General features: G+C 35.2%; 2 protein-coding genes across 3 annotated transcripts; one reads left to right on the top strand and one right to left on the bottom strand.

The window, feature by feature from the left end:
- Nucleotides 1-25,583: 25,583 nt before the first annotated feature.
- Nucleotides 25,584-108,287, top strand: LOC149064475 (uncharacterized). Its single transcript, XM_089255328.1, has 5 exons — nt 25,584-29,146; nt 29,318-29,454; nt 29,923-30,678; nt 106,809-107,087; nt 108,064-108,287. Exons 1-5 carry the CDS (start codon nt 25,584-25,586, stop codon nt 108,285-108,287), a joined length of 4,959 nt encoding a protein of 1,652 aa, XP_089111454.1.
- On the bottom strand, nt 104,037-387,593 carry LOC149064476 (protein turtle-like). Of its 2 annotated transcripts, none has more exons than XM_089255170.1 (13): nt 387,011-387,593; nt 208,412-208,625; nt 203,620-203,741; nt 201,258-201,365; nt 198,250-198,453; nt 196,190-196,486; nt 179,982-180,272; nt 156,659-156,946; nt 116,647-116,835; nt 116,377-116,404; nt 114,093-114,181; nt 113,510-113,811; nt 104,037-104,393 (listed from the first exon to the last, which is right to left on the bottom strand). In XM_089255170.1, exons 1-12 carry the CDS (start codon nt 387,186-387,188, stop codon nt 113,708-113,710), a joined length of 2,112 nt encoding a protein of 703 aa, XP_089111296.1. In that variant the 5' UTR covers nt 387,189-387,593; the 3' UTR covers nt 104,037-104,393; nt 113,510-113,707. The 2 variants fall into 2 exon arrangements, with proteins under 2 accessions (XP_089111296.1, XP_089111297.1); XM_089255171.1 differs by having other exon boundaries at nt 387,523-387,578.
- Nucleotides 387,594-576,716: the final 189,123 nt, after the last annotated feature.

Consider the following 576,716-nt stretch of genomic DNA (forward strand, 5'->3'; position numbering starts at 1 on the left):
AGAGGCTTTAAATCTAGGGAAAAAACTGTCGGAGCTGTAGTAATGTAATGAGTTAATTCTCTAGGAAATATCACCTAAGAATCTTTTTTTTAAAAATTCTATTAACATCTAGAATTTTGTAATTTAACTAAGAATTACCAAGGGATGTACAAAAAAAATGCAATTTTGCTTATTCATGTACCGGTTCTTTGGTTCAAATTAGTCCACCATATGAGCTTATAAAATACACTTATTCGTAATTAAATTATATATTTATGTAATGTAAGGCTTTAAACGTAATTAAAAATCTTATTCCAGGAATTATAATTCAATTTTATTTTAATTTAATTTGAAAGTATTGCATTAGATTTTATGTTATTAAATTAATGAAATCGAATTCAGATATTCATAATATCGAATTCATATATTTTCGAATGTAATGCGAATTATAATCCTTAAATACTGTGACTTAAGTAGCTGATTACTTTTTGGCCAAAATATAAAGAGCTGTTTATCAGTATTGTAGTGATTGTTTCAATGCTTTAATTATTCTTAATGCAAATTGATGATTTCGATCTATCTCACGTATAGCTATTGGATATACTACAGAAAAGGGTGGGTAAAGATGGCGCATGCGTCATCCTGCTATATCCAATGGCTGTAGGTGAGATGACCTTCTTCAGTGACATCACGAGCTTCGCGAGGAGGTCTTCTCCTATAGATGGTGTTGACAGGACCCGACTGACATGAAATATAGGCTATTTCAGAAACGCTTTGAGAACTAGCCATATGCGTGGACTTGTTAAAAACTCACAACAACGATAATTTCTTGACTTCAACAACGGTTTTTGGAATGTTTACCGAATCGTAATAAAGTCTTTTTTTAACATTGCCAAGGCCGAGATTACGTAAAAAAGTTTTATAAAACTAGAAAAGTGCAACCAATTAGCGTATCGGTTACAATCGAGCGGATGCATCGAATAGACTTATTAATTGCTTTTTTCAAGTTTTGTAAAAGATCTTTTATCAAACTTTTATGGTGTAATCCTGGCCTAAAACATGTAGGCTATATTCCTTTAAAAATACGAATTCCGAAGCCATAACAGGAAAATTGCTCAACGACATAGTTGGGTACTTTTATTTAAAATGAAACTTCTGGTGCATTTTTATCATGATCTACGTCATATGATATCTGGTTTTTAGTTTTCTCCCTGTCCAACTTAATCGAGCCATATAATTTCTAAATTTTGAAATTTAGCAGAAATTTCTTAGAAATCAAAATTAGTCATGACGATGAAACAGATGGCATTGATATTTTTATCAGCGATTAACAGCTCTCTAAAATAATGAAGAGGATAAATTGAAAATCGTGTGATAAATGCAATTTTTTTCAGTGAAAATCGGTGTTAAATGCATTATAACAAATCAATATTTAACATCGCGTGCGAATAACTTCTATTTTTAAAAAAATAAAAATCAAGGCTTTGGAATGAAATACATTAGAATTTGACTTTAGTGCCTGAGATAACAAAAGGACATATCATGAGAATAATTTATGAAACGTTGAAAAGCAATATGGAAATTCAAAACCGTGTCTTTTCTCCTTCCTAATGTTAATCCTAAGAGATTTATAGGCGAATGTGTACAGCACGAACGTTCACATTCCTAACATTCATCACCTCTTCTAGTTTGAGTCCCACACAAACACTATCAATTCATATAATTTTTTATATAATATCTCGAGCCTGCGTTTGTTTTCTGCCACGTTGACTTGAAATCATCGATTTCCGCCACCCTCATAAATAAATAAATAACTTAGAAGGCAAAATAAATAAATAAATAACATAACGCCAAAAAAAATCTATTCAATGCATGTAAATGCTCACGGTATCATAGGATATTAAAAAAAGCGTAAAAAAAGAAGTTTCTAGAAAAGAAATCATGCAAAGAAGTTGCTCACAGATAGTCCTTATCTCCAATTTCTATGCTCTTTTCCTCTCTCTCAAGTCCAACATTTATATTTTTTTTCTGCCGTTTTCAGTGCAAAAACCTCTTCGTGTTTATCCGAGAGAAAAACTTTGAACATGTCAAGATATCTTAAGAAAAATACGCTCCAAAATATAAGTTATGCGCATAATTTATCACTCGAGACGTTAAAATATGGCGTTTCTCCTATTATTATTCTTTTCTCACGAACTTTCAACGCGGAGAAGAATGAAAAAAATTGCAAATATGTCTTTGGTTATTTGTTATCAGGACAGCAATGATATTACTGGTTAGTAGTAGTAAAAAAAAAGAGGACGTACTAAACGATATATCTCCTTAGGGACGAGTTACTTTTCAAAAATGGGCATGGAGATGGATATAAAAGAATTTCCGAACTAGTGAATAGCCTAAAAAAAACAACAACAAATACTTTATATACACGAATTTAGTGATGATAAATCACTATCCTCCGTTTAGCTATAATAGAAATTTTGCACTCAAAACTAATACGTGAAGAGCATTTCCAAAATGCGCTTATAACCTTCTAGGAGAGGTACAATGCATTACATCAAGACGTTTCCAAAAACTCACGGTCTCAGATACCGTAACGTAAAGTCGGGTCCACGCTCGCAGAAATAATAAGCACAAAAACCAATTTTGAGGAGTGACTAAGCGGAGGGGTTTTTAACGGTCGATTTTGCGTAACCACTCACCAATCCGATTTTAAGCTGCGAAATTCTGCTGCCGGGGACCCGGCCTTGCAGGGTATACGTAGGATCGACCTTTGGAAACGGGAGGAGCCCAAAAATTTTTCTTCCCGAGAAAATTTGAGTTTACCAACCTTCAAAAAGCCTTCAAGTCAACAAAAATTGGTTAATAAAGCATATATAAAGGGTTTTTTTCCGGTATTTTAAGTTTTTTCACCGAAATATTAATTTTTCCCTAATTGCTGGTCAGCTTTGGGGCACTGGCTCACTGGGAACCTTCCTCCCTCGCGTAGGCCTCTGCGATTTACGATGAACACAATTCGTCGAAAAAATAATGAAATCGGTATTCCTGCGGGAAAACACGTGACATCGCCACTTATCGATAAAAAAAATGACAAAGGAAGGAAATGATTATCAAGGATAATCATATCCGATAAACAAGGATTACTACAAACTACAGTGGATTCAAATGCAATTAACGAAATAACATTTAGTTTCACAAATATGGGATATGAATATATATGACTATAATCAATTGTGATTATTTTGTCATAATTATCAGGTTGCAATTTAAAATCAGCGAAAATAATCACAATGCTCAATTTTTTTTTCGAGCTAGCTAATAATGTTTTTCATAGTTGATTACACGCATTGAAAGCCGGAAAAACATTTTAAAAATCTATATTGAATTGTAGTGCTTATACAAGGCTTTATTGAAGACGCGTAAAGCCTCAAAAACCACACATACAATACAATGTAATACAATACAATACAAATACTAGGCCACAACAGGCAAACAGGCAAAATGTATTGAAGTAATATTACTTTCCAAACATGTAACTACGTTCTTTCGTTCTTTGTTATTCAAACTCTAGCAAGGAAAAAAAAATTCGGGTTGCATATTTCAAGAGAAGGAAAAAAAAATGCAAACAAAAACGACAACAAATTTAGCGAAATCACAGCCACGCATGCTCTGCAACAAATAAAGAGTTGTTGGTATTAATTGGGGCATCTACCAGCAAATTCAAAATATAAAATGGAAAGATCATGTTTTTTTTCATCTTATGTGCGAAAGCAGTTCTAAATTTTTATCTTCATACTGCCTGCAGTAATGAATGTCTAAAAAACCTTTTGTAGATTTTTTCGCAGTTACGCATTTAAGGGTTAATCTTTGATTCTATTAAGCAATAAAAATCCACGTGTTGAAAATACGGGAAAATGCGGAGATTTTTGTGAAAATATTAGGACGTCTGAAAATCTATGAGAATGACCCATTAAGTGAGAATCATATCTTTCATCTTGTACCAGTTTCTGATCCACGAACTTGGCTATATCACTAGACTGACTATATTTCCCCGATAAAAATATGGAAAAAAATACAAAAAATTAGGTCAGCATGATAAGCATGCCGCTGTAGTGGTAGAGTGGTCATAGTGACGGACTCGCATCCGAGGACCCGAAAGCCTTCAACCCGGGTTCGAACAACACCGTCGCCGCAGTGGTGGTCGGCTGAAGTTTGCTTCCTGTGGTTCTCTCCCAACGTCGAGGCGCAAATTTTATCCGATCTCCCCATTAAAATGTCTCGCCACAGAGAGCAACAAGTCTACAACGGTACAATTATTCAATCACATTACACTATCTTAGTTAGAAAAATTGATGGCACTCTACATATTTAGCAAGCATTTACACAGAAAAAAACTTCACCTCAGGTTCACAACACGTTCACGCACGTTAAATTCTGCATCAATTCATTAGAAATTTCCCAGAGGAATATGGACGAGGTGCACGAGTGGTTTAGTAGCATGTTACGCATGTGAGATGAATATTCATATTTTACAGTTGTATTTACATCATAAAAGTTGAGGAAATAATTTTAAGCCTCGATTTAGAAAAGAATAAAAATTCAAGGAGGCTTCGATGAAAATACGGGAAAAACTGGACATTTTTACAACGAAGTCGAAATGGATAAAATTTGAGGATAGTACGAGAATATTCCGAGAAATTCTGATCATATAGTTACCTCTTTATAGCATTTAGATAGCCCCCCCTAGACCGATAAGGTCGACCTTGGCTTATCTTCAAGTTTGTGCACACATTTCTAAAACACCTGTTATGTATGCATTGCATACACATTTCGATAATAATATACACTACCATTTTTAGTCATTCGAAGATCCTTCTCGATAGAGAAGGAGTAAACAGATATCCTAAAAATACTCTTACTGATTGGCTGGAATTAGATGAGCTCGAATTACGGTCTTTGTTTGAATATCGGAAAATGTTGTTAAAATCGACCGCATCTGGACAGTTCCGGTTTCTTCAACATTGAAAATCGTTCTTCCCGATAGTGTTTACCGAGCACCAATAGATGGAGACGTATAAATGAGGCATCAGGTGGTCATTGGAGACTGTATAAAACACGCAGCAGTTGAAAGCCGTGAATCATACCCTTACTATGGTTACCAAACACCTGAGACAATATTTGTTCATTAAACCATCACTGTTATACGAACTCGGGTAACTCAAATTGAGACCTTATTTATGATAGATATATTTTATATTATTAGTGTTCCTCAATCTTTTTCCCCTTATGGATCGAAGAAATTAAGTGAACAATATCGTGGAGCGGCATAAACGAGGGAAATAATTTGCGGACAGACGAATAATAGGAAGAAAGTTTTCTAACCTTCTGATTTATGTATCATACAGGGTGGTCACAAAAAAACTGTCGACGTGCGAGCTTTTCAAAATTAACGAAATTATATGCAATATTAGAGATATAGGTGTTTTAGAGTATACGGTAGAGGATGTCGGGGAAAAAAGATCGAGCTCTTGCGGATACGTTCACAAAAAAAAAAAAAAAAAAAAAAAAAAAAAATCGTTGCTAGACGCTCGGTCAGGGAATTTCTTCATATCTGTGGAAGTTCCTGACGGAGCTTCTAGCGCACCAACTTGATCCCATGATTGAGCTCGTGGAATAAAGAGCTTCGATTGCAACCATCACCAGAATTACAGCTCCTGTACGAGAACCCTGACATACGCTTCAACTGAAATAATCATGAGACTAATCATTGAATCATAGGGGTGTTCAACTGAGTTGTTGGTGAATATCTCCGACGAAATCTCAAGCATCTGATGGTTTAAGTGGACACCACGTCCTACTAGCACTGGAGCCAGAGACGAATCTCATTACTTTTGTTTTTTTTAAATCACAAATTCACTATAGAGGTGTTCCCACTAAAGATCTAAGGAGAATGGGTCCGGGGGGGGGGGGAAGCACAGCACACCTAAGATGATAGGGAAAGGAAAAATTTTATTCTTATATGTGTGAAATGTGCCCTCTAAATTTCCAGTTGGGAAAATATTGTCTTTTTAACCAATCCGTAACGGCGTCGACTCGCAGAATCGGAAACTAGTGTGCACTAGGGTTCGTACCCTAGGACAGAACCGATGTCGAACTCTCGAAATGTCTAATCGTGCGTGAGGCTGAACACGGAAAAAAAACCACATTTCCGTGACATTCTCCAGAAAAACTTCAATTTCGAAATTTCAAAATATTCGAAAAAAAAATATATGCATTGAATATTCAAAATGACACGGACATTGAATTTATTTTTTGTCATCAAATGCGAGAGGAGAAACAAAATGCTTTTACGGACAGCTGCCGAGTCGTTTTCAGAGTAAATAACACTGTAATGGGTTTTCGTCTGGCGACACAAAGACCGGATAGTCATACGCAAAATGAACAAATTAGCATAATTCCAGAGATAACGCGCAGCAGTTTTACAGCTGAAGATACTGGAATTACATATTTGTATCCAGAGATGTTTCATTGGAATTTCTCAAGAATCAAATTATGCGTGGTTTCTCCCCCAAGAGAATGAAATTGAATTTTTTTTAAAATTGGGAATCGAAATTTTTTAATCGGTTAATATAATTTTCAATCAGCATTTTTTAAATACGGCATCTATAACAAGTGCCGTATTGGTAAGTGTAATTATATCAAATGATATGATAGAAGTTTATCTCATTCATTTTTTAAACACCTATTTACGAAGTATTTAAAACAAACGCATCAATAGATAAAAAATAAGGGCCATCTACTTGGAAGCAATTAAGCATGCTTTCTTTCTTTCAACCGATCACAACTCCCGTCTATCGCCGTGGACAATTTGCTACCGATGATGTTGTGCCGGAAGCGTGTGGGTGCGTATCGAGAGTTGTGACTGAAATTTTAGTATTGCCATCTATATTTAAAATTGTGAATGAAGCGTAATGATTGAATATTTATACCGTTGTAGGTCTGGTGGCGAGACTTCTTTTCTAAGGGGAGATTGGCTCGTATTCGGTCCTCGAAGTTGGAAACTAAGAGAGCCAACTTCAGCCGAGCAACACTGTGGCACCAGTGTGGGGGGGGGGGGGTGTAGTAATGGTCGGTTGAAGTTGGTTTTTTTAATATGCTAGTAATTTTATATGCTAAATTATCTTCGTCCAAGTCCCGGAATTTCTTTACTTGAATCATGTCGATTTAAAAAAAACTAATTAAGTATTTTAGATTTGTCACCAATATCGAAAGGATCTTGAATCACCTTAACCCGTTTATGCCCGTATCTTGATGCGCTTTGAATTCCATCTTGATATTGTGGTATTTTGTTGTAACTGCATTAATTAAGAACAGCCCAAAAGAGTATAATGTCATACATCAGTATAATGTTCCAAGATATTTTTAAAATATATCAAGAGGAAGTATGACACCGAAGACGTATTTGAGGAAAAAATTGAAGTGAAACGAAATTGAATTGCGTTAGGTAAGACCATTAAATTTAATCCGAGTAATCAATTACAAAAGAATCACTTGCAATGAAAATAACAATATAATATCAATAATATATATAAGGAGAAAAACAGAAGTACCCCGAGATGATAAAATACACCAATTTGAAGAGTTATTTCTAAACCAGAAATTGTTTCTTGAGAATTTTTTTGATGCTAATCTCTGAATAGTGTTGGCATCTACACGTACTAGAATATAAAACATTTAGTTGCAAGGCTAAAATATTATACAAAGCCAAATTCTCACTGAACTCAAATGAGTACAGTGGATACAAATGGATTAATGCTGCTTACCTTACAAAATAGAAAAAAATATCTTGAGAAAGTTTCGTTATGAATGCTTCTTGTCTCATTACTTTTTATGTATCATCACTGCATAATAATTTTTTTTAATATGATTTTCTGCTGAAAAAAATGGCAATATGTTCCACACGTTCAATCAAACAGAACTTTTTTTATTTAGCATTTAGCTATCTCACCGTATTGTAGAAAATGCTAAAAGTTTGTGAAGTTTCCGAACAAACAACTAATATTTTTGGATCTCGAATTTGTTATTTTGACGCGATTGGTGCATCGATAAATTGTTCCGTTTTTTTCTGAATATGGTAAATATGAAATACACCAAATGAGCCTAAAAAACACATTGAAATCACTCAAGGTCAATTTCTTTGCAATTTTCACACACAACTACTAGTTATTTTTCGGTACTAGTATTATATTTTTTACGATAACTATAATTTTTTTTGAATATTCTACTCCCAGTCAGACGAAATATGGCCAAACTACGTCTATACCACAATCTAGTATTCCAATAATGGTGATTTTTGTTCAGATTCTCACCAGATACTCTATCTTCCTTTTGCAACGCCAGTAATAGCAGAAATGACCTATTGTACATTTTCCTCGAGTGCAACTTTTTTGCTCCAAAGAGGCACACAAATGTGTGTCGAAATTCATACCAACATTCTGCTCAAGGAACACAACTTTACTAAATGTTTCAAATATACTCAAAGTCTTCCTATACCGAGAAAAAGACGTGCTCTTTTGTCCAGCGTAAAAGAAATCAGACTGTAATCCTTATGAACCTGTTTTCCTCAAGAGAACCTCTCGGAAAATTTATATGTTTCTCCCTCTATTACTTCACTGAAGACATATCCAAGATAATGTCTCATTGACTATATCCTAAAATTCGAAAGTCCTGCGCTTGCCTAAAATTCCTTACCTGTATTTATTTATCTATGTGTTTTGTCCATCGTTCTAGTATTTTTTCTTCGTTTCCTCTTCGACTTATATTACGTGTATTAATTTTTTCCCCCGTATGTGAAACATTTATTCACTTTCAGAACAGCTATATCTTGTTTTTTCTGTTTTTTTTACCTTGTACCTTTGTACCGTCAACCCTGATTGGCATATATATGGAAGAGAAAGAGACCAATAAAATTTTCAATTTCCATTATACTCTTGACTAATAAACGTGAAAAGCCCAGTTCTCCAACGTTGTGTCTTGTATCAAACACCGCTGATTTGGCTGCGATCGAGATTACATCCAAATCACGAGATTTAACCCTTACACAGCGGCAATCCCGAGATATCTTGTCAAACTTGATCTTCTTTATTTCAATTACCCCGAAATATCTCTGGTTCTTAAAACATTTTTATTTCGGCATCAACGAGCCCAAATAGGTGTTCAAGTTTCTTTACAGTCAAACATGTCCCCACCCCTTCTCCAATCGATCAACTGCCTGTGGGTGGAGGCAGCATCATAACTTCTAACCTTTGTTCAAAGTTGGATAACAGAAAGAGAGAGACTGTTTTTTACACTTTCATTCAGCACAGTTAAAGAAATATACGCTCAGTATAAATAACACAAAAAGGTTTTTTTTCTCGAATGGAAAAAAAAAAACTTCTTGAAACTGGGAAACTAATGAATTGTTGATCGATTTGTAGAATATTATATTTGTTTCAGTGATTCCCAATGTAGCAGTTATAATGCGGACCAGGAAAATTTAAAAACTGCTTAAAGTGTTAAACATGTTTTTTTAAAGAGTTGTCATAGACGTAAATATATAAATGAGGGGCTTAATTTAATAAGGGAACATTTCCATTTTTTACCCAAATTCAGTTTTTAACGGTTTATAAATCTTTGAGATAAGCTCTGTCAGATTACGTAACCGAATTATTCAAACGAGGATATTTTTTGATAGAATGTAAAGTTAGTCGTTATATCAAAAGGGAATATATCTACCATCATACACTTCGGTATTTTTCACCTCTCGATAACGGACTTCTCGGTAACTGACACCCATGGGAACGGACATTTTTTCTTCTAACGAGGAGTGTCCGTTAATGGATAGCAAGATGCATTGAATCCCGTCGACGTAATTCAAAGTTGTGTCCGTCAGTGGAGGTGTCCGCTAACTGGAGTGTCCGTTATGGGAGTTTCCACTGTAAAATGATCGTGTTTCCTGTGTTAATGACGCGATGGCAGTAAGGGTACATTCCTGGGCAAGTTAAAACCTTCTAGAAATTTACAATTTTTCAGACGAGATCTGCTCACATTTTAATTGAAAAAGGTAACATTTCCACTGATTTTCTTTCAGAACGGAACATTTCCGAAATTCAAAAGTAGGTAACACTCTTGAATGTTGTGATCAAGACACATAGTATTTGAATAATCTTCTACCATTCCTGCATGCTACCTGTTGAGATATTTTCTACTTTTGTAAAGGAAACGTAGAAAACTTGTTTACTTGTACTGCAAATTAAACAAAAATACTCCTGCAAATAAGCTCCTGAAATATAATCATTGATATACTTTATAATCAGTGACTATAACTTCATTATTGGCTCTAAGCTCTAGGTCTCAGAGTAATTTGTTTGTCCAGGCTCATACGTACGTATGTGTTAAAATTAATGAATATTTTACTGAGTAACTATTTTGGATTCCATAAGAGAATTGAGGAATAGAAATTTGTCTAAACTAATTATGAAATACTCCAGGGTCTTCTCAAATGTGAGTGAATATGTGAATGAAGAAGTAATATAATGTAGATTTGTAGTATATATTATAAATCTCTGCAGATTTATGCTACACGTCCTATGGTTAATGGATACAAAAACTAAACCGCATTTTTCCTTCAAAAAGAAAATTTCAATCAAGCTGACTGGAGAATTAAAAGTTTTATTTCTTACCTAGTATTTGAAATCATGGTTTAATCTATAACGTGCATCACACACACTGATCAAAGTATCGTATTTTGATTCAAAAGCTTTTAATACGATTCACGTTCGCAAATGCATTTGATTTAATCAGAAAAGAAACCAAGAAGATCAAAGGAAATTACTGACTTTAATTAAGGCGGTATTAAATAAAATAATCATTGAAATTAACTGAATGCGGAGCTGTTTATTGCAAGGTTGATTTCAATATAAGTAACCTCGTGTATAAGCGGAATGAAGTATTAATATAATAATTAAATGATTTTGTGTTGCTTGCATGAGGTGGCTCCTTTTCTGAATACAAAAAGATAACTCAAAATCAATATACGGATATATTGAGTTGAGCTACACGATGATTTCAAGTTTTATCTTTCAAATTCTATCTCTTTATCTTAAACATCGGCTTTGATTTATACTTATATGATTCGCATATCGATTTTAAACTGTAGTTTAGGCCAGAGATTTTGAATTTTAGCTTCGACTATTGAATTTGAATAGTAGCTTGAACTATGGATTTAGCTTTTTAAATTCATTTTAGATTTTAGCTGAGACAATGGATTTTAAATTACAGCTTTGACTATTTATTTGAAATGGCAGCTTTGAAAATTGAGTTGTAGCTTTGGCTATGGATTTTAAATGTGAGATTTTTTATTATACTGATTTTAAATTGTGGCTCAGACTAATGGATTTCACATTATATATAATTGACTATTGATTTTAAATTGCAGCATTGATTATTGATTTTAAATCATATAGCTTGAATATGTACACTGATTTTAAACTGTAGCTTTGACTTCCACATTGATTTTAAATTTTAACTTTGACTATTGATTTTAAATTTCAACTTTGACTTTTGATTTTAAATTTCAACTTTGACAATTGATTTTAATTCGTAGCTTTTACTATTCATTTTAAATTATAGTTTTTGCCATTCATTTTTTTAAATTGGAGCTCTCACTATTCATTTCAAATTGTAGCCGATATTATTCATTTTAAATTGAAGCTGTGACTTCCATATTGATTATAAATTTTAGCTTTTATCATGAATTAAAAAAAACTGCCTTGAACTATGGATTGCTGATTTGTATGGACTATGGATTTTAAATTATAGCTTTGACTATTGATTTTAAATTATAGCTTTGACTATTGATTTTAAATTATAGCTTTGACTATTGATTTTAAATTATAGCTTTGACTATTGATTTTAAATTATAGCTTTGACTATTGATTTTAAATTATAGCTTTGACTATTGATTTTAAATTATAGCTTTGACTATTGATTTTAAATTATAGCTTTGACTATTGATTTTAAATTATAGCTTTGACTATTGATTTTAAATTGTTCCTTCAACTATTGGTTTTGAATGGTTATAGCTTAGACTATTGGTTTGGAATTTATTGATTTTAAATTTTAGTTTTGACTATTGGTTTTAAAGTTTAGCTTTGACATGCATATTGATTTTGAGTTTATAGCTTTGATCCATAGTTAAGAGAATGTTAAATTTATTAAAAAAAAATTATCTTTGAATCCCACATTAAAGAAACTAGATTTGAAGCTATTTGGCTTCTACGGAATCTTCCTTAAACAACCACATTCCTTTTATCTAACGAAATAATTGATTACACATGTCACGGAGAAAACATATTGTTTTATATATACCAACCAAATTTCATACATTGTAATCAGTATTAAACGTCAGAATTGCCATTTTTTTTCTCACGAATCTCATTCATAAATCTGAATCCGAATATATATGACGGCAATCCATAAGGAACGAAAAGCCCTCGTAATGTCTTGTCCCACTCTCCAAGATTAACAGCGATTCGGAAACGCACGGAAAAGTGAACAAAATGGAAACAAATTTTGATTAAGTGGAACAGATAGTGGTTGCTATTTTGGAACGTTGCGTCTATTAATTTTCAGCGAGAAAAGAGATGAGGGAGGTTCGCTTTGTGCTTGCTAAGAGTATGTGTATGTGTCTGCTACTCTCATTCATCCTTGAATAATTACAGCCTTATACGGACTCCCAGCAGACAAGATAACACACGAACAGGGAGGTATGCATGTGTATAACTTCAAGCAAAGGAAAGGAAGTACCAAGATTGATTCATACTGACAGTCTGGATCTGAATAAATGTAATATCACATAACACTTTGAATGCCGCCTGCGTAGCAACCTTTGCAACCCAGTAACATTATTCAGTGCAAGAGAGAGAGAGGTAGAGACAGATTTTTCAGTGGAAAAGGAGTATTTGTACCTCGTTTACTTTCTGCCTCGCGACCAGGCAGCGAGTAGAAAGATTGTTGTTGTTGCTCAAGGAGGAAGAGAATTGAATTCTATGTCGTGTAAACGAATTGTTTTTAGCGAGGTACATGGTCCAACGTGTACTTCCTAGTACACTTAAACATGTGATATCCATAATGGTCGCAGATGATGTATGGAGTCACAGAAAGGAACAAGCGGAAATATTTGAATACTCTTCTCTGTAGCTGCAGATGTTCGTAAACAATCCGAGAACTTGCCGTCATTTTCGTTTGATGATGGTGATCTTTCATTTTCTCGCAAATTCTTAATTTTTTTTCATTCTGTAAAAAATGAATACGAAGCAAATGAAATGTTTCCGCGTCGGTCTCAAAAGTTTATTTACATAATGGTGAATATGTGTCATACTTTGGAGTCTTAAGTGTTTTTTCTATTAAAAATAAATAAATATCAATGAACAATGATCAACAATAAACAATGAATTTAACATTAAATAACGACAATAACAACACGAAAATAACAATCATCATGCATTTTCAATCCACTATTTTGGATGTAGGTCTCTTCAAATTTTTTCGATTTCTTCTGATGCTTTTGCGATCCTGTTGACTCCGGTAATCTTTCGAATCTCATGGCTACATATTGTTTAGGGCAGTGTTTCTCAACCACCGGGCCCCGTGATCAGTCATACCAGGCAGTGAGTGATTAACTATTTCATTTTTCCTCATTGATTTTCTATTCGTCGTGCGCATGACCGGGCCTTCCTATAACAAGAAAGGAATAAACCGGGACGCGGGCTTCCAAATGTTGAGAATCACTAGTTTAGGGAGCTACTTCTTGGACATTTAACAACTCGGCGGTGCTAATTTAAACTATTTATCGTCCTTATTAATATTGATCATGATACAGGGTGTTTCAAATTGAACCAGATTTGAAATGTGTATATTACGAAAAATATTGAACACACACACATAGACACTGAAGATTAATCATATATATATATTTTTTACATGACTAATCAAAGTTTTTCTACAAACCAAATTAAAGGTGCTCAATATGTCCACCTTGGGATGCACGGCATGTCTATACGGTAGTGATATTCGTCCCAAACTTTTGCGAACATGTTTGCATCCACTGCTGCTGTTATGCGTATCTTCAGTTCGGCCAATGTAGCAGGAAGAAGAGGCACATAAACGTAATCTTTTATAAACCCTCACGGAAGAAAACGCACACTGTGAGGACCGGTGATCATGGAAGCCAGTGATGTTTAACTGAATCGTCAGACTGGAGCTTCGACGTTCGAGAATTTTGTAACAATTGGATTCCTAAACGATTGACCGGCCGTACGGGACCTGACGATTCATTTAAACATCACTGGCCTCCAAGATCACCAGACCCCACGGTGGGCGCTGTGTTCTTGTGGGGGTTTATAAAAGACTACGTTTATGTTCCTCCCTTCCAGCTACATTAGCCGAACTGAAGATACGCATAATAGCAGCAATGGATGTAAACTGCTCGCAAAAGTTTGGGACGAATTTGACTACCGTATAGACATATGCCGTGCATCCTAAGGTGGACATATTGAGCACGTTTAATTTGGTTTGTAAAAAACTTTATGATAAGATTAACTTTATATTGCATGGCTAAAGTGTCTATGTGTGTGTGTGTGTTCAATAGTTTCATAATATATGCATTTCAAATCGGGTGATTCTTTTTGAAACACCCTGTAGACTAAACCACTACAACTATACAATATGGCATCATTATATTAAATGAATTCTTCATCCTTAACATAGAACACAAATAAATGATATTAATGCAAAATGTGCATATAAGTAAAAACTAACTCGAAATTCAGCTGCTGAGCTGATTGTCATCAACCCTTAGACAACTCCCATCATTGACAGATGATGAGCGTAGTAATCTGTTCAATCATCCTGTGGTGATTACAAATCCTTTTTTAGTACGCATCATATATATATTCCCCTTTTTTATTATTATTTTTCTATTCTGACAGGTTTGCTTGTATGGGGGGGGGGGTGTATGGGATTGAGTAATGTTAAATTGTCTGACTTCAGACAATTGTAAATCAATCACTAGTGTGAAGGTGATGGTGGGTTCCAACCAGGGCTGGACAAATCTTAATGCCCGGTGCATGTAAAATTTTTGACCAGGCATGTATTTTTTTCGATGCTCGATGCCGGCATATGGAAAAACAACAAAAAATTGAGCATTTTAGTTTTTTATTTCCTTCATCGACGATGGTGCGAGCGTTTCTACACAAAGTGTTTCACAGAAATGTTTTCTTTAGCAGCCACGACGCAAATTTGTAGTCGACGTGTATTGATATAATTTCACAACCCGTTAAAAACCTAGGTTCTCATATAATGCAGCTAGGCTGTTCTTAAAAACCGAAAATTCTGATGGTATTTCTGGAAAAAGAGAAAAGACTTCGTTGTTTGCATAAAAACGTCAAATTATATTTTTCCGAAAAATATTTATAACTATATTATATGACTATTATACAATACCGTAATTTCACACAACTAAAGTCCAAAATGACACAATTTTCTACATTAATCATCATAACTTCTGTATTCAAGCTATTTAAAAAATATATTTTTTGCTGATATTGCCCGTAGAAAGGATTAATGTTAAACACTTTTTTTTATTCCTTTTGCAGCTCAAATATGGAATTTTTTAAAATTAAATTTTGGACCATAGTTGTGTTACGATTGTGTCCATATCAAATATTTTGCATTATAAATTGCTTACGAACCACAGTTGAGAGAATGTACTACAACTATACTATACATCCATCTTTATCCTCTTTGCTAGAAGAAGATGAAGAAGGGTTTTTTCTAAATTCGACCTCTAAGGGGGTCAAAAGGGGATCATAGAGAAATCACACCGAGCCAAAACGGCTGAAGCTATCATCATGAAATTTGGTCAGAAGTTTTGATTCATGGCGTAAATACTAACTGTGAAGGGATTTTTCGAAATTCAACCACTAAGGGGGGGGATCACGGGGGGGGGGGGTTGTATGGAGAAATCAGCCGAGCTGAAACCGTTGAAACCAAAATTCAACCCCGTAAGAGAGGGGTTTCAAAGGTTACATGGAGCAATCATCATTGAGCCATTAATATGAAATTTAGTCAATAATATATTTTACAAAGTAGATACCCACTATGACAGGATTTCTGAAAATTCATCCCCCAAAGGGGGTCATGAGGGGTTCAAATGTTACATGAGGGAATCATCGACGAGTAATTCTTAGATTATCAAATCCACGCAGGCGATGCTGCGGGTAACAGCTTGTGGTCTTTAAAAATGGTTGGACCATAGTTGAGAGCGAAGCACAATTTTCTATTATTTTTTCTATAAATATTTCTATACGCAAGCAACAGTAAAAATGTTTAACAGTTAAACGACCGACCACTCTCAAGATTTCTAGTGTTTCAATGCTGAGACGTAAAAGACCGGCAACGAGATTTCTAGATTTTTAATTTCCTATATGAATTTGTTTTTCATTTCTAAACGAGAAAAATCGCCGGTCTTAGAGTAAGCATACGGGAAATAATATGCGGTCATTTAAGTGTTAAACATATGTAAGTACTAAATTGCCTGTAATACAGAACATCAACAGCGCAGAACAGCTTGTTGTAGTAACTTGTAGCTGATAAACTTTGCAGCTGACACGATAACGTGAAAAACATAACCCCCAACTAACAGCTCATTCGCGGGAAAGTATCGGAGAGAGGGCGTCTCCTAACCACATCTCCATATTACACTATCTATACTCTTTGCTTTAGTAATTAAACAGTCCATTAGATGTTGTTAGCATTTTGATTATCGATGTTTTAGTGAGCACGGGCGTTTGGACCATAGTTGTGTGAAATTACGGTATATGTCAAAGAAAGATAAACATTTTTCGATTGATTCTAAACATATAGAAAATATTTATGCCTCATTTATCTTATATACACACAAAAACAACAACATCCATTACAAAAATATTGAACTCTCTGCTGCCATCTATAAAATAAAAACTAAACTATCTGTTATAATTTTTTATGTAAAGTTAGTTCTTCGTTTCAAACCGGTATGCAGCATGAAAACGAACAAAATATGTTAGGAAACTTTTTGTTCATTTTTATACTGCATTCAGGTATAAATTTCACGCATCAAAATAACTGTTGAAATGGTATTATGTTTGCCTGTAGTTTACTACTTGTGAACATAGAAAAAACATAGTAAACGATATTTTGGTGGCATGAAATCTATATAAATATGCAGAATAAAAATGGAAAAAAAACCCCGCATAGTCTTCTACCACATGGTCATTTCTATTTTGCACATTGTTTTAAACAAACAATCCTCCTATTATTTTGAGAATGATAACAGGTAGTTTTGATTTTATCTAACAGGTGACAGCAAGGGTCTTAGATTACAGCGGTATCTGGTATTCATAATAGCAGAGTATAAAAATTTGAATGACAGTAAGTCAGAATATATAGGAAATTTTCCCCCAAATTTTTTTTTTCATTGGTTTGAAGATTGTTTCTTCCATTTATGCTCCCAAGTTCGTGAAAAATTTTTTCATTTAATTTCAGCTGTCTGCAATAAGAAAAAGGTCGAAAAACACTGAACTAACCCGTGCAAGGCCCAGACTTTTAGGGCCAACTGGTAATTTTATCCATTGCCTTACACAATTTAACTGTATAGATTTTTAATTGGTGACAACATTCATAATGATGTTCCCGATGTAATTTATTCTTAATGTGCTGATTATTTTTTTAGCAGATGGCCTATCTCTTACGGGATTTTAAAAATGTTCATGTTCTGTTTAAAATTGCACCACATAAGGATATGTTTGAAATTTTCCGCAAAAGTTGATTAACATCAACAGAAAACAATATTTATACATATAATTATTCAATTTCCACGCAGTTTCACAGCTTTTGTGTGTTGCCCTTCTAAGTATGGAAAAATATATTTTGACGAACAAAATAAAATATTATGAATATTTTTTTTTTTAAAGAACACACATTCCAAAAGCGAGATATGAAATAAGAAATCAAAAATATGGAAGAGATATCCATTTCTACATCTTTTTATTTAAAAATAAAATATACATTAAATTTCAGCACTTTTTACCAGACTCGGAATATTTCATAGTTCACAGAGGAAATAAGATATTTTCTCGAGTAAGTGAAACTATTGATAAACACGTTATCGTTGAAATTTATAGCAATGGTAGAGATCGCATGGAATGGAATGTTTTGCATATTCTCAAGGAGAAAGTTATTTCCCTAACTCTTTCCTCCGTGTGTTGCGAAAGAAGTTCATAAAGTTCGCGGAGAAACGATATACCGAATGTCAAATATTTCGCGTTTTGCTGGAATTTATATATGCCATTGCTTCGATTTTGAATATGGTCAGCGTCTATATATATATAATATGTATATTTTATTTATTTATATATTTATTGGCATTCCATTCCAGTTTCTTCTGCACCTCATGTCCTGTCAGTGGCAACGAAATTGTAACTGAAGGAAATTTTTACCTTCTAAGGTTTTAAAATTTATATTAACTACAGTAGCGTTTCTCAGGTTATGGTGTGCGGACCGCATGCGGTCCTCGAAGATGGGACAGGTGGTCCGTAGGAAAAGTCGATAAATTGATTTTGATTGATGAAAAAAAATTTAGTTGTATATGAAACTAATATCAGAGTATTATTATTATGGGTTCAAAGAAAAAACTAAGCCTTCATAATTAGGGGTGACTAGATTTAAATGATATAAAATACGGAAGTTACGATTCTAAATATGGAATATCACTGATTGTCAAAAAAAGAAATGAAATTTCCAATAAAACTGAGAGAAATTATTGGAAATTGCAGTGAACTGAAATATATTTCACGAAAAAAAAATTTCAGTGGTGATCCTATTTCGTTAAGAAAAATACGGGAAATCGGTTCTTGAATACGGAAAAATACGGGACATCACAAAAAACAATTGCCTCAAGTCAGAAAAATCAATAGTTATTGTTAAAACTGCTAAAACTGCACCGATGGATGGAAAAAATAAATTTAAAATCTCAGTGAATTTCAATGTAGGTCTTAATGAAAAGGCATATTTTCTTCAGCCACCACCTAAGACATTTTGCCCTTTGTGCCCATTGTATTTGTATCTGCATAAAAATGTCGAACATGAACAAATATGTGAGATGAATAGTTATATCCATAATTACATCATAATATAATTTATGAATTATGAAAGTTATCTTCATCCACTATTTTAGTAAAAATTGCAAATTCAAACAAGCTTTGTTGAAAGAACACAGCAAGTGAATAAAAATATTGGTAGACCAAAAATACTATAATGTTCAGTAAATACCGGTTATATGATTACTCATCTCAGGCCGTGAGTTTGTGGTTCTATTGAATTATTTAACACATTTTACACTGGTTCTTGGCTTCAGAAAGGTTGAGAAACGCTGACGTACAGAATATCAATAGTTTTCCCGTTGGAATTTGGTTTCTATTTTTCCATTAAAATAATTTCATTTTTCCATTAAAAAATTTCATAAAATTAATAATGATGATGCATTTTAACTGACGAGTCCCACTTTAAAGTCAAAAAAGTATCGCGATGGCTTCACATCTGAATCGAGACTATGATAATGACTGTGGTGTAAAAAAATTGTCCATGATAGTTAACACAAATAGGAAATTTTAGTGTTATCAAGGATAAAATCATTATTTTTTATGAGGTAGCAGGTCACATGCATTAAGAGCATTCCATTACCGATCAGACAAAAAACTAGAAAACTTTCGTATGAATGACTCGTGGTCTCTTCGAATTCAGTATAGCATGAAGGGATAAAAATACAGTATTTGGGTTTTCAGTGACCTGCTGAGTTTTTTTGGATGGGAGAAACATGGTTTTTACGATTGTGGAATCCTCGACAAAAAAACACCGGAACCTATCCTTTAAATTTGTATAAAGTTGAATTGATGGTGTTAGGAAATTATTTCTCTATCAATAATTGATATATAATGGGTATTTATTTCATCAATATCCAAAAATTTCTCTTACATTCAATCTTATTTTGTCTAATCTAATCTTAAATTGGGATAAAATTAGCCGCCAAAATGGTTGGAAATTGATTTTTCGCGTATTTATGTAAGCAATGCAACCCTCCTTGTTTTTCTTTCCATCTCTGTCTAATGAACAACTAGCGTACCACAAGTTTCACACAGATATACAGGAGTAGTGTTGCTGAGGGCATCGTCCCAAGGGATTGGAAACTTGCTAATGTTCTTCCGATATTTAAGAAGGGTAGTAGAGAAGCTGTGTCCAATTATCGTCCAGTGAGTTTGACGAGCTCCCTCTCGAAAATTTTGGAAATTATCATCAAAAGGCAGTTTGTGAAGTGGATAGACGAGAATAATGTATGGCGGATAATCAGCATGGATTCAGGAAGGGGAAGTCATGGGTAACTAACCTCCTTTGCTTCTATGATCATGTGACTAAGGCTTTGGGTAAGAGCAAAAATGTAGATGTTGTTTACCTTGATTTCCAGAAGGCATTCGATCGGGTCCAACATGGTAAACTCTTGAAGCGTTTACACGAGATTGGAATTGGGGGCAACTTGCTGAATTGGATAGAATCGTGGTTGAGAGATAGGTCGCAACGAGTTATGGTGAACGGGAATTCTCTGGTTGGACAGACGTCACAAGTGGAGTTCCTCAAGGAAGTGTCCTTGGCCCCATACTTTTTCATTTTTTATCGATAAACTCGATAAAAAGTGTTAGGTTTTCTGAACATTGTTCAGTGGTGGTCAAAAAAGCGAATAGAATGCTTGGTCTCATTTTCAAAAAAGTCTCTTCGCGTTCTCCTAAAGTCATTCTTCCGCTTTTTCGAGGCTTAGTTCGTCCTGGACTGGAGTATGCTGTGAGGTTTTGGAGACCATACCTACAGAGGGACATAGAATTGGTTGAAGGGGTGCAGAGAAGAGCTACGCGTGTCCTTATTGGCACACGGGGCTTGAGTTATGAAGAGAGACTTCATTTTTTGAATATGTTCGCATTGGATGAACGCAGGTGTCGAGGAAATATGATCGAAGTGTTCAAAATTATCAATGGGATGGATAGGATGGACCATGAACACCGCCAATCGACTGCTTTTACAAGGGGACACCAGTATCGATTGGTGAGGGACAATGCAAGGTTATGGTGTCACAGGGAATTTTTCTCTAATAGGGTTGTTAATAAATGAAATAGCTTACCCCCGGAGGTAGTAAATTGTAACACAATTGACACGTTCAAAAAGAAATACGATAAACATGTTGGGGTAAATCGAGAAGCTATCCATACTTAGAATCAGACAACCATAAGTATTCTTTATGGGCATTGTATAATATTTTATCATGTGTATATATTTGTTTATAATTTGTGTTAATTACATTTTTAATTGGGTTGCTGTATTTTTGAAATATATGACATCCATATTTTTATGGGCATCTTTTTCTCAGCCACCTTGTTGGGCATTTTACCTGTTGTGGCGTTGTATTTGTATTTGTATTTCAGGCTGGGATTACACTTGAGAAAGGCAACCACTAACCGCATCGGTTACATTCGAGTGTATGTAACCGATAGACTTGTCGGTTGTTTTTTTAAGTTTCGTAAAAGCTCTTTTATCAAACTTTTATAGTGTAATCTCGGCCTCATGCAATTGAATAAGTTTAATATGTTCTGAAAGTTTTGCGAAAATGGCTAAAATTACACATTTTGTTAAAAAATCCATTTTTAAGACAAAATAATTCATGAAGTAGGGATACCATTAAACTGATTGCGCAAAAGCTTCTAGCAAATATTTTTTGTTATAGAAAAATTGTTTCTGAGAGAAAAAAGAGCTTTTTTTTAGCCTTCTCCCATAAAATGGTAAACTTATTTTGGAACAATCGTGAAATTTAATTTTTTTTTTAAGGTAAATGTTCTAGTACAATATTTTATTCTGTGCCACTTTTCCAAATCTTGTATTACTGTCATTCGAATGTACAGAAACTAGCATGCTTATAGATATTAAATTTTATATTCAACTAATACATCAAATGCTTAAAAAACTAAACGATTCATACTACGGATTTTTAGAGTTTTAGAAAATTCCAAAATTTTCAACATAGAAGCTAAAAAAAAAGAAATAAAGAATGCTGAGCAACTGAGAAATATTGAGTATTTTTATATCTCTGTAGCATTTATGTACCGAACTTGAATGAACTCCGATTTGGTCATGCAATTCTCATCAGTTAAGTCGTTACAGAATACGACAAACATATAAACCTCTTATAAAATCACTATAACTGTTCCATTCAACCCGTTTCATATTATTATAATCTTGAAACATTTTAAATTTGAACTACAAAACACGAGCATTTTTGTTCGAATTTAAACCGCACTTCTAAGAGTTTTGTAGCTTTTATGTCCGAAATTTCTTTGTGTTTTTCTCTCAGAATGAATTAAATGGAACCCATTAAACAACAAAGGCCCGACGGGAGGATTATATGGCCTTTCACATGAATGTTCCTATGTGTTGTATTTAAATCATGGCATTAATTTCAGAAAAGAGCGATAAAAACGTGAGCGTACGTATTATTAGAGGCTATTTTACTAGTACATAGACATGAAGCAATTTTCCCGACGTTATTTCAGAGGAAACAAAGCAACGAAAAAGTATATTCAGCAGTTTTCCTTTGAATTGTTAAAATGTTATTAAAACCTGAGTAAAATTTCGAACGAAGCACATTCTAAAGAAATCATTGCAGTATTTTAAGGCTTTCGTTCCGTTTCTATATCATACTTTGTTATTACGAGGTGAAAATGAAAAAAATATTACAACCGTTTGGCTGAGAAAAAAAAAATTAAATGACATCACCATAATTTTAACTTTTCCTTGGGCACTGATACTTTCTCTTACCAGTCTATCATTATCATTTACTTTTGTGTTAGTGTGAGTAATAAGTGGATAAATAAATAATACCTCTCAATTGAGAATCCTACGGTGATTGAATTTCTTTAAGCGAAAGAAAGAAATTCGAGCATACCCAATCCAATCTATTCTGCAGAATGTATAATAATTATCGAACAGAGCACCGCGATGTTGTTCGCGCACTTCTGGAGGGGTTTTGTGTAGTTATTAAAATAAAAATGTTAACTTTTTATACAGACACCCTGTGGTCAAGAACCCAGTTACAAAGTTGTTGCCTTGTTTCTCTTGATGCCAGCAAAAAGAATTCCACGTTTCTAAGTGCATTCATTGAGATATTCGAATTAGAAAAACGGAGGAAAGTTGGGAGGAAAAAAAGACAAATGCTGGTAAAGCGGTTCATCCGTATTAAATGTAGTTTTTTCCCCACCAACTTTTCTCCGTTTATCGAATTCATTTCAGTGAATATTGCAACATGAATGACGTATCTCAGTACTACACGTTATTTGGATACTTTTCTAATTGGAAGTATGCCTATAGGATCAACGGTTTACCAGTAAAATACCATATGTCCATTCACATGTGCATCCTGTATATTCTTATTCGCATATAGTTTTCTGAAGTATTGCCCATTTTTATGCGTTTATATTATTCATTTTTAATATTTTTCTCATTCATTCACAGTATTACCCGTTTTTATGCGTTTATTTTATTCAATTTTATTCGTTTTACGATTTGTTTTTAAACTTTTTTAAATTCTTTTTTATTCATTTTTTCATTCATGGTTCAATTAATTTTTTAATTCAGTCTTACAATTCATTTTTATTCGTTTCTTAATTAGCTTTTATTCGTTTTTAATTGGTTTTATTCGTTTCCTTATCCATTTTTATTGTGTTCTTTTACAATTTCATTTGACGTACTGTGTATATTTATTGGTTTATTCCAGTGGTCGGCAAACTCATTAGTCAGCAGAGCCAAATATCAACAGTACAACGATTGAAACTTGTTTTGAGAGCCAAATTTTTCAAACTTAAACTATATAGGTAGGTACATTGTATACTTAATTAAGGTACTCCTCAGCTGGCCTTTGCTAAAAACGTCCTCGATCTGATTGAGACACGTTCGCTGAGGTCGACCCCTTCCGACTCTCCCATCCACAATCGTCTTGTATAAATGTTTCGTCTATCTCCTTTCGTTCATCCTCTCTATATATCCAAGCCATCTCAGCATACCTTTTTCCAATTCTCGACACTACATCCTCTTTCACACTCCACAACGCTCCCTAAAATTAACTTAATAAACTTTAAGTAAAGTTTATTAAGTTATTATTTTACTTGTTGTCTTACGAATAACTGGCTCCCTTCTCTGGGAAATGTGCGGAAGACGGGTTCACTGTAAGCTCGTCCGACGAGATGTTAGCCTTTGACCTTTGAAGACCGGACACACCCCGCTTCCCATCTCGGAGAGATATCGAAGCGTTCCCGAAGAGTGGGTGTATCCGGAAAGTTTTATTAAAAACAACGTAACATGACCACCTCAGACGAAGGCAGCAAAAACTAAAATAAATTACATAAAAATTTATCATCAACCTGAAGTCATATAACAGATAAATCAACGCCAATTGACAATCAAAATCATAAACGGGATTATAAGATGGTAGTGTATAGCCGTTCCATCCCATAAGAATCTAGTAACCCTCAATTGATTGGCGATAATCTTGGAATACGTGAATTAGTCGCAGATCGCCGTCGTCTAAGCCGCAAGTCGTTACCGGAATCGTCAGCCGGTGAACTAAAATCAGCACAATTCATTATGAACGAGTAAATCAAACTTAATTCGCCCTTGCCATCAATGACTTGATTTATCTCCTTGCAGGTGAACTTGCTTCGGTTTTCTATTTATTGGTTACTTCTGTTGACGCCGACGTGGTCGAAGATCTTATTTCCTCTTAAGATCAATCCCTGGGGCTCTTGCCGGTTTGAACTCATCATCGTTCCCACCACTCAGACACGCACTGCCGGTCTTCTTAGTATGTATGCGGTGTAAGTTGTTATCGAGGAACAATATAATCCACAGCACCCGAGCAAGGCTCATAGGGCTCTTCAACTCTCCTTTTGAAACACAGTCGACCGTGTTGCTGCGTAATAATAATAATAGTAAAAAAGAAGAAGAAGAAAAGTAAGGAGAGAGCAGAGGTCAAAAGGTGATGAGAGCTCCCCTCCCGTCCCCAGGGAGAGAGAGAGAGAGAAAAAAAAAAGCGTTTTTTATGAGTGTGACAGTGTGTGTGTGAGTGAGGATGAGTTGAGACCTCGAGCTGGTCAATTGTACAACGATTCCCTCGATCGGGATTTCGTGCGAGTTCATTTGTTATATTTGTGAATTAAAATTATCGTAAAATTATTAAAAAGTGTTTACAGTCCACTTCTTTCGAGTGAGTTATCGTCCATCTGGTCCGTCTCATACGGAGAAAAGAACTGTGAAAAATGTCGTTCAAATCGGAGAAGACGTCTGTGGAGCGAGTTTGTATTCGTTGAGTTCTTGTGTGACCACGAAAGACCTGTGAGTAGTGCTAAAATAATTCGGAATACGTAACTTTCATCGTCAAAATGTTCGCTGGAGCCAAAAAACAGGACTTGATCCAAGTTGCTCAGGACCTTGGAGAAATAGTCATCGAGAATGCGAAGGTGAGTGAGTTAAAAGAACTTATTTTGCAAAATCAAGCATGTGTAAAAGATCCCAACTTTGTAAAAGACTATCTAGCCACAATAATAGCAGATAGAAAGTCAGAGGAACTAAGAGAGGTTGAATTAGAACGCATGAAATTAGAGCGCGTCAAAACAGAATTAGAGTTAGTTAGAGTACGTGTAGAATTAAATTGTGACGGCATCGAACATAACAAAACAGAAGTAAAGGAAGACACAATTGAATCTCTCATTAAAAGTGTGAGAACTCTAACTGTTAGAGTACCCAATCAGCCGGAAGGTTGGGGGTATTTCTTCGCATCACTTGAAAGAGCATTTAACACAAAAAAAGTGCCAGAGAAATTTAAGTCAGAAATTTTATTGAATTTGTTGGGTGAAAAGGCAACCAACGTTTTGTCTCACATAAGCGATAATGAACTGTCAAATTATGATAAGGTAAAAGAAATTATTTTACGAGAGTACGAGCCTACACCGCAGGTTTGTCTAGAGAATTTTCGAAGGGCTCATCGTAATAATGAAACACATGTGCAATTTGCGTCGAGGTTAAAAACGAGTTTCGATTACTATCTGAAGCTCAGAGGAGTGTCAGATTTTGACACATTAAAAGACCTCATTGTTGCAGATAAGTTGTTTGAGACATTAGATAGAGAAACTGCTTCTCATATTAGTGTGAGGCAAGGAGAAAAATGGTTTCGACCGCTTGAATTAGCTAAAGAGAGCGACATATATTTTGCTTCACGAGGTAGATCTCTCACTGAGAGCAATAGTGGGTTTCAAAAACAGCGAGGAAATTTCCACTTAAAAAATAATAAAAATGTGTCAAAGGTGTTTCTCTCGGATTCAAAAGACTCATTATGCGTACAATGCGGAATTGAAACTCACGCATTGTACAAGTGTTCTGATTACAGAAGCAAATCAGTAGACGAGAGAATTAAAATTGTAAAAAGTAATAATTTGTGCTTCAATTGTCTGTCATCTTTCCATGGGGTGAAAAAATGCAGGTCAAGGTTCTCTTGCCCCAAGTGCAATAAAAGACACCACGTGACCCTGCATTTCCCCCGCGAAGAAGAAGCTGTCGCTGCTGCTCCTGCAGGAAGAACGGAGATGACACATTCTCCCCCGAGCAATATAACGACGCTGAAACAGCACAATGCCAACCCCATAACAGCCACCAGCTGCATGGGAAACAAACAAAAAAAGACAGTTTTACTTAGTACAGCGAGATGCCTTGTAAAAGATAAGGATGGTCAATACCACAATGGTAGAGCGCTGCTAGATGGGGGCTCTATGTCGAACTTTGTAACCAGAAAGTTTGCAGAGAAACTTGAGTTGAAGAAAGAAAAAATAAATCTTGTTGTATCTTGCTTAAACGGGGCGTCAATGCCAATCAAGGGGTGCGTGAGAGCCTCTCTCGCTAATAGAAGAAAGGACTATGAGAGGGAATTGGACTTCTTGATAGTGGAGAAAATAACAAATAGCACTCCCTCCCAAAAGCTAGAAGTGTCTATTGAGGGGGTGAGGGACGTAAATTTAGCTGATCCAGAATTTAACAAACCAGGACAGATAGATATATTGTTGGGAGCTGAAATATTTTATGAACTATTATTGGCAGGACAAATTTCTCCTAGTGGCACCGATTTAATTCTACAAAATACAATATTCGGGTACGTTGTAAGTGGCGCATTATCCACTAAAGAGAAACAAACAATGCATTGTGGACTAGTTCAACAAGAGAACTTGAATAAAACAATGCAAAAATTTTGGGAAATTGAAAGTGTTGGAGAAAAGCCAGTAATATCAAAAGACAACGAAATTTGTGAAACCCATTACGAGGAGACTCATATGAGAGACAATAAGGGACAGTATATAGTCACCATGCCTCTCAAGGAAGATCCCGGGTGCCTTGGGGAGTCCAAGAGTATGGCGTTAAAACAACTAAACTCACTGTGGAATCGATTAGAGAGAGACAAAAATTATCAGGCATTATACAAAGATTTTCTCAAAGAATATCTAGAACTTGGGCATATGAGTGAGGTGAATGAGACCACAGAGCCAAAGATCACATATTACATGCCCCATCACGGTGTATACCGTCCTGATAAAACGACTACAAAACTACGAACTGTTTTTAATGCTTCCTCGATTACCACAAAGGGCAATTCTTTGAATTCTCTTCAGTATAACGGAGGAGTGATCCAAGAGGATCTTTTTTCAATAATGATCCGATTTAGGAAGCACGAGTTTGCTTTCATTGCGGACATCGAAAAGATGTACCGAATGATAAAAATTCATCCGAGTCAAAAAAGCCTTCAAAGAATTTTGTGGAAGGAAGGCAAGAACGAGCCCATAAAAATTTATGAGTTATCAACTGTAACTTACGGGACAGTGAGCGCACCGTTTCTCGCCATGAGAACCTTGAAAAAACTCGCACAGGATGAAGGAAACAACTTTCCTCTAGCGGCTTCTGTCCTAACCAGTGATTTTTATATGGATGACGTCCTATCCGGGGCACCAACCTTGCTGGAAGCGAAAGAGCTTCAACAGCAACTGATAGGCATCCTCAATACTGCAGGCATGAAGCTGCATAAGTGGCGCGGAAATAATCCAGCGCTCATTCCAAAATTATTTTCAGATTGTGATTATACCTTTTCCGACCCAAGTGAAATAAAGGCTCTGGGAATTTCCTGGAAGCCAAGTGAAGATTGCTTTTCTTTCAGTGTGAAAGCTGACAGCAATACAGTAGTCACCAAACGGAATGTTCTATCTACCATCGCAAGACTTTTTGATCCACTGGGATTGATAGGACCTGTGGTATCAAAAGCAAAAATTTTCATGCAGAAACTGTGGCTTCTGAAAATTGACTGGAATGATCCACTTCCAGCACAGGAGGCACAAGAGTGGCACGAGTTCATCGAATCTCTTCTGTCTATAAATAACCTAAAAATAGATAGATGTATTTTGATATCTGAGCCAACTACGATCGAGATTCATGGGTTTGCAGATGCCTCTGAATCTGCATACGGGGCTGTTATCTATTGCAAGTCTACTTCATCTACCGGACGCGTGAGAGTAAAAATGGTTTCGAGCAAATCAAGAGTAGCTCCAATTAAACGTACAACTATTCCGCGGTTGGAACTGTGCGCGGCAGTGTTACTAGCTAAGTTGATGAAGAGTATAAAAGCTTCACTGAAGCTCGACGTTTCAGCAGTGTATTTGTGGAGTGATTCTATGATTGTGCTGTCTTGGATCCAGAAAGAACCACATCTTCTGAAAACGTTCTTGGCAAATCGTGTAGCTACAATACAGGAACTAACAACTGTGCAGCAATGGAGACATGTTTCATCCGAAGAAAATCCCGCAGATCTCATTTCCAGAGGTCTAGCTCCAGAGAGACTGGAACAAAGTGTTTTATGGTGGAACGGTCCAAAGTTTCTTACGGACAGTGAATACCCAAACAGAACGATCCAGTCAGCGGTCATACAAGATGACTTTCAACGTGAATTCAAAATTTGCAGTATGAGTGACAATATTTGTGATATACAAACTTTTAGTGTTTCAGTTCGGTCATTTATCAGTGATTTTTTGAATCTTAGTAATGTGTATATTAAGATTGTTCGTATTTTGAGTTTCATTTTTAGGTTTCTTAATAATTGTAAAAACAAGAAAAAATATAGTCCTTTAGATGCTGAAGAAATCAATAATGCTGAGCTGCATCTCGTGAAATTGATTCAAGGTGAGGAGTTCAAACCAGAACTCAAAGGTCTGAAAGAAAAAGGTAAGGTCCCTTTCGACAGTCCGATAAAAAGTTTGAATCCTTTTGTGGACGAAAAAGGAATATTGAGAGTTGGTGGCCGATTAAGTAATAGTACACTGGGCTATAATCAGAAGTTTCCTATTCTATTGCCCACAAAACACCGATTAACCAAGTTGATTGTTGTACATTATCATAATGCGTATCTGCATTTAGGGCCACAAGCATTATTGAATCAACTCAGACAAAAGTTTTGGGTTATAAATGGTAAAAGTGTATGTAGAAAAAGTGTTCATGATTGTATTGTGTGCTTTAAAGCTAAACCTATAACGGCTCAACAAATCATGGGTGTTTTACCTAAGGATCGTGTAACGAGAGATTTTGCATTCAACATTTCTGGTGTTGATTTTTGTGGACCCTTTTCTATAAGGTACAAAAATCAAAGAAAGGGTACCTTGAATAAAATATATGTGTGTATTTTTGTATGTTTAGTGACGAAAGCGATCCATCTGGATATTGTTACTGATCTTACCACTGCTGCATTTATTGCAACTCTTAAAAGGTTCACTTCTCGAAGAGGAAAGTGTGTTAAGTTGTATTCAGATAATGCAAAAAATTTTGTGGGAGCAAATGTTGAGCTCAAAAAGTTATACAACCTTGTAGCTCAACCAGATAAGGACCTTGCTGGCTATTTATCCTCGGATGGCATAGATTGGAAATTCATTCCTCCCCGAACACCAAACTTCGGTGGTCTCTGGGAAGCAGGAGTGAAATCTTGCAAATACCACTTAAAACGAACCATCGGCCAGGCAAGGCTCACTTACGAAGAATTTCTTACTGTTTTGACTCAAATAGAAGGAGTCCTAAATTCTAGACCAATATCTGCCATGTCAGAAGACCCAAATGACTTGGAGGCCCTAACACCTGGTCATTTTCTTATTGGAAGACCGATCACTTCACTTCCAGAACCAGAGTTGACTTCGGTGCCAGCAAATCGGCTTAACCGATGGCAACAAACAACGAAATTCGTACAAGTCATTTGGAAAAGGTGGCATCGAGAATATTTGAGTACATTACAGCAACGGAATAAGTGGTTCTTCGAAAAGGAAAACGTAAAAATAGGTGACATGGTCATTGTTAAAGAGGATAATTTACCTCCTTGTAAATGGTCTATAGGTCGAATTACGGAAACATATCCTGGCAAACAGGATAACAAGATTAGAGTGGTTGCTGTGAAAACGGCTTCAGGCACATATAAGCGACCAATTTCAAAATTGTGTATTTTACCTATGGAAAATTAATGTAAATATCGTATATTATGCTTTATTATGTATCGAAAGGTGTTGATTTATAATGTAATTGAGTGTGTCAATTTTCTTTATTCTGTGTATTTAGTTAAAATTTGTATTTGTTCAGATTTTGAAACGATCAGTTTTATATATTATTACATTATAATTGCAATTGGTTGAATGTTCAAAGAACATTGCAACGCCCGGCGGTATGTTGCTGCGTAATAATAATAATAGTAAAAAAGAAGAAGAAGAAAAGTAAGGAGAGAGCAGAGGTCAAAAGGTGATGAGAGCTCCCCTCCCGTCCCCAGGGAGAGAGAGAGAGAGAGAAAAAAAAGCGTTTTTTATGAGTGTGACAGTGTGTGTGTGAGTGAGGATGAGTTGAGACCTCGAGCTGGTCAATTGTACAACGATTCCCTCGATCGGGATTTCGTGCGAGTTCATTTGTTATATTTGTGAATTAAAATTATCGTAAAATTATTAAAAAGTGTTTACAGTCCACTTCTTTCGAGTGAGTTATCGTCCATCACCGTTCTCGGGGATAGCACCAAAATGAAATTTTTTTGTATATGGGCAAGATGTCAGGTAATGCCATAAAGATCCACGCAATGTTAGCCGGAGGACGTCGTCGATGAAAGCCCAAGGCGGGGCAGAGGCCCCAGGAGCATCGTCTTCGGATGGTCGCCCCCGGTGGATTGCTTCAGCAGCGATGACCGATGTTGGATGCGGATGGAGAGTGGAGAGCGGTGGCCACGGGAGAGTCGTCATGAGATGTGGTAAGGTGGAGGTCCAGGAGCGTCGTCTTCAGATGTGTGGCCCCTGGTGGATCGCTTCTAGCAGTGTTGACCGATGTTGGATGGAGAGAGGAGGCCTCCGAATAGCCGTCATAAGAGGTGGTGGCCCAGGAGCATCGTCTTCCATGATCTGGCAGGGTAGAAGTTGACGTTCCTTAGTATGGAAAACATTGTATGCCCCCCCCCCCCCACCACCCATGTTCTGAAAGGAGACGTCTTTTGCGTCTATCTACCCCGAGTACCTTAGGAAAAAAAGCCTCGTTTTCGACAACTTTTGACTCAAAATCCAGTTTTGATTGGTCTCGCGGAAGTGTCACGTGACAGCAACGTCAGGTTTTAATTTTTTTTTTCGGCAAAAACCTGTGAAAAAGATGACTCAATTGGGAGGGGAGGGAGCGAGAACAAGAGGGCCAAAATGCGTTTCTAAACATGATTTTGCAAAAATCTGGAATTTTTGTGCGCCCTCACGTGGTGGTTTGTGAAAGAGCCACACTCAAGGGGCTAAAGAGCCACATGTGGCTCGCGAGCCGCGGTTTGCCGACCTCTGGTTTATTCAATTAATTTTTAATATTTCTTTTTTTACATTCATCTGAAACATTGCCCATTTTTATTCATTTACTTCATTCATTATTTTATTTTAAATTGTTTTATTTATTTTATTTTAAATTGTTTTATTTATTTTATTTTAAATTGTTCTTCACTTCACTTTTAACTGTAACTGGACTATTTCCGTAGTTAGTATGATAAGTGATCAGTCTAATGACGCGACACCCCCCCCCCCTTCCCATCAGGGGAAGATTGCTTTAGCACATTTCGCAATAGGTAAGCGCTATAAATCTCAGAACGTGAAATAGCCCAAATAATCCTTGCTGAAATTGAATTAATTAAATTAATAAAAATTTCCAGACATGACTTATTTGTTTATTTGCACATCTCAACAGGCAGAGTCCAATTACAGAGATAGAAGCTTCATGTAATTATATATTCGATATGAATCTATTTATATAATAAAAATTTAATTTTCTCGCAAGTCACGCGAAATCAATTTTCTGATAATGGAAAATCCCTAAAAGTGATTGAGAATAGATTCGGATAAATATTGCACGTTTCTCTCTCGCTTAATTAAATTTAAGAATTTTGAGATTTTTTTTTCTCTGATGAGTATTGTGGATGATGGTGGAGCAGCAGCACTTATTAAGGGAGGTAAGCACTCAAAAGAATTAACAGGTTTTTTTTGTTCCCCACATTCTCGTGGCTCATTTTGAAATGTATATATTCATTATCATTTTGTATGCGTGCATTCAGAACCAAGTGTCACAGCCACTTGGTTTCTTTTGGAAGGTGAATTGCTCAACTGTAGTGCGTTGATTAAGTATTTAAGAAACTTAACATTCAGTAGGGTGACAATCAATCAAGGACAATCCCGGATTATTATGATTTTCTCGCTGTCCCGACTTTTTTGCGAAAATTTCCCGGTTTTTCACGTATTTTCAACGAAGCCAACCTGACTTTTTCTCTTCATTTTATTCTTTAAACCAACGAATAAAATTATCTTACCAACTCAGAAATTACATTACGATAATAACGATTACAAATAAGAATATTCATCTCACATACTCGTGTAGTTTTTTTAATTCACTGCAATTTGCAGTAGCGCTTCATTTCCTCCGATTGGTGACTTTTCTGTGATTTGTAGCGTAAATTGACAACTTTTCGCACTTTTGGCATCATCTTGTCGATAATTGGTGATGTCCTGTATTTCGAGGCCTAATGTCCCGTATTTTTCTCGAACATATTTGTTCGGTCAGTCTACATTCAAGTGAGCGAGATAAAAATTTAGAATCCCGTGATTGGTGACGCAAGGAGCAATAGGTGATGATCATGCGGTGTTCTTGGCGAACTTCAAGACGAAAGTAGAGTGTGTGGCGAATGTTTTTTGCTTTTTTGTCAGCGTTCTTTTTCCCATTCTCGCGTGGTACTAAGCACTTTCGTTGAGAAATTAGCAAATGAAAAGGTTAAATTTAAAACAAGACAAAAGTAAAAGACATCGTGAACTTCTCTGAGAACTCCGCCGAAAGTGATGTATTGCTTTCCTTCGTCACTCTTTGCGATCAATGTCATGGGACGCCAAATTTCTCCCCTACTTGTATCAATGTAAAATTTGTTACTATGTAGCCGGTTCTAGAGCATCAGTGACGTTTCTATACTACTTCAACTTTATTATTTAGTCATTTCTCCAGTCACTGTACATCTCCATCATACCAGAATACAAATTTTCACTAATGGGTACCGGAAGCGTTTTAGACCTGATAGTGCTTGACTAGATCAGCATGAGAAATTTTCATGTTGGAGAGTTTACTCTCTTAGTACTCTACGTTTCGACGCTTCTGTGTCCTTACATTCTCAGCTTTTTGTGTCAAAAGTAGGAGATGATTCTAACAATGGAATTCGACCGTTCATTTCAACAATTACTGGTCATTAAATATGATAAATTAAATAATGATTTCTCTTGCTAATTAGGATACAATTCTTAATTAGTATACAATTTGCGTATGACTTGCTTTTATGATTTCTAAAAGCCATGGTATATCAAGGCTGTTTAATAAAATATTTATATGAGAGTAATAACATGAAACTAAACATTATAAGGGGAGTAACAAAACATGGGAGATTAGAGGAATAAAGTAACATAAGAGTTTGATTTATATTAAACATGAAGGATTTTCGTTTTCATGTACAAACATGTCAGAGAAACCCTTTAAATAAATTGATGATACTCAAGTGAGAAGCTGCACACGCAACTGGGAAATATAATTATGTGCGGTATAAATATTTCCTCGATGATTTTCATTATTTATGGATATCCACGCAGTTCTACAACGGGGAGAAGTAAAAATAACTTAAAGGGATGGTCATTCGCTTTGCAGTGTAATGACCCAACAGAGACATGACGGTGTACTGGAAAAAATGCTGACGCGTGCAAGAGGTTAAACCTCCCAGAGGAAGATTGACCGTATCTACAAGGAAAGAGCGAAAAACACAAATTTTGATTAAGTAAAACGAATAGCCATTTCGCTTACTATTTTAGAACCCCGAGCGTTTATTCCATTTCAATGGCGTAACATAGAAACCGGCGAAAGAAAAACGATTTGCTTTTCGAGCATTTCGTTTCGAGAAGGACCCGGGGCCCCATTCATTTTCCCCGGTAATTGTAACCTTTGCCGACTGACTGACTGCCGGCTGGTGGGAAAAATGGGTAGAAAAGGATTTACGGAGTAGGGGGCTCTCAACTATGAAGATTGATAACGCACTGGCGGTCCAAATAAATGAAATAGCATATAACGGTTTGGATTCTGTCAGGCGTCTACAAAAGGGAGCCCTTGTAACCCAGGTGCATTATTCAGAGAAGTGTACAGACGGAGCTTTTCGGGCACCGTTTCCTAACCTTTGCTTCCAGAAAGATATGCGAGTAGGAAAAAGGACATAACGGGAAACGGATAAGAACAGTAATTCACTTCTCCAACGCGCCCCCCCCCCCCTACACATCAGTAAACTTCTGATGAGGAACAGAAGCGGAAAAGTGCCATATGTTCGTTACTTATTTCTGGTCTTCGGAATACATATATATATATTATATATCTGGAACTACTCTGTTCCCCAGAAGTAAAAGAGCAAGGATAATGGTCTCACGATGAATTTATTAGGTAAACCCATTCGTACTTTCTTCCGTGGTCAAGATGAAATTTTCTTATTGTATAAATGTTGATTCTCAATACAAAGTGTCCCAAAGCTGACGGGTCAAAGCGACTTAAAATTAGGGTAGGTGTCGAGACACAGCTGCAATATTCTGAAGTGATTACTTACTGAATTTTTTTGAATCCATACACAAGTCTTACTCTCAAATAGTTTTTGATGTTACAAGAACGAGTCATTAGTCATATATCACGTTCTTTTGCGTGTCGTCGTTTAAAGTAAACAAGAAGTTCGGTTTAGATTTTATGACCAAACGAGGCGATGTGTTCGTGCCCGTCGGAAATACTCGTCGCTTCATTCGGTCCTCAGCGTCGAACTGTACCGGTTGGTACTTATAGCCGGGATTATACTATAAAAGTTTGATGAAAGATCCTTTACAAAACTTGAAGGAAAACAACCAGTAAGCCTATTGGTTACATGTGCTCGAATATAAGCAATACACTTATTGGTTGCATTTTTTTTTTTATAAAAGAACGTTTCTAAAACTTTTATTGTGCAATACCATCCATATGTTTTTTATTTATCATCAGAAACGGCGTGAGTAGTTATTTTCTTCGCTTTCTTTGATCAACGAACCTCCTTTAATTTTCTTGGTATTAGAATTTCTTTTATAAAATTCGTTACATGGTACCAAACATTGTCCTCTTCGTTTGGCTGGTTCCAATATTTTAATTATAAGTCTAAGCTCCCAGGCGTGGTACGTACTTTCTAGACATCCTAAAAGCTAAGAACTAAACACAAATACAAATACAACGCCACAACAGGCAAACCGCCCAACGAGGTGGCTGACCTAAGAACATCATGGATCCCCGAAGCATTTTTTGAAGGCCCTACCTACTACTGCTACACCACACATGCACCCCGACCACACCCCCGCGGAACCCCCAACGAATCGAAACCCATGCGGGAATGTGCGTGTACGTGTAGTGAAACCTGACGTGAAGTTTTTTTGTTTCTCTGTAATGCTTGTTATGTGGAGTGCTGCCATCAGTTTCTCTAACTATGAGTGAAGTGTTATGATTGAATGATTTATCGTTGTAGGACTGTTGCTCTCTGTGGCGAGACTTTTTAACGGGGAGATCGGCTCGCATTTTCGCCTTGAAGTTGGGAACCACAGAAAACCAACTTCAGCCGACCACCACTGTGGGGTTCGAACCCGGATCCTCGCATCGCGAGTCCGTCACTATAACCACTCGACCACCACAGCGGCCAAACAAGCAAAAAGAAATTGTTTTAAAACTACCAAAATTTTGGACAACTATGTTCCAATGTTACCCCGTCAAATGCAAATGCTTTACATTTATTACGTAAGAAACTATCTAATAAACGTAAAAAAAAAAAAAAAAAAATTCGAACAGTAAAATAATCTTTTTAAGTCATGAATTGAATAATTAGTTATATATATATTTTTTTTTTCAATTAACTTTGATTTTGACTAATCAAAGTTTTAAGAGGTTTGATAGGGGTTTGAATCATTATAGGGGATATGATAACCACTGAATAGAATGAGAAGGCGCAAACAATCAGGATAATCATTCAGAATATATTTAAGCATCTCAGAGCATTCTACATATTATCGTGAACAATTCTAGATCAAGAACGTGACGATAGCACGAAAACTCAACTCGCCAAATGTTGCAAATATTGAAATAATGATTTTCGTAGATTTGCCCTGCCTGTCTTCAAGTTACCCCAGTTCACGGTAATGAAAAAAGATTGAGAGTGAGATTGCGCGACGAAAAAAAGGAAAGAACTGAGATATTTTTGAGCAATATTTTTGGTTTTTTTCGGAGTTTTATTTATTAAGTACTAAATTTTTTATTTTTACCGAGATTATATTCTTTGTATATATCTAACTATTCACTTCTACAAATACTTTTTACATTCTTTCAAGAAACCAACATAAATTGTTTTTCCATATCTTTCTGTAGCGTAACTATAAAATTTGAATTTCACCCATAGGAATTCTAGTAAAGTTTTTCATTAATTAGAAATTCTGGGATCGACACAGGAGATAAATGCAATAAGTTTTAAAGTTCTGGTGAATTTACATTCGGAGTTTTCCATTTACTAAAAAAAGATAAATTCAAGAAAACTAGAGAAATTTTCCCAATTTTTGCTTATTTTAAAATTAGTTCCAGGAAATTAGATCTTTATTTCTTTTTTTAAGATTCGGTTAATTTTTGAATAAATGTTCCTCAGGACTGAAAAATACTCTGTGAGTATTTAAATTCGTTTTTCTCATCTTGTGTGTGTGGTTATTCTGGTCCGATGTTTTCTAGATTTCAATAGTTTCAAAAGTTCCTTAGACTAGTAATATCGAAAGAAAGAGAGAGTTCTTTTTGTGTGTGTGTTCCTTCACTAAACTTCGAAGAATCAGAATCATTTCTCTGAAATTAGTTTCATGCGGGGATTGACGAAAGGTTTTCAGGAATTTAATTGAATATTTGATTGGGTTTTTTTTTTCAGTGTAAAACTATATTACGGAAAAGAAACACGTGCTGAGTAATTATGTTCGTGTTGTGTCTCAAGCTTGGACTAAAACCTGAAGAAATAATCATTTTTTTAAAAATTGAATCTTTTTTATTCAATTTTTTACTTCAAAACTTACAAATGGTTACATTAAAATAAGACCAACTTAAACTACTAAAAAAGTTTGTAATTCGCGCATGTATTCGTTTTCAGACTTTGATGTATTTAATTGAAGGCAAAAAAAATTACTTGGGGTGATTCGAGTGAAATTAAAAATAAATTTTCATAGAACCTTCTCCCTGTGGGTGTAAGCCAATGAAGTGAAGTAAGTCAACAGTAAGTGAATTTACTGTTGGCAAAAATATATGTTTTCAGCATTGAAATCACGCGAAGTATTATGAAGTACAATATTCCGGCAAATTATCCAGCATGCTGGGAAACATCGATGGAGACCGTGTTGAGAATATCCGTATTTTTCGGCATGCAGGGAAATTCTAGTCACAGATTCCAGATAATTCCAAATAATAATCTAGACTCTAAAAATTGAATGAATTAGCTGATTCGGCTTACATCGTTCATTGAATTGAACAATGTCGGTTCTCCACATTTTGAAACCTTTACTGTTTTACCAACTGCATTCAGATAATTCTAGCATTATGTTTGCTTTTCTACCAAAATTCTTGATTTATCTTATTAAAAAAACTACGCAGTAAACATATTCATTCGTATAGATTAGATGAGTTGAATGGAAATATAAATAGACTGACATATATTTTGTATCCCTTGGTCATGTGTGTGCAATATTGAGATGCTTATTTTCAAAAGGGAGCATTTTTACATCATCGACTAAATTTACAGCAGAGGTAAAAAAAACTTATTCCCCCCCCCCATCTTTAAAAAAGTGGAAATAGCCCAGCAGGTATCATATAGGACTAGTACAGGGATATTTACATTCTGTGTTTAAAAATGAATATTGAATGAAACAATGAATTTCGAAAAGTGAATTCCTAAAAAAAAAATTCACTTTGAAAATAAGTTCCTCAATTTGCAACAAGCAGAGCGAAAAGTTAAAGAATCGTAGGCCTACCGCAAAGCATAATATCGTTACATAAAAGTGACAGCACGTTTCTTCAATCTTTGAACAGGAAAACGAGCAAAATACAGTTTGCGTATTTGGTTTACTGTAATTAATCGTTTTAGATCCGATCATTTCATTTTTCAGAATTTTCAAAATGTTTTTGCATTTTTGATACTCACAAAAGGCATTGAAAATATAAATGTCGAGAAATGTTTATTTTAAAATTTTTTTCTTCAATTATTTTTAATTAATGCATTTTTTTGTGAAGAAATAGTTCACTTCGTTAAATTTTTTTTCAGCCAAGATGATGCAGGATATATTCATCTTCCAGAATTTTATTGCTAAATTTTATGTCATAAATCGACTTTTCTCAGAGACGTATTCTCCTGTAAGCCAACTTAAAAACCTCTTGAAAATTCAATTTCAAGTGCTGTCTGATATTTATTACTTTTCTTTAATATTCGTCATATTTCTAACTCAAAACTTACACAGTTCTTTAGACCAGGATTTCATTCTTTGAGGTCAAAGGAAAAAATTCTACAGTGAGAAAAACAACGCACACGTTTGTGGCACCAAGGTCTGAAGGGAAGTAACAAGAATCAGAGTAACAAGTAAATACTTAATTTCTTATTATCATTATGAAATTCCTGTGGCGAATAGTGTAAACCCATTATTCTATTCTGATTTACTCCTATATTCAGTACTTAATATACTTAATAAAAACTGATGCCTTTTTTATGTATTCTGTGATCTTTATTGAACTTCAAGCATGCCGAGAATATACTAGACAACATTCAAAAAGATGATTTTTATAGCATGCCGACTATCGCTAAAAATAGGTTCATTTGATCATTTATGTGGCACCACTGTAATTTTCTGCACACGAGCGCTAGACTCGAGCTAATTAGACCGGGACCTACAGTTTATTGCCGGTTTTGAACAGCAGCGTTCGACATTTTGCACTCACGGAGGGGTTGACGTGCTAACCACTCTTAATGTGGGACTCCCTGTGGTAGCAATATATTTTTTTCTGTGGTCATGTTGTCCTCTTTGGGGCAGAGTAGGAACCACGGTCTGGTTTGGTGGTGTGGTCACGTTATCGTCGTTTCTGTTGCACCTCACAGTAACGCCGAAAACATGATTGGGCAATAAGTAAATGTATTAATATGATCTTAAGAAATGTATGTTTAGATTCTTCAAAATTCACATTCAGCCTAATTCTTTAGAAAATCTTGAAACAATGGGAAAGGTTTATAAGACCCACCTGGTTTGTTAATTTATTTTGCCGATGAAGACACTCGCTGTAGAATTAGAGATGCGAAGCGTGGAATTTATACGTCGTGGAAACTAATTGTATTCACGAGTCGGCGACAATAATAATCTCTTGCTTAACGACAAGAATTTTGTCGAGGAAAAGAATCCAATCTCCTCGTCTTTTAGTGGCGGGGGCCCGTGGAATAACAACTGTATCTCATAACCATTTCACCCTCTCGTTCAACTCTTCGTCTGAAGAACATTTTCAACTCGTCGTTAAGAAATGCGCTTAAAGCTGCTTATTTTTGATCCGAAGTGTCTTTACTGTGAACTCATTAACGTGATGTGTGGAAATTTTCCTCCAATCTACGACCAAATAACCTTCATAAACCCGACGATAGTACCGTAAACATCTCGAATCTTCTCCATAAACAAAACTATCGCTTCATTAATGTGTTGAGCGGAAAACTTTCCTCTCAAATTCCGAACTACCCACTAAATATCTAGAAGTGTCGTTTATTTATTCTAATATCTCAGGAAAAGGATTATCTCGTCATAATTATCAGGGTGTTTTTTCTAATATAAAATAACTGTTTGACTTCTTTTTTTTTTTTTTTAAATCACAATCATTACTCGAATAGTCCAGATTAGATTCAAAAGAAATTAAGGAATTTCAATAACAGGATTGAAGTATTTTATTGAAATTTCATTCTGATAATAATAATATGATTAATTTCAGGCCATTCAATTGAATAATGACGTTTTTGAATGACCATGTAAATGATTCCACCTGAAAGATGAATTGAAATGAATTTAATTTAATTTTTACAAATAATTCTAAGGTCACGTGGTTAGCACTCTACGACAATAGTGATGCCCCTTTCAATTAGAGAGCCAGTAAATTTTAACCATACCCAATTTCTGAATATGTTAAAAATTTTGTTGTTAGATACTGCCGTGCTCTTAAATATGATTGAACTTCAATAATAACACGCATGCTTCTGACATATCAACCCCGAGGTGCAAATGTGAGCCGGTCTCCCCTTTGAAAAAAAAATCTTGACCACATCGAGAGGGAGACCCTGCAGTACTTCAATTGAGCTCTTATAAGAATTTAATTTAATTTTTTAAAAAAATAACGTGATTTCTTTACGTTTTCCCAAGGAATCATCATGATCCGTCCATGGAATTTGTCGGTGTTGTTGACATCCATGCCCGAATCGGGATTCGAACCCACACCTGCTGCACAACGAGAGGATAGTTCCCTAACCATTCGACTGCCACGTGGCAACTCACCTGTCAGGCGGTAATATTCTAATGTTGGGCACAGTAGTCCAGGTCGATAAGATACTCGCCTCAAGTACCTAAGGTACCTATGTTTAGAGGTGTCGCGAGTTCCATACCCGGTCCATCCTTGTCAGAAAATTTCCTGATACAGGATTATAACAGAAATGGCGACATATGACCACAGAAAAAGATTGCTACCACAGGGAGTGCCACATCGATTGTAAGCTTTTGCGGCGGAAACGAGGCCTTTCAAGTGGTCGGAAGGGGGAGCACTGCAATGTAACTACATGTAATACTTTTAAAGGAACGTAGATTATCTGCAGCGTCATTTTTCGGCTGAATCTGTTATTAATGTTGAAATTAGGTTCGGGTTAAAATTTACTGGCTCCACAGTCAAAACGTTCTCACCGCTAAAGTACATGTATTTTCATTTTCTAAAATATGTAGTCATGTTCTAGACGCTTTGTGTGTGTGTAATCACCATAAAAAACCATCAATAAACATTGGAACATGACATTTTTGAGTGATTGGTGTGGGATATTAATTTGCATATTCGAATTGCATTTTTATAATGCGGTTAAGATTAATTAAGATTTGATGAGATCGTATTCGACGTAACTTGGTACAAGAAATTAAACAGACCACACATAATGCGAAGGATGGTGTTCTTCGAAAATGTTTCGCGTTCGAATCTTTTTTATTCCTTTTTTCTCCCATTGTTGTGGCAGTCATCACGCTAAACGGATGAGATTCTAGAGAAGTTTTATACGTCGATGGATGGCAGTTCTACGCACAAGTTGTTGTTCCGCGAATTCGAGTTTTACGATCGCTTCTCTTACTATGACCCGCCATTAAACGAAGTGATTTAGGCCATCAGCAGTCTTCTGGGAAAGTAGTTAAATTCTAGCTATCCCGGAGGTGATTTTGAAACTCGGTCTGGAGATAATGGTGATTGGAAGCGAAGGGAAATTGTCAAAACGAAGAAAAAAATACGCTATGCGTATTGTCATTGTGAATTCCTTGCATTGTATGCAGTCACCAATCTTACTAAATTACGTTCACACCAATCGAAATTCATGTAAACTAAAACAGTGCTCTTCATCCGGTGGTCAGCGAGTTTCTTGCCAGTCTGCGAAAGACTTCGCTAAATTCTTAAAGCCACTACATGATTGGGAAGGTACATTGTTACGGGGAAAGAACGATGGATCTTTGAAATTTTTGTTTATGTGAAAGCAAAAAAATGTTCAGCTGTGTCTGTGACAAAAAAACAATCAGAAGAATTGAATAGAAGTTAAGACGAAGCTTTTTATATTGTAGAAACAATGCTGAAGCCACGTACGTAACACTTTTTTAACAAAGAAGCAAAGGAAGAATGTCCAAATACTGAAAATTTCAATTTTTTATTTAAGATTTGCTCGGTGTCAGCTATTAAGTTTCATTTCTTAGCTGAGATAATTGATTTGTTGTAACTGTCCTCCATCGTTTACCCTCTTTCCAGTCTGCGAAATTTTTCATCGATTTCATCAATCCGCAAGTAAAATGAAATATTAAAAAAAACAAAATAAATATACAGGTAGTTTTTGATAACAGAAACACCTCCTGCCACCTACAAAAAATAATGAAAATTTCACAATGCAGTCGGTTGTCTGCTGAATAAATATCCTATTGGCCGTTAGTTTAAAGTATATCAATATTCTGGACCCAAAAAGTATTTACTGAAATCCTGTGTACCCCTTGCAGTTAATTTTCATGCTCCACAACGGTTTCAAACCAACTGTAAGTTTTACTTTGAGAAATAATAACAGATAGTTTTATTTTTATTTGATAGGTGGCATTACAGTGATAGGCTTTTTCTGTCGTCCATAAAGAACGTATAACACTAGAACCACTGCTATCATCTACAAGAAATAAAACATAATCTACAAAATAACCTACAGTCGATGTGTTTCCAACCGCGGCACCCCAAAGTTTAACAAAGAATTTCGAAAATCCTTTGTTAGGACCAACATTACGTGGCGTCCCTACCATATATTATTCATTTCCATGCACTACACCGGTTTTAAATTAGCAGTCTATTCACTTTGGAGAATGATAGATGATATTTTGTTTCCATTTGATAGGTGGCAGCAGGTGTCCAAGCTTAACGCGGTGCTCGCATGTATCACAATATTTTTGTCACAGTTCACTCTAGTTTTAGCATCACGGACAAGCAATGTTTAAATCAACGGTAAAATAATATTTTTAACGGTATTTCTACTACAGAAAGTTTTTTTACCATGCTAAAAGGTAGAAGACCCCCTTAATGGATTGGTAATTCATCAGAGATTGATTGATTTGACGCCAAATAACTCTAGAATATTAAACATTGAGTACTATTAAATTGATGATAGTATGCGATTGTCTTTTTTTGGACTGTATTGTGCAGTTGAACAAATTTAAAATTTCGAACGAAAATTCGAAGTTTTAGATAAAACTTGTAGGGTGAATCGGAAAACAAAACATCTTCCGGTCGATTGTCGTTCGTAGAAAATCAGAGTTGTTCTCGCTATCACTTCATTTTTCACTGTCATTCCTCTTTTTTTTTCGCCCGACATCCTCTAAACCTTATCTTACGATTCATTTTCTCTCCCCCGAATCTAAGAATGCAGACTTCTTGAGAAGACAGAGAGAGAAAGAAAGAATTCGATATGTGACTCTTGTTTTTCTCGGAACGTACAATTCTATCATGTACCCGTGGTAAATTTCCTACAAAATTGAAGGGAAGGAGAGAGGACAAGAACAGTAGAGAAAGTTGTAGGGTATGGCACACACGCAGTGAGACAGGACTAAAAGTGAATGCGTGTTCGAGACAGGTCATCACTTTGAAGATATCTTTGCTCCCTTGCCGGCTGAAACCAAGTTACCGTCAATATACCGAACGTCAAGAACATCTGCTCTTGAAATTTTCGTCGCAAGGAACGAAGAAAACTTTGGAATACTATATTAAAGGCACAGAGAGACACACTTCCTCTATATTTTTCCTTATTTCGAAAAAAAAAGTTTTGATCGCGCTGCAGCAAGAATATTTCTTTCCTTTCTTCAACTTCGTGACACCTGTTATACTACATTGGATTTCTTGATGTAGAAGAAATGGCGGAAAAATTCAATATTTTACAGCTAAAAATGAAAAAAAGAGACTTTTTTTTTACTTCAAAACTTGGTTTTTAAACAGTTTTGGCCGAGATACCTGGAAAGGGAAAAACTTCGGCCATGGATTCAATTTTAAACACGCGGTGGTTTTCTCTTTAGTGTGAGATATCGGTCCCGTGTCTGTCAATAGACGAAATGTGACTGTCTTTTGCGATTTAGAATAGTAATATGAAATTCATATTCAACGGTCCGGAGGATATGAACCATTACGACATACATAGAATAAAAACTATGTATGTTTCCTATTGGTAGTCTTTGAACAAGAAACATTTCTTATTTACTTCACTTTTGTGAAACGGAATGAAGCGGAAGTGTCTTTCATAAGATCTAAGATATAACTAGTGTTAAATTTTATTAATATATCCGACTGCTTTTCTCAGCAATTTTCTACAAAATGTTACTGGAATGAATTTTAGTTATGTTTTTTGATAGAAAGTGTCTGAAAATGGTGAAAACAATTATGAATTTTGGGCTACTTATGTCATTATCTTTGAAAAATTCACTATTGCGACGAATTTTAAGCAAAATTCATGTTAATGTTTAAAACATGATTACCAAAAAATTCTATAACTGAAATATTTGTTAATTTTCACAGCACGTTAAGCTACTGATGATGTAGGTTATGTACTGAAATTTAAAGGATTGTGAGGTATGCTCATAAGTTACACGCCAATTTGTTGATGTACGTGTGGATTTTTTGAAAATTCATTTAACACATCGTGTGTGTATAAAACACTTTAATCAGACAAATAAATGCGAAAGACATTAGATTTCAATACTTAACCTTTCGAACATGACTCTTTATTTTTAATGCTACAATGAATAAATTTTTAAAATATTGTTTCACTCTCAAAAAATAGTATTCTTCGTGAAACACGTTTACAGTTTTATTCACGGATTACTATGGGTTTCAGGCCAGATTTCTCACGGGCCTCTTAACAAATTAAGAATTCAAGGAAACATATTTTCTGGATATTATGCCGAGGTGAGCTGGGACAAGAAATTAATCTGGTCTCCACCAGGAATTGATCCCGGGCGAACCGGGCAAGCATGCTACCATATACACCACTGGAGACACGACCCTGCCTTCTTTATTGCGCTCACTGTAGCATGAGGCACTGAAGTAGAGGCATTAGTAACCTCTGTTAACTTCAGCAAATAGCACCCAGGTGGGATGGTATAAACGGCTTTTTCTCAGTCCAATATATCAAAGAAACAGTTATTTTCTAGATATATGGAAAGAAAGGTCGTGTATCCAGTGGTGTAAATGGTAGCATGCTTGCCCGGTTTGCAAGTGGGCTCTGTTGATCCCGGCGGAGATTAGATGACTTTTCTTTCCGAGTTCTCTTCGTCATAATCGTCATAATTCCAGAAAATATTTCCTTGTTATATTCGGCTGAGAAAAAAGTCTGCTACTTCTGAAATTAAGAATTTTTCTGGGTCCTGTCGGCCCCACCCTAATGAGGGTTCTGTTTTAAGCCTTCAGTGGCCTTCAGCAATATCGTACCAGAATTTTATTAGGTTAATATAGCTCATGAACTTTGACAAATTCCTTATCTTAACATTCCTTGAAATCCCTCCCACAGTACGTTATTTATAATGCGGTTTTTTATCAGTAGAAAAGGACCCTGTTTGGCTTGGCATGCTAAAAAACGATATATATACCTTCAGAAAACTACTCGTAAATATTCAATAACGTGGAAAACCACAAGTGGCAAATGGCCATCCTACTAAACTAAGACGAATATTCAGTCAGACGGAAACATATCAAGCATATCGAACTGAACAGAGTCCGCTACTAATGATAAAGGCGCATTGTAATGTAAATTACGTGATGTGAATGAAATATTTTTAGGAATATTTCCCAGTTCTGGTTTTTCCCCCACCTATTATCACTTCAAATCAGTGACTCCCAAATGCAAGTGCATAAACTCATTACTAGGGCTCGGACTTTTATGCCCTAAATATAGGTTAAAAAACCTGATTTTACCAATCAGCAACGACGTTTCATCTTTAGCGGGATAAAAAAAAAGCCCTACTCATTACTTGTACCCAGGCATTTACTGTCGAGAGAATGTTTGTTTTCGTTTGCTTCATCATCCCTTTAATTAAGGGTAACCATTACTTCATTCTATTAACCATTAACCATTGATTCTTCAACCTTTCTACAGCTGCAGACCGGTGAAAGCATATGAAATATTTTAAAGACAGGGCCAAATATGGGCGAAATAATTTGCTGACCTGCAACAATTGAATAAACGAGAGCAAGCATTTGCTGATCGGCAAAAATAAATAAGAGAAAAAAATTTGGACCTTCAAAAAAATATATAAATGAGAGCAATAACTTGTGGACCGGCAATAAATAAATAAATAAGAGCTGCAATTGGCGGACCGGCCAAAAAAAAAGAAAAAAAGAGAGAAATAATTAAAAAAAAAATTGAGGACGAGCAAAAGTAAATAAATAGAAATAATTAGAGGACCAGCGCAAAAAGTGATCAAATGGGAGAAATAGTTTGAAGACCGTCAAAAAGTAAATAAATAGGAGAAATATAATTTGAAGACAAGCAAAAAATACAAAATAAGAGAAATAATTAGGGCAGCGACAAAAATATAGGAGCAAAACTATACAAATGAGAGCAATATTTTTCGGACCGGCAAAATATAAATGGGGGAAGTAACCTTAGAAACGTCACGATATGTAATAAACATAAAACTATGTACTGGTTATATGAATTGGATGAAATATTTCGCGGACCGGCACTGGTACGCGCATCAGCGGTTGAAGAGTTGAACTCACCTTAAAAAGTTTATTTCTTCAGTTCAAAAATCACAACTGTTTACACATACTGTATTTACCTCTATAATACCTCACTCGTAGATGTTCACTGATTCCGCCCATGCTTGCAATGAGAAAAATCCCGTTGCTTCCAAGGGGGGAAAAAAACCCCAATCTTAGAATATATAATTCTTCTGATATACCTTACCCCTTCCACTCGTTTCCAATCTCATTAGATTGGCATATTTTAAAGAACCAGTACAATTCTAAACTCTTCTTATTTCTTTTCCTATGCACACTTTTATTCGAAGAATAATAATTCGAACTTTGCATTCGATTCACTGTAGCTAAACGGATTATTAAGCCGTACGAACGAACAAAGTATAAAATAAGATAAATCGAGTAAATCCGGTATTGGATGAAAGATCATAATTTTCTTCCGTTCAAGGAATAAATATATTACCCGGATTGGCCGGAAACGTAATAGTAGGAACGTGGAGATCTACAAAGTATGTCTATAATTTGCATAAAATCATGCTGAACAATCCACAATCTTAATGAAGCCACCATCTCCATGGATTTTTTTCCCCTCACGTGGAACATATTGCCCATTCCATTCCCTTCACCAACATCTCATTTCAAGTAGAATGAACAAACCGGGCACATTTAGATGCGGTACCAATTCTGAAATATACGACTCTTTCTTCCTCCCCCACACTTCTTTAGCATGCGTTTAATTCCAAAAAAATTTGCATTTATATTAGAATGCGCTTCAAAGGTGCCATTTAAGTTGAAACATATTCAGTTGTTCTCCTCTCTCGTGTAATCTGTAAAGAGCCAGCAATACGTCGTTACGTGCGTGTGTACATCGAGCGTAATGCTATCAGCATACATCACGATTTTTCGAATTAACGAATCGGAAAGAAATAGTCATTTCTGAAATCGATTCTGTTAATGAATTCATCACGGAAAATACGAATTATTTTTCTGTGTGTATCATAATATTCAGAATTTATTTCAATTACATAAACGTCATTTATTGATATTATTTTTGATTACGAAATTTAGTTTTATGTGATCGTAGAAAGGTTTTATTTGAGGTATCCGACTACCTTTATTAGCACATAAGATGGTACTGTGGAGTGAAATTTATTTAATTTTTTCTCCGGTAAAAAGTGTCTCAAAACGGTGGAAACAATAATAAATTTTGGACTGTCTACGTCGTTTTATGATAGTCATTTTTATGTCAAATTTTAAGCAACATTCATGCATTATTTGAAACACGATTGTAAACATTTCTGCGGATGAAATTTTTTTTTAAAATTTTATTTCACAGTACATTCGGCTAGTGATGATGCAGGTTACGAACCAAAATTTAAAGGACTGTATGGTATGCTCATAAGTTATACCCAAATCTCTGTGCACTTGTGAGTTTTTTTGTGATTTCATTATATCTTAGATTTTAGTTCGAAAATTAAATTAAAATTTTTACTCCCAGGTTATTTGATGTGAAAGCGCAACACTTGAGTGGGAGTACTTTTATTATTCGAAAAAAATGTGTGTTTGTACGAGTTATGCATTTTTATGAAGGAAGTGTTATTTGCACACTGATAACATTGATGAATGACATTGCCTGTGTCATGGGAGCTATGACATTCGGGACATCTGATAAACTATCGTTCAATATTACATTCTGAAAACGGCATTTGGATCATCTCAAAATGACGTTAACAGTAGGCCAATCTAAAAATGTGAGCAAGTAATGCTATTCGTAGCTTCTGGAAATAACATCTAATAATTTCATTCCAAACATCTGAAAAAAAACAAAACAATCTGATCAAAGCACCAATGCCTGTAGAATTGGATTTAGCCCTTGAATTTGTTATTCCTATGGAATTTTGAGAAAAAAAAAATTCCAAGAAAAAACTTGATGTTGAAAACGTACCCTATATACTCGTGTTCGTGTATAAGCCGATCTTTTCACTTCAGAACCAGTAAAACCGCAATGAATTGAAAACCCGTGTATAAGCCGACCATCCTTCTCAAATATCAGTGAATTTTAGAGGGTAAAATGGCATTTGGAGCATCTCAAAATGACGTTAACAGTAGGCCAATCTAAAAAATCTCTATCTCTTAATAGTTTCACGAAATAAAAGTTACAATGAAAAATTATTAAAACTTTCTAATCCATTTCTTCTGATTCTCCAAGCTCTACATGGAAAACCATTGCAGTATTTTCATCTTCAACTATGCTGCCATCGCCGGCATCGCTTTCAAAGACCATGTAGTCTTCAGTTCCGTCCATCTCGCGTTACTGGCACCACATTTTTTAAAGGATTTGTTTAAAGGAAACGTTTTTGATGTGTTTTTGCTTTGGCATTAACATAATCGATTCTGTGGATTTGAACATAGCTACAAAAATCACTCTACCGCTACTGATTAATAACGCCATCTAAAGTAGTCCGATGACGTCGCGGATCTTCAAGCTTGGCGTGCGGAGGACATGTAGCTATGCTGTATAATTTGGTGAAGTGGGGGGGGGGTGTCGATATTAGAAACGTTATGTTTGTGTGTATATGCTTGACCCTAATGTATTAATGTTGCCAGAGCTGTGCTTGATTCGTGTTATTTCTGGTGCTGCCATCTACTCTACGTATTGTGAAGTTAAAATGATGAATGATTGAATTTTTTTTTCATTTATTGTAAGTGTCGCGCTGAAGGTTTGGCTGTTCAAATTCAGCCGAAATATCCACTGTCGGCCGCTTATCGTAGAACTAAATAAGATATTTTCCGCAAAATAAAAATATATCAAACCGTTGTTTCGATGATCGTTATTTATTTTTCACATTCCTCCTTCATTTGAGGATTTACATTTTCATTAAATTTTAATGATGGTAAATTAAGAATGAAAAACGAAATGAAACTAATTGGAAATTTTTCTATTGTGTTTTATAGATAATAACAGCTTTGCCGAATTGAAGTTAAAAACAAGTACAAAATCTAAGATTAAAGATCATTTTTATTCCAATGGTACATCATTCGTGAGACTGATTCGCCCCATACTGAGCAGCCGCCAGTCATCTCTGTCTTGGGCTTTGTTCTTTAGTTGGATATCGGTGGTACATCTCAGCGTCATTTAGTAACATTAAGATCCAGGTGACTTTGGGCCTGCCCCTCCCCCCCCCCCCCATTACATCTCGCAGCAATCCGCCGCGACGGAGAAGGTGTCTCAATCAATGTAGTCGTATAAATTTAATACTTTCCAGGATTTTGTGACTCTCTCCAACCTGTGTTAATACTTGTGAAAGATTAAAGATAAATAATGGGAAGATAAATAATGAGAAAATAAATGAAAAAAATGATTAGCTTACAGCTACGAGTAATACAAATACAAAGGACACAACAGGTGAATTGCCCAATGAGGTGGCTTAAAAAATTATGCACATAAAAATATGATGTCAAATATCACCATAATAGAGAACAAGTATGGATTGCTTCTTTCCCTGTTTTGAATCGCTTCTCTATTTATCCCACTATATCTCTCTCTCTCTCTCTCTCTCTCTCTCTATCATACTTCTTTTTAAACGTATACAATACTTACTGGTGTGCTCTCGTCGAAGAAGTTGATTGACCAATAAACCCCGTTGAAAATTTTAAACCCTTCGATTATATCCCCTCCAACACACTTGCACTCCTCCAATGTAAACATATTCAAGAAATCACGTTTTTTTTTTCACAGCATAAGCCCCGTGTGGAGCACGCGTGGCAATTCTTTGCTCTCTTCTCGACCAAGTTAATGTACCTGTGTAGGTATGGGCTCAAAAACCTTACAACATATTCATATCCAGGACGAACTTAGTCTCAGAAAAGCGGAAGAATGACTTTAGGGGAACGCGAAGAGACCTTTTTAAGAATGAAACCAAACATTCTATTCGCTTTCCTGACCACCGCTGAACAATACTCAGAAAACTGTCACTCGTCAATGAGAATTCCCAAATCAGTGACTCTAGGTGCATTCGGGATAGTGATACCATTCAACTCGTAAGTGAAACGTGTGTTGTTCGAACCAAAATATGCACTTGTCAACGCTATACGTCATGCTTCATTCATTTGCCCATGCTCCAATCTTGTTTAAGTTGGTCTGGAGCAAATCCCTATTGCTTTCATTTCCATTTACCCACATTAGCTTCACGTCATTTGCGAACTTTCTAATTCCATCGATACCTCGTCAAGTTTATCGATAAAAAGTGAAGAAAGTATGAAGCCAGTACACAAAATTGAGAATTGAATCTGATTCCATCTAGATCAATTCAAAAAATTTAAGCTCAACAAAACAATTTTATTTACAAAACGAACTAAAAAAAATTCGGAACGTCAAATCTTAATTTTTGGGAAATTTTCAAGCTTTAATCTTGTTTAAATCTCTAAAAATTTGCAGACTCGGAAAAAGAATTAGAGAAAATAAAGAAAATGTTTCCAAGTCATTTCTTAATGTCTTTATATTTTTTACCCCCGAAACTACTTTAAGTAGAAAACTACGAAAAAAGCGAATGTATTTATTTCTGTTCTTTAAAAGAAAACCAATTCGGCTGTTCGAGTTACAACTAAAGCAAGTTCTTGGAAGCCTCAAGTCGATGTACGTTTGCTTCAAGGTTCGAAACTTGAAACGTAATTAAATTTCTTTAAAACTGTCGTTGTTTGCTCGCGTTGCCATTTAGCGAAGAACGTTTTATATATTTATTTATTTGTTTATCTGTATTTCGTATTGGATTTAATTTACAAGTGTCCGCTTTTTTCTCCCCCTGTATTTGCTTATCTTTATCTGGAATAACTTCGCTATCAACTGCAGAGAAAAGCACGAGCGCCTCAAAAGAAAATTCACTATAAGCCCAATGTATGTATTATGATTTGTTTAAGGGGATAAATTATTAAATAACTTTTATATTTGATATTCCGAATTTGATATATTTTATCTTTTTTTTTCAGTTTTTTTTCCTCAGACTAAAACATGCAAAATCCAAGTTTCAAAACTTCGTGATTTCTATGAATAAAAATTCAAAATTTATACTGAATTCAAGAAATGCTAGTTAATCTTATTTTTCTAAGGTTAGAAATATTTTATTATTTAACACGATTTGAAGAAAAATCGTAGATTTCTGCTTTGGTTAAAGAATATATAAATTGTTTATCAATAATTGAATGACAACTATATATCCTACATAGCTAACAACACGCACCGCAGATTACTGATGAACTGTTGATCACAGACGCATACTTTCAATCAAGAATTAGTAGCAAATAACGTGTGAACTTCAAATAATTGACTCATATTGCAAAGGTTTACATAGTAATTAAACTATAAAAATAAAATAAAAAAAATATATGGCTCTAGGATCAACGGTTCACCAGTATAATTTGTGGTGCGTTCTTTGTTTCTTTCAAACCGAGCACAACTCCGGTCTATCGCCATGGGCAATTTACTACCGATTGAGTTGTGCCAGAATTGTGAGTGTGTATAACCAACGATATCTATAGCAGAAGGCGTCCGCGCGAAGCTCGTTGCGTCACTGAACTAGGCCGTTTCACCTGTAGCCATACTACAAAAAAAGGTAAAAATATCGCATGCGTCGGCCTACTATATTCAATGGATGCAGTTGAAATGACATACTTCAGTGACGTCGCGAGCTTCACGCGGAGGCCTTCAGCTAGAGAAGGTGTTGGAATACCTAACAGTCTCAGTGTGTATATGGTGTTATGCGTGAATAACTGCTGCCATCTATATTTAAAATTGTGAATGAAGTGTAATGATACAAATGTCAAGGCAGCAACAGACAAAATGCCCAACGAGGTGGCTATCCATGAAAAATATGGATGCCATATCCATATTTTTTGGATGTCATATGCATATCTAAACTTATCAAAAATACAGCAACTCAATAACAGAAATAAGAAACCAAAAATTATCATAAAACATAAATACATTGTCCATAAAAACTTATGGTTGGACATTTGTATCGTTGCTGGTCCGTTGGTGCTCTATGTGGCGAGACTTCATACTGGTGAGATCGGCTCACATTCGCACCTCGAAGTTGGAAACTGTAGAAAAACAACTTCAGCCGAGCACCACTGTGGTGACGTGAGCTAAGTACTAGTAGCTATGCATCCTGTATATTAATTATAACATTTTTGTTGTTCAAATTTATATTGAAGCGAGAATTATATTATAACGAGTCAGCTTGTGCAACTTCTGCCTGCCGCGGCTTTTGGACGGTTGATATGCATCACCGGTTATTATGCACAATTGATAATCGTCTCGATAAGTTTGACACATTTATCACTTTTTCCTGCGCTTATGCATAACACCCAAGTGCCTTTGATAAATTTGATAAGTATTAAATAGATTTATATTCAAGTTAAATTTTCCTGTAATTGACGAATTTAATAAGAATGATAGAAGTTACCAAATCGGTCTCGGTAGTATGCTTGATAAATACAATTGGACTCCGATTTAACGAACTCCCGTTTAGATAATTTCACTTCATGAAATTCGCGATTCACCATGAATCTGTTAAATGAGAACTTGTAAAAATTAGTTAAATCAAATAATTTGTTATAAAATACAAATACAAACACAAAAGCCACGACGGGCGAATATCCCAACGATGTGGCTGAAAAATGATGTCCATAAAAAGGTATGGATTCCAAGTATTACCAAAATACAGCAACCCAAGAGTTCGTTATATTGGGATACAATCATAGAATTTGTTAACTGAGAGATCAATATATCGGGGTGAAATTGTAAAATTTGTTAAATAGGAGTTCGCCGTATTGAGGTCCGAGATCATAATTTGTCGAATAGGAGGTAATTATAGGAGTTAAAATTATAGGAGGATGTTGGGAGAACTTCGGTATATCCGCGTTCATTATATCCGGCTCCGACTCTGGCTCACTGTCACATTCACCTAAATAATAAATGTAATCACGGCAATGAGACTGATTTATCCTATTTACAATACAAAATGGTGATTATGCATAATAAATGCCAGATGTGATGAATTATATACGATTTATCATATTCAGCAACGACACTCGGATATTATGCAAAATCGCAGGTAAAAGCGATTATTTTTTTAGTATTTATTAAATTCACTCGGGTATTATCCATAATTATCATAAAAATGATAAATTTAGTGAAATTTATCAAACTTACCAAAATGGTCGGCCGATTATGCATACCTGTAATTACCGACTTTATCACATTTATCGTAACATATATATATATATAAATATATACGAAATGAATATGAAAAGAAAGGCCGCTTAGCCAGTTTTCTGTAATTTTTTCATTTGGGATGGAGTTCAATGGTGAGCAATCCTGTTCTATGCAGATAGATACTGTACCGAAGTCTCGTTAAAATAATCACTAAATTTTTTTTTTTTCATTTCTCTTTACCAATTCAATTTATTAATTGTTGCGGGAGAAGTTTTATTACCTGTTTGTTATAATTCCTCAAACCAGCTTCAGCAAGGATCAATGAAAAACTTATTATCGTAATATTACTCTCCACAGTTATCCTAATTATTAAGAAGATGAAATTGCAATTAAATGTATTTTTTCATCGATACACGCCAATTTATTTAACACGTGTATCGACTTAAATACAGAAACCTGAGCATTAGTTTGACCTGTTCGTTGTTGATGCGATGCTTTTTCTAATTTTTTTTTCTATTCAGCACTTTTTCCGTATTTATTTATTTTTTTGCACAGTTCTTTGTATCATTTTTTTCCCTTCTGCTTAACGGATTTTTCTTTATATGAAACACTAATCCCTTTAGGACGTAAAAGATAGAAATGTGACGCCTTAAAGCTCTTTCTTTCTGGACGCTTTCATTCCTTCTAAATCCAGAAAAGATGAATCCGAGCTCTACCGTATTATTTTTTTTCTTCTTCTTCTCTCCAACAAGGTACCTTTACTTAAGCAAACAAAGATTAGAAAAGAATGTAGAGCTTTAAGTTACTGAAAAATACGTGGTTAAGATCAAAGAAAAACATTTTTGCCTCCCATTTCATTGGAAAATGAATAGAAAAATAAATTAATCTTTAAGATAAATGTAATTTCAATCAAGCGTTTCTTTTTTCTGACAGTTTATTCAATTTATAAATATAGATATGGTATTTATTCATTTCCCGTGAATGTTTAATGCTCTGAATTTAAGAAAGAAAGCAAGGTATTAAAAAAAATGTTAGAAGTCCAGCCGAAATATGGGTATTTAACTAATGAACAGATATTGCACGGACAATCTGATAAATCCAGTAACTATGCATTATCTTTGACCATTTTGATAAGTTTGTAAGTACTACGAATCTATCACGTTTTCCTGTGATTGTGTATAACCCTTAGCTAGTGTGAAAAATTGCTAATCAATCATGAACTTCACTGGACATTATGCATTAATTCAGTCTAAGATGACGCATTCGAACGTAAACGCTGGTTACGTTTGAACGTGTACAATAAATATGAAGAAAGTTTGAATTTTTAGCAAGACTGATGAAAAAAGATTATTTTTCTGTCTTCTACGCACTACTTTGATTTAAATTAAATTAAGTTATTTAATTTAATAATTAAGTTATTAAATTAAAGCGATATTTCCGTATGATTTCTCCATATTTATTATCTTAACAATATTATCTGAGAATTATGCACAATCACAATGCGGTAAAAGTGGTAAATTCAATGGGGATGATTGTTGGTTATGCACAATATCTGACGATTATGCATAGTTACGATTTATTGAATTTACGGTTACGTATTATATTTTGGATGTGTAGCCATTATCATGTTCATTTTTATTATTTATAACTAGTTAATTTGTAGTTTATATGCAAATTATATTTTTGTGTACGTTGAAATTTTGTATACGTTAGTTTTATTTTATATTTTATGTGCTTATGTTCATTTCATACGTAGTTTGAAGTCCAATGGCTCAATAAAAATGACAATATGCCTTTCGAATGGAGTGGCCGGTACTAAATTGCCATAAGGAAATTGAGGGCTGTGGAGCAACCGTTATCAATGAGAACAAAACTAAATAATTATTTATTTGTTTCACGTGAATTCATACTTGAGAAATTTTAAACAAAAATAAATTTGAAACTTGAATTAAAAAAAACTATTTTATCGCAAATCATTCTGTGGAGTCAAATTTATGTATGAGTGTATGCAGATCATTTTCACATATACATTCAAATTGGAATATAATTTAGCATATGTATGCATACAAATAAAAATTCATACAACGATAAAAAACATATTGATTATATCATTTTTGTCTTTCGAGATGAATTATCCAGAATGGCTCTAATGGATAGTATCAGTTGTGCATGACAAAATATGTTTTTTTTTCAAAGTATTTTGCGAAGTTTGTATGCACCTTTGTTTCAACAACCGTATTAATGTCTGCCGATCACCATGGGGTCCCCACCGCTCGGTCCCCTTATCTTAATATAATTGAACCTTTGTGGGGTATTTTGCAGGCCAAAATGTGCAGTAGGTTTCCACCTCCAAAGACAAGTTCTGAATTAGTGGCCTTTTTGCAGGATTGGCGGCTACGTATCCCCGTGACTCTGGTGCACAACTTGTATTTGTCCATCCCACGACGGATACAAGCTGTAATTAATGAAAAAGGATGGCCAACAGCCTATTAATAAAGATTTTGTCTCATTTCGCAGGTGTTCATATTATTTTGCTCAACCCCTGTATATATAATCAAGTATAATCTTTATTACCAGATTGAATCTTAAAGATTGAATGGCCCGTAATAGATTGGAATATTTTACGTAGAATATCCACCCATCCAAATTCTCGTAAGAGCGATCTTGCGTAAGAGAGCATTTACATTTTCTTTTCAACGAAAAAGAAGTAAATGAAATCGATGTGTGGAGTATTCTTTCTGAAATTTCACAAAATGCATCAATCTTCCACATGCAAGTATATACAGTATGGATATATTTAGGTTCAGACCAAGAAGAAGTCCTGTCAACTTTGATAAATGACTCTTGGACAATATAACTGGTATAAACTTCGTTATATCCACATACAATGTACCAGTCTATGTATTATACGAATATATTGAAAAAAAAAGACACTTATCTATAAAAAGGGCAAACATTTTACGTGTTTTTACGTTTTTACGACGACCATATTTCTGAAGTTTACTACACATTCCTCCCCATCTGTGAAATATTTTCTTTTTGTCAAAAAATCTTTGAAAAAAGTATCGATGGTGTATAATGGAATCAAACAATAAGTTGGTACTTTTCGTCGGCCTTCTGGTTTGGTACTTGCATCTATCAATGTCGATGCTATCGAAAAAGACATGATTGTGAAAACCAAATCCGATTCAGTTGACATATCTGAAAAAAAAAATGGCCGTGGATTTACAGAAACTTTATTTTAAAATAATATAAGAAAAAATTTAGATAGAATAAAAAAAAAGTAGACATTTCTTCAAAATGGAGTTATTTATAAATGAACGAATGATTTATTTATAAAAACTGAAAACATTAATAAATATTCAGAGAAATAAAGTCACTTTTAGTGGTCATAAATTTAACGTACTAACCTACCTAATCATTCTGAACTCGAGTTTCAGATTGGATAAAGAATGTTTGTCTAGACAAGATATTCTGAAAAGGTGTGCCGTAGCACTTGACTTTGCCACGATATCTATCAATAGTGAGGTACGTAAGGGATGAAGTTAAATCGACACATAGTAATCAGAGAGAAAGTTGTTACCAAGTTGGTTAAGTCACGTAGAAGTGGTTCTAAAGTACCTTGACATTAGGCAGGGGTGCTTCGAGATATTTGTAATTGCAATCTCATTCAAGAGTTTGCCACGACCAATTATTAAAATATTGGTAGTCCTTGGTCTAGGACAAATGCGCATCGTGTCCCCTCTACTGGATGTGGGTACCTGGATTTTATTCGTTGTAAAATTGATAAAAATGAAAAGTTTTCGTGGCCCCTCAAGGGGGGGGGGTGTCCGACAAGCTTCCGGGTCAGGACTCCATGGAAATGTTGACAGGTTCTAATTCGGGGCCCCTGGATGTATCTCATTGATTTTTGTTGTTTAACATTGTAAAATTTGCAACACATCGGTAGCCCAAGATATATCCAGTGTGGGGCCCCACTAAAATTCAGCGAATTGAATCTGGGGACCCCCGTGTGGAAGTTTTCTGGGGGTACTTGATGAATCTCATTTGTTTTTTGTTGCTTTATTATTATTTTTATTAAAATTCGCTACTTCAGTAAGCTGGTGCTTTCACACGTCACTTTCCATAGCACGCTGATGAAGTGGGACGAAATAAACAAGATATGTATTGAAGAGAAGTGGGGGGGGGGGATGTTTGGCCGCCAAACGCGAAAGGGGGGCTCTGCCCCCCGCCTCCTTTGTCATGGGACAAAAAAGTTCCCCAACCTTTTTTGTCCCATCGCCCCTCCTTCAGAAATGTTTTTCTCATAGCGCCCCCCAATGCAATCTAACCCATAGAATCCTATGCTATACCCGTAGCTTCTATCGCTCCCCAGGAACATTCCATCGCCCCCCAGGGGGGTGTTAACGCCCACGTTGGGAATCACTGGTCTAGATGTTCGAGCCGGCTCTTAACCAAAGGTTGTGACCAAGAGAGTAAGCCATTAGTGTAAATAAAACTACTTATGGACATGTGGAATTAAGATTGAAAGCTTGTAATCCTTTGATACAATACAAACTAATACAAATACAACGCCACAACAGGCAAATTGTCCAACGAGGTGGCTGACTTAAGAACATCATGGATCCCCGAGCCCTACCTACTACTGCTACACACCCCCCCCCCCCCCGCGGAACCACCGATTCCCAATGAATCGGTATATGCGGGAATGTGCGTGTACGTGTAGTGAAACCTGACGTGAAGTTTTTTTGTTTCTCTGTAGTGCTTGTTATGTGTAGTGCTGCCATCTGCCAAGAGTTTTTCAAACTATGAGTGAAGTGTTATGATTGAATGATTTATCGTTGTAGGACTGTTGCTCTCTGTGGCGAGACTTTTTAACGGGGAGATCGGCTCGCATTTGCGCCTTGAAGTTGGGAACCACAGAAAACCAACTTCAGCCGACCACCACTGTGGGGTTCGAACCCGGATCCTCGCATCGCGAGTCCGTCACTATAACCACTCGACCACCACAGCGGCTATAGCCATCTATAGACTTACTTACCTGCGGCTATAGACTTACCTACAACTATAAATTCATCATGAAATCGATCGATCAAATGATGTTTAGTGAATTAACGTACTGATGTGCTTCACTGAGTTCATGTACTGATGATTTTTAATTGGATCGTGAATTGATGATGAGTTCACGTCTCGATAGATATTCAATTAATTTAATGTGATAACTTTCAATGAATGTGTGTAATGATCTACAATGAGTTTTACATAATGGTATTATTTAACTCTACAGTGCATGAATGAGAAAATGGTCTGAGAGTTCATGGATTGGGTCTCACATTACTCATACTGGATTATATTTTACAAAAAAACATTTATACACGTCATTTCTTTCTTATTTTTCGATACATTTATTATTACATAATTTTAGCTACAATATAAACATAAAATGAATATAGCTAACCATTGCTGCACTATTTTATGCTAAATTTAAAGTTGATATAGTTCTGGATAACTCATAACATCATAATAAAGCAGAAACTCAATGATAAAAACAAAAAAATGATTTATTTAATGTATGTGAAATAGACCATATACACTGAAAAAATATATATACTAGGGGGCTCTGCCCCCCTGTCGCCGTTGGCGGCCAAACCCCCTCCACTTCTCTTAAATACATATCTTGTTTATTTCGTCCCACTTCATCAGCGTGCTATGGAAAGGGACGTGTGAAAGCACCAGCTTACTGAAGTAGCGAATTTTAATAAAAATAATAATAAAGCAACAAAAAACAAATGAGATTCATCAAGTACCCCCAGAAAACTTCCACACGGGGGTCCCCAGATTCAATTCGCTGAATTTTAGTGGGGCCCCACACTGGATATATCTTGGGCTACCGATGTGTTGCAAATTTTACAATGTTAAACAACAAAAATCAATGAGATACATCCAGGGGCCCCGAATTAGAACCTGTCAACATTTCCATGGAGCCCTGACCCGGAAGCTTGTCGGGCACCCCCACACCCCCTGTGAGGGGCCACGAAAACTTTTCATTTTTATCAATTTTACAACGAATAAAATCCAGGTACCCACATCCAGTAGAGGGGACACGATGCGCAGATTTTTAGTGGGGAATCCAGACTGGATTTATCTCGGTCTTCCGCTGTTGCCAATTCTACAATGTTAAATATCAAAAAAAGAATCAGATTCATCCAGGGCCCCCAAAATGAAACCTGTAAACATGGGGCCCCCCGACTTGGAAGCTTGTCGGTCATCCCCCGGTGCGAGTGCCATGAAAAATTTTCATTTGTATTCGTTTTACCAACGAATAAAATCCAGGGCCCCCAACCAATTACCCGGGATACCAATTCGCATACTTTTAGTAGGGCCCAGACTGGCTTTATCTCGGGCTTCCGCTGTTGCAAATTCTACAACAGAAAAGAATGAGATTCATCCAGGGCCCCCAAAATGAAACCTGTAAACATGGGGCCCCCGACTGGGAAGCTTGTCAGTCATCCCCCGCTGCGAGTGCCATGAAAAATTTTCATTTGTATTCGTTTTACCAACGAATAAAATCCAGGCCCACCCACGCAACTACCCGTGACCGAATTCGCAAATTTTATGGGGCCCCCAGACTGGATATAGCAAGTTTTTCAACGTTAAAGCAGCAAGAAAACAATGAGATTCATCAAGTGCCCCTGGAAATGAAACCTTGTAACTTTCCCTCATGAAGGTATACGTGCAATCCCCCCCCCCGGGTACCTCGACCCTGTATGTTGGGAGCACTGCTGTTATATGCATATTATACATATACATACCTCTCGACAAGACCCCCCCCCCCCCCCACAAGGGCAGGGCTGACAGGGGCCACAACGAATCTTATCACTTTTTGATTTTTCACTCTATAAATTAACCACAGAGGGGGGGGGGGGCCCTGAAAAGCTGGTTTGGGGGCTCCATCTAAATTCCAGCCTAAGGGCCCTGCTGTAGAATATGGGAGCCTCTCAGTACATGCACATAACATGGTCCTGATGGGTCCAATGGGTCCCAATATGTGCTAGAGTTGAATGAATACTTGACCCAAAATCAAAACCGACTTCCGTAACACAAAAACGTAACAGATTTCCGTCACTCAAAAACGTCACCCACTTTCGTAACATAAAATCGTCACTAATTTCGGTTGCTTAGAAACAGGCCCTTTTCGAGTTTGTGATTTTATATTATAGAGTAGATATAAACATCCGTATAACTCATTTTTACACTCATTTTTAAATTGTCATATTAATTAACATTGAAAAAGAAGTTTGTTGAGTGTGGTGGTTGGGTCTCATAGTTACAGATAAATTATTCAACAGTTCGGCACAGTAGATAAATGAATTTAAATAGGGAATTAATCAGTGAGAATCTATCAGGAACATTGTTACTGCCACCTCTTGCCAAATGAAAGAAATACATGTGTATGGGTTCTCACAGACCCAACCCATGCCCTCCAGGGTTCATGGGTTCCCGTACCGATGATTTCGAATTAATTCATTTCTTAATATATATTCACCGGGGATCCCCAAGGGGGCCCCAGCCCATTTGTTGGCTAATGGCCCATAATTAGGGCCAGTCACCATCGTTAAATTCTGAGTCTGGTCTGGTCTATTCAATGAATTTATGTGGCAATCTTCAATGATCCACTGGATGATCTTCAGTGTGAACTATCCAAGGATCTTCAATGAATTTATGTGATGTAATTTAATGAATTTTTTTATGTGATGTAACTTAATGAATTTTTTTATGTGATGTAACTTAATGAATTTTTTTATGTGATGTAACTTAATGAATTTTTTTATGTGATGTAACTTATTTAATTTTTTTATGTGCAATTCAATGAATTTATGTGATGCAATTTAATGAATTTATGTGATGCAATTTAATGAATTTATGTGATGCAATTTAATGAATTTATGTGATGCAATTTAATGAATTTATGTGATGCAATTTAATGAATTTTTTATGTGTGATTTTCGATAAGCTATGTGATGATCTTGAATTAATTTATAATGATGATCTTTAAATGAGTTATGGGATGATTTTTCAATGAGTTAGATGACGATCTTCCAATTAAGTTATGCGCTAATCTTCAATGAAGTTATGTGGATATCTCTAATAAATTGACTTGATGATCTTTAAATGAATTTTATGGAATTATCTTTGAATGAGCTATGTGTATAATGATCTTTCAATGAGCTATGTAATGATCTTTTTAATGAATTCATGTGGCGATCTTCAAAATGATATAAGTGATGAATTTTCAATGAATTTGTGTGAGGATTTTCAACTTGTTTATGTGCTGATGATTTTGAGTGCATTCATATATATACAATGAATTCGCATACAATTCCTATGCAATTCAACATTGGATTCGCGTACAATTCCTATGCAATTCGACATTGAATTCGCATACGGTCTTTAATGGATTCACGATCTTCAATACGTACGACATAATGTGAACTTTATTTCACATACATCTCAATAAAAATAGTCGTCTTGAGTCAATTATAAATGTCTTATTTATACGAGAACATACTGAAACATTTCACACGTTTCAAGTGAAAAAAATCAAATCAATGAGATAATAAAAAAATTAATTTTTAATATAAATCACCAAGCCACAAAATAACAGCGGGGAATCATCTATAATATATATTCATTAATATGCATTTCGAAACAAAGAGATAACAATTTATTGACAAATGTGAAATAGGAAATAACTTTGATCACTATACTGCTACGTACTTTCATATTCATATCCGAGAAAATTTTATTTCTCATGCGAGATTTTCAAAGAACACTTTCTTTATTTGAAGGAAACAATCTACATATGAATGAATATCTCGCACGATTTGAGAAACATATTTCGGGGAAAATAAACTTCGATATAGAAGATGAATTAAGTACTCTGCAAAGAAAAGCTCACATAAAAACAAACACTGCCCAGCGTATACATCATACATAAGTATAGCGTACATAGCAAATGAAAATTTAGTACTCGAGGAAATTCAAATAGCTACATCGAACAAACAAAACTTGTTTTCTCAGCAAATAAATAAAATAGATCAAGCATTCATACTAAAAACTGCATACATTTTTCGGAAAAACAATTCTTCGATGTATTCGGAAACAAATATTAACGTCACTGAATATAATATCTCAAGATTAAAATATCAAAGGAGTTTTCTCATATCATAAAAGCATTCATATTTACACTGTTTTTTATTCTGTTGGAAATCATTCTGGCAATAAAATATTCTTTTTTTTATTAATATAAATGTTCTTCTGAAATTGAAATGCGCCCATTACGGTGCGATACATCTTACTGACGCTATATTTATTTTTCGATACGTTTAAAATTTATTCGAGTGGTTTTTTTTAAAGATAATTCAGAGGTTTATATAGGAACACTGAATAAGTCAATAAACAGTCGACAAATCGAGAATTTGTTTATAAATGCATTATGTATGACATACATACGAAGCGATCATAAAATTTTTATAATTATGAATGTTACTGCATATATGTCCATAATTTATTAATTAGTAACACTTGCCGCTGGTGAACACTAGATGTGAGAGCGTGTACTCGTCATGCTTTCTGTAAGTTCTGTCGTGTTCTACATGCACAAGACTAAGCTGGAAGAGTTCTCGGCAACGGAGAAAGTCGTTATAGCATTCATCAAAACGCTGCCATCTACCTTCGAGATTTTAAGTAAGAAACCGATGAATAAGTATATGTGATATCGTTCGTATTTTGTTGTGATGACTCAAATCAACTTTAATTGGGGGCCATCGTGATTAACAAGAAATTGATTTAATTAAACAAATCAATGGTTATATATAAAATGAAACTAATTAAAATAAAAAGAAGTTTAAATTAAATTAAAATAAACTGAGAAAGAAAATATTAAAATTATTAACTCCAAAATTAATTTAAATAAAATAGAGTAATATTAGAGTAAAAGTTATTAAAATAAAAACTAGTCGAAATGACTAATTACATTCGAACTTGCTGATTCGAAGCTAAAAGAGCCACTAGAATAAAGTTCGAATTATTCAATTAATCAATCCTTGATCCATATAAAATGACTACAAATTTTTACTTAAGCATTAATATTCACACAGAATAACTATCAACGATTGAAATTTGATCATCAGTAACAAAACTGTTTCCCAAATTTCAGTTTATGACAACTGCATTTTTTACTTTCCGATACTTTCCATACCCTCAATAACGATAAAAAGATTCCGATTTTGACTAGTACGCATTAATGCATAGGTTGAACACCGTAATTCGTATCAAGTGGAAAACATCCACAATGCACTCCAGCTGAAGAATGTTAAAATGGGAATTAAATTATAAAAAAAACAAACACTTCAAATTTACAAATTAGCATTTTGCTATTTTCCTATACTGATAATTGATATGTGAAATAGCTCGTTCGTCGTTCAAGCACTCTTCTGTTGGATTCATTCAGCGTGGATAGTCTTTTTATGAAAATAGATCACGGAGTTTTACCGGTTTCCGATCAATAATGAAAATTTTTTTGTCGAACTGAGCGGTTAAAAAATAAATCGAAAGCGAAAAGCAAATTAAATTTTGACACGTACATTTCAGCATATACGAATGGTTGCCGTTTTCAAAGAAAGATACTCGTTTTTTATCAAAAGTTTATAAAATTTTTATCATAAAAACTGGGTTTATCTTCACGACTGGTTCCACATTTCTTTTCACGTTACTGAACAGACAGAATGCTAGCATGGCAGTTCGAACTAGATGTCCAGATCGAACAAACGTCATCTACAGAGTGCTGAAAATTAAGTCAGAATTACCAAATTATGCATTATTGTTTTTCAAAGATTTGTTGTACAACAACTTAGTCGAGAGAAACACAGTGTCCTTCTTATGGGATTTTTACAAACTAAATTTTTTCATATAAAAAAACCTTGTTTTTGCCCTCCAACTTAAAATTATCCAGAACATTAAAAAAAATCGAATTAAACAAGAAATCTTGACATTAAATTTTATAGAAAACACTCAAAGGGAGTTCTTAAAAGTTTGAATTATCCGAAATTCGAATTAACCAAGTTCCACGGTATTATATAACGTAATAATCAATTTTCTAACGTGATATCGACATGCAGTGCATACAGCATTTAAGAATAATAAATTTGTAGCACCTCTTAGGATATTCCATGCCACAGTAAGGTCCTGCATGATGAATATATATTAAAATTTTACGTTCCCTTTGTATAGAAAAGAACATAAAGCAATGTGAATGAACACATATCTATATTTTATTGTCCGAAATAGAAAAAAAACTAATTTTCTAGAGCTAATTCTCGATGCTACCTACAGTTGATGGCAAGTGCAAAAATTACCGGGGAAAAGCCTGTGGTAAAAACTAAAATTTTGTATTATTTTTAAAAATAATGAACTGGGGGGGGGGGGCTGTGATCGCATTATCAGTTGCCCTTTCAGGCCACGGCTCTACGAATCTAGGCCCCCAAATGGCCATGGAGCGATCAGTGGCATGCATCTGTGCACTGAATTGTCAGCTTAAATAAACATTAGCAGTGATGGAAGTCTCTAAACCGTCATCAATTTTCAGACTATCGACTGTCAGCAGCATCTTGAATTGGCCGGAAAGTTTTCTCGTATATTTCGGACAGATTTCGGCCACTTCCCGAACTGGCCAACCATTTCACGTAGTATTTTACAATGACAGTAAATACCATACCATATCCAGGTTTATTCAAGTATGATATGGCAGTGAGACCCATAAGGTCATGGCCAGCAGGCAAATACTAAAGTTTCATTTTTCTCAGAGACGACTTAATGCAGCATATACTCTACAAGAGAACCAAGCAAATAAAATACAGTTGAATCCCATTATAACGAACTCCAAGAGACGGGAGAAATCACTTCGTTATAACGAAGTTCCGTTATAAAGGAATTCCAGGTTTTTGTATCGTTCGTATGTAAACTTATCTGGTGGGAATTAGAAACGTGTTCGTTTTCTAGAGAATTTCGCTATAAAGGTATTCGTTAAAAGGAATTCAACTGTAATTAATCACGGTAAGTATTATAAAAATACTTGTAGTAAATACTATAAATACTTATGTGTGACAAATGTGTGGGTTGCTTTTTTGCTCGGTGTAAAATGTTTTCTCTTGACCTCAGGGAGTTATGCCCGGACCTAAAAGATTGAATGAGTTTTGAGTTAGAAATATGGTGAATATCAATTTTGGCGGATTTCGTCAGGAGGCAGCAATCAAAGTTTAATTTTCAGGGATTTTTCAAGATGGCTTCCAGGAGAAAGTGCCCCCCAGAAAAATCAGATTTATTACATAAAATTTGGCAATACAATTCTAGAAAAAATTTTATGTGGAGATAAATAAACCTTGTGTCATTTTGGCTGAAAGAGTTTGAATATGAAGTGACATTTCTTTTCAAAATAAATAAATAAATAAAATGGAAAATTTTAAAACAAAAATTAAGGAAACAAAAATTTTCCTGATATTATGCATTTTTTTGAGTATTTATAAATAATTGCAGTAAGTGTATATATTATAAATTATTGCAGTAAGCATTATAAACATAATAGCTGCATTATTATTATACCAAACAATTTTACAGAAATCGATAACTACCCCCCTCCCTAATTTAAGTTTCATTCTCATCTATTAGTACATGACAGTAATTCTAATATTATTATGGACTTGAGAGAGAGAGAGAGAGATAAGTAGAAATTTTGTTTTTCAATCTGCAATTTTATTCAAATTTCGGAAATAACTAAATTAAATTTGAAAAAAAAATTAATTGCTCAGAGAATTATACAATTTATTTTTTAATGGTTCGATTTATTTTTTTTTCTAAAAAAAACCATTTCTTGAAAAAATGCGAAAAAAATTTAAGAAAAACTTCCTCTCCATAAAATATTTTATTTTCTTGGAATCTTTCCACTGAAAAAAGGCACAGTAGCAGCAGCTTTGGATCGTCGAAGCGTGTGGCAAAGCACGTGCCTAGACTTTTGGTCGAGTAGCTCTAGAAAATAAATAGATAAAAAATAATACAAAAAAAACCTCCCCGAAAAAATGTAATTTAATTCCCTCTTCACGTTTGACCGAAACCTTCCAAAAAATGGGACATTGAAAAAGAATTACATGAAAATGAAAAGAAATGGGAAGGAATAGAAAAATTGAGACAAAAATAGCGAAAAATATAAAAAAATAAATAAAAAATTCATCTTTTTTTTCTTTTTCCTAAAGCATGAATTACTGAAGTCCATGAACCGAATCATATTCGAATCGTTATCCATGTGGTGAAATATTATATCTCGATCCGACAACTCGTTTGTAATTCTTACCGCAAAAGCGCAAAGCAATCATTTATCAAGAGAGATGGAAATGCTTCAAACTATTCGGTTTTCTTTTCTTTTTTTTTAACTTTGGAAACAGTGTCGAGGGCAGAAAAGAAGTGCAATTTGTTGTCTCTTCCCTCACATATAGTTTTTTTTCCCCATTCTAACATTTTGACACCACTGAATTAAAATGAAGGTCATACTAAAGTTCGGGAAAAAAAAGAAATTCGAAGGAAAAAAATTGCGGATTAAAAGATCCAAAAACTTGGATATACGTAGATATGCTTGGAGAATTTATTTTAGTTTGAAAAAATGGTATTTTTTTTGTTGTTGAAAAGTTTTCTTGTTTTATGGAGGATATTTCCTCATCATTTCGTATGAAATTTTTGTAAGGAAATATCTAGGGCTGAACTTCGAGGTTGAAGTTAATTTTCCGATATTGCTTATTATTGATTTTTTTTGTGGTTTTTCTTTTTCACCGAGGGGTTTTCAAGATTGTGAAAATTAGAAATGTACAACATTTTCAGTCCGCGGGCCATTGATGCTCAGTGGTGGTCGGCTGAAGTTCGTTTCCTGAGTTTTTCCGACTTCGAGGCGTGAATGCGAGCCGGTCTCCCATTTGAAAAGTCTCTCCACAGCTCCACAGCAGGCAGGCAGACCTTCAACATCATACTTACATAACATGAAATTCAATCATTTACCATCTCCAGTTCAAGATATGAAGCACAGATGACAGCACTAGCAACAACACGGAACAAGTACAACTACAACAACATAAATACGTTAGGGCCATGCATATGCACACACTTACACAACACGAAATTCCTCAGAGGAATGTGTACGAGATGCATGTACTTGGTTAAGTATTATTGGTGGTGTTAAGTCCGTGGGCCCAGATGTGCGGTATCTGTGTCGCTCACGAGCCAGAAACTTGTATAAAAAGAACAACCATTGTGACTTGTTTTCTATAAGACATTCCTGTAATTTTGGCTGTTTCAACTTTTTTTTTTATAAAACGTCCCGTTTTTCTCCTATTTTCAGCGGGGCGTAGTTGAATTTTTAAAAGCAAGAATTAAGATAATTTTCTCGACCTATAACAACCCTCAAGTCCTTTATATAATCATAATTATGACTCTACTTAGTAATTAGTTATAGTCATATAAATAAAAAATATTCATCCCACACAAATATGTAAAATATGCATTTTTCGGTGAATTACATTTTGACTTACAGTACCCATCATTTTCCGTGATTGGTGATTTTTCAGCAATTTTGGCGAAAGTTGGAAACTTTCTTCGCATATGACAATTTTTTTGTTTGGCTGCAATTGCAATTTAACTTGCGTTTGACAATTTTTTCTGGCTATAACTGACAACTTTAATTGCCTTTGAAGAATCTTTTGGCTGCAACTGCGAACTTTTCTTGCCTTTTGCAATGTTTTGCTGTAACTGGTAACGTTACTTGCCTTTGACAATTTTTTCAGCTGTAAAAGGCAACTTTACTTATTTTTGAACATTCTTTTTGGCTATAACTGGCAACGTTTCCCGCCTTTGACAATTTGGCTGTAACTGGCAAATTTACTTGACTTTGACAATTTTTTCGGCTGTAATTGGCGACGTTACTTGACTTTAATAAAGTTTTTGTGTATAACTAGTGACTTTACTTGCCTTCAACAATGGTTTTGGCTGTATATTGCATTTTTACTGACATTTGGCACTTTTTTAGCTGTAGTTAACAATTTTATTTGCCTTAGCAACTTTTTTCGGCGATATCCCATATTTTTATGAAAGAAATATGATCAACCTGGGTTGGTCATGTTGCATATATTGATACTTTTCAACCGGGCAACTTTCACGGGCCCGATGGAACCTCTTGGCGGCCTGCATTTGGCCCGCAGACAGATGGTTGTGCACCCATGGTGTAAACCAAATAATATGCAGATTCTGATAACGGTTATTTTTTCTTCTGAAAGAAACATAAAATTACTAGAGAGATTTTTAAAATAAAAAATCTGAAGCGATGATAGTTATCAACTACATATTGTCGTAATAGAAGAACACAGACTATCATGACCGGTGTCAACATAAGAAGATAATTGTATAGGTTTAGAACTAAATTCTGAACTTCCAGACTTTCAGTCCATATTTGCTGTAAATATATTCAGAGGAGTCACTACGATCCTTTTGGCTGTCTAGAACCACTGAAAAGAGGGTTTTCTTCTGGCGGTATGTTTCAATTTTTGGGGATATTTAAAAAAAATCCAGGACACAAACTCAGTTGACTCAAAGTATCGCTTTTGTTCTGTCGGAATCGAAAAAATTCATCGGTATGCGATATTGGGAAGATATACATTCATGAAAGATATTTCCTCATCAATTCCTTTAAAATTTTTAAAAGAAAATATCTTGGACTTCAAGGTTGAAGTTAATTTTCCGATATTGGTTAATATTGATTTTTTTTTCTTTTTTTTGTGGTTTCTCTTTTCTACAAGGAGGTTTTAACATGACGTAAATCAAATAAGATGCAGGGTCTGATAAGTTTTATCTAGTTTCTGATTAGTTTCGATTTTTTCTGAAATAAACGTGATAAATATTACTTGATATAGTTGGGCGATTGATTTTTGAAATGAAATCAGAATTAATGCCGGTATATAACGCAACTACGTAATTATATGATAGAAGGATGAAAACTCCATAGCCAGTGTCACGTTAAGAAGATTATTGTCGGCTGGGTAAATTTGGGAACGCACACACGTTTGCGGCAAATCCATCTTGATTGTCATTGATTCTACTCATTAAAATATGCACAGATATATAAAATATCCGACACAATTATAATGTGTCACTCAAAAAAATGTAAATATTAATATTTTGAAGGCCGCATAAAGCTTGTGACGTCATTGAAGAAGTCCATTTCACATATAGTCATTGGATATACTGGAAAAGAAAATAAAGATATCGCAATATAGCATGCGTCTGCCTGCCTGCTATATCCAATGGCTACCGGTGAAATGGTTTTCATCAGTGACGTCAAAGCTTCACGCGGAGGCCTTCTGCTTAGATAGTGGAAAAAAGAAAAGAGAAATAACTAGAGAGAGAAGAGAGATTCTAGGGGAAAAAAAGCAGGAGGAACGAACAAGAGCTCACTTCTGAGGAAAAAGGGGAAAAAAGTTTTTTATAGATATCGTCAAGAAGCACGAGAGGTGATAAGTAGCCAGTTGTCATTTCTAATAATTTTTTATGACTTATCATTGCATTCCACCGCTAATTTTGCGTTTTTGTGTGTTTCTGGTGAGATGCGTGTACTTTAATTTTGTCATAGTTTTTGAGCATGGCACCTTTCACTTTTGACCCTTTCCTTGTCTGTTGACGCGAAGTGGCAGCACAGTTGTTCGGCAGAAGTTATAGTTTTTGGCGATTTTACTATTTTAAGGTGGGAAAACGAGCCGGTCCACCATTTCAATAAAGTCTCGCCGCAGAGAGTAGCCAGACCTTGAACACGATATTTACAAAAATTCAGGTACCTGCTATTTTTCATTTTGAAATATGGAAGACTGATAGCAACACCCCAACAACACGAAACACACAATAACTCATTTCATATCTTTCGAAGAAACATTTGCAACAGATATTTTTTTTCATTTCACTTCTTATTCTTCAATAGGTCGAATAATTAGTTTTTTTACATAATTTAAAATTATTTTTCACGAGTGATGGGAATTATCTTGTACAACGAGCGATGGAAATCCTTCATTTTTTTTAATACGAAAAACAAATAATAATAAATTTAAAAAATTCAATAACTGAGATCATTACATTCATATGTAGTCCCCTAAAAATTGAAATTTCCAATATGAACATGCCAATACAGTGATAAGTCATCAAAACATAGTATCTTATCATTTTCAATATCTCGATAAATATTCCATTTAAAAATACGGAATTATATGCAGATGACTTTTCAGAGCAGGTTATACATTTCGTTAATTGGAAGTTTACTGGGAAATACGCCATAAGTATGAAATGTAGTGTTTTTATGTATACGACTCCTAAAAAAAAATTTGTCATCTGAGAAAAAATATGTTTTTGTGAAAACATTTTGTAATAGAAAGTATAATTCAGAAGTCAATGGTTGCATGGATATCCACTGATCAAACAATTTGGAACAGCATGTATAAAATTCTATAAATATTATTTAGGAAACGGAAAAATCATGAAGGAGCTTTAAAAATGTCAAGTGATAGGTTATGGTCTGTAATAGGAAACAGAAGATTTGTGAATGACCACTTTGACCCCACTAGTCTTAAAAATTTGAAATTGTACGTAATAAAAATGACCGTTATCCGAAAATCCGCATCATCAAGAATAAAAATGAGAATTGACCCACAGTAAGGCACATAAGAATAGGACATATACTCGGAGGGAAATGCGAATGGAGCAGAGATTTCTGTTTATTTCCCAAAATATATCATGACAACAGAAATAAGTGTGGGAGGGGTTCAACCTACACACGAAGAAGAAGAAGACAAGAAACAAATATAAGAAAGGATGTTTTCTTCTCTTTGTTCTTCCAAAAAAGAAACGGATGGAAATGGGAAAATGTCAGACTCTCTGAACAATAGCATCGCCAATGGATTACTGGTCCTGAGTGATCCCAGTATTTAAGATCTGCTCAACCATGAAAAATGGACCCCGGAGATAACAAAAGCCGCGTGAGAGCTTTGGACATTTCTAGGCTATGTCTATCCATCTTTTTTTATTTTTTTTATTTCCCCCTAAATTGAGAAAAGTTGGTTTGTTTTAGTGCATTGGTACGGGAAATATATGAGAATAATTAATCTATTTATCTTTGGTATAAGGCGAGGGCAAATATACGGAACGGTACTAGCACGAAATGTCGAGGATCGACATTCAACGAGAATGTTAACCTCACGGAGGAGTTTATAAATCGCCTCGAGGATATAATACCCATTATCTCATCGTTATTTTTAGGGGGCCCATACGAGACTGAAAAGAAAAATATCCATCCAACACCCATAAAATCTTTCGCACACTTTTTGTATATCGCTCAAACAAACTGAGTTTATTGCATCATAACCAATAAACACCAAAGCTATAAAAGACTATTTTTATTCATGGTAAATTTTAAGTACAGTCAAAATCGGTTATAACGACGTTCAAGGGAATCTTGAAACTGTGTCCTTGTAACCGAATAGTATTTAATACCGAGGTTGAAATTTTTATGACACTAGTATGAAATATATAATCGGATATCAGATGCTATTATTAGGGGGTATTTTTTCTCTCTCTAATACACTCGAAATCGATGGGAACGTGGGTGAGTCTGGTTCTCTTCAGGTTCACTTTAAAACTTGACTTTTTCTCTCTCTCTTCAGGTTTACTTTAATACAAATACAAATACAAAAACAACCCCACAACAGGCAAAATGCCCAACGAGGTGGCTGAGAAAAAGATGCCCATAAAAATATGGATGCCATATATTTCCAAAAAAAAAAAATAAAGCAACCCAATTAAAAATGCAATTAACAAAAATTATAAACAATATATACACGTGATAAATATACAATGCCCATATAGAATACTTATGGTTGTCTTATTCTAAGTATGGATAGCTTCTCGATTTACCCCAACATGTTTATCGTATTTCTTTTTAAACGTGTCAATTGTGTTACAATTAACTAGAATAACATAGAAATAAACACTGTTTGCACCACTCTTAGAAGATGGTTTTTGTATGCACGTCAGAATTGGCAAAACATATTTCAGAATTTCCCACTTCGAATACGTTTTGGAAATATGCGTGAGGCTTGCGTATTGCCAGAAATATGCAGAAGGTGTTCATACATCTATGTGGCCTAAATGTGGAGTTGTGCTTACTGCAGAAATACGAAGTAGGCTCACATGCGTTTAGAAATGCGCAGAAGCCTCCGTACCTTTAGAAATACGTGGGCTGGGGCGAGGCGGGGCTTCCGTGCAGCTATAAATGCACATGGGTTTTCCGTAGCTCTGGAAATATGTGCACAGGTTGATACAGAGGAGGAGACGAAAGGGCGAGCGTCCCACCCGTTCAGTGAAAAATCGCGGTAGGTTGTTTTTACCGCTAGAAATAGGCAGCAGTCACTAATACACTATACAAATAGGGAGTGCGTGCATCAAAAAATGCATGGTAGGCCCTCGTGTTCATAGATATGCACAAAAGGTTTTCGTACTCTCTAGAAATGTGCAGGGGATTTCTGTACCTCTAGAAATGGTGAAATGCTTCCCGTACCACTACAAATGTACAGGGAATTCAGTATTGAGAATGCGTAGGGGTTTCCGCACTTTTTTAGGAATGCGTAAGGGTTTTTTTTCACCCTTCCACATCTCTCTCTCTCTCTAGAAGTGATGAAAAGTTTCCGTATATATAAAAATTTACAGGAGGCTTCCGTACATCTAGAAATGTGCAAGAGACGTACAGTGTGCAAGAGGCCCTAAAAATGTGTGAGAGGTGTTCATTAGGGTGAAAAAAAAATGAATTTTTTATTTAAAAAAAAGGGCGGAACAGTTGCCTCCTTTAATAAGAAGAAAAACGAGGTAAAAAATGTTAAAATCGGCTAATATCTTCTGTTCGCACATCGTACTTGAAGTTTATAGAAATTGACCAAATTGAACATTTTTCTTAAATTTTTTAATATTACTTGAAACTCCACGATCGACACGCCATAGTTTGTTATGTTTAATTTGTGGTTCACTAACATAAAATGAATTAAAACATCGTAACATTTCAATGTTCACCGGTCGCGCAATGTGATGTGTTCAAAAAATGGGATTTGACCAAATTATTACGTTTGATTGCATAGTTCGCTCGACGGTTCCTAGGTGTCACTACCTCGTTCCGCAATTTCCTGCGTGACAGCAGTGGTCAGTCAGCTACTGGCTTTGGTTCTGTATTGTTTACGTTTACTATTTTTGTATTAGTTACTGTGTGCACTTAATAAATTTGTTGGTGTTCTTTATTCTTGGTAAGTCAGCTTTTTTAGGATTTAAAACACTCACAAACTCATTTAATGATAGATGTGTCGAATATAACTACCAGACAGACATTTGGATGCCCCATATTTGGTACCCGAGAGATCTTCAGAGCAAACCACCAACACATGAGTGTCTTCTCCGATGCTGTTCTGAAAGAGATTCAAGTTATCTATTGAGATAAATAACAAGAACGTAAGTTTTTCTAAAATAGCCACGACAGTAGCGGAAAAAATTAAACGTTTGTACAAAAAAGCATCTCTATCCCTACAGTGTCCGAATACAGAACAGTTCAACTAATTTATGCTTACCGAGATTCCTATTATAAGATCAGAAAGTCGTACAATCGTGATAAAGAGGAAAACTTCATTTTAGCAGAAGATCGATGAGTTTAAACTGAGAGCTGCTTCACTTTTTGATGTAGCTACTTGTAAATGTGCTATTGCTGTATAGACTACGTGCAAAAAAAATACAAAAAAACAAAACACACCAGATGCGTGTGAATGTGCAATTTCAATCAACTGCTCATGCGAAAAGCAGAAAAGATTTCTTCCCTTGAGTTGAGATTTATTTTTCTCCGAAGGAAATACGGTTTGGGAAAAATTTGGATCTTTGGATTTTAAAATGACAAACAAATTATATGAAAGTGTCAAGCGAAAGACTCGTGAGCTTCAGCGAGCACAGTGTGAACCCAAATTTTCTAACACATCGAAGCTGAAGAATATATAGAACCTGAAGAGCACTATCCTTCTGATGTTTCGAATGACGAGGATGGTGAATTTAAACCAATTACATCGCCAAAAAATCCCCATTGTCAGATGAGAGTTAAACTGAGCAAAGCAGCGTTAAGCTCTGATCGATTTGGAGTGTCCAATCGCGCAACTGCTGCCATAGCTTCAAGTGTACTGCAAGACATCGGAATGATAACCAACACAGATTTTTCCTATGTGGTTGACAAATGCAAAATCGGAAGAGAAAAGAGTCGTGTCAGAACTGATTTGAAGTTTACATCCACAACTAATGAAGAAATTTCTAGCCTTTACATTTTGACGGCAGAAAAGATACTTCATTTGTCGAAAAAGTAAACACCAAGCATTTTCTCTGGAACAGAAAATAACACGATTATTCTATGATTTAGGAGCCTGGATGAACTTACATTTGACATGTTTCTCCTTCCTCGAGTATTTCAACCTACATAACTCGAAGCATTATTTCTCATCTGTCTGAACTTGAAATATCGCTTGAAAAGATACAAGAAATCGGGTGTGACGGTACCGTTACTAACACCGGCTGGAAGAATGGCGTTAAGAATCAGCTAGAACTGCACGTAGGAAGACCACTACAGTGTGTCTACAACACTTCAACGAACTCCCTTTAAGTCATAATTTTCAGCATATAGATGATGCAACCACAGGGCAAAAATCCTTTTCTGGGCCCATTGGACAGAAGCTAATTGAGTGTGTAAAGCTACCTGCGGTGGAGTACGAATCTGTAGATTGTTTGATTCCAGAAGTAGACAGAAAGATGCTGAGCAAAGAGCAGCAGTATTTGTAAGATATATTCAAAGCAAGAAAGTCGGGACATTGTTCAGAGGATTTGTCAATCCGAGATCCTGGTCCTCTATCACGTTCTAGATGGCTAACTGCGGCAAACAGAGTGCTAAGGTTGTATATAAGTTTGTCCAATTCTTCTAAGAACTTGAAACAAATAGTTGCTTTCACCTTGAAATCAAACATGACTGTGTATTTCAACATAAAAAAGATTAGTAATTTTAATGACGGCCTTAAACATGTTTTCCAGCACCTTAAACATGTTTTCCAGCACCTTAAACATGTTTTCCAGCACCTTAAACATGTTTTCCAGCACCTTAAACATCGCGGTATTTATCTGACAAACTAGTTGATATTACATTGATTGACACATATTGATGAACGCAGTACAATGTCTTTGTACATCCTGAAAACATATTGTTGGCTATAATCGTTGATGACAGACAATACATTCGGGAGCTTGGATATAGGAGAATTTTGAAAGCAAGACAATCCGCCTCTAAAGGAAAACTATCAGATACTTCCAACCACCTAAGATAAATTTTGAAGCTACCGAATATACAGAAATTATTTACTGGAATAATTGTGAAAGCTGTACCCTGCCCCAATATTACGAGAAGTATGTGACGATGATATTATATCACTTATCAATTCCGACACTAACCTCATCAGAGACATCAAAAAGTATCCCCTTCACACTCAGGCAGTCGAGAGATTCGTCGTAAGGCGCGTATACACTAGCGAGCCAATCTTGCAACTCACGACCCTCTGCAGCGGTTCTAATCCGCTCGTGGGTACACAAACTACCTTTGTGCTCCTTTGTGTTCGTTGAAAAAACCGATCCCAGGTGGGTCCAGTGAAAACAGCTCAAGAATCGTTCGCAACACCGCCGTACAAATTACTGAACAACCAATTGCGAATGCTTTCATTGCATGATCCGCGCGCTAGTGTATACGCGCCTTTACTTGTTACCGAGGCCTCAACTAAAGTATGTGGACATGAAGCTAGAGATGGCTACATCAGATCTACGCTGTTATCCAGATCAGTTATGCCTGATTTTTCAGAAACGTCAGAATATAAATGTGTGCACTTAGAAAACAATTAGTAGAAGTGCGTAATAGTAAACTACCGAATCATAGTCAATTTTGGTAACTGGTTTTAAAGTTTAATGTAAATTACACACAAATCTCTACTTTGGATGGTTGATTGGATAGGGTGCGGGTGGAACTCGACGAGCTGCCAACTCCGTGCACTCATCACTCCTCGTAGTGAGTTTTGCGTTGTTTTGTTCTGATAAAACGGGCGAAGAGCTGCACAAAGATTTATTATTAGATTAATTTATTTTATGTTATTGAACCATAGATTAAGCATAACAAACTGTAGCGTGTCGATCGTGGATTTTTAAGTAATATTAAAAATTAAGAAAAATGTTCAATTTTGTCCATTTCCATGAAATTCAAGTACGATGCGCGAACGGAAGATATCAACTGATTTAAAAATTTTTTTCGTTGTTTTTCTTTTTAATAAAGGAGGCAACTTTCCCGCACTATATAGCGATTTAAAAATAAAAACTTCATTTTTTTCAACCCTCCCTAGTGTTCATATCTCTGGGAATTCATGACAGGTACGAGTATTCCAAGAGACGCGTAAGAAGCTCGCATTCCTTCCCGTATATTTGTGATATACGTGATGTGTTATGCGCTTTTACTTTTTGATAACTTTATCTCCTTCATCGTCATTGGTGATTAATATTTATATACCTTCGTAAGGCAAGTTGCTCACCCATTGGTGTACGTACACGGGTTGGAAGGTTCTGGCTGATTCCAACAGTCTTCTTCCTCATATTACGACGGCATACCAAGTACGACAGTTTATAGTGTAAAAGGAACTATTTTCGCATCGTCTCGTGGAACATGTGTCGAATGTCTCCGTGTAACATCACATTATCTGGTCACGACATTGGATTCAACAGCGGGATCTTCATCAATCAATTCTCGAACTAGATCTTGGAGAGAGCGAAAGAGAGTAGGTGTTATGCTAATTCATTGTGGTGAGCAATCAAAACTCTCTCTCTCTCTCTCCCAAATTTGTAATTCAAATGTTTCGTTTAATCGTCGGCTTCATTTGAATAATTTAAATCTAAGAGAAAAGTCTCTCATAATCTTTCGAGTTAATACTTATGTGCATTCAGGATTTCTTTCCCTCTCGGTAAAGAATTCACGTTTAATGATGGAATATTTCCCTTTGACAAATAATCTTCAAATTCGAAGAGGATAATATAGGATAGGACAACCAGTCGTTCCTATTTAAATATAGACAGTCCACGTTTTGGAGGTCCTGTCCACACCGTAATTTTATAAAATAATTGACATATCCGTCTTTTATTCATAGTGTTCCATAAATTCGTAAATAGTTTGATAATTCATGAAAATTGAAGGAATTGGTACAACGCGGTTTACGAAAGAGTTGTTCTCACGAAGGATTTTTTCGATACAGAAGAAATAATTTAAAATTCTGTCGATAGAGGGATCTGTACGAAACCACTGGAAATATGCAAATCAGAACCTTATGAAATGAAAAAATTTGTACGGTTAACAGCTCATTTCTGAATTTTCCTGTTACTGGCGCTTACATAAGGTTTTCCTTGCGATGTTGGCATTGACGGATAAAGCGCTGTTGGTGAAGTTGTTTTATGCCAGCCACGATCCGACGGATTAGGCTTTACATACGTTTGAGAGTCATAAGCGATTAAAGAATGATAAAGGACAAGAATTTTTGTTAATTGCTCTCTTGCTGCACCCTCTATTGACAAAAATTTGAACTACTTTTTCTGCACTATAAAAAATCCCCTTTCGTGAGAACAACTTTTAAGCAAACCGTATTCAAATATACCCATTCCTTCAATTTTTATAAATTTTTAAACCACTTAAAAATTTATGAGGCATTCTGTTTATACCGGAATATACTTCTTTCAATGATCTTGGGCTTACAATGAATATGGAATGAAAAACTATATACATATTGAGGTTACTTAGCACTGATCCATTCCAGTCATAGGATTTGCATGGATTTTTCGATACTGCGTAAAGTAGTCCCATCTTGAGTTATTTTATATGTACAAGCATTTTTTAAAAATCAGGAAAAAGTATTTGGTACAAAGTTTTTTATATACAACTAGCTATAATACCCGGCGCTGCCCGGGTTTTCTTCAATGACGCTGTTTTGGATTACGTGATATCTCCCTCTTTCTTTGAGGGACACGCAAACCGTGTCTAAGTTAGCCAATATGGCGACTTCATTAAATAAACAAATCTAGATTTAAAGAAACATAGAAACGAATATATATTTTTTCCTTTTTTAAGGGGGGTGCTAAGTATTTCGATCCCCCTCCCGAACTTCAAGTTGTCCACATCTGCCTGTTTCTGCTTCCAAAAATGCTTAATTCAAGCTGTGGAATTTCTTCGATGTACTTTACGAACCAATAATTAATTTTAAGACAACCTAAACTATATGAATTTATGAAGTTGAATATTAAAAGACAATACAGACACATTTTCGAGCTTGAGAAGATGCAAATAAAAAATTGATTGAAATCAATGTTATTGCATGGATATCCAACTCAAACGTAGGTCCAGCGAAATACGTCGTATTTAATCTCCTGGGCTTCGTATATCTCTAAGCGAACTGAATATTTCAAAAATCTAGAATTCAATACAATTTTTTAAATTATTGATGGGGCGGAAAACCCCCACAAAATTTCCGCAATTTCTACAGTAAAATCGGCAATTTTAACACTGATTTCTATGGGACTCATCCTTTGCCTGACCCTCAAACTGATGCTGATTATTATGACGTCATTCAAAATGCCTCATGTGGCAAATCATTATAAAGGCATAAACTATTATGCATATAATAACACGATTAAAGAAGTGACAAACCGTTGTAAAGGCATATACACGTCTGAAACGCATTGCTAGGGAACCACGGTAACCAAAGTAAACGTTCGGAAAGTGATTGTTGAGGCCCAAAAACCATTGTTGCTGGACAGTTTTTTGCCCATTTGGGGCATTTGCCCTGGGCTGACGAAATTTTAAAGTAGCCTATCGTTCAAGTCGGGTCGCATTTGGTATATATGCAAAATTTGGCGACGATCGATCTAAAATTGTAGATTTGTATAGAGAACATACACACACACAGACACACAGACACACAGAAAATCAATTTTATATATATAGATAGATAGATAGATAGATTATTATTGTCAAGAATAAAAATTTGTTTCTTACATCCTTAAGCAATGACTAGAATGCTAAAATAAACAAAATATCGATTTAAAGCTGATTTTTTATTTGGAAAAATAAAAAATTGCGCTCCAAAATTTAGGTTTATTTCATCTGTCAGCGAAATTTGTAACTAATTTGAAAAATCAGCATGATCCAAACTTTTCATATATTTCTCCCCATCAGAAGTCCAGGAAATAGCGTTTTTATTTGTTGCTGTTTTCTTATTGAATTTATTACTGTATTTTCGAAATTGTAAATTACCGTATTAAAAATTGGAAAATTTTGCTTGGAATTGTAATTTGTGCTGAACCGAAGCACGAGTAAAATGTCTGGAAAAGTTTTGCGGACAATTAAGTTTTGGCACTAGTGTTGTGGCAACATCCCGTAATTTTGTCTGTTTCAATTTTTTCTATACTGTAGTCCCGTTCTTCTCAACGAATCTTATTAATTTTTTTTTGTTTACTAAAGTAATGAATAAAGATAATTCTCATAATTTATAAATAGCATTGTGATATATAATCAAGACAATATATAAAACTATAAATATTCATCTCACATACGCATTTGACAGATTTAACGTTTTTTTTCTTTGAAATACATTTCAAGTCACTGCAATATCTAGTAGCCCTGTCGTTCCTTTCCTCTTATATTGGTAATTTCACAGAAATGTTATGAAATAACTGGGAGTTTTGCTTACTTATGGCAAGGTTTTTGGTGACAAATGGCGATGCCTCGTATTTTGACGTATTTAAGATCCCAGTATCCAGTATTTTTCAATAAAATATTGCCACTAAATCATAATTATTCAAACATTTTTGTTTATTTCGATTTGCAGAAGCAGGGATCTCGTTTCAATCATCCTTCCACAATTTTAACAATAATTTGTGAATTCAAATTAAATTGAATTTTTTGGCTACAATTAGCATATACATAGTATCGCATTTTTCTTCGATGAGATATGGTAATTTGGTGGGGGGGGGGGGTAATTTTTAGTTTAACTCACAAAAATATTATTGATATCGGTTGCAAGAATCGAATAATTTTCCATTCAATTAGAATTAATTTATCAAGTCTACCTGCGGACTACCTCTGGTTCATAGACGCAGGTTGAGAAACGCTGGTGTAGTAGTTTTCAGGACAGCCTGCATCTACTACTAAAGAAAAGATTGAAAACATCTATTGAGTATACCGGAAACGAAAAATTATGCAAGTATACAGAGCGTAATGTAGTAATCCTTATACGCATACCCTCAATGAATGTAAGATTGTGATTTTTTTATAGAGATTATTATATTTAAATGATTATACACAAGTTATGCAATCACATCTGTAATATGATCTTTTTTTCCCTCTATGCTCCAATTTCTCTTATCTCTGAAAAATACATTGAGATGAAAAATAAGAACACGGATGATATAAATTTCTGGGGAATCATTTTTTATCAAAAAATCGATGGATATCAAATTGAATTTTATGTTATTTTTCATTTCTGAAAGCAAGTATGTATTTCTTGACATAAGAAATTTTATTCTAAAACATTATATTTCCATAAGCTTCTTTCCACATCCTCGTGTTATATTAGTCACACAGAAAATCGTAAAGCAATCAACGAGAAGGATTTTCATATCAGGGGAGGTTTAAGACATGTTGGATTAACTCGAAGTTATGAAATTTTATGTTTGGGAAATCTTCATTTAATATATTTCAGTACTTCTCCGCAAGCAAAATATAATTTTTGAAGTTCTAATTTTGAAAACAAACAAAATTTACATATGATATAAGACGTAATGAAATAATATTAAGAAGAAGGAAAAAAGTTCTCAAACTTTATTTTTCCGTCTTTTCAATACATTTACACTTTTTGCCTACGAATTTCCGTATAAAAATTTGCCATATTTTTTAATTTAAATAAAAAATGTTTCGCTTTGTGTTAAAAAAACGAACACATTCATAATATAGCTCGAACAGTGTTAAAATCAGTAAAATTAGATACTAGTAAGAGGCAAAATGGGTATGATGAAGTTATATGATGAATTGTCGTTGGCTATATAGAGGTTTTAGTGATACAGCATCATATGCGAGTATTAATTTGAATTTTTTTGATAACTCGAGCTGGAAATTAATGTTTGATTTTTCAAAAACTCATTTTCGATGAACGAAACTCAAAAACTGATAATTTAAACGGATTTTTTTGTATGGACAGGAAAAAGGGGATTTTACTTGGGTCCTCCACTTTTTAGACACTGTGAGCTAAATTAAAAGTTTGAAATATGACCCAACGTAGACCTTCTTATACTGTTCCAAGTAGTCGCCTGACGTCAAATATGGCGTAAAATTCAGTTATTTTTCCTGAATGACGACAGTCAAAAAAAAAAAAAAACCACATCATTTCAAAGTCGTGACTACGAATAATGAAGGCCATAAAAACGACGTGATACGAAACAGCGTAAAGGAATTTCCGTTACAAAAATCACGAATTCCTTTCGATTTGGAAAATTCAATTTCGGATTAAAATATTGAAAATGATCCAAAATGTTTGTTGAACTAAATAATGAACTATGAGTTTGAAAATCGTTCATTTATTCGTAACTGATTTTCACAAGACAAATGAAAACACGTTTATTGCAATTTGGTTTGAATTGACATGTAGAACTTTTCAATGTGTGAGCATAAAATGCGTTCATATACAATATCAACACATTGTATAAATTTTTATTGAATCCATATCATGTTTTATACCGAAGATCAGAGGATCTGTGAAATCAGGCAATGATTAAAAACGATGCATTTTGAACTAATGGATTTTAACATCTATTTTTCTTTTTTTTGCAAATTATAAATGACGCAAATGTATTTTTGTGTTATACATTTTCAAGGATAAAAAATATAATAAAGAGAGAAAATAACTGCAATCTCATTACTCATTGATTATGGAGATTTTTAATACATCAATATTTGATATGTGATTAATTATTACTTGTGAGGTCATGTTGAAATAACATCCGAGGAGTACTGTTGAGATATCGCTTTTGGTAGAGGCATGGGGTGAGGATCATAGGGACAAGTCCCATCCAATCAAAATTCGAATTCGAGTTGCCCAACACAGTCCACACTTTTTATTATGGTACTTATAAAGTTTTTGCATATGGTCATTTTTGACGTTGCCAAAATTGACACATCGACCATTTTTACGAAGTCATTTTTGAGACATTCTATCACTCCCAAAAAACGTTTTTATTGACGTTAGACGACAACTTGGGATGGTATTCAGAATGGTAAGATGCTATTGAGGGTTGCTGTATTTTTGAAATATACGACATCCATATTTGTTATGGGCATCTTTTTCTCAGCCACCTCGTTGGGTATTTTGCCTGTTGGGTCGTTGCATTTGTATTTTTATAGAGATTCGGAAGTAGCGATGAAAAAATAGAGTTGTGACCTAACAGACCGTCATACATCAGCACATCGATCATTTGCCATTTTGTGAATTGGTCAGCCAAAGCCCAAATCATTTATGCTTGAACTTTGGCCAAAACTTTCGGCCAATTCGCAAAGTTGCAACACTTCATGCTTTGGCAGTAACATACTAATCAAGACACCAAACATTTTCCGGGCTTCAGGACCATATACAAGAATTTTCTAGATATCGAACATTTAGAGGTCTAAGAGTAAATAAGAGAATCGTAAAATAAAGCAAATCACACAGAAACAAAGAAAGCAAAAGTAATTTTGAAAGAAGTAAATGTGAAACATTCATTTAAAGAAAAAAACTCACTGAAGAAACTTTTTCTATTTGTTTCTTTTTTATAATGTATCTTCTTTCCCATTATTTTATTTATTTCAGTATTTCATTACTTTAATGTTGTCACACTGACGGCAACGTTACGTGCGCCCTCCAAAAAAGTTCTCTAAGATAAAGTTCATGTAATTTTCGCTGCTTCTTTTCAGTTCTTCCAAAAAAAATTCAAAATAGAGAAGAAATTTGTATTTTTTTTCAGACTCACCCCACCTTTCAAAGAAATTATTATACATTTTTTTCTTTTAAATCGCGTTAAAGCTAGTTTCTAAACTGAATTAAGTTTTGATTAACTGTTCGGCTCGGGTAATTTGTATGATATAAAGAAAGAAAAGGATAAAGAAATAGTTGGGTTACATACAGGCCTTATAAGAAGTAAAATATAATTTAAAGTTTTCGCAAGTTTTAAAGATCTAATTTTTGTATTGATGTTTCCAATTTTAGTTGCGGGTTTCGAGTATACTCAATTATTTATACGCATATACATTTTTTTATTCTATACTCCTCTAGCATATGTATTATACTCTGCGTATATATCCGTACATCTTTCAGATGATTATGGGATAAAAGAAAATTTCTTTGTGTTTCTTATAACTTGAAAAAATTCTTTGAAATTTGAGTATATTCAGTTTTTTCTTGTGGTTTTAAAGAATTTTCCCCTCGCTTCTCTATATCTGATGTTGTAGGATGAATTCTAATGAAGGCTATGACTATATTGAATACACCCGGTCTATTTCTTCATTTTATTCTATATTTTGATTAATACAAGTACGATGCATAATGAAACTACTGATTGAATTTTCAACTTTTATCAAACTTTAAAAATGAAGAGTGGACAAAATAATTCATTTTTTATTCACTTTAAGATTTTTGTATCGGCTTCATAATTTTATTGTGTGTACTCGGGTGGCTTATATATTCAAACTGCTTGTAACACAACTCAATTTTGTTAATTTTTTTCTTATCCATTTTGATTAACATTAGAATTTTTCTAACATCGGTATTGAACCGATTGCTTTCAGTTATACAAAGGTGAAAGAGGGGGGGGGGGGGGAATAGAGCATTCTAAATTCTAAAGTCTAAATTATTTTATTGCATGATGGCAACAATTCACTATAATTCAGTACAAAGATTCAGAGAATTGAATATAAAAATTTAAACGCTCAATATATACAGTGCAAAAAAACTCTACATTATTTTAAAACATGGCTACACCAACGCGAAAAATGGAGGAAATAAAATTCATATGTGGGACAAATCAAAGTGAATTTCATTTCTAATAGCGATAAGTCCGACGAAAAAATTAAAAATATTATTAAGATTAGTATTTTCCTCATAATTCAAAACATTATAAAGAAATTTATATTTCAAATATTATTGTACTATTATATAATTCAATATTATTTCAAATAAGACTCCTGAGATATTTGTGATGGTAAAAAACATGTGTTGGACAGTCAACGATTACGTGAGTCCATGTCTCGAGAGTTTTCAGAGCACACAGTATGAGCAGTTATCTTCAGGTCTTATTTTCATATATGCTTCCCTTTAATATAAATATTATTAGACTGAAGACGCAATTGTAAAATTAGCCTATTAAGATGTATTTGGCTATTTACGAGGAGATAATCTATACCTAAGTTAAAAAGTATAGTATATATATATAATATAATAGTATATAACTATATCTATACCTTATTTTAAAACTTTATAGCATGGGAAGTGCGTGGTACTGAAAATATAGGCCGTATCTGAATATATTCCTCAATCAATTAACACTACCGTGATCAAGATTTCGTATGCGACCATGTACAATATTTCGCCATGTTTTGATCGCAGCACTCACTTAAATAAGAAAACCCGGTATCATTCAAGATTTTTTGTTAAGACAAGTAAAAATGTCTAACATTCGATGGGAATCGAATAAATAATTTCAGTTTTTACTGAATCCAAAATGAATAGATGCATTTATTTTTGGAATGAATAATTCGTTATTTTTCGAATAGTTGATACATTTAATTGTGATTTATTACTTTTTCCGTCTTTTATAATTCCTTGTTTTTGTCTTCAATTTTTATTTTATTTTTTGTAATAAAAAAGGAGAAAAGAAGGGGTCTGAAATTTTAAGGTTATTAGAAATTAGTTTTTGAATGAGAGTTTCCGTAACTAAAAATTCCACAATTTTTCCTCTCTATTGCGTCTTATTTCCTTGCGAACTCGCAGTAAACATTGCCATCTTGATTTGATGTTATCAGCATCGTCATTGGACGACTTGCAGAAAATAATAATTGCATTATTTGTACATTGCAATTGCATTATTTCACTTAACTAACCTCATCCAAAAACAATACAATTTCTAATAATTTCTCTGTTTATATGGCGCTATCAAGTTTTAATACATGTTAAATGATAGATTAACTAATAGATGCCTTGTGTACTAGCTTCCTTTATTTTCCATTATTTCTTCTTCTCTCCCTCTTCTCTACTTCTAATTTTCCTGACTGCTCATCTTCTTTTTATCTTATTGTTTCTCTTTTTTTCGTCTGCTTTTCTCTTCATTCTTTGCCTTCTTTTAATACATTCTTTTCCCCCCCTCAGCTTCCCTTTTCTCGTCTATTGTTTCTTTCCTCATCTCCGCTCCATTTATTTTCTCTTCATTTATTATCTCCGCTCTATTTATTTAGTTTTCTCTCTTTATTATTTCTTATTATTTTCTTTCCCCTCATCTTTTCTTCTTCAATTATTTCTCTTCTCATATGTTCTTTTTCAATTATTTCGTTCCCCATCTTCTCTTCGTTATTTCTTCTTTCCTTTTCTTCCTTTCTTTTGTTATTTTTCTCCTCTATCATTTTCCTTTCCCCATTTTCTCTTTTATATTTTTTTCCAAGTTGTTTTCTGTCTATTATTTCTTCACTATCTTCTGTTCGTCTACTGTTCCCCTCCCCGCTTCTTTCATTGTTTCTCCCCGTTCTTCTTCCCCCAAGTTCTCTTCTATCATTTCCTTCCACATTCCTGCTTCTTTTATTTTTTTTCCTTCTACTTTTTCTTTCTCATTTTCTCTTCTTCTATTATATCTTCTTTCATATTTGCTTCTTCTGATGTTGCTTTTCTTCATTCCTCTTTTCCTCTATTATTTTCTTTACCCACCTCATCTCCTGTTATTTTTCCCACTACTATTTGCTTCCTTCTTGCTGGGATAATTTTTTCTTTAAAGTCTTTTCTTTTATGTCTTCCCCCAATAATTCATCTTTTATTTCTTTCACTTACTCTTTTTCTACGACAGTTATTCATTCCCTTCCTAATAACTGTTTTCTTGTCTATATCGCCTTTTTATTTTTTCTTCTGTAATTTTATTATGATCTATGTCTTTATCTCTTCTCTCTATGTAATTATCGTCTCCGTCTAAACACCATTTTATTTTTTCTTTCTAACTCTATTTTCTTGTGTTTTTTTTTTTTTACTTTGATAAAAAAAAAACTTCAATTTTTTTTAAAAATTCTATTATAAAAATGAAAATGATAAATAATTATTGCTTGAGGAGGACTTTTTTTTGATTTAACTAATCATTTTTGGATTCTTTAAAGAGTCATGCGCGTATATATGTATGTCTTCTTTACTCCGCTATTCTCAATTCATCTGATATCGTCAATAATGGAATTAATTTTATATCCTAAAATTGCAACCACTACTCGGCATATGCTTCAATAAATAAAGTGAAATGTTCTCTGCTAACAACGCAATGTATAATAATCAGTATTAATCAGTTTGGATCCAATCGAACGAGTACGTGAAATTTTAGTGTTTTAATAATTTTCATACATCTATTCATTCACTAAAAGTTTTACGATACGTTGAAGCATAATTCAGTTCCGTTTGAAAGTATTTGATGAGAAACTGAATCGAAACAAGCTATCGAAAATTACCGCTCCAGTGAAATTTATAGATGCGTCGAGAGAGAGAAAATTCATATAATTCTGAACATAAGTAATTTCCACCATAAGTAATCGAAGTGATTATGAACGTGCGATCAGATATTTCCAGCTCATGAATCAAGCGCGGTATGAACGAGTAAAGTTGAACGCTGGAATGGTTGCTACATATTATCAAATTATTCACGTTGATGGAAATTCGTAGGTAGGATCCCTCAATACGGAATATTTGACGCTTTAGCCAACGCCAACAAATTGTGTTTGCGATTACGAGAGAATTTCCGAGACTTGGCTCCGTTGATTCGAGTCGGAAACTTTTCTCGAGAAACTTTAACAACGAGCTCGTGACTGACGTCCATCCTTGTTGTGAGATAATTCGACTTTAATGACTTAGTCACATATGAATAAAGCAATCATATACCATTGCTCAAGTGCAAAAGAATAAACATCAGCGTGCATAAGAGTAGTTTAAAACTCAAAAATGATTCGGAGAAAAGGTCATATTTTATTTGTAAAGGACAGGTTTTATGGAAAACCTGTTTTCCTGAAAAAACAGGTTTTTTCCAAACAATACCAATTGTTTTATATTCATTCGTATGAACTAGGATAGGGGCACACGATCCTTTTAGTCTGCGTTCCAAATATGCAGTTTTTCTGCCACCCATGGGCCGGAAGCTTGTATACGTTACGGCAAATGCGATAAATCATTATACATAATAACTGGTTATTATGCATACTTATGAATCGTATAGGTGAGTTTGATAAATTTATCACTTTCACCCGATATTGTTCATAATACTCAAGCATCGTTGGTAAATTTGATAAATACCTGAAATTTATAACTTTTATCTCTGATTAAAGTTCCTCTAGTGTAATTAGTGAATTTAAAGCATAATTGCCGGTAAAAGTGATTAGTTTAGTGAAATTTATCAAATTTACCAACAATGCTTGGGTACTGTGCATAATCGCCGTTAAAAGTGATAAATTTAGGGAAATTCGTTAAACTTACCAAAATTATCAGTAATTATGCATGGTTATTATGCATAATATAACCGAATTTATCATATTTACCGTAACATATATAAAGATTGATCATATGACCCGTATTTTACGATATTCCCGTATTTTTGGCGTTCCATCCCAACTTGTTTATTGTGTCCCGTTTCTTCCCCTATTTTCCAAATGACTTGGTTAAATTTTTGAAATTGAGACCTAAGTTTATTTTCATGACTCATAAATTATGTTACGACAATTTTGTGACTGTGTCATAATTTATCATAGTCGAATATATTAATTTTACATACTTGTCAAACATACATTTTTTAGATGAATTGCACTTCGACCTGTATTACCCATCATTTTCCGCGATTGGCGAATTTTCGTCTTTTTTTAGCAATTGGCAGGAATTACACTTATTTTTAACTTTTTTGACAGTAATTGGCAACTGCACTTGCTTTGACAATTTTCTCGGCTGTAAATAGTAACATGCTGGCCTTTCGCAATTATTTCGGTTGTGACTTGCAACTTTATGTCTTTGACAATTTTTTTTACTGCAATTAGCAACTTTATTTGCCTTTGACAACTGTTTCTGCTGTAATTGACAACTTAATTTGCGTTTGACGTTTTTTTCGGCTGTAAATACAACTTTATTTGTCTTGACAAATTTTCTGGCGATATCTCGTACGTATTTTTATAAAAAAAATATGGTAAGCCTTGGTATTTATCATGTTGCGTGCATTAATCTTTCTTTTTCCGTAACATGTTTCGCGGACCAGATTGAACCCCTTTTAAGGCTACATTTGTCCAGCGGGTGGGGGTTGCTAGTTCAGGCCAACCCTGAACTAAAAAACTAGTTTTTGTATGCAGCTTCATCATTTCGCATTCATAAGTCCAATCTAAGAGTTTTCCAATAATATCAGTGGCAAATTATTTTATGTAGCATTTAACTTTAATTTTGAATGTAATTAATCAAATTGATCTCCGCTTTGGATTTACGACTACATATTTTTTTAAGACTCCTAAATTTGCTACTTAGAAAGAAGTGGAAAAAAGCTTCTCTTTTGCGATTTATTTCATCCAATCACAACACTTTTCAGAATACATTCCAATGCCATAAAATTAATTTGTACTGCTTTATTTTCCCAGTTATCTTACAGATGGTGGAAAGCCTTAGCACAAAATTTTAGAAATTTTTTGTTCTTTTTTAAATATTTCGTAAATCTTGATTAAAGAAACTGAAAAACAAGACTAAAAAACCATAAACAAATCCAGACTATTACCAATAGCGTGAAGTTTGTTATTAATTTTAGTTTTCCTTTCCTGTGTAAAAGACCAATATGAGCGTAGATTCTGGTAACTTTTTTTCTAACCGTAGGAGTCGTGAGATCCTCCTTAAATTCATGAGCTATCTGGATATAACTAAACGAAAGTGTTCTCGGAAAAAATACATTTTTTTTACATATGTTGCTATAACAAAGAATTAATAAAATTCTGAAAATTTTCTTAATAGTTTTTATGATTTGCCTAACTGAGTGAAAACAATTTTTGGGGTACACTGATAAATATTTAACAGATAAAATTCCTAATCAAATATTTCATGCATTTACACATGATTTCTTCAAATCTTAACTGAAGTCATTATGAACAAAATTTTCTTTCTTTCAACCGGAGCTTCCATCCCAGTATGGTCATTTCGAGTATTCTGGAGGCTCATCGTGCCGGATTGATGATGGTGAAAAGCCCAAACTGCCGGATGGTTAGGATGACAGGTATGCTTTACATGTCCAAGTAAGCTAATATCTACTGCGTGACCTTTTACCGGTTTCATCTACATCTGCCAGAAGTGGAGGGGTGGTTTCTCCTATTCAGTTTGAGCTAGATTTGAATCCGCTGAACTCATATTACAAAGATTCTGGACTAACGCACTCTCCCACTATGGGTAAGATCGAAAGCTATAGAATGACTGAGCAATCAATAACATGAACAAATACATAATATTATTTATACAAATGCAAACACAAAGGCAACAACAGACAAAATGTCCAGTGAGATGGCTGAAATAAGATGACAGTAAAGATATAGATGTCAAATATAACCAAAATATGTCAACCGAATATAAAAGCATATATCAGCAAAAAAAAAAAAAAAAAAAAAAAAGAAAGGAAAAATAATATACAGTATAATACACTCGCCCATAAAAGAGATTGTGGTTGTGTTATCTAAGCGGATAGCTTCTCGATTCATGTCTATGGTTCTATGTCTATCGTGTGACAATTGTGTTAGAATTACCTACCCCCGGAGGTAAGCTATTCCATTTATTAACAATCCTATTTAGAGAGAAAAATTCCCTGCGACACCATAATCCTGAATTGTTCCTTACCAATAGATACCGGTGTTCTCTTGTCTAAGCAGTTGATTGACTCATGGTTCATCCTACCCATTCAGTTGAAAATTTTAAACGTTTTGATTATATTCCACCGACACCTGCGTTCCTCCAATGTAAACATATTCGATAAATCAAGCCTTTCTTCATAGCTCAGGCATTTTGTACCAACAAGTAGCTCTTCTCTGCACCCCTTCAACAAAGTCTATGTATCTCTGAAGGTATGGTCTCCAAAACCTTATTGCATACTGCAGTCCAGAATGAACAGAGAACCGGAAATGCGGGAGAATGACTTCAGCAGAACGCGAAGACACCTGCTTAAGAATGATACCGAGCATCGTATTCGATATTTTGACCACCGCTGAACAATGTTCAGAAAACCAGAGTCGCTCGTCAGCGAGAATTCCCAAATCGGTGACCCCAGTTGCATCCGGAATAGTAATATCATTCAACTTCTACGTGGAACGTGGGTTGTTGGGACCAAAATGAGCGACCATGCATTTATCCTCACTAAAGTCATAGGGTCATCCTACATTAATTAGCCCATGCTACAATTATATTCAAGTTTGTCTGAAGCTTCTTCCTATCGCTTGGATTCCCGACTAGCCCTATTAGCTTCAGGTCATCTGCGAATTTGTTAACAATCCCGTCGATACCCTGATCGAGTTCATCGATAAAAAGTGAAAGAGGTATGGGGCCCAAGAACATAATGAATAGTTCCATTCTTCCATGGATGCCACATTATTCTAGTCATTTTAAGGACTGTACATCAGAGAGAGAGTTTCTGTTTTTTAGAGTTCACTGTGTAGTTCACATAACACACGATTCATAGAATGTTCGGAAAAATAATAATTCGAAGTACGGTAGAAAACCTTCTCTGAGCTAACGTGGACCACACCTAACTCAGATGATCAAAAACTTTTATAATACGGACCTTAGAGACTTGGGTTTAAATTTTATACATTAAATGTGAAATCGACTTGAATAAATAAATGATTTCCGTCGAAAAATGCTCCTTCGACAATCAAAATGATTACGTAGAAAGCTACATGAAGTGTAGTGTTCTTAAACTTTTGTTATCCGCCGCCCTCTTGCCCAATTTATGGTTCATTCGTGGCTGCCCAGAATAGTTAATTAGATATCTTTACGTACAAAAGAACCACTTCAAAGCATAACTAAGCGTATAAATGAATATCTGTAGCTCGCCGCGTCGTCGCTGACAAAGGTTTATGAACCCCCTTCCCATGAGAGCCACATCGCACATTTTGAGAAACACTGAAGTGTTGTAACGTATTTTAGAAATTGTTTCTGTCATATACGCAGCATTTAGAAAACTATTTAAATTCGACGAGCACCCTTGAATGATTCAGGGACAATCATGGGAACCGTCAAACCGAAAGATACCCAGGCCACATCGCCATATGTCAATATCGGCTCATTGTCCACACGGACTGGATACCTCTGGCAATTTATTCATAAAAAATCATACATTACAAAATATTCATTACAATCATAACAACTATAAAATCATAATCTAAGTATAAAATCAATTGCGAGATCACAAATCTACGTATACAATCGGAAATCAAACATATAATCCTATATATTCCATATTAAATCTTAATTCAAATATAAAGTCCTAAATCACATATTGAAATCAATAATAAATCAGATAAAATTCATAATCGATTTCATCCTCAATTTAAATCGTTCGATTTCCATGACATTATACTGGTCTTGTGCTATCAGTCAGTCTTCTTTGTAGTTGATCAGTTTCTTTTTTCTTTGTGAGCGGCGAGGTGGGGCAGTTTGTACTTGTGCTATAGGCTGATAACACTTTGTCTTCATTGTCTTCTATCCATCTAATTATTTTCTTGACTTTATTTATTCTACTTTTGTTTTTAAAAATCTCTCTGATCCAGAGTGTGGCATTTTCAGCAGCGGGCACAGCCATGTGCTTTAGATGTGCAGTTAATGTACATGTTGTCAAGTAATGGATGGGAGTGCCGATTTCACCACAAAGGCAATGATCTGTTCCTCGTTTTTTGAAGCGGTGAAAGTAATTTGGAAAAGGTCCGTGATTGGTTGTAAAAAATACAAGTTCTCTGCTCCAATTTTTTGCGTTGTATGAAACTTTTGGTACTATTTGGGACTATAATCATGGGAACCAGAAAAAAGTGATGGATCTATGAAAGCTTTATTAAAACGTAGATATGAAGTAAAATAGGACGTTTTCCTAGCTGGATTTACCTGCTCGCGAATTTACACTTGGAAAAAAATCACAGTAATAAATCTCATATAATCACGAGGTTCTCCTGTGTGGTTTAAGCTCCCAGTTCATGTCAGGTGCTCACAAATTACAGGTTTTAGATATCTGTTCGATCCCTTCTTCGAAGAATGAAAATCCTACTTCCGCCCCCTCACTAGCTCACTCAATAGGATCCCGTATTGTATCTGTGTCCCTACCGTCCCCCCTGGTGTCTCTAAAGGGCGATACCATCCACTCTTTGAAACACTGACGTTGACATTCTGAGAACTAGACAAAAGGTGTTCCGCAAGTCATTTTACTGTAACTAATTTTTGAAATTATTTTGCGATAAGTGCTTCAGATAACCGAAACTCGGTAAATCGAGGTACTGATGATCAGGGTTTTTGATAAACAATCGCAATTTTCTTATACAATGTCTTTCATGAATATCTCAGTCGTGCCCATGATGAATTTTGTAGTATTCTTTCCATGAGACCGATTTCCTGAGATAGCTGCAAGATAAACAATGTAAAGCATTTTCCCCATCGATACCTTAAACATTCGAGGCAATAAAGCTTCATCGAGTTTCGTCGAAAACGAGAAGTTCCAGAACCACTTTCGAGAAAAGAGTCGTTTTGGCGAACAAATTTCTCAAGCTTCCGGCATCGTAGAAACTCTAGCAGGCAGGAGCAAAAAGAAAGAAAATTCGGATATAAGAGAAAATGCTTTTCATTTTTCTTTCTTTTAACCAAGGGTTGAGGGTTTCAAAAAGAAAAGTATAAAGTATGTAAATAACATTAAATGAAACTCGAGTTTAAAATTCGATAAACAGTGGAAAGATATTCTCGTGGCAGATACATCCGCGGGAAACTTTCCGAAAGATCATAAGCCATCCAATATCTTTTCTATTTAACCCATGCTTGACTTTTTTGCTGCTCGTTTCTTGAATAAGATCTTTCGAGGAATTCCCAAACCCCTCTGGGGCAAACCCCTCTGGGGTAAATATTAGCATTATTCTTCTTTTTTTTCCAGAAAGAAGAATTCTTCGAACACACACACAAATACTCTTTTACAGTCTTTGGATATTCTGTTTAGATTTTTCAAACCACTCGAAAATCTTTTAAAGTGAAAAACTTTGGTATACGAAGCATAATCTCTTATGGCAGCGCCTCCGAGCAAAAACAAGAAACCAGAATAACCGACGAGTGTTCATTTTTATCCTCGTGTTATCTCTTAATTTTATTGATGACTGAAATCTTTATGAGTTCATTATTAAAGATTTTCAAGTTTCGCATCTTTAAGAAAACACGACTGACTATAGATCTACGTATTTATGTAGTCACGATTGACTGCTTTTCTCTAGAAGCTCTTTTTATTTTGTACGTAATTTGGTTATGAGAAATGATTGTACCTTGAGCATAGTAAACCTTGAAGCACTTGAAATAGTTTTGATACTATTTAATTCTACCAGAGATTTTAAGAGTGAAAGAGATTAGAAATAAGTGTTGTTAATTACAATTGTCAATACAATCAAGTGTTGTTTCATCTGACCTTGACAGAGATTTTGCAAGTAGGCACATTTTCGTAACAAAATTGTAAACTAGTTTTTGCCGTGTTTGTTTTCAACATTTTGAGCTTTGTGAACTATATCACTACACAACAAATTTTGACGAAAATTCTGCATCATTTTTTAGTCTTTTTTTAAGTTATTCGGTGTATCACACGCTGAACATATGCTCAATCATACCAAGCACAGTAAGTGAAGTTATTATTATTCAAAAACGGTGAAACATTGGCATCTTGAAACAAAAAAGACCGTGTACCTTAGAATAGTATAAAATTTGAAATTTTCTTAGATTACCTGAGAATACTTGACTTACATTAATTTCTAACTTCTCTTCATTTGCGTTTAAATATTATATGTTTTAAATTTTAGTTTTATACTTTTCTCTTACCAAAAACTTCAACACAAATATTCCATTTCTCTTCTTCTTACTTTTTTTTTAGTGAAATTTGTTGGAAAAAACATAAAGTTCATGGTGTGGGATGCGTCCCACCAAAACTTTTTTACCAAGTGAATTTCTCTAGGAGGAGGGATGAGAAAATATTGTGCATCCAGTGCCAGACTTGGCAAATGTTGACATCATGAATGTTGTATTTCTAACACAATCACCTGGAATCAGAAAAACTTACCGAACTAAAGATTTAAAAACATTTAATTTTCTTTTCTACAAGTATGACGTGAAATAATTAAGCATTTCATCAACATAAATGCTTTCCTACCTCCATTATTGTTACTTTTATGTATATGTTACGATAAATGTAATAAATCAGAGCATGTATCACTATGTATAGTAACAAATCGTCTTTTTAACTTTGATAAATTTATCACTTTTATCGGCGATTATGCATAACTACCAAGTGTCGTTGGTAAATTTGACAAACACTTGAAATTTATCGCGTTCACCTGTGATTATGGTACTCCAGTGCAATTGATGAATTTGATAAATATGAAAAAAAAAATAAAAATGAGTCTAGTATATGCGATGAATATGTAGTCGGATTTAGATATAATGATGTAGGAAGGAAGACGTCCTGCCTCTCGCGGTTGAATTCGAGCACACTCTGGTAATGTGTACGGAGCTATGAGTCGTTGGATAGATAGCGGACGCTCATAGAGGTACTAGACGTTGACATAGACGTAGGAGAGACCAGACACGGACCCCGTTTTATGTCGTTTTAGTTTGTGTGAAATGAATCTTGTATGCATCTCAGCTGTATTTATGTATTTATCCAAGAGTGTCCAATTGAATTTGCTATCATAGACGAGTGATTCTTTCCCCACAATGATAACATATTTTATGACCGTACCCCGATACAATGATAATAAAGTTTACGATCATACCCCGATATGATGATACAAAAAATGCATGAATGATTACTACTACTAAACCACGCATGTACCTCGTCCATATTCCTCTGCGGAACTTCTAACGAATTGGTACATGTTGAAATGTACGTACCCATGTTGTGAATCTTACGTGAAGCTTGTTTCTTTGTAATGCGTGTTATAGTGCTGCCATCGACCACATATTTTTCGAACTATCAGTGAAGTGTAATGTTTGATGATTTTACCGATGTAGGCCTATTGCTCTCTGCGGCGAGACTTTTTAATGAGGAGATCGGCTTGCATTCGTACCTATGCATGAATGACTGTTGTCGATGAATATAAATGAAATTTATCAAATTTACCACCGACACTTAGGCACTGTACATAATCGTCGGTAAAGGCGATAAATTTCGGGAAATGCCAAGCTGCCAAAAATGCTTGGTAAGTATGCATAATAACCGGTTATTATGCATAGTAATCGCATTTATCACATTTAAAGTAACAGATATATATCAGTAATCATACTTGTGTCATTTATTTCATTGATATTTGCATTTCAATATATGGTTCATATTTAAATATACTCATTATAGTATTTTCCCAGTAAAATTTGTCTTTGTGATTTTGTCCTGTTTCAAGGTACAACATTATATTATTCTAGATAAAAAAAAAACCTTAAAAAAAGGAAGGTAATTTAAATATCACTTGATGCGATAAAGTATAAAGATACTAAAATGAATTTAGTAAAATTTTTCAGTAAAAACTGACTTAAAAAACAACTTGTAGCATGATGTTCCAAGGTATGACAATATAGAGGAGATTACCATCTGTCTTCCCTATATTGTCTTTGTGAATTCAAACATTTTCGAGCTCTGCAACTCAAATTTGATATGTCGATGAAAAGAGGATGATGTCTTTTAAAAACTAATAATATTTGTGAATGATACTAACTTATTACTTGAAATAAGATCGGTGAAGAGCGGATGTATTGGAAACATTTTAAGAACACGAATGCTATATAAGCGTGTGCACCAAATATTTCACGATAGAAACCAACTATTGTGAAAACATTCTGTCAATTTATGATACATAAAATTTCAATTAAGACCTCCTTATTTATTTCTTCAAAACAAATAATATTGAATTTTTTTTCACATCAGTGCTGAAATAATTTATGAGAAACAAATATTTTCTCTCGAGTAATGTCCAAAAAACACTAATTATGTTCAGTTTTGACCTTTAAAATAATGGAATAGACTAATAACAACAACCAAACTTAATCACTTTTAGTCAAGCTTCAATAAATTTTCTAATACAATTCAGGATTTATAATTAGCAGTTCTGATTAAATTACAAATTACTTGGCCTTAACTATATAGATGAATGTATTCTCAATTATTTGATTCAAATGCTAAGAGTTTTTGAAATTTCGTTTAATTAAGAACCATTTTGCTCGAATCTTGCGTCTCTTCTTAGTAATAATTAAAGGAATTTCCTCAAAAATAATGAAATATGCATTAACTTTAGTAATCTTTGGTAGATTATTTCAAAGTGAACGCTCCCCCCCTTTTTTTTCCTACTCTTTCTTAGAAACACCATAATGAAAGCATCGAGTGCCTTACAATGACATTAATCCTTTCACCTGTTCAGGATATTAAGTCATCTAATCCCGCTAAGAAGATTATTGCCGATCCTCTTTGCAATCCGACATTGACAGGAATAATATAACTTCTTCAGCCGCTTATATGGAGCAAGACCTCCTATATAACGAATACGAATTCTAACAATCTCCCTTTCCTATGAAATTCGATATTATTCGAGGAATCAGAAATTAATATAAAAATACGCGCGATTTAAAAACGATTTAAATACACATCACCTTGCACACGAGAGCTAATTAGACCGGGACCTACAATTATACAGTTATCCGTTTTGTGCAGCTTTGCGATATGTTGCAGTAAATGTGGTTACTGCACCTTGTGGTGATTATGCATGACCGCCATTCGTCTCAGTAAGTTTGATAAATTCCATTTGATGTATCACTTTTACCGGCAATCATGCATAATGCCCAAGTGTCGTTGGTAAATTTGATGAATACTAAACAGTTATCGCTTTTACCTTGGATAATGCGTAATACCTAAGTGTCGCTGGTAAATTTGATTAATATTAAAAAATAATTTTCACTTTCATCGGCGATTATGAATAATAATCAATTATGTTTGGTAAATTTTAAGAACGCTCGAAACAGAATTATCATTTCTACTGGTGATAATGCACATTACCCAAGTGTACTCATTGGTCAATTTGCTAAATATTAAACAAAATATCACTTTTAGTGGCAATTACGCATAATATCCAACATGGTAAATCATACTAAATCCATCACATTTGTCAGTTGTGCATAATACAAACAAGCATATTTGATAAATTTTATAAATACTGGAAATTTATCTTTTTTACCGATGATTATGCATAATACCCTAGAATTTGATAGTGAATTTGCAAATTTTATAAATATAAAAAACAATTCTCAAATAAGGTAAAATATGTTGGATAAATATTGTCAGGTCTAGATATAACAAACTAAAATTTAACGAATTTCGTGATTTAACAATTTTTTTTGCATTGGAATCCTGATCCGTGCGATTATTTGCTTCGATTGCAACCTCGATGTAATGATTTTCCTCGATTTAATGAATAAAAATATCGGTTCTATCAGATTCGATAAATCGGGGTAGTATTTCGGAAACGGGTAACTTTTTATAAAAAACAAGATAGTAAAAGAGAAAAAATGAGTGAAGTAGGTGTTCTCCCTTATTCGTCGTGTCCAGAAAATTCACCGACAGCAATTCACCGAATGGAAAATCCATCGCTGGGAAAATTCACTGACAAAAAATTCACCGAGAACAGTTCGATCTGATTGAATGAATGAATGATCAAGTGAGCAAGTGAACCAGTGAGTGAATGAATGAGCTCTGACGTTGTCGTTCACTTACCGACTAGGTCGCTGACTCTGTCACACACTCAATCACCAGGGCATGCACTTACTGCGTCACACATTAGATCACTCAGTCTACCAATGGGTCGCTCACTATGGCAATCATTCACTATGTCGTCCACTCACTCACTAGGTCACTTGGTCTATTCTAGGTCACTCACCCTGTCACTCGCTCACTAACTACTGTAGCATTTACTGGCTCACTCACTCAGTCATTCCTCGCTCACTTACCCTTGTCGATGAATTTTCCTAGCGGTGAATTTTCCGTAAACCCTCATTCGTCACCCAGACTCTAGATCACAAGTACGCCATCTAAATAGAAAACCTTATTATGGCAATATAAGACTGTTTCACCATATTTGCCATTACTAAAAAAACACTTTAAAATTATCTTCTATTCACAAAACAATTTCTTTAATTACTTCAAAGGAGTGTCATGCATATGTTTTGGTGATTGGCATAATTAATGGTCTATAAACCTAAATATGTTTTAATGAAATCACATTTAATGAGATTTTTTTTCTTTCCCTTTTCGTCTTGTAGAATTTAAAAAAAAATAATCAGAGACTATAAAATAAAATTAAACTTCCAGCTGATTTGCCTTGAGGATGTACTCATTAATCAAATCATTATCTGAATTAATTAATTTTCGTGCTTTTATAAATAATTAGAAACAAATGATCTTTGATAAATGAACGTTTCTCGTTTTTTTCCCCCTGTGATATATGTGATTCATTGAAAAATTCTAAAAAGGATATTCGTGTAACTTGTCTGTATCAACAGAAATGATCCGAAAATTACTTACTTCATTATAACAATACGTTTCTGTCGATTGAACTCACATTTTGAGATTTGTTTGTTATTTTTTGCTTACTTATATTGAATCAGAATTTATTCAGAGATGAATGTTTGATTTGATTTCAACAGAAAATGTTTTCGATCAAATATTTCGACTGTATGGAGCACTTGAGTCTAAATTCGTATTGAATGAATGAAACTAAATTTTTTGGTAGTTTTTCCATGTACTGTTAATTTATTTTATCCATAGTTGAAATAATTTTGATAAATCGAATCCTTTCAAATGCTTCTAAAATTCCGAAAGTCTTGCAATGCAAAGAAAATTAATGCAGAAAAATTTATTTTTCTATCGACAATTTTTTATTTAGTCATGATCAGACTATAGAATACTGGCTTAGTTTCCTTACATAAATCGCATTGAGAAATGACAACTTTCACAGGTTTTTTTTTTGTATTTTTTAGGATTCAATTGGAATCCAGTTAAAACAAAATAAGAACAGAATCTTAAATACCGTATTCCTCGGCATCAACCGGCATGCCGGGAAACAGCAAGGAAGACCAGAACGCTAATTATACCCATATTTTCCGGCATGACGAGAAATTTGAGCAACAGATTCAGGAAAAATAAAATATCTAGATTCTAAGAATCGATTGAATTGGTTCATTTAAAGGACTCTAAAATTGATTGGTTGCTTGTGTTTGTCCGTTTTCTGCATTTTAGGATCTGTGTCTTTTACGAACTATATTTAGATATTTCTAGCTTTATGTCTGATTTTGTACGCAAATCCTGGTATATTGCAAATGCCGGATCTTCAGTATATTCGTTCACGTAGATTAGATGAGCTAAATAGTACTGGATGAAAAAATTAGTAGACTGATGTGTTTTTATATTCTTTTACCATGCGTTTAAGATTACCGTGAGCAGAGCGAAAAATTCCTCTGCAGAGCATGTTATATCGTAATACTAAAGTGATAGCATATTTCCTCAATCTTTGAACATGCAAAAAAAACGGGTGGAAAAAACAACGAAACAGTACCTGTATTTCGTATTGAACTTGGAGCCAGAAGACACCCAGACCACATTGACCTTACAAAGATGGGGTACCTCTAGAACATCTTTTATGCAAGGAATATTCAAATGTAACAAATAAATCATCAAAGTGGCGATATATCAAAACATTAACACTTGTATAACGATTCATTGAAATCACGCCAATTGGTATATTCGTGTTAGGCTGGTGATAATTAAGTTGGAAGGATAAATAACTACTTAATTTTCATTATCATTATCGATTTGCTGGAGAAAACACGTTTGCTACTGTGGAAATAATTACATATTTTAATCCGATTCTCATATTTATTTCGTTTTTTATTTTGGCTGATATGAGGCTTCTAAATATATCATGCGATTTTTCTTGAACCTCGCTTTGACCGTTATGTCGGGAATGGTCCAGACTCCAAAATTGCCCCCTATTAAGGTTACTATTCGAGTGTCCATGGGTACGAAGTGGTCATGGGCTCAATCTTTTGAAGTACTAACTGGCTCTCTTACATAAATTGCATGAAGGAAAGACCCTTTGACAGAGTTACTTTTTTTAAAATTTAATTGAGTCCACGGTTGAAACAAAATAAGAACGGGTTATACGTTTCGTGAAAAATTTCGCCTTCATTGTGAAAAGCAATATTTTCGTAGGAAATATTTTGGTAAAAAAATCATTTTGGATATTCCATCACACTTGCAATGAGAGAGACGTTTTATCATTGGTTTCTCTTCACATGTCGTCTTATTGCAATAAAAAATGATTTACAGGCATCTGGAGATTCTGATTTTTTGTCTCCATTTTTCACATTAAATTTTTCTTTTTTTATATATTTATATATTTTTTTTTATTTTCTTTATAAACAAGTTGATAAAAAAGTCTATCATGCTATATCTATAACTCAATTTATATCCTCGTATCGGCTAACATCGATTGTGGAAGAGTTTCGGTGACATCTGAGATTTTTGTTTTCATCTCGTCGATAATGGTCACATGTGAGACTTGTGACTTTTTTACATATTTTCTATGTTATCGCAATTTACCTATTAGGTAGAATTTTTCTATGATGAAGTGCAATCTGAGAGTGAGATTTTGAAGTTAATTAGCTTAAAAAACTACACCACGGGTGCACAACCCTTTCAGTCCACAGCCAGATATACCGTAGTTCTGCCGCTCGCGGTCCAAAATTTGTATATGATGAGTTACCATATAATCCGTATTTTATATGATGTTCCCGTAATTTGCGCCTTTCGTCCCAACTTATTTATAAATTGCCCCTTTTTTCATCTATTTTCAACAAGGCTTGTTTAACTTTTGAAATCGATTATAAAGATTATTTTATGTTTTGTGAATTATATAATTATGAATTTATCATAATAAATTATAGTGAAATGTGTATAATATATATAATAAATATGTGTCTCACATATTCGTTAAATACAGTATATGCGTTTTTTGGCGAATTGCATTGGGTGCCCATCATTTTCCATGACTGACAATTTTTCAGCAATTTTATAGGTATTTGGCAACTACACCTGCCTTTAACAAATTTTTCGGCTGTGAATTGCAACTTCGCTTGCCTTTGACAATCCACCCTTCGGAAGCTCTTCAATATCTCTCCGATATGTGAAGTGGGGTGCCGATCCTTCAATATTCGATGCCTTTGACAATTTTTTCTCGGCTGTGTAACCGACAACTCTTTTTTGGGATATCCCGTATTTTTATGAAAGAAATATGGCCTGACTAAGTATTTATCGTGTTATGTGCATTGATGCTTTTCTACCGGAACAACTTTCGTGGGCTGGACGGAAATCGTAGATGGGCTGCATTTAGCGCGAACCGGAGATTGTGCATCCCTGCTTTACGTTATAATAAGTATTATAGTCGAATCGCACTTTCTTTTGTCTCTTTTGGCATTTAGACTATCCCATGTAACCTAAGCCCCGCATGTGGTTTTGTGGCTCAGCTTTGGTATAAAAACATGGTCTATAGTTGAATAGCTGAAGTGAACCTGCCATAACTACATCTGGCGCGATCAACAAAAGTTATCCCGAAAGAAGCATTTCATCAAGATAATCATATAATATTCATAATTGCAATCAAAAAAAGTTTGCACAGAAACACAAGATACAAAATTTCTTACAAATTTTATTTCTCTGCTGAAAATATGTTAATACTGTATGTACAATCAAGAAGGCATAACCGGATTTCACACATCATGATTTCTGATGTCTTCCTCCCGTTCGATACAGGGCAGTGCGATACAGTGCTAAAGTTATGGGAGGAACTCTCGTGAGAGGTCGTTGCGCCATTTTGTATTTTTACAATTTTTTTGCCCCTTTATCACTTAGTGCTGCTTTCTTTTGTTTTTCAGAAGACAAGGGGAAGAAAAAAGCAGTTGGTGCAATGATACAAATCCTTAATCTGTAAAAATATTTCTTCTTATCTTGGTTTTCTCTTTTTTTGCTAAATCTTTGTGAGGAAGGTCTACCTATTGTTTTTTTTCTCTTTAAAACACTGAAACGAAAATTACATAAGAATTAAGAAACTAAAAAAATATACATAGAAATTAATATCTATGATTTATAATTATTTATAATATGCAATAATCATTCAAAGCATTTAATTTGTAACTATAATGGTTATTAAATACATACAGAGTAAGAGCAGGCTAAAATAATGATAGAAAGTATTTAATGATACGAACACGTGAAAGATTAAGATCAATTAGGAAGTGGTTGTTATGGAACTGCTTAATTGGACGATAGAAATATCAATCATTTGTTGATTATATATTACCTCAAGTTAATTAATATGCCAATGAATATAGGGTGTCGTAGAATTTTTACGACTCCCGTTACTCAATCCCACGTGTCGTAATTCCGAAATTAGGCTAAATAATGGATAAAGTATTCATATACAAGTACATACATGTCTGTCCAGCAATAAATCAATTTAATAGGCTCTCTTGTCTAGACTATGCCATTTGAACATTTTCTCAATGCACCATAAGACGTTCCAAGGTTTCTTGAGTTCTTAACCTTGAATTAAGTCCGTGGTGATTAACTACCCAGTCCCTGTTAGAATATTTTATGGAGTTAAAACCTGAACTTGAGGAATAGTGATGAACCAAAAATAACCGCAAAAGTTTACCCCGAAGATATCTGAAACAATAAAAGAGCACAGAAACCACCCTTGAAGACAGATATCGAAGATGAATCGTTTGTAATCAGGGGTCATTCAAGTAATACGTCAGCATCGGGGGGGGGGCATTTTCTTCATTTTAATTAAATGAAGTTATTTGAATCACATTAATTTGAAAGTTAATTAATTATAAATTAAATTTACACTAATTGCAAAGAAAAACATGCTAGATTAATATCCAATTTTTTGAAAATTCTCAATTATAATATTCAAGTTACTAGTTATATAAAAAATTATGCAATTAGGTCATGAATTGTAATGAGTGGTCAAAAATGGGTTAAAGAATTTGAAAATTATTTTGGCATTGAATGGATAAAAAAAGGTTGAAACTTCTGACAGTGCGCATAGAGAACAAGATCATTAAGACAAATATAATACAATAGTACGCATATATAGGGTGATTTATAAAAATGTTTTTCCTGTCCGTAAATCATTTATGAATTTTATGCCGGTGCGCAAATTGTTTCTCCTTTTTTATCTTTTACTGGTCCTGAATTTATTTCTCCCGTTTATTTTCTTGCCGTTCCGAAAATTATTTCTCCCATTTCCTGCGGTCCGTGAAATTGTTAAACCTTCTTCACCGGTCCGCAGTAGTAAAAAAGTTGACGAATATCATTGTAGATCAGCGTGTCTCAATCTTTCAGTATTAGCGACCCAATTTTCAATCATAATTTTCATCGCGCTCCCACCCCACAAGTGCAGTACGGGGGGGGGGGCAACCCCCCCACTCCCATGAAATTTTTGGAACTTTCATATGGAATATTACATTCAAATAATTTGCTGAAAATTACTTTTATCAACTTATTTTAAACGAAAATAAAACAATCTTTCCTCTGAGAAAGTCACGAAAATACTGAACAATATGGGATGTATGTCAACCCATTCACAACAATTAGCAAAATAATCCCTCCCAACAGGGAGCTCTGTATCCCCCCCCCCCCCGTTCCCTATCGCTATCGAATCTATCGTGAATGTGTACGTTATAATCTGCGTGTTAGCTGAACGAGGCAAAAAAAAACTGCAGTAAAGAACCTCTTTATTCGTGGGAGGTAACGACATTAGTTTTAGTTTCGGTTGGGGGGGGGGGGGGAGGACTGCGGAAAGAAAAAAAGAGTAAAGAAGAGAAGGGAGATGCTTGTGGAGACGAGATCACGGGAAAAGAAGAAAGAGTTTGTGTGTATGTTTGATAGGAAATAGTTTTTTTTTGTGCTGTCGTATTCAAGTTAATATTAAATTATTTAAAATTAAAAGAAAAAAAAGCAATGGATTTCAAGTGATTTTATTCTAGAGGAGTTGTATACGGTTTACAACGGTATTAAATACATATTACCGCAGTAGATTTGTACAGAAACATGGACACATTTTTAAGTGGGCGCAAGCGAGCAGTAGACGAAGCATCGACAAGTGCACAGAGTAGCGGGGTTCCAAAAATGAAATCAAGAAAATATTCTCAAGAATATTTAAATTTCGGTTTTACCAGCACTGAAGTAAATGAGGAAGAAAGACCTTTATGTGTCATTTGCTCAAAAATTTTGGCAGCAGACAGCATGAAACCTAATAAACTTAAACGGCATTTGGAAACGCTTCGTGGTGAGTACGTTAACAAACCCCGAGAATTCTTTGAATTGAAATTAAAATCGCATGAAAAGCAAAAATAATTTTTTATAAGAACTTTGTCTGTGAATGAAAAAGCTTTACTTGCCTCTTACAAAGTTTCATATAAAATAGCCAGATGTAAAGAGCCTCACGCCATAGGTGAAGAGCTTATTGTGCTAGCTGCAATCGAGATTGTAGAAACTATGTTTGGGGATAATTTTGCCAAACAATTACAGTGCATACCTCTATCAAATGATACTGTTGCCCGTCGAATTGGTGATATAGCTGAAGATGTACAGCATCAGCTTTTCGAGAAGTTACGTGACAAATTGTTTTCAATTCAGCTTGATGAGGCAATAGATAGCAGCAATAAAGACGCTCATCTCATTGCTTATGTTCGATTTTGTGATGGTACGTCAGCAGTAGAAGAACTACTTTTCTGCAAACAAATAGAACTGAAAGCAACAGCACTCTCATTATTTGCTATCTTAAATGATTTTATAAACGACGCAAACATAGAGTGAAAAAATTGCGTTGGAATATGCACCGATGGTGCTCGTTCAATGTCTGGAAAATTTCAAAGTATACAAGCACTTGTGAAACAAAAATCCCCACAGTGTGTCTGGACACATTGCATGATCCATAGAGAAGCTTTGGCTTCCAAAGAAATGAGCCCTGGTCTTAATAACGAGCTAACAACGGTTGTGACTGTAGTAAATTATATAAAAATGAGACCCCTAAAATCAAGAATTTTTTCTGCACTTTGTAAAGATATGGATGCAGTACATTCAGCGTTACTATTTTATTGCGAGTCGCGATGGTTATCACGTGGGAAATTTTTGCAACGTGTTTATGAATTAAGAGATGAAATCGCAATTTTTCTAGAAGAGGAAAACCGACCGGAAGCCGAGATGTTTCGAGATAGTTTATTTGTGATGAAATTAAGCTACTTGGTAGAAATATTTGATAAATTAAATAAATTGAATTTTCAACTCCAAGCAGCAAATACACATATGTTGGATACAAGTGATAAAGTTGATGCTTTTTGTAGAAAATTAGAATTGTGGAGCAGAAATTTAAAGCAAAATAACTTAGAAATGTTTGCAAATGTGTATGAATGTGTTAAAACTTACAAAGCTGAAGAACAACATGTGAAAGTGGTTTTTCTAACCATTGAAAATCATTTATCCATGCTGGCAAAGAATTTCAAAAAGTATTTTCTTGCTGACGACAACTTGGTAGCAAGTTACGAGTGGGTTAGGGATCCATTTCGAAATACTCCCCATGGTCTCTCAACTGCTGAAGAAGAAATCTTCATAGACTTCACGGCAAGTGGCGAAATAAAAAGACAATTTAGTAATAAATCACTCTTTGAATTTTTTGGCAGGGGTGGATGATGAGTTTTCTGCACTGAAAGAAAGAGCATTTCGTATACTATTACCATTTTCAACATCCTACCTTTGCGAAACCGGATTTTCTGCAGTGGCTGCTTTGAAGACAAAATATAGATCTCAACTAAATATAGAAAAAGAACTCAGAGTGTCCATTTCTAATATTGAACCTTCCTTCGAAAAACTTTGCTCTTCAAGACAAGCACAAGGGAGTCACTAAAAATAATTGAACTTGTTTTTAATTTATATTGGTATTCTAATTATTAAATACATTGTGCAGTACTGATAAAGTCCTATTTGAAGTGTATTATATCAGTGTAAATGCGAATTTTATTTTTTATTATCTTATAATGCATTTTGTTTTGATTTCCTTTCAGAGTAAAATAATCATTTTTTTTAAATAATACATATTTCTTTCGATATGCTAGCGCCCCCCCCCCAGGGGGGCGCACCCCACAGGTTGAAAATCTCTGTTGTAGACACTTCAAATTTGATTTTTACAATGCATTCTGAGAAAAATAAAATTGTTTCGGTATGCAGCTTCTCTTGAAGGTTTGCTCTCAATCTTTTTTTCTTTGAATCACCCTGTACAATGTAACTAAAAGGAGTGAAATATACGTATATTGGAAAAATCTCTACTAACAGTACATTCTTATATTCTGTATTCTAATTTCATCAGCATTTCTGATGTTGTAGCATCAGAAATGTTGATGAAATTATAATAGAATTTAGAATCTATTCATTGTTGATAATTTCTGAACCTATAGGGCAAGTTATATATCCGCAAAACTTAAAAAAAATTAATTTAACGATAATTTAATTTAATTTAATGGTAATTGAATTAAAATTTAATTGAATTGCAACTTGATTAAGATTTAATTGAATTGCAACTTGATTAAGATTTAATTGAATTGCAACTTGATTAAGATTTAATTGAATTGCAACTTGATTAAGATTTAATTTAATGATAATTTAATTAATATAACTAAATGAAAATTATTCAGTTGTACAGTATACAGCGATACTAACGATGGTTTAAAGAAGAAATTAGAGCCATGCAACTATAATTAAGTAGTACACCGAACAGGTGTGTTCAAGACAATTTACTAGTTCTTTAGTTCAGAAAGTTTGATTAACGCTGCCATATTGAATAACGCCGTATTAATACCGTATATACATAAGCATTATTATTCTTATTAATATACAAATAGTAAATATATTCTAAAACATCATTTTTTCGGAATAAAATTTGCCAAACAAGCTTACAGATAAGATTATTAACTTTCAAAAGCAATTGATATCACAAATTGAATTTATTAATTATTCAGAAAATTTTTCTGACTGTATATATGTAACTTCCAAAGTGCCACTTTACAAATTGGCCGAGAGTTTTGACCAAAGACGGACTTTCAGAAATGATTTGTGCTTTGACCGGCCAATTTTCGACGTGGCCGGAGATCTCTGAACAAAGTTCGATGTGCTGATGTAAGACGATCCGGGAAGCAAAAAATCCATTTTTTTTCCATCGCCAACGTGTGAAACGTGGCTATACATAATAGGTGTATTGGATTATGTCTATGTGACGAGAAAAGAAAAAGAGAAATTCGAGAGAAAATCTATGAAAGTCTTGTAATAATATACAGACAAATACAGTAGCTAGTTATTCTGTCAAAATTAAAAAAAAATTACTGCATCGTGATTGCGGTTTGATGAGTTGGCATAACTAGTGACATCATTATCACACAAAAAAATACGCCAACGCGGCGATGATCCCGGATAATCATGTCTTTTGTTATCGGATTTTGGCTAGGGATCTCCGACCATTCGCGATCTGGCTGCCAATCAAGACTTGACCAATTTACAACGAATACGCGAATCGGCCGATTTCGCGCGTAGACAATCACATATATAAGTGATAAAATACTTTTATGTGATTAATATATAAAATTTTGAGTTTTTACACTCGATGAAAAAAAAATCAAGACTGAGATTGACTTTTAAAAAAAGAATTCCTTGAAATATGTGTCTATTTTTTTTTTAAGAATAATGTATTTTTTCTCTATGACATGGTAAAGGGAACATAAATTCAGACATTTCTCGACAGAAATCTCTAATCCGGAGGAACTGGACGCTTCAAAATTGAAATTTCTATTTCGAATGATAAATGTATATTTTTAAATTCAAGATGAAAATCCTTTGAAAATCGAATAGTATCAAGAAATCCGAGAAATTTCAACGCAGATGTTTTCATCACCATGTAGCTTCGTACCATCACAGCTGAAGTGGAAAAATATAATAATAATAAAAGACAAGTTTCCAATTCCTTTTCTTTGACACCTGAACGGACGACAAATTGTCCCAAATGCGTTAACATATTATTCATAAGATTCGATACAGAATTCTACACGAGCAAAGGTGTGAGAGAGTTACGAATTCTTGAATGTATAGATATATATACACGTATTTCCATATAAAAATTGATGAGGGTTATTCCCAAGAAAAATGTCTCGAGGAATCAAAATTTCGCATCGGTTTCCTCAGAAATATGGAACATTTATTCAAATTTTCTCTCCTTATGCCTTGATATTCCGTTTTTGCGTGTACAGTGGTGAAATAAGAAAAAGAAAATAAGATGAAAAACGATTTGTCCTGCGGATATTTCTTCACAAGACTGAAAAAAGTGAAAAAAAAAATATTTTTTTTCAAAAAAATGGGTACACATTTCATATTTTCGCCCTTTGCGTTATAAGAGTGGAATATTTTATTAAATCCGTATCTAAGTTTGTACATCTCCAAACCTAAGTTATTTCTATATTGGGAAGTATCGGTGTTCGAGTATATAATTTTTTTTACAAATAAATTACATTATATGGGAATTAAAATATTGTAAAAAATATCAAAGAAAAGTCACAGTTTATTAGCGCTGATTTGAATATTTTTCAACACGTGTAATTTTGGGATTAAGACAATTTTAATGAAATAATTTGTTATTGGATGGAAAGGTTCACTATCCTGAACTAGAATCAAAATTTATATTTGAATAAATAACTGTTGAATATGATTGAAAACTAAATACATAAATTTCGAATGCTCGGTCTAATCATTCATCATTGAATGTAGGCGTCATAATATTGTGAATACCATCCATTAAATTGTATTTTTGTGCGTACAAATGGTGTAAATACTCAAATTCAAAGCTGCAGAAAACGAAAACCAAGAAAGTTATTTTCTAATGCAATGTCAATGCAATTTCTAATGCAATCATGGCAATGTCATTCAAAATCAGTGATCGATAAAAGTTTTTAAAAAATTAGCGAAATCACTACCACACATACGCTGCAAAGAGTTGTTGTCGTTGATTGGGACATCTACCAGCAAATTAAAAATGTAAAATAGAAAGAATATGACCTCAACTTATGTGCAAAGTTGATTCTGAATTTGTATCTTCAAACTGGCAACAATAATGGAATTTCAAAGGACCCTTTGCACGCATGTTAAGCTACGCATTTAAGGGTTAAAATTCGTGGCGTGTAGGATCACGGCAACAGATTTTGCTGGCATTATAAATGGAATGAAGCATAAACTTCCAAGGCAAATATGGCTTTTCCGAACATGTAGTTATCTTCTTGAGCCTTTTTTGACCCAAAGCGTTCATGGTCACCCAGTAAATACTTGACAAAAACACAAAGCTCATATTATACACTATTTTATCCCTAATCTGCTATAAACATTTCGACTTGTCTGTGAGAATAAAACCGGAAATATATGCCATACTAGACATTATCGTGTTTCAAAATGCCGGATCTTTCAAATACACCGGATAAAGCATCGACATATCAATAAAAAAAATATAAAAGTAGAAGAATTGAACACAAGAGAAAAATACACTCATAAATGCAGGAAGCTCGGAATATAATGCAAAAAATAGCATAGTACATTCCCAGAAAATGAATACATGAATTTTTTTTCTGTAGTTGCGATAAAATATAAAATTACCGAAAAATATGAGAAAATGTGGAGATGTACTTCACATAAATGCGATGGGGGAAAAAAAGGAAATTGAAAAGCATAAGACCCATTTGGAATTCATATATCACTCAGATGGGCTCTCTGTGCTATGGATTTCCTTTGTATTCAGCTGTACAAACAGCATTGTAAAGATGTCTCGGAAATATCCTGCATTATCCTGCCTGTATCTGTCCCTTTCTCTATTTTTTCCCGTTTTGGAATGGCCTATTATACTTTACCAGACCCACTTACGTATAGAAAGGGGGATAATAAAACCTGTTGAACCTGAAACAAGTTGCAAATCCTCAATTTTTTGAGATGTATCTCTATCCAACAGATAATATAATTAAACTAACTATAATACCCAGTACTGTCCGGGTTTTCTTCAATTACTGGGAGGATTGAAAAAATGAAAAACCATTAAATAAAAGCATATGAACTATTACACGATAGGGAACCACAGTAACCAAAGTAAACATCCCGAAAGTGAATGTTGAGGCCCAGGAGCCATTGCTGTCCGACAGTTTTTCGCCCATTTCGGGCATTTGCCCATCTCTGACAAACTTTTTAAGTAGCCTATCGCTCAAATCGGGTCTCATTTGGTTACATTCGAATTCATGCTGTTGAATTACGTTATAACGAACTCCAAGAGACCGGAGGAATCCCTTTGTTACAACGAATTTTCGTTATAAAGGAATTCGAGGTATTTGCATTTCTCCTACGTAAACTTATTTTCGCCATAACGGTATTCGTTAAAACGGGATTTGACTATGTATGCAAAATTTGGCGACGATAGATCCAAAATTGTTGATTTGTTTAGAGAACACACACACACACACACACATGCACAGACAGACAGAAAAATCAATTTTATAGATATGCATATAATGCACTACAGAAAAATTCAGAAATGAGCTGTTAATCGTAAAGCTGCATTTTATAGGACTTTTTCGAGTGCAGCGCCCATTAGTGACAAAAATGTGAAGTACATTTTTTCCTCTAAAAACAACAACAACAAAAAACTTGTTTGAGATTAAATTTTTCTCAAACCACATTCAAATATACCAATTCCTTTAATTTTTATGCGTTTTCAAATTATTTACGAATTGATGGGATACCCTCTATAATAAATATAGAAACGTGTAATTTATTTTGTTAGAAACAACAGTAAAAGATATATGACATGAATGTCGCTCTCCACTTGTTAATACAAGATATACAGAAGACTGGATGTTGTGAAGATATTTATTATTTGAGATGCTAATTTTTTAAGGAAGGAAAAAACTCATCTCTGCCTCTACCGGGAGTCGAACCCGGGTCCCTCGACTGAGTTTTTTCCTTCCTTAAAAAATTAACATCTCAAATAATAAATATCTTCACAACATCCAGTCTTCTGTATATCTTGTAGTAAAAGATATGCAATAATATACGTACTCGACTGTATCCTAAAGGATCGTGCGCCCAAGATCGAGAAAATTCCAGTCAGTTATGCTCCCGCTTCACGTGCGGAAATCAGTTTTCAGGAAAAATTTCGAAATCTTCCGTTTCTGCGAATTTTTCTTTAATTTTGCTGTTGTCAGCTATCGGCCACAAAAATTCTGCATCGCTCGTGGTTTCTGGATCATCTGATATTTAAACGCAAGTCTGACTCTCGACGGTGTAGTAGACTTCCGCCGGTTGCTTTGCCATCTTTGGTGAAGGTGGGCACATTTCCACTACCACAGATGTAGAATAAACTGATTGAAAGAATTAAGAAAACGAAATCATTTTTTAATAATTTTAATTTTTCCGATCGCATATTTTTCATAACCAAATAAAGGATTTCGTGGAAATCGACCAAAAAAATTAGAGCAGTGATAGTGTCAAGACAGATAATTTTTTTGCAACCCTACAGTTTTCGTGACAATATATATATAAGAATTTTTTTTTTAATTTTAATGAAATTAGTGAAAAAGTAAAATCATTTTTGAGTCATAAAAGAAATTAAAGAAAAATATATTCGGCTGTATGTTGATACCTTCAATATCATTCGGAAGAGGAATAATATCCGGGCTCTTCTCGTCTACAAGGCTGTCAGTTGGTTCTTTCTTGATCGGTGATGGATATCTACAAATAATTACGTATTATATATTAATTACATCGAGCAATATAACCATCTGAATTCTGTATGTTAGCATTGAGGGGTTGGTGCACGCAAATTTTCCAAAAAACACATTTTCCAATTTTTAAATTCTTAAATACTATGAAATTTGCTGCGTCTGTGTTCAAGTTTTTGTTCTACCTGTACCAACGTGCATCAACCCCCTTAAAACCACTTTTCCGGTTTGGTGAATATTCTTTCCTGTTGTCTTTACCAAATACACTGTATATGTATCATCTTGTAAGTGAGAGTCGGTGGTGGATGAAATTATCATGCAACTACACACGCAATAATTATCATCCTAATTTAACGTTCAGACATGAGAGATATTCGAAGATGTACTCTGTTTGAAGCTATCATTAAACATCACTTGTGGGCTAAGTATTCGTTTCGCCCTCATTAATCAGAAGATAGAGAGCTGACACTGCTTGGGGACCTTTAATGAGCAACTAGAGGTGAGTGTAAAAGTTTGAGAAAGCTTTACTCTTGAAGTCATAAGTTATTTTACAGAACAAAGAATTCGAATCGACTGCTGGTGTATTACCAAACACGATTTATGTCCAGTATTGCTGAGGTTACAAAAGTCATTATCTATTCATTCCCTTTTCTTGAATAACACTTTCTAAATTCTGAAATTGACTTTGCTATTGTACGAATGGGCAGCTATTTGTGCATATAAAAGCACACAAAGTCTGTAAGATCTTGATTAATGATACAATCACATACGAAAAAATTATGATCATTTGTGGAATTTGTCGATATAAAACGTTACCTAAAAGCGTCTCATGCTTGTAATTTTTCCGAAGAGCATACGAATACAAACTGCAACGTCATGAAAGACTGATGCACATGGAACGCGGCAGAATTTGAAAAAAAAAGAACCACGGGTACAACATCATGTTTTTAGTGTGTGACGTTTATTTCGAAGTATTGCGCTTAACAGCTTTTTTGACTGAGTGCTCAGCACTAATTTGCTAATGCCTTGCATCTCATTATACAGCATCAACGCGGCAGGTCAATCAACTGAAACACGTTCCCGTGAGGCAGAATTGAAACAAAGGAACGCTACAATGCATTTTTTCGTTTGAATTAATTATAGGCATTCAGACAGGGTCCTAACTTCTTGAGGAGAAAGCAGGTAACCATCCGAGCAGAAGAAGTCCGATTGAATTTCAACGATGACATACTAGACGCATAAATTGCACAAAGCTTTCATGACTGAGCAGCCCAGAATTTTTTCTTTGAGAGTGCATACTGTCATGTTGAGAACGTCGTGCAGAATGTTATGACCAGAAAGTGATACTGCGAGGATCTTCAACACCACCTATAGATATGAACACCAATCCTATAGCTGCAGTCCTATTCTACAACACCAAGTCCAGATCTGCCTTTGTGTGACATGCTTGGAACATGCTTGTGACGTTACAACCCCTCCATTCCGATGACCTCCCACCGATACGACAGAGACAAGAAACAGAAGCGGAGCAACAAAGGAAAACAAAAGTAGAGACCCAAAGGGAGGAGGAAAAGAGCTGGAAAGAGGAAGAATACACATTCGGGATTGAAGTGAAAGGTCATGGACTTCGATAAAAAAAAACAATAATAAGAATGATTCTGTAAAAATATCACCATACTGAATATGACATAATCAAAATGAATATATTTTATCTTATTTTACTTTAATCTGTTCGTGTTGTCTAATTCTTTGAACGAATTACTACGAGTCAAACGAACCTGTGGGGGCAGCTGCCCTCACAATGCTGGTCAGCTTTGTCATGATGTTACACAGTTTTGTTGAAATGCCATTGTGGGCGACTTATCTGAATTGTAGTGGGCTGAGCAAAAAATAAATTCGTATGCAGAATCTGCTTTGTTCTCAACGAGGTCGAGACCTGTCTGAGAGAGAATGGAATAATTGTTTTGTCCACACCATCAGTATCAATTCATCCTTCTTTAATAAATCACTCGAACAATTCCCATTAGATCAAACATAACAAATCAATTCAACTTGTACCTCCAGAACTTTTTTCGAGTAGCTTATTTAACCTGAAATATTCGTAGTTAATTTTATAATACATTTGAATACATTCTAAAACAATTCAGAATCTGGTCCTCTCATGGGAACAAAATATTATTTTTTGAACAAATAACGCCAACTTACTTCAGCATTTCTTCCTCAATGAATGTTTCTGAAAGAAAAAGAAAGATGATAAGGTTACAAATGTTATATGAACAACTAACTAAATAAAATGATATTATGAAATAAATTTAATCTTATTTCGAATGGCATGGTATCTTGAAACAGTCTTTTATCCAATTAATCATGAAATGTAACGATATTTACTTACTGAAATTATTGAAAATCTCTACAAAACTAACAAGCATAAATATAATGATGTCTTGTACAATTGGTGAAAGATGCTTTTCTTACTTCTCGGTGGTGGAGATCCTTGAAACCTCATAACCAGGACGATAATGACAGCCATGACCACTAGAGCGACAACAACACCGACAAGAACACCTACAGCTGGAGATATGAATCCTGTGTCGTTATTCTTGAATTCTTCTTTTTCGTCAGTTGACGATGCTACGTGTGTCGTTTCATCTGTCGTAACTTCACCTAAAAAATTTCAATTTTTTTTTGCATTGGTTGAGCAACAAATACACAAGGTTGTTATAGCTATTATTACGTCACCAATGTGAATGTAATGCACTGTAGTGTACACTTTGGGGGGAGGGGGGTCTACTTGTTTTTGTGTTTATTTCTAAGGGTTTCTTTTTTCGTACTTTAATACAAAAATACACTATAATCTCGGACATCAATCTCCCCCCTCTCCCCGGTGTTGAATATGGTAATATGTAATAGGTGTACATTATAGAGTTTGTTCTGAGAGATGTCTACGGCCTTCTTAACTGTGCATCACAAAATTATGCAATTTCAGATATGACTCGATGGAAATTAAGGTATGAGGAAAATTATGGGAAATAGCTACAAATTTTCATGGAGGAGATTGAACATTTCAGCATAGCTTTTGTTGTTGAATCACCGTGTTCGTAATAGTTTCAAATTCTTGTAAACGTCATTCTATTTAATTAAGAGACAAGAACGGAAATGGTTCCGCTGACTTCCACATCAGATATTTGCATATTTCCCTGACTCTTGTCACATAGTTCACATTTTCCCTGTGTTTCCTTAACCATTTTCCCTGAATTATCTTGACCACAATCCCTGGATTTTCTTGACCATATTCGATGAATTTTCTTGACCACGATCCTTGAATTTTCTTGACCATTTTTCTAAATTTCCCTGAACATTTTTCCTTTCTCTGAACATTTTTCATTTCTCTGAACATTTTTCATTTCCCTGAGAATTTTTAATTTCTCCGACATTCCTTAACCATTTTTCTTTTCCCAATTTTCCCTGTGCATTTTTCATATTCGTGACTTTCCATGAGCTCAGTCATAGGTCATATCCATACATACACAACCGTCAACTATTGAACACATCCGTAACAAATTCGTATTCATGACACACGTAAAATTTTAAATTTCCTTTAGAACCACAAATGTTTCGCGTGTATCGAATATATCCACAACAAAAGGCTTTCGGTCAAAAAATTGAAAAATTATCCAAACTCATCAAATAATCGAGCAACCCATAAATGGCAGAGCAAAAAAAATTAAAATTGGAATCAAAAAAAGAAGAAATCGTTATTTTGTTTTATTCAAGTGAGAACAAATCAAAATTCAAATCTTAAAAAAATTAAGATAACGAATAATACGTAAGAAAAATAACGGAAAAATAAAGAAAAATTAAAGAACTTGAAATAAAACCAATTTTCTTCCAATAATAACTTTAAAATAAAAAGAGACAATAAAAAAAAGTGAATAATAATAATAAAACAAAAATTAAGTGAACACTTTAATAATTGGAGCATCCATTGTCAACTTTATGACACGTGCAACTACATGAGTAAGTAAACTAATAAATACTACCATCGACAATATTCATCCCAGATAATTAATTAATTTTCAAGTGTTTTCACAATTGAAACTTGAAATGGTGGTGCTTTTTTTTGTCTAGAAATGATAAATAAATAATTATCATTCAGTTTCGAAAAAGGATAAAATTCCTAGTATTCGGATAAGGGGGGGGAAAAATTAATTAGAGATTTATTATTACCTCTTAGAAAAAGGACAAAATTAACTCGATGTTTGTCGCAAGGGGAAAAAGATTAAATTTAAACTCAGTCTGTTTCGCGAGTAAATTACATTCTAGTGTTTGTTTCTTTTTCTTATTTTAGTGTTTATACATACAAAAGAGTTTCATTGATTTTAAAAATTACTTCAATGGCTAGAGAGAAAATTAATGTCATTAAAATAATTAATGTGTTGTTTTTTCCTCCGGTTCCATTTTGTACGCGTCTGTGAAATTAGATCCTTCCGGCAATTAGCGTAGGTGCGTGACGTCATATGTATTTGCCCGATTTTCATTATTATTCTTGGTGTCGTAGTGTTTGAAACAAGCGCCGAGTGGGCGTGTGGTGTGGGCATCGTGATAGCAAAAGCCATAGTTCGATCCCTGCGGCAGCTTGAATCCATGCTCCTTGTAAATCATGTATGCGATAAGTTTGTACTCTGAAGCCAGTTCTCCATCCATAGTGCTGCGCCACTCATTTGAGCTACTAAAAAACCCGGATTTTCAGGTTGGACTGAGGTTATTCGTAGGGTCAAGGCAACGTCATCTATAGCAGAAGGCGTCGCGGGAAGCTCGTGACGTCACTGAAAAAGGTCATCTCACCTACAGCTATTGGATATAGCAGGCCGTATAGGGGAGTTAACCTTCTTCAGTGACGTCAGGAGCTTCGCGCGGAGGTCTTCTGGTATAGATGGTGTTGGTTAAGGGCTGACTCATAACTAGCCGGAGTCGGTACCAGTTGACGGCATGCGTGTCATCATTGCTTTGAACCGAACGTATGCATAGGAGGCTTGCATACCGCCATATATTCGTTTGAGGCGCTCGTGAATACTGGAATCGCTTCAGATATGCGAGTGCTCCTTGAAATTGAGTTGGGCGGGGGGGGGGGGTGAGGCTTACGTGGAAGGTCCTCATCCTAAGTATGAGTAGCAGGAGTGTGATCCTTGACAAGTGTAGGAGGCGCACGCAGAGCTATAAATTGATAAGCAGAAGGTTTTCGCACTTCCAGAAATGTATACGAAATTTTTGTGCCCAAAAGATAAGCGTAAATAACTTGTTAACTTGTTATGCGTAGGAGGTTTGTTTGTCTCCTAAAGTGGAGAAGTGCGTTTTTGAAGATATGCATGTGAGGTCTACATACAAACATGCATACTGCTACTAGTTAACCGTATGTGTGCACCTTGTAAATTCGCATCTGCGGAATTTCTAAGGAATTCGTATACGCCGGTATATTGTGAGTATACGCTTGGTCCGAAAGTATTTATGTTGTCTGAGTTACGCTTGTTTCATGTTATACTGGTGCGGCTGTTTTTCATATTTTGAAGTTTATATACGAAGTTTATAAGTAATGCCTTGCTTATACGTACTGACAATGCGTTAGAGTCGTTTAAACTTTTAGACTTGCACTTGCGTGGAGAGCTTGAGTGGATCTAAAAATGTGTAAGGGAGATTGCTTTTTTTCCATGGTATGCGTAGGAGGTTTGTGCACTGCTAGAAATGCACAGAAGGCGCTTATAAACCCCATAATTCTATCATAATTTCAATTTCTCTGAGCACTCAATCAACATGTTGTAACATAGAATTTTGAGTTGTAGCCTTTTTGGAATTTATTCGTCGTGTTGAAGGTGTTGCTTTGAAAATTAATGAGCACGTTACTGAATACATTCCCCATATATAGCCTTCATTAATCGCATCGTATCACATCGTTTTCCTACTGACTAGTAACATGTGCATCAATGTTTATAATTCATAGTATTGAATCTCGAACTCTATGTGATCATAAGTTCTATAGAGTGATCTTATTGCCGATGTACGCAGTATACCGAGTACGAGAGCTGTTATACAGAGGCAGTATACGCATTCAGAAGCTTCATTATAGCTCAATTAGTGATATGTAGATAATCCCAGTTGAGGCTTGCCTCCGTCCCAATTCCCGATTGCTATCCAGATTATGTTACATAGTACGGGATGCTGCACGTTTGATTGACCAGCTCGCTTAGAGGCAATAGAACACGAAATTGTGGAGTGATATATTTCGCGGGGGAGAATACAATGTCGTGCCGAAATCCGAAACATGTTATTCGGGACCTGATGGGCGAGTGGAAACTCACGGTAGCGTTACGTGAAGAAGTGGTCATTCCGTGGGCCCATGAACTTTGAGAGTAGATTGATACAATGTTTGATCCACCTGGGGTAGTACCGTGTGTGTGTGTTCTCACGTGATAAGTTAACATCCGAATATCATCTCTGGTTTTCGTGTACCGTTTCCGATATCCATGATTTTAAAAGGCGAATATATCGATGCATATGAGTGAACGGGGGGTTCCGAGCGATGTAATAACATACCCCGCACGGGTCATCAATCGAAGCTTAACTCGCAATGCGTGTTTGACATCTTACCGATAATTCGGCAAGCGCTGATTGATGACGTAACAGTTTTAAAACTGCTTCCAATGGACGGTAGGAATTTTGTCGATACTGGAAAGTGCCGAGTATTGATTACGGTTTTTGAAAAACGATGAAAACATAATCATCGCTTATAGTTTGATGAAAGCAGCAATAAACTCTCCTTCTAACATATAGTCAGTCGGAGGGGGGAAAGGATGCCTGAAATATCAGGGGTAATGGACCCCACGTTTTTCTTAGTACACAATTCCCAATCCTGGAGTGTTACTGAATTGAAGAAGAAGAAAAACGAAAAAAAACAAACCAAAAAATAGAAAAAACAGGAGATTGCACCAACGCGCAACTAATGGCCCCTCCTATCAGTGGAAAATAAGAAAAGAAACAACAAAAACTCTTAAAGATGGTGACAAGAACGATGGGAAGAAGTTTAAATTATCGTAATTTAAAAGAGAAATATAGTTATCGAACCAAGTTAAGCTCTTCCCAACCCCCGTTTCGTCTTCTCAGCCAGTCTCTAATGTATTTCTGTGTAAAAATCGGTCATTTACCTAACAAGTAAATGAGAGAGACAGAGCGTTATGGCTTCGTTTTAAGTGAAGCGTAAAATGGATCGGAATATAGAAATTCGATTTTTTTTCCTCTTCTACTTTGATGAAGCTAATGAATAAATTTGTTTGGACATGCTGTGTGATTCATTATGACACATCAGTAAAATGTACATTATATTGCCGAATCTATTGATGAAAACCGTATAAATATTACCAAAAACAGTGAAAACATCTGAGCAATTGCTTATTGGTATCGAATCGCAACGATATTAAGGACATTATCGAATCCTATAATAAATTATATAAAATTATTACAATTTTCATCTTCTAAATAAATTCTGGAATAAAAATAACGAATTCTGCTTGAATAAAGCAATGAATTATTGTTGAACAAAAATATGAAAGTGATATATATATAATTGATTTTCTGTACGTCTATGCGTGTGCATGTTCTCCATACTACAATTTTAGATCGATGTCCCCAAATTTCGCATATATACCAAATGGGACCCGACTTGAACGATAGGTTACTTTAAAATTTCGTCAGAGCAGGGCAAATGCCCCAAATGGGCAGAAAACTGTCTGGCAACAATGGTTTTGGGCCTTTCCGAACGTTCACTTTCGTTAACGTGGTTTCCTAGCAATGCGTTTCAGACGTGTATATGCCGTTACAATGGTTTGTCACTTCTTCAACGCTGCCAGAATGTACTGGCATATATATATAATAGTTTATGCCTTTATAATGGTTTGCCACATTTTCAATACTTCCAGTAATGAAGCTTTTTGAATAGGCGTCATAATCATCATCAGCATCGCTTTGAGGGTCAGGAAAAGGGTGATCCTCATAGAAATCAGTGTTAAAATTGCCGATTGTACTGTAGAAATGCGGAAATTCGGTGGGGTTTTCTGTCACATCAATCATTTTAAAAATTGTATTGAATTCTCGATTTTTGAAATATATACTGAGTTCGCTTAGAGATATACGAAGCCCAGGAGATTAAATATGAAGTAATTGGCCGAACCTACTTTTGAGTTGGATATACATGAAATAACATTGACTTTAACTTTTTATTTATATCTTCCCGAGCATGAAAATTAATGTGTCTGTATTGTCTTTTAATATTCAACTGCATAAATTCATATAGTTTAGGTTGTTTTGAAACTAATTATGGGCCCATAAAGTACATCAAAGAAATTCCACAACTTAATTAAGCATTTTTGGAAGCTGAAACTGGCAGATGGATAACTTGAAGTTCAAAGGGAGGAGGGGATTTCTTTAAATCTAGATTTCTTTCTTTCATGAGTGACGCTGGAAGTCGCCATATTGGTTAGCTTGGACACGGTTTGTATGTCCCTCAAAGAAAGATAAGATATCACGTGATCCAAAAAGCCTCAATGAAGGAAACCCGGGCAGCGCCGGGTATCATGGCAAGTTATCTAATAAAAGTATTAAATAATTCAATTCACGATACTCAATGAAACAGATAACTAACTACTACACGTGCTTACTACAGCAATAGCGCTAATTTACGTCGTCCGCAGTGCATGATCCTTCGCATGCGTTTCGCGATGTTGCTTACGTCAGATATGGTGAGCGAACCTACTAACGCATTCAGCGATCAACTGACATCCACCTTTCGTCTGGCTGCATGCGATTTCCACCCTCTCAACATGGCTTGCGACAACATGTTCTATTTAAATTTTTGTTCTTCTTGATGTCCACCAACAACTCTCTGAGTTTGTCTGTCCATTTACAGAACACCCTGTATATGTATATACTGAATGGTGGCAACATTTCACTAATAGCGCGCACATGACATCAAGGCCACCAGATGCCGACACCTGTATGTAAAGAAAGACGTTCTCTTCACTTGTTGACACAATACCGGGTGATTTTAAATTCATGGAACAAACTTTATGAGGTGATATAAGACTCCCAAGCAAGCAATTTTAGTCACTGAATGTGTGGTCTAATCACATTAGCAAAGGCGGTAGAGGGTGCTTTTAGAGAATGCACAACAGCAATTCCCAGAAAGCAAATATCATATTTATCTGAAGGATTTTCTGCAATAAGTGCAATCAACCATTCGAGGATGCAGGGAGTTTTAATGTGGTTGGCCTTCTCATGTTGCAATCTGGTTAACGCAAATTCTACCACAAGTCATTACACCGCTTGGTCATTGATTCGCGCGGCATAACCATTATGTATTGACCTTGTATTAATGAAAAACGAACTCGCGGCAAATTCATCGGAAAAATATGATATTTGTCTTTGATGAAGTGCTGTTGTGTGGTCTCCAAAAAAACCCTCTACCGCGTTTGCTATTGCGATTCAATCCCACATTCTATGAACAAAAATGCTTGTTCCGGTGTCTTATATCATCTCTGAAAGTTTGTCCCATGAATTCAGAATGAACCTGTATATGAGAAAAGCTGTCTGTATGTAGGCATACTGATGTTTAGGAAAGGAAAATTCATTTGTATCTCCACGGGAACTCGAATCCCGGTCTGTCGTACGTCTATATCTATGTCACCATCTGGTGCCCTTGATGTCATTTGAGAACTATTAGCGGAATGCTGCCACCGTTCATCACACGGAGCCATTCAACACACACACACACATATATATATATATATATACACGCTCCAACGAAGGAATATTCTATCTGCTTTCATAGCTTAGTGGTAGAGCACTCGTTTGGCAATCGAGAGACTAGGTTTCAAGTTCCTGTGAGGGCAGAGATCAATATCTCTTCATAAAGCCAGTTTCCCGTGTAATATTTTATTAACCAGTAGAGAGGACGTCTTTCGCTACATCTAAATGAATAGAAGTTCCAGATTATTTTCTTGAAAATTCTTTGCTGTGTTAAATACTGATTTTCATTGGTGTAAACCAAGAATTAAAGCACTAAAAACCCCCTAGGTCTATAACCCTTGCAGCGAATACACAATATACTCTTTACAATCCGGTGTTTTTTTTAATACTTTCTCGTGAGTGTAGGACAGGAAACACTGCATGTGTCTGCGTAGAAGTTCATACTATAGCCGTACCTGGCTATCTTCAAATATTCTCTACCATCATTCATTCGATAATAGTCAATGAGTGTGTCATCACTTGAACATGCTATTCAACAGTTTCTTTTATTTATTTATTTTTTGTTGGCAAATAATTCCGTGCCCCACATGCACTTTTGAAGAAAGGGTGTTTTGGAGGGCTGAGCATAACTCAGGCCTATCGTCATCTATGGGCAATTTACTACCTAGTAAGTTGTTTTAGAAGTGTGAGAGTGTGTACCTAACAGTCCGAGTGCGTATTTATTGTTGTGTCTGATTTTTCAGTGCTGCCATCTATATTTCACAAGTTAAGTGAGTGAAGTGTAACGATGAAATTACATTTGTACCGTTTGTAGGAGGAGGTTGTAACTGCAAAATGAGACTTGATTGGTTCTTTTATCTTTCACGGCTAAAATGACAGCTGGAAAATGACAGGAAAATAAACTAGAAATACTTGTTTATTATCGAAAAGAATCTGAGAATGTAGACTGCAAATGCCTCAATGCACAACAATTTCAACAAATTAGACTGTCGATGTCAACAAACATAGATCACCGTATCTCGAAAATATTCTCGTGAAATCCCCATTGGTTTTAAAAACATGCGAGCAACTCTTTAATAAAGAAAAGACCGTATATTAATACCATCTCACAAAACATAGATGAACGAAATTCGTTAATTTTGAGTTAACAGGAATATCACCAGTATTTTCGCATACCGAAGCTTTCAGTCATCTACATATATGGACCCTAAACAATTCGGGAACACTCTTTAGAGCTTATTATTAAGCTTGCATAAGAAACTTGAGCTGATTGTCAAATTTATCCATCATAAGTTTATATCAGTCCGTACTTGCTGGTACGTCAACGATTGTGGCACCACTCGAACAAGTCATTCATTGCTGCCGCTTTATTTATTTTGTTTACAAGTCATTTGGTGCTCCTCTTTCATTTTGCGAAGTACTTTGTTTCCGGGAAACACAGCTTGGGGAGGAAGCTCGCTTGATTCTTGCACCATCCGGATTGTCTAAAATTACATTCAGAAAATGATCCAAGAATACTTGTTCAGTATGGAAAAGAGAAGGTTGTGTTCTGAGAATGATGCAAAAGGCACTGCAATTTCGACAAACTAGATTGAAATCCTTGATTTTTCTCGTGAAAGCTCCGTTGATATAGAAAGAAAAGTACGAGCACGGCATCACAGACAAAGCTTCCCTTTAACGAAGAAATTACTGTTACGCTATCACACTGGATAGATACACAAAACTTATTAAGCCAGGAGTATCGTTACAATTTTCACATCTCAAAACTTTCAGTCACCTATCGTATACGAAACCTAATTGGAGAAAATAAAAGAACGCTCGTCAGAGCTTTCCAGTAAGCTTACATAAGAAAGTTAAGCTCAAAGTTGTCTTTCATAAGTTTCTGATCAAAGGATATCCTATACGTGAGTTTGGCAACGATAAAGTAGCAGGAAAAACTCAAACAGGTTACACCGAATAAAACGTTGTAAAATGCATAAATCAAAAAGTAAACACAAAAATGAAAGGATCCTCGGAAATCAATATCCTTCGTTCAAAAACATGCTTTATCTTTTTAGACGAGAGAAAGATAAAGATGTTTTGGAATCAAAAAAGGCTTTTTTCCACGCCTCTTTCATCTTATACGTTTTCACGCTGATGCGGGGTTTTCTACGAACCAAATTATCTGTTCCAAGCCGAGTTTCGGAGCGAAAATGATTAATAATGCATGCAGAAGGGCCTTTCGCGCTGCTGCTAATTTAGGCGGCAAAACTTCCGGGCGTGAAATCCGAGAGCTGCCCGAGAAATATTTGTTTTCTGTTAGCCGAAGACAAACACTATTATTATTCTGTGTTGATGTTTCACCGAAGAGTGCGCGAGTATTCTGGAAAATATTATTACCGCAACGCCTGTGGAATCCGGCGGATATTCGGGAAGATCATTCCATATCGCGTAGCTGCATTCGAATCCGACGATCAACAATGATTCCAGATATACAGATTTGCTGCAACATGTCTATTCAGACTAGTTTAATATATTCATCAAAACGCGCTGAATAGAGAAAAGCCTTCAATTTTAATTTAATATTTCCTCATCATAAGTAATCAGAGCTCATCCACGTTCGTTCCAAGGAATATTCATGGAAACTTCGTGAAATATTCAAACGGAAAATTTCGCATCATTCCAAATCATACGAAGATTGTTTGCGAATATCAAATCTAAAGACTCGGATAACGAAGTTGTAGGATATCGGAGAAAATTAGAATAACCTTTTTATATCAACTTAACGCGGTGCTCGACAACCGATATGTAGTGCTCGGTTTCTTCGTCTGATTTGGTATTCGCGAGTTGTTATGAACATGAACCATTGGCATCGAACTCTAATTTGATGCGTTAGCGTATATAGGCATTTCAGGCCGCATTCCAACGAAAAATAAGAGGCTAGAGAGGTGTTTGGCGGTAGTCTTCTGTTGGCTCCTGTGAGGTCGTGTGGGCATCGTGAGGATCTAGGTTCAAACTCCGTTGGCAGCACAGTGGTGGTCGGCTGGAATTATACACCCATCTTTCGGGAACGCATCGATATCTCTCCAAGATGGGAAGCGGGATGTGTCCGGTCTTCAAAGGTCTGGAATTGGTTTTCTGCGGTTTTCTCAATTTTTCTTTCAAAGTTTTCTCAGCAGACAGCAGCACACCTTCAACATGATACTTACATAACATAAAAATTCAAGCATTTAACATTTTTACTTTAAGAAAGGGGACACAGCAACAGCAAGAACACGAAACAAGTCCAACTCCAACGACATAAATACGTTACGGCATACATGACGCGTTCCGGCATGCAACGATTCGTCCGAATCTCACAAAGAAATAACTACGAAGTGCGTGTCAGGTCAAGTAGTCTTCTATTAACTTCCATCGTTTCACTCGCACTTGTGACGCAATCTTCAGAGAAGATGCCGCTATAGCTGCGCGTGAAATGTTAAAGTTTAACAGAAGACCACATCCCAAACGGCCCGATAAGCTCTCATTTTGAAGTTAATTTGAGTCGGACAAATGTTAGATTCACCAAATTGCTTCTGTTTTTCTGATGTTAAACGAGAACAGTGCTGGTGACTTTAAAAATGTTGAAGACCCCTGTTATAAGGTCATTGGTGATTTAATCAATCAATCCCCATCAATGATAAGGGAGAAATGCAACATTTATAATAGGGAGTTCTTTTGTTCCCAAGTTCCCTTGTGCCAACAGGATAAAGACCACGGATTTCCCATTCCATGAAAATGAATGTCACAAATCCCCTGCTATAACCAGACTCTTCACACAATAATATTCAGTATAAAAGAATGCAAAAACAATAATCTAAGAAACATAAATTTATCTGTGGCTGATGAACGCTAAATATTTTTATAGCACGAAAACTTATAAAGAAAGTGTACATTTGCTGTTTATCAATTTGTCTAGCAATGGGGTGTGATGGTAAAAATATCTGTGAAGAGCAATTCAAGATATATTTTCGAGATCGATATGATGATTGTTTTGCGAATCAAAACGATCACCGATTAACACTAATTCATCTACATAATTATTTCTAGAATTCTAAGTGAGAATTGAATTTCAGATTTCTATCATCACACCAATCTTGTTAAATTTTCAATGTCATTAAACTAAAGAATAAAAACAATTAAAACAATTATTGTTATTATTATTTTTTTATCGTGGCTTTTTTTACACGTATCAATTACATGAACATGGGAAACGTGTCGGTTATAAAATGAAAATACATTCCATAACCTAATTTTTTGGCGACCTGTTTCTTTTAGACACGTAACTTACATTTTTTTCCATGTGTCAGGTTTATCTAGGTATTTTACATTCGATGCAATTTCTTTTCTCTCTGTATTCGGAATTCAATTGTGATTCGAACCTGCCCTGTCACGGGAGATCTCATTTGAGTGCATTTACGGAATTCAGGGTGATTGTTAGAACGAAGTTTGAACGGACGTGACCAGAATCGTTGCGATTTAAGCAATTTGATTTTTTCTCGCTGCGCGATATATATATATATATATATATATATATATATATATATTTTTTTTTTTTTTTCTTCTATATCTTGCATCTTTTGCAAATCGAATATGAGAGGCTCGTCCGAGAAGTCTCTACTATTTTTGTTTTCCTCTTTTCTATTCCGAATATACAATTCTGAACCAGTTCTCATTTTTCCTCACGTGAGAATCTTCGTGTGTGATATCCATATGTTTTTGTCATGGAAAATGAAATATTGCAAGGCAATACCTGGTCATGTTATTAGTGATAAAATATTTCTCGAAAAATGTAAATTGCTAGTTAAACAGGTGTCAGAGATTATTTCGGAATTTTTTCTACTATTTTCATCGGTTCGCGGGGATAAAAAAGATTGCAGAATTCTGAGGAATAAGAATTTCATGGATATGAAATTGGTTTGCATAACCGAATTGTCTTGGAAACAGGGGGTGACTTAAGCGAAGGTGCAGGGCTTGTGTTTCACCCGGATGGCAGGTGGTAACGAGCAGCAGGTTAGATTTAGTAAGACACCAGGACTTTGCAACCAGGACTTATACCGTTGCCGATAAAGTGAGACACGAAAAAATTTAAAATATTGTTAATATTAAAATGGCATCATGCTTTTGAGCCATACTTTGAAGACGGAGAAGTTGAGAAAACTTGGGGAACAGACACAGAGCCTAGAACCGTGATACCAAACACAGGATGTACAAAACATAGTGTCACAAAGGACAAGTGTGAATTTCGGGGTCCTTCCCGTCCCCCTCCCCCCGTCCCCCGTCACCCCAGTAGTTCTTCCAGAATGATCAAATCAACGCAAAGGAATGAATTCAGCCACTCAATTGTACAGTCCGTGGAGCACCAGAAACGCCTTTCAAAGAAACTTCTCGATAACAATCGCCAACTACAAGGGTAGGACCGACAGGGTTTCAGCCTGAGAGTCCAGGGACAATTTTGATCAATATATTTGTTCCTCCGCACGATTCACTATTACCAAGTTTTTTACTGGCCCGTGATAAATCTAGTCTTCGGGAACGCCGAAGATCCAAGCCTGCGGGGGGGGGGGGCTTTGCTGCATGATGTGTGAGACACAGAAAAATCACCTTTTATGCTTCTAGGGATTAAATTTTCGAGAGTAATTCATTTATAGCCAGGTAGTGGCTTCAGAAAAATCAATTAGTCCTGCAAGCCTCCCGCCAGGGCCGTCTTCAGGGTGTAACACACGAGGCTTTCCACCCGGGCGACAGCTAAACTCAAGCCGCCCTCGCTCGGGTAAGTGGTAGCAGAGGCACAAGATGCTGAAATGACACAACGCAGTCATTAGTGGGAAAACATTGATTGTGCACTTACCTAATTATTAGAAATGGAGAACCTGTTACTTCTAAATGCTGATGCACGGACGCAAATAAATTCGTTGAGTGACTCGTCCATTGTCCCCAGACATTCCATACTCTTGATAAATTGTCTGTGAGTTCCGTATTCGTATACCGATGCATCGTCTCCGTACTGGGACCTAACGGGCAAGTGAAGAAAACCAGAGACTTCCGCTCTAGTGAACTGACGAACAGCGCTGACTATCGGCAAGAGGTGAAGTTTGCAGGTATGGGTAATACAAAAACGCCATTTCATTTCTTTTTACAGGTTTTCTTAACCATATCAAGTTCTCTACGGACCCTTTGTACCAATATGATGCACGCCACGAAACTCGTACCAGACAACATTCAGCACAAAATAATACAAATACAAATACAACGCCACAACAGGCAAAATGCCCAACGAGGTGGCTGATAAAAAGATGCCCATAAAAATATGGATGTCATATGTTTCAAAAATACAGCAACCCCATTAAAAATGCAATTAACGTGTATGTATATCTTAAAGTATCTCAATAAAGACTACAATCTAGGATTTGGCATTCAATTGACAGAACTGTGATGAAGGGGGTATGAGCTGGTATAATCTTATTCACGGCACCCCTATATACGATTGAATTTTCGAAAAAATCTCTCCGAAGACCAGTTCCATCTTAACGCATGGGATTCAAATACAGAAGGGGGCCACGTGAAAATGAAATCTGGTTAAAATTTTCCAGAGTAATGCGTTTTTAGCCAGATAGCAGCCTCAGAAAAATCAGTTTCCTCGGGCGGCCTATTATGCTCTTAAGGTGGCCCTGCCGAGAACCCCTGGTTGAGAGCCATTGCTTTAGATAATATCGACCTTCCCTTGAACGTTTATTCCAAAATTGTTAAGACACCCTGCATGTAGCTATAGACTGATATTAATTTGTCAGGAAAATATGTCTTTCATTATCATAAGCTTGAACTTATGGTTAGGAACATTTTCAGGTTAAAGACAATGAATAAGGGAAAATTGCGCTTAAGCGCTTTTCAAGAGTTAAAATGTAAAACTTCCGTAAACTAAATTAAGGATGAGTAAAGAATATGTTATAGAATATGTTTAGCCATTATTTGGAAATACGGCTCTTCTAATACTTGTAACGAGATAGATAATACAGGGTGTACATAAATGAATATACTGTGTATCCATTGAATATACTGTGTAACTTTGCAGGGCTAATGAAAGAAAACTAAACAAAGTACAAACTCTTGTTGTTCATCGGAAATCTCAAAAATAACAGTTGAAAGTTCATGAAGATTGGGATAGATGGTGTCACGAAGCCGTCAGACTGAACGCTGTGAGTTTAACGTATGTGATTCATTTCTCGCCACTGTTAGAAGAAGAATCAGGTGATTTCATTGTACAGCAGGATGGTGCACCACCCCATTGGCGCTTAGCTGTTCGTGGGTCTTTAAATGACAAATTGCCACACCGGTGGATTGGTCACTGAGCACCCCAGGACCTTGCTTTTCAGCAATGGCCTCCTCGCCGCCCTGCCATCACTCCGCGCGATTTTTTCTCTGGGGCTACATCAAACCTCAGGTGTTTGTTCCACCACTACCAAATGACGTTGACAAACTTAAGACACGCATATCCGCTGCCTTTCAAACTGTCACACCAGACATGCTGAAAAGAGTGGGATGAGTTATCGTACCCCGTCGATATCCTAAAAGGGCTCACATTGAACACTTATAACTGTGTCAAATTAAACTTGCAACTGTTATTTTTGGTTTCCAATGAACAACAAGTTTGTACTTTGTTTAGTTTTCTTTCAAAAGCCCTGCAAAGTTGAGATATTCATTTATGCACACCCTGTATATTGAATATAACCTTGATATCATACGTGCTCAACCCACTGCCCACGGGCCAATTGTGGCCGTCCGAATCATATGATGTGGCCTCTCAATCCTAATTTTGTAAAAATTTACTAAGTGGTACAGTTAGATTACTTACAGTTCGAGATCACTTAAATACAAATAATACAAATTAAATAACCTGTGACACAGTTCCAGACCGCTTAATTGGCCCTCAGTGCAGTTTTACGTTACGTACAGTTCCAGATTACTTAATTTGAACGCGACACAGTTCTAGATCATTTACGTGGTCCGTGACACAGATCCAGACCACTTAATTAACCCCATCACAGTTTTAGACCACTCGAGGACTCCGCGACGCATTCACATGTCACATAAGTAACTTACAGCGCTGTTACAGATCCCTTTATTAAGTGGCGACGCGTTTTCAAAGCAACGAAGTGGATCGCACTCTCGTAAAAGTTGATCACCCTTTGCCCTATAGTCTTATTATTATGCACGTTCTTTAGAAAGAAATTTCAAGTCGAGCTCAAATTGAACAGCTCTTTTTAGATCCGAATTTTTATATGATAAATCACGTGCAGACATTATACAAAATCAAATTTTATATAGCAGGGATAAAGAACATGTTTTCCGTCTTGTGTGTCACGTAAAACTTTAAACAATCCTTATCATACCGTTTTCCTACCCCCCGAGTTGTTATTTTTCTTATTTCCAGGAGCATTTTGTTGTCAGCATGTCCTTACAATATGACTTCGAGGTGCATCAAGAAATCTCTCTCAAGTTTTGCATAGCTTATCGGTGTGTATCGCTCACTATTTTTCTAAAATATCCTCTAGCTAGAAATTTTTTTTTTGTGTGCAGCTGATAACATGAAAAACGGTGAGAATATTTCACTTTTATTCACTGTGAGTAAGTAGATTTACTGGGTGATAATAATAATAATATGAAGAAAATTGAAAATAAGGTAAAAAATCCATTTCATATAGAAAAGTAATGTGTTTTCATTACGATGGATTATTGGTGGATAAAGTAATATTAGTGAAGGGGATTTACCTCAGCCGCGAATCACCGGCTGAAGCTTTACGAACGTTTCGGAACTAGGGAGGATGTAAGAAAGGTGCAGGACCAGAATTAAGTAATTTTCTATCGTGCTTCCTCTTCTATCAACAAAAGTTTTAACTTTGAGTTTTGAAATGAGTTTTAACTTCTTTGAGTTACGAATCTACGTAAGAATAAATGTTGCATAAACCTCATTCAAATTTTAAGAATTCCTTCAATTTTTATGAATTTGCAAACTGTTTACGGATTTATGAGGCTCCAAGTGTAAAAACGTATTGATCTGAAATTTCGCTAATTATTGATTGAATTTATCATTCGATTAATTTCTAATTGAAAAGAAAAAAAATAGGTTGAGTCTGTCATCGGCAATTTTCAACTCGAATACATGTGTTTAAACCTTTTCATACTGCAATACAATTTGTTTCGTCTGCCAAATGAAACTGAAGAAGACTTCATATAAATAGTATATTACGCAGGATTTGTCTCAATTGAAATTCATCTCCATCTTGTATATACATCCCGAGATATAGTGCAAAACAATTTTGTTATGGGAGGGTAGTGTGCTTCTGGAACACAAACCAGGAGAAGTATCAACACCAACTGCTATGTTTGTTTCAACGAAATCTATTTTCTGATATTTTCATTATATGTATGTTTCCTATTTTTTGAAGTGTTGCCTAAAACAATTCCATTACAGAAGTCTATCGCGCACCTGTGCGATGACCAAGAGACGTACGAGCATTATTAATATATCGGTGAATTTGTGTTAATGATATCTATCAAAAGACACCAAAAACGTTCACATATTATGTGTAATTCTGGAGATATATCGGCGTTTAAAGTAGTTTCGTTACGCCAACTTTTTGGCGATAAACCCGGTTTGGTCTGAAAAATGATTTAAAAGACGCACAACACACATAAACTCACGTCATAAAAACATTCTTGCCATGTTTACCTGTTGCGATCTTTCAACAGTTGATAAGTAAATTATAATTGACATATATTAGACATATTATTATGGATCGATGTGAAGGAATGAGGTTCCACTTCATTAACGGCTTCGCTTTTGGCAAGAAATTCGGATGATCTCTATTTGACAAATCAGCAATAAATATAGTAACCTTGTCCTAACCTACCCACACGTTAGACAAAGGGAAGACAAAAAAAAAAAAAAACCACCCACAAATAAAAGAGTAAGACAGAATAAAAGATAAGGTGATAAGAATGTAGGTACGAAGTTAGATTTTTTTTCACCTAACTCTATCTGTTCTTTTATAAGAAAGATGCATCACGTGTGAGGAAAAAATCACTATCAGGGTACACAAAAAACCAAAAAGTAAAAAAAAAGATGTAATGTTGACAAAGCTTTTGGATGATCAGGAGAGAGAAAGGGGGGGGGGGAACAGAGCGAACTTGTTTGAATTCATCCCAATGGCATTTGGACGCAATATTACGTCCTTTGATCGTAAAGTGGTTAATTCACTTTCACTTTATTCGCAGAATTGGAATATTTCAGCGTTTGCGAGTTTGTAGGAACTATCCAACCTTTGGCTATACAAAAATGTTACTACACTTTTCCGCCTTAAATGCGTTGATAAAAAATTTATGAGTTCCCATATCTGGCAACCGCATAGAAAAAACAGGATTTTCGTACATTAATATTTATTCTTCACATATCTGATGGGGAGAAAAAAGGCATAACAAACTAAGAAAATCATTTTCTCGCACTAAGCTAATATTTTCCCGAGATGCAGACCTGTTTTTATACATGTTTTTAAAGAGTCAACAACCATTTTCTCTTGTTAAAAAATGTTTATTCATCCTCTTTCACGCTATTTGCTCCTTTTTTATTCGGTCTTGGTAATCCTTTTAACACTTAATTTACGGCAAAGGAAAAGATTCTATATGTATCGTGTATTTTCTTTGAATTCGTTGCCCGCGGCAGAACAAAACAGACGAGAAAATTTATATGGAAGAAAATATATTAAAAAATAAAAGATTTCAGTCAAAGAAAAATACAAAAGGCAAAAATAAATAAAAAACAATTTTTTTTTTCACGAGAACAAGAAGACGAAGATTATTTTCGGACACCCTTTTCTTGAGATAAGAAGAATATATTAAGTGTCAGTTGAAGCGCCTCAGCGCTATCTCGGTGTGAAGATTAAATGCGTGAAGCCTGATTTTTTTTTGGCTCTTTTCCGCACATTCTCGCGCTTTTCCAAAAGATGAATACCCATGAAAGTGTCCTTTTTTTACCTGGAATATTTGCGTCGTAGGTATATACTTCAGGAGAGAAGAGCCAGAGTGTTTCGTCGAGTTCCATGAAGTAATTAAATATCCTACGCAATGGCAATTAATTACTGTCAATTTAATTCTACCGGGCAGGGAGAAAAAGTTATAAATTATAGCTTTCCATCACACGTCCGTCCTTTTTATGGCTATTATTCGTATTTTTTGGAGGGAAATTAGGAAAATTTAGTCTTGAATCTTTTGGTAGTAGCTCGAGATGCATTGCGTCAGAAATTGACGGACCCATTTGAAAAATGAAGATGAAAAAAATGGGAAGCGATGGAAATGCATGGGTTGTTGAATTGTGCTTAGAAAACATTAAATTTTCAGTTAGATAGACTTGAAAATCCATTACAAATTTTTAGCGAAATATGGTGGAGCAGGATGAGAAAAAACTGCAATGCGATATTTTCGATATATCCACCATGTACAGAAAAATAGTGTGCGGCCTAAGCACAACAACATGGCACACGTGCAAACACCTCAACCAGGATTTCCAAAATACTGTTTTATTGTTTTCCAGATTGCAGTGCCATTTCTTAATGAATTTTTTAAAACTAATTTTGATATCCTGTCTGAATTTAATTCAGGCCATCATGTCTGAGACGTTGTGTAGCGAATTTCGTTCAGAGACAACGCCATGCGGTTGCTGTAAATTTTGTTTGCAAATGCAGTTTGCGTCGCACTTCGAAACTCGGGATTTCTGATAACAATAACCAATTGTGTTAAGTATATCCGAATAAAACCAGAAACAAATATAATAACCCAGAAAAAATGAGCTAAAGGAAATATAAATGAGTAAAAAATAAAAATGAGCTTAGCGGCACATAATGCGGATCACTTACGTGACCAACAGCGGATTCCCAGATCACTTGAGTGGCCCACGAGATATTTAAAGACCACTCAAGTTACCCGCGGCACATTTTCAGATCACTCAAGCGGCCCACTGCAAAGTTCCAGATTACTTCAGTGACCTGTGTCGCGGTATCAGATCACTTAACACAGCGGTTCTCAACCTTTTTTTGACTCACCGTTTTGGTTAAAAATTTCGATGGCGGAGCCCCACACACAGGCTTAATTTTTATTTATTCATCAAAGTTACTGATTCATTTTTATTATTTAAAAATATTTATAACTGTTTTTTTCTTCAAATTTATTAGATTTTTTTATTTTCTCTTGCCCTACATAGTTCTTGAAGGTCAATACGATAAATTGCGAAAAAAAATTGTCTAGTTCTAATCTAGTTTAACAATGCTCAAAAAAAAAAAAAAAAAATAAATAAATAAACGGACGAAGAAAACAATCGATAACATAAAGTGAAATCTTTGAACTCTGCCAAAATTTTCCCCATATTATAATGCAGGTCCGTTCCGTACTTGGTGAAAATGATAACAATACTTGTGTGCGAATAAAAACATTATCCGTGATTCCAATAAGCAACGTCTACTGTATTTTGTTTTATTTTTTAGACTGCAGCGTCATCTGTTGCAAAACTTTTAAATTCTGTTTGATTGAGAACTATTTTTCCCCAAGCCCAATATAGCAAAGAGCAAACGGTACATTTCTCTCTCTCTCTCTATCGCTTCCCTTTTTTGATAATGAAAAGCAAGCTCCGTTGAAAAATTCGAATAAAATTTAATACATTTTTATTTTGAGTTATGGGTATATGGCTCGCCTTGTGTACTACTGCTACTAAATCAGACATGCACCTCCTTCATATTCCTCTACGGAAATCGTAACGAATTGGTACATGTTGGAATGTGTGCGTGTAGTGAACCTGCCGTGAATGTTTGTTACGTGTAGTGCTGCCATCTGCCACCGATTTTTCTAACTATGCATGAAATGTAATAATTCAATAGTATGCCGTTGTAGGCCTGTTCCTCTCTGCAGCGAGACTTCTTAACACTGGGAGAGCGGCTCACATCTGTGCCTCGAAGTTGGGAATCCCAGAAAACCAACATCAGCCGACCACCACTATGGCGACGGTGGGGTTCGAAACCTGCCCCTCGCGATGCAAGTCCGTCACTATGACCACTGGAATACAACAATGGCTGCCATGTGTACTTAGATGTTCTAAACAACTACCTTAGTTTTTTGCCAATGTTCATAGATAGGTTGTTTTGAAGAGTGTCTCTCAAAAAAAAAACAATTTTTCGCTGGAGCCGTATCTTTGTATCCGCCATCACTATCGTATCATTTGTGTATAGAAATAAGTTAATTTCAGTCTCTTCGTCAATTTTTGTACCATATACACCACTGACATAAAATTTCATTTCATACCGTACACCACCCAGTCATTATCGACCATTGTCAATGTTAGCTATTGCCCCGGATGAGGTGCTGGACGGTGTCGGGTGCTTTATTATGCATGTATAAATTACATATGTGCACACACTACTATGCGCAATAAACCACATAAAAAACAATAATGATAATAATAAAAATAACAATAATAACACAAATAGGGAGATTAAAAAAAAATTACAATAGCAATAAAATTTGCAAAACCTCCCAAATATCGCCGTCACGCGAACAGAGGCCTCATTCGGCGGGGTTATATGCTTTTCGACCATGTCTCGACGTTGCCTACGAAAGGGACTTGGGGGTTCCTAGTTGAGCCCCTCAGCACCCGGTTGAGCTTTTGCGGACTTATTTCGGAGTTGCCTAGCAAATGGACTTTGTGTTGCGGGCTCCCAGTTGAGCTTTTACCGCCTTATTTCGGAGTTGCCGGCCAAAGGGACTTCGTGCATAGAATGCTGACTCAATGCAAAGATTGAGAAGAGCCTTGTGCTAGCTGTTTATTCGTGCAGAACACCAGAACTTGGGAAAATATGCATGGATTAGGGGGTTCTCAAACTTTTTCAAACAAATGGAGATATCATTATCATTGATACCTTCATTTCAGATGATTACAACCGGGTACGATACCCACCAAGAAATCCTAAAGCTGCTATTAGAATGACGCCACCTCCGTCTAGATCCAGAAAAACCCTGTTTGTCCCACACCAGATTAAGTGTTCCTTAATCTTCCACCAGGAAAGAAGTTGCTCTGGATCCATCTTGCCATGGATCCCCATTTCATAGCAGCAGGAACCACAACCATCTATTGCCTAGAATGTTCTCGAACAAGGGGACATTCTATTCAATACTAGTAAATGTGATACGAAAGCAGCGCCGCATATCTTAGCGCAAAATAACTAAAATAGCGTTTCATATTCGTATCGAGAGCTGTCTCCACAAGAACAGTTTTTGTATATAGTAAAATCGTAACAATATTACTACTGCAGTCTCCCAAACTTACAGCGGTCCTTTTGCGTGTCTGTTCAATTAAAAATTATCTTTTCGAGTAATTATAATTGTTTCTTTTTTTGTAATTCTACAATTGGGTCGTGGAACCCCAGCAAAAAAGCCATGATAATTAGGAACTGCTGATGCAGATGATTTGACGTTTATACGATAATGACTGCCTCACAATTGAAACAAAATTTAAAGTTAAAATTTATACTGTTCTTCAGCTCAACCATGTAATTGTAATATGTTAAAATGTGAAACTGAGTAATAAGTAGAAATGTTCGTAGAAAATCTTACTTCTGTTTACTTCATCTGAAACATGGTTTTCCCATTCACACAGGATTTCGTTTCGTGACATTCACGCTAATGTAGATTCATCCAAAAGAAAAAAAATCTAAATTCGAATTTAATGCTTAATAGTATGTTAAAACTCTTCAAAAGTCTTCTTTTTGTACTTGAAGGAAAGAAAACAAAATGAAAGAAACAGAAAATTAAACATTTTAAATTCCTTAGAAGAAAAAGTAAATTCAAGTTGTTTCCACGTCAACCAGTATTAACAACAAAATGTAGAATTTAAATTATTTTTTTGTGTGAATGAGATTTTAAATAAGCTTTATGAAAAGAGAAAAAAAAATGGAAAATTACAGATGTATGTTTTTCACAGAAACACGTTTTTCTATAGGCGAGATTAACTTGAAAAAAAGCAAAAGAAAAACTCAGTTTTTCTCACTTCAGCACGAGAAAATAAACAGGGGCTTTTTTCTGTGTGAGTTTAATTTTGTACGAAGGAATGTCAACAGCCTTTGAAAATTATTTCCATATAAAGAATAACTTTTCTTACGCTTTTAATCTACGCTTATTACCATTTTTTTTTCATGGAATTTTTTGAAAAGAAGCATAATCTTAAACTTGAGAGAAAGAGAGCTTTTTGTTTGAGATGAAAACTTGTTTCTTTTTTTTTTTGATTTTTTAAATTTTCTTCACAAACAAAAATGTGTTTCTTTATATAGTTAATTTATTCTGATTACATTACAATTTTTTTTCCATTAAAAAAAATTAAAATTCGTGTAAGTAAGACATATCAAGAGTAGTTGATACCATGTCTTTTCGTTTTACTTTTTATCTACGTTAGTCTGATAATACCGTATAAATTCGGGTATATATATGATGAATAAATATAATATTTATCTGAGATATACCTGTTTTTATAATCTTTCGAAAAAGTTCCATAGATGATCTGCATTTTTCTGCTTTACCTTTTTTTAATTATAGCTATTTAAAGTTTGTTCGAGTTGTAATCAAAATTAATCACTCTATTTCTACTCTTATTTGCATACTTCACTTTTATTAATTCCATTTAATTAATTAGTTTCGTTGAATGCAATTTCGATCTCGGTTTTAATTAAAATTTCCTTAACTGCTAATTTCAGTTTTTATTCTTCAGTTCATATGTTTCTTAATGTTGATAGATAAAATAATTTTTGAAGTTGATCCATTGTGTTTGACTTTGATTACATTAATTGGTGACAATTGAGATGATTGCAATAATAATGTGAGTCATTAAAACAACGAAGGATATCAGTTTAAAGTGTGTATAATGGATTATTGAAATTATTAATAATTGATTGAAATTCATATACAATACACACACACAATGATTCATACATTTTCACTGTTAATAATCGATGCCAAATAATTTCCATTTTTAGGAATAACTAATTTTGAGTAATTTTTAATGAAAACAAATTTTAAAATTCAGTAATTTTTAACTTTACCAATTAACTTGTAATAAGTTAAGCTTTTTTTATAATTAGTAATCAAATTTAATGATTAAAGATTTTTAATAATAGTAGATGGGTGTCGAATAATTCAAATTTTTTTATGTATATAATAGTAATTTATTTTCAAGTAATTCTTATTTTATAATACTAATTAATTTTGAAACAATCTTTGAACTAGTTTTTATTGCTTCAGTCGTTTTTTTCTGCAGAAGGTATTGAAATTGTGTGTTAAGATACTGTTACTGTTCATGTTTCATACGAAACGTACTTTTTTTTTTGGTTCTGTTTTTTTAATTAAATTTTAATTGTACCACACATCAAATTATATAACTTATAATTTTTATATAGATATCTGGGATTAACTTTCAGATTATTTTATTCGAAAACCGAAAAAAAACAACAATATCAACGAAAAAGAATGATTGGGATGTTTTTAGTATTCCCTTGACGAAACAAGTTGGAAAGAATTGCCAAGAAAAATACATTATATATGCATTGGTAAATTGCTCATTGAAGATAGAGATAAATAATAATAAAATAAAATTGTTCATTTTATTATTGTGTGCGTGGAGCCAATAACGTTAAGAACATTCGATAACTTCATTTCTTCTAGGTATCCTGAATATTAATAAACATGGAGAAATATTGGACACAGAATGATCCGATTGGAGTCCTTGGGGTAAATCGAGAAACTATCCGTACTTAGGGGATAAGACAACCATAAATATTTTTTATGGGCATTGTATAATATTTTATCATGTATATATAGTTTTAATTTTTACAATTGCATTTTTAATTGGGTTGCTGTATTTTGGAATATATTACATCCATATTTGTTATGATGGGCATCTTTTCTCATCTACCTCGTTGGACATTTTGCCTGTTGTGCATTGGTATTTGCTAGTGGTTTTTGTAATTAGTGATTTGTCTGCCCTGCTAATGGTTGTTGATATTAAAAATTAGATAGAATAAAAAATATATGTAATCTTTTGGTATAATTAACAACAGTTATTGTAGTTATTACTCCCAATCGAGTCGGAACTTGAATCGACTTTATGAGATAAATACGGGTTATATAGTCCACTGTTTCTCAACCGCTGGGCCCTGAGCCCTGATCTCGTTCATACCGGGCCGCGAGTGATTATCGTTTCATTTTCCCTTACTCATTTTCCGTTGGTCATATATTTGACTGGGTCTTCGACTCACAAAAACGAATTAAACCGGGCCACGGGCTCGAAAAAGTTGAGAACCACTGGTATAGTCATGCGAAGTTTTATTGATTTATTCATCTTGAGTCGGCTCAGGAAATATTACTACTTACTTAACCGTACATGCCCCTCGTACACCAGGGATCTTTAACCATTCAGATATTGCGTGCCAAATTAAACTATCCACGAAGCCCGCGGGCCACCAAGTCATACCATGGTATTCTCGGTTATTAAACAGGATTCCCCAAATTATTCACCACTTTTATATATATATATTAGGGGGGCTCTGCTCCCCTGCCACCTTTGGCGGCCAACCACCCCCTCCCCCCACTTCTCTTCACAACATATCTTGTCTATTTCGTCCCACTTCATCAGCGTGCTATGGAAAGAGACGTGTGAAAGCACCAGCTTACTGAAGAAGCGAATTTTAATAAAAATAATGATAAAGCAACAAAAAAACAAATGAGATTCATCAAGCACCCCCAGAAACTGGGGTCCCAGATTCAATTCGCTGAATTTTAGTGGGGCCCACACTGGATATATCTCGGGCTACCGATGTGTTGCAAATTTTACAATGTTAAACAACAAAAATCAATGAAATACATCCAGGGGCCCCGAATTAGAACCTATCAACATTCCCATGGAGCACTGACCTGGAAGCTTGTCGGACACACCCCCGTAAGGGACCACGAATAAAATCCAGGGCCCCACATCCAGTAGCAGGAACACAATACGCAGATTTTTAGTGGGGAATCCAGACTGGATTTATCTCGGTCTTCCGCTGTTGCAAATTGTATAATGTTAAAAAACAAAAAGAATTAGATTCATCCAGCGCCCCAAAATGAAACCTGTAAACATGGGGCCCCCGACTTGGAAGCTTGTCGGTCATCCCCCACTGCGAGTGCCATGAAAAATTTTCATTTGTATTCGTTTCACCAATGAATAAAAGCTAGGGCCCCCAATCAGTTGCCCGTTGTATTCGCATACTTTTAGTGGGGCCCCAGACTAGCTTGATCTCGGGAACAGAAAAGATCAACAGAACTGATCAACAGAAAAGAATGAGATTCATCCAGGGCCCCCAAAATGAAACCTGTAAACATGGGGCCCCCGACTTGGAAACTTGTCGGTCATCCCCCGGTGCGAATGCCATGAAAAAGTTTCATTTGTATTCGTTTTACCAACGAATAAAATCCAGTCCCACCCACGCAACTACCCGTGACCGAATTCGCAAATATTTTGGAGTTCCCAGATTGGATATATCTTGTGCTTCCGCTATCGCAAATTTTTCAACGTTAAAGCAGCAAGAAAACAATGAGATCCATCAAGGGCCCCTGGAATTGAAAACTTTTAACTTTCCCATGAAGGTATACGTACAATCCCCCCCCGGGTACCCCGACCCTGTGTGTTGGGAGCACTGTTGTTATATGTATATTATACATATACATACCTCTCGGCATGACCCCCCCCCCCCCCCCCACAAGGGCAGGGCTGACAGGACCAGAAAGATTCTTATCACTTTTTGATTTTTCAAATGACACAATAAATTAACCACAGAGGGGCCCTGAAAAGCTGGTTTGGGGGCTCGCCATCTAAATTCCAGCCTAAGGGCCCTGCTGTAGGATATGGGAGCCTCTCGGTACATGCACATAACATGGTCCCGATAGGTCAAATGGGTCCCAATATGTGCGAGAGTTAAATGAATACTTGACCCAAAATCGTAACCGACTTCCGTAACACAAAAACGTAACAGATTTCCGTCATTCAAAAACTTCACCCACTTCCGTCACTCGGTTGCTTAGCAACAGACCCTTTTCGAGTTTGTGATTTTACATTATAGAGTAGATATATATATATTTACTCTGAATTTATTTATTTCATTAAAATATAATTTTTATTTATTTGCAAATAACTTCCCCTCTGATTAATCAATTCTTTTAAATAAATTATTTCTTTTATTGAATCTGAAATTTGTCCCGATAATTCTGAAATTATTTTTTCATTAATTTCAAATTTTCATTAATTATGAAAAATAATTTTTTTCCAAAAGTCTTAATTTTCTTTCATAAATTGTTACTTTTAACAGTTTTGAAATTACTTTTGATGATTTTGAAATTACTCTTGACGATTCTGAAAATATTCTCAATAATTCTGAAAATATTCTCAATAATTCTGAAACTATTTCTATTGGAAATAATTAAAGACGAAAAAATTAGTTTTTATCCTATTTCAGTAATTCTGAAGCAATTTTTTCATAAATTATAGTTTCATTGACTATGAAATTATGTTTTTAATAATTCTAAAATTATTCCTTTATTAAAGGGTTTTCTAGCATTTTTATAAATTCTGTAATTATGTACGTATACCTTTTGGATGCCGAATTCGGTCTCTCGAAATACGTAGCCTGTATGAAATCATAAACCTCAAAAACTGTTTTGTCTCAGTTCCCCAAAATTCGTCATGACAGGAATCAAATGCATTTCTATTGAATCTAAAATGAAATTATCCCACGGTTCTGAATACAGCAGTACAGATTGCAGTGGCCAGATTCTAGTTAGAAAAACTGATGGCGGCGCTATAGACTATCAATAGAAACAAAATGGACATCAGGTCCACTTCACGTACCCGCACATTCCAACATATACCAATTCGTAAATGTGGACAGGGGCATGTGTAGTAGTAGTGACTAGATGCCTTTAACGATTTATTTTTACATATTTTTTATTTTATCGTTTTCCTATGCATAGTTATTTTCAAAAAATGTTTGGCTGGTCAGAGAAAAATGCTCAGAGGACCATATTAAGCCTGTGGGGCCATGAGCTGAAGACCCACTATCTCACACTTTCCTTTGCGAATTTTAACTGCATTTAATACGGTTTGTTTCAAAAGTTGTTCAAACGGGATATTCGGCTAACAATGCAATTGGAAATGATTCTCATCAGAGTATTGCCGTCATTTGATACAACTTCAGTAATTACTTTCGTATAAGTCAGAAAAGTTTGGAATTTCAAGTAACGTGACTTTAAAGGGTAAAAGGAAAAAAAAAAAACGCCTGTTATGTTCATCGAACACAATTCGAGACTTTATCACCACGAAAGGCACACAAGGTAATGATTTCTATATGAAAAAGAATGGAGGCACCCGGTGGACGTTTATTGAAAAGTTGTTAGAAAATGTAAATTCTTTTTTTTATTTTTGTTAAAAAAGAAAAGAAAAAACCAACTATCGTAGAGAAATTGCATAATGCTACTTTACCTATTAAATCACCTCCGGAAAGGAAATTCCTTTTTCCTAGGAACCCGAAAACGAATTATAGAGTAGAGGCCAACTTAAAGAGATAAGATTCTTCTCTTCTTCCTGCTCCTCCTTCAACTTACTTTAATTATTTAGCAGCAATAAGGCATAGCACATCTCCGTCAGGCCAAGAATCCAATAAATTTCCATTTTCTTTTAAGGTCTGCCGGTTTCTGTTGTAAAAGAGGAAGCTAAAGGGAAAGGGAGGATGTTGAAGCTCATTTTCTTAACATCCTGTTTTCCAAGACTTTCCAAGGGAACAAATTCAAAATAAGATGGCAGTGAAAAGGAAGTAGGTGGAAGCTGTTTCAATTAGCATCCCAGAGAATTGCAAGTAATTAGGCTTTCTCAGGCAAACCTTAAAACATGGTCCGGGAAATACAAGAGACCCGACTCCTATTTTGGATGACTCTGGAGATAGAGGATGAGGGGCAGGAATTAAGGTTTGTGTGAGTACCCACCGAGAAGAACGGATTTCGGGTAGATTCATTGTGACGCTTATCTTAATGTTGAAATCCAGGATATTAAATGACGTCTAGTGGAAATTTGTCGGAGAAAACTGCCAAACATGGACTCTATAAATAACCGAGAGGGTCACCTTTATTTTTGAAACCGGATCTCGAGCCCGTTATGTTTGCCTCAAAACACGATTATCGTCAATTTAGTCGCATATAATCCTCTAGATATAATAATTAAGCATTAGAAATATTTCATTATCACATAATTTCACGAGTTTTAAACATTAATTGTTCTAACGAGGAGTTTAATAAACACAGTAGCGCTAAAAAAGTCTTTTAGACAACAATAAATTTGTCTAAAAATTTGGTATTAAATTTTTCAAATTTAATCTGTCCCATGAAACACAAACACTAAACCTCATTACACATTATGACCAAAAAAACTGCTTATCTACTCTTTCGAAAATCAGAAAAAAATTTAATCACTTTTATGGTGGGTCAAAAGTCTTTTAACACAAACGAACAAGAATGCAAACGACTAAAACGACTAACTCACATCCGGTCATGTCATGGGTATCGTAATAAAACGCAAGTCAACTTGTCATCGGAAAATCTTTGGATTGTAAAACTACTTGCGTGTCTTTGGCATAGGCTCGATGTGATTGTTCCATGGTTAGTGGATATTTTTTCTGATTTTTTTTTCATACAATTCAAAAGATAACTCATCGAATTCAGATAATTCCTGTCTCTGGCTTGTCTATTGAACTCGATCCATAAATGTTTGGTGCTCCGACTTCACCTAACATAAAACTCTCATTCTGTTGCCTTTCAAGTAATGTCTGACAACTTTCGAGCAATATCTGCGGTTATTATCTTGCTTGAATATCAATAATAGCGTTTTTGTTTTTATGTTTCATGTCATTAAGGATGACACGTGGTTATGAAATACAATTTTGTAACGGAACCTGTCCCTCCCAGGTCACCTTTAGCTAAAAAAGCATCCACACTTTCACCTTCGTTTTTAACACCAAGAACCTATAACACCTCAATAATTTCCTTATGACTACCTATGAGGAACCTGTAATGTTGATATGTGTATTATACAGGATGTTCTTTTAATGATCCGACAAACTCAGAGGGTTGTTAGTAGGCATCAAGATGAACAAAAATTGCGATAGAACATGGTATCGCAAACCACGTTGAGAGGGTGAAAATCGCGAAAAACGCATGCAGGTTCTGAGTCGAAATGAGACGAAAGGTCGATGTCAGTTGATCGCTGAATGCGTTCGTGGGTTCGCTCACCATAACTGACGTAAGCAGCGTCACGAAATGCATGCGCTGGGGAAGGATTACGCGCTGCGGACGACGTAAATTAGCAATCCTGTATGGAGTAACGTACCTTGTTTTTTTTGCAACACGCCCTCCCGAAATTACTGCAAAGTGTACCGGCCGCAGTGCACCGAGGCATGTGGTTCATGCATGATGGTGCCCCTACACATTTTTCCCGCGAGGTTCATAATCATCTCCTGGATGTTACATACCCAAGAAGGTGGATTAGAAGCACGGGACTCGTTGCTTGGCCTCCACGTTCGCCGGATCTCAATCCGTGTGACTTTTTCCTTACCTTAAATTACTCGTTTATGCGACGCCTGTGCACACACACAGGAGGATTTCATAGGATTTGATTGTGGTCACTGCGGCGGACATCAAAAGCATACTTGGTATCTTCGAGCGCATCCAGGAATCGTTTATACGTCGTCGAAGACTGTGCAATAGCATTAGCTGTCGATACTCCTACAACTATGGTAATAATTAATCAAATAAATCTTTTTGTGTAGTTATTATTGTATTTTTTGTTGTTCCAGCGTGACGTCGAAACCTGCATGCGTTTTTCGTGATTTGCACCCTCTCAACGTGGTTTGCGACACCATGTTCCATTGCAATTTTTGTTCCTCTTGATGTCTACTAACAACCTTCTGCGTTTGTCGGTCCATTAACATAACACTCTGTATATCACTTATTTGTATTTTTGATTGCTTCTCTTGTCAATAGGAAGATAATTCCCCCTCTTCCTTGACCTTAAGTAATTAAGTAATAAATATTTTTTCGCTTCAAAGACAAGCAAACAAGCCCACAATGTTCAGCCAATGTTTTACAAGTGGTACACTCGCATTCAGTCCGTGTTTCGAATTGGATTCATCAGGTTTTTCGCCTAGTCGACATTTCGAGGATATCTGTATTCTTAGTCGAGGATGCTTGTATTTTTTGATTGTTCTATCTGTTATCTTCTATCTTCTGTGGTCGTATTGAAAGAAAACTACTTTTTACAAGTTCCCGGAATTATTAAGAATGGTCCCATAAATATATCAACTCTTTGTCTTGAAATACCAAAATCACTTGCAACTTTAGCTGGATTCATTTCCTACTTAAAGGGTTAATTATGCTTTCCCGAAAAAAATTCACCGAATTTTCTTCCTTAAGGTTTTAGATTGTCCATTATGCATTCTGCATAATCCTACCATAAGCTCATATTAAATTTTTTTAGAAGAATCAATTCCCTTCGTTCAATTTTTTTTTCAACCAAGATGATGCAAGGTATATTCTTCACATACAGTTTTTCCAGAATTATATTGCTAAATTATTTGTAATAAATCCCACTTTTCCAGGAGGCACTTTCTCCTGGAAGCCATCTTAAAAACAACTTGAAGTTCAACTTTCAGGGGTGGAAAAGTGCTGCTCTCTGACGAAAGGCCCCCAAAGTTCATCTATTTCTAATCAAAACTTACACAATCCTTTAAGTCAGAACATAATTCCCTGAGATCAAAAGAAAAAATTCTACAGTGAGAAAAAACAACCCTAACATTTGAGGACCAGGGTCTGCAATCTTAAGAAAAGTATAACTATATCCCCTCATATCCTGTAGAAGGGTCCACCCTAGCCAGATTTGTCACGGGGTCTTCCGATGAATAATTTGTACTGTGTGGTTATAAATAAACTGACACTACTGATACTTATGTAGCGCCCATTCTGATGGAGGTATTTTGATGAAATTTGGTATATAGGATATAGTGACCGAGGAAGGGGGGGGGGGAGATATTAAATTAAAAAAAAAAGTATTTCAATTTTTGGTCACGAGGTTTTTTTATAGCAATATATTTTCAGTCTCACCCTAAGTGTTTTCTTCCGCTTTTACATGTATAGTCAAACCTCGTTAATGAGTCACTATTGGGAGAGCAAAAATATGGCTTAGTAAGCGGAGTGACTCGTTAAAAGGAGTAAGCCATAGCTGTGCCAATTCCTGTCTGAGGACAATTGGGACTTCCGAAAAGTGACCCGTTAATCGGGTGACGCACTAACGAGGTTTGACTGTGTATAGTAGAAATATATATTATATGTGAGGAAAAAATCACTAATAGGGGTGTAGAAAAAACGGGGGGTGGGACACAATTTCTATTCATAAAGTTACAATAAAGCTTTTCTATGGTGAGGAGAGAGGAAAGAAAACACAGAGAACTGAATTGAATTTATTCTACTGGTGTTTGCACGAAATATTTCTTCCGTGATTGTGAAGGGGTTGAAACAAATAGCCCCTTTTCCTGCTATCTAAATATACAGTTCATTGTTTTCTTCAGCGTTGTAAATATATCTGTCATCGCAAAAAATGCTTATTTGGCGGAAAGTTAGTGATCATCATAAACAGGGGAGACTTTATTGGGCAAAATATATCATATGCCATGAACTTCCAAGTGGCATAATGCCATTTGGAGCGATGAAAAAAAAATTTAATTTGGACGATTCAGAGATAGCTGGGAATATTATTGGCGTGAGATATCAGAAAAGAATAACTAAGCTACCTTAAGCGTGAATAAGGAGGCGAAGGTGTAACCGTCTGGGGTGCGTTTAATGCTAGTGGAAATGTGCAATGAGGTGTTGTATACAAAAGGCTCAGACATATCAGGAACTGCTGAATCGGAATCTAATGCCTTTTTTTTTTTAAATTTCAAAATGGCTGCACAGCTTAATTTCCAATGCAAATGTCGAATGCAAATTCGACTTGGGTGTGTTTCCGTGTGACTGGAATTCCAGCGATGGATTGGCCCGAATGTTCCCCAGACCTCAATCTGATGGAAAACATGTGGGCTGCAGTCGCACGTAGATATACAATACAAGTATACAATACAAATACAACGCCACAACAGGCAAATTGCCCAACGAGGTGGCTGACTTAAGAACATCATGTATCCCCGAGCCCCTACCTACTACACCACACATGCACCCCCCCCGCGGAACCCCCCAACGAATCGGTAAATGCGGGAATGTGCGTGTACGTGTAGTGCAACCTGACGTATAGTTTGTTTCTGTGTAATGCTTGTTATGTGTAGTGCTGTCATCTGCCCCCAGTTTTACTAACTATGAGTGAAGTGTTATGGTTGAATGATTTACCGTTGTAGGACTGTTGCTCTCTGTGGCGAGACTTTTTAACGGGGAGATCGGCTCGCATTTGCGCCTTGAAGTTGGGAACCACAGAAAACCAACTTCAGCCGACCACCACTGTGGGGTTCGAACCCGGATCCTCGCATCACGAGTCCGGCACTATAACCACTCGACCACCACAGCGGGCACCACATACGAACATGCAAGTGTTTCTGAACTTGAACGAGCGATCTTCAAAGCGTGGCAAGATATTCTTTTGCAGCATTGCCAAAAACTTGTTGAATCGATGGCTATATAGACGAGTGTTTGACATAATAAAGAACAAAATTGGACATTGAAAATACAATTGAGCATGAGTTTGTTTGAGTGGCTTTATCATTTTAGGACAGGTTTTTTGATTCCACTATTATTGAATCTATTTTTTTTTGTCATAACAAATGCAGTTATATGATGAATTAAAAGTTATCTTTTTAATCCTGTACCGTCAGGGGTTACTGTGGTTAAAAATAATTTTTACTCCAAAAAAATAATGTTATTTATAGAATATTGTATGCGGCTTTATCATTTTGGGACACACCTTAGATTCTTGTAGAAATTCGCTTTCTAAATTTTAAGTAGTGAAAAGTGGGCGGGGATGACGGAATTAATATTTACATTTCCCTGTTTCTTCTTTTAAGTTTTTATTAGAAATTCCGGCAGATTTTCAACCTTCAAGGATTATGAGCTCTTCGAAATTTAAAAGATTGCAATTTATCTATTATTTTATTTATTTTTAGCAGAGACGGATGTTTAAGAATACGAGGATGTTTTAGACGCAATTTTAAAATATTCATTATTTTTCAATAAATTGATTACTTGAATTTGTTTTTTAATTCATTTATTGAAATTAATTAATCGATAACGAATATAAATAACATATTTATTTACCCAAAATAACTCCAGTAACTTTATGTAAAATACTGTACACCGTACAAATATTCTTTTCAGATAAGCTTCATTTGATCGAACTGACTTTTATCATGCAAAATAAGTGGTTTTAAAAGAGACTTTCTTACAGAAAAATTATGTTACACCATTTTCCTCTAACTTGTCAGCTAGAGAAGACAAAAAAATATATTTAGGAGTATGGTATAATACGTAATGGGGGGGGGGGGATGAGAGTTAAGGAGCTTCTGCTCGTGAAATACTTAACGTAGAATACCATGGAGCCTTGGAACTTAATAACATTTAATTTCGGGTAATTGACGTTGATTAATGAACTGGCTCTTCGACTGGCATTTCCTGGTCATAATTTTTTTTTCTTATTAAGTTCTGGAAGAAGATGATTCAGGAAATATTTCTAAGAAAAAAATAGGTAGAGGGATTTTCTATTCATTCTTATATAATTAAGAGAAAAATTCATACGCCATGAGTAAATGAGTAAATGCCAAGACGGACGGGTATAAATTCATTGCTTAAGACTCACTGCTATTAAAAAAAAATTTGGCTGGAACACATCGCGCCAACTAATGAAATTAATATCCCAAAGAGACTCCCATTTTAAGAAGGTAGTAAGAATTTATACATTAAATAACGTTATGTTATGACAGTTTGGGATGAAATAAGAAATATATATAAATATTAATATTTATAATTTATATTACGTTTTTAAAAGGGTGACTTGATATTTTCGAATTATAATAATTAGCATAATAATTTAATGAATAAATAATAAAATATTTTATAATGTGGTTATATCTTAAACCATGCATTTAACTATTTTCTTTTGTATACATGATTATACTCCGCATGTTCTTTTTTAAGTAGCTTTCATTAGTGTTTTTCCGCGAATTTATGCTGTATTTTTCATATTTTGAATTGTGTAGACTTTTGCTTTTTTGACTTTCAAAGCTTATCATGCAAAACGCCAGGGGAGCTGATGATAAAATGCGTCCTTTTTGGCTAACTATCATCAGAAACGTTTTACCCTTGAAACAATGTTGAGGGAGGGGTCCCCTCTTTGCATTGTTCCTTTACTTCAATTTTTAACGTTTATTTTTTCGTTTTCATCATTCACTTATTGTATATTTTATGGAACTTGCATATTTTGCAGCCATAGGCGCTATACTTGAACTTTGAATTTCAAATTTCATTCCGTTTTTTTAATCATTCTTTTCATTTCTATTTTCTTTGCAAATCTTTGGCCATATATTTCACATATCTTGAATCTTCAAATATATTTTGAATGATTCAAAAATACCAGCCATTATATGAAAAGCGTTATGTAAATCAGCTTTCGACTAATCTCCTACAGAAAATTAAAAAAAATTAATAATATTATTAAATGACTACAAATTAAATAAAATAACGCAAGTTGAATTAATTTACAAAATCTCTAATGCTGCGGCATGAACTGATTTTTTTTTGAATGAAGCAGAAATATTATGCATTTCAAATAGAATTAAAAATATAGAAATAAGTATATTTTTAAAAATTCAATTAGGTTTATAAAGTCTATGAAATTCTAGAAACTTCAGTGTTAATCTTCTACTTCACAGTATTGTTGTATGACAGTTAGGCCTATCTTTCAAACCGAGCGCCACTCTGGTCTATCGGCCTGAAGCAATTTACTACAGAATGAGTTGTTCCTGGAGTGCGCATGTGTACCTAAAGGCGCGTATACATTAGCGCACAGATGACGAAATGAAAGCGTTCGCAATTGGTTGTTCAGTAATTTGTACGGTGTTGTGACGATTCTTGAGCTGTTTTCACACTGAACCCACCTGGAATCGGTTTTTCCAACGAGTACAAGGGAAGTTAGTGTACCCACGAGCGGATTAGAACCACTGCAAGTAGGTCGCACGCTACAAGATCGGCGCGCTAGCGTATACGCGCCTTAGTGGTCTGAGTATGTATCTATAGTTGTTCGAGAATTTTAGTGTTGTAATTTAATTTCTTCGAATTATGAGTGACGTGTATGTTTGCACCGTTGTGAGCCTGTTTCTCTCTGTGGCGAGAATTATAAACGGGGAGATGGACTTACATTCGCGCCTCGGAGTTCAGAACCACAGAAAACCAACTTCAGCCGACCACCACTGTAGTATTTGTGGGGTTCGAAGCCAGGTACTCGCGTATGTGAACCAGCCAATCTGATCACTCGACCACCACAGTGACATCATAGTTAGGCCGGTGCGTGTGAGATAAAATAGATTATTTGCCTGAATGGCCGGTTCCACACGGGGGCTACATAGCAAATTCCCCCCTCCCCCCCCAAAAAAAAATTAGTAACGACGATAATCTTAACTAAAAATAAGCGCATAAAAATATTTTTTATATATTTCCATATAAGTTATTCAAATACAAAGCAAACCATCATATTAAAAGCGTGATATAAAATCAGCTTTCGACGAATGAAATTACTAAAATAATGAAAAATATTATTAAATGATTAAAAAATTGAATAACTTAACTCAAGTTAAAATTAATTTACAAAAACCCTAAATTAAAAGTTGCAGCTTCATTCGAATTTTTTTAATTATATTCCCAATTGACATTCTTTGTAAGAAATTAGAATTTTGATGGTGAATCAAAAAATTAAAATGGAGATTCTAGGAATATTAAATACAGGAAATCACCAAATCAACATATACGTTATGAAGGATTAAAAAAAATTCTTTTCAGCTTAAAATTCTCTGAAAATGAAGAAAAAAACCATGAAAGAAAATTCCTGAAAACGACAAAAGCTGTTCATTAAAAAAATAATTTTTTTAAATAAAAAGAACTCTGGACGTGCATATATAATAAAAAAAGAAAGCGAAGCGATTCTTTTGAAGAAGAGTGTGGGAGAAAAAAAAAAGGATGATGAGTATTTTGGGAAATTCGAGTTAATTATATAAACTAGTCTTCTATATACACCGCGATGAGCAGCTTCCATATTTAATTACAAGCTCTTCTTTATAACGTGAATTCCCAAAAGAACCAACTTCCAATTTCCATGCATGAAAAGAAGAGAAAAATAACGTAAAAATAAATGGTAATAGAAGATCCCGAATGACTTGGAAATTAGCTGTGCTCGCTCACAAACACTTAACATCGATTTTTTTCACTCCTTCTTAAAAAAATAGCCTTTTCATTAACTGCATAGCTAAAAGTGCTTTTAGCCTGTTAATTTATAGGTGATAATGTTCGCAAAAAAGACCATCAGTTTCCACACACACGCATCTCGAAAACAGTTTTTTTTTTCTGGTGAGGATGTAATGATCTATATTGGAATTCCACTTTTTTTTCCTTTTGAGTGCATGACTTATCGACATCTCGTACCCTTCTACAATCTTCGGTAATTATTCAATTATCAATCTAATATGATATTGACTTCATATCTTATTCGATTACTAAATAAATAAGACATGATGTCTCAGAAGAGAAGTTAATGAAATAAAAATCTGAGCAGATTTGATGTTCTCGAGTGCGAAATAAACAAATATTGGTATTATTAAAAACCATATTTTTCTCTCATATTTAGCAGTAGCGTACATGATTATGGAAAATCAATTTCTCTTAATTGCATTTTTTTAATCTACTTTTGCCATCCAATTAACTGTTGGAGTGAGAAAAAAATTATATTTACGAATGAAATCATGGAGGAACTATAATTCAAAGTCAGTTTCGGGCAAACTCAAAAATATGGAAATATGTACAAAATTAAATAAATTGAATAACTTTTTCCGGGCAGATTTTATAAATTATGCTCGACGATAAAAGTCTAAAGTTTATGTAAATCTTGTTTAGATCACCAATATCGTACATGTTATAAGTGCTCGTAGCCAAATTTAATCTAGAAATACAAGTGATGCGAATATATTCACACAATTCGAAATTCTTGCTCTCGCTCTTTAATATAATTACACTCTAGCTAAACAATCCCGATTTATATATTTCATATTTTCCAATAGGTCTTTAAATCTTGGTTTTGTGAAAAGTTGAGTGCGTATTTGAATTAATTTCGGGATTAACATAATTGAGTTAGTTCAGTCAATATTTAGTGTAGTTGTTGATTAGATAACATACTGGAAACCCCTCCCCCTCCCCTGCTAACTGAATACCGTTAATGCGATAGCCTGCTTAATCCGAACAAGTGAGAAAAAAAGGAGCGCAAAAAAAATAGGAGAAAAAAGGAAACATCCAATGCGCGAGAACATCTTAACAACAATACAGGCACCTGGGCCAAGGAATGCAATTCTCTGTACGAGGCTGCAAAAATCTAATTGAGATGAAAGTAATAACAAGCACCCCCCCCCCCCCCCGTATTTTTGTAGGGAAAAAAATACAGGCAGCAGGCTCTACAGACATTTAGTTGCTGTTAAACGGACTTAGCTTATAAACGTGTGGGCGAATGGAGTCTCAAATTATTAAAGATCTCAATTAAAATACATGTACAGGATTTTAGATATACAGTCTGCATTAGTAACAGGGCGCATGGCATTTTATTGGTGAACCGTTGATCCTAGAGGCATACATCCAATTAGAAAAAGTTTCCAAATAGCCTGTATTACTCAGATATGTCATTCGTGTTGGAAAGAATTGTATAGTTATTAATAGGATTTGGATTTTTATGCCCCTATAGATGAAACGTCGTTGCTGATCGGTAAATTCAGGTTTTTTAACTTATCAGCAACGACGTTTCATCTTTAGGGCATAAAAATGCGGGCCCTAGTTATTAATATATAAAAATTAATTTTTTATACAGTCTTCCCAAAACCCAGTTAAAAAGCTGTTGCACTGTCTCTCCTGATGCCAACTAAAAAAATTAACGTTTCTAAATGCAATATTCACAGAGATATTCGAATTCGAAAAACGGAGGGAAGTTGTGTAGAAAATTAAAACAGCATTAAATGCGGATAATCCGTTTTATTCGAATTTAATGCTGGTCTTTGTCAACTTTCTTCCGTTTTCGAATTCAAATATATCAGTGAATATTGCACTTAGAAACGTTAAATTGTTTTTTGTTAGCATCAGGAGAGACAGGGCAATAAATTTGTTACTGGGTTATTGAACACAAGGTGTCCGTATAAAAAGTTAACATTTTTATTTTAATAGCTCCTACCCCTTGCAACATTTGCCCTCCCTTTTATCTGAATGCTACACATTAATTAAATGCTTTTTCTAATTGAAAATATGCCTCTAGGATGAACGGTTTACCAGTAAAATACCATATGCCCTATTACCAATTCACTCCGTATAAATCGGGCTGAAGTTTTTTCCTAAAGGGATTCGATCTAATGTAACTCTTGCCTAACATATCGGATATCTATTTTTCATCAAAACGATTTACGTTTGAAAAATGAAAACCTGTAATATCAAAATCATTCGCTAATCCTGAAATCCCCGGCCCCACTCCATTCAAATCAGCAGGTCTTTATTATAGATTTGAGTGTTTTTAATCATGGCATATCAACTACAAAAATGACTCCCGATGAGTTGCGTTTTGATCCTTTAAACGGCACAGCAGAAATCACTTCACCCGCTGTATGGACATCACTACTCTACAACCGGACTTGTCCCATTGCCGATATACTTCTTCCAGCCCACTTAACCCACTGAAAAATATGTAAAATGCCATATTCCCTCACTATTTTTTATGAAGTAGGCTATCATCTAAGAATCAAAAGGTGCAAACTAGGGGGATGAGAGGGGAATAGAAGAAAGTGTTCTACTGAGAAATCTGCATACTTGGACTTGTCATTGCTGAAATGAAAGACTTTAAAGAGGACGAGCCATCTCGTCAATGACGTCGAGAGCGTTAAGAAAACACTCATGTGTGAAAGTGATTTTGTTTTCAAGTAAAAATATCGGAAAGATTCCAGAACATTAACCACTTCTTCATACATAATTATAATTTCTTTCGCATATGATACGTTTTTATAAAAGCAACGTATCATTGACTACGGCTCTCGATCACACATTGACATTTAAAATTTAAGGATACTCGAATATGAGCCAGGCTCACATGAGCTTAGAAAAAAGGGTTTGGCAATTATAATTAAATCGCTGAGAAGGTAATTAAAGTCTGATTAAAATCTGTTTATCAATGAAAATCTGAGCTGAAAAAAACAAACAAAAAACAATCCCCATCTTCAGCATTGTTATAAAGATTATCAACTTTTTTTTTTACCTTCGGGTACAATATTTGTGATACATGGTTCCCGTTGTACTCCGGCCGAATTTTTTCCCCAGCACAGTACTACACCATAATCTGCCAATCTTCTCGGTACATATCTGAGTACTCGGAATGCTTCAGGATGTCTTCTTTTCAGATCCACCGTACCTTTCATCGTGCTGTTCAAGGACCAGTGATAAGCCGATGGTCTCGGATCCGATTCCACGTCACAGGTTATATTGACTTCTTCGTTTTGCTGTACATTGAACGTATTTGGTTCGCGATACTTGCATACTGGTGAATCTAGACAAAAATAGTTAACAAAGGATTATATCACTTCATTCAATTTCACTTTGTATGCGTGGGAACGACATGTATATAAATAACTGATAATTTCATGAAATATAGAGATCAGATAAAATATAGGTACTCAGGATGTTTCGCAAAAAGAAAAAAGTCCGAAAGGAATAGAAGTTTTCTAGTTGATTCTCATTTAAAATTATATGAAAAGTGCCAGTGGAGAAGTGAAACTCAGTTGTGATCATTTCACGTGTGAAAAAAAAGTAAAAAAAAAGAATAAATAAATGAAAAAAGTAATAAAATGAAAATCAAAAAATAAATGAATGAAAATACAGAAAATAAATGGAAAATGTAATAAAACGAATAAGGGAATGATAATTAAGAACAAAATGCATGGAAATAAATAAACAAATGAATAAATAAACAAATGAATAAATAAACAAATGAATAAATAAACAAATGAATAAATAAACAAATGAATAAATAAACAAATGAATAAATAAACAAATGAATAAATAAACAAATGAATAAATAAACAAATGAATAAATAAACAAATGAATAAATAAACAAATGAATAAATAAACAAATGAATAAATAAACAAATGAAAAATAAAACAAAGTAAATAAAATTAATAAAAAATGAATAAAACTAATGGAAGAATTAAAATTAAAAAACATTTTGAAATAATATTTAAATTTCTATAGCCTCCAAGCAAAAAAAAAAAAAAAAGAAAAAAAGAAAAGAGGTTTGCGAAATTTGCAATCTCTTACTATTACATAGAAAGAAGTTTACTTAGCAATATTTGAGGAAAAAGAGATAGATGTTACTGAAATTCTTGATTTTTGTCACTTATTACGCGTTAAAAGTCTCAAAAGGATTACGGTCTTAAAAAAAATTATAGAAATAAAGAATTGCAATCACTGATATTAACCGATAAATAATCAATCTCTATGAATGTTTTTCTCAAATCTTAGGGGTTTCATTACAGTAAAGAGAGAAGTCAATTTTACCAATTGACAAATTTTTGGTTGGGGTCCATATGATAATTCTATTGTTATACGTATATCTCGCCAAGTATTGATTTTACTAGGGTGAACAAAGTTAATTTGCTTTCGTTTTTTGCTGATATTTTTAAAAAAATTTATTTTAATTTGAGTATACCTAGAATGCTTCATAAAACAACCTACACCCAAAAAAAAAAATTTCCCACGAAACAGTATACGTGATAAATAACGACTCTACCATATTTACAAGGAACTGTATTACTCACAATCTTCTCGAATATTCTTTTATGTAAGTAATCAATTATTTTCGATACGTAAGAATATTTTATCCAGTTTCAAAAGAATACTTCCAGATGCTACGTCTGTCTATGGTAAGTAATGAATTAATTGAACGTGATATTAATGAACAGGAACGACAGCCGTCTAAAATTAATTAACTTGCAAGTGCTAGGAAAAACCTCGACCGTATAATAAATTGCGATGTACATAATGAGTGCCGAAAGCAGTAATATTAATGAGTATAATTAAAGTATAAGACAACGAAGATGACCAATGACTCGTTACCCGATTCATGCTAAATTACATTTTCATTTTAGAGAATAAAAATGTTTAATTTTTCTCTTCCATGCATATAATAAATTCGCATTTCATAATTAATTTCGGTTGAATTACGGACATGAAGTGGTGAACACAATTTTCAGACTGGAACATAACATTTATCATAAAACTCGTCATAATAATTGATAGCTACAGATTTTTTTATTAATGCCTGAAGTCTTTTATGGCTAAACGTGTAAGCAGGGAGGCAAAATAAAAGACGATATACTGATATTTCCCCTCCGGAATTTTCGCATTTGCCCGCCGCGTGAGTGGCGAAGTGAGTAACCAAGAAAGTTACTGTATGAGTGACCATGTGAGTGGGTGATTGACTAAGTAAGTGACTGCATGAATGACCAACAGAGTAGGCGAGTGACTGTATGAGGGAATGATCGAAAGCCTGACCAAGTAAGTAGATGAGTGAATGATCGTAAGCCTGACCAAGTAAGTAGATGAGTGAATGATCGTAAGCCTGACCAAGTAAGTAGATGAGTGAATGATCGTAAGCCTGACCAAGTAAGTAGATGAGTGAATGATCGTAAGCCTGACCAAGTAAGTAGATGAGTGACCGTCTGAGTCAACAAGTGAATGGGTGAATGATCTTGCTTGATCAGTCAAACGGTCACTCACTTGATCACTCATACGTTCACTCGATCAATCATAGTGACTCACTTGATCATTCATATGGTCACTCACTCAACCACACAGTCATTCCCACTCATTTATTTATACGGTTACTCATACGTCTTTCACTCACTCATACAGTCACTTGCACACTCACTTGGTCAGCAATAATTGAATCTCACGAGTGACTTCGTGGACTGAATCAAACGATGTGGTACAGCGATTGGAACAACCCCACTGCACATTGAATCAGTAACCAATTTAAGGCTGCAAATGAAACCAGACTCATCACAAAAGTGGTCAATAAAAATCCCTGTATGTGTTTGGGACAATGTGTTTGCATCACCTAGTGAGGCAGACCCTAATGTCTCTGGGTTCCTATCACTATCACTCACTTGGTCACTCATACAATCAGTCATGTCATATGGTCATTCACTCACACATAGTCACTCAAAAGCCACTCAGTTGGTCGCTCATATAGTCTGGGCAGGCGAAGTGCCCGGGGCAAAATGTCGGAGGTGAAATTTCCGGATCCCATAAAAGACTATATTCTCATTTGAAACGAGCCTAGTTTTTCTTTCAAACCGAGCACAACTCAGATCTATCACCATTTATGGGCGATTCACTACCTAGTCAGTTGTGCCGGAAGTGTAACTATGTGTGTACCTAATAGTCTGAGTGCGTATGTAGTGTTGTGTTAGATTTTTTAGTGATGCCATCTGTATTTCAGAAGTGAAGTGAGTGATATGTTATGATTGAATTACATTTGTACTGTTTGTAGGTCTGTTGCTCTCTGTGGCGAGACATTTTAAAGGGGAGATCGACTCGCATTCGCGCCTTGAAGTTGGGAACCACAGAAAACCAACTTCGGCCGACCACCACTATGGCGACGATGGGGTTCGAACCCGGGACCGTCACTATGACCAATCGACCAACACAGCAGCTAGACGAGCCTAGCTAGAATTTTTGTAACTTAGAAAGCAATGGGCATAGAAATAAAAATGGATAAAAAAGCCACTTCTATCCGTCCTCGGAAAATATGAAGAAGCAACTATAAAGACATATAAAATAGGATAAAAATCGGAACATAAAAATGTCAGAGTGAACGCTATTCTTCTTACACCTTAATGTAAATTGACTGAATATAATCCAATACAAAAGATATAAGTGGAGAAACATTCAGAACAAATATATGAGATGAGGGATATTATCACTGTTTCTGAAACTTATAACGGATGCATAGAATAAATTTACTATACGTCGGAAAATATTTTGAGTACGAGAGGCGTCTCACATTCTAACAAAAGGGTATCTTACATACAGAATATGCAACACAAGTCCAAGACAATTTTACTATATAATTGAAAATATTGCATTATGTGTGCACAAGAGATGTTTTACACTCGAAAAGGTGTATCTCATATTTTCACTAGACAAGTATAAAATACAACTCCATCTGACACTGTACATTGTTTCTTCCGCTTTAAATTTCCCCCAAGCCATAGAATATTCGAAAATTCTATAACCCCGGAGTATGCGACCAGGGGCTTAGGACAGCTATGAATGTTTCCTAACAAGCAATCTTATAATTAAATAGAGAAAGTAACTTGTATAGAATATATATATATTGTTACTTTTTCTTTCTCAACCAACACGGCTTCAGACGGTCCCTTTCTACCACTTCCCAACAGTCCCTTTTCATCCATGACCTTTCCGAAGCCATTGATAACAAGTTACAAACCGATATCATCTTCTTGGATTTTTCTAAAGCCTATGATAAAGTTTCGCACAACAGACTCCTCCTTAAACTTTCAAATCTCAGTCTTAATGGTTAGATGCTTTCTCAAATGGTTGGATGCTTTAATAAAAAATCGTTAACAATTCGTTGATTTTAAAGATCAAGATTCAGCGTTTGCCACTGTAAATTCAGGTGCTCCTGAAAAATTGGGTTTCAAATTTCAACGTTAAAAAAAAGAAAAAGAAATGCAGATAAATCATTTCGACCCTACGACTGCATGATTTTACTTTTTGACAAGTTATAGTAGATTTAAATTTATTTTTTTAATTGACAAGTTTTATTGCCATCTACGGGTTGCTTTTGAACGGAAATGAAAAATGACAACGCAATGAATGTCTCAAACATAAAGTTGCCAATTGGCAACGGGAAAAGAAACATATTTAAAGTAGATGCTGCCAGTGAGTAACAAAAGTTGTAAAACACTTGTAAAAACTCAATCCCATTAAAATCACCGGGGAAATAACATTTAAAGCACGTCCAAAGATATCAAAATTTAGGTACATTTTTCACAACTAAAGCAAATTATTATTTTTTTTTCAATTATTTTTCTCAATGAAAATAACAATAATTTAAGTGAACACATTAAGCTAAATTGTTCGAAAAACTCAGAATGACAATAATGTTACAAACAATTATCTTCAATTCATCAGCATAAAAATGAGATTTATTGAGGTATCGGAAATTGCTAAAAATCATCAAAACCCATTGTAGAAAATAAATTAACTCTATACTTACACGCGCTTGTGTGTGTATTTATATATATATATTAAACATTTTACCTATTCTATACTGATAAATTATGCATGGAGATGCGCTAGAGGATAAAAAAAAATCCCGGATTGCTATGAATAATTTATGTGCTAAAAAACAGATTTCTATCTGGAATTTTATGGGGAAAAAATTCTGTATATCTCAAGATATTTTCTTGAGTTTTCTGGTTTTCTTTTTATTATAGAAAAGCTAGGAAAAAATTCATCTTTTTTTTCTAAAGGAAAAGGGATAAGCCTTAACTTACTGAAAAACATGGTCTACGTCTTTGAAATTCCTTTTTAAACCGAGTTTTCTAAGGTCCGATTTTGTAAAAAATATCCCACTGTGATACGACGTTTTCTACTTTTATTTTCGGTATATGGTATAGGATTAATGCATAATTTACTTGCGCTTTGATATTTGCTTTTATCATGAAAGTAGAAAATAATATATTCAAATTTTTTTCTGTTTTGAGAAATGATATTGTTTTTTTTGAGTACTTCTTTACCGCACGCCAACTCCAGTCATATATCGCCATACGGCAATTTCCAATTAGTGGTGGAAATGAAAACGCCATCTGTCGATGGTAGCCCCAGGCTCGATAGGTAAAGAACTTTTTCTCGGGCCCCGTTTGGTGTATATGCAAAATTTAAAGACGATCGATCTAAAATTGTAGATTTGTATAGAGAATGTGGTGGTCGAGTGATTCTAGTGACGGACTCGCGATGCGAGGATCCGGGTTCGAACCCCACAGTGGTGGTCGGCTGAAGTTGGTTTTCTGTAGTTTCCAACTTCAAGGCGCAAATGCGAGCCGATCTCCCCGTTGAAAAGTCTCGCCACAGAGAGCAACTACTACTATTGTATTTGAAATCACGGAATATTTTCTGTTGGCTTCAGGAGATATAGGGCAACGCCTTTCTGTAGTCAAGGGGACAGGGGGGGGGGGGGGTCGATTTAAAATTTAGATTTTTTATTTTGTGACACACTGTATTTTCACTCCAAAAACTGGTACAGCTTAATTTTTTAACGCCTTTTGAGCATTTTTTAAAGGGGGAATCACATACCTCTTCGGCAAACAGTTGATGAGATAAAGGCTGCATTACCATTTACAAGACACCCTGTATAAACTGTGTGTGTACCATAATGTTACGATCATAAGCTTTGGTGACACCTCTAGAAGCCGCGATGCATACTTAATGAAACACTGTCTCAGTCGATGTTGATACATATTTTTAAATATCAGTGTTATTCTCATATAAACTTCAAGTCCGGTCATAATCGGAACAGTCAGAATTTGCAACAGGGGATCTTCAACGCGTGGCCCGCGAGCCACATGTGGCTTTCGAAGCTTTCTGCAGTGGAAAAAGTCTCAAGAAATATTTTTTTAATCTCAGATTTAAAAAAATTCTCAAATATTATAGCATACCCCCAATTTTACTCATAGCCCTTGGCTTCGTTTTGCTCATACGGAAAGACTAAATACAAAGAAAGACAAGATACTAAAATATATATCTAGATACCGCAGTATGACTTGTTGGCCCTCAGACTACATGGATTTTGTTTTGGCCCGCAATGTCTAAAATTTGAGGATCTTTGATACTCCCATAGGCCCAAACCACGACATCCAAAAATACCGACTGCACCTGTGTCTTGAAAATCTAAAGAAGTACGTATATGTTCTAATTTTGAAATTCCGAAATAATGTCTGCTGAAATTCGACTACAAATAAATCAGTAACAAAATTCACACTCACTCAATTATTCGTAGCTATTTATGTGTACACTTCTCGGTATATATGCCAACTTCTTATTTATTTTGAAAATTATAAATCACCATTATGATTATATCTGTTACTTCCGGAGCTTGAAATTGACCAGTCCACGAATTGGCCAATTTTGTTGCAAATTGATGTTGTTCGAAGTTCGGGCTTTGGCTATCCATCGAAGTGGCCAGAGATCCCTTCGTAAAGTGCGATAACAAAAGACATGATCCGAGGTCACGCCAAGTTGGCGTATTTTTTCGTGATAATTATGTACACGTTAGCCGTGGAAACCCATCAAACCGCAGACACGATACGGTAATATTTAATTTTCTCTTGAAAATTTGACGGAAAGAAAACTATATTTGGACAGAAAAAAAATTCTTTTTTCCCCTCGTCACAGGGAGCTAATCCAATACAGCTACGTGAAGCCATGTAACACACGTAGGCGATGGAAAAAAAATGGATTTGGCACATGGCACACCGTTTTACATTAGCACACTGAAATTTGGCTACTTCGCGCATTGGCTGGCTAAAGCGAGAATCATTTCTGGAAATCGGACTTCAGCCAAAATGGCCACATTTCGGGCATTGGCAGTAACATATTCACAAAATACACCCCAACAATACACCAGTATTAATATCTTCTGTGAGGTATAATGTTAATAATCATAATTAAAATAACCCTGATAATCATATAGTAAAGACAAGTTTTTAAGGATGAAGTACGAGAGTAACGTCGATTAAAACACACCAGGAATAACCAAACCAAAAATATTAAATGCAAGGAAAATTGTTTTAATGTGTATCGGAAACCAATAACGAGCAATACGTTAAAAATGATTTAAAAAAACCATAAGGTGATGACAAGCCAAAAAGCAAACATTGACAAATGTATAATTTAGTTTTAGGAAGGAATAAAAAAAAAAATCACTGATATATGATCGTGTTTGTTAAATAAAATTATGGGAAAAAAATTTTACGTTCTTTTCTCAAAAAAAAATTAAAAAAAAAAATTTATTAATGATGAAAAATTTATCTGAAAATTTATGTGAGAGCAAAAAAAACCCATGAAAAAAGGGAGATAAATGCTCTTGTTAGCGTTACTAATTAGAGAGAAATTATACCATGGAAAATTACATTTACTTGTTTTTTATCTTATGTTGGTGCGTTTTTTTGGAGATGAATAAAAATATTACAAAATTGATAAACTCATTTTTCCCACGTGAAAAAAACGATTTTTGCTTTTCCAGAAAAAATAATTTCCACAGAAAAAGTTTGCACTTGTCAGTTATATGCGCAAAATATCCGAAAGAAAAATTTCAATTTACTTAACAAGTTTTTTTTGAGGTCTCATTAAAGAAAATAAGTATTAAGATAGTCGATGTTACATCTTTAATTCGAAAGAATGAAGTATGAAAAAAAAAAGAAACTTTTTTGTCTGAAATTTTTTTTTGGCTGGAAAATTATATTCTCAAATATCTTGAAAATATTTCCAGCGAATTTCTTTCAAAATGATTTCTCAAAGAAAAAAAATTAGAAATATTTTGAAAATTTTAAAAAATAGTTTAATATCATAAATTTATGACAACACTTGTCCTGCGAGCCAAATTTTGCACTCGGTTCATGACAAATTACAAAGCCACTCGAGTGGCCGCGAAAGATCATCAAACCATTTAAGGGGTTCGTGGTGGATTTTCAGATAATTTAAGCTGCAAACGGGTCACATCTATATCACTCAAGTGTCTCTAAGCACATTTTCAAATCACTTGAGCGACCTCAATCGTGTTTTGAAATCATTTGAGCTTTCTGCGGTACACCTCCAGTTCATTGAAGGGGTTCGTGGTACATTTGAAGATTATTTTAGTAACTGGTGGCACTTTTCCAGATCACTCGAGTATCTCGCGGCGCTCTTTCAGATCGCTTGAGTGGATTGCAACACACTTAGAATTAGATCGATTGAACGGCCCGAGGCATTTTTGTAGATCAATTTAGAGGATCTTGGAATAGATCATTTAACCCCTTCGCTTACAAGCAGTTGGCTAAAAATTCGGATGATCTCTATTTGATGAATCAGCATTAAATATGGTAACCTTGTCCTGAGCTAACCCCAAGTTTGAAAAAAAAAGGAGGAGAAGTGGAAAAGTAGAATAAAAATAAAAGGAAAATGATATATATGAGATAAGCAGATAAAAGCGTAGATTTTATAGATTTTTATTTTCACCCTCAACCCCAACCTGTTCTCTTTCGCTGTTTTATGCATATAGTAGAAGGATATGTACCTCATATCCATCACGTATATATGTGGGGAAAAACTAAAAATAGGAGTATTACAATAGACGGAGGAGGAAGAAACGTCAAATTTGTTTCATAAGGTTACAACAAAGCTTCGCGATGATGAGGAGAGAGGAAAAAAAAAAGAAAGAGAATTCGTTTGAATTTATTCCACTAACGTTTGCACGCAATATTACACTCTTGAACGTAAAGTGGTTGAGTGACTCGGAGCGCATTTCAAGATCACTCAAGAGGCCCGCGGCGTGTTTACATCATAACTTAAGTGGTTTGCGGAACATCTCCAGATAACTCAAGTGGCTGCGACATGTTTACGAACCAATGAGGCGACTGGCACTATCCAAAAGTTCGACCACCCTTGGCTTAGATGGATTCACTTTGCCAGTGGACAAAATTACTACACTACTGATATTGTACGGTTAAGTAGTAGTAGACCTACATCGTGATACTGTAGTTAAATAGCCTGAAAATTCCAAGTATTTACCATCTTCACTTCAAAACATGGAAGACAGATGGCTGCACTAGCAACAACGCGAACCAGCTTAAATTGACAGAATTAGTGCGTTAAGGTACACACATATACACTCAGAACGCACACATTGCTGCATGTACCGATTCGTTAGAAATTCGGCATTGGGAATGTGTACGAGGTGCATGTACGGTTAAGAAGAAGAAGATTCACCCTAATGAGATGGGCGCCTTACATTTTACCAAAACATTAAGTGATAAAAAGGAGTATAGGGATAGAAATGTATAAATTATTATGTCTTGTAATGTCAGCTTTCTTCACATTTACCAATATCACCGATCGAATCCAGCATTCTATGTCAATGGTTTCCAATTGCTGGTTCCTGGTTCAGGGGTCCACAGCCTTTTTACTACTGGATTTTGACGAAATTTCAGCCAATAAATATAATCATTTCACATATTTGCTAAACATATATGTTTTGTCTTTTGGTGAATTACATATTCATTAATTGTGAGTCGCAGTAGAACTGTATTTCCCGCCATTGGCGATCTTTTAGCAATTTAAATGATAATTACCAACTTTACTTCGCTTTGACAATTTCGTTGGCCAGAACAAGTGACTCCACTTTCCCTTGTTATTTTTGTTTTCTATAATTTCCTTGTTTTTCAAAATTAGCAACGTTACTTCGCTTTGACAGTTGCTTTAGCAACTTTACTGCAATTTCGCCTGATTTCCTGTATTTCCCATGAAGGAAGTATGCTCAGATTTATACTTTTTATCCGATGAGTTTTCGCGAGACGGATGAAACCCCATGATTCACATTTCATCCGAGAGCCGGACGTTGTAGCTGCTCTATATTGTGCGGTTTTACCCAAGCTAATACATCAATCACATTCTTTTAATTTACAGCTTGTAACCCCGAAAAAGAAAAAAAAAAGGATCTCCGAAGGTCATACGTTCCATAAAAATAAAACTTCAATTACGCCACTGACTGTCCCGTTTTTTCTTATCCTCTTTCTGAACATATTCCTCTTTCCACTCCCCCCTTATTCATTCGTATCCGTTACAACTGCTGTTTCTGAGCAATTTTCTTCTTCGGGGATAACCGGGATGGCAACATGACTTAAAGAAGAGTGAGCAGGATCAGTTCGCGCGGGGAAGGAAAAAAGTAAGAGTTGGCGAGAGGGGCACAGACGTATAACGCGGAGAAACTTTGTAACCTACTTTGCAGTAGATGGCTGTACGTGACGAAAGAACTGCTAAACTTTTCAGTTTCGCATTACTTGAATCAGAGAATTCTTCTCCTTTTCTCTCCTACTTTTTTATATTTTTTTTACTCCGGTTCATCATCATCATCTTCTTATGGTAGCTTTTGTGTTGCTATTCGTCCATTCTGCGTCCTCTTTCTCTATCCAAGGAGTCAAGTGATGAATCGATGACGTCCTTTTCAGCGGAATCGCATCCATCAAATCGATTCTTTGGGAACCGATGCGAGACGCTACTCATCGATTCTCACTTTATCGTCCCTGTAGTTAGCTATTTATTTCCGGGAACTTCTCAACGAATAAAGATGTCGAGGATCGGAATGTGAGGGGTGTGTGTGCGTGTTGCGATGGGTGCCTGATTTTTCCGGAAATTAGCCTACTTTTCGAATTCTGGTGGTGAAAAAAAAAAGGATAGAGAAGAGAGTGAAAAAAAAAATCTTGGAAGCAGGATTTATCCATTTACAGAAGAGGTTGAATTGAGAATCACATTTCTCATATGGGATTTCACATCGAATTTTTTTTTCTGCTACTGAAACCGGGATTCATGCTGTAAGACAGTTTCCCAATCTTTTTGTTCCATCGCCCCCTCCTTCAGAAATTTTTTTCCCTCATCGTCCCCAACTCAAGCGTACCCATAGAATCCTATGTTATATCAGTAGCTTTCTATCGCCACCCTAGACAATGCCATCTCCCAACGGGGGCGATATTGCCCACTTTGGGAAACACTGCTCTAAGATTATGAGAAAGCATTTCTCTTGTCACCAAGGTCAGAAAAAAGGGCTTCATTTAAAGGATATAATTATCTGAAAGGGGCTTATGATGCTTGTAATATAAGGCAAATGATTATGGTCTGCTGCAAGTCAGACTTAAACGCATCGCATGACATAATGGTCAAATGTAATCGTCGGAGCTCAACGACCATTTCTAAGAAATAGCTAGAAACATTGAAATGAAATTAAGAAAAACAATAAAAATTGATGAAGCCCACATTCCACCAAAAGCAACGTTGTGCGCATCTGATACATCAACTGGCCGTCTAAAAAGTCATACGTAAGTACGAAATTTACAAAAATTCTTAACAACACTTTGATGAATAAAAACAATTTCTGATTTCAGAAAAAAAATAATTTCCGGAAATAACCAATTTTTTGAATCCTGGTGGTGTAAAAAAGGGTATAAGCAAAGGAGATAAAAAATCGTGGAGAAGCAGATTTATATCCATTTCCAAAATAGGTAGAATCGAGAGTCACATTTCTGATATGTAATTTCACATAGATGTTTTTTCTCTAATACCAGGATTCATTTTCTAAAATATGAGAAAACAGTTCTCGTTCCATCAAGGTCAGAAAAGAAGGCTGTTTTATCTAAAGCAAAATCATCATTATATGCTGCTTTAAATGTAAGATTTACGATTATGGTCTATTGCAGGGAGTTTAAATGAACAGCCCAAAGAGAGAAACCAAATGTGGCCCCACGATTAAATAAATAATAATAATTCGACAAAGGCTGCATTTCAATGATTCGTGTTCGCACATGATTCGGCCGGTCAGAATTTTCTCCCTTCAGTCAATTATGAATCAACAACCAGGCACTATGGACGTGTGACTTTTAATTATGGGAGTAGAGAAGTTTTTATGGAGGGGATTTGGTTTGGATTGACTTGGTTTGACTCAGATGGTGGGAAGGCATGGAGATTACTAATCAGATTCACCTAGATCCTGATCGATTCAGATTCGTTTCGTGTGAAGGGGACCCTTAGTTTATTTCAGGAGAGAACATTTGGCATCCAACAAAGCATACGTAATGACACAATTTACAGAAATGCTTCAAAACCCTTTTAATGAAAAATAATAACAATTTAAGATTTTTTGAAATAAATAAATTCTGAAATGGTGAAATAACTTCAGAATGAGCGAATGGAATAGTTTAAGAATTGATGAAAGAAATAATTTCAAAATCAGTGACTGAAAAAATTTCAGAATCATCGAAGAAAATAAGTTTGAGATACATTAAAGAAATAATATATCAGAATATAAAGTAATTTCAAGATTCCTGATAGAAATAAGTAATCAAATTTTTTTTCAGAATTTGTCAAATAAATCATTACAGAATAAATAAGAATTTCCAATTATGTATTTGGTTTTGTACGCGGTCATTACTTGGGGACGTGTTTAACAATCCGTACAGACGCCATTGCATATTAAATCAAGTCCTCATGAATCTGGATTGCAAACAATAACAGAATGTAACCCATTAGAGCCGCTGAAAGGAGTTTGCAGTCTCATGGGGTTGTATAGTGCGTGTAATGTATGTTAGGGTCTATGCATGCGTTTGTGTTTGTACATATCTTTGCATTTATTTACTTAAAAAAAGGCATAAATACCGCAGTATTGACTTGGTATGGGGACGTGATGGTTTCATGAAAAGTTTGACTTTGGTCTGCAATGTCTGAAAGAATGAAGAATTTTTATCTATTGCGTGTGTTTTCTTTGATTCGAACAGGACCCGACGGATGGCGTTTATGTTTTGAGCAAAAGCTATATGCTTCGATATGAGATCTCCTTTGTTTTGCGTGGAGGATGGTTAGCTTGACGGTAATTCACTATAAGTGAGCAGAAGTACTGACCACGTCAATCTAACACATTATCTTTATCTTCTATCATGATTTTTTTTCTGAGTATTTCAAATTATTACATGGACTTTCGTAAATGGTCCAAGCAAAATTTGCAAGAATGGCGCAACCCTGCGTTTTAAAAGTTTTGCCGGCTTTCAAATGAATTGGGAATGAGAAATTCGTAAAGAATTATTATTTTTATGAGCGCGTTTAAATATTCTACCCACAGAGAGAGGAACGTCACACTACCAGAGAAAAATATAAAACAACCCCAAAAGAGTGTATTTTGACGGTATTTTACAGTGAAAATATTGAGGTTAGGAATCGAGTACCACCTTTTGCTAATTAATTTGCACATTATATTATACAAATACGGATACAAGGCCACTACAGGCGAAATGCCCAACGAGGTGGCTGAGAAAAAGACGGCCATAACAAATATGGATGTCGTATATTTCTAAAATACAGCACCGAATTAAAAATGTAATTATTAAAACTAAGAACTATATGTACACAATAAAACATAATACAATGCCCATAAAAAATTCATGACTTTATTGTATATAAATGACAACCAAAAAAATCTACAGCAATTTGATTTTCCAGAATAAAATTGATTAGTTCCTGAAATATTTTCCGCTTTTTAAAACATGAGCACAAAAATATTATCCTTTAGTAAAATTTGAGAAATTTTTTCCCTCATAATCATTTTATTGTAGTTTTTGTCTTCGAAATTTTCATAATAAATGAAATGAAAGCAATATAAAAAAATATGAGACAAAAAAATATTTCGTTCATTCCGTTTTAATTGTCTTTTCTTTATTGTTATTCAAATCAGGAGACAAAAAGAGAGGTTTAAAAAAATTCAAAACTTAATTCATTTTTTTTGAGTGCTCGTGAAACAATAGGGAGAAAAATCCCCTTTTTACAGTGAACTAAATACTACATTAGTAATACAAATACTTAATCACGATTAACATGCTTAATATTTTTACCGTGTGGTACAAAAATGTGCCCTCTGGTATAATAAAGTATTAAAAAAGAAACTGGTTTATGAAATTGATGATGACATAATATTTTTATGTGAGTGATATTCACACAAAATAAGCACTCAAAGTGAGCAATATCGCCCCCGGTGGGAGATGGCATTGTCTAGGGCGGCGATAGAAGCTACTGATATAACATAGGATTCTATGGGTACGCTTGAGTTGGGGACGATGAGAGAAAAATTTCTAAAGGAGGGGGCGATGGAACAAAAAGATTGGGAAACTGTCTTACAGCATGAATCCCGGTTTCCGTTGCAGAAAAAAATTCGATGTGAAATCCCATATGAGAAATGTGATTCTCAATACTACTTCTTCTGTAAATGGATAAATCCTCCTTCCAACAACAGAGTTTTTGGCAGGATTTTACAGTGAAAGTTACAAAATAGGTAATAGATAATAACCTGGTCCGAATTAATTCGAACATTAGGGTTTACAATAATTTTCATGGGAAAAGTGCATACATAGTATCCACAGCAATTAGATTTTATAGAATAAAAGTAATTAGTTCTTAAAATATTATTTGCTCTTTAAAACAAGAGCACAAATATATTACCATATTTAGTAAAATTAAGGAAATTTTCTTCAACAATAATTTTATTGTAGGTTTTTCTTCAAAATTTGCATGATAAATGGAATGAAAGAAATGTTAAAAAATATGAGACGTGTAAAATATTTCATTTCGTCCGTTTTAATTGTCTTTTCTTCATTGTTATTCAAATCAGGAGACAAAAAAAAAAAGAAGATTAAAAAATCAAAACGTGTTTCATTTTGTTTGATTGCTCATGAAATCATAGAGAGAAAAAAAATCCCCTTTATACGGCGGACGGAATGCTATGTTAGTAATACAAATACTTAATCACGATTAACATCCTTAATTAACATCACAAAAGAGATATGGGCTGAATAACGTCATTCTTGTAAAACAATCATTGTTATACTTTTTTTTCCTTTTGAAAGATTTATTTAAGAAACATTGACCGGAATTAATGAATAATTCAGTGAATGTGACTGCATTATGCTCTTCCAAGCATTATAATGAGTAGTATGCAAATATGAGCTATGATAGCGGGGAAAAAAATCAATTAATATCACTTCCCCTTCCTCTCCTGAAATTCCCTAGTATATATTGAAATTTAAGTACCCCGCATAGAATATGTAAATGGGACGTGTTTGCTAATGCACGCATGCTTATAGCTTGATGTTAAGAAAATTGTAGAACACAACTGTTTTTGAAGATAATGGATTATTTATAACTCAGTAAATCGGCGCATATTCTCTTTATCCAAATATCATGTTTATTTACTGAACTGGATGTAAATGCTATGAACCAGGGAATTCGTATATAATGTGGAATGAATGAAACATTGATCATTTTTGTCGCACCACGGTCATTTTCTGCACACGAGGGCTAATTAGACCGGGACCTACAATTTATTGCCGATTCCGAACGGCAGGCTTGTTTTTTGTACTCATCGAGAGGTTGGTGTGCTAACCCCTCGATGGGGGACTCCCTGGGGTAGCAATTTTTTGCTGTGGTCAAATTGCCGTTTTTTGTTGTACCCCTGTGTCAGGAAAGTTTTCTGACAAGGACAAACCGGGTATCGAACTCGCGACACCTCTTAACATCTTTTGGTACTTTAGGCGAGCATTTTATCGACCGGGCTACCGCTCCCCATGAAACATTGAAAATAAAATCGTGTGAATTGAACCTGCCGTCATCAATTTATATCTGTCTTTTCCACCAATTTGGCCATTTGAATTTGTTACTGTGATTAATTCTCAATGTACACGGGGCATTCATGACGAATGTCCAAAAGGAATAAAATTTCTATGGTTCATATAAAAAAATAAAGTAAAATACAAATGATATAATAGCGGCCCCAATGAAAACAATTGCTGATGTAAAATTTGCGTCTATTCCCACGTAACCGAACCAAATTTACTCCGTAGCCCCACTATTTCGATAAAAATTCGACGTGATTGGAATTCTAGATTTTTGCGATCTCCGTATTTCCTTTCAGATATGGCCATTGTAGCTTGTAAAAAGTGACTAAAACCACGAGTTAAAAGTACCGATATCTCAGCGAATTTTCGCTCAATTTTTATGGAGTAAACATAGAGATTTTAGGTAAATATCGTTATAGGTACACTATACCCTCTGGAAGATGTCATGCCTTACACAATGATGCAAACTTTCTTCCGATTGATTGATCAATCTTTTGATTGATTTTAAAAACTTTTTTTAAGGATATGTTATCAATTTTGTTATCAATATGTTATTAATATGTTATCAATACGAGTAGTTCTGGGTAAAACAGCCATGAGAAAGCTTAATATAATAATGAAAGACAAAGATGTCTCAATAAAACAAAAATTAGAAATATAAATGCGTTGGTCTTTCCTATCTTTACGTATGGATGTGGGAGCTGGACACTACAGTACAGAAAGCAGATAAGAAAATAATTGATTCCTTCGAACTTTGGTGCTGGAGGAGGATGCCGAAAATTCCATGGACAGCTAAAAGGACTAATAAATCGGTTATCGAAGTCAAGGTTGACTATTCTCTAGAAGCAACGTGAATAATGAATGTAAGGGGACAGATGGCCCCCCTCTCGATAGGAGGCTCTAGGTTAGAGAGCAATGTAGGCATGTGTAGTGTTTTCAATGACTTTTTCGCGTCGGTTTTTAATGGAGATAATGACATTCGATATACGGGTGTTGCATGGAGTAATAAAACCCTCGACGATATTCAAGTAGAAGACGTGGAGGTCCTTAATCTTCTAAGAAATGTATGTCCAAGCAAAGCACCAGGACCAGATGATATCTATCCCAGGGTCCTCAGGGGATGTGCCAATGAATTGTTGGGGCCAGTCGCACAGATATACAGGAGTAGTGTTGCTGAGGGTATCGTCCCAAGGGATTGGAAACTTCTAGTCCCAAGGGATTTGAAACTTCTAGTCCCAAGGGATTTGAAACTGGCTAACGTTGTTCCGATATTTAAGAAGGGTAGTAGAGAAGCTGTGCCCAATTATCGCCCAATGAGTTTGACGAGTTCCCTCTCGAAAATTTTGGAAATTATCATCAAAAGGCAGTTTGTGAAGTGGATAGACGAGAATAATGTATTGTCGGATAATCAGCATGAGTTCAGGAAGGGGAAGTCATGTGTAACTAACCTCCTTTGAAATATTGTCTGAGGCTTTCATGGCCGGCGTTAAATGACTTGCAAACGGTTTCCGGGTTATTAGGCCATGGTCCAGGAGATTTTCTTCTGCGTCCGATCAAGTCTCAGAAATCCATATAGAGAACAAGTCGCATATGACAACATGACAGTAGATGTACGAAGCCTTTCTCGCTTGCCGCGGAGGCTTACGTCGAATTAACCTCAGATGATGCCTGCCACAGATGTAGGCGAAACGTCAGGAAGAAAATCTCCTAGACCATGGCCTAATAACCCGGAAACCATTTGCAAGTCATTTAACCTCCTTTGCTTCAATGATCACGTGACGAAGGCTTTGGGCAAAGGCAAAAATACTGATGTTCTTTACCTTGATTTCCAGAAGGCATTCGATCGTGTCCAACATGGTAAACTCTTGAAGCGTTTACACGAGATTGGAATTGGGGGCAACTTGCTGAATTGGATATAATAGTAGTTACGAGATAGGTCGCAACGAGTTATGATGAACGGGGAATTCTCCGGTTGGACAGACGTCACAAGTGGAGTTCCTCAAGGAAGTGTCCTTGGCCCCATACTTTTTTCACTATTTATCGATGAACTCGATCAGGGTATCGATGGGATTACTAGCAAATTCGCGGATGATGTGAAGCTAATGGGGGTAATCGGGAATCAAAACGATAGGGAGTTGCTCCAGACCAACTTAAACAGGATTGCAGCACGGGCAAATGAATGGAGCATAACGTTTAGCGTTGATGAAGGCATGGTCGCTCATTTTGGTTCAAAAAACCCACGGTTCTCTTACGAGTTGAATGGTGTCACTATCCCGGATGCAACTAGGGTCACCGATTTGGGAATTCTAATTGACGAGCGGCTTAGGTTTTCTGAACATTGTTCAGCGGTGGTCAAAAAATCGAATAGAATGCTTGGTCTCATTTTCAGAAAGGTCTCTTCACGTTCTCCTAAAGTCATTCTTCCGCTTTTTCGAGGCTTAGTTCATCCTGGACTGGAGTATGCTGTAAGGTTTTGGAGACCATACCTACAGAGGGACATAGACTTGGTTGAAGGGGTGCAGAGAAGAGCAACGCGTGTCCTTATTGGCACACGGGGCTTGAGTTATGAAGAGAGACTTCATTTTTTTATTATGTTTACATTGGATGAACGCAGGTGTCGAGGAGATATGATTGAAGTGTTCAAAATTTTGAATGGGATGGATAGGATGGACCATGAACACCGCCAATCGACTGCTTTTACAAGGGGACACCAGTATCGATCGGTGAGGGACAATGCAAGGTTATGGTGCCGCAGGGAATTTTTCTCTAATAGGGTTGTTAATAAATGGAATAGCTTACCCCCGGAGGTAGTAAATTGTAACACAATTGACACGTTTAAAAAGAAATACGATAAACATGTTGGGGTAAATCGAGAAGCTATCCATTCTTAAAAAAAAGACCAAGTATATAGAATCATAAGTATTCTTTATGGGCATTGTATAATATTTTATCACGTCTATATATTGTTTACAATTTTTTGTTAATTGCATTTTTAATTGGGTTGCTATATTTTTGAAATATATGACATCTATATTTTTATGGGCATCTTTTTCTCAGCCACCTCGTTGGGGATTTTGCCTGTTGTGGCGTTGTATTTGTATAATGCTTTAAAGAGATAAGATGTCTCGTCAATGACGCTGAGAGATTCAAATTATAGAGAGAAATACAATTGCCATTTTTGGTATTACACAGATCCTGAAAGAATTAAAGTTTTTTATTTCCTACTATTAACATTTTACGTAAGTGAAAAAAGAAATCAAAGCTCCTTTTTATTGATATTTTTCACATTTGACGAAAATTTCATAAACGGGAGTGTGCAGAGTAAGCAGAGTAAAGTTTTTAGGATTTTAGATGGTTTTTTTGTAATAAATCTTCAGCGATTTCTCGACATTTTGACCACCTCTGAAAATAGCTTAAACTGTGCAGTAATTTTTTTTATATCAATAGATAAAAATATATTGAATTTGAATAAGAATAAACAATTTACTGTTTTATTTATTTATTCAATTATATATACATATATTTTTTTGCCGCAATGAAATTTACCGACGCAGTTGTAGCTGGAAAAAAATATGAACTATAAACTATAAACCAATAAGAAAAAGGGAAATTTTTACGGAACACAATATGCCAAATTCCATTACCACCGAGATAAAATATCTTTTGATAAAGAAGAATAAAATTGGCAGATAAGAAAATGCTGTTGGAGAAGTAAAAAGAAAAGAGAGAAACTGTTGTCAACGGAAACAATTTTTACTTGAGTAGTTGCTGATTTTTTTTTTTTTTTTTGTTAAACTTTAACAAAAGCCAAAGAAGTAAATGTTAGCTGGAAGTAAAAAGAAAAAGAGGAAACGTTTTAACACCTTTTCAAGAAAAGATGCAAAAAGTAAGAAAAAAAAGTTTCGGAGAGTAAAATAAGAAAATGGTATATAGAGACAGTGGTTTTTACGGTCAGAATATAAATTGTGCAACTTACTATTCGAGAATTAGTTCAATTCAACTGCAAGTTGAATGAGAATGCATTGAATTTTATTTTTTTATAGAAAATTCATGTTCACATAAAAGACAAAGTAATTGACTGAATATTACACCTAGTGCTCCACGCCTCAGTTTATTGTCCAATGAGTCAGTTACAAACTTCAGTTTCCGAAGAAGGCATTTTGTGGGGAGCAATGCTACACAGGTATCAAAGTGAGCCATCGAATATGTATGGAAAATTTTGAAAGTAACCTACTACTACTTATACTACTTGTACTACCTCGTACACATTGAACGGAACCTCTTGATGATCATGCTGGACGTTGTGGTCATAGTAACAGACTCGGTCCCGGGTTCGAACTCCACCGTCGCCCCAGTGGTGATCGGCAGAAGTTGGGTTTTCTGTGGCTACCAACTCGCGAATGCGAGCCGATCTCCCCGTTAAACAGTCTTGCCACAGAGAGTTAAATTTTAAATTTTGGAACTTTTATCATGCCACGAGCATTTTTTAACGAATTAATTTGAAACTCTGCAAAAACAGTTAAGTATTAAAGATACGGCGAACTTTATACTGGCGCAGGATAGCATATGTCAGCGGTTCCCAAATACTTTTACTCGTGGACTCCCCCCCCCCCCCCGCGCGTATCTTGGTATCTGTCTGCCTGAACCCATAACTGTTAGTCGCGGAGAGATGGAAACTTTGGCTTTTGCCATGATGGACCCCTCATTTATAGCAGCAGAAAATACAGCCATCTATCAACGACAATTGTTCTCCGACAATGGAGGACATTCTATCCAGCACTAGTAAATATGATGCAATAGCAATGCCACCTACTAAACCGCAAAAGAACTAAAACATCGTTTCATACGCGTTTCGAGAGATGCCACCATAAGTACGAAATTCTTGTGAAAAATCGTAACAATATATTACTATTGCAGTATAACAACTTGCAGCGGCTTTTTTTGCGTGTTAATTCAAATAAAATCTTTCCTTTTTAATTAATTTATTCAAGTTATTTCTTTTTCTTTCAACTTCGCATTATCTTTTCTATAATTCTACAATTGAGTCGTGGACCCTCAGTAAAAAAAAAAGCAATGAACCCGTGGGTGGGGCGGTCGATGCAGGCACCCCAGTTGGGAACCACTGGCATATACAATCAAAAGTATGTACAAAAAAAAGAGACATAAATCATTGGCGGAATAGTATTTTTAATGATGCATCTACTAGAGAATAGTTTTTCACCATGCTAAAAGATATGAGACCGCTCAAAGCCTTGAAAGGGAACAAATTTGTGATTCTGCGGAAAAAGAAAGAAAATCGTAGAATAAGATTGAATATCGGAACCCCACCAACTAACAATTTCTCCTTACACTGCTGGAGGAAAGTGAAGGGGCAAACCACGTTCCAGTCCTCGGGAAACTTTTCTTGTTTCAACACACCCTTCATCTTACCATCGCCTGCCTACACATCACCAACAATAAGAATGTAAAAAAAAAAAAGTCGAGAAATTCAGTTCCAAATTTTATAGCCACCATTTCGTTTTCCCTTTTGAAAACTCCTCGAGGCTAAAAACTTTGAGCAGAGATTTCTCCTAGTCTTTTTTTCCGTTCTGAAACAATAAAAACAGGTTGTAAAACTCGGGAAGCTCTTAGATCGTTAGGAAGACATGCATGGAAACGGTTGGGAACTTGGAAGACAACTCATTACCAGAGGGGGTTCCCAAAGAAAAAAAAGAGAGAGAGAGAGAGAGAGCGTAGATTTGGAATGGAGACCGAATAGAATGCTCGAAATCCTTCTCAGAAAAGGGTGGAGCAAGAGCCTTCTCATCCGGGAATCTCATTAAGATGGAATTCTTATTCATAGCTTATGATCTGAGAAATTTCTCTGGACAAGTTCGTTCTTGTAAAGATAAAGTTTAAGTAGATCCGGCCTTTGTGAGGACGGTGATTATTAAAGTGAGAGAAATTTCCAAAAGAGCCATGGGATGGTGGTGAAAACATTTAAGTCGTTCTCCGCTGCTTTATGTATGTACGTACATACGCAACGAAATGCTTAGCACCCTTAATACGCTACGACAGTTTATAGCTAATATGAATTCCGGGAAATGGTTTGCTGCTGCCGATTCCTACAACTGTCGTTTCCTTCGTAAGTTTGATTCGATAATAGCTCACAATCATTTTTGAAAATTCCTGTTATTACTCTGAATGGTAAATTGCTGCTGAGGAATGTGGAAAAAGTTCACATACAGGATATATGTATTTTTGATCTGAATTGAAACTTTTCAACAGTAGCCTAGTGAATACATGGACGCTTCCCGAAAAGCATGTGCGAATACGACTACCAGACATCCGTATTTAATATGCAGAGAGAGTGTATGAAATACTTGACCCCGGTCTGGCGAACATGATTAACCATACGGGGTTCCCCGAAGGGTTTTATTTCTTCCAAAAAAAATCCTACCACAGGAAGCACCATTAACATTTTGAGATTAGAAATTTAATGCCCCTGGGGTTATGTTCACTTTTTTGTATTAATTAAAACATATATAAAACATTTATATGCCAGCCATCTAGAAACGCAGGTGGGGCTAACCTATTACCGGGTGGCATTTTGTGACAATCGGTGAGATGTCCCACTTATATTGAAAGAAATATGGCCATCCATGTGTGTTTATACTTCCCGAATTCAAAAACCAACAACATTACGTGTGAGTAATGCTTTCAGGTAACCATAATGTGAATAACCAAACTAATTAACAAAAATCAATAAAAATTGTTAATCAATATTATACATTAATCAATAAATGGGGAAATAATTTGCATTCCGACAAAGTATATAAATAAATAGGAAAAATTATTTTTGTGCAGCAGCGCAAACATAAAATAATAATAATGTAAAGTAAATGATGAACATAACAATGTAAATAGAATATATGATAATCAATTAAAAATAATTTATTCAAAATAATATATTTATTATAAATATAATTTATTATAATTTATTATAAATAATTAAAAATAATATTTATAAAAATAATTAAAATGCGTTTAACGAAAGAACATAGGCGTGGTAAAAAGCACTGCGTAATTAAAACACTTTCCACACAAAACTTACATTGAACATCCAGCTTGACAATGTCACTCTCCCCTTGTCCCTCGGTGTTGGTCGCGACGCATTTGTAGTGACCTCTATGTTCTCGGCCGATGTTCTGAATCAACAGCGACTGGTTGTTAACAATTATACCGTACGAGAAGTTATTGGTCATCGTCTGGTTGTCCATCTGCCACGTTATCTCGTGGACCCAAGGATTCGACTTGATGTTGCATTCGAAATAGACGTCGCTTCCTTCCTTGATTCCGGAATGGCGGTTGCTAGCACCAAGGGCTAACATCAGCTGTGGTGCAACTGAGAAAAAAATCAATTACATCGAAAAATTATAAATTTGAAAAAAAAAATCATATAATACTGACCATGATAGTATTGGAAATACACATTGCCGTCCGGTGTTCTTCAACCGCTGGTCTACTGACCGGTATCAGTGTGCGAAACTTTCCTGCCGGGCCACGAAACGTTTCACCCAATTCATACAGCTGTTACATAATTTTAAATTTATTTCAAATGATGCAACCTCTATATTGGTTTTTATTTCTGTCTTAGCACCGTCAGGACGCAAAATTACTCCTCTCATTTAATTTATTTTTCCTGCTGCACACAAATTACTTTTCCTATTTATTTTTAATTTTGTCGGTATGAAAATTACTTCTCCACTTTAATTAAATTTTTGCCCAGCCTCAAATTATTTCTCTCATTATAATGTTCTTGCTGGTCCGCAAATTATTTCTCACACTTACATTTTTTTGCCGGTCTTCAACTTATTTCTCCCATTTATTTATTTCTTGTTGACCCGCAAAATATTTATCCCATTAGTTTTTTTGCTGGTCTGTCAATTATTTCTCATATTTATTTCATTCTCGGCGGCCCTCAGAAATTACTTCTATTTATTCATTTTTTTTAACCTGTGCTCAAATTATTTCTTCAAATTTATTTTTTGCCGGCCCTCAATTTATTTTTATTTGTTTTTAATGCCAATCCACAAATCACTTTTTATAATTTTAAATTTTTTTCCCCATCCTCAAATACTTTGCCCATTTATTTCTGCTGGTACGAAAAAATTATTTCTCAAACATATTTATTTCCATTGGTCCCCCAAATTATTTCTCTCAATGGAAATTTTGCCGGTCTTAAAACTATTTCTGTTTTTAATATCTTTGCCGATCCACAAATTCTCAAATATATTTATTCTTATCAGCCCTCACATCATTTTTCGCATTCATCTAGTTTATGCCGGTCCGCAAATAAATTCTCCCATATATTTTTTTCCGCCGTTCCGCAAATTATTTCTCTCATTTGTTAATTTCTTTCTTGTTCCTGAATAATCAAAATCCGATCAATATATGATATGCAGTCTAATTTACATGCCACAAATTGCATTATTTGTAATATTCTCTTTAGTATGAAGTTCGAAACCAAAGCCCAATTTATTTCTTGAGAATATAATGTACCAATTATTTTACCGCAAGTTGCAGAAATATTATAGGCTATATTTCAACTCAAAATACAGAGGGGAACTTATTTCCAGTGTTAGAATACGTTAAAGAAAAATCAGTCGGTCGACCTTTTGCCTAATTAACCTCAACAGAGTTTGAGGTGAAAGCTCTTTCGGGAGCGATGGGAATTTGCTTCAGGGTGGGAAAGAATTCTTTCATGGCAAGAGAGCATCCAACTACTGTAGTAACTAAGTAACTACATTCGGATTTGCCGAAGGAACGAATCGCTCGCGTTCCTGACATTGCAAATTTGCATAAATTGTTAGAGTAAAGCTCCAATTGGAAAAGACGTCCGTACCTACAGTTTTCTTCTCTTACATTTTCGAACATTGTTGCAGAAAACGACCAAAACGTGCCGTTATTTCGCAACTTTCGTGTTAAAAGCGTTGAGGTAAAATTCTTATAATTCAATATTAGGTCGGATTCCTCTGTAATATTCCGTCGGGGACGGAATTTTACCTTAGGATAATCAGTGCGGATATTCGATTATTTTTTTTGCTTCTCGTTGTTCGTGAACCGATCGCTATTTTTCTTATCCCGAGGAGATTTCCAAAGTAATTCCCCTTCCTGCCGTAAATTTATGCGCATAAACAACAGGCAACAAAGAGAAAACTCCATTTTTTTCTCTCTTTCTCTTCGGAGGTCAGTGTTCCGGAAGATGTTTCAGTTTTGCCATTATCCCAGATCGTCCATAAATGTATAGGCAACAAAAAGGAGGGCAAAGAGCGATACACAACGACGACGAACCGATAAGAAATATCACTAATATTTTGCTCATAACTGAAAAGACAGCGCAACAGAATAGAAAAAAATATTCAATAACTTTGGTAAAATATTACTTATTGACCCTCTCACCGGCATTGACGAGATATTTCGCTTTCTTAAAAGCCTCTTCTTTTAGAAATGATAAGCCCAGATATTTTGTGTGAAGCTGGTGTTATCTCACTGAAACTCTCTCTCTCTCTCTTATTTATTTTGCGTCCTTGCTCAGGTGATCTGAAAGTTTTCCGAACACCCACAGGTATTCGGACCCATTCCACAAATTACAGTGGATGCTCGAGCATCAGCGACCCCGGCTCCGACGCCGCTACCCTCGCTGAAAATCGGAAAAAATCCAAGTTACCGGAGTAGTGATTTCTAAAATGTGTCATTTCTGTGAAGATCGCTGCCAGATTCTATGATCTCAGTAATGATCGAAGTGCGTTTTCTGGAAGTGAAGATCGCTCATAGATTCTATGATCGTGGTAATGATCGAATCAAATTTTCTGGATGAAAGCAAATCTCTGCTAGATTCTATGATTGTAGTCATGATCGAACAAATTTTCCTGGATTCGGGCAGGAAACTGCACTGCATTAAGGAAGCTGCGTTAAGGAAGATCGCGAAAATAGATGTGTCAGCAAAAACATGTATATTGGAGGGAGACAGGGTTAATAATCTATCCAATGAGTAAATGGCTAATGTAAATTTTTACCTTTCACCAGAAATCGACTACTTTACCAAACTAGCAGCAAGTATGAACATTAAAGTTAAGGAAATGAGTCTCAGTTCCAACCTTTATCTCTCAAGAAATATACGGTGAATGCACAAACTGAAATATTCAGAAATGCATGTAGAAACTCGTATACGAGGTAAGATGCACAAAAAAGGAAATATTTTGCATGCGGTATTCTTCATGCATACGGTATATCGCATCTTTCGGCTTCTAGACACGGTCATGAATATTTTTAGGATGATGTCTTGAAAGTATTCATGATCTCTACTCCCTTCCACATAGCTTGATGACTAAATTCACGCAAACATGAAAGTGGGTTATATGTCAGAAGCATATGGAGGAACTGGCTTCTGTTTCAGTTGCAAGAGTGGTATTCCACTAACTATCGGACCACTAAAGTGGCTAGTCACTGTAGGACTACACCAGGAAGGGAACCCCATAAGATCAGTGTTTGCTAATCACACACTAATTATTTTTTGAACTTTTGCATTATAGAATTGATGAATGACCCCCCATTAAAATGGAATGGATAGGAAGATCGCCAGGGGTTTGGCGGAAAGTACGCGACTCAGTATAACCACATCCTTAAGAGTATGTTACTACTCATTATTGCGTCATTACATACATTTAGTTGTCCATTAATGCTCCAAATTAAAAATAGCTTGTGTTTGACAAAAATCATTTCGTTGTGGTATGTGTTCCTCTCTAATTTCTCATATATTATAGTGCCAACACCACACTACTCTTATGTGGAACCATATCTCGCCAGAGTAGTGTGTGAGCTCCTGTACTTAGGCATTTGAAGATGACATTTGCAACCCTGTACTCTTTATGATTTGGATTCGCCTTTGTGAACGTTTTTAACGTTTTTGTTCAGGCGGAACCCGTAACTGTTACAATACTGTTCTACGCAAATGAAAAAAAAAATACATGGCTATATATATTTCTGCAACGAAGATAATTTCATTGCAACACCACTGAAAATTGTCCAGCTTTCGATACCGTAAAATACCGGGAAATCTTTCCACCGGTCCTAGGGCTCTTGTGAAACACCGGTTGGATATCTATGCTGTAGATCAGTGGTTCTCAACCTGTGCTCCGCACCGTGTGCACTACCGAGGGGCTCCGCGGCCGCTCGATAAAAATAAAAAACAGTAAAAGTTTGAAAAAAAATAATTAGAACTATTTTAAATAATATAAATAAAAATCATTAACTTTGATGAATAAGTAAAAAATAGGCCTACGGGGCAGCGCCATGGAAATTATAGACCAGAAATGGGTCCACGAGTCAAAAAAGGTTGAAAACCGCTACTGTAGATGTTTACGGTGTCTACAAGTAGATCATGTTAGGATAAATGTAGATACTGAATTCACGTGAATAGGTGACAAATCACACAAACCCATGAAAATAACTTTTTTTTAGGTTTAAATACCAGATCGTTTGAGTCGCGTAGGAAGTCTTTATGGAAGTCTAAAACGCATATCCACATGTAAACTTCCGAACATAGTCTTCCAATTATTTCCCATTGTGTAAATTATTGATTGTATGATAGTGAAAACAACAAAATCATGTTATTTTTTTAATTCTTAAAATTTTAATATTTTTAGGGTATATTGTGGCTGCTGATTTCGAATATGACATTAAGACCTTGATTTTGTCAGATTAGCTCTACTTTTTGAGATAAAGTGGAAATACAGTTTCTCAAAGGTAAATACATAATCAGCATACAAATCACATTGTTGAGAGTAAGCATCATCTCAAAAACTAGAGCTAATCTGACAGAACCAATGCCAGAATCGGGATTAACACCCCAAAATCACCCTAAAACTACTGAAATATCTTGGCCAATGAGTTACGGCATTTTCTTATAACGCACAGTTTCAATGTGATTTGCATGCCGCTTATGGTATTGCCACTGAGAAAATTAATTTTCCATTTATCTTAAAAACTAGAGCCAATCTGACAAAACCAATGTCAGATTCGAAATCAGCGCCCCAAAATCATCCTAAAATCACTGAAATACCTTTGAGAACAAAATCAGTGTAATTGTGCAAGAATGAGTGTTTTAATTGCATTAATCAGTGTTATAATTGCAGTAATCAGTATTGTAATTGTAGTAATCAGTGTAATTGTGAACAATCACTTTTGTAATTGTGAACAATCACTTTTGTAATTGTGAACAATCACTTTTGTAATTGTGAACAATCACTTTTGTAATTGTGAACAATCACTTTTGTAATTGTGAACAATCACTTTTGTCTGTGTAATTGCATTAATCAGTGTTGTAATTGCATTAATACAAATACAACGCCACAACAGGCAAATTGCCCAACGAGGTGGCTGACTTAAGAACATCATGGATCCCCGAACCATTTTTTGGAGGCCCTACCTACTACTGCTACACCACGATTTCTAAAATTTCAGTGATTTCCAATTATTTCACAATGATTATGGGACAAAAAAAGTTGTTAAAAACCTGTCTAAAAATAGAACAAAATTACGACAGAAGCAAAAATATCTGTTATCGAAATTTAAACTGTCCCACACCAGAAGTTTTCTTCCATTCACTTAAAAAAACCCAGCAATTTCCGAAATACAATTCCAAGCGAAAAAGTCAATACGGATTCGAAAGACTTAATCCCAGAACTTTAATGAATACAGAAAAAAACCAACAGGCCGCCATTAGAAACAGTAATATAAATGACTTATTTGGAGCATCTCCAACATGAGTGCGACCCCTTCTTTGAACGAAAATCTCCAAGGGCTCATTTTAGTGGATTAAAACAAGTTCCGCTCTTTTCAGTGTATTTTTACTCGCGAAAGTTTTTTTTAACGATCTTTTTACGACAATGAAATCTACCTAAAATCGTTTTAAAAGGGAAAAATAAAACACAAATTGTTCCTTCTTTCGGTAACTCTACCAATTGAATTGCATGTTTTACGTGTGAAAAAAAAGACTGATATGCTTTTCTTTTAAATATTTGAATAAAACATGATTTGTATAAAATTCTGCAGAAGACAGTTTTTAGCTTCGATATAACCTGTAGATTTTTACTGAATAAACATTTTTACGACAAAACAAAGTGTCCAAGCAGCTGATAAAAGAAAAGAAGGAAAATCTGTACATTCGTGCTTCTGGCATGCGGCGGACGATATCAAGTTAGTAATTTTACAGGGTGACTTAGGGAGAATCAACCGATTTCAAAATTGCATATGTCTTAAATGATAAGTAATATGTGAATATACGTGGAAAATGTCTACGTTTTATGAATAATTTTTGTTAATGGTCGATTTCAAGAGAAGAATCATTTTGAAATAGAATGATTCTTTCTCAATTACCCTGTATTGAGAAGAATCATTCCTCAAGAAACACCCACTTCGCTACATTTTCATCTTGCATAGGTGACACTCAAGTACGTCAAAAAACAAAGTAAATATTTATATGATATTAAAAAAAATAGAATGTCAATGTCGCCTTATTAAAATCGAAACAGGCGTTCCGAAAAGTGCTTTCGGGACAGCACACAGCACATTTACCGGCAAAAAATCGGAATGTCTATGTAAGGGTTGCCGATAATTTTTTTGGTCGAAAGAGGGGTATTGCTAAAAAAGTTTGCGCACCACTGCCTTAGAGGAAATGAAGTAAGGGAGAGAAGAAAAAAAAATGAGGGAAAAAAACATTAAAAGTCAGTGGATTCAAGTTTTTATACGCAGCATCCAGCTGGCTAAAGAAAAACTTTTTCCAACACTCGTGCCAATCGGACTTTCCCGGAACTTCACGAGAAGGATAACAGCACCTTGTAACACACCATGCGGATACGTTTTACGACGTTCTTATTAGAGCAGCTCTAGGGTCCGTTAAGTATGGCAAAATAAATGTTATGAAATGAAATAGGGTTTAAATTGTTTTCATTTATGATAATGACACTCCCATTTAGTGGACGAAAATTTCTATCCATTTGTGTCTGATATCGAGATGTTGCTCTGTATCAATTAATTACGCATCCGTCATCCCTCCAGATGGATGATTTTCTAGAGAATGATGGCGGTCATCTCTTAGAGATATTTCACTGTATACAAATGACTAAAATGAATTTCCAGCTAACACTCATTGGAAATTGCGCAAAATAACAGGATTGCGATGTATAATGACAGATTTTGGAATAACAAGTTTTTAACTGCACGGTATTAGTGAGGGATTTTTGACATTTTTCTTTCAATGAACTTAAAGACTTTTCTTTTAGGAGGGGGGGGGGGGTGAAGCAAGAAAAATGTCAAACGTAAAAGTTAGTGGATTCAAGTCTTTATACTCAACATGAGCTAGTTGGAAAAAAACACCTTTTTCCAACATCCCTGCGGAAAAAAGGGAAAGATTTTCGGAACTCCACAAGAACTACAACAGCGTTTTGCACCGCACCTGTTTACTGTCGCCTAACATTGCTGTATGCGGATTCATCTTATCACGTTCTTACTAGGGAGCTCTAGGTTTCGCAATGTACGAAAAAAAAAATGGTGAGAGATAAGTCGTAGCGGACACTCCCTGTTTGTAGACAAAAATATCGGTCGCATGGGAGTCCGTTATCTTGAGAGGCTCTACTCTATTAGTTATTAATTGGCAACCTCTTCGAAAAGAGTTCTTTATGATGATAGTTTTCTCAGAGAGATTTCACTGTACAAAAATGATGGAAATAAATTTCTGGCCAACAAATCACTGAAAACCGCTCACAGTACAGGTACTTAAATTGGATCGCAATTTCAGTATTAATGAGGGATTTTAATCTTATTACTTCCAGTGACCTAAAAGACCTTTCTTTTAGAGAAAAAAAAAAAAACAGTAAAAAAAAAAATGGAAAAACGTAAATGTTAGTAGATTCATCTTTACACTCAGCATCAGCTGGCTAAAGAAAAACTTTTTCCAACACCCGTGCCAAACGGACTTTCCCGGAACTTCACGAGAAAGATAACAGCACCTTATAACACACCTGCTTACTGTCTATATCACCTAACGTTACTCTATGCGGATACATCTTATGACGTTCTTATTAGAGCAGCTCTAGGGTGCGTAAAGAACGAAAAGAAGAGAAAATGGTACGAAATAAGTCGGAAGTGTAAGTGGCGAAAAAGAAGAACTCTACGCATCTTCGCAAACTGCGATATATACTTGAAGTGCCCTCTCGAACAACTTGAATTCCTTTGCTTTTGAAAGAAAGAAACCAGACAAAAGAGCAAGAGAAAAGAAATTCTCTCTCTAGTGAAAGTACATTTCTCTATCATTTCTTGAAGAACCAGCACTTCCACCATCTTTTTTTTTTCTATAAGCAAGAGAGGGTAACGTAAGACATGAACTTCCGGATGCCATCCCCGGTACTCGTCTTGCTTTCATTCCTCGTGTATACATACATATATATTTGTACATAAATATAGAAAATTTTTGTACTTTTTTTCTGCTTCGTTTCTGTGAATTTCTGCAACTGCGTTTCCTTATTTCTCTTTTTGCATTCGAGTTTCGTTTTTTGAAGATCGAGAGGAAACGCACAGATAATATTTTTTGCTTCCTGCTTCACGCCACCGCGATGAGAAACTCTTTCTCTAGAGCCATTCCAGTTACATCTAAAACCATTTGCTTTCTTTTTTTTCTCCTCTTTCTTATATACATTTTTATCCAGATATAGTATATTTATCCAGAAATGTTTACAGTAGAAACGAAGAATAGGCAATGGAGGACATCGCCTTTTTTTTGTTAAAAGAAAGTTCGATCTAGATGCGAGAGATGTTTGTGTAATAGAGGCACCACTGTTGTAGAAATACAGCGTGCACATTAATAAAGTTCACTTTCACTGCTGTAAAGATGCAATAAGAAAGCTAGGAAACAGATTATTTAATGAAGGGATGAGAGAAAATTTGAATGAAAAAAAAAAAAAAAAAAAAAATATATATATATATCTAGGAAAGGGACTTTTGACTATTATGACGAAACAAACTTTAGAAAGGCAAGTTACGTGTTACCGCCTGGAATCGGACTTGGTTACACTTGTAAACAGGGCAAGCGTGCTAGCACTATCTAATACACTAGAGACACAACTTCCCTTTTCCTATAACAGACATTTGTCAGCACGTGATGTGCTGAACATTCACAGTTGGAGAGTGTTTTCTATGAAAATTGCAGTGTACGGCCTAATTTCTGGCAAAAAATGAGACTAAACTACTTAAGCTGCATGTCAGGGTATCTAACCTCAAGAGAATCATTCCCATTCTAATTTCTTCACTTAGGAGTCTCACGTTGAGTTTACAAGAACTGGATTTGTTGGTGAAACTATTTCATAAACAGGCTGGTTTGGTATCGAAATCTATTCGGAGATTTTCGGGCTTCATAGAGGCATCTAAAACTCTTTTCTCATTTTCATTAAGACGTTCCTAGAATTTCATAATTTTCTAATGAATACTTACGACTGTAGATAGTTCCAGGCCAAGTGAATTTCAATTTTACACACCCTGTACCATGCGACAGATACGGGTTGTGTCGTTTATCATCATACTGCAGTTTAGTTACATTCCCACCCTGCCTCAGAGTAAATGAACTCATTCTTTACACTAGTGACTCTCGATAACTTCCTCTTGTGACTTTGGGATATTTTTAGGGGGTGCACGGGTCGAAATAAAGTAAAGGGAAAACAACAGGTAATTTAGAGGGTCCACAAGATCCTTTTAAAGAAACGCAGACATCATTCCCGTGGAAGTATAGTGTTAGAAAAGTTCACTTTTAGAATCCGGTAGAATCCTGGGCATCGTGATGGACTTGTAAATGTACGTTGTTCACATTAGCCTCGGCACTGAATGTCATGGAACACACTTTTAATCTTCTCAGTGGGATTGACAAGACATCTAGTCTCTTTAAAATTCTCTTATTATAGTCTTGAGAAGCGCATATATTCTGTGTGTGTGTATGAAGCTGATTTCTTAACAAACATTTCTCTTATACCCTTTACATAGAACCTGTAAAAAATCGGAAGAAACCCTACTTCATTAAACAAAGATACGACACTTTACAAGGGGGTTTAGTGAATTATACCGTGCCGCGCGTACACAAGGTCAGGACGGCTCTTGAGCCTTTGTGATGTTCATGCGGCCGCATGATATTCCACTCTAGGAAAATCACCGAATCTGATTTGAAAGGGAGAAAAAAACTTTGACTAAACAAACGCTGTCACGGGGAGCCAAAAATAGGTCACTCTAGTGCAGCGGTTCTAAACCGGTGCTCCGTGTGCACTTCCCAGAGGCTCCGCGGCCACACGAGAATAATGAAATAAATCAATAAATTTGATAAACAAACAAAAAAAAAAGAGGCCTAAAGGGTACCGTCATATAAATAATATACTAAAAAGGGTTCCTCGAATTGAAGAGGGCTCCGCCATAGAAATTGTACACTGAAAAGAGTCCGAAATGGTTGAGAACCGCTGCTCTAGGGTATAGGTTTAAGTCTCGGTCCTGAGTAAATTTGCCAATTGCAGCAAAAATAAAATTTCAAAGGAGCGTAAAAATGCCAATTATAGCAAATAAATTGTCAAATGTTCAAAAAGTTGCAAAAAATCGCTAAATTGCTGAAAAATCACCAATGTCAGGAAATAGAGAGATATTGAAAGTTAAATTTCATATGAATGTATCGTAACTCACACAAAAAATATATCTGTTTGACAAATCAAAAAACATGTTTGTAAATAACTCAATTCATTAAATCAACAACAATAGACGATATTGATGTATATATTCAATTATAGAAGTGAATTATATTATTATCAATATACCTGTAGTTGCCTCACATATCAGTTTTTATTGTATTAAATGCTACTGTTATGTGAACGTGGATTCCAATATAATTGTCACAAAACTGTATCCAAAATCATTTTATTATTTAACTTTATTTATTTTTTATTATAACATTTGTATTATTTATTTACTTTTAATTAGTTGCTCTGTACAGGCTCAGGCCTCTAGACGACGAACGTTCAGATTTGACTGTTTCATGTGTTAACTTTGGAAATAAATTGAATTTGAAAAAAAAGAAGAAAAATATCAAATATGAATTACAAAAAAAAAGTGAAATAAATTTATCAATATGACTATAATTAATTATGATAAAGTCATCAGCGTCGTATAATACATGTCATGAAAATAATATTATTTCTTGATTTTAGTAATGAATGAAAATTCAAGCAAGCCTAGTTGAAAATACGGGGAGAAAACACGACATTTTTTTTTACAAAACCTTTGAGCGGCCGAAGTTACGGGAATATCCCATTAAATATATACGAGTCTTTTGACCTCCCCTATATGTACAAGTTTCTGACCTAAGAGCAGCATAAATACTGCATACATGGTCCGTAGACTGAAAAGGTTGTACACATCTAGTGTAAACAATTTTTTTAGGTACTTATTGTTAGGTTTAGATGAGAAAAGGGCAATATCAAATTAGTCAACCACCGAAAGTGTACTGAACAAAAGATAGGTACAACCGTCTTCTTGGGTCTACTGCTATCGCACCTGCTTCGCATTTCGTATCAATTTCAACCTGCATTAAGAAATGAAATTCACGCTAAGAAGCATTTTTTCTTTCCTGTGCGCAACGAGCGAAGGAATTCTGGAGTAGCTCAATTTCAGCATCAACTCGAAGAAATTGACGACATTATCGCTGGAGCCATCACAATAGATGATGGAACATTGGCTAATGGACAGAGATTTTTTATCAGGGACAAATTGAATACAAAATAAGCAGCGTCCCTAAAAGCCTTTTATTTCGCGGGTGGAGAAAATTACTTTATCCAGCCTTACATCTATTACGGTGAGCATAAAGAGAGACGGCTCCGTATACGATTCAGCCTCGCAGAATCTTTTAAGTACATTCACACGAGTGAGTAAGTGCCGCTCACTTAAAGCGATGATAATTTTTTTTTTCTTTTTGAGATACCGGTAGGGTTTTTAGCATTGTTGATGGGATTTACCATGATACGAGGGATTGCTAAAAAGTACTTAGAAAACTTTAAAGCGTGCGTGTGACCGTCGTCCGTCCGTCGTGTTACGAAAAGCTCCGCCTGCTTAATAAGTTTTGGAGAAAGTGAGTCGGCTGGAAAATTACCTCTTAACGGGTACAAGAGCTTTTAAAGCTAATGGACAAGATGAGATTCTGTACCCGTAATGCGTACATATTTATACCTGTCTGCACATCTGCATCCGTATCTCGAATCCTACGTATTATTATTACGAAAATTCAGTATTCAAGGCACAAATTAGTCAAGTATTCAGCTGAATGACCTTGACATTCAGTTAGGGTTTAAATAATTACCTAAGAAAATTGTTGATACGCTGTACAGGAATATAATTTTTCAAAATTTTTTTTTAACGATGATCGTCCTATAGAGTAGTGTACTTTAACTTTTTTACCGGACTGGTGGACGTAGTTAAATAATTGGACGGATCTGAAAACTGGTTTCACTTATTCCATCCACTGTTTCACTCAGTTTAACCTGCATAATACTGCAGTTGTTATTAATTGATTTGATGTCAAAAATAGTGTTTTTGGTCCCTAAGGATTAGGTCAATTCCAGGTTACTGTTATCAGATGCTGAATACGTAGAAAAAAATAATCGCTGGGCTCCTTCGAGTTACGAATTATTCTCGTTCATTTGTTGTATTACGTGGACTATTCATTGTCGTCCTTTAAAGCTGAAACACAGCTACCTTGTTTCACCATTTTAAAAAATATATATTTTTTCCTTTGTTACTCTAAATTCTATTTACATATATGTAGTCTAGAGCGAGATATATGTGAAGCATTGAAAAATTATTTTTTGAATATTTTTCACCTTTTTTAATACATGAACTGCGTTCGTCTGAAACAACAAATATTCGTGTTTAGCACCATCCGACTAAGGAAAAGTTAAACCCTTTTAGCACCAAGTCTTATATCTCTCAGACATTTGCAACTATTCGTGTTTAAATGGTGTTTAATGAGGGGGGCGGCTTTCTTACAATAATTCATGTTACGAGTTGGGGATTTCGAAAATAGCAATTACTTTGAACGTGTCAGTGTTCAAAATATAGAAGTTCTGCAGGATGTGGGTCCCTGAAATTCGCAAATAAAATTAAAACAATATGTCAGGAAAAGTTAAAAAAAAAAACTGTTTTACAGAAAAAGTTCAAAAATTGCCAAAAAAAATCGATTGTGGCATTTTGCCTGAACTTCCGGGCTCCAATCAGGGCCGCAACTAGATGCTTGGTCAGCCGGGACAAGCACGCATTTTGATACGCCCATAATGTTGAAGGCGAGGTTAAAGAGTGAATTTTGTGCCCCTATAGTCCGGCGCCTGGGGCACCAGACCCGCCTGCACCCCCCTAGTTCCGGTCCTGGCTCCAATTATTACTTTACATGCACCATGGTTGATGGGCCAAGAAATACGATAATCTTATATTAATGTGGATGATTTTTGTAGTATGGTATTACTAAAATAATAAAAAATGAATAAATATATATATATATAATATTTTTTGGCTTTACATTTTTTTAGGAGGCATTATATATGTACAAATCTGGACAAAAAGTAAAATAATGCATTATTTGGGGGATCCGAACTACTTGGATATTCGCTGCACGAATCGAACTCCTTATGAATATAACATGTTGTTTAGTGAGCTGATCTTCAATTCATTCATAAATGGAAAATTAATGCACGCGCACTACAGGCATATCGTATAATGCTTTTCGAGTTTCGATTCACATTTGTGCCTACTTGTTGTTATACAAACACACGCACACATGGCCATTCTTCCATCCGAACATCCATTTCTCTTGAGAGGAGAAAGAGAGAGAGATGCATATCTCTGGATCCATCTCTTCCAGCAGGGAATTCTGGAGAGTCACTCACTCACACACACAGACACATATGGGAACAAGACATATGATTCAGCCGGAGGTGGCTTTCTCGTTGTCCAAATATCATAAAGAATGAATGATCGCACGACAGGAAAACCAGAATGCTCATACTCCATTTTATGTTGCGGGAGCTCACAGAGTGAAAACTTTATTTCTCGTATCCGGTTGGGTAGCGCCATTGTTACAAATGTTTGAGTAAGGGTTCTTACTTATTTTTATTTTGTAAAAAATTCTTATACATTCGAATGTACGTCTCGGTGACATTTCCGAGTTTTTCATTTCGTATTTGCTTTCGCGAGACTTACTCAAACTTGGTAAATACTATATCCGTAGATTTCTTTATACGCGAATTCAAAGATTTTTTGTTCGTTTTTTTTCAACAACAGGAATATATTGCAAATTTTATGCCTTCTTATTTGAACGTGGGACGTTTTCTAGGTATTTGAGTGGTTTTAGAGCGTTCTTGGAAATATCTTGAAATTTTCAAAATTTGCCTCAACAGTCATATTTCTTTCTAGATTTTTCTTTTTACTAGTTTAGTAAATTCTACGATCCTGATACATACAATGACCGACTTCAAAAGAATTAGGAGAAGGAGTAGAGAGGGGGGACGATGACCCAGGGCAGAGCTGGAATTAACCCGACTTCTTCTCCTGCTCTTGACCACATCATGGCCCGCCACTCTGTCTGAAGAAGATATTTTAACAGGTGGTCGAAGAAGATCTGGGCCATGCTACAAGTTGTGTATGTACGTGTTGTGAACCTAACGGCAAGTCTGTTTCTTTGTGATGCTACTAAACCAGCCCTGCACCTCGTCCATATTTCTCTGCGGAACTTCTAACGAACTGGTACATGTTGGAATGTGAGTGTGGTGAACCTTCCGTGAAGTTTGTTTCTGTGTAATATTTGTTATGTGTAGTGCTGAGTTCTGCCATCAATTTTTCTAACTATGCATGAAGTGTAATGATTGAATAGTATAACGTTATTTGTAATGTTGCCATCTGCCGTCAATTCCTCAAACTATGAGTGAAGTGTAATTGCTGAAAAAATTGTATCGTTGTAGAGAGGCCTATTGCTCTCTGTGGCGAGACATTTCAGTAGGGAGTTTGGATCTCATTCCCGCCTCGAAGTTGGGAACCACAGTATACCAACTTCAGCCGACTACCACTGTGGCAACGGTGGGGTTCAAACTCAGGTCCTCGCGATGCGATTCACTGACAACTCGAACACCACACCTAAATTATCCCTAATCGTGACCCGAGGGTAAGATTTTTGTTAGTAAGTGAATAGGTCTTGTTCAAATTTTCAGAAAAAAAAAAATTGCCAAGCGAAAAGACCTTACTTACCCACGTGGAAATCATAACCAAGCACAACTATGTTAAGGGGGAGTCCGACAGGTGCGGCCACACCTGTTTCTGAATTTGTAGGGAAACAGAAGTGGAAATATACAGCGTTAACGATTAGTCCTGGACACATTTAGAAAATTAATAACAAATCAACAAATTGACGTAAAAAAGTGCGGTTCGTATTAAAATACTTATGATGACCCAAAGGTTTCTTTTAATATAATAAAGTTTGAATTTTAATCGCAGATGTCGGTGTAATACGAAAAACTCGATGTAACACATGAGAAAAAATATAGACAGTGCGTAATAAATAAATGGTATTGAAATTATGAAAGTGCTTATTGAGATCGGTTTAAACATACAAACGGGTGAAAAAAGTGCAGATGTGTTGAAACGCACAGAATATGTCGATTTCTTTCGGTTTTTCGTTCTACAGCGCCACCTCTCGGTGAAGGTTGAATTTTATTTTATTTAGCAAAAAAAAAAAAAAAAAGGAAAAATATCTCTCTCTCTCCCTAGGCCACGATAAATATATTAGTGTAAATCGCACTTTTTTATGTTAGTTGCTTGATTTGTTATTAAGTTATAAAATATGTCCAGGACTTGTCATCCACCCCGTATATACCCTTTAGTTCTTTTCTATAAAGCATGATGCACATACGCATCGCTACTGAACTGATCAGAAACCGGTTTTTGATGACAAAATTATACCACTTAAGCCTCAAAAACATCATTATTATACATTTACTAGTTCATTTAGTTCCTATAGTCCCTTACTATCGTTATCGCAGCGGGTCCCACATGTGGTAAAGTCAGCCCCGTATCCGAAGACACGCGAGGGTAATCCAAACATGTTTTGCAATTAAGGGGCTACGGTGTGATTTAAATCATTTGATTGTTGCATACATTCGTAATTCATATGAGTAATTGATATATCGAAATTTTGCTCACAGTGTACGTCAAGGCTGATGGTGTCTTCCAGCGGTCGACCAGGAAGCGTCGGGTGGACCGCTCTACAAGTCACTGCTCTCCCGTTGTCATCGGCTTTCGGAGTGAAGGCAAGTGTGCTTAATGTGAGGTTGCCGTCTTCCAAGACCGTTTCCGTCGTGCCTTCAAGTTCTTTTCCTTCTTTCCACCAGGTAATCAGTGCCTTTGGTCGAGCACCCCTGGCTTCACAGTTCAATTGCGACACTTTTCCTACAGATAAAGGTTTCCTCCTCTGCATGATTTTCACTTCTAAAGGTTTCACTGAAATATAGGTGAAAATGAGATATCGCGTATCAAAGTGATGATACACTCACAATATCAATCGCTTCATGTATTTAAACTTTGCATATTTCAATTTTAATATCGATTGCTATGGAAATACACTTCACGTTGTATGACACTCTAATAATTGAAGCGCTTAAAAAAGCAGAGTTGGCTGCTCATCTATCTTCGAGGAAATAATAGGTTTGCCACTCCAAGTGATTTCTCGAAAATCGTTAAAAAACACAAAACACGATATGAAAGAGCGATTGGCTATAGTGATAACACTCACGTAACCCTTCTGCTCAAAGATGGCGGATAGGTGATCTGACATTTTAAGCAATTCTTCCTATAACTACAGCTTCTTGAAATTGCAGACTAACCTATGACCATCTTTGAGCAAAAGTGTGACGTTAATACTATCACTTTAGACAATCGTTTTTTCTTTTATCATCTTTCCCCCCTCACCACGCACAACCCTGTTCTGACCGCAGAGCCAGACACAACCTGCTCCATTCAAAACCCAAGAGACGCGAGTCCCTTTGATATGCTGATTGTCGACACGTTGCCCCAAGTTTGACGTCCGTCTAGTAGGAGTTGCCTGGCTCACGATGATATATTTCGTGACAGTCGTACACTTAGATGAGTAATCTCAACAAAACATTTAATGAAAGCACATAGAACGAATGTAGACGCACTTTGAAACTTCTTGAAATACTTGGCTGATGTATGTGCCAGCCATTTTTGGGTAAAATTGCGATATCTGTACTATTCCTAGAATAAATCACCGTTCCCTATCCTGATAAGTTTTAACAATTTACGAAGCATCAGTTAGAGTAGAAAAACTAAGGTGGATGGCGAACCCGAACCTCTTTCTCCAATTAGGCCCCTTACCAAGAACTAAGGAAGCTACAGTGTGGCTAACAGTAAAAAAAAATTCCAACTGGATTCTTCACCGAAAAAACTAGAAACAGGCCTTAAACAACTGGAATTATGTTTGTTTGGTCATTATTGGGATGACCATACGTCACGTCCATCATTTCCCGAAACATTCCCGTATTTTCACGTAATTTAACAATGACATCATAGAAACACTTTTAAAATGACTAGAAAAACAACTAGCAACCAGATGGGGTTTTTTCCCAACTAAATGGCCGAAAAAAAAAGTCCAGATCTAGTTGGAAAATAATCAAGTTGGCAATACCGGACAGATATATATGAGAGCGGAATTGTCGACCATATAGCAAAAAACAGGTTTGCCGTTCCACGTGGAGGAAATCATTGAAGAAAACCCAGAATAGGGTATAATAGGGAACAACGAATGGCATATCGATAATACTGACGTAACACTGCCTGGTACTTCAAGAAGTTCGATAGAAACGTGATTCAGATACGTCACGTGATATCGTGGGGTTTCTTGTATATACGAAACGGTTTGTCGGCTGGATCAAAGCTTATTCTTTCGCGTAATGAACGTTATTTTGACACATTATAAAAATCAACTTTTAGGGCCAAAACAGAATAAATCTATTAATACAATCTAACATTTGATCGACAAAAAGTAATAATAAATAAAGAAATTGATAAGATCCTTCGCACGCGCACACACACACCAAAAAAAGGCCTTTTTCCCAACCAACATTCCACGTTTTTCCAGAGTCCGATATAGTGTTGTTGAAGAGATTTATACTTACTGCCCCCGAAATAGTAAGAGTTTTTACATCATCAAGGAATGAAATCGTCATGATAACAACACAACTTACGATTCATATCAAGCATTATGATACCGGTGCGTGGTTTGGTCAAGTTCGTGTTTGAAGCTCTGCAAGTGATTTCGACCATGAAGTCGGACCTTTGGATCTCCGTTAAGAAGACTTCGTTCCGAACGACTCCCTGAGGTGTTACGTTATAACTGTCGTCAATTATGGCGGATCCTTTCCACCACGTTACCGATGGAAGAGGTTCGCCTATGAAACAGGAATTTATTCATTTTGAAATGAATTAGCTTAGAAATAACTTTAGAATTTCACTGAAAAACAGTTTGTTAAAATACAGCAGTTGAGATGAAATCAAAAGTAAGAGAAGTGAAGCTGTGTAATTTTTATTCTTTTATTTATTTTATTTGATGACTATGGACATATATTTTATTTTATTTGACTATGCACACTCAAGTTAAGTAGAGAAAAATGTGGTACTGGTAGGTTCGTTTTTACTAAGGCACATCATGAAAGGATTATAAGGAGCCGTTCAAGTAATACGTCAGCAGATTTTTAGCCATTTTTGACCCTCCTCCCCCCCGTCAGAAAAACGCTGACCCCTTCCCTTCCCCTTGTCAGCTAATTTTCGCCAGTACTCCACTCTACCTCCTAACAGAAATTGGTGGGATCAGAGACGTAAGCGTGGGTGGGGTTATATTGAGGCTCGTGCTCCCTCCCCCCAGATGATCGAATTTTTTTTTTTTTAACGCAAAAAATATTTTGAAAAAAATTTAATTTCCAAAGAAAATACCTTTGTGTTATTATAATCAATTTATCAATTAATCAATCAATGCTATTTGAAGGCTTAGAACTCAAAATTTCTTTTTAAGAAATTTACCCTCATATATGGTAAACCCTTAGCCCGTAGACCAAATGAAGCCTTGGAGGCTATCTCATGTGGCCTGCCCCCCTCAAACCTAATTTTGTAAAAGTGAACTAAGCGGCACATTTACGGATCGATTAAGTGACCCGTGGCACAATTCCAGAGCATTTAAGCAGCCCATGGCACATTTTCAGATCACTTAAGTGACCCACAACACAGTTTCAGAACACTTGGGCGATCCGTGGCACCTTTAGAGATCCCTTTAGTGACATGTGGCACAGTTTTAGACCACTTAAGCGGCTCCAATTATGATTCTAAATAACTCAAGTTATCCGCGGCATAATTATGGATAGATAGAGAAATAGATTATACCGATAATCTTCTGAGCTTTAATGCTTTCTGTTATTAGCATTCAAAATAATAACATCAAACAATATGGATATATTCGTTTTTTTTTTGTTTTTCTTTTTGCTTTACGCAGGTTGTCGGAATCATTTGGAACTTGTGGGTGCTCGTCTTGATCTTCACATAGGAAATTTTGATTTCTGAATCAATTTATTTGGGTGATCAGACTCATACTACAAATCGCCCGTGGGTGCTCGAGCACCCCACAGCACCTTCACGCAGAGAATAGAATTCGTTTGGAACTTGTGGGTGCTGGTCTTGATCGCTACATATAGGAAATTCAGATTTCTGCATCAATTTATTTGGGTGTTCAGACCCATACAAATACAAATACAACGCCACAACAGGCGAATTGCCCAACGAGGTGGCTGACTTAAGAACATCATGGATCCCCGAGCCCCTACCTACTACTGCTACACCACACATGCACCCCCCCCTACGCGGAACCCAGCAACGAATCGGTACATGCGGGAATGTGCGTGTACGTGTAGTGCAACCTGACGTAAAGTTTGTTTCTGTGTAATGCTTGTTATGTGTAGTGCTGTCATCTGCCCCCAGTTTTACTAACTATGAGTGAAGTGTTATGGTTGAATGATTTACCGTTGTAGGACTGTTGCTCTCTGTGGCGAGACTTTTTAACGGGGAGATCGGCTCGCATTTGCGCCTTGAAGTTGGGAACCACAGAAAACCAACTTCAGCCGACCACCACTGTGGGGTTCGAACCCGGATTCTCGCATCACGAGTCCGGCACTATAACCACTCGACCACCACAGCGGCCATAACAGCGGCTAATACTATGAATTACCGTGGGTGCTCGAGCACCCCACAGCACTGACGTCTCCGACGCCAATGGCTTACCATGTTTTTATGTTGCAGTTGTACCGATAATAAGTCGTAAAAGTATCGTTAAAAAGTTTTGCCACAGAGAGCAACAGGCCTACAACGGTGCAATGAATTAATCATTACACTTCATTCATGGTTAAAAAAATCGACGGCACATGGCAGCACTACACACAAAAAAGTTAAGAAGATAATTGAAATTACATGTCTGGCAAGTTGGCTTTCAATAAATACAATAAAAGTTTATTAAGGCACGTGATTAAAACGAAATTTATCCGAGAAATATATACTTGGTGGAGTTACCTCATAAACAAATGTATAACTTCTCATTTCAAAAATGTTTAAATGGTTGAACGAAGCAAGAAAAAATGAATATACAGATATACTAGTGACAATAATCGAAAAGATAATTTTGGAAAGAATAAATAACTATAAATTATTATTGTGACAGAAGATTTCTGTCAAAAACTCTTTAATTATTTTTTTTTCAATTAGTATATATCTTAGTAAGATAACATATAAGTTATCTTCAAGTAAAAGCCATTGTCGCTTTTGTACAATTCTGCGCTAACAAAAAAAAAAAAAAAAAAAAAAAAAAACCGCAACTTATAATTTTTACACATGATAATATTCATTCATTGTCAGTTTCGTCTGACAAGAATTCAGCTGGTAGATTGCACAATAACAACAAAAATTGCATTAAATACACAGTAATTATCAATTTCGATGCAGCCACCTCTTCAGAAGTAAAGTTGTAGTAAATTGCCTCAATGAAAATTGACCAAAGCCAGGTAACGATAAGTAAGTTATCTCTATTCACAAAACTGAAATATATCATCGATTAAAGGCAGGTACTACTCAATATTATTTCAAACATTTCCGTGATCCATTATTAACAAATAATACAATCCTGAGAAGGATCATGGAGATGATCATCGCAACTCACCGTCAGATGCTTCACACGATAAAGACACAGATGAACCTTCATCGAACGGCCCGATGACATCGTGTAATGTTTGGCCGTCTTCATCGGTTATCACAACTTGAGGAGGCACTGCTCGGAGAAAATAATAATATAAAAATATGACGATATATAACAGAGTGCTGTATATAAATACTATGTGATACGATAGATCAAACTTTTGAAATAAAAGAAAGTATAACATGAAATATATTTTAAAGTGAGAAATAAGCCAAGAAATGGAGGAACGTAATGAAAAAAAAGAAGAAAAAGAGGACGTGTGAGACAGCCATCCATATAAATGAACTTGACACCAATTCTATCTGATCTGTCAAGGAAACGAACAACTTTTCATCAATAATTCAGCGGAAGCGCTTTTATTTATATATACGTGTTTTCAATTCCTCATCTTATACTGCTTTTTATTTTTCTCTCCCTTTACGCCATGTTTCCGTATAATGAAATCCCCATTCACCAAAAGTTTTGATCATCGAAGACATTCAATGAAGAAGAGAACAACGCTTATGTAATGCATTTTTATTCATTTATTTATTATCGAAGAAGAAGAAAATAGGATTATTCCAGAAAAACAGTTTTTTTTTTCGGATTTGGACACTATGATATAATACTTTATAGAATGTATATAATGTTTAAATATTTTATAGAAGCAGGTATAAATATTTTTTAAGAAGTATTAATTAATAATAAATAATATATAAATAATTTTTAAGAAGCATATATAAATATTTTATAGAAGCAGTATTTTATAATCTAGTCACGTTCATATAATCCTAGGTTATGTTTTTTTCCCTTAATTTCTCCAAGACCTTTGTTATTCCAGCTACATTTTGTGAAATTAATGGAATGAATATATTTATAAAGTTTTCGACACGGTTAAACATCAGCAAATGCCCTTAGAAAAATTACAGTAATTTTAGAATAAAAAAAATATATAAAATAAATCAGAGGTGCACAACCTCCGGCCCGCTGGCCGAATGTGGCCGACAAGTAGTTCCCTCCGTCCTGCGAAAGGTGTTCCGGTAGAAAATTATTAATACCCACATCACGATAAAAAAAACTATGGTGACCATATTTCCATCAAAAAAATACGGGATTATTGGGATCCACATGGGGTATCGCCAATTACCGCAAAAATGTTGTCAAATGCATGTAATAGTGTCAATTGCAGAAAAAATGATATGAAGCAAGTAAGATTGCCGATTACAGCCAAAAAATTGTCCAAGCAAGTGGTTACTAATTGTAGCCAAAAAATTGTATAAGCAAGTGGTTACTAATTGTAGACAAAAAATTGTCTAAGCAAGTGGCTGAAATGTTTCTCAGGAAAGAGGCTACCAATTACATCCCACAAAAAATAATTCTCAAAGGCGAGTTAAGTTGCCCATTGCAGCCAAAACAATTGGCTAAGCAAGAGGTTACCAATTACAACCAAACAAGTCGTCAAAGGCAAGTAATGTTGCCGATTCCGGCCATAAAAATTGTCAAAGGCAAGTAATGTTGCCGATTCCGGCCATAAAAATTGTCAAAGACAAGTAAGTTTGCGAATAACACCGAAAAGTGCTATCTGCCATTGCCCATCATCACCAAAAAATTTCAAAGATAGAAGAAAGTTGTCAATCACAGCAAAAAAGAAGAAAAATTATCAGAACCAAGTAAAGTTGCTAATTAGAAAGAAAAGAAATTGTCAAAGGTGGAAATTTATGAGTCCTGAAAATAATGTCCATTATTGATCTAAAAACTTCAAGTAAGCCTCGATGAAAATAAGTGAAAAAAAAAAACCAGAACACTTTATGAAAATGTTGGGACGACCGAAATTGCGGAAATGTTTCGTAAAATACGGGTCATAAGGTAACTCTATACACAGGCGTCTGGCCCTATACATAAGTTTCTGGCCCGTGAGCGGCAGAATTACCGCATATCTGACCCGCGGACTGAAAAGGTTGTATAGCCCTGTGATCTGAATTTTATTTGATTTCGGTTTCGTACGTTGTAAAATTTCAATCTCATGAATTATGTATGTTATTTATGAAATGCAATTTCTTAGATCGTCTCAGGGAACTTTCCAAGCTTGTACTTAGGTGTATATGAATATATGGGAAAAAGGCATAAAAATGAGAGTCATCCCCGCCCGCCTAAGTTGAAACAAAGCCATCGTCGGAGCGGAAACAACACTTTTATACGAGATCCGAAATCCGATAAGCGGGAATGAACTCGTGTTTATGGCTGTTCGCGTGGCTTCAAGAAGACATATTTTTACGACATTCGGTCGATTGGAGGCAATGGATTTTGAACATTCATAAAAGAGGGAAATGCTTTTAAAAACTCTTACCAAGTATTTGAAGACGGATGTAGTGGATGAATGTTCGAGACCTGCGAAGGTCCACTCGGCACTTGTAATCTCCTTGGTCCTCCTTTCGTATGGGGTATATTTTGAGCAACGGTGGGTGAACGCTGAAAAGACAAAATCAAATCGATAAAACTGTGTTTATAACCTGTATTTTTAACCGAATGAAAGCCATGAAATCTCATTTCTTTAAGTCGGGGGTCTTCAACATTCCAGACTTCTGACGTCGCAAACAGAATTAAAACTTTCCTTAAAGAACGCGGGCCACGAACCCGCACTGCAGCATTTAGAATTGTAAGATTCACGAGGTTCCATGTACAGTGAAGTCTCGACGGTTATATTGGCTAACAGGTCCCGAGTTAAACACGGGTCATAAATCATTAGAGACTTTCATTAAATAGGAATTGTTATTTCATGAGGTGCATTTCATGAAAGTTCTTAAATAATTTCTTTCTTTAATTTGTATTTTAATTTATTCTGATATTATTACATTCAGCAAATTCAAAATTATGTTTCCTTTAATTGTAAATTTTCTTCAATTATAAAATTATTTATTTCAGTAATCCTAAAAATACTTTTTCCTCAATTATGATTTTTCGGCAATTATGGAATAATTTATTCCTAAAGTTCTGAAATGATTCCCTTCACAAATTCTTTAAAAGTAATTTCTTTCAATAAATTATGCAATAAATTATTTTAGTATAATTTAATGATTCCTTAATTTCCTTCTTATTCTTGTAAATAGTATCCATTCAAATCTTTTCCATCAAAATTTCTAAAAACATTTCCTCTGGAAATTCTGAAATGATTCCTTTAAAAAATTCCTTTAATATATATATTTTTAACTTATATTAACAAAAAATATTTTAGTTTCTTCTAATTTCTCCCTATTCTTTTCAAAAGAATGGAAAGAAATCAGGTAAGGAAGAAATAGGAAGAAGATTTAGGTGCAGCCAAGCGTGCTCTCTTCTCTCTTGATAGCCCACGGGACTTAAGCTATGAAAAGAGACTTGATTTTTTTGAAAATGTTTACATTGGAAAAGCACAGGTGTCTGGGGGATATGATTGAAGTGCTTTTTCCTCTAATAGGGTCGTGAATAAATGGAATAGCTTATTTCCGGATGTCATGATTTCTAATATTCTAATACAATTGACAAATTTCAAAAGAAATACGGTGAACATATTGGATAAATCGAGAAGCTTTATTACTCTTATTGGGTTGCTGTATTATTTAGATAGTTTAGATATATATTGAACATCGAAGTTTTTTATGGGCATCTTTTATTAGCTACGTCATTGGGCATTTGTGTGTTGTGGCCTTTGTATTTGTATTTAAATAATATCCATTCGAATAGTTTCTTCCAAGAAGAAGTTTCATTCGAAATACACTGAGAAATTTTCCTTTTATTACTCATCTTTTAATTCAGTATTTCTGAAAAATCTCTACTTGCATGTGTTTTCTTTTTGGATGCGCGCTCTTCTGTCGCTGAAATGTATGCAATCCGAGGAGGGGGGGGGGGACTTTGAGAGATCCCCGGGTCCACGTAACTTAACAAGACGGTGCTGGAATTGTATTAAATATGAAATGCATTGATGAATCTGGAAAGCAACTCATAGTTATAAATACCGCAGTATAACCTTTCAATGACTTGTGGGTTGTAGCGAATGATTTCTATTTATTTATTCGTGTTTCACTGTCAGATAGATATATTCTTAAAATTTTTGGCTGGCCAGGGCAAATGATGGCCCTCGGGCCATATGTTGAAGACCCCTGCTCGAAGCAAACATAAACATGATTCAACAGAACAGCAGGAAATTCAATTTTCTATAAACGTGCCAGAAACAAATACTTTTGTGAATACTCACATACTAATTGATACCTGTCTTTATACAATTTTAAAACTGACTAGATGCCTTCGTAAACATTACTTAACGCAGAAGAAAGTGACTAATGCATGCATGCATGTATTCTCAAGTATTGATTTAGAGATAATCTACAGGAGCGTTGCGTGTGTTATGTAAATAAGAATACAAATCGCCAAGGATGCAGAATTTTGAATACTTCGGGTCGAGGCAAACATGCATATTAACAATAAATCGTGATGCCTCCAAAGCTTATTACAGTCAACGGAAAGAGATGAGAAAGAGCTTATAATAGAGTTGAATATTTTTGTATTTAATGATCATAATTCCAGTCGAGGAATCAGGAATCCCTATGGAAATGCATAAGAGTGTCTGTCGAATGATTCCTCACACACAAATGTTTGCTATTCGACGTCGGTCAGCTAATTAGCGTGTGTTTGGAAATTTCCCAGAATTCCTGATCCGAGTGGGTCTCTCTTTTCCAACTAAGCTCGATGGTGACCAGGACAATGGCTATCATGAACGAGTTGCTAGATATACAGGCAGTCTATAATTATATTCGGTGTGTTCTGAGCTGTCTACAGCTTTAACTACCTGTCAGAAAACTATGGAAATTTTAGAAATATTTTATAGTGGTATTTACCGACATGGTTTTTAAATTACAGTAACAATTTTTGGATAGGAGATAGATACGGATTGGTAAAATTCAAGTTTTAACCAATCCGTATCGATGTAAAAAAATTGCGACTTTAGTTTGAACCATGTCGGTAAATACCACTCTTAATGGTAAGGAAATCTAGAACTAAAATAATCAGCTCCGACGTTCACCACGACTACACTAGAGAATGTTTTCAACGAATAATGTTGTGCATATATATATATATATCTATATGCATATTTTTTGCAAACATGTGGCCAAACTGCTGAAGTTCCAGGACAGGGTATTTAGACATCTCTAGAGCCATTTCATTCTTAAGAAGTTAGAAATTTTCTGGATATTATGTTATGCGAGCTGAACTTAGAAAGAAAAATCATTTGGTCTTGACAGAGAATCGAAACAAGAGACAAAAAAGGACAAATGCGCTACTATATAGGCTAATACCACTAGAGACATGACCCTGTTTTTTATTCCACGTACTGTGAGAAGTGAGACCCTAAAGTAGAGACATTAGTAGCCTCCTCTAACTTCAGCAAATGTCCCTCTCCCAGGTTGGGGTGGTAGAGAGACGGCTTTTTCTCAGCCGAATACATCAAGACATTAGACTTTTCTGTATATTATGCCGAGATGAACTCGTAAAGAAAAGTCAACTGGTCTCCGCTTGGAATCAAACGCATGAGTGAAATTAGCAGGACAGGGTCGTATCTCCAATAGTGTATATTGTGGTGCACTTGCCCGGTTTGCAAGAGGACCTAAATTCGATTCCCGGCGGAGGCAAGATGCTTTTTCTTTTAAATTTTATTTCGGCATAATATCCAGAGAAAAATTAATTCTTTGATGTATTAGACTGAGAAAAAATGCCCAGTCACTTATTCATTTCATTCATATTTCCTCACTAAAGAGTATGACGTAGAGTTTACATGAACGTGATAAGCGGATAAAATTTCACAAACATATGAGTTCCACAACAAAAAAAACCATGTGGGGGGGGGGGGAAGGGATTTTTTTTTTCTATACCTTCATTATAAGATGTTCCTTAAAATTCATAATTTATAGATTAGGGCTGTAGAGAGAGAGAGAGAGAGAGAGAGAGAGAGAGAGAGAAGAAACAGAGAGAGAAGAGAGAGAGAGAGAGAGACAGCTGTGAACGTGCCAACTTTTATTATAGACGCTTTGTGGTACAGACATGATACTTTCAAAAGGGAAGCGACACAGTTTGATGAAAATTGGGTGAGCAAACGATCGCACAGCCCAATAGTTTTAAAAACTTTGCAAGTCACTTAAGGGTGTACCTGCATTTCTTTGCAGAACAGTGGCGAGATTGGTTAGATCATAGTTTCCCAACCTCTTTCGTCCCATCGCCCCCCAACGTTATCTTACCCATAGGGTCCAATGTTATACCCGTAGCTTCTACCGCCCCCTGGAACTTTCCATCGTCCCCAACGGGACGTTAACGCCCACGTTGGGAATCACTGGGTTAAATAGACAGAACCACTCACAATCCCTGACTGAAGCAAAGCAACTTGACTACGTACCTCAAACGAGGCAGGGCTGTGTCGGAAAAATAGTAAGTAAAGATTTATAGCAAGTGGCCTTCTTATCCCGAGCTCGCAATTATCAAATCTCTCGCGTCATTCTTCCCGATGGAGACAGCTATCAAGGCAATGTAACGACCTGGATGTAACGTACAAGCCTGTGACTGAAATTGATAGCTGAACCCAATATTCTGGGAGAAATAATTGCACGTGCGCCCAGTGACACAAAAGGGCTGCAGACAGCAGCCTATGATTTCAAAAGAAGTGTGGAGAAGACTTTTGTGGAAGAAGAAGTTGGCATGTTGGAGGAAGAGTCGATAATGTCGATAATACGAAATGCATACAAAATATACACAGAGCCTTCACTGTGACGAAATACAGATCCTCCGTTCAAAATGTGGGGCAGTTCAGCTAGATTGGTAGAACCCTTCAACAAAGAACACTGTGAAATGCTAGAAAGCATCAAACAGATTAGGAAAAAGACTTGATTGTGCACCAAATTAAAAATTTCAAAAAATGTCTTTTCAAAAGCAGGAAAATCTTACTGTGCAAATAAAAGTGACTTTAAATTAGTTGCAATTATATCCAGCTAAGGAGGACTTTATGCTATGATTAAACGAATTATGACGTGTGAATCTTGAAAGCATCTTATAAATTGATATTTCTGATTATAGGTGCCTATTTATGTAAATCCAATTTTAGGTTTTGTTCTGAACCTTACCTGAGGTCGAAATAAGCTCGGCCTTCCATCTCCGCGCTGGGATGGTGTTTCGCTTTCTTGACGGGCACTTTTCTGATATCCAGCGAGTATATGGGATTCGGTAGATCCTCCCTGTACCACAGGATCATCGTTGCCGCGTCGTCTTCCAACGGCGCCGACAAATTACACGGTAGTGTCGCCATTTCTCCCGCCACCGCCAGGAACTCTGGTCTACCTAGAATTTACAAAAACACACACTCTTTAGCTGATTTTGAAATTTTCATTGAGAATTTTCATATCAATCAATAATCAAAGTAAAGTTAATTTGATCGCAAGATCTGTGAAGTTCATTTATAAAACTTAAATATAACCAACTTTTCTAAATCACGCTATAGCGGAACGACACAGGATTTCGGCAGACATCGCTACGGTGAAATAGCATTGAACATTGAATGACAGTGTAAAATACTGTATATATCTAATTCGAAAAATTTTAATGAAAGACATAGGTTTTCGCAATTCCCTGACCTTAAAAAACACCTTACAAGTTAGAGGTAGGTGCTTAGAATAATGTACATTATTTGAAGGTTTTTTTTGAAGGTCTATTTCAAGGTCTATTTTAAGGTTTTTTTAATGTCACCTATTTCAAGGGTACCCTAGAACTTGAATTTTATTTCAAGGATACTCGAAAACATGTTTACAGGACTCCCTAGGATTACTACTAATTAGCCACCACCACTACTGAACCACACATGCATCTTGCCCATATTTCTTTGTTGAGCTTTTAACGAATTCGTACACGTTGGAATTTGCGTGCATGCACGTGTTGTGATCCTAACGTGAAGTTTGTTTCTGTGTAGCCCTTGTTATAGTGCTACCATCTATTATCTAATTTTTGAACTATGAGTGAATGGATGTTCAATAATGATTGAAGACGTGTACCATTGTAGAAATCCTGCGAGAGTTTTTAATGGAGATCATTTCGCATTCGTGCCTTGAACTTGGGAACCACATAAAACCAACTTCAGCCGACCACCACTGTGGTACTACTAATCAACACGCAACTCGTGCAGATGTCTCTGCGGAATTTCTAACGAATTGGTACAATCAGGAACATAGTGTGTGTGTGTAGGTGTGCATGGTTGCCCCTTAACGCGTTTATGTGGTCAGAAGTGTGATTGTTTAGTCTTGAATTTTCACGGTATGAAGTATCGGGTTGTAGGTTTTTACTCCGTCCCTGTGGAGTCTTTAAAGAGAAAATGACAAATGCTTGAATTTTCGTGTCATGTAAGTACCGTGTTGGATGTGGGACTTTTATCTGCGGAGAGACTACCTAGGACTTCCTGGTTTAACTAACCTTTCATGTCGATTGGAACCACTGATGGTTAGGAGACTTCATTGAATATAAACAGACATGGATATATCTCTTAAATGCGGTATAGATGTTTTATTTCAACATTTATATTCAAATTTTACAGCTTGCAATACCACTGAATACAGAAAAACTAATCACATCAGTTTCCCGACGTGGTCTAAACTTACATCTGCTACAACAACAAACCTCTCGAGAAAAATACCATACCTACGCAAGGACATAAATTTGGTTAAAAGGGTGCAGAGAAGAGCTATGCGTGTCCTCGTAGGCACATTTGGCCTGAGTTATGAAGAGAGACTTCATTTTAAGGATATTTTTACATTGGATGAACGCAGATGTCGGGGAGATATGATCGAAGTGTTCAAAACTTTCAATTGTATGGATAGGATGGACCATGATTTATTAATTCTCCGTCAATCAACAGCTTTTACAAGGGGACACCAGTATCGATTGTTAAGAGACAATTCTAGGTTATGGTGTTGCAGGGAATTTTTCTCTAATAGGGTTGTTAATAAATGGAATAGCTTACCCCCGGAGGTAGTAAATTGCAACACAATTGACACGTTTAAAAAAGAAATACGATAAACATGTTGATGTAAATCGAGAAGTTATCCATACTTAGATTCAGACAACCATAAGTAGTCTTTATGGGCAATATGTGTATAATATTTTATCCTGCATTTATCATTATAATTTTTACGATTGCATTTTTAATTGAGGGTTGCTGCATTTGAGAAATGTATGACATCCATATTCGTTATGGGTATCTTTTTCTCCGCTACCTAGTTGGACATTTTGCTTGTTGTGTCCTTGTATTTGTATTTGTATAAAAACCAAATTTTCGATCGCTTGAAGTCCATTGTAGTGGGGTTCGAAAGTATTTTCAAGAGTTATACAAAAAAGATAGAAAATGCTGCATTAAACAATTAGACGGGCAAAAATTTTGAAAAAATAATTATTATTTAGATTCATGACAACTGAGAAGGTCAATATTAATTATATTCTATTATATAAATCATAACTTCAGTGTACATTTTGTAAGAACTAAATGAACAAATTAATTGACTTTCATATGATCCGTAACTCCAACTAATTTCTTCCTCTTGAGCTTGACGTATATATTCCGGCTTATATGCACTACGACAGTCCTTCCCAAGATGAAAATCCCGTTCCCTGTCTTGACTCCCGGAAGCAGCACCCGATTAAGGATGTATAAGACGGGAAAATACATGGCCCGTGTTCATCCAATAATGAAAGTTCGGACGAAGCGAGTCAATCCTCACGACGGCGAACTCCCGGACGTGTAAGTATATTCGAATTTGACGCTCGTGTCACGTACGAGCAAAGCATACAGAATACATACATTCGGTACATACTCGTGCTTGAGGATCGTGACCGGCTTACTTGTTGGGTACGAGAGACGCATGTTTGACTTCTTCTAAGAAGGAGGAGAACAGAAATTTTCCTACCTCCTTAATGTCCGTCGGCGTTAATTAATGGAGGCGAGAAAGCAAATATGACTATCTTTTGTGCTCATTATCGCTTTTAAAAACACGCGGATTAATCATCCTGAAATATTTAATTACGCTCAGGCTCCTGAATGAATAAATTAGGTGCGTTAAGTCTCTAAAATGACAAAATGCTCTCGTTTAAATGAAATATATATTATTAGTATTATACAGAAAAGAATAAAAAGTATTTTATGTATAAAAATTTGATAAAGTAAACAAATCAGGGTGCTATTCTTGTCGTGTAAATAACTTCTTCTAAGAAGTATATAATATAGGGTTAAACATCGCATTATATTAAGTTAAAAATATCGCGTCTTAAACAAATTTAATTAAATATTTCAAAAAAAATTAAAACTTTACAGGCTATACTGAGCATTCATGTTAGTCAGTTGTTTATGTGGGGTACAAGCTATATAGTGATGCTCTCGTTACACCGAGACTCATTGATTCATGGGCTTATGCATATTTGGTTTTGTGCATCGACAATGCAGTGATGTCCTTATGAGACCGGCGATGAAGTGATACTTTCGCGGCACTCAGTGATTTTCTCGTGACACTTCAGTAAAGAATGTTGTAAAGATTCAGTAAAGAATGTTGGGTACGAGCGATACAGTGATGTTCTCGTAACGCCGGAGATCCAGAAATGCTCTATTAATAATAGCAATGCATTGACATTTTCGTAACACCGATGATTCGGTGGTGCATGTGAGCTATATGCAATACGGAGTTGTTTCCTGAGACCGGTGATTTGGTAATGCTCTCGTAACTCCAGTTTTGCATTCACACTCTCGTGACACCACCGGCGACATAGATTTTGCAAAATAGTTGCATTTGTTTGCGGGTATCGGCAGTGGGGCATATTACAAAATTATTACCCGTTATTACCACGTGCTTGTGCTCAGCCGTAACAAACGTTCCACGCCATTGCTTCAAAGTTCCCTCGTAGAAAATTTTGACCATCTATTTTGACCAAAACATGCAGTCCCTTTTCATAACTTTAGAGTGGCATTTCCAACATGCTTTCCTATACGAATATGATATATTTTTATGTCACCTACTTTAAAAGTTTTTACTTTGAGGACAGACGAAGTTTTGCTTTGAAGTCCAACCCCCCCCCCCCCACCCGCACCCCTGTATATAAACATTTACCCAATAGGATTATAGTATAAAACCTTTCAGAGGAAAAAATGAAATCAAAGAACATTCACTGTCTCTTTGATCGATCCGATAAAGTGAAAAATATCTAGACAAAGCATGATTTTAAATAACAAAAGATCAGAGCGATATACAAAATACACTATCAGGGGAATCATTCTTTAAAAAAATAATAATAACCGATTTGCGATTGTATTTTAAAGAATAACTTTTCTTTAAATAAATGGTAGAAAAATCTCCATATTCATAATAAATAAAAAGAATGTTGAAATATAAGAACAGAATAATGAGCTGAGAAGAAAGTTTTCATTTACTTTCTTCTCTTTCGTTCCATCCTGTGGGCTTTCATGCATTTTTGAATACGCGTTATCAACCCATCGAGCCATAAGGAGCATTTTTATTTTTTTTTACATTTTATATACATTATTATCATTCGTAAAAAAAAAGGAGCTTTCCATTTCATCTTTGTGTGTGCTCTGGTTTCCTTTCATCCTTTATCACATTTCTCTTCTCTTTCTTGATATCTTTCTGCCTATACTATTTCCCAGGATATAGGAAAAGACTTCCAAGCCAAATGGTGCGGAGAGAAATGAAGAAGGTAGAAGAATGAAAAGAAAGCAAGAAGAAAAGAGAAGGCTTGAGGAATAATATAAAAATTCTGTTGGTATAGATAGATAAAGTAAGCTCGAAACTTTCACGTGCCTAAAGAGGAGGAAAAAGTCGTTTGAAGATCTGTTCCATATTCTTGAGAGGGATACGGCATCTTGCATTTGCATGGGTGAGAAATCGAAGATAGCCTTCTTAAGAGAAAAGATTTTCTTTTGAGGAAAATGAGAAGTGCTCTTAACTTTCTTCATCCGACTGAAGGATGAGATAAGAATAGAAAAGATGCTGTGTAGCACTTTTGTAATTGTTATTTTATAATAACAGGATTAGATTCAGCTTGTTTAGTGACGTGAGTACTTGTAAGGAGACAAGACTTGTGCTTATTCTGATTTGAGATTCAGTTTCATTGATTGGATAAGAGCCTTAAAAGAAATGGAGAAACAATGCTGCCTGAAAGATTTTTCCTCTAGAGTGGTGATAATTACCAGATGCTTGGTAATGTTCCCAAAATAATTTGGGAACCTTCCTGTTATTGCTTTAAACGCGAATTTAATGGATAATACATGAATTAGTCACTGACGAGATATTTTTGGTCAAATATATGTCAAATATAAAATTCGAAGCCACAACAAGCAATGATCATCAACGTGACTTTTTTTTTTTAAATGGGTACAAAAAATGAAAAGAACTATGAGAAAAAACATAATACGTATAATAAAAAAATATAACATTGGAAAAAAAAAAAAAAAATTCGTTGGCATAGCCTAACAAAGCAATCCCAAGTTGGAGAAAACTTGATGAATTTACGAAAATTGTGTTGGTATAACATAGATAAAATAAGCTTAAAACTTTTTCATGTGCCCAAAAATAGAAGGGAAAATTCGTTTGAAAATCTGTTCCATATTCTTGAGAGGAATACGGCATCTTGTATTTGCATGGATGAGAAATCGAAGATAGTCTTCTTCAGAGAAAAGATTTTCTTTTGAGGAAAATGAGAAATGCCATTAACTTTCTCTATCCGACTGAAGGACGAGATAAGAATAGAAAAGATGCTTTGTAGTACGTTTGTAATTGTTATTCATAATAATAGGATTAGATTCAGCTTGTTTAATGACGTGAGTACTTGTAAGGAGACCCGAGTTGTGCTTATTCTTATTTGAGATTCACTTCCACTGATTGGATTACAGTCAGAAAAAAAAAACCCCAAAGAAACACATTCGGCTTGAAATAGTTTTCCTCTAAGTGTGGTGATATTTACCGGATATCTTGCAATAATCTAGAAATAAATTGGAAGCGTTTCCATGATTCATTATTTCAAGCATGATTTAATGAATAATACTTCAATTAGACAGCGGAGAGCATCGTCGGTTAGATATCACGGTGCAACACCGGCTTGATATGAATATTTGTAGATGTTCAAAACTATTTTTAAAATTGTAGAAACTTATTAAATTGATACTTTTATGCCTAGGAAATGATCAAAAACCAATTAAACTCAATTAATATATCACACTCACATCTCCGCATCGTATTAATAAAAGTATTAAATTGTATTTAGAAATATATAAAGATATTATACCAGAAAATATAACAATATTATATCAGATACTATATATCAGACACAGTAGGAAAATTGAAACTTCACACGAAGCCCACGGACCACCAACTCATGTGACATCTTAAATTGAAGAGGCCAATTAGGCCTCGAGTTAAACAGGGACAAAAATAATTGAATATTTTTATTTATTATGAAGTCATATTTATTTTATATTAATTACCAATTTTGATCAGTTCTGAAATATTTTTTTCACTTATTTTGGATTTTTTTTTGATAAATTACTGATCAAATTAATTTTTGAGATTAATTTTAATTTGAAATCACTTTATATTGGAACTTTAATTAATTATTTCGGTAATTCTGAAAACAATTATTTTCCTTCTCAAATATATCTCATTAACATACATTCCTCATTAACTTGTTTAATTTCATTTTGGAAAGCGGTGACATTCCTCGATCTTGGTCCGAAATAATAATCTCATCAATATTGAACCCCAGCAATTACAGAGCTATCTCTCTCTTGAATTGCACCTCAAAATTGTTTTCCCTTCTTTTCCATACTAACGAAAAGGTTATATCATTGGTCGCAACAGAACGGGATCCTCCCTGAATCTCAGAGCGCATTCCATAAGAACAGGGATTGCACTGACCACATTTTCACACTTAGCTCTACTGTTCAAATCCATCTCCGAAGACCTGCTCGCAAAGTTTTTGCGTGTTTTGTTTACCTAAGTCAAGCCTTCGATTCTGTTAATCGGAGCATTTTGTGGTGGAAGCTCTCTGACCTAGGAGTAAGCCATAAAATTATTAAAATTTACGATCTGCTTTTCAATGATGCCCGTGCTAGAGTAAGAAGCACTAATGGGTTAACAGATTCTTTCCCTGCAGCCAGGGGAATTTTGCAGGGCGAACCTGCCTTCCCCCCCCCCCTTATTTTTTCCCTCTTTTTGGCTGACATTGAAAAAACCTTTTGTCACCTTCATGTCCATGGCATTTCAATTAATAACTCCACTGAGCTCAACATCCTCTTGTACGCAGATGATATTGTAATACTGGGTGATTCAAAAATACAGTTGCAAAAAAATCAATCTTCTTGACTCATACTTTAAATCTAACCACTTTACTGTTAATTTAAACAAAACAAAAATTATTTTATTTAGAAAGTCTGGCCATCTCGCAAAAAATACTAACTTTTTTTAATGTTAAACTCGAAATAACCAGTAGCTATGTCTACCTTGGCCTCCCTTTTTCAACTTCAGGAAAATTTTCATTAGCAGCTAATTTCATGATTAAAAAGGCTTTCGCGGTCATGAACCAACTACTTGACTTACTGCGTAGATCCAGAAACCCCTCGCTGTGTGTGGCATTCAAATTATTCGATAGCCTCGTACGATCTACTCTATGTTATGCTGCACCGGTTTAGGGTTTCTTCTATGCTGATGTGCTGGAGAGGGTCCGTACAAGTTTTCTGAAAAAGTTATTAAATATAAGCAAATATTGTCCTGGTTATCAGCATAGAAGAAACCCCAAACCGGTGCAGCATAACATAGAGTAGATCATACGAGGCATTCGAATAATTTGAATGCCACACACAGCGAGGGGTTTCTGGAGCTACGCAGTAAGTCAAGTAGTTGTTATACTTGAGCTTGGTCGGCGCCCCATTGCCACTCAAATGTTTAATCAACTTATCACGTATTGGCTTAGGCTTCAAAAAATGGACGAAATCGTCTACCAAAAATTTGCTTTCTTGAACTCTGCCGGCACACAGATTCGGAAAACTGGGCGAATTCAGTCAGGACCCTTCTGAATAACTGCGGTCGTGGAGCATACCCACTCTTTACCTCACTACAGTAGCTTTAACATCCCTTACTAATAATTATACTGATATCTCTCTCCAAGAAGACAGATCTCGACTGTCTGCTTCAACATTATTTCATTTCGCCGATAACTTTGAATTTTCGCTGCCCCTACAGTCTTACCTTCTCTTCAATCTCCCCTTGGCTGTCCGTAAGGATATGGCCAGGCTTTGCCTTTACCCTTTTATACTTTATACTAACAAAGGTATATTGTGGTTCCCGACTTCAAGGCGCAAATGCGAGCCGATCTCCCCGTTAAAAATTCTCGCCACAGAGAGCAACAGTCCTACAAACAGTACAAATGTTCAGTCATTACACTTCACTCACTTCACTTCTGAGATATAGATGGTAGCACTGAAAAATCACACACAATACTAGACATGCACTCAGACTGTTAGGTACACATACTTACACTTCCGGCACAACTCACTAGGTAGTAAATTGCCCATGGTGATAGACCTGAGTTGTGCTCGGCTTAAAAAAAAAAAAAATCAACCAAATAGCTACAGTGATCTTTTTCACCTGCTTAAGGAATACACATTCTTTGCCCCTCAAAGACATACTCATATCTCTAAATACCTTCGCCGTATCTACTCCCGATCAAACTTTTATCTAATTTTTAGCAATCCCTCTCCTTCTATGTGTCTACATTTTTTCCGATTTATCGAGGATATATCAAAAATTGTATTTTTTACACCCTTTTCCTTTTCGTTTGTTCCACATCCCTGCCCATGCGCCCAGGTAACATTTTATTTATTTATTTTTTCAATCTATTTATCTAGATTCGAGACTATATTATGTATGTATATTTTTGTGTCTAAACCTCATGCATCTGTTTCTGTCTTGTGTGTGTATCTCCAATAATTTAATCACTAATATTTGTACTTGCCATCTAAGGGCGTACTGATAGGCACGATTGTGCAAATCATTAAAGATTCAGTTCAGTTCATTAAGAAAAAAAACGTAAAGAAGTATTCCCAATGGTGAAATGTTTCCTCTGTTTTTTGAATCTGATACTTCCCGGAAAGACAGCGACAAACAGTAACGATAAATACAAGATATTTGACAAATAGTACAGAAGTACAGAGTACATAAAGAAGAGAAAAGGAATGGGTAAAATCTACCTCAAACAAGACAGCTGAAAAAATGTAGACAAGTGCGTTATATAAGTATGTATGTACATAATAAAAAAATGAAAGAAACGAGGCAATCTGTACTTCGTGATAAGTACCGGAGGAGGAAAGCAAATACAAACACTGACGAGCACGATTTCGGATAAAGTACAGATTGCAGCCATATAGAGACACATAGTAAATAATAAAAATAAAAACATCGTCGAAAGGAAAAGTCTAGAATTTGAACTTGAACATGATTGGAAAGACTATAGAGATAAAAATAAGTTATCGATGGTTTGTCGTTTGAAGTATAAAAGTGAATGAAAAAAATAAAATACCGAAACTCTACTGAGAATAGAGAAATGGTAAAGCAGTGAGAGAAAATAAAGAAACTGGAAGAACAACATATAAACCATAAGAAAACAAGAAAAACACATAAATATAAAAATAAATGGTACTCTACTTTCGAATAAAAATATATACGAGTGTTGATGTGTCAGTAATTTTCTGGGAATATAAAGGAACAATCAAGCAGATAAATGCAAATTTTTTAAATTAAATAGGTACACCAATACCGAGTTATGACCATTAAAATACGCTTTCATTTCTACAACTCTTAATGTTCGCTACCTTTAACCACTGAAAAAAATATATAAAAAACAAAACCTGTGAAAAATATTCGTAATATATTTTTGAAAAAAAAGAAGATTCTATCCTCTATTTTTTGAGGGGAGAATACAGAAAAAAAGAAAATTCGCGGAGAAGAATAGTTTCAGTGCTTCAGTTTACGATTCAGTGCGAACCGTTCAAGAACCAAAGGTACAATTCAATACACGACAGCAATTTGTCATTAGGTCCATCATTTCGGGTCCTATACAGGAGTGGCGGGATGAAATAGATGAAGATGTAAGAAAGAAATAACTTCAAGAAAGAAGGAATGAATCAGATAATTATACTATTGAATTTTTCATACAGGGTGTCCATAATTAAAAGACCCTATTTTAAAGCAGCCTACAGGAGAAACCAGTCATCAGAAAATTGTGAAATTTTGTGGAAAACTTCATGAAGTGATGGGAATTTGTTACGTGGGGATATTAGTTGCACATGGCGCCACCAGAGGACGTTTTATTTAGATAATGTCACATTAAAGCAAACGTTTATAATTTTAACAATTGTTATACACTTTTACAATTGTTACTGCAACAAAACATGTTCCACATGATGGCCATCATTCTCAGATACCGTGTGAAATCGCAAGGTGGAATGTTCCATAGAAACTGCAGTGAGAACCGGAAGTCGAGCGTGATATCAACACTCATAGATTTTTGAGTGTTGATGTGAGTAATTTTCCGGCCATATAAAAAACAACCAATCACATAAATCCAATTTTTTTTTGGAATAAATACCCCCAATACTGAGTTATTTTATCCTCATCAAAATTGCTTTGAAGTCTCTTAATATGTTCGTTATACTTTTTAACCACAAACAATATTAAAAAATACCAAAAAAAAATAAACTGAAATATATTCTAAGCAATACATTTTCCCAAAAAATTATTCTATCCTCTATTTTTTTGGGTCGCAAAACCCAGGGAAAAAAATTCACGGAAGAGAAGAATAGTTCCGCACGATTCATTGCCAACCGTTCAAGAACCAAAGGTACAATTCAATACAGGGCAGCAATTTGTCATTAGGTCCATCATTTCGGGTCCTATACAGAAGTGGCGGGATGAAATAGATGAAGAAGTAACAAAGAAATAAGTTCAAGAAAGAAGGAATGAATTATATATATATATTTTTTTTTCATTTTTAAAAGCAATATCTTTTTTTCTTACTTCATTCTTTTCAATCTACCAAAAAAAAACTTTAAATAAGTAAAAAAAACCGAAATTATTTTATTTTTTTCTTTAAAAAACTCGACGGGGTGGAAAATGAAAGAAAAAGACAAATCTCTTTCTTCCGTCTTTAGACTCGCCTCTTTCTCAAAAACTGAACTGATCTTTTAATGATTTTACTCTTTTTTTTCTTCTGACATGAAACTATTTTTTTTTTTTGTGGAAAAAAAAGTCTTATTATTCGTGAGAGATCTTTTTGGACGCTTTCGTTTCTGGTGACACTTAGAATCAGACATTTTTCTCCTTATAAAATGAATACTTTCCAATCTTCTTTTATTTTTTTCTACATATAATCCTCTTTTCAGTTTCTTTAAGATATATTTTTCTTTATTGTCACGTTTTCTGTAACAAATTTGTCATTCGGAACCCTGTATTTTTTGGAGTAATTGTGCTAATGGGTTTACAAGTGAAGCTTGAAATGCATTCAATGTTCTTTTCTACTATTATTATTATTATTTTTGCTCTCCTGCTATTTTGTTTTATACTCATTCGAGTGAAAAAATCTTATGTTTTTTTGTTTCATTTCTGCCATAAATAAAAACTAGGTTGACATTGGAAAGAAAATTTGCTGTATGAGTTCAGACGTTGAAAAACATCTCGTGGATTTAAAGTGACACTACTGAGATTTGCTTCAATGTAATAATTCAAATTGCGATTTTTTCCCCTCTGCAACCATCAATTTAACACCAGTTCTAAATCAATTTTTTTTATAATATGCTAACTTTGATAAGATGAAATGATATGGAAATCTTTTTTAATTTCCTCTTTTTTTATTATAGATTCGCACGAAACATGAAAAATATCGACGACGGGGTTATGAATGATATGAGTTTGGAGTGTTTTAATGAATGGTTTTCTCGATGGATGCGAGTGTTCAATAGCTAAGATCAATGACTTGCTGTCTTTTGAGAATTTTTGAAATAAAATCATGCAATTTTTTTTATTCAGTGAAATACGTTCTTTGAAGATGTATCAAAATGAATTTGTGCGCAGAGAAAAAAAAAACTGAATTTTTTTTTCTTGGTGCTTTGAAAAAAATTTTACATTTTAAGGAAAAGATTAATCGTATCTTCTAAAGGATTACGCTTGATTTTTATTAATTCTATTTTAGAGCGGATATCATATTTTACCAAAGAAGATGGATTGATGAAAACAAATATAAAATATATGTTATATATATATTAAATCAAATTTCAAATCTTTATTTATATTCAAGCAACCTCTAATAATTTTAAGAAATTTCAATAAAGTAGTGGAAAAAACAACAAAAATGTTGATCACACAATAGAAAATATAACGTAAATCAAAAGAAAAAAAAAAGATGTACTTATAAAGGTCCATATATGTAAGATATTGACAAGTTAGGTCAAGATGTTGTCAGGTTATAGTGAAAAAAGAAATATTGATGATAACATGTAGTTTAGAAGAATTAGTAAGTTTATAATATATTAAACAAAATTCTCTCAGCTATAAACATTCCAGTAGGAATAAACAATCTCTGCAATTTATTTTGAATTTTTCTTAGAAAAATTACGGAACGCGAAAATAACGTCGATTTAAATAGGTATTTAAGAAGTAAAACACATATAAATTTCAATGAAAATTCAATGTAAGACAACTGACCTTTGCCGTAAAGTATTGCCATTTCATGATTTTCCTATATCTATTGTACGCGGGGTTATAAATGACACCGTGAAGGAATCAAATTTTTCTAGATAAAAAAGTAATTGTACTCATATAATCGTATTTTTTGCACTGCAATCACACTAAAAGATATGATTTCTGAAACAAAAATTTGAGAAAAATGTGTTGAAGTAATTTGTTTTTTGACTGCGTGTTTTTCAAGTATATTCAAATATACAACCGACCAAAAAGGCTTCAAGAAAGGAAATTTAACACTAAATGAGAAGCACAGGAAATTTTCTATGTTCATCCATCAAATAAAACAGTTCTACAAAGTATTAGTTCAACTGGGTGAAGGAAACAGCTGGGCAAAAACGTGGTAAATTTTAAAATGCAATTTGAAATCTATGTATGTATTGTAATATATATATATATATATATCGATGTCCGGATTTTTGATTGTCAACCTGTACACAGCGTGTTTAGGAGGTCTCTCCTATCAAGCGTTGGTCGTAGACAGAAACATTCAATTCCAAGAATCCAATTTCTAATATTTTGCAATGAAGTAGATATTGATATCGTGACACTTTTGCATAAACAAATGGACTTTTCGAAAACTTTACAAATTTTGACTTTTAAAAATTTTCCTCAGGACCTTATTATAGTCCTTATTAGAAGAAGTTTTCCACTGAAGTAGTATGCCATATCAAACAAGTTTCACCACTATACGGTAAAAAATGTGCAAAATATTTAATTTCAATATTTGAGGTTTTTTCAAAGTTTTAGTGCTTGGAAGTGATTTGTTTCAGCTTACAACGAGAGGATCAGTGCAAAAATTTTAAAATGGAATAATTGAATCGTCAGTTTTAAGAAGGAAAAGTAAGTCCAAAAATAAGTTTTTGGGAAATTGAAAAAAAAAAAAAAAAAACTGTAGGAGTGATACATTAACTTCTTAAACCTTACGTTTTTTCAAGGTCCAATATTTTCGTCTGGGACAGTGTTTCCCAAAGTAGGCAATATTGCCCCCCCCCCCCCGGGGGTTTGATAGAATGGTCCAGGGGACAGTAGAAGCTATGGGTTTAGTATAGAATCTTATGGGTTGGCTGGAGTGGAGAGGGGTGATGAGAACATAAAACTTGTGAAGAAGGGGGCGATGCAGTAAGAAAGTTTACTACTACTTCACCGCACAGCAACTCCGGTCATGTATCACCATACGGCAATTTCCAACCAGGGAAGTTTGGTGGGAAATGAAGGTTCCATCCATCGGTAGTCGCAGTAGGCAAAGAGCTTGCTTCTGATGTTCTATGCCCGGATTCGAACCCATGGACCTTGATGGTAACCTTCATAGTGGAAGACGAGCATCTTTACCACTGCGCCACTCGGGCGGAGGTTCTGTGTACTGACACTAGTCAAATCTATATAGCGTCCGTTGTTGTGGGTGTATTTCGTTGAAACTGGTATATACGTCATTTCGAAAAAAGATAACTACGATAAAAACGCCACTTCCCCAACTGATGGTTGATAAATGAACTATTTTTATTGAATCTTTTTCCCATGGTCCATATACACAAAGTTCCATCAACATATCTCTATCAGGGCGAGCTTTACACACGTCTGAGTAGTGTCAGTTTATATTTATAACTACCCTCTGCAAAATGTAATTTCATCATTTTCTATTTTTATTTCTTCTTAAAACTGACGATTCAATTGGAGGTTTAATTTTTGTTCTTTAATGTAGATTCGTGTTACTCGTTAGTGATTTATTGCTAAGTGAAATTCTCTAATTAATGTGAAACACATTTGAATGCCGAAATAAACAAATAAAATGAAATAATCATGTAATTGATTAAAATTAATGTAATCTAATGTAATGTAATCTAATGTAATGTAATCTAATGTAATGTAATCTAATGTAATCTAATGTTAATGTAATTAATGTAATTTATCGAATTCCATTATTTTTTCCTATTTAACTTTAAAGTGTGAAATATCAGCCATAACCGTTCTGTGTATATCCACGAAGTGTGGTTATAGACACATATACATCCATTTATGTATCTGTAACAGAGACATGTTTGAATTCGATTTCTCATTATTAGTTTAAGTGCGAGTCCACGTATTCCGCAATTATAAATTTTAAATGACCCCGAATCCTCTCTGAAATTTCAAAATTCAATATTTCGATCACTATATGTTCTACGGCGATAGAAATTTTTTGTTTGTCGAATTACTGTAAGGACTAACTTTTTCTGACTATGACTATTTGGCCTTCGGGAAGACATAAAATAATAAATTTTGTAATTTCTTTAAAAATTAATTTGCTTGCACAAAATTACCAGAACCCTTTCAGACAATGTTGCCACAAAGCTGTGTGGGCTTTTTCTGTCTATTTTTTTCTTTTCACCTCTGGGAGTAATCCACGACTTAAGGAATGTGTAAGTTTTGAGTTAGAAATATGGTTATATGAACGTCAGGGCTTTCATCAGGGGGCAACATTTAGAGGTTGACCTTCAGGGAGTTTTTAAGATGGCTCCCATGTAAAAGTGTGATTTATTAAATAAAATTTAGCAAAACAATTCTGGAAAAATTTCATATAAATACGAATATACTCTGCATCATTTTGGCTGAAAAAATGTTGAACGAAGAGAATTATATCTTCACAAAAAATAAATGAATAAAAAATTGAAAATTCGAAAAAAATAAAGGGTTGTGACATTTATGTTTTCAATGCATTTTTTTAAAAATCCAAAATGCAAAAAAAAATTGAGAATTCGAAAAAAATTAATGCTTGAGTTTGAGAAAGAAATAATGCGGTATAAATATCTACTTCATTCGAAACATTTTTGCACTTGAAAATTTTCCTCTATGACCAAAGTTTAGCAGGAAATAGGCCTGGGTAAAGACTTTACACACGCTCTATGATGTACGCTTTTGATACAAAGGAAGTAAAAAATATGTGTATGTGAGCGAGGCTAAGATGCAACTTCGTGGATTTTAACGCAGGATTTTTTAATATATTATTCAAAACATTATATTTCTTTCAAGTATAAGATCTTCAAATAAATCACTCTGCAAACTTTTATGAGATGATCATTTGGATCGATCATAATCCTTGAGGTTATTCATAGAATAGAAAATAAACTTTTTCTTTAGTTCCTCTGGTATCATAACCTCCACAGAAGAAAAATTAATAAAATATGTATCACTCGAGTGCGATACTCACAGAGTAAAAAATGAAAAGAATAATCTTTTTTTTCCTTCTCATACTGGGGAATTTTGAAACACTATCTCTTCTAGAACTCTTTTTTTTTTTGTTCAGAACCTAAACTTACCCACCATTCTCACGTGAAAAACTATAGCAAAGGGAATCGTAGAAACATCAGTTCGTGTAAAAAATCAATATGACTTTGTCGGTTTGAATTTTCCAGCACACATTTCACTGCTTCACTTTTCGCTGGAAGGCGGATGATCTATACATGTACAGATTTTTTTTTTCATATATATCCTCTTCTCTAGCCCATCCAGTGGCATGGTAGCTGATTGATGAGTCTATCGGGTGTCGACTCTACTATCTCAGGCACATTTCCAAAACGAAATGGCTCTCTGAGAGAGAGAGAGGAATATTACCTTAGGCTGGGACTTTTCCCAGATATCCCGAATTTCTTTTTATATATATTCGCATAAAATAATTCCGTTCAGAATGTTATGAAAAGGTGCATTGGAGTTTTGAGTGGGCTTGGAGTCAGGGTATGGTTTCTTTGGATGAGCCACTGTATAAAGCAAAAGAATGATGTTTTCACAAAAAAAATACTTTCATAAAGATTGCCCAACAGTTAATGCGAGATCAGATGATCTGATTTACTTTTTGACATCATAACCCTTTCATACCCGAGCATTCATTGTTTGGGAATTTACAAAATGTTTTGAAATTTTTGACACTCAAAAAATGCATTAAAAACATAAATGCCAGCAAATGTTTATTTTTCCAATTTGTAAAGAAATAAACCACTTTGTTCAACCTTTTTCAGCCAAGATGATATAGGGTACCATATCTTCGCATAATTTTCTTTTTTAAAATTTTATTACTAAAGTTTATTTTATAAATCACACTTTTCCTGGAGGCACATTTTCTTGGATGTCATCTTAAAAACTGCATGAAAGTTCAAATGCTGCCCTCTGATGAAAGCTTCACCAGAATTGATATTCACCACATTTATAACTCAAAACTTACGCAATCGTTCAAGTCAGGTGATTAACTCCCTGAGGTCGAAAGAAAATATTCTACAGTTAGAAAAAGCAACCAGCATGTTTGTGGCATGAGAGACTGAAACGGATAAATGAATTTAGGAGTGTTATGTGTATTGATACTTTTTTTTTTTTGTACCGGAACACAATTGGCGGGAAAGAAGAAACCCCATTGGAGAGTCGCAGTTTGCCCATCTCCAGTCTAAACTGTAACTAGCCTTAAGATTCCATATATTTTCTGACATTCTTACTGTATTTATTCAGTACTAGGTATAATACCCGGCGCTGCCCAGGTTTTCTTCAATTACTGGGAGGATTGCAACAGTGGCAAACCATTATAAATGAATGAATACTGGCAGCATTAAAGAAGAGACAAGACAATTGTAAAGCCATATACATGTCTGAAACGCATTGCTAGGGAACCACGGTAACGAAAGTAAACATTCCGAAAGTAATTGTTGAGGGCCCAAAACCATTGTTACCCGACAGTTTTTCACCAATTTTTGGCATTTTCCCTGTTCTGACGAACTTTTAAAGTAGTCTATCATTCAAATCGGGCACTGTTTGGTATATATGCAAAATTTGGGGATAATCGATCTGAAACTGCAGAATTGCATTCAGAGCACGCACGCACGCGCGCGCGCACACACACACACACACAGAGAGAGAGAGAGAGAGAATCAATTTTATATATGATAGATTATATATACTGGATAAAATACTCCAATTAAACGCAGGGGAAACCTTCCCAAACAACATTAAATCTAAAATTCACTCTTGAACACGTTTTATACACGTTCTTGAACAACATTTATTTATACACGTACGTAAATATTTATCTCAATCATTTAAAATGTTCAATAACAATTGCAAATAAATTTACTGTGTTATTCGTAACGAAAAAAAAAAAATCGAATTTTGATATTTAATTAGATTTGTTTTCTCTCTTCAGAGAATCACGAAAAGAAAGACAACATTTAAGAAATTGCTATTTTTATACGTTTCGGTGAACAAAAATAATACTTCTAAAGGAAAAAAAAAACACATCTTCGATTCTCCGCAAACAAAGATATGGAAAAGAATTAACGCTTAAGGTGATGAACAGTTTTTTTTCATTGAGATCTTTTTGCGTGTAGAAAGATAAAAACATGTTCAAAAAAACCGGTTCGTCTTTCTTTTTTTTTTCAGAAGGAGGAAAAAAAACAAAAATTTTCTTAGATTCCAAGAAAATTCGAAGACATCTCAGTTGCATTTTCTAAAAGGTAGAGGCGAATCATATTTTTGAGAAAACTATTTTTAGTGTTTGCTTTACATTTTTTACAGGTGATTTTGGATAAGTAATGTTACTAAATGGTATTGCGAATTCTCTTTTGTATTTTTGTATCTCACGAAAACGTCAATTAAGGTTTATCTGAATCAAGTTAAAATCTGATTAATTTGTTTCTCATCATATATGTTAATATCAATATACTATACAGGATGTCCTGTAAGGCTAATGCGGCCTTTATCTCGTGATCCGTTTGTCGCAGAGGTACGATTTCAATTTGAAAAATGCTTGGAAGACGTTCAAAAATTACTCATTATCAGTTTTAAGAGTGGGAATACAATGTATCAGAAAATTGAAAAAAATCTAAATTTTTGGACAGTCCCCTCGTTTTCTAACTTTCAATTAGAAAGTTGTTGCCTGGTCTTTTCTGAGCCCAACGAAAAAAAAAATCGTTGTTTTTAACCGCACTGAAATACTTTAATTAAAAAATTGGTTAAAAGTTGGTAAATAACAGCAAAAACTAATGGACACACAACGCTTTTTTCTCTCATTTATTCTGTCCTTTTCCAAACTTTTCTCAGATTTTTAAATTCGAATATCTGTGCGAATATTGCAGTTAGACACATAGGGTCTCTTTTGTTGGACTCAGAAAAAGGCAACAACGTTCAGATTGGAAGTTAGAGGACGGGGGTGAGGGCTGTGTAAAAATTTATATTTTGTATCGCACGGTATTTTCACTCTCAAAACTGATTTTATATTTGTAATGTTACAGTCCTGTGGCGGGACTTTTTAACCAAGAGATCGGCACACAGGGTAATTTTTGAACACATTTTAAGAATTTTTTTAACTGAAACCCTACCTCTACGACAAACGGCTGATGAGATAAAAGCCGCATTAGCACTTACAGGACAACCTATATAAAATATTATATACGAACATTGGTAAGTTATAAAATTCTGTATTTGGTATAGTTTTCTATTTACAATTCGCGGATTATAGGCCTCTACGTTTTATCTACAGCTTCTTTTTTCTAAGGTTGAAATAAAAATTAATATTTTTTTTCAATAATTCACTGAAATAGTATTTTTCTTTTGTAAGGAGATTGAATATCATAAGCAAGTGGAAGGATTTCTTTCCAATCAAAAGGACTTACATTCATTCCTTAAATAACCAAAATAATACACGGAAAATGGGTGGGGATTATTTTATTAGGATTTTTCCAATATATCGTAAATTATGACAAACTAATAAACTATAGTGGACACTTAGATGTCCATTTGGTTTGGTTATCCCTGAGTGAGTGTTAATCGTCGAATTCGCTGCTATGGCTGGACTCGACGCCTCACAATCTAGAGTGTTCAACTACCTCACACTGGGTAATAGTCATGTTCCTGCTAACCTGAGCGAAAGTTTATAAACCATCAACGCTGATCTACTGAAATTTCAACTTTTGAAAAAGAAAATATTTCGGGTTACATACAGTGTGCGTTATATGTTTATCGTTAGATGTCTCAACTCTCCAGAAACTAAGAAATAGTCAATCTGTCAGAACCAAGTCCACCAATGTACAACAGCACACCGATTCACGTCATCCAAATTTTACGTCGTCTTATTGATTATGATTTTTACCAAGTATAAAGCAAGAAAACAAGTATAAAAAAACTATAATCAAGTAATTTTTTCAATTAAAAGGCACAAACCTTTGAAAGCTTTTGACATTGCTTTTACAGAATGGAAATTTTACCCGTGAAAGTCTTATTTAAGGGACAATTATATAGATAAGAAAGAATAGGGTGACCATAATTTACGGAAATTCCCGTATCTTCCCATAAATTTTTTCGTTCCAGGTTTTTTTTCCCCACGCTAGTGATTCAGTGTCGGTAGAAATAAATACAGTAAATTATGATAGTTGAACATAATTGGACGATTAGCATTAAATTGTGATGAAGCTTAGTCGTCTTATTATTTTAACAGCATATCAGTGAAAACATCGATTTACGCCTTATTCCGACCAGAAACGAATTGCTGACGTAAATTGGGAGGGGAGGGGGTATCAATTTATACAAATTCTAGTGGCTAAATTTCTATATAGTTGCGATTTGATTAAATCACATGGGGGGATACACGTCAGAAATTATGTTTGACTCAAATATTGCAAACTGACTCACTCGAATGACTACAAATTTTCAGTCTTAAGGAAATATAAAGACGTGTCTATCGGCGTGTAAATCAATTACTCTCAAATTAAAATGAGATCAACGTAAACAATTCACTCAAACGTATGATATGATGAATGAAATCACTATCCGAGAAACAACATTCAATTTAAAAATTTTGTTTATGATTGAAACCCGCACTCGAATGCATTGATTAATTTATTTCTCGGAGAGAGTTATTCCAACACTGAAATGGCAACACAAGTGATATATCATTATTGAGCGAGCTTTGAAAGCAAAGGGATTCCGAAGGACTGTCGTTTCAAACGAGTTTCATAAGTAGCGAATAAAATAGAGGTAGAGGAATCTCAATATATATATATAGTATATATATACACACACACACACACACAATTTGTCGATTTGTCGTTTCCAAAGTTATTTTAGGTCTGAGAAAAGCTATCGTACTTCCCGTCGGCTGGTTAAAGTAATTATAACCTGCTTAGAATTTCCAGGAAAAAATAACAGAATAAAATAATAACAATAGTAGTAATAATATCAAATGCTACAATTGCCGCTGTGGTGGTCGAGTGGTTATAGTGCCGGACTCGTGATGCGAGAATCCGGGTTCGAACCCCACAGTGGTGGTCGGCTGAAGTTGGTTTTCTGTGGTTCCCAACTTCAAGGCGCAAATGCGAGCCGATCTCCCCGTTAAAAAGTCTCGCCACAGAGAGCAACAGTCCTACAACGGTAAATCATTCAATCATAACACTTCACTCATAGTTAGAAAAACCGGGGGCAGATGACAGCACTACACATAGCAAACATTACACAGAAACAAACTTTACGTCAGGTTGCACTACACGTACACGCACATTCCCGCATGTACCGGTTCGTTGGGGGGTTTCGCGGGGGGGGGGGTGTGCATGTGTGGTGTAGCAGTGGTAGGTAGGGCCTCCAAAAAATGGCTCGGGGATCCATGATGTTCTTAAGCAGCCACCTCGTTGGGCAATTTGCCTGTTGTGGCGTTGTATTTGTATTTGTAATTGCCTGAAAATCCAACAGTCGTCGGTAATGGACCAGCATCATTCGACAGCAAATGTCTTAAAAAATGTTACAGACAGGTCACAAACTTGGTTTGTACGCAAATATCGCAAAGCGTCTAACTCACCTGAATGACTAAATACTTTCAGTCTTAAAGATGCATACCGACGTGTAACCAATTAATTTTAAATTAAAATGATCAACATAAATACTCCACGGAAATGAACGATATGATAAATGAAATCACTATCCGTGAAACGATATCTCAATTTAAAATTTTGCTTATCGCGATGGAAACCCGCACTAAAATGCATGATTGATTTATTTCTCGCAAAGAGTGTATTTCCAACGGTCAAATGGAAACACAACTAACATATCATTATTCAGTACGTGTAAACAACAAAGGAGAATTTAACTAACTCACAAGAAATTAACTCACTTTTCAAATGAGTTTCGTACGTCGCAAATAAAAGAAATGTAGAAAAATCACGATGTTTACTTCACAGCTTTAAAGTTACACATTAAACTGCTCGTTTCGAAACTTTTTCCATATAAATACGTGCCGATGAAAAGCTATCGCATTTCCACGTCGGCTGGTAAAAGTAATTAAAACCTCCCGAGAATTTCTAGGAAAAAAAGAACAACGGAACAACAATAATAATAATAATAGAAATAATAATAATAATACTACAATTGCGTGAAAATCCAACAAGCCATGAATAATGGACTGCTGGCATCCTTCGACAGCAAGGGTTTTTAAAAACCCGCCCGACTCATCAACTAAATCATGGTGGCATTGCATTCAGTGTTTACTCACATTTTTACTTTGGGATCTTCTCGGCGGAAAACACTCGCATGTGCTTTCACACACTCAACATTTTATTCCGCCGAGTAGGATTGATGAGCTTCTAAAGCCATCACGTTTTCCCACTGCCATAAATTCCGAAACCGAGAAGAATTTCGTTTCCGAGTAAAAGCTAAAGAGAAAAATAAGAATTATATTCGTTTTTAAAAATTCTCCAGAGAGAGCGAGAAAGTCGTTACATTCATTTTCCAAGAGTCCCCCTCTTTCTCCTTTTTATCGTTCGTAAGAGCAACACTTACACATTCTCATACAGTGCATACCGTATGTGTGTCCTTTCAATGCTCGTGTATTGCATTATTATATATAATATATATATATATATTTGCTTCTTACTTTTTTACTTTTTTTATTTTTAAACGTAGAACGCAGTCGTGGCTTTGAAATATGATGACGTTCGTGGCCGACGTTGCTTTTCTTCTCCTTTGTGGAACGCTATCCATTAATTTCAATATACTTACTGCAATATAACTTTTGAAATTTTTTTGCAGACATATTTCGCCTTAGTTTTCTCTTTGGTTTTTGTAATGAATAGATTCACTTCTGGCGATGAAATCAAATAACTGCTCTTTTCTGTTAGTGTGTAGCGTTTTCTTTGCGGTAGAAGTAACGAGTGTATGTCTTCTAAACGGATACTAATTACAATTAGGTTCGCTTGTAAAATTGAGTTTAACAACCGGATTTTCATTTGTTTTGATTCTAAAGAGTATTTAGATAAAAAAAAGTAACACACTGATGCAAGTAAATTAAATTAAACCGCCTTTTGTATCTAAAAGTAAGATTTTAAAATGCTATCAAATATCTGGAAATCTTTTGGATTTGTCATCTAAGTTGAGTACATTTTCTTCAATTTTATTTCAGCTCAATTTAACAGTACTTTTAGTGTTAATTAAGCAGAATGATAATTTATTAAAGGAAATGAGAACTTTCGTGCAAATGTTATTTTGAATATAAAATGAAAATAAAAACGCATTTATGAATGCCAAGTCGATATACTGGATGTGAAAACATATCGTAATACACCATTATCTCTTGAACCGTTGATGATAGAAACATATTTTCAATTAGAAGTATCTGAATAACATTTGAGATATTTGTTCTACTAGGGGCTGAATATATATTTTGAGTTATGACATTTGAATATTTATATATTCGGTCCTCTTCCTTTCTCTAACTTCCAATAAAATGTTGCTACACTTCTCTGAAGCAACGAAAAACATATTCAATATTTTTAAGTTCAATATTCTCCGAGATATTGCTCATTGAAGGCTCATGGGCCATCTCAGAATATAGGAAAATTTCAATATACTGCAACTGCGAAAGAATTTTTGAAAACTTTTCTCCAGGAATCCATCTCCTTGTATGCTGTTTTTTTTCCCATCATTTTTACAGATTTTTTTTGAACCCAAATATTTCAGCTAATATTTTACAGGAAACATTGAATGTTTTTGTTGGGCTTAGAAGGGACATGATAAAAAATTTCCAATTAGAAGTTTGAGGACAGCGGGCCCGTGTAAAAAATTATGTATTTCGGCATACGGGGTGCCCCATAAATTCGTAAAAGTTTAACTAATCGTAAAAATTGAAGGAATTGATACATTTGAATGCAGTTTGCCAAAAAGTTATTCTTGCGAAAAAGGTTATTTTTTGGCACAGTTGAAAAATTAGTTAAAATTTTTGTTGATATTGGGTGCTAGAGCAGGCGTAATTGCACCTGAACCTTACTTCAATCTCTCCTGTGTCCTCAACAGCTCTACAGAAACTACAGCTCCAACCAGTGATTCTTGGCTGAAGTGAAACAACTTCACCGATAATGTTTTATCCACAAATGCACAGTAGAATCTCGACTATCCGGCTCACGACTATCCGGCCTAGTTTAAAAACGCATAACATTTAACATTAATTCATACATTAATGAATTGCAATATTACTTTTTCACATATCGTGTCATCATTTATCAATAGACAGTAAAATATGCTTTTATAAATTTTTGTATCAACATAACCTACTTTTACGTTTGTTTTGTTGATTTTGAAGGTATGTGTATTTGTGCTGTACAGCAGTGTCTCTCAACGATTTTTATGTAGTGGACTCCCTTTATAGTGAAGGTCAATATCCACGCTGTCTCCCCAAGAAAATCCAAAAAGTGGTTTTTTTTATAATTTGCATATCATAAAAACAATTGAAGTAATAAATTACAATTTCACAAAACTAAATGTTTTTTTGTCCTTCATGCAATAATACCTAACATAAATAATGATCACATGGGGAGTCTGTTGAAAAACAATGGTTTATAAATATATGTATATATGCATTTATGTTTCTTGTAATTAAGTTGTACACTACAACGTTTATCTTGTAATGTGTGCAATATTTTTATTCTTGAATAATTTTTTCTGTAGTAAATTTTCAAAACAGTACAGTTCAGAGAGAAGTACGTAATAAACGTTTATCAAGTACTCGCCTGTACTTGGAGGTCAGAAAATAGGAATACCAGCTCATTTTGGTGTAAAAAAGATGCTTTTGATGGCATGTGTGGAGGTAGGAAGTGAGTATTTATGAAACTACGGCCTATATCCAGCTTTTCTCTAATCCGCCTGCGCCACAGTAAACTGGATAGTCCAGAATCTAATGTACTCTAATAATGAAAATCTTATGTAAGTGCTCGAGTAACAGAAAAATTCAGAAACGAGTTGTCATGCATTTTGTAGGATTGTGATTTGAGTATTTCCAGTGATTTGCTTTCATGCAGCAGCAACATCCTCCACCAACAGAACCTTCAAATATATTATATTTTCTTTCCGTACTAAAAAAAATCGCCTTTCGTGATAATATTTTTTTTTGCAAACCACATTCAGAATCTAATTCCTTCAATTTTTATGAATTTTCATACTGTTTACGAATTTATGGGACACCCTGGACACCGATATGTTTATGTACTTTTTTTCATATGTATGTTTGTATTGTAAGGGTATCTATTGCTGGTACTATAAATCTCACAGCACATTATGCATTTCATGCCTTCTGGGGTTATTGTAAATAAATAAATAAATAAAATTATATGAAGTAAATTTTCTTCGTGCCGACAAAAATGTAGAATATTTTATTGATTTTCATGAGGCTTTTTGAATAGACGTCATAATCCTCATCAGCATCACTTTGAGGGACGAGCGCAGGATGATTCCCATAGAAAGCAATGTTAAAATTGCCGATTTCACAGAAATGCTGAAATTTAGTGCCGTTTTCCGCAATTAGAATTGAATTCTCGATTTTTGAAATATTGAGTTCGCTTAAAGATACGAAACTCGGAAAATTAAATGTAAAATAATTAGGTGGACCTAAACTTTTGAGTCGGTTATTATGCAATAACACACATTGATTTTCACTTTTTATTTATATCTTTTCAAGCACGAAAATGAAAATTAATATCTCCGTATTGTCTTATGTTATCCAACTGCATCTGAATCCACATAGTTGAGGATGCTTTAAAATTAATTATGGGCCCATAAATTACATTGAAGAAATTCGTGCTTTAATCAAGCATTTTTGAAGCAAAAACAGGCTGGTTCAATAACTTGAACGTCAAGAAATATCTAGCGCACATCAAAACGGAAATAAACCCGATTCATTTCTACGTTTCGTTAAATGCAGATTTGTTTCTTTCATAAGTCGCGTAGGAAGTCGCCAAATTAGTTACCCTGTCAACGGTTTGTATATTCCTCAAAGAAAGAGGAAATATCACATGATACAAAAATCCTGATTGAATTTTCCACACAGGAGCTGATATGAATTACTTCTTGAAGTATAGATAAAAATCCAGGCATTATATGGGATATTGTTGCCAGTAATTAATATTTTTAATTTAAATTTACCTTGATTGATGTAATTGCAAAGAAAAAAAATTACCTTATACTTTCACGCAATCAAGATACTCTATTTATGTAAATTTATAGATGGGAGTACACGCTACGAATAGACCCTGTTAGTAATTAAGCTTCAAAAAATATTAATCGTTCATTTTTAAGAACTTACTAAACCAAGACGACATCTTTGACAGCCGGGACATCAACATTGACATCGGGGAAAAGTTATGTATAAGAGGTGCGCATAAATTTCAATAAATACCTGTTATATGTATATTAAATGAATTTGCATTCTAGAGAGATTCTTGTGATGGACGAAGCGCGTTGATTTCTTAAAAAGGAAAGTATCGATATAAAGATTGTGTGTTATGTCCATAATAACTGTGTGTGAGTGTCTGTGCTTTTATAAAATACCAGCTATAATAGCCGGCGCTGCCCGGGTTTTCTTCAATGAGGCTTTTTGTGGATCACGTGATATCTCCCTCTTTATTTGAGTTATACAAACCGTGTGGTGACTTCCTGCGCGATTCATGAAAGAAACAAATCTAGATTAAAGACACATAGAAATGAATAGTGTTTTTTTCTTTTTGATAGGAGCTGGATATTTTTTTCAAATTTTTTCCTTGAACTTCATTTAAAGTTCAAGTTATTCACCTGCCTGTTTCTGATAAAAAAAAATGCCTAATTGAAGCTGTGGAATTTCTTCGATGTACTTTACGGGCTCATGATTAATTTTAAAGCATCCTAAACTATGTGAATTTATGCAGTTGAATATTAAACGACAATACGGAGACATTAATTTTCAGGCTTGAGAGGATATAAATAAACGACTAAAATCAATGTTATTGCATGGATATCCAACTCAAAAGTAGGGGGTCCGTCTAATTACTTCATATATACTTTTTTGGGCTTCGCATATCTCTCTAAGCGAACTCAATATTTCAAAAATCGAGAATCCAATACAACTTTTAAAATAATTGATGTGGCAGGAAACCCCCACTAAATTTCTCCATTTCTATAGTAAAATCGCCAATTTTAACACTGATTTCTATGGGGGATCATCGTTTGTCTTACTCTCAAAGTGGTGCTGATGATGATTCTGACGACGAAAAGCCTCATTACTATGAGGATTGAAAAAGTGGCAAACCATTATAAAGGTGTATAAGCTATCATACATATATACTGACATTGTTAAAGAAATGATAAACCATTGTAAGGCATATACAGTATACACGTCTGAAACGCATTGTTAGGGAACTACGGCAGCTAAAATAAACATTCCGAAAGTGATTGTTCAGGACCAAAAATCATTGTTGCCCGACAGATTTTCGCCCGTTTCGTGCATTTGCCCTGCTTTGGCAAACCTTTAAAGTAGCCTACCGTTCAATCCGGGCCCTGTTTGGCATTATGCAAAATTTGGCAACGATCGATCTAACATTGTAGATTTGTATAGCGAACTTACACTCAGACACACGCACAGAAAATCAATTATATACATATATATATTTTTTTCATATATTGATAGTAATTGAGGCCCAGTGCACGCCGCTTAATGTAACCACATCAGGACTCGCGATTTCTAATAAAAATAGCTACATCCAAAAAAATAACGGTAGTGTAAGTATGACGACTGGAGACCTGGGAATTCAGGCAAAATGCCATATAAACACACTCAAATTCAATTCTCAAACTCCCAGTCAATCTGCATTTAAAAATGCTGTCAGGGTCTGATTTGATTCTTGGAACATATCTTCCCCTATTATGAATGTGCAAATTTTCACTTTTCTTTTTTTATCAGATGGATCTCTTATTTTGCCAGGTTTTGCCAGAAGCGTGAAAGTGCATCCCTATTGAAACCACACGTTAAAAAGTATTTTAAGAAAAATAACCTCCATAGAGTAAACCTTCAAACGTCATTTACGAAGTTCTTTACCCCCCCCCCCCCCGGCAATGATTTCCACATTCATGGCTTCTGGCATAAGGGGTACGATATATAACATCAAAATTGCGATATGCTGTGTTTGCTTTTCTAGTTTTAGGTATAAATGGCGCTCGTGGCTCACAAAAAGTAATAATTTACGAGTCGGAAATTATTTTTTCCCGTTATACAATAACAAATATTGCTCATCGATTTCCTCTTATATTAAATCTGAATAAGGTTTTGTCGCGTCAACAACGATGCTTGTTGCAATAAGCGTATTAAGACAGAGCCCAGTGACGTTCATAATAATAATATACCCCCTGAGAAAGACTGCAAGAGGCAAAAAAACCAAAGATATAACAAGCTAAAACGAAGTTCTCTAATATCCCAGCATGATCCATGACAGGCTTAGAATGATATAGTCATGCTCGGCGTCCAGAGGGAATGGGTTCGCGAAGATAATCCCCTCTCTCTCTCTCCGGATAATATCACATTTCTTATTCTCTCTCTCTCTTTTTTGCCGCTCCTATGCACATATGAACACACATATGTGTGTACGTGACTCTTACAAGATGCCACCTCCACCATATGTGCCCAGCCTATTTGCTAAATGAGTTTTCTTTGGGCCCATGTTGTTTCATTCCGCATCGAAGGAGGAACGAGAAGAAACGCAAACGCGACACATTAATTATAAGAACTCGCGAACTTTTCCGGCGAAAGTGCGGCTCGTCATGTCTTATCTAAATATCATGTGATTTAGACTCATTTCCTCTCATTGCTCTAAATCATGGCGTTACGTATGTTTTCATGAGCATTAGCGCGGTCCTTCTCTTTCCTCTATCTCGTCTCCCGATTATGCAAACATTAATTTTTGCGCTTCTAATTTATAGCTTGAAGAGAACGTCGCAGGAATCTCCATATTATTATAATCATACGCATATATTGCATGAAATAAATCATGTTCGTATCTTGCAATGTTGGGATTTTAAATTACATTATTTGTATAAAAATATTCCGGTTGGGATGTATTTATTTATTTATTTTTCCCTGTGCAATGCTAACAGATGTTTTACAATTCAAATGTTGGTTTAAGATCTGGCTTGGAATGTCATAACATAGGATGTTTGTTATGCTTTATATGTAGTCATGCAGTCAAACTTCCCTAGAAATTCCTGAAATATCCCCATTGCATACAATGACATGTGGTGGTCGCTGTGGTGGTCGAGTGATTATAGTGACGGACTCGCGATGCGAGGATCCGGGTTCGAACCCCACAGTGGTGGTCGGCTGAAGTTGGTTTTCTGTGGTTCCCAATTTCAAGGCGCAAATGCGAGCCGATCTCCCCGTTAAAAAGTCTCGCCACAGAGAGCAACAGTCCTACAACGATAAATCATTCAATCATAACACTTCACTCATAGTTAGAAAAACTGGTGGCAGATGGCAGCACTACACATAACAAGCATTACAGAGAAACAAAAAACTTCACGTCAGGTTTCACTACACGTACTTACACGCACATACTGATTCGTTGGGGTTCCGCGGGGGGGGGGGGTGCATGTGTGGTGTAGCAGTAGTGGGTAGGGCCTCCAAAAAATGGCTCGGGGATCCATGATGTTCTTAAGTCAGCCACCTCGTTGGGCAATTTGCCTGTTGTGGCGTTGTATTTGTATAAGTAGAACAGTTCTTTAAGTTTTTTTAAAGAAATTTCATTGGATTTAAAGGGGGTCATGACCCTTGATGTCGATTTTTCAAAAATGATTTCAAATACTATTGAATTGAATATTTCGTAGTGATCGGTTATTTTCTTCTCTCAAAATAAAATAAAGAAGTATTGCATTATAGTGTAAATGTATATGTTACGGTGAATGTGATAAATGCGGTTACTTTACATAATAACCGGCAATTATGCATAATAATTGAGTATTTTAATAAATTTGATGAGTTCCCGAAATTTATCGATTTGACCGGCAATTATGCATAGTACCCAAATGTCGTTGGTAAATTTGACATGTTTCCCTAATTTAATCACTTTTACCGGCGATTATGCATGGTATCCAAGCGAAACATCGTTGGAAAACTTGATAAATTGTACTATATGATATACTGCGCATGATAATGCATACTTGTATTGTGTCATTATATCTAGGTACGATCGTGAAATTTGTTATCATTATATCGGGGTTCGGCTGTATTCGTCACACATACCGGACTCATTTGGAATTTTTTTTCATATTTACGAAATTCACCAATTAAACTATGTATTATGCATAATCACAGTCAAACGACATATGGATGGAGTTATCATGTTCCGACCAAACACCATATAATTTTACTATAAAAGAAATACCTTTTGAGCACAGCGTAGAAGGATGGAAACCAACTATTATAACATTCAAAGTACGAAAATAAGACGCCAAACAGCTGCTTCGAGGCTAATGTAACCCATTTTTCGGTGGTAAAAAGTCTTTTATAGTGTAGACTACTCCATTTGAACAAAACACGTGGTAGAATTTTATCATTAAAAAAATTCTTTAAGCTTTGATATACTTCAAATGTTTACGCATATTTTTGATTGCATGAGCTGTGCTATTCCAACACAAGTTTACATATGTGCAGTACTCTGCACGTATGTCAATGCTTTTTAGTGACCTGCGGCACAGTTCCAGAGCTTTTAAGTGATCTGAGTCACAGTTCCAGATCACTTAAGTGGTCCGCGACACGTTTATAGATCACTTAAGGGATACAATTGAATAATCGACGTTAAATCTACCCAAAATTCAAAACGAACACGGCTATACGCGTTTCGGAACTATATGAAGTTATATTCGTTTACCTCGATTATTCAATTGTATTATCAAACCCAAAAGTTAATTCATTTCTATCACTTAAGTGATCCGCGGCACATTTTTAGATTAGTAACCCCGGCGCTGTTACAGATAACTTAATTAGGTGCCTGCGACATGTTTTCAAATTTTCAAATCAATGAATTGGCCAAAAAGCTGCCCATCTTTTTACTAGAACAGAGTTTTTCAACCTGTGGTCCGTGGACTCCAACATCCTACTACATGATCTCCTCTCCCACCCCACTTAACACATCACCCTGGACTCACTTGCCACTGCTCCATCCGAGAAGAAAACGCCTGTTTTCCGCTCCATTCGTAGCTGAAGGTATCTGCTTCAGCTTCATTTACAGCTGCAGATTCATGCCTCCACTCCATTCGAGGGTCAAGATGTCTGTATTGGAAGCTTAAGATGTTTTTCTCCGCTCCATTAGCAGCTGAAGATATCTGTTCCAGCTTCATTTGTAGCTAAAGATGTCTGCTCCCACTGCATTCAGGGCTGAGAATGTACGTATTTTCTCCATTCGCAGCAGAAGATGCCTGCCTCTACCCTATTCAAGGCTGAAGGTGTATGCCTTTGCTCCACTTGGAGCTAAATGTCTCTCTTTGCTTCATTTGGAGCTAAATATATCTACCTTTGCTCCATTTGGAGCTAAATGTCTGCCTTTGCTCCATTTGGAGCTAAATGTCTGCCTTTGCTCCATTTGGAGCTAAATATGCCTGCCTTCACTCCATTTACAGCTGAAGATATCTATCTCCGCTCCATTAACAGCTGAAGATATCTGTTCCAGCTTCATTTGTAGCTAAAGATGTCTGCTCCCACTGCATTCAGGGCAAGGGATGTATATATTTTCTCCATTCGCAGCTGAAGATGCCTGCCTCTACCCTATTCAAGGCTGAAGATGTATGCCTTTGCTCCATTTGGAGATAAATGTCTGCCTTTGCTCCATTTAAAGCTAAATGTCTGCATTTGCTCCATTTGGAGCTAAATGTCTGCCTTTGCTCCATTTGGAGCTAAATGTCTGCCTTTGCTCCATTTGGAGCTAAATATGTCTGCCTTCACTCCATTTACAGCTGAAGATATCTATCTCCGCTTCATCAACAGCGGAAGATATCTGTCTCCGCTCCATTAACTGCTGAAAATGTCTGCCTTCGCTCAGACGGGGATCCAGAGTGGGGACGATGTGAACGATCACCCTTCCCAACAACCGAATTATATGGAAAAATGTGTCTGTCCCGTAAAATATTTGATAACTTGCTCCTCCATACATATCGTCCTAGTTCCGCGTATTTTTTAAAAGGTATGAGACCCCCTAAATTGTGAGTAAATGACTGAAAGTATTCTTTTGAGCGAATTCTTACGTTCTTGTCGTCCTTAGAGAACATCTCCCTTGGAAAATCTTGGAAAATTTTTCACATATTCTACTCCGTAATCTTCTCAATAAAACCATAAAAATCTCGCTGGTATAAGTGACTGATTTACCTGCAATCTCGCAATTTTATTCCGTGATTACGTTTAAGACGGAGACAAAGAGAGACAATGTATTAGATCTTGAAAAATAGAAAAAAAAACAATATTCAAACAGAGAAAGATTGCTTGAATGATTTCCTCTACTCTCTGTGAGCCATTTCGGGCTCCGGAATTGCATTCTCAGTGACCTCATTACGGTAAAAATATTGATGTCCGGGAAAAATGGGAGAAAATTCTCTTTTCTCCGGGACAAATACATTTCGGAGAGGGAAAAGTCCCGGAATGGAGTAATGACTTCTTTTCGCCCGTTCGGAAGAGAGGATCTTGCATAAGATGGAAATTGAAATACACGACGAAGAAAACTAAAAATTGTTTCCTTCCTTACTTTGCCGTGGTGCCAGGGTACTTCATGCTTAAATCATACGCCCAGTGGAACCAACCGTAGTTGGGTTCTGTTTCCCTCCATTTATTATTATTATTATTATATTTTTATATGTCCATAAAATTGCCCGTATGTTCCTTCCCGTAGATTTCTAAAACTCATTCTGTGCCCACTTTTTTTTCCTCTCATTCTGGAGAAAATTCTTGGAAATTGTTGCGTGGTTTAAACATGGGAAATGGAATTGGTCGGTTGCTAGATGATTTAGTAATCCCGGAATACTCACGGAAGAGAGCAAGAAATGTCATTTATAGTTGCTTGTAACGCATGCAAGACGTACCGAGGTCGGAATTTATTCTAGTAATAGCAATGATAATAAACATTCGAAGGTTTATAAGAAGGAATATGTGAAATGGAGCTTAGTAACGTTTTTCATATCTATGACTTCAGGGTGCGGTAGCCCAGGTCGATAAGGCACTTGGTTAAAGTTCTAAATGATGCTTAACGATGTTGCGAGTTCGATACTAGATTCGCCCTTGTCAGAAACTTTCCTGATGCGGAGGTGCACCAGAAACGGTGACAGCATGACCACAAACAATTGCTACCACAGGGAGTGCAACACCGAGGTGTCAGCACACCAACCTATCGTCGAGTTTAAAAAAAAAGACAAACTGTCGAACGCGGTCGTTAGGAATCGGCGATAGATTCTATAGGTCCCGGTCAAATTAGCCCTTGTGTGCGGAAAATGACTATGGTGCAACAAAAATGCAGCATATTTGATACGGTATAAATACGGCATGGTTAGCAAAGCTAATGGAATTTCATTTATGTTATGTACAGCACACCACAAATGTGATGCTACTTCACCACACAGGAACTCCGACCACATCGCTACACTGCAATTTGCCGTCGTTATAGAGCTAAGTTGGAGATAAAGGCGCCATCGAGCTTGTTAGGGAAAATATCTTGTTATCTATGTTCTTCCCCCGATCGAACCTGGGCCTGAGGGATACACGACCAACACGCCATTCGGATGCACTGCCATGACTTTCTGGTCTTATCGCGAGAGGCTTGAATTTCTGAGTTTGCACTGTGCGGAAAGCGTAGAATAGCTGCAGATCTGGAGATAGGCTACAAAATGGTTCAACAAACGGTTTATCTACCATCGGGAGAACCTTTCTTCGAGATCATGGACAGAGGAGCCAACCTAGCATCACTTCCAAATAAGAATAACAACGGCCTGAAGAGATTGCTTTTTTCATGAGCATAGGTGCCGAGTTGCCAGAATTTTGAACAAACTGCCATCAGAACTTGTATACGCCACTTACGCAAGATTTTGACCCGGTTCGGTATACGAAGTGCTTTCCTTACTCATTTTTTATTCATTATTATTATTCATTATTACTTTTGCAGTGTAAATGCATTGCATGACTTCTGGGCTTGTTGTAAAAAAATAAATAGAATAAATAAAAAAAATAATGTACAGCGAATCCAAATTATCGAAATTTTCACATTCGGGAAATATGCAGCGTAGTGTCGTAATTGCTTGAACTTGAACTACTAGGCAGATGACTAGATACCCACATTAATATTCTTTACGAAACCTCTAACGTAAAGGTTATCTGCTGGAAAAGTAGCAACACCCTCCCCAGCCCATTAATCTTTCCACCCGATCAAACATAACACTTTTTCAAAGTATATGGGGGTAAAAAAAAAGAAATGAAAATATATAGTAAACACAAAATAATATAAAAATTAAAAATCTGTGGTAACCAGAATGTATATCATAGTCCAAGAAAAAAAAAGAGAAAAAAGGGGGGATACACCAATAAATGCAAAAATTAAACATCTGTGGTAAGTACAATGCACGTCACAGTCCAAGAAAAAGAAAAAAAAAAAAGAATAAATTTTTACTATTTCAGCGTAGGGGCATGATGTTCATGCCCGATATTTTAGTATAATGGGTGGACATGTAGATGCATTTTGAAAGATAATCTGCGTGGGATTATCAGCCCCAAGTAGAAAATGTCTATATCCGTACCACACGTGCTAGAGAAGGCCACTTAACATCAAAGGATATATGGACGTTTCTCCTACAGCATCAGCAGCATTCCGTTTCGAAAACGCATAGCGACAGGTTTCTAAGCTGGTTAACATCAAGCGTGAAGAACATTGCAGTCCTTTCCATTCCATAATCATTACACACACTGAGAGAGGGAGAGCGAGAGGCACACTTTCAGGCAAACAAACCGTGTCAAGCTTTGCTTCGATGTTTCAACACTAGCCACCATTCTGTTGCTTAAGAGAGAGCGGGAAAAGCGAAAATGTGTGTATATATGACGAAGCTTCTATACACAGACACACACACACACACTAAACGCTAATTTGCGAACTCATGCGACGATCGTCTTCCAAGTGAAGCAAACATCAAATGTTACTGCTCGATATTTGCAATTACTGAAGATTAGATTCCCCTCCTCCTCTTTCTTCGACTCGACTTCCAGAACAGTCCAGAAGAGAATCTGAGTACACAAACCGTAGAGGAATTAAACGCAATTGCTGTGTTTGGATCATGATGGAATGACACACACACACACAGATACAACCTCCTCACGTCTCATAATGGTCTAAAGATGTTCTGTGTCTGCTAATGGCACGTGGAAACGATTAGAGGAAAACGATTCTTAGCTGTATATAGTCCCATATCCTCCCTTTTCTCTCTCAGTCATATACACTTACACATTCTTGAAACAGTGGATGTCACTGACGCCCCCTCTTATGATTCGACGAGGAAACTATACTCTCGAAACAGTCGTTAGGAGATGTTGACACGGCTAGGTTTCGCGTCAACTAAACAATGCTTAGCGTTGCTTCTCGCTCGGAAATCGGAGACTATCCTTGAATAGAAAATGTGTGATTTAGTATGGGTTTAGATATATATTTGTTCTAGAAATAATTATTTCAATATACACAATTTACAGTTCCTGATGGTTCAGCAAGTTGGCAAACGTAGTTCAGACTGAATATTGGATTATTTCAAATAGTCTGAGCGTTTCTTTTCTAACTTTATGAATGAGGGAAAACGTTCAGACTAAACCTCTATTATTAAACGTCTACATCATTTGTATTTTAAATTCGGTTATTTTGAATTTCCGTTCTTGTAGAAGGAGCCAAAGACTTTCATTCATGTAGTTATTGCCAACATCATTTGAATAAGGGATTTTTCACATCAATTATTTTAATGGGATTGAAAGAGAATACGAATGGCCTGTTCATGGTAAGGTGAACGTAATAAAACCATCTCAGCGATATCTCATAGAACTTGAACTTGTTTTAGGGGACCAAAGAGGAAATGGAAATCTTTGGTGAGTTGCAGAAACATGTCACGCACTGGACATCGATCCACACAGTTTTCTTGCGAGCGCGTGCTCATCAGGGCCGTTTGGTTTTCACGCTGTAAATTTTCAAATTTTCTCTGGACTCTGACTTCAACGCACATAACTATTCTCTGCAGGGACATACGAAGGATCGACCTTTGTGGAGAAGCACACAGGGTGTATGGGAGGGCATAAGTGCTCTCTACTGGAGAAATTTTCTGTTAACCTACAAAAAGCATTTTAAATAAACAGAAACTGGCTAAGATAGCAATCTATAAATCTGTTTATTTCGATATTTATTACGATATTTTACTTTAAAAAATATTTCCAACTAGCTATAATGTCCGGCACTGGCAGGGTTTTCTTTATATCATGGCCACACACACACACGATCTCAAGAGCATCATGGGACCCGGGCAAATTGATCTTTCTAAGGCTTCTTATATGACTATAAATGCCTGCTTACTAATTTACACTTATAACCTCATTATCTTGAGGCCCCCGGACCGTACCCGGGTGGGCTCATGCATTGAGATTGCACTGTTCTATATACTGGGAGTATAGAAGAAGTGGCAAGTTATGAAAGAGTAAGCATTTCTGAAACACTGTGTTTTGAACCACGGTGACCAGAGTATGAACACTCAAGAACTCCAAGGAAGGCTTTCACGGCTGGAGTTTATGATAAATTTCATATTTTTCGGGCTGTTGTGCCGTGTTCTAAACTTCAAGTGTTCAAGCTTAAAGCATGACATAACAGCCCAAAAGGTATGAAATTTATTATTCCAAAAAATCATTGTTGAGGCCAAGAAACTTGTTGTTGAGGAGAGGTATGGACTTCTCCTTTTGCCCCCCCCCCCTATCCTCACTTTGTATACGTCTATATACTCTGCAATATGCCATCCGCTTCAGCCCTAATCGTGTATACCGAAATTTCTTGATTGAAACCAACTTGCATAAGGGATATAATCTTTACTTTTATTCAACGAAAAAAAAGGAATAGTCCAAAATATAACTTTATGAGGGCCACATTGAAAACACTATATGATTATTTAGAAAACACTCATTACAGTCCGAATGTGGAAATTCACTTTTACTGTAATACAGTCATTACAATAAAAGTGAATTTTCAATATACCCTGTACTAGAAAAAAAATTATTTTCTGAACCATCTCAATCACATTAACGAGTTACCTCACCTAGTTAAAAAGCTTTTAAAGAATTTAGTTCTTGTATTTTTGCAATGACAAGCTCAGATACAGTCAACTCGTGGTAAGTTTTGAATTATGATTACACGAATATCTGTTCAAGTCGTACTTCAGCTCCAGAACTTTCATCGTATTTCAGTGTTAAAATTTTCCCTTAACTCGAAGTTTTCTTCCTTTAAGTCGAAGATTTCGGAAATGAGAAAAATATAAAACAAAACATTTAGCAGTACAATTTAGAGTTTGGCAACATAATTAGCATTTAGCAACAGTATTCAGCAGACCAATTCAGCTAGATACATTTCTCTGCTTGCAAAAGAAAGAATAATTTTCTCACGAAAGAAGGGCAAAAAAAAAAAAAAGAGACACTCAGAAATCATTGCATTTTTTTTGGCAGAAAATAATCTTGTGTACACTCACTTCGTTTAAAATTCGTTTCATTTGTACAAGTAGTCCTACCATGCATGTGTCCGTTCCCATAATATAGTAAGGTTTAACACGCGTCGAATTTTTTTCTAAATGTTCCTCATTTAGTAATTAAGAATGCCGAGCGCAACAGGCCTACAACGGTACAATTATTCAATCATTACCTTCACTGATAGGTAGAAAAACTGATGGCAGATGGCAGCACTGCACATAACAAACAATACACAGATTCACAACACGTACATGCACATTCTGGTATGTATCAATTCGCAAACTAAATCATATTTACTGATCGAATTCCCCAACCAATTTCATAAAAAGTATATGCGAATTTTTTTATGCTTCAGAAACCAAATAAATTAATGACTTATTCTTCATAGAGACTTCATCGGAGTCTATATTTGAAATATTCATTTTTTTCTAAATATATTAGAAATGTTTTATAAATTTTAACATAATAATGTTTTGTTGAGATCCGACGTATTTGAAAAAGCGAAATGGTTCTTTTGGAATCAGTAGAAGCCTGACGGGTTACATAATGGCATATAATGGTATTTCATCCATTTTTTTTAAATATCTTCATTCATAGAATTGGGGAAAAAAATATCATGAATGAAAGACTTTCAATAAGAAAGCGTGAAAAAGACAAATTCAACTTGGCAGAATTTCAGAAGTGGATGAAGGAAAGTAATGTCCAATTTTCTGTAGCTAAGAGACAATTTTCCTCTTTTGAAATTTTTACACAAGTCTTATTCTATTGTTATTCAGAAAATATGATGGAATTTATTTTTTCATTACACGAAAAAAAGGAACTGTCATTCCATGAATCTAATTTAAAAGCGAAGAGATTATGTACATTATGATATAAAGATACTGATTTCATATGAAATAACTGTGATATGAGAGCCAAAATATCATACATATAATGCTTAAACGTAAATGGTGGTTTTTTTTTTGATAAAAGAAGAAAAATGCTGTATGAATTCGTAGATCTAAGCCCCTGAACATGCTTGTGCACGAGTTTCTGTACTCTTTTCCATTTGCTCAATGATCGTGTAATAGTTGAAAGTATGAACATAACGGGAAAATATTACGATGCTCACAACCAGTACAAGGTCAATTACTGAATATTTTAGATTGGGAATTGTGACTTTTTCAAGTATATCCCACACTCGTTATAACGTATTCTTTATCGAGCAAGGTCAATTTCTCTGCTTGCAAAAGAAAGAATAATTTTCTCACGAAAGAAGGACAAAAAAAAAAAAAAAAAAAAAAACAGTCAAAAATCATTGCATTTTTTTTGGCAGAAAATAATCTTGTGTACACTCACTTCATTTAAAATTCGTTTCATTTGTACAAGTAGTCCTACCATGCATGTGTCCGTTCCCATAATATAGTAAGGTTTAACACGCGTCGAATTTTTTTCCAAATGTTCCTCATTTAGCAATTAAGAATGCCGAGCGCAACAGGCCTACAACGGTACAATTATTCAATCATTACCTTCACTGATAGGTGGAAAAACTGATGGCAAATGGATACACAGATTCACAACACGTACATGCACATTCTGGTATGTATCAATTCGTTGAAAATTCCGTAGAGCAATGTACGGTTAAGTAGTAGTAGTAATTAAGTATGGAATAACTTATCTTTTCTAATTTCTTCGTCTCCAGTAGTTTGACATGTTTTACTAATACGATATTTGTAAATAGCGCTGTTATTTTTTACTAAAAATTTCTTTTTCCCACTCTGAAATTCGAATTTTTGATAAGTCGTAATAAGGATAAGCTGAAGTTTTTGTCGGTTGCTGCACGTTCGACTGATCGAGATTTTGCTTTATTTTGCAAAGCTGATTTCTCAACAGAATATATCTTCATATTTATCCTTATACTACACCTGTTCCAAATCGGAAGAAAGCCTAGAGGGTTAAACTCAAGAGTCTGTAAATGGACTCAGAACTTTCGAAACAATCTAATAGTCCAAATAATTGTTTTTATCTGACGAATAACTAAATCATATTTACTGATCGAATTCCCCAACCAATTTCATAAAAAGTATATGCGAATTTTTTTATGCTTCAGAAACCAAATAAATTAATGACTTATTCTTCATAGAGACTTGATCGGAGTCTATATTTGAAATATTCATTTTTTTCTAAATATATTAGAAATGTTTTATAAATTTTAACATAATAATGTTTTGTTGAGATCCGACGTATTTGATAAAGCGAAATGGTTCTTTTGGAATCAGTAGAAGCCTGACGGGTTACATAATGGCATATAATGGTATTTCATCCATTTTTTTAAAATATCTTTATTCATAGAATTGGGGAAAAAATATCATGAATGAAAGACTTTCAATAAGAAAGCGTGAAAAAGACAAATTCAACTTGGCAGAATTTCAGAAGTGGATGAAGGAAAGTAATGTCCAATTTTCTGTAGCTAAGAGACAATTTTCCTCTTTTGAAATTTTTACACAAGTCTTATTCTATTGTTATTCAGAAAATATGATGGAATTTACTTTTTCATTACACGAAAAAAAGGAACTGTCATTCCATGAATCTAATTTAAAAGCGAAGAGATTATGTACATTATGATATAAAGATACTGATTTCATATGAAATAACTATGATATGAGAGCCAAAATATCATACATATAATGCTTAAACGTAAATGGTGGTTTTTTTTTTGATAAAAGAAGAAAAATGCTGTATGAATTCATAGATCTAAGCCGCTGAACATGCTTGTGCACGAGTTTGTGTACTCTTTTCCATTTGCTCAATGATCGTGTAATAGTTGAAATTATGAACATAACGGGAAAATATTACGATGTTCACAACCAGTACAAGGTCAATTACTGAATATTTTAGATTGGGAATTGTGACTTTTTCAAGTACATCCCACACTCGTTATAACGTAATTCTTTATCGGGCACATTATGGAAAGTATAATACTATATAAGATGATGCCAATAAATGAAAATGGAAGTATAAATATAATGATAAAATAAAGAAATAATTATCTTCTAAAATATTTGGTAGATCATTTTACTTCTAATTAAAAGCAAAAAACATTTATCAAACAATTAGTTAGTACATAACAAATTATCTAACTTTAAAGTACTATCCATAGATTATAGTTACTACGTGTGGTATGATTGTCATTCTTCAGTATTTCATGTGATATTATAATTGTTTATTAATAATATATATTACTAATTGATAATATTTTAGTATCACTGCCAAATCAGCAAAGACATAATTTCATAAGTTAATTATTTTGCACGAATTTCCTATTGATTTTAACTGTTTATTTTCATGAGATAAGAAATAATGTTTTTCTCGCGTGGATCAATTCCCCTCAAAAGTAATGGTTTTTTTTTCCAAGTTCTCAAAAGTCAGTGGTGCCATCACTTTCGAATGTCTTGACTTGTGATTCAAGTTACGAGCAAAACACATTAGCTAAAAATGCTGCAGCATGAAAATATTCGATCAGTGAGCACGATACATAGGAGGAGAAGCTCATTCAACGCGTGAAAGATCAGACACTTTGAGTAATTCAGAGATTTAGGATTTGTCGTACTTAGAAACCCTTCTGTAATAGTTCATATATCAGGAGTGTACAAATCGATTGCCCGAGATGCTCAGTGAATGCAATAATTTCGACCGGGCATGCATTTTTTTTCGGCCACACGCAGGCATATACTGTATATAAAAAAATTAGAGACTTTTTGTTGTTGTTTTTTTTCATCGATGATTATGTAAGTGCTTGAAATTTCACGGAAATGCTTTCTTTGACAGCGATGATACAAATCTGTAGTAAACGTATTTTTATCTGTTTTTATTGTCCTAATATTTGGCAGCCCGGAGTGGTCATGGGCTCTCATACAGTACAACTAGGTTCTTCTTTACTAGGTAACTTCAGAGTAGGGATATGCGAACGAAAGACGTTTGTTAAGATTACTTCTAAACATTTACGTGTGTCAGAAGGATAAATTATGATGCCATCAACATTGGTGAATGTTTTTGAATTCTATTCGCTTTCCCGTACTGATAAGGTTTGTATTGAAGAGAGAACTACATAAATATTGCCTGCACGCTGCGATTCCTGTTGTCATCTTTCAATGAAAACAAAACTATCTGTTTCAATTTTAAAATAGGAAACACTTATTCATTATAAACCAATATGCAGCATGAAAACAAACAACATAAGATATAAAACTGTGTGATGTATATGCTGCATGCCGATGCAAATTTTATGCGTCAAATTACCAATTATATGTATTTGAATTTGCTCTGCTATTACTTTACCATACATGCGCCTCGTACACATTTCTCTACGGAATTTCTAACGAATCGGCACATGCCGGAGAGAGAGAATGTGTGTTCTGAATGTCTGATTGACCCTAACTTATTTATGTTGTCAAGTTGCGCTTTTTTTATGTTCATGCTGCTATCTGGCTTCCATTTTCTGAAGTAAAGATGGAAATGCTTGGATTTTCATGTTTTGTCCGTATCGTGTTGTAGGCCTGCCTGCTCTTTGCGGAGAGACTTTTCAAATGGGAGACCGGCTCACATCCGTGCCTCTAAGCTGGAAAACCGCAGAATACCAACTTCAGCCGACCATAATTGTGTCGTCAACAGGGTTCGAACCGGGATCCTCAGAACGAGAGTCCAGCACGATGCCCACATGAATGCCCACACGATGCCCGCACAATGGCTATTTGAATTTGCTGCTAGATAAAAATATAGTGACCGATTGACGCAAAGAAATTATACAGGTATGTAGCAAAAGAATAAAGAAAAGCTTTTCCGCAGCATGTTGTTCATTTTCACGTTGAATCACAAGTTTATCACTACACGTTGGTTTGAAACCAAAAACTATATAATTTAAAAATCATATCAGATAGTTTTGATGCAACCCCTTGAAAAACTGCAATTTATTTTCAGGCCGTACTGTCAGACAGAAAATTTAATTTCGTTTCAAGAGGAGGGATTGATATGGAAACTTGCGGCTTTCTTGCTAAAATAACTTGTAATCAATAAAAACAATATTTCCTTCATACATTTACATGAATGTTTGTTATATATACATAATAAGACATAATTAGTGTTGAAATATTGTTCAATAATGTTTAACAAAAGTATATTACAGTTCTAGTCTTTTAAAGAAAAAAGTATGTGTTTGAACATAATGCTAATGTATTTGCTACAAATTCAAACAATGTAAATGTATATATTTATCCTCGCCTATGTTCGGTTTATTTTAAAATACTAATAAACTTCAAGTGTATGATACTTCTGAAAACGCTCCGGAAGATGCAGTGCTACTTGGCATCTTTTATGCAAATTACATTCAAACTGCTACTAGAAGCATGCAAACAAATGTACCAAAACAATAGACTCGCTATGACTTACATATACTTCTCTGATAAAAATTTTCAACAGTCAATTACTAGCGAATGCAGCTCGTCATTGTCAGTTTTCTCAAGAAAATTCATGATGAGCTGGACTCGTCATGTCAGTTCAAGGGGTCAATAAGTGACAGCAGCATAAGTTTTGTCTCGCATTTTATAATAGAAAAATAAAATAAAAAATAAATGTAATCACACACATATATTCAGGTCAGTAAATTTCCCTGCTAATAAATTTTTCTTCACCAGTTTAGAAATTACTTTATCCATTTGCTAGAGTTTCGATGAAATGTTCAACTAATTTCAGTGGTCGCAATGAGATAAATGTTGAAGATAGCCTGAACTAAAGAGTACAATATCCCAGGCTTTCAGTGGCATTAAGTAATTTTATACGTTGGCTTACGATTTAACACTATAATGCCTTCCGATTTCTTTTCAAAATGCCCCATTTTTATCAGTAAATTTGCGTTGCGTCCCGGTTTTTTCATATTTTCTTTTATCTTGATTTGCCTATTTTCTCAGTCGTATGATCTGACCATCCTGTCCTAAGCCTGCGCTTGCCTAAGTTCGGTTACGCATCGGCTATGGTTCTGCAATAAGTAAAGTAAATTTCAACTTCATAACTTTTTCTGACGCCAACATCGCGGAAAATTATAGATCTCAAATTTGTGACCACATCCCTTTTGACTTTTCAGTATCTACCAAAATTTTGATTACTTAAAAAAATTCATATTACTTTCGATATTTTGTAAGCAAATAAATCAATTTGTTTTTTAATTTTTTTAAGTAAATCCATTGATGATATTTTTCGAGCATGCATGTAAAATATCAATTCGGACATCTATCACACGCATCTTAAGTTATATGCCCGGCAAGGCATGTGAACAAACTATATATACAGAATATATATAAAGAACGTACTATACATAAAAATATAACTATACAAAAAACGTGCCTAGGCCACATTTTACTGGCAAGCGTTGATCCTAGAGGTGTGTTAGTTAGTTACTTACTCTTATTGCAAATGGTTGCATATGTATTAGAATACAAAGATAACGTTTTATAGACACCCTGTCTAATAAAATTGAAATAAAAAGTTGTTTCTTTGTCTCTTCTGTGGCCAACAAAAAATTCAAAGTTTTCAAATTAAATATTCGCTGAGATATTTAAATTCAAAATTTGGAGAAAAAATTGGAAAGAACAGCGTGCGTATTAAAAGTTAGTTTTTGTATTTTAATAAGTATACAACCCCTTGCGAAATGAATGATGTATATCTGAGGTCTACACTTCTATTGTGATACCTTAACTTAATGGGAAGCGTGCTTTTAGGATCAACGCCAGTAAAATGTGGTATCTAAAATTAGCTTAGTACAATGTATATCCACTGTTTCACACAATGTTTGCTTCGAGATGCCAGGTTCGCATAGTACTAGAAATTTTCAGGATTGAAATGATATCGAAAATTGAAAATACATTTATATCGTTACAAAGTCCGATAATTACATACAGGAAAACTTGAGTATATGAACAAAAGGTAACACATTCATACATATATCAGATAGAAAATTGCCATATTTGAAAAGAAACGAATGTTTTCCCGTCATGATGGTAAAGTAGAGTGGTATCGAAATGAGAAAAAAAACGGGTTTTAAAATTAAAATCCCTAATACACGAAACTTTGCGACATGAAATATCAAAGTCACACGGAAAGAAAAAAATAATTTAGTTCTTGTAGGAAAAGAAAAATGAATGGACCGTAAAAAGTCAAGGAGACGAACAAGAAGAAGCCGAAAGAAGAAAGTTCTTGTTCTACGAGGTCAGGAAATGAGATCCAAAGAACATAAAAACCCATCGCGTGTTTCTACCCACGAGAAAAAAGAACAAAAAAAAAACTGTTTCTCGTTTTTAATAGAAGCCAAGAAAAGTTTGGAAATGAAAGAAAAATCCCAGGTGATGGGAAAGAAGGAAAAATTAAAAACGAAAAGAAAATTGTTCTGTTTTAAGACTACTACAACTTTTCTATAATTTAAGAGCGGAGTGGCTTCTCGTTTTTCAGCGCTTTAAAAAGTCCGTAAAAACACAGAAAAAAAAAATTATTTTACGGGATGCACGTGAGTATAGAGATACTAATTAAGCACCGAAGAATGGAGAAAAAAAAATAGGAAATTGGCTTTGGCGAAATATAAGTGAAAGGCTAATATTTACGCTGCCGTTTCTTTGAATTTCATTCACTTTAACCGCACAGGATCCCTGAATGTCAGGATAACGGAAATTGTTTCGTCTTGATGAAACCCCGAGCAATTTTCGAACTTAAAAATTTAAAAACTGTCTTAACCTCGTATATTAGTACGAAAGATGATTCTAAATTAACCCCCCGGCTGGAATAAGAATGAAAATTGTTTAGTAGCCTCTCTCTCAATTAGAAATTTTCATGTTTTACTAACACTACAAAATTAATTTGGATCCGAAAATGAATTGGCGAAGTTATTTTGCTATAACGTTTTAAAACACCGATACATCTGATGGTATATACTAAAGTTTCTCAATTTTTTCATGGCTAGTTGGGAAGAAAGACAGGATTTCATGTTTGAACATTCGCTGATGTTGATAAGAGGGCATATTGCTATTATTACGTTTTGGGCCAACAATTTTATGTTAATCCTTTATATTTCAACCCCCTCCCCTCCCCGCCCATGAAAACGTATTGAAAAACTTATGTTTGTTAACATGGATGTGAATTGGTGCAGTTAGCATATTTTTAATAGACATAATATATCAACCATAAAATTAGTTTGAATTTTTTATTTAGTTAAAATGGTTAATTATACGTTAATTAATTATACTATATTGAAATATACATTTTTTCGTTCACTTTACTTTTATGTGTAAATCGATAAAATCTTGCTGCAAAAATATGAATATTTACTTCTTTAAATTTTATTTTCAATTCTATCAGTTCGAAAATATTTTAACGCTTGAAATTTCAAAAAATTTCTTTTTTTTGAAAAAAAAAGTTTGTAGAACGTGAACAATGGTTATTGAAAACGTAATATTTAGTTATAATATTTCCACCTGTGTAAAACAAAAATTATGGAGAACACGAGTAATGGATTTTTATTGAAGGCCAAATTCACTGTCAATTGATAAAATATACGTCTTTTTTTCATTGCACTTTAAATTACTTGGAATAAAATATCTTTCTGAATTTTGTACCTAAATTCGCTAAAATACCAGTGATAAGTTTTTTTATATACTTGCTATTTTGCGCGTCTTTTCAATTTCTTAAAAATTCAGAGGATTTTATTTCCTCTCATTGAAAGTGACAAAGATTACATGGCCGATAAGTCTTTGAAGTTTTACTTTGAATTTTGCTGAGTAAATATATCTTTCGGTGCAATAAAGAGAAACGTAAATTTACTAATTCGAAATTTTTCTATACGTGGCTGTACACAAATTTTAATCTCTGTATTTCTACAATCATCATGGTAAGCAGGTCTTATCATCGCTGCTGAACTTTTTTGATGTTTTGCTTTCATTTTAGAATCAACTTTAGAATTTTCTTTTCCTTTGGACGTCATTCGTGAAAACCCCCTAATATAATAAAATTTCCAATTAAATAAATTTTTTTCTGTTGTGAAATAGTATTTCAAAAATCAAAGCAATCATGCAATAAGTTTACACTAAGTTATTAAAATAATATTAATAGTCTATTTATCGTAACTTGGTTATTGATTTTGAGTTCACTTTTTAGGCAGATCTTTAGTGAAAAGTCTTTACAGAAAATCCATCATATGATTTGTTTTCGTACGTATTTTATAACAAGTTTCTCTCAAACTAATAAAAGATATATTCTATATATTATATAGAATTACGAATGAAATGAAAAAAAAAAGTTAAGAATCCATCATAAAAAAATCCCATTTAAAATCTCCTATCGAAATAAAGTATTACGAGAAAATTTTAGGAAAATAGAAAAACACCTGAATGGAATTTATTCGTATCGTCTTCTATCGCTTACAAGTATCATTTCATAAACTTGGCAGTCGGAAGAATGAATATTTACCAATCCATCAATGCTCACAATCGAAGAAAAGATCGATATTAATAATCTACATCAGATAAAAGTCATTACGAAAAAAACTGATGAAATATTCAAATTCAATCAAAAGTTATTACACCGTTTAGAAAAATAAGAAATCAAGAAGAAGAAAAACTTCAAAGAGAGAGGAATTATACAGGGATTTTCAACTATCTTCAAAAAAATTTATAGCTTACTCCTTCTGGTATAAATATTGATTTATAGGGCAATAATTGTGTGAAACCAACTGACAGCTTAGTTGTTGGAGAATTTACTCATCATTCTTGTTCTTCAAATAACAGTCTAGACAGGGATGTTTGTATAACTTTCCTGAATCGATTCAAGGTCCCGGATCTATTTAATCAGAAGTAGACAGTTCAATTTTAGCAATTGGTCTCTAAATAAAAAAATAAACAAAATGTATGGGAAAGATTTATCTTTTTAGTGATATTTCTCATTTCATTTTTCTTTATGGTGCAGCTAAAAAAAACCAAAAGAAAAAAGAAAGAAACTCTAATACATTATTTCATACAGTTTGTGAGAATTACTGAAGAGAAAAACTATCGAAAAAAAAGGAATCACTAGATGACCAACAGGAAGGTGGAACTTTGTAGCAATCGAGTAGTTTGAAGATCGGTTTCATAGGTGAAGTTTTAAACATAGTATTGTGATTTTTTTAAAGAATTATGTCAAGTTTCAAAGTTATGTCATTGCAATGTTAAGGAGCATTTTTCTGAAACCTCTATTTTTCAGCATTCCTGTATATTTTCTATAAAATTTTGCCATTTGGATGACGGTTTCTCACCAGAAATATTTATTTTTAGAGCGCTGAAATCGTTGAGATGTGGATGATGCAAGATAAGGATTTGTAAGCGGGTATAAAGTAGATTTGTACGATCCATCTCAGAAGTTCCTGTGACCCAAGTTTGGGTCACGATCCACAGGTTAAAATCCAGTTCGTTTGACAGAGCATCGTGAGTGTGTCTGAAAATGCGTAATCGTATAAAAATTAGAACAATCTGTTGTCATTCGGTTGGGCACTAGTTTAATTCCCAATATGACGCTATAGACTTTGTTTCCCATTTTATCTGTGGCTTTTCTGTCGTAGAGGTAAAGTGCTTCAGAGAATACTTATCCATAAAAACGCCCCACACACTTCATTCGGTCGTTCATTTCATCAAAATAAATACTTATTTTTCTTGTTTATCGATCAAGGAAAAAAAACAAGTTATGCTCAAAATCATTGGATAGTATTACATAAAGAAACGAAGAAACAAGTTAATCGCAATTGAAGTTCGTTAATACAAAAATAAAGTATAAATAGATTTACTTCCTTTGACCTTCAAAGAAATCATCTGATCCGTAAAAAAATGCAGTTTCTAGAGATTCCAGGACAAGGAAAGGGGAACACAAAATCTAATCGGCCAGTAATTGAATAGTAATAATATTTAATGGGACTAAAAGAAAAGGACATTTATGGACCTTAAAAAGCAGTACAACCAAACGAATTGAAAATCCGGAAGAAAACGTATCTAACGGGGGAAAAGCCGCAGTACTTCTCTATCTATGCTATTCTCTCGTGGGGGTCATTTGAAAAGTCAATGCTCCATAATTTCCAAACTTTTAATTAAATTTCTAGAGATCTTTCGGATATAGGGATGAGGAGAAAAAGGCAAAAGCGGTATTTTGCAAAGCGAAGACTTTCATTGAGAAATAGAAAAGTAGAAAACATGGAAATAAAACAAAAAAATAACTAAAGCTGTAATGGCTAGTGGAGGCGAAGTACTTCGTATAAGACATTCCTCTCCATTATAAGCCCGGACTCTAATCAAATTTTCCTAGTTCTTCTGATAACTCTCAATTTCTTTTTCGCTATTTTACTTTTTCCGAGTCCCATTCTGGTCCCATTATGAGAAAGACATTGAATTCCTGAGAAATAAAAGAGCCGTAAGGAATGGAGAGAGTGAGAGAGAGAGAATCATTGCAGAAACCAAAGTAAAAGAATGACCCGATTTTCTGTTTAATTTCCATTTCCCGCATTCACTTGGAGCTCTGATGTTTACAGGATTACCTACACGATGTTCTTATTTGCCTGTGTGTTTAGGTTTAAGCCTTAGTACATATATTAAGCGCTAGTACAGCGCTTTCTATCGAGATTGATTACTTTTTATGGCTCTCTATTTTGTGGGCATGTGGTGCATTTTCTTTCACGGACGATCCTCGTTTCTTGTTTTGAAAGTCAATTTATTTGAAAGACTTGTTTTTTTATGATAAAATGAGTATTATTTCCATTAAAGTTTACTTCCAACATTTATTTCTTTAATGGTTCACAAATATTTAAGTACAACACAATTGAGAATTATTTATTGTCTGAAATGCTGTTCTCTCATTCGTTACGCCTTCAACGGTTCTTCTACATCGGTTGACGTTATTAACAGCTGTTTTCTGATCTTGAGGAGATCCAAGACGATTTTCCTGTATCTTTACCACTTTCGTACAATTCAATTGATCATATCATCATCGAAAGATTTTTTCGCATCGAAATTTTGACAAAAGTTTTACAAAACCCATGAATCAATTAATGACGACCGCAGAAATCTGACTAGATATATTACTATCTTGTAACGATTCCTCGGGAAATTTTAACGAATTGATACATGCCGGAATGCGTGATCTGAGTGAATGTCTAAAATTCGATTATTTTTACCAGGGTTCCTTGTAGCTGAAATTATTTCCAGAGATAAACGAAAAAGTTGAGAAATGTTGGTATACTTGGTGATTCAATTCCAAAAAAAGGCTATCACTTCTAAAAAGGCAACAGAAAATATATCCTGAAGAGTTGATCATCCAAGAAACGTTATGCATGTGTTTACAGTGTTTATTGAAGAAACGTTATGCATGCTATGAAATTAGCGTAGTTGTGCCCAAGTGTCACCTGATGGGCATTATGTAGAAAAATCTGCCGTCATTGCATGCTTGTATATGATAATTTTGTTCATTTCTCCGAAAAAAAACAGATTTTTAAACTTTAACTGGCTTTTTGATCACACGGTATATCAGTTAATAACGCTTTTAAATACACTTGTTTCTCAATTGAAAGTGAAAACAAAACTATATTTTTTTTACACGTTTGTTGGCTGCTTCCACAGTCCTTCGACAAACTCTTATATAAAATCGATATCAATCGATATTAAATAACATTGAACATTGGAAGATATATTTCCCTAAACATATTCACGAATATGACAAAATTTTTCGCGTACTCTTCTATGAGCAGTTGGTATTCGACTACAGTCGCACTGAGTTCGAATGACATAAGAAAAACCGATAATTGACGGAAAAAACTCTATAACGGTCTATAGGAAAAACTCTTATATTTATCTCTGCATACGTTATATATTTTTTTTCATATACTCTCATTTTTCCATACTTATCCCCAAATAATAATGAATACTCTTCCGACATCCATGCTGTATGGGGTGGGTGTGAATATTTGCAAAAGAGAGTTAGCAATAATACAGATAGGTGAATTTTTCAACAAGAAATCCTTTGTCTCATACCAAACGTCATTTTTATAAGACATTATAGCGATGTGCGTCTTTTGATGAACTAAAATCCTTTCAAAACGATAAAAGAATTAATTCAAGCGTTAGACAATCTCTATGATTATTCGGATTCCCATGAACAACAAATTTTTATAAAGTTTCTGCGTCCGAAACAAAAGTAGTCATTTCTTATGTAATGCAGCGTGCTGAACACGAATATCGCAGTAAAAAAGCTGAGATGGATACTGTTTTCTCTAAAATTGCACATTTAATGCACATATATTAACACAACATAGTACATTGAAACAAAACATAAGTATATAGAAAATAAAATTAAAAAAAAAGTCTCAAAATATGGTGAAATCACTAACAAATTTTGGGCTAACTAATGCCTTTTCCATCTAGTGAGTTTTATGTCAAATTTTAAGTAAATTTCATGCAATAATCGATACTTGTTTTGCGAAAAATTTCGTGATTGAAATACTTTGTTATTATGAACCAAAATTGAAGTGTTTGTATTGTATGCTCATAAGTTACACCCGAATCTGTTGATGCACGTGTGAATTATTTGAAATTTCATTTTACATACCGTGTATATAAAACACCGCCATCATACAAACACATGCCTTAGATTTTTGTTCATAAATTTACCACAGTATATGACAAAATATCATATCACAATTTTGTAACAAAACACCCATGGCCTACTGATACAATCAAAAGAGTTTTTGAAATCATGCTACAAACTCCAGTTAAAATGGCAAAAATACCATTCTTCGCATAAAACGAGTTTAAAGATTTTATTCGCAGATTGATGCAAAAACAGTATAGTTGGCGTAATTTCGGTTAGGTGCGTCATATAAACAAAAAATGGCCTGTTTTTGAAATCAAAAGAAATGGGGCTTTTATAAAATGGAATGCGAAATTAATATTTTCTTCGAAAATGACATTTTAACGTAGTAGGATATGTTAACGTGGCAGTACGGTCAACGCCGCTTAATGCGATCACATTTGTATTCAAAATGTTTGATAACAATAACCGAATGATAACTACATCCAAAAAGTCTCGTTTGCAAGTACGGTGACAATATATCCTGTTTGGTTGAGCGGGACGTTCGGTAAACGGGTATTTTTAAAGACGGTACAACTCGGTTTTGTTTTCTTACTTAATTGGCTGTAAAATGTTTAATAATTGTTTTTTTCCCAATTCCCAAACGGGACTTTTTTCCTTTAAGCTAAAATTCTGCAGTTTTTATTAATCCTTTATGAGGCGTTAGAATGAAAGAGTGTAATGTGTATCATAGATTACATTTTTTAATGTACAATATATTTCAGATTAATTGCGGAAGCCTCTCGGAAAAAAGAAATTTCAATCAGGTCAACTGAAAGAAACTGATCAAGATCTGAAGGAAAGGGATTCATTTAGCTTCACTATAAGAAGATCATTCCAAAAGCAGCTCCACACGTGCATGGATCGCACCGAATACTATGGACTGATTGCGACATTAAGTAGGGAAATATGTGTCAACAAATGAGGGAGGAGAGAACACCTCTTCTAGAGCCTTCTACATAGTCTTGCAGCCTCATAACGAAAACTTACAGGGAAAAAACAAGTTTGGATGAACATTAGCTTCAGAATAAGCAGAAGAAATTCTGAAGGGGGAAGAGATAGCATTGTCCGAGAAATCCCGATAACAGAAAAAAAAATAATAATAATGTTTTTTTTTCTCATGTTACGATATTGGTCCGTTACGATCTTTGGAAAAGTGATGAAGGTACCAAAATGATAACATTATTCGTACTTCTAATAAGCGGCGTCAACCGTATCTCCGAAATGAGAGACAAAAACCTTTTTCATGGCGATATTCCTGTTTAGCAGGACCAAACCATACGGAATTGTATATATTTTCACGTCGGAAGCAATTTCATTGTTGTCCAGTGTTATCAGGGTTTATAAATCAAACATGAAGGCATGTTTTCTATAACAGGTTATCACAGTTTTGCTTCTCTAACACGTGAAGAAATAATAGAAGAAAAAAAAGAGATAAGAAAATATAAAGCGAACCATCTGATATGGATCAAACCACATAATATGTGACGGGTTCTCCAGACCGTTAACACCAATGAAAATTCAAGCCTTGTTTAAATTCTAGTGTGAGTCCCCTTGTGTGTGTGTGTGTGTGTGTGGGGAAATGAAAGTGAGGCTCTGAATACCAAATGAAGGAGACGTCTCCAGATCCTACGCTAATCCCTTACCTCCACAAAAGATCTAAGAGTTGTTTGAACTTCATTGTATATAGTACTCGTATAACATTCTTGAATCGACTTCGTAGATGTTTATTTCTTCGGATTTTAAAGTGGAGGGAAAAAACTCAGTGGGAAATTAAGAATTTTGCTCATGATTCCCTTGAGCTTTGAAACATTTTTTTTTGTTTACCATTTATCAAGCTTGTACTAAACTTTTTCTTTAGGTTTAATTTTCTTGAAACATTTTTAATCCATTATTTTGCGGTATTTTGAGAGTGCTGTGCTGAATTTTAATTCGTTTAAATGCACAGATTGCTTTTAAATTACGAAATTGAGTCCATTTTTAACCAACGTATTTATCGTCGGTATTACGTATATTTGTACTACGCATATAAAATTCATATGTCAACATATATTTATGATAAAAGAATCTGCTTTGTGAACGTGTGGTGATCTTCCTTTCTTTTGCGTAATATATAACTAATTGTTTTTCCATTGACTCAATATTTTTCTTCATTATTGCATTGTGCTCAGTATTAGAACGTATGGTTGCCAGTACTTAACATTGTACACACTGCACACAGCGTCAAGTTGGACACCTACGGTTCAATTAAAATGTGTCCACGTTAAGAATTAAGACATTTAAATACGGTGATTAAATATGTCAATTAAATTCATCAATAACTTATTTTTTCTTTTCAATTGTCAACTTTACAAACTTTCGATTACGCATAGTGCGAAGTTAAAATTTACTTTCACACTTGCAAGGAAGTCTGAAAATTATACAGTGAAAACTCGAACGGAGAAAAAAAAAATATTTTCAGAAATTATCGTTATATGGAGAGGCAACACTGGCATCACATTTCATAAAATTTATATCGTTGCTATTATATTTTTTAAATCGGCACTGGTAGTACCACGAAAAATGCGCTTTTATATATTTATCTGTCGCAAAAATAGTTATTAATTAGTTGATTAATAAATTCAGTTACATGCACATAGTCTTGTCAAACATAGAAAAAATAGCAATACCAACTACTTCCTTAGCGCATTCGGTGACCATATAGTGCAAAATCCCTATTTCAACCCTATCCCTACGCATTCAGGAGAACGGAAACAAGTGACGAAGTTAAGGTCAAGTTCAAACGATTTCGAGCAAATTGCTAAAAAATATAGTTGTGGCGGTTTTCAAAAAAAAAAAAAAAAACCTTAAAATATATTGTTATGGTGGGCTTTATCGTAGTAAAGGATATTGTTATATCGAGAGCAGTTAAACATTAGAGTGCAGGCAATTCCAAAAATGAATTGAAAAAATATCGTTGTAGAGGAATTTATCGTATTATCGAGTATTGTTGTAGCGAGATTTCACTGTACTTCACATACACTATTGAGGACTGAATAAAACTTTGAAATGCAGAGAGATTTAAAAATAAGCTGAAGAAATAATGGGATGTACCGGTGCAAGAAATGCACCGTGATTTGACTGCTACATCGTATTTTGTAAGTTAACTATGTGCGAAGTTGTTCCAATAATTTTTTTTTTAATCTGCTTGTGCGTGACAGATAGATAGATAGGTAGGTAGGGAATAAGAAAAACCCACTCTCCCAACAATAACTTCATATACACTCTCAAGTATTCAACATGTAAGCATACAATCAGCAGAAAATGAGCTGCATCTGTCTAAGAACCCTGAAGTATTTCTTGATCGCATCTTACTCGGTGCGCCAAAAACGGAGAAAAACCTTTCCATAGTTTGTGGGCGTCTGAACTAGCATTCCCGACATTGATAAGTCCCCTACAGAGCCACTTTAGGGATCTCTGAATGTTTCGCGGATCCAAGTGATCTGGAAATGTGTCCGGCCCACTTGAGGGCTCTGGTAAAAGTGGGTTACTTGACTCTCTAGTCAAGTAACCCATAATTATACCGCCGATCACTTGAGTAATCTGGGAATGGTGTAGAGCGTAACTTGAGTGAGATGTAGAACCTCACTGGAGCCTCACTGTGTGACATGTCACTCAAGGGATCTCTAAATGTGCCACGGACCCCTTAAGTGTTCTGGAACTGCGTCGAGGATCAATGATCTGCGAATGTGCCACCGGCCCATTTGAGTGATATGAAAATGCGCCACGGGCCGCTTAAATACTCTGGAATTGTGCCACAGGTCAGTTAAGCGATCTGTAAATGTGCTACTTAGGTAATTTTTACAAAATTTGGTTTCAGGGAGATATCACATCAAATAACCCCCAGGGTCACACCTGGTCCGCGGGTGAAGGGTTTATTATATATAGCTTAGAGGGTGAGATGCAATGAATTTCTTAGAATGTAATTTTGAGTTCTTCAAATAGCATTGAAATTAACAGAAATTGATTATAAAAACACATAAAGGTATTTTCACTTTCGAAATTTCAATTTTAAAAAAAGAATTGCATTAAAAAAAATTGATCGTTGTAGGAGGGAGGACCTCCCTACGCATGTCTCTGATGCCACCAATGTGCGCTAGGAAATAGGGGGGCAAGGCTGATGACAAGGGTGAGGGAAGGAGGTCACAAATGGCTAAACATTTTCTGACGTAATACTTGAACGGCCATTTATAGGAAACCTTCAGTATAATAATTAGTAAGTAATAGTTTAAATTGCATTTATAATTCAATAACGTAGTGCATTTTGCAACGTTAGCAAAATATCCATGAGACATTTTTAAAATTATTAAAAAATATTCAATCTCAAAACAAACACGGCTGCACTGGAACACTTATCATGGAGTAGAATATTTTTTTGATGAATTTAAAAAAGCATTAATGGAAATTTCACTCTATGATAAATCATAAAAATACAACATAACACAGAAAAAGCTGTAATAGATATCAAAGGTATTTTCAATTAATCTTTTTTCGGGATTTAGAAAAGAGTTTTTGCATTTCATCAGGCTTTCTTGCAGCTAGTTACTGAGCACAATGGAATGGGAGCTGGAGATATATCGCCTATAGTCAGAGCTGCAAAGAGTGTTCAGCTCATATTGAAGCGTTGTAGTTTCAAGTAACGCAAATCGTGATAAACATTAATTATGCAATGTTTGTGTCGCATTTTATACGTTTCGATACAATAACATCTGTGAGTAAAATTTTAGTGCAATGATGATAATGGTTTAATATGTGCCGCTGGATGAGGAACGGACGTACGGTTCTTCCCCGTTGATCCGATGGACGGGGAGTGACGGATGGTGCCGTCCTGCTGTAGGTCCGGCGGGACCATGGGCTGCCAGGGTGTTCTTACTAGTCATTTGCGTGGGTCGGAAGTCCGGTGATGCGATGCCGGCCGGCGTTCGACCGGTGTTCTTGGTGGCTGGCGGGGCTTTCCTTTTTCCAACATGGCCCAGCCGTAAGGTGACCTGCTTATATCCCACAAGGGACAGAGCGGGAGCCATGTTTGGTGTTTGAGTGTGAGTAAAATTTTGAACTATTAAAAAAAACAAAAAAAAACGATGTCTGGGGGGGTTGCCTGGACTAACAGGGGTCCATGACCTTGTTACTGTGGGAAGGGGGGGGGTGTCTAGGGTTCAATTGTAGAACTATAATACAATTAGCATTATGGTGAAAAGATTATAAATAAATTACTTTAAAATAAGTTCAATTACACTAACACGTAAAAGTACTTCTGCAACGTTGGCGGCATCCCTCGATAGGAATATGAAATGTTTTATTTCTTTTGAAGTCCAGTAGATGACATTGCTACCGCATCGTATTTACTTGTGCTGGATGGAATGCCCTCTATTTTTCGAGAATATTCTCGCTGTTGGATGGTGTAGTTTCTGCTGCTGTAAAAGGGTAGGGGGTGTTGATGCCATGGCAGACATCACTACTTCGGGGGGGGGGTGAATCCACGACTTAAAGTATTTGGGAGCCACTGCTCTACGCCATGATAAATATTTTAGCACAAACCGCACTTATTAAATCCGCATATATTTCAATTAAGTTTTCAAATGTATCAGAGCCTATCAGACACCTCTGCACTTTGAAGTGGGAGGGAGTATGTACACACACACATATACATGATAGAATGAGAAAAATTTCCCTCTACGTCGTATCACGAAATAATTGTAATTCGATCTATGTGAAGAGTTATTGAGAAACGCAATATATTTGCCTTGGTACAATGTTTAAAATAATTCGACTTACTTCTATTTACACCATGGTTCTCTCCGTTGTTTAATAGCAACTAACATATGTTATTACTATATAGGGAAACATGTACCTACGTATGTACAATATCTCTGTAACGATCGCAACAGTGTTAAAAATTCTTTCCCCCCCGTTGATCTCAAAGGAAACAATTCGACGAATTTCTCTCACGAAATTTATCTCTCTATTTCGCGGGATTGCTTCGTTTGATAAACAAGGCAGCAACAGAATTTCAATACCTCCATTTCGATTGCCTGGTGGTATTTGGCACCCCCAGATAACGTTTTATACTATCTTCTCTCTCTCTAAACTCTCAGATAAACGTCGGAGGGTTTAAGCCAACATCTTGTCCGTCCACATCCGCACGCACACCTCGGGGGCACTTTTGCCGTCGTTCGTAAATCTCTTTCCGATTTGAATATTTATGTGACGCGTCGTAATTTATTCATTAGGTCCCGAGGTATTGCTGCTCTCCATGTGCTTGCCCCGACCTAGTGGGTGAGTGTATCGACGCGCGATATCCACTCGCGCCTCATTCCCAATGAATTTCACCTCCGCGAGATATTGAAGACCCTAGAGGATACCGGTCATCATGATAGGAGAACACAATGCCATTTCTAATTCGAATCGGAATTAGTGGAGGGGGGGGGATAGTATTAAGAAAGTATTAGCGATGTGTGTTAAGGAAAACACTTGGAGATTCTATACCCTAGTGAATTTTTATTCAATTTTCAAGTTATGTGAACGCATTTCATGAGGAGGTAAGTGAAAATTTTGTGAATACACAGTTGTAAATTTCTTAGTTGTTAAATAATGCTAAAATCACACCTGACCGTTGTCATATTCTACTTCAACTTCAAAAGATATCGTTTCGAATTAGATGGGAATGAAATGACAGGAGAACTGGAACGGCATGGATACTCCAGTAAGAAAGGTCTTTCAGATCTAATCTAAAGTCAACACAGAAACTCGTGAATGGTCCAGGGAAGCAGGTTCTGTTCCTGCCGGAACAAGCGCCGTTCCCCATACATTTTCATGGATTCAAAATATCTGAAAACCAAATATGCATACGTGGTAAGATATCACTGGCAGAGCACACACACACACACACAGCAATCTTCTTCACAATAAAAATGCAGCAGAGCCTGCAGAAATTGACGCAGTTCCCATAAAAAAATATAGCAAAGCTTTATAATAAAAAAATGAGGCAACAAGGCCGCGATCGTAGGTCCTCAGATCACGAGAAGAGTTACGGGAACGCCTCTCTCTGTAGAGGGTCCATTTCGGCACGGGAAAGGAGAAAAATTATCCCGGGTTGCCAGTAAAGGCTGTCTTGGCTTGGCGCAAATCGGTATGCGGGTATTTTTCACACTTCAGTGAACTCCGTCAGTCTTCACGCTTGAGTGAGCTGCGCTTTTTGTGTTGGCGTTTGTTAAAAGATGTACTCGGAAATTGTTATAAATTTCGGGAGTAAATAAAATTTTTTAATTTAAAAAATTTGAATTTTTATTAAATTTAATATTTTGAACTAAAATATTTGATACAGAAAAAAAATCCAAAGGGAGTAGTAATCATTTAGTAATAAAGGGAGTAAAATTACTTTAAATTAATAATTAAATTCCTAAAATAATAAAATAAATTAATTGCTAAATTACTTTAAATTAATAATTTAATACAAAAGGAGTATTATTAATTTAATAATAATAATTTATTACTACTGTAAATTATATGACATTCTCTTCGGTTTAATTTGAATGCCACCTGCTAGCAATTAGCCATTCTTCTTCTGTTTACCTTCTCTTATAGCCATATCTCAGTCTTTTTTCCTTTTTTACTTTCTCCACAGAAGCTACTCATATCGGATTTTTAAATAGGTGACAAATGCAGTAGTGACAAATAAAAGGATTGAGCGTGCCTGCTTGTCAAGTTTGCAGTTACGTCTGTAGCCTTAACCTTAAGGGCATGTCCACCCAAGGGCGGGGCTGACAGGGATTCAGCCCTGGGGCCCTGGATGATTCTAATCATTTTTTACAACTATAAATTCATTTTAGAGTCACCCGTCGAAAATTCCAATCTGAGAGCCCGGCTGCAAGATGTGGGGGGGGGGGCATGCTTAAGGGCATCGGAAGAATGGTACTCTCATGCTGCAGCAGGGATCCTGGCTGGGATCTCTCACCGGCCGTCCATTCTGAATTTACAGTGTGGAAAAAAAAAGAAAATTATAAGAATTCTCCTATAGGCTGGATTTTGTCAGCCCATAATTCGTATCTTCAGCTCAACTCGTCTTCCACTATGAAGATTACCATCAAGGTCCATGGGTTCGAATCCGGGCATAGAACATTCGTAGCAAGTTCTTCACCTACTGAGCCTAGGGCGACCACCGATGAATGGAGCCTTCATTTCCCACCCAACTCCACTGGTTGGAAATTACCGTATGGCGGTATATAACCGCAGTTGGTGTGCGGTATAGTAGCCCATCCTTCTGGGGGCCATGGTCGAAAATGTTTTATACGAGCAATGTTCGGCTTCATCTTGATGCATGGAACTGATTAATAAAAAAAAGTTGGAGTTTCCGATCCCTTCTGCGGAATAAAAAATTTATTTTTGTATTAAAATAATGTGCCGTAAGTGTTCGAGCAGCCGGGCTTTCCCGGGCAAAGTGATTTTTCTGAGGCCCTACCACGTAAATTCTGGAAAATTTCAACCAGATCTTATTTTTGTGAATCTAATGCGACAATGCCTTAATTAATACGACACTGTCGAACAGCCGGTGTTTACGCAACAAAAACACTGCGATGACGACGTTATCGAGAGCACTGCCGTGGAGCTTTTAGTGAAATTTCTAGGAGGCCAAAATAGCGCTAAAGACGCCAAACGGGAAAGCGCCGTTGCTCGGGCTATTCTCGATGGGCAGTTGCTTTACCTAAAAGTAAATAATAGAATCGTCCGACGTGACGCAACGTGACGTAGCCAGTGTTCTTCTCGTGATCGGTGGACTATTTGGTGGATATTATATAATGTTGTATAATTGTTTGTATAATGTTTCTTTGGGTTGTTCTCCATGCAGTTGTTTGTGCATAAATGTTGTATATCCAATAATGTGGCATATTCATCGTTTGTATAATGTTGTGTATATTCAACTATAAAACTGTTTTATGGTGATGTATATCCTCTATGCTATTTTTATCTTATTTATACAAAGGGTGCATAGCCAACAGGTTATGTCATTTTACTGGCGAACCCTTGATCCCAGCGGTATACTTAAAATTAGAAAAAAGTACCCAAGTAATGTGTAGTACTCAGATATGGTATTCATGTTTCAAGTGGTTGTTTAGTTATTAAAATAAAAAAAATTACACAATTCCCCGTGTATCCCAAAACCCGATTTCGTATTCGCCAGGTGTACTTAGCGATTAAATCTTAATCCTTCATTGAAGTTTCATTCGATGGATAGCATTATGGTAACTTGAGCTTGAGCAGCATATGGGGTCAAAATTACTACTCGAAATACGAGCATATATATATATACGATATATATGCTGTGAATCATTATGAAAATTGAACTATAGTATTATATGACGGGAGCAGTATTACTAAAATGAGCAGGAGGACATTTGCCCTCCCCGTCTACTATGCATAATTCTTGTGATACATCCTCCCCATCCGGAGGGGGGGTTGTATCCGCTTATGCTTACATAATACTTACATAACATAAAAATTAAATAATTTACCATCTATACTTCAGAAATATTTAAGAGACGGCAGTCCCAGCAAGAACCCGAAACAAGCGCACAGTTCTAATAACATAAGTACGTTAAAGGCCACACATATACTCAAAACGCACATTCCGGCATACACCGATTTGTCAGAAATTCCGTAGAGGAATGTGTACGAGATTCATGTACGGTAGTAGTAGCATCTATAAAGCAGTAGTATTGCATAACGAAACTATCTCACCGTTTCATAATGAAAACGCTGTCAAACAATTATAGACCTATTTCTTTATTACACTATCTCTCATGCGAAAATTAAACTGTGTTCATTATTTCGGAGTGTTCCGTAAATCAAAATAAATTACAGTAAATTATTCTCAAGTCCCGAATAGACATGCGGAAAAGGGGTTTGCGTGTGACCGGCGGCGCAGCCTGTCATACGAGTCTTTTTGTTTCTGGAAAGGGATGGCAAATTTTGTCGCCCCCCGATCCTTCCACGTAGTATCTCATGTATATGTATAAACATGTTATGTGCGTACAAATGCTTTTTCTAAGAAAGCTTTGTCTCCCATAGCGTGAACGAAACGTCTCCTCGCCGAAAGTTTTAAAAGTTGATGATGCCACTGTTCAAGAGGGAAACGATTCGAAGAAAACTGTGAATTTTCCGCTTCTCGCTTATTACGAGTCATACAGACAGAGACAGGCTGAGGAGGTGGAAAAGCTCTCTCTCTCTCTCTGTTCGTTCTGACCATAACCCACTACTTCAACTGCTATTCGTGATTGCTAAGGATCCGTATTCTTTGCGAAAAAGTTCTCTTGGAATTTTCTTGAAAGCTCGCCAATTCCATTCTGACCCGTTTTTTTCTTTTACTTTTATCCTACGGTTCTCGCATCGCTGTTGCTCTGATGTGAGGATTCTCGCGCACGAAACGAACATTTTAAGCTGATACTGGAACAAATAAGCAGTTTTTGGACTACTTTTGTTGTTGTTATTTTATTTTTTTCAGTGATTTTCGGCAACATTTCCTAAGGAATAGGTTTCAATAAATCTGTTTTCAAGCTGTTAGTAGACTTTCGTATAAGCAAGTAAACAAGATGCTTCAGCGATTTTTTACGATCTTTCATCAGGATGGAGTTTTTGAGATTTTGAACAAACATTTGAAATACTTTACTTGAAGGAGAAAATAAATCTTAGAGGGTAAACTCTGTTAAAAATCGTTTTCGAATGATGTGATAATTCTTTTAGGTTCGTGTCTGGTGAATTTGTCGATATAAGTACAACGTAGAGAATTTTTCTATACATTATTTATTTTAAATTCGAGTGAATAAAAATGCTAATGAATATTCTGTAATGGCTAACTTGGTATATGCTATTATCAATTTAAAACCGAGGCAAATGAATTTCTTTTTCGATGGATTGTGTCGATAAGTTGTGAATCGATAAATATACTTCTCGATGAATGTTATTTCCGATTACTTGTTCATCATTTTTTTCTGATGAGCTATCCTGTAGACAAATTGTGTGTTGGTGAATTTTCTTTTAGTTGGATAAGTTGTGCATCGGTGAATAAATATACTTGCTTTGGTCAACTATCTGTCGATAAATTGTGCGTCGATGTTCTTGTCCGTAAATTACCCTTCCGAAGAATGTTGTCAGTGAAATTTTTTTCCGATGATTTTCTCATTTTATAGGGAGTATGCGGTGAAATCTCTTGTCAATGAACTATCCTGTCAAGGAATTTCACCCTGATTAATAACCTTGCCAGTGAAATTTCTGTTCGATGAATTATTTTCTCGGGAGATTCTAAGTTGATGAATTTTTTTTTGATGACTTTGCCTGTCATTGAGGAATGATCTTATTGATACTGTCGACTCGACAAATTTGGCATCAAATGAACGTTCGTCTTTCGCGAATTTTCTCTGTCAGTGAATCTTCCATCGATGAATTTTCTGATAACTTTTAGTTACCTAATTCAAAGTAATTACGTTAACATGTACAAAACTGAAGTCATGCCATCCATTCTTGATCTTCTTACTGTGTAAATAGCATCGCATGATTCATTTTTCCATTTTTTTAAAAAATATATTCGAGCATGTTATTTTACACCAAACCTACTATTCTCGATACAAAATACATATTTGTCCTTCATATATTTCTTTATGAAATGACCGCCGTTAAAATCTATGTATTAACTCCGTCAGTAAATACTTACTATTGATGGGATAGGAACACATCGACGAAAGTGGAATTAATGCATTAATGTTGTCGTATATTTTAGATCCTATATGAAGATAATGTGTATATCGAAAAGAGGTTTTTCCTGTTTTAGTGTAACAGCTTCACCCAAGGGACTTTCCGCATATATTCGTATATATGTTTAATGCTGCTCAAGTGGAAATAATATTCGACATTATAAATGTTCCTCGAGAATAAATACTATAGGAGTCTGGGTATATATGATAATTCTTAATTGATCATTCCGATCACGAAAATGATAAAAACCTGAAAAAAATTTACAATATCTTAAATTATTTTACTATTATATAAAAATGATTCTTGTCGTTGCATTGACACAAAAGTAAGGGATTCAAAAAATTAACTTAAAAAAATATATATATATAATGTTTCAACAGCATAAATGAGGGAAAGAAGCGCTGTCCATTAAACTGTTAGCTGTTTTCCCCAACTTTCCTTCGATTTTAGAATTCAAATACCTCTGCAAACTTTTTTTTTGGTTGGCCTAAGGAGAGAGAGGGAAACCACTTTCTGATTGGGTTTTTGAGGGCTGCGGTTCGCATGAAATTTTATTTTATTTTTATATTTTAATGATTGTGCAACCCCTTGCAACATTAAAGATGTATCTGAAATCTACACGTTGTTTGGATATTTTTTCTAGCTGAAGGTATGCTTCTAGCATCACCTCAATGGTTTGCCAGTAAAATGTGGCAAGGGGGAATTGAATAATCACTGATTCAGAGAAGCATCACCAAACTGAAAGGGCAATTCAGGCATACGATAACAATTCAAAATCACACAGGAACATTGGTGAGCTAAAAAAGCCATCCGAAGCCACTACGGGGACTTGATGTGCCATACACTTTTAAAGCAATCCCCAACTCACGCAAGCCTGAAGTCGCAATTCTGTTAACATAAATACATTCGGGACCACACATACACTCAACACACATCCTGGCATGTACTGATGCATTATAAATTACGCATGGACCGTATGCTCGCTACTACAACATAACCGTTCATTCAACTCGTACACATTCCTTTGCGAAATTTCTAACGAATCGGCACATGCCGGAATATGTGTTCTGAGTGTATGTGATACCCCTTACGCATTTATATGTTGTTAGAATTGCGACTGCATGCTTGCGTGAGTTCGGGATGCTTCAAAAGTTTGCGATGCAGCAGCTCCGGATGGCTTTAGCGCACTTATGCACCTATGTGATTTTGGATTGTAATTGTATGCCTGAATTGCACTTTCAGTTTGGTGACGTTTTTCTGTATCACCCAGTATAATATCAAGGGAGTTTCATTGATGGTTATTATCTAATCGAAAATAATTGAGATTGATGTTACCTAACAATGCTCATGCAATTCATTTATTGTGCACGAATGTTTGATGTATGGTATGTTGCTTTTATTCATATACTGGATACATCATATCATCCATCGAATAAAATTTTATTTAAAAAATAAAAAACTAGAAGACTTTAGCACCTGACTAAATAATAATGATAACATGCGTACACAGAGCAGATATATACTCCAATAAAGTCACTTGCAAAATTCACTGAAAAGAAAAAAAAAATTAAAATATCACTACATTGAAACTTAAGTTCATATGACTGGATTCACTGAAACAGAATGGAATTATTTCCAACAAATCGATCGGAATTCTGACGTACGAAAGCGTAATAAAGCTCACTGCAAAAATGTACCGACACTACCGATTATTACGGAACTTAGATTATGAGAGAATCCTACAAATCACTTCGAAACAGCAAAAGATATCCGCCCATAAAACTAAAACAATTTAGAAAACTTTTTACTCGTGGAGAAAATTTCGCGAAATGTTCTTCTATGTCTAGAGAATAGGTTGTAACTGAAAATAAATAAAAAACGGGATCATCGGGAACAGAAAACTCAAAAATTTTCTAGATGAACCAACGAGAATCAAAGTATCGATTTATAATTTGGATACGACGCTGTTTTTCTGTTGGAAAATTTTTGCTCTTTTCTGCGGCAGCCACAACGATAAAAGCAACTGAAGCGACTGTCGAAATTGATGATGATACCAGACATTTCTTTTTTATTTTATTTGGTATCAGTATTTCCTCCTTTATCCTTCTTTCGGAATGGACGTTGGACATTAATAACTGAAATGAATAAAAAAAAACAAGAATAAAAGATGGATCTATCGAATATGTTGGTTGCTGGTAGATGAGAAATTCCTGCCGTTGTCTGTGAGCAAGGACATCAGGTACCAGTACGAGCTCCATCTGTGAATGTGCTTTTCTGTCTCTCTTTTTTATTCCCCGATTGTTCCCCTCATTGTCCCGTTTTTTTCCCCCTGCTCTTTGTTATTGCTCTAGGAAAATGGTTCCGAACCGCGAAAAGGTAATGGACGGAGAGACATCAAAGTTTTTGGATGAGCTTTACCTGTTTCTTTTTTTGATTCGAACCCAATAGTTTATTGTACAGGGAATACAATTTTGGGTTTTGGGTAAAAATATTATGGGATGAAAAAATATATACATTTCAGGTCACATATACTATAGTCTTGGAGACTCTGATAACGAGAGTGACTATGTCTCGTTGTAAGAGCTTTAAAAAAAGTCCATGGGTACATTTTATTGATTTCGCCTATACTGACTATTCGGATGTGCGTAGCCTGGTAAAATTATTAGCCACAACTGCACTCTTAACAAGTGGTGCGCAAATCGTGCGTCACGATCCCCCGGTGGTTGCGTCAATAAAATGGGAGAGGGCCGGTTGTGAGAGATTCTTCAAAATAAAAACTTCCAAATAAGAAATTCATTTTTTAAAAATATTTCAAAACTAAAGAATATCTTTATTCGTTTAGAATGTTCACTCTACCCATGTTACTCTACGGAAGTTACTTTCCTAAAATGTTTTGTAACGTGTTTCAGTAGAGATACACATTCACTTTCAATTCGCGAAAATTTTTTTTTAATCACCCTGTATACGAAAATCAAGGAACATCCACCTCGTTACATTTCCATCTTGCATAAGGGGCACCAAGTACATCAAAAAACAAAGTAAATATTTATTATGATGTTAAAAAAAATTGAATACCTTTAGAAGTCATTATCGTCTAGTTAAGATCGAATCAAACGTTCCGAATAGTGCTTTAGGGACTACATATTTACTGAAAAAAAAAATCGGAATGTCCCAGTTATACGGATCAGCCTGCGTAGTGGGCGCGCGATAATTTAATAACCACTGCTCAGAACAATCACAGGTGACTTCGATTTCTTATAGCGTCATCTTAACATAAGTTGAATAAATTTAAACCCTACAAAATCTATAAAGCTAAAAAAATTACCCCATTCAAGTATACTTAAATGTAACATTGTGCACACACTTAATTTTATTAATTTTACTCTTATTTTAACACGTATGAAATATTTGTTTTATCTCTTTATTTTTAAACCATAAAAATATGTATAATTCATAGTTATATAAAATTAATATTCATCGAAGTTTCGAAAGCAATCAATTTACAGCAAAACTTCGGTTAACGAGCTTAATTCATTCCGCAAACGTGCTCGTTATACGAATGAAACTTCCCCATAGGGAATTATAGAAACTCGGATAATTCGTCCACAATTATTCATTCACATAAAAATGACTAATAAAAACGGCATTCAATCAATAATTAAACAAAATAATAATAATAATAATAATATATAAATAATATAATAATATAATATAATAATAATAATATAATATAATATAATATAATAATAATAATATAATATAATATAATATAATAATAATAATAATAATAATATAATATAATATAATAATAATAATATAATATAATATAATAATAATAATATAATATAATAATAATAATAAGATGTACATAATATAAATAATGTCATAAATAAACATAGAATACGATAATGTTTAAAAACATTATTGACTATTAACTTACTCTAGACGACGAGAGAGAGGAAGACTATTGTTTAGGACAGACTTTAGAGATAGACAGACAGATTTACAGACTCCTTGTTGTTTGTAAACTTATTATTATTATTTTTTTGCATGTGTTTCAAAAAGAGCCTTATCCAATAACACTTGCTTTTGCCTCTTTTTTAGGATTTCTAGGAAATGGGAAATTGCAGTGTTCGTTGAACAGATTCATTGCTCGTATACTGCTACAGCTTTATTTGGGTGATTCTTTTTCTGCAGGGTTTTGCATAGATTCCCATATTCGACACATCTCTCTAATCCCATGTTATGTGTCAGGGACATCTTACTTCGCTATTCTCAGATGAGATACTGTCCATGAACTCTTGCTGGTGCGTGAAAAAGAGATCTATCACTTCATCTATCGTCAACTCCTAGGCATTTCTCACCACTAGTTCTTGAATGCTATCCTCATGTACCCCCAGTCCATGGTCATCCCCAATCATACAATCTTTCCGACAAGTAATGGCTCCTGTTCATGAGTTAGCCCTTCAAAAAAATTCACCGTTCAATAATTCAAATCAGCCCCAATTTTTTTCAAGCAGAATTTGAAAAAAACAAACTTGAAGCGTACGTACGTATGGCTACAATGTTACATCTAGTGTCGTATCGTAAATATTCACACTCGCACGTGGATTAATTTTCCGAGTTAAGCACGCTTACCGGAGACTTTAGGGGAGAATATTATCCGCAATTCCATAACACGTGTGTGGGCGGAAACAAAAAAATCATCAACTCAGTTGTGATAATGTGAAATTAAATGAACAAAGTGCAAAATGTTTGCTCGTAACGCGAATCATCTCTCATTAAACGAGTTAAAATTTGTTCAAAATTTTTGCGCGTTATGCGGATTGCTCGTTAATCGAACCGCTCGTTAACCGAAGTTCCACTGTACTAATATTGTATTGTAGTAGTGAGAATATTTTATGTATCAGGGTCTTATATAATAAAAAAATCATCGATGGTTGTTTTTAAGCAACCATTTTGCCATTGACTGATCAATATCTCGACTTATGAGTAGGGAAACCAAGACAGAGAAGACAAGAGCTCAGTGCTCAGTACTTCGCATCAACGGCTCCAAAACATTTTATTTTCGTTGGGCTCATCATTTTAAGACAGCAATATTCGGTCGTAGAACCCCGTCTCCAAGGGAAGTTCACCCAGCTCTAGCTAAGGCCCAAAGACCAATGTCATTAATAAGTTTTTGCTTCCTATAAATTTGTTTAAAAAAAAAAAAAAAAACTACACACACACACAATAAATAGAAATTGTTCTCCCCGTCGGTAAAGAGATTCTGGGATAGGACCGGTGGGCCACGAGAAGAAAATGTGGGCCAAATGCATGCGTGAATGGAAAAAGTTTTGAAATACTGGCCTATACTACTAAATATTCGTTTGACACAGATACTTAAGAAAATTTTCCACGCGCTAGAAAATCAGTTACCTGAAGTAAATTGTATTTTGTTTCATGTTAATATAAACATTTTCAAGGTCAGAATGTAGAATATCGATTACTCTAATTTTAAAGTTTCAACGTACCAATGGATCAAGAAAAAGTTCAACTTCATTAAACGTTCAATAAAAGCTCATCTGATATTATAGGTAAAACTGAAAGCAAGTCGATCTTCATTCTCTAAAGTATAGATCCAAACGAAGAACTAAACCTTATAGAATTTGCATTTTGCGAAGGGGAAAAACCTATAAAATCAATAGTTTATGCCTCCAGATTTCTTTAAAGAAAATAATCGCTTACTATTGATTTGTAAGAGTCCATTAGTCAAGGAGAACTGCTTAATGTGGGACTCCAATCAATATCATATAAAAACACATATGTGACTGAGGACATCATGAAAGAGTAAAGTTGAACGACCTCTGAGTAAGAAGGATTCACATCGCCATATAATAGAGGTTCTCAACGCATGGACCGTGGTCCCTCGAAGCTTTTTTGTACTGGCCCACTTACTATATACAGAAAAAATCTATGTAATAGTGGAAGATGAAATGGATGAAAATTATCGGGGCTGTGACGGAAAAGATGGAAAGTGTATTTGATGCATTCCCAGGGCCGTACTTAAGACATAGAGGGACCCGGACCCCACTTACCTTTTGGGCCGATTTCATATACTGCGTTTAGGGAGGGGAAAAGCCAGCATCTAATATACAATTAGAGAGTTTACAGCAATAAATGTACACCTTAGCGAAATAAATAATTTCAGAATATTTGAAAGAAATTGTTTGAGAATTTTTGAAAGGAATTATTTGAGAATTTTTGAAAGGAAATTTCTGAAATTCCAGAATTTGTGAAAGGAATTGTTTCTTATTGTAAATAATTTCAGAAGTTTTGAATGAACTTATTTCAAAATTTTTGATAGAACTTATTTCAGAAATTTTGAAAAAAAAATATTTCGCAATTTTTGAAAGAAGTAATTCCAGAATTTTTGAAAAAAAAAAATAATTTTATGAATTTCTGAAAGAAAGTTATTTCAAAAATAATTTCAGAACTTGTTTCAAAATTAGTAAACGGAATTATCTCAGAATTTTTGAAACCAATAATTTCAGAATTTATCGACAAAAATTAAAACTATGTTTCTTAAATAAACCCTTCACAACAACAAATCAAACAACTCTCCGCAAGAACAATATTTTTCCAAACCACATCCAGACACATCGATAAATTTACTTTAATTTACATCCTTACTTTACTTTATCCTCAAATGCGTTTTTCAGCAAAATTCATCTGGTGTCATTTTGGAATCTGCTGAACATGATGTGAAAAATCCACTGCTCGTATTATACGAGGGGTTATGAAAATTTTCTTATTTTTGTTCGCTTCAATGTGACAATTCAGTTTTTAATCAATTTTGTTAATTTATACTTTTTAAGTGACGTATAATATTATCTATATCTTATATGCTTTCATAGTTTATATACGCATTTTAGTTTATGGTTTAACTGGAAGTTTCGTGGTGAAATTATCACTTCTCGTCACAACATTTCGTGAGTATCAGAATCAATTTGCATACTTCGTAAACACAGCCGTAATGGGTGGAATAATATCGCACATCTCGATTACATTACAACAGCAACAAAAAACCATTCGGGCATGAACATCCATACTTCACCAAGACACGCACAACCAGAGTCCTTATTTGTGAAACAACCAGAATTCTCGCAAAAGGGGGCAATGTAATTCGTTAAATAGGAAGACATAAAGAATATTTTATAGTTTTCTTTTTCAGGTGGAAAAGGGTAAATTGCGGCTTTTCAGATATTAATGCTCGGAAAACGTTTGCACCATTTTGCATATTATGGGGTCGGAGGGATATTATTTAATTCCGTGTGTATTGTTCACAAAAGGAGATATTCTCTTTCATAGTAGAGAGATCCCTTATATACAAGAGGATAGACGTTTACGGCCTCGGTGTTTCGGTCCCGGCGTCTAAACGCAGTGTAAAGAGTTTAAAAGCCGAAATTTATCCTTCCCGGGTATGAAAGCTTTTCCATGTTATATAATCTTGACGAAATTACGCCGGGCAGAGAATTTTTATGACCCCATCCAGAAGGAATTAAAATTTATGACGGGAAAAGGGCAGAACGTAGCAATCTTTTGCGGTGAGGAGTAATTTAATGTTTTGGTTTTAAAATTCATACAGAATAAGGCAATGATCACTCACTACTGCCTCTCAAATAACATAAAAATTTTTGTAAATATTTTTAATGGGCTATTCATTTCGCTGCGCGAGAGCTTTCCGTGTATAAGATCTACGATGATATCTCTTGATGAGGATTTAAACTTTAACACCAAGTCGTTACTCTCTAATCAAAATTCGAGCACTGCGATGAGCACGGATTGGTTTTTTTTTCCAATAGCGTTGGTACAGTTCTCAACGGTGTGTTTGTATACCGTATAATTTCAAGATGTTATACAGATATTTATTCCACTCTCTGGACGATGGAAATCGGGTTTTTAAACGCTAAAAACCAGTCAAAATGTTTGTCGTGGATCATCCTCAGAGCGACAGATTCGTTTTGAATTCGATACCACTATCAAAAAAACGCGATTTTTCGTGTCCGAATTAGGATTGATAATGTAAATGCTGTGTAAATATTCTTTTGGCATGCAATTAGGTCTTTTGGATCTGAATTATTTTGGACTATTGAAAAAAATATTCTGTCAATTTATTTATTTTCCTTAGGCCCAGTAAAACATGACTACAGCTAACGCATTTCAATGTTATTACATCAGGACTCGAGGTTTCTGATAAAAATAACCAATTGGTAACCATGTCCAAAAGTAATCCCGTTAGCAACAAGCATGAGTATATATTCCATTTGGGCGAACGAGACGTCTGAATACGGGACAACTCCTTTTTCTTTCCCACGTAACTGGTTTCAAAATGTTAAATCATACAATTTCTTTTGGATATTATTCTAAAACGGGATTTTTTTTCCCTTTTAGCCAAAAAACCCCACTTTTTCTTTACTTCAGAACTTGTGGGGGATATAATGAAAGTGCCTAATGTGTATCATGGATTTCCATTCTTTATATGATATACAGTAAGCTGAGGAACTGTGAATATGTTTATATAGAAAAAAGAAACTGACAAAGAACTGAAGAAAGGACCTTTTTCTCATTTACCTTGCACATGCCTTAACTATGGGAGAGCCATTGAAAAACCAACGCTACATTACATTCAAATGGATTATAACGGCTATTACGTTCCAATTAGGACATTGTGAACCTGAGTACGGACATTTTTGTCAATTAATAGAGCTTTTTGATCTCTATTACATGGTCTTGCAGATTGATAAAGATAAGGGGGAAATGAGTCTGATTTACCCTGATCTGTCCCGATCTGAACAGATGTTAAATGCTTTCACTACATAAGTACGAAACACCGAGAGTTTCTGTTGCATGGGCTGACAAGATCTTAAATGAGGTAGTAGTGAGACCGAGAAAGGCTTAGGATAGACAGAGGTTTGGAAATGTGATTTCAGTTTATTTACTAATACGTCCAAAAAAGAAAGTCTACTGTGTGTTTCAAATTCAGCTGTGAACTGAACGTGGGGGTCTATGCCATATATATATACAAAGTGTATAATATATATATATTATATACTTTGGTGGTGACGTCTTAATATTCTTAGGGAAAGTTGATCTACTCTTCCAAATACTTAACTTATGTAATTTTAAATTCAAAAGCATGATTTATGTGTGTAATATCTCTGATTTATGGGATTATTTACCCATATCTCTACAGTAAGGGAAATGAAAATAAATGTTGGTTACGGTTCAAATACATAATAACTACCTGCTATAATTATCAAAAATTTCATATGTAGTTAGAAATCAGAATGACACAAATGCCTCCTATCAACAAATAAAACGAAATTGGGCTCACACACACAGAATCAATCACGATGGAGCAGTAAACAACTGCAATCTATTGGCAAAGAATAGAACCGCAATATGCAATGGTAACTAACATCATTTCTAAAAAAAACTAGGTTTTGTTAGTCAAAAAGTTAAATAATTCCAATTAGAATCAATAGGATATCGTATATCATTATTTTATGTACCATATAACCACGTTGGGATAAAATACACCACACATTGGGATAAACATTGAAACTTTTAAACAGTATTTTATTTCTCATTTCTTTATGCTAAATTACAGTGACTGATGAGAAATATCAACTTCATTTCTCACCCAACTCCACTGGATGGAAGTTGGGTCTCAGGCGCCCAATTTTTATGCTTATTACCAAATCATAGCATATTCCACGACTGCTCTAGAATCCGCAGGGTAATAATGAACTGCTATTTTTCAGAACCCCGGCTATACTAATCGTGATTTTCAAGTATTAAATAATAAATAAAGACCTTCTCGGTAAAAAAAAGTTAAATAAAGGTCATGATAAAAAAATAAGGTGACTCCGTCTTGGTAGTCTCCATAGTACCAAACCACTGTAGAGCTCTTATATGTGAGTAATTGATTTTGAAGTGTTCTTTATTTTCAGGCAATGTTTACAGTGTTTGTACAAAACTGTTACGACGCTTATCTGCACGACCACCAGGCACATAGTTGATGATAAACACGAAAAATCTGTATTTTGTGTCTACACACGAACAAGTACGGCGGCGATATCTATATTTTTTTCCCTTCTCTATGTTATAGAACGTAATAGCAGCCCTACCTCAATTTCTGCATATATTTCTCACATTTATTTTTGTTGTTTACACATCATTAGGGACAATAATTCTCATAAAAAGAATATAAATTGCAAAAAATAATAATAAATCCCGCAACAGTAATTACTTTTTTTTCTTTTTTGGGGCAGAACACTCAGTTTACTCAGTTTTACACAAAATCTCAGTTTACTTAAGACCTATTTCTCTCCCACAAGAACTCATAAAATACTTCTGTTTTTTGCACAATAAAGGAACTGGCAATTTAGTCAAAAATAATAATAATCCGTTGTATATGCAATCAACCCTAAAACGATCCTCCGTTCATTGCAACTGTTCCATTATAACGACCGATATAAGATGCATCCCGAATTATCTCCTGTTCATCCCATGATATTCTCATCCAATATAACGGTCTATGCAAAGATTATTCGATTCAGCACAACGTTTGAACTCCGCCTGATACCGCCTCTTTCTTTCGAATTGCGTGTGCAAAATCAGTGTTTTTTTCCGTTTGCCAATATTGTGTTTGATGTGGTAGTGGGGGGAATTTTGTGCAAATGTGCGTGAGTAAATAATTGTTAGAACTTTATTGTTTTTTTAATTTGATGATTTTTCACTGCAATTGCTTACATTATAACGGAATTAATAATATAACTTTTAATACCGTCTGATATACGAACTCTCTTGAGAAGCTCATTTTTTCAATCAAACGACCTCCTAATATATTGTTTGATTTTCCTCGGAACGAGAGGGATCGGGTTCTAACGAACGTCAACTGTATTATTAGAATTTAAAAACATTATTGCAAAATTTTCTTTAGTCGACTCCTATTTATTGAATGAAATATGTACACTAAGAACAAATATATATATATATATGCAGATAGAAGATGGTAGCACCAGTATGACACTAAGCCGCTGCTTGGTTGTGTGTTCATAGTGAGGGACTCACAGAGCGAGGAGCGAGGACCCGGATACTTCACTCTTAGTTTTAAAAACAAGTGGCAGCACTAAAATTCACGGATGGCACTTGATACGCACTCAGACTCTCAGGTACACATACATACTTCCCGCGCAAACTCATTCGGGAGTAAATTAGCCATTGCGTACACCGGAGCTTTGCTAGGTTTGAAAGAAAGGACACAGAGAACAATCATAATTCCAGCAACATAAATGCATTAAGGCCACACGTACACACACACAACATGTTCTGGCATGTGCCGATCCATTAGATATCTGCTCCAGAGTAATGTTTACGAGATGCATGTGCAGTTAAGTAGTAGAAGTAGACTATGGATGAAGGAAATTGTAGTAGTCTTGAAGCAGAAAATATATATTATTTTATACGCTGTATAAACTTCAAAAAAGCTAAGATAATGAAAAAAAAATATTTTGGTGTGATTATTGATTTTTTTTTTGTTTTGCCGAGAATATCATTTTCTAATATTTATTTCTTTCTCCCAATGACAAGGAAAGCGTCTTGACATTTCTCGGTTCAGTACCTACGAATAAATTAATATACTTAATGCTGGAGTGGTGGGATATGACATAAAGAGCATCATCAGCTCAGTATACCAGAAGACAAAGCTGCCGTCTAATGGTATCCACTCTATTTTCCCGTGATATTACAAAAAAAAAAGGACAAAAGAACTTCATAATATAAAAAAAGGAATAACATTATTTCTTTTCTTTCGAGAACATTACACCATTCACGATAGACTTTTATGTGCCCAAAGGTTGTGAGGGGAAAAAATTGACTTTTCTACAGAGAATAGAGAAAAAATGAAAACAGATCAATAAAAATCAATAGAAAAACTATTCTTAAGCATGTAGGATATAAGGTTTCGTGAATCGAAAATACGATTTTTTTAACGAAAATGTTTTTTATCTTTTGTTCTACTCATTTGTTTTTGTTTTTTTTTTTGTTTTTCTTTAACTGTATGTTTACTCGTGTTTTATCCTATTTTTTCTATTATTCCTTTAACATACTTTTCCGTACATGTTGTTCACGTAAACACTCGCAATAGGGGCATTGAGATAGAAAGAGCTTAAATAATCAGATATCGAAGAGTATCATTGATCACGGAAACAATCTAATCTTGTCAGACACCGGTAACTACGAGTTTGAACAATGTGGAGAATAGGGAAAACATTGTGTATTTGTTGTTGAACTTTGTGCGGGAAACGAAAATTGTTATTATATGTACTATTAAGCACCGTTTTATATGGGCTGGGGCACACCAATTAGACAAGGCAAGATAAGACAGCTTTTAGACAAATTTAGTAATTGTTGTTCACCTTGATTTGTATGGTGCAACGTTTCAATTTATATCACTAACCGGTGTGTGTTGCGCCAACGAGCATGAATAGCTATGACCTAAGTGAACAATGGACCTTTCCGTCAATTTTGCGAAGTATAGATGACTAAATATAAAGCGAAGATAATTTCCGAAAAGTGAGTTTCAATCTTCGGTCGGGAATGGAACCAGAAATCTCTCACTGTCCGGGCGAGTGCTCTACCATTAATTAAGCTACAGAGGAAATATATTTTCTAACAGTAGAACGATATGTTTCTTGGGTTGAATGGGACTGAGCAATAGACAACCTTCTTACTCAGCAACAGCTCGTAACAACTTTGTAGCTTATTGGTAGAGCACTCTCACGAACCATGAGTATTTGGTGGTTCGATTCCCTCATAAAGAAATGTGATCTTTCTTTCGAAAATTATCTTCGCTTTGCATCCTGTCATCTAAACTTGGAACAATGACTAAGTATGTATGAAGATGCCTTGTCTAACCGTTGTGCGACGAGCCTATTTGTCATGTTATAATATGCTGGTGCACACCGGTTTGACAAAACAACTCAAGACAGCTTTAGACAAGTTAGACATAAATGTGTATGGGACATCGCGCACTTGTTAGTCACACAAATCGAAATGTTGCGCGATACAAACGTAAAATACCAATGACTAAGTATAAAGCTGCCTTGTCTAGCCAGTGTTCGTCCAATCGTGGTTCCATCGATAGGCATACTTTTTATTAGCCCATTTTTCTGTCAAGGCTCCAAAAAAAACAAAAAAAAACTTCTATTACGTACATAAATACAGCTAGAATTTTGAGTTACAGGCTTTCACTTAACGCTTTCCAAAAAAATACAATAAAATTTTTTTAGTGAAGTATTCTTTCTTGCGATTTTCAGCTGGTGCATACTAAGGGATATTTAGAAAAAGTGTTCCATTGGGAAATCAGTTAAAATAAGAAGCTTTTAAGGAGACGACATATCTCGTCAATACCATTTTTAAAGGCATACAGAAGCTATTTTTTTCCTCAAAAATGTTTGAATAAAAATTTTATGATGCCATACTAATAATTCATATAAAATACATATATCTTATGAATTTAAATACTTTTATGACGAAGAAACGATGCATGAATTATTAAATTTTTATTTTCTTTATCAATTGTGAGTGTGATGATAAGATGAGGGATGTAAATTGGACTTTTAATTTAATATACGAAGCAATTGATAATTTATAAATAAATTTAAACTAACTTTGATCAGAAGGAGGACAGAACAGATTTAGGAACAGAAATTTGTAAATAAAAATTGCGCAGAAAATATTTCAAACAAGAAAAAATTGCAGTTTGAAATCACATAAATTCAAGAGACTAATATATTAGTAAGAAATGTATGTGCAAGCAAAGCACCAGGACCAGATGATATCTATCCCAGGGTTCTCAGGGAAGGTGCTAATGAATTGTTGGGGCCAGTCGCACAGATATACAGGAGTAGTGTTGCTGAGGGTATCGTCCCGAGAGATTGGAAACTGGCTAACGTTGTTCCGATATTTAAGAAGGGTAGTAGAGAAGTGGTGTCTAATTATCGTCCAGTGAGTTTGACGAGCTCCCTCTCGAAAATTTTGGAAATTATCATCAAAAGGCAGTTTGTGAAGTGGATAGACGAGAATAATGTATTGTCGGATAATCAGCATGGGTTCAGGAAGGGGAAGTCATGTTTGACGGACTCGCGATGCGAGGATCCGGGTTCGAACCCCACAGTGGTGGTCGGCTGAAGTTGGTTTTCTGTGGTTCCCAACTTCAAGGCGCAAATGCGAGCCGATCTCCCCGTTAAAAAGTCTCGCCACAGAGAGCAACAGTCCTACAACGATAAATCATTCAATCATAACACTTCACTCATAGTTAGAAAAACTGTTGGCAGATGGCAGCACTACACATAACAAGCATTACAGAGAAACAAAAACTTCACGTCAGGTTTCACTACACGTACACGCACATTCCCGCATGTACCGATTCGTTGGGGGTTCCGGGGGGTGTGGGCGGGGTGCATGTGTGGTGTAGCAGTAGTAGGTACGGCCTCCAAAAAATGGCTCGGGGATCCATAATGTTCTTAAGTCAGCCACCTCGTTGGGCAATTTGCATGTTGTGGCGTGGTATTTGTATTTGTATTTGTATTTGTAACTAACCTCCTTTGCTTCTATGATTACGTGACTAAGGCTTTGGGTAAGAGCAAAAATGTCGACGTTGTTTACCTTGATTTCCAGAAGGCATTCGATCGGGTCCAACATGGCAAACTCTTGAAGCGTTTACACGAGATTGGAATAGGGGGCAACTTGCTGAATTGGATAGAATCGTGGTTAAGAGATAGGTCGCAACGAGTTATGGTGAACGGGGAATTCTCTGGTTGGACAGACGTCACAAGTGGAGTTCCTCAGGGAAGTGTCCTTGGCCCCATACTTTTTTCACTTTTTATCGACAAACTCGATCAGGGTATCGATGGAATTACTAGCAAATTCGCAGATGATGTGAAGCTAATGGGGGTAATCGGAAATGAAAGCGATAGGGAGTTGCTCCAGACCAACTTAAACAAGATTGCAGCATGGGCAAATGAATGGAGCATGACGTTTAGCGTAGATAAGTGCATGGTCGCTCACTTTGGTTCGAACAACCCACGGTTCTCTTACGAGTTGAATGGTGTCACTATCCCGGATGCAACTAGAGTCACCGATTTGGGAATTCTCATTGACGAGTGACTTAAGTTTTCTGAACATTGTTCAGCGGTTGTCAAAAAATCGAATAGAATGCTTGGTCTCATTTTCAAAAAGGTCTCTTCGCGTTCTCCTAAAGTCATTCTTCCGCTTTTTCGAGGCTTAGTTCGTCCTGGACTGGAGTATGCTGTAAGGTTTTGGAGACCATACCTACAGAGGGACATAGACTTGGTTGAAGGGGTGCAGAGAAGAGCTACGCGTGTCCTTATTGGCACACGGGGCTTGAGTTATGAAGAGAGACTTCATTTTTTGAATATGTTTACATTGGATGACCGCAGGTGTCGAGGAGATATGATCGAAGTGTTCAAAATTTTCAATGGGATGGATAGGATGGACCATGAACTTTTAGTACACCGCCAATCGACTGCTTTTACAAGGGGACACCAGTATCGATTGGTGAGGGACAATGCAAGGTTATGGTGTCGCAGGGAATTTTTCTCCAATAGGGTTGTTAATAAATGGAATAGCTTACCCCCGGAGGTAGTAAATTGTAACACAATTGACACGTTTAAAAAGAAATACGATAAACATGTTGGGGTAAATCGAGAAGCTATCCATTCTTAGAATAAGACAACCATAAGTATTCTTTATGGGCATTGTATAATATTTTATCATGTGTATATATTGTTTGTAATTTGTGTTAATTGCATTTTTAATTGGGTTGCTGTATTTTTGAAACATATGACAACCATATTTTTATGGGCATCTTTTTATCAGCCACCTCGTTGGGCATTTTGCCTGTTGTGGCGTTGTATTTGTATTTGTATTTGTATTAAAATTTCTGGTTGTAATCAAAGATTTTCGCTTTGTCCGAGAAAAAAAATAACATAGATTAATACAATGGAAAATAAGCAATAGGTTACTTTAATTATAAAACAAATAATTATCGTGAGATATTTCAAAGGAACAGTTTTAAAATAAAATAACCGGACTTGAATTTTTCTTAAAGAGAAAAACACTCAAAATACAAAAAAATGCTTTAAACTAATTAATTAACAAAATAAGTAAAAATTAATTTTCATAATTATAATTTTAACAATATTTCAACAGAAAATTTCAGAATTTAATTAATTTTAAAGTGTATGAAACTATTCAATATTTTTATTATGCTCATTTCCCATACGAGATTATCAATCTCTATATGATTTTTTTATCGGATGTCAAGTGTTATCAAAACTATCTGAAAAGACATGTTTAAAGGAAAGATGCTCAAAATACATCGAGAAAAATAACAGTCCGAAAACTCTCCTCTCGAAATATAGGAAAAAACCATATTATATTAATTAATTAAGACAACTCCAATCAAGATGCTATTCGGATTCAATTAGAGCTTGGAAAAGGAGAACTTTCTTACGAGTCGAATTAGATTAACTTCCCACAATATACACACCTTACCAGAAGCATCTGGTAAGTCCAATCTTCATTGTTATTTTTTTTTTCTTCTATAATTTTTTTATTATTATTTCAACCCCGAGCCGACGTCCTTTGTAATTAAAGCTAAAACTTCTGATTTAATATGAGTTCACACAGGCTCTTAATTAATTAACCAATTAAATCTTCTTTTATAATTTGTTCCACCGCTCGAGCGAATAACTCCCCAAGTCATGTTTGGCTGAAGAGTTTGTTTCCTTGAAGAAATGATAACAAATAAGCGAGTTCGATTTAATGAAATCCGATTCTAGTGGCTTTCGTTTTCTGTTCTCTCTTCACTTTTGTTGCTGAGAACGCACACTCACGTTCTGGAACATTGTTTTTTCTCTGAATTTCGATCTTTGTTTCTTTTCACATTTTTGTTCCTAATAAATTGGCATCATAAGCATATATATGTGAATATCATAAAGCATATTGTTACGTATGTTTTCTTCTGTTTGGCTTAGGTCTAAAGTCTTTCTAATTGAAAAATTCTTGAGGGGATGTTGTGTTTCCGGGTGCTTGCTTGTATCAACTTTTTTAATCTAATATATTAAAGGTTTGATAATTAAATTTTGTACGCAATTTACGTTATTTATAATGAATCATTTCAGCAATTGAAACAGAAACTTGACTGAAACTTTTGTAGTGAATTTCTGCAACTAATTTAATATAACGATTTATGAGTATGCTTTGTGAGATATATCAGACATTTCTCATTAAAAAAGTTGATTACAAACATTGTCTATGAAAAATTAAATCATTTGTTGTAATGAAGTATTTTTTAATCAAAATTTATTTGCAAGAATTCAATTTCATTTAGAGAAGGAGTTAAATTTCTCTAATAATGGATTTTTCATGATCAAGCAGCAAAAATCTGAGTAACAGTCACGAGTGCCGGAGTAAATTTATTTGTTAAATATTACTTATAAATCAATTTTTGTTTTTTGTAATGGAATTTCATACAAGTTGTTGAAGCTGTTTTAAAAGTGAAAAATAAAGAAGTGTTCTGAAAAATTCTGTTTCGAAATTTTTATGGTAATATTTATAAAAATTGAAATATAAATTCCAAATGGTTTTTTCTCCGTTTTCTCGCACTTTTTTTTATTAAAAACGGGTATTTGCGTTCTCTCTCTCTGGAAAGCATTATTTTTTTCTCTAAATTTCGATCTTAATTTTCTTTTAACATCCCTTCCTATTTGCAACAAATTATATCTCACCGTGACGTGAATATCCTAAAGCACATTATCACTTACGTTTCCTTGTGTTGTCACTTTTGCCTTTTGCCAACTGTTTGTAACCAACGCAACTAAATTAATTATAAATTTAATTATAATATGCTTCCTTCTGTTCGAGTTTCAAATCCTCAATTTTTTGAGATGTTTCTCTATCCAACAGATAACATAATTAAACTAGCTGTAATACCCAGTACTGTCCGGTTTTCTTCAATTACTGGGAGGATTGAAAAAATGAAGAACCATTAAATAAAAGCGTATAAACTATTACACATATACTGACAAGATCAAAGAAGTGACAAACCATTATAAAGACATAATCATGTCTGGAACGCATTGCTATTCTTGCCCAACAGTTTTCGCCCATTTCGGGCAATTGCCCAGGTCTGACAAATTTTTAAAGTAGCTCATAGTTCCAGTCGGGTCCCGTTTGGTATATATGCAAAATTTGGTGACGATAGATTTCGCATTGTAGATTTTTATAGAGAACAAACACACAGACAGGAAATAAACTTTATATACATAGATTTATATTTCCTTTTTGTCATAGGATTTCGTTAAAATTTTTAATGTTCTATTCCAAAGTGAAAAATAAAAAATGAATAAAAAATTATTATTTTGAAATTTTTACTCTAACTTCTTTTAACATTCGTCTGTATAATAAATTGAGTCTCATCGTGTCTTAAATATCATAAAGAATATTATTATTTATGTTTTTTTCTCGTTTGTCCCTGGTCTTAAGTTTTTCTAATTAATTTAAGTTATTTGTAACGAGCTACTTTAGTAATTAAAACTGAAACTTGACTAAATATTTTTGTAACCAATTTAATATCACGATTCATGAATATTTTTCCCGAGATATTTCAGAACGTTCTCATTAAACCAGTTGATTACAAACAATGTGTATGATGAATTAAATTATCTGTTGTATCGAATCCTTTTGAAATGAAAATTTGATTGCGGGAGTTCCATTTCGTTTGTAAAAGGAATTGATAACAGTGAAAATCATAACATTGCACCATAAAGTAAGTAATTGTGTCAAGCAGATATAAATTTATCATGAATTTATGAATTGATATTCTCTTTTGTTATGGAATTTCATACAGTTTGATAAAGATCTATTCATAAGTAAAAAATGAAAAAAAAAAAATTAAAATAGTTTATTTTGAAATTTTTACGTTGCTATGCTCAAAAAAAGGGAATATGTTTTCAATTACCTTCTTGATTCATATTTATTTCTTGAAGTGGAAGTGCCAGTTAAATTTTCATGTACCACGATTTCGAGTACTTCAAACAATCATTTTATTATTTATTGAGATAACTTTAAACTATCTTGTATTTTATAGGAAAAGCGTTGTAGAGAGACAAATGAGAATAATAATAATAATAAGACAGTAAGCAATGAAAGTAAAAAATAAAATATATGCGAGTGAAGAAGCAATTGGGAGTTGAAAGAAGAATATAAAGAGAATAAAAGTCAGAATAGATAGGCAAGGTGCAGTGAATATAGAATGAATAGAAGAAATGAAAAATGAAAAAAATACATTACACTAATTTTTGATGATTCCAACACCATTATATTCTCTTGAGAGTTTCAATCAATGGTAATTGGATGATAATTCCATGCAGATTATTAATTACAGATTAATAAGATAGTAACCGCATTCATTCAACACAAAAATTTAGTAAATAATCTTGACTGTTTGTCATAAAAACATATACCGTATTTCTTGGCTTACCCCCTTGTCACGGCACATACTTTTTCCTAGATATAATTTTTGAGTCGTTTAATGCCTGCACTGACTTCGCACTTCCGTTAACTTTGTTAACTTTTTGTAACTCAAAAAAACGTAAATATCCATGAATCACCACAGTAAACGTTATCTATAATATTGATACAAATTAAATCATATTTCACCCATTCAAACTCAACATTTGGCAAGTATTTTTCCAGCAGATATTTGTTTGTGGCATACAAGAAAACATTAATTACGTAAAAGTTAATTTTTTCGGAATAGTTGTGAAGCTAATGCATCGATATGCCTCTTGCATTCAGCGAAAATGAAATTTTCCAAATTTATTTTCAACTACGTTAATTAAGCCGAGAAATACGGTTATACAGATTTAAAATTCTGGACTATCAAGGGAAGTAAATTCCTATTCAATAATATTTATTCATAATATCTTTATTGACTTCGTTTTTATAATGATAAATTGTAAAATAATCTAAGAAGGGGATGATTAAAGTCCATTTGTTAAGTAGATATACAATATATGAAAACATTTTTTTTACACGGAAAAACAGTTGATGTTTCTAAACTTGTTATAACTTATTAATTTATTTGTTGTATCGTATTGCCTCTTGATACATCTATATATTAATAATTTCATGGAGTTGGATGATAGTTATTTGCCGATTATTAATTACTAGGGCTCGGACTTATATGACCTGAAAACTGCTTGCAAATAACCCATACATTTATGCCCTAAAAAACTAAAAATAAGCTCTATAAAAAAAGAAAAAATACCACAAAAAATCATTTCTCTTCCACTTCGGGTAAAATAAATTCCAGTGAAATGATTTAACAATGAACAATATTAATGCAATTAAAACTCCTTTAAATTATAAGTTGTAGCTTAATTAGGAAGTGGTTGAGAACGCATATTCATGTTTTAGAACATTGTTTGTTTTTTTCCCTCTGAATAACGATCTATATTTTCTTTTAACATTCCTGTTTGTGATAAATTTCATTTCATTGTTACACATAAATATCATAAAGAGTATTATACTTATGTTTGTTTCTGTTCGGCTTGGGCCTAAAATCTTTTTAATCAAATACTTCTTGAGGGGATGCTGTGTTTCCAGTTGCTTGATTGTACCAAGTGATTATACAAATACAAAAACGGAGCCACAGCAGGCAAAATGCCCAACGAGGTTGCTGAGAAATGTCCATAATAGATATGGATTATACTAATTAATCAGTTGCAGCTTTAATTAGGACGAATGTACAGATGTAAAGACTAAGATGTGAGACTAATCTCCTCTTTTTTTTTCTCGACCTTGTATGAGTCTTTCAGAAGATAGAATAGAGCGCAAAAAAAAATTTCGCACATGCAAAACAGTGACTACAAATTAAAATATGACCTGTCACGTAAAAATAGCGAGATATGCAATATATATATATATATATTTATATTTATTTATTTATTTAACATGAAAATTTAACGAATGATTTTAATTACATTGCTTCTAAAACATATATACCGTATTTCTTGGCTTCTCTCCCACGACATTGATATTTTCAAAAGTATGACAAGCGTTTTCAAAGCGTAAAGTATTACAGTTTACAGTCTTGGGGCTTATGATGACTACACTAATGTGGCACTTACGCTGATTTCTATTACAAAAACACAAATATCCAAGACTTTCAAAATGAAAGTTATATAAATAATATTGAGAAATGAACTAAAAGTAATTTATATTTTAACGATCTGAACTTAGCATGCAGTAAGAATTTTCCCAGCAGATACCTGTTCGTGGAATACAAGAAATGAGGAATTGCATGAGAGAAAGTTAACGAATTCTATTCTAAAAAGATAAGAAGTTTAACCAATAAGCCCTTTATTGGTAAGCCTCTTATTGTATAAGCGAAAATATATTTTTGATATTTATTTTCAACTACGGTACGCGCAAGAAAACGCATGATGATATAGATTTAAAATTCCGAATGATCAAGGGCAAGTAAATTCCTATTTATAATCACATTGATAATATTTCTATTGACTTCAGTTTTATTGTAAAAAACTTGAAATTTCTCCACATCATCCTAAAAAATACAATATGGATCATTAAAGACCTTTATTAAAATGATATGAAATATAGGAAAACAATTTTTTCACGTATATGTACTTGAAGTTGCTAAATTTGAAGCTTACTTACTTCTTGTATCGCATTGCTCTTGATATATCCGGAAAATATCTCTATATAAAATAATTTATAACGTTTTCTAACACATGTGCAACGAAATTTTCATCCGCTCAATTTTTTGAAGTCTTACAAATCAGCACGATTTTTGAGCGTCACAAAAATGTCAAAATTGAACGCAAATAACTTTTATACGACGCGTGCGATGACAATGTTCAATATCGCTTAGGAAAAATGACGAAAAGTTTTTTATTTGAGCGTGACGTCATCGGATAACACAACACTCTCGCATACATGAAGTACGTAAACTTTCGTGTCACACATCGACAATTGCTATAGCTTGGGGCCCATTATCACCTTATGTGGAGGGTCGTTGGATTCATCTTCTATATATATAAAAGTGATTTTCTGTGTGTGTGTCTGTGTGTGTGTATGTTCTCTATACAAATCTACAATTTTAGATCGATCGTCGCCAAATTTTGCATATATACCAAATGGGACCCGACTTGAACGATAGGCTACTTTAAAATTTTGTCAGCCCAGGGCAAATGCTCCAAATGGGCAAAAAACTGTTCGGCAACAATGGTTTTTGGGCCTCAACAATCACTTTCCGAACGTTTACTTTGGTTACCGTGGTTCCCTAGCAATGCGTTTCAGACGTGTTTATGCCTTTACAATGGTTTGTCACTTCTTTAATCCTGTTAGTATATGTATAATAGTTTATGCCTTTATAATGGTTTGCCACATTTTCAATATACTCTCAGTAATGAGGCTTTTTGAATAGACGTCATAATCATCATCAGCATCGCTTTGAGAGTCAGGAAAAGGGTGATCCTCATAGAAATCAGTGCTAAAATTGTCGATTTTACTGTAGAAATGTGGAAATTAGTGGTATTTTCCGCCCCATCAATAATTTTAAAAATTGTCTTGAATTCTCGATTTTTGAAATATTCAGTTCGCTTAGAGATATACGAAGCCCAGGAGATTAAATATGAAGTAATTAGCCAAACCTATTCTTTTGAGTTGGATATTCGAGCAATATCATTGATTTAATTTATATCTTCTCAAGTATGAAAATTAATGTCTCCATATTGTCTCTTTTGATATTTATTTGCATAAATTCATGTGGGTTAGGATATTTTAAAATTAGTTATGAGCCCGTGAAAAGTGCATCGAAAAAATTCCACAGCTTTAACCAAAGATTTTTGGAAGCTGGAACAGACAGATGGATAACTTGAAGTTCAGGGGGGGGAGGGGGATAGAAATACCTAGCGCCCCTTAAAAAAAGAAAAATATATATTCATTTCTACGTTTCTGAGTAAATCTAGATTTGTTTATTTCATGAATCGCGCAGGTCGCCATATTGGTTAACTTGGACACGGTTTGTATGTCCCTCAAGAAAAAGAGAGGGAGATATCACGTGATCCAAAAAAGCCTCATTGAAGAAAACCCGGGCAGCGCCGGGTATTATAGCTAGTACTTCTGTAACAATGCCATGAAATAAAAGCCAATAAGGAACATTTAAAAAACATTATGATGGAAATCAAGGAAACAGATTTTTTCTGGATTTTATAACCTAGGTGAACTCGAAAAGTCATCTGGTTTCCACCGGGACTCGAGCCCAGGCCGTCTTGCATTCCGAGCAAGCATGCCAGACGGCCTGGGTTCGAGTACCGGACCTTGGCATAAAATCCGGAAAATGCCCGTTTCCCTGATATATACGGCTGAGGAAAAAGTAGTCTATTCCTGACATTATGTTCCGAAAATTACGATTTAAATTTTTCTCAAAATAACGTGAGATATGACTAATAAATTGTTTTAGAAACATTCGACGAGATTCGAAAGGGTGAAGCAACTTGTGGAGATTCCAAAGACTTCAGCGTCACTAATGCTTTACTAATTAACGTATTCATGTTAAAAATTTGCAGCCATGTCTCAACACAGTCCTGATTTTCAATTCCAAAAACTCATATTTAAGGATCCAATTACGTTGAAAACGTTATTTTTGAAAGATAATTATTTTTTTTTAGTTTTCATTTTTTATGAAAACCCTATTTCAAGTGATTCTAAAACAAGCCTTGTTTTGTCTAAATGACGCTTAGTATCGAATATGTGTCTACTTTGATGCTATGTTTTTACGTAAAAAGTAATCCGTGAACAAAAGCATTAAACGTATTTTACGAAGAATGCTATTTCTGACATTTTACTCGAGTTAGAAACATGATTTTAAACAGTCTATTGACTGTGTCATTACAAATTTTTAATATAATATTCTTCCATTTATTGTTAAGGTTTCAAAGTAAAATCTCTAAGTCTATCGCATGTATTTCTCTGATTACAGTGCTTTAATACGACAAGTTAAATGAAATTTCTAAAAATTCACACGCACATAAATAGATTTGTGTGCAACTCATGGGTATATACCATGCAATCCTTTTCAATTTTGCTTCATAACTTCCATCATCACTGGCTAAATGTATATGAAAATAACAAAACTTTCCATTCGTATAATTTTAAGTCCAGTGTCAAATATTACATGGATTTTGTTTAAAATTTGACATAAAAATGACTTTTTCCATAACAAAAATAACATCGATAGTCCAAAATTTATTTTTGTTTTCACCATTTAAATTTCACAATTTATCTCAGAAAACATCATTAAATTTCAACCCATTACCATTTTATAGAAAAACTGACAAGAAAGATAGTCGGATACCTTAGAATTTGAATGATAACGTAGGTTCTTTAACAAGTTAAATTAACACAAGATGTTCCAGACCTTTTTTTAGGTTTCCATGCGTGTTCAAGAAAAAGTGAGAGGAAAATATAAAGCTCTAGTGCCTTACTGAGCCATTATTGATTCTATTGTCATCACTCGCTTTCTCTTAAACAATAATAGGAATCGCTTAGAACTGTATTTTTATCGTCAAGAATGATCGAATTCGCCATCCATTATAGGCCAGCTTCAATATACATATTTATTTATTTTTGTCTTTTTCCCACTCTCAATGTGTTTGTGTTTTTAATTCTTACCACTATTTCATATTTCCAAGTATTTGTTTAATGTATTCTAATTTTTCTTATCTCTCAATTCTTTCAAAAATTAATTGAATAAATGAACGTCTATCAAGACTCAGAGTAACAATTTAACCTAACCTATACCAATTTAACGTTATATCCACCAAAATTCTGTCACCGTAATATCCTACATTATATTAAGTAAATATGAAAAATGAAAATAGTTTCTTTCAAAAGAAAATAATTTGGAAGTTTCAAAACTTCTATTAACTTATTTGTTGTATCGTATTGGATAAATAATGATATAACTCCAAATCATCAAGGGCAACCAAATACCTGTTAGAATATTATCCATACTATTTTTATTTATTTTCAGCTTTTTATAATAAAATAACATGGACGCATTTGAACCCTTTTTTATCTTGAAGTGGAGGGTGGGGATGATGAAAGCCCTTAATTAAAATGGTGTAAAATACAAAATTCCCTTTTTACGAAATTATATTTGAAGTTTCCAAACAAGTGAAATATTTGAGTTACTTGTTGTATTGAATTGTTCTTGACCTATCCCAGAAATATCTCTATATAAATAGTTTTATGGAGTTTTTAAACACATGCCCGACGGGATTTTCCTCGATGTTGTAGTTCTCAAAAACTAAAATGTGAAATTGAAATGAGGATGTTGGGTGTATAATACGGGTGCACAACCTACAGCCAGCGGACAGAATGCGACCCGCCTAGAAATTTCAACCGGCTCGCGTAATAGAACAACTCCGAAAAGAGAACAACTTGATAAATACATAAGCTGACCATATTTTCTTCATAAAAGTACGGGGAAATAGTGATCCATACAGATTATCAAAAATTGAATGCAAGTACTGTTAATAAATTTTCAAAGACTTGTATAGTTGCCAAATACACCCAAAAAGTGTGAAAAATAAGTAGAGCAGCCAATTACATTCAGAAAAAAAATTAAAAGGCAAGCGAAGTTGCAAATTACAGCCGAGAAATTTTCGAAGGCATGCTGAGTTTTCGATCACATCCAAAAAGCAATTGTCAAACACAAATAAAGTTGCCAATAACAGCAAAAATGTGTCAACAATTTAAAAGTCATGAAAATAATCTGAATTCTTGATTTCAAAAATTCAAGTAAGCCTCGTCGAATATAAGGGGGGGGGGGAAACAGGAAATTAAAAAAATAAATAAATGTTAAAATACAGGTCATATGGTCACACATTATATTTACGAGTTTCCAGCCCGCGAGAGGTAGAATTACTGCATATCTAGTCAACGGACTGAAAAGTTTGGGCAGCCCTAGTGTATAACAAGCTAAATAACACAAGTGATCCAGATCCTTTTTTTGAGGTTTCGTGCCTGTTCAGAAAAAAACGAGAGGAAAATATAAAGCTCTAGTGCCCTCCTAAGCCATTATTGATTCTATTGTCATCACTCGCTTTCACTTAAACAATTATAGGAATCCCTTGGAACTATACTTTTACCGTCAAGAATGATCGAATTCGCCATCCATTAGAGGCCAGCTTCAATATATATATATATATATTTGGTCTCTTTCCACTCTCAATCTGTTTTTTTTCCTTATTCTCTTACCACTACTTCACATTCTACTATTTCTTTAGTGTTTTCTTATTTTTCTTATCTCTCTCTCTCTCTCTTTCTTTCGGAACACTAAGTTATTGCCCCACCCCCGATAAACCAATTACGTCCGAAACAGACGAAAATCTCGACTATAAGATGGAGAATTTCATCTTCGAACTCCTTTAATTGGAGGAGTACCAAGAACCCCTTCGACCAATCCCGCTGGTAAATTCTATCTTTTTTTTCTCCTGTGACTAACGTCATTATGATTGAATATCGAAAAAAATAAGTAAGTAAATAAATAAACGGGAACCGAAAATTGGTTTTTTATTGTGGTTCAGTATGATAATAATAAAAGCGACCTTTATTGGAATTTTTTTTTGTTTTATTTTATTATAAATTGAATATATAAAGTTTGCCTCGTTATTTCAAGTGCGTTCTGTCATCTTAGCGATGCAGTTTTATAACAAGCAGAGTTGGTTTTGTATTATCCGTTGAGATTTATCTATAAGAACGATGTAGTTGTCCATTCAAGGACAACTGCACGGATACAATTTTGAAAAAGTATGATTTTATTTTTTTTTACATATTCGTTATTGTATTTCGAAATTTGAAGAGTTCAGCTGTAAAATTCCGTCAACGGGAAACATTATAACAGCTTTAGTTTGAATTTTCGGAAGACACTTTATGTATTACTTATATTTTATCGTCTATCATGGCGATTTTTACAAGGTATTCATATTAGGTGCTTTGAATTCTATTGGTGTTCGAATCCAACATGATTGAAAAGTACGAAAATAATTATGGGAGTACAGAATTACATGTATTTATACGGGGATGCAATTTGAAATTTGATTATTAGAATTAGTTCAAAACTGGAATATGTTTTTTTGATTCTCAAAAATATTTCATCAACGCAATGGAACAAATCAAAGCGCAATGGTCTTCAATCTCTTTCGCCATCACTAATGGACTATTATATACTCATTACCGTTATTGACTGACGGTTAGTCTATTCGAGAGCGCTATAAAATATTTGAAGAGGAATTTCCTTATACCATATGATGAACAATCACAGCATCAATCCCCCTTTATTCTCCATTACGCACTATGAATGACGTAGAGTTAAGGCCCGTTTACACTAGTCATGTAATATAGTAGATAACTAAATTTTAAGTCGACAAGTACTTAAAAATGTATGTAGACGTTAATAACGTTAACAGCGGTTTTTTGTTCAATTCTTAAGTTGTCACTAGTTGAAGGGTAGAATAGTATCCGATTTGTCTCTTCTTTTTTTTTTGAGTAGGCCTTATACGCTTGCGCCACAATGTGGTGACCTCGTAGTACATGCCGACTTGTCTACATAACATCTTAATTACTTGATTTCTAAATCACTTGAAGCTTGTAACCGTGCCTTTATTACAAAACAGGCATAGAGAGAATCATAATTTCGTATTATATTCATAATCAGAAATTGAAAGTGTAGAGAACTGGAAAATAGGATACTAATAACCCTTTATAAGGATAAAACAATTCATTTTATAATGATAATCATTCAAACTGCCAAGTGGTATGACAGTTTTGACATGGTCACTACGTTACATCGAAAATTTCGTTTGTAATCATCAATCAACTATTATGTTCCTGTGCTATTACTAACTGAAGGCCGTTGCACTCACACCTTGATTCACATACCTCTGATCGGTGCATGTCTATTGAGTAATTAAAATGATATTCGAAGATAATTGAAATATGGAACAAACATTGCAGCATTATTTTCATTCCACGGATATTATTTGTTTTTTTTTGCTCCATGGACAATTTTTTATTTTGATTTCAATGTTAGGTAGTTCTAGGTGCAGGTCATCTTCACGATACTACGGAATAAATCGATAAATTGAATTTGAATCATACAGTTTTTTCAGACAGAAAAACTTTCAAAAATTTCAACTTATAAATATCGCTAAAAACTCTGTAAGAATATTTAACTTTTTAATTTCACACAATCTTCACCAAATTCTAGTATTGCAGTTTTCCTGCGTTTAATCCGCTGACGCAAACTTTATTATTTTGACACCAAACGTGTAAAAGTTTATTCGAAATCCACTGAAAAAAATTTTTAATCTTTTAAGCGGTATTTTTTCATTTTCCTGATCCATATTACAACTGCCGCAGTGGAAATCACTAAACTCTCTGTAAAATGCCACTTTTTCTCATGAAGAATATTATTTTTCTGATCTTGTGCATCTGATACGTACTTCCTCCCTGAACATCGATTATAATAATAAAATAGGAGAAGAGAACTGACTACGGTATCTGGGCTTTAAATGTAACCTTAAATGAGGTTTTTAAATATCTCAGAATTGTCGAAATACATGACATCAAGGTAGGCGCTGTAAGGGCAACGCTACTTTATTTCAATTTGTAGTACTTACTGAAGCCGGGAATACACATATACATCATTTTCTTAAAAATAAATTATATTATGTTAATTATAGCAAAAAAATATAAAAATCACATATTTGTCAAGTTTAAAGTTTTGTCCTCAATTTTGTTTTTTTTTAAATTTAATTACGATTTCTGACTGTACCTAGTTCTGACAAAGTTTTTTAATGGCAATGTGCGATGTCCGTATTTTGTGGATTATTATTTAAGATACCACACAGTTGACGGAATTCCATTTTTCTCAATGGAATATGGTCTTGAGATTACACACACATTTGAATATTTTTTTCGTGAAATACATTTTTGTTTAATGCGATTTGTAGTAGCCCTTATTTCCACACCCTTCAGCAATTTCAGAACTAATTAGCAAATTGCATTTAAAGCAATAAATTGAAATTTTTGGCAAACTTTAGGGATGTTCCGTATTTAGGATCGTTACTTCCCGCATTCTCCTCGATGATGTAAGGTGAAGCTAACTATTAAAGTGTATTTTTATTTGAATACATTTGGTTTTCACTATCATCAATTACAACGGGTGAAATTTTTATCAAGTTTGCCCACGGAGCACCTATGCCATCGTCGCGGGATATCTCTGGAACATTTTTGTGACTTCTGGACCACCCTGTATTATCTGCAATATGCTAAGAGAATCTAAAATATTTAAGTATGTATATTTTTCAGCAGGAAAGAAAAACAGTATTAACTTTTGTATCACGTAACATCAACACATAGATTTCCATCAAATGGCACTGCCATGAAGTCAGATAAAATTACTTTTGAACGTAGGCTATACAATACACGGAAAAATATCAAAGACTAAACAAGTTGATTAAACGTAGAATGACTGAAAACAAATAAGAAAAAAAAATTCGATTTATAATCTTTCCCAATTCAATTATTTCATAAGTAAAGAATATAGATGCCGACCGTATAAAAGAATGACAACTTTTGCCGTATTTTCCATTAGCTAAATGCGATATTTCATATCAAATCAGTAGACACAGTTGAAGAGGGAGTTGTGTGATCGAAATCACAATCCAATCATTCTTCTCTGTTTGATATCGGAGAATGCTGTTTCTCTAACTAATCCCATAAATCAAAATTTACACGGTGTTAGAACAATTCGATCTGAAACCGCAAGAACATCAAAGGGAATGAAAAGTCGTGATTCGATACTACTATTATTTTGGCAATGGGAGGATTCTTTTGAAGTGAAACAGAACCAACTCACTATTGGATGTTTTAAAAGCATAGTTCGAATTCTGAAGTGCAATGGCAGAATAAACACAATTATGAATAGTTTGAGCCAATCTCTTGATTTCCACTAAAAACTGATTACCAAAGAGCGGAAACTAATTAGATTTATTGAAGAACCGTACACTTCCATTTATGTTACCAAACAGTGCTTACTATAAATTGCAAGTAACCCTAATTCGCACTAACGGAAATCAGCTCAGGGAAAGCCAATACACCAACTACGAAATGTTAATCATCAAACAAATTAAATACTTTGCATAGCGTACGAATCAACCTCATCAATGATCGAAAAGGAATTGCTTCCAACAATGTAACAATTTTAAGATAGATCATTGAGTCCCATCGTGTGACCCGCAGGGGAGCAATATGATTTTTAAGGGGAGTGAACAATTTAATTTTTTCAAGGGAGCGCAATCAGGATTTATGGAAATTCGTATTCGATGAAACAATAGATTCAGAATTTATGGAAATTCATATTCGATGAAAAAAATTACAGAAGTCATGAAAATTAATACTTGATGAAGAAATAATTTAATAATATATATATATATATATATATATATATATATATATATATTCATCAACATTCCAAAATGGAAACAAAAATTATTGCAGAATTGATGAAAATTAATACCTGATAAGTATAATAAATGGTAAGGAAATAATTTCCGAATCTATTGAATTCATATCCACTTGAAAAAAATAATTCAAAATTTAGTGGAAATTCATATTTAGCTGGGAAATAGTTCTAGTATCTAAATGAAAATTCACATTCAATGAAACAATAATTTCAGACTGAAAATTCGTATTCAATGAAAAAACAATTTCAGAATTTTATGATGAATTCAAATTTGGGGCTTCCGCGATGGGGCGTTCGAATCCCGTTACAGCCAAGTATTCTTGAGCTATTGGTCACGACCCAAACTTCTGATTCGTAGGGGCTTTAGAGATGGGTCGTACAAAACCACTAACCATCAGGGGCTATTGATCTATGGGTCACAACCCAAACCTCTGATTCGCTGGAGCTTCAGACATCCGTCGTACAAACCAACTTGCAGGCCGGGATTCCTCAGCTATAAGTCATGACACAAACCTCTGATTCCCATGGCTTTAGAGATGGGTCGTACAAATCAACTAACAATAAGGGGCTATTGATCTATGGGTCACGACAGAAACTCGATTCACGAGGGGCTTCATAGATAGGTCGTACAAACCCACTTGCAGCCAGGGATTCTTGAGCTATGGGCAACAACCCAAACCTCTGATTTGCAGGGGCTACAAATCCACTGACGAACAGGGGCTCTTGAGCTATGAGTTACGACCCAAATTTGATTCACAGTGGATTCTTAGATGAGTCGTACAAATCCACTTACACCCCTGTTAGAAATGCACTTATTGCGTCACTGGTTTCACGAACAAACTTTTTTGTTCAACGAAAAATTTTGAAGAACAAACCTTTCCATGGGTCGCGAAGTTGATTTTTTTGTTAGGTTTGGGTCATAGCTGAAAAAGGTTAAAAACCCCTGCTTTAAAACGTGCCTGTATGAATCGAGATACCAAAAAATGACCTGATGGCTATTGAGCTTGTTTTTTTTGTTTTTTTTTTTGTTTTTGGCTCACACTGCCTTGTCGGTATAAATCGCCTGCTGTTAGACAAGGTAAATATTCTTTTGCGCTTCCACCACATGAACAAAAGTTCCCCTTTCAAATAACAAGAATTATATATAGGCCACCAATTCAATATAGGCCTGAAGGACATTTGCTCCTCACTTGGGGTCACGTTCTTGGAGCTTCCCGGATTTACCGATAGGTGGCTTCGTTCGGATGGGATCCATCTAAATAAGAGAGGGGTCTGGGAGGTTTACGATAGTCTTAGGTCAGGTTTTTTACTCCCAGACCACGTAGTCGGGAATGCGGGTTAGTTAATGATAATCACAACAGTACTGACGGAAAATTACCCACCTCTGACTTGGATGGCTTCTCGATTGACACTAAATCACCGGGCAAATTAAAATGTGTGTTAATAAATGCCAGGAGCTTGGGTAATAAGAAAGATTTTTTAGAAACTATGATAGTTGTGGAGGGCTTGGATCTTATAGCCATTACAGAATCTTGGGCAAAGGATGGGGATGTATCTTTCTTACACATCTCCGGATACGATACTTTTTTGAGAAATAGATCTGATAGGAAAGGGGGTGGAGTGTTGATATACGTGAAATCATGTTTGAAGGCTAGAGAGTGTAACGTGCAGAGAAGTGATATTGAAACCATATGGGTTGAACTTGAGAGCAAAAGACGTCATAAGCTTATTGTTGGGGTTTGTTACAATCCACAGAATAGGGATCAAAACTACATTGCCAAAATGCATGATGAAATTTCCTACATGTGTAAGCGAAAGAGGGTTCTCATACTAGGGGATTTCAATTACCCGGGTATTGATTGGGAGAACCTTTCATCTGGAAATCAGTATGAAAGAGACTTTCTTAAGTTGGTGCTCGAAAATTTTTTGTATCAGCATGTATCAGAAGCCACTAGGGGTAATGCTATTTTGGATTTAGTTCTTACTAGTTCTGAGGATCTAGTTGAACATGTTTCGGTGGGGGAAGAGTTTTCTTCCAGTGATCATCGTATCGTCAGATTTCACTGTAACTTTTCCTCGGGTAAGGTTGATAACAAAAGACTGGTTCCTTGTTTTCGGAGAACTAACTTTGATGTTTTGAGAGGAAGGTTAGCGGAAGTTTTCAAAGACCGGTTGGAATCAGTAGGGGTGGTAAGTCAATGGGAAGAATTTAGTACGAAGCTGTCCTCTGTTTTGCACGACGTCATACCCTTTGTTCGAAAAAAGCGTGTTTGTACACCACACCCTCTATGGTTCACGGATAGCGTGCGGAACCTTTATCTTGAAAAGAAAAGAGCATTCAGAGAGTATAAAAGTGGACGTGGTGACCTATCATTGTTTACTGATAAAAGAAGACTGTTGAAGAAAGCGATAAGGGATAGTAAAAAGGAAGTTGAATCTAGGTTGGCAGATAACATTGGCTCTGACCCAAAATCATTTTTTCGATACGTCAATAATGGATGTAAGGGGACAGTTGGCCCCCTCTCGATAGGAGGCTCTAAGGTAGAGAGCAATGTAGGCATGTGTAGTGCTTTCAATGACTTTTTCGCGTCGGTTTTTAATGGAGATAACGATATTCGATATACGGGTGTTGCATGGGGTAATAAAACCCTCAACGATATTCAAGTAGAAGACGTGGAGGTCCTAAATCTTCTAAGAAATGTATGTGCAAGCAAAGCACCAGGACCAGATGATATCTATCCCAGGGTTCTCAGGGAAGGTGCTAATGAATTGTTGGGGCCAGTCGCACAGATATTCAGGAGTAGTGTTGCTGAGGGTATCGTCCCGAGAGATTGGAAACTGGCTAACGTTGTTCCGATATTTAAGAAGGGTAGTAGAGAGGTGGTGTCTAATTATCGTCCTGTGAGTTTGACGAGCTCCCTCTCGAAAATTTTGGAAATTATCATCAAAAGGCAGTTTGTGAAGTGGATAGACGAGAATAATGTATTGTCGGATAATCAGCATGGGTTCAGGAAGGGGAAGTCATGTGTAACTAACCTCCTTTGCTTCTATGATTACGTGACTAAGGCTTTGGGTAAGAGCAAAAATGTCGACGTTGTTTACCTTGATTTCCAGAAGGCATTCGATCGGGTCCAACATGGCAAACTCTTGAAGCGTTTACACGAGATTGGAATAGGGGGCAACTTGCTGAATTGGATAGAATCGTGGTTAAGAGATAGGTCGCAACGAGTTATGGTGAACGGGGAATTCTCTGGTTGGACAGACGTCACAAGTGGAGTTCCTCAGGGAAGTGTCCTTGGCCCCATACTTTTTTCACTTTTTATCGACAAACTCGATCAGGGTATCGATGGAATTACTAGCAAATTCGCAGATGATGTGAAGCTAATGGGGGTAATCGGTAATGAAAGCGATAGGGAGTTGCTCCAGACCAACTTAAACAAGATTGCAGCATGGGCAAATGAATGGGGCATGACGTTTAGCGTAGATAAGTGCATGGTCGCTCATTTTGGTTCGAACAACCCATGGTTATCTTACGAGTTGAATGGTGTCACTATCCCGGATGCAACTAGAGTCACCGATTTGGGAATTCTCATTGACGAGCGACTTAACTTTTCTGAACATTGTTCAGCGGTTGTCAAAAAAGCGAATAGAATGCTTGGTCTTATTTTCAAAAAGGTCTCTTCGCGTTCTCCTAAAGTCATTCTTCCGCTTTTTCGAGGCTTAGTTCGTCCTGGACTGGAGTATGCTGTAAGGTTTTGGAGACCATACCTACAGAGGGACATAGACTTGATTGAAGGGGTGCAGAGAAGAGCTACGCGTGTCCTTATTGGCACACAGGCCTTGAGTTATGAAGAGAGACTTCATTTTTTGAATATGTTTACATTGGATGAACGCAGGAGTCGAGGAGATATGATCGAAGTGTTCAAAATTTTCAATGGGATGGATAGGATGGACCATGAACTTTTAGTACACCGCCAATCAACTGCTTTTACAAGGGGACACCAGTATCGATTGGTGAGGGACAATGCAAGGTTATGGTGTCGCAGGGAATTTTTCTCTAATAGGGTTGTTAATAAATGGAATAGCTTACCCCCGGAGGTAGTAAATTGTAACACAATTGACACGTTTAAAAAGAAATACGATAAACATGTTGGGGTAAATCGAGAAGCTATCCATTCTTAGAATAAGACAACCATAAGTATTCTTTATGGGCATTGTATAATTTTTTATCATGTGTATATATTGTTCATAATTTGTGTTAATTGCATTTTTAATGGGGTTGCTGTATTTTTGAAACATATGACATCCATATTTTTATGGGCATCTTTTTATCAGCCACCTCGTTGGGCATTTTGCCTGTTGTGGCGTCGTATTTGTATTTGTATATGTATTTGTATATGTCACGGAAATTAGACACGGGTGTGAGCAGGACCTACTGTTTAGTGGGAGGAAGGGGCGTACAGGCTAATTTTAAGTGTGAGGGTAGCATAGAGAATCTCTCTAAAGAAATTGAGGTTTTAATATTCAAAAACCGTTTAAAATTCACAGACGTTGATTCAAACATTTTTAAATGATTTTTTTTAATTTTTCCATTACAATTTTTTTTGCAATTTTCATTCATTTTGTCTTTTAAAGGGAGGTGTCCAGCTTTTACAAGATACTTGAATGGGGCATTGTGGGGAAATATTTTCGAACCACCCAGAGATAGATACTAGAATAGTAATAAGAGCTACATGTCCTAGTTAGTTTCCCTTTTTTTGGAAGCAGAATCGGCCTATAATGTGTTCTGGGAGATCAAGATAATCCTCTTCATGATAAATATTCGGTGACCGGAAGGCCGTTATCTGTGAGGGCCTTGCACATTTGTTCTTATCAGTTCCATATTAATGCTCAATAAAAATTCTATAAGCCACTATATGCAATAAAACGAATTAAACGGATCTCAGAACGTTATTGCATCACAGATTGTTTAACATCTGTCATTAGGTGTTTCGAGATTGAATCGGTTTCTGATAGAATTCGTGCTAAACGAAGCTAAACATTATGTCTATTCAATTGCAGTCAAACTCGTTGCTAACGACATCGAAAATTTTACGAATGTTTGTCGTTACACAACCGAGATTGCCGTTTTTTCACGAATTTTTGCTTTGGCGGAAAATGTAATCAGATGCAATCAAATGTTGTGCAAGAAGTTGTTATTTCATTATGATTAGAGGGGGACCATATTCGACCGAAACACAGGAATCGGTGTGCCAAACTTCTTAAAAAAATTTTTTCGATCGTTAGGTATCGAAAACACCTTTAAATGGCGATAAATGTGTCATTATATCCAAGTTCATGGCTGACATTTTTATCGACGTTGTAAGCAAGGTTCGTTAACATTATTCTCTATGGGAATCAGCCAAAACCGTAAATTATGACGTTGTAACTGAGGTCGTTATAACAGAGTTTGACTGTAAATTCAAGAGAATTTGATGATCGAACCAGATTTTGCAGCTGATTCAACTTGATCATAATATGTAAGGAAATTTATTACGTTGGCCGTGGGTATGGGTCAAATTATGTATACGAGTACAGCGAACGTCCGTTATAACGAGAGCTCACAATAACGAGAACATTTCTAGTTGTAACGGACTTATCGTTATAAGCGAATTTTTGCTTTGTTCCACCTCCAGGGATCAAATAAGCCCTGAAGGTGAAATATAACTGTAATCTGAAGTGGCAGAAATGTCAAATAAAGTCATTACATGCCTCGTATTACATTCATGTTGGGAAGACGAAGAATAGGAGGACGTTATTAATCTGAAATTGAGAGAGATTGAGCGCACTCCATTCATGTAAATTCCTCTCAAAACATCTGATGCATAAAACGATTTCGAAATAAGCATTGTTTTTGATGCCTTTTCAATTCATGATACATTATTTCTTCGGAATTTCATAATTCGCTTTATAATCCATATTTGTTATGGGCATCTTTTTCTCAGCCACTTCGTTGGGCATTTTGCCTGTTGTGGTGTTGTATCTGTATTTGTATTGTATTGTATAATGCTATAAAATATTTGAGAGGAATTTCCTTATACCATATGATGAACAATCACATCAATCCCCCTTTATTCTCCATTACGCACTATAAATGACGTAGAGTTAAGGCCCGTTTACACTCGTCATGTAATATAGTAGTTAACTAAATTTCAAGTCGACAAGTACTTTAAAATGTATGTAGACGTTGATAACATTAACAGCGGTTTTTTTTGTTCAATTCTTAAGTTGTCGCTAGTTGAAGGGTAGAATAGTATACGATTTGTCTCCTTTTTTTTTGAGTAGGCCCTATACGCTTGCGCAATCTAGAAATTGAGAGATATATTAAAACCAAAGACAAATATATGATTTGTTTTTTCAATGTTCATCTGACCATACCATTGTTTATGATTGTGACTTACGTTGGGTACTTCCTCAGATATGAGCGTTTAAAGAATTTCGCCACGCAATTTTTTGTGAATGCTCCCTGTATCTTCAGATGACTTAAAAGATATATTAACGTAAAAAAAAAAAAAAAAAAACCTAAAATCAAGCGAAAAAATTCTGTTTGGAACAATTGCAAAAAAAAAAAAAAAAAAAAATGCATGATTTAACATTTTAAAATCATGCATTAACTGTTTTCAGAAAGAAAAATGTAGTTGTCTTGTTCCTATACGTCCCGCTGAATCAAACGGGACATATGATCATCGCACTCACGACTGTGATTTTTTCGGGAACAGGTATCAATTGGTTGTTATCAGAGACCCCCGAGTCCCGATGTGATCATATTAAGCAGCATGCACTGTACTTTGATTTGATGAATATTTTTTCACGAAGAAAACACAATATTGGGTTAGTTATAGCATATAGAAAAACATATTCCTTAACAGTAAAATTAACACAGAATCAATCATCTATAAGAATGTAGCTCAAATAACCACTGAAAGTTCTACTCACACACAATCCTACGTCTTTCAAAGTCATTCAGATGTTTAGTATAGACTAATAATTACATCATATTTTATCTCATACTTTTTACGTAAAAGTTTCACATTTATAATCTTGAAAGTTTTCAATCCAGTCGAATAAAAGATTTTCTTCGTATATTAGATTCAAGACACATGCATGCTATCCACATATACAATATGGTAAAGTTTATACTTCAAAGTACGTCCCGCAATTCTTTCACGTTTTTTTTTTATTGTATTTTATTGTTATTATTATCCGAGAAAACCAGAAGTGGTCGTAAAGCTTTACTTGGAAAATGGAATGTGCATTTTCTTCTCATTCTCATGTACCAGACAGAGGAATCCATGATTTATTTTCCCATCACCGAAGGCGAGATAAAAAAAAAAAGTAGGAGGAATCGTATTGTTTCTCAGAAGATAGAGAAAAAATGCTCAGAAGCAGCCAAAGAAGCGGAAAAGGGATGAGTAAAGTGCTATGAAACAAATCTGAAATGCAGATAGTATTGATCTCGCTTTTGACCTACCCCTCTCTTCACTCTCTTCGAGGAACAATGCCTTTCACGGCAAAACTGTCGACATTGGAGAGGGCTGGTGCGGCTCTTGCGCCACAAAGAATACTGGATTCCGATACAAATCCTTGGTCAGAGTAAAGAAGGACGCCAACGTCATCTGGATCACGTTCGGTGGGAGATTCGTGATTTCCATGATCATGCAACTGTACGAGAGATCCATGTCTCCCAAGGAGAAATAAAATAATAATAAAAAGAACACTTACTCTTTTGATTTATTTCTTTTATAAAAGTGTCTGATTCTTTTTCTTCTTGTCTTTTTTTTTACATAAAATATAAACGTTTCAACGCTTAATATTTTGAAAGTGATTTAGAAAAAAAAGGAGAAGATTATATTTTGTTCTTTGATCTTTGCGTGGTTTGCTTTGATGCCCTTTTACTTCGTTTACAAAGTCATGAACGCTTTTCGAAAATTATAACAGCGATAACTAAAGTACGGAAAATATGGAAATGATGCTTAAGTGCCTACGTAATTGCATATTTTAGCACTTTTTATAATTATTGCATATAAATGCATAAAAATCAATCAAATTTTAGAATGAGTGCATATTTTTTTATTAATCGCATCATTTTCAAAATTATCTCTCTCTCTTTTTATTCTACATATTCAATCAAATTTCTTTAATATTTTCTAGAAAATATTTTTGCGTACACTTTTCTTTTCTTTTAGGCATTTTATACTTCAGTGCTTTTATTATAATTTGCGTATTTTTTTTTTTCATTTTTCCGCAATTTTTTTCCGATTTTCCTACAATTTATTTTTGGATATTTTAATTTTCAGTCAAATTTCTGAATTTTTTTCCATTTTTTCCTTCTGTAAGGAATCTTCAGCATTTTTATATGTACTTTTTTTCATTTAACATACATTTTTTAATATTTCTATGGAGCATATTGAAAAATTTTTCTGAGCGTAATTTTTATTTCATGCATATTTCGGTATTTTTAAAGGCACATTTCAGCATTTTAAATGCATATTTTAACAGTTTTTGTGATCTTTTCCTTTTTTGTATTTTCAAATGTAGTTTGTTTCATGTTTGCTTCTATGTTTTCATTCTTAGTCCTCATACTTCAGCATTATTAGATGAATTTGTTTCCATTTTTCACACATAATTATGTCATATCTCAGCATTTTTAAATGAAGATTTATCAATATTTGCTTGCATACTTCAGTTCTTTTAGTCCATATTTTGCCACTTTTGCGCATTTAATCCGAGATCTAGTGATAGCAGTAATAAGTTTTCATCGATATCATATACTTGCCCAATGTTACTAGCAATGTCCATAGTACTAGGAGTTTTATTCAAAGAGCTACAGAGTGGTATGAATAATATTCATGTATCATTAATCGGCTGAAGTAATTATACCGTTTAATTTAAACTTGCAAATGTTTTGATAGGTTACAACATATGAGTATTTTTCGTCTCTTTTCAACAAATTTCTATTCTATGAAGCGTTACTAATTGATGTAATTTTTAAACATTGTCTTCTATATCCTGGTAGAATGTAGCATTTGTAATGAGAAATAAAGTTTCAACAGTAATAGAAGAATACGAAATCACGACACTTTGATCATGGACTCTAAGACTGAATTTTTGTTTTCGTATGAACTTCTCGTATCATGAAATTTCGCCACATCATTAACTCTTAAAACCATTGCTAGAAGCCACAATTTTAATGATATATATATGGTGAGTAATTTACAAGAAAAAGTATTATAAAAACCTGTGTATAATTTCTGTAAATTGTGTAGCCAAATAAAAAAGTATATTAAACATTTGGCGGAGATTAAACCTAAATATATTCACATGTAGAAGAAGCTAAATAGTCACAGAAAAGTCAGAAATTGTCCAAGGTAAAATATGATCAAATATTAGCAAAACGAGGAAAATTGAGAAAGAATTGAATCATATTTGAACAAAATTGTTCGAGACATCGATAGTTGAAACTCACGATTTTTGATATTCTTTTATGGATATTACTTTTTGCAGAATTCATTTAAACCCTTTAAGCTGTGTTTTACAATTTCCCGGATTCACATTATACCTGTCAAAGTGGCAAAATGTCATCTGTTTTCAAGAACAGGTTTTTCTAACCTTACGCAGCTGCTAAATGCTTTTCCCGCCAACACTGAGAATAATAATAATAACAAACCAAGGAGACGAGAGAGAAATACTTTATCTTTTTCTATTACTGTATATTTATAATTTACGCATATTTCTACACTTCCCTGAAGAGGGAAGGGAAAAACCACTTCTCTCTTCTGTTGTCAAACTTTGAATCAAACTTAACTCATACCACTAGCAACAAGTGCGGTTGTTGCCTCAACCCACTTGTGGTTTTTATAATTCGAATTATTTGAAAGTGAAATTTCGCAGTTTCGCAGTCTGAGTTTACTATGCGAGCCGATCGCGCCTTTAAAAAGTCTCGCCACAGAGAGACGCCACAACTCAATCATATAATACATCACTCACTTCACTTCTGAAATATGGATGGCAGCACTGAAAAATCGAAACACAATACTACATACGCACTTAGACTGTTAGGTACCCACACAGTTACACTTCCGGTACAACTCACCAGGTAGTAATAGATGTTGATAGACCTGAGTTGTGCTCGGTTTGAAAGAAAGAAAGTCTGAGTTTTCTTTTTTGCCTGATAGTTTTACAATCAGCCATAAGATTTTTCATCGGTTTACATACTCTTTGTAAATAACCTGTATATGAAATCTTATAGAAGATATGAGAATGTTTAGACGAAACAAAAATAAATAAACACCGAATTTCAAAAGCATTTAGACATTTGAATTGAAAATGACGGAATCTATATTGTTATTTTATTAGTAATATGAAAGTGCGATGACTAAAGCAGGATGTTATTCTGCAGGACCAAATCTTCCCGAATTGGATGCTATATTGCTTCCGAAATTAAATATTCCATCAATGAAGTGTTTGTAATAAAAATAAATAAGAAAGTATCAAACATTTTTTTTAGACGAAGGATAAGAGGATTTATATTTCCTTCAAGGATATCGATCTGTTCGAAGCGAATATAGCTTCAGGCATATACATCTGAAACATTAGTCCTTGAATGCCTTAATATTTTTGAAATAAAATATTGAGTCATTTTTTCTTAGGCCGCAAAATTCATGTTTTCATGAGAAATGCACTTTATAGATTTTCTACAGCAATTTTTCTTTTTTTGCAAATGGAAAGAAAAAAAAGTAATTTATTCCCTTTTGAAATATGCAGTATATCGTTATACACATATACAAGATTCCTGACTATTTATTTATTTTCTCGCAATCATCGTAAGATGTTTTAGACCGCGATTTCGCCTCATTTCTGTCAGAACTATTTAATATGAGAGTGAAAAACAAAACAAAAAATACTTTCAGTTGCGTCGCATCAAGAGGCATATGTGTGTTCCACCGCAACACTTGAATTATTTTCGAAGAATTCCATATGCGCATGCCAACCTAACCTCAATATATGTATGTGTGTAGTAGTACGCAGTGGCTCCTCGCTACTAACTTGTCAAGAGTTCGAGGTTTGTTTTGCATATTTAGAGGGTTAAGGATGGGTTTCCTTCCAAAATTTTAATGCATATGTAACAGAGAACTTCCGAGAAATTAAACTTCACTTCTCGTTTTATACTTCGAAAGATCTTCCGCTGCTCGCGAAGAATTTCGGTGACTTAACATACGGCAAAATTTTATGGAAGGAAATGGAGTAAATATTCAAACGTTTCGACATCGTTCGCAAAGAAATTCTGCCTTTTCTTCTTCAACTTCAAAATTTATACCCGTTGCGCATGAAGACATATATTTTGCATTTTATTTCCTTACTTTTCTTTTCGAAATACTCAACGAAAAAAAAATCCACGCGTCAATCAGACATTTGTTGAATTTTGCTCCCCCATGCATTGCCGTTTTCCTCTGGCTCTAGATATGATTCTTATATTTTTCTCACTGGATGTTTTAATCACTTAATATAGAAATAACTCTATAAACTCTTTTAATTTTTCTTCTGCATAATAAAAGCATATTGAAAACGTCATGAAATATGAATATAATTGATAACATGCGCATTTTCTATCATATTGTGATTTAATACCTTAACCCCTTCGGTTACAAGCTATTGACATCAAATTCGGACAATCTCTATTTGACGAATCGGCGATAAATATGGTAACCTTGTCCTAACCTAATCTCACGTTAAAAAACGAAAAAGCAAGAGAAGCAAAAAAGCAGAAGAGAAAAGAAAGGAGGAAAAACAAATGAAAGAGTAAGCAATAATGTTAAGTACATTTCTATTGTTTACCCTCACCGTACTTGTCCTCTTTCACTCTTATATGTATATGGTAGAAAGGTACATCATATGTGGGAGAAAATCATATCGAGGTATAGAAAAACGAGGAGGAAAAAATGTATAGCGTTACAGCAAAGATTCGCGATGTTGAGAAGAGAGGAAATAAACAGAGACAACTTGTTTGAATTTACACCACTGTCGCTTGGACGCAATATTATGTCCTTGATCTTAAGGTGGTTGAAAGAATGGCGGTATAAATATTGATAGTTAACAGTTAAGCTTCCATAGATATTTTAAAAACTTAAATAAGCCAAGGAAACAGTTTTATCTGGATATTATGCCGAGGTGAACTCGGAAAGAAAAGTAATCTTGTCTCCGCCGGCAATCTCGTAGCCAATCCCTCTTGCAAAGTTTCTTCCGGTGTAGATCATTTTCGTCGCATCACAGTCATTTTCTGCACACGAGGGCTAATTAGACCGGGGCCTACAATTTATTGCCGATTCCGAATAGCAGGCTTGTTTTTTATACTCATCGAGAGGTTGGTGCACTAATCCCTCGATGAGGAACTCCCTGCGGTAGCAATTAATTTTTTCTGCGGTCATGTCACCGTTTTTGTTGTATCTCTATGTCAGGAAAGTTTTCTGACACGGACGAACCGGGTATCGAACTCGCGACACCTCCAAACATCCTTTGGTACTTTAGGCGAGTATCTTATCGACATGGGCTACCGCGCCCGGTGTAGATATCTCCAGTGGTGTAGATAGTAGCATGCTTGCCGGTTTTCAACACAGCCTGAGTTCGAGTCCCGGCGGAGACCGATAACACCAGGTGTGCCTTGCCTTACATCTTTGACAGATTTCAAGGCGTTCCCAAGGGCTGGGAGCATCTATATATCTCTGATTTATAAATAACATTTTTGCATAGAACGAATAGGATGCAAATATCTGAGCATCCCCCGGTGAAGACCGGATGACTTTCCTTGATATAATGGGCTATGAAAAAAAATGTCATCTATCTTTCTCACTAAAATGTTCATTAACTATCATGGAAAGTTTAGGGAGCTGACGTAATATTGACAGTTTATCTCCACGGGTATGCATGTAGATACACGTAAAATCAACCTATACATGAATAAGAATGATTTAAAAAGAGCATGATTAAAAGAACGGACTAAAATGTCCAATGTCATATGATGAATATGTTTCGCAAAATATAATTTTTTTTATTACTTGTTCTTTCTATGAATACACTGGTTTCCAAAAGTTAAGCACGCAAAAGTTTGTATAGCATTACGACACCACTTTAATTTCGCCCTTCTAGATTGAACGGTTAATGAGGGACACGTGGTAATCGAGCATACAGTCCATCCATGTTGTCGCACCACTGTCATTTATATTTTATGTCCTGATGAATTACAATCAGAGAGCTTGACATTACTTGTGAATACAGGTATAATATAGAGTAAGTAAATAAGTATGAGAATAACCAACTGGTATTGCAGTTAGGCCATTTTATCTTTACCAAAAGAAACTTTCATGCTCTATATTTTCAATTTAAACACAAAAAATTACATTTCGAAAACTAATAATACAGTCAAACCCTCACTATAACTATCAAAATTCAGCTCAATATGTTCTAAAATTCGTTGTAGTAAATTTAGTAAAAAAGAAAAAAAAAATGTTCACTACAAACATTGATCAAATGTCAAAAAAAGGAAAAAATTCGTTCAAAAATGTTAGTTACCATTACTCATTATATCCGTATTTCGGGTACTGTGGGATTAATTATGAACTTTAACGTCAAGATTAAACTCCTAGGTACTCATGTCGAGACCACCCATGATTAATAAACACAACTGCTATTGATTAAAAGGAATCATTGCAATAGCTGAAAATTTCAATTGAAAATTTTTTTAAGGTATAAATACTCGAAAGATATATGAATATGTTGTTGTGAAGGAAGGAAATGGAATCCAAATGTTTTTATGAAAATTAAAACATTTTGATGAAAATTTTTTTTTTCAAATGTATTTTTTCATTTCTTTGCAATATGAAAATTTCAATTGAAAATGATTCAAAAATTATATTTCTTTTTTCTTTTTTTGAATGCAATGGATAAAGTAAATCCCTTGAGGCTACCTGAATACTATTTCAAAAGATATCGTCGAATTAAAAATCGTTGGATGTACCACCACAATCATTCAAATGTTTGTTATTAATATGAATTTATAAAACTATACTTATTAAAAAAAGCGACTAACCTAAAAATAAAATTTAATAGAATGCTCGATACATCAAGTATTATGGTGATTCAGCAGAAAAGAAATTAAATAAAATTAAAATTACGATGCTCATATGACAAAAGAAGTAATCAAATTTCATAAAAAATCTTAGAAAACTTCAAATTCCTGTTAATTACTTTCTGCTAATGAGTTTATTGCCTGAAGCTATTTTTTTCTTCAAATAATTAATGAACGAAAAAGATTTGACCAAGTCTTGAAAAAAGAGGGAACAAAAATAAAATAATAGAAATAATAAATTTTCAAGCGTGTAACGAAATGCAAATCTGCGTAAAGTTATTCACGAAGACGAAAATATTTTAATTTCATAAAAACCCGAACGAATTTGAAATAAACTTATAATTAAATAAAATGTTTTATGTATTCAATTAGTGGTGAATTGTTAGAATAATAAGAAAGAAGGTAGACGTTCTGAACGAGACATTCTTATTCCAGCCAATTCAAGGGTGAAATTATTGAATTAAGAAAATTCCGAGAACTCACAGACATGAGAGAAATAATAATTAAAAATAAAATTAATCCAATAACAAGGTAATTTGTGATAATTCTCAAGCAGAATGAATTCTTATTCTTTGATGAAGAATAATATCCCTAAAAGAAGGGTAATAAAAATGTACTTCTCTTTCTTGAGAGAGAAATATAAATTAAATAATTCCAAATTAAATCATGAATAAAGTTTCAAAAGAAGAAAAATCAGTTTATTTTCAAATATAAAATTTTAATATCAAATCCTTTTTAAAAAAAAATTGGTTGTAACAATTTATTCTCTGCAGATTGATTTTGAGAAATCCGCGTTGTTATACCGTATGGCTATGGTGAATGTTTGTGTGTGATATTTCTTCAATATAACACCATCACTATATTTTATTTTCATCATATATTATAAAAATCGTAAATATAAATTAAAATATTCGAGATGATTTATTCTAAGGGAATTTCAATTTTGACACTAATGTCGTTCGAGTGGAAAAAACGATTGAAATGAGACCGGATGAGTTCTATTTTTTTCATATTTTTCGTTATAAAATAATCATATCTTCAGATTATAAATATTCTTTCACAATTGAGGGAATTCATAAAGCCAAAAAAATTTATCGAATTATGCATTTCCTCGATAATAATGTAGTTTTCGTTAATGTAAGTGAGAAATTAATGAAAAATTAACTAGAATCAAAAGGTGGATAAAAAATTATAACATCAAAAAATAATACGTTTCCTTGACGAGATAAACCCATAATCTCGTTAAGGAGACGTATTCTTTTTTGATGTTATAATTTTTATCCACCTTTTGATTCTAGTTAATTTTTCATGTTTTACATCTTGATTAATTTTTTGTAGAGACTAAATGGTACCAGTTCAATCTTATTAATGCTGCTTTTCTACAATGAAAGAAATTTGTATTTGAAATTTATAGCAGTGCTTTGACATTCTCTTTTATTTTAACGAATTTGAAACCAATGTTAAGGAATTCAATTTTTTTTAATTTTGTGCTAAAAAAATTAATTAAACGTGATTCAAACTCCTCATGTAGCGTCTCTCTCTCTCTCTCTCTCTCTATATATATATATATATATATATATATATATATATATTTCAACCAGTTAGATTGGTAATTAATTACTTTTTTGATGACACGTGCAGTTTTTGAAATGTATAAGTGTGGTAATGGTGCACATTTGTATAATACACAGAAAAAATTCATTCTTTTTTCAAAATTTATTTTATAGTATGTGCTTCTTCTCGTTAAACTGAATAGAACATCAGAACATGTAAGTTAGGTATACTAACTACGTTCAAAAACTTCCGAGACTTATTTTATTACGAAACAATGAATAGAGATGCAACCTGTTTATTTGTTGTTTCCCTCGAAGCCACTACACTCTGTGCAATTATGTATTATTGTCATTGTTCATACAGAGATGCAAATGCGGATTGCTAGATTTTTTTGTCACATCCTCTAGTGTGCCTTTGTCACCGTATTTTTTCCCAGGCTCTGTCTCGAGAGGGATATAAGCTCTTAACCCCTAGGGGTTGGACCAAAAGGGGAATAAGCTGGTTGTGAAAGTATGGGAATGGTATGTTTTGATAAGTAATTCTGACACTAGGAGTCCTAGACCTGTGAGTCCTTAAACGTCTGCATGATGTGGTGAGAGGCAAGCGACTAGGTCTTTGGAAGGCTATGTCGTGAGTGCTCCAATACCATAACGCACTGACTCACAGGTCCCTCCTGGTGTCAGATTACCTGTAAAAATATCACATTCCATTGTTCTTAAAACTAGCATATTCCCCTGATTTCAGCCCATGTAACATTTTCCTGTGTGGCACTTTGCCAATCATACTGCCATTCACTTGCAAATCCTAGCGATCATTTACTTGGTCATTCATACGGTCACTAACTTGGTCGCTAATATAGTCACTAGCACACAAAGTCACTCACTTGATCATTCATATAGTCATTCACTCAACCATGCAGTGACTCACATTCACTGACTCATGCGGTCACTCACTTGATCACTCACAAGGCCACTCTCCATTTTTGGTCACTCATACGGTCACTCAACAATTTGGGCAAGTGAAAAATTAGGGGTGAAATTTCGGGATTCTGCCCTGTTTTATATGATGATTACAAAAATTTCCCACACACAGAGGTAAACTCAATAATCTCTAATTTGGAGATATCAAACAAAATACATTCACAATCACTTACAATCTGTAAGTTCACTTCGATTGGTTCTTTGTACATACAAAATTGCATTGATGCAAGGCAAAAAATTACAAATACACTGCGTGTGTGCATACTTTATTAATAATTTTTTCCCATTTTTGAACTTCACTTGGAATGTATTTCCGCATTAAATTTGTCATGTTCATCAGAACCCAGGAAATGGAAGAAATAGTGGTTACAAAACTAAAAACTAGATCTTGGTCTACGTTCATGAATAGTCATGACTAATTCATTAGTTACCTGTCACCGAGGTTAAAAAATAATGGAACTTTCTTCTAAGAAATTTTTTTCCTCCAACACACTTATGCGATGAAACGCAAAGGAAAAACAATGTATGTAATGAAATTCATGATATTTCCCTAAAGCGCATGTAATCTTAGGAGAAATTCGTTTTTGTTCCTCCAAAATCAAGCAAAAAATATAAAAAGAAACGATCGTTAATTTTGGAAAGAAGTCAAATTAATCAACACAATACGAGCGGAACTATTTTAACAATTCTTAGAAAAGAACAATGTGAATATTCCATGTAAGGAAGGGAGAAAAAAAAAGGAAAAAATCTCTCTTGATTAATTATCTCAATAATTTTTCACTATGTTATTATACATCCAAAACATGTGAGTAAATGGGAGTGAAGGAGAGCTCACAAAATTGCCATCATCATCGTAATTTCTCTTAAATTTCGCTGAAAATTTGCGTTCATCGAGGAAACACGCTTATAAAAATAACGTAATAATTTGGTTATGCGATTATATTGTAAAAAGAAATATATATATATCTCACTATGGGTCGATACACTAATCGACCAGTAGCCGTCGACATGTTCGGGGCTTAACGTTGATTTTTTCCAAATCATGTTCCGCAACACATAAATGGAAAAAAAGTAATAGAGTAGAGAAATGTATATTAAGAATTATTTTTAGATCCGCGAAGGTGGGAACTGCCGAATGTTTCCCTTTTGAAAACCACTGTTTATGAAGGGTGTGACAACCCTCAGATGTTGTTGTAGAAAATCGATACATTTTATGAATAGTAGAAGACAATGGGGGCTCAACGTTTTGGAGTACGCGATCCATTTAACTGATCGGGAAATATGCCGCGGGTCACTTGAATGATCTCAGAATGTGTTGCGTACCATTTAAGTGATGTGGAGTCGTACCGCGAATCACTCAAACCATTATTTACCAGTGATGTCGTTTCTTTCACTTCAATCTTAATTTTAGGCCTAAAGGGCCAACAGTATTGTATAAATAAATAAATACTCTCACCACCACAGACGTTCTCTCATTCTGACCACGTTTTTCGTTACAGAACGTGTGTTTTCTACCTTGATAACGGCACGCATGAGTGTCGAAACATATGTCGGTGTTTCATAAATTGCTATTTGCCTCATCACTTTGGTAATATTTTTCTATAAGACAATGGTGCTCAACGTTTTCGAGTGTGCGGGCTACTTAAGTGATCTATAAATGTGCCACGAGCCGCTAAAGTGATCTGCAACTGTGCCTCGGATCAATTAATTGCAGGGAGAATGTGCCGTAGGCTCATTAAGCGATCTGTAAATATGCCGCGGGTCACTTGAGTGATCTAAGAATGTGCTGCGTACCATTTAAGTGACGTGGAGCTGTACCCCCCGCTAACCATTAATTACAATTTTCACTTTTTTGGGACGACGCTTGTTTTCAATTCTGATTAAGCAGTGGAATTTTTAGTTCCAATTACTGTACCGAAATTTTAAACTGACTGCTATGAACCTCACAAACTCAATAAAATTATTCTAAAAATAAAAATAGATAAATGAGGATTAATTAAAGAAGTTAAATAATGGAGTTTTGGAGCACATAATGGGTGAAATAATCAGGTAAAGTAAAATTTCAAGTACATTTTCTGCAGGTCACATGAGCGATATGTAACTTTACTGCATGTCATTTAAGTTATCTGTAAATGTGACGTGGGTCACATAAAGAATCTGGAACCACGCCCCAGGTCACCTAAATGTACTGTGGGTGAATTAAGTGATTTGGGAATGTGCCGCGGACAACTTAAAGTAAAAAAGAGACGCATGTCAATCAAGTGATCTGGAACAGCATCCCAGTTCAATTCAATTTTCTGTAAATGTGCTGTGGTGCTATGAAACTGGATTGCGGCTCACTCAAGTGATCTGATAATGCGGCGCTTAGTTAATTTTTACAAATGTAGGTATGAGGTCACGTGCCACATCAAATGACCCTAAGGGCCACATTTATCTCAGTGGTGATGGGTTTGTGTAAGAGTTTATTTGGGATTGATATTGTGTAAAAGAAAATCTATTATCATTATGAAATGATTGGATTCCTTTCATTAAGAATAGTTTACTGTATCTTTGAATTAATGAAAAAAATCAATTTAAAAATAAAACAACAATATGAATATAACACGTAAGGAAGGGACAATAAAAAAATCTTTTGATTTATCATCTCAATTTTTCACTATGTTCTCGTACATCTAAAATATGGAAGTAAACGAGAGATTTTTTTTACATTAATTGTACAATTGATAGTAATTACCATCATCATCATGATTTCTTTTATATTTCGCAGAAAATTTGCGTCCTTTCAGAAATAAAATCGCGTATATAAATACAATGAAATAATTTTGTTATGAGATTATGTCAATGCAAGAAGCAATATCTCACTATGACTCGATACAGTGATCGATCAGTAGCTGTCGCCGTGTTTAGGGATTAACGTTTCTTTTTCTAAGTCATGTTACGCTACGTATAAACGGCAAGAAGTATTAAAGTAGAAATGTTAAATGTATATTAGTAATTATTTTCACATCCGCGAAATGGCAACTGCGCATTTTTTTTTCCAGAATAAAATTCGCTCTAACGAAGGGTGTGACAACACTCAGAGGTTCAAGAAAATCGATGCATTTTTTGGATATTGTGAGATATTGAAGGACCGGACATACCTAGCTTTACATCTCGAAGAGATATCAAAGACGTCCCAAAGGACGGGTGTGTTTGGAAATTTTATTGATTATTTTGAAAATATAAATCACAAATTTTGAATCACAATAAATCTTGAAAGATAAATCATATAGATAATGTGTAAAATAGATAATGTAAGACAAGGTTGCACCACTTTATTCAGTCCGCGGGCCAGAGAAGCGGGGATTCTGCAGCTTGCGGAACAGAAAATTGTATGTGTACAGGAGGGGGACCATATGACCCGTATATTTCGGAAAAATCTCGTAATTTTTGCCATCTTAAGAATTTTGTAAAATGTCCCGTTTTTCCCAATTTTATTTTCAATGAGGTTTACTTGAATCAAAAATTAAGGTTATTTTTCATGACAAAAATTATTGTCTCTGACATGTTTTTCGGCCGAGATTTACAAACCACTTTAAGTGCCTTTGAACATTTCTTGGCCGTAATTGACAATTTTACTTGGGTTTAACAATTTTTTAAATGCAATGGAAAACAACTTTGTTTGGCAATTTTTTCGGATGTAATTTGCTACTCCATTTGGCTTTCACAACTTTTTGTGCCGTATTTGTTTTGGCATTTTTGGGCTGTATTTGGCAGCTTTACATGCCTTTGAAAGTTTCTTGTCTGTAATTGACAACTTTACTTGCCTTAGAAAGTTTTCTTGGCAGTAATTGGCAACTGTGTTTGCCTTTGACAATTTTTCAACTGTAATTATCAACTCTACTTGTTTTTTTTAAATCGTTTTAGCTGTAATTAGCAACTCTAATTGCATTTGTAATTTTTTTTGCGTTAATAATCTCGATTACAATCCCCCTCACATTGCACTCCATTTTATTACATCGCATCAACAAGCCAAGTGAGGGATTCTCAAAATTTTTCCGCCCGCGGTACCACTTACCCCTAATCAACGCTTATTCGGCGACTCCCCAGAGCAGTTTAACAAGGAAGGGAAGGTCTTCGAAAAACTTTGTCGGGCCACCACTACTCGGTGCCTGTGACAAACGTTGGCAGCGCACAATTTGAGATCCCCCTGAGCTAAGTGATTGAGCTAAGTCTACTAATTGTGAGGATTCATACCCCGTAAACTCGAATAATGCAAATTAAAAGACGTGAAAGTAGTTGATGGCGAATAATGCAAAATAAAAAGTATGTGTTAACTATCTGCACTTACTGAACATAAAAAAGAATTCACATAATTAGGTTTTAAGGGAGATTTTCAACCAACGGTAAAAACGAGACACGACGGAAATAATTAATACCACAAAAAACATTCACATACATTTTTTAATTAAAGTCAATTAAACAGGGATTTTTAACCGGTTCAACCGAGAATTAAAATCATTTCGTTGCAACATTTATATATTAATTTTTTTTTCGTCAATTTAGCAATAAACACTGAATATTATCGCGTGTGGGTAAATGTTGCTTGGAACTAATTTTAGTACCCATTTTCTTTTGTAATGAGTCTTTGAAAAATTTAAAACAAGTTATTAACTTTAAAACATTATCCTGTGTCTAGAATAATTAGAATAATTGTTATATTCGGTAATTAAGTAAATGGTCATAATTGAAATGAAGTTTTAATTTGATTTTCTCGTGAAATAAAAGACACTATATAAATTGTTTTTAAATGTGAATTAAATCATTTTATAATGATAATTAGGTCTCGGATTTTTGTGACCTAAAAATCTTGAAAATATGACCTTAAAATTCAAAAATATATGGCCCTATAATTTTCCCGTATTCCATATCTTATTTTTCAGTCATTGCTTCTTACCTTAATAAAAGTTCAAGAATAAACAAAAAAATTAATAAATTTAACTTTTTAATTAAAATTCTGTCCTCCCCGCTCCCGAAATTCAAATGAAAATCACTCCTACCTTAAGCCCGTGAACTTTTTTTCAGTACGTACTAGAACTTTTATAAGATGCAGTTTCAAATGTTTAAAAGGAAACTGCTAGTGCTTACTTCTAAGAAATACTTGAGGAAACCAGTTTGCAAAACTGTTTTTGTTCGATAAAAATTACCAGATGAGCAATATTGAGAAAAAAATTGTCATAAAGCAGACTGTATTTTCTGCAATCTCGTCGATCGTTTCTCATGCTGAATTGAAATGTCATTGTACATCAAATCAGTTTTGAGCTAGAACTTTTAACATGTTTATACAAAAAACGATAGAGTGGTGTATCTTTTAAGCTGAGCACAAATTTGGTCTACCTTCATTGGGCAATTTACTACCATTTCATCTGCGTTCAGATATGAGTTGTGTCGAAAGTGAGTATATATGTTCTGATATCTGATATACCCATCCGTCTGCGTGTGAAACTAGTTTTGTGCTTGAAGTTAGTGCTTGCTTACTTACTTAAGCGCACATGCACCTCGTATACGTTCCTCTACGGACTTTCTAACGAATCAGCACATGCCAGAACTTGTGTTCTGAGTGTATGTGTGGTCCTAACGTATTTATGTTGTCCAGTTGCGCTTGTTTCGTGTTCATGTTGTCATCTGCCTCACATATCCTGTAGTAAAGATGGAAATGTGAGGTTGGTGCTGCAATCGGCATTTCCAATTATGAGCGAAGTGTGGTATTTTGATATTTGTACATTTATAAGCAGGACAGGGATCTGGTGCCCCGTGAGCTGGACTAGGAAGGATGCCAAGGTTGCATTTTGTTCGTTCAAAATAACGAAGAGGGGAATGACAAAATGGGTACTTGCCCCCGAGTGACAGTGTCAATTTTTAATTTTGGTTGCGGCCATGGTTGTAGGATGTGTTATTAGACTTTTCAACAGGCAGATCGACTCATATTTGTGCCTGAAAATGGAAAAGGACAAAAAAAGAAGAAACAAACAAACAAACTTCAGCCACCCGCACATCCACCTTTGCGTCTTGTGATGCGAATCCCTCACGATGCCCAGAAGACCACATAGCAGCTACCACCAGTGCTGAAAATGTTTTCCCCAAAGTCCTCGAAAAAACTCCGTAACTTTTTACTCTAAACACACACACACTAAACTTCAGACTGCGCGAGAATTGAAGAAAGGGACAAAAGGGGGGGGGGGCAACTACCAAACTTCAGGGAGGAAAATAATTGGTAAATGATTTTCACTTCAAAACATAATGCAAAAACCTTGTTGATGTTTTTCAGTAACGGGGTGCGGGTGACGAAACCATGCCCCCCCCCCCGTACAAAATTTCTGTGTTTTGTCATGATGAAAAATGCAATAAACGTGAAGATTTTCAATTTCTGAATGGATAACCTCTTTCGCAAGTGCTTGGCGTACCGTTCAGAAACAACAAGATGATCATCCTAGAACAAAAAAGTGGCTAATCGGAATGCTACATTTTTTTTTACAAAGATAAAAAAATCCTTTTTAAGTGCATAAAACTATGTCTCTGATAATTTTCCCTCAAAATTTTCGGTTGTAATTTTAAAAACTAAAGAGGTAATCGATTGCGCTTAACAATGCTTAAAATATGACCAATAGCTCTAAAATGACCAAAATATGGCTTGTCATAAAAAATATTAAATGTCATAAAAGTCCGAGCTCTAATGATAACAATAAACTTTTTCTTCCGACGTCTATCCCAAATAAATCTTTACATTAGGGAAGCACAACCTCCGGCCCGCGGAGCGAATGCTGTCGACCAAGAGGTTCAATCCGGCCCACGAAAAGTGTATCCCGGTATAGAAAAGTATTAATAAACACACCATGAATGCATAATTCATGAAAGGTCATATCTCCTTTATAAAAATAAAAAAATACGAGAAATCTATACGGGTTAGTTATTAATTGTTATTATTCAACAAACTATTGTTAAAACCTTCGCTTGTGTGATAATCATCGTGAAATGAAATTCTCTGAATATCAATTTTGAAATCACTCGGTGATGCACGCAGATATATTTCCAGGAAAAACATTTAAATGTTTTGAAATTTTCAGTGAGTAACACTTTTCAATTGCTTTTAGAGATAAATGAAATAAATTGTCAAAGAAATTAGAAGTTTCAAAATGTTGCCTACCGGCAGAGGTAAAATAGAAAATGGTTCCAAAAGTGTTTCCCATCGTAATTAAAGAGCGATAGTATCTTGGAAAATTGGAATATGCTCTAACGCAAACATTCGAAGGATTTTATATGGACCAAAAAGTGTCTGCTTAGCCCCCAGGAAGTTTTATAACATATGACGCGAATATGTGCGAGGCAGTAAACCGAATATCATTAAAATCTTAGTAAATGTAAAATGTTGAATTTCCAGTTGAATTTCTCTAACAAAAAAGATCATTTTCCAGATAACAGGAGGACGTATAATTAAGCTATCGTGAGGGATGATCCCCCAAACTCTAGATCAAACACACATACAAACAACTCTTGTTCTAAACTCTTTGGCTGAATAATCTTCGGATGCGCCACTATTTTCCTTGAATAGTCAAGTTTGATTGTCCTTCGGGATTTCTTGAAATTCGAATTCACCGAGGCGCGAAATAGTTACAACGGCAAAAGTTATTGCGAACTTAATTTAATGGCTCGAGACTCGCTTTCCTATGAGAGAGATTCTCTATAGAGGCGCAATGAGATTAAATTGTAATTAAACTGCGAGTTAAAGGTCAACAATTTTTCATTTACTGTGTAAATTAACCCTTGAAATTCTCACTCTTGAACTGCACATTTTATCAGGATTTCAGTCCCGGATGGAATTTCGAAATGGAATCTTCACTCTGCGACACTGGATTCCGTTTATTGAATGGACTTCTCTAAACTGAATTGGATTGTATAAAGTATAACGTGATCGGAAATATAATAAATTACCTAAGATTGTTTAAATAAATATGAAGATATGAATATTTCTGGTGGGTCTCTTAGCTGTTACGCAATTAAACAAAGAATGAGAGAGACTTTATTAAAATATAATCAGACTCACTTCAATTGTATTTCTAATCATTTAGCAATGATAGAAACTACTACTGCTAGCATACTGAAGTACTGGAGTGTTTTCTTATCGAGAGTTTTATAAATTTTTCTATACATGCTGTAGGAAAAATTATGAAAACCAAAATGAAAACTGTCTCTCTCTAACTTGACAAAACTGGAATGATTAAAATATAAAATTTGATAAACCAAGAAATAAGTTTTGAATTGTCACATATTTTTGAATATTTTACAACTTTCATGCTTAATCAATACAAATGTCTTGAGCTAGGAACTCGAAAAATAAAACTATATAAATAGTTAATAACCCAGAATAAAACATATTTTAAAATAATATAAAAATATGTCGTAATAGAGGAATACAGAGCATGACTCTGGGTACTATTTATGGCAGCATTTACTAAAACAGTAGAAAATTTACGTGATATTTCTGTACGTATTCGTTTTTTATTCAATACACTTTCGACAGCATTGAAAAATATAGTATTTCTGCCATAACAGTGGCAGTTACAAAAATATTCTATCAAAACTAATAAGCAATTGTTAAAAATTAATGTAGAAATTGAAATAGATGAGATATAAAACTGTCTAACGTAAGCGCCACACTTTCTCATGATAAAATTCAACTTTTAAGTGATTCTGGTGTGATTTTGCATTTTAACAACAAATTTTAGTTTGAAAATGTAGCATGACTGTCCTGAAATAAAGTAAAACTTAGTTAATTCGAAGCTCAAGGGGACAGCAAAACAGTTCGTATTATCCAAAATTCGATCTTTAAAATTTACCAATATAGGATAACAGTACTTTCACAAATGGACAAAAACCCTGAATAAGCATAAAAATGTATTGAATTGTATGACAATTTCTTCGTTGTTACAACTAGCGTTTGTATAAAAGGTAAAGGATCAGAAACACTATAAAATATATAAATTTGTAATTTTAATTTATTTTGTTTTGAATGCTCATGAAAGTTGTACGAAATCTTCAGGTTGATTTGAAGAAGGAAAAACGTGATTTTCAAGCTTCAACAACCAATTTTTCTCCAACACGTACGTAGGTTCTGCAAGAGTTGGAGTACAGATCTCTGCTGCTTTCTTCGTTTCCATCCTCTTCATGAGAATAATTAATACGATTTTATTCTATACTTATTTACCAACGTCCGCATCCAGCAGTGAACCACTTTTGTCTTTTTTTTATTGTATAACAAGAGCATGAATCCCCTTTGGACATGGACATGCGAAAAAAATACTGCTTAGCTGTATTATATTCCAAAATAAACGAACTTAATTGAATGGGAGATCAAGGAGAAATATTCGTGAAATTCGAATTATTTAACAATTTGAGTTAAATAATTTCGCCTGTAATCCTGAAAGATCGAAATTCAATTTAGTTTGTTGATGCCTGTGTTTTACACTATTATGATCCTACGATATTTCTTAGGTATTGTGTTACAAAAAAAATAACGTGGATGCCGCATCGATGTAATCAACAAAAGCCTGTAAAATTATCGGAAAGACAAACATAGATCAAGAAAATGTACTAAGCACAAATCATATTTACTTTTTCTCTCGATTTAAATTATAGCCCATCCGAAATTTTGAGGTAGGTACATGTATATACATTGATGATTTTTAAACCCTCTGTTTTTTTCGACCAATTAAAAGTAATAATCGATTTAATTAGAACTAGCCGTGATATCACTGTACTTTTTTTTAATGGTTCGTCCAAACTTACTTTCATTTAATCTATAAGATATAAAAATAACTATTAATGCTGAATGTCATAGATTGTGGATGGACAATTCTGAAATAAGAAAAAAACCCTTGAAAATGTAAGTATATCATCGATATGCAATTTCAAAACTTTAAACTTGCATCATAGTCTTTACTATATAGTGAAACGTAGATAACCATCCATATACTCGAGGGAAAAAAAAAATTTCCAGAAAATTTGTTCGCAAATGCCGGAAAAAAAATGAATCGAACAGCAAGAAATGATGCGATGCCTCTATCCAACTTTTCCAGGTACAGAAATCACGTGCGATTTCTTTCTTTTGCTTCCTCTTCTATCGACAAAAATTCTTCGACAACGACGGCGTCGACAGCAGCCGGGATTTTCAAGAAAATTTTCTTCGATTTCGAGATTTTATTTGCCTAGGTATACGTGTCAAGGGAGTGTTCAACATTCCTCTCTTTTTTGTTCCACCAACGACCGACCTCTACTTCTTCTAGCAAAGAAATCACAGGTTTCAAGTACGAATTCGAAAGTTGGACATAAGAAAAAAAAAATACAATAAAAAGAACAGATGTATGAAAAAGAAAAGGTCATTGCATAGTTTTTTTTCATTCACACATTTTATACGTATCTTTCTTTTCTTATTCCTTCACATTGTGAAAACTTGAGTTTGTCTCTCCCAGTAGGATATCACATTTTTTCTACCTTCAGTTTCAGGTTTTATCGGGACTCTTTTCTGCCGGGATATATACGGAATGGAATAAAAAAATATATATGAACGTACATACACGTTCTCAATCTTGAAGGATTTCGTAGCGGATGTCCAGAGGAAGAGAAGCTCGTGTTTTCTTTTCTATGTCAGAGAATAAAAGAGTGAAGCGAAAAAAAAACTTGGGTATCAAGTTGAGAACTTATTTCGTTCGTTTCCTTGAGGAAATGATCTTCCTATACCTGTATGCAATAAACATAAACTACGCGGGAAAGTTATCCAAGATGATCCAGACTATAAATCTACTTACATTCAAAATCTTGTTTCGGGAATTCTAGTCTATTTTTAGAGGAAAAAGTAAAGAGTTGATCTTTTGAATAATATATATTAAAAAACACCTGAATTTTATGGATATTTTTTGGATTTTTCCGTGAATGTAAAATTTTGTTGAAATCGGATTAATTTTACGTTGTTTATTCAATGTGACAATGACCGTGTTTCAAACGCTTGTTTTTATCATGTGATGCATTTATATCACACGCTTTTTTTTTCTATTCTGCATCCTTTATGTATTCGTTATTATTTGAATTTATAACCTTTGTAAATTTTGCAGTATGAGTAGTTCATCCATGCGTTACATTTGCAGAACTGCCAAAAAATATGCTATTATTATTTATATTTCTTAGTCGGTAAATGAAATACAAGAAAATTGAGGTATCAACTTAAGAAATTATTTCGTTCGTTTTCATGAACAAGAAGAAACATTAACTATTCAAGATGATCTACATTCGAACTACATTCTACTTACGTCAACCTTCGGATATAACGACATAATTTCGTGGAATCTCCGATGTCGTTTTGATCGAGTGTGACATTGTGCCACGGCAATCGCATTCTATCAGTTTGGGTGCTCTACTTATTATAAAAATTAAAAACCAATTTTTATTTGAAAAAATCTATCCTGTCATTGATGTCACAACAAAATATATAATTAGAGATAAAATCGTATGTTTTCAAAGCTTACATATAATACTTATAACCGTAAAAACAACATTCATAGATATACTTAAAGTTATTTTTTGAGAAACCGAGTCATGTGTAACATTTACTAGATCCATTCTTATAACTAAGAATAAATATAAATAAGGCGTACCAATTTAATGAGGATAAAGAAAAGGAAAAATAAATGAACCATCGAAACACACACGCAATTTTTCTGTCATTCCAATCAAGCTGATACACAGAATTTTTAAATCCTTACATCTTCCAAGACCCATAAATTTCTTATAAAATTTTAAATAAGAAAGGAAAATAAAACAAGTATTTTATTAATAATCGATGCGCAATTAAAAATAAGTAGTTCTCTCCCCTTTAAAATAAATTGCTTCCGAACCTAAAAATTTATTGCATCTCCGAATTGAAATGCTCGATATAAATAAATGCTGGAATAATCAATACATAAGGGGTAAAATAATAATAAATAAATAAATCTCATGAGACGTACAAGCTGCTCTTGACATTAATTACTCTCTTCTCTTTCAAGAAGACTCCCAATATGGAACCAGTCAAAATAATCGGAATCTACTACATGGAACATTTTTTGAAGCTAAAACTAAGTAAGTAATAAAATTTGCATAAATCAGCTCGTGCTGGGCAGTAGTTCATTCCGAATATTCCATGCATTTTCTGGACTGATTCTATTTTTAATTTCATTTCTAGAAAAGAAAACTAATGAATCTAGAATATTTACATTTCGGGTAAACACAAGCGACATTTTTGACTACATTGATGTAAATAATTGGAAAAAATACATGAAGTGGAGGAGAATCAATTAATTACTGGTCCAGATGAAATTTAAAATCCATAAATAAATCATGAGCCATTAGAGTAATTACGTGTCATGACTCGTCCGTCCTAATGGGATCAATTTTACTGGGTTGTGTAGAGACCGTGAATTCTTGCATTCCTGAAGTGCGGGAATGATTTGTTATGTATGATCGAGAGTATTTTCATTTCTTTTTCACATGAATGAGGTGATGAATGAGTGTTTTTGTTAAAATTAGTTGATATTTATGTTTTGAACTATCAAGAACACACATTTATTACCAAGATTAAAATTCGGTGGTGTGAATTATATATATATATTATTTTTTTTTGAAACTTGGAACTCTACTGTATTTTTTTGAATAGAGATATAAAATTTTAAAAGGTAATGGAAATTAATCGGTTTTACATCGGGATGTTGAGATAAGACTTGCGGTCTTCATGCGATTTTATTTTTCACATGTAATATTACTAAGGTATCCGACTACGTTAAAAACATCATTTTTGATGAAAATATCTATTTTTATTTTTATTTTATATGTGTGTTATAATTCCAAACAGGCCTTGTTTTGTTTATATGGCTCTTTATATTGAAGTTACGTATACTTAAAAGTGCCACGTTATCACACAGAAGTGATGTGTGAGTAAAAGAATTGAAACGGGTTTTACTAAGAATGCTATTTTTGGCCTCTTACTTTAGTTTAAAACATGATTTCTGAAAATCGATTCATTGTATCATTACGAAATTTTAATGTATTTTGCTGTATATTGTTGAGGTCATATTGTGTATATATTGATTATAATTTTTGTTAACCCTATCGACGGCTCAGGGTCGAACACAAAACCTCTTCAAAAAAAGCTACTTATTTTCACGAAATCTTTTCAAAATGACCACAGGGTCACGTGATTCTAGAATGCTTTCCCCCCAATATGTGACAATGGGTAATTGGCATGCATGATAAGCCGTCGAGAGGGGGCTGAACCGAAGTGACAGGCTGGTAACGCCCGGTGATTGACCCTTTCTTCCCAGAAATGTACTTTCTCCTTTCATTCTCCAAAGTTTTTCTATTTTCCGACCTAAATAAAAAACACATAAAGGCGGGATATACGCAAAATTTTGAACGAAATTATTGTAGCGTGTTTATAGATGCTATGGTAAATAACTCTATCAATATAGATTAGCTTTAACAGGCAATAAAATTTACTTGCTTTCGCTTGTGAAATATTGATATGATTAACTTAGTAACGGAATGTCAGAACTTACTAAGAAGAAATTACTAACCCATCCACTAGGTATTTAAAAATGTCCCAATATGTTCAAGTTGAACACTCTAAGTATTCTGAATCTCGAGAAGCATTCTATATATGTGCCCTTAATATTTTAATTGTATTTTTTAAATTTGCAAGTGTTGCAGTATGTTCTCGCGATTTTGAGGTTCACCTAAAATGTAAATTTTTTTTGAAAATCGCAAAGCTTTTTCGTAAATAATGTGCGTTGATTAAATCAGTGTTGTTGGAATTACTACTATTCGAGGCAAGGCATTGTAACAACTGATATTTATCAGTTGATACAAATCTATTCGAGCAAAACTACAGCTACTTCCCAACCTTGGAACATCATTAAATAATTAATTTATCAAAACTTTCGGGTATAACACTGCTTCTCAATGCTTTACTCACATTCTTTTTGAATATTCATTTATTTTTTTCATGATATCTCATGATCGTGGAGTTAATTTCAATAATGAGCGTAGGTTTAGTGAGATTGAATACGCATATTAGATAAACAGTCATTTGCATCGGATTATAATGAAAGAATTCTCTCTTAAATATATAAATTTGGTGCATTAAATCATGTTACAAAAAAAAATACATGAAAACAAGTAACATACTGAGAAAATGTTTAAATGCACAAATACTAGAAGTAAATGAAGTCTCTGGAATTCAAAACGGGAAAGAAAGTTGTAACTAGAGCCCGGATTAGACGCTAAAACATGCACTAAAAATAAAGTTTAACCTGCATTTTTAAAAATGTCGAAATATACCATGAAATAAAAACACCCGATCTTTTTCAAAAAATTAGAACACCCTAGAAATTTACGAGAGCAGTTCATAAAGAGCTCAAGTTGGAAAGCTCAAATTAAGGGTATGGTTGTAATTTACATTTTCATCTTTCCCCCTATGTGACTTGCTGCAGCAATTAAGTAATAGCTTAGAAAGAGTCAAAATCACGATAGAAAATGCAATTTCTTTCTCCATACCATACGTCTTCAACTTCTGGAATCAAAAGGTAGAGAGCCTAACGTTCACACCTCTATCCAGAGATGTCTTCTAATCCATTGGCTTCTATTTTTTGTTTCCTCTGAAGACTTCGTTTGAAGATGAAAAACGCAGATAGTATGAAGAATTCGCCAATGTGTATCAAACCTCATCGATATTTCGATGGTTTCGTGATATCTGATGACTAGTACCTGATACTAGTCTTATCAAGAGATTGCGGACTCGAGCTAAAATAAATAAATTAATAAAAACTGATCAATTGCAAGCCGCTATCGGGGAGCCGATAGCGAAGATGGGATTTATAGCTGAGGCCCGATTCGGGTCTGTGCCGGACACTCATAAATTGAAAGTCTTGATGCATAAAATCCATGGCCAAGACCAAAGATGGCCACAGCACAATGTATTCGCACGATATCAGCACGCGTCCTCCCCCCCCCCCCCCCCACAGTCCTAGCAAATGCATTCGTAATTTTCTGCGTTTTTCAGAAATTTCCCGTTTTTCTACCCGTATTGCGAACATTGAATGCTTGTAGGTTTGCATACATAACGAAGAAAGACATGGAACACTTATTCGATCAAGTTGATGTAAATTTGCATGAAAAAAATTCATGTAATACAGTAATAGGTTTTAAGCCAAATGTTCTAATTTTCTCAAACAGCATTCGGAGTGTTCCAATTTTTGGAAACAAAGAGGAAAAAATTAATTTGGTATTTTACGACGCATTTAATCTACTTTATGAAAACTTTTTGCCACAGATATGCTCAAGATATGAAAGCTCATATGATATGATCATGATAGAAAAGGAAAATGCAAATTAAACTGTACTTGTGCTACAACCTTGAACTGCGCTTTCCAACTTGAATATTCCATGAACTGCTATCGTAAATTTCTGGGTGTTCTAATTTTTTTGGAAAGGATGTATATATGCGAAAAATTGAAACCATCGTTGAGTAATCCCGAATTATGGCATCAAAAATGAAAAATGCACGCAAAATTGAAAAAAAAATTATATATGCATTTGAAAGAGATAAAAAATGAATTGTAATGTTCCAACAAATCAAAAAAAGAAGCAAAAATACTCATATTATAATGCCGAAATATGCATAAAATATAAAAATATGTGCCTTAAAAATGCGTTAATATGCCTGCCCTAAAGGCTCAGAATATGTAGGGGGGGGGGAGTATAGAAAAATATACGTATAATTAAAATATATATATTTATTTATATATGTATTTAAAGTGGAGAAATTTCCCTGAGAGGAAATACACCCAGGAAAAAAAGAAAAATCGTCCATTTCGGAATTCAGAAATAAGTCAGAAATGAAAAATATGCTAAAAAAAGAAAACGCATTTATAGTGCAAAAATGTGCATTTAAAAATTTCCAGAAATATGCCTCAAAATGAACAATAGTCAATGTTGGAATACTTTATTTAAAAAAAAAATTGAGTTATCTGATTATATCGAGCGAAAAACTGAATGAGGGGAAGTCATTTTACTCGAGAATCGAGTAATAGTTTGGTATTTTTTATTTTTGTGAAAAATGGCATGGAATCCAAGGAAATGACTGAATTCGAATTCAAAAAGTAGCAGATCACATGGGCGGAGATACGGGGAGGTGGCATGAGGTGCACTGCGCCCCCCCCCCCCCACCAACGTCAAAGGTTAAGTCGACTAGTCTAATGTATATGTGTATAGATATCATCATCACCTTGCTCCCACAGCAATACTGGCCGTGCCCCCCAGACTTCCAAGTTTATCACCGCCTAAGGCGGATAATCTTATCACAAGAGAGATTTCTGCACCTTTTCCAGGAAGTTTACATTCCTCAACTTTTTTTGGGGATCGCGAATCTTTACAAAGAAAACTATTAGTAACATCACAATAAAGGAGAAAAAACAGGACATTCCATCTTTGCATCAACCATTTTGACAAAAAAAAAGGGGTTTGCCAACTTGCCTCGGCATTTATTTGATACAATACAGGTTCCATTTCTGAGAAAAAGCGTTCACTAGTTCTCTCTCTCTCTCTTTCATTTTCGATTTATTTTTGTTGCACCATGGTCATTTTGTGCACACTTATCTGTTGTACCTACTGTGGGTACTAGAAGAATAGCCAGTTTTAAGAAGTCCGATAAAACAGCTGTAGTATTGGCACACAATAGACAATTGAAAGTGCGACAGAGATGAGATTTTTTTAAACTCAAGCACCTGTTATTTTGCTGTATTTACAAGTCTGGATTTACTGGTTCGCAAGTAAAATGACATGCACTCTGTATAAGAATATCTTAATACTAGGGGGGCTCTGCCCCCCCCCTGCCGCTTTTGGCGGCCAATCCCCCCTTCCCTTCTCTTCACAACATATTTTGTTTATCTAGTCCCACTTCATCAGAGTGTTATAGAAAGTGACACGTGAAAGCACCAGCTTACTGAACAAGCGAATTTTACAATAATAAAGCAACAAAAAACAAATGTGATTCATCAAGTAACCCCACAAAACTTCTCCACGAGGGTCCCCAGACTCCAATTCGCTGAATTTTAGTGAGGGACCCAGACTGGATTCATCTGGGGCTTCTGCTGTTGCAAAATTCCACGGAAAAAAATGATATTCATCCATGGCCCGCCAAAATTGATCCTGTCAATTTCCACATGGGGCCCCCGACCTGGAAGCTTGTCGGTCATCCCCCGCTGCGAGTGCTATGAAATATTTTCATTTGTATTCATTTTACCAACGAATAAAACCCATAGCCCCCAACAAAATACGTTTACAAAATACATTTATTTCGGACTTCAGCTGCTGCAAGTTCCACAATGTTAAACAAAAGACAACAATGAGATTAATCCAGGGCCCCCAAAATGAAACCTATCAATTTCCACATCGGTCCCCGACAGGCTCGTCATTGGGGGGGGGGGGGGGGTTATATATATACACATACATTGAGTACATGTTCTTTGCCCCCCCCCCCTCTGGAAAAAGCTAAATGAGGGCCCTGGTCCCCGACCTCGAAGCTTTACCGACTTCCACAGCTGCGAGTACCACGAAAATTTTTCATTTGTATTCATTTTACCAACGAATAAAACCCATCGCCCCCAACAAAATACGCCGGACCCAGAAAAGAATAAGATTCATACAGGGCCCCCAAAATGAAACGGGGTCCCCGACTTGGAAGCTTATCGGGTATACCCCTGTGAGGGCCATGGCAAATTTTCATTTGTATTCATTTTACCAACGAATAAAATCCAGCGCCCCACGCAATCACTCTGGACCGAATTCGCAGATTTTTATGAGGTGGGGGGGGGGGGGGCTGGACTGGAAATATCTTGGGCTTTCGCTATCGGAAATTTTTCAGTTTTAAAGCAGCAAGAAAACAATGAGGTCCATCGAGGGCCTCTGGAAATTAAGCTTTTTAACTTCCCCATGAAGATATATGTGCAATGCCACCCCCAGGTACCAAGATCCCGTGTGTTGGGAGCACCGGTGATTTATGTATATTATACAATGTCGGCATGACCCCCACAAGGGCAGGGCTGACAGGGGCTGGAACGATTCTCATCACTTTTTGATTTTTCACACTATAAATTAACCACAGAGGGGCCCGTGAAAAAGCTGGTTTGGGGCCCGCTATCTCTCCCATCCTAGGGGCCCCTACTGTAGGAAGTAGGAGCCTCTCGGTACTTACACATAACTTAGTCCCGATGGGGGATATGCAAGAGTTGGTCCCAATATGCAAGAGTTAAATGAAAACTTGAACCAAAATTGTAACCGACTTCCGTAACCCAAAAACGTAACAGATTTTCGTTACATAAAATCGTCACTAATTTCTGTTGCTTAGAAACAGGCCCTTTTCGAGTTTGGGATTTTATATTATAGAGTAGATAATAATTAATTCAAAGCAAAAAAGATCGAAACCCCTTTAAAACGTTGTTCAACGGACGGCTTTTAAAACGACGCAACGTACCAACGAGAACGACGACGACGGGGGGGGGCAAAGAATATGTACTCAATGTGTGTGTGTATTTATACCATTTTTAGTGTATTTTTAAAAGCCGGGAGGGGCAACGCCCCCACCCCCCGACGCCCCAAATGACAGGCCTGCCCAAGAGGTTAACGAAGCCACCCTGGAGACTTTTTTTCCATGAGATGCTTCAATAATTTGGTGACAATTTCAGTAGAACATTAAATTACACAAAAATCATAGTACCTAAAACAAATGGTATATAGAACATTCGTTAAAAAATATACACGAAGATACCCTAACCCAGCGGTTCTTAAATTTTTTTTCACTCACGGAGCCCCGTGGGCCGCCTTTCATTTTAATTGATTTATCATATTTTGTTTATTCATTTCATTTTCCACGACCTGTCGCAGAGCCCTGGAAAATGCATACGGAGCACCGGTTGAGAACCGCTGCCCTAACCAAGCTACTAACGAGTGAATTAGCTCAAATATAATTAGTAATAATTGGAGAAAGAACTAATAACTAGTTCTCTTAGCACAAGCTGTAGCTTTCTGCGTGGATGATGAATGAATTATTGGATTTGGAATAAACCTCAGAACAGTGGTTAAATTTCATAGGTTTCAATATATATTCAAACGAATATTCAGATACGAATAATAAATATTTTTGTCAAATAAATTAACAATTTCTAATTTACTGGTAAAAACTTTCCTTTTCTTTCTTTCTTTTTTTCAACTACAACGTGGGTATTTGTGCCCTTTTCAAACCAAGTAATCCTTCTTTTCTCAATAAGCTATTCTTCTTTTCAAACATTGATGAGTTTAGGGAGGAGAGGACTCTATTGTTGCAGGAAGGGGCAGTTTGACGACACTGTGTACCTGTCACTAACCGTACAATGAGATGGGGGAAGGAACTGGTTCCTGGCGAACGCATTTATGAGTTCGAGCCGAAATGACGGTAGTTGTCTTCGGACTCATATATGAGTTCAGGCCGAAATGACGGTAGTTGTCTTCGAACTCATATATGAGTCTTCACCGTTTAGAAGGTTAATTGCATTTTTAATTGGGTTGAATTTCAGTTGCATTTTTAATTGGGAAATATATGACACCCATATTTTTATGGGCATCTTTTTCTCAGCCACCTCGTTGGGCATTTTGCCTGTTGTGGTGTTGTATTTGTATTTGTCATGAACCAAAAAAATTTAAAGTCCATCACATATATTTATCCAATTACAATGTTCTATAGACGATATGTAGGATGAAATCTCAAAAACTTTCACAAATCCGTACATTGACGGATTTGTGTGTAACTTATGCGCATACCATATGATCCTTTGAATTTTAGTTTATAACCTGCATTGTCACTATCTGAATGTAATACTGTGAATATAACATTACATTCATAATATTTTTCAATCGCGTTTCGAATATTACACGAATTTTAATTGAAATTTCAAATAAAAACGACTTTTCCACAGAAAATTACACAGGTAGTCTAAAATATATTATTGTTTTACCAACGAATTTTCAAGTTGTGGGTTGTGGGGGCGGCAAAACAATGTTTACAAAGGTTTTTTAATAGCTGGCTGATGCAAAGATATATATTGAAAAGGGAGAAAATTCAACTGCCCCTGTGGGGAACCGAACTCACGTCCTTTAAATTGCCGGGTGAACGACCTAGACTACAGAGGCAACGAAAATCTCAAGCTTTCCTTGGAGTTCGTGTGCACTGAACGGAACCTTACAAACAATGTCTAGGACGGCAAAAATCCTACTTACGGCCTGGGTTAAGATAAGGGAGATGGAAAACCTCTGACTTCTCTTTGTTGTTGCCATCATGTCTGGGCATAGATTGGAAATCTGTGAAGTTGATCAATAATGTAATAACGTGGTGGATAAATTGCACTGTTGCAATCAGGGTTTCCCCTGGCATTTCATTAATAAAACAAAATAAATCTCATGAGATGTAAAAGCTGCTCTTGATATTAATTACTCTCTTATCTTTCAAGTATCATCCCAATATGGAACTAGTCGAAATAATGGGAACATTGAAAATATTTTGAAGTTCAAAACTAAGTAAGTTATAGGATTTACATAAATCAGCTCGTGATGAGCAGCGGTTCACTCCGAATATTCTGGAGTTATTCCACGGATTTGAATTATGTGTAAGGACTATTTTTTTAATTCATTTTTTAGAAGAGGAAACCTAATGAACCCGAAGTATTTACATTTCAAGTAAAACACTAGTGACATTTTTGACTACATTGATGTAGATAATTGGAGAAAAATCATAAAACGAAGGAGAATCAATTAATTACTGGTCCAGATGAGATTTAGAATTCATAAATAAATCATGAGCCATTAGAGTAATTACGTTTTTTTTTCGGTTGGGTAGAGACCATGAATTCTTGCATTCTTGAAGTGCCCGAATGATTTGTTATGTATGTTCGAGAGTATTTTTATTTTTTTTCACATGAATGAGGCGATGAATGAGCTTATTAAGGTATTTGCTGCTTATAATACTAATGTGAATAGTATTACTAGTGGGAATATATAATACCAATACTTATACTAACGTAATTGAAATGTGAATGCCCAGCACTGTCAACGATGGATCTGTTTGATTATTCCCGTCGCAGTGGAGGCTCTGTGTGTGTACATTGCATATTCCGTAAAAGGAAAGGGAAACAAAACTGACCAGCACTGTGGACGGAGGCTTTGTTTGTCGTCACAGTGGAGGCGCTGTGTATATATTTTGTATACATTGCGTATTTAGAACATTCTCAGCTTGAACATGCCAACTTCCTCTTCTTATTTGCCTCACATGTCTTTTCCACACTTCCTTTGAAATGTCAGGCTGCGGCCTCCGGCTCTTATGTGCCACTAGGCGCACGTGCAATTTTTCTCACTAGTCATTGGGTTCAGCTATATATTTAAGTGAAATGGCTTTACGTTGCATTGAGTTGATGACTGTCTTCATGGAGAGAACGACGCGAGTGATTCGATACTTGCGAGCACAGGACAAGAGAAGCCACCACTATAGCACAGGGGTACAACAAAAAACGGCGACTTGACCGCAGCAAAATATTGCTACCGCTGGGTGTCCCCCATCGAGGGATTAGCGCACCAACTTCTCGATGAGTATAAAAAACAAGCTTGCCGTTCGGAATCGGCAATAAATTGTAGGTCCCGGTCTAATTAGCCCTCGTGTGCAGAAAATGACCGTGGTGTGACAAAAATGATCAAATGATCAAATGAGCCACCACTATGAAACTTTGACAAATTTTCGGATACAACTCTGCCTCTTTTCAGGTAACGGAAGTAAGGTTTTTGCATCGGTCCGGGGTTGTGAGCGGTACTATCTATCTACGTATCAATATATGATATCCATTAGTTCCTGTGGAGGTGGCTGTTAATTCCCGATGTAAACATGTACTTCCATCGGTATCTCTAATTTTTCCGCCCCTTTAGAGACGGTGCGAAGTGACTCTTAAATTGCCATCATCCCTATTTTCTTATACCAACGATGGCTTCAATGAACTACTACATTTAATTGACAGAGCGGTGATGAATAGAGTATGAGCTGTTAAAGCTCATGCTTAAATGTTAAAGTGTCCTCAACGGCACCCTTATGTACGAGTGAAGATTCAAGGTGTTCAGAAATGTTTGGGTGATAAAAAAAAACACAATGAAGTTGGTGTAATATGAACAGATTTATGGAATAAAACAAATTAATATGCAGATAAAGGGAAAAAACAATATTTTATATGGAAAAAATGAGCTCAAAGAAGAAAACGGGGAAGATGTGCCTCACTCACTCAAACGCAAAAGAAAAGTGACGTGGGTAGTATCTTTAGATATTAGAGTTCACACTATTGGTCTATTCTTGACGTGTGATACGTGCGTGGGTTTTCTGAAAGTCCGACTGAAAGCCCCGGGATTTGTAAGAGTTCTTTGGGTCGCTAGACCGCTTCCTTCCTGAGAATTCGGAGAAGAAACCAACTTCTAGGGGAAAATGAAGTTTTTTCCCTTTTGTAGAAATCCATTTGTTCGTTTGTTTTTCTCCGATTGTCGAATCTCCAATACAGAAGTCCACGAAAATACATGAGAAATCTTGTTCAGTCACCAATTAATGGAAATATTTCTGTATAACTATACCATATATGTTCAGCAAAAAATTTGATAGGGCATTCGGAAGAAAGAAACGATTTAACAGATTATTTCAGCCGACTCTTTGTAAAGCCTAATAAATGCAATACGATGAGTTTTGAGAGAAAGTCATAAATAGCAGTAATATATAGATTAACCACGCAAAGAAGGTGTCTGATTTTGTATGACATTCATCATGGAAATAGCGAATTAATTGTTCAGTAGGGCGAAATGGGGAGGGGTAGACTACAGCAGAACCCTTGATAATGTTTATTTCCCCCCCCCCATTTCTCCCTACTCTCTTTCGTCTGAATGAACTCTCTTTTCGTCATGTAGACCATACAAGTTCAGAGGACCGCTTTCACACTAATACAAATACAAATACAACGCCACAACAGGCAAAATGCCCAACGAGGTAGCTGAGAAAAAGATGCCCATAAAAATATGGATGTCATATATATATATATTTATATACAGCACTATTGTATATCTATCTTATGTTTTCAAAATTATTTGAGAAAAACACATTTTCCCCCTGACTTGCGGAATGTGAAGCTATAAGCCATAAATTCAAGTAAGCTGCGGGTTAATTGATTTCACCCACGTGAGCCACGAGGCAGAACCATATTGCATGAAGAGAGAAATCTGATGGTATGGTTGGCGTTTAGTAGTGTCGTTTGAACGAGAGGTGCTTATATCTACCCGCAAAAATTGTAAGTTCAAAATCAAAAATTTTATGAATTTTTAAGAAAATCAGTGTTTTTCCGATGTTGGGTTGATTATGAGATTTTTCTGTTAAGAATATTCCAAGACCAGGCCAGATTATTTTTTTGCTTTGCAATCGAAAAACTGAAACATACCAACTTCAAACGAAGGAAGTCACTTTTGCAACAAAGCAAAAATGTAATAAATTGATAATTTTGCGAATGAAGTGATAATCGCTAATGTAAGTACTCAACAGACCCAGCAAAACTGATGATGCTACTGGTTTCAACCATTTGGTCAACTGGAGAAATTCTGTGGCTCATGCACGATCGATAGGCGCAAAATCGACGAGAACAGAACATGTGCAACGGTGAAAATAGAAATGTTGTTCATCGATATCCCTTGTTGGTTTTTATTATCGGGTAATTTTTTCGCTCCCGCTGGTTTATGGATGTGATTTATTAGTTATATAGCCCCGCACCCCTACTAAAATGAAAAAACTGAATACGGATGTTTGTGTTATAACGAAAAAAAAGAAAGAAAAATGCAATTTTGGGAAGCGTCGGCTGCAGAGATTTACCTTTTACATAGATGATTAGAATTTAACGGCCGTTGATTAAGATTTTCTCTGGATACCTCAGTGTTGCAGATGCATCGTGAACGACAAATTCCAGCAAGCCTAGTCAACACAACAGCAGACAAGCCGAGACTATTTAAAAACAGCAGTTTTTTTCCTCGATGTAGTCGGTCTGGCCAACATAATAGTTCCAATTCTGTTTCGTTTGTTGAAATTCGAGCTCCTTGAAAGACCAGGCTCACCCATCCGCCATCTTTGAGAAAAAGTGTAACGCCAGCAGCATTATCGCTATAGCAAATCGCTGTTCCATATTCTTCTAACGATTGGATTCCACTCGGAGCGACAAACAAGTTTTCGTTCAAAGATGAGAGATGGTGAGTCAGTTTACAAAAAACGGTGTGAATTCGAATTTGTGGAAATTCAGTGACGGGGAAATTTCACATATTCTTTTTGCGTGACTTTCAAAAACAACCTTATCCGATGACACTTGCTTTTGCTTCATTTTTAGGATTTCTCAGAAACGGGAAATTGGAATGTTCGTTATAGAGAATGCACATTGCCACAGCTTTATTTGGGCGGTTCTTTTCTACAGAGTTTTGCACAGATTCCCACAGTCTACACATCCTTCTTATTTTATGTGTGTGAGGGACTTCTTCGTACTTCTCTCTTCCTGAGACGAGATACCGCCCATAAACTCTTGCTGGTGCGTGCAAAACACATCCATCACTTCATCTACCGTCAACTTATAGACATTTCTCACCACTAGTTCTTGAATGCTGTCCTCATGCACCCCCAGTCCATGGTCTTCCCCAATCACACAATCTCTTCCAGAAGTAGTGGCTCTTGTTCATGAGCTAGCCCCCTTAAAATCACGTTTAGTAATGAAACAACCCACAGTTTTTCCCACACACAAGCAGAATTTAAAAAAATACTTCAGGTGCACATACGCATCGCTACTACGTTACATCAAGTTTCGTATCGTAAATATTCGTACACGCACGTGTGTTACACTTTCGACTGAGATACATTTACCAGAGACCGTAGGGGAGAATATTACCCAAAGTTCCATAACGCGTGTGTGGTCGACAACTCCGTTGTGACCATCAGCTCCATTGTGATAACGTAAAATAAATAAAAAAATAAATATATACATGTAAAAAATGACAAAATTTTTTTACTCGTAATGCGAACCATCACTCGTTAACCGAGTCAAAATTTGTTGAAAATGTTTGCTCGTTATGCGAATTGCTCGTTAACCCAACCGCTCGTTAACCGAAGTTCCACTGTATCTCTTTGGAGCCAAAGTTTACGTGATATTCAAGTATCTTGTTAATCTGATTAAACTAAACTCACAAAATCGACTCCAATTCTCAATTAAAAAGATACATTAATATCTGCTACTATGTCCAGCTTTGTATGTATAGAAAGCGAAATCTCCCCCCCATTCAATGAAGTATCTCGTGGCTTTATTGAAATTCCAGCGAATCAAGTTCAGTTTCTTATTATCAAACGGAATTCCGTCTCACGAAAAATCTCAATGAATTGAGAAATCACCGAGTTAAGTTCGAAAATTAAAATTATTCATCTGAGTATGATGTTAAGATGGAACATATCCGAGTTACGCAGAACCATTTCCTTCGATCCCTGTTGCTCCTGGACATCGTTTTGGATTTAACAAGCAATAATTTGCAAAAGCTCTTCATCCATAGTAAATTTTAGTCGAGTAATTTCCGTATTTCGTACACATACTTATGGTGATCATAGTTGAGAAATCAGGCTTGCAGAAGTCATTACTGTATAAAAGACTTTTAATAAGATATGTCGGGTCGCTATAAATATCAACAACTTAGTAAATGAATCGACGGCCTTGATAAACCAATAATCCTAAACGAGGGGAGGGGTCGAAGATGGATGAGAGAAATAATTTGCATGAGCAATTAACGGCGTCTCGAAGGAACATCTTTTAACTTGATTCTTCCCTAGTGATTGCCAGAGAAAATTTTCAATTGGATTTTCCGTTCTGTAAACTCTCGCGCGCGTCGCGTCTCTCTTATCTAAAGACTTTATCATTGGAATCCTTTATCATCCCAAAGATTTAACCCGTTTCCAGGAACAAAGCAGATGATGTTTGATGAGATAATTTCTATTAACTTGGGAAAGCTCTCTCTAAGACTCTCCACTCTCATTTTCTAAACTAATTTCTCCATGGTTATAGCGTCGGCACCTAACTCTCCAATGAGAACCTCATTCGTTTTTCACTTTAACTGCATGCGTTGTGCAGGACGAGATTGGTGTTGAGGATAATGAATCGGCCTCGGAAATGAAGTCGGTAAATGCCGAGATACATGAATGGTGTGATTTCGTTTGCTTTTCCAATTTGCTAAGTGTTAATGCCACAAAGTTCCACGAGATAAAGTCATTGACTTCAATCTAGAAGATAAAACTACATATAGTTTGTTCTTGAGGGCACTTCCGAAGAGTGCGCGTATGCCGGCTGCACAAAAAATATTGTTGGTGGCATTGGGTAGAAATAAATATATACAAGCTGTAGCTAAACTGGAGGTCAGAACTGCAAGGAGTGATAAAACTTACCAAAATAAACAACTTTCAACAATGCAATGTGGGGTCGGAAAGGAAGCAGCGAGCCACAAGAGAGGGCCTACATGGTGAAAATGGAGTGCATAGTAAAGGCAAATAAGGGACGTCACATAAAGAACATCTTTATTATCGAAACTTTACAATAACTGTTCAAATGAACGCCCACCGCTTTCTTTCTTTCAAACCGAGCACATCTCAGGTCTATCACCATCTATGAACAATTTACTACACACTGAGTTGTGCCGGAAGTGTAAGCGTGCGTACCTAACAGTCAGCGTGTAACCAGTGTTTTGTCTGATTTTTCAGTGCTGCCATCTATACACCAAAAATGGAGTGATCGGCTCGCATTTGCGTCTCGAAGTTCGGAACCACAGAAAACCAATTTCAGTCGACCACCACTGTGGCGACGGTCGGCTTCGAACCATGGACCTCGCGATGCGAGTCCGTCACTATGACCACTCATCACACAGCACCCATCAGCTGCAATACGACGGACAGCAGGTGAATGGCGGATTCTGCGTAAGGCGACGTTTCGTCCACTCCAGAGAAAACCACTCCCGGCTCGCCGCTCGCTGCCCAACCACACATAATAACGAAAATTGTTTGTTTTGGCGAGTCCTATTACCCATTACATTCTGATAAGCAGTTTAGTTACACCCTGTATATTTGACAAAACATTATTACTCTCTCATTGACTATCTCTTGCATAAGACTATTTTCTGTTAATGCATATTTGGTGCATTCGTAAACTTCAGTTGTTCTGGAAAAATCATATTCTGGAACATTATTCACGTGTCTAGTAATATCGATCTCTATGTACAGAGACGAATCTTGCCCCACCCCCTTGGATTTCCAAGTTTGATTTTTGAAATGAAGAATTATACCTGTGTAGCTGAGAAATTTTAGTGCGCTGAATATTACCGTAACGGTCACAGAGCTTGAAAAATAAAAAAAAGCAATTTAGGGATCAGCCAAACTTCTCAAGAGAGAAAGCATGCTGTTCCCCTAGGGAAATGGTGAACTTAATGATTTCTTGCAGCTTGTCCAAGGATTTGTAAACCCTTCTCTCAATACCTCATACTTACCAATGTGTATTTTCCACAAAATACAATGATCTCTATCGAAAAATTTCAATTTGATTCTCTTCGTCAAAAATATTATTCATAGTGGAACAACATCATGCAGAGAAGCATGCATTCAGTAGTATTGTGTTACGTAAATCTAAGATTTAGCATATAATACATATTAGCTTTTTCCCCAAACATTGAGATCAACGTAAAACTTGTAGAATAAACATCGTTTTTTTCCCGAGAACATTGGCGCATGCCTCGAAAAATGTCGATATCATTCCGTATCGTTTCGTCATTTTCGAGAAACTTCTATAAATGTTTTTCTAACAGCTATTAAATACAAGTTTCGCAGGACATCATCTCAGAAACATTGTTGTGTGGAACAAACATTTTACTGGAGAACGCGGCTTTAGCGTCTTGTTTAATGGGATGAAAATGTTCTAGAATAATCCCAGAACAGTGCGAGGGAAAGGGATTCATTTTTTTGAAGGAATATATTCTCGACAAAAGCCTTTATTGCCAAGTATTTCTCAACGATAAATTTTTAGTACGTTTTGATCCATAAACGATGGTATGTTCAACGCAAAACTGAGTGTTTCCTCGAAGTTTGTACAATGGTAAAAGCTTGTATTAAAACCCAAGTCTTTGAAACCTCTTCAAGGCTTAGTCTAGAATATTACAGATCCCCGTATACAGGAACGAATAAAATAGAAAAAACTGTTTTTAAAAACCAAAATTATTTTCATAATTTGTATACATTCGGGCTATTTTTATTAAATGATCACAGTGCAAAATACAAACGGAAAAAATTTGAGCTAAGAACCTTTGAAATTTAACAGATTTTCTCTGATTAAATCTTTGTCAAAATAATACATTTTTATTCGATTTTGTCAGATTGAGAGCGAATTCAATCACACTTTGTTCAAAATTATGTGTGTGGACAGATTGATCAATTATTATGAGATTATTAAAATTTAATCAGATTTAAAAAAATAAAATTTTGTCAGATTTTGTGTGAGCAATAAATGTTCACGATGAATAAAGTTTCATCATACATTGTCTGGTTAGCAAATTTTGTATTATACTTTACCAAATTAATATATTTTTGTCTCATTAAAAAATAAATTTCTATTGCATTTGCTCAAATTAATAGACCTCCTTGTCCGATCAATAGAATTCCACCAGACTTTTTCAAATTAACAATTTTTTTAAATTTCGCCTGACTAATAAATAATTATCGGAATTACCGTATATACTCGTGCATAAGCCGAGTTTTTTTGTGGAAAATTTCGTTCCTCAAGTGGGGGGGGGGGGGTCGGCTTATACTCGGGTCAGTTTTTGATGAGAAAATATCGACCCCCCGCAATCAGTAGTCATTTTTGTAGCAGTGTTCGAGAAACCGGTATAATTGGTATGGGCTCTGTTCAAACTCCACAGAACCGATAATGTCAAAGCCAAGGCTAACAAATCGACTTTGTTAGTGATCATTGATTTTGATACCAGGTGGGCTAACGTCAATTGTACAGCCTTTAGATGTGAGTATCAACAAGCCTTTAAAACAACGGTTCTCAACCTTTGTTGACTCGCGGTGCCCTTATAAGTAAAAAATTCTATGGCGGAGCCCCGTAGGCCAATTTTGTAATTATTCATCAAAGTTACTCTGATTTATTTTTACTGTTTAAAAATATTTATAATTGTTTTTTTTTTAATTTTACTGTTTTTTTATATTTTCCTCGAGTGGCCGCGGAGCCCCTGGAGAGCACACAAGGAGACCCAAGGGCTCCGCGGAGCACCGGTTGAGAACCACTGCTCTAAAAGACTGTTTGAGGAATTTGTGGATCGAATGAATAAGTTCCGATGATAAAGAAACTACAAAAAAAAGTGGTGCCTTGAAGAAACCTTGCTAGTGTGTCAATGGGTACATGAGGCGTGGAATTCGGTTTCCACCGAAATTATCATCAGATCCTTCAAAAAGTGTTGCATCAGCAATGCGATAGACGGAACTGAAGATGATATCCTCTTTGAAAGTGACAATGGCGATGACAGCCCAGATGAAGATAAAAACGAAGATGCCGCACCCAGTGCCGTTTTGAGGCATGGGCCCACCTGGCACGGCCCGGAGGCCTCACAAAAATGGGATCTGGTTGAGATTTTCGAAAATTTGCCTGTTAGGGCCTCAGAAAAATAATTTGGCCTGTCGGCCCATGATGCTCTTAAGACGGCCCTGGACGCACCCCTATGATGATCTGATAGATTACGATGAGCTTGGAGACTCAGAAGAAACGGATTAAAAAGTGTAAATCATTTTCTATTGTAAATTTCCGTAAGCTATTCATATTGCATGAAAATATACGGATTTTTTTCCTCTGAAATGCACGGATTTTTTTGGGGTCGGCTTATACACGGGTTTTCAATTTATTGCGGTTTTGGTGGTCATGAAGTAGGGGGGTCGGCTTATATACGAGTCGGCTTATACACGAGTATATACGGTAGATCAAAATAAATATTTATCGGAATTAGATTAAAAAATTTTCGTCAAATTTATGAATTTCGTCAAGTTATCAAATTTTTATTACATGTCAGAATAATAAATATCCATCTCGATCAATTAATAAATGTCCAGATTTCAGTCGATTAATATACTTATGTTTCATGTTTTGTCAGATTGTTAAATTTTTATCAGGTTTTGTCTGATTAATAATTTTATGTCAGATTTCGGTTAATGAATTGATAGATTAATAAGAGGATTTATGCATTGAGAATTACTTTAAAAATTATAGACTTGGATTCTGAATTATTTACTGAAAAACTTTATATCTATAGCATTTTGCATTATCAAGAAGTGTTTGACAGTGCAGCCTGTACACTAGCACAAGAGCACGAAACAAACACAACTCTAACATCATATAAACGTTAGGGCCATGCATATAACAGGGTATTGATGAAATTCCATAAAGTCTAGATCACATTTTGCTGGAGAACCGTTGATTTGAGAGAGACATACTTCCAATTAGAAAAAGTGCCCAAATAACGTGTGGATCTCAGATACGTTATTCGTATTCAAGGGGTTGTATAGTTATTAAAATACAAAAACAAACTTTTTATATGGGTACCCTGTACTCGAAAACCCAATTGGGCGCGGTAGCCCAGGTAGATAAGATGCTTGCCTAAAGTAGCAAAGGATATTTAGAGGCGTCGCGAGTTCGACACCCGGTTCACCCTCGGCAGAAACATTTCCTGACACAGGGGCACAAAAAAAAAAAAAAAAAAATACGGCGACAATACCGCAGGAAAAAACTGCTACCGGAAGGCGCCCCCCCCAACCACCTCGAGGGGTTAGCGCACCAACCACTCGACGAGTATAAAAAACAAGCCTGCCGTTCGGAATCGGCAGTAAATTGTAGGTACTGGTTTAATTAGCCCTCGTGTGCAGAAAATGACCGTGATGCGACAAAAATTATCAAATGACCAATTAGAAAGTTGTTGCCCTGTCTCTTTTGCGGCAAAAAAAAAATTTTACTTTCTAAGTGCAATATTCACTTAGTTGTTTGATTTAGAAAATCAAAGAAAAGATAGAACACACCCTCTAGTGATAAATGCAAGAACATGTTTATTTTGCTAATTTATTTCCCATTGGCTGCGTTAAGACCAGACCTGAAATTTTGTAGTTTATTATATTGAATTATTACTCGTAACACGAGTTAATTACTCGTAATTGTTGCAGCTGTAGAACATAAGGACTTTAATTACTATATAAATTAAAATGGCATTAGCGTAGCATTTATTAAATTGTACGATGTTGATACGGTATATATTGCTGGACTGATGATCATGAGATTATAATCTGTGTAGCCCCATTTTATCGGTAAGAACGAGTCCATTCGATGTCCAATTGTATTCCACAGAGTCGTAATTGAAGTAGTGTCGGAATCCTGTTGGTCATAGTGCCTTGATATCTAGTATAATCTGTCTGCTGGTGTTCGATTGATGGAGTAGGAGGGGGGGGGAAGAGATAGGGATGCATTATATATGTTACTGCCAAAGCCCGAAGGGCTGTCAATTTGTGATGGAACCGGACACCTCGCGAATTGGCCGAAGATCCCTGGCTAAAGCTCCATGTGCTTATGTAAGACGGCCCGATAAGAGCCAAATCCATTTTTTTAATCGCCAACGTGTGATGCATGTCTATATAAAGATGCCGCATTGGAATAGATCCATGTGGCGAGAGGAAAAAAATAAAAATAATTATATATAAACATAATTTTTTCTGCCAAATTTTGGAGAAATGCTAATTTTTCTCAAATTTTGGTATATAGAATGTGACATAGAATTCGGTATATATCGTGACATCTATTGGATGAGTGTGTTGAGGTATTACTGACCAGCAGAGGTGTATATATATATACCTCTGGTCAACTTAGTCTAATTCAATGCGTTATAATCAGTACATAACGATCAGTATAAAGTGAATTCACCTACAATGCGTGACATCTATTGGATGAGTGTGTTGAGGTATTATTATGTCACGCAATGTAGGTGAATTCACTTTATACTGATTGTTATGTACTGATTATAACGTATTGAATTAGACTTCACGCTTGTAAGGTTTTAAAATCATGATGTCATAGTCTAGACATGATGTAGCATCTATGTTTCAAATTTTATAATCTTCCTTGAATTCCTTCAAGTTTTTGTACCTATGTACTCAACCCCCGATTAGAAATTTGCATTTAGTAGTCCTTCCCCCTTCTAAATTGCGGGAGAAATTTATTCGAGAATTTTATCGACGAAAGATAACTTGGAATACGCTCTCCTCTCGTAGAATTTTATGTTGCGAGCGAAAAAGCATTCGACGGTTACCTGTTTACTTTGACGTTCGTTGAAGGTTGAAGGAGCACAGAAGAGAGAACTCCAAAAGCAAATACGTATATTTCCCGCAATCTATGGCCCAGATACATCCCGAGAGCGGCCGAGAAGGAGGCTTTTAAACTCTTCGGGCTAAAGTTTAATCGTCCTTGGTGAATAATATATTGGAGCCACCATTTAATCCATGGAAGGATAATAATACAGCTAAGCGTACTGACAATTTCTTTTTATAAAAAATAGAAGGATAAGAGTACACACACAGGAGAAAAGTTTCGTAAGAAATTAACCTCTTGTGTTTTTTCACAGCAATATAAATACGGAAATTCATAGCTTTGTTGAAACTTTTGGGGAGATTCAGTAAAATATGAGATATATACCGTATGTCTGTCGCAGACAAAAATAACTATTTCATATAATCAAAAAAGTTACAGCAGTGACGGAAAGAAATCCACTGCCACTGTGGTTGTCGAGTGGTCATAGTGACGCTACTCGCAGAGGAATGTGGACGAGGTGCATGTGTGGTTTAGTAGTGAAAAAAATTCCATGCCTTCTAGTTTCTCACACAAAAGATAACACATGGTTCAGTTATCCTAACGAAAAATTCTGAATACAGTCGGTCCGGTTCAATCGAATATCAATGATTCCAGAACGCAATATCCGATTCAACAGGGAACAATTCAATTGTCATTTCACAACATAGTTTGTGTATTGAAAAATGATGAAGTATAAACATTATTTAAGCTTCTCTGACAAAATCAGATATAAAAAAAAGAAAGTTGAAAATTATCTTTAATTATATGCAATTATCATATGTAATACCAAAGATTTTTACTTTTCAATCGTTAGCGTCTTCTGTAGGCTTAACAGAGTACAAAATTGAAATAAGTAAATGTACATATTGAGGACAATTTGAATCCTTAGAGGCCAGAATCTACTTTCAAATGTATTTATTTTAACAAAATAACATATTTTTTATTAATTTTAAATATTTTAATAAATATAAACATTATGCGTATAGTGGTTGATGTGTATTAACAGTGTCTTTTAACAGTGTCGGAATCATTGATATCCGATTAAACCGGGCCGACTGTATTCAGAATTTTTTGTTAGGAGTGTGATCTTTTGTGTGAGAAACTAGAAGGCACATGGAATTTTTTTCGTCTTTGCTCTCGTATTGTGGGTGCCCCAAAGTGCATTGGAGGGGCTGACATTAAATTAGAAAAGACCTGAAGATTCCAAGCATCCTCAGCTACATCCAACAAATCTCAGAGGATCACTTTGAAAGGATGAGGAACTCCGAGTACGAGCATTTGAGAGGGCTGGTCGACTACAACCCTCGTCAAAGACTAAATTTTCTCAGGCCTCAAAACGTGCTGCATGTAGCATGGTCAGTACGTTAGAGTCTGAATTACTGAGCTGTATAGTCTTTGTCTATCTATCATTTTTTTTGTACTTTTATCTTGCTATAGAATTTATTGATCAATTATATTGCATAGAGTAACATTTTGGTTAAATATACATGGCTGATCTTGCATTGCACCAATTAATATAATATCAACTACGTACTTGCTTTTCTATTACTTCTTATTACATGTTAGATTGTTTGTTTTTTAAAATTTTTTTCTCATTAATGAATTATGTAAAATTTTCGTGAATTGTACGTAAGTGATTTAATTTTTGTGTCCATTATAATACTCGCATTTATCGCATAATATTTCTTGTCTTATTACTGATTTTACTGATCAACTCTATTGCATAGAGTAACATTTTGATAAAGAAACTTGTCTATAACCCCCCATCATAGCCATCAAGGGCAGTCTGTAAGTCGCCAGGCAGATCCCTCGGGCTAGGCGTATGGAGAATAATTAAATTCGGTCGGTCGGCGTTCATAAACTGGATCCAGGAAATTGCAGAGCTAATGATAAAGATCGCGAAATAGATCCATAAATTTTAAAATGGGGGTTTTTTTTTTGGTTAGAGCCCAAAGAAAAAAATTTCCCCTTGAATCTCCGGGTACTTACCTTGACAAAATAAATTCTGATTGACATCTTCATACATTTTTTACTGAAATGACTCGACCAATAGGAAAACAGACCAGATTTCAGCAAAAGATGCTTCTCTTGATGTGACGTCACATTGTAAATTGTACGGTTTCGACAGCGAAACACATATCAGCCATTTTCTATAGCAAGAATAGCCTATATATATATATCGGCATATATAAATCGGCATCTTTCCCAGCTTTGGATCTGGAAAAAGGGGGAAATTTTCTTGAATATTGGCGTAATTTTTTCCGGCTGAAACTTTCCCCACTAGCACCTATATTCCCTCTATTGGACTTTTATCATACACTTACATACACTACATCACTGACATGCAAGCATAATTTTGTCTATCCCTTCATACGCCCGTAAGCCATCAGTCAGTTGCATAGGACAAGGTAGCGGTGTAAAAAATTAAATTAGGTAGATAGGTTAGTCCCGATATACATTCAGTTTATATTTCACTTTATTTCCATATTCTATTATCGACTTTATTCGTCGTTTAAAACTTTCTTTAATTTTTTAGTCCATTTGAGCGTAGTTTACTGTATATTTTTATTCGTTTACTTTATACATTTTTTAAGCTTCGTTTTGTTATTATTTGTTGTTTTTTCGTGCACTTTGCGCATTTTGTTTTGTTTTTTACTCTCTTCAACTGTAACTGGATTTTTTCTGTTGTTGGGTTGATGAATAAATAGATAAAATAGTTGACATGAGAATCGTAATATTCGATTAAGTGGGGGGAAAAATCGTTGAAATATTATCGTACTAGGCGGGAAACTTTACATTGTTTCTATGAAAGAAATTTTAGGAATTTTATCCGTTTAAGCTGCGTACCAGTTTATCCGTTATCCGATAAAGCGGGACCTACTGTACTATAAATTAAATATGAACAGTTGATACTCAAATACAAAATCTAAAGTCTCAACAGGCGAATAAGGCTACTGGGGGAAAAGGGGATGCATGTAGATGTCCATAGAACCTAAATAAAGGAACCTTAAACTAAGAAAAATGTAAAGAAATAAAATAACTTAAAGAAGAGGAATAAAAAAGGGACTCTGCCAAAGTAAAAATATGGTTGTTATCCAGGTACGAATAGCTTATGATGTAAGGAAATTCACAACAATAAAGCGTGAACTATTGGATTTTCTTAGAAAAACAACGATTATGTTCATATAGTCTTTTTTTTTTTCTCTTCAAGAAAATACTGTTTTTCGAAACAGAAACACCGTCAGAAACGCAACAATGTAAGCACCACATGCCTACAAAATAATTGAGAGAAGGGGCTTTTTGGATATTGATGAGGATATGTACTCGGAAAGAAAAGTTACAATTTGTCTCTGCCGGGATTCAACCGTGGAATCCGGGCTAGTGTATTACTATAACTTGTAAACCACGGAAACACGAACTCATTCCCGCAGAGTAGTATGACGTACTGAATAGAGCTTAGATTATCTGCCTTATCAAGCAGTAATCTCATCAATTGGCCCTACGGAACTTGTCCATCTCGACATTAACCCTTAACTGGCCCAGTAGGGGGGGGGGGGGTCATTTAACCGCATTTTTCCTTTTGCCACCCCTTGAGAAAGAAATGCATCTTGACCATCTTATTTTCAGTACCCTTCAAGCTTGTTGTTTACATGTGTTTGAGCGAGCATGAGGATATGTTATTAATGAAATGTGCTTAAGATCAACATGTCATGGTGGTGTTTGTAAGTACTGTGTTTCCGACCTAGAATAAGACTAATTTTAGTGCTTATGAGAAAATATGCAAAATATTATTTGAGTTTGTAAATTTTATTCCATGAGTATATTTTAATCATATCTGTTCATTTTTTAATCATGAAAATAGCGTTCGAAAAATTTAATACATATTTTTTTAAAAAGTTTCCAAAGCCATGTATCACTCCATTTCTTCCAGATGTGCGTCTTAGTGAAAGACCATTTTTGAGGAAATAATTAAAGAAATTTGAAAAATCAGTGAAATAATTGATTTTTTTGAAAACGTAAACCGTAGTTATAAAATTTAATGATTGAATTTCGATTCCAGATAATCAAGAGAGTGCTCTTTTTCAAGTCCCAAATTCCTTTTTGCCTCACTATTTACTACACATTTTCTTTCTCACAGAAACATAATAGTTCCAGGAGTAATTATTAATTGTGTGTGTGTTCCATTTTTCGGTTCCAGAGAGTCGAGGTGTGTATTTAGTAATGATATGTACTTGGACTATTTTGGTTCCATTTTGCGTGATTCCTCCTGGGTTAATGATCTGTCGGACATTATCTGTGCATGAAAACGTTTTAGGGCAAAATGGTAAAGTTAATTATTTCTCTAGACAGACAATTCGTAAGTATGAAGAAATGCGTAATATTTGTTTTACTCCTCTCATAATACTTTCATTATCATATAATGAATCATACGATCAATAGACACATTCCTGTAAAAAAATACCGAGATTATATTAAGGGGGAATATATATTAACGATTATATATGAACTGTAACTTGGCGCGCGTGTGCGAAAAAGAGAAATGGGATGATAATATGGGGGCTAATTGCATAGATGACCACCATGAAAAAGCGTTTATTTTTGGATGGGAATTATTGTTTGAACTATTGGATACAAGCATTATTACACACATCGCATGTTATTGCCGTTTCTAGCTTAACATAATCATCATCATTCACTGCTTAATGCTCGTTAGCTGTCTCAGTATCATATCATTACACTTATACGGCCATGCATAACGTTCCACTAGATAACGTATACTCCGGTGACGTTGAATTATAATTGACCTTGCAAAAAGCAAGAGACGCAACGAAAATGCCACAGATTATACTTATACATATCGAAATACGAAACTGAATGAAAAACCATTATTATTTAATGGCCGTAAATATGATTGATGAGATTGCACTGAATTTGAATCGGAATTCCTGGCTCATTCTAGCTAAAACGTGGCACTTATTGAAAAATAGTTTCAGTTTTCTCCAAAAAAGTACCATTTCTGTATTAAGAGATGGTATTTTTCGGTCCGAAATACACTGAGAAATTGGATTTTCTGGAGACTATGCAAAAACTAATATTTGGAAAGAAAAGTTATCTGTCTCATCTGGGAATCGAACCCGGATCCCCGGAAAGTGCGCTATCAAACCAATACACCAGAGACACACTTTTTCAATTCCTTATAACACGCATTAGTAGCGTGAAGCACTGAGTGGAGTCATAGCAGCCTCCCTCAACTACAGCTATTTTCGCCCAGTTGGTGTTTTTGTATTAAGAGATGGTATGTTTTGGCCCGAAATATGCTGAGAAATTGAGTAATCAATTTCTCAATACCATTTCTCATCAGAAAACACAAATTTCAGAAAAATCGCACCGATTCTCGCCGAAAAGAACAGAATTTCACCAAATAACACCAATTTTGCCAAATAACACAATTATATTTAGAAGACACCAACGAATAAGGCAAATACACAAAAAATAATAAAAGTCCTAATGCATTTCAACACCAATGGGTGCCGTCTTCAGAGGAAAAAATTTTTAACCACTAGTTTCGCTGACCGAGTTTCCCATTTGGGTTGAATACCAAATCTTCACGCTCGGTTGCTCAGCGGAAGAAGTACGTCTGTTCACTTCAAACGTCATGGTCAGAATGAAGCTGTGAGCCTGCGTAACTAGTGGTTAAATTTTTCCTCTGAAGACGGCACCCATTTGTGTTGAAATGCATTAGGACTTTTATTATTTTTTGTGTATTTGCCTTATTCGTTGGTGTCTTCTAAATATTCTTGGGCAAAGTGGATCAACTCTTCTATAACACAATTATCGCCTACACACTTCCAAATATTTTATTTTTTTTAAAAAACTTGGGGTTTATTGCGCATTGCTTTAGTTTATATTGTTTTTACTATCTCATATTAGTTATTCCGTGATAACTACAAAGTCAATCGGCCATCAGGGCAGATTTTTCAAACCAGCACAATCTCGAAAAAGGTGTCATTTTTTGGCGTACAAATACGTCAAAGAAAAAAACTTTATGTATCTTACTCCGAGACAAAACTGGAAAAGAAAAGTTGTATAGCACCCTTGCCCGGACTGCAAGAGTACCAGGTTTCGATTCCCGGTGGAGATAAACAACTTCCCTTGCTCAAGTTAATCTTGGTGCTAATATCCGGAAATTTTCTTTCTTTGACAGCGCTGTCTCGTTAAAACTGAACCCTCCGGTCAACCGAGTGGTAAGAAACGTCACTTCAAAACCATACCATATATACAGTCAAACACCGTTATAACAACCCCCCCCCCCAGATTTAGCGCCACAACTTTTCAGCGAACGAACCTTCAATATACATTGGTGAAATAAATTAAGAGAATTTGCATATTTTATCGAATTTCATGAAAAGAACTGAACTGAATGTAAAACCACTGCTTCTAGACAAAAATGCAAATCTTGTACGTCAAATACGTAAGCGCACACGTGTGTGTAGGCGGAGCCAGTAGAGAAACAGGCTTTATAAGCGCGCGTAAGTTAAGACGCATTTCGTTCGCTAGCACACCTCGGCGAATTTCTTGGTGTTATTTTGCAGCAATCGGTTAATTTCAAATTGTAACAGTAAAAATGAGTAACCAACAACGTTTAGATGATGGAATGAGGTGGCGAATTGTGGGGAGGCTAGAAGCAGGCCAATCTCAAGTCCAGATTTGTAGAGAGTTCGATTTAACGCCCAGCGTCGTGTGTAACTTATGGAAACAGTTCCAGGACACCGGATCCATCGAGAGAAAGCCTGGGCAAGGTCATCCAAGAGCCACGACGGCCAGAGAAGATCGCCATTTGTCAATTATAGCGAGGCGTAACAGGAGTGCTACAGCTTCTCAGCTCTCTCGTGACTTGTATGCAGCCACAGGAACCCGTGTATCAAGGGTGACTGTTTCCAAAAGACTTCATGAGAGAAGGTTGTTTGCAAGAAGACCTGCTGTTTGCGTCCCACTCACTTCTACGGACAGGAGAATCCGTTTATCATGGTGCAGAGAGCATAGAGATTGGAGTATGGATCAATGGGCGACCGTTCTCTTCACTGATGAGTCCCGGTTCAGCCTAAGCACCGATTCTCGCCGTACGTTCATATGGAGAGAACCAGGGACCTACTACCTATCCTCCAATGTCCGCGAAATCGACCATTATGGCGGAGGAGGTTTAATTGTCTGGGCAGGCATCATGCCATGTTGGATGGCCGCACACCTCTCCATATCTTTGAAAGAGGCACTGTGACTGGTGTGAGGTATAGGGATGACGTCTTGGAGCCCTATGTTCGCCTTTTCAGGGGTGCAGTTGGCCCTGAGTTCATTTTAATGGACGATAACTCGAGGCCACATAGTGCTCTTCTGCTCGACGATTTTCTAGAGAGTGAGGATATTCGCCGGATGGATTGGCCAGCCAGATCTCCAGACCTTAACACTATAGAGCATGTCTGGGACGCTCTGGGGAGGGCAATTGCAACTCGCAACCCCCCTCCGGGAACCATCCACGTAATGAAAACAGCGTTGCTGAACGAGTGGGACCAATTGCCACAGGAACTGATAAACTGCCTTATTTTAAGTATGAAATCACTCTGCGAGACCTGTATATCTGTAAGAGGGGACCATACCCCGTATTAACCCATTTTTTTTGTTTATTCTGCAACCGCTGTTTCATACCTTCCGACTCAAACGAGTGTTACTCACGATCATGCGTGTGTATTGCAATTATTGAATGGTTATTTGTTTTGTATTGTATCAATGTATGTACATATCAAATTTCATTAAAATCGGTACAGTAGTTCTTGAGATAATCGACTGCAAATTCTCTTAATTTCTTACACCAGTGTATATGGATTGCACAGTGCACACGTTAATTTGTGATCCGATATAACGTGTAACTCGTTATAGCACCAGAAATCACCTACAAATGGTGGCGTTACATCGGGGTTCGACTGTAATTATTCTTTATCACATCATTCAAAATGCACATTATTGCCTTGCACTATAGAATGTCCTGTATATTATCACGTACACAGACACAGTGCATTACTGAGCCATTATATTATACACACTCGTATGCTGAATACATCATATTATATTGTCTTGCCGAAAAATATCCGTCTGTAGCACGACCATTGAAAATTCATATTCAGATAACATGACGGAATATGACGTAATATGAATATCACTATGAATATGACTATAGGATGCCGTAACACAGATTGTTCACGAGTCTAGTTTCCGGTGTCGTGGAAGGTAATTGGCTCGTGTCCAACTGTGTTACTTAGTTTTTGTGAGGACTCATTGTCCACACACGCACGCACACACGCACGCGCACGCGCACACACACAGAAAAGTCTGGAAATTATTACATCCTCCTTGTAGTGATTTCGCTGACGATTTTCTAATTTTCTTTGCAATTGATAACAAAGACCAACTTTTCAGCTATATTTTCTTTCTTGACCACACAGCAAACCCTCTTTTGCATCTTAGGGCAGTTATTCCGATCTTGCATCAAGCAATTGTGGGGAGTTCGATTTTTTTAATCAAGTAGTTCTGGGAATGATCAAAATAATCGCTATCTATAGCTGGAGTTCAAGTTAAGCATTGGAAGAATTGTATGACACGATAGGCGAGAACCTACGCACGCTTCCTATTCAGTTATACGTGCACTAAACGCACTATATATTTCTGGTGGTGTGCGAACCTTTTCGAGTTTTTAGGAAGGTGCACGACTTCTGCGCATTTCGAAGAACAAGAAAGTCACGAACGCAAATCTACGGGTAAGCAAGCCTCCTCCACATTTCAAAAGATGAAGCCTCTCGCGTATTTCAAAGAGGTACTTGAGACGCGGTTAGAGAAACAAGTACTACTTCTTCTACTAAACCGTGCATGAATCTCGTACACGTTCCTTTGCGGAACATGCAAGAACGTGTTGTGTGACTGTATGTATGTATTGTAACGTGTGGCGAAATGTTCTCACACCTGGATAAGAGTAGATAGATAAAACCGCTCACAACCCCAGACTGATGCAAAGCAACTTACTTCCGTTACCTCAAAAGAGGTAGGGTTGTGTCGGAAAAATTAGTAAAGATTAATAGTAGTGGCTCCCTTTCTCCGTGCTGGGGAGAGCACGGGCAGCCCCAACCCCTGGATAAGAGTAGAGGTCTTGATCATGGGCCGGGGACACGATAAGGAGATATTGCCTGATATTGATCAAGAGCAAATAAAAGCTGAAAAAATGACTGCTCCAGACTACAGATATTTTCCGGGTAGTTCCTAGAATATACGTGTAATATCAAAGGTTCCCAAGAAAGTTTATAACAGTGCTTCAAGAGCTCCATCCAAAAATATGAATACTTCATTGTTTCGAGGATTCCTTAGAACGTGCATATTTTAATTAATCTCTGGGGCGTGAGTATTGCTCCAAGAATTTACTAGAACATGAAAATTATTTCAAGGGTTTCGCAAGGGCAAAAAGGTTAAGAAAAGATGCTTCAAACGAGTCTATCAAATCGCCACTAATTGAAGAAGCTGTGAAATTGAGAATTGTTCGTGAAATATCGCCAGGCATACAAAATCCCACGCGAATTCTGCTCGGAGTCAAAACAGGCAGAAAATGCTAATTCCGAATATCGAAATTCCGAGTCAACGAACACGGAAAGACAGCTTTGATTGTGAAAGCGTTCACCAAATTTTAATTGGTAATTATTTTTTCCACCTCCCCCCCCCCCCATCCTTCCAATAACAGAGCGCGAGCGAGAGAGAGAAACAATGCCTCGCTTATTAATAAGTCAAATGTTCCGTGCGGAAACAATTCGAGGAGCACCTCTCTTAAAATTATCGAACCCATTTCTGGATGACTAAAAACTTATTTTCGGGTGTATGAGAACGAGCAAAAGGAGGCACTAGCGAAATATTCATAAAATGACAGCGAGCATGCAAGAAGTCAGTTTCCTGGGTTATGCGTGCGCAACATGAGTATGAGCGGTACTTTGTGCCTCTCACGGAAACAAATGGGCTAAAAGTTTTGCCTCCGAGCACCCACGCATCTGGGAAAAGAGCATCGGCCATTGTAAGAGGAAGGAATACAAATTACGGCATTTTCTGCACCGATTCCTCCGAGCACGTCAAAAATAATTTAGGTTCCAGTTCTGGAAAACTACCTCAAGGGTACTGTAGCGAATGTTGCTCCACTTGCGCGTACTGCCTGCGGGAAAATACGATGCACTTTTATGGGTATAGTCTACAGTAATGGGAGACTGGGAATTTGTATATACGTACATATATAACTAAGAAAGTACGCCAAGTGAACAACAAAAACGAAAAAAACACACACACAGAAGTTCTTAGCATCAGAGAACATCAGGGGATAGATTACGCGATTTTTCTACTCAGAGTGGAGTGCTGGCGGATTCCAGAAAGTTCCATTCACTCTATGTTGTTGTCGTTGAATCCTATGTGGTTAGTGCGTTCGAGGTTACATTTATGTTATTTATATGCTCCATTATAATTCTGTATGTTACCAATTTATTTATTTATCAGGCAACTAAAGAATTTTTTCCCCAGAAATACGCATAAATTATGCATGTCTCGCGGATATAAGAAAGTATTTGAGCAAGGAAAAAACATTTTTCACAGAATGAACTTTAAGTCAAACTGAAAAAGAAATTTTTGCCAAGAACCCCCTGCGGAGTTTTTGCTGGAATATACAAGAATAAAATGACTATGCGGACGTGTTGGTCGGTTTCGATGATTTGCGATGTTAGATATCATGATTAGGCGAAGAATTTATGATTCAAGTTCATCCCGGAAGTATTTGCATTGCAATCACCGGAAGAGGACCTGTGAAAGAAGAGTAAATAAAGCTGTTTTCCAAAAATACTCTCAGAGGGAACGGAATGAAAGAGGCAAATAAAAATAATGAACATGAAATTCCTAACGCGTTTCAACACGTTCGTTCGAATCAGACGTCGTGGTTAGAATGAAGCTGAGAGGCTGCGTGTAAATTTAATGGAGCGTTCTGATTGGTTGAGATATCCCCCCCCCCCCGAGAAACCGGTAGTTAAGATTTAGTAAGTAATTTCAGTGGGCTTCCGGTCTGTGTGATAGTACATGGTTATATTTTTATTGGATGTGGCAAGGGGTGAATCTGGTTATGCCATGGTTATATTTATCCTGTGAAGACGGCACACATGATATGCCGAAATGCATTAGAAATTTCGTATTTATCATTGCATTTGCCCATTTCGTTTTGTTCCTTCTAAGAGAAATTGGCTTTTTTAACCTACAATACAAGTCGTCATAAGTGTGGTCACAGACTATATCCGTAAAATATTGGATATTATATATTCAAATTTTTCAATGAACTATTCAGCATAGAATTTAGAGTCCTTATCCTTCTCCGAACATAATTTCCTACCTCGGCATGCAACAGGATTCGATTAACTTACCTGGCGCAGAATATTATTCCGTTCTTTAATTGACTACATTACCCACCTTACCTTGCTAAAACAGTCGTTTTGAATGACCCCCACAAGCAAAAGTCACAACAAATCGGATCAGGCGAACGAACTGGCCACTTATTAGGAAACGCTCGACTAATTATTCGGCGTTGATAAAATAGTGCAGTGGAAGATCATGTCGATTCCATGTAATCGAATATGAGGGAGTGCTTCAACGTAAATTAGTACGCTATGTTCAAGCCATTGCGAAATAACAAAGTCGAATACATTGTTCGATACCTATTTGGAAATCGACGGAATTATACTGTTTATTGTTTCAGGGGAGCTACATTAATCGTTTTTATTTATTTGAATCTATCATCCAGTCTAAATCTAGGTTTAAGCACTCTACTCACTCTGCTTGTAATTGTGGAGTTTTTGGATCTCTCTGGCACTATGCAACGCAGTGTCCAAAGACGGCTCAGTTCCACTCTGGTAACATGTCAGAGTCTTATACCTTAGCCTGGAAGATAAGGACCCTTTATAGTCCTGCGAACTTCGGCCGCCTCATAGGTCTCGTCAGGTTTTTAGACAAAAAACTTGCATCATATGCACAACAAAACCAGATCAGCACGCGAATAGAGATGAGGCACCTCCTAGAGATAGAAGGCCTCCGTACTCTGCTTGTGACGTCAGTAAGTAGTCCATTTTCCCTCAGAATATTCAGGGAAAAAAATCCCTGCTCTTCCCATTATCATCGTTGTGAGGAAACAAAATGATTGGGCTCAGAATTGGTGATTTAAATGCCCCTCTTCCAATCACTATGTGGTATTTGTGAGCCAATCAGGAAGATTCTACGCCAAAATAAGAAGAAACGAAATAGGATGATGTGTTTAAAAATGTGGCAAACTCTCTTGCTGGGTAGTCCGAATGACATTTATGGCAAACAGTGCAGAGGCCTTCTATCTCTAGGAGGTGCTGCACCGACCGTGCAGTCAGGTGCTGCACCGTATGTGCAGTCAGGTGAGCGAGTACGATTTGCAGCCAAGAAGGAAAGGCGTTATGACGTCACGTACCCGCCCTCGCGAGAGAGAGCAGCACTCAGGCGAGGATATACAACTTGCGGCATAGACGACCCTCGGCAAAGGGTACAGGGTGTTAGTGACGAGCATGTACGACTAAAGAGAAAATATATACATATCAACGTTCGAAATCATTGGCGGTCCACTGGTCCGAGACCACTGTTAAACAATCGGACCACCGAGGAAAAAATTATGGTGGTCCTGGGGGACCAGTAGCGAAAACCTGCGCTCCTCGTGGTAATGCATTGCTTGCGGAAAAATCCCCTACGGGAGAATCACCGATCCGCAATCGATTTTTTTATGGCTTTTTGCACCACGTTGGTAGTATGTGAATCTTATAAATGCGAATGTATTGGGAAATTAATTATTATTATTATTATTATTTAGAACAGATTTCGTTTAGTGGACCAGTCTTGACGCCCCAGAGAGCAACCGGCCTTACAATGTTATAATTATTCATTCATTACACTTCACTCATAGTTCGAAAAATATGTGGTGGATGGCAGCACTGCACATAATAAGCATTACACAGAAACAAAGTCCATGTCAAGTATCACTACACGTACACGCACATTCCAACATGTACCAATTCGTTAGAGGTTCCGCAGATTAATATGGGCGAGGTGACTGTCTGGTTTAGTAGTAGTCTTGATGTCTGCGGACCAGTAGGCTCTCGCATTCACTGGTTCGTGGAACCAATGACTTTTATTTTTTTAATTCTAACGCTGCATATGTAAAAGAGAAAGAAAAATCTACGTATAAGCTACATATTTCTAGATTTAAAAAAGTTGTCTCTAAATTTGCTCTAACCCAATATAATCCCCCTTTATAATGGACACCACCCTTTTACAGCCAAATGTCGGTGTCCGCAAAAGAGGGTGGATTTTACTGTATTTATGTTCCTGTCAGCCGAGCTGTAAATGATTCCTACAATTTATTTACCTTTTGGCGGTCTGCAAATTACTTTTTATGTTTATTTTCCCGGTTCACAAATTATTAAACCTATTTATTTTTTGCCGGTGTGAAAGTCCCTTCTCTCATTTATGCCGGCCCAGAGATGTAAAAAGGGTTAAAGAACACACTATTCTACATAGTACAGGGTGGTCATAAATAAACTGACACTAATTAGACGCATGTAGAGCCCAATCTGATGTAGGTATTTTGATGGGACTTAGTAATAAAACATGGGGAAAAGAAAGACTCAATAAAACAAAAGTTGAATTTTTTTTACTACCAGGTGAAAAAATGGTGCTTATTTATCGCAGATATATTTTTCCCCCGTGGTCCATATATCCTATGTACTAAATTTCATCAAAATACCTCCGTCAGAATAGGCACTACATACGTCTTGTCATAAGTGACAGTTTATTTAAAACCAACCTGTATTTACACCCAAGTCTGCTGATTTTGACCTAAACATACATTTTTTTAGAATCTCGGGCTCTTTTCCTTCCTCTTTTTCTTACGAACTCCTCTGTACATGTATTTGAGAAAAAAAATCTACAATGCATGAATAATTAGAGCTATAAAAAAACAAAAAAATGTGTTTATAGCCATACACAAGCATTATTTTACTATAGGACGTTATATCTCATTGATATCAAGTGTAATTTACATATTTAATTTTATTAATAGAAAGTCACGAAACAAAAAATTTGTTTTCGAATTGCTATCCATCGAATACATTAGTCTATACATTCATAACGGCACTTAGACGACCCTTACAACAAAAATAACAAAGCATTAAAATTTTTCGATAGCAATTTCACTATTATTTTTCCTATAACAAGCTAATTGAAAATTTAATAGAATTTAATGGGATATTGTTTCCAAACTTGTAGTTTTGAGAATCAACAAAAATGTAAATATGCACGACGCATTAATGTGAATCAAGCTGAATGAAAAACGTCTTTTTTTTTCCATTACAGCTCATGCCCTAGACTTAACGGGTATATTTAAATTACTACTAGACGTTTATATATGCATATACTTAATTAGTTTTGTTTTTCCCATCCCGATGTCCTTGATTTTCAAAGTTTAATTACCGCACAATAAATATATTGGATCCCTTTTTTTTGGCTATTCGTGTTTCCGACCACCGGGGGGAGAACACGAATCCTCGCGGAGAGCTTATATTCGTCGAGGGAAAATCCAACAACAAGCTGTGGATAATTGAGAATTAATTACCTTGATTAATTAGCAGAATTCATTACAATTCTCATCTCTAGTGTGCTAGAAACTGCTGGATATGCCCGAACGGAATCCGCGCTGTGGGGGCTAAAGAGAATTGATGTTAATTGTACTCCAGGGGGTTCGGTATGTCCGTGTGCTGACAATTGTTTGTCAAACTGCGAAAGTTGATGGCAATTAACGATGGTTTCGCGGATCCCTGCGGTGACTGGATATGATAAGCGTCCACTGCGATACCGCATCAACACAATCTACGAACCAAAAACCGTCTCTTTGCAACGATCCGAATGGATTGTCGGGGAAAACTGGATTGTATATACACACTCTGTAGGGAGTGGAGGGTCTGTGAACACAGGGGAAGCGGCCATAAAGTTTAATTTTGATTTATGAATTTAACGTTCGGAACACCGGGACTGTTATAATCATTTAGAACATTCCCGTTTAGAACCGAACTCCATAGAAATTGGCATAAATCAAAGTAACAGTGCTTTAGAAGCGGACTTATTAACTGGAATTCCGTGGACGTTTTTAATGGCTCTTCATCATTTGAATCAAATAATATAGAAATTGCTTTACAGAAACAATTTTTCTAAAGGGTAAAAGAAAATTAAAAGATAAAACTAATGATTCGTTCCAGAATTATCTCCTTATTTATTTATGCAATATTGTTAGTTCAAGGCCTGTACAAGAGAACACGGTAGATTACACATATGCTTTGAAACATTTGACAAGAAATCGGAGATCCCGGGGGAGTTAACAATGGTAGAGGGGAGCTTGTTACATTCAACTATGGCATTGGGAAAGAAACTGAATTTGAAACAATCTGTAGAGGCAAAAATAGGTTTTTTTTGCCCACCCCATTTTTTGGGGTGGTCAAGTCTATTGGAAACATAGGAAGGCTTAGTCAAAATACCGGACGTATCGAAATTTAAATGGTCATGAATAATCTTGTAAAGCATGGCTAAGCGGGAGATAAGTCGGTGAGTAGCGGGTGGGTGGAGATTAAGTTCGAGTCTGAGATCGGAAACTGAACTTAAAGAGGACCAGTAGTCGTGAATAAATCGACGTATTTATTTTGGATCGATTCAAGTTTGTCGGTGTTACTAGAGGTGTAGGGGTCCCAGACCTCAGCTGCTTAAGAAAGAACGGGAGAAATTTGGTAGCCGAGAAGTCGGACGTCACGAGTAGAATGTTTGAGGTTGCGGCGAAGGAAAAAAGTTTGTTGAGACATTTCTCTGGTAGGCAATAATCGATATGATTATTCCAACGGAGATCAGCCGAGATTATGATCCCCAGATATTTAAATGTATTTTTCCTTGAAACTAGAAATCAAGGAATTGCTATTTTTCTGGATATCACGCCGGCTCGACGGAATGTCTTTTTTTTGTTACAGACTCTGCCACGAAGCTGGGCTGGAAGAGATCTCGGCAACGGGATAAGTCCAGTAGCAAAGTTCTGGCGTTCATTCATTCATTGGATATTACGTCGAGGAAAGAAAAATCCTCTGGTCTCCGCCGCGACTCGAACCTTGAGGTACTGGGATGATAAAAAGCCGTCTCAAAATAAAAATTTGCAAGCAGCGATCTCGATAAAGCACGCTGACAAATACACGCTTGAGTGAACTACAAATGAGGTTCTCGCATTGAGGATAAAGCCCAACAACTGACCCCCTCTCTTGTGATAGAATCATTTTTTATAGGTACGGGAGAAGCTTTGAGAAAAAGAAGATGCGAGATAATTATATTTCAAAGTTCTAAATTGGTGGTTCAACTTTGCGGGCAGCAAATGAACCTTCCAGAGGAATCCAGATGTTTCGCGTTCCACCTTCACATTTCTCATTTGGCAACAGAACACTGCTGACCCACAGCAGTCGCAAAACGTGCCAAGTTCATAAATTTTCATGGATCTCCAATAAAATGCGATATCGATTATTTACAGGTGAAAAAATGACAACTATTTACATCTCCGTTACAATATATATATATATATATATACATACATGAGATATGTTTGGGAAGCTGCGGATAAAGGTGACTGAGACGCATGTGAGTCGTGGCGACAAAAAGTTAAAGAACCAGTGCTATGAGTGATTTCACGAACTCTTACAGACATTTTAATGGTCTTGGGGTTCACAGAGACCGAAAAACGCTGATGAATAAAATTAGATTTACGACGATCGCTTTTTAATCAAGTGGTTCTGGGAATGATCAAAATCATCGCTATCTATAGCTGGAGAAGCTCATCTTGGTGCAGATGGCGTTGATAGAACACACGCATAGCCTTTTTTCGGAATTAGTGCGGTAACACTTAATTTTTAAGAGGAATTTTGTGGAATTTAATCCTGTGCGAAAAATTTAATTCTTGCTAAAACTTTCGTTACATATGATATCATCTTATTTGTCACCGGTCATGTGCCTTTCCCCACAACGTTACATCGTTTTAAAGCGATTGCCAGCGATAAATGCTCTTGTCTTGAGCCTGGCACGCCCCCCCCCCCCCAACTTCTGATCGCCGGCTCCACATCTACATAGACCATGGATGATTGGAATACTACGTCGAGAGGAATCAAAAGAAAAGATAAGAAAAATGGGGTGAAATTCCTTGAGTAACATCCTGAGAAGATAAGGGATCCGTCTCTTCCAGCTCCTATAACTGCGGTACCAGCGCCGTTAAGAAGATCACCGCGTCTTCACCCTGACAGTGCGCTGGTGGCACTGTTTGCAAGCGAGGAGCAGGATGAATCCCAAATCTAATTAATGAAGTCCCGGAGAAATTTTAATAGATCTTCAACAGTGAGCAAAAGCGAATTAGACTGAGTGTACTGAACTGCCCGAGCGCAATGGGGTGCTTTGCCCTTCCGTCATACAATCCTTGATCAATCAAATTTCTGATTGCCCCTTTTGCGATATGATTTTTTTACAACTTTCTATGATTATTTATTATCCGTGCCCGTTGCACTTTGATTTTAACTTAATTAATTTGATTCTTCGATTTACATAATTTTTAATTTTATTTTTTTTAATTTTTTTATTTTCTTGCACTATATGTAATCTTTGACGCATCAATAAATTTTGGTTTTACCGGAGATGCCCTGGTTGCCCCTCCCCGGGGGGGGGGGGCGAGGTGCTTACGTTGCTTCTTGCGACAGAGCGTGGGTGTCTCGCGGTTTCCCCAGTTCTCAAGTTACATATCATATTCATAAATATTGCGATTAGTCATAAATTATATTTTAACATTATTTCGGCATACAGTTTCATTGGAAAAAAAAATTCTTGTAATAAATACATTAGTTATCCGCTTTCATTATATAAGCGGGCAAGAGTGTATAATTTTGCTTAAAAATCCATGTTAGTTTATGGCCTTTCTGTTTACGACATAAGAAGACGTCGAAATGTCGTTTTTCTTAGGTCATTCGAAAAAAAAGAACAGACCAGTGTTTGACGTCCCATATGCTACAATTAACGAAACTTTGTTTTCTTAGGAAAGGCGTATTCGTATTGCATATATAAACAATCAATGAGTATGGATGCTTTGAATGCATGATTATTAGAAGCCAACGTTAGTGCTGGTACATTAACGAGTAAGAACAGGCTAAATAACGGTAATACGTTATTGTCTGACCACGGAAAGATGGTTTATGACCTTTATGACCTTCATCACGGAAATAGAGGGTCCATTCTCCAGTAAGGAGAAACAGGAGGGGGCGCTTAAGAATGAGCCCTACCTTTTCGTGATGAAGGTCATAGGCTTCGTGATGAAAGTCATAGGTTACCTTTTCCTGCTCGGACAATACATCATGTGAAGAAAATAAATTCCGTCTAATGCAAAGAACTTGGAAGCACTCCCTTCAGTAAATAACGGAGGGAAAACTTTATCACCCGAGCAGTTCCATTAAAATTCCACCAACCCGTTTCTAGGACTTTGAACATTAAATTCCCACTTTCTAATTAAACACTACGCCATTCCATCGCTATAAAAATATAAAGAAATGAAATTGTCTTCCCCTCTTCTTATAACACATATACAGATACATAACGTCCAACTCCGAAACGGAACATAATGTTTACTAAATCTTAAGAAGAACTTCCGATTAGGAAGGTTATGCGTTTGTAAGGAAAGACAAAGGGGTTCAACTTGAAATTCCATAAATTCCAGGACCAAAAAATCCATGTACTTTGTACGGTCGACACAAGGAAAGGTTGCTGTTGGCGGGAAGTTGAATTTCAAAATATACAGGAATGCTGAGAAACATCCATACAAAAAAATTACGTAAATTTTTTTAAAAGTACTTCGCTGAAGGTAATATTAGTCATGAAACCAATGGAAAATTTATAATATCATTGAATTAAAAATGATTGAAAAAATAATAATTCCAGTGCCAATGAATATTCAGAGATATTTGTGAAGTTTATATAATATTAGTGAAAGAAGTAATTCCAGAATTGATGAAGATTCAAAATTGATGAAACAAATAATTGCGCGGGATTCATAAAAAAATCAGAATTAATTCAAGTGATAATTGCAGAACCGATGGAAATTCAGAATTAACGGAAGAAATAACCGCGAAATCGATGATATTTCAGAATTTATGGGAGAAAAATTCCAGAATTGATGAAAATTCAGAAGTAATAACAGAAATAATTCCGAACATGAACATACATACAGAAATAACGGTATAAAAAATTCCAGAACTGCATTTTGAACTTAATGCAAGAAGTACGTTTAGAATAGGTGAAAGTCTCCAATAATTTACAGTGTGTGCAGGGTCCCACAAATCGTTATTTCGAGCAGTTCCATTAAGATTTCGGGAATCCTTTTCTAGAACTTTAAACATTTAAATTCCCCTTTCTAATTGAAAACTACACCATTCCATCGCTATAAAAATATCCAAGAAATGAAATTATATATCTTTCTCTTCTTATGACACATACAGATACATAACGCCAACTGTGAAACAGAACGGAACGTACTGTTTACCGAATCTTAGGGAGAACTGGCGATTATGAAGTTTATGCGTGCGTTTGTAAGGAAAGTGGAAGGGGCTGTGACTTGAAATTCCATAAATTCCAAGACCAAAAAATTTATGTACTTTGGTCGGTCGACACAAGGAAAGATTGCTGCTGGCGGGGAGTTGGCTGATATACTTGGAAACGATTCCCCGCCCATATCTTGGATACCCTTTCTCTCTATCTCTCTCTCACACACACAGACAATCATGTCATGACCAGATTTCGACGAAAGTTGGTAAAGGAGGTGGAAAGTATAATATTTCACAGCGAAAACTTTACGAAGTAAGTGTGTAAGCGCTTCGAAATGAACTTCTCTTTTGAAAGTTACATCGTGCGGAAAGACAAATTATCCATAATTAAAAACACGAACTACGAAAAGAAGGTCTTAGGAAAAGTTTTCTCGTCGTAATTTTGTCGTTTCGCATGAATCCAACGCAACGCTTAAGATGGTCGTGACGACGTAAATAATGTCCTGTACGGATTCCTCTGGGAAATTATTCTTTCGAGCGCTGAAAATACCTTTGGCATTAATTTAAGTTATTTATTGTTCGTTTTTGTTGGATATTAATGACATTATATTCATCTCCTCTCCGTTTCTCTCACTCAAGGACATCTTGAATAAATTGTTAAGTCTTATTATTTAATAAGCCACATCTTTCGGGGTTATGTATAATAATTCTTGGAACAGAGGTGGAGGAGAAATGAATTATTTCTAGAATCATAAATACATACGCCTTTATGAATTGACTTAAATGGGTGGGGTAGGAACGCAAACACACATCGGCGTGGTATATGATGTCGAGAATCGATCCGATTTCGAATTACCATGAGCGATATTTATTCAAGACAAGTATAGTTATGTTTATCGGTAATTATCTACTAGTATTTCGTTTGTGAATAACGAATGAACCGCGGGTTTGTAACGTCATCTGAGGAATTCTATGCACTCAGTCAAAGGGGGTGGAAATTCAATTCGGTATATTATGAGTAAAAACTACTTTGCGATCAAATACACCAGTTTCCCAAGGCGATGACAGACCAAACGTCCGATAATTCAATGAGGATGAAATCATATTATGCATTGAATACTATATTTCCCGGGAATGTATTCACTAAAGACAACCAAAATAGTGAAGGAATTGCAGAATTTTACGGCTGCTGCGTCAGGCCAACACCTACTAGAGAATTTTCATCTAGTATGTGTTAGCTCAGGCTTCTATTGTGGTACTTTAGACTTTAGAAGTAAAAATATGGGAATAGAGAGAGAGAGAGAGAGCGGAGCCCAGAGAGAGAGAGAGAACAAACGCTGATTGAGAATACAAAGATTTACTCGGACTGTCAATCGGTTCTACTTGTAGTGCAAGACCCTCTTACACAGCACGAACTAATAAGATTAGTTAGAAAAGAGGTGCATGTGGGACCTAACATCATAGTAAGGTGGACTGAAAGACATACGGGAACAAAGAGCGGCTAAGAACGGAGTTTTTTGGCAAATAAGGAAATTTACAGTGGCGAACAAATAATCGATTTCTACATCCAGAAAACTTATTTGGAAGTCAATACATGGACATGAAGGACCAGACAGACCCCACTTCCCATCCCAGGGAGATATCGAAGCGCTTTCAAAGGGTGGATGCATCCGGAAATTTATTAATAAAAATCTCAAGTATACAACAACACTCGCGGAGAAAGTCGGAGGATTGGAAACATCAAGAAAATTTTAGCGGTTTAGATAAATAGTTGACATAAATTAAGCACAAAACCAGAATATGGATCTTGACGTGTCCTTAAATCACTGAATGAAAATCTTGAATCTCTTCCATCACGTAATGAATGTAGACGACAACTATTGTTCAAGTTGTTGACTTCGGTGAACTGAAAGTCAATGGAAACAAAGAGGCAAGAAGACTGAAACGACCGGGTATAAAAATAGACAAATTTACCAAAAGTAACAAGAGGCCTTAAATGGTCCAGGAAACATGCCCTAATCCTAACAGAACACCGACCGTTCCCAAAATACTTGCATAGATTTGAGATCTCAAATAATAAACTATGGTAATACAGAATGATAATGGATCCCTATCATTATTTAACATCGTGGAGATGCACCAAAAATCTCAATTTCCGTACTGCAACTGCAAATTATTCACAGCTTTGGAGGAGAAACCTGCTCCAAGCCAAGAATGCAGCAAGAAGACTTGTGAACCTTCTTCAATTCCCAGAAGAAAACTTAGATTTGCACGAGAATAAAACATGAGTAGAAATACTAACTTCACCTGCGTTGACGAATTTCTCTGACTGGGAATCAGAGAACTAGTATAGAGGGGGTGGGAGAAAGACCGGGTGGAATTAAAGATTTGCCCATTCTGGTATAATGCATCAAGTTGTAACAGAATGTACCTTAGATATGAGAATTTCTTGTATACAGGGTACATATACATTTATATAGTTATCGAAATATAAAAACTAACTTTTTGTACGGACACCCTGTGAATATTGCACCATAAAGTGCAATATTCACTGCGATGTTGAAACTCAAAAATCGGAGAAAAGTTGGGAAAGTACAGCATAAATAAGGATAAAACGCGTTTTACACTCATTTATGGTGAATGAATACCTTTCATATTTCTGATTGTCTATTCCATTGTAAATCCATACTGTCCCGATTATCCGTCTTTTATATTCCTTTTGAAATATTCATTAGTCTGAATCTACACGCAAACTGAATCTCGATACAGGTTATGCACCAAATAGCTTCTAACTAAAGTCTTTGTGAAGTGCCGTCATCTTGTATTGACCGATAGGGCAGCTGGTACGCTAACTACACATAATTTACCTCCTGGAAAGCTTCCTTGCACTCACTGTACATTCACTACCATGGAAAAGTCGTATTAATAATGTACGTCGATGAATAGCAAGACTGGATGAATTGCTTAATCACTAATTAGTCATGATTATAAGGATTACGTTCCCGTATTTTAAGGATGCAAATTCCATACATCTACATTGAAAGCATTCTGTAAAGACGTTGGAGCACGCGAATCGCCTACTTTTGCGGGTATCCGTCATCGAAAAGCATTATAATTCCACCATCTATTCAATGGAATTCATAACGTGCATTACTGATAAAACATCGGATTCTGGAACACAATATACTAAAGATTATCCACAATGGCAGGCACTGGGGGGGGGGGGCTTTTAGGGCTCCCCAACTCCCCAACCCCCGGAACATTTTACAATGCCTCTTTTATGTCGAAAGCAATAACCTCTCGCATCAGTAATTTTAACAGTATCTCACATTAACAGAACGAAGGCCTAATCCAGGTTTAGTAAGGAACCGGGGAATTTAATACTTACTACGAGGGATAAGCTACGTTCGAGATTATCATCGACATTCATGCTTCGGATACATTTCACAAAGAGAGAAGAGGACATTCGTTGTGGAACATGGAATTTCCTCATCAGAGAAAATAAAGCCCTCTTGTATTCTAAGAAGGATTTATGAGAAATAATTTCATTATATACAGCCAAGATAGCTCAAAACATTATTTTTTAGTGAAACAAGCTGAATTTTCTGAAAAGACTCAATTAAAGAGCTTTTTAAAATTAATTTCTTCAGCTTTACTCAGAATGACATCTATATCCATTTACTAGGTGATTTAAAGTATTAAATACTCAGAGTGAGCATTCTGCATCTGTTGCCAATTATTGGATCAATACCAAATTCTTCGCGAAGTCATTGTGATGTAAATACTTATAATTTCACTTCTTAAAGAAAATACAGACTCAACATGTAATTACTTAGACTGTCAATAAAAATTTGAATTGTTTTGTCATTTAAGTAACACATTCGCTATTAAAGAAAAATGCGTACAATATTAAATGTGATGAACGGTTAATGGTACTGATACAAATGGCCCCATAAATTCGTAGAGTTGAAAATTTACAAATATCGGAGAATTAATATATTCAAATGTGGTTTACGAAATATTATTATTAATATAAAAATTGACTGACACACACACACACACACACACAGAAAGAAATTTAGTTCAAATTGTTGTCAATAGAAAGCACTACATGAAAGCAAATGGCAGAATTATTTTAGTTTCTTTATTCAATCTCTTTTGAGTCCGAGACGTTCGTAAAGCTCAATTTGGCAATTCGTACCCTACAAATTACAGTTCCCCGATTTACATATTTCCAGTGATTTGTTTCCGCGCGCTACCCTCTGTCCACAGAAATTTCAACTAATTTTTTTCCTGCACCTAAGAAAGATCCACTTTTCTTCAAATCTTTTGTAATGGCACAATTCTTCGTTTCCATGAGTACTGTTCTATCAGCATTGCACTGTAACTTTTTCTTGTTATAATTATTATTGCAAAACAATTGATAATGTTAAATAGTATGTGTAAAAAATTTGGTATCGATCAGACGCTTCTTGGTAGTTTTAGGAAGTTCTAAAGAAGCAATAATGTAATACATGGTGCCCCAAAAATTAGTGAATAGTTTAAAAATTTGGGAAAAAATTGAAGGAATTGTTGTTTTTGAATGCGGTATGTGAAGAAGTGATTCTCACGAAAAGCCTAAAAATTGTAATGTGAACCATCAACAGCGCATTTCTGAATTTTCCTGTTACTGGCGCTCACATAAGAATTTTCAATGTGATGTTTGCATTGGTGAATAAATCACTATTGATGAAGTTGTTTTTTCCTCATCTACGAACCACCGGTGGAAAATGTACGAACGTTTCGAACACAGAAGTGACTGAAGAAAGGTTCAGGTAGGTCCAACCACCAGTTGTTGTTTTTTCAGCGCCCTCTATCGGTAAAATCTGAAACTTTTTTTTTTTTTTTGTACAGAAACGAAAAATTCCTCCTTTATCACACAAGATAACATTTTCGCGAATGACAATGAAATATGCGAATTTCTCCAACTTTCATAAGTTTCCAAACTATTAACGAATTTACGGGACACGCTGTACTTTCCCTGTGGTTTATACACAGGGAAAGTACAGCGTAAACAATCAATTAAGAATATAACTAGAATTACTTTTTAATCACACTTCGATATTTATTTACAAACACAATATCAATGTGAGTTTGTTCAATGGTAAAACTCGTTAGGGAGAACGTAAACACACAATTGCGACACAAAAAACAAAACCATTCTTTAAATATTTCATCAGGAACATATAGAAACGTATATCCGTGATATTCATCAATTCGATGAGATACATCCGTTTCCGGCATGTGAATGGGTTTGACAATATTAATGGCTGTTTAGAAATGTCCCACCACTTTTGTCATCGACGGGAAAAAGCGGTCCATTCGATATCTGAGTGTTTCTAGAAGCGTTCCATATCCGGGAATTCCTGAATGAATTCCGATAAGTGTATACTACAAAACTTTCCGGAAAAGGATGATATCACCGAAAAGATACAATATAATTTCCAGATCACCTTTTAATCGCATTTTATTTTTTCGCACGTAATCACTGATCATTATGAGAAAAAAATTATTAGTGATAACATTAATAATATGAATTTTATGTGATGTTTGTGGAAGTTGCAGCGTAGAGGAGGCATCCTTTCACATGTATGTTATGGCAAATCGGTAATTATGCATAATCGTCTCGTTGAATTTTATATATATATAGTTTTATATATAATCCTATATATATATATATATATATACATATATCGCATTTAGCGGTGAATATACATAACATCCAAGCGTACCTGTTAAATTTATTAAATTCTTGAGGTTTATTGGTTTTATGATGATTATGCATAATACCCAACTATCATTGGTGAATTTGATAAAGGCTGAAAACCATTATTAACATTTATCAGCGATTATTAAATTGTGTACACAAGCACACCTGGTAACTTTGATAAATAATTGAAATTTATCGCTTTTACCAGAGATCAGGCATAATACTATAGCGTAATTTGGGAATTTGATAAATACCAAAAAAAAATCCAAAATTAGTTTAGTGTGTTCGATGAATAAATTCTGTGACCCGATGTAACAAACTCCAATTAAATGACTTGACGAATAAAATCGTGATTTCATGATTAAAAAATTCATCAAGTCGAAAAGTTTGTTGAATGTTAGTTTGTTATCTCAGTGATGCTCCCCTGTCCCACCTGTATTCTGTGTGTGTATATATTGCATGTTCTGTAAGGGGAAGGGCGAGCAGAACTGCTCAGTGCTGTGGACGGAGGCTTTCTTTCTTCGCTTCCCGTCACAGTCGAGGCGCTGTATATATTTAATTTGTATGCATTTTGTATTTAGACCATTCTCCAATCTCTCCCACTTCAACATGCCAGCTTCTTCTTCTTTCTTCTTTCTTTTCCACAAGTCTTTTCCACACTTCTTTCGAAATCCCAGGCTGTGGTCTCCGGTCCTTATGTACCACTGGGCGCACGTGCAATTTTTCTCCCTAGACATTGGATTCAGTCACACATTTTTGTCAAATGGCTTATATGTTGCATTGAGTTGATGGCTGTCTTCGTGGGGAGAACGACGCGAGTAATTCGAAACTTGCGAGCACGGGGCAAGGGAAGCCACTACTTATAAATCTTTGCTAACTTTTCCGACACAACTCTGCCTCTTTTGAGGTAACGAAAGTAAGGTGCTTTGCATCAGTCCGGGGCTGTGAGCGGTTCTATCTATCTATCTATCTATCCCCTGTCCCACCCCTAAGTGTATGCAGGTAAACTTCTTAAATTGGACGCCACCATCCTGCTCAGTACATGCTCTGGCAGGGCGAAACGGAAATAAATCCAAGTCGAGTGCCGGTGGAGAGTGATTCGAGGGTGAGGTGCCGCCCCTCTAAATGTCCGTCGCGTGGTTTTTGGCTATGGCTACAGAGCCAAAGCCGCTAACCACAGCGCTTAGTGCAGAACGTGCGCTAAGTTGAAGCCTCACCCAACTGTATTAATCTGGAAAGACCAGCCTATCAACAGTAGGGTAAAACTAACCTGTCTCCTGACGGTCAATGCAAATTTGTTATATCGGGGTAGGATAGTAAAATTTATTAAGTAGGACTTCGTTATATGGAGGTCCGAATTCCGAATTCGTCAAATAAGAGTTATGTCGGAAGAAATTCGTTGAATCAGAGTTCACGGTATCCGGTTCAGGCTCTACCTCACAAGTACGGTCATCTAAATAATAAATCTTATCATGGCAAGGCGACCTGATTTATCATATTTACTAGTACGAAATGTCGATTATGCATGGTAACAGGCAAAGGTGATGAATTTAGTAGGATTTATCATATTTACGCCAATTATGCGTAATTATGATAACACCTATCATGCATAACACCGATACGACGCTTGGGTGTTATACATAATAATCGGCAAAATTGATAATTTTTTGAGCATTTATTAAATTTCTCAGCGACACTGGGGTATTAAGTATACTCGACTTTTAAAGTGGGAGTCCCACATCGAGGGGTTCGCGAACTAAACTTTCGGTGAATAAAAAAAAAAAGATGCTGCTCTTCGGAATTGGCAATAAATTGCTGGTCCTGGTCTAATTAGCCCTCGTGTGCAGAAAATGACTGACAAATGGCGTGACAAAACCGATTATTGAGGGTACCTCATTTGCTGAATAAAACACCGCAAGATTTTCTCTTTCGGATATTTCAATCCTTGCGAATTAAAGGGTTAAAGTCATTTGCCTATCGCACTAATATTTTCGAATCGGCAAAAGTATGATGGCCGTCAGCTATCAGCTGAGTCTACATACCACCAGACTCGTACCATCATTAAACGTTTCAGAAGCTTGTGTTAGTCCAGTTGATTGCATGATTATCTGAACGAACCAAAGAGAGAGATAGAGAGATTGAAGCATCGCTATATTGTGGAAATTGTTGAGAAAAGTTGTTTTTAGCTTTATCAGTAAAATATTGCTACCTAAAGTTGTTACTCTTCGTGTTATGGTGCATAATTCAGTAATTTACGCATTCCCGTCCGTATCTGACTAGAATTTTAAACGTGTCATGTGTTTAGATCTCCATCACCAAAACAGATTGTTTCGCAGATCTCTGGACGGATGGGGAAAAGTGAATTTTTATTCAAAACCAGCAGCGTTGGCTTAAGGCCAAATTTAATTCCCCGAGTATGACAGTACCATCTCCAATTCTCCTGTAGAAATATGAAAAGTCAACAGAGATCACATTGTTTACAAAAAGAGGTGCGTAACCTTTCAGTTCTGCGGTAATTATGTCACTTCGCGGTACAGAAACTGGTATATGTAGTGTATCTTGTACTTTTATATATAGGAAAGACCGAAAATCCAATTGCTCTTGCGGGAAATCGAATTCGCGTCCTGTCACTTTCCGGGTGAACGCCCTAAACCACTAGACTACAAAGGCAACGAACATCTCAATCTTTCCTTGGAGCTCGTGTGCACTGAACGGGACAGTACATGGACGGTCGGACTTAACTCAGGCCAAAGCTCACAATTACTCACACCGCCGCCAGATGGCGGCACGTCCAATGACGATGTCACTCTCCGCTATCCATACAAAGGTATTTTAACAGCGCGCACGCTTTCTGTTAAAAGACCCCTTTTGTTCCCAGTACAGGCAGTTGAATTTTCTCTCTTCCCCCCCCCCCTAAATATATCTTCGCATTACCCAGCTGTTAAAAAAACCTTCTTATAAATTATTGCCTTTAAACATTTCTTTACTGTAATTGGCAACTATACTAGCTTTTTGCGATTTTCTGGACTGTAATTTGCAACTTTACTTGCATTTCACAATTTTTTGGCAATAGTTGAGGATAATCCGTATAGGTTTCGATTTTCTATATTTACACAAAGGAAGTATGGTTAGCCTAGGAATTTAATCGTGTTGAGTCATACTGATAATGTGTTGACTTTTCTACCGGAACACCATTTGCAGACCTGGTTGGAAACCTTGACGGGCGGCATGTAGCACCACGGACCGGAGGTTTTGCCCTGGTTTACATGATAAAAGTCATTAAAAGAGGAGGAAACAATTCAGTTTTTTAAAGCAATTAATCCACTGCCATCTTTAAATATAATTGCGAATAGCTACCCAAAAATTCAGAAGGCATTTAATTACAGTGTCCTTTCGAAAACTCTCTCGTATATAACTTGTATGCATCCGGATATACGATCCCCTAATAGTGCAAAATTATCGAATTGACAGAATTTTCTTTACGATGTAATTATGACTAATTAGTGAAGGATGATAAGCGATTCATACTGAAATTACGCCTAAAAAATAATAACTCGCAAGATTTCTGTGGACTTAATTCCCTAATTTTATCGGTTCGTATTTCAGTACTATTCCTTTAATTAAAATTTTCTTTTACTCTTGGTAAGAAAGCAAAAAAACGGAAATGTAAGAATTATTTTCATTATCTTTTTTTCTTTTTCTGAACTAACGGAAAACATTCTGTTTGGACTTAAATTAGTTGTCTTTAGTGAATTAGAAAATGCTACGATATAAGAGAATAAAGAAACGGAAAGAAAAAAATATATTTAGAGAGACGCCTTTTCTTCAATTTATTTCTTATTTTGTTCGCGTGCGTGAGAAGAACAAACATTATTTTTATATTGCAAACATTGTATTTATAAATAGAATTTTTCTTATATTATTTAAGTAGAAGAAAAGAAAACATGTTACGTTAATTTGTTTTCATTATTTTTGAAAAATTTATGGGAAATCCTTGCTCATTTTTTCCCATGAACTGCAACGAAAAACAAATTAAAGACTGAATTAATTAAAATAAAGTTATTAAATTACAACTCCCGACAATATGTTAATAAGCTCAGAGTATAAAGGATAAGCTCTCAGAGTATTGTGTATTTTCTGTGGAAAAGGCGAGATCTTTTTTCAAAAATACTAATGAATAAAATATAATGCGCGAATAAAAGTAATTGCGATGAATAATATATTCAGAAATGAATTGGAACAGTTCAGATGCATGAATAGTTTTTAATATATTTATTCATAATTCGAAGCTGTAGCAGGAGAGGGGATATAGAAACTCTCTTCTTTGAATGTGGGGGAAAATGGCTAAATATATTGGAAATAAGGTGACCAATTTTTACTACGCATAAATTTAATTGATATAATTTTAAAAACTAATATTAATCAAATTTATATATATGGTACATTAATATCATATTAAATAATACAAATTTTATAACCCCATAAATATAATGGATTTCTGACTACGGCTTTGTGAATATTACTATTATTTCAACTAACTTCAGTTAAAAGCTAAAAACTATATAAATACAGTTTGAAGCCGATTTTTTAAGAAGCTTGAATAAAGACGTGCACACCGAGGGTTTCGTCTGATCCCCCCTTTTCTAAGACCGGAAAAAACTGTTCTGAACAGGTACACAAACCTCCGGCCCACTGAATATTATGGATCATTACAGAATTTATCCCGCAACAAAGCAATTAAAAGAAAAAGCGATTTCGATGATGCAAAACATGTGAAACGTAAAATTGAATCTTATTCTGTCCATGCCACTTAATGTAATCGCATCGGGACTTGAGGTTTTCTGATAACAATAACCGAATAATGACTATATCTGAAAAAGTTCCGGTTGTGAAAACGGTAATCGTGTAAGGGGATGTTGGTAAAACAGGACAACTCCGTTTTTCTTTCCCACATTCAATTAAATGTTGCAAAAAGTTCAATCGTTAATTTTTTTTCCCTTTTTAAGCTAAAAGCGTTCATTTTTGTTATTCATCCATTGTGAGGCAAAATATGATATCTTTTTTAAATGTAGAATATGTTTCATAGATTTCTTGGGGAAGTCTCTCGGAAAAAGAAATTTGAATGTAGTCGAATAAAAGAAACTGATCAAGAACTGAAGGAAAGGACTTTTTTTGTCATGCATTTGCCTTCACTATAGGAAAGTCATTGCAAACGTAGCTCCACACGTATATACATCACAGCATATAACGTACAGCATGAATAATACGGACCGATTGCCACATTAAGTACGAAAATGTTTGTCAACAAAACAGGGGTGGGGGAGAACACCTTCTATCCTCCTACATAATCTTGCAGTTTGATAACGATAACTTAAGAGGAAAAAATAAGTTTCGTTAAACCTTACCTTCAGAATGCGCAAAAAAAAATTCAACTGAAAAAAAATTGATAACATTTATCTGAAGTCTCGATTACCGTTTACGAATTGTTTTTCTATGCTATGATATTGGTTCGTTCAGGTCTTAGCACAAGTGATAGAAATGCCCGAATGATAACATTATCCGAGATTCTAACAAGCAGTGTTGACTGTATACAGAATTTGATGAAAGTGAATCATAATTACCGTTTTCCCAGACATACCTTAAAAATCGGGGGGAGGGGGGCACCAGCATTTGAATGTCGGAGTTTGGTCTGTTCCCGACATGTCGGGAAAAGCAAGGTCCAATAAGCATCATATGATACACACGAAAGATCGATATCAATCTACATTAAATACCGAATAAATACGGGAATCAATAAAACAACATTTTCCCGTGCTATAGCAAGCATGCTCAGTGCAACAATTACAGCTTACTTATCGCTCCAATTTCATTATTAATGTTAATTTTTTTTTTGCATTGTCAGAGTTTGAAGAAATATGCTGTTATTTTTTTGTGTTACAAAATCATGTTTTGCTGTACAATTATGATTAAATCAAATCATAATTGATTGAAAATCAAATGTTAAGATATCCGACACGTTGAAAACGTCATTTCAGAAGAAAAAATACCGATTTATATGTATATATATATATATATATATATATATCGATTTTTTATGAAAAGTCCGTTTCTTGTGATTCCAAAACAGCCCTTGTTTTGTTTATGTGATGCTTTGAAGGAAGTTACGTCCACGTTGACGTTGCGTTTTTCATACATGCAATACGTGGATAAAATTTTAAACCTGTACGAAAAATTCTATTTTTGATATTTTAATTGAGTTTGAAAAATTATTTCAGAAAATCTGTTCATTATATCATTACGAAATTTTAATATGGTATGTTGCTATATATTGTGGAGGATATGAACCAAAATCTAAGGTCTACCGCATATATTTATCTAATTATAGTGATTTATAGACGATATATAGGATAAAATTTCGAAAGATTCAAACGTGCATTGACAGATTTGAGTGTAATTTGCAAGCATGCCATACAATTCTTTAAAAATTTTGGTTCCTAACCTGTACCATTCTATCCCAATGCGCTGCAAAAATAACAAAACGTTCCATTCATAGCACTGTTTGTGCAGTCGTGTTTAGAAAACTACACGAATTTTTCTTAAAATTTGACAAAAAAATGTCTTTTTCATAGAAAATGACATAGGTAGTCCAAAATTTATTGTTGTTTTAGTCATTTTGAGACACTTCCTGTCAAAAAATGTTATTTGTGTCCACTCCAGCACCATTTTATACAAAAGTGACGAGAAAAGTAGTCGGATACCTTAAACAGATGATTAAAGAAAAAACGAAAATGCTTCGCAGTTTACTAATTTTTTTTTCCATTTTACCCATTAAATCTATGAGAATGAATGTGATGCATATATTGGAATGTATTGCAGCATTGTGTTGATGGATATCGGCGATCATGTTCAGATACTGTGATTGACGGGGCGGATACAATATGGATAGCTTGTTCAACATGGCAAAAAGTCAGTCAACAGACAATTCCAAATTGCTTCAAGAAACCGGCGGTTTGGAACCAGTCATCTCAGTGACGAAGGAATCAGATCTGGTAGTTCGCTCGAATTTCAATGAATCTGAGAACAATGTTGAAGATAAAATTTCAGAATATTAGGGCATTACTTAAAAGCACTTGAAGCTAGAAATTTAATTTCCGATTTTATGGAAATGAACAGTTCACTAAAACTTTTCACCACCTTGGCTGATACGAAATCATTTTTGAATGCATGGCGGACTCGGGTGACCAAAATACAGCAGAAAATGCTCCAGACAAATTAATAAAATGTAATTGTTAAAATTGCTAAACGCATGCTGTGAAAACGCTGCGCCATTTTCTGGAGCAAACTGAGAGGATAGGGACCAAAACATTTGATTATTTTAAATTAGGTATGTAAATAGAAATGAATTGGACAAAAAAACATTCGAATATATTTTAGTGTAATTTGCATATAGTGTGACTGAACATTGATATATAGTAAAATATAGTAAGGTATTATTTCGTTTTTATTGGTTAAATTTTTGGCACTTTTGCCTTTCTTACTAAATAAAACCATTTCTCGAAAACTGTCTATCTCGAATTTTTTTTTCGGTCCCGTCAGTTTCGAGATAGAGAGGTTGGACTGTATTTGATCATGGTTTTGTTGATTTTCTTGATAAATGAACTATTCCTATGCATATTTAGAAAAAAAAAGTTGTTATCCAAAAAAGAAGTTGAGCTCTAAAGGTTCAAAAGGGAAACCAAATTTGCAGAAAAATGAAAATCGAAAATATCTTACTCTTCGATTTTCGAGTTTATTCCCATTCTGATATCCCAAATAAATCGCGTATTCGATGGAATTAAAATTAACGTCCATACTCTGTTGTAATAAATGTCCGAGTTCTTCCGTGGAAACCTGAAGTATTCAAGTGAAATTCTGGCGATAAGCATGGGCGAAATCGCATCCACAAAAGCGTAATATACTATACTATACTTGTATAGAGATGTATAAGATACCGCATTTGTGTATTCGATCAATTTATATCGTGATAAAAATTGCAATAAAGATGAAATATAGCTAAAAAAGACTCAGAAAAATTCTTATGAATCTTTGGAGCCCCAGATTTCCGAAGTTTTAAGTTACGAGAAAAAAATCTTTAATCTAACTCATCACTAAATGAACATCCACATAATCCAGAGAAAATATTGCAGAATTTAATTTTATATATTCTGGATATGCCCAATATATACCATGACTATCGAAACATCTCATTATACCGATATAGAAAAAGTATCATCATGCTTTCCGTTATTTTATAGATTCTGCGATCTATCTGGTCTGGTTATACCCTATGGTGTAGCACATTGCTTATAATTTTTTTAAATACAAAATCATCAATACTTAATTACTTAAGTACAATAATTAATTTATATTATATATTTTTCATTCATGCTTAGATCATTGACATATTTCTCACGGTTTTTATCTTGGATAATATTTACAAGAGCGTATCGAATGAATATTTTGCTGTAGATTTTTCACTTATGAGAACAAACAGAATATACTAACATGGTATGGATTGTTCATTTATATACAGAGGTTTTTACAATACGGTATGTGTGCCGCATAACGTAATCTTCTGTTCAGGATCGAAGTCTTGTAAAAGAAATGAAATTAATATATTTTCTAAAGTCTCATTCTCCAACTTAATGACTATTATTTTGTTCAGCCTACACACTGAATAAAATGATCAACCCAAACACAAGCTTGAAATAAGAAAATCCAATCAAAATTCTATCACCTAAAGGAGATGATAAAGTCTACGGCCTCCTGTTCCGTTTTAACGATCGTTGACAGACCACTGTCTATTAATAATCATTGACGGAAGGGGTAAAAAGAGCACTAGGACAATTGTAAAAACTAGATGTCCATAATGCTTGACTTTTAGCATAAAAAATTCGAGAAAAACGTAGATTCCACATGATAAATTCCATGATATCAATGATAACGAAATGCATGACAGTGAAATTTCGATATGACGATACTCTGCGGACTAAGAAAAAAACGTTGTAGAGGGGTTATCGGTTATATTGAGAGGTAGAATTACCGTCAGCCACCGCTAAATTTATGTCGTTGTTGGTATCTCTTCTGAATTGGCGTTCTCGATACCATGAAATTCACAAATATATATTTATTTGAAACAAAATTTTCAGATTAGTTTATTAATAAAATATAGTTGTTTGACACTCAAACAACTAACTTTGTGCGGTAAAGTGGTTTACCGCACACCACGTTTGTGTACTATACAGAAAATGGCTGCAAAGTAACTTCATTACAACTTTCGGTGGAAAGGGAAAGGGGGGGGGGTTGCTAGATAATGCGAAATACCGATGTCTTTAGAATCCTCGAAAGAATAAAAATCGTAAGGAATTTAAAAATGTATCGAAGGTGATTTTGAGCGAAAGATGAAAAATATTGTTGCAGCAGTTTCGATACTTCCTCAAAAATGTCGCTAGAGGGATTTATTGTAGTAGTATATCGTTGTATAGAGAAATTTTAAAATTAAATTCTGATGTGTAGAAACTCTTAATGTTAGGTAAAAGGCAATTCGAAACAAGATTTGGAAAAATATCGTTGCAGAGGGATTTTCCGTTATATCGAGTATCGTCGTAACGAGGTTTCACTGTATTGCAATCATTAAAAGCAAATTGAAATCTGTTTCATCCCAAGCCGGAACCCAAAATCTTTCTATTTATATATATATATATATATAGGTATTCAAGTTTTTCCAATATTTTTCATTAAAATTCTCATAGAAGTAAATTTCACAGAACCTGTAGATTATAAAATAATTTCTTATTAAAAAACCCAGTTGAACGTAGGTGTATAAACTGCAGCTATGATGGTGATAGCTCGAGAAAACCTCCAAAAAAATGACGAAAACACTAGTGAAAAATGTGATTCCATAATATTTTAAATCTCTTCTCTGTATTGAATAGACTGTGCATTTATATTTGCATGCTTACCTGTTTGTAGGGAACCGTAACACCACTGAAAAATCTGAAATCCTTGAAACAGCAGGAGCACCAACAACAGTATATGAAACCTTTGAAAAGATATGTATGGGACGGCCGACGAGAGCATGTGTTTAATAAGGCACAGAGGATGCAATAAGTGCATTCGGTCAGCATTGCAATGAATCATGGCCTGCGGGGCCGAGCAGTGTGCGTCACGACATCAATAAAGGAATGCATTAGATGATAAATTAATCCATCATCTATCTTCTCTCTTGTCCTCTTCTTTTATTAGAGAACACTTTATCTTCTCTTAATATCTGATGCGTTCACTCTGTACGAAGATGCACTGGTGATAAAATTTATATTAATTCAAGGGAAGGGAAAAATGAAGAAGGGGCAAAAAAATTCCGATAATCTTGGATTTTAGATGAAATAATGATCACTATCTTCTCTTTTTAGTCGAACAGAATACCGTTTTGTTTCTTGAAAGAAGCAGCAGAAGCACCAACAGCAGAACTCACCGAATATCCGGTAGAATCTTTTTTGGAAGTTCGTCTATATAGCCGGTCAGTCGGTGGAACATCTGAGTGAATAGAGGCCACTCTCTCCGTCGAGAACTTCTGCCACCAGATGGCGACTGCTCAAAACTAAGCAGTTCATCCATCCACACGGGATGGGAAGGTAGAGATGATAGTGGGTGGTGGTGGTTGCGATTCCTCCGGCGTTACGACGGACTGATTTTTCCTGCCAGAATCTTTTCAAACATTCCGACAAATACACGGTGGTGTTTCTCTTCCTCTTTCCTTCCGTTTCTCAGGACAGTTCCATTATAATTAGGTTACTTATTATACAGGGTGTTACAAAATTCGCGCACATCACAGTTTTTATGGTTTTCTTTCAAATGAATATGTACTATTTAACAGAAAATAACAGATTGAACTTACAAATTAAAGCATTACCTTAAATGAAACTTTGAAAAGACTTTGATTTTTAAAAACCCAACATTTTCAGCATTTAATGTATAAATACTAAGTTTTTCAATTTTTATTAAAGGTATATGCATTAAAAAAGGAGCATATACATAAACAGCGATTTGAGCGAATTTTGAAACACCCTGTATATTTTTCCGGCTACTGAGAGTTAGATTTTTTTAAACTCATTTAATTGCGTTGGTAGAGTTTATCAATACTTACCAAATATCATTTTAGTCTAGTATCAAAAATTATTAATCCATATAGAACACTATATAGTCAGATAAATGAGGATAAAACATGCTCCTTTGCGGCAATCTGTATTTTAATCGCTTGAATGGGGCCGTTTTTTTATTTCCTACAGTATTTGATGAAATTACTTGGTCTGGGCCTTATGAAATTTAAATATGGTGAGAATTATTATTATTTTTGCATCCAATAGAGGAGAAGTGATTGATGGATCAGCGGCGTAACCAACGTCTCTGTACACCATGATATTCATGGAATTTTAAGATGTTAGTATTACATCAACAGAATAAATATACCGATAACTATTTATCATTTCATTTGCAGATACTAATAAAAAAATGGAAGTGTTCAAAATGTTTTTGTTTAATAAAAATATTACGACAAATCTAGTACTTATTTGGATTTTAATTCTTACGATTTTGTACCAACCAATACCGAACATAAAAACATGTACAAGCACAGTTGCAAAGTACTGCACATAGTAAGTGTTCAGTGGGACTTCTCTTTGGTATTACAAAAGCCACGTCTTTATGATATGCATTTTACTGGCACGTGGCTGTTACGTTTTGTCCTCCAAAAGAAGGGAAGGACACCAATTTCCCCATAAAAACATATAATTCAGTCTCCTTACTTGAAATCATATCATATATAGCCTAGCAACAAGAAAATGACACATTTCTTAGCTTGTAAGCGGTGGTCTTTCGATGGAAAATCTCAATAACGTTGAAAAAAATTACCAATAGTTTTTATCTTGGTTTAAGATTTTAGCAAATAATTTGAGAGTGTAGCTGGAAAATTTATAAATTTTGTCCAGGTAATTTTTCACATTTTTTGGAGATAAACCTAAATTTTTCATCTTTCTGTACTTAAATTTCGTTCACCTATAAGTCAATTAAAAAAACTGTTTTGTGCTAAAATCTAATAACTTTTTCAGTGTGAGAAAACATATTTTTCTAAATTGACCACCCGTAAATCACTGCCCAGCTGAGTAAAAATATTTTGAACTAGCTATTTCACAGCGAAACCAACGCCCTTCAAAGGTTTAAGATGCAAATAACTGCATGGAAATTGCTAAAAGAAGTCTCAAAACCTTCACTTCCAGAGGGGTCAGAATACTGATAAGAGTTTAAATAACAAGAGAGAGTTATAACTTAAGTTATAGTTTTATAGTTATTAACGAGTGACAGATATCGCCATTCAAGACACAGTAGACACAGTAAGCCTCGTTTTACGTTAATATTTTGTTTACTTTGATCTATTTCGCGGCATAATAAAATTCACTAAAGCCCCTGTAAAATGCCACATTTGCAAAGAAAAATGTTTCTCATTGAGAAATTTACTTTTCAAAACCGGCCATGCGAACTCTAAAATAAGATGATATGCTGTGCTATAGCATTTATTTATCCTATAATTCTATAATCCTATCATGTTATATCCTATAATGCTATACATAGAACCTCTCGATAAAGGACACCCATGGAACCAAAAAATTTGTCCGCTAATGGAGAGATACGATGTACAGTGGAACCTCGTTCATACAACTTTCACATTTATACGGTGTTTGGCTTCGGTCACAATTGGCGCCTATAAATTTTAATGTTAAAATATATATGTTACTGTGTAAAAGTTAACACTGGTGCGGTGGTTATGCCTAATCACCACTCAATAAAGAAAGTTTAAGTTTCAATGTATTTATTACTTTTACCTGCGATTATGCATAATTCCCTAACAAAGTTGGAAAGTTTAATAAATATGGAAAAATTTATAATCTTTCTTCTCTTCATTCAACCAACTAATTATTTTTAAAACCACATGATAAGTGCAATAAATGAATTTTGCAATAAAAATCAAAATAAAGTAAGAGAAAAAGATAAAAACATAAAAAACATTATCAGTTTTATGTTGGCTTTCTTCACACGTATCAACATGTGCAAACAAAACCAACATTGAAATTTGGAATTACCATCCTGGACCTGTATATATATATGTCCCATTGTTCCATGCATCGCTCTAAATTGGTAGTGAAAGGGTAAAATGAGGGTTCGATAAAAATATAGCAATTTTACTGAAAACAAAGTTTTCATCTAGATAAGAACTATAATAAAATGAAAGAAATTAATCTCCAGATTTGACAAAGATTACGTTTCTTGCATATACGGAATAAAATAGAAGGTGGAAGAAATTAGCATGCGAAATTAGCACCGTATATAGATACAAGCTCATTCAAGAAAAACACCCACATATTTCAAAGAAGATAAAACGAAATGGGATATAAAATTTGGTTTTTTAACACAAATTGTTCAGTTACGGTTGAATAAGCCCGGCACTTAAAGTTGATTATGGTATGGCAGTTAATGGAATTAACAAAGGTAAAAAAATCGCATACTCCGTGTATATGTAGATATAGCCTAAAAATATCAAAAAAGGTGAAAAAAATTACTTTTAAGCTTCTATTTCTTTTGATAGAAGTACCTCAGAATAGTTCTTACAAGAAGCCTGTGCGATGGTAAGTGTTATTTGGTTTTTGAAGAGAGGGGAAAAAAATAGCACTAGGTCATAGCGAAAGTTCACGATATTGAACTCGCTATCAACGACTATTTCATGTAGCTTTAATTACTCACACCAGCGAGCTTGTGTTTTAAGGCATACTCGTTATGACACGCACTCTTAATGTATATCAGAAACATTTCTTGTCTCTGAACAATCAAGAATACAAAATTAAAATTCGTGCATCCAGAATCCAATAATCTTTACTACTTAATGTTTTTTAAAAAAACTTTCTCTTAAAAATTTTGTACATAGACGGCAGCAAACCCCCCTTTTACGTATAAGACAGATAATTAGAGACTTGTAATGAGTGTACACCATTATTCATTTTTTTTTCTTTTTTTTTATGTAAGTGGTAGGCGTTTGTAGTGGAACACGTTTACGTTGTATCAGACATTTACTGCACCTTATCGTAGTCCCTTTCCAGCTCCAAAAAGTTATTTTACTCATATACGAAATTGGTTACGCCAACTTTATTTCGAGTACACAAGAGGTTCAACTGCAATAAGAAATATAAATACGGATGAATTCTTATTCTTTTTCTGTGCTTTCACATTTCTGTCAAGTTTTCATGTTTTTATTCCGCTTTCTTTCTTGTAGTCACATAACGCAGAAGATACTCTGTATACATACGAATACTTTGGACCTTGAATGCATGTTGAAACAAGAAAATTTCGAGATTTTCCATCGCTTAAGGTAAAAAAAAAGTCATTGAATATCTCACTGAAACCATCCGTTCGGGGACGTTCCACGAGGAGAAATCTTCTCGGAGCAACTGTGTGTTCTTTCTTGTTTTTTCCGATGCTCTACTCTCCGAACAGCCCGATCGAACGTCAAACTCTTTAGGAGTTTCAGAACTGTTTGATCTCCGGTGGGACCCGGAGAAAGAATCCTAGAGATTATCGTGTCCGGGATTCGAAATAAGGAAAAGGATGATTGAAAAAAAAATAAAAGAGAGAGGAATCACAATGTGCTAGAAACTCACGGAGAGATCTTTTCACTTGAAGCTTCTCAGTATTGTCTGCTGACAAGAATATGGGCAGAAAAAAAAGTAGAGAATTCTTTCTATTAGTGAAAAGAAATAGTAACTGGAAAAGGACTTTCCAGTGGTCATATTTCCATTACCATCTGACTATACAAATGAAAAATAATGCCCAAAAATGAATATGCCTCTCAAATATTTCTTAAAATAATTCAAATCGCATTGAAACCGTGCTTAATAAATATATGCAGTAAACTATTGACAAATATATTTTTGTCATTTTATAGCGATTTCGGGGTACTGGTTCCGAATCTGGCATTGGTTTTGTCAGATTAGACCTAGTTCTTGAGATAAACTGAAAATTAAATTTCAATAGTAATACGTAAGAAACATACATATCGCATTCGACGTTTGCGAAATGTAAATCAATATTAAACTTAATATCAGTAAATCATTACTACTGATGTGTATGATCATGATATAAATGTAATAATATATTCAATAAAATGGGAAAATAAATAAAAAATTGAAAGTAAAAATTCGACACAAAAGTTAGTGGCTGCAGACTGTATTGGAGGTTGAGAGTGTGCATTATCTGAAAAACTAGAGCCTATTTTAGCAAAACCAACACCAGTTTCAAAATCAAAAACCCCAATAAATATACCATAAAACCGTTAAGAAGACCTTGGGGAACATGGTTCTTTAGCAGTGTTGTTATAAAAAGTAGCTGATGTTAAATGTGCTAAAAATGTTCGGTTTTAGCGAGGTGAGTATAAAGCAGTAGAAATGCTGAACGCTGGCGTTCGGAATCGCAATAAAATGTGAGTCCCGGTCTAATTAGCCCTCGCGTGTAGAAAATCCTCGTGGTGTTACAGAAATGATCAAATGAAAGTGGTCACCGCCAATATTTCACCGACAACAATTGACCATCATGCAATTCACCGCTAAGAAAATTCACCGACGGAAAATTCATTGGCTAGCAAGTTCACCGACATCAGTCAGTGAGCGAGGAATGACCGAGTGAGTGAATCAGTTAATGATACAGTAGTTAAGGAGCGAGTTACAGAATAGTAAGTGTTGGTGAGTGAGCAAACTACTGAGTGATCGAGTGACAGAGTGAATCACCTGAAGATAGAGTAAGGGACCTAGTGAGTGAGTAATGAGTTGCCCAGTGGTAGACATAGGGATCTAGTTAGTGAGCGAGTGACCTAGTGAATGAGTAATGAGTTGCCCAGTGGTAGACATAGGGATCTAGTTAGTGAGCGAGTGACCTAGTGATTAATCTAGTGCGTGACCTGGTGATAGAGTGCGTGTGACAGAATGAGCGACCTGGTTAGAGAGCGATCTAATCAATGAGTGAACGTGCGGCAAAGCGACCGACCTGGTGAGTTTGTGACTGAATGAGCAACCTAGTTAGTGAGTAATCGAGTTAGAGTGAGCGACCTAGTTAGTGAGTAATCGAGTTAGAGTGAGCGACCTAGTTAGTGAGTAATCGAGTTAGAGTGAGCGACCTAGTTAGTGAGTGAGTGAGTGACAAAGTAAGTGAACAGGTGTTTGAGTGTATGTCATAGTGAGCAACCTAGCGAGTTCATGATAGAGTGAGTGACCTAGTGAGTGAATAACAAAGTGAACGCCCTTGAGATCAAGTGAGTGACCGGCCAATCGAGAGAATAATCGAATGACTGACATTTTGAGTGAGTGTGGGAGTGATATAATGAGCAACTTTGTGAGTGAGTGATATAAAATAAGCGACCTAGTGAGTGACAGAATGAGCCAAGTAATTGATTGGGTGACCTTGTGAGTGAGTCAGCGAGAGCAAGCTACTGATAGGCCGGTTTTGCTCGCTTAATCATTTCACGTGTTCACTTCATTCATTCACTCGTTCATTCTCTCATGTTGAACTGATGTCGGTGAATTGTTTGTTGGTGAGTTTTACGGACACGGGGAATGAAAACAGATAAAACGCTTTGATCGCACACAAAAAAAAGCAAGGCTGTGTAGAAGTGAAAGGCCTAAAATCAAAAATAAAGCACATTAGTACATTACCAAACGAAGTATGTGTTATATATATTATCATTATTTTGACTTGAAAATGTATAAAATATGCCGTATTTCTTGGTCACCCACAAACTCACACGCATCCACGCTCATATATTAAAGGATGATTTTCGAAGCTGTTGGTGTTTGAGTAAATTTTTGTTTGAATAAGACTATATAAAAGACTAAGAAAAAAGTTCATCGTGATCACTATCACACAATATTTGGCGAGTTTTATCGCATTTGAATTGTTCAAAATCTGTTCTGGGAAATTAGCAAGCATTTTATGGCAAAAAAAGTTTTTATGGCAAACAACGTGTCTTTAGTTAATTCAGAAATTTAAAACCTTTTTTTTCCAATATGTAATTGTCGAAATAATTTATTACAGCCTACTTTAAATCGAAATATGATTTCAATGAATGGATGAGTTGAATTCCGTAAAGTATTTGAAATGAAAGATGGGGCATGTTTTATTGAGTTCCTTAATGAGAAATTTCCACAAAGACGCATCAGAACAATCTCAGATATCATGTGATAATTATTTTGCGATCTTAATAAAATAATCATACAACACAATATTTTCCGAGAAAAAGTTGTATTAACGAGATTTCTATTTGCGAACTTCGAAATATTAATAGGATCTTGAGAGAGTGTTATTTCCTTAACTTTACATCGTAATTTACTGATAAATATTATTTCGATGAACAAGGTACAATATCCAATTAAGATATTCGATCAGCAGCATCTTATTTCCGAATAAGAAACAGCAAAAAACGAGGAACAAGATTATATAAAATAGAAATGAAGTTGTGTATTCTTAGAATTCAGAGCACGTCATTAACACCCACGTATTTTTGGCAATCTTTATGATGGAAAAATTGATTAAATTTGTCATTGAAACTTCACCCGAGTCCCATTTCATACCGTTTAGGTAGTCTTTCGATATATTTTGGAAAGTTGGAATTACATTCCCCTGAAAAAATTAGAAAATAATCATTTTTGTAATGACAATTTAAGAAATGTAAATAGAAAAATACAAATACTTTTTTTCAAATACTGAAGGTGTTACTGTTAAATACTCTCTAAAAGACTTTTCAAATGTTAAAGCCAATCTTCGGCAAGTGAATGCATAATAATATATTTCATTAATTATTTGAACAAATTAATAATTAATCAGACAAATCAATAATTAAGTGGGCAGATTGGTTTGTGTAGTCTGTTAAAAACTATGAAAAAATAGTGATATCATAAGTATTTATCATTCGGATAGAATAGTTAAATTATTTAAATTCTAATGAGAAAACATTCCCCTCATGTGTGAATCACATATACAGGGGTGGATAAGAAGTCCTGGGCGTATTTTAAAAATTAATAACAAATCAACCAATTGACATGAGAAATTGCGGTTTTGCACTGAAATACATATCATGGCCTAGAGTTCTTTTTTTAATATTTTATTTTTTGAAGATGTGTTTAAAAAATGTTTGAATTTAACTCACGGTTGGTGATCTAAAACGAAAAACTCGACAAGACACACATAAAATGCAACAAAAACTGCATAATTGCAGTATTGTTACAAGTTTTATGGTAACAGTTTGTTACCATAACAGAAACTAGTGGTTAAATTTTTCCTCTGAAGACGGCACCCATTGGTGTTAAAATGCATTAGGACTTTTATTATTTTTTGTGTATTTTCCTTATTCGTTCGTGTCTTCTAAATAACAGTTTGTGTTACATAAAACTAGCATTTTCAACATGAGCATCCATTCACCCGTTTAGATGTGGTCCGAGCTAAAAAGAACGCTTATATATATTGAGATCTGATAGTTTTAACGCAATTTTTTTTACTTATTTAAAAGCACCAAGCTACAGAAAACTATCCAATTACAGCAAGGTAAAACAGAGAAATGTAAGAACAATAAAATCGAACCGGATAAAATGCAATGCAGAGACATAGAATAGAATAAATAAAAACATACACAAATCAATATAAAAAAGATGTGAAAAAGATGTAAAGATCGGTGAAGGGTAGGCCTCTACAAAATCACCGAATATGCTCACGAAAGCTAAAATCAGAGGTATAATGTACTTCAGATCAGTAGCAGAGGAGAATATCTACTTTGTAAAGCTTGAGTGTCAATATAATAAGAGTATGCTATACAGGACCGTCATTTCAACTTTTTCCGGGGGGGGGGGGGCAAAGCACATGTACTCAATGTAAGTATATATGTATATATACCATTCTCAGTGTATTTTCAAAAGCCGGGAGGGCAACGGCCACCCTAAATGGCGGGCCTGATGCTATAGGTTGTTCCGTGCAGGTAAAATGCATAAAAAATATTTGTTTATATTCAAATATAGATGATTCTGGATAAAAGTGATAGATATATGTTAACTTACCTTGAGAGAATAATAGAACAAAATTCAAAATTTACAACGCGATTAATTATTTTAAAATCATCAGCAAATAATAAGCAATTATGAAAGAAAGCTGCGAGATAATTAATAAATTTGAGAAACAATAAAGTTGTTGCACAAAATCCGTTACTAAGAGATGAGCCATAACATACAAAAATCAGTCTGTTTTTGAGGTACGAAGCAAATAAATTACACGTATTATCAGAGAAACCGAATAAAATTGGCATTGAAATAGAGTGCTTCCAACGCTTTAGCGGAATCTGTGTAAATAGCATCGAATATTTTAATATTTTAATTAACTTTTTAATAAATTAATTCAATAAAAGAGTAATTTTCATGAACAGTAATTATGCACTGTTTGTGTTGCATTTCATGTGTGTGTTATGTCGAGTTTTTCGTTTTCCAGCGCCACCAGTGAGTGGAATTCGAGTTTTTCTTACTTTATAAAAAAACCACTCAAGGCCATAATAAGTATTCAAGTATTTTCATACCGGTTGGTTGATTTGTTAGTATTTTCTGTATTTTCGTACGTGTCTAAGATTTCTGGGCCACCTTTTATACTAATAACCAGAAACAAAAATATTTAGTGACTTTCTTGAAGTACTGCCTAGGCATATTATAGAAGTACATGGGCACCTTGAGGTGCTTGGAAGGATCCCAGGTGGGCCCGTAAACTTTGATGAAAATCAGTTTATTCATTATTTTGAACTTATATGGATATTGAATACAGTCAAACCTCGTTAATGAGTCACTCTTGGGAGAGCGAAAATATGACTTAGTAAGCGGAGTGACTCGTTAAACGGAGTAAGCCATAGCTGTGTCAATTCCTGCCTGAGGATAATTGGGATTTCCCAAAAGTGACCCAATAAGCGGTGACGTGTTAACCGGGTGACGCACTAACGTGGTTTGACTGTATTATTCTTTAAAGCAGTGATTCCCAACGTGGGCGTTGATGCCCCCAGAGGGACGATGGAATGTTCCGGGGGGCACGATAGAAGCTATACATAAGCTATACATAGGGTATACATAAGCTATACATAGGGTATACATAAGCTATACATAGGGTATACATAAGCTATACATAGGGTATACATAGGATTCTATGGGTTCGATTGCATTGGGGGGGGGGGTGATGGAAGAGAAAAAATTCTGAAGAAGGGGGCGATGGAACAAAACGTTTGGGAAACTATGCTTTGAAATGACATAAAATTTATACATTTTATATTAAAAAATCGCGTCCATGGCCTTCATTTTATAGCCACAAGGGTCGTGAAACATAAGATTAACAACCTGTGTAACAGGTACTGTACGCACATGCGAATTTTATATAATTTCATCTTATAAGATACCCGTGTGTTATTAAAAATAATAATCTGAGACCTGTCTCAACAAAAATAAATACATCACGGTAAATGTGACAAATCAGTTCTAATATGCATAATAACCTGTTATTACGCATACTCACTCTCGGTAAGTTTAATGTTCCTGCTGAAATCTTTTCATTCAGACAGAGCGGCGGCGATGGTCTGGTTAGGAAAGTTTGATAAATTTATCATCTTATCGGCTAATATGGCGAATATGAATAATACCCAAGCGTCGTTGGTAAATTTGTTAAATACTAAAAAAGTATCACTTTTACCAAAATTTATGTAATACTTAAGCCTTGTAGGTAAGTTTGATAAACATCAAAACATTTTCACTTTTAAGGGCAATCATGCACAAATGCTCAAGTGCCGTTTGTAATTTTGACGAATACTTGAATTTACCTTTATCGCCTTTATCTGTGATTATGCGTAATACCCAGTGTAATCGGAGAATTCAATGAATATAAAAAATAAAATCCAAATGAATCTAGTGTGTGTGATGAATATAGTCAGACCTCCGATATAATGATAACAAATTTTATGATCGTACCCGATATGATAACAAATAAGGGGTATAGATGAGAAGAGTTTTTTAGAGTCTCTTTTCACCCTCACCCTACGTGTTCTGTTCTCGTTTGCCCTTACATGTATTATATAGTAGGATACATTATATAGTAGTACATGTATATAGTAGATACATTACATGTGGGTAAAAAAAATTCACTGTGAGGGGAAAAGCTAAAACGAGCATGAAAAAATTTTATGGAGTTACAATAAATCTTCTCGATGGTGGGGGGAGAGAAGAAAACACAGAGAATTTGTTAGAATTTATTCCACTGGCGTTTGGACGCAATATAACGTCCTTGATCGTAAAGTGGTTAAACTTAAAATCTGACATTTAGTTTATTCCGCTCCGATATATTTCTGCTCGAATATTATATTTATAAATACAATGTATTTTTCTCAATATAAATGATATGAAAATGAAACCTGTTCCCCCACATAATCTGATTATTCGCTTAATCGGTTATTATGTGCCTGAAGCGTTGATATCCGCTTAAGCGGCGCCGACAATATATTGCACTATCAACGGGTGGAACACGGACCACTCCAGAAACGCACAAAACACTACTACTAATATTATAAAATTGAAATTAAATACGTTTGAATTCATTAATGAAACTAATTGATACTCATAGGTATTTTTTGATAGTAGGAAACAAAACATTTACAATGCAGAGATACATATAAAAATTTTAATTGTAAATTACACGTTTCTTTTCAAAATTTCTAAAAAAACCACAAGTGTTTTTAAAGTTTCGGAAATATTTTGTAAATAATATTTTTTTTGATATTGGTGAATTTTTATTGAATATAATTGGTTTTATAATTTCTTATATTACTTTTAAATATTTGATTTATTTTCCATTCAAATGCGAATGTATAATAGTTTGTAAAAAAATTGTTCTCCTTATTTTAACGGGAATAAAACCGGGACTATGCTTAATACATCTTAAATTAGTGCCTATAAAGTATAATAATAATGTAGCTTTTAATTTAACATCTTTATCTTAAGTAATTGTGAAACATTAATTGATTTACTTTTGGGTGAAAAAAATCCTCTACGAGGTATGAATTTTGTAATCCATATCTCTCCTCGATATATTTATTCAATCCTCTTCGGGAGACATCGTATGACGAAAATTAAGCATGATTATCTACTGACGAAATTCTTATGAATAGTTAATATCGAAAACGGAACAGTGGCATAATTTTCGGACATAAAATATTAACAACATTTCAATGCGTAGAAGAATTTCGTAACACAAAAATTATTTTAAAAGATTCGAATCTTTGAAGCTATCAGCTATTAAGATTACGTAGTTTCTAGAATGGATAATTTATTTGAATTTGTTACAAGCAAAACAGATATTAAATTCTATATTATTTACAAATCCAAACATGAATAATATAGTTTGAAACGCACGATATTTAGATTGAACAGTTACTATACGTTTAGCAGATTCGAATGCTACGGGATTTTTCCGATCTCGTCAACAAAATTTGCTTTTTTTTTAATCATCGTCAAATAAACAAGTTCGTATTTGCAGAATATCAGAAAATGTCGATAAATTTGAAAGCTTCTTCTCTCTGCTTCGGTATTTGAAGAGAAGGAAAAACAAATTCCGATTCAGATGTTGCATTTTTACCGATAAAACGAAACCCAAGGAAATAAATACTTTCTTTCCAAAAATAAATAAATAAATGTAAGATGTAACGGGTTCCAAAACAGTCAAATTTACGAAAAACTGGGATTGAAAAAATGCAAATAAAGAAAATAAAATCCAATATTTGAATCCATGGTTTAAAATAGAGTTGAACGAAATACATATACGCGTCTAACCCTTATTTATAAGAAAAATAGCGAAAAGAAAAGTGGGAAAAATATATATGCATAACATGGTGAATAAAAAGGGCGAAATCTTAGAAACAGCGGATGACAAAACTTTAAAGAAATCCGATATTATAATTAGATGTGGATGACGTTGGTTTGGAGGTGGAAGTTTGGTACGAAAACCGAAGAAAACCGGGAAAATATATGAATATTTTTCCGCTGAAAGGGTTTTCCTACCTCCCACTATTCCGCGTTGTCAATAACAAAAGCCGTTTTCTTTTTCGGTAATACTTCCGTTTCGCGTTGTTGGATATTTTTCGACTCAACTATAGTATCGAAGTAATTATATTCTGCTTTTGAAATGAAGGCAAGCCGAATAAGAAGAGAAAAAAAAAGTTTAATCAGTTTTTCAATTTAAATTTACATGTCATTTCATATAATACTGCAACTACATGCAACTCTCATTTTTTCCTCCGGCTTCAGTCGTGTGTATTTTGGTTTGTTAAGTAACCGTAAGCCTATATCAAAGAGAAACTTATACAAACGTTTCATTCTTTTACACTTCAAAATAATTATCTGAGAATTTGATCACATAATGGAATGCCATTTGAGCTTTTTATTTACATTAGAGACTTTCAAATGTGCTTCCTCATTAAAATTCCGAGCATTGAAAGATTTAAGAATTGGTTGTTGTTTTTATTTCTGGTACTCTGCATGTGACGATCTGTTTCAATTGTAGCTTTGAATGTTTTTCTTGTTCATATAGCAATGCTTCAGTCATATGGAACTGTGTAACATCTCACCATCAATTTATCTGGAAAAATATATCTCATAATAATCAGTTGAAATTCAAAAAAAAAATATTCAAAAGCATTGTAATTGAATATTTTCCAAATAAGTTTGCTGTCATCAAGTATTATTAAACGTGGTAAGGTGTCCCATTATATGTAAATTATTCCAAAATTAATAATTAACGAATTATTTAATTAAATTAATTAAAAAAACAGAGTTTACAAAATTGATGTACAGGGCGTCCATAATTAAAACACCCTATTTTAAAGTAGCCTACCGGCGAAACAAGTCATCAGAAAATTTTGAAATTGTGTGCACGACTTTATGAAGTGATTGGAATTTGTTACAGAAGAAAAAAAATAGTTGTACACGTTGCCACCAGAGGGTGTTTTATTAAGTAATGAAACATTTATGCAAACGTTTACAATTTTAACAATTGTTAAACACTTTTACAATTATTACGCAACAAAACATGTTCCACATGATGGCCATATTCAGATACCATGTGAAATTGCAAGATGGAATATTCCACAACTGACCGAAGTGCGTGCGGGGAAATGTTCAGCACGTGGAGTGAAATGCTGCCTTTAAGATCAGGTAAAATTCTCGGATTAGCACGACTTACCAGACGTTTCAAATGCCCCAAAGCCAAAAATCGCATGGATTGAGGTCTGGGGATAGGGGAGGCCGTAGATTAGGGAAGCGCCGGCTGATGACACATTCTTCTGTAAAATATTTATTAAGAACATTCTTAACACACACTGCTACAGGGTAATTTTTGAATGTCAGTTGAGCATTTTATAAATTGGAATCATACTTCTACGGTGGACGATTGATGACAAATGGTTTCATAGCATTTACAGGACACTCTGTATATACAAATATTCATCTCATATATCGCAGGTTCAACGCTTTTTTCCTTAATTTTTTAGTGAATTTTACCACAATTGGGTATTTTTTACTTATAGCAACGTTTTTGATGAAAACGTTTATGATGTCCCTGATTTGAAAGCATCTGAGATCCCGGTACCTGTGTTTTTTTTCAATGAAATATGTTCATCCGCCATTTGAATGGATTTTTTTACTGTTCATTTTCATAAGTTCATTTTTTATTGTGATTTGTGTCAGATATTTATCCCTTCCCTCACACATTTCAGCAGTAATTACAAAATATGTCGTAAATGCATATTTTGGCTGCAATTATTGATATCCCGTATTAAGGATCGCAATTTCGTGCATTTTGAAACAAATATTAAATATGTGTCGATGCATAATTTTTATATAAACCCATATGAATATTACAAATATCGATTACAGCAGTTGAATCATTTTTCATTCAGTTAGGACTGAATTATGAAGTACGCCTGCGGCCCGCTTACATAATTGTCGCGGATCATAGGTTGACAAACGCTAGTACAAATTGACCTCCAATCAGACTGCACATATCGAAACGCTGATATCTAAACCTCACGGGTCCAAATGTCCCGCGTCCGTAATATACCGCTCCAAGCGTTCTCGGATGCTGGTGTGTCAACATAACTGCTAAGTGATCGAAATTGAACCCTTGATGTTTTTCATAACATGACGTGTTTTACATCAATTTAAATGCTCGTATGTCTTTGTTTTTGAGCGTGCGTACGTGTGTGTGTGTGTGTGTGTGTGTGTGTGAGAGAGAGAGAGAGAGAGAGAAAGAGACTTCCTGTGCAGTTTAATTCCACAGATAATCTCGTACATCTTTTCATTCATTATAATTTCTAAAAGATAACTATTACTCTCTATAATTATTTCTAATTTCTGCATAGAAAAGAAAGACGAATTCTCGTCACAGAGAATTGAACAAATTAAAAAAAAACAAAAACGATTATATATTTTATGAATGTATTATGCGAATATAAAAGAAGTTTTCCTCAAAAAGTTACTACCTCAAAAAAATTGAAATGAAATTGACCATGCGTAGTATTAAACGTATATATTCTTCAAAAGAAATTTAATTTTTTATACTTTCGTATGAAAGTTACTGGGATGGACCAGTTCAGTTTTGTAGATATGGTAAGTACGAATATGTAGCCAAATTTAATTGTGGAGTGGAAGTCTTAAATTACAGACAGATGTCGAACTCTTATGAAATATGCAGACTTTCAGAGAAAATGAAGCTATCGGGTGTGATATGTCACGAGCAAGTTTAAAATATTCATAAGTCTAGGAATAATGATGAGGATAGGATAATTTCATCGATCTCGATCCCAATGGATAAATCGAAAACTTTTTTCCCAACCAGACCACTATGAAGATATAACACTTTCACAATTTTAACTCAATAATTTACGAATAAAAGTCAACATTCACTTTGAATATGTTTCCTGTCATAGCAGTGTTTGTATCTTTCTAAAATTTTCGATCTTGCCATTAATAAGCGGAACTCAAACATTAAGGAAAAATCTAACAATTTTTGAAATGAATGTATCCACAAATTTCTTCCTTAGATGCTTCAAATCTGAATTTCCACATTTTTCAACCAAAAATATTCAATATAAATGTCATTTGAGTTAGAATATTTTCAGCTATAGCTGAAAAGGTAATAGTTAAATGTGTGCGTGTGTGAGATAAGAATATTTTTAATATTATTTGCTCGGTAATAAAACACTTTCTATACTTATGCACAGGTCGTTACAATTTTTTTCTTAATATGAAAACACTGCACTACCAAACCACACATGCACCAAGCAAATAATCCTCTGAAAATATTTACGAACGGGTACGAGAATCGGGGGTTTACGAAAACTTTACCCTAGACATTTCATCCCCGGTACATTTCCACTACCTTGACCGTGTGAGCGACAAAGTGAGTGACAGTATTAGTGACCAACTGAGTGGCCCTAAGAGTGATTAAGTTAGTCAAACATTTAAACCTTGACATTTCGCCTGCCCTGACCGTATGAGTCACTGTACGAATGAATCAAATGAGTTGGACATTTCACCCTGACATTTTGCCTGCCTTGTTGGAGAGAGTGACGAAGTGAAGGAATGTACGAGTGACCATAAGAACGTTAAGTAAGTTGGACATTTCGTCTGCCCTGACCGCATGAGTGACCGTATGAATGGGCACATGAGTGACCAAGCACATGACCATATGAGTGATCAAGTGAGTAACCGTGTGAATGATCAAGTAAGTGACGTATGAGGGACCAAAGGAATGGCTAAGTGAGTTGGACATTCAGCCCCTGTTATTTGACACCCGACAATTCGCCCATTGTAAAATATTATGTGAGTTATTTCACTTACTTGATCATTCACCTGGTCATTGACAAAACAATACAGTAACTAACGGTTACTTGCTCAATCATACGATAATTCACTCGGTCAATCATACGACCATTCACTTCGTCACCCATACGGTCACTCCCTTGGTCATTTATGCAGTCATTCAAAATCGCAAACTTACTTGGTTGTTTATACGGCCTGTTACTCAATCACTCATAAACTCAATCATACGATTACTCTCACTCACGAGTACGGCTACTCACTTGCTCATTCCTAACCGAACGGTGATCCAGTTCATATTACATCGCTCACTCACTTGGTCACTCATGCAGTCAGTTACTCATACGGTCAAGGCAAACGAAATGTATAAGCAGATTTTAAAAAGTCAGGCAACTTTAGAAAAACTTGAACTATGAAAATAGAATTGGCACGCAACTTCATTGTCTGTATTTCGTGCATTTTAGAAAAAGAACATTATCTACAGAAACATTCATATTTTCCCAACCCTAAATACAACTTGTGATGCTTTTTAGTTGCGCATGCATAACCGGAATATATGCAAAATGCATCCATCCTTCCACGATGGAACACCTACAATTGCTCTCTAGAGACGCAAAACATAACATGTTTATCACGCAATTTCTAATCAGAAAAAAAGTAATGTATAGAAAAAACGAAAGGAAAGAAAAAAAAGAAAGGGAATATATAACTCATATTTATTCATTCCTTTGACTCCCAGCATTTCTTATTATCATAAACATTTTCGTTTCACACAATAGCGTCAAGAGCCTCCCCCCTCTCCTTCCCATGTACCATTTGTATAGACCCTATTATACGAAATCGTATCCCGATTTATTTATTTTTGCGTCGAGTACATTCTTATTCTGTACGTTATCTCGTGGAAACGAAAAGTTGTTGGTAAAAGAAATATAAATAAATAAAACTAAACCACACCTGTTACGTTGTTAAGGCTCCCTTCTCGTTACAACGAGCACAAAAGCTCTGAAATTCGATTCTTTCGTTGGGCAGCTTCAAATTTCTTACGCACAAAAGTTACCAAATCAACAACAAGAGCAACAAACGTTGCTTTTGGACGTCAAAATAAAGAACTTTATGCTTGGATGCCAAAGAAATAACATTAGCGATTTCTCTTTTCTTTTCTTTTATATAGCCTTAAGCGAAGAAACGATTCAAAGCTTTTCTTGTCATTTATTTTTTCTTTCTTAATTCTTCTCACACGCATTCTTTCTTCATTTATTTTTCTTTTATCTGGATTTGTGCCAGGTTTCACCAATATATTTATTGTATTTTTTCTTATTGTATTTTTTTGCCTCTGATTTCTTTTCAGTTCGTTTATTTTAAGTGATTCGCGAAGTAATATTTCAAACATAAATAAACTTGAGTTTCGTTGTGAATCGAAGAAAATGATAATAATATTAATAGAAAAGGAAAAAAAGGAAAGAAAACTATTCGATATATGATGACAAGAATAGTGTAAGAATATTTCTCTGACTTGACGTGAACAGATTACTTATTGAAGAAGAATCATGGAAGAGGAAAAACAGCAAAATGGCTCTGATCGAGATTCAATATTCATCTAGATTCTGTATAGAAAAAAAATAATAATTTTTCCCTCTCCTGTTTTTCTGTGATTTTTCTTTTGGATAACAACACATTAAGAATGTGAAGGAATTTGCTTTCTAAGTATTGATCAGAAAATGTACTCTCTCTCCTTACTGGAAATGGAAACATGAATTTTGAATATTTTGAGTATAAAATTAATATCAATATTGATGTTGCTTGCTGTAAGTGGAAATGATAATACTTTGATGAAAGCATCTATAAATAAAAATATATATATAGGTTTATAATTCTCATATATATAATTTTTAAAAATTTATATTTATAAATGTATATACAGAGTGTCCTGTAAAGGCTAGCATGGGCTTTATCTCTTCAACCGTCCGTCGTAGAGGTATTATTCCAATCAACAGCGTTAAATTCAGTTTAACAGTGTATTTAATTGCACGTTCCTTTCTATAGGCCTCGGCCAAGCGATATTGTATAAATAAATAAATAAATAACAGTGTATTTAACGCTGTGTACGTTTACAAACATTATGGTGTAACCTCGGCCTATGACGGGGATTACGCTATAAAAGTTTCATAAAAGTACTTTTATAAAACTTTTATACTGTTGTAATCTCGTCAAAGACATATTCGGCTACGCAATGAATGCTATTGTCATAAGCCAGGATTGCACAATAAAACTTTTGTAAATGATCTTTTATCAAACTGTTATAAGGTAATCCAGGCCACAAGTAAACAACCGGTACAGTTCGACGCTGAGGGTAGCAAATAAAGCGACAAGTATTTCCGGCGGGCATGGACACGTTGCCTCGCTTGGTCCTGAAAATCTAAACCAAACTTCCTGGTTACGTTAAACGACGACACCTAAAAGAAATATTTTATGAAGTCGCAATTTTTTGTCGATTTTTGTGTAGCCATCATTCAAAAAATAAGCCGTATCGCGATTTTTCAGGATGCACCTAATATAAGCACTACTCCAAAAATAAGCCCTAATGCATTTTTGAAGAAAAAATTAATATAAGACGGGGTCTTATTTAATTGAGAAACACAGCATTTACCCGAATTTTGGATGAAACAAACAAAAATAAGTGGGTTTTTTCATTTTAAAATCAATAAATGTGTAAAATTCATTTTCAATTTTAAGTACTTTTTTCATCGTCTCCCCATTTAGGAACTCTTGATTTTGTAGTTATCAAAACGAGCGTCGATTGTAGTTATCATTTACTATGAAAATAAAATTGGTCAAAATTAGACACTACACGCACACTAAAACAAAGGGTTTATCTGGTGATATGGTCAAGACGATACATTATCTAAACAGTTTGCATGACACCCAATGAAGAATAGCATGAATCAGTCTATCGTATAGTTTTTAATAAAGTACTAGATAGACGGTGATGTGTGTGTTTATTTACTTATTTGCAGTCTTCTGGTTCACCACACGTACATATCACATGTCTTCCTCAGAAATAAAATTCACAATAGTTGCACAACATGTGTGCAGTACATTTCAACCTGCACCGATTCGTTTGATCATTTCATCATTTTTTGTAATACCAGGGCATGTCTTTTTCTATACTCACCGAGAGGTTGATGCGCTAACCCCTCGGTGCGTGACTTCCTCTGGTAGCAATTTTTGCACCAATTCGTTAGAATATCTGCAGAATAATATTTACGAAGTGTTCACCCCGTTTAAGCAGTAAAGGTATCCGCATAGATAACATGAATATCATAACATATTTACGGAACCCCAGAACCCCATAAATTCGTAAATAATTTAAAAATTCATATAAATTGTAGTGACTGGTATGTTTTAATGTGGTTTGCGGAAAAGTTATCGTCACAAAAAGCGATTTTTACTGCTACAGAAGAAAAATTCTGTTTGAATTTTTGTGGAACAGCCCGGGAAACTAGTCTGACAAGAATGATTTGATCTGAACCTTTCTGTTTTGAATCTCTTTTGCGTCCGAAATATTATTAAAAATTCATTCTGCGAATTCGGGCTGAGGTAAACCCTGCTTCATAAATAAATACATCAGTCCGGGGTTGTGAGCGGTTCTATCTGCTTCATAAATTGCAATTTGTTCACAAATGTCAAGAGGAGAATTCAGAAGTGAGCTGCGAATCGTATATATATCCTGCATTTTCTAACTCTTATTTGCCTATTTCCAGTGATTTATTTTTTGCAGCGTTCTCTATGGAAAAAAAGTTTGAACCAATTTTGTTCTGTACCAAAAAAAAAATCCCTCTTTTGTGATAGTAACTTTTTTGCAAAAAAACCGCTTCCTAATATACTGATTCTTCAATTTTCATGGAATTTTATAAACTATTTATGAGTTTATGGAACACTATGTATATAAACATAATAACATGGGGGAGAAAATTTTTTATGAGTATTAATTTTCTCCAATTATAATTATATTTTGTTTTGTTACTAATAAAATAGGTAATAGGACGTTTGTTATGCATAATAATCATTTTAACGACTTAACTCATAAGAGGGTTGACTATAGAGGGGTGTGCACAGACAGTGCAACCGTGAAATGTGTATGGTTTTTGTACTATTTAATGAACGATATTTCTAAAAGAATGACTCGTGCTGTGTAAACATAAATCTCTGAATAGCAGCTACTCCCCCCCCACCCCCAATGACAGATGTTCCTTCAGAATATAGTAAATATTTCTCGTGGTGAGTGCTCTGAATTCAAAGGTCTATAAATTAACCACTTGGATTGCATCGAAATTTCAGTTTCTCTAAACACATACACTCACTTCACTACTGACGCGGAAACACAAACTTGAATTTTCCTTCATATGAGAATCCTGGGCAATTTGTAGGTCAGAAGACAGCCTACAAAGGCTAGGAACTGACGAAAACATTTAATTTTGGTCTGGCCTGGTACAACTGCGTTTTGTTTTGTTAATTATAAAATAGTTAATAGACGGGTATTATATACATAATAATCATCTTAACGACTGAGAGAGATAGAGGACTTTTTTCTCAACTAAAGACATCTCAAGGAAACGGTTATTTTCAGGATATTATGCCGAGGTGAATTCATTTGGTCTCCGCCAGACACTCGAACCCAGACCCTCTTGCATACAGAGCAAGCAGGCTACCCTCTACACCACTATCATACCGTTCACCAACTCCTGTCATATTTCACCACATGGCGATTTCCAACCAGTCGAGTTGAGTGTAAAATGAAAGTGCCATCTATGGTTAGTTGCCCTAGGATAGGTAAAGAGCTTGGTTTCTAACGTTCTATGCCCGGATTCGAATCCGTTGACCTTGATGGTAACCTCTATAATGGAAGATGCATCTACATCACGGGAGTCACGACCCTACCTTTTTTTTTCTCATGCATGTTGGTATAACTTCAGTAAATGACTCTTTATACTCAGGAAGACTCTTTATACTCTACTCGAGATATCAAGGAAACACACACACACACAAAGGTATTGTTACACCGTCACAGTGCATGAAAAAAAGGAAGGCTGGGCCGTGTCTCCAGTGGTGTAGATGGAAACATGGCTTCCCGGTATTCAGGATGGTCTGTGATCCAGTCCTCGCAGAGACCAAAGGACTTTTCCTTCCGAGTTCACCTCGGCAAGATACCCTGAAAATATCTGATTTTCCTTGATCTTAACGAGTGTTTATCAATTTTCAAGACGTGCGCTCACTATTTCTTAAATTTGGCATATCACGATGCAAATAATGCATCAATTGAAAATCTCAATTTCGATTCCTAAAACTCCGACTTGAACTAAAATCCATAATAAGCCAATGGCACTGATTTCACTGGTTGATTCGAGAAAGAATTTAAATATTGTTTAGAGATCGAACCCTATTAGTTTTATCTTATTCCATTTCAATGATTAGGATTTGGGCTGATCCTATTCCTTTCAAAATATTTGTCCTTCGGATGCATAAAATTTAATATAAAATCTTCGATCTAATATTCAAAAGGAATCGGGATCATTTTTTCTTCTAATCTTGGTTTTTGCGTATAATAACGTTTTCCTGTTTCTCTTAAAATATGGTAATAACATGTGAAATTTTATTCAGAGAGAAATTTGATCGAGAAATCCTATTTAACTTTTGATTATGCATAACGAAAATATTCAACGAGGAATTTAGAAAAATGCATCTTAAATACAAGATTTGTATGGTTTTCCTGAGAAAAAAAATTAAAATGATTAAAAAAATAATATTGAATGTTTAATATGTATCATGTTACCACGGAAATGTGGTTTTTTTCAACCGTTTAGGTAGAATTCTCAATTCAGCGAATATTTTTGCAAATTCGTAACGTTTTAAACTGAAATGTTAGAAATTTCGTAGAATATTGACTTTAACTTTTATTCGTATATTTCTTTTTTATTTGTATATAGTATTTTGTGTTTTGATATTTTGATATACTTCATTGGTTGGGTTTTATTGAAGTAAACGCTCGTTATAACGACCATGCGTTATTGCGACTGTTCCATTGCACCAACAGGTACGTCCGAACTCTGTTCTGCTCCACCTTTTCGTAGGGAAATGATCAAAATCCATGTTTTTGTTTGCCGAAGTTTTTACATTGACCCTCGATATTAGGAAATTCAGTATACCGAATATCGTTAATCGAATATCAACGATAACAGTGCACAATCTCCGATTAAGCGAGGTTCTTCGGATAATGAGGGGGAACAATTCACTTGCCATTTTATAACGTAAGTTCAATTTTTAAATTGAAAACTTATGAAGCATCAGTATTAATGAAACTCCTTGAATAAATCAGACATCAAAATAAAATGAAAATATTATGTTTAATTATAATGATCACCACACCTAATATTTTTACTTTTTGTTAGGAAGTTAGCGCGCTCGCTATAGGCTCAACAGAGAACCAAAATATACTTATGGACTTTAATACTTAGAGGCCAGTACTTACTCTTAAATGTATTTATCTTAACTTAGTTACACCTATTTTTTATTAATTACAAATGTTTCATTCGGTAAATACATTATGTGGATGGTGGTTGATGTGCATTGACAGTTCAAATGTGAAGCGTTGGGAAAAGGTGACTGAATGATCGGGAAAGGTTGAAATTATCATATTAAGAGTTGGGGAAGTTTTTGGTCTGTGAGCAAAATTTCTCTGATGGAGGATTTTATCCGTTTAAGCGTGGTATCCGTTATCCGATTGAGCAGAGCCAACTGTAATTGATTGAAACCCATTTCATTATTATTTTATAATCTCATGCATTTTCTTCGCAACTGCTGACATAATAACAAAATGAATAATATAATTTATTATCCCGTCAAAATATAGAATTCTTTTAGGTAATATAAATGCTATTTTTTCCCACCTATAACATCCGCTTCCAGTGAAACGAGAGAAGCCGTTTTGACGAGAACGTCGACTACATTACCTCGAGACGAATTCTACTATTCATTTGATGCCGAATGGAAAAGGGTGTTTGAATTTCGGAGCATAATTTCGAATGATACTTGTTAACTATAGTTTGCAAATATAATTTTTTGCTTTGAAAATACGAATGTACTCATTACAAGATAAAGGCGTACAATAAATATATTGTACTTGTTTTTTACGACAAAATGTCCGACATTTTAAAGAACATAATTTTTTTTTCTTAATTGAAGAGATCGATATTATGAAGGAAAATAAAATTAAATTTGTTTTCACACCAATTAATTTATTAAATGCATTTGATTTTTAAATTCACTAATATATCAAAAACGTATCTCTTCACTACACCAATTGTCCGGGAAAAAATTTGTTGTAATTTTTATGCTTGTAATTTTCTTTTATTTTGTTTCTTTTCGACTCAATAAGCACAGGAGCTTTCCGGAATCTGTGAAAAAGCTCGGATAGTTCACCAAACACCAACTCTCATTAATGACAGTAATTGCAATATAGCGCTATGGTTGGAGTTGGTCTTTGGTGAAGTAGTAGAAAGCTAGTCTGGAAGAAATTGCGGCAACGGGATAAATCCAGCGGTAAGTTTTGTCTTTTGTTCATTCAGGTATCCAATTATGTAATACATCGTCACTTCAAATATAAAATTTTACAGATAGACGGCAGCGCCATTCCCCTCCCCTTTGCACGTTTGATACATGAATAATTATAGAGTCTAGACATAAACAACTATATTATGTTTGTTAAAAATTGGTGTAATGTAGTTGGCGCTTGTGAGGCACTTATTTCTAACGTCTACGACACTTTGGCTTGTATTATGGTTAATTAATCTCTTCCAACAGACAAAGTAATCAGTGGTGATCCATAAACATAAGGAATAAATCGGCATTCCGAAGCTATATATATATATATATATATATTTACTTTTGCATCTCATAATCTCATTATGGCTTACATGATTTCATTTTAGTTACGATGTAAGATGAGAAACCCATGGATAGCTTAGATTTTCATAAATAAAACACTCAAAAGAAATGAAAACGCTAGCAAATTCTAAAATACAGTTTGATCACAAAATATACTTTTGTTAACTGTTTTAAATTCAGTTAATTTTCTTAAATAATACTCGCTGTGCTTGCACTGCACGATGGTGAAAATTGTCCATTGCTAGAATACTGTTTGATTCATTTTATTTATACATTTATCTATCAGTATTGTCTAGAAACCAAACGTGCATATTTAACTCCATGCATTGTCTTTCTTTTTTGGTATATTTGTTTACTGAATTATATGATCTTTGCTCAGTAATATTCGAGTGAAGTGAATACTGAAAGTAGTTCTTTGAATTAATTGATGAGCACTTTGCATGTGAATTACTGACTCACTTTTATTTTCTTAGTTTATGGTTCTCAAAAAAATGTATATATTAAATTTACTGTATGGGGATACTTTTATAGGAACTTAAGAGGAAATGTAGGGAGAGAATTGTCTAAAATATAAAGTCTCTATATATTTTTTCGATTAATGGGCTTAGTTCATTCACTCGCAAATCACTTCAAATTTTCAAGAAAGAACACTACTGTTAAATAAATATTTTCCCCATGGAACTTTTCTTATAAGAGCATTAATGTAAACATGTTACAGTTAAAATACGTCGTTTCCTCAATGAAGAAAAACTTGGAACTTGAATATTTTAACTATATTATCAAAACTATATTAATTATTATTCATTCGCACGTATTTCTCTTTTATACAGATTTCCTATATAATTTCCTCTCATAAGTTTCCGGTATTTGTGGAGTTAATTTCGAAAGAATAGTTAAGCAGAGAGGAAGCAATTAATCCTTTCCTTAGAAATTAGAACTTTAAAAAAAATTATAAAGTTCCAATTTTTTTCTGGATGTTTCCTATTCTTACATGTTATTGAAATTTTCTGTAATTATTTTTTTCAGTTCTAGATATAAATTAATATTGGTATATTATATTCCGTGTATCCACTATTACTGGAGAAGTTTATATAAACCATCTAAACTCAAAAAAAAATTTAGAATCAAGTATAAAATGTTTGCTAATTGGGTAAAAATTCAAATAACATCATATTTCCAATACTATTCAGAAAATATTCCAAAATAAATACATGAATAAATAAGTTGTTGTTTGAAAATCCAGAAAAGTAAGTTGTTTGCAATTTGTATTTGAATATCATCGCTATCATTTACATCTTCGATGACATGGTATGTAATTTTTTCTTATTCATTTTCTAATATTCCAGTATTATTTATTCCAAATTCAAAGAAAGCAAATGAGAAACAAGAGAAAATACTCGCATTTGAATATTCAATTAAGGCTGTAGGGGTTTCTTTTTCAATGAATAAATGAATAATAACTTGCAAAGGAAACATTACAACGGAGTAACTCATTCAAGACCAGCGAATTGTATTTTATCTGGAAGCATTTACATTCAAGGCTGGATCCAAATAAAAAAATAAAGCCAGCAAAAATCATACCAATACCAATTTCTTATTTTGTTCAACCTAAAAAAAATATTCAAATCATTTGTGACATAGATTGATGCGAATTTGAGTACAGTTCCAAGACTTTTATCTTGATTGATTTCTTTCTGGAAGGCCTCACTAAGAATGCATTAATATGCTCCATTCAAAATTGTTTATACCTTGTGTTATTGATTTTTTCCTCTGTTGTGTATTCTTTAATATTATATAACGATTTTCATTATAAAGATTTGTTTTATCGAGATTGTCGCTAATAGTAAGCACACAAACGCGATTCATGCAACACTATTACATCCGAAATACCTTGAGAAAAGTTTTTTTTTTTCTAAATGGCTGGTATACTGTACTTTTCTGAATGTTTTATTCAAAATCTTATTGGTTTTTATCTGCTCACCAGTAAGAATAGAAGTGTAGAAAAACGAGCCTATGAGAGCCAATTTAAATATAAAAATTTATCGAATATTCTTCATTTGTAAACAGAATAAAATTTATATGGATCATAATTTTTTTTCACGATTTCAATTCATTTTATTCGAACCGGAAACAACTTTGGCTATTACCATGAGCAATGTACTGCCGAGTGCATTGATCTAGAAGTGAGTGTGTACCTAACTGTATGAGTGCGTATTTAGTACTGTGTGGAGTGTTTTTGTGCTTTTTTCCCATATACATTTCAATCTGTGAATGAAAAGTGATGATTGTTACACATTGCAGGTCTATTGCTCTCTGTGGCGGAATTTTTCAGCTTTTAGATCGGCTTGAATTCTCACCTCGAAGTTGACGACCACAGATATCCTACTTCAGCCTGCCACTACTGTGCCACGGGCACGATTCGATCTCGGTTCCTCACGATATGAATCCGTCACTATGATCACGCAACCGCATAAAGGTAAATTTCTATTGACTGTAGAACAATACAAACATTCGAGGAAAAAGATCGTGCAATTTTAATCATTGCGTTTTATATTTGGTTGAATTCCAAAAGTACGCCATATAACAACCCAAATGCAATGCTGCATCAGCTTATCCTCAAAATAATTCTATCTACACTTGACCGATCTTCATACCATTTGTAATCACTGAACTAGCCATAATTCTATAGCATAAGTGTTAATTTACAACCAAAATTCTACTGACCTCAATCGAATTAAATAATTCAAATTAGAAATATAAAGTTCAATTTGATTACAAAAAAAAATAACGATTTCGGAAACATTTGTAATAGCAGGGTGTCCCATAAATTCGTAAATAGATTAAAAATGCATAAATTTGAAAATTTGAAAGTAATGGTACATCTGAATACGGTTTGCAGAAATTTCGTCGAAAGAGGGTGAAGGTAAACACTCTAGCAGGAGCGATTGGACCTGAACATTTCTTCAATCCTTTCTGTCTCTGAAACGTTCTTATTGTTTCAGTCGGCTATTCGTGGCTGAGGCAACACAACTTCACCAACAGTACACTATCCACAAATATGAATATCACGATGAAAACTTTATGAGAGCAATAAAACAGGGAAACTCAGAAATGCGCTGTCAATCGTACATACTGCATTGTACGACTGATTTGCACAGTTCCAGTTGTTTTATGTGGTACTGCGAACTCTAGTGGCGAAAATTTGAACTATTTTGTTGTGCCAAAACAAATCTAACTTTCGTGTTTGAGATTAACTTTTTAGCAAACGTATTCGAATGTCCAATTAATTCAATTTTATAAATGTTAACGCTAATTAGGAATTTATGGGACACTCTCTGTATGAACATAACAATATCAACAAGCAAACTTTATTTGTATAAATTTTCTTCTACTATACTTGCTGTAACTTCTATATCTTAAATAAAAATGGTAGACAAGTGATTACTTATTAATAATAATCATCATAGCAACTGGTTATCAATTTTTTAAGATTCGTACGCTCTCTATTTCTTAATTCAACTAGTTATATAATTTAAAATATCATGACTCAAATGATGCATTAATTAAAAGAATTTTTGATTCCATAACTTCGACTAGAAATATAATCTATTATAAACTGATAGTACTAATTTATCTGGTAAATTTGAAAAAAATAATAGATTGTACTGATTTTCCATAGGTACATGAGCTTCTTCTTTGGTTTAGGAGAAAAGAAAAGATTTGCATACATTTCCTCCAGTGTAGTATAATTTCATGTTATAGACTCAATTGATATTTTGTTTTTAGACATCTGAATTTGAATAATGTTTTGATCTAACCTATCATGTTTTATCTTTTTCGAATCGTCCTCCATTGACAAAAAAATTTTACTATTTTTTGCTGTGCCAAAACAAACCTCCCCTTCATAAGATTAACTTTTTCGCATTCTGTATTCAAATATACAAACTTCAATTTTTATGAATGTTTGAAGTAATTAAACATTTATGTGACACCCTGTACCTATCATTTTTGTATAGTATCCCTTCAACTATTTTTTTCAATCCAGGATTCTGTTTGTTTACTTTCATCAAAAACAGAACACAGTTGATCTATAATCACATGATTAAAGCTCTTTATATTAGATTATACATTTTTTTTATTATATATGTTTGTGCACTAGTGAACAAAAGAGTAAATTAGCTTAGTTAACAAATCTGAGTTCTGAACATTTTAAAAAATAATTAGTTTAATGAAGAATCAATCTACATAGTTCACCCATTGTTTTCTCTGTTAGTAAATCTAAATCTAGTCTAATGATCGAAAATATTTGCGCAAGTATTCTAGAACTCAAACACTCTTGGTTACTGAAGCATGAATGAAGCTTGGTTACTAAAATGAATTTATACATCAAAGTAAATATTTTTTCCCAATTATGATTAATTAATATACATTAATTTTCTTACAATCTTCTTTGCAAATTTCATGATGAAAAAAAAAGATTATTCCTCGAAAATATTTTGACTTTCTTTCTTTAAGGTGATTTATACAGGGTGTTTCACGAAGGTTGTTTGAAGAGAATAAAATCAAAATATGAAAAGTACAGCAGAAGAAAGCTGTGATAGTTTTACTGTTATTAATTTGAGTGATCATGAAACTTGAGATTTTCACAGCCTCCAACTGAAACAAATATTAGTTGTTAAAATTTACTGAATAGTGTATAGAAAAATTTTAACGCCACGCACACACAGAGACCGAGTCTCGGTCTTCATCAACGACTTAAAGAAAGCCCTTTGAGGCTATGCTTACGTTTCGGAAAATTAAATAGAGCCTTAATTTATGAAATAAAAATTAGTTTAATTTCAATTTTTAAATTTCAATATGCATTCTGTTGATACAATTCTTCCATATCGATAGTTATAATTCTTGTTTCTTGTTACATTAACTGTATGCGTATTCTTTTTGGGATTTGATATAGAGGATTTTATATTCATCGATAACTGAACGCGTTTATCATCACCGATAATTGGGTAGTGATAGCTGAAGCGATTTCAGCAATAAGTGGTCGAATTTTCATTTGCCAATGAACGAAATGGTAGGATACATTCAAACGCAGATACCTGGACGATTTCTATCCATCGATGAATATTTCCATGAATCAGAAAGAAGAAGAAATTTTATTCAGTAGATAACAAGACGGGCTTAATCTTTATCTCAGTCACATCACTGTACGCAATTTATTTATGATAGCTAGACGAATTTTTCATTTATTAATAACTGGACGAATTTTCATTTATTGATAACTGGATGTATTTTCGTTCATTGGTAACTGAACGAATTTTTAGTCATCGATAAATGAATCAACTCATCACCAACTTAATGGATTTTCATTCACGGGTAGCTGGTTAAATTATAAATGAAATGAATGGATTCATCCATCGATAACTGAACGGATCCATCCATAACTGAATGAATTCATCAATAATGGTACGATTATTTCATTCATGGATAACTGGTCAAATTTTCATTCCTGGATAGCTGAACAAATCCCCATTCATAGACAATTGGAAAAGAGTTCATTCATCAATAACTGAACGAATTTTCATTCAAATGCTGCTAGGTAGATTGCTGTCTCTATCCCGCGCAGTTATTTTTCTTGCATCATATGATGGAACTGTGTATTCCTTGTTATGACCCATAAATGGGTAATTTCTTCTATATTGTGTTGGCATCAAGAAAATATTACCATTCTTCCAAAATTCCGTTTGTATGCTGAAGAGAGGTGAGGATTTTATTGAATACGGACAGGGTGCGAGATTATGAAAATTTATTTTTCTATACCCCAAAATATCCTTTTATAAGTAAAACTGTCAAAACTCTACCTCCTTCATTTTCTGTTACTTATTCACATTTTACATAGATTTTAGAACCACATCATTTTTTTCCTCCTTTCATACACTCTACATAAGACGCCTCTAATTTTCTAATTATTCTTTTATGAGAAAGTTTTCCTTACGTTCACGATTTCTCAAATATTTCACTTATTTTTCCTTCGCAGTGATGTGTTTTTATTTTGAAATGTAAATAAAAATTTACACATAAGCAATTTATGAGCGACGGTTGGAAGAGTTTTATCATAATTCTTTCCTCTTTCTCCAAAAAACCAAAAAAAGAAATATAGTCGTTGTTTTTTCTAAGCGTCACACTTAGTAATGACGAAGAGAATAGGGAAAAAAATAATGTATGATAGATGAAAATTTGAAGGAAAACACCTGAAGCGTTACTTTGATTTACGCTCAGAAAAATGGGAAATAGCGTCTTCCAATCGATAGCACCATTTTTCATCAGCAAAACTCGGTTTCTGTATTACTCTCTCTCACTCTTTCTTATGCTTATGCTTTTTTGTTTATAATATTTTCCATGAACAGCGAGAGATTTCTCTCCTTATACACCTACATATTCAATACATACATTGATTTTTTTTCTCGCTCCTTATTCTTAAAAGAATCAATTTAGTTACTTTGACGTTCATGTACATTTTGAATGATTGATTGGACTGTATCTCATGGAATACATACGATATATGGGTATATATGCATGTGTCTGAATGAAAGTTCTACATATGAAGATCATTTTGAAAAAAAAATGGCAATTTCGGTTGAAATATTATACTTCATTTTACTTGTGCTTGTAGTGTGATTACTTACAACAAAATATATATTTTTAATATTATGTGATTGATTCATCAACGTGAATTTTAAATATCCGAAAAATAAATAGGTGTCAGAAATGGCACATAGTCACGTCCGCTGAAATGGAATTGGATACTTCGAAATATCGACTACAACAAGCACTTTTCCGTCGCAATCAACCACTAATACCAATAGTGTACCAAATAATGTATAAATTATCGCTACCAATGAAATGAGTTGTCATATTATGTATATCTAATATAACGGGGCTTTGGGCTAGAACGGGATTTTTTTCATAGAATCAAGTACCATAAAATCAGTTGTCTTTCAGGAACTAAGCCCGAGAATCTGAATTATGTACTACTACTCCTAAACCACCATGCCGAGAAAGGCTGTGGGTGTGTTCTGTCAGCTCTATCTGTAACTATCAATAGTGGTCTCTAACTACATATATAGCGCTGGTTCTGCTTATTCCCAGAATCACTAAAATATATATGTTAGGGGTCACACACACACAACCTTAACGTCGAATTTTCAAAAACTACATCAAAAATATCTCACCCAATTGCAAATAAAATACTAAAAATTTCATGTCAATTGGTTAAATGTTCTTCCGTAATAAAATAAAGAAATCATGAATTATAGTGCAAACGTAAACGAGAAAAAAAACACTTTGAATGTTACTTTGTCAGATTGCAGTTTTTAAGCTCAAACCACACACAGACACACACATACATCCGTAAGATTTAAAAAATTACTGCCTTCATAAATTATGAAATTTTGCAGAAATGTTTATTCGACATGAGTGAGTAAAATATGCCTCGAAAATTTATATCTGATCATTCGTTATGATTTTATGAATTTTTAAGTTTGAAAAAATATATAAATTTCAAAAACATCTGAGGAATCAATTTTTTTAAAATACTTCCCCTCAGTCCATTGCTAAATTCGAGGTCCACGAATGTCGAATAAATAAACATTTCTGCAAAACATCAGAATTTTCGGAGCAGTAATTTTTTTTAATCTCACGAATGAGCTTAAAAACTGAAATCTGAGAAAATCGCGTTCAAATTCTTTCAACTTGCATAGCATTCACATATGATTCATTATTTCTTCCGTTTATTGTGAAAGACCAAATTAACCGATTGATTCGGAATATTTTTATCATTTTATATGCAATTGAATTAAATATTTTTGAAGTCATTTTTTAAAATTCAACCTTCATGGGAGACCCTTCAAGACATCCATTAATCTACAGAAAGTCTCCTTGGTGTGTTGTAGGTTCAGAAAAAATATCCCTACAAATATTTACTAGAAAATGCTCCAAAATAACTATGAATAGTTCAGTTGCGATTCAAATATCATGGGAAAATTCATCAATTTCTTTGAGAAATTAGTGATTTCAATAAAAAATTGCAGTGACAATCCCATCATTTGGAAATACGGTTTTATAAATGCGTAAGTGTCCCAGTGGGTAGCTAATTTTGATACGAAATAATTAGAGAGAAATATTCATTTAACATCAATATATGGTTTCTTATATTTCAGAATATCGGCGAAATATAGTACAGGATTCGGTAATGGTTGTACAATGGCATAAAGTATGAGAGAAAAAAATCAAATATTTTTGCTTCTTGGGGGAATGATGTACGAGGTGCTCCAAAAACTCCTTAACTAGGCTTAACTCCTCCTTGGTTATTTCAAACTTTTAAAACTAAAAAGTTTAGAAATTCATGAAAATTGATAGGGGAGGGGGAATCAGTATATTTGAATACTGTTTGGGAAAAAGTTATTTTCACGAAGGGGGTTTATTTTTTGTACGCATGCAAGAGAATTTTTTTTAGAAGGATGCGGTACGAAACCACATCAGGAGTGATCGGACATGGACCCCTCAGTCAATCTCTTCTTTGTCCGAAACGTTCATACATCTTCAGCCGGTGATACGTTGCTGAGGTGAAACAACTTCATCAATAGTGCTCCACCAATATCAACATCGCAATGGAAAACTTACGTGACTGCCAGTAACAGCAAAATTCAGAAATCAACTGTCAAACGTACAACCTTGCATTTTACTGATCTCTGATTAGCATAATTGCAGCGATTTGTTTTCCTGCTGCGCCTTCTATCGACAATTTTTTTTCTGTATCAAATTGAAATGCTTTGTCAGAATAAATTTTTAGCGAGAACTGCATTCCAACATAATGATTTCTCCATTTTTTTGAATTTTTAAACTCTGTACGAATATATAGGACACTCTGAAAAGCAGGGATGCACAACCTCCTTCTCACGGGCCAAATGCAGCCTACAAAGAGGTATCACACGGCCCAAAAAAGGTGTTCCGGTAGAAAAATGTGACACACAATACGAGATAAAGGACTTCGCTGACCATATTTCTTTCATAAAGATACAGAAATACAGTAGTGATTCGACCTAACTTTCATTCGATCTCTTCTGTGTCTGAAACGTTCATAAAGCTTCAGTCGGTGATTCTTTGATGAGGTAAAACAACCAATACAGTACTTTATCCGCCAATGTCAACATCGCAAAAAAAGCTTTATGCGATTGCCAGCAACAGTAAAATTCAGTAATGATCCGCAAACGTACACGCTTGCGTTTTACAGGACTCTGATTTGCATATCTCTAGTGATTTTTTTTGTACAGCATCCTCTATCGACAAAAATTTGAAGTATTATTTTTCTATACTTAAAAAGTCTCCTTTGTGAGAGTAACTTTTATTGCAAACTGAAATTCATCCCATTTCACAAATTTTTAAACTATTAACGAATTTATAAGACACCCTGCATATCATTAGAGAAAAATTGATTTTATATAGAACTAGCTATGATACCCGGCGCTGTCTGGGTTTTCTTCAATGAAGCTTTTTGGATAAAACGAAATCTTCCTCTTCCTTTGAGGAACATTCGAACCGTGTTAACCAATATGGCGCCTTCCTGCTCGACTCATGAAAGTAACAAATCTAGATTTAAGGAAACGTAGAAATGAATATATAATTTTTACCGTTTTTAAGGGGCGCTAGTTATTTCGATTCCGCCCCCCAACTTCAAGTTATCCATCTGCATATTTCTCCTTCAAAAAATGCTTAATTAAAGCCGTGGAATTTATCTGATATACTTTACGGGCCCATAATTAATTTTAAAACAACCTAAACTATATGAATTTATGCAGTTGAATATTAAAGGACAATACAGACACATTTTCATTTCCGAGCTTTAGGAGATGTAAATAAAAAGTTGAAATCAATGTTATTGCATGAATATCCAACTCAAAAGTAGGTCCGGCTAATTATTTCATGTTTAATTTTCTGGGCTTCGTATCCTAAGCGAACTCAATACTTCAAAAATCGAGAATTCAATACAATTTTTTAAATTATTGACGTGGCAAGAACCCCTCCCCCCCCCCCCACTAAATTTCCGCGTTTCTACAGTAAAATTGACAATTTTAACACTGATTTCTATGCGGATCATCCTTTGCATGTACCTCAAAGTGGTGCTGATGATGATTCTGACGACTATTGAAAAAGTTGCAAACCATTGTGAAGGCGTAAGCTACTGTGAATATATAATGGTAGCATTAAAGAAGTGACAAACCATTGTAAAGCATATACCGGTACACATACACGTCTGAAACGCATTGAACCACGGTAACCAAAGCAAACGTTCCGAAAGTGATTTTTGAGGCCCAAAAACCATTGTTGCCCGACAGTTTTTTGCCCATTTGGGGCGGGCATTTTCCCTGCTCTGACGAAATTCTAAAGTAGCCTATCGTTTAAGTCGGGTCCCATTTGGTATATATGCAAAATTTCGCGACGATCGATCTGAAATTGTAGATTTGTATAGATAACATACATACACACACAGGGAGACAGACAGAAAATGAATTACATATATATAGATGTGCACAAGGAATAAAAAACGTTTCTCGTTAGTGGCCATAAACACAACCTCTTATTTTCTGGATATTAATTTTTTTTTCAATGGAATAGTAATACTTAAAGGCAGTATTCACATTTTGTTTATCAAGAGAGAGGTATAATCCTTTAATACCAGATAAATTTTTATATTTTATACTTCAAAGTAATACAAGCATTGAACAATAAGTTTCAATATTCTACCTATTATCGAAAACATTCTTTAATTTAAAAACAAAAAAACATTAACTTACTATAAAAATTGTGTGAGTAAATCTATTCATTAATGGAAGATCAAAAAGATTGTTAGTGTAATACCTTTCCTTTATAATTGTAAATACACATTTTTTTAAATGTTATTTGTTATCTGATCATTATTTACGACTTCCCTTTTGTCGGTGCAGGGATTACTTAGTTTCTTCCCATTAACGTAATGCACAACTACGCATTTTCCCAGAAAAATGCATTATTTTACCAAATGCATCTGCAATTACGTTTTCACTAAATTTGAATTTCTTTTATTACAGATTACTATTGTTATTATTATTGCGGAAAAATACAAAATAATATATACGTATTTATTATATATCTAATCTATTCATTAAATGCATATATAGTCTGTATTATTCATCTTTGTAATTACGAATGCATAACTATTTTTTTCTTCAGTGCAAAACAAATAATTATGTCGCTACCAAGATTTTTTCTTCGTTAATCAAGTGATAACTACACATTATTACCATTCTGGATATTACCTGTGGATAAAAATGAGTAGATTCAGAATTATGATTTAAAAACTGCATTGAAAATATTTACGAGCCGTTTACTTTGTTTGTGGAAGTATAATTTTCTCGTATTAAAGGAAAATATAATGTAAAAGAATTAATTTTATGGTTTTTTTGTAATGTAATATTTTAGTGTAATAGATACCTTAATTTAGGTGGACCGGAAGAACTATGGCCAGGGAAATTAACAGGTGCTATTATTCGGGATGTCCTGTAAGTGGCAATGCGGCTTTTATCTCATCAACCTTTCGTCGTAGAGGTAGGATCCCAATTCAAAAAATGCTCAAAAGACATTCAAAAATTACCCTGTATCAGTTTCCTGACTGAGAATATAGTGTGTCACAAAATAAAAAATATATAATTTTTTATACGGTCCCCTTGTCCTCTAATTTCCAATTAGAAAGTTGTTGTCCTGTCTTTTCTGAGCCCAAAAAAAAATTGCATGTTTTCAAGTGCAATAATCTCTGAGATATTTTATTCCAAAATCGGAGAAAAGTCGGAAAATAACCGAAAAAACTAACGAACAACTCTCCTTTTTCTCATTTATGCTGTTCTTTCCCAACTTTTCTCGGATGTTTTTAAATTCAAATATCTCAGCCAATATTGCTCTACTGCTCTTAGATTTTTTTTTTTTGGTTTTGGCTTCAAAAGAGGCAGTGCAGCAACTTTCTGTTTGCAAGTTAGAAGACAGGGGCCTACGAAAATTTAGATTTTTTTTTTTTATTTTGTGTTACAATGTATTTTCAATCTCAAAACTGATACAGGGTAGTTTTTTTTTAACCCATTTTTAGTATTTTTTTATATTGAAACCATACCTCCACGACAAACTGATGAGATAAAGGTCATATTGGCACATACAGGACACCCTGTATCGTTACATTCGATGAATTCATGAACTTTCGTTCATTTTGCGATTAACATGTGTTCGTTTCGACCGCAATAAGGGAAATTCAACATAATTTATTTTTCTTTAGAGAAACTTCTTAAAACTATCTTCGGTCGAATCATAATATTGATTACCCGTGCCATGTCACTGGGTAAATCAAGTTACAATGCCTTATAATCTTAAATATTTGTTAATAAGTCACATGAGAATCATCAATCCGCATTTACATGATTGCCTCTCAAAAGTCTGGTTAGCCTGGTCTTCCATATCTGAGCAAAACTTGACATCAATATCATCGTTATAGCCAATCGCTCTCCTCCTATCCTGTTTTATTCCTCATCGATTTCCGTGACATAACATGCACTGACAAACCTGTTTTTTTTCTCGAAGATAGACGGCAAGTCCGCTCTCCTTTACAGGTGCCTTAAAACAGGCATACACGATCCACAGTAGGCATTCTGTCTAGTACAACACAATCTTTACTTACTTAACATGAAAATCCAAACATTTGCATTTTTACTTCGAAATATGTAAGACCAGTACAACACGAAAGAAGAATAACTCTGACACCTCCCAGCATGTACTAACTAATTTGTTAGAAATTCTTCACAGGAATATATGCAAGTTGCATGTACGGTTGAGGTGCAGTAGTAGAAATTTTTGAAGAAGTTGTGACATTTTTATTCAGCAATATTAAAGTCGAGCAACCGGAATTTCAGAATAATTATCATTATTAATCCATATTGATTGCAAAAAATAGTTCATGAAACATTCTCATTTACTAAAGTGTGTGTTAACTGTACTATTTATTCTCTAATATTACAACGAAAAGTCTGAAAATTACGATGTTGAAGTTTTTCTTCAGCTAATAGCAAAACAAATAACTTTTTTTGGACGAAATTGAAAATCCATGATGAATTTCACATAAAGCCTATACGATAAAAAAGAAAATGGTCTGACGGATCAAAGTAATGACTTGTAGGAATTAATAATAATAATAATAACGTGATCCACACGTATTCCCAAGGGATCAGCACGATCCGTCCAGGGAATTCGTTAGTGTTAGTAAACATCCATGCCCGAACCCAGACCTGCACAGCGAGAAGCTAGCTCCCTAACCACTCGACTGCCATAATAACGATAGAAATTTGAAATCGATCTTAAAATAGGTAAAATCAAACTTTGTTATAGCGGCACCGAAGACTCCGCTAAATTTTGCCGTTATAACCGTAGTGTCGTTACAGCCACGATTGACGTTATGAAGACCGTTTTTGACGGAAACTATAGCAAAGTATGTAATCCGATATTGAACATGAAGCTGTTATTTCATTTGAACTAAAGTGACCATATTCGATCGATAGAAATACTAGAAACCAGAATCATTAATATGGGATATCTCAATTCTGGACAATAAAACGTTATAAATTATAATTGAGGACGTTTTCACACAAAAAAATAATTTTTATATAGAAAAATTTGATAACGTTTAATATATAGACATTTTTCCGATAATTATCGGCGAAATTTCTGTGTATTGCTCGTAAATATACTTTTCCGAGAAATACGTTGCTACAGCAAGTCTGCAGTGAGTTAAAATGTATTTCACAGAAAAAAATTGAAACATATGGCAAATATGAGAGATAAATATTTATACTATTATATTTAATATAACACAATCTGTGAATTATTCTTATTACCGTACTTTCTATTTAGTTTTCACATGACGAATTAAAGAAACCTTCGTTGGAAAAACGGGATATATTTGTATTTAAAAAACAAAATTGAAAACCCTGAAGTACAAAATTACGGGAAAAATACGTGAAAATGTCCCATAGTCAATGGGAAGTCAAAATCACAAATTTAATAATTTTTTTAACGTTTAGTATAAATATAACAAAAAAGCATATCCCCATTATTATGAGCGTGCTCATTCTGCGAATTTATCAGAAAAAACGCCATCAGAAACTACAAAAAATGCACCGTTATATCCGAGATTGTTGCGTTCTCATTGACGTTATATGAAAGGTTCATTAACAATATCCTCTATGAAAATATAGTTCAGGTCACCAATTATCGATGTTATAGCCGAGATGTCGGTACAGCGAAAGTAGTTATAACTGAGTATGACTGTATATTGGCGGAAAATTATTGAGAAATCAAAATTCTCATCCATATGATTGATTCAGTGTTGGATGTTATCCCATCTCTTATATTCAGTCTGCAAAGATGTAGAAAATATCAATGTTTTTCCAATGAATAAACATGCTGTAATTTCAATACGCAATCTGATCCCATCACGAACGATATTGTGAAACTAAAAAGGAACGATATAGCCAAAAACTGAAATAATAATAACGGGAGTTGGATTCGGAATAGCATCGCATAACCAAAGATGGGGTTTTAAAATCCCCAAGTTATGTATACAGTAGAGTATATATAATGTTTCCATTTTATTTTCTGAGAAATTGCTTTCGAATCGTGTAACGTATCATAAGAAACCTGACTCTGACGGTGTTGCCACTATCAGAAATCGGGGACTTTTAAATTTTTTATTGCCCCAAACACTAAGTTTTTATTACCATAAGAAAAGAAAATCCATAGATTCGAATGACTGAAGACATTTTCGACGGAATCATCTTTGCCCAATATCGCGGACCACAGGTACAAGCTGTGTATATATGGGATATATATATGCACATACAACAAACACAAACACATACTCGGGGAATTGGGTCATTTATTGGTTTGAAAAATTCATAAAAATTTTATATCTCGTACCGTCTTCGAAATCCATATTGTACTATCCAAAAGAATGATGATCGATCCTTTCTGTATGTTGCTTCTTCTTCCCAGACCAAATAAATGAGTTTGCGGAATCCCTAGGAAACAGTACTAAAATTTCGGTTGATATCCCGAAATTACTGTTTGTTAGTGTATCATTGCGCATAGAATACATACATATATACGAGAAACGCTGGATAATAAAATATCTTATGTGAATTTCTTACTTGGTGTAACTCTATTGAGGAAAATATCACGGAAGATACGAAATGAAAATATTTTGTATCTCTGGAACTTTTCTTCTTTAGTAAGTGTATTGCAGGCATTCACCTAATAATATTTCAATGAAAAGTTGATTCACTCATGAGAGATACGAATATATATACAAATATATATTTCCAATTTTCTCTTCATTCAATTCAATTTCGAATTCATTCTTTTTGAATTCAATTTCTTACAAATATGTGTGAAAAACATTGAGTATCATTCAAGTTCGGCGTTATAATATCAGTCTATCAATAAATTTATTATCCGCAAAAACTCGGCCGCTAGGATTTTTCAAGCGCTTGCGTAATACTACAATATAATTATTGTAGAATACAATTGTCAAATGAATTGAAGGCACTAACTATATAATTTAAATCGAATATATTAATCTTATATAACAATATAGTATAATAATTTAATATAATAATCTAATACATTTCCCGTATTCTTAAGTATCATTAAGTGAGGAATGAATTTCATTTTATTAGATAATCATGTCTTTTCCTTTCAACCTGGTTTGATTTGATTAATGTGTTTTAATTCCGGCCGTCAACTGGGGTCACTTTGCCTAGTTTTGAAAACAAGTTTTCTGGCGGTGTAAAACTTACTTGGTTTATCGTTTGTTGCGCTTCAGTCAACCAGACATTCGTTTTACATTTAAATGAGACGTCCTAAGGATTAGGCGTGTTTCCTGATAAGTAATATCGCCAATCAGACGGTTTTTCGATGATATTCAATATCAAGAAAAATTTTATGACCTCAAACTCTCATTTATGTAGCATTTTTGATAACCAGGTTAGTCTCATCACTTATTATTAATATTAGCAGTAGTAGATGTAATGGAGATCGTAAAGCAATCGGAGATTTGGTTTTGCACCTTACCAGATGATTTTTTATTTCAGTGGGCAATGTCACTCCAGTTTCCATAGGAAATTTCGGGTCACTTTGCCTACTTTCTATTTGTCTTTTTTTTTCTCAGAGTGCCAACAACTTGAAAGATAGAAATAGATGAAATATTATAACGTAAATATGAATTAAAGCTATTGATTAGCTTGAAAAAACAACAGAAGTTTAATTTAAACAAGAGATTCACTATTATACAGAACTAATATACACAGAAAATAGCTTGACTTAATATTAGTTCACGTAATTTCTAAAGATACTACGTACTTGGAGCTGTTCGGAGCTCTTAGAGCTATGTTAAGTTGTTTTCCCGGTATATAAATCTTTATTGCGGTGAAAAAAATGTTTGGGTCTTTTTTTTTTAATTATTTCTCCTTTCTTTTCCCAGAAATCCATTTTTTTATAGAACGCTTGCATCCTTAGAGAATAACAAATTAATTTCAACGCATATAATCTACCTAATTTCAACTTCATGTGTACTTTTCTAATTTAACGTAACATTTCGTGGATCCGCTTTAAGCAAAGCCATAATTAACAAGGAAAGTGTCCAAAGGGGACGAATTTAAAAAAGGTCGAAAAATTCCCACTGATTCTACTCATTTCAATATTCACAAAAACATAAAAAAATCCTCCGGCGAAATTCTTAAAGATCACTGGAAATAATTGTAAATATTAATATTTTGAACGCCAACAGAGGCCAAGAAATAATTTAAAGTCCCACGACTCTAGAGTGTTAAAGTGACGTCATGCAAATAACATGATCAAGTTCAGCACGGAAAAAGAAAAGGGACAAAAGAAAAACCACTGGTTTTTAGAGCAGCAAAGCTGGAGGAAAAAAAGAAAAAGAAAGAGAAAATATTTTTTTTATAGATATTGCCAAAAAGCACAAGAAGCGATGAGTAGCCAACCAACCGTTATCATTTTGAATAATTTTTGCTCCTTTGTTGATTGCATTCCACCACCAGTTCTTTGTATTTATGTGTTTATACGTAAGACGAGTGTAATTGAATTTTTATTTTTTTTTTGATAATCGGTCCTTTTTTGAGGACGGCACCTTGGGACCCTTTCCTTGTAAGTCATGTTTTCACAATAAAATTTCATTCCATTGTTAAGTATTATTTTTTTTGTCATTGCTATTCTCCCGATACCCGCTATTCGTCGGGTTGCTTTAACTCCCTTCACATCCTTGTTGTACTCGAAAATCAGATGATGGGCAAAGTCACCCCATTATGCCGGGTGACTTTGCAAATCCTGTTTTTAGTTTTCCACAAAAATAATGGTGACTCATTGAAATAAATATTAGATAAATCATATGTACAAACAATGTACCAAACACAAAAATTTTCATTTCGACTCTTGACCAACGTGTTGAATGATTTTTTTTTTCAATTTCAATTTTAAAATTGGGCAAAGTCAACCTAGTTCTTGGGTTCTTTTTCCTTTCGAGAAAAAACAACCTTTGAATTCACGTGAATTATGCTGAAAAATCAATTACGTGAACACTTGCTGTATCACTTAATTTCCCGCCGATAGTTATTTACGAGATAATAATTGGCAATATCACCAACAATTACCGTAGTTACATTTTTGGTGTATAGAATTTATGATCCCGTATTTTCCCGCATTTTTCCACTAAAATATGGTCACCCGGATCATAATAAAACAACAATTTCATGTATGATATGGAAACTGATTATATTTTTCGAAAAAATAGTCTTGAAAACTTCAACCTAATTTGTAACGAAAAACTTTCGTGGAATCTTTGTTATCGTTAAAACCGAGTTTTACTAAATGAAATCGTATGCGTGCTTGGAGCTAACAGCAGTTCTCGACGAATCTTGATCTTGAGAGGAATTTAACGGACCTCAACAAATCTTGAGCTTTTTTATTTTGTGACACTGGTACAGGGTAATTTGGAACGCAGTTTGGACATTTTCTTTTCAAATTTTATACGTATATCTATGACGAGTGGTTGATGAGATAAAGGCCGACTTAGGACTTACAGAACATCCTGTGTAGACTTGGAAATGTACAAAAAAGAGGGGAAAAAACAAAATTTCACTAAAGATATCGAGAAAATAAATCACAAATAATTAAAAAGCAAAAAATAGATTTTTTTTTTTAATTCAAACTAAACTAGCAACAGAAAGTAATATTTCCATAGCATATTCTCAGACTCGACAAAAGCTATTGCAAATGGATTTTCCTTGTATTATATAAATAGAAGTCCCGCTTTTAAAGTTTTCTCTTTGGATTATTTCAACTTTGTAGTTTCCAAACAAGAGGAAAAGCAGAGCAATGTGTATGAGCTTCTGAGCTTCCACTGTAACAGGAGTATTATTATTATTTTCTATCAGGGTTTGGGTAAACCTGATCCGGGCGAATCGACGCACTATATTATTTTTTTCATCTATCTTATACTTCGCAGATGCAAAAGGAAAAATAATTCAAAGTAAAATTTCTGATACAGAAAGATATGGTGATCATACACGAAACACGTCACAGGAAATAAAAATGTATTGCTATTTAGTTTTCAATCATGAAAGTGGCTTTTTATTTGAGATTTTTGGTCTCAAAATAGTTTTTCTATGCATTTTTCTGATTATTAAAATGAGACTTCAAGCATATTGACAATTCTTAATGACTTATCTTCTCTCTGTTTTGCCGGGAGGATGGTTTTCTAATCATCCGTTGACGCAATATGATTCAGCTGTCGCCTTGGCATTACTTCCCCAGGGAATTCTACGTTGCTGTGCAGGAAAATAATTTCACGAGTGCTAAGAATGTTTTTCAAATCTCCGAATCACATTTGACGCAGTAAGCGCCAGGTTATCTTTGACTGTCAACTTCAAGGAACGGAAGTGAATTGGTCTTCCACTATGAAAAACACTGAGAATTGTATTACGAACTACTAAACCACATACGTAACTCGTACAGATTCCTCTGTGAAACTTCTAACGAACTGGTACAGGAAGAGTAGGTGAACTTTTCCTAATGATACTTAGAAAAATAACCAACGAAAAAGGTAAATACAAGGAAGAATCAAAACTCCTTATGAATTTTGACACGCTATGGGCGTCATCTTCAGAGGATAAAAAATATCACGCTGGTCGAGGATTCACATAGATTGGTTATCAAATCTAAACTCTCGGTTGCTGAGCAGGAGGGGGGGGGGATATACGTTTTCCAATACATTCATCATGACCAGAATGAAACTGAGCACCTGTGTGTACGTTTTATATAATGTCTTGATTGGCTACTTGCGAAACAGACCTATCTGATTGGTCTATTCGAATCCTATTATAATTCCTGGTCGTAATGAGCTTAAGCCATATCGCTGCAATAGGTGGTAATGATTTATTGTCCTTTACGAAGTTGTTTTGGAAGGCTCGAACATATGTGCCGTCGTAAAAGTCTAATTCAGCCGTGGACATTACTTTGCAAAAAAACTTCCACTTCCTGAAATTTGAATCTACGGCCCCCTTGGCAGCCATGAGAGTGGATGGTGGATTTTTTTACATTCTTGATTTTTAGTCGGAATGTACCCACATGCGTTCTGTACCTACGGTTAAATTTGTTTCTGAGGAATTCTTCCTACCTTTAAAAGACAAATCTATCTTGCCTATCTTGAAAGAAAGAGTTAATATCTTGAGTATGGTTACATTGCAGAAACGCAGGTATGGACGGAATCTGATCCAGGTATTTAAAATTTTACAACGTGACTTAGATGGACAATGAATTATTAATACACCGTCAACAAACTGCTTCGACAAGGGGCACCAGTTTCGTGAGAGACAATTTCAGGATGTTGTGACGCAGGGAATTCTTCTCTAATAGGGTTGTTAATGAATGGAATAGCTCACTTCCGGGGGTCGTACAATTGATTCACATAATTAATTCACATAATTATTTTTAAATTGATCAATTTAAAAATAAGTTCGTTAAATATGTATATAAGTAGACATAGTGGAATAAATCGAGAAGTTACCCATACTTATAGATAAGACAACCATAATTTTTGAATTAATTATTATTAATTATTATTCTTTTTTTGTGATATATGCTTTTATTCTGGGTTGCTGAATATCGGTTATATTTTACATCCATTTTTTATGGGCATAATTTCTTCAGCCGCCTCGTTTGGCAATTCGACTGGTGTGGCCTTTGTACTTGTATTTGTATCTGTTCGAATGTGTGGTGCAGGCGTCTTTCTTCCACAAAAACGTTGCATGTCATTTTGTGTGGCGTGTTTCGTATTACTCGTTTTCGTTCCGTGACCTATCGGAAACATTCGTGATGGTAGACGAGCGTCCTATCACGACACCACCCTGACACTGGATATTCTACTGATGTCTATCTGGCTTCCATATTTTGAATTAACATTGTCGTATCCCTGATTTTTCATGTAATGAAAGTATGCCCTACACAGGCAGTAACTTAATCGTGTCGAATGGTATGATAAATTTTACTGATTCTTGGTAAAAAAAAAAGGTTGCGAAATGCTGATATATAGCTTACAATGAAGAATGATTTGTTGTCCACGTGATAGATTGCCCTCATTAATATTCTCTCAGCTGTATCATTAAGAAAATATTCAATTTCGCTATTCCGATTCTTTCGTTGGAAACGATTTCTGTACAGTAAAAATATCTAGACATGAAAAGAACAAAAGTAAAGGCAGCGGTAAAAAATGGGGAGGGGGGGGGGGCACTCAAAAATAAGCACATAAATGTCTCTCCATGTTCTTACATAAAGTGAGAAATATCGGAGAAAGAATCTTCATTATGGTTTCTCAAATATCCTCGTCCGTATACGTGATAAATTGCTTGAAAACGCAGTCCTAGTTGTCATGGCTTGCTACGTTCGCCACCTGCCACTCGTATATACACTATGAAAAGGATGGTCCCTTTTCTTTTTTGCTAGAAGAGTCACGATAGTTGCTGCTGCAGCAGCGAAAATGTCTCCTCAGTCATGAAACATAACGCAGAGTGAGAGAATGCCGGGGCGCTGTGATGAATTGTACGGCCTTATAAAAATCAAAAACTCTCTCAGCGAAGTCTAGTGACATAAATCACACTAGGGCCCCATGAAGAAAGCCCGAAAAAAGCTGATATTCTATTGAGGACAACGTGTTATTGTGAAAGCGCGATGACAGGCAAAAATATAATAATAAATAATAAAAATGGAACCATAAAAGAATATAAATCATCGTTTTACCCTGGTATTATGTCGGGACAGATCCTTGTGGGTATGGGGGGTTTTCTTTCTTGGCCGTAACTTGGTTTGTGGTTTACCCCCCTTTAATAGTGAGAGGAACAAGAGTTGACCTTTCGAGGGCATCGTATTTCGATTTTCTGTCGGTATCTCACAGCTATAAAGATACTTTTATATACGTGTATCTATATATATTCATTCTCAATAACCTTCCGTCGTAAAATTTTTCTTCCAGGATGGAGTACTATAAAATGCATTATGATACTCCCCATTTGTGTGCTTGAGGTCTGTGTTATTTTCATGGCACACTGAATATTTTCCAATTACTATGCATTTACAAACGTTTCTATACGTTTATTTATTAATTACGTATCGCCACATTAGATATTTGTGAAAGAATGTGTCGAAAAGCACAAAATAAACTCATTCGTGTGTGTTTTTTTTTCTTCTGTTTTTCGTTTTAGAGAGAACATTTATCAAGAGTACTGTTAAATGTAATGCAGTATTGAAGGAAAACTTAATAGTGGGACATTCATAAAGTAAAATTTATTAATTGACATTTTTTTTAGATTGGGAGCAGTATAAATATTTAATTTTTGTATTTTTCCCCAATAATGATTTTTGGGGAATTCGACTGCCACAGATAAATTCCGTTCTCTTTGCCGATCATTCCTCACATCTTTATTGAATTTTAAAATGAACCCTAGAATTGCTATTCCTTTCGGTCAATTATGGTGAAACATCCTGTATACGACTGTACACGTTATTTCAGTTTCTTTCAATTGAAAAGTACGGCTCTATAACGAACGGCTTAAAAGATAAAGGGTGTATAACGGCTTTACATTACGCCTTGCATACTATGTACCGTTGTGTATACGCAACGGAAACAACTAAGGAAAAAAAGCGGTACTCTTTAGTAGGTTTGCGTTTATATATATATATACATATATATACACACACACACACACACACACACACACACTAAGAATTCTCGGCCATAAATCGGTTACTAAGTATTCTTGGCGAATCTTCTCGTAAGTAAGTTAAATTTATCACTTTCACCGGCGAATATGCATGGTACTTTAGCTTCTTTAATATACAGAAATGTGATAAATATTAAAAAATGTTCACTTTTTTACCAGCGATCATGCATAATACCCAAGTGTTTGTGACAAATGCATAACAAATAAATACATAATAACAATTTGACAAAATGATACATAATATCGGATTGGATCCGATAATGAAATTTGTTGAATAAGAGTTTATTATATAGGGTACAATTATTAAATTTGTTTAACCCTTACAGTGGAAATCCTGAGATATTTCGTCAAGTTTGATCTGCTTCATTTCGGTCACCCCAAAGTATCTCGGGTTCTTAGTTTTCATTTTCACTGCGGGTGGTGTTCCCAATGCCTTGTTAAAGACGGTGGTTGACACCTTTTTGGTGCAAACCCTCTGGGTGACCTGCGTATGTCCCCTATGGAGAGAGAGCTGGGGTTAAGGTCGGTTTTGGGCGGTTGAAAAAGGGCACTTCTATTTCCAATGTGGCAGTTATTGCACGTATGGCGAAACGTTTTAAAAATCGCTTAAAGGGTTAATATGAGTTCATTATATTGGGGTTTGGTTGTCGAATTCGTTAAATAGGAGTTTTATATTGCGGTCTGATTGTATATGCACAAAAATGTAACATTTCGTTAAATCAAAAAAATTGTTAAATGTAAATTCATTATATCGGATGGTATCGTAAAATTTTTCAAGTAGGAGTTCATTATATCAAGGCCCGATTTCAGAATCCATAAAATCGGAGTTATTCCAAGAATGTTCAGAAAAATCAAAGTTCCTTATATCCATTATAAGGAACCTTATATTATTACGTTCAGACTCCGGCTCACAAATACGGTCATCAAAATAATATATCATATCACGGCAATAAGACCGATTAAACATAATTAAAAATACGCCATGTCGATTATTCATAATAACCAGCAAATGTGATGAATTTAGTACGATTTATCATTTTTACCAACGACGCTCGAGTATTATGCATAATCACCTGTAAAATGATAAATTTAGGGGAATTTATCAAACTTACCTAAATGGTAGTTGATTGTGCATAATTACCGTCACATTTGCCATAACATTTATGATTTTGGATGAGAAGAAAAATAATTTCTTTTTTATTTAAAAAATACGTATTGTAAGTTAAATACAGTAGATAAAATAATGTACAATAAATATGTATAAAATAATAGTATATAATAAATACGCATAATAATATTTTTTTAAATTTAATAATTCAAAACAGCACACATAAATACATGAATACAAAATACAAATATACAAAATAAAATAAAGACAACAGAAATAAAGACAAAACATACACTATGCAGCTCTTAGGGACCTATTTGGTCCGTCCAAGAGCTCAATAAATACTATATATAATAAACGGCACGCTCGATTTATATTCATTTCATTTTATTCATTTATTATTATTATTTTTTTGTTATAGATATTTCAAATTTTTCCTTGGTTACCTATGATAAATGAGTATAATAATATATAATAAATAAGTATAATAATATATAATAAATATGTATAATAATATATAATAAATATGTATAACAATATATAATAAATATGTATAACAATATATAATAAATATGTATATATATATACAGTCCCCCCCCCCGTATTCGGGGGGGTTACGTTCCGGGGGTGACCGCGAATACGGGAAATCCACGAATAACCGAAACCATCGTTTTTTCTTGTATATCTCGCTCATTGAACAGCATAAGAAGAGTAGGGTAACGCAGAGATATAACAGAATGCAAAAGAGAGGGTGCAGCGATTGTTGGCGATGTTTTCTGAAAGAACATTGTGATTTCTGTTTGCCGTTTCTTCTTCATGTCATTTGTTTTGACAAGGCTTCCTCTATAAATTTTTCTACATTTGAAGAACGTACCATAGAGAGATATATGCCATGAAAACAATCTACTGCTGATTTGAAAGTGCGAAGCCCTTCTGCTATGTTACGTGTGGTGAACTTGTCTTCTACTGCTTTATCTTGATCTTTTATATCTGGTACCGCTTCAGTTTTCGAAGCAGTGAACTGCATTAATTCCTCCTCTGTCAATGCCTGTGAATTACTATTAATTAGGTGTTCGACTTCCTCTATATTCATATCATTGAACCCTTCTCCACCCACCTGTTTCGCTAACGTGACGTCTTTTATAGTATCTTCAGTTGACTCTGTAGAAATGGTTGTGCCCCTTAGCGCACATCGTGGCCAAAGATTAATTCAACCCCAGGTGACTGTTTCTCCCTCGGGAGTTGCTACGGCTCTAGTGATGACAGAAATGCCATTAGCGAGCCATCCTAAACATGCACAACTCAAATTTTGTAAACAAAACACATGAATGACGATTTCTGAGTGTTGCAAAAGAAAATAAAACCGCGAATACGGGGGGGGGGGGGGCCGACTGTATAGTATAAATATTCAAAGTAATAAAACACTTTATCAATTACTCTTATTTCAACATTTCATTTTCAGAGATTTTTCTTAGAATCAAACGTGAAAAATAAATTCAAAATCAATATAAAAAATCAAAAACCATTAGAAAATGGATAGAAAAAATAAAAAATCAATAAAAGAAATTAGTTCCATTTTTTTTGGAATAATTTCGTGATAGCAAAAATCTTACGTATTAGTACAACGTTGATATGTTCAATCTCATTAAATTCCGGCATTAATAATACGATTATGAATACATGGTTGCATAAAAAAGAATTCTAATTTACTGCAGTGTAACAAAAAAAACAGTAGCATTATGCTTTACGCAAATTAAATTATTTATAACAAAAAAAATACTTAAACGAATGTTATCGGATCCGTGAATCAATTTCCTAACTAAGAAAAAAGTAGGAATGAAGCAATGAAGAGGAAGAATAACAACAGAATAAAGCGGGAGATGTTTTATTTCAGGATAAGTGCTGAAATATTTATTCTTGTTATTCTTTTTTTCTGTGTTATTTTCTTTATTGTTCAGACTTTGGGGAGACAGGTACTTTAAGAAAATGGCTCCTCTCAGAGCATTGTAAATGCGACACTTATATCTAACTGGAGTGAAGAAGTAGATTCGAGGAATAGCCCGGAAGCTATACTGATAACGAGGGACATTCACTTTTCCGGTCGCCGAAACGAATGACTATACAACAAAAATACTCACAGATAGATAAATGTTAAAAAGACGGGAAAACTACAACGGAAAATGGCGCCCCGTCAAAACCGAGAAATATATATGTACACTCACACGCATTGCTTTAGAGAGGATCATCACGCTTTCCATTTTTAACAACTTGCATTCTCCGTGTATATGAATACTTCGCTTTTATTGTTCAAAATAATGATGTTCTTGTATGAGATAATGCTGACAGTATGATGACTATAAATGACTGCATCTTCACTAGAACATTTTCTACGTCTGAATAAGTTTCAAAATCATTTTCGTAAGTTTTTTGGAGTCTGCCCAATCACTACCCTGCCTGTTTGCTAATCTCTAACCATCCGTTCTTATTGGAGATCCATTATATTTCTGAGAATTCTCTAGTAGCACTTTACACAAGAAATATAAGCAATGATTTAGCTGGGAAAAAATGGTAATTCTTAATGGGGTGCGAATTCAGTTACATTATCCGACATGTCGGTAATTGTCATTTTCATCAAAAATACCATCCTGTATCATGAATATACGGTGTGGTCATAAAATAACTTTGTCGATGTACGAACTCCTACCGGCCAAAAAAATCAATGAATGCGAATCAAATTTCTATATATTTTCAAGAGATTTTGAAGATTTTTTTTTTATTCTTAATTCGTTTAATAACACGATACTTTCTTTCGGATAGTTTTTATCATTGTGAGTGTTAATGTTGTCGGTATCACTACTTTCTGTGCAATACATAGAAGAGTAATGCAGTAAACACTCTTACACACACACACACAGTACAATCTGCGCACTAAGTACAGTGCAAAAAGTCTAAATAAATTTTATTGATCAACAAATAAAGTTTTTTAATCCTTGAGTGCATTTTCTGGTCGGGGTATCAACACCTATTTAAAAGAGATGCCAACATCAGTGTAAATTTGGTAAAACTTTTTTACGTTGTGTGAAACAAAAAAACAAATTGTCTAATTAATGATGTAAATAAAAGGTTACTTGTTCTTAATTTTATCTTAATATGAAGACGGTAAATAAATATGTAAAAATATGAGAATTTGATGAAATTTTTGCCGGTTGTTTTTAAAATTAATTGAGTATTATATTGTTTAAACATGAGAATTTGGAAAATTTCCCTGTGTGAATTCCATGTGCGTGCATGGCCTACCTCTTCCTCAGCCATTTGATTTAAATAAAAATTATCTGGATGAATTTAAATAAATATATATATATATATATATATAGCTTACAAAAATTAGAGATAAAACACACAAAATAAACACGAAAATATAATAATAATACCAACGCACGTGCTACAGCATTCGTTGGTAGTGATGATGATTATCAGCAGCAGAGAAAATTATCTGATTGGTTCATCCCTTCGTTAACTAACGCTAGCCTCGGCCCAGACACTAGTCCTATTTATCATTAACATATTTGACTTATACCCCGATATAATGAACTGTTAAGTTAATTTAGTTAAAAAATTTCATGGTTGAACCTCGTATTACCCAGTTAACCTGTTCTGGGTCTGTGAATTGTCTACTACTAAACCCACATATGCACCTCGTCCATATTCCTCTGCATTTCTAACGAACTGATACCTGTTGTAATGTTCGTGTGCGCGTTGTGAACTTAACGTGGAGCTTGTTTCAGTGTAATGCTTGTTATAGTGTCCCCATACGCCATCTATACTTCGAACTATGAGCGAAATGCAATGATTGAATATTTGTACCATTTGAGGCCTATTACTGTTTGTGGCGAGACTTTTTTAAGAGGAGATTGGTTCGCATTTGCTGTAAAAGACAACAAATTGCAAGTAACTCATCAACATTTACATAGGATATTAATTATAATTTTTAAAGTTTTCATCAATTACAATACTGTTACCCAAATTTTTACAATTTGTAATTATAGTAGTTGATCTCAGCTGCTACATTATTCCATTGTTCTGGAGTCAGCATCACTTAAGAATTTCTTAGCCATGCTGAAATCCTGATTTATATAAGCAGTTCAGATCAGTTGTAAATCAAGGAAATACACTTTCATTAACTTATTATATAATTTCTACTTTCCGATACTTTCCAGGTGCTCTTAATGACGACGAATTATCCAGATTTTGAATGCTACACCTTAATCTATAGGTTGGGAAGCATAATTTTCTGACAAGCATCGGTATTAATTATGTGATACACAGTGTCGATGCACTTCAGCTGAAGTTTCAAAATGGGCGTTAAACTATAAAAGAAAGAAATAAGGAAAGAGAAGAGAAAAAAACATAATTTTTACGTTTTTATTAGTCATTAAAAGTTTTTTTGACAACTAGAAGGAGAAAAGCAAAGATTGACTTCTTGTAGAATTTTTTCAAACTAAATTCGCTGATATTAAAATCATGATTTTTTTCCTCCAGCGTCAAATTATCCAAAAAATTCGAATAAAAATTCAAATTGAAGAATAAATTTTAACATCAAATTATATAGTAAACTCAAATAGAGTGAGATAACTCTAGAGTGAGATAACGTAAATGTCAGAATTATCCAAAATTAGAATTAACCAAGTTGCAATTCGTAAAGTTAGTAGTCTTGGGGTCACTCCATTGGGATTTACGCCAATTTCCGCCGCTAGATGGCGCCACCAGAAATGTTTTCTATTTTTCGCGCGTTTTTTTTTTAGCCGGATTTCGCACCTCTCGAACCGGACTACCTGTCGACAGTGTTTATTTTCAAAATGGCGGTTGGTCTTATTTATTTGGAAAAAAACTTTTTCAGTGTCTTATCGGGATTCGAACCCATGACAACCGATAAAGTATATCGTTCTCCAGGCTAGTGTGTTAACCACTGAACCAAACAGACTTACTAGACGAATGCCTTATGAAATAAGTATATAAAAATAATAAAACGTAGAACGTTTAAGGAAGTGTATTAAAAAACGTCGCTCCTAATTTTGATGTGCCTATGATCGACGATTGTCCACGGAGTAATTGGTGAAAAGGGCGAATATTGTGAACCGTATCTACTGTTTTTCAATTATTTTCCACGAACCTTTTTTTTTTAAATGAGTTTCAAAAAATTTTCTCAATATGGTCGATCACGTGCCCCACGTTGATGACGATACTAGATGGCAGCACTACCGATATTTAACTTCCGTGAAAATTATTCACTATGTCGTTATATAAAAAATTTTATCAAATGTCGTCCCGATTTTCTCTTTGGACATGAAGTTGTATTAGAAATGAATTTAAAAGAGAAAAAATTAAGTCGCGAAAATGTCAATTTTGGCACCAAACTCTCTAGCTGTTTTCAATCCTCAAGTTTGAAAAGATATAGTTCGTTTGTGGTTGATGATGATGCTAATTAACCACTAGTGTTCAAATTATGCTGCTTCGAGAAGAGCCTTTTTATAAAAAACATATCCAAGTTAATCAAACATGATCCAAAAAAAAACGCTCACTTTCCAAGCGTTACCCATCGTCTTTGGATCTTTAAGAGATTAGATACCAAAAATATGCACACAAAAAAAAACACACAAGTTTTCATTGTCACAATTTTCATATTTCCTTCCACAATGAAACGAGATTTGTAACAACACCCTTAAAAAGCTTATTCTTCAGACATCACTTCTTATACCACATAAATAAGAAACATATTGTGTCTTCCCGCACTTTATTATTTTATTTCTATTTTAGTTTTTCATTATGTCACTTTATTCATGGCTTTTATTTTATTTTTAATCATTCAAAATTTTATTTTTTAATGTTTCATCGTTTATCTATTTGATTTTATTATCTTAGTGTCATAATTTTATTTTCAGTGTTAGCTTATTTTTTCATTTTTTAGTTTATTTTTATATTCCATTCACAACCCCACCACATAAATAAGAAACATATTGTGTCTTCCCGCACTTTATTATTTTATTTCTATTTTAGTTTTTCATTATGTCACTTTATTCATGGCTTTTATTTTATTTTTTTATTCACTTCAAACACTTAAAAATTTATTTATTTCACTTTATCCAACTTATTCTATATTTAATTATTCAAACTTTTATTCAAAAATTTTAATATTTTCTTTATTTTATTATCTTTTTCATTTCGTTTATTTTTAATCATTCAAAATTTTATTTTTTAATGTTTCATCGTTTATCTATTTGATTTTTATTATCTTTGTGTGAACATTTTATTTTCATTTCTTTATTTTCTATCGTTTTTACACTATCTATGTTATTTTCATTGATATATTATTTTTAAATTTAAACCTACTTTTATTTTTTCATTATGTCACTTTATTCATGGGTTTTATTTTATTTTATCACTTTTATTTTTTATTTTTATTCACTTCAAACACTTAAAAATTTATTTATTTTACTTTATCCAACTTATTCTCTATTTAATTATTCAAACTTATATTCGAAAATTTAATTTTTTCTTTATTTTATCTATTTGATTTTATTATCTTAGTGTCATAATTTTATTTTCAGTGTTAGCTTATTTTTTCATTTTTTAGTTTATTTTTATATTCCATTCACAACCACTTAAAAATTATTTATTTCACTTGTTTTAGTTCACTTTATTTCCATTGATATTATTTTTTTTTTTAAATTCAAGCCTTTCCAACTTATTCTATATTTAATTATTCAAACTTTTATTCAAAAATTTTAATTTTTCTTTATTTTATCTATTTGATTTTTATTATCTTAGTGCCATCATATTATTTTCATTTCGTTTATTTTTCAATCATTCAAAATTTTATTTTTTAATGTTTCATCGTTTATCTATTTGATTTTTATTATCTTTGTGTCAGCATTTTATTTTCTTTATGTTTTTATCGTTACTATTCATCTATACATCGTTTTTTTCATTATCTTCGTTATTCGATTTTTATTTACTTAAAATTGTTTATTTCGTCGTTTGAAGATTTTACATTTCTTAAATAATATATTTTTAAATTAAAATGTCATGTGAATAAATTTCACGCGTAGTTCAAAAAATGAGACAGACTACAAGTTTATACAGTTCAAATATTTATTCATATCAAGATATCGATGGCATGCTCGATAAGTTTATACATTTGTCTGGAATTTAAATTAATTCCTTTTATCGTCGGTGTGTTATTGACAAAAACACGAATGTCATAAATTGTATTACATTTCGTGAAAAAAACACCATCACCAAGAGGTTGGGAACGAGAACAGTTTCCTCTAAATTTGAAGCTGGGGTCGTCGTACACATTCATTGCAAGGCTAGATAACGTGATAATCACGGACACAACGATGATCCCGATCAAGGCTTTCCCGGTCTCTTCACGGCTAAAAAATTTTCTCTGGGCCGTCACAGCGCTATCCTTTGATACGTCTTGCATAACTCTGTACTTATCACGATCTCCACTGGAAGTGACAAATGCTAGCGGGATTTCAGCAATTAATATGCTTCATTATGAAAAATCGACGTGGTCTTTCTAGTGTTAAACTGTATTTACGTTGAATTGGGCATGAAAACCGTGTCTCTGACATGTCTCAATGAATAAAATTTTCATAACTTAAGAAAATATTCATTTCCTGGCGTTTTATGAAATATGAATGTTTCTTACATTTCTGCTGAAAAGATTTCTAATGTTTATCAATCCGGGAAGTTACTCCGGCTTACGTACTATAAAATATTATATCTGTATGTTTATTCGAGTTTTTTTTTTTCATGAATTTTACGTTCCTTAGCAGACATTGTTATAACGAGAGGCATGTTTTTTCGAATAGTGATGAGAATAACAAAAGGCTAAAAATAAACTACTGAATCCGATATGACTGGTGTCAACTAAAGAGTGGACATGACATTTTAACTTTTATTCTTTCTCGCACCAATTTTCTCAGAAGCATGTGTGTATTAAATAAAATAATAATACTTTTATAAAAAAAGGGATAAATAACATGAAAAAATGTTAAAACTCATAAAAATGATAAAAATGTTAAAACTCATAAAAATGATAAAAATGTTAAAACTCATAAAAATGATAAAAATAATCCACTAGGAATTTTTAGCCAGCAAGACTTCAAAATGAAAGTCCTTTTTTTACTGTTTCTAAATCGCATGTTATATCGTGACTTAGAACGTGACCTACGTGAGTGGCACTTATTACTTTCAAAGGTCACGCTTAGAATGACCAACTGAACACATTATTCCGCCCTAACTATTCAGTGTGAATCCATTGTTTCTTTCATAAAAGTTCTCACAGTGAATGCTTTCCAAAATCAGTTTTTGGTTTTCCAATCTTTAATTCCGACATATTCAATTTCCCGAGATGGACGAATTCTCAGCTGTTTTCTCTCATTCAATTTACTATCTTTTACTAATTTTAACATATTCTATTTCAAATGAAATTAAATTTATTATTTTTATATATACAGAAAAAAAATTGAATTATGGGAAACATATATACCATCTAGAGAAAAATGCCTGTACCGACGATTAAAAAAATTACATTGTTATTAAGGGATAAATAAAATATTTATAAAATTAACAAAAAAATATAAAAAAACACAAGACAAAATTACTGATGTCAAATAAAAAATAAACACAGAAAAAACACATACAAACACAATATATAAGGGAAAATTCTTAATTTATGATGAAAAAATGCAAGAGAAACAAGACAATTTTACGTTCACATAAAATTCCAAGATTTAACGAAATGAAATGATTTTTTCAGCTGTTGTCGTAAAGTACTCCGGATATCACACTATAAAACGAAATGAGTTTTTATATATATAAGTTATTCTTCTTAGATTATTTTCACAAATTCAACAAAATGGGATACATGTCGTTCTTTTAGTTTTCCTTAGATTTCCACAGCGGTTTCAAAGGATTCAGCCTAAACTTTGCGCTAGTCAACTAGTTGATTTTTTCTCCCACCCCCCAAACAAGAGCGACAATAGAGAAGGTAGTATGGATACAGATGACTGCAATATCAAAGATGGATAGACGAAACAAATACAGAGATGTTTGGTTTATGGTGTATGGATGAGATGAATAATGGTTTCTCAAAACTGAATTGTTCAAATGGATAAAGTATTCACGTAATTTTCGAATGATGTTCAATATGATGAGACTTAACAAACCTCTTTTATTATTTCAATGCATTAATTCCTTTTGACATATTTTCTTTGATTTCGTGATTTTTCCCCTTTTCAAATTACCGATTTTTGATTTAAAAAAAAGACACAGTTGTATCATTTTCATCAACTTTTTTAACAGAAAATACTTTAACTACCGTGAGCTAATAAAATATGAATTCGATTATTTTACCCTTCGTATGCTCATTCAAACTTTTCCTTGGACTCATCATTCGCGACGTTTCAAAGAATTATTTTCCGATAAAACTTGCATTTTCGATGAAAAGATTTTTCGTCGAGGTTTCTTCCCGCTATCTTTCTATTGTTTATTAACCTATTGCCGCGAAGATACTTCAGCTTTAATGTTATAAAATATTATCTCTGTATGTTTCTTCGTGTTTTTTCATGAATTTTACGAGTCTCAGCAAAATTACATCGGTACTTGATAACTCTCATATCGAATTGTTGAACATCAACGAGGTCACGAAACCCCCATACCACATTAAATACTCAATATTTCTCACCCATATGAGCGTTAATGCTGAGAGTAATACTTTGATTTAGACAAAATTTATCACTTTAAATTCACTTTGAACGTATACGCCTGATAAAAAAATTTATTACCCATACCAGACTGTTGAAAAAGACGATTAGGTCAACAAAATTTGGGCGTTCACTCTTAACTTCGAGAACTTTGATGCCCTATATTACGACACAATCTTGACCAATCGATGGGTTTGTAATTCAAGAATGTCGTTCAGAACGGGTACAAATTTAGGTGAAAAGACGGCATATATCATCAATATAGTGGAAGAGAAATTACATCAAGCACAAATATTATAGAAAGGCGTTTATTCAGTAAAATAATTATACTTTAAAATAAAAGAGGTCATTGAAAATGATAAAAATGATTTAAAAAAACATTGAAAATGGTAATAAAGAAAAAATGGTATAAAAAAATATTACAAATTTTAAAGAGGATGAATTTGTAATATTTTTTTATACAAAAAGTGTGTGGGAGACGGCAGACACATGGCAGTCTCCCACACACTTTTTGTTCAAATTCATCCTCTTTAAAATTTGTAATATTTTTTAATGTAAATAATATATATATGTAATAATATTTTTTTATACCATTTTTAATTATATAATTTTTAATATAATTAAAAATGGTATAAAAAAATATTATTACATATATATATATTATTTACATTAAAAAATATTACAAATTTTAAAGAGGATGAATTTGAACAAAAAGTGTGTGGGAGACTGCCATGTGTCTGCCGTCTCCCACACACTTTTTGTATAAAAAAATATTACAAATTCATCCTCTTTAAAATTTGTAATATTTTTTTATACCATTTTTTCTTTATTACCATTTTCAATGTTTTTTTAAATCATTTTTATCATTTTCAATGACCTCTTTTATTTTAAAGTATAATTATTTTACTGAATAAACGCCTTTCTATAATATTTGTGCTTGATGTAATTTCTCTTCCACTATATTGATGATATATGCCGTCTTTTCACCTAAATTTGTACCCGTTCTGAACGACATTCTTGAATTACAAACCCATCGATTGGTCAAGATTGTGTCGTAATATAGGGCATCAAAGTTCTCGAAGTTAAGAGTGAACGCCCAAATTTTGTTGACCTAATCGTCTTTTTCAACAGTCTGGTATGGGTAATAAATTTTTTTATCAGGCGTATACGTTCAAAGTGAATTTAAAGTGATAAATTTTGTCTAAATCAAAGTATTACTCTCAGCATTAACGCTCATATGGGTGAGAAATATTGAGTATTTAATGTGGTATGGGGGTTTCGTGACCTCGTTGATGTTCAACAATTCGATATGAGAGTTATCAAGTACCGATGTAATTTTGCTGAGACTCGTAAAATTCATGAAAAAACACGAAGAAACATACAGAGATAATATTTTATAACATTAAAGCTGAAGTATCTTCGCGGCAATAGGTTAATAAACAATAGAAAGATAGCGGGAAGAAACCTCGACGAAAAATCTTTTCATCGAAAATGCAAGTTTTATCGGAAAATAATTCTTTGAAACGTCGCGAATGATGAGTCCAAGGAAAAGTTTGAATGAGCATACGAAGGGTAAAATAATCGAATTCATATTTTATTAGCTCACGGTAGTTAAAGTATTTTCTGTTAAAAAAGTTGATGAAAATGATACAACTGTGTCTTTTTTTTAAATCAAAAATCGGTAATTTGAAAAGGGGAAAAATCACGAAATCAAAGAAAATATGTCAAAAGGAATTAATGCATTGAAATAATAAAAGAGGTTTGTTAAGTCTCATCATATTGAACATCATTCGAAAATTACGTGAATACTTTATCCATTTGAACAATTCAGTTTTGAGAAACCATTATTCATCTCATCCATACACCATAAACCAAACATCTCTGTATTTGTTTCGTCTATCCATCTTTGATATTGCAGTCATCTGTATCCATACTACCTTCTCTATTGTCGCTCTTGTTTGGGGGGTGGGAGAAAAAATCAACTAGTTGACTAGCGCAAAGTTTAGGCTGAATCCTTTGAAACCGCTGTGGAAATCTAAGGAAAACTAAAAGAACGACATGTATCCCATTTTGTTGAATTTGTGAAAATAATCTAAGAAGAATAACTTATATATATAAAAACTCATTTCGTTTTATAGTGTGATATCCGGAGTACTTTACGACAACAGCTGAAAAAATCATTTCATTTCGTTAAATCTTGGAATTTTATGTGAACGTAAAATTGTCTTGTTTCTCTTGCATTTTTTCATCATAAATTAAGAATTTTCCCTTATATATTGTGTTTGTATGTGTTTTTTCTGTGTTTATTTTTTATTTGACATCAGTAATTTTGTCTTGTGTTTTTTTATATTTTTTTGTTAATTTTATAAATATTTTATTTATCCCTTAATAACAATGTAATTTTTTTAATCGTCGGTACAGGCATTTTTCTCTAGATGGTATATATGTTTCCCATAATTCAATTTTTTTTCTGTATATATAAAAATAATAAATTTAATTTCATTTGAAATAGAATATGTTAAAATTAGTAAAAGATAGTAAATTGAATGAGAGAAAACAGCTGAGAATTCGTCCATCTCGGGAAATTGAATATGTCGGAATTAAAGATTGGAAAACCAAAAACTGATTTTGGAAAGCATTCACTGTGAGAACTTTTATGAAAGAAACAATGGATTCACACTGAATAGTTAGGGCGGAATAATGTGTTCAGTTGGTCATTCTAAGCGTGACCTTTGAAAGTAATAAGTGCCACTCACGTAGGTCACGTTCTAAGTCACGATATAACATGCGATTTAGAAACAGTAAAAAAAGGACTTTCATTTTGAAGTCTTGCTGGCTAAAAATTCCTAGTGGATTATTTTTATCATTTTTATGAGTTTTAACATTTTTATCATTTTTATGAGTTTTAACATTTTTTCATGTTATTTATCCCTTTTTTTATAAAAGTATTATTATTTTATTTAATACACACATGCTTCTGAGAAAATTGGTGCGAGAAAGAATAAAAGTTAAAATGTCATGTCCACTCTTTAGTTGACACCAGTCATATCGGATTCAGTAGTTTATTTTTAGCCTTTTGTTATTCTCATCACTATTCGAAAAAACATGCCTCTCGTTATAACAATGTCTGCTAAGGAACGTAAAATTCATGAAAAAAAAAAACTCGAATAAACATACAGATATAATATTTTATAGTACGTAAGCCGGAGTAACTTCCCGGATTGATAAACATTAGAAATCTTTTCAGCAGAAATGTAAGAAACATTCATATTTCATAAAACGCCAGGAAATGAATATTTTCTTAAGTTATGAAAATTTTATTCATTGAGACATGTCAGAGACACGGTTTTCATGCCCAATTCAACGTAAATACAGTTTAACACTAGAAAGACCACGTCGATTTTTCATAATGAAGCATATTAATTGCTGAAATCCCGCTAGCATTTGTCACTTCCAGTGGAGATCGTGATAAGTACAGAGTTATGCAAGACGTATCAAAGGATAGCGCTGTGACGGCCCAGAGAAACTTTTTTAGCCGTGAAGAGACCGGGAAAGCCTTGATCGGGATCATCGTTGTGTCCGTGATTATCACGTTATCTAGCCTTGCAATGAATGTGTACGACGACCCCAGCTTCAAATTTAGAGGAAACTGTTCTCGTTCCCAACCTCTTGGTGATGGTGTTTTTTTCACGAAATGTAATACAATTTATGACATTCGTGTTTTTGTCAATAACACACCGACGATAAAAGGAATTAATTTAAATTCCAGACAAATGTATAAACTTATCGAGCATGCCATCGATATCTTGATATGAATAAATATTTGAACTGTATAAACTTGTAGTCTGTCTCATTTTTTGAACTACGCGTGAAATTTATTCACATGACATTTTAATTTAAAAATATATTATTTAAGAAATGTAAAATCTTCAAACGACGAAATAAACAATTTTAAGTAAATAAAAATCGAATAACGAAGATAATGAAAAAAACGATGTATAGATGAATAGTAACGATAAAAACATAAAGAAAATAAAATGCTGACACAAAGATAATAAAAATCAAATAGATAAACGATGAAACATTAAAAAATAAAATTTTGAATGATTGAAAAATAAACGAAATGAAAATAATATGATGGCACTAAGATAATAAAAATCAAATAGATAAAATAAAGAAAAATTAAAATTTTTGAATAAAAGTTTGAATAATTAAATATAGAATAAGTTGGAAAGGCTTGAATTTAAAAAAAAAAATAATATCAATGGAAATAAAGTGAACTAAAACAAGTGAAATAAATAATTTTTAAGTGGTTGTGAATGGAATATAAAAATAAACTAAAAAATGAAAAAATAAGCTAACACTGAAAATAAAATTATGACACTAAGATAATAAAATCAAATAGATAAAATAAAGAAAAAATTAAATTTTCGAATATAAGTTTGAATAATTAAATAGAGAATAAGTTGGATAAAGTAAAATAAATAAATTTTTAAGTGTTTGAAGTGAATAAAAATAAAAAATAAAAGTGATAAAATAAAATAAAACCCATGAATAAAGTGACATAATGAAAAAATAAAAGTAGGTTTAAATTTAAAAATAATATATCAATGAAAATAACATAGATAGTGTAAAAACGATAGAAAATAAAGAAATGAAAATAAAATGTTCACACAAAGATAATAAAAATCAAATAGATAAACGATGAAACATTAAAAAATAAAATTTTGAATGATTAAAAATAAACGAAATGAAAAAGATAATAAAATAAAGAAAATATTAAAATTTTTGAATAAAAGTTTGAATAATTAAATATAGAATAAGTTGGATAAAGTGAAATAAATAAATTTTTAAGTGTTTGAAGTGAATAAAAAAATAAAATAAAAGCCATGAATAAAGTGACATAATGAAAAACTAAAATAGAAATAAAATAATAAAGTGCGGGAAGACACAATATGTTTCTTATTTATGTGGTGGGGTTGTGAATGGAATATAAAAATAAACTAAAAAATGAAAAAATAAGCTAACACTGAAAATAAAATTATGACACTAAGATAATAAAATCAAATAGATAAACGATGAAACATTAAAAAATAAAATTTTGAATGATTAAAAATAAAATAAAAGCCATGAATAAAGTGACATAATGAAAAACTAAAATAGAAATAAAATAATAAAGTGCGGGAAGACACAATATGTTTCTTATTTATGTGGTATAAGAAGTGATGTCTGAAGAATAAGCTTTTTAAGGGTGTTGTTACAAATCTCGTTTCATTGTGGAAGGAAATATGAAAATTGTGACAATGAAAACTTGTGTGTTTTTTTTTGTGTGCATATTTTTGGTATCTAATCTCTTAAAGATCCAAAGACGATGGGTAACGCTTGGAAAGTGAGCGTTTTTTTTTGGATCATGTTTGATTAACTTGGATATGTTTTTTATAAAAAGGCTCTTCTCGAAGCAGCATAATTTGAACACTAGTGGTTAATTAGCATCATCATCAACCACAAACGAACTATATCTTTTCAAACTTGAGGATTGAAAACAGCTAGAGAGTTTGGTGCCAAAATTGACATTTTCGCGACTTAATTTTTTCTCTTTTAAATTCATTTCTAATACAACTTCATGTCCAAAGAGAAAATCGGGACGACATTTGATAAAATTTTTTATATAACGACATAGTGAATAATTTTCACGGAAGTTAAATATCGGTAGTGCTGCCATCTAGTATCGTCATCAACGTGGGGCACGTGATCGACCATATTGAGAAAATTTTTTGAAACTCATTTAAAAAAAAAAGGTTCGTGGAAAATAATTGAAAAACAGTAGATACGGTTCACAATATTCGCCCTTTTCACCAATTACTCCGTGGACAATCGTCGATCATAGGCACATCAAAATTAGGAGCGACGTTTTTTAATACACTTCCTTAAACGTTCTACGTTTTATTATTTTTATATACTTATTTCATAAGGCATTCGTCTAGTAAGTCTGTTTGGTTCAGTGGTTAACACACTAGCCTGGAGAACGATATACTTTATCGGTTGTCATGGGTTCGAATCCCGATAAGACACTGAAAAAGTTTTTTTCCAAATAAATAAGACCAACCGCCATTTTGAAAATAAACACTGTCGACAGGTAGTCCGGTTCGAGAGGTGCGAAATCCGGCTAAAAAAAAAACGCGCGAAAAATAGAAAACATTTCTGGTGGCGCCATCTAGCGGCGGAAATTGGCGTAAATCCCAATGGAGTGACCCCAAGACTACTAAAGTTCTACTCTATTCTCTATCTTACGAAGAAATGTCAACACATAGACGTGCTCTATAAAAATATTTTCTCTATTCCCACTCTTAGAATTCTTTTCTCTTGACGTTGGTTTCCACGTTTTTTAATCAAAGTGCACTTTCATCATCCTATTAAATACTGTATACACCAAGGATTAAGAATTTTGAACAAAAATGAACAATCTTTCAATCTTATTAAATATCAACTTAATATTTTACTCATTCCTCGAAAGACAGATATTAAAAGCCCTTATCTAAAAATACATGAATGCAATATGATAGTGATTAGAATTTTACTATACTAGTTGTTTCCCCAAATGAAACGAAATACCTTCAATATACCTACTACTTTGATTATGTTTTAAGCTATGAATTTGAATTACTCATTAATTCAATATCAAGTGAATTATTTATAAGTTCATTTGAGATTATTCGTTGAAAATTCTCTTTCAAACTTTTACATCAATTTTTGTTGAATTTTTCATAGTTTCTATTTAAAATTGCTTTAATCTTTCAGAAAGTTTTCGAATATGAATTTATTCATCTCATTAATTAACCTATAGAGATTTCTAAAAGATATCTTATGCAAGAATATCGTTATTATTATCTTTCAATCAAAAATATTCTGCCAATAATATTTGGATTGGCAGAATATTTTCTAAAGTCGAGGAATTTTAGATTGCGGAGAAAATATTTCTCTCTCTTATAAGTATATGAAGATTAGGGATAGGACCTTAGAGATTATTTATAGACTCCTTAAACATTGAAATGTTGCATTACAACTTTTCTGCATAAAGTTACGTAATTTACATTACATTAATGCTTTATAGTGTAATAAATATACATAAAGATCAATGGAATAAATGAATTGATTGTGGTTTCTCTCTTTTTTTAAGGTAAGTTTGAAAGTTGTAAATAAAAGTGAAAAATAAAATAAAATAATTTCCCTAATCACAAAAATACTTCAATTTTTGGATATCGATAATTTATATTTTTGAACCGAAAGTCAGTCATAACATCTGTTCATAACTTACAAAGAAAGTGACTATCATCTTCATGTATATGCATTTTAATTTGAATATTAGATATATTTATTGATTTCATTATAAAATAAGTGAAGATAATATGGTAAATATTATCATGCTGGAGCTTCAGTAATTTTTTCTGAGTCCTGTGTTATAAATTCTGAAAAACAGATAGTATTAAAACAATACTTTGAAGAGTTGCTGAAAAAGTAATGATACATGATATATCTATACAGAATATACGAAAAAATAGTTTTTTTTTCCAAAGAGCCTACCCCCTTGGCCATATCCAACAGGTGAATTAAATATTATTAATGAAGTCTTCACCGCACATATATCATCAAATTAACGGGCAGTGTTCTTCAAGAATTATTAATTTAAAAATAGTTATTCAACCAATCAAACTTTTAGTTCAAAATTAGATACAAAAAGAAATATACTTCAGTGAGAAGAAAAAAGTAAATTTCATAAGCTTCAATTAAATTAAAATAATGAATCCAGAATTTAAAAAAAATCAAGTCAGTTTAGAGAAACATTTTTTGAGAGAGATAAAATCCCTTCTCTTCAATCTTAGAAGATAGAAATTGAAGAAGGACGAATAGACGGAGATAGACTTGAAAGTCTCGGGGGAAAGGGCATGATGACGATGATGTCAATTCATATATACGCATATATGTTAGATCAGACGACTCCACCTTTGACGTCGTGGCCACGCCGTATCTCCGCCCATGCAAGGGGGGCTCTAAAGACCGTGCATGTGCAGTCAATATAGTTTACCTGGCCATAAAACCAACCTATTAAATACTCCAAAGAATCCTACATGGCAGATTGAATTTTATAGATATTGAAATTCAAATGAATGTAGTATAAAATCATTAAAATCTTCACATGTCATGGTTAACGAACTGAAGTTGTTGAATAACGTGGGACCTGAGAAGAAATACAAATGTCTTGTAAGAAAATAACGTGATTTCCAGACACTTCCGATAAAATATGAAAACGTGAGTGCAACTACGCATCATCAAAGCAAAAAAAAAAGTCATGCATCCAAACAAATAGCTACCAAGCACATAAGTGCTCCGAATTTCGAATTCCTTAAAAAAAGTGCTGAAAATTGGCCATATTACCAATATCGCCATCAGACACCTTAGAATATACAATGCAGTAAAATTCCGTTATAATGATAATTCACAATCACGAGGACAATTGTCGTTATAAGCGAATTTGCATTGTTTGCTCCAGCAGATTTTAAAATTGTAGAAAACTTCTGTCTTATTTGCATTGCTACGTCTTTTAAATAATTTCGTTCCAGTATTAATGAATGAAAGAACAGGATATTTTAGTCATGAGATCTATTTTTGGTCTCTCTAAGACATTTTTGAAGGAAAATTCGTATTATCAAAGCGGTTTAGTCGACCAACCGAAAAATTGAAATTTTCAGTTATTACTCAGTTATTCTCAGTAATCGCTGCTTACTTTCATGACTATGGATTTGTCTCCATTTTTGCGTTAATCGGAAAGTTTTTTAGAAAGGCTTTTTCAGTCATTCGGAAAAGATTTTAAACAATAAGTTCTGATGTCGTTTTCTCTTAGTCACTAGGAGAGTTATAAGTGAAATAGAATCGTCGCATATGCCATGTTTATAGTGAGAAAACCCAAAGAAGGAAGATCAGCTACAAAAAATGATTTAATTGTCACCATACTTTGTTAGAAATAACTCAGAGTAATTTTTACGAGGACCATGTGTCATGACAAGAGCCAACATATTCAATTATTGAAAAGAGATAGAAGGAGGAACTGGTATGTTTGGGAAATTTTTGGACGTCATATCGAATGACTCATAACTTTCAATTCACAATAACTGATTATTTTTGTACATTTAAACACGTTTGTTTGACAATCACGCGTTACAGCGAGATTCTCGTTAGAAACCGTGCACGTTTCATAGGACGTTTACTGTACATGGTGGCTATGAATAAACTGACACTACTTAGACGTATTTAGTGCCCATTCTGATGGAGGTATTTTGATCATTGATCATTTTTGTACCACTATGGTTATTTCCTGCACACGAGGGCTAGTTCGACCAGGACCTACAATTCTTTGCTATTCCTGATGGCAGCTTTTTTTATACTGATCGAGAGGTTGGTGCGCTAACTGTGGACTCCCGGTGTGGACTGCGCGGTGTGGACTCCCTGAAGTATGTAGTAATGTTTTACTGTGGTCATGTCGCTGTGTCTGTTCTACCCCTGTGTCAGGAATGTTTTTGACAACGAGGAACCGGTTGTCGAACTTGCGACACCTCCAACATCCTTTGGTAAATTAAGCGAGCATCTTATCGCCCTGTGCTACCGCAACTCGGAGATACTTTGATGAAACTTGCTATGTAGGATATACGGACCGTTTTTGGGAAAAGAAAATTTCAATAAAAGAAAGTTCAATTGTTTACAACCAGGCGAATAAGGGGTGCTGTTATCTTTTTCCCACGATCCAATCAACGGAATAGGATTATACCTCAAGTTTCAATAAAATGCGTTCCCCACAACGAGCGCTGCAAATTCCACTGACTCAGTTTAATTATACTGACACTACTCCGACCTATGTAGCGCCTTTGTGGTGGACGTATTTCGTTCAATCTTTTTATAAACGTTGTTTGAAAAAGAAACTGCAATAAAAAAGCGCCGTTTCACTAAGTGGTCAAAAATTCAACTATTTTTATTATTGAATCTTTTTTTATCCCATAGTTCATATATCCATATACCAAGTTCCATCAAAATAGCTCCATCTGAATGGGTGTTAAATACATCTGAGTATGGTCGGTTTATTTATAACAACAATGTATTCCCAACGGGTTTTTCAGGCAAAATTTATAAAATTAAATTGATAATAAATAATTATATTTTTACTTTAAAAGTTAAATACCCCATATTGTTTCTATCTAATTAACCAAGATCCAATTGACTTCATTATTTGTACACACTTGCAAACAGAAGTAAAATTCCCGTCGATCGAAATACGGTTAAAAGCATTAGAACATTCGGAGGGAATTTGTTTTTCAGCTTATATTAAAAAAAAAAATATATATATATATATATATATATATTTATTTATTTATTTATTTTTCATTTCATATATGGAAATTGCGTATTGTTTTTGTTGAATCCAGATAATAAATTTACTACGAACTGCAAGGAGTATAAAATTGAAAAGCGAATATATCTTCTATAAACCAATTATGATTAAAATTTAACGCTCCCGGAAGCTTATTTAATTGTGTTCATAATAAAGAGAGACGTTGTTTCTGTTGTTTTTTAAATATATAGAAAGGAAACATCTAATATAATGGCATTATTCCTGAGAAAATCCTTTTTCGAATATCATCTTAAAGATTGTCAAACTAATTAAACAAAGACATGAATCTTATAGTTATACTTACAACATCCAATTTCATACATCTAAATACGTTTTTTCGAACGGAAACTTGAAAGGAAATTGTTTCCAACCTTTATTTTACATCAATCAGATTAAATATCTGCCAATAGTTGTGAAAAACTTCGTAAGTATTAAGTTTCATTTCTCTGGGTATTGGATACAAATAAAGAAAATTCTTTGCGAATAAATACTTATTTTCCTTGAATATTTTTATCCGAGTGATCTTTCTTTCTTAAGCCGATTTATTCTCATTAACAGAGGCGAAATCCTTGTACTATGATTAAGCATAGTTTTGAGAAATTCATACCAACTATATATTTTGAATTCCAAATAAAAATCACAATTAATTAAATTCGGAATAAAAAATTCATTCTTATGCATAATCTCATTGCTTGAGAAAGACTAATCCTCTCTCGTGTATTCATAATGATTTTTTCTAGACGGCTCAGATCGATAATTCGTGTTATAAATATAATAATTTAATTGAACTTTAAGATTTAGATATATTACTTCATTAGACAGTTTCATGATTCAAGTAAAATACTTCAGTTAAATGGGTATAAAGTTGATTTTTTAAGAACCACGACTAAAGTTTATTTTATTCCAAAAAATAACAATTCATTCAAGTGGTTTCCAATAATTTATTCAAATGAAATTTTTGTAATTTTTCAAATAACTTTTAATAAGATCTTCAGATTATTTTAATGCTTCCTTCAAATAATTTTTATCAATAACCTGTATGATGGAATATATTTTACAATTTATTTTAATTTTGAATATATATATATATATATTATAAATTCTTTGATTTTAAATATATATTTTAATTTCCTCCAATAACTTTAAATAATCAACTTGATAATTGCCGCAACTACTTGAGTAATAGTATATTCAAATAATTTGTTAGAACCATACAATTTGACAATGACTATAATTTTCAAACTCTCAAAAATACTGTATCTTGAAATAGTATTATAATTCAATATCAACCTTTCACATAATATTATAATAATTTCTCTAAATAACATTATAACTATTTCTTCAAAAAATAGTGTAATGAAATCATTTGCTTCTATATTTTATTTTTCCTTGGGTAGAAAATATATTGAAACTATGTCTTCGAATAATTTTTCAATTATTTATTTGATTAGAAATAACTTTTCTACAATTTGAGTAATTTCTCACCTCTTGCGCATTCAATCAAGAATTCATTTGGCATGTTTCATCATGGGAATAACTTGGTTGACCCTATACATTTGATTACTCAAGCAATGATTTATTCAAAGTAAGTACTCGTATGGTATACTGACATAAGTTACATGAAAGTGATATTTTAAAAGGAAATTCCAGATTCTGGAACCAAACAAATTTCCTTTTAAAAATCAACGAATTGTGTTATTTAAAGAAAAAGATATTAAAACCCGTTATCAATCTTCTGAAAGCAATGTTATGGTGTCAAATTTTCGGAAGTTTCTGACTTGACAAACGCGTTTTTCGGCTGCAGCTCTTTTGTGAGGCAAGATTTGACATATAATAGGTCATGTGTCTCATTTTTCTAGTCGTTGATTTAGTGGTTCTGTGTGTCTATTTATTTCTTTATCTTTTTTATTGTTGCTTTGAACTGACATGTATTTTCCAGTGCAAGTTATTTTGAAGGATGGCTTTTCTTTTCTTCATTACTATGTCCATGTAATTAGCAATTTTTCAAAAAGTTTATCTCGAGACTGTTCTGAAAAATGAAGTGCTAATTTGGCCTTAAATTATTCTATAAAAATCAAGGCCTTTATGGCGGAGAGAAATATGAAAATCCATAAATTCTCAAAAGTTCAATCTCCGCTTTTCAAAATTACATATATATTTCATGCACTCTCTTCAAAACACTGCAGGGGCCAATTTTTTGTTCTTGTTTTCAACATCTATCAAACACCGATTAATATCAATAAGACTGAATAATCTATTTTCGAACACCATAATCAAATTTGGAATTTCCCAAATTCCAAACTTATGCGTTGATCAAGGTAGCCTAAGCAGCCCTATAGGCTATCTCACTTCACTTAAATTTTTCTTGTTCGAAATTTCCCGTTTAGAAAAAAAACACACAGCCATAAGCTATAACAAAATACATGTTTTCTTTGAATGGAATTTTGATTTTAAAAGTTTTTTTTTTTTTTTTTTCACTTGTAGATTTATGCTTTCTTTCAAGAAGAGCCATTTAACGACTTTTTTGTGTGTGCAAGATTTTACCCCGTAAAAGTAGTCTTTAGGTACACACGAAATGAAATTTTACACATGCCACACCCGTACCCACACGGCAATTTTCAAGAATTATTTTAAATATTCTAGGAATTCTTGCTTCATTTTGTGAAAGAAAAGTCACACAACTCTCCTAATCTGCATGTTACCGTGCAGCATCATGTTCGAATCCACATAAATCATAATTAACGAATTTTTCAAAATGCTATAAGGAATATAGTTTTACATATTCATTGCTATCCAAAAAATTCCATGAATTAATCAAATCAAGACATTTTCCGGATATTATCCGGAAGTGGACGAGGGAGGAAAAGTTTTTTGTCTCCACCTTGAAACATACCCAGGACCCTCTTGCAAATCAGGCAAGCTGATTGATCATTATACCACAGAGACATGACCTACCTTCCCTTATAAACATCCATCTATATTGCTGCCACCTGGAGGCAATTCGCTGAAGTTAAGGGAGGTTGTAATGTCTGCAGTCAGCAAGTAATGCTATTATACGTGTTTTCTTCGAAGAAAGAAATGTCATGTTTCTGTAGTATAGTGGTATGGTCAATGTGCTTGTCATGTTCATGTATCGTGGGCCCAAAAATACCAAAAAGCGTCGTTTCTCCGTCATTTGGGGGGGGGTCAAGGGGCCCTGGCTTTTGAAAATACACTAAAAATGGTATATATATATATATTTATTTATTTATTTATTTATTTATATAATTATATAAAATTATAAATACATTGAGAGTACATGTTCTTTGCCCGCCCCCCCCCCGGAAAAAGTTGAAATGGCAGCCCTGTTTACCCCATGAATTCAATTCAAATGCACGTATTATTCTGAAAATAACAATCTACGCACTGGAAGATATCTTCTCCACCTGTTAATTCAATATATGCAGGAAACTGGTTCTTGCATAGAGATGATCATTTTTGCCAAGAAAAATTCCAGTAGAGATGCAAATGTGAATTTCTCTTTCCAAAAATCATCACCTGTATTTAAACAACCAGATTCCTTGTATAATAACAGATGTTCCCTGTAATAAGAATCTGCTTGTAAAAACAGATATAGATAATAATTGGAACATTGGAGAATTTTGAAAGTACCTTATATGATAGACTCAAATATTTCTGAATTTTTCATTGTGGGGGGGGGGGGGGAGGATGGCTTTCCTTCTCATAAGAAGTATTTTTATCTCAAAAGCTATTTATGGAATCTTACTTCCTTATAGTTATTTCAAGCTGAGTTCATTGTCCACTAACAAATGACTCAGCAATACCAAAACATAGAAGGAAAAAGATCAAGAAATATACCGAAAGCTTTTGTTATTTCAACAGCCATCAGATGATCATCTCAGAAAGATTTGTTAGGGGGGTCTTGATGGTCCTGACATGATCCAAAAATAAAAATACAAATATAGCTACAATGAGAGTTGTGTATACACTCCCATCCACCTCCTATTTCGACCACTTCATTGCCATTTCACCAACGTCTGCCTTGACCAACTTTCCGTCCAATTGCACATTATTATTATTTTTTTGAGGGAAGCAAAAATTCGAGAAAGTATATCCATTTCCTACTGGAAGGTAATCGTTTCGCATTATGTTTCCTCACATACAAGCATCTTCACCCACCCTCTGGCCGGACGAACATTGTATTCGATCGAATGTATTACTTCTAAAATGCATGTCTATTAATCATTCTCTCGCATTTGATGGAAACACATTCTAAAGATTACTAGGATACATTATTGCAACTATTTACGCTCAATATAAAAGAAATACAATCTTTTATTTTCATAGGAGGAAATACTTTGTTCTATTTATAAATACAGAACAGAACGATCACAACCAGGATCTGTCACTTACTCGGTATAAGCTGATTGCCCTAGAAGGCGTGGTCGTACTGGAGATAATTTTGAGTAACAAGGAGAAAAGGTATTAATTTGGGTCCCTGTCATGGGACCTAAAGGATCCCTAGTCATGCATGTGCATTCATATACAATTACAAAAAAATATGTACGAGTTGAAACTCAAAACCAAAAGAATCAGATTGCACAATGAGTTCGAGTTGGGGGGGGGGGGGGCGAGAAACATAATATCATATTCACTATACAGAATGAACACATACCGCACGCTTTTAAAATAAACAACGTTAACGGAGTTTTCGTAAAAGCTAAGTTTTAATTCCAACAAGAAAGTATTTGAACTTATTTCACACTTCACTGATACTACTACGTTAAAAAAGTTCTTAAACTTACTTTATTATGCAAGAATGAACACATATAGAACCTGTTTATTAGGTGTTTCCTTTGCTGTATCAATCCCGTGGATTTGGATTACTCCCGTCTGCAAAGATGTAAATGCCGAGATTGCAAACTTTTTTTTTTGTCACATCTTTACAGGGAAATCGTAGCTGCTCGCTGCACTTCTAAACATGAGAATCGTTCTCTTTAAGCAACTTCTATATCCGGCAATAGTCTCATGGGACAAGATCAGTGGAGGGGGGATAAGTTGGTTGTAGAAGAACCAAAATGGGCATGTTTTGGCGGGTATTCTGATATAGGAGAGAACCTGTGAGTCGGCGTTTTGTCGAGATGGAGCAACCGGTACTTGTCCTTCCAAAGACCTAGTCAGTTGTATCTCACGGAATCATGCAGACGTTCGCGGACTCACAACTGGAGTGTCCCCATCCCCGTTTGTTTTCTGTGATCCCTGTGGTTTTGCCACACTTCTGTTCTAGTCTCATTTTTTCTTAACCCATTTCTTGAACTTGCCACCCTGGGCGTACACTTACACCCTACCCGACTTTGTCCAAAAGTGAGACCCCTTCTAATGGGCCTTTCTATGGATAATAATTAAGGGGGGCCTCGTACTTAGCTCGAAAGAAATAAGTTTTTTTCCCTTGCTTTACTCCCGAAAATCATGGTACCAACATCTCAATATGTAAGGCGTACACAACCTCTCCCGTCCGCTAGTCTGATATGCAGTATTACTGCTGCTCACGGGTCAGGAACTTGTATATTAAAGGGTGGTGACCACATGACCTATATTTTACGGGACGTTCACGTAATTTTGGTCTTCAAAACTTTCTTATTCACTTCACACATTTGTCAAACATTTGTTTTTTGTTTTTGTTTTCTTCAATTACATTTTTACTCACTGTGACTTGCAGTAGGCTTTCATTTTTCTGTCATTGCTGATTTTTCGGGAATTTTAGCGATAATTGGCACCTTTACTTTCCTTTGACGTTTTTTGTTTTTGGTTGTAATTGGCAACTTCACTGGAATTCCCATTTTTTATTGTTGATAGTTTGCAATTTTACTTGCATTCGATATTTTTTTGCGGTAATTGACAATATCCTTTCGGAACCCCATTTACCGTACTTTTTTAAAAGAAATATAGCCAGCCTTGACATTTATCGTGTTGAGTGCATTGACACTTTCCTACTGGAATGCCTTTCGCGGGCCGGATAGAACCAAAGCTTCTTAGATATTAGACCCAGATAGTGCCTAGGAGGCATTGATAGAACCCCTTGGCCGCATTCGGCCCTGATACAGACCCTCCATAAACACGAGATTCCCGATTAAGTCCTTGGCTGCTAAGATTGTTCTGATTCTGTGTGGGCAATTCTGCTGAATTCTAAAAGTAGTTGCATTTTGCGCCAAATTTTACTTAAAATCTTGATTTCTTGCCATCCGAATTCACTATTCTTCAGCTCTCCGTGACTACGTAAACAACTTGTCATGGCCCCCTTCTATTTCATGTCCACTCGTGGGCCCCCCCCCCACTAAAATATCCCAGGATCGCAACGAGATTATATGCCCTCCAGTTTCGAAATACTGAATTCGAGTATCCCACTGTGAGGAGGACATAAGGTAGGGGTTCTTAATTTTTTTCAGCCGCGACACGAAATCAACAGCAAGATCAGCTTCGCGCCCTTTGGGGTTGTTTGTCTTTCGAATAATTGAAAACAGTGACGCAATAAGTGCATTTATGACAGGACTGTAATTGGATTCTTACGTCCAATCTCGGAAGCCCCTGAAAATCGAATTTCGTTCCTGACTCGTAGCTCAAGTACCCCTAGCTGTAAGAAGTTTTTGTTCCCCGACAAATCTTGGAAGTCCCCGCGACCCATAGATTAAGAAACCCTCACCTAAGGCATGTATTTCTCAACCCTTGGCTCGAGGGCTAAATGTAGTCCCTGGACCTCAAATCTAATCTTGTAAAAATAACGAAACGACACATTCACAGACACGGCAGTGATTTTTCTGAGGCCCTACCAGTCAAATTTTCGAAAATCTCAATGAGATCGGATTTTTGTGAGGCTCCCCTTTTCGCCTGAGGCCCCCGGGCCGTGCACGGGTAGGCCCATGACTTAAGACGGCACTGTTCACAGATCACTTAGGGAGTTGTGGCATATTTACAGACCACTTGAGTCCCCCGCGACACATTTCCAGATCATTAACTCCTGACATTTCCAGAACACTTAAGCGACCCGTGGTACAGATCCACATCACTCAAGTTGCCCGCCGCAAATTTTACAGGTCACTCAAGTCACCCACGACACGTTTTCAAGCCAATGAAGCCACACCATCAACCCACACTCTCTTAAATGTTGAGCACCCTAGCCTGAGGCTTGATCAGTATAGAAAGCAAGCATACACGCGGAACTTGCAATGACAAGTTCCTTCGAGAATTGTAGCCGTATCATTCATCAGATTATCATGCAAGTTAACCTAATTAGTTACATCATTACCGAATATTATCGCTGATGGTCATGATTGTTCAATGATTACGTATTTGCAATGATTACGTATGCACGTTAAAGTTATTAGAAATGAGGTTTCATTGCAGCTCTTTGCAAGTTTCCAACCTGAAGGAAACTTCCCGGGACTCGACCACGGGGAGGTGGCTGCAATTTTAGAGTCCCATTAATTTTTTTTTTAATTTTTCATTACAGCCTGACCGAAGTGTAATTGGAATTTAAATTTATTTTTGTTTTACAATCGAAAGTTGATAATTGAGTTGGATTATTTTAATTCCTTTTTCTTTTTTACCTAATGATGAATTGGGGTATAAATAATTATAGATTTTTAAATTTACTTCTATATTTTGGGACACTAAAAATTACAATCTATTTAATCATATAAAGTGTGAAATTAATAAACAACAAAATAAAAACTAATTAAAATTATTTCATGTTTGCATTATGATTAGCATTCATTTTACTATTATGTTATGACATTAATTCGAATTCTAATTTAAAAACGTTAACACCAAAATTAGCAGGCTTAAAAAGCTTAATTTAAAAATTATTTTTTTTTCAATTTCATTTTTTTTCTTATATTTTTCTAAATTTTCTTCTAGTTATGTTTAAGAGATATTTAAGAAAAAAATGTATACTTACTTGTACTTACCTTCGATATGTACTTACCTTATTCTGCACAGCACAAGCACCGCAGGAAGCGACGGAAACGGCTTCTCCATCCCTTGCTTCGGGCACTCCTGGGATTCGGATCTGAAACGAGAAGAACGAGAAAAAAAAAAGAGAAGGATTAATATATGAAAAAGTGTTAGATGCAGTGGCGTACACCAACGAGGATTCTTCAGATTCCCGTCTGTATGATCAGCATATGAATCCAGGATGGGCACAATCCCCACCTGGAAAGAAAATTTTGAGCAAGCAGTATTTTCTGCGCAGACAACGAAAACCCAGGGTTGCATCGGTGTAATATACGTGAATATCAAATCATAAGTGAAAATATATAGCAACTTCCCGACTTACAAACTTGCGTGATAATGGACTGAAATATTTGGCTCTTTTGGTGATTCTCAGATTTACTTTGGTGACATTTATGTGTCATGTATACTAATGGTCCTGTCCTTTTTTTTTCTTTTTTTTTTGGTCCTATATTTCATTTCTTCAGGCCCTTCGATATTGTATGGAATCCTGATCATAAACATAAAGCATGGTCAAAGGGCTGAACAAGGATCAGCGCCATATTGAAAATACCCGGGAAAGATTGTAGCCTACTCCATCTCTTGGTTATACTATAGGGTTGGCACTGTACTAGTACACCATTTAACATTCTCACGCTAAAAGAACTGTGTTAGCCGATCTCCTGATCAATGCCAATACGTTAAGCTGATTTGGGTAAATATATGAGGGGGGGGGGGTTAAATCAGAGCTGTGTAAATCCATTTTGAGTAATTCTGACCTACATCCAGAAATACAATTTATAAGTACCAAGCTGTTGAAAGAAAAACGAACTTCGTCGCAGCTTCAAGATTTGCCTCTACATTGTGGAATCACAAAATTTTTAACCTCGGAACCTATGACAATAATTCTAGTGAAACCTACTTTTTCTCAAAATGAGGATTAATCGACTTACACCACCCTGACTTGTTTAGGCTGATGCTAGGACGTCTTTTTCTGTGCTGTGTTTGAGTTTCTATGGACTATTCGAAACATAGTATCTGAATGGTCCTCAGAGAGAGGTTTGTTGGGTTCCTAGTGCATGAAAAGTACTTGCAAACAATTTACTTGATAAAAACCATGAACATGATTGCGAAGGACCTTTTGTAATGCAACGAATTTGAAGATATCAGCAAAACATTTAGTGAAATGGGTGAATTCCCGACTAATGCATATGATTTTTATTCATGAACGCTTGGAGTAACGGGCGGTGCTGCGGAATGAGCCTGTTCATAAGTCGGGAAGTAGATGTATTTGGGAGTACTATCATAACTAATAGACAGACACTTCAAAGTTACTGGTATAGAATCAAAACTAAGAATCTTAAAAGAAATCGTGTACATGTAACAATCTGACCACATAAAAATATTATCGTCAATGAATATGTTAACCCTCTTTTCTTATGATTAAATCGGAATCAATATTGGAAATAGTGCATAGCGAGTGTACTCACTGTCACTCCCCAGATAGACGCTGACGAAAGAATCCACTGCTGGCTTCTTCGTGTCCTGTAAATGAATTTCATAATTCATAAAACGGATATTTCATTAAATATTAAGTCTCATATTGACATGAGAACCTCTACAGATTCACCTAAAACCACCTAAGGTTTCACTTATTCACAGCTACCTAAAATAGCTTAACAACTCACTCCTGCATAGATACCAATATACTACATACAAGAAACAAAATAAATACAAAAATAAGATATAATGCAATTGTCTTCAATTAGGTGAACTTACGAAGCTGTAGACCACCGGTCTTTCGTGGAAAGTCACGGACTTCGGTTGTTGGGACGGAAACTCCTAAATTGAAATAGTAAAGCTATGTTAAATTCGTTGGATAGCATTTGAAAAGAGATATTTTAATAAACAATCAAATACCAGTTAGATATAATTTCATTGCTCTACCAATGCTCTCAATCTCATTTAGCTATCTGAATTTCATGTCATATTTCATCGCCATCGTAAGTGATGTATCGCCTTCATCATAAGTAATTCAGTAATGAAGGGAAAAAGTGAAAATACTTCTAAACTCTACTTGAAATGTTCATAGAATAAGATAGGGACTGACTGGTGTCTTATCCGAGAGTACAAAGATCAACCATATTTGATAAAATTTTGGTTTGCAGCTTAAATTTATACTGAGAATTTATACTTATTAATTAGAAAGAAAGGTTTTCAATCCCCGAAATTAGGGAGTTGGTAAAAACAGAGAACCACAAGAAAAAACCCTTGAAAGGTGACCATGGGCAGAAAAAAGTTGAGAAACAATGATATAGATATTTCCATCGAGCATCGTGCACTTTACAAGGAAATGCGTAATTATCCTGATATAATTATCCTGAGATACTCCCTTAACAGTTAGATATAATCGAGTTATAACATCCCAATTCCCCTATGATCATTCGTTATTCTACACTATTTATAAAACCGACAGACCGGTCACGACCCAGGCTCTGTCCCTCCCGGGATATAAGCCTTTTACCCTTGCGGGTTGGGTCGCGCTGACTATTTATAAAACCGGCATGAAAGCTTTGATAAACACCAATATATCAATTAAATAAATATGTACAAAAGTATTCAGTATTTTTTGGATAGAAAAAAACCGAAAAATTCCCACGATCGAAGCTCGTCTGTTTGTACACACCACTGGAAAACTACAAAACAAAATGCATTAATTGAAGTCAGTATACAAAAGAAGAGGAATCATGATAACATTAAATGCACTTCCTATCATTCATAAATATGAGAGGACCTAAATGGTTTAAAATCAAATAAAATAAGCGATAAATTCTTACCACAACAAACTCGACGAAGTCGTCCCCCTGATCGAAGGAATCGATCACCTGGTTCAAGTGGGAGAGGGCGATGGCCACCTCCTATATATATAGGATAAAACAAGATCAAAATCTCAACCGAGTCGAGGTAAACAAAATTGCAATCGAATCGAATCCACGAATCGAAAACAAATTAAATAACTATGAATAAAATCTAGTAAATCTTCTTGTCCCAATCGATTGAATCCTAACGTGTGAGACCCAGATTATGGAAAGCAACTTCAAGATTTGGGGGACGCGAATTATTATGCATTACAGAACATGATGGTAAATCATGTATTTGAATATGGTACGCTCACAGTCTCTTCTAAGCAATTACGTTATAATGAGCAAGAGAGGATTACGAGTATGCATTCGCTAAAATACGAAATAACTTACCGCCTCGAAGATGATGTCCTCCATGATGGCTTCGTATGACGAGCACTCGTCCTCGGCCATCCGCACGACTTGATTCTGTAAAATCAAAACTGGATTTGAACTCACGAACGCAAATTTTATTGAAACCATACATGAAATGCTGTGAAGTTCGGCAAATGGATAGAAGAGGGGTTTAGTACTTACGATCTCCTGGCCCACGATGTTCAATATCGATGATATCACCTCCATGGTCATCGCGACCACCTCCTATATAATGGGGAGAAAAATACATAAAAAATCGTGATTCTCACCATCGAAATGACTACATTAATTCACATAAACATGAGAATTTTCAAACTCCAGCATATTTATTTATCAACTCGTGATATTAAACGGCGAATTAAAATGATCAAGGAATTACTTTTCATTGGCTGCCAATAAATTTGCACCACGATTTTGTTATTGAATAGCATTACACATTCGCGTGATCTTCTATTAAACTGTTTTGATATGCATTATAATCTGGTACTGTGTTGATTACAATTAAAGGTTTCCCTAGGTTAACAGCTACTTATGATGACATTTTAATAACATTTACCTTTGGGAGTAAATTATTGTGACTGCATTCAAAACATGCAAACCTCAGAGATAAAGGTTAATTGACTAAATTTTACCTCCGTGGCGGCGGGAAACTTCTCCAAAAACGACTGCAACTCCTGCAACGCTTCCATCGTCTCCTCTTCAAGTCAAAGATCAAGATAATCAACTAAAGATCCTTATAGATCCAATTCAATCAAAGCCTACGCTTCAATATATATCGCTCAGGAAAACCTGAAAAATAGCAAGAACAAGAAAATCACAACGTATTGACAGCAGTAATTCTCAGTTCTTTGTGAGTGTGTGTGTTGAGAATCGAACTTATAACGTTCGAAATTCTACATTGTTGAATCCCATTGTTCGGTCAACAGACGCCAAAATAATGGGAAGAAAAACACCATTCGAAAACAACAGTATATTCAAATCTCCAGCTGAAGAGTATCTGGAATTTTCGAACACTTCCCCCATCTGTGGAGAGGAATTTTATAGTGGCCACACATTTGCAGGGTCAAAACTTGAAGATGGCAAGTGAATCGTTCGTCTTGAGCGAAGACTACTTTTAAACTAATATGTCGGCCCAATCCATAATCCAAAAATGAGAATAGAGGAGTTTCCAACTGGATAGGTCGACGCCATCATAAGAAGCAACACATTCACGGACCGCCCGAACTTCGTTGCCGCCCTACAAGCAATTGCACTTTTAAACTTGCATATGTTACTTCCAAAGCCCGAAGTGCGGCCAATTCGCAAAGTTGCCGAGAGTTTGACAAATGTTCGATGTGATGATTTAAGACGATCCGGTGGGCGCTAAATCAGTTTGTTTCATCGCAAACGTGTGATACATGTCACTGCATTGGATTAGCTCCATGTGGTGAGAGAGAGAGAGAAAAAAGATAAATTTGAGGGAAAACACTTTTATAAAATAATAATACATATAGGCATGTATTTTTTTCCATCAAATTTTGAACAAACAATTATTTCCGCATCGTGACTGCGGTTCGATGGGTTGTCAGAGCTAACGTGGACATTACAAAAAAAATACCCCAACTTAACGATGATGCTTTAAGTCACGGGGTCCCGCCTCTCGGGGCATACGCTGGAGTTCTGACGATCAACGTTACACCCAAACTAAACTACGTGAACCGAGCACGATCAGGCTCTGTTGCACCAGTGATGTATGCTCTGTACCCCCGGAGGCCGTGGTCACGTCGGAAAAACTCCAGCTGGCACTTCGGCCGGGTAAGCGAGGGAACAGGAACAGAAGAAATAAAGAATGAAGAGAGAGGAAATAAAATAAACAAAAAAATAATAAGGAAATAATAATGTTAAGCTAGCTGTGAGCTCTTGGCCTCTTTTCTTGTGCAGCTGGGAGAGGGGGGGGGGGTTTAGCCTCTTTCCCTTTTTCGCGGTTTGGTATAAACGAGTCATGGGCTTTCGTCCTCGTTTCATGTAATGTCGTGTGAGCTTGTCAACTCTTTTATTGAGCTAACACGATACACCGGAATTCCCGCTCGTTTAAGCCGGGTTTTCCTAGGAGTAGAATTCCTGCACCGTGTGTGCAGCGTGAAAACGCTGATTAGTTAAAAACCTGAAATTCACGTTTTGTTTTACCAATCAGCGTTTTTACGTTGCACGCGCCGTAGAAAACCTGCTCCTGGGAAAACCCGGCTTTATGTTAACTGACCGGAAGAGATGACTCCGAACCATATCTTTTGTTATCGGACTTTGGCCAGGGATCTCCGGCAACTCCGAGAGCTAGATGGCCAAAGCCCAAAATTTGGATGATGTCCGGATCAGTTTACAACGAAATTGTCTAATTCGCGAACTGGCAAATTTTGGGCTTCGGCACACACACACACACAGTAACATATAGCAACATTGCACATTGTCACGGATATAAAATTGTTACACATGGTATCAAAACAAATGAAAACAGGACAGGGATGAGAGCAGTGCATAGATGATGAGACAGGACCAAAATATTGATGAGTACATCCGGAAATCTTTAAGAGTTTCTAAAAACGATTTGCAGAAAAATATTATGTGCCTTGCTTACAATATAGAATATCATAGGCGGTGATAGACTTGGAAGTCTGGGGGGCACGATTAGGATGTCAATTCATATATACACACATACATTAGATCAGTCGAATTCACCTTTGACGCTGGGGGTGGGGGGGGGGTCATGGGGGCCCCCCGTATCTCCGCCCATGCAGAATATGCATAAAAGTACACGTGCCACCACTGTCGACGAACAGCAAAAGTGCATTATTAAACACGCTGAATATTAAGAATTACGTTGGGAAGAGATGTGATTGTGTACTGGTGGGAGGCTGAATGATGGACCAGTGGAGCACTGGATTCATCATTTGCCTTTTCTTTTGAGCGATCGTTGACATTAATGGGAGAAATTTCCAAATTTGCGTTTGACCGCAGCTGACAAAATACATTTTTATTTCCAGTCACAGTCCTGCGGAATTTAAATCTGTGCATGTTATACGCGCTGGGAAAGTGGAGTTTAATCCCCAAATTTTGTGAATGTTGGGTTGAGACTCGCTCAATAGTTTTATGGATGTACCGCGCAATGTTTTTGAAGTATCTCATTTCTGTGTACGCTCTTTCACACCTCGTGTATACCAACACTTTGAAACCGATTTGATTCTTCCATTGTACTCCTAGGATTGATGTCAGGCCTACAGAAATCTTAATGAAATGATCAACCAGGCCACAATAACTTAATCTAACGTCATTTCTGAAATATTAAAAGAAACTTTGATACTCCATCGATGAAATACGTATATAAAATGAAATTCCTAAGAGACATCCCAGAAAATATGCTGTGATAATGTCACGTTACGTTTCGTGTCACATTATATTTCATGCAGTAAAACAATGCTGTTGCTGATCAAACACATATGACATAATGGCGCATTCCATAGCGAAGCTCACGTACTCTCCAGCGATGTCAATACCAAAACAACGCCATCATCAACATCATTCACCATCGGACAATGTCCAGGATTAATACGTTAGTGTTTGTCTGTCTCATCTACACAAATGTTGATGCTCTAGATCCAATCCGAAACGTGGGCATAACCGGTTGGTTCGTGCTGGTAGAATATAAGTGATTCATGTCAGAAATTCAAGCTCGAAAGCGATAAAATTCAAATCATTACCTTTCTATGCATATAAAAACTTTCAAAGGCTAAAACAAAAGTAAGACAACACGTACATACATCAGAAATTATCAATTGTATCACCTGCAGATTGTAACATTCCTTTAATAATATCCCTATCCATTTTGTGATTTATTTCTGGAACTCTGCAAGATTTCGGCCGTCAGTAGCATCACAACTTTTGAGGGACGTCTCTAAATATAACTTGTCACCTTCTTGATCTACAGTATTACAGTAGATGCCAACTTGTGGTCAGCCAGGGTTACGGGAGAAAAAATAATCAGCAATGACGGGAAAAGGTGCATATAGCGTTAACATTTAACACAATATACAAATACAAACACGAAGGCCGCAACAAGCAAATTGTCCAACGCTGTGGCTAAAAAAAGATGCCCATAAAAATATGGATATCAAATGTAACCAAAATATTATGCAAGGGTGTACGCAAGCCTCCTACGCAATTCTAGGAATACGTGATCCTCCTAAGCATTCCTAGAGATGAGCGATCTTCCTAAGCAATTCTAACTGTACGAACTTTAAACATATTTAGTGGTACACGAGCTTCCTACGTATTTCTGAGAATATATTCATACTTTCTACGAAGTTGGAATTGCTCGCAATCAATTTTCGATCTTTAAAAGCCTCTGACACTTTTCTATGATTACGCACTGAATAGAAAAAATATTTTTTTTCCTCCCCCCCACCCCAGATCAATTAAAGTAGTTCTCAACCTATGATATGCTTACCTCGGGGTTGTACGTAAGGACCATCCGTGCACGTAAAATAACTAGGAATGACTGAAAAAACAACCGAGCAAAGTGATAAAAAAGGTGCACAAAATTAATTACGACACAATATTTATGGAGGTACGTAAGCCTCTCTCCTATATATTTCTAAGGATACGAATGCCCCCTACCTTCATTCCCCCACGGCCTCGAGCATTTCTATGGGTATGCAAGTTTTTTACTCATTCATTGCCATAGGTGCAGCTTTATTAAGCTGCATGTATCTTCCTCATTTCTACGATTACGCGCGATTCGTATGCATTCCGATGATTTCGCACACCTTCTATGTTTTTAAGGAGTATGAACGTAAGCTTTTAACGTATTCTTATTTATAACGCAAACTTCTGAAGCATTACTGTTGAAAACGCAAGCCTGTGATGCATTTCTCTTGAGAACGTGACCAGCAAACGCATTCCTATTGAAAACGCAGTAGTCTGCTGCATTCCGTAAGCTTCTCACGCACTTCTAGAGCTTCTGATACATTCCTATTGAGAAAACAAGTATTAAACGCCTTCCTTTCGAGAAAGTAAGCTTTTGACGCATTCATATCGATAACGCAAGCTTCACAGGCGTCTCTTTCTGGAGCAGTCCTATTAATAACATATATATATAAGCTCCTGACTCATTACTATAGAGCAGCAGTTCTCAACCTGTTCTCAACCTAGGGGCTCGTTGAGCACTCCTCAGGGGCTCCGCAGTAGCTCGAGAAAAATAAAAACAGTAAATATGAAAAAAATATAAATATGTTAAATAATATAAATGAATCAGTAACTTTCACGAATAAATAAAAAATAGGCCTACGCGGCTCCGCCATAGAAATTACGTACCAGAAAGTGCTCTGCGAGTCAAAAAAAAAAATTGAGAACCGCTGCTATAGAGAATGCAAGTCTCAAACACATTCCTGTTGATAACGCAAGCTTTTTGCACGCATTTCTAGATCTACGCAACTTCTCACGCATTTCTAGAGGTACGAGGAGGTCTATGAACCGCTGATCTAACGTATCAGAATCCTAAAAATTTCTAGTGATGACAAACTATGTACAAATATCCCAAGTGTCATTCCCTTTTCTTTCAGTTAATTCACGCCGTATTCCGTTCACACCCATCCGTTAATATTTCAACCGCATAAAACACCTATTTTCTATTATAGTTCAGAGGAGGGGGGGGGAGGGGGCAGCGTGGTAAAATTAGTTGGCGCCAAGCTGTTAAGCCAAGTGGAAAAGAAAATGAAAAATATCATGTTAAATAAAAACAAATATGCCTTGACATTGATCTAAGAGAGAGCGAGAGGCATAGCAAGAGAGAGAGAGAGAGAGAGCGAGCCAAGCTGCTCCGTTGAAAAGAGAGCACCAGTCGCTGAACTGATTAATGGTTAGTGGATACGGCCAGCGATACGTCAGATTAGCGTCCTGCTCCAACAGAAATTAGTTGGTCGCCGACTTTGACAGATAGTTTTTCCTGCAAACTATTATCTCCAACTTCTGCCGAACAAGCAGATCAATTCAGTTCAGTTAGTAGGGTATAAAAAAAGCGAAAAAGGAGGTTGGTTTAGTGATGTCGGGGGAAAAAAAACAAAAATAGTGTAAGCGAGAAGACATGGCTATTAGGGAAGTATAGACCTTGATAAATTGACTTGTGATGCAGAAAAAAAAACATATATATATATAAATGAAAATGTTTGGTTTTTTTTTTCTGTTGAAGGGCGGAGAATAAATCAGAGTTTCGTTTCGCAGGGGAAAAAAAAAAGTAAATAAATTGAAGGTATAGAGAAGCGCAGGTATTCAGTTCTGCGATTGCGTGAGACACATGAAAAATAGAATCCTTCAAATCAGACGGCATTGCACTGGGCGACGAATAAAGAATAGGAAACACACGTACTTACGGGTGGGATATGGAAGGATCGTTAATGAATCGTAATAATAATAATTGATTGTAATACTATACAGCAGGGGTATACGAACTTTTGAGTCGGCGGGCCAGGAAAAGTGCTAATACGGACTTTTATCTCATCAACCGTTCGTCGTAGAAGTATGATTCCAATTTAAAAAAAATTCCAAAAAAATGTTTGAAAATCACCCTGTGCCAGTTTTGAGAGTGAAAATACAGTGCGTCACAAAATGAAAAAAATAAATCTGAATTTTTATACGGTCCCCTTGTTTTCTAATTTCCAGTTAGAAAGTTGTTGCCCTGTATCACTTGAGGCCAACAAAAAATTTCCATGTTCTTAAGTGCAATATTCGCTAAGATATTTGAAATCAAAAATAGGGGAAAAGTTATGAAAGAACAGAAAAAACTAACGGGAAACGCTCCTCTCCCTCATTCATGTTGTCCTTTCCAAATTTATCTCGGCGAATTTTGCGTTCAGATATATAGACTTTTTTCTGTTAGTCTCAGGAAAGACAGAGACAACAACTTTCTAATCGAAGTTTAGAGGACAGGGGCACCGTATTCAAATTTAGATTTGTTTATTTTGTGACACACTGTATTCTCACTCTCAATACTGATGCATGGTAATTTGTAATGGTTTCTAAATTTAAACTATACCTCTACGACGGATGGTTGATAAGATAAAGGCCGCATCAGCTCTTACTGGACACCCTGTAGAGTGACAATATGACCTGCATTTTACGATACATTCCCTATTTACCATTTTTGCCTAACTTTTACACAAAAAACATATTTTCCCTTTTTTTTATTTTATTTTCAACGTGGCTTACTTGAATTTTTGAAATCGAGATTTGAGGTTATTGCCATTACTTATAAATTGAATGCCTTTAACAATAATTTTGGTTGTAATTGACATTTTTAGCTCAATCTGACAATGTTTTTTGGCTGTATTCGGCAACTTCACTTGCTTTTTACAATTTACTTGGGCAGTAATTGGCAACTTCGCATGCCTCAGATATTTGTTTTTTGGATGTAATTCCCAACCTTACTTTTCTTAGGCCGGTATTACACTATAAAAGTTTCCTAAAAGTCCTTTTATTAAACTTGAAAAATTCAACCAATAAGATTATCGGTTGCATTTGCTCGAATGTAACCTGTGAGCTTTATTGGTTGAATTTTTTTAGTTTTATAAAAGGGACTTTATCAAACTTTTATAGTGTAATACCGGCCTTAGACAAATGTTTTCGGCTGCAATTGGCAATTTTTCTGGCGTTTGACAGTTTTTTGCGATTTGCCGTGTGGATCCTGATTTCCCTTATTTTTATGAAGTATAATATATGGTCATTAGCTTTTGTCGTGCTGTGTATATTCATAATTTTCTACTGGAACGCATTTCGTGGACAGAATGGAACACTTCTGCGTGTCGCATTTGGTCAGCGGGCTGGAGGTTGTGCACACCCTTTTGAACAGGGTGCCCCATACATTGGTAAAGAGTAAAAAAATTCATAGAAACTGAAGAAATTTGTACTTTGGATATTGTTCGTACAAGAAGTTATTCTGATGAAGGATTCTTTTTGGTACAGAAAAAGTTATGTCAAATATTTGTCTATAGAGAGCGCTCCAGAAAAGTAAATCACTTGAAATATGTAAATCAGAGTGCTTTGAAATGCAGAGTGTAAGATTAACAACTCATTTCTCAATTTTCTTCTTACTGGCACTTACAAAACATTTTCATTGTGATGCTGACATCAGTGTATAAAACACTCTTGGTGAAGTTGTTTTACATCAGCCACGGCTGAAAGTTTAAGAACGTTTCGGACACAAAAGAGTCTGAAGAAAGGTTATGGTCTGGAATTCTGTTATTTTCTTAAGTGCAGCGCCCTCTATCGCCAATAATTGGAGCTAATCTTCTCCATTTTCTGCAAAAAAATTATCGCTTCGTGAGAATAACTTTTCCGTAGAGCGCATTCAAATACGGTGTTATATATGTTAATATCTCTTCTATTATGAATATTTCACTTGACGCTTTTTTGGTCCCGGCGAATTTTCTGATAGTCAGGACTCATTGTGACGGTCAGAAGTCATAGCGGATACACGTAGTATATAGTATTGCGCCAACCGCGTGGGATGAAAACACCCAAAAATGCGGAAATTTTGTGTCGCAAATACGTGATACAGTTATAACGGAATAGCTCCTCATGTACCAATTCCCCTCTCTTCAAATTTTATTAATTTTTTAACTATTTACGAATTTATGAGGCGCCCTCTACATCAGAGGTGCACAACCTCCGGTCCGCGAAAAGTGTTCTGGTAGAAAAGCATCAATGCACAAATCACGATAAATACCTATTCTGATCTCAGTAGTAGTGCGACCACTTATCTCACGTGTGAAAATACGGGAAATCGGTGCCCGTACGAGATAGTGTCCGTTGTTATTGACGGCAAGGCACAAAATTATTGAAGGCAAGTATGTTGCCAATCATAGCCAAATAAATTGTCAAAGGGTGTAATTTTGACAATTACAGTGAAAAAAAAAAATTGTGAGCGACAAGTAATGTTGTCGATTATTGCCAAAATATTCTTCAACATTCAAATTAAATTGTCAATACTAGCCAAAAAATTGCCAATGCAAGTTAGGTTGCGATTACAGCCAAAAAATAGTCGGAGAGAAGTAAATGGTCAATTACAGCTGAAAAAAAATGTCAAAGGCAGATAAAATAGTTGTCTATCGCTAAAATCGATGAAAAAATTGCAAAAAAGCGGGAAATAGAGGAGCTATTGCAATTCGCAAAGGGTAAAAATGTAATTCTTAGAAAACACGTATGTTTGACAAATATATAAGAATATATTTATTTAGCTATAACTAATCACACTGGAAAGTCCCATAAAATACAGGTATATAATGGTCACACACTCATATATATATATATGTATGTATATATATATATATATATATATATATATATATAGCGGACTAAAAAGGTTGAGCAACCCCTGCTCTATATTTAAAGACTAGTTTTTATAAAATTTATATCAAACCCTTATTTTTGTCACCAAATGGATGCACACGCAGGCCTGGTTTTACTTCATTATTTGTGTTGGATTTTCATGCATCAGGAGTGCAGGGTTGAATGCATGCATGACATGAATGTGGATTTCAAGAGAATAAGAGTTGTCACAAACCTCTTAAAGGAAAACCAACAAATGCCAAAATTTTATACACAAAAATTGCGTCCAAAAAATTAATGTTCGTGCCTCTTTCTTATATTTGATCACTGTTTGTTCAAGCAACAGCAAGACAAAACAATTTTTTTTTTAATACAAATAAATAACTACGCAGATGCATGCATCATACACGTACCCATCCAATTACTCAAGTAAGAAACAGATAATTTCGATTAGCTAATGCTAAATGAATCGTAAATAACGCATGACATTAACATTTCTTTATTCCCAGACGTAAAAGAGTTCAGTCAATTTTTGGAATGTTATCATGTAGTAATTACTTGATCACGCTGGGAAAGTCGCAGTCGCATACAAATAAAGAGGACTCATAGAAAGACAAAGTGATAAAACTCTTTCACAAACTCGTTATTGTTTAGGTATCTTATCAAAGTGAGAGGGAAAACAAGAACGATTCAAGACGCACAAATGTTTCTTGTCTCTTTTTTAATACAAACACCCGAAGAATCTTTAGGAAAGAGAAAGACTTATTGAACTGTTGCCAAAAGAGCCAGTTAAATAACAAAAGCATTGCCTATTTTTGTTGTTTTGTTTTTTTCACGCTGCGAGTGAGTACTTACAAATATTTCCTCCGGTCCTAAACTTCAATCGCCGTGATGCGTTTTGTGATATCGCAATGGCTAAAGGAAATTGAGATGATAAGAAAACACTAGAAAATTCCTGAATAGTACAAAATAAACAAAGGCTTTTCGCCATTCTTTATGGTGATTATTGGCTCACGTATATTCCTTTTTTTCTCCGCTTTTATTGACATTATACGTGTTCCAGCTCGTTATATTGTGTATCTACATATGAGTTATATCTGAGTTATTTTAATTATTTCTTCAGAGTAGAACAAAGAAGATGGAAAAACGATGATCACAATGCTTATTTTCAATATCTATTCAACGTGGTTTGATCGCTATGTCTCGTTCGAGTCAATTATTCATTACTGAATGCTTATAACCATTTATGAAGTATGAAAAGTTATTTGTATTGTCTTTGTTTCCAATATAATTGAATGGTGTATAATGACATAAGAAAATAGTCACAGTGATTACGATTCAAGTATTTATTCACGAAGACTCCTGAGACTTCGACGTTTCCTCGTTATTGTTAACAACGTTTCGAATGAATTCATGCTTACAAAAATAAATGTGATAATTATATTATTGACTTTTGGCAAATGCACTAATGAGAATAGCGTGATTAATCGAATAAACGTTCTTCAAATAGCCTTCGAAAAGGTCCTTGAAAAAGAAACGCTTTTAGTTTAAAAAAATGGCGTTAGTGAAAGCAGGGGACAGAAATGCAGTATATTATCACAGCATTAAGTTCACCTTCTAACAACATGAAAAATAGGTGAAAACACTGGAGAGAAAATCTGAATTGTACAAAATAAACAGACTTTTCACCGTTTTTCATTGTGATTATAGGCTCATTTTTATTCCTATTTTGCTTTCATTGACAAAATAATATACGTGTTCCAGCTCGTTATTGTCAACCTACATATTACATCTTACGGCTCGTTGTTAGAATTATTTCTCCAGAAGGAAACATAAAAGGGGAAAATCATCTTCTTAATTCTAAATTCCAATATGTACAACGTGGATTTCTTTGCAATTTTCATTCAGTTCAATTATTCATCAGAGAGCGCATATCACTATTTATCATATATATTATGAATATCGTGATTCACACACACGCATAGAATGAGCTCCCTTCAAATCTCTGTCAAAAAGATTCTTAAAAGAAACATTTTCAGTTGGAAAAAAGTTCGCGCCAATGAAAGCAGTTGACAGAATTATTTTATTACAGCATTAAATTCACCATCCATCAACATCAAAAATAGGTGAAAACACCGGAAAATTCCTGAATTATACAAAATAAAGCCTTTCACCGTTCTTCGTTGTGGTTATTGGCCTGTATATATCCTTTTTTTTTTTTTTTTGCTTATATTGTCAGTAAATATATTGTTAGTGTGTGTGTGGTGTTAGTAGTTTCCAGCTCGTTATTGTGAATTTATTACGAATATTATACATCGAAAGCTCGTTGGAATTATTTCTCCAGTCTATAGCAAAAAAAAGATGATCACAATTCCCAATATAACGCAATTGTCTTTTCTATTTTAAGTTGGGTTCAATTATTCATCAGAGAAACCACATCACTATTTATGAAGTATGGTAAGTTATTTGCATTGTCTGCGTCTCGCCATCTTTACAAATACAAATACCACGCCACAACAGGCAAATTGGCCAACGAGGTGGCTGACTTAAGAACATCATGGATCCCCGAGCCCTACCTACTACTGCTACACCACACATGCACCCCCCCTCCCCGCGGAACCCCCAACGAATCGGTACATGCGGGAATGTGCGTGCACGTGTAGTGAAACCTGGCGTGAAGTTTTTTTTGTTTCTCTGTAATGCTTGTTATGTGTAGTGCTGCCATCTGCCACCAGTTTATCAAACTATGAGTGAAGTGTTATGATTGAATGATTTATCGTTGTAGGACTGTTGCTCTCTGTGGCGAGACTTTTTAACGGGGAGATCGGCTCGCATTTGCGCCTTGAAGTTGGAAACCACAGAAAACCAACTTCAGCCGACCACCACTGTGGGGTTCGCACCCGGATCCTCGCATTGCGAGTCCGTCACTATAACCACTCGACCACCACAGCGGCATCATTATGACGATTCCTGTCGCTTCTTTTTGCTCAATGTATTTAATTGCAGTTTCTAGAGCTTAACTCCGTCGATATGTGAAATTCTGAAAGCTCAACAGTTGGTGCTTGATCTTCTTTTTTTTTTTTTTTTTTTTTTTGCGGTGAGACGTCCGATAATGGCGAAGGTCGAATAAACGAGATTCTGCTGTATGTTGGAATTGATGAACGGCCATAGCATTCTGCTGAAGACACAGCAGTAGAAAAGAGTTAAAATAAATTGACTTCACACACGACATCCAACCGGTGTCGCCTTAATGCATAGGTCTGACCGAGCGCGGCCCAGAAACGTCAAGTGCAGAGGTGCCTAATGAAAATCAGATCTGGTTCAAATTATCGAGAGTAAGCATTTTAGCATGGTAGGGGGAAGGCGCCTCAGACAAATTATTTTAGCCGAGGACCTATGTGTGTGTGATATGCTATTTTTTTAATATATAAATTTATTTATTTTTTAAATTTTTGTTTTTTGTGAAAAAATGATTTTTTTGTGAACAAATAAGATATTTCTGACCTGAATGTTTTTGTTTGCGAATAAATCCGAAATATAGGATTTTTAAAATGTTTTTTGTCACGCTGTTAGTGGAGTTGTGCGACCCCTCTATGAAGCTCCTGTGAATCAGGTTTGACTCGTCGTGACCCATAGTTCGAGAATCCCGCCGCTGTGGTGGTCGAGTGGTCATAGTGACGGACTCGCATCGCGGGGACCCGGGTTCAAGCCCCACCGTCGCCACAGTGGTGGTCGGCTGAAGTTGGTTTTCTGTGGTTCCGAACTTCGAGGCGCAAATGCGAGCCGATGTCCCCGTCAAAAAGTCTCGCCACAGAGAGCAACAGTCCTACAAACAGTACAAATATTCAGTCACTACACATCACTCACTTCACTTCTGAGATATAGATGGCAGAACTGAAAAATCATACACAGCACTAGATACGCTCTCAGACTATTAGGTACACACACTTACACTTCCGGCACAACTCACTAGGTAGTAAATTGCCTATGGCGGTAGACCTGAGTTGTGCTCGGTTTCAAAAAAAAAAAAAAAGTTCGAGAATCCCTATCTGTAAGTGAATTTGTACGACCCATCTCAAAAGCCCTTACTGTTCAGAGGTTGAGGTCGTGACCCATCGCTCAAGAATCCCTAGCTGAAAGTGGGTTTTTACAACCTATTCCGGAACGACCCATCTCGGAAATCTTGTGACTCTGAGTTTTGATCACGACACATTATTTAACAACTCCTAATATAGACAAAGTGTTACCCTGATTGAAATGACGTTATACTCGCAGTTATAAAAGCATTGGAATTATTTGTTTATCGAACCAGATTCTTCCGATCCATTTCAACGACTTTCAAGTGCAATTTATCTAATATCCAATTTACAGAAGACACATAATCGAAAAACATTCATTCCTACACACACACACACACGCATAATTTATTTAGTCATTCTATATTTAATTTAATCATTATCCCATTACTGCAATCAACACAGAGACTAGGTATTTTCCATCCGAAACTCTTCAAAAACAGAAAAACAAATTAGCTAGGCAATTCCGATACAAATTCAATCCAATTAAACAGACTTATTCCTGAAAATCTAACCTCCGTCATCATAAGTAGGCGCCTGTATAACGACGACCATATAAGACGCGTGAAAACCCATTCCCGTAAGATGATATCGTAAAATTGCCATCCAAATTAACGACCGTTTTCGAAGATATTGTTTTCGCTCTCAAAAAATAAGAGATAAAGCGATAAAAATAAAATTAAAAAAAAATCTCCAGTGAGATAATGTGAATCATCGAAATTTACTCCGAAGAGCAGAAATGCGATTGGCAATGAAAACCATTCGGAGATGTCGTAAAACGATAAAAATTTATCGAGTTTAATGTTTCAAAGCCACTTATCTCGATCTCATAATAACTTTCTTCACTGTCTTAGCTCTCTAAACGCTTTAAACTGTTTTTTTTTCCTTTATTATTCTTCCTTGAAACTGATAAAGCTCTGAAAGGGATGCTTACAGGATGAATCAAGGGAAGCAAGAGCGATCCCGATCCACGGATCGGAAGGAGAGAGGTATACAGATAAATTGGGAAACACATCAGTTTTACAGAGATCACTGCAAGTAGCAGATAAAAAGCGATTATCTCCTGGGATGAGAGAGAGACCGGAGAGGGTAGTTATCTTTTTGAATTGCTTCACTTTGCTTCACGTGGGAATTGATCTGTACAGCTTCCAAATGGGTAAAGAACATTATTTTCAGATATTCTCGACAAACATCACCAGGTATAGCTTTCATAAGGATGCATAGTATTTCTATTGAGTATGTTCATTTGAACAGGTTCATATCAAAATTTCAACGCTTTATGGCTATGTCATCAAATATGGATTTGTGCCAATATGTTGCGCATTTATGGTAATTTATTATATTTATTTTTCATGAAATAATGCTTCTGGTTTTCTTTTAGAATATAGTTATGCATTGGTCGATCAAATGAAATCCGTTAGAGTAGATTTATAGTAGAAGAATAAGTGAGCGAAAACTTAATAAAACACGGATTTTAACCACTTTACGATCATAGGACGTAATATTGCGTCCAAACGCCAGTGGATTGGATTCAAACAAGTTCACTCTGTTTTCTTTCCTCTCTCTCGATCATCCCAAAACTATGTTGAAACCTTAAAGTTCTTTTTGATTTTTTTTATACCCTGATAGTGATTTTTTACTCACGTGTTTTTCTTATAAAAGTGAAAGAGAACAGGTAGGGTTAAAAGAAATCTAACTTTGTACCTAGATTGTTAACACCTTATCTTATATACTATGTTTACTCTTTTACTTTTGTTTTCTTCCTTTTTTCCAATGTGAGGTTTGGTTAGGACAAAGTTACTATATTTATTGCCGATTCGTCAAATTGAGAGCATCCGAATTTCTTGTCGATTCGCTCGTGAGAGAAGGGGTTATATATTTTGAACTTACAATTAAAGTGTCCCAAGGAGACGTCTTTGAAAAGTGTTAGACAAAATTATCACTGATTCTACTGATTTAATTATGCACAGAAATATATTTAAAAAAACCCGGTAGAATTAATATGGGTTACTCAAAACAAATTGTGAATATTAATATTTAAAAGCGAATAAAGGTCAAAAATGAATTTAAAAATCCCGCAACGCTTAAAGTGGCATCATTCAAACAACACATGATCAGGTACAGCCATAGATATAAGATCACAAATAGTATATAGTCATATTATATCTACGGGTGTATTGCCGAAGAGAGTTGGCGGACTGAACTGTGGAAGACTCCCAAAAAAGAATGTATAAGTAATATATATATTGTGAGGAGAACAGAAAATAATTATCTGTAGGCTAAGACCATATTTTAGCCAATGTTTTTTGTAACCAAGTCCTTTCTGTCATTTTGCTTTGGCTTGAGTCAATCTTACAAGACACTGAAATAATGTGCTATGGGAAAAATTAATTTGAAAATTTGAAAAAAAAAAATTCTAGGGATTTTTTTTTATTATATCATGATTACGTTATCCAAGGGGGATAACCCTCCCCATCCTACGTTTTCTAATTTTTTGAGTGGGATCCCTGGGAATGAGAAAAAGTCACAGAAAGTCACCAAAAAGTCCCCGAAAAGTCACCGAATGTTCTTTTGATATTTGGTAGACACCTTGTTAATGTGTGCATTTGTCTTGAATTTTATCACCGTTATAAAGAAATAATCGAATTGCTTATTGTAAAAACCTCCGGAACCTCCTTGAGTTCGTTACAGAGCAATAGATCGTAGGCCCAGGCCAACTCTCTCTAGTGTGAGCCATAGCATTTAATGCGACACCGAATCATATATATTTTTAAAATCAACATATAAGACATATAGCCTGCCCTTGGGCTTTCTAAGCGTCTGTTGCACTTAACAGTGGGGAGTGGAAATGTCATTAACACAGCTAGAAAGCCGGCTTGTTTATTATTATTATCGTTTAAGTCTATTATTCGGTATTGTGGTGAAATTTTTAATGTTGACGATAGCAAGGAATCTCCTTTTTTGAAAATTGGGATCATGTGCAATAATCCTGCTTTTTTTCTGAGAGAAGATCCTGTAATAATTTTAGAACTACGATAAAAACGAAGTCTGATCAGATTCGTATCCTGACCCATATTTACCGAACACATCGAAAAGTTACATACATAAGAAAAACAACCACAGTCAAAATTATAAGATCATTTACACATCACATAAATCCACACTCATTTACATGAACTGATTCGTTGTACATTCATGAAGTAAACATAACCAAAAATATGGGAAAAATCAAGCCGAACAATGTTAATGTTTTAACGCATGTAGAAATTGCATATATCTTTGTAAATACTTTATGATAATTTTGAATAATATTACACACATTCTATTTAAACAAGTGAATGGCAGTAATGAGTGATTTTAGAGATTTCTTTGTCATTGCAAAAGTAGGTAGAGTGAATTAACTCAGTTTCTTATTCCATGCCACCAGGCATGACATCATTAAAATTCCACAGGTTTCCTGGTATTTGTGGCGACCCCTCCCCTTCACAATCGGAAAAGTATGATGATAATAAGAATCGTAATGAAAATAAGATGATTCGGATACTGTTGTTTTTTTTTGTCAATCTCATGTTGGAAAGATCGTTCAACATCTTTCTGCAATTACTTTGTTCGGACTAAATCTTTCATCACACAAAGACACAGATACTGTTCACATCTATGATTTTTCGGATGCATGGCTACTTATTTTTGTAACAAGATTGAGAGAATTTATATGGTTATATGGCCATGTTTTTATTCCATTGTCTTTCTCTTCGTATTAATTCGCTAGAATCTAGACACTTGTTAAATATTGGGAATACTGTACGACAAGACTCCTGTTGTAATTTAAGAACGACGGAAAAAAATTACATCTGATCAGATTCATATTCAGACGTTTAATTAAATTCATCGATACCATCGAAAAAAAAATTCCATAAGAAACGACTGCAGTCAAAATTATGAGCTCATTTACATCATAAAAATCCACACTTATTTATCCGAACGGATTCGCTTTGCATTCTATGTAGAAAAACATAAACCAAATTATTGGAAAAAATCAAGCCGAACACACGAATAGATTGGAGAAAACCTTTTGACATGAAGTTCATAAATTGTGGTATTAGTTTTCTCTGGTTTTGCTTCTCCTAAAAATGCGAAAAAATAAAGCATAAGCGCGGGGAAAAAAATTATACTTTCCCAAAAACATAGATATCCAATAATGATGCGTCAACGATAAGTCATCTAATATATGAGAAAGATAAGCGGAAGCATCAAAGCAAGCTTCTGAGAATCCCTGAAGTGTTTATCGACCGCAGGTACATCTTTCACCAACGTACCCACTTGCTTGCCGGCTTACTTACTTACACGCGGGGCATTCATGAACCAGTGGCGTGTACTTTATCGGGGCACTTTTTCGCGCCTTTTTCCGGAAACTAGCGCGATGAAAAATTCTTGCCTAAGAGGTAATCTACATATCTTTCACTCAGAAAAGAAAAAGAAAAGCTTGTATTTTTCTTTTTACTTTCTTACGTAAACAAAGTTCTAGAGTTAGTTTTTAAGAATATTCAAAGTTTTCAGACAAGATATAAGATAAGATTTTCGTAAAGTTATAATAATTTTGAATGACAATGACATTCATTATTCTACCTGAACGTCTCACTTTCAAAGCATTATGATGACAATAAAATGCATTTTTAAAGTGTGCAACGGAAATTTAATTGATCCGTATTTGGAACTTATCGGTGCGATTGAGGTACTTTTTTGTTTTATGTGAGAGAAATATCATTATTTCCCAACTTTTCGTAAAATGAAGAAATTTCAAATAGCTTCCCCAATTTAAATATTTTGGTTTTACAGTCTTATGAACTTTACATATATCGACTACGCAAAATGTTCTAGAACTGAAAAAAAAATCTAATTACAGTCGGGCTCGTTATAACGACCCCCATTCCATTGGAAACGCACGTTATATAGGAAGGTCTGTGCATCGAAAGTTTGAAAAAAAAAAGTTAATTTCTTTTTAAAATTCCATGTTTGAATGAATGAATAACAGTATTATTCAGCAGTTACAGTGGAAATGCATCAGATTAAAAAAAAATTAAATTAATATTGTAATGTATGCACTTGTGTGTGTACCGTATTCCCCAATATCAAAGATCAACGTTAAGTACACTTGATTGGATTTTCTTTAATTCTTTGCAAAAAGAGGTGGGAAGAATTGAGTTCGGACGTTGTTCTGGATTAAATGTCTTTTGTTTTTCGTTACATTGGATGACAAATTCCCGGCTGCCGTAAAATACGAGTATTTCCGTCATGCTGCTCTCCCTCCCTGTTTCCTGGCATGCCGGCTAATGCAGTTAATACGGAAACCACACCAAGGCCATCTCTTTTAGTGCTAGTACAGAAACATATACTGTAACTGAAGTGTAAGATATGAAGTATTCAGGTTAGTCTTACATATAGAGTGATCATATAACCCGTTTATTTTAAAGAAACACATACTTTTTCGTTTAAATTAGTGATTTAAAATATATATATATATACATGAACAAAGTGCGTGATTCGCTAGAAAATATAGATTTTTGATATGTATCAAAAATCCATATTTTCCAGCGAATCACGCACTTCGTTCAAAAACCATCCTTGCTGTTCAGAAACCTGATGTGCTCTGTATGAAAACTGGTTACAGTGCTCTGTATGTCTCCGACAGATCTATTTATTACACAACTGTAAAGGTGGGTTTAATTTTACGGCAATGGAAATGAATATGCAAGTGACAAGTCGGGCGATTAAGGTGTGAAAAAGTGTGTTAGTGGTTGTCCCGTTTCGGGCCAAAAATTTGACACAGCCGGTTTGTTTTCAGGACATAAGTAATGAAGAGCTGAACCATTACTGATATCTAACTTTTTAGCAATTCCTCCGGAAAACAAATGCCGGTGTTTGGTAGAATTACTGTGCATTTGTTCTACGTTTATTGTTTATTGGTCCTCGTGTTCCATCGATAGTGGACTCAATTCTTAGCATTGATATCACTGATAAAAAAGCTATATCAGCTAGACGTTAATTGTCCGAAAATGATGTTACTCTCCGCTATCCATACGAAGGTTTTTAACAGATGGCTGATACGAGGATAAATTCTAAGGAAGAGAAAAATTCAGCCTTTCCTTGCGGGGAATCAGACCTATGTCCTCTCACTTGCCGGATGAGCACCCTAAACCGTTCAAGTAGTCTCAAATATCTCAAGCACAGAATATCTCACTTTGAAAAATGACCGTGCACACGAGCTCCAAGGAAAGACATATCCGTTACCTTTGTAGTCTAGTAGTAGTCTAGGGTGCTCATTCGGGAAGTGAGAGGACATTCGATTCCCCGCAAGGACAATTGAATTTGCTTTCTTTCCTAAAATTCATCTTCGCATCAGACAGCTGTTAAAAACCTTCACAGCCTTAGGGTCAATTTTATCTGCTCATGATTTTCCGATAATGAAATATATATCCGTTCCAAAACAAAATTATATGGCCACTCTCTCACTGCATATCAAAAAAGTAACGGGGGCGGGGGGGGGGGGTAAGGCTAAAGAGAAAAAAATAGCATCTCACCACAGAATACAGAACAGAAGTCTGCCTGCTTGAACGATCAACCTTAGAGGAGGTAGAGCGATTTTATACCTCCCTAAGACATAGCGGTTCCAGCACACAATATCCGATTAAGAGAAGTATTCGATTGTGCGGTCAACAATGAATAAACTAGTGAAACAATTTTCGAAAATTATGCTTTTTCTGTTTAACACCGTTAGTGCCAAAAAGTACCAACCAAAAAGTACCGCCAAAACAGTACCAACAACCCCCCAAAGAGTTATTTATCCTGAGTCACGCCACTTTACTGCACACCAATTCCGGTCATATCATCATACAGCAATTTCCAACCAGTGGCATTAGGATATGAATGCGCCATCTATCGGTGGTCACACCCGGCTCAATAAGAACTTGATTCTGGTATTCCGATATTCGAACTCGTGGATCTTGACGGTAACTTTCATAGTGGAACACGAGCATCTTACCACTGCGCCACTTGGGCGCTTCCCCACCTACGCTATAACTATTATTATTATTTTATTATTTTTATTCCCTATGACGCGCGGGCCAAATGTGACCCTTGGAGTCACCTTCGAATGAACTAAGCGGCACATCTTCACATCACATCAGTGACTCGCATCAGACCTACAGATAACATTAGTGGCTCGGGGTGCATTTAAAGATCACTTAAATGGCCGGTGGCTCAACAATGCATCACTAAGGGCCGTATTCACCGACATGGTTGAAACCGTAGTCACAATTTTTGTATAAGAGATCAACATAGATTGGTTAAAAACCTGAATTTAACCAATCCGTGTCGTTTTCTTATCAAAAATTTTTGACTATAGTTTAAACCATGTCGGTGAATACCGCCCTTAAGTGGCTCTTTTCCCATCCCACTTCTTGGGGAATTATTTTTTATAGCGATATGCATATTATTTTTCTGACTCCATGTTCAAAGTGACCGTTGTTCTGCATTGTTGAGTCAATTTAGTAATGGGACACTTGATAGGTCAGTTAATTAATTAATTAATTAAATGGGACGCGTTCGATTCCAAGAAAATGTAGCCGTAGTTCAGAGATTACCGTTGTCCTGGCCAGTGGCCGTTGGAGGAGGTTTTACTGTAACTTCATGTTCATTTATTATTGCTCGTTCCATTTTTTTCACATATGCAAAAGTTTTCAAATCAAATTCTATTCAATTTCTCACAGCTATATTTGGCATAAGCAAAAAATTGAACAACCCGATTAAATGAATATATTTTTTAAACACTAAAATATTGAGAATTTCTGTGCTATTACTTTTATATTTCTGGAGGCCGTAGTGAGACCATCACTAGCCTAGGAGATCAATACTCCACGTACGTGTTTTGCTGCAAGAACAAAAAATACAAACACAAATGGAGCCCGAGAAATTTTTGTGTAGACGATGTAATTTATGAACAAAAGTCTCTTTTGTGAGATGAAATTGTTTATCCCCAGTAAGAGTTTGTATTTTCTTATTCTTCTTTTCTAGCGATTCCATACAAAAAAACGTCCGTGAAATGGCCAAACGTCCATTTCTGAAACGTAAGTCGGTTTAACACAGGAACTCAGCAAAACTGCAGCCGTTAAAAGCTTACCCTTGTAAGGTGTCTCCCGAATTGTGGGATAAAGCTTCGGATCAATTTGTTTTCTTTCAGTCAAAAGGCGTTACTTTGACGCTTTCTTTATATGTTTTCGGCTCTATTTTCCTTTCTCTCTCACCTCAGGCGAACCTCTCTCTCCGGCACGTCATCGATATACCTAAAGGATGTTCAACTACATCCTACTCGAATAACATGAGAAAAAGGAAAGCTATTTCGTGGCCGAGTTCGAGTAAACCGAAATACTGCATCAAGGGGAGAGCGCGTACTTTATTTTTCTATTGACAGTCGTGCTTTGAACAATCGACTACGAGTAAGACAGAGTTTCCCCTTAAACCTACAACTTAAAACAATATAGAAGACAAAAAGACTCTTTGAAAGTACTCTTCTGTATATAAATACATGTAGGCAGTGTACGGCGATACAGCAGCTAGTCCATGTCGTAATTAAAATGTCCTCCGTTCGGATGACTGTGTAAAAATCAGATTTTCCGCCATTCAATTACGCTCAGACTTTTTAAATTGGATTGCAGACTTTTATAGACTTCTGAAACAAACTTTACTTGATTAAGCAGCGATTCTTTAGGAACTTCAAGCCATACTAAGCTATCGATTCTGGGATTCAGCAATGTCTGTAGGGTAAGGTGCCGTTGTGATTTAACAAGATCTATTCGTTGATACTGATGTTTGTAAGTTTTTTTTTTTTGCCATTTTGTGTATTAGTATTGTTAGAATTTTTAAATAAATATGTGATGAGATTCTGAGATTTTGCTTCCAGGAGAAAGAACCAAAGATGTAGTTCTTTAGTATTCTTTCGACTGTGTAAAAGACGGTTCTTCCGCTCTTTAATCATATACTTTGGCTGAATTTGGATCACACAAGTAATAAATTTTTCTTATGGGACTAGTTTGCACATGCGATCGAATTTTATTGTTTGAGAAAAGAGTTTTGCAGGTGTTTCAAGGCAGGCTTACGACTTCACTCTGATGTTTAGCAACGTCTGTAGAACTTACGCTTCTGAGCTCTACTGGTCGACAGGATCGTTTTCAATAAACATTTATCGTTCATCAGATTTCGGTTCTAAGTAAATGCTTTTTTTTTAGTCATTTACAGATGCATTTTCATTTTTTTATGCATTCGAGTCATTTTGCGCATGTAAGGGCTACTCAGCATACAGGCGTATGCTTTTTAAACTTTGACTGCAATAGTGAACAGGATATCGTTGGCATTACCAAAACATCGCACATCAGTACCTATCAATGAAAACTGCATTTGCTTATGATTGTTGAAAAAACGCCACCAGATTAAGAACAATTTTTTAGCCTCAATCGATTACACACACAAACGTTAATTCTTTGATGTATTACAGTCAAACCTCGTTAATGAGTCACTCTTTGGAGAGCAAGAGTATGACTTAGTAAGCGGAGTGACTCGTTAATCGGAGTGAACCATAGCTGTGCCAATTCCTGCCAGAGGACAATTGGGACTTCCAAAAGGTGACCCGGTAAGCGGAGTGACGTGTTAACCGGGTGACGCGCTAACGAGGTTTGACTGTATATCCTAATACAGAGCGCATAAGGTTCCGCTAATTTATTCCGCTGAAGGATATGAAAGATTTAGCCCATCTGTGCATACACCCTCTTCATACTTGACTCTAAACCGACAATTAAAAAAAAAATTATTGATTTATGTTTATTTTTTGTATATCAAAATGTCCTTTCATAGAAAAAATAATAATAACAATTGATTAATTTGGGTCGATATCTTTACTAGGTACAATTAAATTAGACACGCATATATGAACTTCGGGAGCGAACAGGTTACACAATTTTACTATAATGTGTATATGTTACGGTAAATCGGTTATTCAGAGCGAACTGGCCAAAATTTAGGAGGTAGCAGTTTTAGATGGGAACAAAGAACACGGTTATGAAATTATCGAATTTTAATGTAAGGGGGCGGCAAAATACCTAGTTACGGCGCTGGGTTATTATACATAAGAATCACTTTCAACGGTGAACATGCATAATACCCAAGGGTAGTAAATTTGGTGAATACCTGAAAATTATCGCCTTTATCTGTGATTATGCATACTACCCTAGTGTAATTGGTGAATTCCATAAGTATGAAAAAAAATTGCAAATGAGTCTAGTATGTATGAATAATATAGTTGGCCCACGATATGATGATAAAAATTTTACAATCGTACTCCAATATAATGATATAATACATGTATGAATTATCATGTATAGCATATGATGGTGGCACGATGCTTTGGAATTAATCGCCAATAAAAGTTATAAATTTAAGGAAATTTATCAAATTTACCCATGGCGCTTGGGTACTGTGCATAATCAATGGAAAAGTGGTTAATTTTGGAATATTTGTCAAATTTACCAAAATGCTTTGTAAGTATAATAACCGGTTGTTGTGTATAATAACCGCATTTATCATATTTACCGTAACATATATACGGTATGCAGCATGCCAAGAAAGTCCTTACCTAAACGTTTTCCTTCTCAACCATTGGTCATAGAAGAAAGAGACAGGGCAACAATTTTCCGATAGTAAGTTTGAGGACCGTATGAAAACTAAATTATGTATCACGGTATATAATTTCCCTAGTAAAGGAAATGACATATCTAAAAAAAATGAATACTTTATTTAAATACTTTCTGGAAATATGTTTCTTTGTGGCAGGGGCTTGGGAAGAAAAGGGACTGGGTAAGAAATTCCTGGTCACGTCAATTCTTTGTTTTAAAACATTTTCTTATGATGTTTATCTCCAAATTTTCAAACTGGCATCTCGATTAAGATATAATCATTTCAAAGTGAAAACAAATAAATCGATTAAAATGCAAAAAAGTCACAATTTGTTTAATAATAACTTGAAAATTTCAAGTAGAAAATAAATAAATCTGTTTTCATCCAGGTTGTTTCTACCATCTATGGCACCAAGTCATTATAGGTAATATCTCAACGTGAGCTGAATCATTATACATCATTTCTATTTGAAATATTAACCCCATAATGGGTTCAGAATATAGGAAAAAATGAAAAAAAAAATGATCCCACGAAGTCCATCTATCAAATCTCTCTCTCTCTGTAGACTCTAAACCAACTCTACGATTAACCATCGGAGAGATTAGAGCTGCAAAAGTGTGTCTAGGAGAAATTTAATGTTCTAGGGCTAAAAGACTTTTCTATTTTTCAGGAAGATACGACGACAACGACAAGAATGATTTTAGACCGCGGAATGGCATCCAGTTTCCACACGCAGTTTTAGAGAGGGTTATAATAACGGCTGGCGTTACCATTCTTTTGTGATACGACGACGAGAAAATATAAAAAAAAACAGAGCGGGAGGAAGTCTGGCTTTCTTCCAAACCGCCTGGTAAAAAATAAGAATAGGAAGTGACCGCAAAATTTCGGGTGACAGTGAATAATGTTGCCACTATTCTCCAGATATCCGCGTGTCCAAAGTATATGGAGATGGACGAGGTCTCCGGGAATGAATGTAGCTACCGGAATGGCGGATGACTCTTTTTGATGGAAGAGAAGTAGGAAGGGTGAGATTTCACAACCGCTTGCGTACATAGGCAGCAATGAATAGCAAGATGGTCGAGGAGAGGAGAAAATTGAGGCCCCCCCCCCCTAAACATAGAATATTCTCATGTACATTCAGAAAAAAAGGTCCTTAGCTCACTGACAGAAAGAGTTTTTCCTAAAGTAATTTTTTGTGTGTCGAACTTGAAATCATGTGAAGTTATTTGCTTACAGGTAACCTGAAAAATGATATCATGGACAGGAAACACAAAATAATGACTATGTTGTTGTTGTGCGATCCATATTTTTCTTAGTACAGTTGAATTCCTATTAATCGGCCATCGTACTATTTGTCCTAGTTTAAAAATGGTTATAACTCTCCGTAATAAAATGATAACAATTTGCTTTGCGTGGGCGTTGCGAGTGTGATCAATGACATAAGTTCAAATAATTGTTGTACGAATTGAACCTACGTTTTGCATTAATATTTTGTTCATGCTACAGCATTTAAAAAATTATGAAAACCCCTGCAAAAAATGTCTTCTTTTTTTTTTGAAGAAGTAGGCTTCCGATTTCCTGCAGGTCCAAAGCAAAGGATATGGGAAAAGTGGTCAATCGAGAAATCACACATACAAAAGGTCTGGGCTTGTCAATGTTAAAATAAGCGGTTTTAAGGCGGCGAGATATCTCGTCAATGCCGCTGAGAGGGTTAAAGTTGTATATATTCATATAACATGATTTCATTTTTCCTGTTATTAAATTAGACATTATAAAATTTGCCTTAAAATGTGCGTACAGTAATTTTATTCTCTCTCTCCCTTTCTTGGACCTCTCTCTTATTCTGTAATAAGTTATACAGTGAATCGCAGCTGAATGTGATCACATTGGGACTCATGGTTTCCGATAGCAATAGGTGATTGATAAGTGCTTCTGAAAAAAGAAATATGACCATAAGTCCCGTGTGGTTGGTCGGGACGTATTAATACGGGGGAACGCCTTTTCACTTTCGTCTTTTCTTCATAAGGGTATCTAGAGCATTAAATTCGTTTCACTTCATTGGAAATATCTTTGCCTTTAATTAGCGTAGAAACACAAATGAAGCAAAAAAATTAAATACAGAGAAAAGTTTAAAAAGAAAATACAAGAAAAAGTTTCGGTTTTTACATTTAACTGGCACTTTCGAATGAACAAGTAAATAAAAAAAAATCCCCCCCCCTCCCAAATCTTATCAAAAATTTCAGTTAAAATTTATTCGATAGATCGCGCTTCACGGATGCTATTCATACATAATCTTTTTTCGAGTTTGGAAACTCATCATTCTAGTTTAGATACGTTAGTACTCGTTTCTTCTATGTGTGTGTTGTCTATTCACGGATACATCAACCTGTGTTAAACATTCAATAAAAATTGAATGATTGCAGAGAGAGCTTCCTATCATCAGAATCTGCAACTGCAAGAATTTTAACTAAACTTTTACAGGGCTGTCTACTACTACTACTATACCACACATGCCACCTCGTTCATATTCCTCAGTGAAACTTCTAACGAATCGGTGCATGTTCCACTGTGTGTGCGTACGTTTTGGGAGCCTGGCACGAGGTTTGTTTCTGTGTAACGCTTGGTATATTTTGAACTGCTACCTGTTTTTCGAACTTCGAAGTGTAATAATTGAAGACCTGTTCCGTTGTATAGAGGGCTGTCTACACAAGCATGAAAAAAGAATGATTTTGTTTCCTTTTCATTTATTGTTTTTAAGATTTCAATTTTTATGAAGGTGTTTCCTTTCCAGATTTCCAGACACCCTGTAGTTTCTAATTTATCAATTGTGTGTTTTGCTTTTAACTAGTAAATGAATGCATGGACTCATTTACTTATTTTAACAGCAGAGCTAAGAGTTAAGGTGTGGTTTTAGGTTTGACACATTTTTATTTACATCGCGAGAAAATAAAATACATTTATTTTAGGACGTTTAAGTTATGGGAAATCTTTCGCGATGCCACCTTAGCCCCTCCGCATGATGTACGCCCCCCCAGGGAGTCACGACCCACGGTTTGGTAACCACTGGTCTAAGAAATATCGAAAAGGCAAACAATTAAAACAATAATAATAGTTAGAATCTCATAAATTATACACTGAAGTTCATCGTTGGGAAATATGTCTTCTATTACGCGTGTCATAATCTTCCATCATGAATCGATATTCTGCATCACTACTAACTAGAGATATGTCACTTCATACGATCAATATGGCAGGAAGATTGCAACTAAAATCAGAGTCCGATAAAACAAGAATATTCGAAATCAATGGAATTCATATACATGTCATAATTTATTATTCATTCTATAAATAATATTTGAAAGTATATATACACCTGATTACATACCGTATATTCATATTTCTCAAAGGATTGGAATGAATATCGTGAGTTACTTCCGAAATGTATACAGAATCCAGCGTGATATCTAGGAATTTTATATGAATATGAATAGAGAAAAATCATTTTCTTTTGAATGTTTTAAAGAAATATAAATTTTTTGAACAATAATTTTTAGAAATTTGTTTTCTCTCAAAGTATGAAATACGTTTTTATTGCGATTCATTTCTGGAAAATTTCGCGTTCTGAATATGTTCACAAATGATCTTAAACTTCAGATTTTAATTACCTGTTTTTTGTCATATGAAGACATAGGTGATATTTATAATGAATTTGAAGTTTCAGACTTTCATCACTTATTTTAAATGCAAGGTATTTATAGTGTATTTTAATTTTTCGCTGAAATTATCTGATGGAAATTAGAAATTTCGAGTACAAAATATACGACATCAGAATCATTTTTTTGGATGATGCGTTTTGGCTCTACAATGGTATATATATTTTTGTACAAAATATTTTTCAATAATTGACCAATTAAAAAGGAGTCTCTAATTTGAATGTACTTTTTTTTTTATTTTATTTCTCTCTGTCTCTCTCTCTCTCTCTCTCGAATAACAAAAAAGACGCTAGGCTCATAAAATTGTTTTGCTTTCTTCATCTCAAGATAATTTTTTTTTTTGAATAGTGATTTATTGCAATTTAGGAACTAAAACGCTCATCGCGAAAGCAATCAGCAAAAAAAAAAGACATAATTAAAAGAACTGGAGATATTAAAATTCATTCTGTTATGTTGTAATTCCGTACACACACACACAAACATATATATATATATATTCTGCCAGTACTTTATATATATCATACAACATAAATCATACGCGTTCTTTCATACATTTAGCCATTTTTAATTATTAAAAAAACACATTAAAGGAATTAAAGTCGTACCTTTTTTTCTTATCGTAATATCGTTTGATCTACGATTTTTTCCTAATATTGTACTGAATATCACGGGATTTATGTAAATGTCTGTTTGAAAACGCAAAATAATAATTAATTCGACTCCGCTAATTAGTATGGAAATTTCTTTGATGTCATTAATAGATATATATGCTGATATTTTGTTTCCATATTTTTCCACCTCTTATACATATATACAGAAAAATATGCAATATGTGTGTGCAAAATTATGAAGTTTCAATTTTTAGTTGTTCACATAATTAATTTTCTTTTTTTCATGTATAAACAACGAAACAACTTTAACAATATATATATATATTGTTAAAGTTTTTCTTTTTTTTCGTTCAGGGGCCATTCAAGTATTACGTAAGCAGGTTTTCAGCCATTTTTGACCCCCCCCCTCCTTTTCAGCAAAATTTTGCAAAACACTGACCCCCCCCCCCCCTCCGTCCCCGTCAGCAGCTTAGAATATTTCATATCTTCAAAAAGGGATGGTTGATGACGTAAGCAACCTTCGAACCCCCCTCCCCCCGTCATCAAAAGTCAGCAAATCCGAAACCCCTTCCCCCTCCTTCGATGCTGACGTAATACTTGAATGACCCCTTATATGTTTTTCCATGCAAACTATCTTTGTATTTGATGTAGTATAAGCTTTTCTTAACGGAAAATAGTTAGTGGAAAAGCTATTCAAAGTCATGTACACGTTGATAACAAATTTAAACTTATGAAGAGAAACTAACATTTTTTTCAATTCAATTTCATTTATAATTATTTTGTTATGAGCTTGCACAATATTGACACCGATACAAACAAGATCAACCCTCGTATATGTTATTTTTCTTAGAATCATCACGGACCGGAAGAACTATTTCCATTAGTGGAAACAGATGGCGACAGCACGATCGTAAAATCATTGCCTATTTAAAAATAATCGGTACATTAAATTAATTTGAGAGGCATGAAATAAATTCGTTTATCATCTTTGGTTCACCTGGTGGTTACAGCTGAATTAGTCCTCGTGGCATAAAACGATTGTGGTGTGGCAAAAATGTGCAAATGAATTTTATGTTACGAATCTATACATCTCATAGATGCCCAGTTATGCTGTCATTGGTAAATAGGTCTTGATATTAAATAGATAAATAGTTTGATCTAATAGCTAAATAGTTTGATCTAATAGCTAAATAGTTTGATCTAATAGCTAAATAGTTTGATCTAATAGCTAAATAGTTTGATCTAATAGCTAAATAGTTTGATCTAAATTGCTCTAGATATTAACGTGAAGGCGCGTTTAGTTTCCACCATCGGTAAATAGGCGAATGCACTGAACTGACCTATAATTACTGGGAAGGGGGGGGGGAGGGGATTGGCAACAGTGCCGTCTTAAGGCATGGGTCCGCCAGGACACGGCCCGGGGGCCTCAGGGAAAAGGGGCCTCACAAAAATGAGATCCGGTTGAAATTTTCTAGAATTTCCCAGGTAGGACCTCAGAAATATCACTTGGTCCGGGGGCCCATAATGCTCTTAAGACGGCCCTGATTGGCAATAGCATTCCAATCTCGTAGTGCTAATCAGTCACTTTTGCGAATGTTCGGACATCTTTGTCTTATAGTAGTATAAAGCTAGAACGTGTTACGTAAGGGTGTGGATTCTACATTTTGACTAGCAGAATGCTTAAAGCAGGTGATTATAACATAATGGCTTTAATTGCAGCCAAATAATTGATGTTTGGCACATGGGCCATTCAATATCTTAAATCGTCAAGAACTGAGATTTTCTTATTCGACATTGACAAAAGTATGCCGCACAAAAGCACAAAAAGATGAGGAAAGAACGCGTAATCAGACAAACTTCACAGTACAGTAAATTACGAACCGTAAAACCCAAAGTTCTGTTACCACAGCGATATTAGGTAATTTTCATGAGGGTTTGGTCGAGTCACAGTAGATTTCCAACACAGTTGTGCAGAGAACCTGTCAACCCAAGCCAGCCACAACCACATAGCCCCAAGAGCACTCAGCGCTGCAAATCCCAACGAGATCAGTCGGATCGCCGTCCCACAGCGCCCTTCACAACAAGGTCGACGAAAAGCAGACATGCATTTCATTTACGGAGCTGCAAATGGAAATACCACAGAGGAAGCACGGCCGTTTCGCCTATCATTTCTTAAAGTTTTTCCTATCTTTTCTGAATCCCTGTATAATGATCGGCCTACCTTGAATTCTATTGACTGCATTTCGGATAGAGTTCCTTGGACTACCAAGCTGACTCATCCGCCACCTTTGAGCAAACATTTGACGCCAGAATTAGTACAATAAAGCTATAGTTACTTGAAATAGGTACTTTTACAGTCGCCTTAAGTGTTACGTAAGCAAATTTTTAGCCAATTTTGACCCTCCGCCCTTGTCAGCAAAAGTCAGCAAAACTCTAAACCCCTTCCCCCCGTGTCAACAAAATTTCGTTATCACTGTCCCTTACCTCCTAACGAATAATGGTAGGATCAGAAACGTACGCAGGAGGGGGGCATAGGGGGCTCGTGCGCCTTCCTCCAGACAAAAAAAAGAGTATTTTTTTAATGCAAAAAATATTTTTTAAAAAAGTTAAAATTTCAAAATAAAATACCTTTACATGTTGTTATAATCGATTTCTGTAAATTGCAATGCTATTTGAAGGGTAAGAACTCAAAATTTCTTTTTAAAAAATCCATTCCGACCTACCCTTTAAGTCATATATGGTAAATCCTTGACTCGCAGACCAAATGTGGCCCTGAAGGTTGTCTGATGTGGCTTGCACCTCCTCAAACCTACTTTTGTAAAAATGAAATGAGTGGCACATTTACAAATCACTTAAATCACGCGTGGCACAATTCCAGAGCATTTAAGTGGCCCGTGGCACATTTTCAGATCAATGAAGTAGGCCTCATAGATCACTGTCATATTCAACGATTATTAAAGTAACCCGCGACACAGTTACTGAACACTTAAGCGATCCGTGGCACAGTTAGAGATCCCTTGAGTGATATGTGGCGCAGTTTTAGAGCACTTAAGCGGCTCGGAAACATTTCCAGAGCATTAGAAGAATCCGTGAAACATTTATAGATCATTAAAGTGGCTCTGTAGAGGACTTATCAATAGGTAGAATGTTAGTTCAGGTGCCCAATAACTATCGAAAGGTTTTTTTTTTTTTGCGCTTTTGGCGCACCGAATTAGATGCCATTAAGAATATTTCATATATCTTCATAACAGGGTAGTTGATGACGCAAGCATCATCAAACCCCCCCCCCTTCCTTCTTGTCATTAAAAGTCAGCAAATCGGAAACCCCTCCCCCCCCATCGATGCCGACATAATACTTGAATAACCCCTTAGCTAAAGCCACCCACTGATCCCTACCCTGTCGTTCTTTTAAGGATTTCCAAGACGTGTGTGTGAAAATGAATCGGCAAACCTACTTTGCTCAAAGATGGACAAAAAATCTACTCTCTTGTAACCCTCTCAGACCCGGGAATTCATTTTATTGTAATTTGCAAAATGTTTTTGCATTTTTGATACTCAAAATGCATTAAAAACGTAAATTTCATCAAATCTTCGTCTTTTCAATTTTTTTTCGAATTTTAAATACACTGCTGGCCACCCAAATTGCAACACCAAGAAATACAAGAGATATCGCAACAATATTTATTTTGTAGATAACATGTTGACCAAGCATCAAATGATTAAATTTATAGACTTCTGTGAAGTGTGGTTCCTGCCAAAATCAGTAGCCAGAGTAGCCGCCATTGTTGGAGATCACCGCTGCCACACGCTTCGGCATTGATTCAAAGAGACTTTGGATGTGTTCTTGGGGTACAGCAGACCAAGCAGCTTCCACGCGTTGCCAAAGTTGATCTGGTGTGGCAGCTGGGGATGTAATGTGGGTCAATCGTTGAGCAACCATGGACCACATGTTTTCTATCGGCGAAAGCTCCGGAGAGCGAGCTGGCCAGGGAAGCAATTCAATCTGGCGATTGACGAAGAAACTTTGGACAATGCGTGCCACGTGTGGTCGCGCATTATCCTGTTGAAATATGGCTGTGGGCAAGCCCTGCAGGTAAGGAAGGACAACTGGCTCCAACACCTCGGAGATGTAGCGCTGGCTTTTTAAAGTGCCGGCAATGCGTACTAGAGGAGTGCGAGAGTGATATCCAATACCGCCCCATACCATAATACCCGGTGCAGGACCAGTGTGGCGGTGCATAACGCAGCTGTTCAGCATCCTCTCTCCACGGTGTCTCCAGACTCGAATCCGACCATCGTGGTGTTGCAGACAGAAGCGTGACTCGGCAGTAAAGACAATTTCATTCCATTGTGCCGTCCACATCTTTCTTTCATCGCACCATTGGCGGCGGAGACGTGTGTGGTTCTGCGTCAAGGGTAGACGAAGCAATGGACGTCTTGCGGACAGACCACTCTGCTGTAAACGGCGTCGAATGGTACGCGCAGACACTGGATGATGCGGTACAGACTGAATGTGCTGTGCTATGGTTCGTGATGTGGCTGAGCGATCCGTCACTGCCATACGCACAATACGCCTGTCATCACGTGAAGTGGTGCACTGAGGTGGATGCGATCGAACACGTCGGTCCGTCGTACCCTCCTGCATCCAACGATCACATATCCGCATTACAGTTGTTTGGTTTCGTCCAACACGACTACCGATTTCCCTGAAAGATAATCCACAATCTCGGTAGGCCACTATCCTTCCTCTGTCGAACTCGGATACTTGATCAAAAGATGATTGCTGTTTTCTACGAGGCATAATTGATCGTTTTTTTGAAAAAACCACAAGAAAAACACAATTGCCGTACTTCAAATCGTCGAAATCTCCAAGCCTTAAATAGCGCTTTGAAGTGGCGCCACAGGCGCGCGTGATGAGCGTCTGCGCTGAATTCTAATCATTTGCATATCTCACCTCCGCTAATGCATGTTGTAAATTTCATATTATTTGCATGCTTCCTTCAGGGTGTTGCATTTACGGTGGCCAGCAGTGTATTTTTAAAATATTTTTGTAAACAATAAAAATCACTTCGTTCAAATTTTTCCATCCAAGATGATGCAGTATATATTCATCTTCAGATTCAACTTTTCCAAGTATTTTATTGTTAAGTTTTATGTAATAAATCATAGTATTCCCGGAGGCACTTCCTCCCACAAGCCAGCTCAAAAAACAAAAGGATGATGTCACTCTTCGCTATCCATACGAAGTTTTTTCAACAACTGGCTGATGCGAAGTTGAATTTAGGGAAAAGAGAAAGTTCTACGCTAAAAAAAAACGTTACGAAAAAAAACGTTAACTAAAGTTGTCAATTACTGCTAAATCCATGGAAAATTCACCAATGGTTGGAAAAGAAACAGTACGCAAATCACATGGATTAAAATTAATTCTACGAAACATCAAACATGTGAGATGAATATTCATATTTATATGTAGTCATAATTATCATAACATAACTTATAAGTCTTGAAAATGATTTTAGTTCTTTACTTCAGTAATGAATAAATATTCAAATTGGCTTAATGAAAAACGAGTATTTTTAAAAATAATCGGAACGACTGAAAGAGAGAGAGAGAGAGGATTGAAAAATACGAGATAGTTTCGGGAAATGTGGTCATATGGTCACACTAGGCTAAAGGTAGGTATCTACGATCCAATAATGCAATACGGCCTCTCGATAACGGACACCCACGGGACCGTAAATTTTGTCCACTAATGGGGAGATATGATTTGAAGCGTGACCTCGTTCATACGACTTTTGCATTTATACGACGTTTTCCTTCGGTTCTCAATTTGGTTCTCATACATGTTAATGTCAAAATGCATATGTAACTGTGTGTAATAACACCGATGGTAATGCATGGTTCACCAATCGCCTCGAGGGGCGCGGTAGCCCGGTCGATAAGATGCTCGCCTAAAGTACCAAAGGATGTTCAGAGGTGTCGCGAGTTCGATACCCAGTTCGTCCTTGTCAGAAAACTTTCCTGACACAGGGGTACAACAAAAAACGGCGATTTGACCGCAGCAAAAATTGCTACCGCAGGGAGTCCCCCGTCGAGGGGTTAGCGCACCAACCTCTCGATGAGTATGAAAAACAAGCCTGCCGTTCGGAATCGGCAATAAATTGTAGGTCCCGGTCTAATTAGCCCTCGTGTGCAGAAAATGACCGTGGTGCGACAAAAATGATCAATGACCAATCGCCTCGATAAAGAAAGTTTGATAAAATTTCACAACATTTATCAGTTTTACTAACAATTATGCATAAATGAAGTTGGAAAGTATGATAAATGTAGAAAAAAATTCACAACCCTTCTCCCCTGAATTAAACGAATTAATTATTTTTAGCCATACAGGATTCGTGCACTACACATATTTTGTGATGAAAACTGAATTGAAATAAATGTAAAGAAGAAATAAACATTCGTAACAACATTATTAGTCTTGTAATGTTGGCTTTCTTCCCACGTCATCAACACACGAAACCAACATTACCATTCGAGTTCATCATCCTGGACCATAGTTATATTCAGTTAATTAAGTAAATAATTGACTATTTATCATATTTACCAACACGACCTTGGGATTAAAAATAATCTAAGTTTAATGTGATATGGTTTATGGCCGAAAATTAACAAATTAGAATTTAGAAAAAAATTAGTTTGCCTGATTTAACTGTCCGCTAACGGGGAGTGAAACACATAAAAGCCCTCTTCCACTTGACCGGGGATCAGAAAGTGTATGTTAACGTGAGACGTCCGTTAACGGGAAGTGCCCATCAAGGGAGGTTCCACTTTAATTCATAACATAAATATTTGACTCCAAGCACCTTTATAGTGCAAACTCTCAAATAGTCGATGGAATACAACACTTTGAGAAAAGAAAAAAAATATTTTGATAGGTAAAAATTGGATTTATGAGACTGAACTAATCACAAAAAAGGCAATGTCTCAACTACGATTGCGTCAGATGCATTGAAATAATCCTATTCTTAGTCCAAAGGATCGCAAGGGGGAGAAAAAAATCGTGCTAAACCGAAATGTCATTTACAGTTCCTGTTCCATTGGCAAATTTCCAAGACACATTAATGGAATCTTCAAATGTTCAAAGTATACATGAAAGCGGGAAAAAAATGGGAAATCGGGAATAAAAGAGGAATGAAAATTGCTCGAGAGAAGAAAAAAATGCTTTTATTTCGATCTTTTATTTTTTTCCCCCATCGCCATTCGTTTATAAACTGCTCCCGCAATTTTCTCTCAATATGTCTGAGTATTGGTACTTTTTTATGTGTACTTTAGAATTTACGATTCTTAAAAAACCGTTTAAAAGTTTCCAGTTGATTTAGTGGTGAATCCTATGATTATTGAAGGCATTTATCATTTCCAGAAAAATCCTTGATTTAACGCAGTTCGTAGATTTTTAAAGTAGAGGAGAGAAATTTGAATTCTTTTTCCAAAACTATAATATGATCGGATTTATCATAAAGCATACTTAATGGAAGTATTAGAAATAAGAATAATAATAAATAATATTATTTAAAACAAACTATATCAATCGAAAATTTAATAGCAGAATATAGGCCTTCTGTGCTGGAGTCGGGGTGAGAGAGTATATTTCTGGGATGTAGAGGGTAAACCTTTATCGCACCATTCGTTTGCGGAATTTCTAACGAATTGGTTCATTCCGGCGAGAATTCGTATTCTTGGGCGTGACCTTGACGTATTTATGATGTCAGAAGAATCCGTCTTAGATGTAAGAATTATGCGTCTTTAGTACTCCGTATGCGAGTTGTCCCCCCAGTCTTTAATCGCACACAAACTCCAATCATATCGTCAAAGGGTCATTCATTACCTATTGAACTAGATCAGAATATTCTTTCTTTGCAGAGAATGTACTTCGGAAAGTATATTAGAGTTTCTGTAGAGGAAAGAATTGAAATCAAGTGTTTTCAAATGTTTTGCCACTTTGAATTCTGGATTGCGTAATGCGTGTTCGCACGTCGAATTACAATTCTGTATTTTTTGTGGAAGGAGGGGACATCGCGATGGCATATTGTGGAAGCGCAATCTATCGGAGAGTCACCTCAGTTTCAAGGAGAAATTTACTTTTCATCAATCTCAGGGGATCGAGTCTGTGGACGTGACACTTGAGTTCATAGTGATAGTTGAGCACAGTACACTGCACTTCAACAAGTGCAGCCATCTGTTGCATTTTAAGTTAAATCAATATATGCCTCTGCAAACGTGTGTGTGGTTTTTTTTTTAAATATCTGATATTGAATGGTCTGTCTAATTTGTATTGAGAGACTTCGTTGTCACATAATGAGTGGAGATGAGACCACATCTGCGGAGACGAAAGCACGTCTGGAATTTGTCTTAAATTCAAGAGGCTTCACTGGAGATGAAACAACGTCTGTAATAGTCTTAGCTTCAATAGGATTCAATAGAGACGAAAGCACATCTGTGAGGGTCTCAGCTCCAAAAAGTAGAGACGAAATGACCATCTACGGAAGCGCGAGTTTCGAAGCCAGACTTTTGAATGCAAATCCGCAATGAACCTTGTACGACCAACGTTGAGACGATCTTTGGCCACCTCAACACCCAACATAAGATCGCATCCGGAAAAAACGGCATTTCATTGATGTAACGGTCTCACAATTACAGGAAGACCAATGTAAATTCGGCTTCTAAGTGGAGATTATGAGTTATTCAAAAAACCTGAGAGTCAGCATAAAGAAATGGGGGCTTCCTTATTGCGTGGGAGGGGTACACTATACAAAGTACGAACTATACCAACGAAGTACCGAAAAAATATCTGGACGAATAATCGGTTAACATTTTGAAACCCTTTACATTTGAAAGAAAAAGGTTATCCCTCTTCCATGCATCATGTTCGACAAAACGGGGCATATGATCATCATATTTACAACCATGATTTTGTTCGGATATAGTTATCAATCAGTTATTGTTATCAGAAACCCTGAATTCCAATGTGATCACATTAAATGGTGTGCACTGTAATAATTCCCTTATTTTCATTCGAACAAAACGTTGAGAAGCAAAAATCTTGAAAACATTTAGTGCGCGTCTCTCTCTCCCTCTCCCTTTTTACTTTCCTATTTAAACGAATATTTCTCGTAAAAACCAATTATCATTCTCAAAAAAATGTTTCTTCTCTCTTTTAAGGGGGGGGGATTATTTAAATACTGTTATGCAAATTTGTTTTTTCCCCTTCCTTCAGGAAAAAACGTTCATACTGATAGGGCATAGCTGTAATACCTCGGCTTCGCTTGAAAAATAATGAATAATGTTTTGATTTAATGAAATGCCGCGTTGTATCTCGCGAAATAGGAGCGTGGATTATTATGTAAATGATAAATTAAATAATAATCAATCTTAGTTTATTTAACAAAATAAAATAACGCTATTTAGGGGAATTTGGAGCATTGATCTGAGAGTAATCAAATGTATACAAAATAATAATAATGTTAATAATAAAATAAATGTGGGACCCCACGCTGCACAAGATTCTTATAATAACTTTAGGAACATTCCCCTGAAAAACCCCATGAAGGTTCATTAAAGTATTACGTTCTGATGAGAGCCCCCCCCCCCCAAATGTTCATATTCACCATATTTCTTACTCAAAACTCACACAATCCCTTAAGCGAGGGATTAACTTCCTGAAACAAAAAGAAAAATTCTACAGTGAGCAAAAGAAACCCACACATTTGTGACACTAGGGTTTGAAAGGGTTAAGAGATGTCTCGATACAGCAATCAACAGTCTCACAAAACTTCAAAAACACATGCCAGCATTGCGAAACGTCTTAATCCTATTTTTTTTCTATTAGAGAGCGGCACCCATTAACAAAGGCCAGCAGACACACCAGAGAGAGAGAAAAAAGATCATTGATTTCCTTGGCTTTTTTTTAAGGTTTTGGTGATGACAGTTAATTTTCGCTTCCAATCAACTTCGTCGGGCAGAAGTCATTGTCAAACTATAAAAGAATTACATTTCAAACACACAAAAAATGGTAAGTTATAAATTTTGGTAGCATTGAAAGAGGAGACAACTCCCCAACTTTAATGACTGCAGGTTATTAAATTTAGATACGAGTGTCATTAGTGGATTTGAGGATGCCCAAAAAGTATTTGATCTCTTTTCAAGAGTGCAGTGGAATTCGAAATGTTACTAAATCAACTGTTGGCAAGGATGGGGGGGGGGGTGAGGGACTTTGCATTCCTTTCAGTTCATATGTGAAAATATGAAATCATCACGCACCATTGAATTCAGACTTAACTAACTAACCGTGTGATGGATCGGTCCATATCAGTGAATCAAGACTACTACTACTAAACCAGACATGCACCTCGTCCATATTCCTCTGCGGAACTTCTAACGAATTGGTACATGTTGGAATGTGTGTGTGTTTAGTGAATCTTCCGTGGAGTTTGTTTCTGAGCAATTCTTGTTATGTGTAGTGCTGCCATCTGCAACCAATTTTTTAAACTATGAGTTTTTCTCAACTCGGAGAAAGTGAAGTGTAATGAATGAGTAATTGTAACGTTGTAGGGCTGTTGCTCTCCGAGGCGAGACTTTTTAACGCGGAGATCGACTCGCATTCGCGTCTCAAAGAATTGGATTCAGACTGCTGATTTGATCATTTTTGTCGTACCACTGTCATTTTTTGCATACGAGGGCTGATAACACTACCATTTATTACTGATTCCAAGCGACAGCCTTTATACTCACTGATAGGTTGGTATACTAACCCTTCAATACGGGACTGTCTGCGGTAACAATCTTTTTCTGTAGTCATGTAGCCGTTGCTGTTGTACCGCTGAGTCTGGAAAGGTTCTGACAAGGAAGCACGAATGGCACGAAAGAGGTATCGAATTCGCGACACCTTTAATTATTTCCTGGTAATTTAGGCGAATATTTTATCGACTTAGGTTAATGCGCCCATTCAGGCTACATGTAGAAGATTTCAGAATTCAGGAAGAATTCAAATAATCTTAGGTTGCGGTGTTCACATGCTGGCTGACAGTCATCGCGTGGCTGCTATGAAAAACGCCTCAGAGCAACTATCAACAGGGTGTACGTTTAACTTTGGTAGAAAACTTGGATTAAAAACGTAAAGAATCCCCTTTCGATGATGCAGCACTTTCATAACTCATCATACGCGGTTCTTTCAGGTAGAACTCCAGTTTTTCGGATCAAGTGGGACAGGAACCTATACAGATATTCGGTTAATTGAATAATTCACAAAAAAGGTTATTTCTTAGTAAAAAGACAAGTTTTTATTTAGTGTGTAATGTAATTTAATGACTATGAAAACAATTTTTATATAATTTTTTTTATATAATTTTTTGTTGCCAAGCAGACTATATTTACCAAACCACCCCCACATTTAAATTTCAATCTTTCACATGTAAATGGAGCTTAAAAGTGATAAGACTAGTGACTCATCATCTGTGTGTCCGGTATTGCTACACTAGCGCACTCATTTATCCTTCATCGACAAGAAACTTAAAATGCGGAGTTCGCTGACTTCATTGTTTTCTTGTTTTTTTTATCAAAGCGATTTGGATAATTGGTGATTCGGATAATTGAAGTTCAGATAATTAGATTTCTATTGCACTTTTAGATACCTTTAGCATAGACAACCTGTGCACTCCTGTCTAGGAAAAAATTTCTTTATAACATATGAGTGAGATTTGAAAATTCTCAACTGGTTTATTACCATACTTCTCGAACTCTGTAGATCTACTTCGTATCCGTGTCAATTTACACCATATTCTCAATCCGTAACCCTTTCTCTGGTGGTAATTCAAACCGGTAACGCAACACCAAGAAGACGCGAGAAAATTTCAAAGAAAAATATTATAGCAATAGTTGCTGAAGAAGGAGGAAAAGCAACTTGATCAGAAAACTTTGCAGTGTTTGCGCTAGAAACATTAGCATATTCCTTCCAAAAACCCCAAGTATCGAAACGCACCTAACGTCGAAACCGATAATCAGGCGTACTTCAGAGTCTTTTACCATGGAATTCATCGCAGGCCCAATCCACCAAAAGACCTCAAAGCAACAAAAAAAAGTAAATTATTTTCTTCCACTCAATCTTCTTCAGAGTCTACTACTGGCTTCTCGCTGTCAAGTGCGTGCCACTTTATTCGCCACGGAATGCAATCGACTTTTAACATAGGAGACACAGTGCCCGAGAAAGAGAGGGAGAGAGGATGGGTCTCAGGCTTTTCAACTATTCTTTACAATCAGTCCATCTCTTGAAACGTCTATGCTTACGACCACCAACGCCGTCGTCTTCGCCATCAAACCATCAAGTTCTCTACGCCTACGATGTACCCTAGAAAATATGCTACTCTCTCTCTCTCTCTCTAGCTGCATTCCGGGTAATATTGAATTCCGCTAGGATAGTAATTCAAAGTGCAAGGTAAAAAGAAAAATATTCTTTCTTTCCTAAGAGAAGGACTTTCAGAAAGGGAAAGAAAGAGTTCCCAGAGTGTGTAGAGCGTAGGATGGCATAAATCTAAGCATTGTATATGGAAGTGTCCTCACGTGGAACTTTTATCTCTCCTCTGACGCAGTTTCCGGGTCGTCCCGGCAAGAAATACTGCAGACGTGCAGGTGCGATTCCTGTTACATCTATTACGTTTCTTCCAGAAATGAAGGACGCAGATGCTTTACAACACAGAGAGCCTAGACAGACCAACAAGACTCTTCTTATTATGGGAAGAATTCTTACGAATTCTCAATGCAATTCCAATAAGAATTTTTTAGGGTATAGTCAAGTAGGTAAAAACGTTTTTGTTTTTTTTCTCAATTCAACGGAATATTTCTCATATTTGATTCGTTTCGTTTGCTATATGTACAAGATGAAGTTATCTGAAATAAGAACCATCAGCCAGAATGCTCCGAAAATTTACGTGAATACTCCCGTAACAATGATATTTATTCAGCGGTAAAAAAAAGTAAAAAATTGGCCGCTAGCGTAAAAATCGATGCTTGATTACGGATGAAAGAGCAATAAAATTAATCAAATTTCACAAGTGACATAATAAGTGTTGCTACACAATTCTGATACGACTTAAATCGCAAAATGGCTTCTAGATACGAGTATGTCTGTATTGCTATGCGTGAAAAGCCGATTCTGTGCAACTGAGTGTCCGCATGCGCTACTTTGGTTTGTCACTTGACTTCTGTAATCCTTTCACCGTGTCAAGGGCGTACGCGGAGAAGGAAGGATTCCCTCGTACTTGACCTCGTGCCTCCTAAAGTGCTCTGCAAAAATTTTGGGAAAAAATTTAATATTTTCGTAAAAAAAATTGTGCGTACGCTCCTGCATCGAGTTGACGCAATAACTTCTAGATACATATCTATAGGAGGTACTGGATGATTCCTACACTCACTTTTTCTTTTACCTTCATTTTGTCCACCAATGTATTGGTGGTACTACATTTCTTACTAAAATTTGAAACTAAATTTTTTTCTTCAAAAAAAAAAACGAATACAATATATTTACAAATATATCCGCAAAATTCCAAAACATTGTGACCAGTGGTTCTGACTATTTCGAAATCCAAAAACTCTCTTTTAACATCCTGTTTCTCTTAGTGCAAATTGATAAAGTACATATATTTAAAATTCCAATGTTAGTGTTTCGATGTGAAATGTGGTACAAAGCAGCATTGTATAAATACACAATGCAACAATGCATTCTCGAAACAATTTTTTTTTTGAGTTGCCCACAAATGTAGCAACACAATTGGGTCCGATTCTGAAAATTTAGTATTGCTAATGTCCACCAGAACAGAAGAATTAACAAAAATCATGAACCAAACAGAAACTTTGTATTAAAAAAATATATATATAGTTAATCATAAAAATGATATAATGCAGTCGAATCCCGTTATACCGAACTTCGAGGGACCAGAGACATCACTTCGATATAATGAAATTTCGTTATGAAGGAATTCCAGGTTTTTGTTCCAATGTAAACTTATCTGGGAGATTAGAAAGGTGTTCGTTAAAACTAGGTTTTCAGTATAACGGTATTTTTGTAAAAACGGGTTTCAACCGTATAGAGTGAAAACACACACAGAGAGACATTTTTCGTAATTGCTAAAAAAAATCTTATAAGAAATTAATTTAAGAAAATTAATTTAAAGATTAGCACATGAAAATTAAAGGATGAAAAAATTAAAATGAAACTGATAAAAATTGCTTAAGAAATAAATTCTTGGTAAGAAACACTTTTGAAAAATTATAAATTTGATAAGTTACATGAATATTACTCAGAGCAAGAAAGTAAAAAATGTTTGCTGTTCAATATACAGAGACGATTATTTCCGTTTATTTCACATATTTTAATAGAAAATGTAATGCACTTCGTTCAACTGTATTTATATTTCACAATCATGCGAATTGCTTTTTAATTGCTTTTCTCATTCCCAAAAGGATGCCGGTTTAAATCGATCGCTATGAACATAAAAAGTAACTTTCTATTATTTTCCTCCATAATCTACCGAGTGTAATGCTCCTGCAAATACTTCAAATTTCCCGTAAAATTTCGTGGAATATCTCCAAAATGAAGATAATATTTCCAATAGAATGATTTTATAAATACTACAATTCCTATACATAATTTTTATTATCTCAGAATTTTAGTAGGTAAAATTAATATTAAAATATTTGATATTTCCATCATAAAATGTCGAATCAGTTCAAAGGCTAGTTTGAGAATCGACTATGCACTTTCATAAATCCTTGTGTTGAAAAGTCACTAAAAGTTCTCTAATTACTTTTAGAATTTCCGTTCCATATCGGAATCGGAAAATGTTTAAATGGAATATATACTTTGAGAAGTTTCATGTTTGACTCACGATCAACATTTTTCCAGTTAAATCAACAGAGATTTTCAAAATATCGAAAAGAAAAAGTATTTCTGAAACTATTTAAACGGTCTATTTCACAGCACGGAAAACTTCAAAGATATGTCGGTTCATACTGAATACATAAAAAGAGAAGATGAATTCGATTTACTTGAACGATCCATGAGAAAATATCATTAAAATGACACGAAATCACTTAATACTTTTCGGAAATGTTTTGTTAAAGGCGTTTATACATTCGCATGTGAAATAACAAACAAATATTTTCTTCGAGAGTGAGAGAGCTTCAAAAAGTTTTAAATTTTATAATTGAATTTCAAGTAAATAGTTACAGATTCGAGTTGAAAAGCTGAAAAAAAAATATGTTCTGGCAGGCCGTCAAAGATTCTTTTCAGAAAATAAAAAAAAAAAAGAGAAATGTTTTGTAATTTCTAATTTGCGTGTATGTTTCCATTACTCTAACACGTCAGAAAAACTTGTTACCGGAAAACTCACAATTCACGCTCAAAAACTAAAATATTCCGGAACGATCACATAAAAAACAGCGTAGAAAAAAAATCACTCGGTTTTTTTTTACTTCTTAACCAATACCATAAATCATGTAACGGACTATTAACTGATAATTAAGGGATTCTTAAAGAGTTTGGCAACTTCGGTTGAATTCTTCGACTAATTACTGTTGGCAAAGCCTCAAAATAAAAATATATTAGCGTTTTTTTCTCTCTTGCCTCCCTTTGAGTATAGTGGAAACTAATTCAAGCTACACACACATGACATAACTTATTTAATTTTGCTAAAACTAACAAAAAAAAAACCCCAAGAAAATCACATTCTGGAGAATTAAAAAAAAGTAATGTTTTGGATAAGAAATAACCATAGTGTTTGATGATAATGATGATCATACATCACGAAGTCATGATAATATCAATTCACAAATTTTTAGGGATTTTTGTAAGCAGATAATTAATTACAGCTTCTTGATATTATCTGTAGCATAAACACGTGAAGTGATTAAGCAGCTGAGTTTAAAAATCAAGAAAAATTTGTGAGTTTATTTATTATTTGGCGTTTATTGATTATTTTTGACTGATACGCAAAACCGTAAATATTTTTTTTAATAATTGTTGTATGTTCAAATCAGCAAATTGTGAAACTTATATATGTGCTCGCTCATATTTACGCATCATATTTTTTATTCTGAATCTTTTTTTTCTCATAAATATGTAATTTTTTGAACAGCTGTATCCTGTATTCGGAGCTTCAAATTCATCAATTACTATCTGTTGTTTTTCCATGTTGCCATCTTTTGCCTTTTGCCAATGGTTTGTAACCAATGCATGTAAATAAAAATTAAAAATTAAATGAAATTTTTTTTAATTTTTAGTATGTTTACTAAATAGTGAGAGATAAATTGTGCAAAATTTGAATTTGTCACTCTTGCCAAACAATAATTTATCAAGATTGCAATAGATTTTGGGAATGTTCAATCATTCCAGTTATTCAATTAACATTCGGTAATCCATTGTTATATAAAATATGTTTCTAAGATACCTATTAGATAAAATTAGGCATCACTGTTTAGATACGTATTAAATAACATTATTTAAAACACTACCTATTATAGATAACACTATTTAAAACAGTACCTCTATTATAGGTAACAACGTTTAATACATTAACTGTTATTAAAAAAAAAATATATATATATATATATATATATATACAAAACGCACATATTCAATGTGATTTGTGTGCTGCTTATGGTATGGTACTACTGATATTTATTTTCACTTTATCTCAAAAAGTAGAGCCAATCTGACAAAAAAAATGGTTTTATGTAATAGGTACATAACGTGTAGTAGGTATATATATATATATATAGTACCTATTACATAAAACCATTTCTTTTGTCAGATTGGCTCTACTTTTTGAGATAAAGTGAAAATAAATATCAGTAGTACCATACCATAAGCAGCAAACAAATCACATTGAATATGTGCGTTATAAATAATAAAATTTCCAAGTCATTGGCAAAGATATTTCATTGATTTTAGAGTCATTTTGGGTTGCTGATTCCGAATCTAACATCGGTTTTGGCGAATAGGCTCTATTTTTCAAGATAATGTCTACTTTCCACAATCTGATTTGAACGTTCCTTATGGTATTACCATTGGTTTATAATTTTCACTTTATCTTAAAATCTAGAGCTAATTTGACAAAACCAACTACAGAATAAGTGCCCCAAAATGACTCTAAAATCCCTGTATTATCTTTGCGAATGCTTTACTGCATTTTTGTGTAACACACTTGCATTGAAATTTCCCTTTATCTCAAAAACTAGAGCCAATATGGCAAAACCAACTCCAGATTTCAACAGCTCCGGTATTCCCCTAAAACTAATAAAATTCCCTTTCGAGAACATGATTTTTTGTTGTTCAGCAATGTAATATAGGCACCGTCATACCCCACCGTCACCCCAGTGGTGGTCGGCTGGAGTTAGTTTTCTGTGGTTCCCAACTTCAAGGCGCGAATGCGAGCTGATCTCCCGTGTAAAAAGTCTAGCCGCAGACCTACAAACAGCACAAATGTAATTCAATCATAACGCATCACTCAATTCACTTCTGAAATGCAGATGGCAGCACTGAAAAATCAAACACAACACTACATACGCACTTAGACCGTTAGGTACACACACGGTTACACTTCCGGCACAACTCACTAGGTAAGTAAATCGCCCATAGATGGAGATAGACCCGAGTTGTGCTCGGTCTGTGAGAAATAAAATGTAATATATATGCATTACAGTAATATAGGCATTACATTTCACTCATAGTTAGAAAACTTGACACAACAAGCATTACATAGAAACAAACTTCACGTCAGGTTCAAACATACACACGCATTCCAACATGTACCAATTCGTTCGAAATTCCGCAGAGGGATATGGACGAGGGTGCATGTAGGGTTCAGTAGTGTAATATAGTATAGCAACTACCAGCCAATGATCAAGATCACGTCACGAGCTTTCCATTATGAAGTGCTATATTGATAAGAGCAGTTTAATCCTCTTGATAATCCAAGGCACAAAAGCACGCTAATTGGACAATAGTTCATCTATTACATTTCCCAATAAGATTAGATTATTTTTTTCGAATTATTTTAACTTTAACATTTTCAGTACTAAGAGTCTTGATAAATGTATACATACATATCCATTTAAAAATACAAAGAAAGGAAAATAAATTTCGTACAATGTAGAACACATTTTGCGCTCCAGAAGAGAAAAATGAACTTGCATTTTAAAAAACGAGAATCCTACCCAAGAACATACACTGCAAAAAGCTTTTTCTTCTCTTTTCTTAATCTCAAAAGAAAGCCTAAGATTTCATTGGGAGAGAGCGGCAACGCGCGCGACACAGACGCAGAAGCAAGCAGCTGGCTGTGTTAAGTAATTAGCTGTAATTAATTTATTAATTATTCACGCTTCTCATTCGTGGCTCCTCAAGAAAGTGGATAAAATTCTCTAGTTTATCAGGGAACCAACTAAATTTTATTAGGCCATATAAAGCATGAAATGGATAAAAGGATCCATGAATAATGCAAAGTGCTCGTATAATATGGACTCTCTTATTTCCCTGATCTCCTGACGTCTTCTTCAAAAATAGCTGCTCCAACTTTTCCTCTCAAGTTTAATCCTACTTTTTAGGGATATAACTAACGAGAAAAATGATTTTTCCTATTGCAAACGAAAAATAATTCCCCAGGTGTGTACCATTCAATATTTTCGAAAGTACGTACACAATTTCTCTTACCTACGAACAAAACGAAACTGACGTAATCAACATTTTGAAATACGTATTATTAAAAATATAATTATTTATTTTTAACTACAAATTATAGAATATTGTTTAAAATAGTATTATTTATTTTAATCATAAATTGCAAAATAATGTTAAAAATAAAAATGTTTATGAGTAATATGTATATTTTTTACCTACTAAAGCGAAATATTGCATAATTCAATTTCTGAAAAATACTCACACTGCAAAGATAATATAAAATTATATTTCCTTTCAAAGATATAACTTTTTCAAACTTATTATGGTCATAATTAAATAATTATCTAAGTTATCACACTGATTAGTTATCGCAATGATATTTTATTAATATTACAATTCATTACGACTACCTGTTTCTCTTTGATCATGGGATTCCAAGATCAAATTTTTGCGCATATTAATTCTATATGGCGCGATAGATGGCTTTTTCTCAGCCAAGATATCAAGGAAACATTTTATTTTCTGTATATTATGCTGAGGTGAACTCGGAAAGAAAAGTCATCTTGTCTCCGCCGGGACTCAATTATAAAAATAATTAAACCGGAAAATGAAAACAAAACTAAAATTAAACGTTCCTAAAAATATTGAAATATTACAGAAATACGAATTACAGTAATATATGTATTATAAGTCTAATATACAGGGTGTTTAAAAAAGTATCACTCGATACTGAAATGCGTACTTTACGAAAAAAATTGAAATAGACACTTAAGATTAATTTTATATTACATGGCTAATCATAGTTTTTTCACGAACAAAATTAAAGCTGCTCAATATGTTCATCTTGGGATGGACGGCATGTCTATATACGGTAGTCATATTCATCCCAAACTTTTTCGATCATGTTTGCATCCACTGCTGCTGTTATGCGCATCTTCAGTTCTGTTAATGAAGCTGGAAGGGGGCCACATAAACGCAGTCTTTTATAAACTGCCACGAAAAGAAATCACACACCCTCAGATCCGGTGATCTTAGAGGCCAATCATCGAATCGTCAGGTCCCGTACGCCGATCCATCGTTTAGGAATGCGACTGTTCAAAAATTCTCGAACGTCCAAGCTCCAGTTTGGTGGTGCCCCGTCCTGTTGGAAAATGAGGTCATCCGAATTGGTTTCTAATTGTGGGAAAAACCACTTGACAAACACTGGAGTGGCGGCCGAAGGAAGTGCGTTAGCGCTACCTGTCGGCAACTGCGTTAAACTCGAGATTTCTCTCTTTCTACCTATACATTATTCCATCAAAACGGGTCGGAAGTTGAATAGTTATGATGTTTTTTTAAATCGGATGATTCTTTTTGAAACACCCTGTATTTGATAAAGGTATAATAATCAATTGTAACTGAAATGCATCAATTATAAAATTATTTTTTATCTTGGAATGAGCTTAAGCATCCGTGAATGACTTTCAAATGTCTCGAAAATTTTTAAACTTCATGTAAATATATTGAGTATTTATATATATTATAGATTCTTCTATTATTCTTCTAAATTTCTCTAGCATTTGTACGGCTTGAAAAATTACAAATGTCTTTTAGGCATCTGAAAAATTTGTTAATATCTCGTAAGTATCTATTACTTAACCGTACATGCACCTTGTACACATTCCTCTGTGGGATTTCTAACGAATTGTTTACATGCAGGAACGTGTCGAGTGGGTGGATAAGTGTGGCCCTCTTTTATTATGTTGTCAGTGTTGTGCTGGTTTCGTGTTAAGCTGGTACCACCATCTGTCTTCCATGTTTTGAAGCGAATATGGTAAACTCTTAAATTTTTATGTTATGTAAGAATCATGTCCGGTTCGCCTGCTCTTTGCAGAGAAACTTGGACTGCGGAGAAAAATGGGAGACTGGCTCGCTTGTGACTACATCTGAAAAACCATGTAAATATCTTGAGCATATGTACATGTTTTTGCAATTTTCACATATCTGAGAATATTTTGAATATTTCTAGACAATTTATTTTCATTGATATTGTGACAGTGTCCAATATGTGAAATAAATAACCCTAGCAAGACTCTATATATGTCCAAACAGAGATCGGCTCAAGGACGATGTTTTGTCATGATCTATGTGCGAGACATCAAATACAGCCACATTATGTAGAGTCGTACAAGATCATACGCGTTTCACTTATTTCCGGTAAAAGAATCACCGATGATAGCTAATTTATAATCAAGATATTGAAATTTTCTAATGAACTAAATTATTTTTCCTAGATATTGGAATGAATTTATACGAAGTTTGAAATATTAAGTATTAGAAAATCATATGAAATGCATATCTTGAGTGTAAAAAATTGACAGTTGTCACGAACGGCATGTGTGTAAATATTATGTGTCAAATGTCAAATTTCGGTTCCTTGTCAAAGAAAGAAGTTTCATTTTCCATCCCGTTGACATAACCACCTTTTCTTTCCCACCCATATGAGGAACATTATGATTAATCCAGAAAAAACGTCGTCTTCATTTAATTTAACATATTTTGGCCTAAAATTCCCATTACATGGAACAACTTATTTTCTTTTTTGTACTCTGCATTTTGTTCCTTTCGAGGAATGTGAAAGGGAAAAAAACATATTTTGTCTCGATACAGAGAGAGAAAAAGAGACGTGGGTCACATGAAAGGAGGTTGAGTAAGAGAAAGAAAGAGACAGTCTTCTCTACTCTGTCTTTATTTGAAATTCTAATTTCACCATGTTGACGGATTGTATTAAGTTCTGCAGCAGATGGTTTTCTCCTATACCCGGTAACAAGAATTTCAAAAAAAAGGTTAAAGATGAAGAGTCTTCTACTGTGGAATTACAGTTAGTAAAAAGAGTCGCGGAGGTCCTTTCCGCTGAAATGGTCGCTTTTGAATAAATTACAAATGCGGATATTGTATACGTCCTTCCAGCTTGACGACTTTTACGGATTTTTCTTGCCTCCATGCACCGCAAGGAGAAAAATATAAATACAAAAATGAAAAAAAAGCACAACGTGCATTCGAATTCAAGCTAGTAGATAGAAAAATATCAAGACCCCTTTTTGTTTCCGACTATTTTCTTCGATTTCAGTCTCTTTTCAAGAAAAGAAGCTTCCATTCAAGCGTTAAGTATTTCTGTAACAACAAATTGCGAACATAAAATTGTTTTCCTCGCAGTAGAAGATGGAAAAAAAAGCACACACAGGACTTCGTTCGACAGTTTTTGATCCCAGAACATTTGTTTATCCACTTGGTTGAAGTAGAAATGCTGAGAAAATTTCGAGTACGCGTCACATAGCAAGTGTCACATGGTACATATCTGAATATCATGTGCCAAATGTCCACTCTTGGTTCGGTATCAAAAAAAAAAGTTTTAGTTTCCATGTCCTTGGAATAACGACCTTTCTTTCACTATCCTTATCGGGAACATTATAATTTATCCAGGAAAAACGTTCGTCTTCATTTAATAGCATAAAGTCTAACATATCTTTGCTTGGAAATTCCATCACATGGAACAAATTCACTTCTTTATTATACGTTTCATTTTGTTTCTTTCGGGGAATTTGAAGAGGAGAAAACATATTTTGTCTCGATAGACAGAGAATTAGAAAGACGTGAGGCACGTGAAAGGAGGTTCAGTAAGATAGAGACAGTCTTCTCTATTCTGTATTTGAAATTCTAATTTCACCATGTTGACGAATTGTATTAAGTTGCTACAGCAAATGGTTTTGCCTTATACCCGGTAACAAGAATTAAAAAAAAAAAAAGGTTAAAGATGAAGAGTCTTCTACTGTGGAATTACAGTTAGTAAAAAGAGTCGTGGAGGTCGTTTCCGCTGAAATGGTCGCTTTTGAATAAATTACAAACGCGGATATTGCGTACGTCCTTCCAGCTTGACGACTAAAGATTTTTCTTGCTTCCATGTACCGCAAGGAGAAAAATATACATACGGAAATGAAAAAAATAACATCATGCACTCGAATTCAAGCTTTCAGGTACAAAAATAACAAGACCCCTTTTGTTTCCGACTATTTTCTTCGGTTTCAGTCTCTTTTGAAGAAAAGAAGCTTCCATTCAAGCGTTAAGTATTTCTGAAGCAACAAATTGCGAACACAAATATCTTTTCCTTCGCTGTTTGAAATTTGTTTTCTTTTTTACTGTGTACAAGTTGTTATTTCTGTTTTGCTAAGCTCGGAAAATTATGAAAATAATTACTACTCTCCCCTTCCCTCCTCCAAATGTTTCTTTGGGGGTAAGGGGATCCATATTTGTGAATTGGTTATTTCCTATGGGAAATGAATCATCGCCCTAAAATAATCCTAAAATGGCTTAACTATCTTTGAGAACAAAATCACTGTTGAGCAGTGTAATTAAGAATATTTTCATTATTTATAAATTGTGTTATGATAGATGGGCCTCTATCATAATTAATTATAGTCATGCAAATATATCCATCTCACATATTAATCAAACATACATACGATTTTTTTTGGTTATAGTTTTACCTATTGCAACTTGCAGTATATTTCCCTCTATTTACCGCCATTGGTGATTTTTCAGTAATTCTAGCGACAGATGACAACTTTACGTGACTTCGACAATTTTTTTGGTTGTTGGCAAATTTACTTGTCATCGATAACTTTTTGCCAAACGGAGGAAAAACCGTCAAAATGACCATTGAATTTATCTTATGGATAAATGTGTTTTCTCAGAAAAGTGGCTCCCTTAAGCCATCTATCTTTAAGGACCCTTAAGGATCATTAGAGGCCGCCTGTGAATGGTAATTTTACTTGCCTTTGATTTTTGTTTTTTGGTTGTAATTGACAGGTTTACTTTCTTTTGGCCATTTTGGCTGTAATTGGCAACATTATTTGCCTTTGACTATTTTTTTAGATGTTATTAGTATTTTTACTTCCCTCTTAGATTTTTTTCCGATAATTTCCAATTTCACTTGTGTTTAGCATTCTTTTCTCTGCGCGAATCTGCGATATCCCGTATGAATGCGAGTTTCACTGATTTTTATGAAGAAAATATGGTGATTCTAGGCATTTATCGTGTTGTGTATATAATTAATAATTTTCTAACAGAACGCCTTTCGCGGGCTAGATCGGACCTGTTGACGGGCGGCTTTGGTCCGCGGGCAGGAGGTCATGCACCCCTGGTCATTCACCATTCGGTAACTGGAGTAATGAAACTGGCACAAAACGAACTTTTCGCACTGATAAATCGTTTTAAGAATTTAGGAATATGTCATACATCTAGACCATAGTTTCCCAAACTTTATGTTCGAAACCTTCACCAGAATTTTTTTCCTCTCATCACCCACACACTCAAGTCAACCTATAGGATCCTGTGTTAAATCCGCAGCTTTCATCACCCCCCCCCGGACCATTCCATCTCCCACTAGGGGGCGACATTGCCCACTTTGGGAAAAACTGATCTAGAGGTTCCACAGAAAATAAAATTGGCTTTAAAATAAAACTTTGAATTTGAAAAGTATTGAGATTTTTTTAAATCATTAACTTTTATACTGTATATACTTGATTTTCACGTATCATCAGCTCCCTAAATGTAATCTCCGTGATAAGTCAAGTATTCCTCGGTATGCAAGTGCTCTTTCAGTAAGCACCCGCGCTTTCTTTGAATTCGTGGTGATGAGGGTGGAGGATGCGATGTGCCGCTCGGAGAGTCATTGGACATTCCTTTTTTTGTAAAGATTTTCGTTTTTTTCCCCCTCAAGCTTGGAATGTTTTATGGTTTTGAGATTAAAAGGTACCCAATTAGCATGTAAACATTTGAAGGGTCTATGGGAAAAACGACTTCACAGAATTTTTTTGAAAATGAGATAGCAGTGTCTTCTCGTAGATTTCATTCCCCACGTGCATTCATTTTTGGGGTACAACGATTTTAAAGCCGGAAAAATAGCGATAAAGTTTTAGTTTCATGGGGAAAACCATTATAATCTGAACTTTCAAACTCGTTTTTCTGCTGTAAAGTCGTTTTTCCCCTGGACCCTTCATTTGATATTTTATAAGAATAAAAACAGTTTTTGCTACAAAAAAACGTGACTTTTTCACATGAAGTTACTACTTAGATACGCACATCACAGTCACATATATTCTTCATCTACGCATAAAAGCTTAAAATAAAAATGTATTCGGCGTTTGCCAACCCAGGTGGTACCAAAAAAGCAATGGCAAAGAAAAAACCATTATAATAATTTCTTTTCTGAATTTTTTTTTCTTTTTGGTGTATAAAAATACATCTTTTAGTGTCATTTCGTTACAAAAAACGGTTTTGTGAATGCAATACTTTTTTTATTTAGAACGAGTTGATTACTTATTTGCGAGATTTTTTGAGAGCTGCTGGAATTTTACGTGTTCAGTGATTTAAATCCACCAAACCGAGGGAAACTGGAAATGAAATTCAAGGTAAATTTTTTCCAACTTTGCTAAGAAAGATTTTATCTGTTTATAGATGAATAGTGAAATTTAGGACGCAACTGCATATTTAACCATTAATTAACAAGTATAGCTAATTAAAAACTCCACTCTAATCAATTAAATTGCCGTTTCGATGTATTGTTTCAATTAAAAATATGCTAACAGCTTCGATTCAAATAAATCAAAACAAATTTATTCATTTTCACACATACAGAAAGATTTAAGATTAATTTTTGTGAAACATATTTACCATCCAGATGCTATTATGTCTGTACCGATGATTGAAAACTTACATGACAATTAAGGAAAAAAATAAATAAATACGACATTAACATGAACATTAAACAAAACACATAAACGAGACAAAGTTATCAATGACAAATAAAAAACCTAACGATAAAAATAAACAAAAAACACATGCATAACAATACAGCATAAAAAAAAACATAATTCTTAATGCATGACGAAAAATGTAAAATAAACAAACTATTGAATTGAAGAAAAAAATGCATGGGGGGGAAAAATTAAACTCGCACATACATAGACAACACAAAAAAGAGCAATTTTTTTTAATTAAAAAAAACTTCATAATTCAAGTGTCAAAGTGGATAAATATTATTGCTCCTCCTAAAGGTCAAAATAAGTGTCTACACAGTGTATTGGAATTGATAATTTGAATAATGATTTTTTAAATGTCGACATCCGTTTTTTTAAATAAATATTTATACGTTTTTCATGAGAGGTGAACCAAAGAGGGTTAAAAACATCATTTACGAGATAAAAGATGGCGATATCTAGAAAAAAAAGTGATAATCCGTTCAATCTGAATTATTTCCATACTTAAAACATGAAATATAGGAAATGATAAAAATAAATGTTTTATTCAGTAGGACATAACACCATAATTTCATATCATCTTCCATTGGAATCAAGAGAAAAAAGAAGAAAAATAAATTTTTGGGGAAAAACATGGTTGAAGTATATCATAAACCCGCAGCAAACGTGTTCGAGAGCCGTTTCCAAGGTTTTCGCCGTGAAAGTTCACGCTCCAATCTGTAGTGTTTGTTTGTTCCTGGGAAAAAGGATTTAGTAGTGCTTTTTTGATCGTATAGCCTTCATTATAGCGTATGGTCACGCATTTCGGCTCCACGATTTTTTTTTCCTCCACTTGATGAAAGGAAAAAATGAGAATGAGAAAAGACATTTCTAATACCATTATTTTAAAACGCGAAAATCTTGTTTCAATTTTTTTTACATTCACGGGAGAAAGAAAAAATTGAATTATTATTTTTTTTTTCAAAATGGCAATGAATAAATCACGTTAAATGATAATTTTAATCATTATCACTACAACTAAACCATGAAGGCTAGACAAATTAATTGCCCGACATACACGAGGCATGTAAAAATTTCGCCCAGGCGTGTATTTTTTCCGACATATGTCCCACATATATACAGGGTATATATATACACATATATACAGGGTGCACAGCAAACAGGGAGTATGACATTTTACTGGCGAACGGTTGACCCTAGAGGTATACTTTCAATCAGAAAAAGTTTGCAAATAACGTGCAGTACTCAGATATGTTACTCTAGTTTCAACGGTTTGTATAATTATTAAAATAAAAAAAACACTTTTTATACAGTCCCCGTGTGAGCCAAAAACCAATAAGAAAGTTGTTTCCCTGTCTCTCCTGATGCCAAAAAATTTCATGTCTCTAAGTGCAATATTCACTGAGGTAATTGCATTCGGAAAACGGAGGAAATTTGCGAAAAAAGTGTTAAATATGGATAAAACTTTCCAGCATCCCATTCCACCATAAAAGAATTCCCGCATTTAGAACTGTTTTTTTTTCTCCAACTTTCCTCCATTTTTCGAATATCTCCGTGAATATTACAATCAGAAACGTGGAATTGTTTTTTGTGTTGGCATCAGGAGACAAGGGCAATAACTTTCTAATCGAGTTTTGGGGTACGCGGAGACTGTAAAAAACGATTTTCTTTTTTTAATTTAACTATACAACACTTTGAAACATGAATATCATATCTGAGCACTACACGTTATTTGGAAACGCTTTTCTAATTGCAAATATACCTTTAGGATCAACGGTTCGCCAGTGAAATGTCATACTCCCTATTTGCTGTGTACCCTGAAAAACAATTAAAGGCTTTCGGGTTCTTTTTTCATATACGGTAATTCATTTAAGTGTTCCTATATACATGCGTTAGATTCCATGAAAATGCTTCAATGCTGATATTGAAGGACCGCACACACCCCGCTTTCCATCTCAAGGAGATATCGAAGCGTAAAAATGCTTTCTGACAGCCAAGATGCGAATGTGTAGTCAAGTAGTGTGATCAGTTTTCGGTCCTAAACTTTTGCAGCCTAGTGCAGTCATGGGCCCTCATATTACAATTGGGCTCTTATTTTATACTTGATAACTTCAGAGCAGCGATTGTGCGAACGGAAGACATTTGTTAAAAATCACACCTAAACGGATTTGGGAGTCACAAGGATAAATAAGGTCCCCTTACGATAATTTTGTATGGAAGAGAAATAAACACATGCATATTGCTCGAATGCTGGAATCACTGCTGTGCCGCTGTGACGGTCAAATGGTGATGTTAACGGACAGGCATTGCGAGACCCGCGTTCAAACCCTCTCATTGCCAACGCGAGTGTGTACAGCAGCGGTGCACAATCTCCGGTCCACGGATCAAATGGGATTCCATCCCGCCCACGAAAGTTGTTCCGTTAGAAGAGTACCAATACACACAACACGATTAATACCTAGACTGACCATATTTACTTCACAAAAATAAATATATCAGAAAAAGTTACCAAGGCAATTAAAATTGTCAATTACAGCAGAATCAATTATAAAAGCAGGTGAAATTGTCATTTACAACCAATAAAATTAGGCGAAGGCTAGTAAAGTTGCTAGTTAGAGCTGAAAAAAATTGTCAAAGGCAGGTAAATTTGTCAATTACAGCTATTTTTTTTTTTTTTTTTTGCCGCTGTGGTGGTCGATTGTTAATAGTGTCAAAATCATCGCGAGGATACGGGCTGGAACCCAACCGGTGCCATAGTGGTATTCAGCTGTAGTTGGTTTTCTGTGGCCCCCCAACTTCGAGACGCGAATGCGAGTCGAATCTTCCCGTCTTCTTCTACCAGCACCTTCCTTTATTGAGAACAGAGCGGCGGACCGTGTTCTGGTTCAGAGGAGGATGAATCACTGCATGGTACCTATTGGATAAAAGCAAAACTATCTGTTATAATTCTTAAAATGAAATTGTGGTTTGTTTCAAATTGATGTGCAGCATGGAAAATGAACAACATGCACGAAACCATTTGTTTTTTTTTATGTTACATACTGGTACAAATTTCTTGCTCCAAAACATCCGTTACTATGTATATGTTTGCTGCAGAAATTGATTTTGAGGCGAACATAAAAATAACAATTTATACCAATATGCGTCATAAGAATGAAAAAAGCCCATACCATGTGTTGTTTATTTTCATTCTGCACATTGCTTTAAAATATCAACGGATTCTGATCGTAAAATTCGGGGCATGGGAGTTCGTTATATCTGGGTACGATCGTAAAATATTTGTTTTAGAAGTTGGTCATGGTGAGGTCCGATTTAAGAATTCGTCAAACAAAGAGTTATTTTGGAGATGCTGAGGCAAATTCGTTAACTCAGAGTTCATTATATATCCGGTTCAGACCTTATCTCCCAAGAACGGTCATCTAAGTAATAAATCTTATCACGGCAACGGGAGACCGATTTATCACAGACCAATACGAAATGTTGATTATGCATAATAACCGGCAAATGTTATGAATTTAGTACGATTCACCATGTTTATTCCATCAACGCTAGGGTACTATGAGTATTAGGTACTATGATAAAAGTGTATATGCTAATTTTTTTAGTATTTATTAAAGTGACCAACGACGCTTGAGCATTACGGATATGGTCAGTGAAAATGACAAAAAAGAAAATCTGGGGAATTTTTTTTCAAACATACCATAATTATTGCCGATTATGCATAATCGTCATAATAACCGGTTGTTATACTTAACAAACGAATTTACCAAATTTTATCTTAACATACGTATAGAAAAAATGTCCATAAGAAAATATGGCAGTCACTTGATTCCTAGCAGCAATATAATTTATTATACGGCAAACGAAAATCCCGTATTGGAAATGGGATCCGGTAACGTCACCCCCACCGACATTTCGAATGTCCTGTTGTATGAGTGACCGAGTGATTGACCAAGTGAATAAGTGAGTATGTGAGTGACAAAGTGATTGGGTGAGTAACCATATGAGTGACCAAGTGAGTGATCGTATGAGTGAATGTGAGTGATCGTGTGAGTGAGTGTGAGTGATCGTGTGAGTGAGTGTGAGTGATCGTATGAGTGAGTGTGAGTGACTGTATGGATGAGTGAATGACCATATGAGTTATCAAGTGAATGACCGGTGAGTGGCCATATGAGTAGGCAGGTGAGTGACCGTATGAGTGACTGTATGAGAGTGATCAAGTGAGTGACCGTATGACTCAAGTAAGTAACTGTATGAGTGACGGTTTGACTTAGGTACTCATACGGTCACTATCTCGATCACTTATATGGCCACTCATATGGTCCCTCAATCGGCCACTCATATGGTCTCTCCCCTGGTCACTTATACGGTCATAAACTTGATCACTCATTTGGTCACTCAGTCCCTTCTATGGTCACGCACGTGATCACCCATACGGTCATAAACTTGATCACTCATTTAATCACTCAGTCCCTCCTATGGTCACGCACGTGATCACTCATACGGTCATAAACTTGACCACCCAGTCATTCATATGGTCACTTACTTCGTCACGCACAAGATGAGGGCAAGCGAAGTGTCTGAGGCGAAATTTCTGGGGGCGAAGAGTGACGGGTTGAAATTTCCGTAAATAATTGGAAATATCACCCTTAAGATTATTAGTACTTCTTAGCAGAATATTATAGTGTTTTATGGGTAAGAAATCTGGAAAGAAATGTATGTTTAAAAGGTACTCTGTGTGTAAAGTGTAATGTATCAAGAAGAGGAAAAAAAACTTATGTGAAAAAACGAAGTTCTTCGGAAGAAGGGAAACTAATTCAACTTTTTTTGCCTTGAACAGAAATTTCGAGGCAAGGACTGTTTATCTGAAGGTAATTTCATGCGATATCGATTTTAAGTCTCTCGTTTCATTACGGGCTTGTTGAAGCTTATTTGTAAGAAGGGTAGTCTGCGTCCTTATATACGGCTCTTATAGAAAACACCGTAAAGGGCAATAAGAACAAATTTCCAACAAGTTAAAGGCATCAATTTCTCGAACGTCCCCTTGGCAAGTAATCACCTATCCAACGTCTAAAGTGTCCTTTTTGTATTTTACCTTTAAAACGTGGTCTTTTTTTCCTATTCCTTGCCCATTTTGTTGAGTGAAATGCAATAAAGAATGTAGGAACTGTTGGAGATTTTTCAATTTGCCGAGAATCTGCTTCTCATTTATATAACCTCTATTCATTTTATTCTTAAAATTAGTTTTTTTCCTAAATATATTCGAACTGATAAGGTACCAAAACGAAATTCTTATCTGTTAGAAAAGGTGTAGTTCCTCTTAACACTATAACCTCCGAAGCGGTCATTTTTACGGTAAAGCTACTTTGACATGTGATTGCTCACGAACGGTTTATCTCAGGTACTTGAAATTTCATGACTTTTCTGATCTTCTTAAGGCTCTTATACATTACTAAAGCATGAATATTCTTGGTTTCTTTGTTTAGTGGTAAAATTAAGTTCTACCTAGAATATATCGATATTCAACTTATATAACTACTACGTAATGCACCTCGTACACAATCCTCTGCAGAATTTCTAACGGAACTGGTACTTGCAGGAATGTGCGTGTATGTGTTGGGAATCTAACGTGAAGTTTGTTTCTGTTTTATGGTTGTTGTGTGTAGTGTTACCATCTGCAATGAATTCTTCTAACTATGAGTGAAGTATCGTTACAGGTCTGTTGTAGCAAGGGTTTCATTTTTTTTTAATTATGCGGCTGCAAAACATGATGTCTTTGTATGGGGACATGGACAGTCTTTTTATATAAACATTAAAATTGGAAGAGCAAATGTTCTATCATGGTGTTTGTACTATTCAAAAGGACAACTTTTGAAAAAACTCGCCATTGTACATTGTTCAATTCATTTAACATTTCTGCGGATATTTGCGCTTCTATTGTATTGCATTCGCTGGGACAATGTCGTCCTTTACTTTCATATCTCACCCATGGACAAGGCTCCAGGGTAATACGATTTTCGTCATTTTTTTTCTTCGCACTATGAATCCAATATAGAGGGGCACATCAAATATTCCATCCTAGGGGTCGCTCCCGAGTGGCGCCGTGGTAAGATGTTCGTCTTCCACTATGAAGGTTACTCATCAAGATCCATGGGTTCGAGTCTCTGCATAGAACGTCAGAAGCAAGTTCTTCACCTATCGATCCTGGGGCGACCACTGATGGATGAAGCGTTTATATCCCACCCAACTCCATTGGTTGGAAACTGCCGTATGACGATATATATGACTTGAGTTGGTGTGCAGTAAAGTAGCCATAGGGGCCGTGCTGGATGATGTAGAGAGCCATTATTTTACAACATATTATGCTTTTCACAAAGCAAAAAATAATTCTATACAATTAAGCAGAGCAAATCTAGATAGATCACAAGATTGAAATCGCGGACAAAGGAAATTTTTACCAGAAATTATAAACTTTTATTACTATACTAATGAGTCTCGTTAATCTTTTCGACGTAATGAATCAAATCAGTGCACAATGTGGTTGGCATCGAAAAGCTATCTTACGCGTGTATTTGACCTTGCTCTCTCTACTCGCGTTTTTTCATTCCGTACGTGCAATCTCTTTACAAATTTCTCAAGCGTATTTTACTTCAAACCTTGTGATTGGCCTACCAATTGAAAATGAAGCCACGAGTTACAGGAGTTCAAAAAATCATAGTCAAACCTCTTTTTAAAATAACAAAACATGGCATTAATGTTTTAATAACAATTTGTCCAATTTGGCCCATTTGGCCAAAATTCTAAGAAATTGGCACAAGAACAAGGGTTTATTGAAAAAATACGTGAAAGATACAAAGAAAGTGAATAGATAATGTTTTAAGAAATTTAGGTAAAAATAAAATAATTGTTGTAAATTTTTCCTTGACGTCGTTCTAGTGTTAATAGAACGGTGGGTGATTATGCAAGTTAGGTATCGTGACTCATTGGTTTTTGTGGTGATTGATGGATATGTAATAACTATACACTTATTTGACCCATAGTTCTGTTAATGCCAATGCCGCTTATTAGAATCACGGGTAATGTCATTATTCTGGTATTGTTATCACTTTTGCAAGGAACGTAATAGGCTAATATCATAGCATGGAAAAATTCGCTTATAGTTATCGGGACTTAAATAAATTTCTTTCCTTTCAAAAGTTTTTCTTTTCCATCCTGAAGTTAAACCTTAGATAAAGTTAATTTTTAACTTTTTAAAGTTTTAATTTTTAAACTTTGTTTTCCGGTAAATTATCTTTATCAAGCTGCAATACGGGAAGCTAGAAGGTGGTCTCTCTCTCTACCGCGTTGACAAACATTTCCGTTTCCGCACTTAATGTTGTAATCAGTTTATAGTATTCACATTGCGTACCATATACGTGTGGAGCTGCTTTCGCAATGGCCTTCCTATAGTGAAGGCAAACGTAGGACGAAGAAAAAAAGCCTTTTCCTCTTCGGTTATTGATCAGTTTTTTTTTTCTTTCGACCAGGTTTAGATTTCTTTTCCGAGAGAAACTTTTTCTCAAGGGATCTATGAAACGTATTGTACTTTTAAAAAAATATCGTACTTCATGATATATACATTAAAAAGTTCCAGTCTAACGTCTCGCAATGGCTGAATAAGAAAAATACAGGATTTTAGATTAAAGGAAAAAAATTCCGTTTTAGAATAGAAAAATATTGGAAACGATTTTGAACACATTGTAACCAATTATTTGTTTGAAAAAATAGGTGCCCCATTTCACCAATGTCCCGTACCATACGTTCCATTCAATCAAACGGGATGTACTTGCAAACGGGACTTCGGGTTATTGTCATTCGGTTATTGCTATCAGAAAACCCGAGCCTCGATGTGATCACAGAGTGGACATCATAGTGTGTATCCATTGCATCAGAAGAGCATCCGTTTTCAGTTTGCATCGGGTGTTTGCAAGTGATTGGCATGGCTTCTTGATTTCATTAAGACTGCGATATTAAGTTGGGTACCACGTGATAAGTTTTGGTTCCTTGGGGGTTCGGGAATACACCTTGATTTTGAATTTTTTATTTATTTATTTACAATAACCCCAGAAGGCATGAAATGCACTTATACTGGAAGTATAAGTATTTCTTTTTCACCACCGCGCAAACTGGTCTCGACTGCAGCGCCACAGATTTCTGTCATTTCGGACGATGTCGGAGAGGAGGTGTGAAATATATTTCATGTACCTTCTCCTCCTAACCAGATCATGGCCCAGCGCTCTCTCTCAAATAGAGATATGAGCAAGTGACCGAAGGCCTGGGCTACGCCAGAAGCTGTGCGTGCATGTGTTACAGACGTAACATGAAGTATGTTTTTGTTTAATGCTTGTTATAGTGCCACCATCTGCATTTTAAACTATGAGTGAAGCGCAATGTCTGAATGTATGTACCGTTGTAGGCTTGTAGCTTTCTGTGGCGAGACTTTATATCGGGGAAATCGGCTGGCTCGCATTCGTGCGTCGAAAGTGAGAACCACAGAAAGTTAACTTCAGTCGATGAACACTGTGGCGCCGATGGGGGCTGGAACCCAGGTACTCGCGATGCGAGTCCGTCACTATGACCACTCGACCACCTTGGCGGCTTCACCAATCCCTAGAAATCATGTTATTCTAGACAACTAAGAAATTACAAATTCAAAGTAGTTCAATGTTAGTAAGTGGAAGCCACGTTCGATAGCACTGAATCATAGGCAATAAATAAACGATTTTGATCCTTCTTTTATGAAGAGAACTGACAGTATGAAAAGGATGTTCGTCCTGAAATTGTATGAGTAAGCGTATCGTGTAATTTCTTCAGATATTCGCAAGCTATATTTGTACATATTGTCGGGTGATTTCGTCTGTACGCTTTCTTCTGACAACTCAGTGAAGAATAAACCATTAGAAGTGTAATCTCTCTCTCTCTCTCTCTCTTTCTCTCTGTTGTAAATGGACGGGCGACCATCCTTTCACCTCAGGTACATATATGTCAGAGTTTTACCGTTCGGAATGTAAGTCGTAAACACAATAGCGGAAAACACAAGGAAGTAGATCGGCTGATGCGGAAGAGGTAAGGTGAACGCAGAGACTTCTTCAGTAACTGCGTATGTCTGATTTACTTGTGTGTGAGTGTGTGTGTGTGTGTGTGTGTATGTATATATACATATATATATATACCCGGCCACCAGCCCTCACGTGTACTGTTTCCTTCCGGGCACATCTGCAATTGATAAAGAGGCGCGCATGGACGATCGCATCAGATTCATGCCCGAATGGCTGCACCGGAATCCACTGACCCGTTGTTATCGTCTCTTTTACTTCCCCAAAAGAGTACGTGTGTGTGTGTACACCGTAGGACGGCCAAGCCATCCGTGGAAACAAATATCATCTTCCCTGACGTGTCGTACACCTTATCTCGAGGACTTACGGGATACAATTTGTACGGTACGGAATAAAACTCTTTTCATAAATAATGTCATTTCTCCACGCGATATTCCCCTCAGATACAACCATTGAAACTGACAACGACGATGACGACGGCGATGGTTACCGTGAGTGAGGATTTTCGGAAATATATCGAGTTTCGTGCTCGAGGAGTTTAAATTTTCCAAGATTATTAGGAGGGAGTGGTTTCGTGGCGAGAAAAGATGCTTGGAAATAGTTGGTTGCTATTGATCAAAAACCTGAATCTTCAGAATCCCTGAGAAATGAGTGAGATTATTTCGTGATTTCTAGCATGATACCACGACAATTGCTGTGTGGTTTGGGAGTTAAGAGTTGAATTGACAATGATGATTGCAATGGTTTCTCGAATCTGACGTCTTAGACGAGGAATCACTCGACATAATGTCGTTGATCTTATATAAGCCACACACACACACACAAATTTTTTGTTTAGGTCATTTATCAAGAAAAGAATCGCTTTTTCATCAAATAATCTCACCCTCAAAGTATATTAGAATTATTCATAAACCAAAACAGTTTTTTTTTTGGGGGGGGGGGTTTATCATGATCCGTCTTGAATTCATTTAGTTTAAATGGTGATGAACGATAGACAGAATGTTAGCCTTTTATGGTCTAGTGTATATTTGAACATACATGGATTGCAAACACATGGTAAAAAAACCAATTCTACCAATTGTTTTACTTCTTTTACTTTTAAAAATAACATCTGATGGTGTCATTTCTGCACAAAATAGGGCTGTATGTAAGTGCAATACATATACATATATATATATTTATTTTTTTTTGCCTAGATAGTGTTGACCCCCTCGTCGGAAAGGGGGGGGGGGTTCTTCTTGAGAGCTGCTGAAATTTTACGTGTTTTCAGATATTTATTAAATTCAAGATATACAGAAGACTGGATGTTGTGAAGATATTTATTATTTCAGATGTTAATTTTTTTAAGGAAGGAAAAAACTCATCTCTGCCTCTACCGGGAGTCGAACCCGGGTCCCTCGAACCCGGTTCCTTCCTTAAAAAATTAACATCTGAAATAATAAATATCTTCACAACATCCAGTCTTCTGTATATCTTGTATTAACTAGTGGAGAGCGACATTCATGTCATTTATTAAATTGTACCAAATTGAGTGAATCTGAAATAAAATTCTCTCAAGTAGGTAACAACTATTCAAATTTGCGAAGCAGTACTTTTTTAGTTTATAGGTAATAGTACAGTTTTCTATCAACAGCAAAATAATAGGAAACTATATTTCTCACCCTTAATTAACTATCGCAAGTAATTAAAAACTCTACCTTTAATTAATCTACCTCTATGCTTAAATTGCGTGGTATAATTAATTGAAGTGACTTCAATAAGTATTTGTTTGGGCAAACCATAGAGGGTCGAAAACTGTAAAAACGTTTCAACTTTGCAGTTTTGGTACATGAAAATTTACCGAAACACATTATTTTTTCTATTTTTTAATACTTAGATAATTTCTGTGTCTAACTGCATTAGAATTTTTGTTCTACCCCACCACTGAAATTATTTTAGTATATTTCACTGTACGGTGCTGGTGTATGCATTTGTTATACGAAGATTTTCCATTAAATCATTTAATCAATGGAAAATTTTCGTATCTAATGGAAAATTTTCGTATTTAATAGAAAATCATGTTCTTTTCTCGGAACTATTTTCTGGATGATACAAGTGAAAAAAAGTTTAAACTCTACCCCTTATTGAAATGTCTTTAAACTTTCCATGTCTTGCATGTTTCTTGTCACTTTGGTGTTAACGTGTTTTAACGAGAAGATATACAGGGATGTCGGAGCGTTTCTCAGCTGGTTTGAACGGCATAGCAAGAGGCTATTTTGAATGTTATATTTCCGGGGAAAAAAATAAAATTCATTATGGTAACATCAAAATAAAACGCCCTCATTTCAGAATCAAACAAATACTATGAAAAAGTTTCAAGAGCGTTGGAAATTTTGCTCCAAATTGAGATGGGTCTGCATGAAAACATGGAAAAAATTGCGGAAAAAAGCGTGAAAAATAAGACAATTTTTACTGCAACGTTCTTATCAACCAAAGAAACGGACTGGTCTGGCAAGAAACAGGATAACATTTTGACAAGAACTTCGCTGCGGCTGTTAGTAAAATAGGTCTAATAAAGTCTTCAAGTAAGTCTCAAGTCCTCCAAAAAAGTGAATACGACTCGTAACACTAACCAATCTACGCCGATAGAAACCCAAACAAACTTAATGACGAGAAACAAAAAAACACTTGTTTTTCACGCGCTTGACTTGGTCAAAAGCGATTTGAAATCGCTAAAATAATTTGAAGTCACTTAAGTGATCTGGATATGTACCGTTGGCAACTTAGATGATCTTGTAATATGCCATTGTCAGCTTAAATGATTTGTAAATTTGCGTTGAGCCACTTAAGTAATCTGAAATCGTGCTACGGGTCATCAAAGTGATTTGATAATCTTTCGTGGGCCACTTGAAGAGTTTGTTTATTTGTTTCGAGCCACATCAGATGACTCCGAGAGCCACATCTGGTCCTCGGGTCATGGGTTGAGTATGTATGGCCTAAACTGAATATAAAAAATTTAAACGTTTTTTAAAGACAGGTGATGAGAAACCGAATTTGCGCACAAAAATTAAAAATATTATTCAAAAACATCGCCATAAGTTATTTCTGTTCTAAAATATTGATATTAAATTGATAATCTCTGTTAAATTAGTATTTTCTGTATGATCAACATTGGAAATTTGCGATAGTATTTTATCCAAGAGCGAAAATACATCGGAAATAAACAACCGAATCGTATTACAGGAAGTACAATTGTTACGTTTGGATGCCTCGAAGCATCTGTTTGGCCACCACCTCTTTGTCTGAATTATATTTCAGAGACGCCAATTTTATAGATATATATTCAGGAAAACAGCTATGAAAACTCTCAGGGTTTCGCAATAAACTATGGCCTATTTTCCGAAGGTCCACAAAGCTCTCTCTCTCTCTCTTTCAGCCTGAAACTATTGGTGCGAAATGAGATCTTGTGTAGCGCGTTGGCCATGCCAGATGGCTACCTGGGGGCTAATATAAGGCCAGTGGATATCACCCACTGGACGCTCGTTACCACACCAGTTTCGAATTACTACCAGATACGGTTTTAGATCCCGTTTACTGTTGCCCGGAGGAAACTTTTTTGTGTATGTCGTTTCCATTTGATTCCATTACGAATTGTTTCCGTATTTGTCTGCGAGTGCGTATTGTATACTTTTCGACAATGAAATGCTATACTGTGATTTTTGTGTCTCGTATCACGTGAGTAGATGAATGTTTTTGACACGAATGCAATACATTCACATTTAAACAAATTCAAATGCAGCACAACCCCTCTTAACGGTCACCTTTGTTTTTCGGCCAAATACAAATTTCGCGGAAAAAAGCTTATTTAAATAATGTATTTCGAATCCTTGCTTAACGGTCACTCTCACCATTTTCATCATTCGTTCTATTCAACAAAACCATTGTACTTGTAATCTTGTACTAACCTTAGTGCTTAAATAACGCTTTGATTGTGATGGTGAAAATTAGTGGATAAAGCACTATTGGTGAAGTTGTTTTTGCTGTACCAACGTTTCCGAAAGAGGAAGGATTGAAGAAATGTTCTGGTGCTATCAACTACTGCCACGCTTTTGCAAAAGATTCAACTAATTTTTTCCCTAAACCAATAAAAAAACACTTTGTGACAATAATTCTCTTTGCACACACACACACACACACACACACACACACAAACTGCATTAACCCCCCCCCCCCGATCACCATAGACGTGATAAAGTACGGCCTGAAAGCTATAGATGTTACTAGAATTGTGAGTTATGAAATCTATCAATTAATTAAAGTATGTGTGGGCGTTGTCGTCTAATATATACAGGGGGTCCCGTACATTCGTAAATAGAGTTTATACAAATACAACCACTGTATTTGCATAAACTCTATTTACGGAACGCCCTGTATATCAGATGACAATGCGCACACATACATTAATTCATAGATTTCATAAATCACAATGTAATCACAACATAAATCTGGTAAACGTCTATAGCTTCCAGGCCGTACTTTATTAAGTCTATGGTGCTCGACTATTTTTGCGGGTTTTCAATTAAATTTCAACGGCTCCCAAAGCCTCATCGCACTGATTTGCTGTTTTCTCGCCGAAAATAGCCCACGTCTTTTTTTCCTGAATTTTGTATTCATCCGAGTGGAGCGTGTCTGGGTTATCAGTGTCTGGCCATGGAAAAGAAAAGACAGAAAATCACTGGAACTAGGGAGAGGAAAGAGTGAAGAACATTTGTTGGTCCTTATCATCTAGGCGATAATTCGATTTTCTCGAAACAAAAGCACCGCTCTCTGCCCCCCCCCCCAAACACTAACTGTCTTTTCTCCCTTGCTGTCAAGAGATGGCCACCTGTCCTTCATCCTGTCACAATCCAGACAAAGACAAGAAAAAAGTATGCGGAAGGTCGCCCAAGGGTCAGCCTCTTTGTTTTATTTTCCTGTATGAGACCGGGAGAAGATTAGCACAGGAGAAAAATTCATTCGAACAGATAGAGTGTAAGTGACGCATTTTGCCGGTTTCATGGCACCTCAAAGTATCGGTTAACGGAAACTTAACCCCCCCCCCCCCCGTGACCTATCGTCCTCGAGCAAAGTAGGTGGGTGAGTGGCCAAGTGAGTGGGTGAGTAATCGTATGAATGACCGAGTGAATAATTGATTGAGATAATTCAACGACAGCATCAGTGACAAAATGAGTGGATGAATTACAGTGAGTTACCCACTCAGTGAGTGCAGGCATGAAAACTCACTCACCAGCTCATTCATACACCCACTTGGCCACTCATACAGTCAATCACCCACTTGGTCACTCATACAGTCAATCACCCACCTATACGGTCAATCATCCACTGACTTTGTCACTCACAAAGTCACTGATACGGTCACTTATATGATCATTGATTATGTAACTGTTACGGTCACTCACCCACTAATGGGATCACTCATACGGTCATTCATCTACTCATGCGATCACTCACCCATTCTCTTGGCTCCTTGTTCCGAATTCTCCGAATCGACAATAAACTGTAAGTTCCGGTCTAATTGTTCTTCGTAAGCAGAAAATGACCGTGGTACGACAAAAATGATCAAATGACCCTGGAGAAATGTTTGGGGGGGGGGGGGATATGTGAGTGGAAATTTGCAGTTTCCAAATGTCGTTGACGAGACTTTCAAGGATGATAGAAGCCAATGGTCCGGGTGTAAAGATGTCGAAGGCGAAACGTCGAAAGTGAATTTTCCGAGTCCCCACAGTGCCGCAGTTCGCCATTTTAGAAACAAATGTACCACCATCTGGAAATCTTGTAAACCAATAAGTTAATTGTTTTCTCAACCAAGCTCACGGATCTTTCAAAACATTTTCAAGTACCTTGAAGGAGTCCGTGTACCCCTCGTCAAGAACCACTCAGCTAGTTGATCACTTTTTCTATTCTCGTACCTTTTTTACGCTGATAATGACATTCTCAGTTTCTTGGGTAACTAAGTGTTTTCATTAGCACCGTCGGAAGAAAAACAGGCAAAATAATAAAGGTTCAGTCGACCCGTCTCTTAGTCTTTGGGTATACTTGAGATAGATTGGTACTTGAGATAGGACTTGGGTACTCGAGATAGATTTGAGTATCCAAATAGGGAGGAGGGCCTGACTTAGAAGATTCCGTTTTCAAAACAGCTCATTGGTGTTTGATGTTAATAAAGCACAGGGGTGCACAACCTCTTGCCACGGGCCAAATGCTTCCCGTCGAGGGTTTGCATCTGGTCCGCGAAAGGGAATATCTGCAATATACTGTATACACAAACGATAAATACGTGGGTTGATCACAATTCTTACAAAAAAAATACGGGGTATCACCAAAAAAATTGTTGAATGCAAGTTAGTTTGTCATTTACAGCCTACAAAATTAGGAAAGACAAGTGGAGTTGTTAATTACAGCCAAAAAAATTAGCAAGGGCAAGTGAATTTCCCAACCATCACTGAAATTGCTGAAAATGTGCCAGTCACGGAGAAGAATGGTTGGTACTGCAAGTCAAAAGTTATTCACTGAAAAAGTATATGTAGAAAAATATGTGTGAATACTGTATTTAAATGACTTTTTTAATTATATGAAATTTAGAATCATAATTATAAGTCATGTGAAATGATCTTAATACTCAAATTCGAAAAATTAAATAAGACTTGCATTCAAAATAAGGGGGCTGGGGAAACGGGGCATTTTATTAAAATAGTTGAGACGGTGAAAAATTACTAATATCTCGTAAAATATGGGTCGTATGGTCACTCTTTATATACAAAGTCTCTGGTCCCATAGAAGCAAAAATATCGCAAATCCGGCCCGCGGTCTGAAAAGGTTGTGCATGTGCACCTCTAATGAAGAACATTATCAGCCTCGACATTGTTTTATTTGCATGTAAATCTATACTGCAAAGAAAACACATCTAGGATTTCAAGAAACAGTCAATTTCAGTTTAAATTTCAATGTTTTCTTGAATATGTATTGGCTATATGATGAGGAATGATCAAATATATTTATTATTTTAAACATTATATTTCCAATATATATAAAAGGAAATATTTGAAAAGAAATAAATTGCTTTAAAACGACGGAAACAACAAAATTCACTGATGAAAAAAGTTAAATTGAGTATGGGATTTTGGATATTGCGAAATTTAATTTAAATAACGTTGAGTTAATTGAAATTTCAATGAAAAAAAGCGTTTTAATCGAATTGAAAAATATCAACTTTCCAAGGGGTTTTTTACTACGCATTCACAAATTTTCTTATCATAAACTACGTAATATGTTTGTTTAATCTTTCAATCTAATTTTACCATCTTTCGACTTAATAGAATTTCCTTAAATTTCAATAAGCTTTTCCAACCTTTTCTTGTTGATTTTTTTGTTTAAAATCAAACTAAATCCAATCAAAGAAAGTACGAATATTCACTAAATTATCAGGTTATAAACGGATTTTGTATTTATTTATTTTAAATTTTTCAACTCCATCCATTATTTTTAAATGTTATTCACTGAACTGAATCAATAAAATTTTAAAAAATAACCTTCCATACAGTTATTTTCATTCAAAAATATTTTTTTAAAAATTCAAAAATAATGCCTGGCCACAAAATTTCATTCATGAAGTTTGATTTTTAAATTTGAAATTTGAAATTCGTACATTTTTTTTTCAATTATAATGAACTTTGAGATTCAGTAAAACGTTACAAAAATTGGAGAAATTTTTTATGAAGGCATGATAGAAATTAATGTTCGCACAAGAACATCCATATTAAGGGTTCATTTCAGCATGTTTTGCTATCATATAAGTTAAATATCCCCTCATAGGTCGAAATGACCACTACGGTTATTCTAGAAAATATTTCATTTCACTATTAAACTACGAAACATAAAACATTAATATTTTAGAAATTTAAGAGCCTTATCAATACAATAAAGGTAATAAAATTTTAACAACCCGAAATGAACCGTTTGGATGTAAACGCATGTTGAAGTAGCGTTGCTGTCAAAATGAGAGCTTCCATAGTTAAGTGAAGCACCACACAAGCATGAGAAAAAAAACCTTATGTTCAGGTTTAAGAAGATAGACTTTCAGTCTGCGGCATCCCTGGGCTAAGGACGATATTTATGGATGTATCGTAATAGAAGTGTGTATTCTTGTCCTGCTATTTGCCATCACACACAAGTTTTATTATATTCTATCCTTAAATAATCTCACGGTATCTTCGACCAATCTTATCCTTCTTCAGAATATTGCAATCACACTGTCAAGGATTCACTGATTTAAACGTGTAATTTAATAAGAAAAATCATTCAATCAATTTTCAGTTGCGGTGAAACCAAACTTGCTGCTAGAAATGTGAAAGGACGACAAATTACTTTTCAGTATGAATTGTAGCAGTAGTTTAGCTTTGAATAGTTGAAAATTTATTAGTCAAAGTTCTATAATGAAGTCATTTGAAGACGAAGTGGCTTCGGATTATAGCGGAGAAATGTGCGTCTTCCTCGAGATCCTTTTACGCGAGAATAATTGAAACGCTCAAACTTCTCTGAGTGTTCGAGAATTAAGTGGCGTGTACTGAAGAAATTAATGATTCACGCAAATTTCGCTTGATTCGCCAAAGAACCGCTTGTTTCAAGAGACGTGGGGTTTGGAAAATTCTGTGAAAGTGGTCAGCCTTAAAGCAAAGAGTGTGCGTGCGTATATGAGAGCAAATAATTAATTCCGAGGGCTGCCACTCAGATTTCCAATGCCGTTTAATCTTTTCTGAAATTATGTTTTTATTATTTCCTTTCTTAGTTTCCCTCATCTATTTTCATTACTCGCGTAATCAATAAATAATTAACAGCCCTCGCGAGCAAATCTCATTTACCATCTACGAAAACTGATGGAAAAGGATCCGGAAAATTAATCAGCTCGGATTCGATGGACTGTGACAGACTCTTTATGTAGCCCAACTCTCCTCATCTCTCGCTCTCTAAAAGTTTGACGCGGAGCTGTTTTTCGTTGAAATTGATAGTGTTATTCTTGGGGCTTAACAACCACAAAGGCATAGTGAAATCATAAAGGCATGTATGCTGACACTTGACAAATTGATTTGGCGTTGGTATTATAACGTACACGCCGCGAGATGGAGTGGTGCTCGTTCCGAGTTACACTGTGTAGTGGTGATAGCGTTAAAAAGGATGTGACTGAACAATGACAAATTTACATTCCGCTGAGTGGCTAATTCATCGTGACTATCTGCTCGGTAAACCGTTATGACAGTCTCTGCCCTCGACCGCTTGGATGAATTTTGACATTGATAGCAGATATTATTATCAGGTGGTTCGAGATGGCTGAGCTAAACCGGTGAACTTCATTTCAAAATGCACTGGTGATCAAAATTAAGGTAATTACAGCGATACCTTCGCTTACGAATTTTTTGGCCCACAAAGATTGTTAGCGTGGTTTTTCTACCACGATACAGATTCGGCTAACGAACACGGATATGTATGAATGCACGCGGTGACATAAAATGGCCGGGTCGTTAGCTGAATAATCAATCATCAATCAATAATTTGAATTTATTCATTTGAATCTAACACTTGATCACTCATGTGGTCACTCACTTGGTCACTTGTACCATCATTCATATGTTCACTCATACAGTCACGCGTACGATCAGAGCAGGTGAAATATCAGAGATAAACTTCAGATTTACTTGATTACTCACTGAGTCACTCATACGGTCACTCATATGGTCAGGGCAGGCGAAATGTCAGGGCGAAATGTCCGGGGTGAAATTTCCGGGGGCCAAATATACCGGGGTGAGATGTCAGGGGCGAAATTTCCGGTTGTCAAATGTACCGGGGACGAAACGTGCCAGAGGCGAGATGTCGGAGGCGAAATATCGGGGGCAAAGGTTCCGTGAACCAACAGAAACGGCGACATGACCACAGAAAACATTGCTACCGCAGGGAGTCCCCCATCAAGGGGTTGGCGTACCAACCCCTGGACAAGTATAAAAAACAAGCCTGCCGTTCGGAATCTGCAATAAATTGTAGGTCCCGGTCTAATTAGCCCTCGTGTGCAGAAAATGACCGTGGTGCGACAAAAATGATCCAAATGATCCAAGAACCCGAATTCTTTATTTGCTTTTCAGGATTACAAGAAAGTGCGTACGTATTGTACAGAAATTTTCAGTTTCAAAGAGACTAAAGGGCTCCCTGCCCTATAATGGGTAACTGGAGTAATAAAATATTAGACTCCCTTGAATGGACGGAGACCATTAAAAATACATTAAGTATGCTAGTACCGCTTTTGCTTGCATTTTCAATTTTTTTTAGTTAATCCGAGGTAGATGAGACTCGGATTATTGAGACTACTGTATGGACAATGAAGTCCTCAATGTACGTGTCTGAACAAATAAACAGACATTTTCACGAGAATTGATTAGTTTGAAAAAAGTTATTCAAACTTTCATTTGAAAATTAAATACATAAGGAAATACACCTCGTCCAGAAAATAAATAAAAGCTTTTAACTAAATTAAAATAATGAATCAAAACTTTTGCAAATTTTTGAGGGCTTTAAAAGACGCGTTTCGGACACCTAAATACTTTTTCTTCTTTATCATGGAATTTCATGTCCCGGATGTTTATGCCATTTGCATTTTTTTCACACATTTTGCATTTTATAAGTTCTTTCCAAGCATCTTTCCAAGTTTTAAAAGCATTTTTTGGCATCTTTACAAGTTTTAAAAGCATTTTTTGGCATCTTTACAAGTTTTAAAAGCATTTTTTGGCATCTTTCCAAGTTTTAAAAGCATTTTTTTGGAATTTTCAGGATAATATTTTCTGTTTTTGAATTTCTTTCAAAGTAAAAAGTAGGCCCGATTTTGTTTAACCAAAAAAAAATTGCATTACTTTCATCACTTCACTTGTATCGCCCATTATAGATAACAGCCAAAGTTTAGTATCAATTCCAGGTAAAATTTAGTATTAAGTAAAAATTCCAAGAGCGAGCTGACCACTCCACCAAACAATAAATTAAAGTTAATTTTGATCGTATAAGGGATGTTGAAAGAAGAGATTTTTCCATTATTATTTAAGGATTGATTAGGAATATGGTAGTACTTGCATGTACCACATGGAAAATTTTCAAATTTGCAAATTCATGTTGAATGATTTTGATTCTTTAGAATGCTGCAGTAAGATTTCAAAAGTTTCGTTTTTCCTGGAGAAAATTCAAAAACAGATGACATATAGTGTACACGCAATCAAATTTCAACATTTTCGTTTCCACCATTCAGTTCTTGTAAAAAGGTATGGTGCTTGGTGATGCTATTGATAAAGCCAGTGAGAAGTTCTTCATGAGTGCTAAAAGTAGGGTAGGCCAATTTTCAATTAGAAAAAGTAATGAGAAAAAAGCGTACTTTTTTATTGTCTCTAAGGAAATATTTTCGATGTCTCTCCGCAGGAAAGTCTGAAATTTTAAAATTGAAGAGGAATTAGCTGTATGTCAGATTTTTTTTTTAAATATTGATGTTAAAATTCATCTCAAAAATTTACTTGCAGAAATTTCTATTTTGTCTCTAATTCATTCTATAACCCAATGAAAAATTCCATTGGCAATATTTGATGAAATCTAATGTTGGAAATAAATCTGATTTTCAATTTCCTTACATAATTTATTCCTTCAACTTCGGAAAATAATCAGTTTCTAAAAAAATTGTGTTATTTGTATTGCATTTTTGTCATATTAGGGGAATATTTTTTTTTCCAGTATTTAGGGCATTTTTCGATTTCCAAAGCATTGTTTTGCGTTTTTTGGCCATTTTTCAGGATATTTTACGCCAACAACATCTGGGCCTTGGTGAATAGAAATTTAGGAAGAGGAGGGGCCTATAGAGAGAGGCCTGGTCACATGAAATTTCTGACAAAAAAAAAATTGTACTCGCACATCCGCAGTGAATATGATTGACATGGCCATAAATAATATAGCCAATCTGTCAAATATTCCAAATAAATCTACATGACAGAGATAATTTTATAAAGATTGAAATTAAAATGAATGCAGTTGAAAAAGTATAAAAAACAGCACATGTCATGATTAATGAACTAAAGTTGTGGGGAACAATGGATCATGTGAAAAAATACAAATGCTTATCGTGAGAAAATAACGTGACTTTCCGAAGCACTCTTTCAGCATATGACGAACTGGCGCGAAACTACGCATCACCCAAGGAAAAAAACTAGGTGATGTCTCCAAACAAATAGCTACACGCAGCAAAATTACATCAAATTTCGAATTCTATTTGAATTATACATAGACTATATATGTATAGAAAATCGAACATATTACCATCAGACACCTTAACAATTAATTTATCAATTAACGTAACTGCGGCATGATGCATTTTGACATAATGTGATTTATGCTTTTATACGGGTTGTTCCCTTTGGTTATATTTAATATTCACGTTTTTATGGGAAACTTTTTCATCCACCTCGTTGGACAATTTGACTGTTGCAGCCTTTGTATTTTATATTGTGGAAATTGAAATGAGTTCTACCGGCACAAGTAACGGATTGAGTGCAAACTTGCATAGTCAATTTTGGTCTGGTTTCGAATCCCAGAAATGGCATGGAAGAAGAAAAGATCAGAGTCGGCTTTGAATTGTAGATCTCTAATAAGCATAAAATGACTATGCCGTGGCTATAAAATTGTGAGCGGACACTATCGATTTTTTGTCTGCACTATTTGATTAACAGCGATTCTAACATCCTTTATATCAATGTGGCTACCTTGCCGATTGATCACTAAAATAGATCAACGGAATGGCATTTTGCACGAATAATCTCTGGTATACGAAACTCATTTTGTAACTACTCTTTCAAGCGTTGTTAAACGCGCTGTTCCTAATCACGGTGCTGTTCGACCCGCTATGAAATTTCCCGATCTTATTCCAACTATATCTAGACCTAGAAGATCCCGATCTTCGAATTGTACTACAGAGAGAGAGAGGAATCGTTTTCGTAATAAGGTTTATGCGCCGACGTGTGATGCGATATGGATACAAATTCGACCCGCAACGTGTTACATCATCCATCTATTCAAATTAGTTAATCCTTCGGTTAGGACGTGACTCCCCCCACCCACCGATGTTCGACTATAATAGTTTTCGGGGTTGAGTTCTATGTGGTAGTGCTTTGCTTAGTCACGTGTACAATGTAATTCCATTAGCACTGTGTTATGGATGATAGTGTTCGTTAGCGTTCACTAGGTAAGAGGATGAGCCCCGCCACTAGATTAATTATGACATTTGATCAGATATGCTACTGCTGCTGCTGGTGGTGGTGATGATGTCTACTATTACGAAATCCGATTCGCAACAACTAATCCCAAGTCTATAACTTACAGTTTCGTAATTACTTGCACTGCTCACTTATACTTGTAAGGATTTTCGTCGACATCCAATATTCTGGGATTCAAAAGTTTTATAAGTGACTCGTGAAATTTCGCATTAACTAACAGTTTTGTTGGGTCTTTATTAGCGTGCAAAATAGTATGCAGCTTATCAATTATAAATGACTGATTTTTAGATTTCACTTCACTCATATATATAGGGTGCGTCGAGGAATCGTTGAAACTTCGAAATTTAATTGATAAGGAACAAATGAGTATGCAAAATCATGGTTTGCACAAATGTAATAGTGTTTCTTAACTCTTCTTTTTCGAGGTCCACGGTCGCTCTGGGGAGGGGAGGGGGTCCTCGAAAAGATTTCAGGAGGATCGTGTGCTTGAATGACAGAAAAATTGAATAATTCTTTAAACATTATATTGTATTGAATATTATTCTGTGAAGGGATCCGTGACATTCATGTTATTGGCACATGGAGTCTGTGGAACATAAAAAGTTAAGGGCTCCTGAATTACAAGGAGATTGGTTTTTTGTTGAGAAAAACACCACTCGCAAAAGTAATCGATAGATGAATCTGAGATGCAACATTAGAACCAAATTTATACGAACCAGATCGTCAATAAATTGCATATAAATGCACGTTCACTCTTCATACGATGCCGGTAGATTAACTTGCGTAATCTGTTTCGTATATTTCGTGTCAGCGTCAACAGTCATTGGCCTCTCAAAACTACATTTTGTTTTTAAATTAAAAGGAAATCGAACTCCCTCTAATCGCATTGTTTTGTTATTTATACATATTCTTTAAATTAAATAAAAAGGTTAAGTATAATAATTTCATTTGAATATAAAATGCGATTTACAGCGAAGCGGCATCTATTGGAAAAATTTTGAACTTGTTATATTTCACATGATATCAAAATTCATGGTAAAATTTCAGTAGTGAACCTCAGACTCTAACGTTAATTTCTTAAATTATTATTAATTTTTAGAAACACTGATGTCTTTCGTTACGTGTGTTATGTGTTATCGTTGATTTAATATTTATAGATCCCGCTCGTAACGTAATTAAAAAAAACCGTCATGAAAAAACGTTGTAAGCGGAAAACTCTCGCTGTAAATCAGAAAATCTTGTTGAGTAAAATAAGAGTTGGGGGGCCACAAAAAAAATTCATACTAAGCCAAAAAACGTTCCAAGAGGAAACGTATTAAGCGGGGATACGTAAAAAACAGAATTCACCGTACTCAAAATACAAAAAACACAACAAAGGGAGCTGTCGTGAGTTCATTGGATTGACTCGGCGTTTCTCTAACATCGATGCTTCGCATCACCATCAGATGTTAAATGAATCTTACTGCAACGAAATCAGAACAGAACGTGAATTGCAACGCACAAAAAAACATTTAAGTTACCATATTTCTTTCAGAACGCGAAGATCTACATGAGAAAAAAGGATGAAATTGAGGAAATTCTTCTAATTGATATACTTAAACTAACTAATTCATAGCAAAGCAAAATTGATTTGAAATTTACGAAAAACATGAGAAATAAATTATGATTAAAAGGAAAAGTAATTTAAGCACTTGAAAAAATCAACTAGAAAATAACAGATAACAACATATACCAGCAGTTATTTCATAGTGAAATAAGATTCACTCTTTAAAACTGATCTGATTTCCCGATTGAAAATATCCAAACAGATATCATCATGTAATTAATTTACAATAAATATAAAATCAAAAATAAGATCAAATTCTGAATATTAGCATATCCTGTTTTTCTCGTATATATTGTTAAAAATATCTAATTAAACTTTAAAAGAATAGTAACACCTGTAGTGTTTAGTTATTAAATATTTTTTGCGGTTAATTTTATCTTTTATTCGCCGTAATTACGCGTATGGTCATAGAATAGAAAAAAAATATTAGATAACAGATTTCTACGCATTTTTCTAACCCTCGTGTTGACCAAAAAGAATTCAAAGAGAACCGCATGTGTAATTAGCTTAACATTAAATATCCATTAACGCTTGGGACTCCATTAGCAGTAGTATTTAGGAGATATAAACCTATGACGGAGAGTGCAGGAAGTAGCGTTTCTATCCACTTAACACAAGGTGTTACTCCTGTGGAAATGTAAAAAAAAAAAAAAAAAAAAAAAAAATATATATATATATATATACAACACTACATATACACATACACCGGCATTGTGTGACCGTAATTTCCCTCGCAACAACTGTTATTAATCTCTCGTTTATTGCTTTCCTCAACCTCACAATATCCCTTTTCGTACTTCATATCCCCCTATGAGAGTTTGGCTAATCGTTCAAACACTTTCATACCCTTATGTGTGTTTCGACGATTAGTGTTTGGCGTTGAAACAGGATCAAAGTGTACCGCAGAAGCAACTATTGAATTAGTTGAAAGGTTATCTGGTCATTTTATATATATATATAGGCTAATATTTGTTGTTGCTTTTTTCATAGATTCATGACCATTTTTGTTCCCTGGATTATATTTCATTTTCGACTATAATACGGTGTCAGTATGAGGTTATGTTTATTCAGACCAAGGGTCTTCAACTTTTCTGACATTGTAGACGAAATTGAAACTTTCCGTGAAGCCAGCGGGCCAACAACTCACACCTAAGCATATAGAACTGTGGAATTCATAATCACTTAATATCATGTTCTGTAGCATCTTTACGGGTAGATTAACCAGTCTGGAGTTTAGCAGAGTCCTCGGTTATTGAATATTTTCATTTACGCGGAACTCATTTCTTTCATAAAAAATGAATTTTCTTCATTTCTGAAACCATTTCGATAATGAAATGGTATAAGAGAGATAAATACGAGTTCTCGTCAGTCGTGAAATTGTTTCTTTCAGTGATACTAGAATTTTTTTTTCATTAATTATGAGATTTTATCAATACTGAAATTATTTTTTACTAATTCTGAAATAATATATTTAAAAAAATGATTAAAGTGCATTTCATTATTGAAATTATTATTATCGCTGAAAGGTATTTTCTTTTGGTATTTTATTTGGATGGCTTCTTCATTTAATCAAAGACATCCAATGAAATCCAAGAAGTGTTTGGGCACCCCTGTCCCCCCCCCCCCAATTTTGCGAGGATGGCCTGGGAATTTATCGAATACAGGGCATTACTGGTGAATCTGGGAAACATTTCATAAATATAGCCGTATAACCTGGCGTGACGTGTGGGCTTTATCGAATAATTTGTTTTATTTATTCTCGTCTTTTCACTGTTAAATATATGCAGGGTGTATAGGTAACAGGGCGTATGGTATCTTTCTGACGAACCGTTGATCCTGAAAAAAGTATCCAAATAACGTGTAGTACTCAGACATGTCATTCATGTTGAAAAGTGTTGTGAAGTTGTATAAATAGAGATGTTAATTTTTATACAGTCCCCAAGTGCCAAAAAAATTCAATGATCAAGTTGTTATGTCTCTTCTCAGATATAGCAACAACTTTCTAATTTGGTTTTTGGGTACTCGGGGAATGTGTAAAAAGTTATTTTATTTTAATAACTATCAACCCTTTGAAACATGAATGGCATATCTGAGTACTACACGTTATTTGGAAACTTTTTCTAATTGGAAGCATATCTCTATAGGATCAGTGGTTCACCAGAAAAATGTCATATCTTCTCCTTGCTATGCACCCTGTACATTTTTATATATTTAAAAATGTTTGAACCGGTATGGCAAAGAGCCCTAATAGCCACATTTGGCTTGTAGACGATGTGTTTAAGATCTTTGATCTAGACTATATTTTCTAGTCCCCCTTACAGTCCCAAGGGGACCGCAGATTAAACTGGGATTCAGAATATACAGCCATTCAAGTATTACATAAGCATATAGCATATGTTTAGACGTTCGCAAACGAGATGAGCCGATACTGCTGCGTAGCGATATTGTTGTCTGGGTATCTTTCACCTTCAACGGCTTTCAAACACTGCCGTAAATGTCCTAAGATATCCGCTAGCTATACTTTTCGAGCTTTTATGGTAATTCCGGGATTGCGCGAGATATTTCTTGTCGTAATTGCTCACTGACATTGGATGTCTTATCGATTGATAATGATGGATGCCGTTTTGATCGCTTCCTTCTCTTCCTATCATATTTCTGATCAATTGCGACGATCTCGGATACGTTTGATGTGCCATCTGAGAGATGTGTCGAGGCTTATTTGCGGTATTTTGACACGCGGCAGACAGGTTATGATTAATACATGGGTAGCTCTTTTCGCAAACTATGTTGAAGCATGTAGAATATAATGCATATCTCTTACGTATGATATCGTCACCCGTATACCAGAAGCATGAATGTGCACATTCTCACCCCCCCCCTCCGTTTTAATCATCACTTTATTCCGCTAAGTTTTTTCCTGACACGGGAATGTGTATCCGTATTGAAACACATGTTACAAAACATTGATTTTAGGAAAATAACTCCCATAGAGAAGCATTATGACATTTCAACGTCATATTTCCCCCAAGTTCACATTTTTTCCAAGGACAATGCACGTCAAGCTTCTGGTGGGAGAGACGATGTATATTATATAGTCGTATATTGCTAAATATAAAATTGAAATGCTATCTCTGAAAAATTAAAATTCAATAATATATTTTCGTGAAAAGTTCATAAATATTTTGAAAAGTAATTCAAAAGAAACAAATGATAGAGTAAAAGGTTATGGCTAGTCCGAATGAAAATCGAAAAGAAAAATCTTCTTAATGTAAGAAAAAATAGTTTGAAAATCGTTAATATAAGCTATGGCATTAAATATATGAAGCAAGTTATGCAGATCAGGTTGCTGGCACTAAAGAACGCGCGTGCATCCATATAATTCATTGATCGGCCGCAACTGACATTACATGTCAGCGTCACCTATTGTCGAATTCTGCAACAATTTTTTATTTTATTATTGATTATTTTTTAAAAATTTTGTCTCATTCTGATCCCATTTCCACAAATTATATATTTCTCCTATATATATATGTGTTTCTGTAACTGATATAAGCTATTGATATCTCATCTACGACATTCAGTTACACGAGTGAAGTTTCAAAGTTCTCTGTAGCTAAGTTAAAAAATTTAGATTGAAATAGATTCATCGTGGATAATAAAGTGTATGTGAAAATTTCACCGCCAAAATTCATTGGCATGACAATTGAATGTTAGGAAAATAAATTCGCCCGAAAACATTTGATCGAAAAAGTGATATTTCGGTGAGTGATTGATCAAATGATTCGAGGTGTTTGAGTGAGTGTACTAACTATACCTTCACTCGGTCATTCATCCCCTAACTTGGTCACATTCACTCACTTACTTACTCACTTGGTCACTTACATGTTCGTTCACTCAATCTCTCACTCAGTGTTGGTAACACTTACCCACTCACTAGAACAATAATACTGTTATTCACTTAATCTGTTACTCACCCAATCAATTGATCACTAATACGGTCATTCATTCGCTCATTCATGCGGTCATTCATTCGCTCATTCATATGGTCATTCATGCGGATACTCCCTCGCCCACTCATTCCGTCAATCATGTGCATACTCACTGACAAACTCACTCGGTAACTCATAAATTTACTCAGGTGATATGACTCATAAGGTCGCGCATGCAAATAAATACAAACACAAAGGCTACAACAGGCAAATTGCCCAATGGGCCGATAAAAGATGCCTATAAAAAACAATGTGTCGAATATAACCAAAATACAGCAACCCAATAAAAAAAGCATATACGCATCACGAGAAAGAAAAAAAACTACTATTTAATATTATATAATACACTGGCCATAAAAAAAATTATGGTGGTTTTATTCTAAATGCGGATAGTTTCACGATTTATCCTACAATGATTATCGTACTTCTTTTTAAACGTGTCAATTATATTAGAATTCACGACCCCCGAAAGTAAGCTATACCATTTTTCAACAACTATTAGAGAAAAAATCCCTGCGACCCAACAACCTGGAATTTCCCCTTACTAAACTGGTGCCCCCTTGTCGAAGCAGTTGATTGGCGGTGTATTAATGGCTCATGGTCATCCTTTCAATCCCGTTGAAAATTTTGAACACCTCGATCATAACCAGCCCTGGCACCTGCGTTCCTCCAATGCAAATGGTAATTTACCACGGAGGTCATCACCAAAACGTATATTCACCGACTCACTCGGTTACTTATTAAATCATTCGGTCGATCACTCATACGGCCACTTACTTGGTCACTCACGCACTCGGTCTCACTACTCACTTCACTCGGTCACTAATAAAGTTAGTCAGTGGGGGCCACTTACTCACATATGGATTCACTTGCTCACTCGGTCATTCACTGATAAACTATTGTCGGTGAATTGTTTAGTGGTAAATCTTACTCTCAGTGGATTGAGTGACGGTGAATTTTCCGCAAATCAAAATAAAGATGGACGCCGCATTGATGTCATTAAGAACTTATTCTCCGCTAAATTAGCCAAAGTCTTTATCTGCAGTGAATTTTTGAAGTCGAAATTCAAGATATAGTAAGTAAACAATAAAAAAAAGAAGATGGATTAAGTAAAGACTATTAAAAAAACTGGTTTTTTTTAAAAATGGTAGTTTCTAGTTCAATAAACTTCAGTTTTATGCGCCTCAACTCACGGCTTCTTGCTGTTCAAGAAGACATAAAAAAATGAATATCTTTGCAGCGGAAATAAAAAAAATCGGAGGAGAAATATTATGGCACTTATGGAAAATGCTTTTAATTGATGCGATTAGAAAGATTCAATCGACTGTATTTTGTATGTTTGTTGAGCAAAAAAAAAATGTTTATCTATTTTTTATAAGAACAAAATAATTTCTTACCTCTAAATTCTCATCATCCTTTAAGAACATGTAAAGTGACTTATTCCGTTAATATATAATTTCAAATTAAAGCGAGAGGAAATTATAAAGTGCAGATTTTTGTAAATGGAGTAGTTAAGTAATACATCTAGTAAATAAAAGTAATTTTTTAAAGGGTTTACGCTGTGGTTTTTTTCTTTATTTCATTGTACTCGCATTGTAATCACATCGGAGTTATTTATTGACCTATAACGAATAAATGTCAACCCTTAGGCGCAGTGAAGTCGAAAATATTGGCTCTGACTAGACACGTGTATGCAGACTTATAACTAGGGCTGGGAATCGATTAGTATTTTTAACTGGTTTATAAAAAATTTTTGATCGACTGACTAATCGAATTTTAATCGAATATTATTTTTTGTTATTATGTATAAAATATTTAGCAATGTGTGTGCGCTGTAGAAATATATTTTATTCATTTCATACACCTGTTCGTTAGATGTAAACAAATATAGGGATAAATTAAGAAATTAAGACTGCCCGCATGAGGAGCAATTCAAGATGCTGAATATATTTGTCGAATCATGGCGTTTCTTCACTGGGATCTCATCATTTAAATCAGTTATTTTAGGATACAGTCATTGATTTCGAAACTTTTTCCAATCTTCATGCTGTTGCTTGTTTTCCTAAAAGTTCTTGCCGAATAGTACTGTTTGGGACAGCAGTTGATGCTTCCTAAGTGCAAATACAAAGGCCACAAACAGGCAAACTACCCAGCGAAGTGGTGGCTGAAAAAAATGTCCAATATATAAAAATATATAAATAAGTGTTTTTGTGTATATATATATGGGATGCAAGTAATATATAAAAATATGGATGTTAAATAAAAATTTATGGAGAATACGAAACTCTTGCTCACGGTGAAGACAATTCTTGTTCTTGACTTCTGAAAACCCCCATTGAACTCAGTTTGAAACTGGAATTTCTGTATCAACAATTTTCATTGAATCGACACGTATTCCCTCATGTCGAAAGATTTTATCAATATATTGGTTGAAATATTTTTGATATGGTAAATAGAATTTTGTGTATAGGAACATACTTTATATGACATTCAAAACCGGTTCAATTCGGTTCACATTCAAATGTAAATTACAGCACATTAACGCAGCCCAGAGTAGCTACTGAACATGACTCAAAACTACGGAAGCTTGTGTTGCGGATTTGAATTCGAATATTTCTTTATGCAGTGTTTGCAAATTCGCTCAATTTTCTTCTCAAGCAATAGTTTTAGACAAAAACTTACAATTGCAAAAATGTTGTATATTGAGGCAAATACCCATATATTATGACACGTTTAAGTAAACAAGGAAGTTTAAAATAAAATATAAAATTTAACCTTTTTGTAAATTTAACTTTGTTCGCCCAGTCTTTATAAGTTTTGGACCACAGACGTAATCGCATCAACGCCTCTTAATCTAAATTGGAGGTCTGGGGTGGGAATCACCAAAAATCGGGCCCCGTAGCTCAGCCCCCCTCGGAGAAAAAGGCTTACATCTCATCACTGGACAGTGCCTTGATCACGACTGGTCCTAGTATTTGTTATAATATTTGTGTAAATATTTCATCTATCACCTTCTCACGAAATTTTGACGATTTATTTTCTGTATATTTGAATGTTTATTGAATGAAAGGCCTTCCAGAGGTACTGATGCCTGTAAGGACAATGACCGATGTTACCGTAAGGTGACGTGGTCTGGACACCACCTGACTTTAAAGTCTTTATAGTAAAAGCTAGAAAATATTAGTCAATTAAGATAGTGCTCTTCAACGCCTTTATAAATGCTTCTACCGGCGGTAGTAGTTGGAAAATTTCGCAGACCGGCGATAATAACAGAAATAATTTGCGGACTGGCAAAAATACAACGAAATTGGAGAAATAATTACGTACTACATAGTATAAAAGGAGGGGGAAATAATTAGCGTACAGGCGCAAAGTTAATAATTGGGAGAAATAATTTACGGATCGCGAAAAAATAAATAAAAATGGAAGCAATCGTTTTTGCGTTGCCGTTGCTAGTTGGTGCGAATTACCGAGCACTGAGCTCTCGTCTTCTTCGTCTTGGTTTCTCTACTTAGTCAATGGCGAAATGGTTGCTAAAAAACAACCACACACACACACATTGGTGACTTATATATATATATAATATTATATAAAACCTTCTTAAGGTATAAATATGGTTGGCAATTATATTACGCAAAAAAAAAAAAACTATGGTGAAATGTTACAAAAAAATTTTTCAAAGCATTTACTATATTATGCATGTGCCTTTCAATACTTCACAATAATCAATTCAGCGAACAAATGTATTTACATAAAATATTCTCACTACTGTAATACAATATCAATAGCTTTTTAATAGTGATTCACTTTGCCGGAAGTTGCAAAAACTACCAATCTTTTACACAACATAAGTTTACAGCAGCTTCTATAGTATACCTTAATTCAGAGAAAGTTCAATTGTATACGCAGCTAATTTTCATTACACATCGTGAGATTCTATTCAGACACAATATCTCGGTTTAACATCGGAGATACCTATAAACATAATTGGCAGAATATAACTTCCATCCTCTCTTCAACATGAATTATTCTTTTCTCATCCGCTACGTAATGCACTGCACATCTCATTAATGGTCGAAGGCAGCGAGTTTATTACATGACATGAAACATTATAGGAAGCAAAACGAAAAGAAAACTCTTTATCAACCTTTTCTTTGGGAAACAACATTATTAGAAACCACGATACTGTCATTGAATGTCGAAAACAGAACATCTAATTAGAATGAATAGTTTCACTATTTTTTTTTGTTTCTTATTTAATGCTGTACGTACATTAATTCCGAATTCTTCCTTTACGGATCCATTAAATTTTTATCATGAGAAGCAAAATAAATGGTCAAAAAGTAGAAAATAATAGAAGAGACAGCAAATAATATTATGTAACCACTGCCTATTGCTCTCCCAAAGGTCGTTTATTATAGCGTATTTAGATATTTGGTATATTTTGTTTTTGTCTCTGATGTCTCTGGTATTATTCTTGTTTGTTGTCAGACAGTGAAGGGTCTCTTTATTGCCAATTACTGAAGAGATTAAAGGTTTCCGTTGAATACAAAATAAAAAACAACTTTTTTTCTGCGATAACATTTTGTGCGTATTTTTCTAGCACCAATGTTGCCGATATGAGGTTGTTTATTTCAATGTGTCTTCTTTTGTTCATAATTTGTTTCGTATTTTCCATCTCTTTTGTTTGCCTGTATTATTTTATGCGATCCATCTCAATTATTGCGACACATCAGATATAACGTCAATAAGCGACGATTAAGTCCAAGGACTGGTGAACTCCGGTGTTAACGGAAATTTAATTTTTGTTTATATCTTATTTCAAGTATGAATTTCATGATATCATTTATTTTTATTTGATAATAAATAGTTAATATTCAAATTACATTACATTCAAAACCATTATCGTTTGATATACTTCAATACATCCGTAATGTGATGCAACGACATACTAGATGCGTCAGGTTGACGATTTTAACTAGGGCTTTTTGTAAGTAGAGCTAATATCAGGAGCATCTTAAAAATCGTGCTAGGGCTTATTTTTGAGGTAGGTCTTATTTTCGGGAAAATGTGGTAATAAAAGTGACGTCTAATCTGTAGAACAACAACATGATAGGGAACAATGATTATCTGTAATGATAATACCGAAGTAAAAATTCGCACAAAGATGGTGGATAAATCAGCCTATGGTTTCAAGGAGCTCTAATGCAGCTTATCTTGCTCTGTCCGAGATAAATTGGTAGCATTGTAGCCGGTTGCATCTTTTCAGCGTTTCGTTATTCTGAACTGTGCTGGTCGGGTTTCTTCGATTGAAACTGATGTAATATCCAAACTAGTGGTGTGTAAATAAATGCATGCAGGTATTTCTGGAATGTTGGTAGTGAAAAAAATAAATGTCTCAGATTGCGTGTATGTGAAGTTTTGAAAAGTTTCCAAATATTTTTGTCTGAAATGTAATAATTTAATTCCATCGAATTGAAACACATGTCATATCAACCTCCATTATTCATTACCTGCTTATACGATTCAGTGTACGCAGTTTTGCAAAACGTTCAGCAAAACACCGTTATATCCAGAATTCAAATTTTGTAGCATGTTATACATATGCTCATTGACAAATATCTGAGATTAATATTCTTAATATTCTTCTGCCCCCCCCCCACTTCAATACATATAAACACGTATAAATTCAAACTTAAGTTCCGTAACTTACAGTGAAACATGCATGCTTCAATAGAATTGGAAAATTTCAAACATATATTTATTCAGTCCGTGTTAAAATGATGAAATCATTCTGAATCTTCATGAATTAAACATATCGGGTTTACTGAGATCAATATTTATTATATCAATACCATGTGTATCCGATTGATATCAATATGATAGTGTTCACTAGAATATGAATTTTATAGTCTATACACACACACACACTACAATTATAGTGTTGTGGGTGTGTAGGCGGGAATACTATTATAACATAATTCGATGCATGTAGTTTTGTTATCTTATTTTCTTTGTCCTTGTTTGTCATCAATCAATTATGGATTTAGGAACTGATGTAATTAATGCAGACGTCTCATAATCTTTTGAAGTTTCATTACCTTCTAAACTGAAGAAAAATTATTTTGATTACAAATAATTGTTAATAAATATTACGATAATTCGGTTGTATTATAATTTGATATTGAAGGATATATTTCTGATAATTCCGTCATTGAATATCCGGTGTTTATATCATGATGACAGGCAGAGGATCTCTGACCAAAGTTTATTAGCGGTTCAACCCAAAAAACAATTGGTTTTGGGGATATTTTAACGAAGGTCTCCACAGCTGGCTGATGCAAAGATAGATCCAGGAAAGAAAATTCAACCGACCTTCGGGGAATCGAACCCAATTCCTCTCCCTTGCAAGGTGAACATCCTGAGGTACCTGCCGGAACGTTTTATGTGAGTGTATGTATATGCATGTCCCTCACACATTTCTGTTGTTAGTTGTGCTTGATCCATGTTCTTGCTGGTGCTACCATCAGTCTTTTATAAAAAAGTTACGATGATAAATGTTTGAATTTTTCGAGTTACGTCAGTATCTCGTTGTAGTATCTGCTTTCTGCGGAAATACTTTTTTAAATGGGTGACCCACTCACATTCACGTCTTGAAGTTGTAAAATCGCAGCAAACTAACTTCAGCCGGCAACCACTGTGCGCAACGGGATTCGCACCTGGACTCACACCACCGCACAGAGGCAAGACCAGTGGACTACAAAGGCAACAAATCTTTCATTAGTACTCGTGTGCGCTGACCATACATGAACAGCCACGTCTATCTCAGGCCAGAGCTAACATTGCTGACGCTACCAACAGATGGCGACTTATCCGAGAACGCGGGTTCGAATTGGACCAAAAGGAATTTTTTTCCTGAATTTATCTTCGCATCAGCCAGCTGTCGAAACCTTCTTATTTATAGAGGAAAGTGATAATCTTCGGGTCGTGATATTTTGTTGGTGAAATTCAATAATGTGCGCGTGCGTGTGATGAGTGCTCATTTAACACTATTGTCTACACTAAAAGTTAAAAGTAATAAATTAACTATTTATGAATGTAATCTACGTAATTGTGAGTTGTGAATCAGCAAATAATATAATAATGATACAATGAAATACGTATGTAGCGGACTAAAGGGACCGGAGGAAAGTATCGTTATGAAGAAGCCATCGTTATAGATGGAATATACTATCGCTATGAAAATTGCTTCGGAACCACACAGTTATATCGTCAGTATACAGAGGATTACCGTTATATAGAATTTTCACTCTATAATAATATTAATAATAGAAAGGAAAAAAAACACTTTTCTGAAAGGGAAGCAGGATCACATTTGTTTCTTTTCAAAGTTTAAATACCTTTGACCTTTGAAGACCGGATACACCCCGCTTCCCATCTCAGAGAGATATCGAAGCGTTCCCGAAGGATGGGTGTATCCGGAAAGTTTTATTAAAAACAACGTACATGACCACCTCAGACGAAGGCAGCAAAATAAAATAATTTACATAAAAATTGATCGCCAACTTCTGAAGTCATATAACAAATAAATAAAATCTAAACAATCAACGCCAATGGGCAATCAAAATTATAAACGGGATTATAAGATGCTTGTGTATAGCCGTCCATCCCATAAGAATCCAGTAATCGTCAATTGATCGAATGATTGCCGATAATCTTGGTATATAAAATTTCGAATCACTGTGAATTAGCCGCAGATCATCATCGTCTAAGCCGCCAGTCGTTTCCCGAATCGTCACCGGGTGAACTGAGATCAGCACAATTCACTATATAGCCGAGTAAATAACACTTAATTCGTCCTTGCCATCCATCGATGACTTGATTCGTCTCCTTGCAGGTGAACTTGCTTCTGTTTTCCATTTATCGGTTACTTTTGTTGACGCCGACGTGGTCGAAGATCATATTTCCTCTTAAGATCAATCGCTGGGGCTCTTGCCGGTTTGAACTCGTCATCGCTCCCACCGCTCAGACGCGCACTTCCAGTCTTCTTAGTATGTATGCGATGTAAGTTGCTATCGAGGAACAATATAATCCACCGCACCCGAGCAAGGCCCATAGGGCTCTTCAAAACTCTTTTTTTGAAACACAGTCGACCGTTTTCGGGAATAGCACCAAAATGAAATTTTTTTGTATATGGGCAAGATGTCAGGTAATGCCATAAAGATCCAATCTCACCACACGCACACATGGCGTTGTCCGACTTCTTGAAACGTTCTAGATACGTCGGTAATGGGCCGTGCTCAGTTATCATGATCACTTTCTCTCTAGACCAAATGGAACTATTCCAACGGACGTGTTTCTGTATCTTATAGGCATCTTTATGTGCATTCTTGTCCCATAGCTGTTGCCACTTTTGTAACAGGTCACTTTTTAGCACGTGTTTGATGTGACTGCGTGGTAGCAAGAGTTGTTCTTCCGTTGGGAGATTAAGAGCATCTTTGGCCAATCTGTCCGCAATTTCATTCCCCGCTATTCCTGCATGGCCTTTGACCCATTTGATACTGATAGACGGATGGTCGTATAAATGCTTGCGTATTCGCCGAGTGTTTTCATGTGGAGTGCGCTGATCACGAATCGCATTAATACTAGACGCGCTGTCAGTATATATCGTCGTCTGCTGATTTTGCTTAATCGCCCATTCTACTGCAGCTAGTATGGCCAGAACCTCCGCCTGAAAGATACTGCTCCCTTGACGCAACCGTTGACTCCAAGCCTCTTCAACAGATCCTTCTGCATTCATAACTACGTATGCACAGGCAGTGGATGTCTCTGTTTTTGAGCCGTCCGTGAATATACTAATAGCTTCATCCGATGAGCATTGTTCCGCGCAAGGCAGCGGAACTTGGTTCTGGAACAAGTCCACACTGGGATGATGAAGCCAACTCCTATTGTTCCCTTCGTAGGCATCAGGTGTTATAAGAATTCCGTCCATCCAGACCTCCTTACCCAAATGCAGGATTGTAGATCGACGAGCGTCATATTCAACATATAGGCTGAGCGGAGGGTTTCCCGTAGCAGTATACAGAACATCATTGGCCGTAGTTCTGTATGCACCAGTTACATACAATAAGAACGGGCGTTGGGCAACATCTAGTAATTTACGGAGTCTCTGTGTCGGGTTTTTATACCAGATGGCGCTTGCGTATGAAATCTGCCGTTGTACAACCGATCTGTACAAAATGTTCCTAAATTTTTGGCGTATACCCCACTTTGGACCTGCTATGCGTCTCAATTTTTGCATGGTGTCTTGAGCCTTATCAATTTGTTTCGCCACATGCGTCGTGAATTTGAACTGATGGTCAATATGCACTCCAAGATATTTCATGCATTTAGATATTTGCAGTCGAACACCATTGATTCTTATGCAGGGACGTTTTTTCTTGGGGTGTGGCCATAGTAATTTAGTTTTAGTCACCTCCATGCTGAGACGATTATCGTCTAGCCATTTTGACAGTTCGTCAAACGCGGCATCCGCAGTGCTGCCAATGTCGTTGGGAGTTCTCGCCGAGATCACAAACACCAGATCATCGGCGAAAGCTTGGACATAGACATCCGGTCCCCAATTCTTTTTCAGCAGTGAGTCAAGCACGATAGACCATAGTAGCGGACCGCTGCATGAGCCTTGAGGACAGCCCATGGCCTGATGCTTTTCCGCGTCTCCTCCATCAGTTGGCATCGCAACCGTTCGATCTTTTAGCATGTTCTCCACTATACAAATGAGATTGTAAGGAATTGGTAATTTTCGTACAGTATTGATTATTATCTCATGGCGGACCGAATCAAAAGCACCGCGAATGTCTATGGATACTATGGCCGTTACTTGACCTCGTCGATGTCTAGTCGTGATCTCTTCCATCAGTGATGCTATTGCTTTTTCTGCCGAGCCACCTGTACGAAATCCGAACTGTCTTGGGCTAAGCCAGTCTGCCTTCTCTAGATAGTAGGTGATCCGTTGCACCACCAATTTTTCTAGGACTTTACCCATTGTAGAGAGTAAACAGATGAGGCGATACGACTGCAGCACCCCTGGATCCCTATCTTTCTTCAGGAAAAGCAAGACCTTACCACGTTTGAAACACTTTGGGAACACCGACAACTTGACTAAACTATTGAAGATATCTGAGATAACATGACCATGGGCTGCAACTAGGGTTTTCAAAAGAGGAATATTTATGTTATCAATACCCGGAGCTCGTTTATTGTTCAGTCTTCTGACTATTTGATTGATCTCCGTATGAGTGAATGGTGGGTCCGTCATAATCATAGATGGCGTGTATGGAGTCAAATTTATAGTATCCGGGAGGTTCGGAAAAATCTCCTCCAATTGTGCTTGGGCCGCTTCCAGCATCGTGGCACCAGTATGTGGACCGTTGGACATCATTACCTGTGGTGGTAGACGCTTCGTTTTGAACATAGATTTGTATGCTTGTCCAAATGGGCGGCTTTCCTCTGTGCAAAAGGCAATCCAACTAGTCGTTTTTGCCTTGTTAACGGCCTTAATATGCCCTGCTCTGAATTTTCTAAACTCCATCCTCGCCTGTACTCTATCATCACCCTTGGCCTTAATGAAACGACGCTCTAGTTTACGAAGTTGCCTGCGTGAAGCTGCTAACTCATCAGTCCACCATTTCAAAGAAGCGGTAAGACGCGGTTGTGCATAGCCCAACACCTGGATACATCGTTCTTTCAGCCGCTGCATTGAGGCGTCAAAGCATGCATTAACCTGATCCTCGTCCAAAACCATATGAAGTTGTTCTTGGAGGTCCATGAAGATCTGCTCTGTAGCAGGCCTGATCTTTGCTAATCGTCTTGCGGTAGTTCTATACTTCGTAGGTTTTTGATATCTAGGCGTAATATTGAGTTGTAGATGGATATATTTGTGCGCACTATACGAATCTTCCGTACCTACTGACCAATCGGAACGCCTGTAAATATTTTCTGACGTTGTAAAAGTAAGATCTGGCCATCCTTTTGCGTCATAAAATTCGTAGGTAGGTCTTGTCCGTCTAGAATTAAACAGAAACAAGTTCCTGCCGGTGAGAAATTCCTGCATCGCGCGCCCTCTTGGATCCGTCTCTCGATAGCCCCACCACGAAGAATGACAATTTGCGTCCGCACAGAAGATAATGTCGATACCTGGTGCTGACTCGCAAAGATCATCCATCTCCTCTATGGCTTCGTCTACTTCTTCGTACGGAGAAATGTATACACTAGCAATTATAAGTTCACGTCCCGGCAGACTTATCTGAACAGCTACCAGGTGGCGGCCGATCTTGTACGTGGCCGGTCTAATATGAGTCGATGGGACCAATATAGCACTTTTGCATAGTTGCGCCGTCCACGACTGCCATGATTGTGGAATACCACGTAAAAGATCTCTATTTTGCCATGGTTCTTGAAGTAGAACCACATCTACTGATTGTGCTCTTACGAAAGCCTCCATATGTTCGATACAGATCTTAGCTTTGTCTGCATTTCATTGAAGGAGACGAAGTCCGTGTCTTACTTGGTTGTTTTTTGCCGAATGTGACGTCATCAGTTTCGTGTTAATTCACTGCCTAGATTCAGGCCCATAGTTAGTAACTTACTGTTACACCTTTCTTTTCGACCATCACGCCTTACCAATCTCTGCGTCGCTGATTAAATAACTGGCGAGTCGACTGCAGACCTATTGTGAGGAGAAAACTGGGACATTCTCTGCTCCTCGACCTGTGGTCCGTGTTAAAGCGGAGGTCTTGCGCCATGTTCATGAGCACACAGTCAACACATCTGCCCGTTCTGTCCATATGAGTGTTGATCGGTTGAGTATACCCGGTCATCTGCATTCGTCTCGTCGATACGCCTCGTATATTTTGCCAGTTTCGATGGCGATGGCGTCCGAGTTCACGTGTGTCAACATATACCCGCCTTTCCTCACGTACTACTCCTTGTGAGAGATGGTATTTTCTTCGTCGTTGGTCTTGTCGAAAGTGTTCTCTCGCTGTACCCAGTGTGCTGTCCCTATAGTCGGAAGTATAATGGTCAGACGCAATTTGTTTCCGTCGGTGTGGTGGATAACTGTCACGCCCATGAGGATCATAATCAGACCTCCTGACATTTCTTTCAGCATCAAAATTGGGAGGGTTTGTGGCCTTCCTACTTGACGGCTGAGCCAACTGCTCTTCTGCGTGTTGTACCTGACTACGTCTATATACCTTGAAAGAGTCTAATTTCGCCGCACCGCTGCTAGTGTTGGTTAGGTAGCTCATTCGCTGGTGACGAGCCTGGGGGGTTTCTGTTGCGTAAGTGTTTTTGCCATGCCGACTATTTTTACTGCCCTGAAGTTCTTCTCTCAGTTGCTTACGGCTATGTGTTGTTGTTACGGTATCAGTCCCTTTTATAGTTCGGTCATAGTCTTCACATCGTTCAGCCCAGGAGAGTGGGTTGGATTGTCTCTTTTCGTTCACGTCATGCGATGAAATTACCTCGGCTTGTACATCTGATTCCACTGGGTTAGACAAGTGTAGCGAGGAGATGTCCACGCCCTTAGTCCTTTCAGGTGCAAGCCGCCTGCCCGATAATATTTGATATTTGGACCACTTTTGGCCACTGTCCACCATTTTTACAACTTCTGCCCACGTTCTCTTTAATCCGAGGGAGGAAGGTGACAACACTTTTTCAGCTGGAAGCGCAGTGCTATTCTTCAGTTGCTTATTCGAATGCAGTTGTGGCCAGGCGTCCACCTTTTCAATTTCTATCGAAGGACTGTTCGTTTGCCTAGACCTGTCAATTTTGACTTTACGTTGTCTCTGAGGTTTGGGAGGTTCCCAAGGTAAAGTGGTTTCGTTGTTCCAGCTATCCTCAACGTAAAATATCGAGGTTGGCAGTTGAGAGGATACTGTCGCCGTTGGGCTAACACAGGCGTTCCTCTCTCGTGGGGCGTCTGGTCCCGTACCATTATATTCTGTATCACTTTGGGAAGCTACTACAAATTGAAAGTTCTGTTGCCGCTCGTCGGTGAGACAATCTTCCCGATCTGGTGAGTCCACGTCCGGAGCATGATCCAAGATATACCACGAAAAATCATCTCGAGATGCCCCCCCCCCCTTCGAGGAGTCCCATGGATCGAACCTGTTACTAATCCGTAACGATAGCCGTAACATAACCTTACATTAAAATGTCTGCTTCTCAGGTCTCTCCCAGACCTTCAACATGATACTTACATAACATGAAAATTCAAGCATTCGCCGTCTTCAATTCAAAATTCGGAAGACAGATGGCTGCACCATCAAGAATATCTCTGACAACATACAAACCTTTTAAGGCACACGTATATACATACACAACACGTTACTGCACGTCCCGATTCGATAGAATTCCCGCAAAAAGTACGCGGTGATTTGTACGGTTAAAGACAGTGGTTTCCCAACTTCTAGGGGTGAGTATGGCGAGCCGTTCTCCCCGTTAAAATGTTTCAGAGACCACAAAAAGCAAAAGGCCTACACACGGTACAATAATTGGATCATCAAATTTCACTCATTGTTCGAAAAACATATGACAGAGTTTTGTAATTTTTTTTAATGTGATCATCAGGTATTCCCAAAAGATCAGCATGATCAGTCCAGGGAATTTGTTAGTGCTAGTAAACATCTATGCCCGAACCCAGACCTACACAGTGAGAGTCTAGCTCCCTCACCACTCGACTGCCAAGCGGCACTATAACAAACATTACCCGGAACCGAACTTCACGTTAGGTTCATAAGACGTACATGCGCATTCCAACATGTACCGATTCATTAGAACTGTCACCGAGAAATATGGACGAGGTTCATGTGTGGTTTAGTAGTTGTATGGTTAAAAATGGTATTACGTCTGATTATGTCAACTAAAAAAAGCTAACCTTCCTCCAAGCATTTCGCATGTAGGGGATCGGGGGGGGGGGGGGGAAAGACTTCTTTGGTAAGTAATCATCTCACTGCCATTGAAAATATTAATTAAAAAAACTTTCGCTTTATAATTTTGATCTTTTTGCTCTTGTGCTTTCTTTCAAACCGAGCACAACAAACACAGTCTGTAGCAGAAAACCTCCGTGCGAAGCTCGTGACGACACTGAAGTCGTCCATTTCACATGTAGTCATTGGATATGCTGCAAAAACGGTAAAGATTTCGCATACGTCGGACTGCTATATCCAATGGCTACAGGTGAAATTGACTACTTCAGTGACGTCAAAGTTTCGCCAGGAGGCTTTCTGCTATAGAAGAAAGTGTTGGCACTACTCAGGTCTATCGCCATGGACAATTTACATCCCTGATTGAATCGAGAATCAAACACCGGCTCCCTCATTTGCCGGACGAGTGCTCTTACTACTAAGCTACAGGGGAGATCCTCTGCTTTTCCAATCACCAGAGATATTTGGTGGTTATTTTCCGACAAGAACTCGCACAGTCTATTTTCTTTCTTTGATATAAGGAACTAAATGTGTTTCTTAAAATGGATCATATCACACAACCAACTGGAAAAATTAATAAATGAATATGTCTCTAATAAGAAAATAATTTCAATGTATATCGCGTCTCTACTATAAGCACTGTAAGCACTGGATATAAGGTAAGCTCTAGATATAAGGTTTCCCAAAGTGGGTGCTATCTTCTTCTCTAGACGACCCACAATAGTGTAATTAGCGTTAATTACTATAGCTACATTATAGAATAATCCCAAAGGAAGGCTCCATCTGATAAGAGGTGCAATCAATTGGAAGACCCTGCTGTAGCACCTTTGATTTTAAACATTCTTTTTATGCGTTATACTCATGAAATAAAATATTTTCTAGGGCACCCTGCATGATGCTAGTGCAGGGGCTCATTTAAGCCTGGAACAGCATATGAAATATTCGCTTCTGACATGCATTACTAGGCACAGTGGAACCCTCCTCCTCCTCCTCCTAACCATATCATGACACGCTGCTCCATCTAAATGAAGATATCTCACCAGGCGGTCGAAGAAGACCTAAGACGTGCAGGAAGCTGTACATGTATGTGTTGGGAACCCAACGTGAAGTTCGTTTCTGGGTAATGATTGTTATGTGCAATGTTGCCATCTGCCGGGAATTTCTCTAACTATGGGCAAATTGCAATGATTGAGTAATTACATCGTCGTAGGCCTGTTCCTCCCTTTGGCGAGACTTTTCAACGAGGAGGATCGGCTCGCATTCACGCCTCCAAGTTGGGAACCACAGAAAACCAATTTCGATCCCTGCGATTCGAGTCTGTCACTACTCGACCACCACAGTGGTAACGTGGAACCCAATAATGTCTCAGGGATTTTTGGGGATCCGCGAAATCTTAGTTAATGGAAACACTGCTCTATGTTTTTCCAATTAGTACTTATCCGCGGAAAACTTGATGGAGCACCGGTGGTGTCAAGGACAACCTAGAACCATAGCTACTCGTTATATTCGTATATTCATTTCATCTATCATTATATTTTACTTCTATCATTTTCTGAATCCCATCCCACGGACCCTTAGAGAAACCGCTCTCAAACACCATGGCATTTCAAAACTTTTGTAAACCGCTGCCTCAAAGTGCCTCTGTGTCTGGAAACAAAAACTGCTTAAATTTATACTATTACGCAATCCATGACCCTTTATTGAATCATAGGCCAATCAGATATTTTTTTATAAATATCTGATTGGCGTATGGCCATAATTTTGGTCCCTGAAGGTGTAAAAGCATTGGGATGTTACAGCACAGAGAAGAGAGAGAGAGAGAGAGATAGGTTATAATGTCGGGATGTGTTGAAGGTATATATGACTATTATTTGTTGATACGTTCGGGTGTCCAAGGCCCCCAAACACCTTCTAGGCAACATACGAGTTTATGTAAGTAATTTGTACTCGTGATAATACAGTAAAAATGAAATAAACAAGAAAAATTTATAAAAGTTTCGGAATGAGTGAGAATATTTGATGATATTTCGCACACAGGACTCGTTGACCTACCCGTTAAGACGCCATTGCGTGTGACTTTTTCAACGAAGATAAACACCAGGGGCCCATTCCTCATACGTTTTTTCCCTAGGATAAAAAGAAAAGATTTTTTTGAGCCCATTTCTCACATATAGGGTTCTTTGAGTCATAGATACAGGGTATCATTGTATATCAATTATGTATACTTACTAAATGCATGCTGAAGTTTGCTGTGGCATTTGCTTGCCTTGTTACTTCATTGAGGCATTTTACATTCAAAGTTCACAGTTTTACATTCAAAACAAGATGAGAAAGTAACTATGCAGAACAAACTCTTGAATTATGGAATTTTTGGACCCTTGGGCACATGCCTGTTTGCCCATGCGGCAAACAGACCCTGGCCACCACGTACGACGCCGTGTCTTCCCTGAAATCGACGCGGTCTGGTGGAATGCTAAGACAGCACGATACTCACTTGGCCGAACACGCCAGATAATGATCTTTACATATACACACGAACATCTTATATCACACATATTTATCCGAAGAAGCACTGGCGTGTGAGTAAACAGTTTAGATTCCTACTGTTTCACATCGTGCTCGTATGAATTTACCGGAAAACACCTTCGTTCGTGTCTGATTCGTATCATTCAGAATGCGATCATAAGGCGGGTCGACTGTAGAAGAATCGCTAAATCAAACACAACTGATCTCGTTCATACAGCTTTCCATGCACAGCGATACCATGCAATTAATGCTTTGAATTTAGTGCGTGCCAAACTTTGTCGGAATCAGAATAATTATATTGAAATATTCTTGAATATGTACAGCTTATCGAATAGAGCATATACAATAGGGATATCCGAGTAAACCGAACGTGATACTCATCGTTATTCAGACAGCCTTTGATATATTATGAAACGTTCCTTGCTGTGCAATATGATACAGAAAGCCTGTTTCATATATATAGTATTCTCGCGGAATGAACTATATTATCAGATATCGTTATTGAGAAAATTATGCAAATATATTCGCATTGCTGTATGTATTCTTTGGAATTCGGATATTCGGATTCCTGAAACAATAGAGTTTAACATAATGTAATTTGAACCCATGTGATTCTAATCCCGTGTAATTCTGAATGATTAGACACAAACAAAATCTGTCGATTCGGAAATGATTATCAGCAATTACGGTGAACAAAAACGGCAACAAAATATACAGGGTATCCTGTAAGTGTTAATGCGGACTTTATCTCATCAACCGTCCATCGTAGAGGTATATAATTCCAATTTAGATAATGCTCAAAAGGCTGCCAAAAATTACCCTGCACGTGAATTGACAATGAAAATGAAGTGTACCACAAAATAAAAAAAATCTGAATTCGTATACGGTTCCCCTATCTTTGTATACGGTTATAGTTCTCGAACTTCCAATAAGAAAGTTGTTGCCCTGTCTCTCCTGGTGCCAACAAAAAAAAATCCATATTTCTAAGTGCTATATTCGCGAATTCAAAAATCGGAGAAAAGTTGAAAAAGGACAGCATAAATGAGGGCAAGGAGCGTTGCTCGTTAGTTTCTGCTGTTATTTTATAACTTTCCTCCGATTTTTGAATTCCAATATCATAGCGAATATTTCACTTGGAAACATAGAATTTTTTCTGTTGTACTCAGGAGATACCTAACAGGGAAAAAACTTTCTCATTGAAATTTAAAAACAAGGGGACCGTATAAACATTTAGATTTTTTTATTTTGTGACACACTGCATTTTCAGTTTCAAAACTGGTAGAGGGTAATTTCTGAACACCTTTTGAACATTCTATAAATTGAAATCATAACATAACTCTACGACGGGCGGTTGATGAGATACAGACAGAATTAGCACTAACAGGTCACCCTGCATAATTCTGAATGACTTTTACCTGCAGAACGCGAATGTCACTATAAAAGACTGTGAATCGTATCATGTTACTACTAATAACTATACTACGTACAAGGTGACCCCACAATTTCTCTTGTCACATTTTACTGGCGCGAACCGTTGATCCGTTTGCAGGAAAGAGAGGGCAACAATTTTTGTTGTTGTCCTATTGTTTTCATGTGCTATACCATTGACCATAGGTATCACTTTATTTTATTCCAACAATGTAAAATGTTTATAATTTTTATTTAGTTATTTTTCCCTTCGATGAAACGTAAAGTCCACATGTTGCCAATCGTATAAGCATTAAATGATCCGAACTCAAGCATATACTTCCAAATGACAGTTAATGACACCATAATATGCAACACGTACTGTTGAGTTGACAGATGACGCTTTTTCCTTCCGTCAGCTTAGAAATTTCTATCGGAATTTTTTGTGTAAAAACTCTTCTACGTTCTTTTCCGTAAAGGAAAAGATCTAAAATGATCGCTGCTACGTGTAATTAGCCTTAGCATTAAATACCCATTAACGTTCAGACCTCGAATCCGTTAGAAATGATCTCCGTCGTCGTTGTCGTCATTCGCTTTACGAGCATTTTATCCTCTCTATAACCGAAGATATTGTTCGAACATTCATTTTACTCTGTTAGCAACAAATGTTATCAATTTTCAATCATCTTTTCTCTCATCTTAATTTTCTTCTTTGTTTTCACTTTGCTGTCGAAAACCCTGAAAAATTATACAGGTAAAATAACTGTCATATACTGATGAGAAAGAACTTCTAAAAAAAATCGTGTTCTCAGGGAAGTTTCAATAGTTTAAGGGTACTTTTGAGCTGTTGATTTCAAAACTGATGTTACTTTTGCCGGGATCGGATCTACTCGAAGGTTTTAACAACTGGCTGTTGCGAAGATGAATTTTTGAAAAGAGAAAGTATTCAACTGCCTTTGCAGGTACGTGTAGTGAAACCTGACGCGAAGTTTTTTTTTGTTTCTCTGTAATGCTTGTTATGTGTAGTGCTGCCATCTGCCACCAGTTTTTCTAACTATGAGTGAAGTGTTATGATTGAATGATTTATCGTTGTAGGACTGTTGCTGTCTGTGGCGAGACTTTTTAACGGGGAGATCGGCTCGCATTTGCGCCTTGAAGTTGGGAACCACTGAAAACCAACTTCAGCCGACCACCACTGTGGGGTTCGAACCCAGATCCTCGCATCGCGAGTCCGTCACTATAACCACTCGACCACCACAGCTTCATTTAGTACGATTCATCACGTTTACCAACGACATTATGATTGCATATTATGCATAATCACCGGTAAAGGTGAACATTTTTTTATTATTTTTAAAATTTACCTACGACTATGCATAATCGCCGGAAAAAAAGATAAATTTAGAGAAATTGATCAAACTTACCAAAATGCTCAACGGTTATGCATAATAACTCCTACTATGTATACAAACAAATTTATCACATTGTTTATTTATTTATTTCTCAACAACAGAAGTACGCAATACTCAAATAGTTACTTAATTAATAGTTAGAAATTTGTGATGCGAGTTATGCATTTCAAAAGCAAGAGAGTTAGATATTCCAAGTTTTTTGTTTTCTTTCAGTTATAAATGTTTGATATGTAAACATTTCAGAACACATGACAAACATCTCATCTGTAATCAATTCCATTCCGCACTCTTTACAGTTTTACAATGCCAATGGGGGTTCTTAATTCTTTCGTTTCTGAACTCTTTTAAAGTTTCTTCAAGTTCATTGAATGTTTTCGGCAATGGTAGTTTAAAAACGAGGAACTTGAAACGCTGTATTAAGAGCCATTGGCCGTGTAAAACTGCAGAGTATGTGGAATTAACTTGATTACAGATGTTTATAATATCATTACATCAATGTAATTGAATAAAAGTGTTGATTCAAAATACAGGAGATTTGCCTGTTGTGGCGTTGTATTTGTATTTAAGTTCACGAAACAAAGCAAAAAAATGAGATTTCATTGGCTCAATCGTATTTACAATTAAATTTTAAAATTCAAAAATTTCACAATTTTTTTTAATATCAATTTCAAATAAGATAGAGCCGATGAAATCTTATACTTTTGTTTTATTTCATGATTTGAACAGTTTCCTGTATTTTTGAATCAAATTTATTCAATGACATTGATGTCATGGTATTTTATCTTGCAGCTGTTTTTAATGCACTATTTTTTGAAAATTTACAAAACTTCAGATTCAAAGTTATGTAAAACTTAGAAGAGCACATAAAATGAAGAACACATTTAAAATGTTTGAAATGAATCAATTAACCATTGATTTATACCAATATTATAACCAATAGTATTTTTAATGATATTTCTATTAGAGCATAGTTTTTCACCATTAAAAGTTATGAGACCCCCCAAGCGATAAGAAAATCTTAGCTATTCTCTAGCCCGCAATCAGTAATTTTAATATCGGTGTGTGTGTGTGTGTGGGCTTTTATTTTTTTATTTGCCCATTTTAAACATGGTGTTTCAACATGACGCAAAATTATCCTTGTTTCAGTTTTTGAAACACGCACGCTAATCTTTGAGATTGACAACGATGTTGGTATTTATTATTATTATAGCTATTATCACAGCGTTTGTCCCAGAAACGGCGAAAAATAGCCGGGGTCTTCAATCTAACTGCCATTGATCGCTGACGTAATTTTCTAAAGTAACGCGTTCCGTCCACTCGTACATCATGTTGTCGCCAGCAAAACTGACACATGGCATCTTGAAACAAATGATCGTCACCTGTATTAGCTGAATCTGTCACCCATGAATTTCACACAGCCCCTTTCCTTTTTTTTCCCCTTCTTTATTCATCCTTATTCATTTCGCCACCCTCCCCCCTTTTTCCAAGTGGATCTCACTCTCTTCAAATCTATCTCTTTAGGCTGACTCTTCCACCGATTCCTAAAAATAATTGAGATGCCAAGAAAAGATATCTTTTCCGGTGAAGACTTTATGGTAATTTGGAATTCCTTCTACTGAGAGATAAATGTCCGATGGCGTTACTCGAACGGAGACATCGAAGATTCCGCTAATTTATCGCGAGTGATTGATGAGTTTCGTGGACATCATTTTCATCGAGGAAAAATCATTTCTTAAATACGAAATGACTCGTGCCTTATTATCCGGAATTGGTATCATTGGTATCTACGAAACACTTTTGCATTCGAGAAAATCCACCTGTAAGTTTCTCTGTATTTTAATATTCTTTCCATGCGTTCCTCAGACATACGTACCAAATTCTTTGGCCATATCCCACGTAGTCAAAAATCGCACACGCACTTCATAAGGAAGTTTCGGAGGAATTTCTTACGAATTGGTGCATGTCTGAATGTGTCGTGTGCGTGTATACCTAGAAAATAGGAAGTTTTGATTCCGAGGAATGGCTGTTGTTTGTCAAGTACATTTACTGATACTTATACAAATACAAATACAACGCCACAACACGCAAATTGCCCAACGAGGTGGCTGACTTAAGAACATCATGGATCCCCGAACCCTTTTTTACCCTACCTACGAGTCCTACCTACTACTGCTACACCACACATGCACCCCGCCCACAACCCCCCGCGGAATCCCCAACGAATCGGTACATGCGGGAATGTGCGTGTACGTGTAGTGAAACCTGACGTGAAGTTTTTTTGTTTCTCTGTAATGTTTGTTATGTGTAGTGCTGCCATCTGCCACCAGTTTTCCAAACTATGAGTGAAGTGTTATGATTGAATGATTTTTCGTTGTAGGACTGTTGCTCTCTGTGGCGAGACTTTTTAACGGGGAGATCGGCTCGCATTTGCGCCTTGAAGTTGGGAACCACAGAAAACCAACTTCAGCCGACCACCACTGTGGGGTTCGAACCCGGATCCTCGCATCGCGAGTCCGTCACTATAACCACTCGACCACCATAGGGGCATACTACACTCACGTCCAGCCTGGTTGAACAGTAATTCGCAAATATCCGCCTCCCCTGCTACAATGGCGTTCCAACGGCATACGCTAGCTACACACTGGCCCACGCTGACACAATGTTTCTTCGCGAACATTTTCTTCCAGAACACTCTTCAAAGATATTCCCTTAGGATACAGTTGGAGTTCTTCGACGAATGTGCGACCTGACGGATTGGAAGATCGGGTCGGAAAGTATCTCCTTCAACTGGAGATGGTGCCTGGGAGGTCTTGATTGTTCTCTTCGACCAGGCTTTCAATACCTTAGACGCTCAAACATTTGTAACCATTGTCAATATCGGAGCAGAAGCACTACCCAACCAATCTTGCAACAACGAATTGGACTTAGACTGGCCACGCGTGTGAACTCGGCTTTAATCGTACCTTCACCTCGTACACATTCCTCCGCAGGGTTTCTAACTGATTGGTACATGTGAGAACGTGTTGCATGAACGATTCTATATGGATGACTAACGGGACCCTAACACAGCCTTAACCAGGTCGATGAGTGAGTGGCCTAGAAGGGTTCCAAGCATATAAGTGACAGTGTCCTCTTAACGCACGGGTCCACCCGGGCACGGCACGGGAGCCTCAAGTACAGAATTAGGGGAAGAGGCTCAGGATAATGAGGTCGGGTAACAATTTCCGAAAGTATGTAAATTGGTAATCAGGTATTTGTAGCAGGGTAGGGGTCTTAAAAAATCACTTTGCCCGGGAGGGAGGCATGATGCTCTTAAGACTACCCTGGTGAGTGACCAAAAGTGACCTAGAGAGCAAGGAACAACCAGATCAAGAGGAAAAGAGTGACAAAAAATGTAGCTAAGAAACAGAGGAAGACTTATATACAGGCCGGGTGGTCTATATCCCGGCAAGTTTAAGGAAGGGATGGTTAAGAAAATTAGACTACGATGAGAGAAGGGTGGCAAAGTTTTTGTAGCTTTACAAGTCAGCTAAGCCATATATCCATCTCGTGTCTTAAGAACTTTTGATATTGGAAATCTTAAAAAAACTTCCTGTCTAACTAAAGCTTAAGCTGCCGTACCCTTTGCACCCTAGCTCAAGCCACCCCTGCATGTTTGTGTCCAACTAATCGTTCAATCCAGAGGGAAGAGATTCAATCGCCCCGTGCTATATTTTTGGAAGCCAATAAGTGTATTTTAAGTTTGCTCTTCAAACTTTAGCATTTTATGAATTGCGCAGGTACGTTTCTAAGGAATTCAAGTTTCTGGTAATGAAGGTATACAGGATGTCCTGTAAGTGCTAGCAAGGACTTTATCTCATCAACCGTGTGTCGTAGGTTCCAGTTTAAAAAACGATCAACAGGTGTTCGAAAATTACCCCTTATCAGTTTTAAGAGTTTGTTAACAGTGTGTAACGAAATTAAAAAAAAAAAAATTTATACGGTCCCCCTGCTCAAAAACCCAATTACAAAGTTGTTGCCCGGTCTCTCCCGATGCCATCAAAAACAATTCCATGTCTCTAAATATAATATTCACAGAGATAATCGAGTTCGGAAAACGGAGGAAATTTGAGAAAGAATAGAGCGATAAATGTGGGTAAGATGGTTTTTTCGGTAACAGGGTAGTTTGGGTAGTTTTTGAACACATTTTGAATAAAACAAATAAACGTTTGATGAGATAAAAGCCACGCTAGCACTCACAGGACACCCTGTATATACGAATTTGTTCTGAATTTTTCATCATCACGAACTCATCTATAAGCAATAATTTTCCAACAATCCCCCGTGGAATAGATACTACGATCCGATTAGAGCCAAAAATCTTTCTTAATTGTCATACCATTATTTCCAACATCAAAATATTTTCGCGCATTCGATCAAGGACTTGCACAATACCTTGAAATGAATATCTCTCTTTTATCTCAGCCGATGTCTAGAAACCGGGTAATTCAACGCCAATTATTACCGTGGGGAGAACAGAGGAATCCTAGTCCTGTTCAGCGAGTCTCTAACGCACACAATCGATGAATTCTGAGGGAAGCGGAATGCTTATTTCCGACTTAAGAGAGTAATTTGCTATGAATGTTAGATGACTTTCGAACTTATTACAATGTTGATAGAAGCAATCAGCGAATGTTCGTGACAAATTAGCGGCGCAATTAAGCAAATGTTCCGTAATAAGTGCAGTCCAAGATGTCTCGCCGAGATTCAGGTAAATGACAGGTGATCGCGACGTTTTCCCACAAGGCCGCTGCACATAGTTAAACTCCCATCTCTCACTGGTATGACATCAAGCTCAATCACGCCGGTAGATAATCATTATTATGGATATCGTCTAATGTATGTAGATACTATATGTATATCATGTTTGCGTATTTCCGATTGAATTTTGTCGACTGGTTGTTGCTGATGTAATCATTCCAAATCACCTCTAATAGAAAAAAAAATACATTTTTTTAATCTATATTGTTCCTAAAGAGGGAATCTAATGGAAAACGAATACGTGGAAATATTACCTCTTTGAAAATGCAGAACATCTGCTTATGGATGTCATCAAGTACGAACTATGTCAAGTTTAAAGTTATTCAGGCTGTAAACAAATTACTTCATTTATAAATGTTATGATTTGTTTGCGAATATCTAACTCAGGGTTATGAAATCCATGAAGAAAAGTCATCATTCCACATAAGGATGGTGGAAAAAAAATATAAGAACAACCGAAAACTCTCATATCTTGAAAAGTTGTGCTTGCAGATTCATAAAAATTTTAGAGTGATATGTATAACTATACCCTTTTTCTCCTGTAAAAATAATTCAGATGAATGTGCTTTCAGATGATTTTCGCTATAACGGTATTCGTTAAAACGGGATTCGACTGTATATACAAAAATATATATACAAAAAAATAATATATATATATATATATATATATTGTTTTTTTTTCTCATTCGTCTTGCGAAAAACATTTCCAGTCTATTCACCAATCACATCATACTATGAAAATGCAGCAATCATGAATATGCAGGTTTCCCTAATCTAACAACAGCCGACGAATGCATTTATTGTAAAGTGAACAAACTATCGAACAAGCGTATAAACTTGTATTTGTTTTATATCTCAAAGGATATGAAGGAAATAAAAACCGTGGAATTCCATGACGAACGATTCTCCTTAATAGCTCTCGGAGATTTAACTCTTTGCTGAATTTCATCACATGAAATCCTTCATCATCCATCAAACAATCCTCATATAAAATAAGACATAAATATACCGAGTGATTGCAAATGTTCTCTTTTTATGGTCGGTGAAAAAACATAAATCCAAGCATAAAATAAACGCGGTAAATTATTTATTACCCAACGATCCAATTTAAGCGAGACTATAACGCATTTCACTGCGAACCGAATTCAAAGCTCCGGCAATTTTGGAAGAATATAAATCCTATTTTGTGCTGCTTGCAGAGCAAACAAAGACGTATATACAGAAAATAAAGTCTTTCCTATACGAAACCATTGAAACTGATAGTTATAAAACCCACTACAGTTCCGAACCAATAAGAGAAATCGTTGCCGAACCCTGCTATGTATACGACTGTATGGAAGGTCATCCGTAGAATTACCCATTTTGAGTAAGTTCTCATTTTTAGCTTTTCCAGAAAAACTTGTCTATTAAGAACCAACGGTGGGATAAACTACCCATATAAGTTATGTTTAGAATCTCTTTCTTTAACCATAAAGACCCAACTTCATTCCGATCAAACTAATATAATAAGTACTTGAATGCATTCATAAGTTTTGAACACGAATATTCACAACAAATTCAACTTATTCGAAGGCTAACCTTTTTATGCTAGACAACGGAAATAACCTTAAATGCCACGCCCTCATGAACATTTTCTCCTAAGTTTTAAAAAAAAATTATACCGAATAAAGTATGACAATCTGAAACAAATTTATTTTCAGTCATAAATTTCTCGTTTCGTCTGTTCGCGATCGTGAAATTAAAAACGCACCTAGTGGTGTTAAAAATTCACGACTCCTCTAACGGCCACCTCCGAACAACGTTAATCTCCAAACAACGGCCACATTTTATTGGAGCCGATCACGTCCCATGTACTTGGCATTACAAGTAATCTCCGAGCAACGGTCACTTTGGTGTCGGGGGAAAAACGCATATCACTATCAGAAAAATATTAGATGTTTTTTCCTCCCCCAACTCTATAGGTGGGGGACAATTACGTATGCTTTATTTTCCTGGGTACAATTTTTTGCTGGATGTGTATCTTGAAAGCAGTGAAGAGGGAAAAGGAGCCACTTAAGTGTCCTATATTTGTACCAGTGATCTATAAATGTGCTGCAGGTCACTGATGTGGTCCGAGAATGTACCCCTTGGTTCATTCTTACAAAATTGGGTTTGAGGTCGCGGGTCACATGAGATGCCTCCAGGAGTCCCATTTGACCTGCACGTGATGGGTAGAGTATGTGTGGTCTTGTTGATCGTTTGTGGGAATGAATAACTATTTAAATATCGCTAGTACACTGTTTGGTCCATGTCAGTTTTTCCCGTCAATTTGTTTCACGAATTTTAAATCACGAATTAGGATTTTTTTCGTGATTTACAAATTATATAATAATACTAGCTATAATCCCCGGCGCTGCCCGGGTTTTCTTCAGTGAGGCTTTCTGGATCACGTGATATCTCCCTCTTTCTTTGAGGGACATGCAAACCGTGTCTAAGTTTACCATTATGGCGACTAAAGTAAACGTTCCGAAAGTGATTGTTGAGGCCCAAAAACCATTGTTGCCCGACATTCTCTGCCCGTTTGAGGCATTTGCCCTGCTAAATTTTAAAGTAGCCTATCGTTCAAGTCGCGTCCCATTTAATATATATGCAAAATTTGGTGAGGATCGATCTAAAATTTTAGATTTGTATAGAGAACATACATACACACAGACAGACAGAAAATCAATTTTATATATATAGATTTATGACTCTAATTATCATACTGTATAATGTGTGATGATACTATGATTTTCTATATAATCAATGTATTAGGAATTCGTAAGGAAATTATCGGAATCTGATTAAAATTCTGATTTTAATAACACCGTTAACAACTTTAGATAACGCTCTTAGAGGTAAGTGCAATTTTCTTGAAGTTAGTTGGGGAAGAGTAATAACAGAAATATATCGTAGCGATATACATCTGCACTCATAACCGATTAATAAATTATTTAATATTACAGTATCATACTACATTCTAATATAGTAAATTATATAATTATCGTAATCAATTACAGAACGGATTATAATTCTAAATGTTACATAGATCGCAGATTTTAATTGTTTTTTGTCGTTGTTTTTCCAGGAATAAAACGGTTATTTCCAATAACGGCCACGTCCCAATATAGCGATCACATTTTTACCGTCCCGTTAGTGGCCATTTTTAGGAGGTTTTACTGTACATATTCGAATTTTGATGTTTTCAGACTTCATTTATTTCGACTACACATTTACCCGCAGCTAATTTGAATAGTTGAATGACAAAACACTAACGATGTATAGATATCTGTATCCATTGCAAAGGGATAGTTATAAAATGCAAATACACACACAGTTCTGTACCAAAATAACAGAAATCGTTGCTGAGCCCTGTAATGTGAGACAACGGAAGGTCATCCGTAGAATCACCCATTATGAGTGACTTTTAATTTTCCGCTTCACAGAAAATCTTGTCTATTAGAAACCACTGGCGGGATAAACTACCCACAATCTGTTTATAAATTGATTTTTTAACCCCGTAAAAAGGCCCAATTTATTCCGATTATACTCTACTATAATAAATACTTTTATAAGCTTTGAATACGAATATTCACTTAATTCAAC

The sequence above is a fragment of the Pholcus phalangioides genome, unplaced genomic scaffold (genome assembly GCF_987345545.1).
Source record: "Pholcus phalangioides strain wild (caught in Gottingen) unplaced genomic scaffold, Ppha-v1.0 ptg000042l_1, whole genome shotgun sequence".
NCBI lineage: Eukaryota > Metazoa > Arthropoda > Arachnida > Araneae > Pholcidae > Pholcus > Pholcus phalangioides.

Bases quoted from the DNA above. Each gene is read 5' to 3' on its own strand.
- LOC149064475 (XM_089255328.1), top strand. From the start codon at position 25,584: ATGTTCGCTGGAGCCAAAAAACAGGACTTGATCCAAGTTGCTCAGGAC. The intron at 29,147-29,317 runs GTCAGCGGTCAT...TTTCATTTTTAG, and splicing joins TACCCAAACAGAACGATCCA to GTTTCTTAATAATTGTAAAA. The intron at 29,455-29,922 runs GTAAGGTCCCTT...TTGTATGTTTAG, and splicing joins CAAAGGTCTGAAAGAAAAAG to TGACGAAAGCGATCCATCTG.
- LOC149064476 (XM_089255170.1), bottom strand. From the start codon at position 387,188: ATGATTCATTGCAATGCTGACCGAATGCACTTATTGCATCCTCTGTGC. The intron at 201,366-203,619 runs GTAAGAGTTTTT...TTCTCCGAGCAG, and splicing joins CATCCGTCTTCAAATACTTG to TGCCTCCTCAAGTTGTGATA. The intron at 156,947-179,981 runs GTAAGTTTTGTG...ATTTTTGTCTAG, and splicing joins TGTCAAGCTGGATGTTCAAT to ATTCACCAGTATGCAAGTAT.